Below are 562,541 nucleotides of genomic sequence, written 5' to 3'. Positions count from 1 at the left end.
AACAAGTCATCCCAACAATTGAAAGACGTGTTGATGATAGCCAGAGCTGGAAATGGCCTCATCAGTTTTACTGTGTGTTCACAAAGGATTTATCAAGAGCGCCAGGGTCCCCAGACACTGGGTGGTCCCCAAACTTGAGGATGACAGGCACCGATCCACCATGGTTTCATGCTGGCCCATTCACCAGGGCCACGTCCTTCCTCACATACCTGAGACTGATGCTTTCTCAAATGATGCTGCAAGGACCCTGGCCCACATCCATCTCCCAACTAAGGCCCAGACATCCAGACTCATCACCACAGTCAAGCAGGAGCCCTGGAATCAGGTGAGGCTCTATGATGGAGAAGGAGTCAACTGAACCTGCATGGCCCCACAAGGAGCCAGAGGGAATGTGCCTAGAGCAAGGAGATACAACCTTATGTCTGCTGCAAACAACCCTTCCTGACAGCACAGCTGGGACCCACATGCAAAATCCCTTTCTACCCCTCTGACATGGCACCAAAGGGGCCACAGAGCCCTGGCAGCCTGGTCTAAGTGCCCAGGCCTTGGGTCCAGCTATTGTGGGGAGCTCAGGGCAAGGTCCCTACCCCCATCTCCGTGTGCCCAGAGCTAGTGTACCAGGCACAGAGTGGCATTCAATATAGACTTGCTGAACTGAGCAGAGCCGGCCTCCTGGGAACTGCTGCCAGCATTCCCTATCTCCTGTTGTGGTCCCTGTGTAGTGGCACTGAGGACAATGGAAAGGAAGCAGGATATCTATGTCTCATTTGGAAATGGCATGGGAGCACCTGAAATTTTAGAGAGAAGACCAAGGGGTGAACTAAGAGCAGATAGCTTCAAGGGAACAAGCCCGGCCTTCTAGTCAGGCACCTTCTGTTTAAAGCCCTGGTCTGGGGGTATTTCCTGGATGTCAGTGCTTAAGCTTCCCGCGTAGCTTTGATGTTCTTGCTGATGAACTGGAAATTGTTAAATCTGTGTCAGAGGCTCTTCTGAGAGCTAAATGAGATGAGGTACCCACATCAGGCAAGATAAGCTGCAGGAGGCATAGCCAGCCACTCACTCATTCACGCTCTCACGTCCTCTGCAGTCCACTGGGGATCCTGTGGCAGGCGCCCTCCTCCCAGGCCCCAGGCAGGCAGAGTGGCTGTCACCCTAGGAATGTGGCTGCAGAGGCAGATGGGAAAAGAGCGCCCCGGAGCAGGGAGCATGGTCTCCAACTCACACTCTCCTCCTGACCACAGCAAACTCTCAGCTGTGCCCTGGGTCAGCAGGGTGGGGAAGTGTAGTTCTGGAAAAGAGAGAGAAGCCAATCTTTGGGAGTAGCCCTAAGGAAACCAAGAGCCTGGCTCTAGTACAGCCTGGGACACTCCAGATACTCAAAACAGCACCAGCTCCCTTTCCCTGTGTTTAAGGTGTGGCTTTCAAATAGTGAGATTGTTACCCTGGTGAGCTGGTAGGGTCTGTTTTTTCTTAAAGCCAGTCCCTCTCCTGCCCCCAGCCACAGGAGAGCACCAGAGCAAGGGGAACCACCCACAGGAGAAAAGTGGAGCCCCTAGTGGGAATATTTCTCAAAGGCTCTGGAAGAGGCAGGAGGCCAGGACCCAGATTGGCCGCAAGGACAGGAATGGTGTTCCCCATGGGAGTGGTCTGATGGCAACAGCAAGGTGACTGAAGTGGAATTCGGTAACATGCATGCGGAGGCTGGATGGAAAGCTGTGATACTGGAATGGACCCACACCCCTTCCAATTCACCCGTTAATGTAAAACAAATCCAATTAAAAGTGCAAAAAGAATTTGAACTACTAAGATTGAGTCTGGCTGAACATAAGAGAAATCTAACTATAGTAACTTAACAAAAAAGCATTTATTTTTTCTTTTAGTGGAAAGTTTGAAGTTAGACAATAAAGGACTGGTACGAACACCATATGATGCCAAAGGGAACCCTATGTTCCCATATATTTTTGTTGTCTTTCTGTATCCTGTTACATCAGCTGTTCCACATGCACAAGGTAGCTGCTGCTGCTCCAGACATCTCAGCCACATTCCAGGCAGGACAGAAGGGGAAAAGGTGCACACCGGATAAATATGTCCCTTTTTTATCAGAAAACAAAGTTTTTTCTGGTAGCCTAGTGGGAAAAATTTCACTTTATCTCATTGGTAAGAACTGAGTCAACATGTCCATCTATGCCATGAGGGAGTCTAGAAAAAGAGAATGGAAATTAGGCAATTAGCAACGAGGAGTTTCAGAACTCAATAAAATAGTTCTAAATCTCACCCGTGAACAAAGCAGGAGAAAAAAAATAAGAAACAGTACAATATTGAGGGGGAAAAGGTACTGCCTTATCTAAACAATTGACTTAGCAAATAAATTAGATTAGATCTCACCCTTTTAGCATGTATTAAACAAATTACAGAGGCACTAAATAATTAAATGTAAAAACAGAGCCACAGAATGACTTAACAGATACATAGGCAATTCTGCGAGGCTGAGATATATTTTTAAACCTGATACCAAAGACAAAATCATAAAGAATGACAGATTCAACTGCATTGAGAGTAAATACATTTGAGTAGCCAAATGCAAAATTATAAAGTTAAAAGACAAACATCATTTAGGGAAATATTTGCTGTGTTCACATAATTGTTAATATTGCCCAATGTACAGACTTTCTGCAAATCAATAAGAAAAAGACAAGAAGCAAATGCTTAGCTTATAAAAGAAGAAATTTCTATGTGGCATAGAAAACAATGAGACGGCTTCCACTCCCTAATAGTCAAGGGAATCCTGGTTAAAGAAACAATGGATTGCTACTCTTTACCTCCAATTCATGCATATTTTTTAGTCAATGATTTGGAAGTTGTAGGATTATAGTTGGTTTTTATATTCTCTTATTGTCTGACTCCTGCAATGTGAAGTACGACTTGTTTAATATACAAGTTATTTTAAACAGTGTGAAACGTGCCTCATAACTACACAATTCCACCTCGAGAATGTGGACTCAGCCCTCCCGAGCCAGAACGTGACTTCCTGTCCCCCCAGAGGTATTTATGGTACATCCGCAATGTGCACGGTGCTGTGAGAGACGTTTAAGTGTGAGACGCGATGCTCATCAGGGCGTTCAGGGACACCGGGGCCCAGTCCACATGCTCGGGCCCCTGCAGATTCTTCCCTCAGCTTGGCCTTGCCACACCGAGCCAGGTGTGTTTGCATCTCAGAGCATGTGTTGCTCATGGACCCCAATGCCTTGGTGACTCATTGCCCTTTGTTCATGTAAGATATGCAGCTCAGACCTCTGCTCCTCCACACAGCCTTCCTGGCATTCCCGTGCTGTAGGCGTAGGTGGGGACCCCACCTCTGTGTTCCCACAGTTCTTGGTTAGCGGTGGCAGGTGCACATCCTCACTTCTGTACTTCCAGTGTCTAACACAGAGTAGGTGCTCAGCTTGCAGAAGGGACGGAGGGAGGGAGGGAGGAGGGAGGTGGGGAGGAAGAGTAAATGCTCTGCTCCTGCCAAAACCAAGCACAGACTATGGGCTATGGGCACTCACAGGAGGGAGCGACCCCTCTTGTGAAAAGGCCAGGGCATCCAAGAGGACAGAGGCCTGAGCTGGATTTATGAAAAAGACGGAGGGGAGGAGGTGGTGGAGGGAGCCCCGATGCAGGAAGTACATGGAGCACGGAGGAGAGACCCAAGCACAGGAGCCTGGAGCAAGTCTGTGGACCAAGGACCATCCCTGCACCCCCATCCTGTGCCCCCACGCTCTGTCTCCTGGGCCTGAAGAGCAGCTGCTGATGTGACACCAACTCAGCCGGCAACGAGGCCATTCCAAAGGTTCTACAGGACAGCCAAGCCTCATCCATCTCGTGCCCTGAGACTTGGCCATGTTTTCTTCCAGAGCCTATTAGCAGAGTGTCCTCTTGCTTGTCTGCAAAGAATGAAGCTCTTTTTTTGCTCCATAGGAGCTGACTCTGCAGGGGAGAGGCGGTCACAGGCACAGAGGCACAGTCTCCATTAATCTAAACAGGAGAAATGTCGGCATGGAGGCCACAGGAAGGCTATGAGTGTTTACATCAACAGACATGCATTTAGAGTGCCCACAGACCCCGCTCAGCTACTGGTGCACACAGAAAACATTCACTGAGCCCTCCTGGCACAGGCCCCCGACACAGGGCTAGAAACCGGAGGTACGGGACAGGGAACTCGCAGGAGCTGGGAGCTGATCCTGCAAGCCAGGTGAGCCCAGGGAGAGTCTTAACTAGGCATTGAAAAGGTCACATGTCCATTTTCTAGAAGCCACGTGGAGAGTGGATGGGAACAGAAGTGCCTCTAGAAGCCAGTGGTGCCGGCATCACCGACTGTGGTGGGAATGGATGGGAGGTGTTTCAGGAAGAAGGTAAGTGGTTACACAGGTGGCCTGTGGAGAGAGGCTGGTCTGAGTTAATGGCACTGATGCCTGGAGGATGCCAGTGCCCCAAATGGACCTGCAAATGCCAGGTCTGAGGGGACGGAATGTCGTCAGGATGGGCTCTTCAGGTGGGTATAGTGATGCCAAGACCCCTTGGTAGACACTGCACGTTTGCAAACGCCCTGCTGTTCCCAGGAAGCCAGTCCCTGGGGCTTCCCCTGTGAAGCAGTCAGGTCTCACGTGCTCAGCCTGAGCTGGAGAGACATTCTTTTAAGCAAGAGCATGACTACGATGGCACTTCTTGTGAGGAGAAGGAAATGATGTTTAGAAGGCATGTTCCAGGAGCCCAGTTCTGAAAGGGACTTCTGGGGGACTCTGCTGGGGGACCAAGAACACATACAGTGGAGAGCAGACAATGTCACCTGTGCACGCTGCACTATGTCCAGCCATCCTGAGGCCCCACCCCCTGTGCCACAGTACCATGCCCACTCACCTCTATTTTCTCATTTTACTATGACTCATCCCTCCAGGAGCTAGAACCATGGCACGCTCTTTCTGCGCACTCACCAGCACTGAGCATGTTTGTCGCCCCAGGAGTGAGGACAACTCAGACAACATGGACTTAAAGCAGAAACTCCCCCTGGAGAGCCTGGCTGGGGGTGTGCTCTGCACCCCTTGCAACCAGGCCTCCTGCCTCACTGAGAAGCCTCCTGCCCCAACAGTCACCAGGGAAGCTGGCGGTTGGCACAGCCTCACTCCAGCTCATTGATCACAGGTGTCCTGTCAGGAGCACAAACAAAATGAAGTTTTCTGGATGTCTAATAGTCTAGAAGCATGAAGGAGATGTCATTCAGCTGCCACTGTCAGCTAGTGCATGTGAGCCACAGACCTCCGTCTTTCCAGCACACAGGCACTAGAGCACAGGGACAGCGATGGCCCTGGCGTGGACGTGCAGGACGGGGACCAAGCCTCGCTCCCATCTTCTTTATTTCAAAGGGTCTCAGCTCAGGGCACAGAAGCCCTTGCAAAATGTGCTGAAGGGCTGAGAGTGTCCTTGCCCAGAGTCCATGCTGCCGTGGGCACACTTTTTTGGCCTTGTCCCCTGGGTCTTTTTATGAGGTGCACACAGGGACCAGAGCTAAAGCCCACTGCACAACCCTCTCCCCAGGCCTCACCATCGCTCCCCGCTTTCACCTCCCACAGTTGCTCTGCCTGTCACTTCTTTATTGGCTCTCAGATTGGGCCAGCCCCTTCCCTGTGTCTCTTCCATGGTGGAAAATTTGGCAGCCTTTCCATCTCTTCCATCCCCTTTTCTAACAACTATAAATGGCTCTGCCTGAGGGAGCCCCATCAAATGACAGATACCTTTTTTTGCTCCTGCTTCTTTCTGTCTGGAGTGGAAACTTGAGCCCGCACAGTGTCTCCCTCCCCTGACAGAACACAGACCAGCCTTGCAGGACCAGCGAGGCTGCCCCACATTGCACAGGCCACCAGGCCAGAGCTGGGGGACAACACAGGGCGTGGACAGCCTGACGCATCCACATTTCCTTTCACAGTAGACCCTCTAGGGCTGCAGCTGACTGCAAATATAGCCTCCCTTCCAGCCCCCTCACTGACCACTGCATTTCAACCATCCCACGCAACCAGAACACCCGGAGGGGTCTCTCCCACCTCCAGGGTCCCACCACATTCTGCTCATGGGGCCAACTGTTAGCAAGGGGCAAGGTGAGATGTGGATAGCCCTCAGAGAACCATCCAGCAGGAAGGCAGAGGCCCAGGTTGGCCAGGTGCCCACAGCCCAGCCTCCCTCCATCCCAAAGTGAGCTTTGCTTGTTGCAGGGATGGGTGTGTTCCACCTTGGCTGCACTCCAGAAGGGGGTCCTTGCTCTCTATGGCCTCATGCATTTATAGGTAGGGTGGCCAAGTAACTCATATAACTTATTATCCAAACTGGAGCACTAATAATAACTACGAGGTGCTATTAATAACTCTGCTGGGGCAATAGATATGCATTGAGACAGATAAGCCGGGACATGTGTTTTATTCATCAAGGAGTTGGGAGGGGCAGGGATTGCCTAACTGGTTTGAAAGGCTGTGCACTTTGCAATAGGAATTACAGACCCAATAAGTAAGAAATGCACTGTTCCTAGGTGTTGATGGCCTCAAGGGCTAGTGTATCAGCACAGGTGCCTGCAGAGGCCCTGGGAGCCAGCCATGGGATAACTACCAGTTCATCTGGAAGACCACTAGCTCATCTCTCACCAATGCCATTTCTATTCATCACAAAAGCTCTGCAAATTAAGAATTGTGGCCAGCTCTTAAAGATGCAATGCCTGGGTATAGGAGCAGTTCATTAGCTCCCCGAGGCCATTCAACTGGCGAGCCCAACATCCTCCCCAGTCCCTGTGGCCTCCTATTGATGTCATTAAAATCTGATGATGCAGCTTTTCTTTCTGTTTCAAAACCATACCAAGCTCAACGTCCCATCCGAGCTCATCCATCTTCTCCTTAAGTCAGCAGTTTTCTCCCAAAGCCTGTTCTCTGCCAGGGCACTCCTGCTACATCTCTCCCCATCCGCGCAGAAGGGAGCTGCTGGGTTGGATTGGATGACATTTGATGGGGCCAGGCTGTGGTGTGAAGACTTGCTGCATGGTCATAATCAAAAGTTGGCTAGATCCAAAGAAAATCTTGGACAAGGATGGCCAGAGTCCGGAGTCACTGACGCTGTGGCTCAGGGACGCTTGGCCCTATGGTCAGCCTGGACAGATGGGGTCAAGTTCCAGGGCCCAGGGGGAGAGGCCACTGCCCATGATCCAGGCCTCAGGAACTCAGGGGTCAGATGAGCAGCGGGTGCACACAGGGCACACAGAGAATCCGCCAAGAGAGACGAGGAGGATGAGCAGCGGGTGCACACAGGGCACACAGAGAATCCGCCAAGAGAGACGAGGAGGCCCCAGGACCCAGGACAGCAATGCAGGGCCAGAGCAGGTTCAGGGAGAGAGGGGCCCACGAAGTCCACTTCTTTCCCTATGCGAATGACATGAGCCATTCACCCTCGTTGAATGATTTAGAACATCAGAAAATCTAAAAGTAAAAGAAAATTGCTCGCAATCCCAGGCCAAGTCAATATTAATGTTGATCTTTAATAAGTTGTCTTCAATCTATTTCATAAGTTTTCAAGACTGAGTTGTTACATATAATAATGCTACTTAATTTTTCACATACTTATCCCATTCTGCTTTTTCCTGAAAACATTACATAATGTAAGTGCTTTTCCATCTTATAAAACAACCAGTGGTCATCATCCAATGTAAGTTCCAAGATGTTCCATCAAATGAATGTGCCCTAATTTCCTTTGTGGTTCACCTATTAATGCACATCGAGTTTGTCCTCCATTTTCACTATTATCAATAAGAACTGAAAACACACAGATAGTCTTAAAACTTTGTCCTCATTTTAGATTAACTTCTCAGGATGGTGACGACGAGACAGAAGCTCAGTAAGACTTTAAGACCTGCGGTACATACGGCCAGACTGCTTTCCATAATCTCTAGATGACTGATTTACCTGTATTTCAGCAGTGCATATTCTGTTCTTGAGCCTTTAAATCACTGATTTGAAACATCCAACAACATTTCCTGAGCACTTTCTATACACCAGACCCTCAGCCACAGACAGCCATGTCCTACCCAAAAGCAGCAGTGTTGGTCCCTGCCCAGCCTTCCACTGAGCCCCAAGGGGGCAAATCGGCACAGGCCACCTTGCACATGACAGGGATAGAGACCTCCAACAGTCACACACAGTTCCAGCACATGGCTGAGAGGCTGTGGTCAGCCCCATGCCAGTGCAGGCGGAATGATGCAGCCAGCAGCCTCGTCGGCCTCACTCTAAGTAAGCTGAACTGACCCACACACAGAGAGGAGTGTGATCAAAGGGACTGTGTTAAATGGAACCATATGAAATTGCCAATAATCTACCATTTTCATCTTCAAAAATGGAAATTTCATACAGTTACAACTAATGCCATTTATGAAAAATATTCATCACACAGAATTTGAGAGAACAACAAGGACTCTGGAGTTTGAATTTCTAAGTTTGAATCTTGGCTACATGGTTCATTTACTGGGCAACGATGGTCAAGTTACTTATCTTCTCTGAGTCCATAAAAAAAGTTAACTATGTCCTTGTAGGTAAGCCAGAGCCAGCTCTATGGGCCTGCAGCCTGTGCTGCCACAGGGGTTAGTGCTCAGAAGGGCCCAATGTGGTTTAATGCTCTACTATTCCTGTTTTGAAATCCATAGTAATTACTGAAGAGCTCTGTTTGTCACATTGCACTGGGCCCTGCAAATTTTACAGCCAAGCCTGCATTCAGCCCTTAAGACAAGTACCTAAAACGGTGTTTGCAGGGTGGTAGATACTGAGTGTCCCTTCCTGGTCCCTTACCTTGGTATATTTAAGATATAATTTGTACCCATCCTTAAAAAATCCATTTCTGCAACAGACATAAGAGAAAGGAAAAGGTGTGTTTGTTGGACAGCTTACATGTTTCTTGCCTAATGGTGCAGGTGGCAAATATCCAACTCAGATACTCCTCAGTCACCTATTGCTCGTGGGCACCATGCTGTAGGGGCCAAGAACATTCCCTTTACCCTTGGAAGGTTCACTGAAAACCAACTGACAAAGGTAGATTAACAGGAGAAATGGCATGCACACATTTTATTCATGTGCTTGGGAGTCATACAAACATCTCAAAGAAAGACAAGATGGTTAATGCTTTTTTACCATCTTGAGGTTACAGAATGTTAAAAGAAAAACATTAGGCAAATTAAATTTAACAGACTTTAGTTGAGCAAAGACTATTTGCAAATTGGGCAGCCCCTCACCTCCAAATTAGAATAGGTTCAGAGAGACTCCAGCCCTGCCATGTGGTCAGAGATTCATGGATAAAAAAAGGAAAAGGACGTACAGAAAACAGAAGTGAGGTACAGAAACAGCCAGATTGGTCCCAGCTCAGCTTTGCCTTATTTAAATGCAGTTTGAATAGTTGGCCACCTGTGATTTGCTGAAATTCAGTGATTAGTACAAGACTAGGTTATGTCTGTTCACACATCCAGTTAGGGTACAGTTCACACTTACAGAGAAACCTTTAGGCCAAACTTAAAATAGTAAGGAGGCAGCTGTAGGCTAAAACAGGAAGAAAATGGGGGCTTCAAGCATGGCCACAGATGGGTTATGGTGCTAAATCACGTTACTGGAGGGGGAGCGGGGTCTAGCTGACAAAGGTGGTCTCGTGTAGGTGAAAGCTCACAGATAGCAGCCCTCAGACAGCATAGATGGTGAATGTTTCTTTTGGACCTTTGTGGATGTCAGATTCTTGGTTAATCTCTCCTTGATAGGATAATGGAGGCCTCTGAGAATAGCCTGGCTGCATCGATGCAGATTCTCTACAGATGCAAATCTCCCCTCAATAGCCAGCTTTTCAATTCTTCTTGCATTCGCAGCCCTTCTGAATAGCCGTCTTGAAATATATCAAAGAAGCATATTTTGAGGTGAAATATTTTGGTTTCCTCAGCACTCAGCCTGGACACAGGCCCTGCTGGCAAAAAGGTCACAGCCCTGCAAGATGGCCTGGTGTGGACAAACAGCTGTGGCCTGAGAGTAACTTGTGTTCAGAGAGCTGTGGGAACCCCTGAGCAGGAGCCCCTGAATCCAGCTGGGAACTGAGCATCAGGGCAAGCCACCAGGGCTGGGCGTTAGAGGATGCTGGGGGTGCCAAGTTCTCGGGCAGTGGGAAAGGGGTGCAGGGGGATGATGATGGAGGCAGACAGCAGAGCGCAAGCACAGGCCTCACCGCTGCACCTCCTGCCCTCCTGCAGGCTGTGAACGCCTGAGCTGACTCAAGCCTGCACCTGGCACAGCCTCCCTGGGGCACCCTCTTCATGCCACGTTCCCCTCGTCTCACTCCTGCCGTGGCTGCAAGCACCTCCGGATGGATAAATCCCAGATCTGGATCCCCCACTGAGGAGTCTTCTCCAAGTTGTCCTCTGTATCTTCTAAGGCTTGCAGAACATTTCCACCGGAATGCTACAGCTGTGGGGCTCCAGCCATGCCCACACTGCACACACTCAGTACCAAGCCCAACACTCTGGCCTGGCCTGCCCAAGTACCACGCTCTTCCTGCTGGCCCTGCCACAGCTCTGGCCTGGCCCACAGCCCCCCAGGCTATACTCACTCTTCACCCCGACCAAATTGGAGAGTTGAGCAGAGTCTCTTCTCCGAGCCTGGGCACACCACCAGGGCTCTCCTGACCGGGCACCCCTGACACTGTGTGCTTATCTCCCCTGTGCAGGTGCCCATTGGGTCCTGGGGGTGCCACCGCATTTTCAGGGCTCAGCACGAGGCTGCACATGCCAGCCACTGAAATGGCACAGAGTGTATGTATTTCCTGATGTTCCTGCTAACCCTGAGTTTCCCTCTGATTCCTGGTCTTGAAGCTTGGCGCGTCATCCACCCAGCTGTCCATGCTGGAGCTCTAGACATGAGCCTACATTTTTCCCTTTGCTTCCTCCCTACATCCAGCAGCCACTGCCCCATGGTCTCTTCTTCAACACCTGCCCCTCCGCCCACTCTCATTGTCCCACAGCCCTTTGGGCCTGGGCTGTATCTTGCTTTTGTAAGCCACCATGGTGGCACACTCTCAGGGCGCCCTTGCACTCACCATGCCTGCCTTCCACCTCTCCTTCACACTGGCTCCAGGACAGGGTAATCCTTAAGTTTGTGTTGGCCACATCACTCCCTGCTCATATCTCCAGTCACTCACCATAGTCTGAACTCCTCAACATGGTGGCCTATGTCTTTGCAGCTTCCAGGAGCCTTGTCAAACCCTGTGCCCAGTCACCCTGTGAGACCTGCATTCCTCAAAGAGTCCAAGCATGCACTGGCTCCCTATCTCCATGCCTCTCGCTGCCTCTTCCCACCTGCCCAGCTCCACCTCAGTGTCTCCACCTTGGCCTTAATGTCTTAACACAAAGCTCCCCTGTAGCAGGTCTTCGGCCGCAGACCCAGCACCTGCCCCGCACTGCCCCAGGGGCCCCTGCTCTATGCCTAGCCACAGTGGCTTTGATGACCACATCCTCATCAAGACTCCTTTAGGCTGCTTGCTGCCTACTCTGAGTCCTCATCTGACACAGTGTCCGGCTCCTGCTCAGCCAATGAAAGAACAAACAAACAGGAGGCCTTAAGATGCTGCTGGCTTTCTTTCCATTACATGGCTACGTATTCTTTCTCTTGCTTTGATCATTGTACCTGGTTGATTTCTCCTAAAAGCCTCTCTAGGGGAAGAATAACTATTAGATGGCTTGTTCAGGATGGTTGCCTTCTCCAGGGACCCCACACATTCTTAACTCTGGAGCCCTGGACTTCCCATTAAGACTAGGATTAATGTAGTAAGTTGTATTACTTATACAGGACACAATGGTTTCAAGATTTCGTTTTACACTTTATCACATCTAATCCTTCCATAAACAATTTCCAGAATCGAATACAGGTGTGTGGTTTTTTTCTCTTGCTTCTCCTCTATTCCCCCTCCCCCTTCTCTTCTTCCTACTTGTTCTCCTTCTTTGTGAACCCAGCCCTGCTCATTCTGACCTTACTATAGTGCCTTGAACAGTAAATATGAAACTCCAGAGGTCCAACCAAGGCTGCAAAGTGTCCACATTAAACCAATACTCATATTCCACTAATGGATATGGGTGTTCAGCTCCTCGCAGGAACATATGTCAAACAGTAGAGCAAACCTCCTTAAACCCTGAGTCAGGCAGCCAATCAGCTGAAGCTTGGATCAAAAATGAGATGAAAGCCAGATCTTTCTTGAGCAGGAATGCATGCATAACTCCAGAGGCCTGGAAGGTTTTCCTATATTCTAGAACCTATAGTCTAAGATAATCTTCCAGGCCTCTGGAGTTAAGCATGCATTCCTGCTCAAGAATGCAATATACCTTGATATTTAGCAATATTTTTATAAAAGTGATATAAGGAACTTCTGGAATGGTGGTGAAAGGCCTCCAAAATCTACTCCTTCGTAAAATCAATGAGAATCTGACAAAATAAACTTTTTCAGGACTCTTAAAATTAACCAAAAGCTTACAACAATGCAAGAAGTATCGATCCAAGAAAACTGGTTGCATCTCAGTAAGAATAGTTAGCCTTGTGGTTTTAACTTGCTCTATTCCCTGCCTTCTCTCCCCAGCTCCCCAGTAGCCTTGAAAATCAGCAGTCTTGCAATATCAGTAGTTGTAAAAACCATCATCACAGCAGCAACTAAAGGGGTCAGCCAGAGTTTGAAGGGCTTCAGAAAGTCCCATCTGGAGGGCCTATCATTATCTGACCTGACTCCGGAGCTCACTCTGTGCAAAGAGCCCTGACCCCAGGGCATCTGTCAAAAATAATCAGTGGTAGTTGTTTAACATTGTCACTGAAGTAGTGATGACAGTTGGGGCAAACAAGTATCTGGCCAAAAACTTAAAAGGAAGACCTGGGGAAAAGATGTCCATGATGACTTTGACCCATATTCCTAAGGGTCTAGAAGGACATGTACATATACAGGGAAGTGTGCATACTTGGAAGTGATCTGAAAAGACCCTAACTTCTCACCTCTGGCAGAACATAGGCCCCGCACTAGCAGGAAGTGAAGGCCAAGACAGAGTTGCAAATTATCACAATGAAGTTATGCCTCAACACCCACACAAAGCCCCAAATACATTAAAAAAAAAAAAAAAAAAAAAAAACTAAAGAATGAAGGGAAGAATACACAAAAATAGACAGCTCAGAAATATAATTGGAAACTTCAATACCCCACCTTTAACAGTGGATAGAACAACTAGGCAAAAATCAGCACGGAATAGAAGACTTTAACAACACTGTCAGCCAACCAGATCTAATGGACATTTAGAAAACATTACACCCAATAACACCAAATATACATTCTCTTTAGGTGCACATGGAGCATTCTCCAGAATAGGCCACATGTTAAACCATAGAACAAATATCCGTAACTACAAAATAATTGAATTTGTAAAAAGTGTGTCCTCCTGTCATAATGGAATTGAGTTACAAATCAATAATAAAAGGAAATTTTTGAAATTCTTAAGTATGAGCAAACTAAAGAAAAATATTCCCAATAATCACTGGATCAAAGAAAAAAATCAAAAAGGCAACTAGAAAATAATTTGAGATGAATAATAATAGAAACACAATACACCAAAATTTATGGAATGCAACTACAGCAGTGCTCAGAAGGAAATTTATAGCTACATTTTTAATATATAAACTTATTTATTTAAAAAAAGAAAGATAACAGATCAACAATCCATGTTTTCACTTTAAGAAACTAGACAAAGGGCCAGGCGTGGTGGCTCATGCCTGTAATCCCAGCACTTTGGGAGGCCGAGGCAGGCGGATCACTAGGTCAGGAGATCGAGACCATCCTGGTTAACACCATGAAACCCTGTCTCTACTAAAAATACAAAAGAAAAAAAAAAATTAGCCGGGCGTGGTGGTGGGTGCCTGTAGTTCCAGCTACTCAGGAGGCTGAGGCAGGAGAATGGCGTGAACCCGGGAGGTGGAGCTTAAAATGAGCCAAGATCACGCCACTGCACTCCAGCCTGGGAGACAGAGCGAGACTCCATCTCAAAAAAAGAAAAAAAAGAAAGAAAGAAAGAAAGAAAGAAAGAAAGAAAGAAAGAAAGAAAGAAAGAAAGAAGAAAGAAAGAAAGAAAGAAAGAAAGAAAGAGAAAGAAAGAAAGAAAGAAAGAAAGAAAGAAAGAAAGAAAGAAAGAAAGAAAGAAAGAAAGAAACTAGACAAGAGCAAACCACATACATGCCAGGCAAATAGAAGGAAGCACATGAAAATCAGAATGTAGATAAATGAAACAAACAACAGAAATTCAATCAAACCAAAAGTTGGTTCTCAACATTACAGACAAACCATTAGCTGGAGTGATCAAGAAAAAAAGGGAGAAGATTCAAATCACTAGAATTAAGACTTTATAGAAATAAAAAAAAAAAGAGTATAAGGGAACACTATAAACAACCATAAAGCAACACATTATATAACCTGGATGAAATGGACAACCTTCAAGAAACACACAAAAAGGAACAGGTAGTCTACTATAGCAAGTAAGGAGATCAAATTAGTAATTTTAAAACTTAGAGGACAGGTTCAAGATGGCCGACTAAAAGCAGTGGCAGTCAGAGGCTCCCATAGAGAAAAACCATAATAAGCGTGTGAATCCTTCACTGGCAACCAAAGTATCCAGGTTCTCTCATCAAAATTGACTGGGAGGCAGTGAGTGAGCGGGCTACCCAGCAAGGGAAACTGTGCTTTTTCCACGGAACTGTGCAACCCATGGATGGGAAGTTCCCACCCTCAAACCCATGCCACCTGGGCCAAGCGTCCCAACTCTGGAATCCACAGATTCTTACAGTCTCTCAGCTGGAATCTGCTTAAGCCCACCGAACTCCCGAAGGGAGGGGTGACCAGCACCAGCTGCAGCTGCCTGCTGTCTAAAGGTTTGAGCTTCTTGGGGGAGGGGCAGCAGCCAGCACTGGGACTCATAACTGCCTAACACACTAAGCTCCCTGGGTGGGGGAAGGGTGGTGCCCGTTTCTATAGCTCCAGGCTGAACTTTTCTCCTGCTGGAGCCAGGGAGGCTGAACGGCTTGGTCCCAAGACTTGTCCCCACAGCCCAACACACCAGCTGTGGCAGTCGGCAGCCAGAGTGCCTCTTCAGGCCTAACCCTGATCCATCCTTCCTCAGTGGGTGGGGCTTCCCTGCAGGATCTCCAATAACTCCAGCCAGAGGCTCAGGGACAGAATTCAGATCTCCCTGGGCCTGAGCCCCTAGGGGGAGGGGTGGCCACAGTCTCTGCAGACCAGCAGACTTAGCCTCTCCTCCTGGTAGTTTTGAGGAATCCAGGCAATCCAGAGTAGTGGGTTTCCCCCCAGCAAAACACACCCTCTCTACCAAGGGACAAAGTGCTTCGTTAAACAGGTCCTGCTCCCCATGCCACCCAACTGGATGAGACCCTCTGACAGGGGTTGCCAGACACCCTATGCAGGAGCAATCCTACTGGCATCAAGTTGGTGCCCCTCAAGGTCAGAGGTCTCAAAAGAAGGAGCAGGCACCCATCTTTGCTGCTCTCCAGCCTCCTTGAGTGACATCTCCAGGAACGGGAGTGAATCCCCAGCAAACTGCAGCAGCCCTATAGAAGAGGACCTGACTACTGAAAAACAAATAAGGAGAAAGTGACAACAATAGCATCATCATCAACAACAACAAAAGTGCCCCCACAAAAACTCCATCCAAGAGTCAGCAGCCTCAAGACTGAAACTAGACAAACTCACGAAGATGAGAAAGGATCAATGAAAAAATGCTGAAAACACAAAAAGCCAATGTGCCTCTTCTCCTCCATATGATCACAACATCTCTCCATCAAGGGCATAGAACTGGGCAGAGGATCAGATGGACGAACTGACAGAAGTACACTTCAGAAGATGGGTAATAAAAAAACTGTGATGAGCTAAAGGAGCATGTTCTAACCCAATGCAAGGAAGCTAAGAACCTTGATAAAAGGTTAAAGGAATTGCTAACTAGAATAACCAGTTTAGAGAGGAACATAAATGACCTGATGGAGATGAAAATCACAGCATGAGAACTTAGTGAAGCATACACACGTATCAACAGCTGAATTGACCAAGTGGAAGAAAGGATACCAGAATTTGAAGACCACTTTACTGAAATAAGACATGCAGACAAGAATAAAGAAAAAAGAATGAAAAGGAATGAACAAGGCCTCCAAGAAATATGGGACTTCATAAAAAGACTGAACTGAAGATTGATTGTAGTACCAAAAGCAGAAGGAGATGGGGAGAATGGAAACAAGCTGGAAAACACATTTCAGGATATTATCCAAGAAAACTTCCCCAACCTAGCAAGACAGGCTGACATGCAAATTCAGGAAATACAGAGAACACCATTAAGGTACTCCACGAGATCAACCCCAAGACACATAATCATTAGATTCTCCAAGGTCAAAATGAAGGAAAAACTGTTAAGGGCAGCCAAAAAGAAAGGCCACATCACCTACAAAGGGAAGCCCATCAGACTAACAGCAGACCTCTCATCAGAAACTCTACAAGCCAGAAGAGATTGGGGGCCAATATTCAACGTTCCTAAAGAAAAGAATTTCCAACCAGAATTTCATATTCAGCCAAACTAAGCTTTATGGAAAGGAAAACCAGTATCAGCCACTGCCAAAACACACCAAAATATAAAGACCAATGATATTACAAAGAAACTCCATTGACCAGTGTGCAAAATAACCAAATAGCATCAGGATGAAAGGATTAAATTCACACATAACAATACTAATCCTAAATGTAAATGGGCTAAATGTCCCAATTAAAAGACAAAGACTGGCAAATTGGATAAGGAGTCAAGATCCATCAGTGTGCTGTATTCAGGAGACCCATCTTACGTGCAAAGACACACACAGGCTTAAAATAAAAAGATGGGGGAAAATTTACCAAACAAATGGAAAGCAAAAAAACGCAGGGGTTGCTATCCTAGTCTCTGACAAAACAGACTTTAAACCAACAAAGATCAAAAAAGACAAAGAAAGGCATTTATAGTGGTAAAGGGATCAATGGAGCAAGAAGAGCTAACTATCCTAAATATATATGCACCCAATAAAGGAGCACCCAGATTCATAAAACAAGATCTTAGAGACCTACAAAGACACTTAGACTCCCACACAATAATAGTGGGAGACTTTAACACCTCACTGTCAGTATTAGACAGATCAATGAGACAGAAAATTAGTGAGAATATTCAGGACTTGAACTCAGCTCTGGATCAAGGGACCTGGTGGACATCTACAGAACTCTCTACCCTACACCAACAGAATATACACTCTTCTCAGTGCTACATGGCACTTATTCTAAAATCTACCACATAATTGGAAGTAAAACACTCCTCAGCAAATGCAAAAAAAAACTGAAATCATAACAAATAGTCTCACAGACCACAGTACAATCAAATTAAAACTCAAGATTAAGAAACTCACTCAAAACCACACCATTTAATGGAAATGGAACAATCTGCTCTTGAATGACTCCTGGAGTAAATAAAGAAATTAAGGCAGAAATCAAGAAGTTCTTTGTAACCAATGAGAATAAAGAGACAATGTACCAGAATCTCTGGGACACAGCTAAAGCAGTATTAAGAGGGAAATTTATAGCACTAAAATCACCACATCAGAAAGCTAGAAATATCTCACACTGACACCCTAAAATCACAATTAAAAGAGCTAGAGAGGAAAGAGCAAACTAATCCAAAAGTTAGCAGAAGACAACAAATAACTAAGATCAAACCAGAACTGAAGGAGATAGAGACACAAAAAACCCTCCAAAAAATAAACGAATTGAGGAGCTAGTTTTTTTAAAAAAAATTAACAAAATAGATAGACTGCTAACCAGATTAATAAAGAAGAAGAGAGAGAAGAATCAAATAGACACAGTAAAAAATGATAAAGGGGATAGCACCACTGACCCCACAGAAATACAAATGAATGACCATCAGAGAATACTATAAACACCTCTATGCAAATAAACTAGAAAACCTAGAAGAAATGGATAATTTCCTGGACACATACACTCTATCAAGACTAAGCCACAAAGAAGGTGAATCTGTCAATAGACCAATAACAAGCTCTGAAATTGAGGCAGTAATTAATAGCCTATCAAACAAAAAAAGCCCAGACCAGATGGATTCACAACTGAATTCCACCAGAAATATAAAGAGGATCTGGTACCATTCCTTCAGAAATTATTCCAAACAATTGAAAAGGAGGGACTCCTCCCTAACTCATTTTATGAAGCCAGCATCATCCTGATACCAAAACTGGGAAGAGACACAACAAAAAAAGGAAAACTTCAGGCCAATATCCCCTGATGAACATTGATGTGAAAATCCTCAATAAAATACTGGCAAACTGAATCCAGCAGCACATCAAAAAACTTATCCACCACGATCAAGTTGGCTTCAGCTCTGGAATGCAAGGCTGGTTCAACATACATAATCAATAAATGTAGTCCATAAATGTAATCAATAAATGTAATCATCACATAAACAGAACCAAAGGTAAAAACCACATGATTAGCTCGATAGATGCAGAAAAGGCCTTCAATAAAATTCAACATCTAAAAACTCTCAATAAACTAGGTATTGATGCAACATATCTCAAAATAATAAGAGCTATTTATGGAAAACCCACAGCCAATATCATACTGAATGGGCAAAAGCTGGAAGCATTCCCTTTGAAAACCAGTACAAGACAAGGATGCCTTCTCTCACCACTCCTATTCAACATAGTATTGGAAGTTCTGGCCAGGGCAATCAGGCAAGAGAAAGAAATAAAGGGTACTCAAATGGGAAGAGAGGTAGTCAAGTTGTTTCTGTTTGCAGATGACATGATTTCATATTTAGAAAACCCCATCATCTCAGCCCAAAAATGTCTTGAATTGATAAGCAACTTCAGCTAAGTCTCAGGATACAAATTCAACGTGCAAAAATCACAAGTATTCCTTTACACCAACAATAGGCAAACAGAGAGCCAAATCATGAATGAACTCCCATTCACTATCACTGCAAAGAGAATAAAATACCTAGGAATACAGCTAACAAGGGATGTGAAGGACCTCTTCAAGGAGAACTGCAAACCACTGCTCAAGGAAATAAGAGAGGACACAAACAAATGGAAAAATATTCCATCCTCACAGATAGGAAGAATCAATATCATGAAAATGGCCATATTGCCCAAAATAATTTATAGATTCAATGCTACTCCCATCAAACTACCACTGACATTCTTCACAGAATTAGAAAAACTATTTTAAATTTCATATGGAATCAAAGAAGACCCCATACAGCCAAGACAATCCTAAGCAAAAATAACAAAGCTGGAAGCATCATGCTACCTGACTTCAAACTATACTACAAGGCAACAGTAACCAAAGCAGCATGGTACTGGTACCAAAACAGAAATATAGAACAATGGAGCAGAACAGAGACCTCAGAAATAACACCACACATCTACAACCATCTGATCTTCAGCAAACCTGACAGAAAACAAACAATGGTGAAAGGATCTCCTATTCGGTAAATGGTGCTAGAAAAACTGGCTAGCTATATGCATAAAACAGAAACTGGACCCCTTTCTTACACCTTATACAAAAATTAACTCAAGATGGATTAAGGACTTAAATGTAAAACCCAAAACCATAAAAACCCTAGAAGAAAATCTAGGCAATACCATTCAGGACATAGGCACAGCAAAAATTTCATGATGAAAACACCAAAAGCAATTGCAACAAAAGCAAAAATTGACAAATGGGATCTATTAAACTAAAGAGCTTCTGCACAACAAAAGAAACTATCATCAGGGTGAACAACCTAGAGAATGGGAGAAAATTTTTGCAATCTATCCATCTGACAATGTTCTAATATGCAGAGTCTACAAGGAACTTGTATTCTTAAATACAAGAATAAAAAAAAAGACTTCATTAAAAAGTGAGCAAAGGACATGAGCAAACACTTCTCAAAAGAAGACATACATGTGGCCAACAAACATATGAAAAAAGCTCAACATCACTGATCCTTAGAGGAATGCAAATCAAAACCACAGAGAGACACCCTCTTGCACCAGTCAGAATGGCTATTATCAAAAGGTCAAAAAAATAACAGATGCTGACAAGGTTGCAGAAAAAAAAGAATGCCTTTACACTGTTAATGGGAGTGTAAATTAGTTCAACCATTGTGGAAGACAGTGTGGTAATTCCTCAAAGACCTGGAGAGAGCAATACCAATTGACCCAGCAATTCCATTACTGGGTATATACCCAAAGGACTATAAATCATTCTGTTATGAAGATACATGCACACAGATGTTGATTGTAGCCCTACTCAGAAGGGAAAAGATACGGAATCAACCTAAATGCCCATCAATGATAGATTGGATGAAGAAAATGTGGCGCATATACACCATGGAATACTATACAGCCATACAAAGGAATGAGATCATGTCCTTTGCAGGGATATGGATGGAGTGGAAGACATTATCCTCAGAAAAGTCATGCAGGAACAGAAAAGCAAACACCACATGTTCTCACTTATAAGTGGGAGCTGAATGATGAGAGTACATGGACACATTGAGAGGAACAACACACACTGGGGCCTGTCAGATGGCGGGAAAGGGTCAGGGGAGGGAGTGCATCAGGAAAAATAGCTAGATGATAGGATGATCTGTGCAGCAAACCGCCATGGCAGAAATTTACCTGTGTAACAAACCTGCACATCCTGCACATGTACCCCTGAACTTAAAATAAAGGTTGAAGAAAGCAAAAAAATGCCACGATGGTAAAAAAAAAAGAAAGAAAGAAAAACCTACAGCTAATATTACACTTAATGGTAAAACACTGGATACTTTACCCCTAAGATTAGAAACAAGACAAAGATGTCTTTTATTAATTCTATTCAGCATTGTACTGTAGCTTCTAGCCAAGACAAGAGAAAAAAAAAAGTCATACAGATTGGAAAGAAAGTAAAAGGTCTTCTATTTGCAGATGATGTGATCTTTTATATGGGAAGCCTAAGGTAACCACGTGCACACAAAAAAAAATGTATTAAAACTAATAAATGAGTTTAGCCATAGGGCAAGCTACAAAATAAACTTAAAATAATCAGTCGTATTTCTATACACTAGTATTGAACAATATGAAAATAAAATAATCACATTAATAATAATATCAAAAAGAATAAAATACTTAAGAACACAGTTCAATATAAGATGTGTACATCAAAACTACAAAATATTATAATAGAAATTAAAGAAAATCTAAATAAATGGAAAGACTCCCATGTTCATGAATTGGAAGATAATATTATTAAGATAGCAATTTTCTCCAAATTGATTTTCAGATTCAATACAATCTCTGTCAAATTCCCAATTCACTATTTGCAAAAATAAACAAGCTGGTCCTAAAATTTATATGAAAATGCAAGGGACCCATAATAACCAAAACCATTTTGAGCTAGAACAAAGTTGGATGACTCATATTTTTCAACAGAACTACACTACTCAGGACAATGTACTGGCATAAAGATGAACAGGCAGAGTAATGGAATATAATTACAAGTCCAGAAATAAACCCACAACTTTAAAGTCAATTGATTTTTGCCAAGAGTACCAAGATCATTCAGTGGGAAAGAATAGTCTCCTCAGCAAATAGTGTTCGGACAACTGGATATCGTCACACCATATATAAAAATTACCTTAAAATGGATCATAGGCCTAAATGTAAGAGCAGAAACTAACAAACTCTCTAGGAGAAAGCACAGGAGTAAATATTGCTTACCTTGTGTTAAGCATTGGTTCCTAGATAAAACACCAATAGCACAAGCAATAAATAAATAAATAAATAAATAAATTGCATTTTATCAAAATTAAATGTTTTTGAGCTTCAAAGGCCATCATTAAAAAGACAAAAGACAGCCTATAGAATGGGAGAAAATATCTGCAAACCATATATCTGATAAGTAACTTGTATGCAGGCTATATAAAGAATTATTACAACTCTACATTAAAAAGACAAATAATCCCATTAAAAATGGGAACTATATTCCAGTAGATAGTTCTCTAAAGAAGATATGCAAATGAGGCCTGACGCAGTGGCTCATGCCTGTAATCCCAGCACTTTGGGAGGCTGAGGCTGGCAGATTGCCTGAACTCAGGAGTTCGAGACCAGCCTGACCAATATGGTAAAACCCCGTCTCTACTAAAAACACAAAAAATTGGCCATGCATGGTGTCTCATGCCTGTAATCCCAGCACTCTGGGAGAGTGAGGCAGGCAGATCACCTGAGAGGTCGGGAGTTCAAGACCACCCTGACCAACAATGGAGAAACCCCGTCTCTACTAAAACTTCAAAATTAGCCAGGTGTGGCTATAGGCGCATGCCTGTAATCCCAGCACTCTGGGAGAGTGAGGCAGGCAGATCACCTGAGAGGTTGGGAGTTCAAGACCACCCTGACCAACAATGGAGAAATCCCGTCTCTACTAAAAATACAAAATTCGCCAGGCGTAGCTATAGGTACATGCCTATAATCCCAGCTGCTCAGGAGGCTGATGCAGGAGAATCACTTGAACCCAGGAGATGGAGGTTGTGGTGAGCCGAAATCACACCATTGCACCGCAGCCTGGGCAACAGGAGCGAAACTCTGTCTCAAAAAAAAAAAATTAGCCAGGCGTCGTGGTATGTGCCTGTAGTCCCAGCTACTGGGGAGGGTGAGGCATGACAATCACTTGAACCCAGGAGGTGGAGGTTGCAGTGAGCCAAGATCCTGACCACTGTACTCCAGCCTGGGTAACAGAGCAAGACTCTGTCTCAAAAAAAGAAAAAAAAAAAGATATGCAAATTGTCAACAATCACATGAAAAGAGGTCCTGCATCATTACTCATCGTGGAAATACAAATCAAAAGCACAGTGAGATACCACTTTGCACTCACTAGGATGGCTAAAGTCAAAAAGACGAACAAGTGCTGGTGTGGATGTGGATAAATCTGAACCCTCATTCACTGCTGGTGAAAATGCAACATGGTGACACCACTTTTAAAAACAGTTTGTCAATTCTTCAGTTAAACAGAGAGTTGTGATATGACCCAGCAATTCTACTCCTAGGTATATGTCCAAGAGAAATGAAAACATACGTCCACACAAAAAACTTACACACAAATATTCATAGCAGCGTTATTCATCCTAGCCAAAAAGTGGAAGCAACCCAAATGCCCATCAACAAGTGAATGGATTTTACAAAATGTGGTATCTCCATGCAATGGAATATTATCTAGCAATGAGAAGGGAGGTACCGATACATGACATGGGTGAACCATGAAAGCACTATGCTAAATGCAAGAAGCCAGGCACAAAGAGCCGCATATTGCCTGGGTCCATGTTATTGCCTCATATGTTTATTGAGTGACTTCCGTGTGCCAGGTGCTGTTCTTGGTCCTGGGGATTAATCGCTGAACACAGTAGACTTGATGGCTATCCTCCTGAGGCGTTCGTTCTAATGCAAGACAGATTTGAGATGGATGCTTGTGCACATAATTAATTCAGTAGAATTAATTGCAATTGTGATATGCACTAACAGAGAAGAGCAAGGGACTATGTCTTTGCCTGGGAGGTGGGGGAAAGCTTTGCTGAGAAGGTGACTCAATTGCATGTCCTCCTCTTTTTTTCACTTCACAGCATATTATAAGCATTTTCCCAAAATTAAAAATTCCTTATGCACATCATTTTTATGTCTGCATCATCCACTACTTGTGGTTGTGTCTCGCCATCCCTGAACAATGGGCAGGCTGTTTGTTTCCATTCTTTTTCTATTCTTCATACTGCTTCAAGAAACTCCTTTATGTAATATCCATATTCCTCATTACAGCTTAAGGATAAATTCCTACCAAAGTAATTACTCAATCAAAAGGCAGCTGTTTTTTGTTTTTGTTTTTGTTTTAAGATGGAGTCTCACTCTGTTGCCCAGGCTGGAGTGCAGTGGCGCGATCTCGGCTCGCTGCAACTTCTGTCTCCCAGGTTGGAGCAATTCTCCCTGCCTCAGCCTCCTGAGTAGCTGGGATTACAGGCGCGTGCCACCATGCCCGGCTAATTTTTGTATTTTTTTAGTAGGGACGGGGTTTCATGATGTTGGCCAGGGTGGTCTTGAACTCCTGTCCTCAGGTGATCTGCTAGCCTCAGCCTTCCAAGTGCTGGGACTATAAGCATGAGCCACCGCACCTGGCCAAAAGATAGTTTTTTAAAGCTCTTCGTATGTATCACCAAGTGTTTTTCAGAAAGATTGGTCTGCACCTGCCCCATCCACACCACACCCACACACCATAAACTGGAAGTTTCTCCTCGTTTCTCTCTCCATCCAGTGCTAGCAGCTGCCCAGCCCTCCTGACAGCGTCATTCCATCTCTGTGAAGGGACTGGAAAAAGGGCCTCCTGCTAAGTGTCACACATGGGCCCCAGCTGTACACTAGAGAGTGGGAGAGAACACATCTGACAGCCTGGACACCTCCCAGCTGTCAGTTCAGCATAATTGGAGCTCAATGCCAGATCTCAATGTATCCAACCATCTTCTGCATGACTCTTTTGCCCCTTTTTTCATCTCTATTTTTGGTGTTGCTGTGGTTCATTTACTAGTCCTATAATAAATCATGCAGTGATTGCCACAAGTTTTAATATATAAGATTTGCTCAAATTCAAGTAATTTGATTTCAGAGATGACTCACTTTGTTTTCGAGCCTCAAAGAATGACATCAGGCAGGCTGGACTTTGGATCTCAGGTCTTCAGCTCCATAGTTTTAGAACCTCGGGCAGGTGCACCTCCTCACGTCTATGAGTTTCTGAAAATGTAGATAGCCCCTATTTAACCACGGGAGTGAGGCTTGTCTCAGAAAACACGTCCACCGCCACTGCCTGGCAGGTGGTCCCGTGGGACATGCTAGTTCTCCTGTCCCTGCTCTTCTCTCCCCACAGCCCACAGGATGGGGCATCCATGCGTCCTCCGTAGGCAAGGAGCCCCTGCAACTTTTATGCAGAGTTACAGTTGCTGTCACACCATCAGCCAACACTCTTCCAGGGAGCTCCTACCGGGGCACAGAGCTGTTGGATTATCCATGGTCATGCATAATCGACACAAGGCACAGCCCCGGAGATGGTTAAAATCTTCTGGCACTAGCAGGGTATATATGAAACCTAAACAGCCAGTTCCGAAAAAAAGTTTTCAGAGGGGTCCTCGACACTGGGAAAGCTGCCGGGTGAGGACAGACAAGAGGCCAATGTGAAGTCTCTTTTTCCATTTTCCTGCTTGATTTTTCTGCTTGAGACTTAACCATGATAAATCCTGGAATACTCCTTATTTATCTTTGTTGTTTTCCGTCTCTCCCCACTAGAGGGCGTGCTCCATGAGGGCAGGGGTCTTCGCTTTTCTCTCTGCTGCATCCTGAGCGCGGCTGGGACTTTTTGACTCTCGGTTAATATTGACCGAATGAATAAATGACTAAGTCAGCAGTGGAAGCAGGAAAAAAGGCATGCATGTGTATTTTTGGAGAGAAAAAGGGAGGTTTGCTGGAAGCAGAGGAGCTCTGTCTCCTTTTTTTTTTTTTTTTTGAGACGGAGTCTCTCTCTGTCGCCCAGGCTGGAGTGCAGTGGAGCAATCTCGGCTCACTGCAAGCTCCGCCTCCCGGGTTCCCGCCATTCTCCTGCCTCAGCCTCCTCAGTAGCTGGGATTACAGGCGCCCGCCACCACGCCCGGCTAATTTTTTTTGTATTTTTTAGTAGACACGGGGTTTCACCGTGTTAGCCAGGATGGTCTCGATCTCTTGACCTCGTGATCCGCCCGCCTCGGCCTCCGGAGCTCTGTCTCTTTGGGGTGCACAGCTCACTGCCCCCCAGAGTCTCCAGGGCCGAGGGTCAGGGATGTGGGTTGAATTGCAGGACCTCAGCTTTAATATGCTTTCCCGTTAATATGCTTTCCCGTCACAGGGAAACGGACTCCACCCAGACTGACTGTGGGATTGATTTCTAGGTCTTTTTATCTTTGGGGGTCAGGTGAAGAGATGGAAAAAGTTAATATATGTTGCATTTCAGAAACAAACTTAGGAAAAAGTTCTCTGGCATTTTCTAGCCATATGATGTGTATACATAGCCTAACATCTTTTTTTCTTCCATTTCTGTATCTGTACTATGAGATCAACTTATAGGAAATAATGTCTGTAAAACAATAACACAGTTCTTGACTCCTAGTAGACAATCAGTAATTGATGTCAGCTATCCTGGTGGTGGTGATGGTGCTATTATTTGCTTCCTGTTCCAGGTGGCTTCTGGTTCCCTTGGGACTTGCCCTGTGTGCAGGTACAGTTCAGACCAGAGGAGAAGCGGAACACACCGCAGCATCCTGTGGGGTCCTGCATAGTGGAGTAAATGAGCCTGGGCATTTGGGAGAGGGCTAGGGGAGTGTTGGTGTAAAGGACAGCAAGCAAGTGGTGACAGCCACCGGCTATTAATACTTTTAGTGAGTTTCTGCTTCACTGCCGGTCATTTTTTCTCACACTTAACAGCTTGCACTGATGACAGGAAGCACATGCTTGTAAGCAGACCATCTCCTGCAGCACTCACTGCACACAGGGCCTGTCTCCACCGGGACTGAGAGCCCAGACTCTCCTGCCCACATCCTGCAGCTGGCCTGGGAGGAGGCGCCTGCAAGCTTCCTCCTTTGGTTATCTCTCTCTTGCTGCGCCTCTGCTGCTTTTCCATGTGATCAAAGCAACCTTGACATCTTTCCCCCGTGCAGAATTTAATTTCCTAACTGAGATTTTATATATAGCACAAAATAAAGTTCTTATGTCTCTGATCTTGCAAGATAACCCCCAGCCCCACCTCACCTGCACAGGAGCAGGGCTCCAATTGATATGATAATGCAGGAGAATGCAGCCCTGGAAGGATGTCAGGCACTTCTAAATATACACGCGTGCGGCCCAGTTCTGACTAGTGAGGGCTTTGATGTTAAATGAAATGGGATAATGATACGAGGAGAGTGACGCTGGATCACAAATCTTCTCTCCAACAGATGAGGACAAAAGTCAGCAAAAACCTTCCCAACTGCCTCCAAGCAAGGGAAAAGGGACTGCATCCTAGAGCTGCAGACAAGGAGGCCAAGTTAAAAAAATCAGAGTATTCTAGCTCAGCATGGCGCTTACTCTTCTCCACCAACCAGAGGTCAAGCTGGCAAAGGAGGTTAAAAAAAAAAAAGTTCTAAGCATTCTCTCAATGCCCCCAAATGTGGTGACTACAAGGTAAATGGGCCACCCTGGAAAATAGAAAGATCAACCTGAGAGACAGGAAGGAAGCCCAGCTGGCTTCCTCTGGCTCTGGGAGAGACAGGAAGAAATCTGGGCTCCAGCAGGTTGAGGGCCTCCCACTGGATATCCCGAGGATGTTCTCCTTCCCACTCCTTCCAAGACGGAAGGAGAACACCGATGCATAAAACACAATAGGCAGGCCTGGAACTGAGCCCCGGAGGAAGGCAATCATGTCAAACGGGGCAGGGAGGCTGTCAAGGAAAATTCACCCAATGATATTTGAGCAAGGGAAGTTAAGGGTGAGAGAGAGATACAGCAACTGCGCAGGGATGAGACACGCATATTCCAGGGAAAATACGCAAAGGAGGGGGGCGCATGGCACACAAAGGCCTGGAGAAGAGTGTGACTCTGTGAGTCCCTCACTCCAGAGGAAGGCTGGATAGAAACGTGAATGAGACTAAAATTGAGAGAACAGCTTTAAAAGAGAACCTTTAGAAACATCGAGTGCTAAAGCAACATTCCTAACAGAACTAGTAGATTAACAAAAACAACAGGGGACAAAATGTCCAGTGAGTTCCTGACACAGAGGCAGACAGGCTTGAGATGGAGATGGCGGCGGTGAATGCCTGAGAAAGGACCCAGAGAGGACAGCAGTCAGAGAAAGGACAACAGAAATGCAGAACAGACCCGGGGAGCCGTGACCTGACACACACATGTCCCTAACATGGAAACCCCACAGAAGGCGACAGGATGTCTTTGCAAATACACGATTATTTTCATTAACAAAGACACAGGAACTGAAAGCAATCCAAAAGGAGCACGCTGTTCAGAAAATGTTAATACAGAACCACGGCCATGGGAAGTTTCCTGGTTAACGTAATGAACAGGAAGGATAAGCAAAGAGTGCTTCAAGCATTCAGCTAGTCAAGCCAGGCCAAGAAATGACTGGGCAGGGGTGGATCACCTGGGCTCAGTGCTTTCGTCTCCCACCGCTCTGGAGCAGTGACGGAGGGCAATAGCAATGACATTGAGGGAAAATTCAGAGGGCCAGAAAGTCTTACTCAAGAACCCAGCCAGCTGGGTTCAGAAATAACAGTCACACATAAGGCCAGGTGCGGTGGCTCACCCTGTAATCCCAGCACTTTGGGAGGCCGAGGTGGATGGATCACGAGGTCAGGAGTTTGAGACCAGCCTGGCCAACATGGTGAAACCCCGTCTTTATTAAAAATACAAAAATTAGCCAGGCGTGGCACCGCACGCCTGTAGTCCCAGCTACCCGGGAGGCTGAGGCAAAAGAATCGCTTGAACCCGGGAGGCAGAGGTTGCAGTGAGCCGAGATCATGCCATTGCACTCCAGCCTGGGTGACAGATTGAGACTCCATCCCAAAAAAAAAAAAAAAAAAAAAAAAAATACCCAGATAAACATACCAAAAAGTAGGCTGCAACCATGAGACATTTAGAAAAAAAAAATGCCAACCCACTAATATGAACAGGGAAAGGGTAGGCCCGGGGCAACATTTAAACTAGGGGACAAATGGTTAAAACCCTACATTTTATGTTATGCATGTCTCACCACAATAAAGAAAAACATTTTTAAAATGCAGGAAAAAAAAAGGACAGTGGAGTGTGGATTTAAAAGTTCTAAGAAAAAGAAAAAAAAACTGTTTACTCAGCCAAGTTTCCCCTTGATTATATAGGTGGCAGACTGTCACGGCTGGCGGGAACTCGGGAATACGTCTACGGGACCTTTAGAGGGGAGAGGGGAGAGGGAGAATGACTTGGGGATGAAATGCAGCCAAGCAAACAAAAAAAGTAAAATAAAAACCCTGCCAGGAGAGTAAAAGCTGTTATAAAAAAAGACTCATGAGTATCAAATCCACTTAAATATAGAAAAAAGATAAAACCAGTGGGAATAATTGTTACAAAATAGAATGCAAATGCTCCTAACCTTGGAAAAGTCAGTATTATATATATCACCAAGAAAAATCAAGAGAAGTAGTAAGAGAAAGTTTAAGAATGCTGATTTCCTCATCTTTTATAATCGAGTATAATTAAGACCTTCTGAAATTGAGACGTGAGTTAAAAACATGAAGGCTCCAACTTCTTCGTGTTTTTCATATCTTGTTAGCCTTGCAGGGGCTCTTTTACAAAATAATATCTTTTGTGGCAAAGCAACATTTATTTGAAGATCAGCAATTCTTTTCATTTAAATACCACTTCATTTTCTTCTCTTAAATTGAAGTAAAATGTAATAAAATACTTTTATATTGAAAATAGGAGGTATCACAAATCCCCTTTTTATTGAAGGGAATTTCTTTGTTCAGCCCTGCTTGCACCCTTTTGTAGTCTATATGGCTGAGGTGAGGGCCCCTGGGGCAGGGGTGGTTATTGGAGAGCAGCTGAATCCAGGTTAGTTCAAAACATGTATATTTTTTCCCTCTCTCTCTTTCTGCATTATTTCCATTTCTTGTCATGAACAGGCTTCATTTTTACCAAATCAATGCAATTTGAGAAAAAAGAATAAAGAAATAAAGACTTAAAAGCCAGATGATGTATTTTAACATTGCGATTTGGGTTCTGGGGGGTGAGGGAACCTTCCCCTCTTGGGTCCACTCTCACGGTTGTGATTCCCTTCTCACAAGCGACAAAGCCTGCTCTTGAGAGCTGCTGATGAACTCCTCTAGGCCCACCCTGGGATGCCTCCCAGAGGACGGAACTCAGAGTCCTGAGGCCGCGATGGCATGACCAGAGGTCAGTAGCCAAAAAAAAGCTGGAGCTCAAGTTCAACTCTTGACCTCCAAGCAAATGCCCTTGAAAGCTGATGAATCAGTGATTTCCAGAATCATACTGCCTAACAATTACCAAGCCCTCAGCAGGCATTTCTTCCTGGGGTGTGTGGAGTAGTCAGGCGGGGCATGGGCCCCGGCCCAGGGCTGGCTCTAGGTGGACTTAGTGGCCTGGCTGGAGTAATCACTGCCCCTAGGCAGCCAGGCACCCTCCCAGGCATGTGCACAGGCAGAGGTGGCAGCAGCAGGACAAGGAAACTAACCAGCTCAGGCTTTCTCAGGCCTCTACTGTGTCCACTGACCAAAGAAGCCAAGAGGGTTCAATTCAGAGCCACGTGGGAGAACCGACTCTGCCTACTCAGTTTGGGGAGCTGCAAAAGTCACGTGGTGAAAACCACACAACCAGGAGGGCTGGGGAGCTGGTTGATTCTGTGTACTTGTGTCATTGAAATCACAAAGTCAGTCAGTTTTAGCTCATAAACCTTCCTTCCAGGAAGCCCCCTTACTATTTTTTTTTTTCTTTTTTGAGATGGAGTCTCACTCTTGTCGCCCAGGCTGGAGTGCAATGGGGATCTCAGCTCACTGCAACCTCTGCCTCCTGAGTTCAAGCGTTTCTCCTGCCTCAGCCTCCCAAGTAGCTGGGATTACAGGCGCCCACCACCACACCTGGCTGATTTTGTATTTTTAGTAGAGACGGGGTTTCACCATGTTGGTCAGGCTGGTCTCCAGAACTCCTGACCTCAGGTGATCAGCCTGCCTCAGGCTGCCAAAGTGCTGAGATTACAGGTGTGAGCTGCTGCGCCCAGCCCAGCTCCCTTAATATTGAGAGGGGACCCCAACAACTCCCTAACCCATTTACTCAAGGAGGGAGAAAGTTTAGCAAGAAGTTACCAATTTCTCTAGTTCAGGAAGATAAATTTGAGATTCATTTCCGCAAGCAGTGACCCCCAGCTCAGGTAAAGGATCAAAAGATTCCAGGAAGATTTTGGCTTCAAATAAAAGAAGCCAGGACAACCGTCATGCAGATGAGGCTCTCTCAAAGGCTGGTTGTGAAGCCAGCATGCATCAGACGGCTTGGAGGGGAGCGGGTGCAGGGCTCCAGCTGGGACTACCATTCCAAGGGACAGCACTGTGCCTTCTGTCCCCACTAGCTTGAAGGCCGCTTTGAACCCATGTGTCAGCAAACCAATGGGAGGCTGGGTGCGGGAGTGAATTCTAATCAACTGGGAGAATTAAGGCAGTAGAGGTAATTCCTTTGGGCTGCAGTAGTCAAGGGTAGCCTCTCTCAAGAGTTCTGACAGCAAACACGCATAAGCTGGAGAGAATTCCAGACACGGGGCATGTTCAGCAACTTCTCCAGCACACACACATACACAGAGAGACACACAGAGAGAGAGAGAGCTTTAGACTGAGTTTCATTCTCAGTTTTTCTAATTATTTGCCACAGAATCTTGGATGTTCACCTAACTCCTGTGACCCTCGGTTTCCTCATCTGTAAAATGGGCATCATGCAGTAGCCACTTCACAGTTACTGCACAGCTCAAAGATGCTGTTCCTAAGCTGTCTGGTATAGGGGTAGCCCTCATTGATGACAGCCCCTGTGAATATTAAGTAGATGTCAGGGGTGCAAGGAAGAACACAGCAAAACTGGGAAGGGCAATGTGTGCTGATACACCCTTATTTGGGATCCACTGTTTGCTCGGAAACTGTATTTCATTTTGTCAGCGTCTACCTGTGCTGGTTCTCAGGGAAGCTACGGAGATCTCTCCCCGCATTCTTCAACCTCCACTGCATTCTGATGCATTTAAAGGACAATTAGGCTGTGACAACTCACTGATGAATAACCGTGCTCTCTGCTAATCTTGTCACATTGGGTACTGGCTGGAGACATAATTACTACAACACGGTTGAACAGATTACACATATTAATGACTTTCCCTACTAAAAGATACAGAGCTGGGAGACCTGCAGCATCTGAATTCCCCACCCTCTGGGGTCTTTCCCAGTGAAAATGAGGGTCCAACATCAGTGAGTTACCATTGTGCTGCCAGAGCTCTGCCTCATTCTGATAGGGGATTTCCCTCCGTGCCCCATCCTCTCCATTCCTAGAGCTGAACTCCCGGCTGCTGGGTTGAGGGCTTTCCAAGATGATGGGTTAGAGACCAAGGCCAATGGACTGAGGATGGTGGCTTAATAATGTGAGCATTTGGAACTCTAACCGCAAGAAGAACTTCTGCAATGACAACGGCTCTGGGACTGAAGCTCTGGAAAGTTCACTTAGGCAAGCTCGCAGCAGCCTGAGCAGATGCATTCTCCCCGAAGGGCTTCAGACAACTCGCGCATCAGCAGCGGCTCCCCCTGCCCGCATCTGGACTCACCACTGTCAGCCGGGAGGATGCCACTCCCAGGCACTTTTCTGTGCATACACACACACACACACACACACACACACCCCTACTTGTATAAACATGCATCATTGTAAATGTCATCTTTACAAGTTAAACATCAGAACCATACTACATATACTTTTCTTTGCTTTACGCACCACCATTTTGGAAATACTCTTTTCTTGTCAGCCGCATGGTCTACCTCATTCTGCGTAATGGCTGCACCGCACTCCAGAGTAGATGTACGTTGATACTGCTTCAAATTTTCTCTTTATAAAAAAGTCTAGAATGAGCCTCCTTAACATCTCATGTAGACATCCTAATGTGCATATAACAAGATTTTTTTTAATTTAAGTCTAAAGCCCTAGAAGTAAAATTTCTTCAAGAGTATGTGCATTTTACAGTTGAACAGATTGGCAACTTGTATTCAAGAAGCTTGATGTTCACCAAGCTGCCCTCTCTCACACCGCAGATGAGAAGGCCTGTTTCTCCACATGCTTGCCAGCAGTGGGTATTATCAGTCTTTTTCATTTTTGCAAACCAGAGAGACAAAACAAAATACAGTATTATGGCTAAAATTTACATTCCCTTTGAAGTTGAGCATCTTTTCACACACAGATTCTGAATCTGTGAATTCTCCACTGGCATCCTTTGCCCATTTTTCTTTTAAATTATTTTCATTTTCTTTACTGACTTTTAGAAGCTCTTTATATAGAAAGATGGATAGTAAGTAGCCCCTAACTTCCTGAATATTGTTTTCCAAAAGTTGGTTATTTGTCATTTAATTTATTAGTGGTATTTTTCTCTTCTAGAAGTTATTTTTAGTTTTTGGTCAAATTATCTATAAATGTTTTATAAAAAGTGTCTGGATTATATACGCTCCCCCCAAAATAGTTTTATATATTGTCTTAAATTTTCTCCTAATGCTTATGTTTTTAAAAATGTGGCTGTTTAATGCAGCTGATTTATTTATTGCAGAGCAAGAGTTAGATATCTCATTTCATTTTTCCAAATGTGTAGTCAATTTTTCCAACACTGCTTATGAGAATGCTATATTTCCCCATGGATTTGAGAAACACAGATACAGGTATAAATTACCACAAATCCTTAAGTTTACTGTAAAATTTACTATTCTGTTGAGTTAATCTGTTGGTTGAGCCCTGTGCATGTACCATAAGTTTTCAATAAGTCATTGGCTTAATGGTATACCTTTTACTATTTGTTGATCTTTTATGTCAAATGTTTGCTTGGTTATTCTTGCGCATTTTCTCTTCCATTTGGATTTCCATTAAAAATCCAATAGAGATTTTGTTGAGATGTTCTGTAAGTTCATAGGAAGAGAGTTTACATCTTTAAATACTGAATTTTCCATTCAGACACATGATATTTATTTATTTAGGTCTCTTTTAATGATATTCATTTGTGTTTTATAATTTTTAATTTTCTTGTTACACATCTTGCATATTTCTTATAAAGTTTGTACTTCAATTTTTTATGTTTTGGGTTGCTGAATGCATGTCATATTTGTCGTTCCCATTTTCTAATTGGGCAATCCTGATTTACAGGAAAGTATTCGATTCTTGTGTGTTCATTTATATTTGTCTGATTACCACATTTTTAGGTTTGTTTCCTTGGATCTTCTCAGTACATACATGTTGCAAATGTGGTTTTCCCTTTCCAACACTGTAATTTGTCTTTTTAAGTCTTGATCTGTTCTTTAGCTACATCTGGTGTAATGTTGATAGTGGGAATTCTTGCCCACCTCCTGTCCTTAATAATACTGTCATAGCACTGAAGGTAGCTGTAGCCTCCCCCAGTTTCCCCACTTTTTCTCTGTCCTGACTGAGAAACACAGAGTGCCTTGACCGCTCTGTGACCCTGGCAGCTGCATGTTTTCCCCGCAGGCTTCACCCAAGCCGGGACCTTGAACATTCCCAGACACTGATAAAACTGTTGAGGTCCGTGCTCAAAAACACTGAGGCTAACCCTGTTGCTATTATACATGTAGAAACTAGCCCTGGCCCTGAGCCAAATGCCTTAAGCCCTCTTATAGACTCCACAACCTCACCCTTGCTATGGACATACCCAGGATGAACTTCTCTTTTCTTTCTATCCATCCCAGGGACGCTGAAGCTGTCTGTAAGTTCCCCTAATAAATGCATATTTCAGCCAAATATGTAGGTGATCATATATCTTGTTTCTCAATTAATAGTTAATATGGTGACTTATCTAAAAATTATCATCAATATAAAACCATCTATTCAGGATTAGAATGCTAATACCTGACTTGATTACTTACTTTGTGCCAGGGACTTTAATAAATACCACACATTACATATCATGGTATTTATTTCCTGGTTGTGACATACACTCTGGATGCACTGCCAGATCTAACTTGTCAATATGTTATTGGAGACTTTTGCCTCTATGTTCTAAAGTGGTGGGTTTTTTTCCTGTCCTCATTGGAGGAGTTTTTCCAGCTTCATGGAATAAATTGAGCAGCTTCTCCATCATTTTCTATGCTGTATGCTCTGGGACTTTTTATTAATATACAGTTTGTCTTTTTATAGATTTGGTTTTTTAAAATACCCTATAAAACTGTCTAGACATGTTGGCTTTTTTAAGGATACATTTTTTTACTGCTTTGAAAATTTCATAGATGGGTTTTCTATTGTTGCTAAATTCAATTTTGGTCATTTCATATTCCTGGAAAACTGTTTATCTATTATATTATTTTCAAGTAAATCTATAAAGATTTACATGTTTGAAAGTTTTTAAATCTCCCCTGTATCTATAGTCTGCCACTTATCTCATTTATAAAGAAGATTATTAGTCCTTAGAATTTCTTTTTGTTTTCATCAGAACCAAGAAGTTGAACTATTATTGTCAAAATATCAGCTTTTGGAAGCATTCCCTTCAAAACCTGCACAAGACAAGGATGCCCTCTCTCACCACTCCTATTCAGCATAGTATTGGAAGTTCTGGCCAGAGCAATCAGGCAACAGAAAGAAATAAACGGCATTCAAAAAGGAAGAGAGGAAGTCAAACTATCCCTGTTTGCAGATGACATGATCCTATATCTAGAAAACTCTATCCTCTCAGCCTAAAGGCTTCTTAAGCTGATAAGCAACTTTAGCAAAGTCTCAGGATACAAAATCAATGCGCAAAATTCACTAGCACTCCTACACATCAACAACAGGGAAGCTGAGAGCCAAATCGTGAAAAAATTCCAATTCACAATTGCCACACAAAGAATAAAATACCTACGAATACAGCTAACAAGGGAAGTGAAAGATCTCTACAAGGAGAACTGCAAAACACTGCTCAAAGAAATCAGAGACAACACAAACAAATGGAAAAGTATTCCATGCTCGTGGATAAGAAGAACCAATATTGTGAAAATGGCTACACTGCCCAAAGCAATTTATAGATTCAATGCTATTCCCAAGAAACTACCATTGACATTCTTCACAGAACTAGAAAAAATTATTTTAAAATTCACATGAACAGAAAAAAGAGCCTGAATAGCCAAGATAATCCTAAGCAAAAAGAACAAAGCTGGAGGCATCACACTTCCTAACTTCAAAATATGCTACAGGGCTAGAGTAAACAAAACAGCATGGTACTGGCACAAGAACAGATACGTGAACCAATGGAACAGAATAGAAAACCTATAAATAAGACCGCACACCTACAACTATCTGATCTTCGACAAACCTGACAAAAACAAGCAATGGGGAAAGGATGCCCTATTCAATAAATGATGCTGGGATGACTGGCTAGCCATATGCAGAAGATTGAAACTTGACCCCTTCCTTACACCATATACAAACATTAACTCAAGATGGATTAAATACTTAAAAATCCTGGAAGACAACCTACGCAATATCATTCAGGACATCAGCACAGGCCAAGATTTCATGACAAAGGTGCCAAAAGCAATTGCAACAAAAACAAAAGTTGACAAATAGGATCTAATTAAACTAAAGAGCTTCTGCACAGCAAAATAAACTATTGACAGAGTAAACAGAAAACCTACAGAATGGGAGAAAATTTTTGCAAACTATACATCTGACAAAGGTCTAATATCCAGCATCTATAAGGAACTTAAACAAATTTACAAGAAAAAAACAACCCCATTAAAAAGCAAGCAAAGGATATGAACAGACAAGCGGCCAACAAGCATATGAAAAAAAGCTCAACATCACTGATAATTAGAGAAATGCAAATCAAAACCACAATGAGATACCATCTCATGCCAGTCAGAATGGCTTATTATTAAAATGTCAAAAACGTATTATTAAAAAGTCAAAAAGTAGCAGATGCTGACAAGGTTGTGGAGAAAAAGGAATGCTTATATGCTGTCAATGGTAGTGGAAATTAGTTCAACCATTGTGGAAGGTAGTATGCTGATTCCTCAAAGACCTAAAGACAGAAATACCATTGAAACCTGCAATCCCATTACTGGGTATATACCCAAAGGAATATAAATCATTCTGTCATAAAGACACATGCATGCGTATGTTCATTGCAGCACTATTCACAAGAGCAAAGACACGAAATCAACCCAAATGTCCATCAATGATAGACTAGATAAAGAAAATGTGGTACATATACACCATGGAATACTATGCAGCCATAAAACCGAATGAGAACATGTCCTTTGCAGGGACATAGATGGACCTGGAGGCCATTATCCTTAGCAAACTAATGCAGGAACAGAAAACCAGATATCATGCGTTCTTACTTATAAGTGGGAGCTAAATGATGAGAACACATGAACACAAAGAGGGGAACAACATACACTGGGGCCTATTGGAGGGTAGAGGTTGGGAGGAGAGAGAGGATCAGGAAAAATAACTAATGGGCACTAGGCTTAATACCTGGGTGACGAAATAATCTATACAAGCAACCCCCATGACACACACTTACCTTTATAACAAACTTGCACATCCTGCACATGTACCCCCAAACTTAAAAGTTAAACAACAAAAAATAACATACCAGCTTTTTGGTTTTTAATTAACATTAGAATTTTTATTTGTTTCCATGTTATTAATTTCTGTTTTATATTACTTTATTTTTTCTACTATAATTGGTTTCATTTCTTATTCACTTTTCAAGTTTTTCTGTTGAGTGTACACTGTATTTTCAGTATTTCTTATTTTCTAATAAATATAGTTAAGGCAACATCTTTTCCTCTAAGTTCTTCTTTAGTTACATCCCAGGAATTGTGATATGGGATGAACTCTAAATTTGATTTGTAATTTTAATTTTCATGTCTTCCTTAACACAAGAGTAGATATAGTTTTAGACATTTTCTGCAGTTAATGTTTAATTTTATTGAATTATGGTAAAGGAAAATAACCTATTGGATTTTGATTTTTGGAAAATATTGAGATTTTCTTAGTGTTCAGTCTTACGACATGTTCGATTTTGTGACTGGCCTGTGGGTTTAGGATATACTATATATTATCTATTGAAAAAATATATATGTATATACATCCCGTTTACACAAATACACAAACACAAGTGTGATAAAACTTACTGTATTATTTTAAATCCTCAACAGTCTTTGATGTTTTTGTCCATTTCTGAGTGAAATATATTAATGTCATGCCTTGTAATTACAGCTTTACAGTTTGTATTTCTACCTCATTCTGCTGAATGTACCTCGAGGCTATGCTTTTAATGCATAAATTGCTGACACCTATTTCTTCTTGTAAAATTACCCCTTTTACCTGGGATGCCCTGGGGTAGCGGGTGATGGGGCTAGGTCTCAGTGGCTTCTGTAAGCTGCTGTCTGTTCACCTCATGGCAGCTGACCTGGCTCCCTGTCCTATCCCTGGCTGCCACCCAGCACAGAGGGAGTAGGGAGATCTTCACGCTTAGGAATTTGAATTATTTTTCCTCTGATATTGTTATGTCACCTTTATTTTTGTTAATATTTCTCTGCTACAGTTTTTCTAATTTATTATTTCCAACTTTTGCCATGTTACTTTGTGTAAGGTATGCTGTTTGCAAACTTCAATCTGATAGTATGTATCCATTAATAGGGAAGTTACCTTATTCACATTAAAAATGATCATCTGTATGCTTGGGCTTATTCTTGTCTTTTTTTTTTTTTTTTTTTTTTTTTGAGACAGTCTCACTTATTCTGCCGCCCAGGCTGGAATGCAATGGCGCGATCCCTGCTCACTGCAAACTCCACCTCCCAGATTCAAGCAACTTTCCTGCCTCAGCCTCCCAAGTAGCTGGGATTACAGGCGCCCACCACTACACCCGGCTAATTTTTGTATTTTTAGTAGAGATGGGGTTTCACCATTTTAGTCAGGCTGCTCTCGAACTCCTGACCTCAGGCGATCCACCCACCTCAGCCTCCCAAAGTGCTGGGATTACAGGCATGAGCCACTGTGCCCAGCCCTTGTCATCTTATTTTATGTTTTCTATTTAACAAGTTTTTCTTGTTTTTCCATTTCTTATTCCTGTCTTTAATCCATTTTCTCTCTTTCTTTTTTTCTTTCTTTCTCTTTCTTTCTTTCTTTCATTTTATTTATTTATTTTTTTTGAGAGTCTTGCTCTGTCTGGAATGCAGAATGCAGTGGCATGATCTCCGCTCACTGCAACCTCTGCCTCCAGGGTTCAAGCCGTTCTCCTGCCTCAGCCTCTCAAGCAGCTGGAATTACAAGTGCTCGCTACCACGTCTGACTAATTTTTGTATTTTTAGTAGAGATGGGGTTTCCCCATGTTGGCCAGTCTAGTCACTCCTGGTTACTCCTGACCTCAGGTAATCTGCCCACCTCTGCCTCCCAAATTGCTGGGATTACAGGCATGAGCCACCGCGCCCAGCCATTAAACCCATTTTCTTTGTCAAATTTTTCCTTTTCTTGGGATTCAGAATTTATTCACCCAATTTCTATTTTCTAGCAGTCACACAAATTTTTAACACTGTACATTTTGTTCTATTAATATCTAGAGAAAATCAACTCCTTTTCATTCTATATGAGAAGTTATTTTGCAATCAACTATTTTTTATACTGAACTCTAAGTTCTAATATCTTCTTTGCTTACCATTCTTTCTTTATTGCCATGTCTTCTCAGGATACATTTCACATTTTACTAGAGAATTTAATCTGGTAAACTTTCCGCATAGTTGCATGTCAAACTGTTTTTGTTTTGTCCTTCCAGCTGAATGAGAGTTTGGCCAAGGATAGTGTTATAAGTGTCCTCAGCTCAAACTCTAGAGATACTGTTCCAACATCTTCTTGAATCCAGTACTGCCAAGGACAAGTTGGATACCTCAATTCATTTCTTATTCCTTTAGAGATTAAGTTTTCTCATGTTTTTTAAAGGTTTTCTTTTCATGCTTGAATTTCCGCACTGATGTCTCCAAGTGTGGGGTTTTTTCTTCCTGCTTACCTTTTTTACACACCCTTTCACACTCAGAGCACAGGTCACAAAACATTTGCTCTTTTTTTGAGCCATGTTTTACAACTGGAAAATTTATATCCATCCTCCTTAGCTCTTAAATTTTTTTAAATTATATTTCATCCTTCTGTCCTTTTGTGCTTTGGTCTCCAAAACTTCTTATGCCGAGTCTCCAGGTCATTCCAATGCTCTTCGGCTGTGTCCATTCAACTGTTCATCCTATCTATTAAATTTTCACTTCCAAAACCATCAGTTTATCATTTATTTTCATATGTATCTGTTCTTGTTTCATGGAAGCAGTATTTTCTCTGATCTCTCCAGTGTTATTAATCATACTTCTCTTGAGGTCTTATTTGTTTGTGGTCTAGTAAGTTTTCCCCTCTTGTCTTTGGAGAGTATCATGGAGGGTGTTGAAGGGTGAGGATGAAGGCAGCAATGGGGTATGCTTCCAAGTAGGATGTGCCAGTGTCCCCAGCCTTCCAGGAAAGCTCCTGCCTCTTAAGATAGAGCCCCCACACTCACGGGCCTGCTGGGGGCCAAATGACTGACTTGTCACCACTTGGCAAGAATTGCTGGGAAAAGAGATTATTCCCCATCCCCCTAAGTGCTTCTTTCACACTTTCCTCGCCTGCTCACCACAATGGCACTCCCAGGCTCTCTCCTCTTTCTTGTATCTGTTGTTTGAATTCCTAGCTAAAGGGCTCCTAGACATTCTCCACATTTGCTCCAGATCTCAGAAGTATACACTAGGGCCTTCTTATGCATAGTTTTCTTCCGTAATCTGGCTCTAACTATCTTCTCTCCCATAGGCATTCATCAAAACATCTGTATCACTGATGACATCCTTTGGTTTCCCATCAATGTCATGTAGTTAGTCTCTTTGCAAAATACATTTTATAATTTCCAGTGATTGGATGTAGGAGGGGAGCTTGGTGCCTATGGTTATTCACCTTGATCTAAATCCTTGGCTTGGAGAAGAAGAAAATAAGCAATGAGGAAGTTGTGCATTTTGTTCAAGATCTCTCCCGCTGGCAATGACAGATGGGATGGTACCTGCACGTCTATGATGTCAGAGCCTATGTCCTTTCCATCACATGCCGTGTGGCTCTGTAACCAGAGAGAATTCTTGGGTACATAAAAATGTAGAGTCTCAGTGATATGGTTTAGATGTGTGTCCCCTCTAAATCTCATGTTGAAATGGAATCCTCAGTGTTGGAGATGGGCCCTAGGGGGAGGTGTTTGGGTCACAAGGAGAGATCCCTCATGAATGGCGTGGTGCTGTCCTCACAATAGCAAGTGAGTTCTCCTGAGATCTGGTTCTTTAAAAGTGTGTGGCATCTCTCCATCTCTTTGTCCTGTTTCCACTCTCCCACGTGAGACACCTGCTTCCCCTTCACCCTCCACCATGATTGTAAGCTTACTGAGGCCCTCACCAGAAGCAGATGCCAGTACCACGCTTCTTGCATCTGCAGATCCATGAGCCAATTAAACCTCTTTTCTTTGTAATTTACCCAGCCAGGTATTTCTTTATAGCAATGCAAGGATGGCCTAACACACTCAACAAGTGTAGTTATTATTCTTGGGAAGTACATTTGGTGATGAATAGTGAGTAGCTATAGAGCTGGCTTTTGAGAAACTTCTCTTGCAAGAATGGAACAGGCACAAGTAGGAGGTGGTGGAGACTATAAACTGGAGGGGTGGAGAGAGGCAATCTGGGAGACCAGGTCTGGGGGTGTCCTGGGTGGGCAATGAGAGGAGGTATATACATGCCCATCTTCAGCAAGCTAATGTGGGACAAGCCAACATTAACCATCACTAAGCTCTTGCAAGTTTGTTTTCTAAAGTGCTGGTCCCTCAGCCTGAGATCTCAGGGATTAGTCTGGCTTACCTGAAGAAAAGCTGCTGCACAGATTCCTTCCTGTGCACTTTTCTTTCCTTTGTCTGGCAAGACCTCACCCCACTCTGGCAGCCCTGCTCCCCCTCTTTTTGAGACTGTATTCCTACTGAGTAGCATGGCCACCCTCTTCAGAGTCTGCCGGTCAGCTGAAAATTAGCCACAAACATTTCCCAGGCTACAGGGAGCAAGTGATGGCGGCAAAGCAGGCTGCTGGCTAAAACGTACTGGGAACTCATACGTAGCAGGAGCAAGTAGAGGGAATAGGGCTGCCACCAAGTCCTCCTGCACTGGTGCAATGGTCGTCTCTCCTTCAGGCAATTCTCCCCTACCTGACGTGCAATGGTGTGTGCCCCAGACTTTTTCCAGAGGCAGGGCATCAACATGCAGTAGACATGCCTGCATGTACACATACATACTTGCAGGCCTGTGCACACACACATACCAGAAAAATTAATCCAAGCATTAAAGTAAATGTTTAGAAATCACAATAAGCTGGGGAGCAGATTCCAGGAAATGCTCCGAGGTCGGTGGAGAGATGCAGGCCTGCTCTGTGGGGGACAAGCTGGGGCTGGGGAGGTGGTGTGTGACTCCCAGCCTTGCTGCACCAAAGTTCTAGGTGCTAAGTTCTACATTCTGGGCTCTTGGCCATAAACTGCACAATGCCCCACTTAAAGTAGAAGAGTCCAGGCAGAAATCAAGGATGCAGGAAGGAAACTAAAATCTACTAAGGAACTAGTATCTGTTGAGCATCTATTTGTGAGGCCCAGAGCCAGGCATTTTTATCTTCATATCCACTACCTCATTTAAAGACTTCCTTCATTTAGCAGATGAGGAAACTGAGGCTCAGTGCTCTGAAGATGACCTTGTCTACACTGGCTCTGAAAGAGGCAGCAGTGGGTCTGGATGCTCTACAGGGTTGTGTGGGAACCCACGGATGCAATATGAACCTAGGGTCACACCCCAAACGGTCACATTCTTCAGGCCAAAGAGGGACAGCAGTGGGACGGGAGGGCTTTGGAAGCTTCCAGTTGCAAATCAAGCTCTGACTTAATGAAAAACTGATTAGAGAAATCTTGCCTTTCAATAACCAAATAAAAGTTTATGAAAGTAGCACAATTGATTTTCCTCTGAATGAATCATAATTGACATTTAATTACAAAGGCAGTGCTCAAGATGGGAGCTGCGCCAGTTAAGCTCTCTGATTCTCCTCTGCTGCATTTCAGGGCTTTGCAGCCCTAAGGGACGAGTTTTGGAAAACTGTGCGCCATCATGGCAGATTCAAACAGCATCTAGCATCTGTTTCGGTCAACAACTAAAGGCCTACTGTATGTGGAAGCCTGGGTTCCCAGAAGCCTAAGAGAGGCACAGGACACATTTGACTCCCTACTTCCAGGAGCCTACCTTATTTCTGCAGAGAAAGTGCAGGGACAAATACAACTGTGACTAGGGTCCTGCGTGCCTGGCACAGACAAATGAGGAGTCAGAAAGGGAGGTGTGGGCATGGACCGGGGTTTCCAGGGACGGCCCGGGAGGATTCAGGGCTTCAGGTTAGCACAGTATTGAAATAGAAGCCCAGGTATCCCCTGCTCCCGGCGGAAACCCTCTGGCCACTCCACGCTACCCTCAGGCTGAGCCTCCCAGCGGTGTCCAAGGCTCTCCTGGGCTGGGTGCTCTGTCCACCGCGGACTCTCCTCCCTTCACCAGGAGACACCGCATCCCAGCAATGCCACGCTAATGTCGGTGTCCTGTCCACACGGCGACAGCAACGTTGCTCCCCAGATCCGTCCTGACGCTGTCGGCTTTGTGTGTCCTCCCTGTGCTCCCTGTCCCTGCCTGGCCAGCCCCGGCCTCAACAGGCGCTCATCCGCACCGTCCCCGCCTGACGCCTCGTCTGAGCCCGGTGGAGTCCTCAGGAACACCCCTGGTGGCCGCGACATGCGGCTCTCAGCACCCTGGCCTGGGTCTCGGCGCGGTTCCAGGAGTGGCCCGGAAGGTCTGCAGGCCCCAGGAGCCGGACGCGGATGGCGCCGCATCGCAGCAGACCCGGCCTGAAGGCGCCCGGGGACCCCCGCCCGGAGGCGGCCGCGCGGACACCTCGGGGGACCACGGCTCTGCACTTCGCAGTCGGCTCCCCGGGCGGGCGGCGCCTCTCGCCCTCAGTCTCTCTGTCTATAACATGGGCCTGCACAACTGTCCGCCCACACCCAGAAAAATGGCAGCTCTCACTCGGTCTGCTCACGTCCCCCATGATGAAGGCTACTGGCCAGCCAGAGGGGGTGGAGCCGCGGCCCCAAACGCGGCCGCACCAGAAGCCGATTCGGCCAGGGGCTGGGGACTCCAGAATCCCGCGTTTCCCCTCTTCCCCGGCTCCACGGCCTTGACGGTCGGCCTGGCGCCATCTTGTGGCTCCAGGGAGAACTGCAGGCGGCTCTCCAGAGCTCGCTGGTTCTCCTGGGTGGGAGGATGAGGGTGGAGCACGTCTGCAGCTACCCTGAGAGAACTCTTGTTCTAGAATTTGGAACCGATTAAATTAGGCTTCAAAGGACACAAACACGAAAGACCCCGGGATAGGCTTTGCCACACCAGGCCATGTTTCTAAGGCAACCCTGGGCTGCTGGTTTCAGAGGAGGCTGAGCCAGCAGCCAAGGCTCAATTCCCCGGGAACCAAGGCGCTGGGCAGGAGGGGCTGCCAGCATCCGGGCTCCATTCGCCCTTGAAATCCAAAAGAGACAAGCAACTACCCTTACAGACTTCCTCCCATATGTCCAAACTAGCCTCTGTATGGATAAATTGCATCCTTCCTTTGGTAGCATTTTGTTCTTCTAGGTCTGCAGAGCCTGCAGAATGAGACTGCCAATCCAGACATGCGGTCTGAGCCTGCAAACCATCCCCAGGGACAGAGAAAAGGCAGGAGGGAGGGCGAGCCAGAGATGGCCAGGGGACAGGCACAGCCTAGGGCTGGGTTTCTGGCCCAGGGCCTCTCTTGCACTGTGGACACCCACATGCGACCATGTAGTGGCATCTCCACCTGTGCGCCCTGAAGACCACACGCCCCACTTAACTTACGGGTGGTCCCGGTCAGGGCCCCTGACTCACTGCACCACACCATCTTGAACACTTAGCCCGAGCCAACGTGGCCTCCCCAGGAGCCGACACGGCCAGTTATACAGAATTCCTTCTTGTGTCTCTTTAATGACAGAATTCCAAGCTGCTTCGGAATCACAATATGGCCGGGTAAAGATTCCCGTTTGCCTAGGGCTTGGCGGAGTGAGGTGGCCGTGAAATAGCCTAGCCAATGATTTTTACGCCAATGCCCCTGAGGAGGGCGCTGCTTCTAGAATAAAAGGAAGAGTCCCCCCAGAAGGAGCCCCTCCTTCTCCTTCCGTTCTGTGTCCTCCTAAACCTAAGACCTCGGAAGGCGGGGGCCATCCTGCACCCTGGGGCAGCTGGCGTGAAGCAAAAGGCTTCTGGGGACCACGGTGTGTGAGGATAGGGAGGGCCGGGTCCCCAGGGCCTTGCTGCCCCTCCGCGCCCACACCTAGGCTCCGACCTGAAAGTCTCACTGCACAGAACCCACTCATGCTGTCTGTGGAAGCCCCGCGCTTGGATATCATGTTCTGGGGTCCGAGGACACCCTCGAGTGCGTCACCCTCATCCTCACTCTCCTTGCGCAATCCCAGTCTGTCAGTTCCAGCCCCTGTTCCCATCCTGGCTTCTCTGTGTCAACCTTCAGGACCATAATTCAGCAGCCACCTCACCGTGTGGGTCTTTACCCGTGCCCCTCCCTGCCATGAAGTCCCAAAATGCAGATCTGATCCCGGGGTTTCTCCTCTTCAGGGCTCCCCGCCCTCAGCCCCACTGGCCTGGTGGCCTGGTCCGTTCACCTGAGGGCTGGGCTGAGTGTCTCCCCCAGGGCAATCTTTCTCCCAGGAGCACGTGCTACTTGGCAGGGCAGCTGCGTCTGCACCCGGCCTGCGTGGTTCCCAAAGCCTGCGCAGTTCCCCGGGGTTCCCTTCAGGCCGCACACTCCTGCAGCCGGGAGGTCGGTTTGGGCGCCCTTCTCAGCCTCATCTTCCTCATCCAAAAAGTGCTAACTGTGGTACCAAACCCTCAGGGAAGTCAGCGTGGCTTAACCAGAGGACACGCGTTTCCTGTCGCGCTCTGTGTGTGGAGGATGTCAAAGGGGACTCGCGAGGGCAAAGGGGACGCATGAATCAGCACAGGAAGCACTTCATTATGAAAGATGCCTTCAGCTTTAGATCATGAGGCATTTTTCCTCCAGAGGAAAGGGAGTGATATGCTGTGGAGGAAGAGATAGCAAATCGGTGATTAACGATGCAGACAGATTCAGTCCCAGGCTTGCTGCTCACAGGTCCGGGGAGGATCCACAGGCCGCATCCTCCTGGCCGCACTTACCACCAGGGAAGCGGGTGACACACTGCCCGCCTGCCAGACAGTTCAGAGACACGGTCAGGACCCATTGCTACGATGGCTTGCAGAACTGAGACACTCAGAAGAAACCAGTCACCGGGACAGACCACAGCTGGCGGTGCCCCGCACCCCGCCGCTCCCGGCACTGTCACAGGAGGGCGCCAGGGCAGAGCCCTGCACCTGGGTGCACTACGCCTTTCGCGCACCAAGAAACTGCCCACAAGGTGTGGGCCCGCAGGTGCGGCCACGACTGCTGCAAACAAAACAAGGCTTCCAGACACACTCCCAACATTCAAAACTCAAGAACCCTTTGTGCTGTCTGCCCCATCACTTAGGAGGGGGAGTTGGCAGGGGAGAGGGGGAGGCAAGAATGAACCGTGTTTGATTGTGCATCCGCTATGTGTAATAGAGACTTTAAATTCCATGTAATGTTAAATTATAATTTTTCCAACTCAATGAGTTGATTCCATCAGAAACTAGTTCTGATGTGTGTGGCTTTTAAATCTAAGACCACTGCAGCGAAGTGAAAAAGACACCGGCAGTGTCGTCTGGTTTTGACTCTGAGATCTAGCCAGCTCAGAGTTGCAGTGCTGCTTCCAGAACCTTCTTCCCATCACAGCCAAGAGCCCAAGAGTCCTGCATCAGACTAACAGGCAAGGTGGAAATAAAGCAAGCCCGGAAAGGCAGCTACTATGTTAAGCTATGGAAGGGGAGACCAGTGCTGGTGATGTAAAGATCCCTGTGGCTGGAGCCGCCTGCAAGATAGTGTTTCTAAGGCGGATCCACGAGGACCTGCTCTGATAAATTAATCAGACCTATTCTCAATTAGCTCAGCATTTGTATAACAACAATTAATTTCTGTAAAGCCCTCAGACTAATGCTGCTTTGTTAATTAGGTTAGTTGCCCCTTCTGCAGTTTTCAGCCGGCTTAATTGTGCCTAGCAAATGCTTTTTGTCACACACCAGCCCACCGTATCATCCAGGCATGCTTCTGGGTCTGTGGCATCTGCAACAGACATCCACTGAGGATGGCAGGGCCAGGTTCTACCATCAGGGCAGATCCGGTACAGGAACCACACCACTGCAGTGGGCAGCGAGCCCCTGGGCACCAGCATCAAGGCAGCACACCAGGTTCTCTAAAATCCTTAGCAAAGCACCCCTTTGGGAGACACTCCCCTGCTGGCTCTGTCTTTGCATTCGTTTGTTCATCATTTTAATTCTCACAAGAACTCTGGGAGGTAGGGGCAAATGTATCTCACTGTATGTGACCAGCAGCCCTCCTGTCAAGCAAGGTAATACAGCAAAGGAAGGGTGAAATCGGGATTCTGACCCAAGTCCATCTGTCAGTAACAGCCGTGTTCTTTACTCAGCACAAAACTGTGAATGATTAGTCATTATTGCATGTGTTACTCCCAGGGGATTTTGCATTTTGCAATAAGAAAAGGCTTACACAGAGAAATGGACATCTAATGGCCCAGTTCCAGACACTGAGACACTTAAATGAGATATTTCCTAATAGGGTGGTGGGCGGAGGATGTGTTTTCAGCAAGCCCCCATTGGCCAACAGTGTGTGAAAGGGGCCCAACAGAAGCTGTTCACAGGCAGAGCCACCCCTAGTGCAGCATATCCCACAGAGAGCCCTGGAGGAAAATAAGGGTCTGTGGCATAATGAGCTTGAGGATACCAGTTATGATCTCCCTCTTGCAGACTTACAGTGCCTGTTAAAGGCCCTGAAACATCCTGCTGTAAGAAACCTGCTCACGGGAAGGCAGTTAGCAGTGGTTACTCTGGCAAGGGTAGCTGTGCTGGAAACTCACAAGGAGGGGAAGGGGCAGAAGGTGAGCCTGCTCAACATTTTCCAACCAAATCTATGCCAAATTACCTTGACTACAAACCTTTTTGTTAGCACAACATCAAGAACAAGCCTAAAGAACTAGTGTTCTAGGGAACTCACCTTGGGAAATGCTACCTTAAGTTCACCAAAACTTAAGAGTTTGTTCATATGTCTGTGAAGAAGAAAAAGAAGGTGAAGGGTCACCAGCCACTATTCCTGGGACATTCATCAGAAAATGACAATATCCAGAAATGAAAATGTCTGGGAGTGGAGAAGATGTGGATAGGGTTTGCTTAGGAGCCCCGAGGTCTGATCTCTGAATGGAACAAGGTCCGCCTGTCTTCCATGGAGGCTCATTTGTGCTCACCACAGGGACAGATTGGGAGAGAGAGAAGGTGTGTGTGATTCAGGTGCAGCTGGGTCTGGTGGATGCCGACGTCAAGTGTGTAGTGGAAGCCTCGGGTAGGCTGATGGAGTCTTAGCATCGCCCTGGGCCTTTTCTGTGTTGAAACTGGAAGCCCTAGAAACATGGCAGATTCCATCTGTCTCAAATGGTTTTTGGGTGGCTGATCCCAAAGGCCCAGTCTTGAGGACTATTCACCATCCCTCTCACCTCCTTTCCAAGCCTAGCCCTTTCTTCTTCAGGTGCTTGTGTCAGAAGAGGGAGGTACCAGGCACCCGCATAGCCTCCTCCATCTGTGGGGTGTGGAGGGTGCTGGGGGGCTGCGTGGCCCTGCGACAGTGAATTGAGAGCTGGCGCCAGCCCCTCTGTGCCCTTCTAGGGGACTTCTAGGGCCCTCTCCCACACAGGATCCACATCAGAGTTGTTACCTCTGTCTTTCTGTGTCTCCAGTGGCCAAACACACATCCATCCCTACATCCACACTCCCAAACCAAGCCTCCTCCCTTCAAAGACCGTAATCACATCAGAATCTGTCAAGACCAATAAGGAAAAGACAAGAAGAAGATCTAAAACCACAGCCCACAATGTGGGGCGTATCCATTAAGAATGCCATCCCAGCACTTTGGGAGGCCTAGGCAGGCAGATCACGAGGTCAGGAGATCGAGACCATCCTGGCTAACATGGTGAAACCCCATCATTACTAAAAATACAAAAAATTAGCCAGGCCTGGTGGCTGGTGCCTATAGTCCCAGCTACTCGGGAGGCTGAGGCAGGGAATGGCATGAACCTGGGAGGCGGAGCTTGCAGTGAGCGGAGATCGCACCACTGCACTCCAGCCTGGGTGACAGAGCAAGACTCTGTCTCAAAAAAAAAAAAAAAGAGTGCCATCCCATTTAGAATGGTGTCTAGTTGGGAATGTGTTTGGATCTGCCCTTGACAACTAAGCTACGAGGCCTGTGTGAGGCCCACAGAGGGCTCTGCTGAAAAGGGGACCACCTGTCAGCCTCACCTTCTTCACTAAATGCATCCTAATATCTTGCCAAGCACACGGTGTTGGGGGATCCCCAGTATCTTCCAGGTCCTCCAGGGACCTGATCCTCTGATTTGTTTGCCGACCCTCAGCACATCCACACTGCAGCATCTCCTCTGATAGACAGCCACAGGTCCTCTGTGGTGAGAATCCTGACCACAACCTAACAGATATCCACCAGGGGCCCCTGCCATCTCATGGGCTCCTGAGGGTACCTCTTTCTCTGGAAGGAGAATAAGTTGCAGGAGACCCCTTGTGTCTGAGTGTCTTCACCTGCAGCTTGTCTCTGCATTTGTCCTTTCTTGTGTGGGAGGAAAAGGGTGCACTGGAGGATTGGACCTTGCTATAGACTGAGAGTTTATGTCACCCTCAACTTCATATGTTGAAGTGCTAATCCCCATATGAGGCTATTTAGAGGTGGGGCTTTTGTAGGGATTAAGTCATGAATGTGGGGCCCTTGTGAATGAGATTTGTTCCCTTACAAAAGAAATCCCCGAGAGACCCCTCGTTCTTTCTGCCATGTGAGGACACAGCGAGAAGGCACCATCTATGAACTGGGAAGTCAGCCCTCAACAGACACGGAATCTGCTAGTGCCTTGATCTTGGAGTTCCCAGCCTCTGGAACTGTGAGCAATAAATGTGTGTTGTTTATAAATCATGCAGTCTGTGGTGTTGTTATTGTAGCAGTTTGAATGGACTAAGACAGTCCTCAAGACTTACGGGCAGGCAGTTACCATCAGTGGCCTCTGCAGGCTTCCTTCCAGTTGCCATGGAGCCTACAGCAGACATTGAGTGAGGTGGAGCCAGTGCTTTCATTTAGGCAATAGCAGATGCCCAGGAGCTCCCACATTCTGTCACTGAAATGCTGGGACGTTCCATTTCAGTGGGACAAACATCACCCCATCAAACCCTGTCCATTGTTTATACAGATAATTCAAAAATGTATTACACTGCTACCTCTTGACCCCTTCTTGCATATCTGCTCTGGCTTCTGGAAATTCAGCCACATCTGCCTCCTTACTGTCCTTGGCACAGCCAGCCAGCTCCCTGTTGGGGCTTGACAAGGGCTTCTCACTCTGCCTGGAAATGTACATTCCCATGATTCACTCCCTTCTTGCCTCTCATCTCTGAACATAGAGAGACCCCTCTATAAAATCCCACCCCACTCTCTGCTACTTCTTGACCCTTACTGTGCTTGCTTCTTTATTGCAGTGAACATCACTTGGCATGTTATGTTTCTTCATATTTACTGTTGTTCCTCTCCCTCTCCTACACACATGCTAGAATCTCAGCACCATGGAGCAGGTATTCTGTTTTGTTGTTTCCTCCAATGCTGAATCCCCAGTGCCTAGCACATCATTTGGCATAAAGAAAACCCTCAAGAAATATTTGTTAAACAATTAATATCCCTGCCTTCCCAAACACAATAGAGGAATACAACTTAGCATGTCTTCTGGCCCCAGTGTTAACATTCAAGGAGGCACTGTGTAGCGGTTAAAAGCATGACCTCGGAATTATACTCCATGGCTTCAAGTCTCACTGCAGGCCCAACTAGCCATATGACTCGGCACACTATTTGACATTTTCAAGGCTCTATTTTCTCATATGTAAAACGGGGCTGTGACCACAGTGCCTGATACAAATTATCAATAACTATTATTTACTCAAAAATATGTGTTGCATCTTATATTTTTAATCAATATTTGATATTTTTCCTTGCACGTCTGTAAAGTAGGACCTTATATAGTTATATATTTCATTAGTTATGTAAAGTTCATGATTGTTTTGGCTCCTTGGAGGATTGGTCCTTTTATCATTGTACCTCTTTATATATTGCACCATAATAGTGTTTCTAAGCTTGCATTTTATTTTTTCTGTTATAAATATTGCTTATTGCTATATCAGCTTTCTTTTAGTTGTATCCTGGTTTAAAGCACAAATACCTTTACTGACAAATTTTTCCATCATTAATTTTAACTTAAAATTTTAACATACATGCCTAATTTATATTTTTCTTACAAATGCTACAGTAATTCTAATTTGCTTTCTCTCTCCTGAAAACGGAATCAGTATGCTTTCACTATCTTTTAAATGTACCCCCTTTCATTCCCCAATTAGTCTTGTTTAGTATTTATGTGTTGTACTTAAAGCCATGAAAAAAAATCATTATTTCCCATCAATCTTATTTGGATTTACATACATACTTCTTTGATCACTGAATACTGCTCCTTGCATTCTCATACTTCTTTCCACATTCAATGATCTTCTTGCTGAAGCACATCCTTAAATACTTCTTTCAGAAAAGATCTATGTGTGGCAAATTATCAGTCTTTGTATGTATGGAAATCTTTCCCTAGATGACAGTTTACTTGGATATAGCATTATTGTTAACAATTATTTCCCTTTGCGTCTTAAACATTTTATTCTGTTGTCTTCTGGAGACTTTTGTGTCTGATAGAGTAGGTGCCACTCTGAAACTTTTCCATTGTGTTTAATGTCTTTCTTTTATCATAGCTTTAAAAATTTTGACTTTTTATTTTATGTTCTAAAGTTGCATGATGATGCTTCTAGATAAGTTTATTTTTAATTTTTCTATTTAATATTTGATGTACTCCTTTAATATCAAGACTTGTGTCTAACTTCTTCAAATACTGTCACATTCTCAATCTCACTAATTATTGCTTCAAGAATTTCTATTAGATATGTATTTGAGATTCTGATTTTAGCCTCTGCACCTCTCAAATTATCTTTCTCTTATTTGTTCCATAAAGAATTTTGATAGATTAACTCTTTCTTCCTATTCACTAATTTTATCTTCAGTTGTCAGTTGTATTTGGACTATTGTATTATTTATCTATTAAAGACATTGTTTTCCTTTAATTTCAATGACTATTTAGTTTCTTGAATTATTTGGTCCTTTTGCATAGTGGCTTTCTCTAGTACCTGTAGATTCTCTCCTTTTTTTTTTTTTTTTGTCTCATTTATCATTTAAATACACTTACTCTATGGCTGCTAGTTCCACAGGAGTAAATATTCCCATTTCTTCCATCTGCTGATTCTCTTTCATAGTGTTAGGTTTCCCCATTTACTCTGAGATTTTGTCTGTGAGCTCATCTTCAACAAGACTTACCTTCTGTAACAATCCAGGATGTGCCGTGAGCTGTGGGTATGTCCTTGTAGGGGACTTAACATTGCATCTGCCAGAGCCCTAAAATGTGTGAAAGTTGTCAGAATCAAAGTGGAGTCACTCTTTCAAACCATAGCAAAATAGAGCCAGGGAAGGCCATGAAGGGAGGACTCTCACTCATAATTTATCTGATGATAGGATCCACCTCAAAAATTGTTTCCAAACCACAGCTTACTACATGAGTCACACAAGAAAAGCTAGCAGCACAAGAACAGCTAGCCACTTCTAGAGGCACGCTGGCCTGTTTTGCAACTCTCACAAGGTCAGTCCAAAAATACAAAGGCCTAACCGTAACTCCAAGATGCTGAGTCCCACCTAGCAGCTACTGATACTTGACAATGAACTTTCAAAACAACTTGCATCACCTCTTCTCTCCCCAGTAAAACCTTAATTTTCCTTTGTTCTCCAGACATGCCAGAGACCATCCCAGTCTATGCATATGTCTGAGATCTCAATCCTATTTCTTTGTTCATTCCCAAATAAATCCCTTTTGCTTGGAGTTCTGTCTCCATATATTCTTATTTCAAATTGGACAAGTGCCATGAGGCCAAATTCTACAATAATTATCATTTTTTGTTTGTTTATTTTGACACTATGGCATAGGCAGTGTGACTTGGAGCCCCACATCTTTTTGTGACAGAGGCTGGGGTTTCAGTTTTACATGGGAAACTCCCCCTGCCACAGTCTGCAGGGGCAAGCTCCTTCCTGTGCCCCAGCCCTGGCCTACACAGTCCTTCTCCACCCAAGCTTTCACATGGAGCCCTCGATGTCCATCTTTACACAGAACAAAATCCCTGCCATAAGGAGTGGATCCAGCCCCTGAGGGCTCTGCAGCTTCAACGCTGGCTCTCTGTCATGGCTTTGCATTCCTTCTTTGTTGATTGCTTCTAGTTATTTCTCTTTCTTACATTGAAACTGGGCTTTTTTCTTAATTGCTTCATTGCATCTATCATGGATAAATGAGCTCAGACTTCTAGTCAAGGTAGTAAGCTGACATGTCCACTAAAACGTCTAACAGACATCTCAGTTTCTCCCCCAGCCACAACCTGGTTCTGTCAGTCTTTCTTGTTATAGCAAATAACACCAATGACCAGCCAGTTGCTTGGAGCAACAGGCAATGATAAGTATTCAGCTCTATTTGGTTTAATACCTTGACCAGAAGTCTGAGCTCCACACATGTCAGTGGTCACAGACTGGTCATTCAGAAAAAGAAACAAGCTGAATCTGGCACCCCTTAACCTCAAGAAACTCCTGTCGGTTCCTACTACGTTATCACAGCCATTTATTTAATTTCACTAGAAACCACCCAACTCTCGGATCTCTAATTTCTAAAATATATTTTACCTTCTTAAAGATTTGTGCAATATGAATCCTCTTGACATTTTCTGGACTCTCCATCACTCCAAGCTTTATCATAGGTTAGCAATGGGCTTCATGATCCTTTTGATGTTTATATGCTGGGCCACGATCTGCCCTGTGCTCAGCCCTGCTAATGCTTTCTTTTGCCTTCTCCCTTAGGCTGGGTCTCCTGCCTCCTAACCATGTTGCATCCACCCTTTCCATTTTGTAGGTTTAGTTTTTTTAGAAAAATCATGGCAGTAAAACAGAAAGTGAGACATTGTACTTTCTCTCTGTCACCTTTTAACATTACACCATATGCCATCAACAGTTGGACTCTGTCAACAAAACTTACAAAATCCTTCAAAAAATATTTTTAACAGTTGTTTTTTCATTTATGAGCTCCTTCTGATCTTTTGCCTTCCTTAGCATCTTATTCCAGACTTGTGCCGTGCTGTGGCATTTATCTTGGATTATATCAGTTCCCTTTCAGCCCACATGAATCAGTCTCAGAATAGCCTCCTCCCACCCAGGCTCCTTCTGAGTCTCTCTTGGCTCCTCTTCACCACCCAGACCTTGAGCTGAGAGTGCCCAGGGCTCAAACCTCAGTACCCAGGGCTCAAACCTCAGACCTGTTTTCTTCTCTCTCTCTCTACAGTGTTTGCATTCAATCTTACAGCCTGTAATATCGCAAAGACTTGGGTAACTTCTGGCTCCACAGCCTATTTATCTGCTCAGATTCCCACTCTTTAACACCGGCCTCACTAATCCACCTGCAGACTTGACCTCTTTATTTGGATTTCTAACAAACACCTCAATCCCCCTGCCTCCAGCACCTGGCCTCTCTGCTTTCCCCAATTTAATAAATGATGTCAACATTCAACTAGTAACTGAAGGCAAAGATTCTAGAGTCAATCTTGTAGCCACGTTTTCTTATTCCACATTCAACTCAACAGCTAATCCTGTCACCTCCACCTTCAAAATATATCTATATCAAAATAGATGTAATCTATCCAATATTCTTTCCAGCTTTTCTTTTCAACTTTGCAAATGTGATCACATTCTCACCAGCCTCCCTGCTTCCACTTTTGCCCTGCAACCTGTTCTCTACCCAAAAATGCTTCCTCTCATGGTCTACGCGAGCTTGGACAGGCCCTCCCAGCCCTCTCTGCCCACCTCCCCATCTCGTCTCACAGAACTCTTCCAGTCCTAGGGCCTGCTTTCTGTTCCTCAGACATATCATTGTCCCAGTCTCAGGACATTTGCACATGCCACACTCTCCACTGGAGTATTCTGTCCAGTACGGCTACAGTAAATCTTCCTCATTTCATCTATATCTCAGCTCAAAAATCACCTTGGAGACAGCTAAAATCACAAGTCCTGTCTATCCCCATAGCCTGCTTTTTCTTCATAGCCCTTGTCACCGCCTCATAAATCATTTGCTTACTGGTTTCTGTCCCCAACTATCAAATGAGCTGCTTGGGGCAGGGACCTTGCCATTTCCAGGGGCTCGCTATATTTCCAGAGCTTGGAGAAGAGCCTGTGTGTAGGAGGCCTTCCTTAAACATGTGCTGACCTGACTTTTTCTATTCGGCAGATGACTTCAATATCCTACCTGCATAGGAGGGGGAAACTCTGGCTGTCATGCGGGGCCTGAGCCTCTGAGAGCTGAATGCATACAGGCATGGGAGGTGATGGGAAATAAAGGTAAAAACACAACTGAGAAGCCAGACGGTGGGTGTGGTGTTTGTGGTGTGGATACCCGAGGCAATGCTGTTCACCCGGGACCTGGTTAGGAAAGGCCTGCACTTACAAATCCCTGAGGCCATTAGGCGTGGCTGCCACAAGGAGAAGCTCCCTGGTCAGCGGTCTCCATTTGAAGGCAGGCTGGGTTTGATCCCTGGATAGGACTTCTTCCAAAGGTCAGTTGGAAACTGACTAGAAAACCAGTCTCATTAACATGCTCAGAGAATCCTGAGTGGGAGTTTTCCTCACAAAACATGTATATTCAAACTGAAACCTCACCAGCAATCAATCCTATGGCAGCAAATTCACACTGCTCCCATAGCTTAGGCCATTTCCACCACGGGAATTACCCTGACAGGTCTCCGAAGCACAGCCCAGCCTCTGCTCCATGCCGGGCCTGCCCAGGGACAGCCTGCATGCATTCTTGCCATGGCAACAAAGAAGCCCTGGCCTTGGAAAATCACTGCCAACGGTACTCAAGACTGGTGCCGAACATGCAGATGATGGATGGAAAACTGAAAAGTCAGCCAGCCATCTAGCGCCTCCAAATACTCAGGAATTCCACATGGTATTATAGAGAAACACAGGATCTACAGCAAATACAGGAGACCCCTTTATAGCACCTGTGTCTGCACGTCATCCAGACTTGATTTTAATACCCTCCAGGAAGGTGGCTTCAAGATTGACTTCCAATGAAGCAAGTATGCAAGTATGCCAGAAGGCTGACTAGACTGCATGTATGTGTGTGCGTATGCACCACACCTTTCCAGCATTGTTGAGAAAATAAGAGTTTGAGAGTAGGACAGGTGGGACTGCCATCAACACTGTGTGTCCTGGAAGTCTACTGCAGTGTAGAAATCCAGTCTCTCAATCTCCCCTTCTGTGTGGGCCTTCACCCTCTCGTCTGGATGACCACAGTGGTTTCTTACTCAATTTTTCTGTCTCTATCCTCTCATCACTAATCCATCCATCCGCCAAGGAGTCTTTTTGGGGATTTTTTAATTTAATTTTTCTTTATCAAAATTATGTATGCATAAGGATGAGTGCAAGTATAAGAAGAATACTTGAACAGAGCATAAGTTTGTCCAAGAGTACAAGTACAACAGCCCTTTCCACTGCCCCATTTTCCTCCTCTGGTGAGAAACTGAGGCAAAACTCCAACAGGTAGGCCCTATAATCATGTGGCTTTGGCTATAACATGGCTAATCATTGGCTTTCAGACCTCCAAATTCCCAGCTAGCTGACACACAGGATCACACGGGATTTTTCACTAACCTCTCAATAATGTGACCTTCCCATTTTACATGACTGACTCTTACATTATCATCAGGTTCTACTTTATTTTACAATTCCTTTGGTACTTAACTCTATATAGCTAATTACCATGCTCACTTAGCTAATTATTGATTTTTCAATATGGCCATTATTAATTGACTGCTCAGACTGGAAGATGATGTTTGTTGCTCCCAATCCCCACCCAATACATGAGGATTTTCCACTCTTGACTTGGTCCAATTTGGTTTCCTTATAGTTTTCATTAGATCAGTATTTGATATTAATATCATTATGACTAGCTAAATGTTCTGTGCTACTAAGCCATGTAGTATACTATGATTACCTTTCATTTCCTGTAAAATACTTTGCTGTCCCTGAAGTTAATAATTACTTTGTCATTTCATTTATGTAGTTTTCTTTGCATTCTTGTCCTGTTTTATAAACCTCTCAATGTATTCAAGTGTATCATCATGAAGCATCTCTACTAAAGCTTTCTGTCTATTCAGTAGTTTCATTGTTATTTTATTTTTGTTTTAACTTTTTATTGTGAAAAATTTTAAATGTACATAAAAGTAGAGAGAATATTATAACAAACCCAGCAAACTTAGATTTTTGATGGAATATTTTAAAGAGCTTCCCAGACATCATATTGTTTCATCTGTAAATGCTTCAATATGTATCTCTAACTTTTAGGTACATGTAAGAAGCGTAACCACCATGCTAATATCAAACCTAGTAAAATTTATAATTTCTCAATATCACCTGATAACTACTATAAATTTGAATGTTATGAGCATTCCCATATGTCTTTTGTTAGTGGTTGTTTGAATTAGGAGCCAAATGAAGCCCAAGCATTGACTTTCCTTGTCTTTTAAGTCTCTTATTCTGTAACAATCCCTTAAGTATTTTTCTCAAAAGCCTTGATTCACTGGAGAACCCAAGTCGGTCAGCTTGAAAAGTATCTTGTGCTCTACATGTGGCTGATTGCTTCCTTCAGCTCTCATCTAGCTTGTTTCTTTCTTCTTCCTATGCCTTGTGCACTGGTAGTTGGATTCAGAGCAGTGAGTCTCAGCCCAGGATGCACATCAGAATCACTTGGAGAGCTTCTTAAAATCCCAGTGCCTAGGCCACACTCCAGGCCAATTAAATCAAAACCCCAGATGAGGCCCAAACATCAGTCTTGTAAAGTGCCCCAGGGGATTCCAAGGGGCACTTACATCGAAAACCATTCCTCTCTGAGCAGCCCTTCTCAGCATGTGGTCCAGGACCAGCAGCACCTGCAGCCCCAGTGAAGATCAGCTGCATCAGAAACCTCAGGGGTGGGGCCCAGCAATCTGTTTTAACAAGCCCTCCAGGAATTCTGATGCATACTAACATCTGAGAGCCACTGCTGTAGAGGTTTGGTTTGATTCAATTCCATTTATTAAGCATAAAGACTTCATAGGTTGTGCTGCATATTTTCTGTTGAGATGGTCTCAATCCTGGCTATATGTTGGAGTCACCTGCAGAGCTCCTGTTCACCAGGATTCAGACCCCATGCCAGGCCAATTGAATCCAAATACCTGAGAGTGGGGCTTCAAGGCCTATGTTTTTAAAAACTCACCAGGAACATCAGGAACACTGTCTTGATGTGTCATTCATGAAGCGCGCAGTGCTAGGGTGCCCACCTTCAGTGGTGCTAAGGTTTCCTGGTGAGCTCAGGTGGCCAGCCTGATCCCTCCTTATAATCTCCATCATCTTTTTGCCAACTGATGATCATTGCCTAGGTTCTTCTATTAGATGTGATAAAATAGCAACTTTAAAACAGCCATAATTCCTTTTCCATGAGGTCTTTCTATAAAGAACTGCTCCTCTTTAATTGTTTTTGTTATCCTAAAATACAGTTCATACAAGAAAGGTGGTATAAATGCCCATTTCTTTCTCATTGTCTGCTCTCAGAGTAATGAGTTGATGCCCTAATAAACTCTCAAAGACACAAGTGAGTTTTTTCCTGTGTATGATTATGAACTCATAGATTGTATCTATTGGATGTGATTTAATATATTGCAGATATTATATATTCAGTATTCTCATTGCTCTAGATTTGGTTAGGGAAAGCCCTTCCAGCTGCCTCCTGTGTCCCTTTGACATGACCCCACTAGCCTGGAATCACTACCCTGCTTTCTAACACAATAAGAAGTCGTGGGCTCATCTTGTAAATTTCCTCCTCCAGACATGGAATCAGACATTTCTCCTATAACTCTGGTTTCTTTCAGTGGAATATAGTGTACAGAGGCCACAATCTGAGCACTAAGTATGTTCATTGCTACTGATTTGTCATTGTTTCTAGACCTTTTCAGTGGACAGATAAGAAAACATTTTTAGAAAAAGAAATCATGAGTCCAAATTGGTATTTCCAATTTTAATTTAATACTACAGAATTTTATTCAATTACTTTGATTTTATATTTCTCTTATACTAAAATCTTGAATCTTAATTACATTGGCATATTTATCTATTTGCTGTTTTATACAGTATACTTATAATAGTGTTATGAATTTAATTGTGTCTTCCCCACCCCACCCCAAATCCATATGCCAAAACCCTAACCTTCAGTGTGACAGCATTTGGAGACAGGGCCTTTAAGGAAGTAATTAAGGTTAAATAAGGTCATCGTGTGGCCCTTCCTTAATAAGACTGGTGATCTTAGGAGAAAAGAGAGAGACTCCAGGAGTGGACATGCACAGATGCAAGGCCAGGTGAGAACACGATGAAAAGGCAGCCATCTGCAAGCCAAGGAGAGAGGCTTCCAGAGAAACTAACTCTACCAGCACCTTGATCTTGGACTTCCAGCCTCCAGAACTATGAGAAAAAAATTCCTATCATTTTAACCCAGTCTGTGGTAGTCTGTTATGGCAGCCTAAGCAGTCTAATACAATAGCTTTCAAATAATAATACACTACGAACAATTGATACTGAATTGCTCCTTAAAATGTCTGTGTTCTTTTTATTTTTAGAACGTAGAGTCAACACACTGTATTTTAAAGTCAGTTGGAGGAAGTCTTTTCTCTGTGTGCTTATGTTATCTGTTTGAGAATCTGGGTAGGTCTAGTAGGTTTCCAGTGTCTGCTGGGACTTGCTCCAACCTGGACTGGTTGTTCTCTATGCCTGTTGCAAAGTTGTAGTGTCAGGTTCTCCCTTAACCATTATTCTGGGGATCCCTGCTTCCTGGATTACTGTGATCTTTTTTGGTGTAGTTCTTTACACAACCTCCAGGAGCTTCCTGAGAGAAGGCACATGGATATAATATTTTGATGTATTTATTCGAGTGTGAACTTTACTGATGGTTTAGCTGGGTACAGAATTCTAGGTTGGAAAGTGATTTTCTCTGGCTCTTGAAATTATTGTTCTATTGTCTTCTGGCTTCTATGTCTGATGCTTTCTATATATTGATTCTTTGCATGAAATCTGTGAGGCTGTTTTTTTCCCCCTTTTCAGAAGCTTCTCTTGGTTTTATAAATTTCCTAGTATTATACATTTTTAGAAGCTTCTTCTGGTTTTGTAAATTTCCAGAGGTGCCTTGTACTTTTCCTTGGCCTCTTGGAGATCCTACTATGTAAACCAAGTTACTTTTTGGCTTTTACTTCTGCAATGAAAAATTCAGCTTTCTCAGCTGAGCAGCATCACTTGCCACTCACCATCTGCTTTCCAGTCCCCCAAATTTTGTTATTTTTGTCCCTGTGGGTTTATGCCTTTTTAGAATGTTTCTTATGGAAGTATGATATGTAGACAGAAAATTACATACATTACAAGGGTAGATCTCAATGTTGAAAACAGAACATAATCGTGTAAACAGGACCCAGATCACAAAACAGAGCATTACCAGGACCCCAGAAGGACCAGGGACCCCGGCCATTCCTATCTCCTCCCCACAATGGTGCCCGCTATCCTGACCTCTAACAGCACAGATGCAGTTTTTCTCCTTTCTTTGAGTTCTATATAAACAGAATTACACAGTTTGGCCTTTCTTGTACCTGCTTCTTTCACTCAACATTTTGCATGTGGCATTCACTCTTTTTTTTTTTTTTTTTTTTTTTGAGACAGAGTCTTGCTCTGTCACCCAGGCTAGAGTGCAGTGGCGCGATCTCGGCTCACTGCAAGCTCCACCTCCTGGGTTCACGCCATTCTCCTTCCTCAGCCTCCCGAGTAGCTGGGACTACAGGCGCACGCCACCATGACTGGCTAATTTTTTTGTATTTTTAGTAGAGATGGAGTTTCACCATGTTCGCCAGGATGGTCTTGATCTCCTGACCTCGTGATCCGCCTGCCTCGGCCTCCCAAAGTGCTGGCATTACAGGCGGGAGCCACCATGCCCGGCCGGCATTCACTCTTAATGTTGTGTGCAGTGGTAGATCATGCTCACTGCTGTGTAATCTTCTCACTGTATGAGTATACCAAAACTTATTTATCTATTTTTGGTGAACACTGGGAGTTTCCAATTTGGAGACTATTGTGAATCGCGTTGGTATAACTGTTCCTGTGCCTGCTCTTTGGTGAACATGTGTGTGCATCTCTGTGGGGTACCTGCTCAAGAGTGCAACTGTCCGGTCACAGGATATGTGTATATTAAGCTCCAGCAGATTCCACCACATTGTTTTCTAAATTGTGTCAATTTATTGTAGGAGTACAAGCTTGTGTGAGAATTCTGGCTGCTCTCTTTGATTAACCACATCTTTTCCATTGTAAACTTTCTGAGGAATGTTGGTCTGTGCTTTTTTTTTTTTTTTTTTTTGAGATGAAGACTTGCTCTGTCACCCAGGCAGGATCACTGCAATCTCTGCCTCCTGGGTTCAAGTGATTCTCCTCTCTCAGTCTCCCGAGTGGCTAGGATGACAGGCACCTGCCACCAAGTCTAGCTAATTCTTTTTGTATTTTTAGTAGAGACGGAGTTTCGCCATGTTGGCCAGGCTGGTCTCGAACTACTGACCTGAGGTGATCTTCCCACCTCGGCCTCCCAAAGTGCTAGGATTATAGGCGTGAGCCACAGTGCACAGCCTAGTTTGTTATTTTTAAAACTCTGTCACTGTTCGTGTAGAGGAGATAGAAAAGGAAGGAGAGTTTTGTTGGGGTGTTGATGCTGCCATATTTAATGGAAAGCCAACAAAGGTTTTGTTTTCCTAAAGCGCTAATTTGATCAAGTCTTTTAGCTTCACTCAAAATCCTCCACTGGTTATCAGGATAAATTTCAAAGTTTCTCCTTAGTCCCTGTCATGAGCTGTCTCTGCAGAGCTCCCCACATCTTGTAATTTGCCAAACCTGCGGTGCTCTCTTAGCCATCCACGCAATTGCACTGACTGCTGCTGCTTCTGAAATTGCTCTCCCCAGCCTTCTCTACCTCACTAAGTCCTCCACCACCATCCAGGGTCACTCCTGAAGAACCTTCCTGGCAGAGTGCCCGGCGGGGGGCTCCTCTGTAATCCACCTCCTGCCTTGGCTTTCTTCTGTCATGGAACTTGCCATGGCATGATTACTTGTCTCTCTTCCTCAATGCCTGGAAGCTCATTGGGAGGAAGAACTGTGTCTTATTTCACTTTGTAACAATAATAACCATCATAGTGCCAGGGACAGGGCACTGAACCAGAGGTTATTGAATTCATTCACTCGTTCAAGTATTCGTTATTTAACAAATATTTAATAAGAGTCTGTCATGTGCCTGAGTCTGTTCCAAGCACAGGGATGGCTATGATGAGGCAATGAGAGAAAATTTCTATTCCCACGGGCTTGTATTCCAGTGAGTGAGGGGGGGCATGCAGATAAACACAGAAAGAGATCATTAACAACCAAATAAACACAGAAAGAGATCATTAACAACCAGAATGATGAAGAGTGTGCAGACAGCCTCCATATCCAGTCCTTCACCCTCCTCCAGCAGCAATCTCCTTTCTGCCAGCCCAGCCACAGGGACCTCCTCTGTCCCTCAGCTCTGTCTCAGAGCCCTGCTCTGGTCCTTCCTTGGCATGAAAGCTTCCCCCACCCCCAGACCTGTGTGTGGCTGTCTCTTTTTCCTCACTCAGATCTCAGCTTAGATGTCGCCTCCTCTGAAGGACCTCCTTGACCACACAGCCAGTCACACTTAAGCACAGTGTGCCCTTTCCATTCTTACACACAACTTAAAACTCTCAGATATCTTTCCTGTGAATGTGTTTGTCTGTTTTTTTTTGTTTGTTTGTTTGTTTTTAGAGATGGAGTCTCACTCTGTGGCCCAGCCTGGAGTGCAGTTGTGCGATCTTGGCTTATTGCAACCTCCGCCTCCCAGGTTCAAGCAATTCTCCTGCCTCAGCCTCCCGAGAAGCTGGGACTACAGGCACACACCACCAAGCCCGGCTAAATTTTTTTGTATTTTAGCAGAGACGGGGGTTTCACCATGTTCCCCAGGCTGGTCTCAAACTCCTGAGCTCGGGCAATCCACCCGCCTTGGCTTCCCAAAGTGCTAGGATTACAGGCATGAGCAACCGTGCCCAGCCTGTGTTTGTCTGTTTTCTGTTTCCCTTAAGTAAGGCTCATGCAGGCTGGAGGGTTGGCTTTGTTTTTTCTGTTTTGTTAATAAGTCGACCCCTTTTTCCTAGACAGCAGTGCCTGACAAATAGTAGCTGCCCTGTGTATTTACTAAACGAGTGAGTGAATGAGTGAATTACAGAAAAATTAGAATTGAAGAAATTCAAAAAGGAAAATGGAGCATTTGCTTACCACACCACACAGCAATTGCATTTCTAGCGATTTTAATCAAGAGGAATGAAAATATATGTCCATGAAAGTAGTTTTATGTGAATCTTCATAGGAAGCTTATTTAAAATAGGCAAAAATTAGAAGAGATCCAAATAGCTATCCATAGGAAAATGATCAACAAGCTGTGGTATAGCCAAACAATGAAACACTACACAGCAATCAAAAAGGAGAAACAGCTGAATGAAGCAGGCAGGTCGTTCATTAGTCTGATGACTAGAAGGGGCGGGAGGGCAAGGGCACTGCTAGGATGCTGGAAATGCTCTGTCTCGATTGTGTTCCTGGCTGTGTGATGTGTACACTTGCCGAAATTACTGAGTATATCTTTAATTTGGGTACATTTTAGGGCCACAATGAATTTCATTCAAAACTAATTTTAAAAGGACGTTTGAGAATTAGAGCACTTCTCATCTCCATCCTCCCACCCCTCATCCAAAACTTTAGCTTTGATCTGTTCACAGCAGGCAGCCTCGCGGGTATCTCCTTGCTGTGCACCTGGAGTCATGGTTTCCTTGTGGGTTTTGCAGTCAGCTGGCGGCTTAACCGTCCCCCAGGGGCCAAGTTGCCAACGGATTAAAGTCCAATATCTCAGCAGCACAGCATGGCCTCCACAGCCAGGCCTGCCCACCTCCCTATGCCAACAGCTGGTCCTTCCCAGCTCTGCCCTGCAAGCAGCAGTGTGGCCCAGGTGGATCTTCCAAGTCCCCCCTAGCGTAAGTGTGTTGGCAAACCAGCAACCCCTGCATTGCCAGGACACTGGGTAGATGCAGAGTCTCAGCCCTGCACAGACACTCTGATGCAGAATCTGCACCGTAGTGTGATCTCCGGGTGCTTTGGATGCACAGCAAGTTTGAGAAGCACTGAGCTAACCTTTCTGAGCTTCAGATATATCTTCTGCAAATGGTAACCATGTCTTCTGCCTTCCTGGCTCCTGTGAGGGTTGAGTGAGGTAATGCTACACACAGCCCACTGTAGGATTCAATGAACATCTACCTCCTCCCTCTTGTCCCAGTGCCTGGTCATTCCTCCTTAGCCTCAGACCTGCCATCATTCCTGGCTAGAAAAGAGGCTTGGTGGCAAACCAGAATGTCTGCCCTGGAGAGCTGGGCATCAAACCTCACAGGGCAGAAAAGCTCATTGGAAGCCCCAGAGCACACAGCCAGCAGGGCTATCTGTCAGCCTCTCGTTGCACACTCCTCAGCCTGCCATATGCTAATAATAGAAAACACATTTCCATATTAATCACAATGTAGCATTTCCAATTGGGTCATTGTCCCCAATGTGTCACCTCTCTCTGAGGATGAAAATTAGATCTTTGTCCCCGAAACTCATCATTATTCATCTGCCTGCTAACATAAGACAGACATACCTTGGATGGGACGTGGCAAGGCATCAGAGAAAGGAGAATATTCACACCTCCTTCCTCTCCCTGTCTTCCCCAATTTCTCTTCCCATTCTCCTCTCTCCCTGTTTATCCTCCTCCTCCTGCTCCAGCTCCTCCTCTCCTCCACCTGCCACGGCATTTCTCTGGGGAAAAGGCTTTCCCTCCGGGTCATCTCCATTAACTCACAGGATGGAGTGGGGATTAGATCCCAGCTGACGGTGAGTGCTCTGGACTGCGTACCCTGTTGTGCCGGGGCAACCCCTTCTCTCTCAGGAACCCAGGCTCCTCTTCGGTCCTGCCCTGACAGCCCAGGGGAAGCCTCACATGCTGACAGAGAACAACCACAGCCATGACAAGGACCACAATGTCTGCCACTGCCTATCCTCCTATTCCCGCTGCTCCTCAGAGCACAATGCACCACTTCCTTTGTGCCAGGTAATTCCCTAGGTCCTTCATACATGGTCCTCAAAGCCACCCCAGGGCAAGGCAAAAACTCTCCACTTTACAGGTGAGAGCCCACCCTTGGCCCAAATTCACGAGTTGGTGAGAGGCCCAATCAGCTTCCAGCCCGAAGCGCTGAGCTGGGAGCCAGGTGACACCAGGTGTACTGGTCGGCTTCACCCTCTGCAACCTGAGGGCACTGATCCTGGAGAGCTGGGGCCTGAGGCAGGAGTGGGGATGGGCATGCAGGACTCCAACATCTGCCTCCCTTCCCAAGTAACCTGGGGTCTGCCAGGCACATCACAGTGCTGACCAGCATAGCCCCGGTTCTCTGAGCCCCCAAAGAACCCTCTCCTGGGCAAGCCCCACTGAGAGAGTGCTGCCCCCTTGTGTGTGAGAGGGCATGAAGGTTAATGCAAGGTGGTGGCAGTTCGCCCCAGGAAACTGGGGCCAGATGGAGAACATGAGAGCAAGTCACTGCTTAGATATCTAGCATCCAGAGACAGCATTGCCGGCACTCGGAGCAGTAATTGGCATTAAGAGAGGCTTGGAACTGCAAACTAGTGATTTTCAATTGGTATTTTTAAAAAGTAATTGACATTAAGTGCTGTTAGGAGCAGCAAACTAGTGATTTGCAAATGACATTCAATAAGAAATCATTTATGCCTACTGATATTAAATAGGCACAAGCTTGTGGCGCACCAGGCGAGGCAGGGAGGAGAAGGAGCCAAGGCCCAGCTGGGTCACATGAGGCTGTGGAGAAGAGATCTCACACTCCGGGTTCATTCCTTCCTTTGCAGCCCCACAGACCACACAGGAGGAAGAAGCCCTCTGAGCTTAGGCTGTGTTCCCCACACCATAGCCCCTGGGCTTCCTCTCCTCCCACCCTCCCTGCCAGCCTCCTCCCAGCTACAGCTGTTGTCTAACTCTGTCCCTCATCAGTTCCTCCTGCCCCGCTCAGGGCCCTCAGGTCTCAGTGGAGTCACCCACCCAGGAGACTTACAGCTCCTGGGCCTCCCATGTGGTTCACCATGTCACTCCATCTGGCTCTCTGGACAGACTCTTCAAGGCCAGGGAACAAGGGAATGAACCAGGATGCATCCTATGGGAAATCTGGACAAGTGAATCAAAGAATGAATGTGAATGGTCTGCAAATGATCTTTGGCTAGAGAGTCTGGGAATGGAGGACACCAGGGGCCAGAGGTGGTAACTTCACCCCCACGTCCTAAGCTGGGATGTGGCTGGTGCACAAGTATCCTGGGACTCCTAACACCCTGCACAGGATGTCCAGCATCCCCCACTGCCAGCACTGCCACAGATATCTCCAGTGACTCTGTGTGTGTGTGTGTGTGTGTGTGTGTGTGTGTGTGTGTGTGTGTGTATGTGTGTATACCAGGAAGAGAGGAGAGTATAAGAGCAAGACAGAGACAGACTGGGAGAGAGAGATTCCTCCAGGTAAGAGCTGGAGCTGGGAACGCAAACCTGTGGCTATGACAGGGCCGGTGAAGAGAGTACCACATACCGTCCTAAAGAGGGTCAACCCTGTGAATAGAGTCCCCAGCCCTCAACAAAAATTCTCTTGTTCTTTGAAGGGCAGGAAAACAGAGAGGCACCACAATTCAGGGGACCCTTAACTCTGAGCAAGTCAGCACTGCTAACCACATGGTGGAGGCTGGAGGGTTTTCCTGATGGCGCAGCATACCCCAGGAGCAGGGCACTCCAGGAAAAACCATTGAATTTTCTGCCCTCCTGGCAGGAAAAGGACTGAGTAGACTTGAATTTGAGTTTAGACAAATAAAGAATTGTGACATCTATAGAGCAGAGATAGAACAGACAATAGAAAAACAAGAGAGGAAAATCAATAAAACCAAAAGTTGGCTTCTAGAAAATATCAACAAAATCGACAAGCTTTTAGCTGACTTGACTAAGAAAGAAGAAAAGAAGAATCAAATTCATGCTGGGAAAACTGGAAACCCACATGCAAAAGAATGAAGCTGGATCCTTACCTAACACCATCTACAAAAATTAATTCAAAATGAATCGAAGACCTAAATGTAAGACCTAAAATTATAAAACTCTTAGGAGAAAACATAGGGCAGAATCTTCATGAAATTGGACTTGGCAAGGAGTTCTTGAATATGTCTCCAAAGGTACTGGCAACAAAAGAAAAAAATAGACAAATTGGACTTTATGAACATTAAAAAGTTTTGTGCATCAAAAGATGCTGTCAACAGAGTAAAGAGGTGACCCACAGAATAAGAGGAAACATTTGCAAGTTGTAGATCTGGTAGTGATTAATATTGAGAATATACACATTTTTAAACTTTTAAAACTCAACAAACACAACAAAAAAACAAAATTATTCAAAAATGGGCTCTCCTCATGCTGGTCTTGAAATTAATTTCAGAAAAAATAAATTAAATTAAAATTATTCAAAAATTGGCAAGACTTACATAGACATTTGTCCCAAAAAGATATACAAATAAGCACACAAAAATATGTTGAACCTCATTAGTCATTAGAGAAATGCAAATCAAACCACAATCAACGAGATTCCATTTTGTATCCATCAGGATGCCTATTATTTACAAAACCAAACAAAACCAAACAAAACCCATAAAATAACAAGTGTTAGTGATGTGGAGAAATTGGAACTCTTGGGAGTTGGAATGTAAAATGGTGCAGCCACTGTGAAAAACAGTTTGGTTGTTCCTCAAAAAGTCAAAATTAGAATTACCACATGATCTAGCAATTCTACATTCATATATCTACTTAAAACAATTGAAAGCAGGGCCTGGAACACATTTGTACAACAATGTTCATAAGAGCATCATTCACAATAGCCAAAAAATAGAAGCTACCCAAATGTCCTTTGATACATGAATGGATAACTAAAAGGTAGTGTATCCATAGAATGAAATATTATTCAGCTTTAAAGAGGAAGGCTGAGTGTGGTGGCTCACACCTGTAATCTCAGCACTTTAGGAGGCCGAAGCAGACAGATCTCCTGAGGTCAGGAGTTCGAGACCAGCCTGACCAACAGTGTTCTGGTCTCTACTAAACCCCATCTCTACTAAAAATACAAAAATTAGTAGGGCATGGTGGCAGGCGCCTGTAATCCCGGCTACTCAGGTGGCTGAAGCAGGAGAATTACTTGAACTCAGAAGGTGGAGGTTGCAGTGAGCCGAGATAGCACCATTGTACCCCAGCTTGGGTGACAAGAGTAAGACTCTCTCAAAAAAAAATGGAAGAAAATTCTGAAACATGCTACAACATGAATGAATCTCAAGCACATTATGCTAAGTGGAATAAGCCAGTCACAAAAATAAAATACTGTATGATTGCACTTACATGAGGTATTTAGAGTAGTTAAAGAACAGAATCAGAAAGTAGAAGGGTGGTTGCCAGGATCTGGGGAATGGGGAGTTATTGTTTAATGCATTCAGTTTTGCAAAATGAAAAGTGTTCTAAAGATGGATGATGGTGATGGTTGCACAATAATATGAATGTATTTCATGCTACTGAACTGTATACTTAAAAACAGTTGGCCTGGTGTGGTGGCTCATGCCTGTAATCCCAGCACTTTGGGAGGCTGAGGCGGGTGGATCATGAGGTCAGGAGATCGAGACCATCCTGGCCAACATGGTGAAAGCCTGTCTGCTAAAAATACAAAAATTAGCTGGGTGTGGTGGCGTGTGCCTGTAATCCTAGCTACTCAGGAGGCTGAGGCAGGAGAATCACTTGAACCAGGGAGTCAGAGGTTGCAGTCAGCCGACATCGCGCCACTGTACTCCAGCCTGGTGACAGAGTGAGACTCTGTCTAAAAAAAAAAAAAAAATAGTTAAGATAGTAAACTTTATGTTATGTATATTTACCACAATAAGACAATGGGAAGGGGGAAGAATTATGACATCTCTTCTGTATCAAAGAGCTTGGGGAGTAAGATTCTTAGCTTCTATAAATGCGTAATAATTTATTTGTCCACTCTACTATTGCTATCTTTAGGTTGTTTTATTTTTCTCTATTAAAAATAATTATAATATTATTCATAAACTTTTGTATTTTAATATCCTTAGTATAAGTTCCTAGATATATAACTACTGGGTCAAAAAACATGGAGACTTCTGATATATATTGTAAAGCTACATCCAAAACACACATACATACACACACGCACACACACACACACACATATATATAATCTTTTTTTAAAAATTGAAGCCACTGGTAATTGTTCTGAGCACATACAGAAAATGAAAAGATATTTATTCAATAAAATTGACTAAATCTTGGTAAGAACAGCAAGAGTCTGTGGCAGTTGAGCCACAGCCTGCCCCCTTCCTCTTTCTCAACCAGCCCAGCATGACAGAAGCTCCACCCTGGGTAAGCATTGTGAAGAACACAGGGTTCCTTTTCCCCTAGCTATTACTTCAGTTATATCGTTAGGCTTTGTGTCTCCACCCAAATCTCATCTTGAATTGTTGAGGGAGATACCTGGTGGGAGATGATTGGCAATTTCCCCCATGATGTTCTCACAATTGTTAGTGAGTTCTCATGAGATCTGATGGTTTTATAAGGGGCTCTTTCCCCTTGGTTTCCTTCATTGGCTCTCTCGCCTGCTGCCGTAGACGTGCCTGCTACACCTTCTGCCATAATTGTAAGTTTCCTGAGGCCTCCCCAGCCATGTGGAACTGTGAGTCAATTAAACCTCTTTTCTTTATAAATTACCCCGTCTCGGGCAGTTCTGCATAGTAGTATGAGAAGCGACTAATACATTCAGGATGACAGTATCTCTCTGAAAGGGGCAGGCCAGCAGCACTTCTCTCCGCACCAGCTCTGTGTTGCAGAACCCAAATCCCAGGCAAATGTAGATCAGGGGTTCACTTCCCCTACCCAGCCCCAACTTGTAGAGGCTCTATCTCAATGAAGTAGGACAACAATAGTAGGGCCCCAATTGTCCTAATGCCAATTCACTTGTATGGTAGAGGTTCCATGCCCTACAGGAGATGCAAACCAAGAAAACCAGAAGCTGCTGCTGCTACCCAACACACTGAATGTAAATGAGAGGTGACATTCTAAGAGAAGTGAGCCGCTATTTCCCCCAGCTCTGAAATAGTGGCATAGAGGTTTTACCCAGGGGAGAAACAGGCCATAAGAACAGGGAGCTCTAAAGATTCCCTTCAAAGGAATTGACTTTATTTACAGTATGAGAAAGCTTAAGACTAAGTGAACGCTCTAAAACAGTGGAGATTTTGATGATAAGCAACTAAGAGAAGTAAGTTAGCTCCATGAAAGCAACAAGCTAACCCATAGATCAGCTAGTTTACCCGAAAGAACCAGAAAAGAGACAGCTAAGAATAGCCCTCCTAGGGTCAGAATAAAATTTCCAGACTGACTCAGAAACTCTCCCTACAGAGGGACCCACAGTTAATTTTAAATTAATGTGAAGCAACTTATGGGAAGGCTATTGTTGAAAACAATAAGGCCGTCAGCAATTAGTAGAGTTTAATAGGTGGGTGTAATATCAACAGAGACAGGCAACTGAAAAGAGAGATAAGAGAAAGAGAGCCTTGTTAAATTCACCATCATCAAGTACAGTAAAAGACATAAAAATTTCATTACAGGGACTCAACACTATAGTTTAATAGAAAGAATAAAAAAATTAGTGAACTTAAAGATAAATCAATTAAAATTATGTAATCCCAAAAACATGAAAAAAATGGTGAAAAATAAATAGAACCTTGAAGAAATGTGGGTGAACATTAAGCACACAAAACATACATACACATTATGGAGGAAACAGAGGAAGAAGAAAGATAGAAATAAACAGAAAAAAATATTTTAAGTAATAACAATTGAAATTGAAAATTTCCTAAACTTGAAGGAAAACATTAATCTACTCATCAAAGAAGTTCAAAGAACTCCAAGTAGAATAAATGCAAAAAAAAAAAAAAGATAGGCCAGGCGCAGTGGCTCACACCTGTAATCCCAGCACTTTGGGAGGCTGAGGCAGGCGGATCACGAGGTCAGGAGATCAAGACCATCCTAGCTAACATGGTGAAACTCTGTCTTTACTAAAAATACAAAAAAAAAATTAGCTGGGCATGGTGGCGGGTGCCTGTAGTCCCAGCTACTTGGGAGGCTGAGGCAGGAGAATGGCATGAACCCAGGAAGCGGAGCTTGCAGTGAGCCAAGATCGTGCCACTGCACTCCAGCCTGGGCAACAGAGCAAGACTCTGTCTCAAAAACAAAAACAAACAAACAAAAAGATACACCCAGTGATATGATTTGAATATTTGTCCTCTTCAAATCTCATGTTAAAATGTAATCCCCAGTGTTGGCGGTGGGGCCTGGTGGGAGGTGTTTGGGTTATAGGAGCAGATTCCTCATGAATGGTTTTGTGCTATCCTTGCAATAGTGAGTGAGTTCTTGTGAGACCTGGTTGTTTAAAAGTGTGTGGCACCTTCCCCCTTGTTCTCTTGCTCCTGCTCTTGCCATGTGATGTACCAGCTCCCTCTTTTCCTTCCACCATGATTGGAAGCTTCTAGAGGACCTCACCAGAAGCTGAGACACCATGCTTACTGTACAGCCTGTAGCAACATGAGCCAGTTAAACTTCTTTTCTTTATAACTTACCCAGCCTCATGTATTTCTTTAGAGCAACACAAAAACAGCCTAATACAGAAAATTGGTACCAGGAGTGGGGTATTCCTAAAAAAGATACCTGAAAATGTGGAAGCAACTTTGGAACTAGCAGAGGTTGGAAGAGTTTAGAGGGGTTGAAAGAAGATAGGAAGATGATGGAAAGATTGGAACTTCTTAGAGATTGGTTAAATGGTTGTGATTAAAATATTGATAGTGATATGAGCAGTAAAGTCCAGGCAGACAAGGTCTCCAGTGAAAATAAGGAACTTATTGGGAACTGAAGCAAAGGTCACTCTTGTTATACTTTAGCAAAGAATTTGGATGCATTGTGTTTATGCCCTAGAGATTTACAGAAGGTTAAGCTTAATTTCCCAAGAAATTTCTACAAAGCAAAGTGATCAAATGTGGCCTGGCTGCTTCTAACAACCTATGCTCAGATTCAGGAATAAAGAAACAACCTAAAGCTGGAACTTATATTTAAAAGGGAACCAGAGTGTAAAAGTTTGGAAAATATGCAGCCTATCCATGTGGTAGGAAAGAAAAGCCCATTTTCAGGGGAAGAATCCAGGAAGACTATGGAGCAACCAGAGATATTAGCACAACTAAAAAAGAACCAAGTGCTAACATTCAAGATAATGAGAGAAATGTCCCAAAGACATTTTGGAGATCTTCTAGGCAGTCTCTCACATCACAGGTCCAGAGGTCTAGGAGGAAATAATAGATGTGTGGACAAGGCCCATGGCCCCACTGCCCTACTCAACCTTGAGACACTGCTCACTGCATACAGGCTGCTCCAGCTCCATCCTTGGCTCAAAGAACTCTAGGTACAGCTTGGGCCACCACTTCAGAGGGTATAAGCCATAAGCCTTGGCAGCTTCCATGTGGTCTTAAGCCTACAGGCACACAGAATGCATGAGTGAAGAAGTCTTGACAGCTTCCTCTTAGATTTCAGAAAATGCATGATAAAGGCAGGGTCTCCAGGCAGAAGACTCATGCAGGGGCAGAACCACCACAGAGAACCTCTACTAGGGAAGTACAGAGGTACAATGTGAGATTGGGGCCTCCACATAGAGTGCTCACCAGGTCACTGCCTAGTGGAGCTGGGGGAAGGGGGTCATCACCCTCCAGATCCAAAAATGGTAGAGCTACCAGCAGTTTGCAACTTCAGTGTAGAAAAGTCACAGACTTTCAACTCCATCTTGTGATGGGCTGCACCCAGGGAAACCACAGAAGCAGTGCTGCCCAAGGCCTTGGGAGCCTACTCCTTGCATCAGGATGCAGGACATGGAGTCAAAGGAGATTATTTTGGAGCTTCAAGACTTAATGACTTTCCTACTGGGTTTCATACTCACGTGGGTCCTATAGCCCCTTTCTTTTGGCCAATTTCTCCCTTTTGGAACTGAGATGTTTACCCAAAGCCTATACTCCCATTGTATATTGGAAGTAAATAAATTATTTTGGTGTTACAGGCTCTTAGAGAGAAGGAGATGAGTCTCAGATGAGACTTAGGACTTTGGACTTGATGCTTAAATCAGTTAAAACTTTGGGGACTGTTGGGAAGAGATGACTATAGTTTGCAATGTTAGAAGGACATGAGACTTGGGGGGCCAGGGGAAAATTGATATGGTTTGGATATTTGTCCCCTCCAAATCTCTTGTTAAAATGTAACCCCCAGTATTGGAGGTGGGGTCTGGTGGGAGGTAGATAATGGGGGTGGATCACTCATGAATAGCTTGGTGCTATCCTCATGATACTGAGTTATTGTGAGACCTGGTTGTTTAAAAGTGTGTGACACTTCCCTGCTCATTCTCTTACCTCTGCTCTCAGTATGTGGTGACAAAGTGGTGGGCGGGGGCTGCTCCCCCTTTGTCTTCTGCCACGATTATAAGCTTCCTGAGGCCCTTACCAGAAGCTGAGCAGATGTTGGCGCCATGCTTCCTGTACAGCCTGCAGAACTGGGAGCCAATTAAACCTCTAGTCTTTATAAATTGCCCAGCCTCAGGTATTTCTTTACAGCAATGCAAAAATACACCCAGGCACACCGTAGTCAAAATGTTGAAAGACAAAGTAGCAACAGAAAAATTACTCATCAGTTAACAAGGAAACCACAATAAGATTAATAACTGATTTATCATCAGAAACAACAGAGGCCAAAAGAAAGTCAAATAACATCTGATATAATGAAGGAAAACAAGAAAAACTGTCAAGCAAGAATCATATGTCTGATAAAACTCTTCCTCAAAATTGAAGTTGAAATAAAGACATTCCCAGATAAAATTAGAGAGAATTAGTTGCTTGCAGACTCTCTTGACAAAAAATACTAAAGGAAGGTTTTCAGATTGAAAGCAAGTGACCCCAGATGGTAATTCAAATGCACACCCACAAAAAAAAGCACTGTTAAATTTTGTAATTATAAAATGCAGTAGAAATGCATAGTTCTTCTCCTAAATAATTCAAAATACTATTGTATAAATATTGTGTATAATTGGATTGTTGAGCCTATAACATGTAGAACTGTAATTATGTTTGAAAACAACAGCACAAAGGAAGTGAGCAGGGCTGTACTGAAGTAAAGAAATGACACTATATGTCACTCAAATCCACAGAAACAAATGAAAAGAACAAAAAATGGTAGCTAAGTGGGTTAATACAAAAAAACTCTGCAAGTTAATGCTCTCTCTCCTACTTTCCTCAGCTTTTTTCAAAAGATAAGATTATTTAAAATTATAAACAGGTTTTTTGGGTTCCTAACATGTATTAATGTAATATATAATAATAATATAACAAAAGGGAAGAAGAGAGGCTAGATTTATATAGGAGTAACATTTTTATATCATAATTGAGTATGTTAGTATAAATCCGAAGTGGATTCTGATAAGTTAAAATGTGTATGGTTAGCCCTAAAACCAACTACATCATTAAAAAGTCATTAAAGAAATGAAAATACTATACTCAAATATTTTCACTTAATACCAAAGACAGTAGTAAAGGAGAAATAGGGAAACCAAAACACGAGACATATAGAAAAAAAGATAGATATAAATCTATGTTAATAATAATATTAAATGAGAATAAATTAAACAGTTCAATCAAAAGGCAAAGATTTTCAAACTGGGTATATATATCTGGAGTTAGCCAAACTACAAAATATAACAGAGCAGTTCTCCACAAGATTGCCCTCACTTTTGACACCTACTACAAATTTTCAAGTTTCCTAAAACCACCCTCAGTTTCAATAATTCACAATAACAAATCAGAAAACTCACTGAAAACTATTATATTCCAATCATGGTTTATTACATGGAAAAGATACAGATTAAAATCAGCCAAAAGAAGAGACACATAGGGCTGGGTCTGGGAGCGTTCCAAATCCAGACTTTCTGGTATCCTCTCCTTGTGGTGTCATAACACGTTATTTTGTTGACACCATTGTACAAAGTATTGCCAACCAGGGAATCTTACCTGAGCTTTAGTGTTCAGAGTTTTTATAGGGACTTCATTATATAGGTATAATTGATTGATTGTTTGCCCACAAGGTTAAATTCAGTCTCCAGGTCAACTGATAGCCCAAATGACCCAAACGCTCCCTCACTCTAAATAACATGGTTGGTCTTTCTAGCATGGTCAGCCCCTAACCTAAGCCAAATGATTGGTCTTTCTGTTTTGGACAGCCACAACCCTAACACTGATGGGTGTGGCCAGCCCTAGTCTAAGATTTGGAGTAATTAGCTCCCGGCCAGGCGCGGTGGCTCACGCCTGTAATCCCAGCACTTTGGGAGGCCGAGGCGGGCGGATCACGAGGTCAGGAGATCGAGACCATCCCGGCTAAAACGGTGAAACCCCGTCTCTACTAAAAATACAAAAAATTAGCCGGGCGTAGTGGCGGGCGCCTGTAGTCCCAGCTACTTGGGAGGCTGAGGCAGGAGAATGGCGTGAACCCGGGAGGCGGAGCTTGCAGTGAGCCGAGATCCCGCCACTGCACTCCAGCCTGGGCGACAGAGCGAGACTCCGTCTCAAAAAAAAAAAATTAGCTCCCAAGACAGTTCTTTCAAGTTTTATGTAGAGTATCTCCCAGAAGCTTAGGGCAAAGGCTAGACATTTTATCAGACAATGCCAAATTCTTTACCACACTAAATACACACACATACACACACATACATAATAATTACAAACATATGTATACCTACCAACAAAACCCCAAAATACACAAAGCAAAAACTCACAGAATTACATACAATATTGACAAGTTACAATAGCAGTTGGAGAATCCAGTACCAAACTTTTGATAATAAATAGAACAACTAGGCAGATTAAGAAACAGAATAAATGAACAACACTATGAACCAATTAACAGATATCTATATAATACTCCACCCAACAATAAATAAACAAACATTACTTTCAGAATGAAACATTCTTCAGGACAGACCAAGTGCTAGGTTAGAATACAAGCCTCAATCAATTTATAAGAATTGAAATCATATAAATTATTCTCACCCACTACAATGAAATGAAATTTCAAATCAAAAACAGAAAGAAATTTGGGAAATTTACAAATATGTAGAAATTAAACAGCATACTCCTAAATTACCAGTGTGTCAAAAAAGCAATCATAAAGGAAGTTAGAAAATGCTTTGATATAAAGGAAAATGAAGACATAATTTACCAAAAATGTTCAAGATGAAGCTAACGCAGTGCTCAGATGGAAAGTTGCAAGTGTAAATGTCCCAATTAAAAACAAAGATCTTCGAATCAACAACCAAACCTTACCCTTTAAGATATCTGAAAATGAAAGGCAGTCTAAACCTAAACCTAGAAGGAGGAAAGAAACCTAAAGATTATAATAGAAAATATTGAAATAGAGAATAAAAAACAACAGGGAAAATCAGCAAAATCAAAAGTTTATTCTTTGAAAAAATCAACAAAATTGATGAATATTTAGCTAGACTGATCAAAAGAAAAAAGAGAAGGTTCAAATTGCAAAAGTCAATTAAAGTGGCAGCATTACTATTGACCTTACAGAAATAAAAAGGACTGTAAGGGAATATTGTGAACAACGGTATGCCAACAAATCATATAACTTAGATGAAATGAACAAGTCCCTAGAATACACAAACTACTGAAGCTAAAAAGAAAAAATAGAAGTTCTGAATAGATATACAATAAAGATATCAAATTAGTTACTGAAAAAATTTCCACAAAGGAAAACCTGAGCCTACAAGGCTTTATTGGGGAATTCTACCAAACATTTAAAGAAAGATTAATACCAACTATTTACAAAGTATTTCCCAAAAAATAAAAAGAAAGGAATGTTTTCCAACTCACTGTATGAGATAGTATTGCCATAGTACCCCAACTATATAAAGTCATCACAAGGAAAGAAAATAACAGACCAATTTCTTTTTTGAATTTAGATACAAGAATCCTTAACCAAAACTGGGAACCTAAATCCAGACATATTTTAAAAATATACACCACTACTAAGTGGAATTTATCCTAGGAAGGTAAGGTTGTTTTAACATGTGAAAATTAGTTAATGTAATACACAGTATCAATAGACTAAAGGACAAAAAACTCATGATCATCTGATCATCTGCATAGATGAAGAAAAAAAGAATTTGGCAAAAATCCCATATCCTTTCATGATAAAACCACTTACCACCTAGGAATAGAAGAAAACTTCCTCAATCTGATAATGGGTATTAGTTTTAAAACTCCAAAGCTAACATCACGCTTAATGGTAAAAGACTAAATATTTTTCCTGCAAGACAGAAACAAGACAAAGATGTCTGCTGTCACCACTTCTATTCAAGATTGTACTGAAGTCCTAGCAAGGCAATTAGCCAAAAAAAAAGAAACAAGAAAAAAAGAAAAGTCATCCATATTATAAAGGCAGAAGTGAAACTATTTATGGTTTTGGATGACATATCCTTGAATACAGACAATCCTAAGGAACCCTCTCTCCAGATCTACAGAACCATAAAACCATAAAACTATTTTGGCAAATGTTGCAGGGTACAAGATCAGTATACAAAAATCATTTGTAATCCTATGTACTAGCAATGAACAATTCAAAAATGAAATTAAGATTGCATTCCCTTTATAATAGCATCAAAGTGACAAAAATACTAAGGAATAAATTTAATGAGTGAACACAAAACTATGAAACATTGTTGAAAGAGATTAAAGAAGACCTAAATAAATTGAAAGATTTCCCACATTCATGAATCAGAAGACCTAATACTGTTAAGATGTCAATACTTCCCAAATTGATCTAAATTCAACGCAACAAGTTAGGTTTTTTGCAGAATTGACAATCTGATCCCAAAATTCATAAAGAAATTCCAGAAAGCCAGAATTTTCAGAACAATCTTTGGAGAAAAAAGAAAGTTGTAGACTCCCATTTTATTATTTCAAAACTTACTATAAAGCTAATGAAGACAGTATGATATTGGCATAAGGATAGAAATACAGATAAATGGAATAGAATTCAAAGTCCAGAAATAAGCCTTTACATTTACAATCAAGTAATTTTTTACAATGTTGCCAAGAAAACTTAATAAGAAAAAGAATAAACTTTTCAAATAATGGTGCTGGGTCAGCTGGATATCGACATGCAAAAGAATGAATTTAGTGTTATTTTTCACAGCATACAGTAAAACTAAGTCAACTGGATCACAGACTTAAAACTAAGAGCTAAAATTATAAAAACATCTGGGAAAAATATAGTAGTAAACCTTCACAAGCTTTGGTTAGGAAAAGCCTTCTTAGATATGACACCAGAAGCACAAGTAAAGAAAGAAAAAATAGATAAATTGAACTTCATCAAAATTTAAAACTTTGATGCTTCAAAGGACACCATGAATGAAGTGAAAGGACAACTACATAATAGGAAAACATTTTTGCAAATCATGTATCTGATGAGGAGCTTGTATCTAGAATAGATAAAGGACCCTTATTACTCAATAGTATAACACAAATAACCCAATCAAAAATCTAGGAAAAAGATCTGAATAGACATTTCTTCAAAGAAGATATGCAAATGGTGAGTAAGCACATAAAAACATGCTCAGCATTATTAGCCATCAGGGAAATAAAATCAAAATTACACTTCACTCCCACTAGAAAGGCTTTAATTTAAAAAAAAAAAAACAGAGTAACAATTATCAACAGGGATATCAGGAAACTGGAATTTTCACGCATGCTGATGAGAATGTAAAATGGTGAAGCCACTTTGAAAAACAGCTTGGAAGCTTCCAAAAGCGTTAAATATAGAATTACAATATTACCCAGAAATTCCACTCTTGCATATATTTCATTTCCTTTGGATATATGCTGAGAAGTGGGATAGCTGGATTTTATGGTAGTTCAATTTTTAATTTTTTCAGGAACCTGTATAATGTTTTCTATAATGGCAATACCAAATTTACACTTGCACCAACAACGTACAAAGATTCTCTTTCCTCCACACTCACATCAACAGTTGCTACCTCTTATTTTTTGATAATAGCCATCCTAACAGATGTGGGGAAATATCTAATTATGGTTTTGATTTGCATTTCCCTGATGATAGTAATATTGAACACTTTTACATATACCTTTTGGCCATTTGTACGTCTTTGAAAAATGTCTCTTCAAGTCCTTTGCCTGTTTGGAGAGGTTTTTTGTTTGCTACTGATTTGTATGAGTTCCTTAAATATTTTGGATATTAACCCCTCATCAGATATATGATTTACAAATATTTTCCCCCATTCCGTAGGTTGCCTTTACATTTTTTTAATGTTTCCTTTGCTGTGCAGAAGCTGTTTAGTTGATGTAGCACCACTTATTTATTTTTGTTTTTGTTGCCTGTGCTTTGGAGTCATTTTTAAAAATCATAGCCAAGATCAACGTCAAACAGCCCTTTCCTTATGTTTTCTTCTAGCAATTTTATTGTTTCAGGTTTTACTTTTGAGTCTTTAATCCATTCTGAGTTAACTTATCTGTATTGTGTAGGATAAGGGTTTGATTTTATTCTTTTGCATGTGGATATCCAGTTTTCTCAGCACCACTGAAGACAGTGTACTTTCCCCATTGTGTACTTTTGATGCTCTTGTCAAAGATTAGATGACTGTATATGTGTGGCTTTATTTCTGGGCTCTCTATTATATTTCATATGTCTACATATCTGTTTTTATGCCAATATCATACTGTACTGTTTTCATTACTACAGCTTTGTAATGTTGTTCGAAATTGGAAAAAGTGATGCTTTCAACTTTGTTCTTCTTACTCAAGATTGCTTTGGCTTATTTGGGGTCTTCTATAGGCTCCATACAAATTTTAGGATTTTTTTTCTATTTCTGTAAGAAATGACATTGAAATTTTGATAGGGATTGCACTGAATCTGTAGATAACTTTGGAAAGTATGAACACTTTAAGAACACTGTTTCTTCCAATGCATGAACGCAGGATATCTTTCCATTTATTTATGTCTTCTTCAACTTCTTCATCAATGTCTTATAATTTTAATATATAGATTTGTTCACTTCCTTGGTTAAATTTATTTCAAAGTATTTTATTATTTTGATGCAATTGTAAATGGGATTGTTTTCTTAATTTATTTTTCAGATAATTTGCTAATTAGTATATGAAAATGCAACTGATTTTTGTATGTTGATTTTGCATCTCACACCTTCACTGAATGCATTTATTATTTTAGACACTTATTTGGTAGATTCTAATGGTGTTCTGTATATAAGATCACATTTTCCACAAACAGAAAAATTTTACTTCTTCCTTTCCAGTTTGGAGGCATTCTGTTTCATTTTCTTTCCTGATTGCTCTGGCTAAGACTTCCAGTACTGTGTTGAATGGAAGTGGTGAGAGTGGGCATCCTTGTCTTGTTCCTGATCTTAGAGAAATAGTTTTCACCTTTTTATGGTTAAGTGTGATGTTAGCTGTAAGCTTGTTATATATGGCCTTTATTACATTGAGGAGTATTCCTTCTATAGCTAATTTGTTGAGAGTTTTCATTATAAAAGAATGTTAAATTTTCTCAAATGATTTTTCTGCATCTATTGAAATGATCATACCATATGCACAAATTTTTATTCCTCATTCTGTTAATGTGGCATATGGTGTTTATTGATTTGCATAAGTTAAATCACCCTAACAACCTAGAGATAAATCCTGCTTGATCATTGTGTATGATCTTTTTAATGTGCTGTTTAATTTGGGTTACTAATACTTTGTTAAGAATTTTTGTATCTAGGATCACCAGGGATATTGTCTTGCAATTTCTTTTCTTGTAGCATCCTTTTCTGGCTTTGGTATGAAGATAATGCTGACCTCATAAAATGAGTTTGTAAGTGTTCTCTGCTCTTCAATTTTGTGCAAGACTTTGAAAATGATTGGCATGAATTCTTCTTTAAATGTGTGTAGAATTCACACATGAAGCTATCTCATCCTGGGATTTTCTTTGCTGGGAGGTTTTTCTATTTGTTTGGATTTTTATATTTTCATGATTCAGTCTTGGTAGATTGTATGTTTCTGGGAACTTTTTCTAGGCTATCTAATTTGTTGGCACATAATTGTTCATAGTATTCTCATGAGCCTACAATTTCTGTGGTATCAGTTGTAATGTCTCTTCTTTCATTTACAATTTTATTTATTTGAATCTATTCTTTCTTTTTATTTATTAGTCTAGCTACACACTTGTAAATTTTATTTATCCTTTCAAATTATCAACTTTTAGTTTTATTGATCTTTTTCATTGCCTTTTTGGTCTATTTTTAATTTATTTCTGCTCTAATCTTTATTATTTCTTTCTTTCTGCTTTGTCTCAAGGTATTTTTCAATTTACCTTTTGATTTCTTCTTTGACCCTTTAGTTGTTCAGGAGTATATTGTTTAATTTCCATGTATTTATAAATTTTCCAGTTTTCCTCCGGTTATATCAGTATGCAAATTATATCTCAAAAAAGCTGGAAGTTTTTTTTAATGAGACATACATACAAAGGCTATCTGTTCAATTTTTGGCCCATTCACATATAGGACAATTTTTTTACTCTTAAGCAAAATTGCTCTGTTTACAGTATATCAATGAACTAATCTGTCTTAATATGTTTGAAATTTTTCAGATACAATGTGTATAAAGATAACAGTTAAGCTCTGAAAGTGAAAACTTTATGTATTACAGATAATCTAAAGCAAAACAGTGAAGTAGTTTCATATATTTGTAACAGAGTTAAATTGTTTTGTCTGCCAGGTGCTCAAGCTTATAATACCAGCACTTTGGGAGACTGAGGCGGGCAGATTGCCTGAGCTCAGGATTTCGAGACCAGCCTGGCCAACATGGTGAAACCCCATCTCTACTAAAAAAATACAAAAAAATTAGGCGGGCGTGGTGGCATGTGTCTGTAGTCCCAGCTACTTGGGAGGCTGAGGTGGAGAATCGCTTGAACCGGGAGGTGGAGGTTGCAGTGAGCCGAGATCACACCACTGCATTCCAGGCTGGTGAGAGAGCAAGACTCCATCTCAAAAAAAAAAAAAAAAAAAAAAAAGAATTTATGTCCTTTGCAGCAACATGGATGCAGCTAGAGGCCACTATTCTAAGCAAATTAACACATGAACAGAAAACCAAATACCTCATATTCTGACTTACACATGGGAGCTAAACATAGGGTACTTATGGACATAAAGATAGCAACAATAGCCACTGGGAACTACTAGAGTGGAGAGGGAAGGAAGAGAGTAAGGGTTGAAAAACTACCTATTGGATACTGAGAGGTGAAGCCAGCTGGACTTCCTGGGTCGAGTGGGGACCTGGAGAACTTTTCTGTCTAGCTAAAGGATTGTAAATGCACCAATCAGCACTCTGTAAAAACGCACCAATCAGCGCTCTGTGTCTAGCTAAAGGATTGTAAACACACCAATCACCACTCTGTAATACTCGCAGCAAAGGTCCACGAAGGTCTGTGGCTTCACTCCTGAAGTCAGCAAGACCACAAACCCATCGGAAGAAAGAAACTCCAGACACATCTGAACATCAGAAGGAACAAACTCTGGACACACCATCTTTAAGAGCTGTAACACTCACCATGAGGGCCCGTGGCTTCACTCTTGAAGTCAGCAAGACGAAGAACCCACCAGAAGGAGTAAATTCCGGACACAATACTATGCTCAGTACCTGGGTGATAGGATCAATCATTTCAAACTTCAGCATCATGCTGTATACCCATGTAACAAGCCTGCATAAGTACCTCCTGAATCTAAAATAAAAGTTGAAATTATTAAAAAAAGAATAGAATAAAATAAACATCAATGACAATAACCACTTGTCTCACATCTCACCAGTACCATCTATTTTTTTCATTATTGTTTTTTAAACCTATGTCAGCTTAATAGGTGAAAAATACTTTTGAAAAAAACATTCATGCATTTGAGCTAGAACATTTTTTCCAAGTGCCTATTAATAAGTTATTTAAATATCTATTTCCTATAGTCATAGATTCGTTTAAAGTTTCTTTGTAGTAGTGCTCTTATATATTTAATTTTACATCTTGATTTTAAAAACAATAGTTTAACATAACACCACTTTGTATGTGAACTCAAATAAGCTTAATTTTCACTGCTATGTAACTGCCTTTTTGTGGTTATATAACAGATTACTGAATTATTTCTCTGATACTAAGCATTTTATTGTCTTTTCTTACACACACACATACACATATGCCAGCAATGACAATAATGCTCTTGTCATGAAACTATGTCTACGTTTAAGTTATTTATCTAGAAAGATGACTAGAAATGAAAATGCTGATGCTAAAATATGAATTTTTCTCTATGCTTAACGCAACTTACCTTCCAAAAGGCTTGTATTATATTAATTCCCCCATTTCCTCCAAATCCTCCATTTCCCCCAAATCTTGAGTGCTTTGAATATTACCCTTTTAAAATGAAAATACACGTGTATTCTTAATGACAAGTAAATCAACTGGTCTAAAGAAACCTACAAGAGAGACCTGCACCACTGCGTTACACTGTGTGTAACCAACCAGCAGATTGTTTGCGGCTTTACACCCTGTCTCTGCTCAGGGCAGAGTCCACGCTTGTGCTGCTCACACTGACCACACACTACGCTGCACGGCTTCTGAGGAGATGGTCAGTCCTAGGATGTGATGTGCCTTCTATCAGTGGCTGGTTCTGGACACCTGCTTCCAGTGCCATGCTCTAAACAAGGAATGCATTTTCCCAGTGGCATGGGTAGCTTTAGGCAGTGTGCCAAGCATATCCTGGTACTGGCTCCCCCCAGAATACAGCACATACAAACTGAAGGTAAGGGACAAAAGGGCCCTTCTTCCAGATCATTCTAAAACCTGTTCTTGGAGTTTCCTGCCACAGCCTCCACAGTGATCTCCACATGTCCAGCAACAAGAAGAGAAGGAAAAAATCAACCACATGCTTCACCACAGAGCACCCCTGAATGGACCCTGGAGCTGGGGCAGAAAAGTGTTCATCAGAAGAAAACAGCCTTTCATCAGAGACAGTGCCCTGAGAGACACGTGTTCACCCCGTTTTCTGCAACTTAGAGTAACATTTGCTACAAATGTGCTGAAGAGCATCTTCAGAGGAAAGAGCAGTGTGGCTGAGCACCATGCACAGCCTAATTGGAAGAGTATTTCTGGAAGAGTACACCATATGCTTTACATTTGCATCCCGTCTATAAATATCCCAGGAACAACTTGAGTCCATAAATACTGTATTCAGAATGCTTTGCTGGAAACATCTTTCACTGCTCAGTCGTCTGTTTACCAATGTGACTGTTCCTTGCCCCACTCGTCATGCAGAATCATCCCCAAGGTCGGAGTCATGTTGGGAAGCGAGTGGGTGCCACAGAGCCAAGGGTGGCCGGGCAGCCTCTCCTCTGTGCCATTTGCTTTGGTCTTCTTCCCCATCCAGCTCTCAGGCCACCTCCAGGTGGAAAGTGACAGAGGATACCTCCTTAGCAAAAGCCTGGATAAGAACACATGGAATCTTTAATGAAACCCTAAAGAGACTGCAATAAGGGAAGAGCCCTGTGCATTTGCAGAGCTAACCTTTATCCAGGGTATCCATGTGCCATGGACAGTGCAGGAGCTGTCTTCACTGTGAATCTGTTCTGCTGGAATTATGTTTATTCTGCCAATGAGAAACCAGGACTTGACAAGATTAAGAATCTCACCTTATGAACAAGCCAGGATTCTAACCTGGAGTTTATATCAAGCCACACTCATAACAGGTGGCGAGACTGGCAAAACCCGAAGTATGTCTATCCATCTGCCAAAGGATTAGGAATCACCACTATTTGCGGTTCGAAAAAGTGACTTTATAAGCACACTCTTATTCTCTACTTAGAGTTCCTAGGAAAGGGATTTGGGAGAGATGTCAGTGGCTCTATTTTTCAGGCAAGAAATGTGAGGCTCAGAGAGACTTACAGATACACAGTTGGTAGAGAGTAGATTTAGGAGTTGAATTTTGATTTGCCAACTTCTATTTCAATGTCCTTTCCACATGCTTAGGACACAGATGTTATTTGGGAGGAGTAAATAATCAAGCCCTGACCAGCCCGTAGCATCTGAGAACACATCCAGGAGTCAGGTCGGCTTTCAGGCCCCATGCTCTGTGCATGGGGCGCTGGGTTTGGGCCGCTTTGGAGGTCAGCAGGTGTGAAAGCCAAAAGCCTGTGGCATGGAGTTCTACCAAGAGCAGGCAGCCCCACAGAGGGAACGTGCTAGGAACCTTCTAGATGCCTGGGGAGAGGTCCAAGTGGAAGAAAAAAAGGGGACATAAAGAACGATTTGTCGAGTTAACCCTGTAGTATTTTCCACTCTCCACAACTGAAGCTCTGGGATGGCAGGGGCAGTCTGCCTCCTTCACTCCAGCATGCCACCTGTGGTACAGTCACTTCTGAACGCATGAATGAGGCAAACCCTGTGAGACCCACATGCTGCCCGACAGCCACTGGGTGCTGCATGTCACAGCACCGCAGAGTGTCAGGGCTAAAGTGTTTGCCATGGCCACAGGCAGGGGCCAGAGACCAGACGGCAACGCTGCGGGGCAGCATCACCCCAGGGGAGGCCTGAGGCCAGCACACACCGGGTCAGGAGGAGCCTCGACTACCCTTGCAAAAGTAAACAGCGGCTGGGCACGGTGGCTCATGCCTGTAATCCCAGCACTTTGGGAGGCTGAGGCAGGTGGATCACCTAAGGTCAGGAGTTTGAGACCAGCCTGGCCAACATGGCGAAACTCTCTCTCTACTAAAAGTACAAAATTAGCCGGGCATGGTGGCAGCTGCCTGTAATCCCACCTACTCTGGAGGCTGAGGCAGGAGAATCGCTTGAACCCTGGAGGTGGATGTTGCAGTGAGCCGAGATCGTGCCACTGCACTCCAGCCTGGGCGACAGAGCAAAACTCCATCTCAAAAAAAAAGAAAGAAAAAAAGAAGTAAACAGCATGACCCACTGAGCCTGTCCACACTGCCAGTCCATACACAAAGGCCAGCTTTATCTAACGGGGTTTCCAGGGCACAGGCCTCTGCTCACACAGCCTGACATTCTAGGGGGAAGCGGCAATGAACAAGAAACCCACAAGGACATTTCACATGGACTCGGTGCCATGAAGAAAAACAGAGTTAGGTGCTGGAAAACTCCTGGCAGGCAGGTGTGTGAGCCGGGCGGCAGGATGCCTCTTTCAGAAGGGGACACTGGCAGGGAGAGGCACTCCGGGGGTCAGCCTGCCAGGTCAGAAACACAAGGAAGTTTCAGGTGGCCACAGTAGAGCAAGTGAGGTGGAGAAAGAAGCCAGAGCTGTCTGGCCGCATCGTGGTGAGCCTCGGGAGCCAAAGGCCAGGCCTGGCACCTTCCTCCGACTCTGAGGGGACCTGAGGGGTGAGGGTAGATGGCCTGCAGCCTGCTTTTCTAGGGCCATGCTGGGTCTGCTGGGAAATAGGCTCCAGTGAGCATCTGCAGCCCCTTCACTCACTAGGAATTTTTGGACCTGCTGAGGCTTTTCCCACCTGCTCCTGTCTTTCCGGGCTGCTCTTTAACAACCTTGCCAGGGAGTTACTCTGACAGAGAACGTCATTCTTCTCATGCCCCAACCTAACCACTCCTGGAAAAGAGTCCAGAATCTCCTAGATTTCCTTAAAAAGGCAAAACTGGGAAGCCAACCAGCAAAAACATCACAGGCCACTAACTTACAGCCATGGAAACGGAAGGAATATGGACTGGCATGGAGGGGATGCAGGATCACCAAAGGAAAGACCCACATCAGCTGGGCAGACTCTTCCCAGGGGCCTGCACCAGCAGACTGCACCAGCGCCAGTCGGCACCAGGGAGCACCTATACCTGTCAGAGAGGACGGCCACTGGAATTCAGCGCAGTGATGGATGTGAAATGAGGCTGAGAAGCCAGCAGTGTCCTTAGGAGATTTTTGGAGCCAGGAATGTTGGAGCGGGTTGATAATTTGAGCCCCTTGGGAATGCCAGTCTGCCATGGGCCTGACATCCCCGCACAGTCTTGCTGGTGTGCTGGACTGTGTGGACGATCAGTCTCTAGAGGCCGATCAGTCTCCAGAGGCTGAGCAGTCTCCGTGGCATCTAAGTAGGTCAGGGCGAGCACACCATGACCACTGGCTACCATGTGACCACTGCCTGCTGTGAAGTTTGCTACTTAATCAAAAAGTGACAGCCCAGGCCAGGTGCAGTGGCTCACGCCTATAATCCCAGCACCTTGGGAAGCCAAGGTAAGTGGATCACCTGAGGTCAGGAGTTCAAGACCAGCCTGACCAATACGGTGAAACCCCATCTCTACTAAAAATACAAAAATTCTGAGACAAGAGAATTGCTTGAACCTGGGAGGCAGAGGTTGCAGTGAGCTGAGATCATGCCACTGCACTCCAGCCTGGGCGACAGAGCAAGACTCCATCTCAAAAAAAGCCAAAACAAAAGTGATGGCCCTTGGCCTGGATTCCTCGGCTGCAGCACAAACCCACTGCCTGCATGACATACATGTGGGCCCATTGCACCGCCTCCGTGGGACCTGGGGACAAGGAAACCAAAAAACCATGCAGATGCTCCGGCTGCTACTTTTACTATGAGAAATATAATCTTTCATCTCCAGTCCAGGAGGCTGTTTTTTTCTGACAGCATTCATGACACTAACTTGTCAGCATATTTGAGTCGAGTGAAATCTCAGACTCAGACCTCACCAGTCTTGACATTGACCTCTCAATTATATCCTAACTCCATCTTTTTAAAGAGGCCAGAAGACATTCCTAACACCCAAGGCAAATGGGAGGAGTATTGGAATCTGTTAGAAGCACATTAGTGGCTGTTCTCTGGAGGACAGGGTGCAGGTGTGGGGAGCTATAGGGAGAATGAGGTCCCCGATTTAAATGGAGGTACCAAGAGGCAAATGGCAAAAGCCAAGCCCTGGCACTGCTCTGTCGGAAGCAGGGAAGGCACAAAGACCACAATGAGCAACCGGATTTGTGGGGGCATCACGAGGCTCTGCTTCTGGTTAATTAATCGTGGAACGTAAGGACCAGTGCAGATCCATTAGCCCAATAAGGTTGTACCTGCATAACACAAACAAAAGCAATGAAAACACTGCCCACTAGGTTAAAAGAAGCCTCTGCTGAGCCCCAGATTGGAGGGAGATCCACAGCTTCCCACTGGAATTGCAGACCTGAGTGAGGCTCCTCTCAGCTCATACGACAGTGCACTGCTTAGCTACGTGCAATAGCTAAGCAAGTCTGAGTCTGCTCTTTCCTGACACACAAGAATTGAGTGTGCCGCTCACCCACACCCAGACCTGAGTCTGAATCCCAAACTTATCCTAGATCCACATCTCCCCTTCACTGTCACTCAAAGCCTGAGTCTTCTGCTCACTCACGCCCAGACCTAAATCAGCCCTTTAACTACATGCCAGACATCAGCCTGCTGCTCATCTATCCCCCAGAGCTAAGCCACTTTCTAAATGGACGTTTACAAAACAATGTGGTGAGCAGCAGGAGCCAGAAGTCCGTGTGAGTGGCTGCCAATCTCTTCTGCTAGCCCTCTTTTCAGAGTTACCAAGTTGAGACATATGCATTTAGTCATTTAAAAATACGACTACCTTCGGTGTGCTGGACACTGTTCTAGTCACAAGAAACATAGAGGTGAATGAGTCAATCCCCTGCCCTTACTAGACTAATAATTCTAGTGGGAAATTTAAAAATTAAATTTATTTGCAATGGTCTGCATCCCTGTTTCTCAGAATTTTGGCAAGAACTTCATACTGAGGCCAATGGCTGCCGAGTATTTCTACATTGCACAGCTTTAGACGGTCACATCCCACCTTCAACCCACGTGAGACAAGCCCAGAGGCTCCTTACAAGCAATAATTTCTTTAGCGATTACAGAGTTTTGTGGGCTTCTCAGTACCTCAAGCCTGGCCAAATAAGAGGTCCCCAGAGAATCGCTGTGAAGAGTTTGGATTGTCTGCTATCAGGGCCGCTGCATCCCAGCTGGGTGAGGGCTGTTTTGAGACTTCTGGACCCCATGCCGTCTTAGGAGAAGAGCCCCTAACAGTCCTTGAGAGGGTAGGACAACCGTCCCCTGGATGTGGAGGAGGGCAAGACAGGAACCACGTGGGGGAACGAGGGAGGAGCTGGCACTGCTGGAGTCTGGTGGGGCAAGAATACGGGTGTTTTCCTGGCAGGGTGGTTCGTGATAAGGTTTGTGGAGCCCTGAATGGTCTGGGCTCCATCATGTTAATTCCCTGCTTCTCAAGAGGGCTGCGTCCCCAGGTGAGAAGACCCTGAGGTGGGGCTTCTGTTCTAGGGCCCGGGGTGGTGCAGGAGACCCTCCCAGGAGTTTCCATCCCTGAGTGCCATAGAGGAGCTAGGACGCTTTAGTGACCAAGAGCTTTGACAAGAGAGAATTGCCCAGAGAGCCAGCACAGCAAGAAGCCCCTGTCTCCTTCTGATCCCTCTCCCGTGCCCCAGCCATGAAGGAGCAAGAAGGGGGTGGGGCGAGGAGGAGCCAGAGCAAGGGAGAGGCCATAGGCGCATGCGCTGCCCGAGGCCATAGGCGCATGCGCTGCCCGACCGGCACAGGGACAGGTGGGGACGGGGTGGGGTAGGTGGGGAACGGGGTGGAGTGGGTGCGGTGGGGTTCCATTCACTCTGTGATGTCCAGGGCTCTTCCTTGGTCATAACCTGGCACGTGGGGTCCCTTGAGCAAATCAGAGCTGCTGAAAATGTGCTGCAATGTGAGATGACTGATGGGATACAGTGTCAAGTGGTGGTTAGTGCTGTGACTCTACCCAAAGCCCATGAAGGCACGGAGAGTGGCCGCACTGAGGGGGTGGAAGGCCAGGCAGACGCTCACTGGCAGCGGTGAGCCACCGGAAGTAGGAGGGGAGTTCTCCACGCATCCGCCCCTCTCTCCCCTCTCTGCCCCCCAGCTCCGGGTGCAGATAAGTAGTCTTCATCTCGTCACCAGCCTGGACCACATCTGGAGCCTAGCTGGCCTCCCAGGCTCGTACCTTGCACTCCCCACACTGCCGTGCCCCTTCCAAAACACACATCTGAGCACACCACTCCTCCACTCCCCCTCTTCAGAAGCCTCGGTTTCACTTTAGAAGAAAGCCTCTAAGTCACTGGCGAGGCTAACGGGCCCAGGTGCCCAGGGCTGGGCTGACCCCTCTGACCTCCTCACTTCTCTCCCAGTGAAGTAGACATAAGTTTTATTGAGGACTTACATACGGGAGCAATCCAGTGGTGGTGGGCTGGGCAGGAGAACCACTAGCAGTTGTAAGAAGCACGCAGTTTATACAGCATTTCCACTTAGCACCCTCCGCCTAGCAACCACCATTTACAAAGAGCCTCTATTTCTTGCATGTCCTGTGTTTCAAGGAAAGGGACAGAGGTTCAGATATCCTTCATGGGAAAGGAGTGAATCCCTGGGTTGGCCACTCTGGATTCCCTGGCTAGGAACTCTGAATACACATTCTTCTTAGACCATAGAATCATTCTCTGAGTATGTTTCAATTATTGCTGTCAGGTGCATCTGCCATACACTGGGTCTCTTTTGCAATTCCAGAGCCGATTTACACATTAATTTTGAGGATGAGAGGGCCTGGATATCTCCAGTCATGTGATAAATGCATAAGAAATTAAAGCCTGAGGGTTAGGTGTTCAAAGCCAGCTCACAGCCTGGCGTATTGAGGTGAGCAGAGCTGGTCTGCAGGCTCAGAGTTCCAGTCCCCTGACTTCCCACTGCAGCCTCCAACATGGGCCCACCAAGCCCTTCTGCAAGACCCCAAGAGGTTCATTTCAAAACAAAAGGACTAGAGACTTTTGGTTTCAGTTCCAGCATGTGAAGAGCTTTGCAGTCATCACTCTTGTCCTTATAGCAACAGAAAGCTGGAAAACTGAAAATCAGCAACTTTCCTAGGACCCATCATGAAACTGAGGTTGCAAAACAAATAGATACCTCAAAATCCAAAGAGTCAGGTGCCCCCAGAGACAGAACTGAGACCTGCTTATCTGGAACAGAAGCTGCTAGGTCATTAACTGGGAGGAACACTTCAATGGTAGTTTTGACAAATTGCTGGAGGCTGAGTGTGGACTAGCATAAGAGGGAGAAACTACTGGGGCCACTGAGTTAAGAGTCCCTAAAATGTGTGGACTTTATATCTAGGGACGCCACAATGTCCTCATGGTGAAGATTCTAGAAGGATTCCCCTCCTGGCTCTGGCAGGGAGATGGGAAGAGCAATCATTGTGACATCCGCCCAGGGCCTCCCCCATAATAAAGGTCTATTCTTCAGGAGAAAGGACTTTGCCAGGACCTTATCTATGTTGGGGAAGGGAATTCCTCCCCCTCAATCCTCCCCAGGCTTCCTGGATCACCGGAGAGGGAGAAAACATTGGTCCATAAGAGCCACAGCTTCTGGGATGTAGATTGGAAATATCGCAGCCAGTGAAAGGTATAGGGTGCAGAGGAGAAAAAGCCAAACTGTACACCAACTCCTTCAAAGACCAACCCACCCAAGGAGAATGTCATGACCTGAATAACCCTATATCTAGTAAGTAATTTGAGTCAATTATTAATAACCTCATAAAAAAGTACTAGGCCCACATGTCCTTACTGGTAAATTCTACCAACATTTATGCAAAAAAAAAAAATATTGATTGTCATTCATCACAATCTCTTCCAGATAATAGAAGCAGACAGAGTACTTCCCAAGTGATCTATGAGGCCAGCATTACCCTAACAACGAAATGAGATGTGACATTACAAAAAAAGATAACTGCAGGGCTGGGCATGGTGGCTCATGCCTGTAATCCCAGCACTTGGGGAGGCCGAGGTAGGTGGATCACCAGAGATCAAGAGTTTGAGACCAGCCTGACCAACAAGGTGAAACCCCATCTCTACTAAAAATACAAAAATTAGCCGGGTGTGGTGGTGCATGCCTGTAATCCCAGCTAATCGGGAGGCTGAGGCAGGAGAATCGCTTGAACCTGGGAGATGGAGATTGCAGTGAGCTGAGATCGTGCCTTTGCACTCCAGCCTGGGCAACAAGAGTGAAACTCCACCTCAAAAAAAAAAAAAAAAAAAAAAAAAGATAACTGCAAACCAATATATCTGATTTTTTGAGCATAAGCACAAATATATCTGAGAAAATATTAGCAGAACAAATCCAACACCATATAAAAGGAATTATACACCACAACTAAATGAGATTTCTTCCAGGTATCCATGGTTGGCTCAACATTGTTCTGCCAGTCAGGGTTTTGCTGTTTTTGTTGCTAAGGCTGAGCTGGCCCTTGAGGTCCTTGTGCAGTGCCCCCAGTCAGCTGTGCACCTGCTAGAGGGTCCCTTCAGTCATGGAGCTTTCACTGGCTCCCTTGCTGAGCAGGCTACACCGTCCCACCCCACGGAGCACGGCAGCCACCTGCTGCACCCAGCAACATGGTGGCCCAGGCAGCATGGCTCCCGACACTCTTTTCATGAAGAAGAAGCATCAAGAAACTTTCCAGGCTGAGATCCAATTCCCTGCTGAGGGTATAAAGGGAGATCCCTTGGCACCCTTGCTATAGAATCACAATCATGCTATCAGCTCCCACTCATGGAGCCCCTGGAGAGCCATGCCCTGACAGCATCCACCATCCCTGTGACATCAGGACCCACAGCTTCCCTGTACAGATGAGCAGCATGAGTGTGGAGGGTTGAGCTCACACGGCTGGAAAGTAGGGGAGATCAGCTCTAACTCACTTTTCCCTGCCCTGGCCCACTTCATACCACTCACACACTTCACATCTGCTAGCCCTGACTGGCATCTTCCCCAGTGGTCTCTGGTGCCCAACACTGGATGCTTATCCCAACACAGTGCCCTAAACCTCACAGACACTAGACGGGGGTGGGTCAGACTTAATTTATCAATGACAAAGCCTGGCAGTGAAGATGTTACTTTTCTACAACATACCGTCAAGGAGGCCATGGAGGGACTGACCAATTCTCTTGATGAATGACACCCTCAGAGACCCCCCCAAGCCTCCCCTGGCTGGGATCAGCCTCCCTGTCCTGGGCAGGGCTCTAACCCAGCAGCTTAGCTCTGCGCTCCCATGGCAGTGGCAGCAGCCCTGTGGCCAGAGCTCTCCGGGCACAAGGTCATGTTATAACCACTCAGTCCCACCCCAGTCTCCTGGAAGGGGAGGATTGTTGCTGGCTAGCTTTGCCTGTGAGGCCCACAGAGAAAGCCCGGTAGAAACAAATGGATGGGAGACTGGGTGTGGTAGCTCATGGCCATAATCCCAGCATTTTGGGAGGCCAAGGTGGGTGGATCACTGAAGGTCAGAAGTTCAAGACCAGCCTGGCCAACATGGTGAAACCCTGTATCTACTAAAAATACAAAAAAAAAAAAAAAAAGGGAAAGAAAGAAAGAAATGAATGGGTTGGGACATGCAGGCGGGGGACAGAAACGTCTCTGCTTGCCCAGAGCAGCTGCACTCAGCTTCAAGGAAGCTTCCCCACGTCTATGGGAAGTGGTTACAGCTTTCTAGTTACCATTCAACACTGCTTCTAACCACTTGTTTTTCTTCCTTCTTCCCCTCTCCGTTTCCCATAGACATTTTATTTTTGTACAGTCACCAAACTTTTCTAATTATAGCCAATGGGAAAGAAACCACATCCTACAGCTAGAGACACATTTTGTTCATGATTAATTAGAACTAATTGATTGGATACCTTGCCTAATGTGCGGTTTTATGGTCAGGTTGAAATGTAAACCCAATCCACCCAGCAGCACTCTCCGGGAGCAGAGAGGGTGTGGCTCAGAGGGGCTCCATCAATGAGGGTGTCATAGCACCCAGGCTGCGGTGATAAGCCTATGGGTACCCACCTGCCTGTCCCCCATCATGGGCAGGGGAAGGAGCCCCAGGATGGGGATGGCACAACTTAACTCAGTTCTGCCTGTCATTTAGCTGACTTTCTGTCCCAGGCACCCTGCAAGGTCTGGGGTTATAGTGGTGCACACGCCCTCCATGGGTCCAGTCTGATCCAGGGACAGCAAAGCGAGTAAGCAAGTATAAAACTATGTTTGGGGGCTGCAGGTGGTGGGAACATCAGCAGAACCTTGGGCCATCAGGGGCTGGCCCATCTCAGCACTGCCCACACGTGCACGGTCACTCTTCTCTGCGGCTGCTACTTCTGGGGTAGCTCTCTTCTTACAGAGTACTTTGCTAGACACGCCTTTAACGTTCTTCTTAACTCAGTCTTTCAGGACCAAAACTGACCCTGCTGTGAGGGAGGTTTGGCCTTTGGAGATGAAGTCAGAGAAAGCCCAGCTGGGCCTGTCCACGGCACAGAGTCAGGTCCATCGAGGTTGGCTTTCAAACCCTGCTGGGGCTATTTTGCTTTGGTTTTCACCAAACAAAACTTTGTTATATTTCACATTATATCCAGCTCAAATTTTTTTTTCAATCTCTTCACTTTAGAAGTTAGGACACTCAGGCAAATAGAGGGTAAGATCCTTGCTGCAGGCCCCAGAACTAGCCAGTTCATGTTTGACGGCAGTCATGATTCCCTTCTGTCTTGGGTGGGGCTGCCTCTTCCCAAGGACCCCTGGCTGAGAGAGGAAGGCCCTCCTGGAGAGGTCAGCCCTTCCTCCTGCTTCACATCCTCAGTCAAGTCAACAGGCCAGCAGAAGACGCCTTTCTCTCTCTTCACATCTCAGGCCAATCTTGTTCTCAGATTCATTAGAGGTGACTGTAGGCCCAAAATTAATGCACATTTACATCAGTTTCGATTAATAGGAAGTGCAATTCAAGCTGGCTCAAGTAATAAAATATCTCTTGTCTCTCACACTGGAAAGGTCTATGGGGAAGCATGGGTTCAGCATCATTAAATCAGATTTCTGTCTTCCCCACTACAGCCCTCCCAGTGCTGGCTGTTTCCTCAGACTAGCTTCCTTCCCAGTTGCAAGAGGGCCACCAGCACACAGGGCCATAGGGAAGCCCCTCCCTTAGCCACAAAACTCAACTCCTGATCTTGATGCTGCCTGGTCACCCCCTGTGGACAAGGGAGTGCCATGTGGGAACTGGCTCAGGCCTAGGGGAGAGGGACACAGGTGGCCTGAACCAGTCTCTACCCTTCAGCCCAATGGAGACAGGCAAGATACAGGGGCAACCACCATGTCTGCCATGCCACCACCTTCCCTGATCGTGCAAGATTATTAAAGGAAATTTTTCTGATTACATAAAAAATATAAAGTGGAAAATAAAGGTCAATCAACCTCACGTCAAGAGTTTTCTGCTGCAAACACTGAAGTGTGTTTTCTCCCTGTCTTTTGACAGTTTAATTTGATCCATATAATTCACTGTTCCTTTCTTCAACAGCCCAATTTTATTAGGAGTTGTACCCCTCCCTGGTGGGGGTCCCCCAGGCCTGGCCTGAGCCAACATACAGCAGCCTCTGGACTGGGGCTTGGTCCAGGTGGTGAAGTGACTCAGCCTGTCCCATCAGAGGGGGCCCTGGGCCCATTTCTTAGGATGCTGGGGCAGAGGTTCTCACTCTTCGTGAACCCTAGGACTGCTCTCATCCATAAGAAATCTTGCCTAACATCAGAATCAACACATAGAAAGGGGCCCTGAGAAGTGTAAACCTAACAACAGAGCCTGGTAACTTTGTTGGAGCCCCACCTACCCCAGGAGGCACAGGGAGGTGAGTCTTTTTGCCTAAACAAATTGGGTCAGGCTTTTCACCAAATGCATGAATTTTTCTTTTTTTTCATTGAGATGGAGTTTCGCTCTGTCACCCAGGCTGGAGTGCAGTGGCACGATCTTAGCTCACTGCAACCTCTGCCTCCTGGGTTCACGTGATGCTCCTGCCTCAGCCTCCTGAGTAGCTGGGATCACAGGCACACACCACCACGCTCGGCTAATTTTTGTATTTGTAGTAGAGACGGTGTTTCACCATGTTGCCCAGGCTGGTCTCAAACTCCTGACCTCAAGTGATCTGCCCACCTCGGCCTCCCAAAGTGCTGGGATTACAGGCGTGAGCCACTGAGCCTTTCCCAAATGCAAGAATTCTAACTGATACAACCTTTTCCACACATAGGCTGCTGGGTCCTTTATTTTATTTTATTTTTTTTTTTGAGACAGAGTCTCGCTCTGTCGCCCAGGCTGGAGTGTAGTGGTGGGATCTCGGCTCACTGCAAGCTCCGCCTTCTGGGTTCACGCCATTCTCCTGCCTCAGCCTCCCACGTAGCTGGGACTGCAGGTGCCCACCACTGTATTTTTAGTAGAGATGGGGTTTCACCGTGGTCTTGATCTCCTGACCTCGTGATCCACCCGCCTCTGCCTCCCAAAGTGCTGGGATTACAGGTGTGAGCCACAGAGCCCGGCCTTGCTGGGTCCTGTATTTTTAATGTAAATCTGTGTCTTCATCCCTAATCCTTTCCTTAGGCTATATCCCCAGGCAGAGAGCTGCTGAGTCAAGGGCTTAATTTTCAAAGCTTTGGATACAGACTCTCAAGCTGCCCTCCAGAAATGTTGGATCTCACTGCAGCAGGGCCATTTCCTCACCACATAATCAATGATAACTACGACGTTTTAAAAGGCTTTTTAATGCATTAGGTGAACTAATTCTGCATTCAATACATGTAATGAGTATACTTTACAATGCAAGATTAGATGGGTTTTCTCACTGTGCACAAGCTCATTCGGCCACTTTGCTCTGTAGGGCACCAGAAAGAGCCTGTGTCCCGAAGCCATACACACCTGGCTCCTGCCTCCGCCCAGCCACAAATTTACACATTCACGTGGAGTGGAAATGTGTCATTTGGGGATGGAGGCTGCCCTGCAGCATCCGAACGCCTACTTTTGCAGCGGGTTGAGAGGCTGAATATGTCTCTAGTGCAGGATTAAAGATCCAGATGTAGCAAGAAGAGCCGCAGACAAAACCTCTCAGACACCAAGTTAAAGAAAGAAGGGGTTTATTCGGCCGGGAGCATCGGCAAGACTCCTGTCTCAAGAGCCGAGCTCTCCCAGTGAGCAATTCCTGTCCCTTTTAAGGGCTCGCAACTCTACGGGGGTCCACGTGAGAGGGTCTTGATCAATTGAGCAAGCAGGGGGTACGTGACTGGGGGATGCATATACTGGTAATTAGAACGGAACAGAACAGGACAGTTCAGGGATCTTCACAGTGCTTTTTTATGCAAATAACCGATTAGGTCAGCTGTTGATCTTTACCAGGCCCAGGGTGTGGTGCCGGGCTGTCTGCTTGGGGATTTCATTTATGCCTTTTAGTTTTTACTTCTTTTTTCTTTGGAGACACAAATTGGGCGTAAGACAATATGAGGGGTGGTCTCCTCCCTTACAGGGACCTGCTTGCTCTGGGTCTACACAGCCACCATGGCCTATCAGAAACAGAGCACTGACTTGGAGTTGGGAGCCAGTGACCACAGGGCAAGCAGAGGGCCCAGCTCCCAGGACAGGGTCTTTGTGTGGTGCTGCTGGGCCCTGGTGTGTCCTGCCGCCTCCCTCATCCCTGCTCATCTACCAAACCTTGTTCTCCAGCACTCCTGGTGATTTTTCAAGCCTGTCCTATCTTTGAAATAAATCCCTTTCCTGTCTGAAACAGCCAGCCTGTTTCTCTTGCATGCAATCAAGAGCCCTGACTAATAGGGTTCCATCATAATCTCTCTGCGTGTGAGGAGGGCGCGCCACCCCCTCTCTGCACAGCAAGACCCTGGGGCCAGACCCCTCCCTCCAGGTTCCATCTCAGTGTCACTTCCTCATGGAAGTCCTCCCCGACTTCAGCCAGTTTCAAACCTGTCTTTCTTCCCCTAGTAATAGTGTTCAAGATTTGAATTGAACCGCTTGTTTTGTGTCTTTGTTTTGTGTCAGGTCCACACTGGCGTGACACATCTGTGAAGGTGGAATTCAGAGTCATTGGTTCCCTCCTGCATCCCAGGATCGAGTGTGGTGTTTCACAATAACTGTTTGTGGCATGAATGAATGATAATATGGTGCTGCAGATTCCTTTCTTAAAAAGAGTGCAATTACATACTAAACCACATGCAGAAAGACAGAAATGGGAACATTTAACCTTTCATGACTGTGACCTTTTTAAGAGAAACTTTAGACATATCTCTTTACATGATTGCAGTAAATGTATATCTCAGAACCCATCATGCCTTTTTAACAAGTTAAATCTACTTTTTATCCATTCATTACTTCTTCCCTCTTGGGTGACTCTGCAAGCCTCTTTTTTATGTAAATTATGTTCTCCAAAGGGCAAAGCACAGCATTCTTAAATGAATTTATTATCCAGAGACTTCACACATTGAGACCAACCTTGCCCTTGGTTACCTCTGACCAGTGAGGTTTCAGGGGTCCCTTCACACTGCAATCAATGCCAGGGCCTATAGGAGGTGCTGCGTGAGTCCTAGGACAGGGCATGTGTGGCCAGCAGCACCCTGGAAGCTACACTGCTGGAGCTCCCATGTCTCCCTGCTGCCCTCAGCATCCCTGCACCTCCACCTGGAGCTCGCGTATTTTACCTGTGTATGCAGACTCAAGCTACACTGATCTTTGAAATGTGGGCCGTCTCGAGTTTCCCCTTCCTTCCCATTCTCCTTGTTTGTTTTCTCAGCTCATGCCTGAGCTCCCAGAGCCTTTCCTCCACCTGTAGGTGGGAGTCCTTACTGCTGTGCTTACATCATTGTTTGAAATGCTTGTTCTCCGGTGCCATAAATTAATAGCACTTGAACATAAAAAAAAAGGCCATTTTTACTTTCTGCAGAAAGGTACACTCGCCAGCAGTTTTGCCCCGAGAGTACGCCGAACAAAGGAGACAGGGTCATTTATAACCTGACGTGTCCACCCTACTGCTGTGTCCGGTTTCCATTGGCTGGAAGGGGACCTCACTTTCTGTATTTGTCCCAATTGGTAGTAACTTAGAACTTTTTTAAAGAGGCAAAGGTAGAGGAGAACAAAGGAAGGAGAAAGTAACTTGTGGAATGCTAAGAAAGGTAAAAACACCTTCAAATAAGGAAGAGGAACAGGCTATGACCTAATGCTTTCTTGGACCAGTAGAAGCATGCCAGGGCAAACACTTAGGCTAAATTATGGGAGCTAAGAACATAAAGAACATAAAGGGCTAGCAGATATTTAAGAATGTTAGCACAAGTCTTTGAATAAATTTGCATTTAAGAGAAGTTACTATTTATCCCTAATTAGACGGAGAAGAAAGTCTTTGAAGAGGAAGCTCTGTTTTACTTTTTACAATCATCCTTTGTCAATTTTCACAATGCTTCCAATTAAAAGAAAACCCCAGCTGGGCGTGGTGGCTCACGCCTGTAATCCTTGCACTTTGGGAGGCCAAGGCAGGTGGATCACAAGGTCAGAAGTTCGAGACCAGCCTGGCCAACATGGTGAAACCCTGTCTCTACTAAAAATACAAAAATTAGCCAGGTGCAGTGGCAGGTGCCTGTAATCCCAGCTACTCCAGAAGCTGAGGCAGGAAAATCGTTTGAACCCAGGACGTGGAGTTTGCAGTGAGCCGAGATGGCGCCACTGCATTCCAGCCTGGGTGACAGAGCAAGACTCCGTCAGAAAGAAAGAAGGAAAGAAAGAAAGAAACAGAGAAAGAAAAAGAAAGAAAGAGAAAGAAAGAAAGATAGAGAAAGAAAAAAACAGAGAAAGAAAAAAAGAAAGAAAGAAAGAAAGAAAGAAAGTAAGAAAGGAAGGAGGGAGGGAGGGAGGGAGGGAAGAAGGAAGGAAGGGGAAGGGAAGGGAAGGAAGGAAAGAAGGAAAGAGAGAGAGAAAGAAAGGAAGAAAGAGAGGGGGGAGGGAGGGAGGGAGAGAGGAAGAAAGGAGGGAAAAAGGAGGGAAAAAGGAAGGAAAGGAAAGAAAGAGAAAACCCCCGGACTTTGTGAGCTTTCTCTTCCTCTGGCTTTCTCCTGGCTTGGTTAGCACTGTACTGGGGAGAGATCCCAGTTGTTTTACTCAGAGCCTTTGTTTTCTTTTTCCATTGTTAAATTTTTTATGTTTAAAATAATTTCAGATTCACAGGAAGTTTCAGGGGACAAAGAGGTCCCCTGTACCCTTCATTCAGTTTCCTATAAAAGTAACATTTTTCGTAGGATAGTGCAATGTCAAAACCAGGAAACTGACATTACTATAAAGTGTGTGTATAGCTCTGTGCCTTTTATCACACATATGTGCTCAGGCATCAACCACCACACTCGAGACACAGAACCGCTCCGTCCCCACAAAGCTCTCCCTTATGAAACAGTCGCGCCCACACCCGCCCCAATATCCCTCAACCCTGGCAGTGAGAATTTCATTTCAATCTCTATAACTTGGCCAGGCGTGGTGGCTCATGCCTGTAATCCCACCACTTTGGGAGGCCAAGGCGGGCAGATCACCTGAGGTCAGGAGCTTGAGACCAGCCTGGCCAACATGGCAAAACCCCGTCTCTACGAAAAACACAAAAATTAGCCAGGCGTGGTGGTGCATGCCTGTAATCCCAGCTACTCCGGAGGCTGAGGCAGGAGAACCGCTCGAACCCAGGAGGCGGAGATTGAAATGAGCCGAGATCATGCCACTGCACTCCAGCCTGGGCAACAAGAGCGTAACTCCATCTCAAAAAAAGAAAAAAAAAAACTCTATAACTTTATCATTTTGAGAATGTTTAATACATGGAGTCACACAGTGTGTAACCTTTTGAGACTGGCTCGATTCACTGAGCCCAATATCCTTAAGATCCATCAGAGTTGTGGAGTGTCTCAGCAGTCAGTTCCTTAGCATTGCCGAATCATTGCATGGAGTGGATGTACCACAGTTTGTTTAACTCTTCACCTATTAAGGAACCTGTTGGTTATTTCCAGTTTTTGGCCATCACAAGTAAAGCTGGTTTGAACACTGTGTACAGATTTTTGTGTGAGCATAATTTTTTAATTTATCTGGAATAAATGTCCAAAATTATTGCTGGGTAAATTCTATGTAGTTTTTTTAAGAAACCGCCAAACTATTTTCCAGAATGGCTGTGCCATTTTCCATTCCAACCAGCAATTGTAAGAGACCCAGTTTCTTCACTTCCTCATCACCATTTGGTATTGTCATTATGTTTTTAATTTAGCTGTTCCAATAGCAAAATGTAAATAAGAAATTAAACAGATGAAAAATAAGATCATCATCATGATCTTAAATTGCATTTCCTAGTAGCTAATAATGCTGAACATCTTTTCATGTGCTTATTGGCCATCTATGCATCCTCTTTGGTAAAATGTCTTTTCGTATTTTTTGCCTATATTGTAGTTGGATTGTGCTTTTTTAATGTTGGGTTTGAAAATTCTTCAGGTATTCTAGAGACGAATCCTTTGTCAGGTATGTGATGTGTAAATATCTTTTCTCAGACTGTAGCCTGTCTTTTCATCCTCCTTAACAAGACTTGACACAGAGCAAACGTTTTTAATTTTTATGCAGTCCAATGATCAATATTTTTATTTCAAGAAAACACTTTAGGTGTTAACTCTAACAACTCTTCACCAAGTCCAAGGTCCCAGAGATTTTCTCTTCTGTTATCTTCTTCTACAGGTTTTATAGTTTTACATTTTACTTTTAATTCTATGGTCCTTTTTGAGCTAATTTTGATTCTAGGTTGTTTTTTCCCCCATAGATGCCCAATTTCTCCAGCACCTATCCTTGCTCCATTGAATAGTGTAATAGAAACAACATGAGTGGATTTCAAAAGCATTATGCAAACTGAAAAAGAGTAGACATGGCTGGGTGCGGTGGCTCAGCCTGTAATCCCAGCACTTTGGGATGCCAAAGAGGGCAGATCATGAGGTCAGGAGATTGCGACCATCCTGGCTAACACGGTGAAACCCTGTCTCTACTAAAAATACAAAAAATTAGCCGGGCATGGTGGCGGGCACCTGTAGACCCAGCTACTCGGGAAGCTGAGGCAGGAGAATCGCTTGAACCCGGGAAGCGGAGGTTGCAGTGAGCCAAGATCATGCCACTGCACTCCAGCTTGGTGACAGAGCGAGACTCCATCTCAAACAACAACAACAACAAAAAGTAGATGTAAAGATTGTAACACTGTGTGGTTTCATGCTATGAAATTCCACAAACAGCAGAATTATGGCAATAGAAAGCAGACCATTGGTTACCAGAGCCAGGAGTAGCAGAGGGGAATGACTGCAAAGGGGCATGAGGAAATTTTAAGGAGTGATTAAATGTTCAATATTTTTATTTTGGTGATGGTTATACAACTATATACATAATATAAAACTCATCAAATTAAACACTTAAAATGGCATATTTTTGTTGTACATAAATTATACCTAAATAAAGCTGACACCACCTCCCCCAAAAAAATCAATTGGCTCTACTTGTGTGGAGAAATGTTGGGGTTCTCTGTTTTGTTTCATTGATGTGTTTATCCCTCCACCAAAGCCACATTCTCTTGATTACCATAGCATACTAAGTCCTAAAATCAGGTAGACGGAATCCTCCCATTTTATTCTTCTTTTTGCCAAGTGGTTACTTGTTCTAGATCTTTTACTTTCTATATAAATTTTAGAATAATCTTTTCTATATTTACAAAAAACTCCCTGGAATTTCAATATGTGTAGTGTTAAACCTATATATCACTTTGGATGGAATTGACACCTTAACAATGTTGAATTTTTCAATCCATGGAAATGATATATCTCTCTGTTTATTTATATCTTCTTTTATTTGTTTCTTCAGTTTTATAGTTTTCAGCATACAAAACTCATGCATGTTTGGTTATACCCAAGTATTTCATTTTTCTTGAGCAGTTGTAAATAGTATTATATTTTTATTTTAATTTCTACATATACATTTTGAGCAGGTAGAAATATGTTCTGTGTGTGTGTGTGTGTGTGTGTGTGTGTGTGTGGTGTGTGTGTGTGTGTGTGAGATACATTGTCTTACTCTGTCACCCAGGTTGGAGTGCAATGGCATGGTCTCAGCCCATTGCAACCTCCGCCTCCTGGGTTCAAGCGATTCTCCCACTTCAGCCTCCTTAGTAGCTGGGACTACAGGCATGTGCCACCACACCCCGCTGATTTTTGTATTTTTAGTAGAGACGGGGTTTCAGTATGTTGGCCAGGCTGGTCTTGAACTCCTGACCATGTGATCCGCCTGCCTCGGCCTACCGAAGTGCTGGGATTACGGGCTTGAACCACTGTGCCTGGCCAGAAATATATTCATTTTTGTATGTTGGATTCATATCCTGGAACCTTGCCACATGCACTAATTAGGTCTAGGGGACTTTCTACATAGACTGTCATGTCATCTGCATATAGAAATAATTTAATTTCTTCCTTTCTGATCTGCATGCCTTCTATTTCATTTCTTGCCATATTGCACAGGCAAAAAATTTCAGTATTTTGTTGAAGAAGAGGGATGAGAGTGAACATCCTTGCCTTGATCCCAATCTTAGGAGGAAAGCATCCAGTCTTTCACTATTAACCATAACATTAGCTGTAGGTTACTTGTAGATGGTCTTTATCAAATTTAGGAAATCTCTATTCCTAGTTTTGTGGTTTTTTGTTTTGTTTTGTTTTGTTTTGGAAACAGAGTCTCACTCTGTCACACAGGCTGGAATGCAGTGGCATGATCTCAGCTCACTGCAACATCTGCCTCCTGGGTTCAAGCGATTCTCCTGCTTCAGCCTCCCAAGTAGCTGAGATTACTGGTGCATGCCACCACGCCCGGCTAATTTCTGTATTTTTAGTAGAGACGGGTTTCACCATCTTGGCCAGGCTGGTCTCGAACTCCTGACCTCAGGTGATCTGCCCGCCTTGGCCTCCCAAAGTGTTAGGATTACAGACGTGAGTCACCACACCCAGCCTCTATTCCTAGTTTTATGAGAGTTTTTATGATTAATGGGGCTTGAATTTTGTCAACTGTCTTTTGTGCATCAATTGATATGACCCTGTGATTTTTCTGTCATCTGCTAATATGATGGATTACATTCTAACTACTGAACTGGCTTTGCATCCCTAGAATAGAGCAGATTTAGTTACGATCTATAATTCTTTGTATATATTGCCAAATCGTATTTGTTAATATCTTATTAAAATGTTTGCATTTACATGCAGGGGATAGTTGGCTTTAGTTTTCTTTTTTTACTGTCTTTGTCTAGTTTTAGCATCAGAATAAACCAGCCTCAAAAAGTGCTTTGGGAAATGTTTCCTCTTCTTTTAATTTCTGAAAAAGATTATATAGAATTTGTATTAATTATTCTTGAAATGTTTGGTAGAATTCTTCAGTGAAATCATCCAGACCTGAAGGTTTTCAGAGGAGATTTTTTTTTTTTTTAACGTATTTCTTTGGCCGGATGTGGTGGCTCATACCTATAATCCCAACACTTTGAGAGGCCGAGGCAGACAGATCACCTGAGGTCAGGATGTCAAGACCAGCCTGAACAACATGGTGAAACCCCATCTCTACTAAAAATACAAAAATTAGTTGGGCGTGGTGGTGCACACCTGCAGTCCCAGCTATTGGAGAGGCTAGAGCAGGAGAATAGCTTGAACCCAGGAGGCAGAGGTTGCATTGAGCTGAGATCACACCACTGCACTCCAGCCTGGGCAACACAGTGAGGGTCTCTCTCAAAAAAATAATAAATAATAAATGAATTAATTAATAATACATAAAATAAAATAAAATTTACTTATTGAATAGTTATAGAGGTAGGCAAATTATTCACTTTATATGGGATGAGCTGCCAGAGTTTGTGCTTTGAGGATTTAGTTGACGTCTTCTAAGTTGACATACTTAGGTCTGTAGAGTTGCTTGGAGTATTTCCTTATGATTTTGATACATCCATGATTATTAGAGATACCCCATTTCATTTATGATATGGATAATTTGTGTATTCTCTTTTTTTTCTTTGTTAATCTTGCTAGATGTTTGTCAATTTTATGGAATTTCCAAAGAACTAGCTTTTTGTCCCTTTGATTTTCCCTACTTTTTTTGTTTTCAATTTTATTTTTTGCCCTTATCTTTATTATTCTCTTTTTTATGCTTGATTTGGGTTTAGTTTGCTCTTGTTTTTCTATTTTCTTAAGATGGAAATGTAGAATATTAATATATTTTATCTTTTCTAATGTAAATATTTAATGCCATATGTTTCCCTTAGCACTGTTTTAGCTTTGTCCCATGAATTTGTATATGTTGTATTTTTTTCATTTAATTCCATGTTTTTATTTTCCTTTGATCCATGCTTTGCTTAGAAGTGTGATGTTTATTTAGTTTCCAAATGTTTAGAGATTTTTTCCATTATCTTTTTATTATCTATTTCTAGGTTGACTCCCATGTGGTCAGATAATATACTCTGTAAGGTTACAATATTTTGAAACTTATTAAGGTTTGTTTTATGTCCTAGGATATGGTCTATCTTGTAAATGTTCCATGAAAACTTGAAGAGGCTGTGTATTCTGCTACTATTGAATGAAATGTTCTATAAATATCAGTTAGATCCTGTTCATTGCTAAAATCTTCTTACTGATTTTCTATCTGAATATTCTATCATTGAGATATAGTTGCTGAAGTTTTCAATTATAATTGAGAATTTGCCTATTTCTCTCTCAGTTCTAGCATTATTTCTTCACATATTTTAGCTTTGTTGTTTAATGCACACACATTTAGAATTGCTATGTCTTCTTGATGGATTTACCCCTTATCATTACACAATGTTCTTTTCTGTCTCTGGTAATTCTCTTGGCTCTTAGGTTGACTTTGATGTTAATATAGCTATTCATGCTTTCTTTTAATTAATGTTTGCATGTTACATCTTTTTCTGTTCTTTTATTTTCAACCTACCTATAATATTATACTTGAAGTGAGTTTCTTGTAGACAGCATATACTGGATGATTTTAAAATCTACCTGCTGATTTCTGTCTCTTAACCAATATATTTGAACCACTTATATTTAATGTAGTTGTTTTATGTCAGGGCTTAAGTATGACATTTTTAATTTTTGTTCTCTGTTTCTTTCTTTTTTACTTCATTTTTCTGTTTCCTTTATCCTTCTTTCCTGTGGGGATCCTTGTTTTTTTTTTTTTTTTTTAGAATTCCATCTAGTGTTTTGAATATGTATACTTGAATAGATGTTTTAGTGGTTGCTTGAGGTATTAATTATACATGCATAACTGTCACCATCTACTAGTGTTGATATGTTACCAGTTTGAGGGAAGTGTAAAAATTTTACCTCTATTTAAATCCCTTTAACTTCCCCCATTCGCAATATAATTGTCTTAAATATTTTCTCTACACACTTTGAGAGTTCCATCAGATAGTGTTATAATTTTGTTTCAACCATCAAACATCATTTAGAAACTGAAAAATGAAATCTATTGTATTTACCTATATTTTTACTCTTTCTATTGTCCTTTCTTCTTTCCTGATGTTCTAGATTCCTTCTTGTATCATTTTGTTTCTGTTTCAATAGCTCCCTTTAGTCATCCTATTAGGGTAGATTTGCCGGTGACAGATTTTCTTAGTTTTCCTTCATCTGACAACGTCTTGATTTTCCCTCACTTCTGAAGTCATTTTCACTAGATACAGAATTTTTTGTTGAAAGTCCTTAAAAGATGTTGTGCTGATTCCTTCTAGCCTCTATGGTTTCTGATGAGAAATCCACTGTCATTCTAATTGTTTTCCTCCCATAAATAAGGTGTCATTTCTCCCTTGCTGCTTTAAAGATTCTTTTCTCTGTCTCTAGTTTCCAGGAGTTTGATTAGAATATGTCTTGGAATACATTTTTGGGGATTGTCCTCTTTGAGAGATTGGCTTAACATCTTGAATCTCTAGGTTTATGTCTTCTGCCAAATTTGGGAACTTTTCAGCCATTATTTCTTGGAATGCTTTTTCGGGCCTGCTGTTTTTCTTCTTTCCTCTGGAACTCTGAATGATGCAAATGTGATACCAGCTGTTAAAATCCAACATGTCCCTGATTGTCTATTCATTTTCCTTTTCAGTCTATTTTTCTGTGTTTCAGGCTGGGCAATTTCTAATGTTCTATCTCTTTAAGTTCACTGATTCTTTCTTCCATATATTACATTCTGCTGTTCAGCCCATCTACTAAGCTTTTCAAAAATTTTCATGTATTATATTCTTTAGTTCTAAAATTTCCATTTGGGTCTTTAAGTCTACCGTTTTCTTCCCCGAGACTTTCTATTTCTTTCATTTGTTTCAATCACATTTGTAATCACTTGTCAAAGCATTTTACAATGGCTGCTTTAAAAAACGTTGTCAACCAGGCGCGGTGGCTCATGCCTGTAATCCCAGCACTTTGGGAGGCCGAGATGGGAAGTTCATGAGGTCAGGAGATTGAGACCATCCTGGCTAACACAGTGAAACCACGTCTCTACTAAAAATACAAACAATTAGCCGGGAGTGGTGGCGGGTGCCTGTAGTCCCAGCTACTGGGGAGGCTGAGGCAGGAGAATGGTGTGAACGCGGTAAGAGGTGACAGCGTGCTGGCAGTCCCCACAGCCCTCGCTCGCTCTCAGTGCCTCCTCTGCCTGGGCTCCCACTTTGGCAGCACTTGAGGAGCCCTTCAGCCACCACTGCACTGTGGGAGCCCCTTTCTGGGCTGGCCAAGGCCGGAGCGAGCTCCCTCAGCTTGCAGGGAGGTGTGGAGGGAGAGGCGCGAGCAGGAACCGGGGCTGCCCGCGGCGCTTGCGGGCCAGCTAGAGCTCCGGGTGGGCGTGGGCTTGGCAGGCCCGGCACTCAGAGCAGCCGGCCAACCCTGCCGGCCCTGGGCAATGAGGGGCTTAGCACCCTGGCCAGCAGCTGTGGAGGGTGTACTGGGTTCCCCAGCAGTGCCAGCCCACCGGGGCTGCGCTCGATTTCTCGCCGGGCCTTAGCTGCCTCCCCGAGGGGCAGGGCTCGGGACCTGCAGCCTGCCATGCCTGAGCCCACCCGCCCACCCCCGTGGGCTCCTGTGCAGCCCGAGCTTCCCTGACGAGCACTGCCCCCTGCTCCACGGTGCCCAGTCCCATCAACCACCCATGGGCTGAGAAGTGCGGGCACACAGCGCGGTACTGGCAGGCAGCTCCACCTGCAGCCCCGGTGCAGGATCCACTGGGTGAAGCCAACTGGGCTCCTGAGTCTGGTGGGGACCTAGAGAACCTTTATGTCTAGCCCAGGGATTGTAAATACACCAATCAGCACTCTGTATCTAGCTCACGGTTTGTAAACACACCAATCAGCACCCTGTGTCTACCTCAGGGTTTGTGAATGCACCAATGGACACTCTGTATCTAGCTACTCTGGTGGGGCCTTGGAGAACCTTTATGTCTAGTTCAGGGATTGTAAATACACCAATCGGCACTCTGTATCTAGCTCAAGGTTTGTAAACACACCAATCAGCACCCTGTGTCTAGCTCAGGGTTTGTGAGTGCACCAATCAACACTCTGTATCTAGCTACTCTGGTGAGGCCTTGGAGAACCTTTGTGTCCACACCCTCTATCTAGCTAATCTGGTGGGGACATGGAGAACTTTTGTGTCTTGCTCAGGGATTGTAAACACCAATCAGCAGCCTGTCAAAACAGACCACTCAGCTCTACCAATCAACAGGATGTGGGTGGGGCCAGGTAAAAGAATAAAAGTAGGCTGCTAGAGACAGCAGTGGCAACCCGCTTGGGTCCCCTTCCACACTGTGGAAGCTTTGTTCTTTCGCTCTTTGCAATAAATCTTGCTACTGCTTACTCTTTGGGTCCACACTGCTTTTATGAGCTGTAACACTCACGGCCAAGGTCTGCAGCTTCCCTCCTGAGCCAGCGAGACCACGAGCCCACCCGAAGGAAGAAACTCAGAACACATCCGAACATCAGAAGGAACAAACTCCAGACGCGCCACCTTAAGAGCTGTAACGCTCACCGCGAGGGTCCACGGCTTCATTCTTGAAGTCAGTGAGACCAAGAACCCACCAATTCCGGACACACCGGGAGGCGGAGCTTGCAGTGAGCCGAGATAGTGCCACTGCACTCCAGCCTGGGCGACTGGGCGAGACTCCATCTCAAAAAAACAAACAAAAAAATAAAACCTTGTCTAATAATTCCAACATCTTTGTCATTTCAGCATTGGCCATCTGTTGACTGTCTTTTCTCACTCAAATTGAGATGTTTCTGATTCTTAGCGTGAAGAGGGTTTTCTGTTGTATCCTGGACATTTGGTTATTTTCTTTTTTTTTGAAACAGAGTCTTGCTCTGTCGCCAGGCTGGAGTGCAGTGGCGCCATCTCAGCTCTCTGCAACCTCTGCCTCCCGGGTTCAAGAGATTCCCCTGCCTCAGCCTCCCAAGTAGCTGGGATTACAGGCACGTGCCACCACACCCGGCTAATTTTTTGTATTTTAGTAGAGACGGGGTTTCACCATGTTGACCAAGATGGTCTTGATCTCTTGACTTCGTGATCCGTCTGCCTCAGCCTCCCAAAGTGCTGGGATTAGAGGCGTGAGCCACCACGCCCGGCCTGGTATTTTCTATGAGACTCTACATTCTGTTTTAACAGGCCCTCCCTGTCACTGTGCCTATGGTGGAATGGGAATGCTACCTCACTACCACCCAGTGCAGGTTGAAGTACAGATCCCCACTGCCTCCGCTGACACCCCAGGGATGGGGGCAGGAGAAGGGGCATCTTGTAACTATTGCTGAGCTCATGGTCTTTGCTGGGAGGTAGAAAGTACACTTTTTTTCTGTAGTATTTTACTAGAGTAAAGGTTTGTTGTCTGAAAGTTTTTTTTTTTTTCATGCTAGTATGTTCCTTTCTGGTCTTTTAGCTGGAAAGAGAAGGCTTTTCTCAGAGCTGTTTTTTCATTGCGCCCATTGGCATTCCTGGCTTGCTGGCTTCTCCAGTACCCAGTCCAAAACATATGAAAACAAAAGAAAACCCAGAGAACTCCCTACCATGTTGTTCTTCAAGATCCCTTGCCAGTTTGCCTTCTTCTCTCAAGCTCTCAGAGTCTGCTTATGTTTACTTTATAATGTTGCATATTTTTAGCTGTTCTTAGCAAGGGAAATAAGGAGAAAAATGCCTCACTGTCCCAGAACCAGAAATGTCACAGCCTTTATTTTGAAAGGTGCCTTCTGTGGATGACATACCCTAAGCCCAGGTGAGCTGCTCCTCTGCCTGACCTGCCTGTTTCAGCTCCCCACTCATCCAGCCTGGCCCCCGGCTGCCTCCCTGCAGCCACTCCCATGGTCTGCGAGTCCCTTCAGAACAAGATCAATATTGTTTTCATTTTCAATTCTACAGGGCCCAGGGATGAATTAACAGAACTAGGTCACAGCATTTTTGTTCACCATCTTTCTTTATAAAAACTCTGCCCTCCATCTCTTTACTGATTAGAGGGTGTCCGAGGCAGGAAATGGTCCTTGGCTCCAGCCTTTTTTTTAGTGGCTGATTCTGAAGAATCTCAATACTCAGAGACTCAGAGAACTCATTTTTGATGGGAACTCCTTAGCTCACCCTGATGGGTTCTTCTTCTCTATCTTTGCTTTTTTTTTTTTTTTTTTTTTTTTTGAGATGGAGTCTAGCTCTGTCACCCAGGCTGGAGTGCAGTGGCGTGATCTTGGCTCACTGCAAGCTCCGCCTCCCAGGTTCACACCATTCTCCTGCCTCAGCCTCCCGAGTAGCTGGGACTACAGGTGCCCGCCACCACGCCCGGCTAAGTTTTTGTACTTTTAGTAGAGACGGGGTTTCACTGTGTTAGCCAGGATGGTCTTGATCTCCTGACCTGGTGATCTGCCTGCCTCAGCCTCCCAGAGTGCTGGGATTACAGGTGTAAGCCACCACGCCCAGCCATATCTTTGCTTTTTAACCAGCATCCCCAGGTGACTGGAGAGACCCAGATCTCAGAGGTCTCCTGAGTGTAAAGGACAAGATGTGTGCTAGTGAGCATCCCAGAGCCCCGTGCAGTGCCACAACATGGCGCAGGTGCCCAGGAAACAGCTGCTGAATGAATTAACAAGCCACATCTTGCCTCCACTGAGTCCAAAAACCTCACACTGCCACAGCATGTTCTGCACACCAAACACAGAGAGAAGAGAAGGTGAGTAATTTGGCCAAAACTATGTGGATTGGAACCTGATAATCCCATCAGTGCTGCTTCCTAATCCCATGTATCAACAGAATTCCCCTCACCCCTTCAGAGGTGATTATTGTAAGGAAGAGATACACACACTCTGAGTGGACAGAAGTAACCAAGAAAATAAGAAACCACTTTGTTAACTTAAAGAGGCTATATAAGGCACATTTACAATGTTGTAATTATTGTCATTATTATTTTAATTATAACTATGAGTACTGCTAGAAGTAATATACTCATGCCTATGTGAAGTTTGTCCCAACAACACTGTGAAATCTCCCAAACTTCTATTCTGGCCCTAACCGATTACATCCATCAACACTTTCCCTTGTTTTCTTCCCTGCATCTCTCTCTCTGAATTCATTATTAAACCCTGAAGTTTTCTTCCTAAAATTTTGCATGATGCTTAATATCTACTCCAAGTCCTAACCATTCTAAATGGAGACTCTCTAAAATGTGCAACTTTATTACTGCAAAACTTTCCATAGCATACAACTTTTTATGACACAGCTTTAAAGGTCACTCATATAAATTCATGCTCTAAACTACATTTAGATTTAAATATTAGGATTAAGAAAAAAATACGGCCGGCTGTGGTGGGTCACGCCTGTAGTCCCAGGACTTTGGGAGGCTGAGGTGGGCGGATAATGAGGCCAAGAGCTCAAGACCAGCCTGGCCAACATGGTGAAACCCCATCTCTACTAAAAATACAAAAATTAGCCTGGCGTGGTGGTGGGCGCCTGTAATCTCAGCTGCTCGGGAGGCTGAGGCAGGAGAATTGCTTGATCCCAGAAGGCGGAGGTTGCAATGAGCCGAGATTGTGCCATTGCACTCCAGCCTGGGTAGCAGAGCAAGACTCTGTCTAAAAAAAGAAAAAAGAAAAAGAAAAGAAAACACACACACACACACACACACACACACACACACACACACATAATATCTATGTGTATTCCTCGAGATACACAAGCAATTTTGAATGCTTAACTTAGAGAAACTATGGATGGACGGATGGATGAATTCATTCATTAATGAACTAACTAAAAGGTTTTATTAAATAACATTCCTTAGGACATAAGGCAGGTCTCTCCCCGAGCTTGCCCACTGTATTCAGTCCAAGCAATCACACCCACATCCTCCCCCACGGCCTCAGTCATTTTCAGAGTGACTCCTAGCCTCCTTTGTCTGCTCCTCCAGCACAGACCACTTTGGCCCTGTCTCGAACCTCCATTTGCCTCCTTGGCTACTCCATCTGGGCATCCTACACCACATGAGCCCTGATCTGTGTGCATGCTGCCAGGAACCCCTCAGCAAGCCTCATCACAAACCCGGAGTCTCCTGTCTTCTCTGCCTCCTGAAAGTACATCTCCAAATCAGCATCTCTCCACTGCCCACCAGCCTCACCCCAGCCGTCTCTCCTGGGATCCCTTTCCTGACCCTGGAATCCATTCCCCACACTGCAGCACAGTGACCCAGCAAGACTAACACCCGTCCTTGCTCATGCCCTGCTTGGAACAGGTCAGCAGTTCCACGGGCTCTCGGAGAAAGTCCAGTCTTGACAAGGCAATGCGGAACCCACTGCAGGCAACACTGAGTGTCCCGGCAACAGAGCCATCTGCCCAGGTTCAAATACTGCATGGCCCTGGGCAAGTTCCATGGCCTCACTGTAAACTGTGGCTACCAACAGAGCCCATCTGGTGGGGATCTTGTGAGGACTAAATGAAATAACAGAGGTACAGATAAGTACAGGAAGCCCAGCATCTGGCACACAGTAAGTGCACACTTTGGCTATTAATAGGGGGCAGCCTCTGGCCCTGCCTCTGATGCACGGTCTACCCACAGCTTCCCAGATGAGATGTGGAGGCAAGGTTTTGAAGAGTGAAGAGGACTTTTCTGGATGGGCCAAGGGTAGGAAGACGCTCCAGGACGTAGGGAAGATCCAGAACAAAGCACAGAGGCATGAAGCCGCACCAGGTGGACATTCACTGACCTCCACCAGGAAGAAGCTCACCAAGGCTCACACTCGCCTCAGACAGGGATCTGGGAGACTGTGTATGCTCGGAAAAGGGTTTCCATGAAAACAATGGTGAGGAGGATGATGACAGCAGAAATGAAGGGGAGGGAAAAGTTGAAGAAGATGAAAGTGCAGGAGAAACCATGGAAAAAGAAGCTGAGTTAGAAGGGAGTAACAATCTCCCATGCTGGTCATGTTCCAGCCTCAGGACTTTCACACACGGTGTTCCTTCGGCATGTGCGAGAGTGCTCCCCAACTCCCCAGCCACGTGGATTCCTCCTGCACTTCCCCAGGCCTCTACTCAGTGCCTCCGGATCAGAGGGCCTTTCTTGCCCAACCAATTCAAAACAGCACCCTCCTCATTGCTGCATAGCCCTCTCTGCCTCACTTTTTTTTTTTTTTTAATTGAGACAGAGTTTTGCTCTTGTTGCCCAGGCTGGAGTGCAATGGCGCAATCTCGGCTCACCGCAACCTCCGCCTCCCAGGTTCAAGCGATTCTCCTGCCTCAGCCTCCCGAGTGTCTGCCTCACTTTTTATGACCTCCATCCCCACCTGACATATTTCACATTTATTTGTGTGTGCCAATCTGACTCCACCAGGATCTTGCTCCCCCAGCAGAATTCTCCGTGGGGTCAGAAACCGCATCTGTTCTATTCCCAGTGCAATCCCCAGGGTCTTCATCAGCATCTGCCACACAGAAAGCTCTTCATAATTCGCACAATAAATAGATGGAAGAGGATGGAGGAGGAGAAAAAGAGGAGTAAGAAGTGCAGGAGAAGAAGGGGGAAGAGAATGAGGAGGAGGAGAAAGAAGAGGAGGAGGAAGAACGACCATCGCCATTGTCATCCAGCAGCCCAGGCTTGAAGCTGCAGCAGCCATCCAAACCAGACGTGGATGCTGCAAAGAGCCGCACTCTGGGTGACAAAAGGACAGGGCTTTAGGAGGTGGCTCTCAAGGCTGGCTGAAGGCTGGACCCTCCTAGAGTGCCTGTAAAAACTACCAAGGAGATAATACACATTTGAGATGATGGATTTGCTAATTATCCTGATTTGCATAATATATACATGATTCAAAATATCACACTGTATCTCATAAGTTGGTACAATTATTAATATTATGTGTCAATAAAAATAAAAATAAGGCCAGGCGCGGTGGCTCACGCCTGTAGTCCCAGCACTTTGGGAGGCTGAGGCGGGCGGATCACAAGGTCAAGAGATCGAGACCATCCTGGCCAACATAGTGAAACCCCGCCTATACTAAAAATACAAAAATTAGCCAGGTGTGGTGGCATGTGCCTGTGGTCTCAGCTACTCAGGAGGCTGAGGCAGGAGAATCACTTGAACCCAGGAGGTGGAGGTTGCAGTGAGCCAAGATCACACCACTGCACTCCAGCCTGGCGACACAGTAAGACTCCATTTCAAAAATTAATTAATTAATTAAAAATACCAATGTCAGACCCCACCCGACCAGCTGCACCTGAAGCTCTGGGGTGAGGCCTGCACATCTGCCCGTGTCTGTGCCAGGTTCCCAGGGATCCTGATTGTCAGCAAGAGATCCAGACCCTGACCCAGGAAGGGCAGGGACAGGCTAGGGGAGAAAGGGCAAGGCTCAGGCTCACAGAGGCCTGCTGGTCTCCCTCCTGTCCAGTGCCGCCTCTGGGCACCCTCCCCCTCTCCAACAGGCTTGCAGCCTCCACTGCCCACACTGTGTCCTTAAGGAGGTAAGTGAGTTGTTGGGGGCCACTTCCCAACTGTCAGCATCCCCAGGACCACCCTCTGTAAATGTCCTATAGGAGAAAGGAAGAGGGTCCTCCCAGGTGGCCTGCCCAAGGCACCTCTTCTGGCATCCCAAGTAGAGGCAGCCTTCGCCCAGTGGGCCAGCGCCCTCCCAGTGGTTCCGCCTGGAGGGAAGTAGGAATGAGGGTGGTTCACTGTTTCTTGTCAGTTCTGTTAAAGTAGAGACATCCTCCTGAGGGAAAAAGCAATAAGAAGGAAGGGCCTGAGAGACCCAGGACATGGCTGGAAAAAAAGAGAACAGTGTGGACCAGAGCAGGCCAAGAGGGCTTCCTGACAGAGGTGGCACTTTAGCTGTGATGAAGAGGCATGGCAGAGCAGTTGAGGATGGGTTGGGGGACAGAGAGGGCAGTCCAGGGCACCGCCTTGCCTGTACTGCATTCTTCAGTTGAAGCCTGGCTGTGTTCCCTGCAAGTTCTCCTGTTACTTCCCTCCTGTGGGTGAATGAGAACAGAGGAGAGGGCCTAGGGGGACAGCAGCCCAGCTTCCTCACTGCCCTCCTGTGTGCACTCCTCTGTCTGGGGAGGGGAAGGTGTTTCTCCCTCCTCCCACTGCTACCCCAGATGCCAGGTCCTGGGCCGGCCCCAGCCAAGAAGAACTGGAACCCTGCAGACTTGCTACCTTGCAGGAAGCTTCCCCCAGCCCTGCCCTTCTAAACAGCAGGTGGCTTCAGCCTAGAGGAGCGGCAGCCATCTCGTGATTGTGAGACAGCATGCCTGAAATCAGAGGCCACATGCAGAGGGCAAAGGGAGGGGACAAGAGGGGAGGAGAGATGAGGGGAGGGGAGGAGAGAAGAGGGGAGGGGAGGGGGATGGGGAAGGGAGAGGAGGGGAGGGGAGGAGAGAGGAGGGGAGGGGAGGAGAGAAGAGGGGAGGGGAGGGGATGGGAAGGGAGAGGAGGGGAGGGGAGGGGACGGGAGGGGAGGGGAGAGGAGAGGGGTGGCCCTCCCCTGATCAGGTGCTCCTTGTTGGAGATGAACGGCCCACCTGCCCACAGCAGTGATCCACTTTTTGCCCAGCATAATCTGGTTGAGTTGGTTTGATGTTTAAAATAAAATTAAATTTAAAAGTTGGTTTTTTAAATAAAAAAGCTTTAACTTGAACCCCTCAAATACATGACTGGCCCCAAAACTCCTGGGCAGCAAAGCGAGGGAGAATAGAAGATGCCATGGGTTTTCCTGCTGGTTGGAATCCTCATGATAGGTGAGGATTTCCTGCTTTCTCAACAGGCCCGGATCGGAGACTGTCATTCTGAGGACTGGCACTAAAACCCCTCTCTCAAAGGCCACCTGGAACTCTAACTGTGGGGCCCACACCTACTCTCAGCTCACATCTTCCGGGGCAGGCACTTCTTTTCTAAAACAAAAACATTTCTTTTTAAAGATATCAGCGTGCCCGACCAAAAATACTAACACAGCCTCTCGGGATGGTGCTGTATCAGTTAGCCAGTAAGAGGCAGGCAGAAGTCCTGGGGGCAGGCAGTCTTCCTCAATTAAACAGCAACAGTGCAACAAGAGCAAAACCTTCCTAGGAGAAGCCCTTTACCCCTTCTGCCTGCCTGCTCTTCCTTCCTGGAACTAAGAGGCACAAGCTGGAGGAGCAGCAGCCATCTCGTGACCATGAGAAAGCATGCCTGAGATCAGAGGCCACGTGCAGAGGGCACCAACAGCAAAAGCGAGGGGAGCACCTGTCTCCCCTGGCATAGTTGAGCATCCCACCCAGCCCAGGATTGCCTGCCATCAGACTTCTTGATGTCTGAGACAGGTGAGGCTGTCGCCAGGCCAGCCACTCTTGGGGGCTTTCCTGAGACATGGAGACTGACACAGGAGTTGCCAGCATGCTCCTCTGGCCTCGCTGCCTCGCCAGAGAGCCTCAGGGCTCCTTTCCTCCATGATGCTCTTTCCTCCCAGCATCCTGACTGCCTCCTCATTCTCCCCCGGTCTCTCCTCTCCCTGATTTGCCCTTTACATCATTGAGTTTTCAAAAGTGTCATGAGCATTCCTCTTTTAAAACCTTCAAATATGCTACCTGGACTTCTCTTCCCCTTTTTTGCCTCGGGTACTTTTGGAGAAGCCATCAAGAGGCTGCCTATTAGGTCAGACCGCCCCCCTGCATACCGCCTGGAATGCACATCTCTCTCTCCTCTGTGGCCTCACTGTGCTCAGAACTGCTGCTTAATGGAGCTTCCTGAGGGCCTGGAGGCTCCTTGGCCTGGGGACAACGTCTCTGTGTTCCCTGATACATCCCAGTGTCAAGTACAATCTCCAGCACATAGTAGGTGCCCAAGAAATCACCACTGAGTAAATCAACAACTATATCATTACACGCACTCTGAAGAAAGACACATCACACAATGAGAGCTCGTTACACAAGCAGATCCACACCTGGTGAGTCTGAACAGGATCCAGTCTGAATGACAGGTGAACGCTGACAAAGTAGGGTGGGAGCAAGAAAGGCTTCCAGGCCAGGAGGATGGAGAAGCATATCCCAAGGCCCTGTGAAGAGGGAAGAGCAGTGCATGAGTAGAGGGTGGTTTGGATGAGGCGAGCAGGGCCAGGCCACGCAAGCCTTGGGGACCTGGCCAGCTGGCTCTTTGTTCTGGAGACTGTGGAGAGAAACCTACAGTTTCCGGTTCCGAAGCCCTTTTGTCTTCAGTGTAGGAGATACTGGAGGAGGGGACATGCATGGTGAACCTCCCAGTGTCCATCACAGGAGTCCAAGAGAGAGTGGGTGGACACTCACCTCTGCAGTCTGCTCTGTCCTGAGGGTTTTATAGGTGGTAGGTCATTCAACTCCCAATAAACTTGAGATAAGGAAACTGAGGCACGGGTGGCTAGGGACCTGTCCAGGCCATAGGGCTGGTACATGCTGGGACCTGGAAGGAACCACACCTCGGTGTAGCCAGGGCCGGCTGGCAGTGTGGGAGAGAGAAGCAGCAGACCGCAGAAGCTCTCAGAGGGAAATGGGTTAGACAGGCTGAGGGAGAAGGTGGGGGATTGCAAAGGAAATCTGAAGCAAGTAAGAAACAATGCTAAGACTTGCTAAAACCGGTGATGCATCCACTCACGTTTTCTATGCTGGAAACAGTGTGAGTGTGCACACATGCACACCACTGCACCACGTTTGTGCTGCCTTGGGATTCGGTGACCTGGAGATCATCAGGGTCTTGGTGACAGCTGTTTCCATGTCTTAAGGGGACCAGACACCAGAGGAGAGCAGGCTGAGGAATGCCTGAGATTTGAGAACATGGAGACAAAATATCTAGACTGTGGTTTGGAGAAATTTAACTATAAAATAGGAGAGAGAGGGTCAGTAGCCAGTGATCTGTCCATAGTGGAGGCAAGGTTTCCTTCTCATTGCAGGGATCAGACATTACAGACATCATCGAAGTCTCCTGCCTGCCTCGCCTCCATCCCACTCCCCTTCCTCTCTCCCCAAAGGTAACTGCTCTCAGGAACTCACTGTCACTGTCACACATGTTTTATATTTTTACTACATATTGATTTGTCTGGAAACATTTTAAGGTCTCATTTTATTGTTTTTTAATATTTCTGTAAATGATGTGATACCGTTCATATTGTCCCAGAACGTGCTCATTTTCTTCACATTACAGTTTAAAGCTCTGTCAAGGCTGATAAATGGGAATCCCCAGAGCACTCCACGGCACTGGTATCCTCTCAGTCCAGTCCTGATCCACTGCTGATGGGCAGGGTTCTGCTCATGCAGTCATGGTGCAGACCACACTCCTGGGCTGGCCACCCCATGCCTGTGCACTGGCTTTCTCCGGGGCAGAGGCTGCAGGTGGGCTGGTTGGGCCGTGAGCACCTTTGCCTTTATGGAGACTCACCAGACATCATGCCAGTGTACACTCCTGCAGCAGTGCAGGCAAGTTCCTCTGCCCTTGCCCCTTCCACACTGGGTGTTGCTAGATTTCCAGTGGGGAGATGTGGGACTGTACAATCGCCCACAGAAAGGTTTCTGTTGAGAGAGAAATTAAATACAGAGCATCTAGAAGTGCATGCTGGGGTAGGGGATGGGGAGATGGCAGCCAGAGAAGGATTCCCCAGCAGACATATGCCCCCCTATATGTAGAACTCTTTACAGGTCAATGCGAGGAGCCAGTTGGGACCTTCCTCTTTGCACTTGGTGAGATGATGGATCCCAGACTTGCCCGTAGTGCATGGCGGCCTCGCTGCCTGCTCCCCAGCTGATCCCTCCTGCTCCCACTGCACAGTGCCCACACGCCCAGCAAGGCACTTACACAGAGAATAATTGCCAGGTGTTTATTGAACTGTTTTCCCCCACAAGACTCAGCTGCTCGAAGCAGGGGCTATGTTACTGTCTCCTCAACCTCCAGAACTTTGCAAGGGCCTGGCACACAGTTGGAGCTCAATGAATACTTTTTGAATTGCTTTAAAGCTAGTATTGCAGTGCCCACTGGCATGTGTCTCCTATATACGGTGCTCTGATTTCAGACACGTGCACAATTTAAGAGAAAGGAGCCAAGTGGGAGCCAGGAAGAAGCAACTTCAATCAGGAGTGTGGACGGCAGACAAAGAGTCCCACCCAGGAGGCTTTCTTCTTCTACCCTCTCTTCCCCTCCCTCTCTGGCCCCCAGCTACCTCAAAACCCCGACTTCCTTCGCTAGTTGTAAAATAAATTAATATGCTTTAGCCTTTCCTATAAAAAACTGATCTTCATCCTCTCACTGTCTCTAGAAAATTCTTATATTAATTTATACTACTTCCAGTTTTGTTCTCTCTTACTCAGAAATGAGGAAAAGTCCTGAGACCAGAAAATGGAAAAAAGAGAATTCCAAGCCAGCAAAGCACTAAACAAGTTCAAATATCTAAACCGCATGGGTGGGTATTGGGGGAGTGACATTCACAGCACACATTTAAGAAGTCAAAGCTGAAATCTGGGGCTAATGTCATAACGCTGATGGGTGAAATGAAGAAAAAGAATTCCCCAATTTCTATTTACTTTTATCATTCAAGGAAAATGGTTTGCAGGTGTTAAAGGGTGGAAAGAAAGCCTAAAACCAGTCTGGAGAGCTTGGAGAGCTGTGATATGCTCTGAGCCTCCAGGCTGAAATGGACGCCTCATGAAGTCGGCCTTGGGGGGTTCAGGTGAGCTCCGCCAGGTGCCATCTTTGACCCTTTACCTCGTCCTATTGGCTTCTGAATCATCGACAAGTTGTACAAAGTCATGGAGAGCCTGCTTTCAAGAAATATGTGGGAATGAAGTTGGACATGAGCTGGGACTAGACTTTGTGTTCCTTAAGGACTAAGGGAAGAGGGTGGCAGCTGTGGATAAGGAAGGGGAAGTTCTAATACTCGAAGGTAGAGGTCTGGGGGATGAGTGAACTCAAAGGACTAAAAGTCAGCTGGAGATCCATGAAGGCAACTCAGAAAAATCTTCGTGGCAGCTCCTCTTTGACAGTCCCTCCACCATTTTGGAAGTGAAAGAAAACCAGGGAAACACCAGGATAAGCTAATATTTATAGGAAAACCTCAGGCGAATAAAATGGCAAGGATGTAAACCAAAAGTGCTGGTTGTGTCCATGAGCCTGGGAGGCCAGCAAGAAGCTGGGGACAGGGCAGCCTCCGTCAGACAGGGAGGCCTCGAGGTAGGCAAGTGAGCAACCCAAAGAACCTGAGCTGCCCCCTCCAGGCTCCTCCAAATCTGACCTTTGCTACAGTATAGATGAGTCAGCAGAGCTCATCAGCTCCACGGATGTAAAGACGGTGTAGGAGGAAGCATATGGTGGAGGGAAGAATCAGCACCCCGAAATGACTGTGTCATGCTGAAGAAATAGGCCAAATCCAGCTAGGATCGCACTCAGTAAAAACGAGCATCATCTGTGGTCCTTGGGGCTAAAACCCAACTGCATTAGGAAGGTACAGTTTAGCAGCAACGTGTCTGACACTTAGGAGTTTTAGTCAAGGAATCAACAGAAATATTGACACCCAAAAAGTTAGCACGAACTTGGGCTGGCTTCTGGAAGGTTAGCATCTGGCACAGTGGAGTTGCGGTCTTGGCAGACACAATGCCGATTGCCCTTACCTGGAGCACTGGACTCAGTTCATGATGGAGTCGCACCTGGAGAGCGGCTTGAGCAGAGGAGACCTAGTGGGCTGTGACTGTGGGCCAGGACATCCTGCCACATGAAGAAAAGTCAACAAATGGATTTCACCTACAGACAAGAAGACCCCCTCTTACTCAGAGGGTAGGTAAGAGCTATCCTCACATAAAGGAAGGAAGCCGTGGCAATGAGCATTCAGATGAGCAAGTCCTGTTATAAGAACTAATATTGGGACCACACAGCGGGAGCCAGAGAAGACAGCCTTCAGCGCAAAGACAGAAATCCCTAGTACCCGCTCAGAGCTGTGCGAAAGGAAAGGGCTTTCTCAGTAGAAAGTACACTCTCCAACTAAGGACAAACTACAGGAGATGCTGCAGAGGTCATCAGATGCAGACTTTCAACTCTAGTGACAGACTTCAGTTTTCTTAAAAATTATCTCTGACTCTATGAGGATGATGTCCATTCTCTGATCATGATAAACAAGTGAGGTCACATTGTTTGTAATGACTGGTTGACACAAATCATTTAAAAGAAATCTCATTGGTAAAACATCCTTAATCCACTTCCTTAGGTGACAGAAAGCAGAGGAGAATTAAAATGTGCTCTTTCATGGCAGGCACTATGGCTGGCTATCTGTATTTTTTAATCCTTAATTTAATCTTAAATAACAACCTTTTGAGATAAGTATTTCTATTTACCTTTAATAGATCAGAAAACTGGCTCATAGAGGCTACATAGTTTGGATGAGATTGGCCAGGCCATAAGTTACCAAAGACTTACAATGGGCTTTATGGAAATTCAATTTTCTGATTCAGATATTAAAAAACCGGAAGGAGCATTGCTCTCATCTTACAACCAAAAAATTTGGATAATTTGCGAAAATCACAACTTTTCTTGAATAAATCAGAGAGCTGAGATTGCAGGATAAACAAGTAACCCAAAATCTAAGGAAAATAGGCACCTCCAAGGAAAGGAGCAGCCACAGACAATGGACACTGTAAAAGAAGAATTTATTTACAAATTTTAATGAATTTCTAAAGATTGAGTGTGCATTAATGTGAGAACCCTACCCTAAAAACAAGATAACAGAGAAGAATTTGAAACTCATATTGCACTGAGCATGAACACAACAATAACAAAACCTAACCACAGCTTAACTTATGACTAGATATACTCAAATGATTACACTAAAGTCTTAGCCAAAAACAAAAAAGAGGAATATCCATTTCCAAGCATTAACACTAGTTATGTAAGTCTCTGTTGTCCTGTTGAAGATATTTGGCTCTCATACAAAAATGTAAGACACACAAAGAAACACAGGGGAAAAAACAGTATCAACAAGACCAGATTTTGATATGACACAAATGTTGAAGCTATTACATGAAATATTTAAAATAAATATAATTAACATGTTAAAATCTCAAGTGGAATAGTTAGATAGTATGCATGATCTGATGGAGATCTTCAAGAGAGATATGAAAATTACAGGAAATAATCAAATGAGGACATGAAAAATGAAAAGCATGATAACAAAGTTGAAAGAGGCTTTATTGGATTCAATAATAGAATCAATGCAGCTGAGGAAAGAATCAGTAACTTGAAGATAAGTCACTATGAATTATACAAACTAAAACATACACACAAAAAAGTAGTGGTAATAAAAACAGAGTATCCATAAGCTGTAGGATAATATCTAACAGTCTAACATATGTATATTTGGAAGGAGAAGAAGAGAGAAAAAACAGGCAGCAAAAATATTTGAAAAGATAATGGGCAAAGTTCATAACAGCCCCCAAGCCACAGACCCAAATTCTTCAAAAACACCAAACAGAATAAATGCATAAACCATCTCCCCAAATCCATGCATATCATCTTTAAAATGTTGAAAATCAATTATAAAAAGAAAATGTTAAAGGCAGCCACAGAGGGAGAAAGCATATTACATACAAAGGAACAAAGATGGGAATTGCATAAGACTTTTAATCAAAAAATGTACAAGTCAGAAGACAATAAAGTGGCAGATTTTGGCTGGGCACGGTGGCTCACGCCTGTAATCCCAGCCCTTTGGGAGCCCCAAAGCAGGCAGATCGCCTGAGGTCAGGGGTTCGGGACCAGCCTAGCCAACATGGCAAAACCCTGTCTCTACTAAAAGTACAAAAATTAGCTGAGCATGGTAGCACATGTCTTTAATCTCAGCTACTTGGGTGATGAGGCAGGAGAATCGCTTGAACCCGGGAGGTAGAGGTTGCAGTGAGTCAAGATCGTGCCACTGCACTCCAGCCTGGGCAACAGAGTGAGACTCTATCTCAAAAAAATAAAAAAATAAAAAATAAAGTGGCAGATTTTAAAAACTGAAGGAAAAACAATGACAACTCAGAATTCTAAATCCAATAAAGTATCTTTCAAAACTGAAGGAGAAATAAAAACACTTTTGTTAAACAAAACAAAGAAAGTTCATGACTAGCACATTTGCCCAAAAATAACTGAAAAAGGAATTTCTTCAATTAGAGGAAATATGATACAGATACCCAGGTCTATACAATATAAAGAAAAGCACTGGAAATGACATAAAGAAAATGTTATAAAATTTATATTTGTTCCATTGTTCTAAAAGTTAACTTATGTCTAAACCAGGGATCAAATAAAAATTTTCTGTAAAGGAGATTTTAGGCTTTTGGAACCACATATGGTCTCTGTCACATTTTTTGTTTTGTTATTGTTGTTGTCATGGTTGTTTGCTATGTTTTGTTTTGCATTATTTTAAAACCCTTTAAAATGTAAAATTCAGAAAAGATACGGAGGTGCATTTCTTAGGTTTTCTTTTTGTGTGGTATATCGTAGACTTGTGACAGGAATAGCTGGCTACCAGATACACAAAAAAGCGTAAATTTTTATGTATTTATTTATTTTTATTTATGTATTCATTTTTGAGACGGAGTAATAAAAGGCCCAATCAGTGGCTGCTTCTCTAGCCAAAGGACCAGAGAGGAGGCTACCCAGCAACACAGAAAACTCACAGATAATAAGTGCCCAACCCCAGCCAAATACTACAGAAAAAACTATGGCCCCACTGACACTAGCAAGGTCCAGTGGAGAGCTTAGGCTTCAGCCCAGGCCATAAAAAGACACCCAATCCCCTATCAGAGTGGTATCAGGGAAGGCCAAGTCTGAAGCTGCAACTCTCATCACCTGAGCAGTAAGGAGGTCCCACTGCTGTGCCCGTTGAGATCACATAGAAGCCTGGAGTTCCATCTTTTACTGACAGGAACGAGGTGCTCTTCACCTCCTCTGGGGTACTGTCAGGCATGGTCAAGTGGAGAGTGCTACCACTGCCTAGGAGAAAAGAGGCCAACCCGCGTGGTTAAGGTGGAGGCCACCTGGGAGGCGGCAACAAGGTACTTCTGCTCTTTCTAGCCATTAACAGGGTGCTATTAACAGAGACCTAGTGAAGAGCAGAAGTGCCATGCCCACTTATCAGTAATGAGGAGCCCCTGCCTCTCTAGGGTGTCTAATGAAGCTAGTGGCAAAACTGGACTTGTCTTCTCTTTGCGTTATAATAAGGTGGCACCACTCTTTCATTTCCTGCTGGAGTCATGTCTTAAGAAGCCAACAAAAGCAAAAGGTTTGACCAAGGTCTAGTCTCACAACATAATACCAAAATTTTCCAGGTTTCAACTGAAAATTACTTGTCATTTAAAAAAACAGTAAAATCACAACTTGAATGAAAAGAGAAAGCAGCAGACACCAACACTGAGATGACACAAATGTTTAAATTATCTGAAAAAGATATTAAGAGTGATAAAAATCCTTCAATAAATGATTGTAAATATGCTTGAAACAAATGAAAAAACAGAAAGTGTCAGCAGAGAGATAAAAGATGTAAAAGATGAAGTAAAAAGAAATTATAGAACTGAAAACTACAATGCCCAACTTAAAAAACTCAGTGGATTGGCTACATAGCATAATTTAAAGGACAGAGAAAAGAATCAGTGAACTTGAAGGTAGAACAATAGAAGAACAACAGAGAGAAAACAGACAGGAAAAAATATATATAAACTGAATCTCAGAGACATATTGTATTAGTTCATTCTTGCATTGCTATAAAAAATATCTGAGACTGGGTCATTTACAAAGAAAAGAGGTTTGGCTGGGTGCGCTGGCTCATGCCTGTAATCCCAGCAGTTTGGGAGGCCAAGGCAGGTGGATCGCCTGAGGTCAGGAGTTCGAGAGCAGCTGGGCCAACATGGTGAAACCCCATCTCTACTAAAAATACAAAACTTAGCTGGGCTTCATGGCGGACACCTGTAATCCCAGATACTCAGGAGGCTGAGGCAGGAGAATTGCTTGAACCTGGGAGGCAGAGGTTGCAGTGAGCCGAGATCTCACCAATGCACTCCAGCCTGGGCAACAAGAGCAAAACTCCGTTTCAAAAAAAAAAAACAAAAAAAACAAAAAAAACAGAAAAACACTTAATTGACTCATGGTTCTGCAGGCTGTACAGGAGGCATAGTAGCTTCTGCTTCTGGTGGCAAGGCCTCAGGAAATTTACAACCGTAGTGAAAGGGGAAGGGGAAGCAGGCACGCCTTAAATGGCCAAAATGGCCCAAGCAGGAAGAAGGGAGGGGGTGGGGAGGTGCCACACACTTTTAAACAACCAGATCTCATGAGAGCTCTATCAGGAGAACAGCTCTAGGAGGACGGTGCTAAACCATTAGAAATTGCCCCCATAATCCAATCACCTCCCACCAAAACCCACCTCCAGCATTGGGGATTACATTTCAACGTGAGTTTTGGGTGGGGACACAGACTGAAACCATATTACATATGATCTAATATTCATGTCCTTGGAGCCCTGAAAGAAGAAAGAGAGTGAGACTGAGAAGTATTTAAAGAAATAATGGCTAAATTTTTCCCATATTGGGCAAAAGACAAGATTCAAGAAGCTTAGAGAGGGTCAGGTGTGGTTGCTCAAGCCTGTAATCCCAGCACTTTGGGAGGCCAAGGCAGGTGGATCACCTGAGGTCATGAGTTCGAGACCAGCCTGACCAACATGAAGAAACCCTATCTCTACTAAAAATACAAAAATTAGCCAGGCATGGTGGCATGCACCTGTAATTGCAACTACTCAGGAGGCTGAGACAGGAGAATTGCTTGAACCCATGAGGTGGAAGTTGCAATGAGCTAAGATCATGCCATTGCACCCCAGCCTGGGCAAAAAGAGCGAAACTCCATTTCAAAAAAACAAAACAAAAAAAAAAGAAGCTTAGAGAAACCCAAAGAGTATAAACCCAAATAATCTACTGTAAAACATATAGTAAAATTTCTGAAAACTGAAGACCAAAAAAAAAAAAAAAAACTCTTGAAAGCAGCAAGAGAGTAATTATACCTTACCTAAAAAGGAAAAATAATTCAAACGACAGTAGATTTTCTCAACAGACACTACAAAGGAAGTAGCTAAAAGGAAAAAAAAAAAAAAAGCAAAAATAAAAAACAGAATTCTACGTCCAGAGAAAATATCCTTCAAGAATGAAGGGGAATTCAAGACACTCTCAGATGAAGCAAAGAGATTTTTGTCATCAATTATCCCACCTTAAGGGAATGGCTAAGGGAAGTCCTCTAAACAGAATGGAAGCAAGACTTTTAGAATATTAGGTAAGAAGAAAGAACAAAGGAAAGAATCAAAACATGGATGAAGAATACATTTTCCTTCTCCTTTTGCACACTTTACATTATGTTTGATAGTTGAAGCAAAAATGTTAACACTGTCTTATATGACTCTAAATGTGTGTTGACTAAATAGGTAAAACAGTTATACTATAAACTTTGGAAGGTAAAAGGAACTAAAAGGAGAAGTTATCTACACTTTACTCAAGCTAGCAAAATTTGGGCAATAGTAGGCAGTGATAAGTTAGGTATATATAATATAATACATAGAGAAACCACCAAAATATCTATCTAGAAGCATACACTCAAAATCACTATAGGTTAATCAAACTGGAGTTCTAAAAAAAGGTTCAAGCAACCCATAAGGAAAAAAGAACATGAAAATAGAGAAATGAAAAACAGAGAGAACAAACAAAAAACAAAAATTAAAATGGCAGATTTAAACCCTAATATGTCAATAATTACACTAAATGTATATATTCTAAATTCAATGATTAAAAGACAGAGACTGACAGAGGGAATAAAAGAATGAATAAGTCAACTATATATGGTCTACAAGTAATTCACTTCAATTATAGTGACATAGAGAGGCTGATATTAAAAGGCTAGAAAAAGATACACCATGCAAATATTAATCAAAAGAAAACATGAGTGACTGTATTAATCAGATTAAGTAAACTTTAGAGCAAGGAAAACTACTAAAGACAGAGAAAGACATTACATAATGATACAAGGGTAAATCCACCAAGAAAACTTAGTAATCCTAAATGTGTCTACATCAAACAACAGAGCTGCAAGATATGTAAGACAAAAATGAATAGAACTAAAAAACAAACAAACAACAAATTCTTAATAATAATTGGAGACTTCAAAACCCATCTCTCAACAACAGATAAAACAACTAGACAGAAAATCAGCAAGGAATAGAATTTAACACAGTCCTACCTCAAAAGCATCTAATCAAAACTTACAGAAATTTCCACTCAACAACAACAGGATACACGTTCTTTTCAAGCATCCATGGAGCACTCACCAAGATAGACCATACCTTGAGGCATAAAACAAATCTCAACAAATGTTCAAGATTGAAATCCCACACTGTTCTCTGGCTACAATGAAATCAAAATAACAATAATAAAAATAGTAAAGATAATAGCAGAATCAATGAAATTGAAAACAAACCCAATACAGAAACAAAAAGCTGTTTATATGAAAAGTTCAATAAAATTGGCAAACCCCTAGTAAGGAAAAAGAGAAGATACAAATTACCCATCAGGAATAAAGCATGAGATATCACTAAAGACCTGGCAAACAACAAAAGATAAGAGAATATTACATACAACTCAATACAATACAATACAATATAATACACATCAATTTGACAACTTAGCTGAAATAGGCCAATTTCTCAGAAAGTACAAACTAACATAACTCATGCAACTTGAAATGGAGAACTTGGGAGATGCTCAACTATTAAAGAAATTGAATTCATAAATTTAAAATACCCCTAAAAATCTCCTGGCCCAGTTAATTTCACCAGTGAATGCCACCCAACATTTAAAGGACACGCATTCTACACAGTATTTTCTTAAAAAAAAAAAAAAACAGGACAAAACACTACCCAATTAATTTATGAAGTTAGTATTACCTTGATACTAAAACCAAAGAAAGGTAATATAAAAAAAGAAAACTACAGGCCGATATCCTTCATAAGTAGAGGCACAAAAATGTTTAACAAAGCATTAGCAACTAAAATTCAGAAATATAAAAAAATATAGCATGATATAAGTAAGGCATATTCCAGGATAAAAGATTGGTTTAATATCAATACTAAAATCAATCAAAATAATCCCTATCAGAAAATTAAAGAGGAGAACTTCTTCAACTTGATAAAGAGCATATAAAAACAAAAACAAAACAAAACAAAAACCTCCAACTACCATTGTTCTTAATGGTGAAAGACTGGTTGCTTTCCCCCTAAGACTGGGAACAAAGTAAATATAGCCACTCTCATCACTGTTATTCAATAAGGATTAGACACTGCAATAAGACACGACAAAAAGCATATACATTTTTAAAAAGAGCTAAAACTGTCACTATATGCAGATGACATTATGATCTATGTAGAAAACCCCAAGGAATCTAAAAAATAATATCCTAGAACTAATAAGTGAATTTAGCCAAATCTTAGGTTGTAAGCTCAATATACAAAACTGAACTACAGTCCTGCATTGCTTAGCAACGGTGATACGTTCTGAGAAATGCATCATTAGGGGATTTTGTCATTGTGCAAACACACAGTGTACTTACACAAACCTAGATGGTATAGCCTAGTACACACCCTGGCCATAAGGTACAGCCTATTACTCCTAGGCTACACACCTGTATAGCATGTTATTGTACTGAATACTGCAGACAATTGTAACACAATAGTAAGTATTTGTGTACCTAAACATATCTAAGCATAGAAAAGGTACAGTAAATATACCACATAAAAGATATTTTAAATGGTACACCTGTAGAGAGCACTGACCATGAATGGAGCTTGCAGGACTGGAAGTTGCTCTGGGTGAGTCAGTGAGTGGTGAGTGAATGTGAAGCCCCAAGATATTACTCTACACTAGTCTAGGCTTTATACACACTGTACACTTAGGCTACACTACATTTATTTAAAAATATTTTCCTTTCCTTAATAATAAGTTAACCTTAGCTCACTATAACGTTTTTACTATATAAACTTTTTTTAACTCTTTGACTCTTTTGTAATAATACTTAGCTTAAAATACAAACACATTATACAGCTGTACAAAAATATTTTATTTCTTTACATTCTTAATCTTATCTATATCTTTTCTATTTTTACGTATTTATTTATTTATTTTGCTTTTTAAACTTTTTGTTAAAGACTAAGTCACAAACACAAGCATTAGCCTAGACCTACACATGGTCAGGATCATCAATATCACTGTCTTCCACCTCCATATCCTGTCCAACTGGGAATCTTCAGGGGTAACGGCATGCACCGAGCTGTCATCTCCTAGGATAACAATGTCTTCTTCTGGATACCTCCTGAAGGACCTGCCTGAGGCTGTTTTACAGTTAACTATTTTCTAATAAATAGAAAAAATAAACTCCAAAGTAAGGATAAAACGCGTAGTATAGTAAATACATAAGCCAGTAACATAGTCCTTTATTATCATTACCAGGTATTATGTATTATACGTAATTCTATGTGCTATACTTTTACAAGACTGGCAGTACAGTAGATTTGTTTACATCAGTGTCACCACAAACACATGAATAATGCACTGACATGATGATGGCTACAGCGTCACTGGACACCAGGAATTTTTCAGCTTCATTATAATCTTACAGGACCACCATTGTATATGCGGTCCACCATTGACCAAAACATCACTGTGCAACTCATGACTGTATATTTCTATATTCTAGCAATGAACACTTGGATAACAAAATTTAAAAATATAATAGTATTTTAAATCATCCAAAAATGAAATATTTAGGTGCAAATCTAACAAAACAAGTACATGTGTTGTATGCGGAAAAATACAAAATGTTGATAAAAGAAATGAAAGAAGATCAAAATAAATGGAGAAACATACCATTTTCATATGCTGGACGTGTCAGTATAGTAAAGCTGTCAATTCTCCTAAAACTGATATAAAGTTAAAATACAATTTCTATCAAAACCCCAGCAATATACCTGCATATTTTTATAGACAAATGTTTGTGAAAATGCAAAGGAGCATGAAGCATTAAACATTTTTGAAAAAGAAGAATGAAGTGAAAGGAATCAATCTATCTGATTTCAAAACTTATTATATAACCCCAGTAATCAAGACTATGTGGTATTGGTGGAGGAACAGACAAAGAACAGTAGAGAACCCAAAAATAGACCCATGCAAATACATCCAACTGATTTTTCACAAAGGTGCAAAAGCAATTCAATCAAGGAAAGCTTTTCAATGAACAATTAGATGTGCATAAGCAGAAAAAAAACAAAAACTCCAAAACCTTGGCCTAAACCTCAAACCCTAAACAAAACTTAACTCAGGGTCTTTTGCATGTAAAATATAAAACTATCAAACTGGCCGGGCGCAGTGGCTCACGTCTGTAATCCCAGCGCTTTGGGAGGCTGAGGCAGGTGCATCATTTGAGGTCAGGAGTTCAACACCAGCCTGGTCAACATGGTGAAACCCCATCTCTATTAAAAATACAAAAATTAGCCAGGCGTGGTGGTACACGCCTGTAATCCCAGCTACTCGGGAGGCTGAGGAAGGAGAATCACTAGAGGTTGCAGTGAGCCAAGATTGTGCCACTGCACTCTAGCCTGGGTGACAGAGCAAGTCTCCATCTCAAAAAAAAAAAAAAAAAAATTAAACTATAAAAAAAAGGAAAGTATTTGGGATCTAGGACTAGACAAAGAGAACTTTATATAGTATAACCTACAAAAAAATGAAAAATTGGACTTTATTAAAGTTAAAAATGTTTGCTTTGAGAAAAAGCCTATTAAGAGGATGAAAATACAAGTTATGTACTTGTAGAAAATATTTGCAACCCACACGTCTAACAAGGACTAGTACCAGACATATATAAAGAATTCTCAAAACTCAGCAGTAAAAAAATCAAACTTACCATTTAGAATATGGGCAAGGATCTGAACAAACATTTCACTGAAAAGGATATAGAGATGGCAAAAAAGTACATGACAGTGTGTTCAGCATCACTAACCACAAGGAAAATGTACACTTAAACCACAGTGAGATATCACTATATGAAAATAAAAAATAGTGATAACAGCAAATGCTAGTGAGTGTGTGGAGAGACTAGCACACATACATTGATGGTAGGAGAGTAAAATGGAACAAGAACTCTAGAAATTTGAGTTAACAATCATTTGACAATTTGACAACTAAACATATAGCCACCATACAAACCAGTCACTGCTTACTTACGCTCGTGTCCCAGAAAAATCAAAACTTGTGTTCACACAAAAACCCATCCACAAATGTTTTATCAGCTTTATTCATAATTAAAAAAAAAAAACTGGAAACAACCCAGATATTCTTCAGTGGGTAAAGGGTTAAACAAATTGGTACTCCTTAGGCTGGGCATGCTGGCTCATACCTGTAATCCCAGCACTGTGGGAGGCCAAGGCGGGAGGATCACGAGGTCAGGAAACCAAGACAATCCTGGCCAACACAGTGAAACCCCATCTCTACTAAAAATACAAAAAAGTAGCCGGGCGTGGTGGCACATGCCTGTAGTCCCAGCTACTCGGGAGGCTGAAGCAGGAGAATCGCTTGAACCCGGGAAACGGAGTTGCAGTGAGCCAAGATCGTGCCACTGCACTCCAGCCCAGGCGACAGAGCAAAACTTCATCTCAAAAAAAAAAAAAAAAAAAAAAAAATCAGTACTTTCATACCATGAAATACCACTCAGCAATAAAAAGGAGCAAACCATGGGTACATGAAACAACTCAAGTCAATCTTCACAGATTTATGCTGAGCAAAAAAACCCAATCCCAAAACATTACATCCCGCATCATTCCACTTATGTAACATCACTGAAATAGCAAGATTAGAGAAATAGAGAATGGAGGAGTGGTGGTCAGGCTTAAGAACAGGGTTGGGGGTCTCAAAAGGGAAGGATTTCTGCCTCGATCTGGCACCCTCCTTTCTCTGAACCACCCCCTTCTGCATCATGATGGGCATGGGACGGACAAGAGCTCCTCTCAACAGAACCAGACCTGTCTCTGGCCAAAGGGAATTTCCAAAGATGTGTCTCCAGAAGCAGAATAAGAGAGGTTTGATTTGAGCACATAAGTATTTCAGCGAATCACTCTCTTTGAAAATGATGAGAGAGACAGGATTTTTGAAATTTCCAGGTCTGTCCTGGGATGTAGATTGGGTTCAATAGGCCATGTCCACCAGGAAATTTCTAAAGTCAGGTTATTAAAAGGCTGGCAGGGTGGGAACTCACAGTACTGCTGGACTGCAGCCCCAGACACTGAGATGAATGCCGAGTCTTTTTTGACAGGAATCGCAGCCTCTCGTGCAGATTCATTTATCGAAAGGAGGTAATGGGAATGGGAAAGAAACTCTGCTCTAATTTCATAACATGTAGCTCTCAACATCTTTAAACTCCAGGACCGCCTTTGCAGTTGAGCTTCTCTGGAAATATGCTACTCCCTGAAAGGACATATGCACAGCCATGCTGAGGCAGGGTGGATGTGCTCACCCAGGATGCAAGTTTGGAACATGGGCCCTAGAACTGCAGGTTGGGGGCTGTAAGGGCCTCAGGGTCAATGAGTGTCACTCAGCCAAGGCATGCATTCTGTGGATCTCTTTGGACACTTACACTCTCCCAATTCTGTCCCCTCTGGGGTGGTGCTGGGCAGCTCCTGTTCCAGGGGATGCCCTCCTCATCCCCACCTGCTGTAGGGCTCAGACGTTGCTAGGCCCTGAAGGAGATAGTAAGGAGGAAGCAGACATGAGCTGTGATCTCACAGAGCTGACATCTGAGGTGACAGAGAAAACCCTACATAACGTTGTATGTCCTGGAGTAGGACCAGGTGCTGGAATGGACTCCAGACTGCAGGTGCTCTGGGACACTAACCTCATGGGAACTTGCAGTGCTGGCTGCACAGGAGTGGGTGGCAGGTCAGCATCACCCCAGCCACTGATGCTTTGAGGTAGGACTGAATCCTGGCACCACTGCTTAATAGCTGGTGATGCTGAGCTAGACATCACCTCTCTGCCTTGGTTTTCTCAGCTGTAAAATGGGGATCGTTATACCCGCCTTTCTGGACTGAGTTAAGATTCAACATGACATTAAGCACATCAGCACAGTACAATGTGTGGAAAAGCAGAAAAGAGTGAGGGAGAAGACCCATCGCACTCACCCACACCAGCTCCCTCCCAAGTCCTGAAATTCCCACAGTAGCCTCATTCCTCAGGGGCCTTCTAGAGCCAGGGCCGTTTTAACTCCCAGAATTGGTATCCCTTGGGAAGAGAATGAAATGAGCCAGACATTCCTAAATTTGATGAATTAGCCCACAACTCCCCAGAAGCACTGTTGAAAGTAGGGGCCCTCAGAATGAGATGTGTGGGCTCGCTGGAGACCAGGGGAGACCGGGGAGCTGCATCCGGGCTGTGCACCGCAGGCCCTGACAGGTGGGCTCAGGAGGCCGCGGGGCTTGGCGATCTTGCTCTGGGCAGTGGAGGGTGCATTCGTCTGCTCACCCCAACTCTCCAGCGGACATTTACTGAGAATGGGAGGCAGGACCATGGAAATTCCATTCCCACGCGGCCCATGGGTTTGAGGGGAAAATCTTACCTGGATTTTTGTTGTTATGCTGCCATTCCCTAGTTGTGTGATTGCTTTTTCTCAGTCTCTGCTAGGCTCAGTTTCTTCATCTTTAAAATGGGAATAACAGCTCTCATCTCCTCTCAGGTGGTGAAGGATTAAATGGTACTGCTCCTGAGAGGCTCTGTTTCCTGTTGGATGAATGAGTAGAGGGAACAAGGACACCCTTTGCCCCTGCTGGCCCCCAACCACCCGTGCCCTCCTTGTCATCCTCTCCATGGAACTTCAGACTGTCCCACCGGCCCCTGTACCCCTAGTCCAATCCTTCAAGTCCCTCTTCTACACGGCCACCCGATCTGACCGCAGCTCTCCTCCTCAGCTCACAACCCTTCAGTGGCTCCCTGGTACCATGAGGCTAGGGCCCAAGTGCCTTACACTGACCCTCTCTGGGAGCTGGAATCTGCCACACTCCTGTGAACCTCAAATACCTGAGACAGGTCTCAGTCAATTTAGAAAATTTATTTTGCCAAGGTTAAGGACACACGCCTGTAACATGGCCTCAGGAGGTCCTGCCGACAGGTGCCCAACGTGGGCAGGGCTCAGCTTGGTTTTATACATTTTAGGGAGACATGAGACATCGATCAACATATGTAAGAGGAACTTTGGTTCCATTGGAAAGGCAGAGAGGGCTTCCAGGTTGTAGGTAGATAAAAGACAAGCAGCATTCTTTTGAGTTTCTGATTAGCCTTTCCAAAGGAGGCAATCAGATATGCGTCTATCTCAGTGAGCAGTGGGATGACTTTGAATAGAATGGGAATCAGGTTTTCCCTAAGCAGTTCCCAGCTTGATTTTTCTCTTTAGCTAGTGATTTGGGGGTTCCAAGATTTATTCTCCTGCCACACTCCCCAGCCTCATCCCATATCCTCCTTGACTGGAACCTCCTATTGCCCCAACCCCATGCCTTAGGCATGCCCTGCTCCCCCTGCAGACAGGCATGCACATGCAGACTTAGCTCAGCTCAGGGCACCTCTGACCCCATCTCAGCTACATGTGGTCCTTCCCACTTTGAGCCCTTGCAGCAGCCAGGGAAACACCATCCTAGCACTTATAGCTTCTTATCATGAGTGTGTCCTGCTGTGTCTGCTCCAACTCCAGGTGGTGATCAAGGCTCAAGTGTTATTTATGTATCTCCATAACCTCGGCCAGAGCAAGGCTGGAAGAGGTGGGGAAGCCAGGGGAGGGGCGAGAAGAGAAAGGGGAGGGAGGGAGAGAAGAATGGAGGGGGAGGGGAGAGAGGAAGAAACAGGGAGGAGGAAGGGAGGAGGGGAGGGTAGGAGAGAGAGGGGCAGGAAGGGAGGAGGGGAGGGTAGGAGAGAGAGAGGCAGGAAGGAAGGAAGGGAGGGTGAACTGAGGGATGGAAATGAGGTAGAGAGGGAGAAAGGGGAAGGCAGAGAGGGAGAAAGGGTGGAGGAGGGAGAGAAGGGGAAGAGGCAGAAAAGGAGGGAGAAAGAAAGTTAGCCAGTTAACTAATTAGTTAGGTAGCTGGTCACTAAAATGAGGCCAATCAAATAGAACGATTCGACCCACAGGAGTAGACTCAAACTTGACATTGTGAGCTTAGTCGTGAGATAACCAATCAGACCCTGAGAAGCAAGTTCATCCTTGGGCCATGGTGCCAAGAACTATGATGGCTTCCATCCATCTTGAGCCGCTTTTGTTATCCAAATTATAGCATGCAAGACAGAAGCAGCATAATGAGGTCCTGTGCATTCTCTGGGGGGATGGGGGAAGAGGGGTGGGAGAGGAACAAAGGCCTCCAACCTCCCAGGACGGAGGCTCCCTCGTTTACTTGGGCAGCCCCAGCTTCCTTTGAAAGCAAGAAAGGAGCACGGTCCACTGCCATGGCAACCACCCTCAGCCATCCTGGGACTGGGACGTGACAACTTACTGTGAGCCGTCCAGAGGCCAGGTTTCCCCAGTTTCCAGCCACACAGGAATAGAAGCCCTTTAAAAGGAATGACAGATGACACTTTTTAGGATCTGGCTCAACCACCAGTGACGGCTGGGGAAAACCTCTGTCCTCACCTACCATCTGCTCCATTACAGGGTGTAATTTCCCTGTCCTGGATGCCAATTTGAAAGCAGCCTGTAACTATAAAGCAAAAAAGATGCTAACCAGGGCTTATGAGTAAGTAGAAAAAAGGAGACATCACCTTCTTGCTCACATTGAGGTTTGAACTTGTGGCTGTCAGCAGGAGGCAGCAGATGCAGGCACCTCTGCGTCCTTCCCCCGGAGCCCAGGTTCACTCACAGTCACTGTGACCCACTGGGGGGTCAGTCCTGGTGTAGACAGTGGGCACTGATCTTAGATAAAGTTCCTTGGTACCACCACTGGGATAAGAATTTTTTATGCTATTCTCATTCAGCCATTGCCATGACCCTACAAGGAAGGTATCCTAAGTGAGTTGTGTGCATTCATAAAGCTCAGGTGGCAGAAGTGGCAGTGGGTTCTGCCAAAATCCATTCTTCCCATCCTCTCTAATAATAGGACTGCAGTTTGGCAATGGCTGGAGAGCTACACCGCATGCCTCAGCTCCCGCTGCACTCAGGTGGGCCCTAATGGGAGCAGAAGAGGTGGGGTCACTTGTTGACCAAAGCGTTTACAACTGGGGCTTGGCTGTTCCTTCATCTGGGTCCTCTTCCTACAAACTTGAGCATGGAAGGAGCTAGGACCCAGCCTTCATCACACAGGTGAGAACAGTGCTGAAGGAGGTGGGGAAGAAACAGTGTGGAAGGAACTCGGATCTCTGAATCAGCATGTGGAGCTGAGCCACCTGCTGACCCTAATCTCGGACCTTAGTGAGAGACAAACCTGGCCTCATGTGAGCCTCTGCCCATGGTTTGTACTGGTCACTTCACTCAGTGTCCTGTCAGATCAACAGAGACTAGGTATTTCAAACAGTAGGAATTTAATATGGAGAACCAGTTACAAACGTGTTGGAAGGTTGGAAAATTAGAAAGGGGAAGCTGAGGTTCTGCAGAGACTATGAACTGTGGGAAGCTGTCGTCACCCCTAGAGCTGGAGAAGCAAAAGAGAAAATGGCATATCCCAGAGCCCAGGATCACTGTGCCTCTGAGGCTATGGAGCACATGCTGCTGCTGCTGTGACTGTTGGAACCATCATCACAAATTAGCAATCAACAAGGGGGCTTCCCTCCCACGGACACCGTCTGTGCCAGAGTTCATGAGTGAGATGCTGCTGGAATCGGTCATCTTAGGGAGGAACCCAAGAGGCTCTTACAGCTGCAAGAGGCAGCAGAAGAGGCAGGAAGAAAATAAAATGGTTTCTCTCTTTCTCCACCTTCCAGTCTCCTGCCGGGGTTTCCCATTGGCAAGATTAAACTGGAAGGCAAGTTAGTTTGCAGGCTTCCTGCTCCCTGTGACCCAGATGGATCTGGGACCAGAGACCAGGAAGCAGCACACTGGGCTAGTGAAAGGTCTGCTACTGGGGTTGGCAGATGTCTCCACTTCTGACTGACTAACAGTGGCTTTCCAGGATGCTGCACTAAGAGGCTAGAGGAGGGGAGGACAATCAAGGGTCCACGTCTCCAGTCCACCAGGGCAGAGACAAGGCCAGAACCGGGAGGGCAGCACGGGGATTGGTGAAAGGGATGTTCTCAGGCAAAGTCAGGCCTGGGCTCTATAGGAAAGGGGCCTGAAGGAGCAGTGTGCTCCTTAGATCACAGGAGCAGTGATCTAAGCCAGCATGCACTCAACAGCTCCTCAATGTCAGGCACCACGCTGCACCCTGCAAATACACTTCCCTCACATGAACTTCATGACGGTCCCATTCAAGAGACATTTTCACTCCATTTTACATTGAGAACATTGACATCTGAGTTATGTAAACTCACTCAAGAGTTAAGTGGCAGAGGTGAACTTGTCACCCAAATCTGACTCTAAGCTTATTGACTTTGTCTCAGAACATCCCTCTCACCAATCCCCCTGCTGCCTTCCCAGTTCTGGCCTCGTCTCTGCCCTGGTAGACTGAAGACAAGGACCTTTGATTGTCCTCCCCTCCTCTCGCCATATGACTCCCTAGGCTAGGCCTTCACTCAGTCTGGATGATTCTTCTGAAACCAGATCTGGCTACATCATTCCCAATGGAACACAGATGCAAATGCCACCATCTGACATTGTCCCCAGCCTCTTCAGGGCTCACCCCAGAGATTCCCTTTCAGCAGATACTGGGGGAACCTGTCAATCTGCCTTGGGAAAGTCCCTGGGGACTCCAACTCTCTGCCCACTCTAGGGAGCCCAAGCCTTGGGTCCAGGCGGCATCGGAAGGCCCCTGGTCCAGCCTCTGCCTGCCCACACAGCCTCGCCACTCAACCCTTCAGCCTAGAATGTCAGCATCTTAGCCTACTTAGGCTGCTGTAAGAGAATGTCACAGACTGACTGGCTCAGACCACAGACACTTGTTTTTCATTTCTCACAGCTCGAGAGGCTGCAAGCTCGCGACCAAGGCATCAGCGGTGTTGGTTCCTGCAGAAGCCTCTCCCCGGCTTGTAGATAGCTACCTTCCAGCTGAGTCCTCACATCGCCCTTCCCTGGTGCCTCTGTCTCTCCTTATAAGGACACAAGTCAGACTGGAGTAGGACCCCATGCCAGGACCTCGTTGGCTTTAATCATCCCCTTAAAGCCCCTGTCGTCTTCAAATACCAGTACCACATTGGAGGTTAGGGCCTTAAGAAAGAAATTTGGGGTGGAAACAATTCCATTCCTAACAGGTGGGTAGAGGCCACGAGCATGAGTCTGGACCTGAGATAAGCCTGTTTTTGAAGTCACAGCTTTGCCATTCCCTTGCCGTGTGTCCTTGGCAAACCTCCATCTGTTTCTGAGTCTCATCTGAGAAGTGGGAACAAGGTGTCTTCAAACACAGGAAGGTAAAAGATTTAAAGGCGGCAGTGTATGGAAAGCCCCAGGCACTCAGTGGGCCTTGTGTAAAGGCAGATTGTCACGAGCCACGTCTCCACCCTCACAAATGCCCTAATTACCCACCAGTCTCTCTCCTCTTCCCCTCTCTGTCCAGCACTTGGCATTTCCCCAAAGTGGCACAAGACCTTCAGCAATTCTATGCATGAGGTAGGCAGGCCCTCCTGGCCCTGTATGCAGATGAAAGAGAGCGATTGCCTGGCCCAGGGCCACCTACAGATGTGGATGCTCAAGCAGGGAGAGGCCTCACGTCTCCTGACTCCATGCCCCATGCTGTTTCATTCACTAGGGGGTTTTCAAGTCCCACAGTGACTCAATGTAAGTCTTTAAAAACCAAAGTGTTCCTTGATAGAACCCGTTAAATACAAAAAGAGGGAGAAAGAGAAAAGAGACATTCTCTCTTTCCAGAAAGTCTTGGACAGCAGGTTTTGGTGTGAAAAGTCAGCAGATCAGAGCCATCTACACTGCTGGACACATGGCAAGGAGTGGAGCAGCATTGAATCTCCATCACCAGGAGGCATCTGGATCCTGGGTCATGGGGAACTCTGTGTGATGACATTGCTGCATTTGTTCACCAGGAAAGTAAAAGAAACATCCTTGATGCTGGAAACATCTGGGACCAGCTCTCAGAGCACAGAAATCTGGCCAACCTGTCCATCATTTGGCAGAGCACTGGTCAGAAGCCCAGGCCTCTGGGCTGGTCCTGACTCTGACATGGAGCCTATGATCTCAGGGAAGTTCTGCTCCATGCACAGCCTGACTTCCTGGTCAGCAGAAGCAGCCTGTAGTACATGGTCAGCTGTGCACGTGACCTGTCCACTCGACTAGGCATGAGAGATACCTTGCCTGCTCATGGCAGGGGAGGACTGGGCCATGGCATCAGGAATCCCTGCACTGGGGTCTCTGGGTCACAGAGAAACTGGCAGGCTCAGAGCCCAAACTCACCACTCACAGCCTTGCATCCTATCAAAGATTTGCAAGGAAATGTGGATGGACATGCAAGGACGGCTCTGAGGGGCCATGGGATGTGTTGACTTTTCACACCAATACCTACTGTCCAAGACTTTCTGGAAAGAGAGAATATCTCTTTTCTGTCTCTCCCTCTTTCTGTATTACGGGTTCTATCAAGGAAGCCTTTCATTTTTAAAGACTTAAACTGAGTCACTCTTGGACTTGAAAACCCCCTAGTGGATAGAACAGCACGGGGCGTGGAGTCAGGAGACACAAGGCCTCTGCCTGCCTGAATATCCAAGGCACAAGCCTGGAGGAAAGGGCGGAGAGCAGAGGATAAGCCACAGCCAAATCTGTTGCCCCCACACTGGCTATCCGTACTTGGCTGTTGGGTGCAATCCTGACGGTTCTCCCACAGGATCTGTTGGAGAGGGCATCCCAGCACACCCCTCGGCAGCCCTTGCTGGGTAAGACCAGCACTGATGAGCACTCCAGACGCCTCGTGCAGTACTCCACACGAGTACTCCACACATGCCACCGGAGGAAGAGCTATCAGCAGCCCCCACTAATTTTCTAGGAGGAAAATGAGGCCCTAGAGTCCCAGTGACATGCCCCAGGTCCCTTGCTAGGACAAGCAGAGCAGATGTTCAGGCCACTGTTCATGTCAATATGAAATAACATATAGAGAGGTGAATCTCCAAGCAGACAGTTTATTTGGGAATAATGTACAAGAATTGCCACTCGGGACTCAAATTTGGGTGGCCCCTAGGTGTGTTCGAAGAACAAAGTGAAAGCCTGGGGTTTCCTTGCAGAAGAGAGGAAGGTTCTGTAAAGCTGTTCTGAAAGTTCTTTCCTCAGTGGGGGTGGTGTCCTGCAGGAGCCAGCGAGTCCTGAGGGAGAATGGCAGCAGTTCCCAGTAAAACTTGAAAGCTTAGGGTCATGGCAGGCCCATGCGGGTTTTGGACTGGCCTTGCGGGACAGTTCCGGGAGTAGGCGTTTGTGACCTGGGTGTTTTTCCCTAAGGCCCCCAACTCTGTTTTAGTTAGATGTGATAAAAATGTCTCCATTTTGTATAATCAATTTTCACATCCCAAAGGCAGTGCAGGGGCTGAAATGTGGGACTAAAGGACAAAGAAACATCCTGCCCTGAGGCCCTATTGTCCTAGTTCCCAGTACTGGAGCCACATTCCAGGGTCCCTGCTGTGAGCTGCCAGGCTGGCTCATGAATTATTCATCATCCCATGCTTCACAACCAATCTGTGGATTGTGTTTGTTATTTACTGAATTGTGTGTAGAGCTTAGCGATAGGGTGCTTTGAATTGGCCCAAACCCACCAGGGCAAGGCTGCTTTGCTCAGCCCACACCAGGGCCCTGGCTTCACTTCCCGTAACACGGTCATTCATCTGTGTTTGCTCAAAACCTGGAAATGCCCATCTCAGCTGTGGGTTTTAAAGGCATGAAAACCAAAATTCTATTCTAACTTTGTGGGAAATGAAGCTGCATTTGTTTTCTATGACAAATGTAACAAATCACCATGAATTCAGTGGCTTTAACCGGCCCACATATATTATCTCACAGTGCAGGAGGTGAGAAGTCCAAAACAGCCCTCACTGGGCTAAAAGGAAGGCATCAGCAAGATCGCATTTCTTTCTGGAGGCTCTGGGGGAGAATCTGTTTCCTGCCCTTCTGGCTTCCAGAGGCCACCCACGTTTCTCAGACCAGGGGCCCTTCCTCTTTCAAGACGGCAATGGCTGGCGGAGCCGCTCTCGCATTGCAGCACCCAGCTCTCACCTCTTGCCTCTCTCTCCACTTGCAAGGATGCTTGTGATTACACGGGGCCCCCCGAGATAATCTAGGGTAAGCTCCTTGCCTTGAGGTCAGCTGATGAGCAGGCTTCATTCCATCTGCAACCTTCACTTTCCCTTGCCAGGCAACCTAGCACATTCTCAGAGACTAGGATGTGGATATCTTTGGGGCCATTATTTAGCCTGGCATAGAAATGGAAAAGAAAGCCTGGTCTGGGAAGACTTCCACGGGCTGTTTCCATCATCCTGCAAAACCCAAAACCCCCTCCCCAGTATTCCCAGTGAATGCTCATCCAGCCACAGCTTGAACACATGTGGGTGGCATCCTCACTACCAGAGGCCACCTCTCCAGCCCTTTGGGTGCTCCTGAGCCACTAGATCCAAGCTCTGCGCTTCGGAAGGATACCAGGTACATCTGCAAAGTGCACCTGATCCCTTATCCCAACGTCAGCACTTGGTGTGTTTGAAGAGACGCTATGCCCCCTACGTCCTCTCTGCAGCTGTGGAGGCCAGCAAGTCCACCCCAACAACCTTCCACCATTCCAGGCATCACTCACCAGCACAACTCCCACTGGCAATGTCTCTTCTTAACCATGGCAACCAGACTATTACAGATGTTACTGAGCTCCTATATGTGCCTAAACGGAGCCCAAGTGTCAAGTAATATCTATGTGAGCCTATGAGGTTTCATGGTCATCCCTTCTGCAGATAGGGAGACTGGGACTCATACAAAGTCACTCACCCACGATCACACAGCCAAGTGACTCAGGAGAGGCTGCATCTAGATCACAGCCTGTGTCTGTCCTCCTGCCTTGGTGCTCCCATCTCTAGTCTAGCCCATGCTTTCTGCTGAGAAGAACACTGAACCAGAGGCAGAGATATAGGGTTTTTTTTGTTTTGTTGTGTTTGTTTGTTTGTTTTTTTGAGATGGAGTCTCACTGTGTCACCCAGGCTGGAGTGCAGTGGCACGATCTCAGCTCACTGCAACCTCCGCCTCCTGGTTCAAGTGATTCTTCTGCCTCAGCCTCTTGAGTAGCTGGGACTACAGGTGCACGCCACCACACCTGGGTAATTTTTGTATTTTTAGTAGAGACGGGGTTTCACCATGTTGGCCAGGCTGGTCTCAATCTCCTGACCTTGTGATCCACCCCTCTCGGCCTCCCAAAGTGCTGGGATTACAGGCATGAGCCACCGCACCTGGCCGGCATGTAGGTTTTATTCCCAGTTAACCCATTTGTAATTGTGTGACTTGAACTTCACATTTCCCTGTTGTGAATGGGACTGCCAGCAACTCCTCAAGGCTATGCGAGGATCAGACAGACCAGCCACGAGAGAGCCTGGGAGCCTGGGAAGAGGACAGGGCCTCCTGGCTTCTGTCGTGTCACATCCTGTGCTCCGTTTACACACATTCCCTGGCAGCACCCTCTTGCTCCTGGCCTCTCCCAAGCTGGCTGTCCCTGAAAACTCTCAAGCTGTCAGAGTGTGCACCTGGAGGCCCAGAGGAACACTCAATTGCAGTGGGGAGGTGTCAGGGTCTGGAGATCCTGTCCAACCAAGTGTCAACACTCCTGGCCCTTTAATGTCCTATTTCCATACAGCAGAGCTGACGTGTGCCCAGCACTGTAGAGGCACTGGCACCCCTGGAGGCCAATCTTTCCTCCAAGAAGGGAGACAGGCATGTGGACAACCTGTTTCAACAGAGTGCTGATGCAGGGGGTCCCGACATGAGGAGAGGCCCAGTGCCACCCAGAGGAGAGTGGTGGAGTAGAGGCTGAGAGGATCGAGGGAGTTGGCCTCACCAAGGAGAGCAGCAGCAGGCCTGCATCCCAGCCAGGAGGAATGGCCTGGACATGAGCTCCGTTCAGGGTGTCTCTGAGACCCAGAGAACAGGCAAAGGAAAAGGTGGAATGTGAGTCTCAGGAAAGAGATCCGCCTTGGATGAGGAGGCTCTTCTGGGCTAGTATTTATTCCCCCAAGTGTGGATTTGCATGCAAATCTCAGGAAATACAGAACACCACAAAACCTTTGTCTCTGTAATAAACCCACTTTAAATCTGTCTCAAAACAGGATTTTCTTTTGTCCCAAACCAAGTAAAATAACTTGACTCAGATCTTAGTCCACATTCCAATCTCCTCCTTCTCTGTAGAAGCTTTAGAAAGCTCTCCACGTGGCCGGGCACGGGGTGGCTCACGCCTGTAATCCCAGCACTTTGGGAAGCCAAGGTGGGTGAATCATGAGGTCAGGAGATCGAGACTATCCTGGCCAACATGGTGAAACCCCGTCTCTACTAAAAATACAAAAATTTGCTGGGCGTGGTGGCATGTGCCTGTAGTCCCAGCTACTTGGGAGGCTGAGGCAGGAGAATCACTTGAACCTGGCAGGAGGAGGTTGCTCGCACCACTGCACTCCAACCTGGTGACAGAGCGAGACTTCATCAAGAAAGAAAGAAAGAAAGGGAGGGAGGGAGGGAGGGAAAAAGGAAGGAAGGAAGAAAGGAAGGAAGGAAGGAAGAAAGGAAGGAAGAAAGGAAGGAAGGAAGGAAGGAAGGAAGGAAGGAAGGAAGGAAGGAAGGGAGGGAGGGAGGAAGGAAGGAAGGAAAGAAGGACTCCACTTTCAGGCCTGAGCCCGGGATTGGCCACTGCTGCCCTTGCTGTTGTTTTGCTTCTCCCCTGGCACTTTCTGCTCTGAATCACTAGGACCCAAAGTGAGAGGCGGGGCTGTGGCCAATCCAGGGTAGGGAGGGGCTAGGCAGGGAGGGGGAATGCCACGGGGCTGGCATGTCCTTCTCAACTCACCATGGCAGGCAGGGCCTCATCAAAGCCTTTCAAGTGAGAATATTGAAAGACTTTTTAAAGTGCTAACACATACTAACACCAGAAGAGTGTTCTAATCACCACTCCCGCCCCCACTCCAAGAAACAAGAACTGGATTCCTGTCCACCACTGCAAAGAACCCCAGAGAGACTGTCTTTGGAGGCCGAGGAGGTGAAGAGGCAACCGCCGTGGAGGGACGATTCACCCAGATGTCTACAAACTACCAACACACAATTGGAAATCAAAATATATATTTTCTAAAATACGGTTTTCATAGCATTAAAAGAAACCAAACACTTAGGAATAGATCTCACAAAATATATGCCTAATTTGTATACTAAAAGTTCTCAAGCATTGATGACAGAAATGTTAAAAGGTCTAAATGTGTGGAGAAGTATTGAACGCATGGGTTAGAAGGCTCGACATTGTTAAGATGGCAGTTCTTCCCACACTGATCTATAAATTCAAGGCAAACCCATTAAGAATTTCTATAGACTTTTGAGAAGTAAATTAACAGGTGGGTTCTAAAACTTAAATTGAAAAGCAAAAAATGTCAGAATAGCCAAAACAATTTGGAAGAAAAAAAGAAGAAATTTGGAGGAATCTCACACCAGACGTAAATACTAAATAAAAAGCTACAGTATTCATAATAGTGTGGTATTAGAATAAGGACAGGCATAGAGATTGATAGAATATAATTGAATTGAGAGTTCAGGGATAAAGTCACACATATATGATCAATTAATTTTCAACAGCATGCCAAGCAATTCAACAGGGAAAGTTCACTCTTTCCAACAAAGAGTCAGAAACATCAGGACATCCTTATTTTAAAATGCACCACAACCCTTCCCTTGTACCTTATCCCGAAAACAAAAAACCAAAAAAACTAACTGAAATACAGTATAAGCCTAAATGTAAAACCAAAGCCTAAACCTCTTAAGAGATAGGAGAAAAACATGTGTGCTTGGATTCGGCAAACATGTTTCAATAGGACAAAAAAAGGCACAAAACTACAAATGAAAAAAATTGATAAACTGGACTTCGTCAAAATCAAAACTTCTGTTTTTTGTAAAACACTGTTTTAAGAAATGGAAAGTCAAGCCACAGACTTGGAAAAACACATTTTCTTTTTTTGAGACAGGATCTCACTCTGTCACCCACACTGGAGTGCAGTGGCACGATCTCGGCTCACTGCAACCTTCGCCTCCAGAGTTCAAGCCATTCTCCTGCCTCAGCCTCCCAAGTAGCTGGGATTACCGGCGCCTGCCACCATGCCCAGCTATTTTTTGTATTTTTAGTAGAAACGGGCTTTCACCATCTTGGCCAGGCTGGTCTCGAACTCCTGACCTCAGGTGATCCACCCATCTCGGCCTCCCAAAAGTTCTGGGATTACAGGGGTGAGCCACTGTGCCCAGCTGGAAAAAAAAAACATTTTAAAAACATGTATCTGATAAAGGACCTTCCTGAAATATTGAAAGAACATTTATAACTTTATAATAAGAAGACAAACAATTCAATATGGAATATAGACAAAAGATTTTGGACACTTCACCAAAAACTATATGTGAGTGGCAAGTGCATACAAATGCACAGTACTATTAGTCATTAAGGAAAGAAAATTAAAATTATAATGAAGTATTGCTAAAATTACACACCCCCAGAATTGCTAAAATTACAGTGACCACACCAAATACTGGCAAGAATGTGGAGCAACTGAAACTCTCATCCATTGCTGGTGGGAGTGCAAAATGGTACAGCCACTTTAGAAAAGAGTTTAGCAGCTACTTATAAAGTATAACACACACTTATCATGCATCCCAGCAATGCCTCTCCTGTGGATTTACTCAAAAGAAAGAAAAACATATGTTCGCATGCATATCAGCTTACTCATAATAGCCAAAAAGTGAGAACAACTAAATGTCCATCAGACAATAAAACCAAAAATATGTGTGGTATAGGCAAACAATGGAATTCTACTGAGCAGTATAAAGGAATGAACTAGGAACACATGCAGTGACGTGGATGAATCTCATAGACGTTATTGTAAATGAAATGAATCAAACACAAAATAATATATAAGTTTACACTTATATTGCACTCTGAAAAAGGCCAAATTCAGGGAAAAAAATCAGATCACTGATTGCCAGGGGTAGGCTGGAAACAGAGCACTGACTGCAAAAGGATGAGGAGGAAACTTTTGGGTGATGTAAGTGTTCTAGATCTTGTGTGAGGTCGTGTTTACCGGGCTGCTGATATTTGTCAAAACTCAGTGAAGTGAGCACTCTGCAGGGATACATTTTACTGTTTGCAAATTGTACATCAATAACTGACTTCTAAAAATAAGCAAGTTGAAGCAGGAGACACTTGGTATGTTACCATTTGTATAAAAGAATAATAAAAATAGCTACAAATTTAATGAGCCGAACATCCAACCAAAGAGGTTAGAAAAATAGCAAAAATATACTCTAAGAGGAAGAAAGGAAATAAGAGCAACAAGTGCAGAAATTAATGTAATAGAAATTAAATATAAAACAGAACACACAATTTTTTAAAAGCCAAAAGTTGTTTCTTAGAAAGAACAAATAAAATAGCCAAATTTCTTGCAAGCATAATCAAGCATTTAAAAAGAGGAGGATTGATAATGGGGCAGAACTACAGATACAGCAGAAATTTTCAAAACAGTAAAGCAAATGAACAATGTACAAATTCCCAGAAAAATAAAACTAATTAAATAGACACCAAAAGAGAGACCCTGCATCACTAAAAAAATGAAAACAGCAGTTTAAGATCTTTTCCTAGAGAAAACCAGCAGTCCCAGATGGCCTGAAAGAGTCCCTAACACAAAACTGCCAGTTTCATCCAAATTGATCTAAGGATTCAACATCATTTCAATCCCAACAATGATGTCTGTGGGACTCCACAGGGTTATTCTTAAGTGGAAATGCAGATGCCCATAGGGAGCCAGAACAACGCCGGGGGTGGGGGGCGCCGCGAGCTGACCTTCCAGAGACCAGATGTCCAAGTCTGAATAATTAAGATAAATGCTATTAGTGCAGGGGGAGGCGACTCACCAATGGACAGGAACTAGAGGGCCAAGAGCCCCCAAGCAGGTAACGAAGTTATTTCAGCGCCCAGAGCCTTCGGGTGCAGCAGGGAGGCCATCACCTCTGGATTGGAGGTGATTGCAATCCCAGCAGGTTTGGGGGAGTGGAGGGGCAGGATTCCTGATAGAACAGGCTCAAGAAGGAATGAGAGAGGGAAGCTGGAGACAGCAACAAGGTCCAGAGCTGCTCCGAAGTGTTGCTGCAAAGGGGAGCAAAGACATGGGTGAGAGAGCAGGCCTGGGAAGGGCACCCAAGAGGGTGGCTTCATCTGTTTGCTTGCGTGCTGGTTGGTTTGCTTTAAAGGAGAGCAGGAGAACGTGATGGTGCAGAAAGAGGGGAGAAATGCTGGAGAAGGTCCTAGCGCTGGTGGGAGATGATGGGGACAGACATGGAAAGGAGCAGAGAAGGCACAGCCCTCCGGGCGCAGGTGCGGGAGGAGCAGGAGTGCAGGCAGATGGCATTGTAGGAAGGTGGAAGGTGCGACACAGGCTGCTCTGGGTGCTCCTCTGATAGGGAGAGTGGTTTGAGGAGCAGAGAGATAGCGAGGAAGTAGCCTGGAACGTGGGCACCCATGCAGGGAAACAGGCACACAGGCTGGGCTATCCTGGGGGCTGCCAGTGCAGCTGTAGGCTTTCTTGGCCCTATTCTTGCAGGGGTGCAGAGCCCAGCCTGTTGAGAGGTGCATATCCTGGGTGGGAGTTTGCCAAGAGACAGGATCAGAGAGCTGGGGGTGCACAAGGAGTGGAGGTGACTGTGAAGCAGCGAAGGGACGGGCTGGCCTGGCTGTGGCTCTGGAGCTGGTAGCAAGTTCAGGAGTATTTCATGATTATGATGCGGAGTCTACACAAACACGGTGAATACCCTTTGGTGGGTGTGAGACCTTACAGAATGCTAAATTTCTAAGAAATGAGTTTGGGTTTTAGTGAAGTGGGGGAGCAGGGGCGCCACATCCATGGGAAGTCCATGTGTGGAGAGGCAGAACCGTGAGAGGCAGCAGGGGCCACCAAGCTCGGTCCCCACAGCCTCACAAGCCTTGCTTACCACTCTGGTTTTGTTCCTGGGAACAATGAGACCACAGATCATTTTACACACGAGAATGAGGTGCTCAGGCTTGTGGTGAGATGCACAGAGAGGCCTGCCCCACTCTCCTTCCTGAGGAGCCCACCTGCAGTGATGCTGCTGGGTGGGGCCAGGCCCGGTGGACAGCATCTGGGTGTTCAGGAGCAGAGCTTTCCTTCTGCCTCCCCAGGAGTAGACCAATCACCAGCCAGCTCCCAAGACAGGTGAAACGTGAGGCAGACGGGCATGGCCAGTGGATAATGAGGGCATTGGATGGCCCAGAAGTGTCTCCCAATAGAGGTGCAAGGCACCGTCCCCTGCACACAGTGAGCATGCAGTATGTGTGTGGGGCTGCCTCTGCTGGGGGTAGAGAGGAAGGCATGGAGGGAGAGGTCTGTGCCCTCCGTAGGGGCAGGTCTAGGTTTCCTTACTCCCTATATTTCTGACACTTACCACGGGCCTTGGAACATAGCAGATACTGGATGATGAGAAGGCCTTCTCCCCTCCTTCATGCCTGCCCTGTGCCAGCTGTGCGTGATGATTAATGCATTCCACTAAAGTTTATCTGAGCAGCAGTCCTTATGATGACCCTGTAAGATAGATCCCCCATTTTCCAGGTGATAAAAATGCTTCAAGAGGCTCAATGACTTGCCTAAGTGTCTCAAGTGCTGAACAGAGGAACTGAAGGTCTCATTTGAGTCCAAAGCTCTTTCCATTATATTACACCATGTTAGGGTTCTCCAGAGAAAAGAACCAATAGGATAGATGACAGATGATGGATAGTAAATGGATAGATAGATGGATAGATAGGAACTTACGAGGAATTGGCTTGCACAATTATGGAGGCAGGCCAAGTCCAAAATGTGCAAAGCTGATGTCTCAGTTTGAATCTGAAGATTGGAAGCTGCTGTGAAACAGAAAGAGCCTTTATCAGTCATGCACGATAGCTCACGCCCGTAATCCCAGCACTCTAGGAGACTGAGGCGGGCGTATCACCTGAGGTCAGGAGTTCAAGACCAGCCTGTCCAACATGGTAAAAGCCCATCTCTACTAAAATACAAAAATTAGCCAGGTGTGATGGCGGATACCTGTAATTCCAACTACTTGGGAGGCTGAGACTGGAGAATGGCATGAACCCAGGAGACGGTGGTTGCAGTGAGCTGAGATTGCGCCACTGCACTCCAGCCAGGGCAGCTGAAATAAAATAAAATAAAATAAAATAAAATAAAATAAAATAAAAGGTTATCAGGCAGGAAAAAAGCTAACATCCATGTTTGAAAGGCAGCAGGCAAGATAATTCCCTCTTTCTCTGGAGACAGTCAGCCTTCTGTTCTGTTCAGGCCTTCACCTGATTGGGGAGGCCATTACATTGTGGAGAACAGTCTGCTTCACCCAGTCTACCTATTTAAACGCTCATCTCATCCAAAACAGCTTCATGGAAGCACGCAGAATAACGTTTCACCAAATATCTGAGCACCCCATGGCCCAGTCAAGTTAACACACAAAACAAACCATCACACATAGCCTCTCATAAGCATTTTTAAATTAACACCAGAAGCATTGCTCATGTGGAAAACTTTCTATAATTTGCAAGAGCTGCATTATTTCTCAAATAATAGTCACATTTTTGGAAGTCTTACACTTATTTCCATTAAAATTTTACCTATTCAAGTTCCTAACCGTTTGAAATCAAAGGCTAGCTCAACTAACCCTGGGCACTGACCTCTCATTGCTCCATCCAGGAAGACAGTTTCTCCTCAGGAGAGAAATAAGAAGATACTGTTTCTAAGCAGCATCAGCCCTTTGGCAGCATCAACGAAGAACTTGCTAATTACATACTCTTTATGGTGTCTTTTTCAGATCTAGGTGGTAGGACTGTGGTTAATTGCTAGCTTTACCTGCCCTGCCAGTGGCCCCCTGGAGACAGGGACAGGCCCTGCTCATCTCCATGGGCTCCTGCCTGCTTGGTGTTCAGAGATGGCACTTGTGCTGAACATGCCGGAAAACACTCATCCCAGCTCCCCAGTAAATGAGCTCAGCTCTTCTTCTAGGTCATCCTGTAAGCTGTTCTGGGGTCCCTATGGTCACCTACAAATGCTACAAAAAACCCAGCATGAATCACGAATCCTGGAAGAAAGGGAGCTGTTTCTGTTCATGGCGGTTGTAAAGACCCCGTAGGGAGGTGGAACACATCAGGAGGCTGAGCAAGGTCTGAATCAGTTCAGATCGTGGCCACTGAGTTGTGAAGAAGGAAGGCAAAGGGGGTGGAAGGAGCCCCAGAAGGTGCTGGCAGCGTGTGGGAGGGAGGAGGGCAGAGCTGGTGGCAAGCAGAAGGCCTGTTATTAGGATAATTAGTATTATTTATTAAACATCTAGGAAGTGCCAGCCACGTGCTAGCTATTGTCACAATCCAAATCAAAGAATTAGACCCAATGCCTCTGGAAAATCTTCCTATCAAACTGGGCAGGATGAAAAAAAAGCAGGCAAAGAAACTGTGCTAAGGAAGTGTTTTAGATGAAGAAAAGAGACGCCTCTAGAAAGAATCCAGCCAAGGCTGGGTGCGGTGGCTCACGCCTGTAATCCCAGCACTTTGTGAGGCTGAGGTAGGCAGATCACCTGAGGTCAGGAGTTCAAGACCAGCCTGGCCAACATGGTGAAACCCCTTCTCTACTAAAAATACAAAAATTAGCCAGGTGTGGTGGCAGGTGCCTGTAATCCCAGCTACTCAGTAGGCTGCGGCAGGAAAATTGCTTGAATCCGGGAGGTGGAGGCTGCAGTGAACTGAGATTGCGCCATTGCACTCTAGCTTGGGCAACAAGAGGAAAACTCCGAAGAAAGGGAGGGAGGAAGGGAGGGAGGAAGGGAGGGAGGAAGGGAGGGAGGGAGGGAAAAGATCCAGCCTCATAGCACCAGGCAGCCCCGCTCCTCTTCCCAAGCACCCAGCGATGGTGACAGCAGGTTGGGCCACGTGGGGGCTGCTTTCTCCTCGGCTTTGGCCAAGGCTGCCACCTGCCATGGTCATGCAAACCAGTCCTGCTTTGTGATTCTGGCCATCAGACAACTCGCACCTGACACTTCTGCTCCAGGGCTGGCAGTGTCCAGCAAGCAGCAAGGCTTCCCAGGATATCCAGGGTTCAGCACGCCATTCCTACTTGCCAGACACCCGGGGTTTGGAAACAAAGATGAGGAGACCAACCTGCCCCCAAGAACCTCACAGCCTGTGGAGGAGCTTTCAGTCTGCCCTTGGGAGAGGTTATGGTTGATCCGTAAGCAAACTGACACAGGAGTCAAGGGGACGCGTGTCCTCACTGAGTGGGAGTGCAAGGGACGAGCTATGATTCTAGCCATTGTCTCAACGGCCATGTCCTCTTCAAACATTTAAGGACTGACAATGCTCAGTGAGGTCTAATGGGCAGCTCTGCCTAATCCTCCCACACCCAAAAGAGCAGGCTGTTTGATTTCTAACTCGTTAACACAAATAATGCTTGAAGATCTGTGGCTCTGATGTGACGTTAGCTCGTTTTCCAAGTTTAGCTGTAAATCACAGGCTGAGTTAAGGTGTATGAGGTCTCAAGCAAATTCACATGGCCTCTATTAAATTGTATGAGGTTAAGAAATATATTGGATTCTGGGGACATATATGCTGCTAACCAAAATTACACACCAGCCATTTGTCATATTCGCGTGGGTGTCACTAAATCAAGACTCTAAAGGTGAAGGCACGGGTTGGAATTATACCATCACTGTCTCTGCTACAGCACAATCAGTCTGGGGTAAGGAGGGGGCTCTTGATGAGTGTGGACTGCGAGAGGATGGTCTCCCTTCTCACTCATCTATGCAGGTGTCTGTGGCACTCAGGTACCTGTCGCACGGGAGCTGACAGCAAACAGTTCCCTTTATGGTAAATCACGGTGTCAAATGGACCAGGCAGATGTTGGGATACCCCATTAGAGTTACAAACGTATTCCCTGGAAAAGCAGAAGGTGAGCTGGTTCCCAGAGGAAAGGGGAGCTGCTCAGTAGGCCGAAGAGCAGAAGGGAGGCATGCCCCGCCCAGACTTGACTTCCCACTCTCAGAGCTACGTTTGCTTTCTCGGCTTTGCAGCCCGCTTCCCAACACACACAGATCTCCCCACACCCACACAGCCGTCACACCCACCATATGTTCAGAATGTCAGAGCTGGGAGGCAGCCCCGCCCAACCCCCTGATTTTTCAGATCCATCCGCTGGGGCATTACGATAGGGGTGTGGTCATCAGCCTCTCTCGCATGGAAAATGTCACACGATGTGTGATGTATCCCCTCCCTGCATCCCTGTTTATCCACGAAGTCAGCCAGAGGGGCTGGTTGGGTCAGCTTCAGAAGAAGAGACCAGTGATTCTTGGGAAGAAATGATTTTTACCCGGGGAGTACAGGAACTGCCCATGACCCCCTCCTCCTCCTCCTCTCCCTCCCTCCCGTGGGGAGCTCGGAGAGATGCGTCAGGACCAGGCCCCTTGAGTCAGGCCTGTGACACAGCCCACAGAGAGGGCTCAGGAGCCAAGTTACAAGGCTCTCTATGGGTGCCCGCTGTGTGCACAGCTAGGAAACAAACACGTGCACACAGGCTCTCTCCCAGGAGTGTCTCTCAGAACCTGGAGGGAAAATGCAGCCACCGATGTGGCACTGGGATCTTCTATTGCCTGAAATTTTCTTTAACGCACTTGAGAAGAGACAGCACAATTTAGGTGTGTGCCAGAAGCCCCCCTCACTCAAACTCTTGGAGTGGACGGCGCACTGGAAATACCCTAACCAGGAGCCTGTGCCTCAGGGACAGCCGCTGCAAGCTCTCCACACACTACTAAGCCTGCTCCAGAGGGCCCCTGGTTAGCAGAGTGGATGTCCGAAGGAGGTTTTCACTGGAGAGATGAAAGAGTGGAAGATATGGGATTGGCTGCCACACATGCCCAGGTGCCACCACCTCTTCACATGAAGGACATGAAGGGCCAGTGTGCAAGGGGGAGATGTGGGGGTTCCCACTAGGCAAAGGGAACGGACAAGCAGTAGGAGGCCAGCTTCCTGGAACAGTGACAGGGGCAGGGAGGCTCTCAAAGATGTAAGCAGCAGCAGGGCTTTGCTGCTAGAGTGAAGACCAGACCTAACAGGGCAGCTGTCTGTCAGGGGAGGAAGGCAGCATCCTGATCCACCATCCCCACCATCGACACCTCTGCCAGAAGGAGGCCTTAACGTAGTCCCCAGCTGATTCACGTGGTGCTCTGGGAGGCCCCTCTGCTCAGGGAGACCAGCCTGCAGGGGCTTAGCTCGGAGGGTCACTGCTGACCTCTTGGGGAGGGGAAACAGAGCAGAGTGCTGCAGGAAAGAACAGGATTGGAGAGTGAGACTGGCCAGGGGCGTGTGCTTCCTCTGGTGCTTCTAGCTGCTTTGGGAGAGGCACAGAGCAGGTGGAGAGTTGGATTTCATCAGGGCTGTGGATTTTCCGAGCAGTAGAAGGGAATCATTGATGCAATGTGTGACAGTAGGGAGGGCACTGTGAGCAGAGGGTTGGATGGTGCATCTCCCAATGGTGGCCGTGACACTGTCCCCCACCCCCACTTGCTCCTCAACAGTGTCTCCTAGACACCCCTCCATGGAGAGCTGGGGACGATGGCCCTTCTCTTGTATTTTGGAAGGAGTGGGGCTGAGACTCATCTGCAATTGACAGAATGTAGCAGACATGACTTCGGAGCCTCGCTCATTTAGGGGATGGGCTCTGCCTGTTCAGCTGGACACTGGCCGTGGAGACCCCAAGTGCAGCCATGTGAAATACCAGTCATGGGAAGTCTGGGTCTTTTCCAGCTTCTCCTGGTGGCCTCCAGATGGTTCCGGTCCCAGCCCCAGAAGGTGGCATGGCCCTCACCCTTGGCAGGGGCCCAGGGCACTGCTGGTGTCCTCCTGGCATGGATGCTGGGTCCCTTGCTGGCGCCTCCCAACATGGACGCCTTTGAGAACCAAATTGCTGGGGCAGAAGACAGTCATGTGAACAGATCGTGATAAGTGCTTTGCTATCGTCGTCCTAAAATGCTCCCTTTAGAGGCATCTTCACATTTGCCTGGGTGCTTAGGTGTCAGATATCTTGGAAGGACAGGTCTGCAAGGGTGGCTGGTGCCTGACTTGGGTCCAGGTCAGACCCAGGCTGGTGGCCTGCTGCAGAGGCAGTGAAGCACCACTTTTGTCTACCTGCTCCCTCCCTGCCCTTCCTTCTACACAAGTAAGTTCCAGAGCAGCCCCAAACAAACACACACGCCGGGCACACGACGACCTGGCTTTGCCCATTCTGGGCTCCATAACCTGGACTCAAGTCATCAGGCCCAAGTGCCAGCCAATGATAGTTCCAGGGCAGGGCTGTTTGTGATGACAAGACCAAGATCCCCCAAGCGACAGAGCCCCACCTGAAGTTCATTCCTTGTTCTCCTGTACAAAGAAATCAGAGGACGCACCTTGGACCCATGCTGGGCTCCAGCTCTTTGTCACCAAAGAGCAGAGGGACAAAAAGCAGGTCTTGTCTGAAATGCGTTGATCTTCTCTGCCTTGTCTCAGCCAGCCCCAGGATATCCACCTCTGCCATCAGGATCCTGGCTACCAAGGGAATGAAGAGGTGACTTTTGAAAGTCACCAGTACCTTCTTCCTTCAGCAGAGAGACTGGAATGAACCTCCAGAGACCGGGAGCTGCCCCTCTGTACAGGGCAAAACCCCTAGGCAGCTCTTTCGGTTATGCGGGGATGCAGCTGAGACTGTGAACGTCCACCCACTGCCCCGGGAGGCTTAATGCAGAGACTGTTCCGACTGCATGTGGATGTGTGGATGGTATATGTGCATGCGTGTGGTGTGGGTGTGCTGTATGTGTGCGTGTGGTGTGGGTGTGCTGTATGTGTGCGTGTGGTGTGGGTGTGCTGTATGTGTGTGTGTGTGTGTGTGTGTGTGTGGGCGTGTGCACCCCCCCCCACCTCAGGCCACAGTGGGGATACAAATTGACTAAGCCACTGCTGGCTGCACTGAGGAGATTGGAAACAGGGAAAAGGGACAGGGAGGGGCTGGATGTGCCCGGGATGGGGTGGGAAGGAGGGGAGCTGGTGCCTTGGGAGAGCCCGCATAGACACAGAGCAAGGACTTGTCTAACCTTCAGTCAGAGGTAAAGAGCAAAAAAGCCAAAGAGAAAAAGAAACAAAGCAGAGATTTCCCATCTGAGCATGCAGGCGCAGAACCCACAGTGATGAATGATGCAATCAGACCACAGAGGCTGCTCAGGTTTCTGTGCAAATGAAGAGAAAAATTTGAAAATGTGGCTGAAACCCAAACCCCAAATGTCACTGTAATCTGAGGAGTGTCTGCTCAGAGCAGAAGGAAAATCAGCCTCTAGGAAGCAGCTCAGGCCTCCTCTCCTGCCCAGGCTTGGGTGAAGTGAGGGGCTTGCAGAATGAGGATCCCCTACCCAAGGGCCTGGGCGGCTGCAGGGCCTCAACAGTTCCTGCCATGATGGAGATGAGCAGAAGCCACGTTAGGACCAGCAGGACCGACGAAATCACAGGCAGGCTGACTCCCATCATGGGTCTCCAGACGATGCAAAGTCCCCCTCAGACCCATCACCATGGCCCCTGCTAAGGGAGAGACCCATACACTACTCACACCCAAATGTGCCTTGTAAACGTTTTGATGACTGCATTTCTCTATAATTGGCTTCTTCCATACTACTAATGGCTTTATTGGATGCATCGAAAGCCATTATTCTGAGAAGGGTACAAAGGCTTCACTGAACTCCTAAAGGGGTTCCAGGTACACATGTGGCCGGGAAGCCTGGTGGGCAGTGGCGCTGCCTTATCTCATCCCTGTGATTGTGTCTCAGCCAGATGGGATCAAGGAGGCTGCCCACAGCCAAGGGGTGGGATGCAGAGGCTCGTTCTGGCTCTCCAGCCCCAGGGACAGGGGCCCCCCAACTTCCAGGTGCCTCCCCCGACCCCTGGCCCACTCTGCTCCCCCAAAGACACACTGAGCTCGGTGACAGATCAGCACAGAGCTGGGCAGGGCATAAGGGAACGGTGGCTTCAGCGAGCTGAGGACCTGGCTCACAACCCCTAGGCTGCAGTCAGGGCAGGACCTGTTCTCATTCACTCTTTACTTCCATGGCCTACGCTGCAGCTGGCACAGAGCAAGTAAGTGCCTGAGCCTGATGGACGCGTGTAGAAAGAATGCATGAGTGAGAGAGAGAGGGAGACAGAGAGAGAGAGAATGAGAGAGGGAGGGAGAGGGAGAGAGAGAGAGAGGGCACCCATCCTCCATGGTTTCTCACGCCTGCTCTGTGGGAGAGGCCAGTGAGTCTGCACAAGTTGACGCCCGGCCCTATCCTTGGAGGTCCCCTGGTCTAATGACTGGCAAACCAATGGAGAGGGTGGATGCTAAAACCTCTGGCTACGTCTCATTTCAGGAATTCTATAGCCTTCCAACCAAAGCTTTTTAGAATGGGTGGGGTTTGAGAGTGGGGGAAGGGAGGAGAAGAAGCCTGCCCACACCAGGGCTTGCACCACCCTGTTTATGCTCAGCCCAGTAGACTACTGGCCCAGAGTCTGTGTCCCCAGTGGCTAGCAGGAGTCTGGTGTCCACCAGGACCTTGGATGGTATCGTTGTTGAATGAATGGGTTCATGCATGGGCACTGTGGCTGATCATATTTTTGTTAATGGCACCACAATCTCTCCCATCCCAGGTCCCTTCTCCCAGTGTGACTTGGCCCTCCTCCGACAGGAAGGCAGGGTGTGTTCCTTAACCTTGAATCCGGGAAGGTCTGTGACTGCAGGGAAGTGGCATTGTGTGACTTCCAGGCCAGGTCACGAGGACAACGCCACTTCTGCCTGGCTCTCTTGAAATCAGCACTATGCTGTGAGGAACCCAGGCCAACCACATGGAGAAGTCACACACAGAGGTCACCAGCGGAGGTTAAGGAGCTCCCGGCTGACAGCTTGCATCAACCACCAGGCCCACAAGCAACCAGCCTTCTGATGGCTTCGGCCCTAGACTTCACCTCTTCCCAGTGAGACCCAGACACCACAGAGCAGAGACAGGCCCTCCCCACAGTGTCCTGTGTGAGGTCCTGGCCCACACAATCCAGGGCACAACTGATGGAGGCAATAAACAAGAAATTATTCAGTGATGCATGTTAGGGATGGCGAGGAAGACTTCACTCATGACCACTGCGATAGGTACAGGCACCATGGCAATGGGAGCTTGCAGCTGGGGAAAGAGGCTGGGCTCAACTCCAAACACAGCGTGGACAAGAGGGAGTTTATAACCGAGGCGTAGGGTAGGGGCCAGTCAATGGAAAATAACAAAGAGGACCTATGAGGGGTAAGGGGACTTCAGGCTAAACCAACCCCACAGGATTTCTGGTGAAGACAGGCCAGGATGGTCAGACCTCCCCTGGGGGACGGTGAAGGATAAGGAACCCTATCAGATATGGAGGGTGATGAGTTATTGAGGGTAAAGTCTTCTTGCTAACCTGACCTAGCAAGGTTCTTGCTGAAACTGGAATTTACCAAGGACATGCACAGATGGGCCTAGAAGGAAGTTCAGGAGCTCGACCAGACTCACATTTGACCAAGCAGAGAATCTTTCTCAGTCCCCTCTGTCATTTGAGGGGAAAAGAAGACATTCTTCTTTCCTTTGCATAACGTAAGTCCATTTTCTTGTTGGGCCACCTTTTGTTTATTAAGTACAAATGAATCATCTGCTGGGACTTGGTAGTAATGAGTGGAGTTTAGTTTCTACGAAAATAAAAGAAAAACAAAGAGTAATTTTTGGAACAAGCATAAACTCACTTTCTGAGTCCAGAAGGCAGTCAGCCGGTCAAGAAGATTTCTAGATGCTAGGCCTGAAGACCCTTCAGCTGGAGCAGGCAGCGGCAAGTGACAGCTCTTCCTGGTTTGCAGCTTGGAGGTCACAAAGGTTTTCCATGCATGAGCTGTTGAGGTGGCTTCTCTGAAGCTTCTATCAAGTAGTCTGGCTTCAGCTTGCTGGGCTTCAGGAAAACCATGGCAATTCCAAGCCAGAAGGATGAGGAAAATTGGAAATGGTCATCTGGAGAGTAATAGGCAGATATTGGAGGAAACTAGAAGAATGCAGGATCCAGTCCAGACTACAGGTAGATCATACAAACTCAAAGACCATGGACAGGGCCAGGGCCTAATACTGGGTAAGGAATTGCTGTTAGGGGTCATGAGCTTCTCAGTGAGGGGGCAGTGCAGATAATGGACCCAGGTTCAGAGGCAAGGACTGCAGCTAAGAAAGAACAGGGAGGGATGACCAGAGGTGTCCAGGGGCCAGAACTCTGGGGACTCCTGCTTGCAGCCACATGGCCAGGTGCCCAGGGATGGTAGAGGAGTGGACCAAAGGGGCCATTCTGAGGAAGAGAGGATGAGAGGCAGGGAGAGGAGATGGATCCACCTCCATGATCAAAATTCCTCTCATCAGGTCCCAAATCCAAGATTGGGATGTGTAGGGCAGGCCAGCCATGTCCCAGTCCATGTAAGCTGCCAGAACAGAAAGCCACAGATGGGGAGGCCAGTGAACTACAGAGATTCCTTTCTCACGGTTGTAGAGGCTGGAAGTTCGAGACCCAGGTACTGGCGGATTCCAGTCTGTGAGGGCCACTTCCTGGTTCACAGACAGTCATCTTGCCATTTCCTCACATGGCAGAAGGGGTGAAGGGGTCTCTCTGGGACCTCTTTTGTAAGGGCACTGATCTCATTCCAAAGGCACCACCCTCATGACACAATCACTTCCCAAAGGCCCTGCCTCCTAATGCCCTCACAGTGGGATTAGGTTTCTTTTTTATTTATTTATTTTTGAGATGCAGTCTTGCTCTGTTGCCCAGGCTGGAGTGCAGTGGCACAATTTCGACTCACTGCAAACTCCCCCTCCCAGGTTCATTCCTGCCTCAGACCCCCAAGTAGCTGGGATTACAGGCGCCCACCACCACACCCAGCTGATTTTTGTATTTTTAGTAGAGATGTGGTTTCACCATGTTGGCCAGGCTGGTCTCGAACTTCTGACCTCAAGTGATCCACCTGCCTTGGCCTCCTAAAGTGCTGGGATTACAGGCGTGAACCACTGGGCCCAGCTGGGATTAGGTTTCATCACATTAATTTTGGGCAGACACAAACATTCAGGGCCATGTCTGTGCCCTCCAGGACAGGGGAAGGAAGGGGACCTGAGCCCAGAGCCCCCGAGGCCGGTGCCCTGCAGCTCAGAGGTGGGGGAGAAGTCTGTCAGGCCCAGGTGGACATGGCATTGTGGCCCCTGCCCCACAAGGAGGGGCTGCTCAGTATCTAAACAAGTGCACTGAGGGGGAGGGGGCAAGTCTCGGCTCCCCCAGGCAAGCAGCTCTCTCCCTGGGAAAGCACTCAGCCCTGCAGCAGGTCCCACCCCCACTTCCAGGACCCAGAGAGAACAGCAGGGTGTGTGGAGATGGGAATAGCCCTGGGACAGTCAGGGGCAGCAACCCCCACTCAAATCCTGGCTGTGTCATCCTGCCCGCCCCAGGCCTCAGTTCCCCCACTGGAGGGGTGGTCCTGCCTCCTTGCTGAGGGTAGAGAAGGTGTTTCTATGGTGGCGCCACGCAGGCCTGCCAGGCTCAGTGGTCTTTCTCCATTCCCTTACGGAGAACCAGAAGTCAGGGAAGGAGGAAAGCACCGCGCCCAGGACGGGATCTGCCAGGACCTCTGGTCAGCGCAGCCGCCTCCAGGCAGACCACCACGGCTGGAAGGGGTTTCCTCAGCAGAGCTGAGGGGCCCTGAGAACAGAGTGGCACAGGCCATCCCTCCGTCCGAGGACAGCACCAGCCCATGTTCCTAGGAGCAGCTATAGTTTCCACTCCCTCCGACCTTGACCCCTCCTGGCCGGGACATGCTCCCACGCTCCCTGCCACAGCCTTCCCACACAGCCCAGAGCCCACAGAGCCTGCGAGGCTGATGGTGACAAGATGGGGTGTGTCCAGAGCAGGGAGGCGAGGGGTCTGAAATTTAGTCTTATTTGGAGGGGTTGAAACAAAGGCCAAGTGTGGTGGCTCATGCCTGTAATCCCAGCACTTTGGGAGGCTGAGGCAGGCGGATCACCTGAGGTCAGGAGTTCCAGACTAGCCTGGTCAACATGGTGAAACCCCGTCTCTACTAAAAATACAAAAATTAGCCGGGTGTGGTGGCAGGTGCCTGTAATCCTAGCTACTCGGGAGGCTGAGGCAGGAGAATTGCTTGGACCCAGGAGGCAAAGGTTGCAGGGAGCTGAGATCATGCCACTGCACTCCAGGCTGGGTGACAGAGACTCCATCTCAAAAAAAAAAAAAAAAAAAGAAAAGAAAGAGAGAGAGAATGCTGAATGATGAATATTTCCCCTAAGAGAAAAACAAAATTGGTGTGTGCATATGTATATTATCTGTATGTGTGTGTGCTTGTGTACACACATGTGCACTTGTGTGTGTGCACATATGTGTGTGCATATATGTGTGTTCTTGTGTGTATGTGTGTGTGTTGTGTTATATGTATGTGTATCATGTGGGCATTTGTGTGTGTGCATGTGTCCGTGTGTGTGCACATGCATGTGGCCACACATTGGCCCTGCTGACTGCCCTGTGCACCCGGGGTACTGTCAGGTAAGGTGGGTCCTGCAGCTCCCTCCACAAAGTTAGAATCTGGGGGAGAAGTTGAAGGGAGAAGTCTGGCCACACCCAGCAGATTCACTGCCCTCAAGAGCCAGGCCTAGGAATGGGCTCCAGGGAGGACCATGGTACAGGACAATGAGGCCTTGGGCAGCAGATATCAGGCTGGGATCCAGCAAAGACAGAGGTCCCAGCACAGGTAGACAGCAAAATTAAGGATGCTGGGACACAGCCTCCCAGGGAGCAGTGGACCCAAGAAGTTGGGGGGCTCAGCCAGGCTGCTGGGGTTTAAGTGTACAGCTGTCTTCCTGTGGGTCTGGAACATTCTGAGGGTTGGGGGCTGTGGTATTGGGGGTTGCACTTGGTGGGGCACTAAGTCCATTTTGTGTTGCTATAAAGGAATACTTGAGCCAGAGTAATTTATAAAGAACAAATATTTATTTGGCTCACGATTCTGATGGTTGGCAAGTTTGGGATTGAGCATCTGCATTTGGGGAGGGCCTCGGGCTGCTTCCACTCCTGGCAGAAGGTGAAGGGGAACAGGTGTGTGCAGTTATCACATGGTGAGACAGGAAGCAAGAGAGATGGGAGGTGCCAGATTCTTTTCAACAACCAGCTCTCAGTGGAAGGCAATAGAGCAAGAACTCACTTGCCCCCAACCCTGAGAGAGGACATTCATCTATTGATGAGGGATCCACCTCCATGAACCAAACACCTCCCATCAGGTCCCAACTCCAATATTGGGATCAAATGTCAACACGAGGTTTGGAGGGGACAAACATACAAACCAAAGCAGGCACACAGACAGGAGCTTCAGCTCCACACAGACTGCACATGACCCCATGCCCATTAACTGTGGAGGGAGAACCTGGCCACAGGCCCTAGCATCAGGGTAGGTCTGTCAGGAGCAGGCAGCGCTCAGACCTGCAGGAATGTGCTCGCAGATCCCGCCCTTCGTGGGCACTGGGTGTCATTGACTTCTGGGGAAAGCTGTTTCCACGGGCAGCATTACCAGTGCAAATGAAGGCTCTGGAGTCCTGGTTGGAACCCCAACTCCACTTCCTACCATCTGCAGCACAGCAACTGTCTGAGCTCTCTGGTTGTTCAAATAAGCCTGTGGACCTCCCTCAAGTGATCCTCCGGGAATTGAATTGGGCCACTCAAGCAAGGGCCCCAGCACAGTCCCTGGACACTCCCAGAATGTTACTCCCCCCAGCTGGAGGGCTCCCACCCTGGCAACGAGGGCTCTCCAAGAAGCCATGAGCACACTCCCACCACCCAATCCCCACAATATACAAGTTGGCAAAACAAGGCAAGGAGGCTCCAATAGAAAGGGACATTCACCAGCTCCTGCCCCCATCTGAAACTGTCCCCGCCTTTCCTCTCTGAATTTGGGCCGTCACTTCTCACATGCCTGACATTTGACAGGCTTGTCTCCCCACCCCAGTCTCAGAGCACCACCCAGCCCAGCGTCTTTCAGGGAGTCAGTCCAGTGTGGCCACACTGGGAGCAGCATGTAGACGGTGCATGCTGGGCAAGGCAGGGAGGGGTGGCCAGGGCTTGGCCACTCCCCTGTGCTCACAGAGTGACACTCAGTCCCCCAGCCTTCCCTTAATGCTAGGGTGAGTGCTCTCCCTGAGCAGGAAGCACAGAACAGCTCAGGTGTGGGACGTGGCAGGGCTCAGCACACACCCTGTGCAGAGGGAATGCAAATGGTTTCCATCCATTTCCCCAGTATCTGCAACTCCTTTTTTTTTTTTTTTTTTTTTTTTTGAGACGGAGTCTTGCTCTGTCGCCCAGGCTCGAGTGCAGTGGCGTGATCTCAGCTCACTGCAAGCTTCGCCTCCCAGGTTCACGCCATTATCCTGCCTCAGCCTCCCGAGTAGGTGGGACTACAGGCGCCCACCACCACGCCCAGCTAATTTTTTTTTTGTATTTTTAGTAGAGACGGAGTTTCACCATGTTAGCCAGGATGGTCTTGATCTCCTGACCTCGTGATCCACCTTCCTCGGCCTCCCAAAGTGCTGGGATTACAGGCGTGAGCCACCACATCCGGCCTTGTATCTGCAGCTCTTAGCAGGGAGGCTGCTATTGGTGATCTTGTCTGGCTGATAATGAACCCTAGCCAAAATCTACCTCAGAGCCATCGGTGTAGGCTCTGCCTTCACTCAGCACTGAGGCCCTCTGCACTGTCCCCCTTGCCGCCTTTGTGATTAGTGGGATGAAGCAAGCCAGCCCCTCGCATGGTGCACTCCCTCCATGCATGTGTCCCACATGGCTGCAGCTCACAAGGCCAGAATCTTCTTGAGGTCCAGCACCTGCCTGTTGTCTCTTTGCCCACATACAGTATCCGCAAAGTGATTGTATTAGTCCATTCTCACACTGCTATAAAGAACTACCTGAGATTGGGTAATTTGCGAAGAAAAGAGGTTTAATTGATTCACAATTCTGCAGGCTGTACAGGAAATACAGCTGGGGAGCCTCAGGAAACTTATAATCATAATGGAAAGCAAACGGGAAGCCAGATTGTCTTACCACGGTGGAACAGGAGAGCGAAGGGAGAAGTGCCACTCACTTTCAAACAACCAGATCTCGTGAGAACTCACTCACCATCATGAGAACAGTAAGGGGGAAATTTGCCCCCATGATCCAATCACCTCTCACCGGGTCCCTCCCCCAACACTGGGGATTACCATTTGACATGAGATATGGGTGGGGACACAGATCCAAACCATATCAGCATTATCCCATTTCTTCTGCAGTTATCCCTTTGCTTTGTAGGTGTTCACTTTGACTTGTTTTCATATCCCATTTGCGTGATACCTGGAAAGCCCCAGACCCCTGCAATCAGGAATGAGTCAAAGCCACAGTTCCCGGGTGCAGCAGAGCAAAGGGGGCCACACACACCAATTAGGACAAGGAAGGAAAGAAAAGGCCGGGGTAGAAAAGGCCTGGTGCAGGAAGGGCCGGATATTGGGAATGGCACGAGGCCAAGGGGCAGCAGGGCAGCAGCACCAGGTCATCTCCCACATGGCATCTTTTGCTGCACATGAGCTCATCGCAAAGAAGCATCTCCGCTCACACGTGGTTCACCCTGGCCAAGTCTGACCCAGAAATTAGTGAGAGGAGCCACTGCTTCCAGGAACTGCTAAGAGGCAGCAGGCAGCAGGATGGCAATTCCAGAGTCCCTCGATGAGGCAGGACAACCCTGGGCAATAATTATGCCAGCACCCACTGAGCTTTGAGGCTCCACAGGAACAGGGGCACTGGGCCCTCCTCACAGAGTTGGTTTTAAGGCTTTTAAAGAACATATTTTCTTTTATTATCATTATTATTATTATTATTATTATACTTTAAGTTCTAGGGTATATGTGCACAACGTGCAGGTTTGATATGTAGGTATACATGTGCCATGTTGGTTTGCTGCACCCATCAACTCGTCATTTACATTAGGTGTTTCTCCTAATGCTATCCCTCCACCCAGCCCCCCATGCCCTGACACACCCCAGTGTGTGATGTTCCCCGCCCTTTGTCCAAGTGTTCTCATTGTTCAACTCCCACTTATGAGTGAGAACATGTGGTGTTTGGTTTTCTATTCTTGTGTTAGTTTGCTGAGGATGATGGTTTCCAGCTTCATCCACGTCCCTGCAAAGGACATGAACTCATCCTTTTTTATGGCTGCATAGTATTCCATGGTGTGTATGTGCCACATTTTCTTAATCCAGTCTATCACTGATGGCGTTTGGGTTGGTTCCAAGTCTTTGCTGTTGTGAATAGTGCCGCAATAAACATACGTGTGTGTGTGTCTTTATAGTAGCATGATTTTTAATCCTTTGGATATATACTCGCTAATGGGATTGCTGGGTCAAATGGTATTTCTAGTTCTAGATCCTTGAGGAATTACTACACTGTCTTCCACAATGGTTGAACTAATTTGCACTCCCACCAACAGTGTAAAAGCATTCCTGTTTCTCCACATCCTCTCCAGCACCTGTTGTTTCCTGACTTTTTAATGATTGCCATTCTAACTGGTGTGAGATGGTATCTCATAGTGGTTTTGATTTGCATTTCTCTGATGACCAGTGTTGATGAACATTGTTTCATGTGTCTGTTGGCTGCATAAATGTCTTCTTTTGAGAAGTGTCTGTTCATATCCTTTGCCCACTTTTTGATGGGGTTGCTTGTTTTTTTTTTTAAAGAACATATTTCCTTAAAAGAAAAACAGAGCAGGAATTAGCTGGTCCCAGGAGTGTGGCAGAGCACTTCCCACCAGCCAGGAAACCACCACCATCTCTGTCGCGACACCAGATACCTTCTTCAGTGCCGCCTCTGCTCATGCCAGGGAAGGCACAGGCCCACATGCACTGGGAAACATAGCACTTTAATCCATGACCAGTGTTCCCATGGCAGCCCGGGTCCCATAGGTTTGGCTTTCTTTGCTATATGCATTTATTTATCATTGCTGCCTGTATTGGGGGGCCCCATGAACTCTTTCAGTCCATGACTTTCTAGAAGGACTCACAGAACTCAGAAAAGCTGGTAACACCCACAGCTATGGTGTATTACAGTGAAAGGATAGAGATGTAGATCAGCAAAGGAAAAGGGTGCTTAGGGCAGGGTCCAGGAGAGGCCAGCCAGGTCCAGTCTGCGGGTGTCGCCCCCCATGGAATTACGTGGGCAGTGCTGGATTCCCCAGCTGCAATGTGTGACTGCATGTGTGAAGTGTGCCCATCCAGGGCTTCAGTGGGGTCAGTCACATAGGCACTGGGAGCCCCTATGACTGACCTCAGCTACTGTCCCCAAGCCCCAGAGGCCAAACAATTTTCAGCATGGCTCAGGATCCCAGGCAAACAAAAACAGGCATTCGTCATCATTGTGGGCTGAATTGTACCCATCTCCCAAATCCCTATGCTGAAGCCCTAACCCCCAGTGTCTCAGAACGGGACTCTGTGTGGAGACAGGGCCTTAAAAGAGGTGATGAAGGTAAAATGGGCCATGTGGGCAGGCCCTAATCCAGTATGCTGTGTCCTTATAAAACGAAGAGGTGAGGACACAGACACGGAGGGAAGGCCACGTGAGGACACAACAAGAGGGCAGCCATCTCCAGGCCGAGGAGGGAGCCCTCAGGAGAAACTACCCTACCCACACCTCTATCTTAGGCCTCCAGCCTCCAGAACTGTAAGAAAGTGAGTTTCTGCTGCTGAAGCCCCAGCCTGCAGCACTCCGCTGTGGCAGCCCTGGAAAGCCCTGGAAGGCTAAGATCACCACAAATCACACTGTTAGCAGGGATTCTGTGTGGCCCGCAGCCTCACATCTGCAAAGATATACAAAGACCCTCTTCTCAAGCAGACATTCCCAGGCTCAGAAGTTACCCCTCAGGAGCCAGGAAAGGGCCAGCCCTGCAGACTTCCGGAAAGGCCAGGGTTTGGGCAACTCACCCCTGCAGAATTAACCCTTTGCTGTACACTGCTGCAACGAATCACCACCACTTCGGTGGCTTAAAACCACACAAAGGTCAACTGGTCTGGTCCCACTGGACCTAAATCAAGCTGTTGCCAGGGTTGGTTCTGTACCCCTCCAGGGCAGAATCCATTTCTTTGTGGACGTACAGAATGTTTTCCCAGAAGCCCCCAGCCAATTTCCCCTCAGGCCTCATCAATCAGAAATGAGTGACACGCCCACCACTACAGGGGTTCCTGACAGAGAGAAATAGGATTATTGATTGAGGTGAACCAATCATGAAGCCCCCTTCTGCCTGGGGACCCAGCTTCCCTGAGGACATTGCTGATCCTGATACCTGAACAGGATGGGGGTTCTTGCAGCAAGGAAGAGTGGCATGGGGGAGGCAGCCAGCTCTTCTGCCCATCTGGAAGTAAGGGTGCGGCAGCATCTCATGGAGTAAGCATTACCTGTGCCCCTGCCCTGGGTGCATCAACCTAGGAGCTGGGTGCCAGTGAGCAAGAGATGGTCCCTGCCTCACAGAGGCCTGGGGCATGTGGGCAGATATGTGAGCAGAGGTGCCAGAGAGTGTCAGAGACGCATTAGAAGTCCCTGCACAGAGCAGTGAGGAAGCAGCAGCCTCGTTAGGTTCCACTGCAGTCCAAGGGAGTGGTGGTAGTGGCTTAGATCAGATGGTGGAAGTGAAGGCGGAGGGAGGGAGTTCTGGACTCAATTCCAACAAAGAGGCTACTAGGATTTGCTGATGGGTTGGATGCAGATATAAAGTATGAGGGAGAAAAAGACAGAGACAGAGGTGGAGACACAGAGAGAGATACAGAGACAGATGCACACACAGAGAAAGAGAGACGTCCATCCAGAGCAGCTCCCAGAACCCTCCTGGGCCGCTGTAAGGCGGCCTGTGCTCTGCGGGGATAGGGAAGGGTCGGATGAGGGCAGGTGATGTCAGAGATGCCCGGAGACATCCAAGTTAGATGCCAGCTCTGGGGCTCAGGGGACAGCTCCAGGCTAGAGACAGACTCTGGTGGTTTCAGTGTGTCCTTGCCTCTCAAAACCATGGGCTTGGAAGGAGACCCTAGAGATGGGGGAGAGAAGAGGAGCCGGACACAGCCCTGAGCCCCCAATACTCCCAGGCCAGGAGGACACAGAGGCCAGGAGAGGAGACAGCCCGGGGGGTCATGAAGGCCAGCAGAGCACTGAGAGGAGAGTGGCCAGAGAGTGACCACCCTGCCACGAGGGGGCCTTGGCAAGAGAGGCTCCATGGGGACGTGGAGCTGCCTGAGGGAGTGGCTGGGTAGAGGCTGGAAGACCAGACAGTGGCAGGAGAGCTGCTTCTCTGAGTTTTGCAGTAAAAGGAGCAGCAACAGGCAAAGTCTTGTAAAGGGAGGGTTAAAGAGGCATTTTGCTTGTTTGTTTTGTTTTTCTTTCAATGCTAGAAGCAACTCCCGCCTTGATGTAGAAAGCCCGCATCACTGCAGCAGAAGCTGGGAGGCACAGGGAGTTGTGCTCAGCCACCCCACAGGGGACCTGCAGAGGTTTAACCTGGGAGGAGGAGCTCAGGTTTGTGCTCTAAAAGGTCATTCTCTTTATCCCCACTCCCACCCCACCCTGGTGCACAGGAGAGTCCAGACCCAGGCATGGCCTCAAGGCCAAAGCCGGACAGTTTTCCCAAGCACTGTAACAGCCTAGGAAGTAACAGGCTAAGAAGGCCCAGGAGCAGGCTGGCTCCCACAGAAGACAGCCCTCAGAATTCTGAAATAGCCAGCAGCACCTACAGGGATTTCTGACCTGCCTATCCCCAAAACCTGAGCCCCCAGATAGTCTGCGTATCTCAGCCCCAAATCTGGGCAGGTTCCCAGGGTCACCACCATGAAGAGAGGCCAGAAGAGATTTTTTTTTTTTTTTACTGAGTTTCGCTCTTGTTGCCCAGGCTGGAGTGCAATGGTGCGGTCTCCGCTCACCGCAACCTCTGCCTCTCCCAGGTTCAAGCAATTCTCCTGCCTCAGCCTCCCAAGTAGCTGGGATTATAGGCATGCACCACCATGCACAGCTAATTTTGCATTTTTAGTAAAGACGGGGTTTCTCCATGTTGGTCAGGCTGGTCTCCAACTCCCAGCCTCAGGTGATCTGCCCGCCTCACCTTCCCAAAGTGCTGGGATTACAGGCGTGAACCACCGTACCAGGCCTCACTCTTAAAAGAGAGAGAGAAATGTCCAGTTGGTATTCTAGGGAGACTTAAGAAAAGAAGGAAGGCCTCCAAAACAGGCTGTCATAAAAAACAAAATATCAGAGAATAAGAAAATCCTCTTGCAAACTTAATGCCCAATGCCAAAACAACCAGCTTAATAGAGAGATAGGAAGATTAAAAACAAGAAAATATCTCAGAATATAGACGGGACCATTAGTGAAATAATGATAAACCCTACAGGGGAACCATCTAGAAACTCCAACAACTGACCAATAAAAGTTTCAAAAGCAAAGATCGAACAAAACGGAAGCAGGAACATTTATCCAAAAAGCAACACAGGAAAAGTTGCTGGAGTTGAAGGAAAAAATAATTCTTTTGGACAAAGAACCCATCCCTCATAAAGATACAAGCAGCACGGCCAGACATCGGCCACCCGGATCCTGGGAGGTGACACAGGACACCGCGAGGTTCTGGGCAGGAGTGTTTCTGTGGCTCTACATTGCCTCACCAGGGCAGCTGGAAGAAAATGTGAGGGCACAACGAACCCTTTTTTAGAAACGCAGGATGAAAACAGTAACCCTAAGCCTCCCTTCCTTAGAAAGCAGTTGTTAATAGATTCCAGCAAAGTGAGGGGGAAAATCAGGAAACAAGACATGGGATGAGGTAACGGTGGCTCCAATCCCAGAGACAGGTAATGGTGGTTCTAGGAGGGCAGCTATGGTCCAAGGACAGGCCCCAGAAAGGGACAGAGGACAGAGGCAGAGTTTTTAGAGGATGTAGAGAACTTTCAGATAATGCGGGGGCTTTTAGAGAGTCCCTAGAAAAGCTACAGAGATCTTGAAAAATCTTGGGGGATGTAACAAAGACAGAACACAAAAAGTAAGCAGGGATAATGTAACAATAACAATTAAACAGCACCAGAAGCAGCCGGGAGTGGTGGCTGACGCCTGTAATCCCAGCACTTTGGGAGGCTGAGGTGGGCGGGTCACCTGAGGTCAGGCATTAGAGACCAGCCTGGCCAACATAGTGAAACCCCATCTCTACTAAATTAGCCGGGCATGGTGGCAGGCGCCTGTAATCCCAGCTACTTGGGAGGCTGAGGCAGGAGAATCGCTTGAACCCAGGAGGCAGAGGTTGCAGTGAGCTGAGATTGTGCCACTGCACTCCAGCCTGGGCAATAGAGTGAGACTCCATCTCAAAAAAAAAAAAAATAGCACCAGAGGCTATGAAAAAAAAATTAGAAGAAAGGCACGGTCCAAAGGTGCAAGAAGGTCAAGAAGAGTGTGGTGTGATCTGAGCAATTATCAGAGTGAAAGGGGGCTCTGCCTGCCTAGCACCCGAGCTCTCCTGCCACTGACCTGCAGAGGGCCCAGTGGGGGCCACAGAGAAGGGAGAACCATCCCAGCATAGAACTGGAAGTGTCCAGGGGAGGCAAAGGCCACGCATTTGTTCTCAACTTACGAATGGACCTGTGCACCAACATCACAGGAGCTTTAGCCCTGGGTGCAGACAGATCTAGGCCTGGGTGCAGACAGATCTAGGCCTGGGTGCAGACAGATCTAGGCCTGGGTGCAGACAGGTCAAGCCGAGGAGGTGCAGGGGAGAGCCAGTGTCCTCAGCGCCCCTGAGTCCAGCCTGAGCAACCTGCTTACCGCAAAAGAGTGACCAGGAAGGCTCCGGGACTTGGTCTGAGACTGCAAGGGGCCAGATGGAGGAACTGAGAACAGCAACAAGGAGAGCAGGTCTTAGAGCTCTGAGCTCCTAAATCCTCAACAGGTGAGGCTTCAAGCTCCCAGGTGGCTCTGTCAACCTAGACATGAGAACTGAAAACAGGGCGGCTTGGCATGGTCTCCCAGCAGCAGGCATACCCTCCTGTCTCCCCACTCACTCTTGGCAACTGGGGCAGGCAGGACTTGCATTGCCACTACTACCCCCATGCCCTGGAACAGCCGCCTCGCAGCGCTCTGCCACCTCCTGCCTCCACGGAAGCTCTGTGGTCCACACTCATTCCTCCATCAGCAAAGCTGGGGGCTCTGCCCTTCCAATACCATATACCCAGATCCAACCCCTTCTTCAGCACTGTCCTGCTGCCAGCTGGTCCACACCCGCCCTCATCTTCCGCCTCCGAACGCATTTCCATGCTTCCACCCTCCACACAGAGCATCTCCCGCACCACAATGGCCAGAGTGATCATTCTATAAGGCAGGCCAGACCAGCACCCTGCTGGATCTACACACGGGAGTTGCCATCTCTCTCAGAGTAAGGCCCAAGTCCCCAGGCTGCCTATAAGGCCTGTACTTCTCCTGCTCCCTCCCCGGGACTTCATTCTGGCTTCCTCACCGCTCCTCAGACAAGCCTCAGGGCCTTTGCACTGGCTGATCTCCCGCGAGACAGCCATTTGCCCAAATATAACACTCAGGGCTCATTCCTTGCCTCCTCCATCAGTCGGGAATGTATTGTCAATTCATAAGCAGGCACCAGCTCCAACTGCCCCTTATCATCCTTATTCGTGGAAATAAGATTAACTGGGATTAGCAGGTCTGTTTCCAGTGCAGAATATAGGAGCTGTCAAGAACCAGCAGTTTTCCACACCTGAGGGTGTGCACACTCACCAGGAAAGCCTGGCCACACTCGCCCGAGGGCCCCGCCCCACCGTTCCTTGGGAGGGCCTGTGAGACAGGACGTGCCCCCTGCTGGGCTGGGAAAGGCCTCCCCAGCACGCATTCCCATGCACCCGAGTGCACCCGGGACTCCCGAGACCCAGAGCACTGCTTGTTTTTAGGCAGGGCTCTGAGTGGAAAGGGCTGAGCTGTGCCAAGCTCCTGGACTTGGTGCCCTCGGGGCCAGGGATGACTGCTCTGCACCACCGGGGCGTGCCAGAGTGACCTGAGACTCCATGCCTGGCTGAGAAAAGTCCTCTCCCCAGTGCCGCTGTAAGTGCCCGGGCTTTGCCAGGCCTCCACACAGACTGGCAGGCAAAGGTATTCTCAGCTGAGAAATCGCTGCGGCAACCATGGGAGGAGAAGGAACAGAACACGCAGGCGCAGGCTTCGGGCTGTCTCTCACCTCCCCCGCCCCCACAGCGCATCCCCGCCCCCCAGTCTGTCTGGCTTTGGGGTGTCCTCATTTCCCCCAGTCCCTCTCCCTCCCGCTCATTTTCCACCCTCTGCTCCTCCTGCTTAATTTCTTAAAATAGAAGAATTTTGAGAAACAAATTACAGACTAATGGCAGTGTCAATTCCCATGAGCTCAGGAAAATGTAGAATTTAATTTTAAGTCTGAGAGAGCTTATTTACAGACTGCCTTTTTCCCTTTGGGTCCCAACATCATAAGCAAGCTCAGTATGCCTGAGGAGGGAGTGGTGCAGTAGACGTGCTGATGAGGCCGGGTTTCAAAAGCCCATTCCCTCGCCCTGGGTGGGTGGCCACAGCCCTCACTTCCTGCACACTTCGGTCAATTTCAGAAGGAGCCTCAGCCACGTGCACCGTGCCCAGCAAACTGCGAGCTCGAGAGAGGCAAAGAGGGAGATTGCCCAACAACCTGAACCAGGAATTCCAGCCCAGAACCTCTTATCCAAATTGGCTGATATTGGACCTCACGTTTTAGGAGCTTTTCCAGAAGTCTGTGGCATTCATTCCTTCATTCATTCATTCAGGCATGCATTTGATGTTTACCAAGACTTGCACTGTTTTAGGCCCTGGAGGTATAAAGTTTCTGCCATCAGCAGCATATATTCTCCTGGGATGAGACAGAAGCAAAGCAAATACCCAAATAAATACTTGTCAGTTGCAATGAACTGTCAAGAAGAAAAACAAAGCAGTTAGTAGGCGTTCAAGACTGGGGTGGGAAGGCTTGTTCAGAGAGGCTGGCCAGGGAGGACCTGGACCATGTAAACTTGAGCTGATCCTGGAAAGGAGTATACAGTGTGTCTGGGGAAGGCTGTCCGGGCAGAGGGAGCAATGAGTGCAAAGGCCCCGGGCTCAGCATGTTCAGAAAACAAGGGGCCAATGTGGTCAAAGCAGGTGCAAGCCTGGGCCTGGGGTTCCAAGAGAAGTGGGAGCTGCTGGAGGGTTGGGGCAGAAGAGGGGCAGGTCTGACTTGGCATTTGCTGTCGCGGAGGAAGAGGGTGGGTGCAGCCCCAGCCATCCCACCTGAACTCCTGCCCCAGGTCTGGCAGCCCCTGCCACTCCTGGACTCCCATGCTGTCCCCGCTCGGGAAGAGAGATCTGGCTGTGCCTGCCTGGGAGAAGCAGGATTTTCACAGCAACTTTGGTAGGAGTCTGCAGAATGACCTCAAAGATATCCACATCCTAATCTGAGACTAGGACCACAGAACCTAAGAATGTCACCTTCCATGGCGAAAGGGACTCTGCAGGTGTGATACAGTCAAGGATCTTGGATGGCGGAATTACTGGGCTTATGGAAATAACCCAATATAATCATAAGGGTCCTCATCAGAGGGGCACAGAGGAGCCAGAGGAGATGCAGGACAGAAGCAGAGGTTGAAGGGATCTACATTGAAGATGGAGGGAGCTGTCAAGAACCAGCAGCTTTCCACACCTGAGGGCGTGCACACTCACCAGGAAAGCCTGGCCACACCTGAGGGCATGCACACTCACCAGGAAAGCCTGGCCACACCTGAGGGCATGCACACTCACCAGGAAAGCCTGGCCACACCTGAGGGCGTGCACACTCACCAGGAAAGCCTGGCCACACCTGAGAGCGTGCACACTCACCAGGAAAGCCATTCCACACCTGAGGGCATGCACACTCACCAGGAAAGCCTGGCCACACCTGAGGGCGTGCACACTCACCAGGAAAGCCATTCCACACCTGAAGGCATGCACACTCACCAGGAAAGCCTGGCTACACTCGCCAGAGGGCCCAGCCCCCATTCCTTGGAAGGGCCTATGGGGCCTGACGTGTGTCCCGCAGGGCTGAGAAAGGCCTCCCCAGCACACATTCTCTTCATCCAAGTGTACCCGGGACTCCCGAGACCCAGAGCCTAGGAATGAGGGTGGCCTCTGGAACCGAGAAAGCCAAGGAACGCTCCCCTCAAGCCCTGGAGGAAACCAGCCCTGCCGACTCCTTTGCGTCCGCTGAGCCTTGTTTCAGCCCTCTGGCCCCAGGACGGTGGGAGAGTAAATCTGTGCTGTTTCGTTTCAGGTTGGCAACAATTTGTCACAACAGTGATAGAAAATTAATACAGCCCTCTTAGATGGATTCCCTAGAAGCAGAGCCCGGGGCTAAGATCTGCAGGCCCAAGGTGTATTGACAGTGAGCTTTTCAGGAAGTACCATGAGACAGAGCAGAAGCAGCACAGGTAGGGAAGAGCCCAGCAAGGTGTGAGCTCAGGTGAAGCCAGTCACCACCCGCCAGGCCTTGGGAGACTCTGGGCTGGAGCACAGACTGCTCTGAACGGTTGGTCTCTCCTGGGTGGGAAGCTGTTCTCTGGGATCAGCAGACAGCAGGTGGGTGTGTGCTGCTCCAGAGGCAGGGGCGTAACCTCCCAGGCATGGCAGTGCTTGCTCCAGCATTCCTGGAGAAGGGGCAGCGGTGCACACATCCTCAACAGCAGCCAGGGGACACTGACCCCGATGGACACCTGCACCTGGCACAACCGTACAATCGCCACCATCCACCAAGTAAGTATGCACTATGATCCAGGCCCAAGTCTAGCAAAGAAGGTACAGTACTAACTTCCCTGGCCCTAATCATAGTTCTGGGAGGCAAGAACTGTTAATACCCCCATTCAGGTGAAGAAACTGAGGCATAGAGAGGTTAGATAAGCTGCCCAAGCGCTCATAGCTGGTGCTGGAGTGGGGTCCACACTGGCAGGAACTCCTGGTCCCTACGCTGGCCACCTCCTGCGGGTGGGCAGAGGATGGCACGGCCTATGCTCAGGACGTGCTAGGTTGGGCACCTTCTTTCAGCATGTGGTAATTCCTTTTCTCCTCAGCTGGGGAAATAACACCACAGACATCCCTCAGTATCCACAAGGATAGGACCTGGGACCCCCGAGGATACCAAAATCCAGGGATTTCCAAGTCTCTGATACAAAATGGCATAGTATTTCCATATAATCTACACCTATCCTTCCAAGTACTTTAAATCATGTCTAGATTACTTGTAATACCAGATGCAATGGAACTGCTATGTAAATGGTTGTTCTATTGAATTTTTATTTGTATTATTTTATTGTTGTATAGTTATTTTCATTGCTCTTTCCTAATATTTTTTGTCCGCGTTTGGTTGAATCCATAGATGCGGAACCCAGGCATAAGGAGGTCCAAACTGTACTTGTCTTAAAAGACTGATTCTTGGCAGGGCGCGGTGGCTCTCGCCTGTAATCCCAGCACTTTGGGAGGCCTAGGTGGGCGGATCACAAAGTCAGGAGATCGAGACCATCCTGGCCAACATGGTGAGACCCCGTCTCTACTAAAAAATAAAAAAAAAAATAGCTGGTTGTGGTGGCACGCACCTGAAATCCCAGCTACTCGGGAGCTGAGGCAGGAGAATTGCTTGAACCTGGGAGGCGGAGATTGCAGTGATCTGAGATCACGCCACTGCACTCCAGCCTGGTGACAGAGTGAGACTCTGTCTAAAAAAAAAAGAGAGAGACTGATTGTTTACAAAGAAAGGAAGGAGATTCATCAGGATGTAACAGAGGTTATCTCTGAATGATTTCTACTTTCCCTTTATACTTTTTCAGAGTTTCCAAATGTCCTTCAAACAGAGATTTGGAATGCAGACCAAAACAACGCATGTATTTGGTGTCTCTGAATGGACAGGGCAGAAGAGGCCTCCCTTTGGAGAATCCACCAGCACCCTCCCTGGGACCTCCGTCCCTCACCCCAGCTGGGCCCCAGGTGCCTTCCTTGGGCTCTGGCCTGGGACCTGGGCCAGCCTCCCTGGGTGCCTGGGCTGTGAGGGGTGACTCTCAGGTGCTGCCTGCCATGTCTCTTGTGAGGACCAGAGCAGGAAGGAGCCTGTGCAGGAACAAAAAGAAGGGTGAGGGAAGAGGCCATCATGGTCCTGCTGGGCTGGATCTGAGATGCAGCCATAATCCTGCCTTGAGTGTCCCCCAAACCCTCAAAACCAAGTTCCTTTTGATTTATTTTAGTCTACCTACTTTCCTGTCACATCTGATCCAAGCTATTTCTCATCCAGGGAGAGAGAAGAGGGGTACCTGCTGCCCACCGTGTGTGCAGAGCCCTGGGCTGGGCGGTGGACAAGCGGGAATGTGGCTGTCCAGACATCGGGTGTCTGAACCACCCTGAGAGAGGGGGCTGTGGCCTGGCCCAGGCAAGGACACTGAGGCTCAGCGAGGTTAACATAATAGCCACGTACATCCTAGCGGGCAGTCCTTTCCTGTTCCCTCACCCTCCCCGGCTCCGGGGACTACCCCTGGTCCCCCAGAATCACTGGGGTCAGGAGCCCTCCTGAAAGGCTGTCTCTGAAATCCTCACACCAAGTTTCACCCACAGGTTGAGCTAGACCAGCCACAAGGGCCTGAACATGGGCGGACGGCTGCATGCCAAAGGCAGGCGCTGTAGCCCGGCCCTGGGGTGTGCAGGCCAGCTGCTCTGTGCACCACGTGTCACAAGCAGGAAGACACAGAGGAAATGGGAAGGTCAGGGCTGATGTCACAATGGGAGACCATGCAGTCACCCAGGACCGTGTGCTCAGAAGGGCCCACAGGTGGTTCCAGGCTGTGCTGTCACCATCTTGAAGTTGGAAAGTTCTTGAACAAAGGTCCCCGCTTTTTCATTTTGCCCTGGGTCCCTCAGACTGTACAGCCAGTCTGCGTGAGATGCTCAGGCCTCAGGGCTGTCTGCGTCAGCCCGGTGAGGATCACTGGGAGACAACACAAGCAGATGATGGGTGGTGGTTGTTTTCTTTCTTCCAAAATTGGACACAGTGATTCCAGTTAATAAAAGCTGCCCAACCTCCCATTCCTAAAGCTTGCTGACAGGTTGGCTTCCAACCCTGCTGTGTGGCTGCATCCTCAGCCCAGACAGGCTCCGCAGCAAGGTCCCAGGCAGACCAAACCAGCCCTGGGCCTCCTCCGCTGTGGCAGGCCAGGCACTTGGCTCTTCTGGGCTTTGGCTCCTCACTGTGGGGCCTGGGAAGCTCAGCAACGTGCTAGCCATGACGGCCACAGGGCAGGCATTGGGTACAGTCTACATCTGTGTCTCGGTCTGTGAATGGCAACCTAGCAGTTCCACCTGCATGACGACACATGTAAAACAGTCCCGGGACCTCCTTTCCGCCAACGTCCCTCTCCCTGTTCCGGAAACCGACTGAGGTGAGCGCACCTGGGGAGGCAGTACCTGTGGAGGCTGGGCTTCGAACCCTGACCCCACCCACCCACCTGCCGCCTTGTCTTCTGAGGCCAGAGGCAGGTCCTGGAGTTAGGCGGACACTCACCCACTTCTCCCGGTTCCCAGGCACACTCAGCCCACCCAGGAGGGCAGGGGCCTGTGGTGGCAGTGGACCTGTGGTGTGTACAGAGCCAGGTGTGTGGACAGTGGGGTGTGTGTGCTCACTCTCATACTCACACACTCACACCAATAGAACTTTGGAACCTGCAGCCAGGACTGCCAACGCCCACATGCGGAGCTCACAGCCAGGGGCCATTCCGCCCCCACAGCAATCCCCATGTTCCCAGCAGCCCAGAAGCCCCTGACACAGGCATGCCACCCTCTCCACAGCTCACCTTTTAATCCACGTCTTGATTTTTTAATTTCTTGCATTTTAAATCTTCACTTTCCTCACATTTGATGCCTAAGGTGGAGGGAGAATTACCCTATCCCAACACCAGCTCCAGGATGGGCACAAGACAAGGCCCTCGGCTCCCTGGGCCTCAGCCTCGCTGCTGTGAGAGGATAGTGGTGTTGGAACATCAGAACCCACTGAGTTCAGTGAGACATGTCAGGAGTGAGTCTGGCAGGGCAGGGTGGGCAGAGCCCTGTGGCACCAGGGCGTGGGGCCAATCAGCTCCATCTTACTCCCCCCGCCATGCTCCAAGTCCTCCGTACTGCCCGGCTTTCTGCCCACTGATCTCTCTTGGTCACAGTGGCCCCAGCCAGCCTGGGGCCAAGGGGAGGAACATGGAGGGACTCCTGTCCCCTCCACACTCCCTTGCCCCCTAGCCCATCACACAGTGCTGGCAAGGAGGGGTCTTCAGAAAATACCTATAGAATGAATGAATGAACGCCAGGGATGAGTGTGTCTCCCAGTCACATCCCAGAGGGAGTGCTGGCACTGCCACCCTCTCAGACGGGCCCTGCAGACAGATAAGAACGTGCCTGGCACACTCAGGCCTCAGGTTTTCTCTTTGAGTCTGGAAGCCCAGAGTCCAGGGCCCCTGGGAGCCAGACACTGAGCCTGGAACACACCCTTCTGTGGACCCTCCAAGTGCCAGGATCATTTTATTCCAAGTGTCCCTCCGAACAGTGACACTCAGCCCATCCACATGGATGGTCCCTAGGGTCACACCTGCTGTCTCGGAGCTTTGCAGGGCCTTTGCAGCTGACCATGCTTGCCAAGGTGGACAGCCTCAGACGGGCAGAGAGCTGCTGCCTCAGCCCCCTACTCACCCGGTGGCAGCGAGAGTCCCCTCCTTGGTCTGCAGTACTGCCTCTGGTTTCCCCCAGGGGGACCGACGGTGGTGGAGCTTCCCCTCCTCAAAAGCTCCCACAGGAAAGTAGGCCGAGCGGAGGGTCTGGAGGCCATGGCAAAGAGCTCCCACAGCAGCGAGGGTGTGCACACACTGGACGGGCTCGCTGCCTCGGGGATGCTTCCTGGCCTGGTTTGCAGGGTACTCTGGCCCTCCTTAGCTGCATCTACAGCACCACCCCTTATCCTTGTGTGTGTGTGTGTGTGTGTGCGCGCGCACACACGCGCACTTGCACATCCTCAGGGGCACTTGTGCATGTGTATCCTCAAAGGCATGTGCTCGTGTGTGCATTCTCAAGAGCATGTGGGTGCATCCTCATGGCATGTGCACGTGTGCATTCTCATGAGCGTGTATGTGCATCCTCACAGGCATGTGCATGTGTGCATTCTCATGAGCGTCTGTGCATCCTCACAGACATGTGCCCATGTGCATCTTCATACACCCCATACACACTAAAGTTGCGTGTGGACAACTTTGCAGGTGTGTGTGTGTGCGTCCTCATGAGCATGCATGCACATGTATGGAACATGCACCCATGCTGGGCAATTAATTGATTCTAGGTACCACCATGTGAACAATATGTCTCTCTGTGTGGTCCAGAGCATCCAGGCCTCTTGCAGCTGTGCAGCTGTGGCTCGGCAGAGGCAGAAAGGGGGAGGGAAGGGACTGAGCGAGTACTGCACGCTCACTGGAGCATCTGCAGGGCTTCCACTAGCAGGTCTCCCTTCACCTCACACAAGCCCTAGAGCCAGACACTGGTCTCCACACTAAAGATAAGAGACTGAGACACAGAAACTCTGTAGTTGTCAAAGTTACAGACAAGGCGGGGCTTTCATCCACATTTATAAGACCACAAAACAACCCTGTCTGCATGACAGCTCACACCCTCCCATGCCTCCCTGAGGGCTCCTTCTTCCCCCAAACACTTCTTAATCCTATATTGCTGCCATTTCTCCTCTTTCTTTTTTTAATAAAAATGTTAAGAAGGGAACATATTTATAATGTTTTATAAATGGAAGAATCCATTCATAAAATATTAACAAATGGTTAAACTTTGGGAAGTGAGACTCTGTCTTGGGTTTTTGATAATAAATGTGGGCCCCTTTAATGAGGTGGATAAGACTACTTAACCCAATAAGAAAAAAGTCTCCCTTTTCTGCCTGTTTTCCCCTTGCCAAAAGCACAATAGAAGACTTCCAAATACCAGAGGTGACTCTATAGCATACGAAATAAATTATGCAGTGGGGTGGAATAATTGCAAGGGCCCTCCCTCCTTCCTTCTGCCCTTAAAATGCATTCTGTCAAGGGTGCTTTATTAAAGTAATCAAAATGTACTCAAATCCATTAGCCAGGTGCTCTCAAAATGTCAAAGACCAATTCTCTGATTAAAGCCATTTCTGCTGATCAATGTAGAGCCTGGGCATGGCTGCTGAACACCCAACTGGGCACCTAAGCGGAAGCCGCCAGGCCCTCGGCCTCTGCTGGCACTGCTGTAGTTGCTGACCAAGCTCAAGCTCTTGTCCCATGGAGGTGAGATAGCAGCCACCAGGCCATGGCTCACTGGGTAGCAGGCAGGAGTCTCCACCTGCCCCAGCAGATGAAGCATCTCCTGGACCTCGCTGCAGAGCCATGAGGACATGATTCTTGGTGTTGGGTTCAAGCGCCTCACAGCCCGGTGTCTACCTGCACATTGCCCAGCACGTACGAGGGTCTGAAAAATGTCTTTGGACTTTGTTCATGCTTCACAAACCTGAACATGACTTGCACCACCCCTTGACAAGACCAGAACACAGCTGCTGTTCAACAACAAAAGCATAGGCAGCAAGAATTTCCACGTAATAAGACCTGCTTCCAGCCAGCAATTTACAAGCATCCCTGGGTGCACATGCACTTAATGTTCACAATGACCCTCAATCCCGGAGATGCCTGCACTGACAGGCAGAAGCACTCTGCCATTTACTGGCTCTTGGTCAACTTGGGCCTAATTTGTTATGCGTCAGTTTCCTCAACTGTGAAATGGGCATGATAATAGTCTATAATGACACAGTTGTTTTGAGGAATAGATTGATTCATATGTCAGGCACATAGTAAGTTTTCAACATGATGAAAATGATAATAATGATGATAGTGACAACAATGATCAGGGTGATGATGAGGTGATGAGCATTATGATAATGATGATGATGTAATGAGGTAATGATAGGTGATGGGAACGATGATGGTGATGATAATAATTACGGAGATGGCGATAACGATAGTGATGGTGATAGTGATGGTGATGATGATGTGATGATGTGAACATGGTGACAATAATGATTATGGAGATGATGATAATGACACTGATGGTGATGGTGGTGATAGTGATGGTGATGATGATGTGATGATGGTGATAACAATTATGGAGATGGTGATAATGACAGTGATGGTGATGGTGGTTATAGTGATGATGATGGTGATGTGATAATGGTGATGATAATAGTGATGGTGATGGTGACAATAATAGTGATGGTGATGATGATGGTGATGACCATGCTTATGGAGATGGTGATAATGACAGTGATGGTGATGGTGATGATAGTGATGGTGGTGATGATAATGATTATGGAGATGATAATGACAGTGATGGTGATTGTGATGATAGTGATGGTCGTGATGATAACGATTATGGAGATGGTGATAATGACAGTGATGGTGATGGTGATGATAGTGATGGTGGTGATGATAATGATTATGGAGATGATAATGACAGTGATGGTGATTGTGATGATAGTGATGGTGGTGATGATAATGATTATGGAGATGGTGATAATGACAGTGATGGTGATGGTGATGATAGTGATGGTGGTGATGATAATGATTATGGAGATGGTGATAATGACAGTGATGGTGATGGTGATGATAGTGATGGTGGTGATAACAATTATGGAGATGGTGATAATGACAGTGATGGTGATGGTGGTGATAGTGATGGTCGTGATGATAATGATAATGGAGATGATGATAATGACAGTGATGGTGATGGTGATGATAGCAATGGTGGTGATGATAATGATTATGGAGATGGTAATAATGACAGTGATGGTGATGGTGATGTGATGATGGTGATGATGATGGGATGATGGTAATGATAGTGATTATAAAGGTGGTGATAATGATAGTGGTGGTAGTGTTGATGGTGATGATGGTGTACCTTGTAAAATCCAGAGATATCAAGAAATTTCCTCAAGTTCTCAGAGCTGGTAAATGGATGAGGTCTGGCTTAATTCAAAGTCAGTGCTCTTTCTAAACACCCTGCTGCCTTTTCCTGGTTTTCATTTCAATTCTAAACTCGCTTCTCATTCTTATTATTCCTTCAGCACCTTGACACAAGTCCTCCCCTGTCCATCACAATTTTATTCACTCTTCCTTTTTCGAGCATCCTTTCATCTGACCTTCCTCACACAACCCCAGAATAATGAGCTGCTGCAGGGGCAGAGCACTGGAGTGTGAATAGCAGAACCTCCTCACATCCTGAACATCTGGGCTGCCACACTCTGAGGAGTTAATGAAATATGCAGAGGCCGCATGCTACAAATTGGGATTCAGAGTTCCCACCCTCCCTTTCCTTTCAACTTCCTTTTTGAAAATTTAGTTCTCCAACATCAATTTCTGTTTGCAATAAATATTTAAGCACTTTGCCTTCCAGGCTTATAGCTCAAGGATGCTCTAAGCCGGCAGGCCCCAGAGCCTCTGGCCACCCCACGTGGCTATCCTGGGCTCCACCGAGGGAAGACTCCTTCAGGATGGCTCAGCTAGGTGGCTTCTAATGTCCTCTATTCCCACAGCTGCTGCAAAGGACTACTCCCTTTGGCCTGTCCTCCATGTATAATCAAGGACAACACCCCAGCCCTGAGTGCCTCCCAAGTAGCTCTCCACCCCCCTGGTTACTCCCTCCCCATTGCTGGGCCACTGTTCACTTTGCTAAGCTGGCTGCCCCATCTCCTTCTCAGTTTCCATGCCTCCAGCCAACCTCCCTGCAATCCACACTCCTTCAGTTGTCAAATCCAAATCTGACCATATCACTCCCCAGCTTGAAGTTCCTCTCTGCCCCCCATCTGCAAGAGAAAGTTTAAGCTCTTTAACACACTACCCAGGCCCCTGTGCGACGTGTCTCATCTCCCAACTCCACGCCGCCCTACCTTGTTGCCCAACATTGCTGACACACACACAGGTTGCACTTCTGGGCCTCACCCTGCCTCCTCTCCTGGGCCTGCACCACTGCTGCCGGCGCTCTGGGCTGGCCAGGGTCAGTGTCTCCAGGAGGCCTCCTTGACCTGCTTCCACTGGAGCTCCCTGAGGCTGGGCTGAGACCTGCCACTGCATCTTCCAGCACAGCCTCCCCTGCATAGCACGACCCCGGCTCCATCTCCCTCAATGACTAGGCTCACCTAGGGCCCAGTGGGAGGTCAATAAGTGGTTGTCAAAGGAACTGGAGCAGGAGCACCATAGCAGCAGGTTGCAAGGCTGGAGAAGGCGCCCTGGGAGCCGAGCCCTGACAAGCCTGGTCTGGAGCCCAGTTCCACGCCCTCCCTGCCTCCTGATTCCTTGGGGCTGCTCAGGGCTCCCTGGCCTGGGCCCACCCTACCCCAGACCTGCCCCTTTAGCTCTTCTCCACCCTTTCTAGAATAAATGCGTCTGGGATGCTTTGAATCCTCAGAAGCCTGCTCCTGGGCAGGCTATAGGAGCAGAGTCCATGGGTCGGGGCTGACCATAGAAGGACATTTAACCACTGGCACAGGAAGGGCCTGTCTGCCTGCATCACCCAGTGGCTGCCCCGTCCAGCGGCATTCCAGTCAGGACCCTCTGACTCTGGACCAGGGAGCTAAAAGGTCCCTCTTGTCACAGCTGCATGATCCCAGTGCAGCCTGCACAAAACCCAGGCCATCAAGCTCAGAGAACAGGGCTGCATTTGTCCCAAGAACAGAGCAGGGGGTCTCTTCCAACATGGGTGAAAAGGCGACAGCCCCTCTTAGAGAAGGCCGTCCCAGTCACACTCACTTTGTCGGGGTGTAAGGTGTCCCACCACCCAGTGGTGCCGCACCGTAAGGAGGGTCCCTAGTGGTCCTGCCCATAGGTGACCAAGGAGGTGGAGCCTGCCGGGCCCTTCCCGGGCAAGTACCCATGCTGCAAACCCTCCAGATTCTTCCTGCCAGGCTGTGTCAGCAGAGGCTCAGGCCTCAGAGCTCTCCACCTTCATTTCCTCCTCTCCGAGACAGGGCAGCCTGCAAGTGCTGCTGAGTGATGGGAAGGAAGTCACTGCAGGAAAGGTCAGATGCCTACATGCCCTGAGTGGTCTCCTGAAAAGCAGCTGCAGCTCTGCCTCACCATCAGTAGGGAAAAGAAGGCAGCCCAGCTCCCAGGAGGGCAGTGCGGGCTTGTATCCCAGCCCCTCAGCATGCCAAGGGCTGAGGGAGGAGTCCCCTGACACCAGCTGTTCCCTGGTCCTCTGAAGGTCGAAAGTGGGAAAGACCAAGCGGCCTCACGGGGCACAAGACGGAGATGCCAGCCCTTTGCACTCTTACTTTCCCAACAGCTGTGCTGGGAAGGTCATATGAGGTCAGAGAAGTGCCTGCAGGAAGCTGATTTTGCACATCCCACCCTGCCTCCGCCGAATTCAGGAATGGAGACATCGGGGATACTTGTGAACCAGAGCACTAAGCGGTCCAGGGCTCAGGGAAGTGCACACGCAGGATCCAAAAGAGAAACCCCACAGGGCAGTGACACTTGGGGTCAGAGGTGTGCTGGTCCCGCTGTCCCATCCAATTTGGAGATCTGTCCATCTGCATTACTATTACTGAGGAAGGTGTGTCATCATCCCATTTAATAGATGAGAACATTGAGGCCAAGGAACCTGAGCCCATGCTTGAATCTAAAAGGTGCATGGTGGGTGGTAAGGAGCTAGGGCTGCCATTACTGGCTGTGTGCGGGGCTGGGCCGTGGAGCTCCCACGGTCTGGACTGCATGGCTGCCATCATAGGTGACCTCACAGGTGCCGCCGAGTGCACACCACCACCCATGGGGTCTCTGCCTGGAGCTCTGGCTGTGTCGCTGCATCAACATGCTCAGCAGAGCTCCCTGCTGGGGACACTGTAGGCACTGAGGATATAGCTGTTGACAAAGCAAACAAAATGCTGTTCACATGTTCACCTTGCAGTGGGGTGGACTCAAAATGCAAATGAACCGGGAAATACAAGCCAGGCCAGCTACGAACAAGTGCAATGGGGAAAACAAGCAGGAAAAGGCTAAAAAAGGAGGGCTGGGGGCCGTGGGGAGTTTGAGCACAGGTGGGACTGATGTGACTCAGGTGTAACAGGTATAATCTGACAGGTGGGAGGCCCCAAAGTCATCCAGGCGAGAAGCGGACGGTTGGCCCAGGGGTGAGTGGGGAAGGCCAGAGGGAGCAGAGGCCCAGTCCTGGCTGTGTATGCTGATGGGGAGTGAGGGAAGAGGAAGGCCAAAAGGCTCTGGGTTTGGATCTCAGCCCCTGGAAGAACGAAATGGCTTCACTGAGAGGAGATTCCTGGGACCCACCACCAACACCCAAGATCCTGTTTTCTTCCTTCTGGAAATGTGGAGTTGCTGTCAGGTCCTACGGTCTTCTGTGGGGGTCCCATGGGGCATGCCAAAAGCCCCTGTCAGAACCCAGGGCCAGGTCTGGTTGTCAGCCCGGAGTCCCTGTGGGACTTGGCCATGACAGATCTTCTCCAGTGTGTGGTTTTTGGAGCTCCTCCTGGGCCTTGGAGTCACTGACAGCAGGTTTGTGTGCTGGGAGGACACAACGGGAGAGCTGCTTCATCTTTCTGAGCTGCCGCAGTGGGATAAGCTCTGGAGAACCTTCACCGCCGGCCATTCCAGCACCAGGGGTTCTTGTTTCTGCCAGCCCCAGGTCCCACACCTTGTCTTACCTGAGATGATGCCTGAGGAGGACAGGTACCAGCCACAGCTGACTGAGTGCATGAAGACCAAAGGCCTTCCTGGAAGGGGCCACTGAGGGGCAGGGTCCACCCAGGGACAGGGTCCACCCAGGGACCGGCTCATTGGGCTTCAGGTCACAGTAAGATGGAGAGGGCGCTGAGTTCACATCACATTCAATCTCAGCAAATGCTTATCTCTACTGAAAATTCCACAAGAGCATTCGTGTTCTGCACTTTCCCATAATCAGCTTAGTGTTTTGCAGCCACGGCTGAGGTGGTGAAATGCTCTGGTGATTAGCTGCATGACTGGGGTAAAAGGTTAATGGCCTGTGTCTCACATTCCAATAAAGCCACCCGCAGTTAGGGAAAGTATAAGCCGTAGCCCACAGCTGCTCGGGTGCCCAGGACACCTTAAAGGCAGGAGCATCGCCAGCCCTGGGTGACCACTGGGCTTTCTCCTCAAAGTTTCCATTTACCTCCCACGCAGCTGTTCCTGGGGCCAGCTTGCTGGAGTAGAAATGGAAAGAAGGCAGCCACCGTCACAGCTAGTTGTGCGGTCCTCCAGCCATGCGCTGACTGGCAGGACATGGGCCAGGCCTGACGACAGGAGCCTGGCTCTGCAGCTGGGATTGCTCCTGTTGCTGGGGGCTTCTTCCCCAGAATCTGCCTTTCCTCCTGAGCCTGCACAGGGCTCAGAAATCCCAGCCTGTCCCTGTGGGTAGGAGAGGCACAAACACAGGCTACGGAGCCAGTCAGGCCAGGTTCATTTTCAGGGCTTGAATCTGAGTGGATTTTCCTTGAAAGCTATTGTCCACTTCTCCAGTTTCCAGGCCCGCCCCAATCCCTCTCCTCTGGGACCTGGCATGTTCAATTCTTGAGTCTTTCTGGATTTTGTATCAATTCATAGATTATTAGCTTTCAGCTTTCTCAGGTTTGCAAAGTCGTTTACTATTTATCTTCCACTTTCAGGTTTTCAACATTTTCTGAACTTTTTTTAACTTATATTGTAGGTTCAGGGGTACATGCGTGGGTTGGTTATATGGGTAAATAGTGTGTCGTGGGGGGTTGCTGTGCAGGTTATTTCATCACCCAAGTAATAAGCATAGTACTCAATAGGTGGTTTTTCAATTCTCACCCTCCTCCCATTCTCCACCCAAGAAGCAGGCCCCATTGTCCACTGGCCTCTTCTTTGTGTCTGTATCTACTCAATGTCAATGTTTAGCTCCGACTTATAAATGTGAACATGCAGTGTTTGGTGTTCTGGTCCTCCATTAGTTCACTCAGAACAATGGCCTCTAAATTCATTGTTTCCACAAAGGACAAGATCTTGCTCTTTCTTACGGCTGTGTAGTATTCCGTGGTGTATATGTACTACATTTTCTTTATCCAGTCTGCAGTTGATGGGCATTTAGGTTGATTTCATGTCTTTGCTATTGTGAATAGTGCTGCAATGAACGTATACATCCGTGTGTCTTTATGGTAGAATGATTTACATTCCTTTGGGTATATTCTCTTGTCTAATATGTGTCCTTCCTGCTCTCTTTGTGCTTCTGAGTTTATACCTTTTTAACTCCTGTACTGTTACTTAAATGACATTTTGACAGGAGACAGGACGTGCCAATGTTCAATTCTCCGTGTTTGAAAAGAATCCTCTTCCTGCCTTTTGTTAAAGGTTTCCCCAAAGATTTTTCAGTCCTGTTGATCCATTCAACCATTCACTGCACAGGTATTATGTGTGCACTGTGGGCCAGGTCTTGAGACAGGTACAAGGGAAAATTGGGGGTAGAGCAGATGCAATGAGACCCAGCCCAGGGGGTAGAGCAGACAGGGACAGGTGGCTTAAAGGAAGGCAGAGGGACAGAGAGCTGCAGAGGGCGCCATGCAGCACGGGGCCCGCCCCTAGCTCTGACAACTACCCAAGCCAGGCAGAAAGGGTCTGCACAACCCACTCTTCCAGGTGGGGAAACAAAGGGTGGCAGTGGCCGAGCCAGGTCCTGGCCCTGCTCTCTGGCTTCTTGGCCCCTCTCTTGTTATCTCTGAGTACCCCTCATTCCCTTGCTCCCCCTGGCCCCCCACCCCCACATCTCCTCCTTTCACCCCACTTTTCTTTCTTCTCCCAGAGTTCACAGCAGCAGATGCCTGTTCCTGCTGAGAATCAGGGGCTTGGGCCAGACCGTCTTGTCAGCCAGGGCCCTACTCTGTGGGACTGCATCCCAGAGACTCCTAGGGGGCCACCAACCCTGCATGTCCCGCTCACCTGCCCGGGGGAGGTCCCAGAGGCAGGGTGCTGTGAGCACAGTGCCCACTGTTATGGAAGTGAGCCCCTAGCCCACCCACCAGCAATATGGGTTCTGCGTTTCTAACGGGGAATTGCACTGGCTTCAGGCCACACTTGGCTTTCACTCCAGCCTCCTCCACTGCACTCTGCCCTGCCTCACCCTTCTAAATCCATGGCTTGCACTTCTCCCTCCTCACTCCCACTTTCTCTAAAACCAGCAGAATGCTACTCCTTCTTCCTTTGGAAGGGAAAAAAGTATCTGTAGGCGAGAAAGCCAGTTCCTCCAGACAGCGCAGGCAAAGTGCCTAGGCTGCCTGTCAAATCTGATTTCAAAAGATAATTCTATTTTGAGCAAAAGAATAATGAAGAGATATCCCCAGCTGTCCTGGAAAGAACTCTCTTCTCTCCTCCCATCAGCCTGCATGGCCTGGCCCACCAGCATCTCTGCAGCCACATCCAGCGTCCGCTGTGGCCACAGGTCTCTGTACCTCTCCCTGTGGTGCCTCCACTCTTCAAGCACTCACGGGGCAGCCCCTGCCTAGAATGGCTTCTGTCCTCCTTTTCCCATCTGAAGCCTATCTGATTTGCAGGGACTCTTGAGCCACCTCCCCTTGGTGCCCTCCCAGAGCCCCTACCCCTCCCACTCATCTCTCCAGTGCAAATGAGGATGGCAGGCCACAGCCCACAGGCTCCAGCATGCCTGGCACATGCAGTGCAGAAGCTTGCCTGCTCAGAGATGGCACATCAGAGATGCTCAGCCCCTACAGAATGAGTGAGCCAGAGAATGGACCACCTCGTGCCAGGCCCCAGCAACAGGGGAGGAAGGCAGGATTTCCTGTTGGTAGATAATTGAGGATGGAGGTGACAAAGTTAGTGGTGGGTGAAACTGGCATCCAGCCTTTGTTGCAACGAGGTTGCAGCTTTCCAGGAAACCCTGAGGAGCAGGGAGGACTCAGCATCACTGCCCCGTGGCAGGGGCGCGATGCAGGACCACCACCAGCCAGCCACAGAGCCCAAGCCCCAGCTTGTGCCTCTGAGCCTGCACCTGCCAGAGAAAGGGATTCCTTCCATCTGATGCATGCAGAGGAGCCCAGGCAGGAGGACCTTTCCTGAAGGCTGAGGAGTCTGTGAGTGACACCCTCCAGGACATTCTCCTGTGAGGAAGCCCAGCACTGACCCCCTGTCCTCCCAACTCTCCGTCTGTGCCCAGCAGCACTGATGAGACAGCCCCAGAAACTCTTCCCTTCCTGTCATTGCCACTGTCTGCTCACCCTTTTCCCAGAACACCATCTTGAACATCCCTGTGCAGGGATTACATGCCAGAAAAGGCTCCCATGCATAAGGGACAGACCATGCGGTAACCAAGGAGGCCCGAGCCAGGGAGAGGTAGGATCCAAGTCAGTGAGGGCCCGGGGCCCCACTACATTCCCAGACTTCTCTGCTGCATTTTTCCCCACTACACTCACCACCTTCTGTTACCAACACAACGAGGACATTGAGTTTTCCTACCGTCCTGTCTTCCTCTAATGGCGCTCATCTCCCTGAGGGCTGGGAGTTTTGTCTGTTTTGGTCACTGCCGCATCCCCAGGGCCTAGAACACTGAGGCTACTGAGATAAACAGTCCCTCTGTAAGGATGAATGGGTGGAAGTGTGGATGCCTGCCTGGCCTGGTGGGAGCCAGGCTGGCCAAGGCAAGGACTCTGCTCATTGCATCGCACCCCAACTTTTTACTAGGTCTTAGTCAGTTCACGAAACACCAGAGCCTGGGAGGCTTAAACAGCAGAGGTTGATTTCGCACAGTTCTGGAGGCTGGAAGCCCACCGTCAAGATGCTGGTAGATCCTGTTCCTAGAGAGGGTCCTCTTTTCAGCTTTTAGACTGCTGACTTCTTGTTGTGGCCCCACATGGTAGTGAGAGGGAGCAAAAGGGAGAGGGAGAGAAAGAGATGATCTCACTCACGCCTCGTCTCATGAGGACGCTAATCTCATTCATGAGGACTCCACCCTCATGACCTAATTACCTCCCAAAGACCCCACCTGCAAAGACCCTTGCATTGGGGATTAAGGCTTACACATTTTGGGGGGACACATATGCAGTCCATAACACCAGGCTTTCCAAAGGGTATGCTTGAGTCACAGTCCAGATGGGCCCCAAACGATTCTGAGAATTCCTCATCAGTTGTGCGTAGCATCTCCGCAAGGGCAGAACTCGTCACAGTGTAAGAGCAAGTACTGAGTCAAGGACTAGGAAAGACAAGCCTGAAATCCAGCCTCACCCCACCAGCCCAGAACCCCAGTCAAGCCACTTTCCCTCCCCAGGCTGTGCCCACTCACCCCTCCCTCCAGCAGGGGGCTAGGGCTGCTCCATCCCCTGATTCCCTCAAGATCTTGAGTAGCTGTGACTCTGTAATGCGCTGAGGAGGCAGATCCACCACTGGGGGAAGTGTGTTCCCTGAAGCAAAACAACTCCACATGGTGAAATGCTGCCCCAAATACTGACTACAAGATGTTGTTCATCTATCTACCCAATGCGCATCCACCAAGGGATTTCAGTGTATTTCAGGGGGAAAAAACAGATTTCCCATTGTTTGTGGCTTACTTATTTCAGTGAAAAGAAATTACATAAAATAAGAGAAAGGAGTAGCTTCCAGTAAGGATGGGGAATGTTTCGAGAAAGGGTCCTCTATGCAAATTCACCCTCAAATGCAGAAGGAGCGCGAAAACCAAAGTACGGACAAACGAATCCAGTTTGCCGGTAGAGGATGATTTATTGGGGAACTTATGGACAGAAGCGTGGTCTTGGGCAGCCGCAAAACAGTTAGATCCCCGTGCTGTCACCCACCCCAGGCCAAGGATTTCTGTACCATAGGAAAAGGGCTTACGGGCTCTATTAGGTTGACCTTCCAGGAAAAGACAAGAATGCTATGTACATCATAGCCAGTAATTTCCATAATAACATCAAGGTTGCTTTGGCCTAAGGGCAGCGTTTACAGTAAGTACACATGCGCTATTACAAGGAATGATAGGCAAACTGGAAATCTTAGAGGCATTCTCAGAATTAGAGTTAATCAGAAGTCAACATGGCAGCTTAGCTCCTGAGACAGAGTCACTTTAGTCTCCACCTAGGCAGAAGGGAGAGGAGGGCTGTCAACACCTGCTAAATGTTCCTACACTTCACATATCTCACTTAATGGTTACAAAGTAGGGACTGAGAGGAAAGAGAAGCTTGATTTACAGGGCTGGATTCAAGAAAGCCACTTCTGTCTTATTCAAAATTCAATGTACTTTTCATTCGCTTCTTCAACAGATATAAATATGATGCATTGTGTGTGTGTGTGTGCCAGAAGTGAGTAGTTAAATGTACTTACGGTTTGTAAGTATAACATTTACCAAAGTGATACTTTTTATTGGTGTGTGGTGAAACCACTAGTTGAAATTTGTAATGACTCATTGACAAATTAATTGCACTAAAGGTAAAAGAAAATTTGAAATCTCAATGGAAGAATGATGCTCTGACTTCCAAGGAACAAATTAAGAGTTTAAAGGGCTTTTGAAGATGAAAGTATATTTCTGCTGAGACAAACTGAAGAGAATGAGAGTTTGAATTTCTCAGGAAGGTCCCATAAGTTGTGTGTATGCTTAAAACCAGGCTTTAAAATGGGCAGAACAGGGACCTCTGTTAATGCCAAGATTAGATAATAAGGACTGTTTTACCCTTTCTCCCAAAACAAAACAACAATTAAAACTGTGCTGGGTGCAGTGGCTCACGCCTGTAATCCCCGCACTTTGGGAGGCTGAGGTGGGTGGATCACAAGGTCAGGAGTTTGAGATTAGTCTGGCCAACATGGTGAAACGCCATCTCTACTAAAAATACAAAAATTAGCCAGGCATGGTGGCAGGCACCTGTAATCCCAGCCATTCGGGAGGCTGAGGCAGGAGAATCTCTCCAACCTGGGAGGCGGGGGTTGCAGTGAGCCGAGATCGCGCCATTGCACTCCAGCCTGGGCGACAAGAGTGAAACTCCATCGCAAATAAATAAATAAATAAATAAATAAATAAATAAAGCTGACCAAATAAATGAAACAAAGACTTGGAAGACACCATAGTTAAGGCAACTAGTATAGTCTGGACATTTGTCCCCTCCAAATCTCACGTTAAAGTGTGATGCCCAGTGTTGGAGGTGGGGCTGAGTGGGAGACGTGTGGGTTGTGGAAGCTGATCCCTCATAAACGGCTTGGTGCTGCCCCAGCAGCAATGAGCAAGTTCTCATTCTATTAGTTTCCAAGAGAGCTGGTTGCTAAAAAGAGCCTGGCACCTCCTTCCCCACCTCTTTCTCTTCCTTCTTTTCTCTCCATGTGACACCTGCTCCACCATGAGTGGAAACAGCTTGAGGTCCTCACCAGAAGCAGATGCTGGCTTCATGCTTCTTATACAGCCTGCAGAACTGTGAGACAAGTAAACCTCTTTTCATTATAAATACCAGCCTCAGGTATCCCTTTAAAGCAACAGAAAGAGACTAAGACAGTAACAAAGGATCATGATCCCTGAAAGATGGGGGAAATGACGTGAGCCCTCAAATTGCCCCCGTTTGTTGTCCTGAGGGTTTCCAGGCCAAAACCCAGGGACAGTAAATTCAGGAGGAGCCTGGCAGACTCCCTGTTGCAGAGATGGAGCTGAGAGCCCAAGACATCTAAGGCCTCCAGAGTCCACAGAACAGAGTGCTGAGAGGGAGAGAGCTGCTTAGGAAGAAAACTCCTCAAAGAGGACCTGCTGCAAGTCTTCAGCTGAGAACTGATCAGTGCACGCTTCAGAGGAAAATACTAGAGGCCAGGGAAAGTACCACTCTGAAGAATCAGAGGTAACAGTTCCCATCAACAAGGTAACAAGGCTGGGAATAGTGCCTGGGCCCACCAACCATACTGAAAACCACAAGACTCGTGGGGCCTTAGCAATGGGAAACACTAGGCTTAAAATAAGCAACGTGCCAGGCGCGGCGGCTCATGCCTGTAATCCCGGCACTTTGGGAAGCCCAGGCGGGCAGATCATGAGGTCAGGAGATCGAGACCACCCTGGCTAACACGGTGAAACCCCGTCTCTACTAAAAAAAAAAAATACAAAAAATTAGCAGGGCACGGTGGCGGGCACCCGTAGTCCCATCTACTCAGGAGGCTGAGGCAGGAGAATGGCGTGAACCCGGGAGGCGGAGCTTGCAGTGAGCCGAGATAGCGCCACTGCAGTCCGGCCTGGGTGAAAGAGGGAGGCTCCGTCAAAAAAAAAAAAAAAAAAAAAAAAAAGAGCAATGCTCCTAACAAATCTCAAAGGCAAGGCCCAAAAGGATCAAACTGTTTCCAAGTACTTAATTGTGTCCCCAAACAAAGCTCAAGACTATGTGTAGGAGTACAAAAATATCCAGCACCTAACAATGTAAAACTCACAATATCTAGCATCAATTAAAAATCAGCAGGTGCACAAGGAAACAAGAAAATAGAAGTGACAATGAATACTTCAACCAGTCACTCAAAACTGACCCAAAGCTGATGCAGATGTTAGAATTAACAGGTAAGGACATATAAACCAGAGCCAGAACTAGGATGAGGCATGAGAAGCACAAGGGCAGAAAATTTTAGGCGGCACAGACTCTCAGGCTTGTGCAAATACAGACCATAAGTCAAAAGTGTACAGTCATGCACAGCATGAGGATGTTCTGGTCAATGAGAGACCATATATATGATGGGGGTCTCACAAGATTATAATGGAGCTGGGAAATTCCTATCACCTAGTGACATCTTAACAATCCCAAAGCCTAGCCTGCGTAGGTCTAGGCCAATGTGTGTGTGTGTGTCTTCGTTTTTAACAAAACAGTTTCAAAAGTAAAAAAAAAAAGAAAAGAAAGAAAGAAAAAGAAAATAGCTTATAGAATAAGGATATAAAGAAAAATATTTTTATACAGCTGTATGATGTGTTTGTGTTTTAAGTAAACACATTATACATTACAAAAGAGTTAAATTAACTTTAAAATTTTTACATTAAAATTTAAAAGTTTATAAAGGAAATAAGTTACAGTAAGCTAAAGTTAGTTTATTATTGAAAAAAGAAAAAACATTTTTATAAATGTAGTGTAGCCTAAGTGTAGAGTGTTTATAAAGCCTACGGTAGTGTACAGTAATGTCCCAGGCCTTCATGTTCACTCAGCACTCACTCACTGACTCATTTAGCACTCACTCACTGACTCACCCAGCACAACTTCTAGTTCTGCAAGCTCCATCCATGGTCAGTGCCCTATACAGATGTATCATTTTTTATCTTTACAGTATTTTAACTGTACCTTATCTATGTTTAAACCTGTTTAGATAAATACTCACCGTTGTATTACAATTGCCTACGGTATTCAGTATAGCAACCTGCTGTACAGGTTTGTGGCCTGTGAGCAATAGGCTATACCATATAGCATAGGGGCAGGTGTGTGGTAGACTATCTCACCTATGTTTGTGTAAGTACACTCTATGATGTTCACACAATGATAAAATCGCCTAATGATGCATTTCTCAGAACATATCTCTGTTGCTAAGTGATGTATGACTGTATACTATAAAACTTAAAGCAACGACAAAAATAACAAAACAAAGCCAAAATAGTAGATAACAAAGTTACTTTTTAGAATATTTAATATATCCCAAAGAAAGCAGAGAAAGAGGTAAAAGAGACCAAGAATGGGTGGCACCAACATAAAACAAATAGCAAGATAATAGATTTAAACTTAACAATGTCAATAATTACATTATATATAAATGGCCTAAATACCTCCAATTAAATGGCAGATATTGTCAGACTGAATAAAAAATCAATACCTCACAATATGCTGCCTATAAGAAATATGCTTTAAGTAAAGACACAAATAAGTTAAAAGGACAGGAAAAAGATATGCCATGCTAAAGACACTAAGAAAAAGAAATCTGGAGTGACGATATTAGTATCAGATAAAGTAGGTCTCAGGGCAAAAATATCTATATTACTATGGGCTAGAAAGTTTATCTTATAATAATACAGTGGTAATCTCATCACAAAAACATAAAAGTCATACCCATTTTTGCCTTCATAGCAGAGTTCCAAAGTTACATGAATAAAAAACTGATAGAACTGCAAGGAGCAATAGATAAACCTACAGTTATAGTTAGACATTACAATACTCATTTCTCAATAACTGATCAATTAAGCAGAAAGAAAATTAGTAAAAATATTGATGATTTGAACCACACTGTCAACCAAGCTGACCCAAAAGCTACTAACAGGATGCTCCATGCAAGAAAAGCAGAATACACAACATTTCGCTCAAGCACACTCCAAACATTTCGTATACATACTCTTCTCAACCACACTCCGAACATTACCTGTACACATTCTTCTCACGCACACTCCCAACATTTCCCGGATACGTTCCTCTCAAGCACACTCTGAACACTCATTGCACACGTTCTTCTCAAACACGCTCAGATCATTTCCTGTACACGTTCTTCCCAAGCACACTCTGAACATTTCCTGTACACATTCTTCTGAAGCATACTCAGAACATTTACTTAGATAAACCATGTTCTGGACCAGAAAACACATACACATCTGTATCAGTTTAAGAAGTTTCAAGGAATACAGTCTGTTCTCTGACCACAAATAAATTATATTAGAAATCAAAAGCAGAAAGACATTTGAAATGGTTTCAAATATCTGAAAACTAAGCAACACACTTCTAAATAACATAAAACAAAGAATAAGTCAAAAGTTAAATTAGAAATTATTTTGAACTGATGAAAATAAAAACATTATATCAAAATTTATGCAATGCCACTTAAGAAGTACTGACAGAAAATCTGCAGCACTTTATAAACACCCATACCAGAAAGTAAGAAAAGTCTTAAATCAATGATATCACCTTGAGAAATTAGAACACAAAAGAAAATTAAACCCAAAGTAAGTAGAAAAAAGGAAATAATAGAAATACAGAAAACTGAAAAAAATATATATATATATAAATCAACAAAACCAAAATTCAGTTCCTTGGAAAGATTAATAATATTATCAAACACATAAGGGAAGAGAGAAAGTCACAAATTACCAAAATCATGAATGGGAGAAGGGACATTACTCACAAAAGGATAATAAAGGAATATTATTGTACTGTGTTAAATAAAATTCCAAAAAAATTGTGTGTATCTGGAACCTGTGAGTATGACATTCCTTGTAAATAGGATATTTGCAGACGTAATCAAGTTAATATGAGGTTATGCTGGATTGGAATGAATCCTAAATCCAATGATTGGTGTCCTTATAAGACAGGAAGATTTGGACACGGAGAGACACACAGGGAAAATGTCACATGAAGGTGGAAGCAGAGACTAAAGTACCTAAGAGCCACAGAAGGCTAAGGATTTCCATAAACCACCAGAAACCAGGAGAGAGGTGTGGAACAAGTTCCACCCAGAGCCTCTGGAAGGAACCAACCCTGCCCATACCTTCATTTTGGACTTCTAACCTCCACAAACGTGAGATTTCTGTTGTTTTAAGCCACTCAGTTTATGGTAATTTGCTACAGAAACCCTAGGAAAGTGATATAATTATAAACAAATTTATGCCAATACATTTGAAAATTTAAATAAGATGGGTAAATTTATTGAAAGTAACAAACTAGCAAAACTCACACAAAAAGAAATAGATAACCTATCTATCTCTGTATCTATTAAGAAAACAAAATTATAGTAAAATGTTTTCCACAGAGAAAACTCCTGGCCCAGAAAAATTAACTAATTCCACCAAACATTTAAGGAAGAAATAATACAAGTTCTACCAAAAAGTTATTCCAGAAAACAAAAGAGGAAGGAATACTTCTTAACTGATTATAAAAGCCATCATTACCTGATTCCAAAGCCAGGAAAAGGCATTACAAAAAATATAAAACTACAGATCAATATCCCTTGTGAACATAGACATAAAAATTCTTAACAAAATGATAGTAAATCAAATCCAGCAATGTATAAAAAGATCAGTACATCATGGCCAAATTTATCTGAGGAATGCAAGATTCATTTAGCATTCCCAAATCAACAAATGTAATCTCCATATTAACAAACTAAAACAGAAAAACTATATTTTCATCTCAATCGATAGAGAAAAAACATTTGAGACAATCCAGCACCCATTCTTCACAAAAGCACTTAACAAAGTGTAAAAAGAAGGGGGCTTCTTCAACCTGATAAAGGATGTCAAAAAAAAAAACAAAAACCTACAGAAACATCATACTGAATAGTGACAGACTGAAGATATTCCCAGATATTCCCCTAAGACCAGGAGCGAGATGTCTGCTCACCACTTCTATTCTATTCAACATTGCACTGAAAGATCTCATCAGCACAATACAATAAGGCAAAAAAAAAGAAAAGAAAAGAAAGAAAGAAAGAAAGAAAGAAAGAAAGAAAGAAAGAAAGAAAGAAAGAAAGAGCGAGCATTCAGGTTGGAAAGGAAGAATTAAAATTCTCTATTCGCAGGTGCCATGATCATCTATGTAGAAAATTCAGTGGAAATTGTCTTAAAATGCCTCAAACTGATAGGTGAGGGTAGCAAGCTTGCAGGTTACAGAGTCCTATACAAAAAAAAAAAAAAAAAAAAAAAAAAAACCTATTGTATTTCTGTATACTAGCAATAAAAATCATACGTTAAAATCCTTTAAATACCATGAAAGTAGCATCAGAAAATATGAAATTATGGAATAAACCTGATGAAAGATTTGGAAACTACAAAACACTGTTGAGAGAAATTAAAGGAGGCTTATATCATGTTCTTGGGTGAGAAGACTCAATAGGATTAGGATGTCAGTTCTCCCCAAATTCATCTACAGATTCAACATAATCCCACTCAAGCAGATTTTTTTGTACATCATAACAAAATGATCATAAAATGTATATGTAAATGCAAAAGACTTAGAATATCTACAACAACTTCGAAAAAAAAGGACAAAGAGAACTAACACTCCTGATTTTAAGACTGGCTACAAAGCTCCAGTAATTATATGACAGAGTGGCACTGTCATAAAGACAGTCAAATAAGTCACGGGAACAGAAGGGAGGTGGTGCCCCTCTGCAGTAACCTTGCACAGCTCATCTGCAAGGCTGCAGGCCAGCCCTGAAGCCCTACCTGGGCTCACAAGGGAATGTGCACCTGTGAGCTCTGCCTGCTCCAGGCAGCCTCTGCACAGCTGCAGCTCAAACACCTCTGCATCCTCCTCCTGGATGGGCCTCTTCCACCCAGGTCATCCCCAGAGGCCAGGGACACCAATTGAACTCCCTCCTTTCCTTATTCTTTCCTTATTTTGTCACCTACCCAAGGTCCTGGAGACTTGACTTTCAGTGTCATTGGCCAGCAGTCTGTCCTAAAGTCCTCTGTATTCAGAGGCCAAGAGACTGGCCTAGGCCCGGTAAGGCTCCGGGGAGCTGGCCCAGCCTGGCCTGCCAGTCAGTGTTCCTGTGACAGGCACAAGGTGAGCACCCAGCCCATTCCCATGGAACCCACTTGCTGTAGTGACACACAGGAAGAGGAAGCAAGGGACTGCTATTGAAGGCCCTGTCCACAGCTCTGTGGCTAGAGGCAGGTCACCGGCCTCACAGAGCCTATGGTGGGAGTGAGACAAATGGGTTGACAGGTGCCCACATGGTTGCCAGGCACATTTCAGAGAGCAGGTGTATGCTGCTCAGGCAGCCAAAGGGCCTCACCTGGCCAAGGTGGGCCACAAGGCAGCCCAGAGGAGGTGGCTTCAAACCAAGTCCTGGAGGACAAGCAGGAGCCAGCTCTAACTCTATGTAAGTCCTCTGTGCGAGTGTTGCTCTCTGGGGTCAATTACAAGGATGAGGATGAAGCAGAGGGGACGGGAGTGTGTGGTGGAGCCAGGTAGTCTGGTTCCAAAGTAAACAGCATTCCCAATCCCATGCCAAGGGAGATGTGGCCGTAAAAGTGGAGACCTGCCCAAAGAAAGCAGCACAGTGGCCTGTAATGCTGTCCAGAGGCCACTGTCATATACCCCATGTCTGCTTGCTGCCCCAGCCTGGCAGCCATGCCCCACTACAGCACTATGCCTGGAGCAGTTGGAATTGGCACCAAGGCTTGCATTATGGCTTGTGTTAGGGGTATGTGGTCTAAGGCAGTGCTCCCCTGGTCCTGTCAGGCCAATGGGGCTTACAGCTGACCTGGTATTCACACCTATAATCCCAGCACTTTGGGAGGCCAAGGTGGGTGGATCACCTGAGGTCAGGAGTTCAAGACCAGCCTGGTCAATATGGCAAAACCATGTCTCTACCAAAAATACAAAAATCAGGCAAGCGTGGTGACGGGCACTTGTAATCCCTGCTGAGGCAGGGGCTGAGGCTGAGGCAGGAGAATCGCTTGAACTCAGGAGGCGGAGGTTGCAGTGAGCTGAGATCGTGCCACTGTACTCTAGCCTGGGTGACAGAGTGAGATCCTGTCTCAAAAAAAAAAAAAAAAAAAGAAGTTGCCTTTGCCAGGTCATGTGATCTACCTTACTTTATTCACAGTATGGGTGTGAAGATGGGCTGTCTCCAATGGCGTTATTCGGCAGGCACTCTGAAGTGCTTCCCCAAACCCTGTTGTCCACTTTCCTGGACTTGAGTAATGGTGCTACTAGTGGCTTTATTTGATCTTCATTAAATTTGGGAATTGTTCTTACCAACTCAGTCAGAGATAAAATATTGTTTTTCATATTTCCAAAGTTTCTTATGATAATGGTCCAGGGCTGGAGTCTGGGATTTCCTCTCTCATCCTCTCCCGATATCGGGTTGAAATTTTGAGAGAGTGAGTTATGTGTTTGTCTGCCTTAGGCATCAGACATTCTTCACTAACAGCATAAAAGATGAGTGAGAAGGCTGCTCTTCCCTAAGACCATGTTATTTGTGGTAATCACTTCTGATATCTTATTATTTGAGTATGGTAGGTTCTTTTGTGTCATATTTTACAGACAGCTTTTGTGATCAATATTTTATATCAATTGGTAGAATTATTGTTTCTCACTTTGCACAAGTGTCTAGCATAGATTATGCTTCCAATATAGATTAAAGAGCAAGCTTGGAAGTTTTTCTTGCCAAATTATTGCTGGCAGTGAGGCAGCCGGGACACCCGGATGGAGGTGGAATCCACTCACCCTCTCCCTATACGGCAGCACAAACAGAGGCTTGGAAGCAGGATGCGCATCTGGTGCCGGCTCTTCCTTGAGGCCCTGTGGCTGAAACAGAGAAACTCCTGCCCTGGTCTTGGCCCCATGGACCAGGCACCTGGGAACCAGCATCCACCAGACTATTCTTTCCTGGACCCCATTGCTGAGTCCTAGGGAAAGGAACTGAGTGGAAATAAATTGGCAGGACATGGAATGTGATTGAAGGGGGGCAATCCTCATTCAATCAAGAGGGAGGCAATTATAATTCCAGATTTGCAGGTTGGGCAGCTGGGCGATGGGGGCCCTGGACTCATACCGATTAAGGAAGAAGACAATGGCATCATTTTTGGACGCATTGGGTCTGGCTTGCTCATGGCACATCCCAGTGATGCCAACTAGCACATAAGCTGTCAACCTCAAATAATGAGGTTCAGAAAATATGATTAACTATAGTTTATTTGAACACAAAGCTTGAGGATGGCCACCCGGGAGACCCCAACTTCGAACGAATGAGGTCAGCATCCCAAAGTGAAGTTAAGGTTTCACTCACCTAGACAGAGACAGGGAAGTCTTAGCAGGAACAACATTTTCCATAAAGACAAGCATATAGGGTGCGGGGATTGACTGGTTACAGATTGCTGCATGCCAAGGAAGAATGTTTTATTACTCCATGAGGAGGGGCAGTGATCTGAGGGCGTTTTATCTCTGGCACCACTTGGTCTTTATTATTTACAGGGGAAAAAAGGCACAAGGTGCAACCACGTGACTCAGGCTGCATAGCCACATTCCTCTCAAGGCTCAGAACAATTTAAAGTCCAACAGCTTTAACTTTGAATTATTAAATTTCACAGAGCCAATGAGAAGAGGTCAGATGTAACAATACAGATTTGAGAGTCATTAGTGCTCATCTGACTCACTCCCCCAGCAAATGTTTATTGAGGGCCATATGGGCATAGGACAAGAATAGGAACTTCTTGAATAAGAAACCATATTCGGCTGGGGTCCAGGTGTTGGGGGCGGCTCAGAAGGCAGAGGTTGGGCGGCCAGCAGGCTGGAAGAACTGTGGAGCTCTAGAGAGTGTGGTGGGGGTGGTGAAGGGACAGCCATGGGCAGCGAGGGATGGATTCCTAGGGCTAAGGAGTCCAGCAGTACCACAGCCAACTTTGGGAGAATTGCGGGTCTACAGCTTGGGAGCTGCTGGCAGTGTTAGGAGGTGATCAGGCAAAGGCTTAGTGGATCAGGAGGAGGGAAGACCACCCGTGGGTGGGGAGCCTCAGAGGAAGGGAACCTGCAGGTGGCATAGGGGCCATGCCCATCCCCACGCAGCCCTGTCCTCTGCTCTGTCTGTGCACTGTTGACAACCAGGAGAAACAGCTCAGGGACAGAGTCCAGCAGGAACAGGGCAGGTGGGAGGACAGCCACTAGGGCGGGGCCAGGGCTCTGCCCAGGGTCTTCCAGCCACCTGGATCTTTGGGTGAGAGTGGAACATGAGGTGATGGAGAGGGGATGGAGGGACTCACTTTACACCTCACTGCCTCCAGCAACTGGAAGCCACACAGCAATTTAAGGAGGGTTGTTCTGCCCTGGAGTCTCCCTAGAGTGGAGAGGAGGGAGGGAGGAAGGAAGCAAACTCACTTTGCCCTTCCCCGCCTCCAGCATGCACAGACAAGAGGTTGATTCTCTAGCTGACTGACTGTCTTGCTTTTTATATGGATGTTGCCACGTCCAGTTAGCACAATCTTCATCCGTTATCCAAGATTCCTAAGTGAGATTTTTTTTTTTTTTTTTTTTTTTTTTTTTTTGATACGGAGTCTCGCTCTGTCGCCCAGGCCGGACTGCGGACTGCAGTGGCGCAATCTCGGCTCACTGCAAGCTCCGCTTCCCGGGTTCACGCTATTCTCCTGCCTCAGCCTCCCGAGTAGCTGGGACTACAGGCGCCCGCCACCGCGCCCGGCTAATTTTTTTGTATTTTTAGTAGAGACGGGGTTTCACCTTGTTAGCCAGGATGGTCTCGATCTCCTGACCTCATGATCCACCCGCCTCGGCCTCCCAAAGTGCTGGGATTACAGGCGTGAGCCACCGCGCCCGGCCGAGATTTATTCCTTTGTTTTTAATAAGTGGTCAAAAAGCCTTCAGGTTATTAGATAATATGAAACTGTTTTCTGGGTGTCTCACTCAGCCTGGCCTGCTACAACAAAATGCCATGCGTGGGGTGGCTCATAAACAATAGACATTTATTTCTCACAGCTGAAGAGGCTGGGTGCCAGCATGGCTGGGTTCTGGGAAGAGCCCTCTTCAGAGCTGCAGACTTTCAGCTTCTCACTGTGTCCTCACATGGTACAGAGACAGAAGCAGCAAGGTCTCTGGGGTCTCTTGTAAAGCCCTTTACCTCAAGACTCACTCAACTTCCAAAGGCCCCACCTCTTAACACCATCACACTGGGGGTTGGGTTTCAACATAGCAATTTGGGGAGGACATAAATATTCAGACCATAATGCTGGGTCCAGAGTAAGGGAAAATATTTATTAGTATCTCAGGGCAAGACAACATACCTTATTAAGCTAGGAGGTCTTTTTCCCACTTATCCTTAATTGCAAAAACAAATTGACTCCCCATACATGTGCTGCCTATGGGAAGAGACAGGGCCCCGGGGAAGATGCTACAAAGCCTTGATACTCAGACCAGCAGTGTCAGGTGAGCCGTGCCTGGAGGTAGAGGATCTCAAAATGCAGGACTTTGGGCCCCACCCAGACCTTCTGATCCCAATCTCTATTTCGATGAGACCCTCCAGGAGATGACAGTGCACTTTGTAGTTTAAACGCTTTGGACTAGACTCTGTGTACATCCCTGAACAAAATGCCTGTAGCTCCAAGGCTTTCAGGTGAAAACTAGTCCGGAAGCGCAAACCTAATTCTCAACAGTTCTCGGTCAGTCATAACCCTAATTACAGTCAACAATGTTGATGGCTGTTGATACGCCTGCATTTAGTAATCCTCCCAACCCTAGGAGCTGACTATATTATTATGGTCCCCTGGTCCAGGTGGGAATTCTGAGGCTCCTAGAAGTTAGGGAACTTGCTAAGTTCACCCAGTTTGTAAGAGGCAAAGCTGGTCAGCCTGAATCCCCCGGATGCCACGGATTCCCTGGAATGTAAAGGTGTTCGTGGGGTCCATGGTATTGGACAGCTCAGTGATGCTCCTGAGCAATGCTGGACCGTGCAGTTAGTGGTTTCCTGCATCCATATAATGGAATGATATTCCATATGCAGCAACGATGTTTTTAAAACCACCAGTGATACAGGGGAATCCTCATTTTGAAATAGTTCTTGAAAAAGTATAATTTAAAAACATATACAATACATACACATATACAGAAAGAGGCAGAGAAAGAGAGAGAGAGACCAGTCCAGTAACTCAAAATATCCATACTAACTGAAGATGTGACTCCCGTATGACTCAATGATTCCACCCCTCTGGGGAGAGGTTCAAGGTTACACTAGAGACATATGCATGAAGAGTCCTCATGTGCACCATTATGACAGCAAAATATTGGAATAAACTCAAATGTCCAGTACTCACGGAATGGATGAGTAAAACATGGAATATTTTCAGTCAATTAAAGACTATCCAGCGTGTTAATAAAAACTAGATCTGGCCAGGTGCGGTGGCTCACGCCTGTAATCCCAGCACTTTGGGAGGCTGAGGCGGGCAGATCACCTGAGATCAGGAGTTCAAGGCCAGCCTGGCCAACATGGTGAAACCCCATCTCTACTAAAATTACCAAAAATTAGCTGGGCGTAGTGGCAGACCCCTGTAATCCCAGCTACTCAGGAGGCTGAGACAGGAGAATCGCTTGAACCCGGGAGGCAGAGGTTGCAGTGAGCCAAGATCTTGCCACTACACTCCAGCCTGGGCAACAAGAGTGAAACTCTGTCTCAAAAAAAAAAAAATAGATATTTATGAATCAACATTAATATTTCTCAAAAAAAGAATGTTTAATCAAAGGTGTGCTGAATAAAACTTTTAGTATAATATCATTTATATGCATTCTTAGAAACATAAAAAACAGTATTCCAAATCACTCATGGTTACACACATATAGACTGAATAGGCTGAAATAGACTGAGAAGATACACATTGAATGACTGGTTGTTGCAACGGGCCTGGGGCAGGGGTGGCGGGCGTCAAGGGGGCCTCAACTCTATACTATGTTTTAATTCCTTAGAAAGCAAAAAAGACTTGCAAGAGATGTAATCTATATTAACAGTTGTTAGTTCTATGTGGTGAATATACAAGTGCTTGTTATATTTGCACTTTTCTGCAATTTTAAGATTTCTATATTTGAATTTATATATCCCATTGAAAAGTTTGGAAGAAAGTACATAAAATATTAATGATGCTGTCCTCTGGGTGATTTTGATTTCTTCTCTTTTTTTGATTTTGAGATGGAGTTTTGCTCTTTTTGCCAAGGCTGGAGTGCAATGGCACAATATCGGCTCACTGCAAACTTCTCCTCCCGGGTTCAAGTGATTCTCCTGCCTCAGACTTCCGAGTAGCTGGGATTACAGGTGCACACCATCGTGTCTGGCTAATTTTGTATTTTTAGTAGGGGCAGGGTTTCACCATGTTGGCCAGACTGGTCTCGAACTCCTGATCTCAGGTGATCTGCCTGCCTCGTCCTCCCAAAGTGCAGGAATTACAGGTGTGAGCCACAGCACTGGCCTCTTCTTTAAATTTTTCTGTATTTTCTAAATTTTCTGTTAGAATCTATAACTTTTATAATCAGTAGATAAATAGATCCACCTCCCAATTTTCCAAGAACAAATGCACTTCACGTCTCTGGGCTTTTGATACAAAGCAGAGCTTATTGTTGAAGCCAAGTATAGTGGAAAATCAACAAATGAGCAATGTTGGTATTTGACAGCAAATTTTCTTAAAGAAAACAACTAGAAATTCAGGAGGTGCAAACTGTTGAGATGAAAGGATTTTAGTGCAGCTTCTCTGTCTCTACTCGGTTCTATCTTATGCCTATTCTGTGGCAAAACAAAGGCAGGGACTACTTCCTAGACATCTGGGTGCTTCTTGCACGCAGTTCATTTTACCTTTGAATGTTAGAACTGGGCCACACATTAGAGATTATCTAGTGACACCCATCATTTTACCATCAGGGAAACTGAGGCCGAGAATGATGAACAGGCTTGCCGGAGGTCAGACTGCGGACAAGAAGTTCAGTCTGACTCTTGCCACACTGCTGCTCTGAGTGCTGCTCAGCATGCTGTGGACAATGGGGGTGAAATCACACTCATGCCCAAATATGAGAAATAAGATAAATGTCAACCAGGCAATGAATTCACATTATCTTAAAAAGAAGTAAACGTAAATTGCATTGTAGAGCAAAGCTAACATAGCTCTCTTCATTAGGCCCAGATTCCTATTTCTGTCCTCAAAGTCTAGTTGCCTGCTTGAGTAGGAGTCTCCTCCTTTATTGAATTCACTTGGTCCCGGATGATGCATTTGGATTTCAGCAGGCACAGGTAAACTACACAGCTGCCCTTCCACCAAGCATTCACTCACTCCATGCAGTACTTCCAGAAAGTGACCTGCATGAAAGCAGAGGGTCTTTCTAAGCGACAGTCAGGGAAAGAGGACCCTTCACCACTTCTGCTCATTCCACGCAGGATTCCCGGGCAGCTGCTCTTCACATTTCCACAGGTGCCTCGGAGAGTTTTAAAGAAATAAAATAATACAGCGACAGTTGAGGTTTGCCCTGTACCCCTCCCTTGTCCCACTCCTTTCCCAGCAAGCAAAGTCCTCTCCTGAAGTTAGCATGCATTCCTCCCGTCCTGAGAAGAATATTTTAATCTGGCCGTGCATCTAAAGAGTGCAGCGTGATGCTTTATTATTACTATTTACACCAAGTCACATTGAATTTATAACACGGAAACATGCTTTCTTCACTCACCATTGTTGCTCTAAGCGGTCTTGGAGTGGAGTCATGTAAATTTAGTTCGTCTATTTTCATTGCTGTTAGAATGTGTGCATAGGAATACACCATAATTTATTTATCCAATTCCCCCCGGTGGGCATGGCGATCTTTCACTACTGTAAACAGTGCTCCTGAAACCTGTTCCTATCTTCCCCTCTCATGGAGGTGCTGCCCTGGGGAGGGTGCCTGGTGCTAAACTCTCCAGTATTACTTATTCAGCCTCATCAGGGCTTACCTTCCTGTCCCCCAAGGCTGGCTGAGCTCCTCTCCTCCCAGCAGCACAGCCTATGCTACCCCAGCCCACGTCCCTCTTGTCACTGCTGCACCCTGTCCAGGGGTGTCCCGTGGCCATATGAATGGGCACTCCCCAGCCCCAGCTGGGGTGGGCGAGCATATTTTTCCATGCCTATTAGCCACTAGGGATTTTTCTTCTGTGAAATGTGTGATCATGTCCTGTGACCATTTTTCTGGAGGATCATTTGTCTTTCTTCTTCCTTGATACTGTCCTTAGGTGACAGGCTCATACCTGAGCCTAGGACCGAGGGTTTTTTAATCTTTTTTAAATCTTTCTTTAACAGGCCCCACTGTGAGATCCACACAGCTCATCACACCAAAGCAATGTCCTGAGTGGGCTGGATGGGAACGCTGTCCCCTCAGGACAGAGGCAGAGGGCAGTGCGATCAAGCGCTTGTGTCTTGCATTTGGAGCTCTGTGGCTGGCTCTGCTGTCCCTAGCTCTTCAGATAAAGGAGGGATGGTGAGCAGCCCAGGCCATCTGAGGAGCCCTGAGGCGCTGGGATAGACGGGATGAGCAGAAGACTTGACCTAGCCTTGCTAACTGCAGCCATTGTGAATAGCTTGTGTCACATCTGATCCGTATTAAGTGAATACAACCTGGCTCAGCTTATTATGAAGTAGAGATATCCTCAACATAAATTTCAGAAAGTAATGATGAAAAAAAGAAAGAGTTGAAGTGAGTTGGAGTCATCATAGTGAGGCTGGGTGCAGTTCTGTGTAGCTCCTTACAGACCCACAGTGGGAAACAGACCCGCAGAGAGGGCAGAGGGGACCCTCCAAAACACCTGGAGTGGAGGGGGGTGGACATTTAAGACAGGATGCCTGCAGAGGAGCCATGGGAGAGGAGGGCTCTGATTTGAACTAAAGTCTTCCAGTGGAAGAGAACCCTAGTGGAAGCAACTTCCCAATGAAATAGCAGGGCAGAGGCATTCTTAGATCCAGAGTGTCCGCTGACCACAGCCCAGCACCCCCACCTTCCTCTGCACAAGCCCCATATCCAGCTACAGGAAACCATGATATGCCTAGCCCTCAAAGTGAAACTCTGAGGGGAAGAAAAAATAACATCCAATAAAATGCAAAGCGAGGCCAGGAGGCATTTCCCACACCATGTTGAAACCAATGGGACGTCTTTTTTTTTTTTTTTGTGAGGAGTCTCACTCTGTTGCCCAAGCTGGAATTCAGTGGCATGATCTCAGTTCCCCGCAACCTCCACCTCCCGGGTTCAAGTGATTTTCCTGCCTCAGCCTCCCAAGTAGTTGGAATTACAGGCATCTGCCACAACGCCCAGCTAATTTTTATATTTTTTAGTAGAGATGAGGTTTCACCCTGTTAGTCAGGCTGGTCTCGAATACCTGACCTCAGGTGATCCACGCGTCTCAGCCTCCCAAAGTGCTGGGATTACAGGTGTGAGCCACTGCGCCCAGCCAACCAATGGGAAGACCTGACGGAGCTACATACATTAAAATGAAAAGAGATGGCATAGCAGCTATGGAGGGGTCCTCAAAAAGTTCATGGTCAATGTCTATTATCAAAAAAACTATGCAGGGATTTCAAATTCTTTTGTGCCAAAATAAACTTGTACTAACTTGTTATAACATGTCTGAACAGAATCTAGTTTGGGGAAACAGGAAAGATAAGACAACAATTTGAAGAGTCCCTATCAGAGCAATATGAATTCTGCTAAAATAGAAGCAAGAACAAAGAGCAAATTTCCGGTGAAACTTGGGTGGAAGAACAGTGACATCATGGATACTTTATGAAAAGCTTATGAGGACAATGCTCCAAAGGAATCAGCAGTTCACAAATCAATAACTCTTTCTAAGAAGGGATGAGTTCATGTTGAAGATGAAGCCCACAGCACCAAACCATCTACATCGACTTGCCAGGAAAAAATTAATCTTGTTTGTGCCCTAATTGAAGAGGGCTGGTGATTAACAGCACAAATAGCCAACACCATAGACCTCTCAATCAGTTCACAATGTAATTGAAAACTGAAGGTTGAGCAAACTTTCCATTTAATGGATGCCAAAACTGTTGCACCAAGATCAGCTGCAGACAAGAGCAGGGTTGCCGATGGAAATCTTAAACAAGTGGGATCGAGATCCTGAAGCGTTTCTTCTAAGAATTGCAATAGATGAAATATGGCTCTGCCAGTATGGTCCTGAAGACAAAAGACAATCAAACCAGTGGCTACCAAGAGGTGGAAAGGGTCCAGTCAAAGCTAAGGTGGACTTGTCAAGAGCAAAGAACTTGGAAACAGTTCTTTAGGATGCTCGAGGCATTTTGCTTGTTGACTTGCAGAAAGCCAAATAACAATAACATCTTATTATGAGAGTGTTTTGATAAAGTTAGCCAAAGCTTTAGCAGAAAAACACCTGGGAAAGCTTCATCAGAGAGTCCTCCTCCACAACAATGCTCTTGTTCATTCTTCTCATCCAACAAGGACAATTCTGTGAGTATTTCAATGGGAAATCACTAGGCAGCCACCTTACAGTACTGATTTGACGTCGTCTGTCTTCTTTTTGCTTCCTAACCTTAAAATTTATTTAAAGGCACCTATTTTTCTTCACTTAACAATGTAAAAAAGTCTGTACTGATATGGTTAAATTCCTAGGATCCTCAGTTCTTTACAGATTAACTAAATGGCTGGTATCACCACTTACAAAAGTGCCTTGAACTTGATGAAACTTACGTTGAGAAATAAATTTTATATATTTTACTTTTATCTTTTAGTTCTATTTTTCTCCCAACTTTTTGAAGTCACCTCATATAAGATCACAAAAATAAATAGATAAAATGTTAAAACATTCTAGGAAAGAAAAAAAAGATGAATAATCAAATCTTGCATGGAGAGGGGAGGAATAAAAAATGGTAGAAAATTCCAAGAGTGCTTCATGTTAAAGAAAATCTTACACAGAACAGAAAGGCAATGAAAGAACTCAAAAATAGAGATTCTGCTAATGTATTTGGAGGAAGTGTACTGATGTCTGCAACTTTGAAATGCAAGGGATTGAGGAATGGAAAGAAAGATTTAGAAAGAAAGAGAGATAGTAAAGCAAATGTAATAAAATCTTGGTTGTAGAATTTAGGTGTTAAGAAGATGGGAGTTCACTGTAAAATTCTGTCATCTTTCCTGTATGTGAAAAGTTTTTATAGTAAGATGCTGAGGCAAGAAGATAATATCTGTTCTTTAAAATTGTCGTAAGGATTACAGGAGATAAATGTGGAAGGGCTCTGCTACACTATGGTGGATTTACAGATTTTAAAGATGATTAAAATGGTAGAATGGCATAACAAGGGGAGATTAAGGAGCTAAGGAAACAAAGAGCTTTTACAGAACTAATAAGTAAATTAGAAACAGAAAAGAAAAGACATGACTGATTACCAAGTTTCTGGCATAGAGGAAATACTGAATATAATCAAAATTAATGCAGAATGAAAAGATAACATGATTAAAGTAATTAAACAGATATCAATGGACATGAAAAGCAAACAAAAAGTATCCAACTTATGGATAAATGGTATCCCTAAATGAGGGAACCTACCAAATGGAAATTAAAATATCCAATGAAAATGAGAAAAAAATTCCTGAAGAAAAAGGAAGAATGTATAACTAAAGTTTGAATGGACACAACATATTTCAGAAGATAATGATACAGGAAAATCAACATCAAATCATTTGCTAGGATAAAGAAGAAATTCTTTAGGTATCCAGCCCCCCCACTCTGCCCCCACAAAAAAAAAAAGTTCCTTACCTAGAAAGAAACCAGGCTGCCTTTAGATTTCTCCTAATACCACCAGATTCCAGAAAACCTCAGAAATAGGTATTTGAAATTCATAGGAGTAAGCTATGACCATAAACTTCCTAGTAAGCCACGTTTAGCAATGGGCAATCTTAAACATGCAAACATTCAAAATATTGGCTACTGTAAAAAAAAGACAGTAAGTGTTGGCAAGGGTTTGGAGAAAAGGACACCCTTATACATTGTTGGTGAGAATGAAAATTGGTACAGCCGTTGTGGAAAACCGTATGGAGATTCCTCAAAAAATTAAAAATAGAACTACCATATCATCTGGCAATCCCACTTCCGGGTATTTACTCAAAGGAAAGGAAATCAGTATCTCAAAGAGATATCTGTACTTCCATGTTCACTGAAGCATTATTTACAATATCAAGATACGGAATCAACTAAATATTGGTCAATGGATGAATGGTCAAAGAAAATGTAACACACACACACACACGCACACACGTGTAACTACATGAAGTGATGAATATACTAATTAGCTTGATTGTGGTGTATATTCCTTTTTTCTTTTTCTTTTTTTTTTTTTTTTTTTTTGAGATAGAGTCTTGCTGTCATCCAGGCTGGAGTGCAGTGGCGCCATCTCGGCTCACTGCAAGCTCCGCCTCCCGGGTTCACACCATTTTCCTGCCTCAGTCTTCCGAGTAGCCGGGACTACAGGCGCCCGCCACCACGCCCAGCTAATTTTTTGTATTTTTAGTAGAGACGGGGTTTCACCGTGTTAGCCAGGATGGTCTCGATCTCCTGACCTTGTGATCCGCCCGCCTCGGCCTCCCAAAGTGCTGGGATTACAGGCTTGAGCCACCGCGCCCGTCCTGTGGTATATATTTCGTAATGTATACATACATCAAATCATCAAGTTGTATGCCTTAAATGCACCCAATTTTTAATTATCAAGTATACCTCAATAATGTTAGAGGAAAGAACCCTCAGTATAACGTAATATTAAAAAGATGATAGAAGTAAGACCAGACTTTCTTGATATATCAACAAGTATAACTGAATAAACTCACATTTTAAAGATTACATTTTAAAAATTTGTTTGTGGAAAACAAAGAGATATATCTGCAGCAAAGTCACTGAGAACCTGAATGTGAATGGCTGGGCAAAGCCAGACAGAGTGAAGCCAGGGCTGTGATGGGGTCATCAGTCAAGGTGATCCGAGGGAAGGCACTGGGGAGAGGAGAAAAGCACTGCGGAATGATAAAGAGTATAATATACAATGAAGTTCTAACTCAGGAAAATGTATATGCCAAATAATGGGGCACCAAATTATAAAAGGAAAAACTACAGTAAATACAAAGAAAATAGAAATTCAACAGTAGCAAACAGATTTGACTAGCCTCCCTCTGCCTATGACCAATCAATCATATAAATCACAACAATGACAAGAGATTAAGGATGGGGGTCCATGTAACAAAATGAATAATTATATCTCACACTATGCCCAGCAAACAGAATGCCACCTGCTTTTCAAAATCTATGGGACATTTACAAATGCTGGGCTTCGACCTTGATGGCCGACCTGCTTACAGAGTGGTGGGCAGGATGAAAGGAACCAGGGAGTGAGCCCGAGGCACCCAGAGAGGAGCAGCAGCTAGAAGCTCTCCCCACCTTAGGAATGAAGAAGCAAGAAGCCTGGCGAGGGCAGGAACTTCCAGCAAAGTGACAGGCAGGGTGAGCTGGAAGGAGCCCCTCCTCCTGCCCTCTGCTGCCTTCCCCCATCCTGCCTGGAACCCACCTGGAAGCCGGCTGGCAGCAAGGTTGCTCAGGTGACACAGCCACAAACATCAGCCTTTTAGGGCCCAGAATAGGGCAAAAAAGGTGAAAAACAGATTGGAGAGGGGCAAATGGAGAATTCAAAGCACATCATTCCAATCAAATCAGAAAAAAAATTGTAAAACATAACAGAAGCATATTTTGCTCAAATCTATGCAATGCACATAAAACCTGGAAGAAATGAATTACTTTTCAGGAAAATATGAGTTATCAAATTTGAATATAAGAAAAAATATGTAGAATGTAAAAAAAAATAGTAGATAAGTTACCATAGGAAAATATCTCAATTCCATTATTTTTGCTGAATTCCCTTGTTTTTCCAGTAAGTTTTCACTAAATTCTACTTCCTTCAGGTACACAATTAAGCCACCTGAAAATAATGATAATTTTGCTCCCTCCATCCCAGTTTTTATATCTTATTCTTTTTATATTTTCTAGCTGTACTAGTTAGTCCTTCTCACACAAGCTCAAATAATAGTGATGAAAATAGTAGTAGAAATACTATTATATATGATAGAAATACTATTATATAGAAATAGTAATGGAAATAGCCTTATATCTGCTTTAATGGCATATTCTTGCATTTCCCTATTCAATAGAAAGCTGGTGTCTTGTTTGAGTTTGTTTCTCCTGATACATTAAGGAAGTACTTAGCTATTCCTGTTTTAGGTATGACTAAACACTTTTATCAAATACCATTTTGGCTTCAATGGAGATCATCATGGGTTTTTTACCCCTCTAATGACCCCTTAATATGGGAAATTATTTCCCAGGTTTTGGGGTTTTTTTGAGACAGGGTCTCACTCTGTCACCCACGCTGGAGTGCAGTGGCATGATCTCAGCTCACTGAAGCCTTGACCTCTGCGGCTCAAGCAATCCTCCCACCTCAGACTCCTGAGTAGCTGGGACTACAGGTATGCGCCACCACACCCAGCTAATTTTTGTATTTTTTGTAGAGACAGAATTTTGCCATGTTGCCCAGGCCAGTCTTGAACTCCTGGGCTCAAATGATCCACTCACCTACGCCTCCCAAAGTGCTGGGTTTACAGGAGTGAGTCACTACGCCTGGCCCCCAGTCTTTTTTTAATACTAATTATTTCCTAATAGTAAAACACCTTTGCATTTTTGAAATGAGCCTCTCCTGATTGCATTGCGTTGTTTCTCAATTTTATTTATAGATTTGATTAGCTAACATTGTATTTCAACTTTTTGCATTAATTGATATGTTTTTATTTCTGTGCTCTTTTTGTCTGGTTTTGGTGTGAATTTTATGCTGACTCCATCAAATAATTTTGAGGTTTTCCTTTTCTCTCTAAATTCTTGGAGAGCTTAAATGTGCATTCAAATTCTATCCTTTGATGATATAGAATTCAATCTGGGTCTGGTGGTTTGATATACAAATTGGGAAGAAGAAAGCAAAATTATTATTATTCATATACCTGGAAGAATCAGAAGAATCAATTGAAAAACTATTTGAAAACTAAGAGAATTCAGTAAAGTGCCTGAACATGGAATTGATATTCAAAAATAATATCCATGTAGCTAACTATTATTTTTAAAATGCAATGGAAAGAAAACAAAAGCCTTTCCCCAAATAACCTCTTCCCACCTCCACCTTACTCACCACTCAAATCAACCAGGACAAGCAAAGGCACACGCAGGTACACGCTCTTATCCATACATGAGAGATTATTGTGGGCTTCTCTATTAATGTACTATAACATCTAACACTATAGCATAGAACACTATGAACACTATGCACAATTATCCAAAGATCTATTTATTTTAAAATCTATTTAAAAATTATATATATATATACTTTTTTTTTTTTTGGAGATGGAGTCTCACTCTGTCACCCAGGCTGGAATGCAATGGCGAGATCTCAGCTCATTGCAACCTCCGCCCCCCAGGTTTGAGCAATTCTCTGGCCTCAGTCTCCCAAGTAGCTGGGATTATAGGTGCCTACCACCGCAATGGCTAATTTTTGTATTTTTAGTAGAGATGGGGTTTCATCACGTTGGCCAGGCTGGTCTTGAACTCCTGACCTCAGGTGATCTGTTCACCTCAGCCTCCCAAATAAAAGTTATATTTGTAAAATTTATTAGTGATGCAAATGCATTAAATCTAAGTAGCTCAGCAGTGTTCCCATACCATCATGTGGATTCAAAGACACCCTTAGGAGTACAATGCCCATTCCAGTACTTCCTATTGCATCTGCTTTCATTATTAGTAGTATCATTAATCTGCAGTTTATGGCCAGAAATATTTTAAGGTACTTGTCGATTTTATGAGGAAAGTTTAAACATAGTTCAAATCATCTGTAAATTCATTTAACTGGGCATACAGACTCTGCCAAACAGATCCAGACCACGGAACCCCACACTGCCTTGAGAACTTTGCCCTGCAGACAGGCCAGGTAAGGGTGCATATGTCAATTTTTCTAGAAATTACCAGTAAATATCTTCCAGCCCGTGTGCACACTCTGGGTTCATGGGCCCAGCACACTGCAGCAGCTGAAATGAGTTGCATGAGGCAGGGTTTGGTGAGGAAAATGGAAACCACTTGAGATCCTCCATTGTGAACGGAAATGGCTTTAACGAGGGGAATGCAAAGCTTTCACCTGTTGGAAGGCTGGGATGCAAGGGTCAAGGAGGCCACCAAAAATTATCTCAGCTGCTCACAGCACCAAAGCAGGGGACCCTGAAAAGCTGCCATCAATTGCCACTGGGTTCCCTTTCTCTTTCACCTTCCAAATCTCATATGAGTGCCCCTCCTTGGCTGACTCTACCCAGACCTTGAGGAAGGGGATTGCAGGAAATGCAGTTGTAGGCTCCTCGCCGGCAACTATGCAGAAAAGAAGGTGGGGCAGTGAAGCCGAGTCACCAACAGGCAATCCAGCACAATTGACACCTTTGCCACCTCAGATCCCTACACCCGTACCAAACTTCCAAACAGCCAGAGCAGCAGTGTGCTGCGTCTTGCACAATGCAGCCATCCCTCACACCATCAGTGTAAATTCAATCATTCCTCTAAAAGGGAAGATGCAAAGGCCAGTCAACCAGGTATCCGCCTCTGGAGAAGATTCCTCCCATTTCCAGCTGAGTCACGACCCCTGTTGGAGATCCCATAACTAGTGCTTCATATTAGCAAGGAGTGGACAGAGAGATAAGAGAGAACTGGGTAAATATATACAAATACACAATAAAGCAAGGACAAATTCACACGGAGCTTTTACAGCCCTGGTGGGCCTTGACAACCTTCCTTTCCCACAATCCAGGCCACGTGTCCTTCACCGCAGCCCACACCTTGGCTGATCATGGTTAATTACCTGGCAAGGTGACCCAAACCTTCATTCCTGAAGGATCTAAGCCATGACCTATATTGGATTGTTGTATCCTTCCATTCGTTTTTACCATGTACTAGCACAAAGAGGTACCCCATGTTCCAGACACGTTCTTCTCCGGGCCCAAGCACCCAGCCAGTGTGGAAGTCCTCTGCTTTGCTCACTGGGCAATGATGTTGTGGATCCAAAGCAGCTGAGTGCCATTCACAAATTAACTTCCATGAAGCAATTGTCACATTTCTTCCTTAGGAACCAAGACTTTCATGAAAACAAGCAGGGACCATGACTGTGGAACCAGTAGCATACATTGCAAGAAGGGCCTTAGCGATCACAGAAAGGAGCCCTCCATGCAGCCACCTCTTGGTTCTCAGACCCAGGTGTCCTGGCCCTGGGAGAAACTGCATCCAGTCATGGTTATGTTCAAGGCATATATGGATCCTGAAGGTAGGACCCCAGCTCTGCAGCATGCAGACCCTTAGCTAGTGCTGTTCCCAAGACTCAACGGGCCTTCTCAAGTTCTCTCGGGCCAGCAGCTCTGGGTGAAGGGCATGGTGAGACCCATGTGTGTCATGACAATGAGCCGGCTTCTGTTTCTTTTCAGTTCACTGCTAAGTGAGAAAGCACTTCAAACACCCATGCATGGTGGCACTAAGAAACAGCAAACAGTGAAGGCAAATTGTATTCACAAAGATGTCCAGCCGGGCATGGTGGCTCAGGCCTATAATCCCAGCACTTTGGGAGGCCAAGGCAGGCAGATCACCTGAGGTCAGGAGTTGGAGACCAGCCTGGCCAACATGGCAAAACCCCATCTCTACTAAAAATACAAAAATTAGCCGGGTGTGGTGACACGCTCCTGTAGTCCCAGCTACTCAGAAGGCTGAGGCAGAAGAATCACTTGAACCTGGAAGGCAGAGGTTGCAGTGAGCCGAGATTGTGCCACTGCACTCCAGCCCTCCAGCTCAGGTGACAGAGCGAGACTCCATCTCAAAAAAAAAAAAAAAAGAAAAATGTCTATTGCAGGGCAGATAGTAACTGTGCTTTCTGCGCTTTCCATGACATAAAGAGGTGGGTGGCTGAGTGGTCTTCCAGGGGCCCAGTGTCTGTCTGCTGGAGCAGGCTGGGCCCCTGCCACAGGACAGTGGGATCAGCCTCAAGAGAGAATTCCTGTTGTCCACCCCTCTGACTCAGCTTCCACAGCTCTTGCTCCAGAAAGTCTTCTGGCCTGGCCTGAGGTCCCACTCCGAGTGAGACTCCACACCCCCGCTTGGTACTCCAAAGCTCCCTGGGCTGGCTAGCTCATTCATTCCTTTGTTGTTAGTTAATTTAGTCAAGGGAGATCCAGCTCCAGCCTTGGAGGAGCTCCAGCTCCAGCCTTGGAGGAGCTCCCAGCCCGGGCCCATCCCACGCTGTAGCATTCTCACTGCCAAACTGTGAGCTCCTTGCTGCAAGGGGCTGAAGCTAATTTCCTCCATCACCCTGTGCAGGGAACAGTGCCCAGCACAAGCTGCCAACTGGAGGAAGAGCCCCTCCCCGGGCCCCTGGTGTAGGCAACAGCCTGCCACAGAGGGGCCAAGGCAGTGTCACCAGTATCTATAGAGGAGTTCCCTGTGTTCTGCACCCCCTCCTCACCACTCAAGATCCCAGCAAACAGCAGAGGCAAAATCCTTCTCTACATTCCTGCCCTGGGCCTAGAATGTTCTAGAATGTTCTTCCCTCCACTTCCTGTCTTCTTCCCCCATGCAGAGCCAAGGGTCTTCCTGGCCTACTGGGTCTCTGACTGCAAACAAGCAGACATTTCAAGACAATGCCCTGGGCTGGTGGCCTGGTGGTGGCATGAAGCGTAGGGACTCACGGGGGAAGACCTGGCTTCTTTACAGCCCCCTTAGTCATGTTGGATTTGAAAATGTCTGCTCCACCCTCAGAGAAGCTTGGTCTCCAAGCTAATATTAGGTCACTCCCACCCCAGGCCCACCGTCCCACAGACCCCACCAGAGGCAACTCTTAACGCACAGACGTTTGGCTCTGTCCAGAGGTTCCCGCACAGTCATGTTCATTGCAAGCATATACATAAGAAACTACTGTCCTGCCAGTTTTTCAAGGAGAGAGCATGTTGTACATAATTTGAGCCCTTTGCCTTCCTTATCAGCCTATCTTGGAGATTGTTCATATCACCATATTTGGAGCTGACTCATATTTTTTCCCATGGCTATGCAACATTCCATTGTATAGGAATACTATGATTTAATTTAATTAACAATTCCTCTCTTGATGGATAACTAGGCTTTTTTGGTCTTGGACTACCATACAAATTCTGCAGGGAACATCCTGATGAATGAGTTTTTTTTTTCCCAATGGCATACCTGTAGAGTAAGCTCCCAGGAAATGAAGCATTGATTGAAATGCTCTGTGCATTTTACATTTTAGATCAGCCAAATTGCTTTACCCAGAATTTGCGCCAAATTTCCTCCAAACGATAGAATATAAGTACTTTTCTCCCACACACTAAAAATGCTACATATCATCAAAGTTTTGCCTTTCCTAACCGGATAGATGAAAACTCTGATACACTTGCTTTAGTTTGCATTTTGTAGATTAGTGAATGAGATAGAATAACTTTTCACACATTTATTGGCTATTTGTGTTGCCTTTTCTGTGACCTGACTATACATCTTTGTCTCTTTTCCTATTAGGATTTTTATCTGTTTCCTATTGTTAAATAAATTATCCCTTTATTCATCATAGTACTGCAGTTATTCCTTCAAATTTTGATCTTTTATTATTTTGTTTTATGTTTAAAATATTTGCTTGAGCGGGGTTTCAAAACTTTATTTTGTAGTGGAGATGGTCAAACCTTTAAAGCTTCTGGATTTTGTGTTTTGCTTTAAAAGTCCTTCCTCAATGTAAAGTTAAATTTTTAGGCATTTTGCGTTTCTTTTCATTTTTTTAGAGTTTATTTTTTTGCACTAAATGTTTGATGCATATGTAATTTGCCTTGGTTTTGAGGTGAGCTAGGGATCCAGGTTTACTTATTTATTTTTTTATTTTATTTTTCTGCATGGCCACTGAGTTGAATAAGTCTCCCCTTCCATGGGTTTGATATGCCACCTGCTTCAAGCCCTATATTTTTATACATACTTGGATTCTTTTCCAGACATTTATTTATGTTCTATTCTTTTTTTCTGTTTATCCTTGTGCCAGACACACTCTTCTAACTACTGTAACTTTTCTATTTGTATAGTAGGGTTATTTCTCCCTTTTTATATTCCTTTTAAGACATTTTCTGGCTGTTTTTACATGTTCCCTCCATCCCAAAGTGAACTTTAGAATTAGCTCAGAACTTTAGAATGACGTTCATTAGAACCTTGGGATTGCATTGGAGTCACAGATTCATAGAGAGAGACCTGATGTATTCATTGTAAGAGTCTTGCGGCCGGGCACAGTGGCTGACGCCTGTAATCCCAGCACTTTGGGAGGCCGAGGCGGGTGAATCACCTGAGGTCGGGAGTTCAAGACCAGCCTGAACAACATGGAGAAACCCTGTCTCTACTAAAAATATAAAATTAGCCGGGCGTGGTGCCACATGCCTGTAATCTCAGCTACTCAGGAGGCTGAGGCAGGAGAATCACTTGAACCCAGGAGGCAGAGGTTATGGTGAGCCGAGATGGCACCATTGCACTCCAGCCTGGACAACAAGAGTGAAACTCCGTCTCAAAAAAAAAAAAAATAGTCTTGCTATCCAGTATGATATGCTTTTTATTATTCAGGTCTTTGACCTTCAGAAGATGTTAAAGTTTTCTTACTTTAAACTCATATGTAGATAACTTTTGTGGCTTTTGTGAAGTGATTCATGTATGAGCAGCATGCTATGGGTTGAAGCCTCCGGACACACAGAGCGGTGCTTGCCCCAACAGAGCCTCTATTCTGTTGTGGAGGAGAGAACATAGATAAATATGTAATATAGTAACAGGCAGTGATAACCACTATGGGGAAAGACACAATGGAGGAAGGAGATAGATAGTCTCAGGACTGTTTCAGAGAGTGGGCCTCTCTGAGGGAGATCTTGCAGGGTCTAGGCTGTTCCAGGCGAAAGGACAATGCATGCAAAGGCTCTGGGTCCTACCAGTGTGGCTGGAGTGCAGTGAGAGAGGACAATCTTGTAGAAAACAGGGTCGGAGGGTAGTGAGGGCTAGGCCCTGCAGGGCCCTTTTGGCTATCCTCTGGCTTTTGAATGTCTTTCTAAGAGAAATGGGAGGATTTGGAGTGATTTTCACAAGAGAATGTCATCATCTGATGTCCATTTTTTAAATATTCCTTTGGCTGCTCCATGGGGAATGGACTGCAAGGAGGCCAACCTAGGCCTCCTTGCACGTTGCCCTACACAGGAGACCAAAGCCCAGCGAAGATGAAGCCCAGCTCCCCCCATGCCCTGCAGCTAAATACACACAGCCAAAGACAGGCAAACCCCAGTGACTGGCCACCCGCTCAGTTCATGACAACGGGCTTCCCCCGAGCCCCTGAAGCTCCGTGGCGCATGCCTTCATCCACACAGACAGATGGTTGAGGTTGAGTCTCACCTGCCCATCTCTCCCAGGACTCTCCCCATCCTCACTCTCAGCAGTGATGGTCCTGCTTCACCAAGGACACAGAGGAGGTAGAAGAGAGTTTCCACAGGCTGCGTGCATCCACCAGCCGCACCCACAGCCTGCCTGCCCACCTGTGACCACTCCTGCAGGTCTGGTGGGCACCTCCAGCCCAGCATGCCCAAGCCTCGCTGCTGGTCCTTCCACCTCTTGTCCAAAACCCACGCCTCCCACGGCCTTGCCATTCCCCTCAGTGACCAGCGCTAGGCTTCCAATTGCTCAGCTCAATATCTTAGAGTCAGCTTTGACTCCTCTGAGATCCCATGACCTGGAAACTCTGCCAGCTCTCCCTTCAAAATACATCCAGGATCTGGCCACTTCCCATCACCCTCACAGCTCACACTCCCATCACCCTCAGCATAGTCCTCCCAACTGTCTCCCCACTCCGTTCCTACAATCTCAGCAAGGCTCCTGCCTGTCTCAGGGGGAAAGCCCAAGTCCTCACAAAGGCTCACGGGGCCCAGGCATCTCTGACCCTGTCCCTCCACGGTGACCTCCATTCGCCACTTCAGTGTCCCACTCTGCCCTAGGGCCCTTGCACTCGCTGCCTCCTCTGCCTGGAACATTCTCTCCATAGACACTTGTATGCCAATGCCCCCAGCTCTTTCAAGGCTGCACTGAAATGTCTCCTGCTTATTGAGGCTTACCTCGGTCACCCTATATAAAATGATGGTCAGCACTCCAATCTGCTTAGGCTGTTTTGCTCTGTCTTCGTCACCTTCCACCACACTGCATAAATTACAAATGCATCATGATGATTGTTTAATTTCTCCCCATCCTCCAAGAATGTACACTCCTCGAGGCAGGAATCCCAAGCACCTAGAACAGTGCCTGCCCTTAGAAGGGGCTCCGTAACTATTTGGTGAATGAGGAAACAAGTGAATCATCATTACAATTTACAAACAGTCAACACCAGGAAAGAAACAGGGTTATCAGGTGTGGCTTCTGCTCTCAAGAAGCTCACAGTCCACATAGGAAGAGGGCCTTGGCAATGAGGACGCTGCACGCCTTTGCAGAGTGACTCCATTGAGCCTCAGGAGACACCATCAGCCAGAGCCCGACTCACCGCTGCCAATGGCAATGGGTCCCTGATGGGACAGAGGTGGACCATGAAGAGTGGGCCGGAGCAGAGAGGAGGCCACCTGTCACCTGCCCACTGCCTCCACGTCCACAAAGCTTCCCGTAGCTCCTACAGCTGCCCAAGTTTTCCCTTGGAAAATGGCTCCTTAGATGAATCCAAGAAAAAAAAAAAAAGCCTTTGTATAGAAGAGAGGAATCATGGGCAATGGGTTCTCGAAGGTATAAAATAGGGACTTTATAAGCATCTCAAGCCCAGGTCAGGCCATCTTGGGCTTAAACGTGAGTAGATGACAATGTAGTCATTGATAAGAGAGGAGCTGAAGGATCCCATATGGACCAATGGAAGACTGCACCCCAAAATATCACCCAGAGCCTCCTCACCTCCCTCAGTAGTCATCCACTCACTCATCTCCTCTCAAGAAGCCCACTCACTAGTGGGCGGGGAGAAACCACTGAGCCACCAGTTACAGCACCCTGTGAGATGTGCTGCAATTTGGGGAGGTTAACAGGAGACAGAAAATGAGTTTAAATTTTCTGTGCCAGCTTATTTTGATTGGCAATGACTTCCTGGGGTAAAGCAGTGCAAAGGCTTCAGAGGGGGTCTCCAGGTCTAGCAGGAAAATCGTGCTGGGTTGATTGAAAAGTCTGTCCTGGACACAGGAAGGGGGTGGGGATATGGAAAACTTGGAACATTTAAAAAGAAAGATTTAAAAAAAAAAAAAACTCCTCAAAGTGACTGAGCAGAAACATATTAAAATCTAAAAGGCAATTCAATGGAAAATTATCTGACATTATGTTGGCAATGGATCTTTTAAAATGAGATCTATTACAAATAACAGGCTTAACAGGCAAATATGACCTGCCTAATCTGCCTGAAGAGGAGTTTTATTCCTCCTATTCCAACAGACCACGTGCTCTCTTAATAGAGCCTGAAGGTCCCCCAGGGGCCTCCTTCACGGAGAGATGGGCTGACTCCACGTTCTGTCTGCCTCAATTTAATTTGGAGGGTCATTTCATAACTGAAGACTTCTAGCATCCCTTTGAGGTCAAATATTAACTCACAAGGGCAGGAAGATGAGTTAGCACAAGTTTTCAGGGAAGCAATTTTGCAATTTGTATCAAGAGCCTTTGTAATAACCCACTGATACTGCTTCTGCAAAATCCCACAGAGGCATGGGTAAAGACGTAGACACTAAAATATTCATCAAGCATTCTCATCATAGCAAGAAATTGAAACAATCCAGATGTGGGAAATGGTGAAATAATAAATTTGCATATTGCTGGAATATTATGAAATGATGAAAAATGTTTACAAAAAGCTGTTTTAAGGGTGTGCAGAAGTGTTTTCAATATAACACTGAACTAAAATCAGAATGCAAATTTTTATTTAAAGTATGAGCTCAATTAAGAAAAGCAAGAAAGCAAGTTTGAAAATACTGGAAAGAAAACCTTGATAGTGTTAACAGTGAATGGAAGAATTGTGGGTGAGTTTTCTGCATTGTTTTATACTTTTGATTTTTCTAATGTATTACAATGAGTACACTATCAGATAAAACAATTAAAAACTTATTTTAAAAAATGAAGAAGCAGAAAGGGTGTTTCCACTTTTCAGAAGTAGAAAGGGAAACCACACTATAAAGGGAAACCAAGGCAGCCCCCAATTCTTTACCTGGACATCATCCTAGTTCCCTGGGTCCACAAAGCCAGGTGTAAAAGAAACGGGGGGCTCCAGCCTGAGGGGCAGCCACTGGGTGCGTGTCCCAGCTCTCACCGGCCCTGCAGCTTGGAATAATGAGCCATGGCCTGGGGAGGGAAGCAATGGTCCAGAGACACTCAGCTGGGCATAGCAGAGCACAGAAAACCACACAGCTCCTGCCCCTCCCAAGCCCCACGGCACCCCTGCTTACAGAGGCAATCCAGAGTGGGGGCAGGAGCTGGGTCTGGATCAGCAGGTCAGCTTTGAACGTTCTTTGCCACCCTCCTGCCCTGGCACCTTGGACCGGTTAATCAAACCTCTCTGTGCCTCAATACCATCATCTGCATTTTGGGGATGATAATAGTTCCTAACTCACGGGGTTGCAGAGACCTTGCACATAGTAAGTGCTCAGTTAACATTAGCTTTACTTTTAGTCTGCAAGGTCACTAGCCCAGGGAGTGGAGGTGACACCGTCAAACACCACTAATGTCACATTTCTCCACAGCCAGTGTGCTGGGGCATTTGTCCATCCTGGCTAGAGACCCCAAGTGTCAGTCTGCAGGCTGTGCTGGGCTGGTGGCCCCACAGTCACCTGGGAACCTTCTAAAAGCTGTAATGTCCCATCCCCTTGCCCAGAGGCCGCAGTTCAGGAGCTCTGAGAGGAACTGGGAATCTGCATTATAATAACACTCCCATGTGATTCTAACTCGCATCCTGCCCTGACTGAGTCCTGCTTTAGTCCATTTTGGCTGCTATAACAAAATGCCATAGACTGGGTGGCTTAGAAACAACAAAAATGTATTTCTCACAGCTCTGGAGGCTGGGGAGTCCAACATCAAGACACCAGCAGATGGTGTCTGGTGAGGGCCCACTGTCTGGTTCATAGAAAGCACCTCCTAGTCGTAATGGCAGAAGAAGCAAGGGGTCTCTCTGTGGCCTCTTTTATAAGGGCACTAATCCCATTCATGAAGCCTCCACTCTTAACGCCTTAATCACTTCCCAAAGGCCCCACCTCCTGATACCCTCACACTGGGTTAGCACTCAACATATGGATTTTTTAGGGACACAAACATCCAGGCCATAGCAACTCATCATTGTCAGCAGGTCCCAGGGTTCATTGTGTTCCATTGTTAAACACAGTGAAGGAAACACACCCACAACATTTAACTTCATCAAGAAGGAGCCAAACCTTCCTGTGTCTCTGCTGTTTGAGTGCATCCATCCGAAGATCACAGCAAAAACTACTAATGGTATCAACAAACAGGGGCAGTCCAGCCCAGGAACCCCCACTCTCATCACACATCACCTCCCCACTTCAGTCGACTTCCCATGATATTTTCACACTGCTCACAGAGCAGGTTCCTCCCGTGGGAGCCGCTGATTCCACTACACAGGACGAGTACCAGGCATGGCATCTTACTAAGCTGCCTGTGTTGTCACTTAGTCAAACCCTGCACTTGCCACTCCATCAAGGTTAGAAGGTTAACATTCCTATTGGAAGGCTTGAAAAGTCATTTGACCCAGGAGATTCCAAGACACTAAAACCGACCGTCCTCAGAAAATCAGGCAGCAGTTACTAAGCCTCATGCACTATACATGTACAGAGTGCCTGATTCCAAGTACAGGTCACAGCAGCTGCCCTCCTTGGGCTGGGCTGGAGGGGAGGTAGACCCCTGAACAAACACTTCTGCCATCTTGCACATCTTGGTGTGTGCAAGAGCCACTGTGAGAGCATCAGGTGTGCAGGGGTGAGAGGACTTCACTTCACCCGCAAGGCCAGGGAGGCCCCTGGAGGAACTGCTCCCTGGACTGAGCCTTGCACACTAAGTAGAAGTTACCTAGGAGCTGCAGGGATGGGAAAGAAAAGACAGACAGTCCAGGAATAGGGGCCACCTTGTGCAAAGGCATGGAGGCAAGAGGGGAAGAAAAAAACAGGTGTTTGAGGGGCCATGAATGCAACACCTTGGTCCTTCTTCATCTTCCACCTTTTGGGAGACTACCTCCCTTTTTCAGATGGTCACATCTGATTCCTGAAGACACAGTGATATAAGGACCTGTCCTCCTGCATAATGCTGGGACACACTGACAGTTCCCCCAGTTTCAGAGCTCTCTGCAGGACCCTCCACCCAACCCTGCAACTCCTTCCCAGGAGTTGATCCCAGCACCTCCTAAGCTAATCCGGATCTCGGAGTTGGCTTCCTGGGAATCCAACTTGCAGTGAGTTGCAAGTCACTCAGCAGCACCTGGCGAACATTTTTAAATGAAAGTGAGCAAAAGAGCATGCTCAGTCTTCAAACTTCTGGAATCAATGAAAGGATTGATGGGCACTGACTGATCTCGGGCTGGGACTTGAAGGTTCAGACCCTGTTTTCTGATGCCCCTTATTTCCCCTCCACCCCTCTCCTTCCCCCAAATGAAGACACTCAGTTGTTTGATTTCAAGTCACAGAGAATGTGTGAAGCCAGCCCCTTTTGAGGGAAGGTGGAAGCTCTGAGATCCGCCCCAGACAGCTAGGACCCAGAGAAGTGAGGTCACCTGTCCCAGGCCACACATACGGGAGGCCATATTTCCAACCAGTCTGTCTCAGTTCCAACTTGCTCTCTTTCTACTTTGCTGTCTCAACATTGGATGCATTTTGAAAATGATAAAGTTCCCATGGACGCCTGAATCACCTGTGAGTGTTGCCACAGAGTTGCATTCTATGGCAAGAGGCTTTGCAGGTGTGATGAGATGGAGGCTCTGGAGATGGGGCTGTTGCCCTGGATTGTCCAGGTGGGCCCTCAGGGTAGTCACTGTAAGGAGACAGGAGAGCCCAGTGAGGGGGAAGTGCTGTGCTGCTGAAAGCAGAGACTGGGACGATGTGGTCAGGAGCCAAGGAATGCTGGCAGCTTCTAGAAAATGCTGGAGGAGGCAGCTCTAACAGGAGGGGGTGTTGGTGCTCCACACCCCCTGAGCCTCCCCAGAGAGACAGTGCACCACCGCAGAGAGCAGGCCTGGCTTACGAAGAGCGTGGAGGGGACACCAGAACCAGACACCCCCAAGACCAGGCACATGTGGACAACACAAATGGGCCAAGCCAGAGTGAGGCTGCCCTTGTGCACAGGAGACAGGACCGTCCTGCTCTGCGTTGCCAGGGTACCAGTCAGAGAGACCCAGGGACTCCTGAGAGCAAGGAGCAAACTGTGTCAGGCCCAGCAGGGAGACAGGATCTGGGCAGGCAGAGCTGCAGCAGGCTGAGGCCACTCTGCAGACCACGCAGAGGGGAGGGACTTCAGGATCAATGGGGTGGGGTGGGAGCACCCCCACGCTTCCTGAGTAGCTGTCCCCGGAGGCTTCAGTCTGTGTGGATTTAAGCCTGAAAAGTGAAAAGATCAGTGCACAAGTTCAGGGTGAGTGGGGGCTGGCCAGGCAGAAGCCCAGGGAAAGGCCTGGGAAGGTTTGGGGTTATCTTGGTTTCTGGTTTGTACCCATTTGTTTTCAACACCAGCAGCATATACGCATTTATTCAAACATTGAGTGACTATTTCTTGTGCACCCGCCACAGGGTCTAAGGTACAGTACCTGGGGATCCTCACATGGGCAGAGCAAGCTCCCAGCCTTGGGGTGCAGTCAGCTTTGTCCTGAGAGGTGTACTCTCTCCACCTCACCACACTGCCCCACTCCAGTTCAAACCAGAGGGCAGGCTAGGGTAAGAAGAGTAGATTTTGTGAGATTTCAGCCCAAATACAAAAGGCCCTGCTACCAATAAGGAGTAAGCTGGGCCCTGACCCAGACCCTGGTATCTGGAGGCACAGGACATCCCATCACTCCTGAGGGAGGTGCTTTTATTATCCCAATGTTTGAGTCAGGAAAGCTGAGGTGACACAGGGAGTAGCTGCTCAAGCCTCAGGCCACCAAGCAGCCCTGACTCCTGGGGGTCTGTCCATCTAAACCATGTATAGACGGCATCTCGACAGCTCACCCACCCCAGGGGGGCTTGCGGGTTCCCCTCTGAGGCCTCCTGGAAGAGATCATATCACAAGCACTGGAGAAGGGTGCTGACTTGTGCCGCTGCCAACAAGGTCTGACCACTGAGGGCCCTGATGCTGGGCCACCCACTTTAACCCACAGCCATGGAATTGAAGCCTCTCCAGCCAAGTAGACCCAGGCTCAGATGGCAGGGACCAGAATCTGAGGAGGGCAGTGGGAGCCGGATAGCCAAACAAGCCGGGCTCCCAGAGAGGACCGAGGCATCCCCATCCCGAGAACACACACAGCCAGACACTTTCCACACCTGGGGAAACTGAGGCCTGGAGGAAGAATGGTCCAAAGCCAGCCAGCATGAGCTGGGCCTGAAACCTAGGTCATTGGCCTGGGAACAAGAGGAAAACCAGGGTGCTGACGGGGAACCACAGTGATGTTGGCAGGTGGCCCAGGGCAGTCTCCTTGGCCAGTCGTGGACTAACAGTCCCCAGACCACTGCTCTTGCAGCTGAGGAAAGAGAAGGAAGGGTTTCCTTGCTGAACCCTAGAAGAAACAACAATAACGTCCAGATGTTAAAGGCAAAATCACTTCCTCTGAAAAGAAATGGTGTTTTTAAGAGACAGGCGGCTGAGCACAATGCCAGCCCCAGCAGAGGGCCCAGCAGGGGCAGCCAGCGCCCTGTGGGAGACATGCTCCAGGAAAGGTGTGTCTCCCCTGATTTCTGTGCACCCCCCAGCAACCAAGGAGGGGCTCCTCGTGTCCACACTGGGCTCAGTTCAAGGTTGAACATTATCAGGCCCAGCGGCCACGCTGCCCAAGCCAGGCCAGCCACACATCCAGGGCTAGGAGAGAGCCTGCCACCATCCTCTCCCAGCCCCCAAGACTAAAGGCCATTGTTGATGTGCAGTTCCTGGGCAGCCCCCCACCAGTATAGAGGTGCTGATTCAGCAGGCCTGGGGTGGGTCTGGATTCCCATGCAGGTGTCTGGGAATCAGAGCTTCCCATCTCCACCCAGGGCATCTGCAGGCACGTGGCTCCCAGCTGAACAAACTCCAGGATAGGGAAGCTCCCAGCCTGCAGCCAGCATCTGCACGTGCACAGCTCCTGTGGGCATGCCTTCTTTTCATCCAGGAGAACTTGGTGGAAGGCGGGGAGCTGCCTGTCCCTCAGAGTGGGAGCCCACACAAAGGAGCCTGGGACTCCTGGTCCAGGCTGTACCCCAGCAATTAGAAGAAAGAGAAAATAACTAACAAATGCTCAGAAAACCTCCCTCCCCATACCCTGGGTACTAGTGATCCAGAATTTTCCCTGCCATCACTTTGAGGAGGAGGTAATAACAAGAGATAAGGTCCTACTGGAGGTCCTGGGGTGGGTCTGATGCCACCTCCACTTCTGTGGCCAGAGGCCCAGACAGTGTGCACTGGGCTTTATTCAAAAGTCCGGAGAGCACCCTATTAATGGATGCAGAGGCAAGAAAGGGCCTTGGGCACCAGAGAAATGTCTCTAACAAGAAAGAGGCTGAAATAGTTTGGGGACATTAATCAGGAAGTCCAGAGCCCTAAATGGCCCTTTCTCCCCTATCCCGGTCCAGCTGTGTTTAATTGACATGTGATATTCTGAACTTCCTTCCGGATTGCCAGTTGTTGAGAACCTGAACCTGGGCTGCTGGCCTGGCTACAGCCTGAGACTCCCCACCCTTGGGCTGGGTGGGGTCTGCAGGGACTGAACTCTCAGGGACTGAGCCCTCACTGGTCAGGCCTGTTCAACTTGGGAGGGAGGGTCCCTTCACCCAGCATTCACCCCTCAGCCTGGTCCTCCTGGTCCCTACTCTGTTCGAGGTCCTCTCGCCCCTGAGTAGCTGGGACCGCACTCTAACCAACTGGCTCTGCCCTCTTCCAGGCCCGATCTCCGCATCTGCTTTCAGAAGGCACCCACATCGGCCAGCAGGTATGAGCCCAGCCACAGCCTTCAGCTCATCCCAGCACCTCCCATCTATGGCAGCTCCTGTGCCAGCATAGATGCCTGGCCCTGCCACTGCACACCTCAGCTGTTTGGATGCTGGCATGGCAGGAGCAGAGCTAAGGAGAATAGCTTCTCTGATTGAGAATCGGACCCATGAGAACACTCAGGGAAATGCTGGCAGGCACAGCAGAGGGGCCCTCATCCCTCATGGAGGCAGCACCTCCAAAGGCCCAGGCAAGTAGCTGCCAAAGAGGCCCCAAAAGACCCCGGCATGCTGGAACCATGCACAGCCTAATTATTCTTCCAAGAGAGAGGCCCAGGCCTGCTTCTAGGGCACTTCGGGTCAGCTCCATGGTGCTCTGCTCACCAGCAAAGTGGGGCAACCCAGACCAAACAGTGCCCACTACAGCCCAGCCAGCATGCTCCCTAATCAGCACCCACAATAGCCCCCACACCCTGCAGGACCCAGAATGTTCTACAGCCCTCCCCCACCCCCACTGTCCTGTGACCTTGGAGCTCCCAGGCCCGGGTTCCGCAGGAGGGGGCTTTCATGAGCACAGACCTCCCTCCCTGTGAAGAATCGGGGCTGCCTCGTTGCCCTCTACCCATTGCGAGGAACACAAACCCACCCAGGGAAGAAACCAGGCAGCAAAAGCCCTTCCGTTCTTTGCACAGGTCGAAAGGGAGCTCAGCTCTTCCCCCACTGTCGGCAGTTACTGAAGAAATCTGTTCTCATGAATTTAAGTACTGTCCGGCTTTGTTGATCTTTGGCTCCACCTCAGACATCAAATGACCCTGCTATGCCAAAAGGAAGGCATTCGTGAGGAGCTCCAGAGACACTCGTGAGTTAGGGTGACATCACAGTTTCATTGAGCACCATTGGTGGCATTTTTGTGTGCACAGATGTGAACGTGCCCAGGCCCCACATCCACTAAGAGGAAGAACTGCAAATATAAACCATGTCCCTCTGACTCCAAAACCTCCAGGTTTTCAGCCAGAACCAAGTGGCAATGTGTAAGAAAGCCACACATGTTAGGTGTAGCCATGTCAGGAACTGAGACACTTTGCAGGGGCAAAATCCCAGGGTTCACTCTGGTAGAGAATTTCAAGTTTCTTAAACAGTAATCCAGACCCTTACACGAGACAGAGGGAAGGAGGAGGAAGGCAGAGGGAGGAGGAGGGGAAGATGAAGGGGAGTGGGAAGGGAGGGCAAGCCCGGATGTCCAGGTGACTGTCCCCTGCCCTCTTTCTTCCTCAGCCCCTCTTCAGCCTTTCCCAAAAGGAAGCTGTAGGGTGGAGGACCACCCAGAAACTGATTTCCACTCTAACTTCAGGAGGACATGCCTCTCCGAGCAGAGAGCCTCAGTGCTGAGCTTCTGTCTGCAGGGAGTTTCTCTGGGAATTTATGAGACGCTGTAGAAATGCTGACGGTGTGGTTTTGGCCACCCCAGCAGGCAGCCCAGTGCTCTCATTAGACTGGCTTCCTGCAGGCGACAGGGATGGGTAGGGAAGGCTGTGGGGCACAGGGAGGAGGTAGATGGCTGACACAGGATAGGTGCCCGTGCATGGGGGCTGCCCAGCAGCCCAGACTCCTGGCAGGCAGGAGGGACCATGGGCTTCTGCAAACCCACCGCTCGCTGCGGTCCCTGGGTTGCTAAGTGAGGTCACACCAGCCCCAGGGTGGGGTGGGTGCAAGGCCCAAGGACCGCAGGGCCTGGGACAGGCCACAGGGCAGCAGGGACTTCCACAGGGCAGCTGGGCTACTGAGCAGTGCTTGTCCTAAGAACCCCTCCGGTCTCTCTCCTGAAGCTCATTTGCTCCTTTGACCCCAAAACAGGACAAGAGATTTCACATGGAAGAAAAGGCCCTTTTCCCCTCAGGATTCCAGCTTCCCAGAATTCCTTTCTGATTCATCAGGTATTCACATTTTCTCAATCCTGCAACGTCCACATGTTTTCATGTTTTTTAAAAAATGCATAATAATCACTACCAGTTATTGAGGGCTCAGCATGTGGCTGGCCCATAGTGAGGCATGAGCCTGCAGGGTCACAGTGAGCCTTACTGCCTCCCCTCCTGAGAGCAACCCCTTGGAGGAAGTGTTAGAGACAAGGAACCCCAAGTCCACAGAGACTGAGCAACCTGCCCAAGTCACACAGTGAGGAAACTGGGCTGAGGCCGGGAAAGCGCTGAGTGCATGTGTGGTAACATAGCAGAGTGTTTTCACATCCATTCTCTCACATGATTCCAATGCCTGGAGAAGTAATCAGGGCAGGAATCACCCCGGTTAACAGATGTGAAAACTGAGACCAGAGAGGGCCCAGCCAGGAGCAGCGGGGCCTGGGGAGAGAAAGCCAGTTCGAGCCTAAACATCCCATGTTCTGGTCCCCAAGTTGTTCTACCCTGCCAGGTAAACTTTTCTTTGAAAACAATTTTAAAGGATTAAAAATTAATAGGGATAATGTGATGTTGTCACTGGATCAAGCCTGGGGCAGAGGAGAAACCACTGGGAAGGGGTAAGGACAGTGAGGGACTGAGCCTGGTCAGAGGACAGCAGGGAGCAGCCAAGTGGACGAGGAGGTCCCTTGGAGTGAGGAGAGGAGCTGGCCAGGCATGCTGCAGGCTGGGCAGCTGCCCACACAGGTGGCTGGACAGTGACCACCCTTCCAGACACATTGTGGACATCCTTTCAGGCTAGCCCACTCACGCCTCCACCTTGAGAGGATGGTAGCCCTGATCCTCACACAGGCAGAGGCAGGTGCCGTGCCCGGAATCTCTCCTGAGAACACAGAGCCTCTTCCTGTGACTTCCCCAAGCCCAGGAAGCTTTCTGGGGCCAGATCACTGTGTGTGTGCACGCGTGTGTCTGTGCTTCTGCCCCAGTGCTGTGGGGCCTGAGGGGTGGAGGCGGGAGGTCCATCCAGCACAGCCGCCCTGACGCAAGCCTGGCGCCATCCCACTCAACATCTCTCTGCCTTCTACTAGGAGAATGATCCAGCTGCTGGGTTCTGCCCACAGATTTTGATACTAAGTAATATTTCCAGCGAAAGTCTTGTAAATTGATTTGTAGGAAAGGCGGGTGATGGAGAAAAATGGGGAGCTGCAGACGTTGAATTCAATACCAAATAATCTAATATGCCCAATTTCATTTTATTCTCCTACCTTTGATGTTTGCAAGCAAATCATTGGCACTTTGGTTTGCACATATATCTCAATGCAAAATGGTGGAGTGGCAATAAATAAATGCATTATCCAGATAAATGGCTGCTGGTCAGGGTGAAACAGCAGAGAATGGTCGGTGCTTTCCAGTGATTTACAAGCAGGAAATTCACTTATTCTCCCCTGACCCTTGGCTGTTTCTGGCTCTCACAATTCTAGAAAAGGGAGAGTGGGCAGAGAAAAGCATAGATAACAGGAGGAGGAAGACTCAAGGGCCCCCAGGCCTGGGGAATAATCAGGCGATAATGATGTTTTGGCCTCCAGGGCCATAGTGCTTCCCAGAGCCTCAGACTGATCTCTGCTTCCACCTTTGAAATATTCAACCAATCCTACACATCAAAGCATCTTGCCCCGTGGCCCTCCTTGACCTTTCCCCTTCTGCTTCCCAGGCCATGTCATCCCTCCTGGAGGCTATTGAAACACACTGCCAGCCATTGAGTCTCTCATGGCTCTCCTCCAATCCAGCCTGCCCAGAGCTGCTAATGACAGGGTCCTAACACTCAAATCTTGCCATGGCACTTCCTGCTTAACTCCTCAGTGGCTGTCCTTTTCCACAATCCGCTTCACTCCAGAAACCTCCCACTAAAATGCACTCTCTGACTCTTTCTTTTGTTTTTCCCACTCAAATGCATGAATAGGCTATGAGCTCTTTAAAAGCAGGGGTTGTGTCTAATTCATGTGCCAGCTCTCCAGCACCTAGTACAGTGCCTGGGATGCTGGACAGGAGGATGGTGGAACAGGCGAGTGAGTGGGTGAATGGATGGATGGGTGGGTGAGTGGATGGATGAGTGGGTGGGTGGGTAAATGGATGGGTGGATGAATAAATGGATAATGTGTGAATTATGGATGAATGTATGGATGCATGGATGGATGGATGGATAGATAATGGGTGGATGAATGGGTGTATAGATAGGTGGGTGGATGGATGGATAGATGTGTGGATGGATGGATGGATGGATGGGTGGGTGGGTGGCTGGGTGGATAATGGGTGAATGGATGAATGGGTGGATAATAAATGAATGAACGGGTGCATAGAAAGGTGAATGGATGGATGGATAGATGGAGAATGGATGGATGGATAGATGGGTGGATGGGTGGATAATAGGTGAATGGATGAATAGGTACACAGATAGGTGGACGGATGGACGGGTGGCTGGATGGATGGAGAATGGATGGATGGATGGATGGATGGGCGGATAGGTGGATAATAGGTGAATGGATGAATGGGTGGATAATGGGTTGATGGGTGGATGGAAGGATGGATGCATGGATGGATAATGGGTACATGAATGGGTGAATAGATAGGTGGGTGGATGGATGGATAGAGGGGTGGATGGATGGATGGATGGGTGAGTGGGTGGATAATGGGTGAATGAATGAATGGGTGGATAATGGATGAATGAATGGGTGCATAGATAGGTGGATGGATGGATGGATGGAGAATGGACAGATGGATGTATGGGTGGATAATAGGTGAATGGATGAATGGGTGCACAGATAGGTGGATGGATGGACGGGTGGCTGGATGGATGGAGAATGGACAGATGGGTGGATGGGTGGATAATAGGTGAATGGATGAATGGGTGAATAATGGATAGATGGGTGGATGGAAGGATGGATGCATGGATGGATAATGGGTAGATTAATGGGTAGGTAAATGGATGGCTGGGTGAATGGATGGGTGGGTGGATTGGCAGATAGATAGTTGATGGATGGGTGGTGGGTGGATGAGTGGGTGGATTGATGGGGTAGATGGGTAAATGGCAGTGGGGACATGGAAGAGTGGGCTGGTAGGAAAGTGAGTGAGGAATGACTGTGAAAGAAAAAAGATTCATTCTGGGCTTTTTGGATTAACTTCTCTGAGGCCTTGAGAAGTCTGTCTGTAGTCTAAGTACCATAAACCTCTGGGAAAGCTTACATTTCACATCATACCCCCTGTGTCTGAGCTCCATGGCAAACCCAGCTCATCCTCCCTATGGGCACAACAGGCCTACATTGTGCCTTCAAGGCGTCACCTTCCTGGTCTGGTCACCATTCTGGTAGCTGCTCATTCAACAAAGCATCTCTCTCCCCCAGCTTTTTTTTCCATCCGTCTGCCATGATGTAGGTCATTGATTAAAACGAACTGTCACAGTCACAGACAGAGCCCTGCAGCCATGGTATAGAAAATGTGTCTGAATCCAATGTGGCTCCTCGCCCAAGCTGTGGGTGCAGAAGCCTGGCCTACTTTGGGTCGATCTAATTGCAGTCGCCCCGCCATGTGGTGCCCTGTTCCTGTTTTTTCCACAGCAACATAATTAGAAATGTTGTCCAGTGTTTTCCAGAACTCACAGTGTACTTTATTTAAGAGCACTGGGTCTTAAGGCTCAGCGTATCTGCCCAGTGAAACTGAATGTCATGAAGCCATGGCTTGTTTTTAATGAGTCCATGCAGGCCCCCAGGAATCACTGTGTTGTTTACAAACTTGTTTCCCTCTCTGAGTGTTTCTTTTCCCAAAGAATAAATGCTCACCACAGGGATGTGCAAAGGGAAGTTGGGCAGTGTTTCATATCATACAGATAACTCAACAATTGTCTAAAACCCCAATCCCAGACACCCACCCTGGAGCCGTCATGCTTCTGCCTCCAGGTTGTCCCCAAGTGCATCTAGGAGGCCTGCGTGGAGCTGGGCATGCATCCCTCCCCAGCTTCTAGCTCTGTAGACTCTCCTGCCTAGGCCTGCACCACCTCATTTTAAAAGATGAGTAACAGTAGCAACCTCAGGTTGTTGTGAGAAGAGGGAAGTCAGGAGGACAAGCACATGCCAGGTACCAGGCGCCACACAGACACCAGCTGGTGAATGAGGACAGTGGCCCACAAGCACAGGGCGCCATCCCTCTGATCTTCTCCAGTCCCCCTCCCCTGAACTCTCCCAACCATTCCTACTCTTTGGAGCATCCTCTCACCCCTCCCTCCCCTGGGCTGGATGGACCCTTCCACACAGGCCAAACTCAGTCTCATGGCTCCCAGCACAGGATCCGGGTCCACGCACTTTCATGGGTCCCATAGGCCCAGCGGGTGTCCACACCTGCTTGGCTTACAGAGCAGGAGCAGCTGAGTTGAGTTCTGCCACTCCACAGACACAGGACACTGCCCTACTTGCTCCCCCAGGAACTACATGGCCTCTGAAGGACAAGGAGACAACGGGCTCCTGGCTTCAGATGGCTAATTGAGCATGCACCCCTGATTTTACCTCCTCCCAACGCCCCACTCCAAAATAAACAACACAGTAAGGAAATTTTTTTAAAGCCATAAATCCACAAAAACAAAGACAACAGGAGAGATGCGATAGCAAAGGAAAAGGTGGGAAGTAAAATGAAAGAAGGAATTCCTGAGTCAGCAGTGAAGGAGCCAAAGAATCAGCGCGATTCACCCTGCAGACCCCTCAGATCGCCCAGAACCCGCAGCACCAGCAACTGCTGTAACCAAGGCCAGGGGGTGAAGATAAGATCTAGAGGCTGCTGGAGAAGTAGTGAGACCCCCGAGAGCCCCCCCCTTCCATTCTGCACCTAGCAAGGGAAGCGCCCCTGCCCTTACCACCACCCTCCCCTCCCCCCACCTCCTGGAGATGACTGGAGGCTCCCCTCTGAAGATGGGTAAGCAGAGAGTGTGAGGCAGATAGGCACAGAGAGCACCAAGAGCCCTTCCCTGCACGTGGCCATGCGCCGTCTGCATGCACGCTTCCCCTTCCTGGCTCTCAGAACAGGGCAGCCAGACCTTTTACCCCTCAGGTAAGAGAAGAGAAGGGAACTCAAGACCTAAAGGTGAAGACACCGGGGTCCCCGTAAAAGCCTCTCCCCTCCCGATCGCTCCACATGCCCCACCTACCCACTCCCAGCTCCCAGCCAATGGTTTCCCTCCTGCTCTTGGGTCAAGAGGAATCAGATATCCGAGCAAAGCGTCCATCATGACAGAGAGAGAACTAGCAACCTGGGGGGAACCCACACAGAAAGAGAGATGCAAACAAAACCGCTAGCCATAGCCTCTAAGAGACACAGAAAGTATTGCAGCCAGGAAATAAGAAAGGGCGCTCTAAAAAAGAATGTCCGGAAAACAAAAGAGAGCTCCTGGAAATTAAAAACTGTATAACACAAAGTTTAAATTGATAAAGGCAATGGCATAATAAAAAGTTGAGGATATTTCACAGAAAGGAGAGAAAAAAGCAAAGAGCTAGACAGCAGGATAGAAAACAGTGTTTTGAATAGAGGACCCGTCTGTGAAGCGAGGCCGTGTAGCCAGCATCCTCACTGACCCATCCAGATGCCCGCCCTCTTTTTCTGCGACTTTTCCTCCCGTCTCCCAGCGTTGGGGTGCTCTGCTCTCAGCCCTGCAGCTGCACCTTCCTGCAGGACTCCTCTTCAGCCACCAGAGCCACTTGGCCTGTATCCACTGGGACTAGAAGTGCTGGGAGACTAGATCCCCCTGGATGGCCTTAGGCAGTAACAGCCAGCTGCAGGAATGTAAAAACCAGCTCCCTTACCTTAGGGCAGGAAGACGCCGAACTGCAGCTTCAGCTTTCACACTCCAGTTCCCTGCTGGACCAACCGAAGGCCCTTCCATGGGACTTTGCCTGAAATCTCACCTCTTCCCTCCCCTGCTTCCCGACTCCCTCACCCATTGCCCTCAAAGTCACTGCACACAAACCTCATCTAAGGGTATCCTTCTGGGAACCTGACCCAAGACAGTGTACATATTCAAATAATAACTGGAAAAAATTTCTGAAAAAAAAAAACAGAGAAAACAGAATAAAGGAAATCAAATAAACAAGAAAAAACCCTGCACTGAAGATTCCCAGACTGAGGGGTCTGCTGAGTACCCAGAGAAATGGATGAAGACAGAGCCAGCCTAAGTCACCTCACTGAGACAGGTTAGAACACGGAGATAAAATCAGATTCCACAAGTTTTCAGCAAGAAGAAAAACAGATCCCATACATTGGAGTAAGACTTAGCAATGCCTTTGGACTTCTCGGAAGCCCACAGAAGCTAGAAAACCAGGGAGCAATACCTTCTTAGAGAATAATTACTTCCCACCAGAGTTCCATGCCCAGGCACCTATTTATCATCTGTGAGAGCAGAATGAAGATAGCTTCAGATAAGTAAAGCCTAAAACATTTATCTCATGCTTCCTTTCTCAGAAGATACTGGAGAAAATGCGCCAACCAAGAAACAGGCAGGCCCAGGATTCAGGACACAGGAGACCCTTCACGGGAGAAATATAAAGGGAACCTCCAGGACCAAGGACAAGGAAGACCCCACAGGACAACCCTGTAAGCCAAAGGGCAACCGGTCCACAATGGACTAGGGTGGCTCAAAGGACAGACTCAATGAGGGCTGCCATCCATCACCTGCTTCTGATATTCTACCCCCATCAACCTTAGTGGAACTACAGAGGAGATATCCAACCAAGGGAATACATCAAGGAAGAGGGACCCAGGGTCTGGCATACAGGGGCTCCATCCCAGAAGGAGTCCAGGGATGGGAGTAAAGGGACTTGCCATAAGAGAGTCACACAGCAGGCCTGGAGAATAATCAGCCCAGAAAGAAGGAGGCTGGAGACCTCCAGGATATAACTTAGGACTATTAGACCACCCAATGTAATTGACCCTGTGGAAACTGTCATAGAAAGGTAATGGAAAAGTATAAAAAGAATAAGTACAGAGAAAACTAAGCAAATGAAAAATAAAGATAAGCCAGTTACTAATTTCAGTGAAATATACGTATATAACTATAGTATATTATATGGCTCTGCTTTGAATAATATTTGCATCAGCATATTATATAATCTGTAAATAAGAAAATTCATTGAGAAAACATGGCAATAACTATAGTAGTCCCAGCTTATCCACCAGGTATACGTTCCAAGACCCCCCAGTGGATGCCTGAAACTGCAGATGATACTGAACCCTACACATTCTGTTCTTTTGTATACATATATACCTATGATAAACTTTAATTTATAAATTAGGCACAATAAGAGATTGACAATGTCAACCTAGGCCAGGCACAGTGGCTCATGGGCTGGGCGCAGTGGCTCACGCCTGTAATCCTAGCATTTTGGGAGGCTGAGGCAGATGGATCACTTGAGGTCAGGAGTTCGAGACCAGCCTGCCAACATGGTGAAACCCCATCTCTACTAAAATTACCAAAAATTAGCCAGACATGGTGGCACACACCTGTAATCCCAGCTACTCAGTAGGCTGAGGCAGGAGAATCGCTTAAACCCGGGAAGTGGAGGTTGCAGTGAGCAGAGATCATGCCACTGCACTCCAGCCTGGGTGACAGAGCAAGACTCAGTGTCGAAAAAAGACAAAAAAAAAAAATACCAATGCCAATCTAAAGGAAGAAACTGAGGTAAAGTTAATATAAGTAGAGACTTTTTTTGTAATAGGTTTGGGGACTGCAACTCAGGAGACACAGATTCGAGTTGCCCTGAATATATGCTCCAACTGGCAGCAGTTCCAAGTGGGATTTTAAAGAGAAAAAGAAAGGGCAGTTCCTAAGCTGAACAAAGGCTATTGCTACACATTGTTTTTTGTATCACAAATTCCAGGAACATGAAGACAGTGATAGGAGGTCACATTGTGCAAGTTATGGTAATATTACAGATAATTTATCAGCTAGTCTGGAAACTACAGGGAAGAAAAAAAATCAAAATGCATTTTAAAAATTAGCCCTGGGGATGGGTGCAGGGTGCAGGACTAAAATCTCATGCTCATGTCTCCCTGGGCCTGATACGTTTTGCAGACCTCACATTCTTCAGACTGCTCTGAGTCATTTTTCTTCCTCATTTTCCCCTTTTGACTGAGATCTTTCTCTTATAAAAGCATTGATGAAGTCTGGGTGTGGTGGCTCATGCCTGTAATCCCAGCACTTTGAGAGGCCAAGGCGGGCAGATCACAAGGTCAAGAATTCAAGACCATCCTAGCCAACATGGTGAAACCCCATCTCTACTAAAAAATCAAAATGCATTTTAAAAATTAGCCCTGGTGATGGGTGCAAAATTACAAATATTACAATTACAAATAATACAAAAATTAGCTGGGTGTGGTGGCACACACCTGTAGTCCCAGCTACTCGGGAGGCTGAAGCAAGAGAATCGCTTAAACCCAGGAGGCAGAGATTGCAGTGAGCCGAGATAGCACCACTGCACTCCAGCCTGGTGACAGAGCAAGACTCCATCTCAAACAAAAAGCATTGATGACCAACATTTTAAATGTAAGTTTGTCCCATGTCACTGAGGAGGCTCATTCCCAAGTAATTTCATCCCATGTCAGAGGGAAACGGGAGAGGTACTATGGCTTAAGAACTTAGTGAGTTCTCAAGGCCAAGTTGACTGGCAACACAACGGGACAGAGCAGTGAGATCTCAGTCAGGCTATTGCATACAAAGGAACAGTGGTGTGTTGGATCATTTCTAAGCATCCAGCCATAATGATTTTAGTTTTTGTTGTTGCCTTTAGACATCTAGAAATACAAGGCATGATCAATTTAAGGATCAAAAATACGCAACTAAGAACAAATATTAACAAAATCATTTGAAATCCAGACCTGCAAGTGTTCCTTTTCCTGAAGGTACTCAGTCAAATGCTGTAAGGGGTCTGTTTTTCCAATGTATTGCAGCCATCTTGCCCTTTGAGTGATTTTTTCTAACCAAGTTTCCACTTCTCATCCTGCTCTGAAGCACAAGGCACCTGGCTGTGGGCCAGCTTCAGTTGGAGATCTCAGTGATGGAAGATGTCCACTTAGGCAGCGCTGCCCTTTTAAAATGAGGAATGTGAACCTGTGAGTCAATGCCATTAAGCTGCACAAGGATTGATTAACAATATCTGATACGGTCCCTTCCAATATGGTTAGAAGGAGTTCTTTATTTCATGGCGTTTCCAATAAATAAAATTGGAATAAAATTGGAAGCCATGATCTTTGATGACTTCGTCTCTGGGGAGCTCGCTGTTAAAATAATCCTTAATTAATTTAGAAGTTTTAGTGAGAAGCTTTATAAGGCCTTGGCAATCATGAAGAATATCACCTTTAAGGAGAGCTAGTTCCACTCCTTCATCTAGGTGGGTGGGTCTTCCTGCTCTTATCCCAAAGACAGAAAGCTGATGCTTTCCAAATGGGGTAGCACGTAAGTTAAGTGACACCAACAGAAGAGCCTTAGGCCAGGTAACGTTAAAAGTCCCTGTAAGCCTTGCCAACTAATTTTTTTTTTTTGACAGAGTCTCTGTCTGTCTCCCAGGCTGGAGTGCAGTGGCGCGATCTCAGCTCACTGCAAACTCCACCTCCCAGGTTCCAGTGATTCTCCTGCCTCAGCCTCCTGAATAGCTAGGATTACAGGCGTGCATAACCAGGCCCGGCTAAGTTTGTATTTTTAGTAGAGACGGGGTTTCACCATGTTGGCCAGGCTGATCTTGAACTCCTGACCTTAGGTGGTCTGCTCATCTTGGCCTCCCATGCCAACTGATTTTTATCATCTCGTTTGTGCATCCCACCAGTCTGGAAGACTGAGGGTGTCATGCACAACAGAAATGCTGAAAAATAGGCCATAAATGACAAGTAGGATGAAGGATTTGTCACTGAAATGGGTTCCCAGGTTGCTGTGAAGCTCAAAAGAACCTCCCCCAGAAAAAATAGAACTTAACGTGGCCCTGGTTAAAGATGCAATTGGCAAAGAAATTTGGTCTTTTTGTTTTCAGTTTACTCGAAAGGTGAACAAAAATCTTTTACTATCTCTTATTAATACTATAAAAGAATCTTACTCAAAAGAAAAAACAAATTCAACCTTTGTATTAGTGTATTACTAATATTAAACCTAATTTTAATAAACCTCATAAACAGATTTATCTAATCAGCTTTGACCACAAAATAAGATTTCCATAAATCTTCCATTTAAAGCAACCTTTAAATAACTAGGCAAAAATACCTTTTATTTAACAAAGTAACACATTCTCTGTCTATCTTATCATTTTCTGTCTTTCTTATAATTTTCCTTGCCAAAACCATATCCTACTTTTCTGTTTTTTGTTTGTTTGTTTTTTTGAGACAGAGTCTTGCCCTGTCGCCAGGCTGGAGTGCAGTGGCGCGATCTCAGCTCACTGCAACCTCTGCCTCCTGGATTCAAGCCATTCTCCTGTTTCAGCCTCCCAAGTAGCTGGGATTACAGGCACCCACCACCACACCCAGCTAATTTTTGTGCTTTTAGTAGAGACAGGGTTTCACCATGTTGGCCAGGATGGTTTCGGTCTCCTGACCTTGTGATCCGCCCCCCTCGGCCTCCTGAAGTGCTGGGATTACAGGTGTGAGCCACCGCGCCCGGCCTCCTACTTTTCATATACATTCTGCTTATAGAATTGTTTTTCTTACATCTAATAGTTTTAATTATATATATAAACTACAATCTTAACTCTTGGCAACCGTAATTTCTGGTGAAAAACCAAGAAAGTAAGTAATTTTAATTGTTATGTATCAGGTACAGAGCCCAGGACAGAGGACAGAGCTGTGAAGACAATGCCTGCAGGACCTGATCCCTCCCAGCATGACTGGGAGGCAGAAGCCAGCAAGATGTGTTGGGCTTGGCTCTGCCCCACAGCTGGTGGCCTAGACACTGTGAACATCCATGAGACTTCAGTTCTCACCACGGCCACCTCCTAGACCGCAGAATCTAAAGGCTCAACACCAAAGATGTAAGCTCACAGTAAGATGTGCACAAGACTCCAAGGAAGCCCAGCCACCTGCCCTCACAGCTTTAGCTTACAGAAAAATCACACAAGCATCAAAAGTATCACAGAAGCAACAGTTTTATGACCTTAAAACATCTAGCAGAGACAGTATGTATTTGTTCGCCAGTAGACTTGGTCAAAAAAAATGTCTAAAATTCTGAAGACATTTCTATTTTGTTTTACCAACAATTTTTAAGCTAGCTTTATTTACCAAAGATTGCTAAAGTCATGTAAACTTGAAAGCATTTGGGCACGCAATTTGTGAGTACTCATGCACTTATAAGTCAATTTGGTACCACACAGACAACATACGCACAGACATGTACACATGTAAACATAAAAACAGAGATAGGCACAAAAATTTTACAGCTTGGACTTTAAAATTTTAGCCATGAGACAAGTAAAACTCACTAGTTTAAAAGGACACTTGGATTAAACTGTGCCTCTGTAAATGGAACAAATTAAAGTTTATCTGTCCCACATGGCTGAAGCCCTTACTGGTTTTGGAGAAAACAGGGTAGCAAATTAACATCTTGAAACACAGAGAAAGAATTTACATTTTCAAGAAGGGTTTTGGTTTTGTCAGAGAAAGATTAAGAAGAAATCCCACAGTAACACAAAACCATAGGAATTCACCACAGGATTGACAAGGAGCCCAATTTTATTTAGATAGGTAGCTTCTAATTTGGTCTTTGTTTTCCAACTGGGCCACTGAGCTCAGGGCAGAGCTCATTAATGAACAGAGCCCACAAAGCATTTGTAGCTTCCAGGGCCTAATACTTACAGATGTGAAAAGCAGGCCCAGCTGAAAGGCAGAGCATCTAGATCTTCAGAAATCAAGGATCCCACTTTTACATTGAATCCCATTTTCCGCAAATGAGGAAAACGTGATGGGACCAGGCCCTGCAACACTTTCTTAGAGCGCCTCACTACAAGACATTCGCCAGAGACTGCTGGGCAATCCAACAGCAACCAGCCCCCTCTGCCATCAGCCCAGCCCCCATGGGAATCCTATCCCTCGGTGGTGGGTGTTCCCACCACGTGCAAGTATCCAAACCACACTTTTCTTATCTAAACACACAAAGAAACGAGTCATCCCTGAAATAAATACACTCATTGCAACTGCTGCGGCCACCTCCAAAGCTGCAGCTCTCACATCTGACTCACCAGCCGTCACACACACAAAGGTCACCTTCCCTCTCACAGTACAATGGAACCCCTGGTGCCTACAAAGCCAAAGAGATCGGGTAACTCAATGCAAAAGAGAGCAGAGTTTCAGCCCTGAGAGGGGCATACCCGCTACTCTTGGGACTCCACAAGGAAAGTAAAAGGCCTCACAAAGGGGCTGTGGTGCCTTTTCCTGTGTTCCTCAAGAGGGCCCAGGGCTGTTGGAAGTCTCCTCTAGATTTCTTCACGTGGTATCTAACATGGCAAAAGGAAGGAGGAGCAGAAATGGAAGGAAAAACAAGTCCTAGAGGAGCGGAGCCAATTTGGGGAGATTTTAAGGTTTCTAAAAGACCAATGTTGGGAGGCGAAGACGGGCAAATCACCTAAGGTCAGGGGTTCAAGACCAGCCTGGCCAACATGGTGAAACCCTGTCTCTACTAAAAATACAAAAATTAACTGGGCATGGTGGTGGGCACCTGTAATCCCAGCTACTTGGGAGGCTGAGGCAGGAGAATCGCTGGAACCCGGGAGGTGGAGGTTGCAGTGAGCCAAGATCGTGCCACTGCCCTCCAGCCTGGGCGACAAGGGCGAGACTCTGTCTCAAAATAAATAAATAAAATAAAAAGCCAATGAAGTTTTACATTTTCGTCAGCAAAAATCATGCCAACAAGAAAGGAAGCAAACAGAGGGACCAGACATATTTGAAAAGCGGATTCTGTCAACTAAAAAACAATTCCCAGAAACAGTATCCAAAAGAGAAAAGGAAGACAGGAAAAAATTATAGTTTGAAAATCAGCTTTTAATTAAGCCTACTCTGACCATACAGCTCATTAAAAAATCCTTTCAAATCTCTTATTACCAGATTTCACTCAGGGCAATCAGAAAGTAGGCTTTCTATTCATTTGTCTGGTTCTAAAACCTGCATTTTCCCATTGTGTGTGCAAATATATTAATTTAGAAATTTCAAAAGACCCCCAATTTGGCCATTGCTACTTGGGATGATCTTGAGTTGTGTAAGTCCAAGGTGGAGCTCCACGGGTGTTATACACAAATACAGCGGGTATTTCCGAGGGCCGGGGGATGATCCTTAAGGGAAAGCTCAGCTTTGACAATCAGTTTCCCACCATTTTAGAAATTCCCTTTCAAAAGTGACCAAGGCTGGAACGATGTAGTAGGCTGAAGTGTGCTGCTCTGTGAGTGCCATTCCTCAAAGAGTCATCAGTGAGTCATGACTCATTCTTTTGTTTTTTGTTTTTGAGACAGAGTCTTGCTCTCTCTCCAGGCTGGAGTGCAGTGGTGCGATCTCAGCTCACTGCAACTTCTGCCTCCCGCGTTCAAGCAATTCTCCTGCCTCAGCCTCCTGAGCAGCTAGGACTATAGGCACATGCTACCATGCCCAACTAATTTTTTTGTATTTTTAGTAGAGATGGGGTCTCACCGTGTTAGCCAGGATGGATTCACTCTTTTACATGTCTCGGAATCTCTCATCACTTTTCGGCAGCAGAGCACTCAAGGTGCCAGGTGACCAGCCCTTATGTGCACCTTCTGGCTAAGCCAAAAATCCCTGCAGATATTTTTCTTGAAGGGAGGTCCTATAAGGCTGCTACGTATCATGGACGAACATTTCAACACCTCCATAAAGTCTCTAGTCACCTAGAGTCCCCAGTCGGTATGGAGGGAGGGAGTGTCTCTTAACTTTTGGGTGGGAGAACTCACTTACATGTTCTTTTCAGTTTAAAACCAGCAGGAATGGATTAAATTGAAATACAAGTCCAAATTACAAATAATAGGAAGCAGCTGCAATTTTTAAAGGGTGCTATGTAATTTTAGGCCAAAAAATAAAATGAAACAACTTACACTAGACTACCAATGCTGTAACCCAAATATTTTGCCATGAAGTAGAGGCAGAAAAGCCAGAAGTTCTCTGTAGAGCTCTTTAACCAAATCTCCTGTCCAGAGACAGAGATGAAAGCCCTCACTTTTAAAAGAAAGAGAGGATTTGAAAACAAAATCTAGACCTCAACTTAAAGGAAGTGAGGTCTGAATTCAAGAGGACTCACTCTTTGTACCCAGGGAAACCTCTGGAGTCGAAGGAACTCAATAGGTTCATCCTGGCACTGAGTGCCACATCCAAGAGAGCCCAGTGGCAAGGGAGCATCACTCTGAAATGTCAACCCAAAGGAAGAAACTGAGACAAAATTAATATGGGTAGAGGGTTCATTTGGGACAAGTTTGAGGACTGCAACCCAGGGGACATAGACTCAAGTTTCCCTGAATATATGCTCTGAGAGCAGCAGTTACAAGTGGGGTTTTAAAGGAAAAAAGACGGGGCAGGCAGTTCTTTAGTTGACCTAACCTATTGATTGGCTATGTGCTACTTTTTGTATCACAAATTCCAGGAACATGAAGATAATGGGCGAGGGCTACATTGTGCAACTGGTAACATTTTCGGTAATTTACCAGCCAGTCTGGAAACTGCAGGGAAGAAAACAAAGAAACTGTAATGACTTTAAACAATTAACCTTGGGCTTGGGTGCAGGGGTTGTGACTGAAATCTCATGCTCATGCCTCCTTGGGCCTGATCAGTTTTGCAGACCTTACATTCTTTTTTTTTTTTTCTTTTTGAGACTGAGTCTTGCTGTGTCACCCAGGCTGGAGTGTAGTGGCGTGATCTCGGCTCACTGCAACCTCCGCCTCCCGGGTTCAAGCGATTCTCCTTCCTCAGCCTCCTGAGTAGCTGGGATTACAGGCGTGTGCTATTGCACCCAGCTAATTTTTGTATTTTTAGTAGAGATGGGGTTTCACCATGTTGGCCAGGCTGGTCTTGAACTCCTGACCTCAGGTGATCCACCCACCTCAGCCTCCCTAAGTGCTGGGATTACAGGCGTGAGCCACCGCGCCCGGCAGACCTTACATTCTTTAGACTGCTCTGAGTCACTTTTCTTCATCAACAACAATAACTGGTGATAAAATAGAAAAGTCATAACAATCGACTGTGATGAAAGTTATGTGAATGTGCTCTCCTTCTCTCTCCCTCCAAATAGCTTCCTGCAGTATGCTAACCCTTCTTGTGATCATGTGAGATGATAAAACGCCTACATGATGAGATGAAGTGAGGTGAATGACATAGGCATTGTCACATAAATGGAAAATCCCAGAGGTAAACAATGTGTGAGTTTTAAGTTGCACAGCATTCTGAGTAGCGCCCAGGATGTGAATCCTCCCTATGCCCAGCACGTCCATGCTGCAGACACTGCCCACCCATTAAGTCACTTAGTAGCCATCTTGCTTATCAGATGGGCTGTTGTGGTATTTCAGTGCTTGCCTTCAAGTAATCCTTATTTTACTTAATAATAACCTAAAGCACCAGAGTAGCAGCAGAATATGTTCAGACCACGGTTGACCACTAGTAAATGAAACCTCAGACACAAAGCCATTGATAAGGGAAGGACTCCTATGCTAGGGAAACAGGGAGGGTGTGGATGAAAAAGAGTGCAGGTGTAAGAGAGATCAAATCCTCAACGTCCACCAGAGTAAGTCTACAGATAAAGCCTAAACTGATCAAATATGTGTGTGTATAACAGTATAAGAACATTATTGAGGAAGAGAGAGATGTGTAAATATTAGCAAAATAAAAGAAGCTGAAAGGTTATAAACGTAATTGCCTCTGGATTTAGGAAGTCTGGTGACAAGTTTAACATATCCTTTGTAGAAGCCAAGTAGAAACTGCCTCTTCACTCTCTGAAGGTTCACTGAAAAGCCACTGACAAATGGCATATTAATAGGAGAAAAGGCATACAAATATATTAACATGCATGGGAGTCACACAAAATACAAGAACTCAAAGAAACAGCCACATGGTTGATGCTGATGCTTTTATACCATCTTGAGGTTACAGAAAGAATGGGGGCTCCAACCATGGCCAAGAACAGGTAATGGAAGGGGGAGAAGAGGAGGCCTGGCTACCAGAGGTGGTCTTGTTGTGTAGATGAGAACTCACAGGCTGCAGCCCTCAGATAGAACAGATGCTAAATGTTTATTTAACACCTCTAAGGGGTGGCCTTTAAGGGTGTCAGACTCCTGGTTAACCATTCCTAGACAGGACAAAGGAAGACCTCAAATAAAGTCGGCTGCATCAGTGCAGGTTTTCTGCACAGATGCAAATCTCCCCCCAAAAGACAGCTTTGCAGGGCTACTTCTGTCTGCAGGCCCTCTGAATGGCCATCTCAAAATACACCAAAGAAATGTATCTTGGGGTGAAATATCTTGGTATCCTTCACTATACCCCTGTGAAACACCACCATCACAATCAAGATGATGAACACATCCATTGTCCCCAAAATCTTCCACATGCCCCTGGCTCTCACCCCCTCCCAGTCCCAAGGCAACCACTGAGATTTCTATCACTATAAATTCCTTTGCGTTTTCTACAACTGTATATAAATTAAAACATACAGCAATTATTCTTTTTATTCTGGTTTCTGTGGCACAGCAAAATTTTTTTAGTTATCTTTTTTTTGTAGTGAAAACATTTAACATCTACTCTCATAGCAAATTTCAAGTATGAAATGCAGCATTATCAACTTTAGTTACCATGCTATACATGAGACATCCAGAACTTATACATCCTGAATATCTGAAACTTTATACTCTTTGACTAGCATCTTCTGGTTCCCTCCATCCCCCAGTCCCTGAAAACAACCATTCTCCTCTCTGCCTCTATGAGTTTGACTTTCTTAGATTCCGCATTTAAGCGAATCATGCAGTGTTTGTCTTTCTGTGCCTGACTTATTTCACTTAATGTCCTCCTGGTTCATCCATGTTATTGCAAATGACAGAATTTCTTCTTTCTAAGGATAAATATTATTCCATTCTGTGTGTGTGTGTGTGTGTGTGTGTGTGTATGGGGGGGTGTGTAGGTACATAAATAAATAAAAAAATATATATATATCTCTTATATATGTAACATGTGCTTAGGCTGATTTCATATCTTGGCTATTGTGAAAATACCGCAGTGAACACAGGACTGAAGATATCTCTTTGAGAAACTAACTTTATTTTATTTGGCTATATACCCAGAAGTAGAATTGCTAGATCATATATTAGTTTCATTTTTAATTTTTTGAGGTACCTCCATATTATATCTCTTAGTGGCTGTGCCAATTTACATTCCCATCAACAGTGAACAAGGGTTCCCTTTTCTCCACATCCTCACCAATACTTGTTATCTTTGGAGGTTTTGTAGTTGTTGTAGTTAGCCATTCTAACCAGTGTGAGGTGATATTTCATTGAGGTTTTGATTTGCATTTCCCTGATGATTAGTGACATTGAGCCCCTTTTCAAGTACCTGTTGGCCATTTGTATGTATCCTTTGGAAAAAAATGTCAATTTAAGTCATTTGCCCATTTTCTTTGTTTGTTTGGTTTTGGTTTTGGTTTTGAAACAGTCTCACTCTGTTGCCCAGGCTGGAGTGCAGTGACGTGATCTCAGCTCACTGTAACCTCCGCCTTCCAGGTTCAAGCGGTTCTCAAGCCTCAGCCTCCCAAATAGCTGGAGGCTAATTTTTGTATTTTTAGTAGAAATGGGGTTTCCCCATGTTGACCAGGCTGGTCTCGAACTCCTGACCTGAAGTGATCTGCCAACCTCGACCTCCCAAAGTGCTGGGATTAGAGGTGTGAGCCACCACTCCCAGCACTTTGCCCATTTTTAATCAGACTGTCTTCTCATTATTGAGTGTTTGAGTTTGTACATATTTTTCATATTAACCCCTTATCGGATGTATGGTTTGTAAATATATCCTCCCATACTGTAGGTTGTCTCTTTACCCTGTTGATTTTTTTTCCTTTGCTGTACAGAAGCTTTTTAGTTTCTATAAAAAAAAAATAGACAATCCCATTTGTCTATTTTTGCTTCAGTTGCCTGTGCTTTGGGAGGTTGTATTCAAAATAACACTACCCAAACCAATGTCAAGAAGATTTTTTGTTTGCTTCTAGCAGTTTTATGGATTCAGGTCTTAAGTTTAAGTTTTCAATCCATTTTGAGTTGATTTTTGTACATAGGCTGAGACAAAGTTTCACTTTCATTGCTGTGTATGTGAATATCCAGTTTCCCCAACACCGTTTACTGAAGACACAATCCTTACACCACAGTGCATTCTTGGCATCGTTGTTGAAGATCAGTCTGTTATAAATGTATGGATTTACTCCTGCGCTCTCTATTCTGTTCTACTGGTCTCTATATCTGTTTTTACAGCACTACCACACTCCTTTGATTACTATTGCTCTGTAGTATACTTCTAAACCAGGAAGCATCATGCCTCCAGCTTCATTCTTCTTGCTCAAGATTGTCTTGGCGATTTTGGGTCTTTGATGGTTTCCTATGAATTTTAGATTTGGTTTTTCTATTTTTGTGAAAAATGCCACAGCACCCTCCAAAGTCAGCCCCACGGCCAACCTAAACCCCATCCACCCGGCCTCAGGAGGGCTTCCCAGGTATCCTTAGCCTTCCCATGCTCTCTTCTGTTCATGTAAGGACCATGCATGTTGGATAAGGCAGAGCACAGGAGTTATGACAGTGGGCCCTGGGTTCAAATCCTAGCTCTACCACTCCGGATTTGGAGCCTAAGGTAGGTTACTTAATCTCTCCGTGCCTCAATTTCCTCACTTGTAAAGTGGGGAGAAGACTCCTGGTAAGGCTGGATAAAGTTATCGTATGGACACTTGGAATGGTGGCCAACGGGTAGGACCCACTCCTGCAGGTGGGTTACTGTCAGCATTACCTCACACTCTTTTTCAAAGGGGCCCAGGAGAAATCAGAGTCCCTGGGGACCAGGGACCAGGCCTATAACAAATGTGCACACAACAGCTGCTCAATAAAAACAGTGGGTGGTGAGACAGGAAGAGAAGGGAACTAGTGAGTGCCCCATGCCCACCCTGTGCCAGGGTCAGGCACTGGACTTTGAGCTTTCCCCTGTGGATCCTGCATCCTCATCACCATCCAGGGTGGGTGTGACAACCATGGGACAGAAATGCAGCAGAAGCAGACAGGCTCAAGTCACACAGGCCCCGCAGGGTATGGACCCAAATCTGCCCACTCCCCACACTGGGCTGCCCCTCAGACCCCTGGCGGCCTGGGCACAGAGTCCTTGGAACCCGGGACAGCCTTCTGCAATGGGAGAGTCCTTGGGGACAAGGAAGCTTGACCCCTTCTCACCTCAGCACAGAACGCTTGCCTCCCTGTCCAGAACAGCCTAAGCTCAAAATGCTGCAAATGTTCCATTTGATTTTGTTTTTAATTCCTGCTAATTCCAATGGCAAACATTTGATAATTATCCTCAATAAAAGTTTAAATGTTCCAGTTAACCAATCATTGTGTAATTTATTTCACCAGGAAATAGAAGAACAAAGGGAAATTTGCCATGAGGAATTGCATAAATATACTTTCTTTTTCTTTTCTTTTTTTTTTTTTTATGACAGAGTTTTGCTCTTGTTGCCCAGGCTGGAGTGCAATGGCATGATCTTGGCTCACCACAACCTCTGCCTCCTGGGTTCAAGCGATTCTCCTGCCTCAGTCTCCCAAGTAGCTGGGATTATAGGCATGCACCACCACACCCGGCTAATTTTGTATTTAGTAGAGATGGGGTTTCTCCATGTTGGTCAGGCTGATCTTGAACTCCCGACCTCAGGTGATCCACCCGCCTCAGCCTCCCAAAGTACTGGGATTACAGGCATGAGCCGCCGCACCCGGCCACATAAATATACTTTCTAAATATATAGTTTTATTATCTCCAAATGTGCAGGACAAAGATCCAATTTAACCCCCCACCCCACACCCTGCCCCCTTTATTCTGGCAAAGCAATGATCTGCATTTTCCATACAATGATCAGCCCACAGCCTGGCACCCACTTCTAGCCATGGCAGCTCTGTGGTTGACCCATTTCTCATGAGAGGAGCCAGGGGGTTGAGTGCTCAGGACCACAAATGTGATGGGATGTTTTTTGCCTCCAAAGTGACTCATAAGAGCCCTGGACCCCAGAGGACGCAGGACAAGGCAGCGTCGTGGCGACCCCTGGTTGCCTGCAGTGCAGGCCCCCACTTCACTCCTTCATCTGCTCACTCACACTGGCTCACCCGTGCCTGTCAGCCAGCCCGGTCTGCTGACATATGCAATACTCCCATTTTGCAGATGATGAGGCCGAGTCTTAGAGGATATTCTGTGATTGATCTCTTTGGCATCCTCCTCACCGTTCTCATCCTCACCACTCCCTGAGGATCAGCATGTGCTGGGCACTAAGTGGGGGTCTAGGAAGGCTCTTTGGGCAGCATCACTGCCACTACTGTATATAGATGGGCGGGCTGCAGGTATGAAAGTGATGTATCCGGGCTCACCCTAGAAATGATCCAATGAGAATCCTGAACCCTAGCTGCCTTACCCCAAGCTCACTCTTCCCCTCCCACTGTCCTGCCAGGACCCAGGGCTGCAGGGCTCCTCAGCACCTCACTTGCAGAAGGCCTGTCCCCCGGACACGGAGAACAATGCTCTCCCCAGCCTTCTGGCCATATGTGACCCCAGTCTCCATGCAGCTGGGACGGCTTTCAGGCATAAAGCTGTAGAGGAGGCGCAATCAAGGACAAGCCCAGGCCTGGTGGTCAGGGAACGGGAGTTCCAAAGCTGCATCTGTTGCAGCCCAGCTGGGACCCTGGGAAGTTGCTTCCCTTCTCTGGGCGGGGGCTTCCCCATCCACAAAATGAATGATCTCTGCGGCCCCTTCTAGACCTTTCACTGTCTCAGAGCGTGCTCCTTCAGAAGCAGGCCCCAGGCGAGGATTCAAGTGGAGGTAGTTTATTTGAGAGGTGCAAGGATCCCAGCAGGAGGGAGGTAGAGGAAGACAGGAAAGAGAAGGCAGGAAAGATGGAGGACAGCGTGATCCCTGGAGTGCTGGAGCAGGCAGGCACCTGCCAGCAAGAGCTGACGGTGGAGGCATCTCCTCCCAGCTCCACCTTCAGTGACGTCACAAGAGTGGCTGAAATTGGCCTTGGTGGGAGTTTTTAGACCACAGCAGTCAGTGAACACTACAAGTCAGGTTCCTCCCCGCAGAGAGCCAGCTGATAACCATTTACCAGCTCAGGCAGCCTTCATTCCATAGGAAAACTCTGGGGAACATGCAGAACACACACCTCAGAGTCATCCCTGCCCAGAGAGGGAGCTGGCAGATTTGCACACAAACTCCTGAGTGTCCTTGGTTGAGGACAGCTTTGAGGAATGTTAATTTCCGGTATTCTTGTGGGTCCTACACAGAGGACAGAGCAGCCAGTGTGGCTCCAGGGCAAGTCCTCAGGTACTGGTGAACAAAAGCCCAACTGAGCACATGGGGTGGCCAAGGTCTGAGGGCTGCAGTGCAATCTGGGCACTCTGCTGCCCTCTTGGAATTCTTCATGGCCAGCCGGGTGGGGCGAGAGGATGAGGGGTCGGTGGGATTGTCCTGGGCACGGCCTAGAGCAGTGGGGTCGCTTTGCTAATCACCTGCTCTCCCAGGCAGAGCAGCACACGAACAAATTAGCAGAGAAGGCCAGCAAAGTGTTTTTTTTGGTTTTGTGTGTGTGTGCGTGTGTGTGTGTGTGTGTGTGTGTGTGTTTTGTTTTGAGACAGAGTCTCGCTCTTTTGCCCAGGCTGGAGTGCAGTGGCGAGATCTTGGCTCACTGCAAGCTCTGCCTCCCGGGTTCACGCCATTCTCCTGCCTCAGCCTCCCAAGTAGCTGGGACTACAGGCGCCCGTCACCACGCCTGGCTAATTTTTTGTATTTTTAGTACAGACAGGGTTTCACCGCGTTAGCCAGGATGGTCTCCATCTCCTGACCTCGTGATCTGCCTGCCTCGGCCTCCCAAAATGCTGGGATTACAGGAGTGAGCCACCGCGCCCGGCTGCAAAATTTTTAAAATCAGTTAAACCCTTAATCTTAGACAGCTTTCATCTCTATTTGGCCCATGAAAATGATGAAGAATTTAAGGGTTTTGCCGCTTTTCTTGATTTATATCGCATGCATTGTAGAGACAGTTGTTTTTTCATCTCCCACAAATTACATCATGTGTGAGCGTGACCCCTACTCTGCACCCAGGGTCTGAGCCTAACTTCAGGAAAGGGAGAATGGAGTCTGGGCAGAGGAGGAGCCACCAGTGAGGATGCATGGGGCTTGGGGCGGGTGTGAGGGGTGTCAAAACAGGTGGAGTGACTGAGCTATGCCTGTGTTGAGGCATAAGTGGAGAGCAGGCCTGGGAAGAGACACGGGAGATCAGGAGATGAGGCATCCAGCGAGGACATCGGGCAGGCCCAGGAATCATCTCCTCCCAGGATAAGCCTCTGAGCTCAGAGGCAGGGCCTAGCTCAGGGTGACAGGGGCTCTCCTGGTTCAGAGGTTTAGAGCAGACAGGAAAGCTCCTGGCATAGAGTGATTTCCAGAGATCGAATGAGCACAAACTCAGGGAGCTGCTCTCTGCCAAAGGAATGCTGCCCCACTGCCTCCTGTGCACATGTGCGTGGGTTTCCTGGCTGGGAAGCGGTGCAGCCTAGGGGCTTGGTGTGGGTCATGCTCCCAGGGAAGGATTTTCGCAGCAGAAGAGAGAAAGTGGTGGCATGAGTCAAAGCTCTGCTTCAAAGTCACTAATCCAAGCGCCACGCGTCCAAACAAGTCACGGAGTCAGGCTGGAGGCTGCACGTCGGAGCAGTGAGGTCCTGCCCTTGGAAGCCAAGTTTGGGGCTGTGAAACCACTCGTGAAGTAAAGCACAGAGGGTCAAGCACTCTCAGCATCCTGCGTTCTTCCATAAGCACACTTACAAAGGTAAGGGAAGACAGACTCTCGAGACATGAAGAGGAGCGGCCCCTCTGGTGAAGACACAGAGGACCTGAATGACAGGGGCAGCGTCCAGGCAAGGGAAGTGGTGCAAGGGCCCTGAGGCCAGTCAGGTGGCTGAAGGAAGCCAAGGAGCACTGCCTGGAGCAGGAGAACCAGAGGGAGGGTGGCAGGGGCAGGTCAGAGAAGCAGCAGCGCCGGAGAGAAGTCACGGGAAGACAGTGAGCCAGGAGGGCTGAGCCACGAGGGCAGCTCCAGGAGCTGAGGCCATCCAGGAGCAGGCAGGAGGCAGACAGCCCATGCAGCAGCCTCCTGTAGAGTCCCAGAGATGCCTGAGCCCAGGGCACAGATGCCACCCCAGGAGAAGAGGGGTCTGACCAGCAAGAGACAGGGTTCCCACATGAGCCATGGAACAGAAGGTACCACCTTACCTGCTCTTTCCCCAACAGAGAGCAGATGGGATCCCGGGGCTAGGGCGGAGGAGGGCGGGGTTGGGAGCCACAGAGCTGGTGTCACTGAAGACCTCCTGTCCCTCAGCCCTCCGCCCCAGCTCAGCTGCAAAAGTAGGCATGACTCAACCACCAGACAAGCTCAGGGCACCCCCAGAGCTGTGAGAACATTTCCTGTAGAGACCCCAGGAGGCAACAGAGAAGGCCTGAGTCAGCCTCCTCAGTGCCTTGTGCCTAGAGAAGCAACAGCATGGCCAGGTGCACACGTGTGGCCTCAGGGTCCCATGCAGAGAGGACACAGAGTATGTGTCAAGTGCCAGGCGCCACAGACCAAGGCAGGACCTGGATGTCCCATCAGATGCCAGTGGGAGACAGCAATCACCCAGCCTGGGCCAGACACACTTAGCAAGAGAGGCCCCCTGGCTCTCTCCTGCCAGCTCTGAAGCCCTGCCTCGGTTTCCCAGAGACACGGTTCTCCACAGCCTGGACTGAGCCAGGGGAGAAAAGTTTGGTGGTTGGGGTGGGAGGCAGTAAACTTAAACTGAAAATACTTGGGATAGAAGAGATTGACATCATTACATTTCAATTTTTTTTTTTGAGATAGGGTATCACTCTGTCACCCACACTGGAGTGCAGTGGCATGATCATGGCTCCCTGAGGCCTTGAACTCCTGGGCTCAAATAATCCTCCTGCCTCAGCCTCCTGTGTAGCTGGGACTACAAAGGGCTAGACACCATGCCTCGCTTATGTTTTGATTTTTTGTAAAGACAGGGTCTTGCTATGTTGCCTGGACTGATCTCAAACTTCTGGGCTCAAGTGATCCTCCTGCCTCAGCCTCCCTAAGTGCTGGGATTACAGATGTAAGCCACTATGCCCAGCCACATTTCAAACTTCAGAGCACTGAGGACAAACAGAAAATCCTATAAGCTTTCAGGAGAGACATAAAAATAAGTTGACCTGGGTTAGATGTAATAATCCAGGAATCACAATGCCAGAGAGTCTTGTTAGTAATTCTAAAATCTGTTTTAAAAAAACCTATATCTATACATATGGCAATATCTTCAAAATTCTATAGAAAAATCATTTTGATCAGAGAATTCTATACCGCTGTATAAGTTTGCCAGGGCTGCTGTAACAAAGTATTGCAGACTGGCTTAAACAGAGATTTATTTTCTCACAATTCTGGAGGATGGACATCTAAGATTGAGGTGTTGGCAGGTTTGCTTTCTCCTGAAGCCTCTCTCCTTGGCTTGTAGAGGGCCACCTTCTCCCTGTGTCCCCATGAGATCATCCCTCTATATGGCCTGTGTCCTGATCTTCTCTTCATATAAGGACACCAGTTAGACAAGATTAGGTCCCACCATAATAGCCTCATCTTACCTTAATTACCTCTTCAAAGTCCCCATCTCTAAATACAGTCACATTCGGAAGCACTGGGGTTAGGACTTCAACATGCAAGCTTGGGAGGCAGGGGGACACAATTCAGCTTATACCACCAGCCAAACAAGTCTGACGTTTTCAGACATGCAGGCCCTCGGATTGCCCTCCCGTTCACCCTTCCTTCCAGCCCTTCAGGAAATGAGCTTTTCCAAATCAAGGGCATGACATAATCAAGGCTGGCATCATCCTGCCAGGGCTGCAGGAAACAGAGGTCCAATGGGACGGAAAGCTGAGGACAGTCTCCAGTCCAGCAATGAAAGTAGACTCCATGATGGCTGAGCAGCAGGGCCAGAACGGCCAGGACAGCTGGGAGGTCACGGGCTCCCAGGGAGACTTTGCAGGAAAATGAAATGGATGGAACAGCTAATGTACTGGAACACCATGAGAGGAAATGTACACCAACAGGAAGGGGCACCGGCAATAGGAGAGGAGTTTGGGGATCAGTTAAGGACAAGGACAAAAAAGATAAATGTAAAATACAGATGATTATTCACTCTGGACAAAACAAAAACGTTATGCAAGAAAAAGAAAATGAAGTAAGTGAAAAATAGAAAGCAATCATCAACTGCAGGTAAAACAAAAAAGTTATGCAGGAATGGGCTTGGCTGTGAAAGGCCCTAACATAGTCACAAAGTCACAGTATAAACACTGGGTGTTAATCTTGTCAAGGATGATGGGACCACCCTCAACTCCAAAATAAAAAGCAGAGCTCAACTTACTGCCATCTCAAGCAAGGGAAAGCACTGCTGCTCAGGCAGCCTCCCAGAGGAAGCAGAGCTGGGAATGCAGGAATTAGTGGACCACCAGGCCGGGGATGATGCCATGACCCATCCCTTGAAGGTTATTGGGTGAAAGAGACTGTGGTTGATTGGCTGGCACTCCTGGGTTTAGTCAAGTAGTTCATTCCCTGATTGACTGAGTTTCAGTGAGGGGCTGACACTGATTGGTTGGCTACAAAACATGTTTCCTAAGGCTTTTGAAAGAGTTTTAAACCGGTTCTGCTGCTGCTTGTTGCCATGGCTATTGAATAATGGGTCTTTTCCTAGGAGTGTGGGAACGATAGTATTCTCAAGCGGCCCAGAATTAGGATGTAACTGTGTTGTTGACAAAGGGGGATTGGAAGTGTGGGGAATCTGTGTGTGGTATTGCCTACTTTCCCACCTTCCAGGGAGGGGAGTAAAAGGGAAACACCAGAAACTGGAAAGTCAAAGTTAGCCATGCAAGCATTTTACTTAGAGCTATGAACACACCATCAAAAGAACAGCTGAGGCTGGAGTCCTCCAGGGACCCAGAAACTGCAAGGTGGGACAAGGGACAGCCGCCTTGCCTAGCGAGTCCTGTGGGGCTTTTCCACACCTTCAATCTCATAGACATGTAACTTTGATAAAATATTTGTTTAGCTGAGTATGATTTTTTTTGAAGTTTTCACCTGTAAGTTATTAAAATGTTTTTGTAAAAAAAATAAGAGTCCCACCCCTCACACACTGCGGCAGGGAGGTAGATGTCTGCACTGGGTGCTCAGTCTCCGCGCTGGTGAACTCACAGAGGGCGCTCCCTCGCTCACCTCCCTCACTCACTGTAGCATCTGAGGAGGTGGAGAAGTTTCAGGTGCCAGCCCAGACACACCTCCCTGGGCTCACACTACGTACACCCTGTGCGGCTCCTCCAGCTGGAAGCTGGAGGGCAAACTTCTCCCCCAGCTCAATGAGGAGTCCCTAAATCAAGTTGAACAAAAACCAGGCACAAAACTAAAGTACAGAGATGAAAAGGTGATTGAAGAGGGCATCAATAAAAAACTGCTGCAAATCCATATTAAAAAAAAAAAACTCAAGAAAAATGAACAAAACACACAAACAGGCATTTCACAGAAGAAATACACATGAGAAAAGATGTCGTTCCTCATTAGTGATCAGAGAAAGGCAAATCAAGGCCCCAGTGAAATTCCATTTTACACTCATTTGGCAGAAACTGAAGGGTCTAAAGAGAGGTTGTGCTAGAGAGAGAGGATGCAGGTGTGGACCACAGCCGCTCTGCTGGTGGGAGGGCACACGGGTACAGCTACGTTGGAAAATAATTGGCGTATCAATGTGGACCAGTCACATACCCTAAGGCCCAGCAGCACCACCCCTAGATATATATCTGAGAGAAACTCTGGCACATGTGTACCAGCATGCGTGGACAACAATGTTCATGGCAGCATTCACAGAACAAAACTGTGGAGACACCCCAGGTACCACACAGAAGAGAATGCGGCTCATTCACAAGGCGGAATTCCACACTTCAGTCAGCACAACTGCACCAAAGGGACAGACGATGGTATGGGTGATCTGGGAAGCATCTTATTAGGGAAAAAGCTGCATTCCACGAGAACACACATAGCATTAAACCCCATTTAGGAGGAGCATCAAGCTGAGCTTTACACACAATGATAGACCTAGGATTCAAAGAAGTGTACTAAATAGTTCCTTAATCCAGGCATCATTCAATGACAACTTTTTCCCCCAGGAATCTAGAATAACTTCCTGTGCAAATGCTCCAAGCCCTTGGCAGAGGACCTCCTCTCCCTGGAGGCTGCACTGCTGCTTTCTGGTCTATTAGAAGCCATTAAATCCTGAGACACACACCCTCCCCTTCTCCCTCTGCAGCACTCCAGGGTCAGGGGGCACCAAGGGCCTGACCGTGGGCCTAATTGACACCACCCCTGGAGTCCTTACCCTGATCTCATCAGGAAGATCAAAAGTGGGAGCAGAGGGGGATGGACCCATAGCCAGGGCAGAAGGGATGTTCATGACTGTAGCTATCGTGTTGGCCAGATGTTGTGGACAATTGTGCAGAGCTGCAGGGGCCAGACCATGCTAGGGTGACGGAACTTCAGAGCTAAACCTGGGACAGGCGGGCTGAGATGCTTGTCACCCACATGGCCCTCCAAGGGCCCAACCCCGGAGGGCTTCACTGCATCACCATGGCCTGGATCTGATGTCTCTCCAGGCTCCTCAGGGACAGGCCATTGTCATCTTCAAGTATCAGCCAAGGGGACCTCAGAACTATTAGAGTTCTCCTTTGAGACCCCCCATTCTTATGAGCACCCCATCACCAGCAAGAGAGAATCTCTTCACTTCTAATGGAATTTGATTCCCAAAGGGAATTGTGGCCTTCTCTGTCCCATCAGTCAGGCTCTGAAGTTAATAAAAGGAGTCCCTAGACCTGCAGCCCTAGACACATTGAACACACATGGCAGCCTTCATGAAAGGCGCTTTGACCACAAGCTCTGTTGGACATAGACAGGCTGCCTGTGAAATGAAGGTCCTTTGCCCCCAGAGGAAGGTGGTTGCTTCCTGGGGAGGGGAGAGCCAGGAGAGAGGAGGGTCCTCTCTCCCTTCATGAGGCTGACTAGGGCTGGGCTGTATTCAGGTCCTTAAGGGGAAATGACCCTGTGGTCAGCGAGCAGCCCTGTCACTTGGGGACCTCAGAGCCCCAGCACTGTCACTGGCCTTGAGGCGTCAGGCACAACAGCTGTCAGGAAGGAGGAGGTGGCTGTGCCAGGTGCCTGTGGTCTTTCCAGTCATCCGGTCTCCGGCAGCCAGGTCCCCAGGCCTGGAGACGCCCACTTGCCTCCTGTTTGTCATCGCTGCTATTGCCGCTGTTTTTGTAGACAGTGCTATCCCCAGATTGACTCAGCACAGACCACAGGACGGGAGTTTCCCGTACACCATCCTTGACCCTCCCCTGTACCTGCCAGGCCAGTGTGCCCCTCCTCAGGTGACAGCTGAGGCTCAGAAGGAAATAACTTGCCTGTCTTCACCTGCAGAAGGACCCCACTCGTCTGACTCCAAAGCCTTTCCCAGGAACCCTGAAATGACACTTTGAAAGTACCTGCCTTTTCAAAGGGCCTATCCAGACCACTGGCAGTTCAGCATGGCCTGGGCTTAAAGGCCAGGCCCCTCCCGGGAGGAGTGTGGTCTCCATAAGGAGGACTCACAGGAAAAGGCCAGGGATGGGGAAGAAACTGAGGCTGCTGATGTAATCCTGTTGGGTGCCTGGCTGGGGCCGGAGTGTTGAAGTGTGCCTGGTGACTCAGCAAAGGCAGCTCTGCCCTGCCCTGTGTGCCCCAAGATGAAGTGGGCAGTGACTTAGGCCTGCCCCTCTCCCACCCAAAGCCCTTCTTCTGTCGAGATTTCAGGTATACCTGGCTGATCCCAGCTAGGTGTCAACTGGGCTGGTTCCTTCCAGCCTCTGCTTGGCGTGAAGATTCCATCTTCTCCTGTGTCCCGATGTCTGCACAGGTGGGGTAACTTCTAGAAACTTTCACTAACCCCACATCCTTGCCACAGCCCCTCAAGTTTCTCCACTTTTGTTTTCCAAAATCCCATTTCATTTCCTATGGGAAGAGCCAGGCCTTGGGGAGCTAGTTCTGCAATCTAGCTGTCTTTGTAAATCTGCTCCAAGGCCCTGGGAATGGAGGCTAATGTGCCCCAGGCTGACACTCTACCCTCAAGAGTGGGGCAGGGCTGGCATCCTCAGTCATCCCGGGAGAGTCACTGCCCCCCACCATGCCCTGCTCTGCTCTGTGCTCAGCCCTGGTCCAGGTGCTGAGATCTGGTGGCACACACAGGATGCTCACAAAGCATGTTAGAACAAGACTCAATGCAGTAAGGAGGAAGGGGACAGCCAGGGCCATGGGACATGCTGGGTAGAGGATGTGAACTCCAAGGCCTCACTGAGGGGTGGCTTGGAGACAAAGAAGTCTGTGAGGGAGCTGGCCATGTGGACACCAAGGAACTGGCATTCCCGCTGAGGAAACAGCAAGGACAGAGGCCCAGCCATGGGAGGACCTGGGTGTTTGAGGAGCATGACAGGCCTGGGGCCCAGGAGCAGGCTAGCGGCCAGAGTGGAGCAGGTGGGGCCTGTGGCTCCTGCCAGGGCTCTGTGGACCCCTGGAGGGGTCTGCACAGAAGCGGGATGTGGTTGGAGCAGAGAAGCATGGTGCTGCTGTGGTGAGGAAGGACTGGTGGGAGGCAAGGGGGGCTGGGGAACCTCCTAGGTGATGCACTGGCCAGCTCGGGACCCCGCAGCAAATGCCACCAGCTGACAGAGACTCCTGTCATTCTGTTCTGGAGCCTAAGAGCCAGAGAGCAAGGTGTCAGCTGGGCTGCTTCCTTCCAGGCCTCTCTGCTTGGTGTGGAGATGCCATCTTGTCCCGTATCCTCACATGGCCTTCCCTCTGGGTATCTGTGTCCTCATCTCTTCTTCTCAGAAGGACACCAGTCACCTTGGATAGGGGCCCCGCCCATGTGGTCTTGTTTACTTTAATCCCCTCTTTAAAGCCCCTATCTCCAATGCGCCCGCCGTGTCCATGGAGAGAGGCTGAGGCGGCCGACCTCCGGCCCGAGGCACCGGGGCATCGGGACGGCGAAGATGTCGGCTTCCTTAGTCCGGGCAACTGTCCAGGCTGTGAGCAAGAGGAAGCTGCAGCCCACCCGGGCAGCCCTCACCCTGACACCTTCAGCAGTAAACAAGATAAAACAACTTCTTAAAGATAAGCCTGAGCATGTAGGTGTAAAAGTTGGTGTCCGAACCAGGGGCTGTAATGGCCTTTCTTATACTCTAGAATATACAAAGACAAAAGGAGATTCTGAAGAAGAAGTTATTCAAGATGGAGTCAGAGTGCTCATCGAAAAGAAAGCACAGCTAACACTTTGAGGAACAGAAATGTGCTATGTTGAAGACAAATTATCCAGTGAGTTTGTGTTCAGTAACCCAAACATCAAAGGGACTTGTGGCTGTGGAGAAAGCTTTAATATTTGAAATCTCAGGACTCTTCTGGCCGTAGGTTCCAGGAAAGCTGGTGGAAGCTTTGGGGTTCAATGCAGAAATCATGTGACTGTCACGTGCTGGAAAATAAAGTGATACATCTTGAAAATGAAGCCAGTGTATTGGATTCTAGAAGAAATGATATTTATATTCTCTATAGGGGACAGAAAATGAGAAGCCATCACTCTCTTTGGATCATTTAGGTCTCTTGCATCCTTTATTTTAGAACCAGTTTCATTAAAGTTGCCTTCCTGGGCACTTGTTTATCCATTTCCTCAACTGTGTGCACTCCTTAGATCGCTATTGAATGGCTTGAACATCCCTCAGCATTTCTCCCAACCAGATCGGCGACGCCTAAAATCCAAGACAGGACATCCTGACTGCTGGTAGTAATGTGGCGGTGCATTGTTTTTCCACCCAAACTTAACACAGCCTTTTTATACATTTTTATGAAAAATTTCATTTTCAGCTGCCTCACTGCATACCCTTTAATAATACCAGGCAAAGATTTTCTTCAACTATAGTACAGATTAGTTCTGAGTGATGGTATCAAAAGGTGAGAAAGACGTCATCCACCTTTTTTTTAATCCATTTCTTTTGCCACCCTATATGTCTGTTCAGAGATGGGATCTCAAGCTGACTTTGATTCTTTTAGTTGAGGAGTCTCTTAAAGCCATCTAGCCCACCTCCCTCAATTCCCTATGTGAGGAAGCAAAACCCCAGGGAAGCCAAAGGGCTCCTCTCTACCCTGACTCCACAGGCCGGGGGAGAGTAGGGACTCTACCCCCCTCTCCCCTTCCTTGTAGGTGACACATGTTCTGCCCTCTGAGGCAGTCAGTGAAGGCAAATGGTCTGACTTCTTTATGTGGTCAACATTTTGATAGAATTTCTTTATAATTTGATAGAGATTATATTATTTTTATTTTATTTTGAGTGGGAAGAATTTTAAAACCTTTATATGTGAATTACCATCTTGTTTCTTTCACCTTTGAAACAATGGTTTGTAGCAGAGACGACATTGTAGCAACCCAGATATGCTTTTGGAATGTGGTCCTCACTGTACAGGAGAATGTGGGGATCTTTTGTTAAAATTCCCAGTGTGCATACACTTTCTGGTTCCTTGGTCCAGTTGCTAAAGTTCTTAGTATTTTAGCCTAACATATTTATCACCAACTTTTCCTTAAAAGTGTTCCTTTTGTCACTTAGTTACTGATTTTCCTGGGTTTGACATAATAAGTATTCTATGAGATGATATATATGCTTTTTCTGAAAGCTAATTCTCATGAATTCAAGTAGCTGAGTTCCTTTATGTTTCGTTTATTCACTAAAGTAGCTGGCACAAAACACACCAAAACCTAGAGTGGTAGTTTTATGTAAATGCTCATGAGTTTGTATCAATAATATAATTGTTGATCCACTTATAATTCGTGCAGTACTGTATGTATGTAGAGATTGAGTTGTCAATTAAAAAAAATGTGGCCTCTTTGTGATCACACACAAAAAAAAGCCCCTATCTCCAAATACAGTCACATTCTGAGGTCCTGGGGTGCAGACTTCACCATATGAATGTTTGGAGGGGAATCACAATTCATCCCACTACAGTGACAATGACAGGAATCCCGGGGAGGCATCGTGGGGGCTGGGGCCATCGCGGCAGCAGGGAAGATGGTGAGAAGGGGTCAGATCCCACAGGCAGGCACCGAGGGAGGGTGCAGAGACGGCCTGCCTAGGTGAAGGCGGTAAGGGGTACACATCCCACAGTGAATTTAACACCACCAATGACACTGATGAAAAGTTGATGGCTTCATAACATCACCATGTGCAGACAATAATATATTCATTGATAAAATACTACTCCTGCAAAAACTGTTCTGTTTATCTTATTTCTACCACTGCTGCAGTCACTGTTGAGTTCTAATAACACGTGTGTGAACCTCAAGCTTGTACCTCTGTCACTTTTCCTCTCGTCAGCATTGTGTTCTACATACACATTAATTCAGAGGGCTCCCAGCTGCTCGGGTGGTCCCACATGGGCACCAGCTCTCATCGAAGTTCACGGGTTTCAGAATCACACCAGCCACCATGGGCCAAATCAGGTGTCCAACCCCTTCAAGTAAACGGGACATTTACAATAAACATTAACAGCACAATTATGAAGACAAGGGAAGGCCGGACACGGTGGTTCATGACTATAATCTCAACGCTTTGGGAGGCTGAGGTGGGAATTCAGCCTGGGCAATACAGTAAGACATCATCTCTGCAAAAATAAAAATAAAAATTATCCAGGTATGGTAGCGGAGGCTGAGGTAGAAGAATCACTTGAGCCTAGGAATTTGAGGCTGCAGTGAGCTATGACTGCACCACTGCACTCCAGCCTGGACAACAGAGGAAGACCCTGTCTCAAAAAAAAAAAAAAAACCGAAAACAAAATAAAGACGAGGAAACAGAACATCAGTTACTTCAACTCTGTCAGTCTATGGGACCACTTGGGATGTTTATTTGTGTTTAAAATATGTAAAGTGATAAAACTGTGAACTTCAAGGTATAACATTTTTTGTTTGACAAATATACATATTAGTTCATACATGAAATATTACTGATTTTAAATACTATCTTTAAAAATGAAAATGCCGGGCGCGGTGGCTCACGCCTGTAATCCCAGCACTTTGGGAGGCGGAGGCAGGCGGATCACGAGGTCAAAAGATTGAGACTATCCTGGCCAACATGGTGAAACCCCGTCTCTACTAAAAATACAAAAATTAGCCAGGTGTGGTGGCAGGCACCTGTAGTCCCAGCTACCTGGGAGGCAGAGGCAGGAGAATTGCTTGAACCCGGGAGGCGGAGGTTGCAGTGAGCCAAGATCGCGCCACTGCACTCCAGCCTGGGCAACAAGAGTGAAACTCCATCTCAAAGAAAAAAAAAAAAAGTATTCACTTTTATCATGCCATGATTATACATACAAAGTTCAATTTAAGACACTTTACACTCTGCATTTTTTTTTCTGGACATGATTATAAGTTTTATCTCTTGACTATGACTGATAATAATTCTGCCATACAGAAGAGGGATGTCTTGGTCAGTTTAGGCTGCTGTAACAAAGTACCATAGACTGGATGGCTTAAACAGCAAACACTCCCTCCTTGTGCTCTGGAAGCCAGAAGTCCGAGATGAAGGTGGCAGCGTGGTCGGGGTCCTCACCTGACCTTTCCTTGCTTCATGCAGAAAGAAGAGAGAGAAATCTGGTATCTCTTCTTGTTTTAAAAGGCAGGAATCCCACAGCGGGGCTCCTCCCTCGTGACCTAATCTCACCCAGAGGCCCCACTCCTAATGCCAACAACTTGGGGCTTAGGGTTATTCAACACATGAATTTCGGGAGGATACAAGCCTTCAGTCCATGGCACAGGGGTTGTTAGAAAAAGTTATAACCGGCCGGGAGCGTCGGCTCACACCTGTAATCCCAACACTTTGGGAGGCGGAAGCGGGCAAATCACGAGGTCAGGAGTTCGAGACCAGCCTGGCCAACACGGTGAAACCCTGTCTCTACTAAAAATACAAAAATTAGCTGGGTGTTGTGGTGGGTGCCTGTAATCCCAGCTACTCGGGATGCTGAGGCAGGCGACTCACTTGAATGAGGGAGACGAGGCTGCAGTGAGCCAAGATCTCACCACTGCACTCCAGCCTGGCAACAGAGCAAGACTCCATCTCACAAAAAAGAAAAAGAAAAAGTTATAACCTCTGGGTGTCAAATGTGCTTAGAAGGCCCCTGGGACTCAGGGTATGTTTGAAAGGTGGAACCAGCAGGTGAAAACTGACTACAAGTGTGAGGACGGGGTATGTTGGGGTGCCTGGGCTGGCACCGGCTGTGGGAGGAGCAGACGTGGCTGGGCATGGGCAGGGAGCAGGAGTCAGGTGTTCAGGAATGTTCCATTTGTGATACCTGCTGGACATCCCTGCTGAGCTCTCAAGTGGACAGTCAGGTAACCAGGCCGAGGGCCCAGGGAGAGGTCGAGGCTGAAGGGCAGAACCTGGGAAGCATCGATAATTACGTGGACTGGAATACAAGGAGACTGACTGCCTGGCGGCACCTCAAACAAATAACAAAATCACAGGCACAGCTCTTCAACGCGGCCACAGGCATCGGAGAAGCAGCTCCCCCGGGACTGGGCAGCAGTGGGTCCCTAGCTGGTCTGAGGGCCCAGCAAGGTGAGACTGACGTGAGCCAGCCAAGCAGGGGTGGAGGTGGGAGACACAGGGGGTGTCTTGAGAGCACAGTAAGCAGTGCCGTGTCTGATGTGGGATTTTACCATCAGGCCTCAGGAGAAGATTGAAGAGTTCTAAGTAGGAAAGTGACGTGATCCGATTTGAGTTTTGAAAAGATCACATAAACCCTGCTTTGTGGAGAGGGGATTAGAGAAGCAAAGTAATCTATTCAGGTGAGAAATGACACATGGGGACCAGGGCAATGTCAGCAGAGATGGAAAAAGCTGGTAGAGCCGAGAAACCAGAGGCAGGTGACCCACACAGGAGATGAGTATGGAAGGAGGGGACTGGGCTGAGAAGAAATCCTGGGTGTGGGGTGCCCTGTGCTGAGACAGGGAAGGCAAGGGAAGGGAAGGGCACCATTTAGTTTAGACATAACTCACCCCAAGAGGAAGTGGGGCCCAGTCCCACTCTGCAGGGCTCCTTGCTAGAGGAAATGAAACTCGGTCATTCATTCAACAACGGGGAACTTAGAACTCACTGGCAGTGGGCACTTGGCCAGGTCCTGGGTCCGATCCATAATAGTGAGCAAAACAAAGTCCCTGCACTTAAGGGAGCTTACATCTCATGGGGGACCCAGGCAATAAGTAGGGAGACGTGGACAGATTGGGGGTACATGTGAAAGCAGAACCAGTGGGACTTGCTGATGAGCTGGATGCAGAGAGTGAGGGAATAAGAGGAAGCAGGACAATTTCTAAGATTCATCATTGAGAAACTGGGTGGACAGAGGTGGCTCACACAGACTTGAGAAAGACTGGGAGAGAACAGATTTCAAGGGAAAAATTAGTGATTAAGTTTGGGGCACGTCAAGTTTGAGAGATTTCTTGGACATCCAAGTCATGGGATCAGGTAGTACCTGAGCTCCTTGGAGGGCCTGGCACACACAGGCCACAGTGCTGGAGGTCACGTGATGGATGGGCTGGCCGGGGAGATAAGACGAGGGCCCACAGAGTTCGGGAACCTTGGGAAGATGGAACAAGTCTCACCGAGTCTGAGAAGGAAGGGGTAAGCCACACAGAATGGGGTCACAAAGGCCTTAGGAAGGCTACGTGTGTCGTCACCCAGGGTGATGCTGCTGAGGGAGTGGGGAGTGTGGATTTGACAATGTGAGGGTTCAAGGCCAGGGTCATCGGTAGAATGGCTTGGGAGGAAGGCCATGGAGCAGGATGCAAGACAAAGAAGTGGTGAGGAATTAGAGACCACGCCAAAAGCAGCTCTCGTAATGTGACTTACACAAGGGATGATCATAAAACCAATAGAGAGGCATTTTCATTTTCACAATTCAACTTTCAGTCCATGCCAGATGTTGCTGCTTAGAAAGAGGATACCCAAGAGAGGAGCCCAGTGCAGGGCAGGGATGTTGAGTGTGGCCTCAGGACCCATCTTTCTTCAGGGCTGGGGCTTCTTTTGGGGTCGCCCTTGGCTAAACACCAGCGTGATTGGAAACTTGGAAACCCAGGGCATCTTCACACCCAGTGAGGGCCTGCCAGCCCTGAGTGTGGCTCCACTGCCCCTCCCTGAGCTGGGCTCTGCTCACAGCTCACTGGCTCTCACCCAGCTATTTGTGCATCCATTTGTTTAAAAATTCTTGCTGAATCCAAGGATTCAGGCCTGAATTAGACCTCATTCTTGCCCAGGAGGACAGATAAGGAGGCAAAGAAGAACATGATAAGCTTTGGGGTGGCGGGGGCATGAGGCTGCAGCGACAGGGGAGAGCCTGTGCCAGTCCTGTCTGGAGCAGATGGGCTGGGAGCTCCTCAGGGGGAGGCGACTCAAGTGCCAGCCCTTAACAGCCAAAGGCAGTCATCCCAGTAAAGAGGGCAGTGGATCCCAGGGCTTAGCAGGTGGCAGAGGAGAAATGCCTTGGTTGGGGGCCAAGCTGGCCCTGGGTCTGGATTACGCATTTTTCACTTTTCCATGTGTTTCTCTCAGTAGTCCTGGGAGGTTAAGAGAACCTGAATTATTCACTGTGATTAGCAAATGATTAAACCGAGGCCCAGGGCCGGCCTCACCACCATCTCAGGCAGAGGCACAGGATTGGGAGCCATGCTTACAAGTGCTTACCAGCACTGGGCTCTTTACACACACGGCCTTCTTTGCTCTTCTGGCTTCTTGCAGGAGGTATCTCTGTGGGACAAGGGAGGGAGGTGAGGCCCAGGAGACCACACTGCAGTGATAGGGAGGTCAGGCAGGGTCTGGGAAAGTGTCCCTGCCGCGTACCACCCCCAGCTCAGAAGGGGGCCTGAGGCCTGGGCTTTCTGAGCCCTATTGACCGGGGGAACAGGAGCGAACCCTGGCTCTCTGGAGACGCCTGGAGCCTTGGTGCTGACAAGGCAGGGACTAACCCGGAGCCGCAGCCAGTCAGCAGAACAGCAGCTGTCCATGGCCTGTGGTAAGGGCCCATCTACCTGCCCCTGGAAGTCAACATCATTGAGTCTCTCTCCTTCCTGCTCTGCCAATCCTAGATTATCTAGGACTTGACGTCCCTCAATGGCTCAGTCTCTCCAAGCCCAAGGAGTGACCCAGAAGGGCCCCCTAGGCTGCATCACCACCTTGATAGAGTTGGATAGTTGTCCCTGCCCACATCTCAAGTTGAATTGCAATCCCCACGGTGGAGGTGGGGCCTGGTGGGAGGTGATTGGATCATGGGGATGGATTCTCACGAGTGGTTTAGCACCGTTCCCTTAGTGCTGCCCTCAAGATAATGAGTGAGTTCTCCCACGATCTGGTTGTGTAAAGTGTGAGGCACCTCACACACACCCTCTCACTTGCTCCCACTCTGCTTTGTAACATGGCTGCCCTCCTTTTGCCTCGCACCATGACTGGAAGCTTCCTGAGGCCTCCCCAGAAGCTGACGCTGCCATGCTTCCTGTATGGCCTAGAGCACCATGAGCCAATCTGACTTCTTTTCTTGATAAATTACCCAGTCTCTGGTATTTCTTTATAGCAATGCAAGAACAGCCTAATACACACCTCCTCTGGGTCCAGGAGGTAACACTGTGCCTGGGAGGTGAGCCCCACTTCCCACAGGCCCCAGAGGTCTTGGCGGCAGCAGGGAAGGCAGGTCCTATCTGGAGACCAGGTGAGAACACGCTCCAGGCTCCCCTGAGTCTTTCATGGGCAATAAATGGCCTGAAGAGCCTGGGCCTTCCCTGCTGTGATCCTTTCCACCCCTGCCCGCAGCTCAGGAACTCCAGCTTCACCTGGAGCAGCCTGCAGATCCCGAAAGAGCAAAGAGGAAACACAAAATGTCCCAATGACAGCCACAACACCATTCTCTATAAGGCAACCAACCCACCTGCCACCCTGCCAGCTCCAGCTCCAAATATGCCCCATGCCTGGCAGTGTCTGGAGGAGGAGGCAGCATCAGAGAAGGCTGTTTCCCAGACAGGAGAAACTGCAGCACATTGGCATGTGGTGGGAATGAGCCGATAGCAAGGGGGAAAATGATGATGCAGGAAAGGAGGAAATTGGGGATCCCTGCCCTAAAATTCCTGGCATGCATGCTGAGGTTCAGTCTCCCTCCTGGCACACAGATGAACCAGGCCCAACATACACCATTGCCAAGAGTCCTCTCAGCCAGAGAATTCTTGAAGAGCCCCAGATGCAAGTAAGTGTTCCTTGAGCTGAAGAAACCAGAACTAGAAGATGCAGTAACCTTGGGACCCAGGGCTGTGAGTCATCAAAGCATAAGGCTTACTCGAGTTTGGGAGAGGATATATTTCCTTTCTTTGAAAATATTTCTTGTTGTGTTCTTAATTTTTTAAAAAGTCAGCTCATGGCAGCCACTCAATAAAAATGTAAAACAGACTGAGTACAGTGGCTCATGCCTGTACTTCCAGCACTTTGGGATGCTGAGATGGAAGCATTGCTTGGAGCCAGGAGATCAAGACCAGCCTGGGCAACATAACAAGAACCCATCTTTACAAAAAATGTTTAAAAATTTTCCAGGCATGATGGTGTATGCATGTAGTCCCAGCTACTCGGGAGGCTGAGGCGAGAGGATTGCTTGAGCTTAAAAAATCTATAGAGAGAGACAGAGACAGAGAGATTGAAATCAAGCCCAGATGCCAGATGGCTTTAGGGTGAGTTCTAAAAAGCAGTCAAGGAATAAATAATTTCATTATACAAACTATTCCAATGCGTAGATAGAACGTTAGCTCACTAGAAGTCTAGAGTAACTGTGAGAGCAAAACTAAACAAGGATAATACTATACAAACAGGGAAAATTATGGGCCAATTATACTCATGAACATAGATACCTATATCATAAATAAATTATTAGCAAACCAAGTCCAGTGATGAATAAATACAAAAATATATCATGATCAAGTTGCTCCCAGGAAAGCAAGATTGATTTACTATTAGAAAATATATTGATGCAATTCACCACTGCAATTGTTAAAATTAAAGAAAGGGAATGAAATAATAATTTCCAGCTGGGCACAATGGCTCACACCTGTAATCCCAGTACTTTGGGAGGTCAAGGCGGTTGGATCACTTGAGGTCAGGAGTCTGAGACCAGCCTGGCCAACATGGTGAAACCCCATCTCTACTAAAAATAAAAATATTAGCTGGGTGTGGTGGCAGGTGCCTGTAATCCCAGCTACTGCTTAATAATAATTATTATTATTATTTCCCTATAAATAGACTTTTGAAATTTAATGAAAAGACCTCTTCACGTACTAGGAATAAGAGCAAACTTCTTTAACTCGATAAAGTCTGTGTCTCGAAATCCAGTGAAAAAATCATACTTAGCACTAGCATAACTTATTTGAAGTCAAAGACAAAAGTATCCTCTATAACTACTTCATTTACTATTGTGCTCGAGGTCTTAGCCAGTGCAATGGGAAAAGAAAGTAAAAGGATTAGAAAGAGAAAAACGTATTTTATTATTTGCAGATAATGTGATTTATGCACAAAAAAAAAATCTAAAAGAAAAGAGTCTAGCAAGTTCACTGGATATAAGATGATGATGATGGTGTGTGTGTGTGTGTGCACTCATGCCAGCAACATTACATTTTAAAATGAAAATTTTTGAAAGTACGACTTCCAATAACAATATAAATTATAAGTACTTAGGAATAAAGTTAAGAAATTTGTACAAGACTTGTACACGTTGTTGCCCTGTGCAGCCATGAACTTTGTACACTGCACAACTCCAGGGGGCATCACTAGACTGAGATACACAATTTGCACAAGTGCAGCCATGCCTTTATAGAAAAAGTTCTAAGAAATCATTGAAAAAATTTAAAATAAATGTAAATACATAGGTAGTTTTACCATCCTCTTGAGATTTAGCATCATAAAGATATTGGTTCTTCCAAAATTATGCTATAAATTAAATGCAATTCAAATAAAAATTCAACAGCCTATTTCATGGCACTTGACAAAGTGATGATTTTGAAAAATATCTGAGAAACAAAGGGCCAAGAATACCAGCAAAATTTTTAATAAAAAGAAGTGGATAGGAATATTTATCCCATTAAATATCAGAAGTTATAATAAAGCTATAATCATTAAAGCAGTGTGGTATTGACCCAGGAACCATCAAATAGGAAGGGGGAACAGAATAAAAAGCCCAGAAACATATCCACACATATGTGGAAACAATGTGTGAGCTGGCATTAAAAATAGTGAGGACTGGGCAGCACGGTGGCTCCAGGCTGCAATCCTGAGGTGAAGCAGGAGGATCTCTTGAGGCAGGAGTTCGAGACCTGCCTGAGCAACGTAGCAAGCCCTAATTTATATCTATATAACAATAAAAAATAATTAACAAAATAAAAATAAAATAGTGGAGACAGATGTTTCCATAAAGGAAAATATAAAAGCAGATCTTCATTTTGTACCACATACAAAAATCAGTTCGCACTAAAATAAAAATCTAAACATGAAAAGTAAAACCTTTAGGAAAAAATATGGGTAAGCATCTTTTATGGTCTGGCTACGAAGAAGGATTTCTTGAGGAACACAAAAAGGACAAGTCATAAAGGAAAAGGTTAATGAACTTGACTACAGTAAAATTTGTAAGTTCTTTTTTTGTTTTTTGTTTGTGTTTTGTTTTGTTTTGTTTTGAGACAGGGTCTCACTCTGTTGCCCAGGCTGGAGTGCAGTGACATGATCTCGGCTCACTGCAATCTCCCAGGTTCAAGGGATTCTCCTGCCTCAGCCTCCCAAGTAGCTAGGACTACAGGTGCGTGCCACCAGGCCCAGCTAATTTTTGTATTTTTATTAGAGATGGGGTTTCACATGTTGGCCAGGCTGATCTCCCAACTCCTAACCTCAAGTGATCTGCCTGCCTTGGCCTCCCAAAGTGCTGGGATTACAGGCATGAGCCACCATGCAGAGCCAAAATTTGTAAATTCTATGAATGAAAGATATCAAAAACAAAATAAAAACACAAGCTCATACTGAGAGAAGATATTTGCTGCTTAATAACACACAGTTAGTAGACAACATATATAAAGAATTCCCACAAATCAAAAAGAAAAAGACAAACAACCCAATTTTTTCAATGGGTAAACACTGTGAATGAGCAATTCATAAAAAGAGGAAAACCAAAAGAAGGAGAGCCATAGGAAAAGATGTCCAAGACTCCCCAGTAAAGGCAGGTGTCCCTGGGAGGCCCTGGTGTACCTCAGCCTCACACTAACTTCTCCAGGTATAGGTCACCCCAAGAGCCCTGATGGGAAGCCCAGAGATGAGTGAGCCAGCCCTCCCTTTAGGACCTCACATTCTGAAGGGAGAGAAAGAGGCATGATCACCCATATCCCTGCACAGAACATGCCAAATGGATATTTGCACGAAGGTTTGTGCACCACCGGGGGGAACTGCCAGCTCCACCAAGGCATTTAAGGAAAAGGCCCCTGGAATTGGGGAAATTCTAGCTTTCAAATCCTAAAGCAAATATGACATTTGTGACATAAATTGCTTTCTACTATCTAGTTTTCAAAACCACTGGAAGAGAGAAAATCACCATGGAGTAGCAGAGAGAGGCTTGGACAGAGAGATCAGAGAAATCCTAATTCCCCTACCAGCTGCTCCTAATATGCTCAGGTAATCCTGGTCTATCACCTACTCAAAAGTCCAGCGTAGATATCAAATGGGCATCTCAAACTCAACCACCCAGGACTTCAGCTCCTCAATCTTCCCCCACCCACTTGGCCTGAACCTTGCCTGACTCCACTCCATCCTTCCCATCACTCAGGTCAAAACCTTTAAGGTCATGGTTGACTCATCTGCTCTAATGGATCAGAAAATCTTGAGAGCTCACTATGCAAAATATATCCAGAATCTGGCCACATCCCTCCACTGCTAAGGCCCTGGCATGAGCTACCACCACCTCTCACCTGGATTATTGTAGTAGCCACCCAAGGATTCTACCTGCCCCACCCTTGCCTCCATACACAGCAGTCATGTGACCTTTTTAAAATAAAGTCCTGATTATAATGCTCCTCTGCTCCAACCCTCCCTGGCTCCCATTTTGGAGGAAAAGCCTAAGTCTTCATGGTGACTTCAAAGCCCCCCACAGCATGGCTTCCCTTGCCCCCGCTACAGCTCTTCCTGCAAGCGCTCTGTTCCAACCACGCTGGGCTCCTGGCTCTTCCTGGAGCACTCAGGCATGGCCCATCTTGGGGCTTTTGCAGGGTTGTTCCCTCTGCCTGGAACATTCTTCCCCCAGATAACCCCATGGCTAACTCCCTCGCCTCCTGCAAACCTTTGCTTAACATCACCTTGGCTTGGAGGCTTGCTCTGACTACTTATACAAAATTGCAAGCTGCCTCCAGCCCTTGCCCAACCCAGAATCCCTAATCTCACCTACTCTGCTGGGATTTCTCAAACATGAACTCCTCCTAACATACTATAGAATGCCCATAGTTGATAATGTGTCTCCTCCCTACTAGACCGAAGCTCTACAAGGGCAGGGATTTGTGTTATTCTGCCCAGTGCCTAGGGCAGTAGCTGGCAGGTGGAATACTTACTGAATTGAAAAGCTCTTAACATTGCTGAGTCCCAGCTTGCCCATCTTCCAAAGCTGAAATCTTTAACCTAGCTCAAAGGTGCTTATTGCTGGAAAGATCAAAGGAAAATGCTTTTAAAATATCTAACACTGTGCAAGAAATGGGTAGGGAGAGCTGCAGTTCTTCCTTTCAAACCACCCTTTAATAAAAGGCAAAGATTGCTGACTAAGCCTTCAGGGGTGGGGATAACACAAGTAGGGCCCTGGACAGCTGTAGGTCAAGCTGGAGGCCCCAGGTCACTTGTGTGGATGGCATCACCTACAGGCATTGGCTACATTTTGTTGAACTCTTGCTCTCATAGAGGTAGAAAGTCCCCTTGCTGGTTAAAGATGTGGAGTGGTGTCCTGGCTATTGGTGCTTCCTCTGCTGATTGCAGGGCCTAAGGACACAGCATCCTTGCCAGTGTCATAGGGGCTGAGAAAGGGTGTTGGCAGGTGTTTGCCGTCACTCTACAGTAGAATCGAATCCCTGTCACAACTGTCTTGGAAATATGATGCAATTGCACTCTCCATGCACAGGTTGCAGCAGGGCCAAGCTCAGAGATGCAGGGTGTAATCTCTCCCATGTTAGTCTGCAACTAATTGATTGTCTTCCCAGCCAGGAGCCAAAGCCATGGCTCACTGTAATTGTGTGAATCGGAAATCCTATCTAGAATCCACTTCCCTTTCCTATTTGTCAAGATCACATTCAGGATAGGCTGTAGTTTCCAGTTGGAATATTGGGCCCCTGCACAGATGGGCTGAAATGTAATCCAGCACTGCCAAGGGCATCCCAAGGGTCAATTAATTTTGCCTTTTCTCAGAGAGGAATTTCCAAGAATCATAAAGTGGGATTGTGCTGGCCCTGGGAGAGGTGCTGAGCCCCTGCCTGGGCTGAGGCGTAAGGTTTTCACCACCATTTCAAACTGAGCTGGATTATTGAGAGACCAAGGAAGCAGCTGCCACCCACATACACAGAAGGAAACTACTACCTTGAAAGAAGTTCCTTAAACCACTGAGCTCCCAGAAAATCTGAGCCTGGCAGTGGTATTGCTGTTGGTCTGAATGGAGGTAATCCCTGCTACAAGCTATGAGCAAGCACCGTGCTCAGAGCACACCATGAGGTCCTTTGCTGAACCTGACAACCATCCTGCCTCCCACCTGTCACCACCTGTCACAGACGAGCACAGATCCCCAGAGAGGTGAAGTGACAGGCTCGGTCACCCAGCTGTTCAGCATCCAAGCTGAGACACAACCGTATTCTGTCTACACAGCCCACCGCCAGAGTGGGGATGCTCCAAATTGCCCACGCCTCCTACCTCCTGAAGGCTCTGGTCCCAGGGGGGTGACTGGAGGGGGAAGGTCTCAGGAGGGGGTGCACACAGGCAAACAGCCTCCTGCACAGTTTGCAGGGCCAGGCCCAGCCAGGATGCCAAGAGGCATAGCAGGCATGAGGAGAGAAGATTCTGGGCTTCCCATTTCTGGCAGTAGAGCAAAGATGCTTTGTAGGCTGTGGCGAAGGCTCAGAGGCCCCCTGACAAGACAGGCTCAGAGGTGGGAGGAGGGGATAAGGGGTCCCCAAGGAAAGCCAAATGCTAAAGAAATCTGAGCCCATAGCCCTTGAGGGTTAGAGAACCTGCAACGTCAGGCTAGAAGAAGGTGGGAGATCATTCAGAGCCACATGGCAAATCTCCAAATACCAAGAACAGCCATCTTCCAACAGAATCAACAGCCTGTCCATTCACACTGGCCAGGAGAGCCAGTCCCGCTGCATTTTCTCCTGTGCCCACTGAGCACCTGCCATCCAGCCCTGCACTGCCCTGGACACCCTAAGATGACCACCATCAGCCAACCTTGGGGCTCCTAGTCTGGGGTGAGGAGCAAGGCACACCGCTAATGATTCCTGTGACAAAGAAGGAGGCAGAAACAGGTGTGGCCTGTCCTAGGGGAGCTTGAGAGGAGGCATCCTGGGGGCAGTGGAAGCAAGGTTGGCTGGGAGAGGAGCAGCACTGCTGAGCCAGCCTGAAGGCCCCGGCTGGGAGCCGCTGACACCTGTCCTCACCCTCCCCGCCCCCCCCACACACACTGAGAGCGTCAGGCTTGCTGAGCACAAGCTGCCCATAGAACTTCCCCTTCCAACCAGGTGGCACCCAAGACACTTTCTGTGGGGAAACGGTGGCCTTGACCACCCCCGCCACCAGGCTAGGGCACCTGGGCAGAGCTCTAATGAGGATTCCCCATGAAGGAGCGGTGGTGCAGACAACTGAGGGACTGCCTGAGGTCACAGAACAGGCACGGCTCCACCAGGCCCCAGGACTCTGGACATGGAGTCACGCTTTGTCTCCCAACCACCCTCGGAGGCAGGCATGCATCCCTTCTCACTGCTGGGAGAGCCTCCGGACTCAGGACACAATGTCACACTCCATCTCCCAACCACCCTCAGAGGCAGGCACGCATTCCCTCTGACTGCTGGGAGGGCCCCAGGCCTGCGGATTCCCACATTTGGGTTGTCTCCAAGGCTGCCCAACTGCTCCCACGGCCCTTGCACATAGCCCCCAGAGGTCAGACAAGGGTCCCCGTGCCTATCCCCTTGGCAGACACTGGCACTGGCCTGGCCTACACTGTTTTTTGGGCCTGGGCTGGCAGTGGCCTGGCCAACATCACCTTAGCTGCTGATTAAGGCCACGCTGTACCCAGCCCCAAAGCCAAAAATAAACGTGCCTTTTTGCACGAACTAGTTAAGAAGTCCCCTCTGAGTGTGCCAGAATTTCCTTATCTTTCCACAACAGACATTTTTACAGGAAAACTTGAAATGTTTTTCATCCATCAGAATGGCAGGGTGTTGCACAGGGAGCACCATTGCCATGGGCCTGGTATCCGCCCCGCTTTCTGGGAGTTTAGTCTTAAACCTAATCTCCAGTACGCCAAGGAGCTGGCGGCTCCAGCTGTGTTTGTGAGCAAGGTCACCTCGGGTCACAGCTTTGCAGGCTGTTGGGGACCACAGGTGTCGTGTGGTGAGCGTGGGTTCCAGGGTGAGACCCCCTCCTGGGTTCAAATTCTGGTTCTGCTACTTGTGAATGTGGGCAAGTCACTTCACCTCGCTGTGCTTCAGGTGCCACTCTTGTAAAGCGGGAAATACCGAAGTGAAATCATGCATGTAAATCACGCAAAGGTAGATAAATCATGTGTGTGGATAAGTTTGGAAAACCCATGTGCTTAATCAGAGAGTGGGCTCTGGAGTTCTGAAGACAGTCACTCAGCGAAGTGGCCAATGTGAGGTCCCTGCTGGGTGTTCAGCCCCAAGGCCGACCCCGAGCAGACTGGACAGGTGAGAGTGGGAGCTCAGTGTCTGTCCTCCACATGCAAGGGAGGCCCCCGTGCAGCACACTCGCTGTGCTCAACTGGAGCCTCCACGCCCAGATGCCCAACATCGTTGCAGCACTTCCAACTTCAGAGCTCACGTTCTTGCACTAAACCAATGAAGTCTATTTGGGGTGGTGCTGGGACCCCTGGGGACACACTTGCCCCATCACTGCACCCCTCAGGCCGCGATGACACTGGAGGTGTCTCTTTCACCCAGGGGTCTTGCAGGGAATTCTCCTTGTACTCCACAGGCCCAACTGCAGAGCAGTGGTGTTGAACAGAGCAAGGAAAGGGAAAGATATCTCAGTAACTCTGCTAGAAGTCCCCATTCTAGCCACAGGGGCTCAAATGCTGGAGGCTGTCGTTGAGGGAATGCCTGCTCTGTGCCTAGAGCCACGTGCTCAGCCCTGGTGTGAGAAATAAACTCACCCATCCAAACCCAAAGAATAGACTCAGAGACCCGGAGAGCAGTGAAAGTGAGACTTTTAATGACTGTCTTGCAAGGTGGGGTGTCTGATGAGCAGACACCCCCAGCACAGTTTCAACAAGCAATTTATCCCCTAATGCTCAGGTCTCTCCGCCAGTTCCTCATAGGCTGAGTACTATGGGGTCACAATCTTCCCGGACATCGCCTATCGGTTGTTGGGTAGAGGCTCTAGGTGTTTTCTTTAGGGTCGTCCTGCTGCATTTTGTTGCAGCCCACAATACATTGCAATCCTAGTTAGCTCTGGGGCTCTTCAAGTATTTGACTTATGACTTCAGTAGCTGGGCCAGCTGATAAGAACAGACAAAACAAGCTATTTTGCAGGCTAGCAAACTTTCATCTTAGACTAAACTTCTTTGGTTCGAGTGAAGGCAACTAAGGGGGGCCGACAAGCAGGCATTGGCTATCCAAGCAGGGGCCTAGTATATCCTATTTCTTCTGTAGTTTGCTGACCTAAGCCGATTTAAGGCACTTTGTCTTGGAAATGGACCACTATATACATTATTTCCTTCACTGGCAATGGAGGTTATGAGCAGGCAGTATTAACACCACATAAGCAGGGAGAAATGAAGTCCCAGAGGCCGTCACTTGTCCAGATTGGCACAGGGCACAGCCAGAAATAAAAGCCGGCCTGTGAGACTCAGAGGCCCACACTTCTTCCACCAGGCAGTACCCAGCATGTGCTTAGAGCAACAGCCAGTCGGGGGAGAAGAGTGAGCCTGTGTAGCACAGACTGCAGCAGTCACTGGGGAGTGGGAGACTGATGGGTCTCAGGGGCCACCAGGACACCTGAGGGTGCAGGTGAACAGGGACCAGAAGCACACATGGGCGAGTTCAGGAAGGCTCACAGTGGGGCCATGACAGTGTTGTGTTGGTAAATGTTTAGCAGCCTGCAGAGTGAAGGGGGCAGCCCTGATGCAGAGCATTAGCCAATAGCCATGGTATAAATACCCCATCATGATCCACTTCAAGCTTCCAAGAGTTGAAGAACCAGCTTGCAACGTTTCAAAAAATGTGGCAATTGGCTCCAACCAGGAGCTGCGTCCTCTCTGACTCTTGTGAGGCTCCCAGAGATGCTACCAAAGGTGCAGAGCTGGTACACTGGGGCACGGGGCCAGCTGGGCAGATAGAGTCACTGGGGAATGCAGAGGGAAGGGGAGCCCTCACAGCTGGGCTTTGCTGGCTCTCCTCTCTCCTGTGCTGCTGAGAAGGAAGGAGAGGCTGCCGAGGGGCAGGGTCAGCTGCCTCATGGCCCAGGAGCAACCTGCACAAGGTGGCGTGTGCCAGCTGTGCGCTTTGCCTCTCCTTCCCCTGGAGAAGCTTCCACCCCTGAACCAGGGGAGGAAGATAAGGGCAGCCCCAGGAGGCCTTCTTCACACAGCCGGGGCCTCCTTGGGCCCCTTTCTCCTTTTCGTTTCTTGGTCTCTAGTCGGGCTGCTGAAGAGGTGGGGTCACAGGGAGGGCTGCTGACTCCAGGAGCAGCCGCTGAGCCTCCTCACCCACTCCAGGGGCTGCAGTCAGCCTCTCTTGGCTTACTCAGAAACCGTTCAGACATACGAAAAGGCATGAAAACTAGTTCCACAACACCTGTGCATGCAGCACCCAGATCAAAGCATGAAACACCACAGGTGGGGATGGGCACAGTGGCTCATGACTGTAATCCCAGCACTTTGGGAGGCCAAGGCGGGAGGATCATTTGAGGTCAGGAGTTCAAGACCAGCCTGACCAACATGGTGGAATCCCGTCTCTACTAAAAATACAAAAAAACAATTAGCTGGATATGGTGGTGCACACCTGTAACCTCAGCTACTCGGGAGTCTGAGGCAAGAGAATCACTCGAACTCGGGAAGCGGAGATTGCAATGAGCCAAGACTGTGCCACTGCACTCCAGCCTGGACAACAGAGCAAGACTCCATCTCAGAAAAAAAGAAAAAAAAAAAAACCACCACATGCAGGATCAGATGAACCCTCCCCATTCCCACCCCCACCCCATTAAGGTAGCCACTCTCCCAAGCTGGAATTCACCGTCCCACTTCGAGCCTGTGCGGTTGCATCCCTAAGCAATGCTAAGCACTGCTTTGCATATTTTAAATTTTTTCTGAATGGCCAGGGACCCTCTGCAACATTCTGCAACTGCAGCTTTTTTTCATCAGGCTTTTGTAAGGAGACGGCCAGCTGGGCTTGGCTTGAACCCTGCATCAAATCACACAATCCCCATGGCCTCAGTTTCCTCATCTATAGACTGCAGATAGCAGCCCTCCCTGGCGAGGCAGTGGGGAGAGGGCTAGCCCAGACACTGGCCTTCCCTCCCACCCTCTTCCCACCCTCTTCCCTGTGTGGACTGAGGTCTCACTCCACCCCGGTCTTCTGGGCTCCTCTTCCAGGCCGGAGGCAGAGCTGGCTCAGAAGAACTGCCCCAACCTCCGCTCCCCACCCACCCACAGACAGAGCACAGCTGCAAGGCCTCCCAGCCCTTCTTCAGTGGAGAAGGAAGTCAGGGACCCTACTCTCACCACGGTTTCTGTCTTAGACGAACAGAGTTCTTCCTGCCACAGAGGGCCGCTGCCTGTTCTCTTAGCACCCAGGACAGCTTCACTAGCAAGACCCCCTAATGGTCTCTCAGCTGCCCAACACCAGCACCAGCTCAAACCTTTGAGGAATCGCATGGCCTTCGGAACCACAGCCTTCGGGACCCGCCCGCAGTGCCCGCCACCCCAGCCATAACACAGACCCCTGCCTGAGGGGTGTGTGCCCGACCTTTCCCCACAACCACACACACCTCCCAACCTTGGTGCAGAGTCCATCTCATCAGGCCTCCTCTGGCCTCCCAGCTGTTCCTGCTCTCCTCTTCTCCTGCTCTTCACGGTCTACTTCCCTCATGCACGGCTCCCGAGAGAGGACTTGGGGAGCAAAACTAAGGAATCAGGTGACAAGAAGGGTCAGTGGATGATCTCAGCTGGGCAAGCTGACTGACTCCCGTGAGCACCTGGCAGGCTCCTCGGTGGCCCCTGCTGGGATGTCCCTGCCTGTGGCACAGGCCATGCCCTCATAGGATGGCCACTTTCAACTCCTAATCTCACCTGGGCTCAGGAGCCCACCCATCTCCTGAGGTCCTAGGGTCCTTCCAGGACACCCCTGCCTGGTCTTGACACACCGCCTTCACCCAAGCACACTGTGGGTGGGAGGGGAGCTCGTTCCCAAGCAGACCCCGCCCCCTTCATAACAGCCCCCTCCATTAGGTGCCTCAGCGGTCACTAGTGCTGGTCCCTGGATATTTCTGAATCCCTGCCTTCCAGACACACAGTAACATTCCACTTCCATGCCTACCCCCTGCCCCTCTTCAAGGGCATGGCCAAGTGATTTGCATTGGATGGTGACATGGGGACATAGGAGCCATGTGCCATGTCGCTTTTAGAGAAAGCTTTAAGGGCCAATGCACTATCTCCTGCATCGTGGGAGCACAGAGAAGCCTATGGCAGGTCCCTAAGTGACTATGTGAGCAGAAGCCTCCATCTGCCCATGAGGGACAAGGAGCATGAATGGAAAAGACATGCCATAGCATCAAGCCACTGAGTGTCAGGGGTGCTTGTTACTGCAGCGTAACCCAGTTATCCCGGCTGATAACTATCCTACACCAAGCACAATCACACCCCATCTCTTTGTCCTCCAAAACCCAGTGCCTCCACCCAAGAGCCTCTCTTGAAGCCTGCTCTCACTTGCTCAGGGGAGGGCAAGGCACCCTCGCCTCCCCTTTCTGGGAGTGGGGTGGGCACAGCACACAATGACCCCCACAGAAGAGCCTTCTGCACTGAGGGCCTCAACCTCCCACACAGCCCAGAAGCAGGATGTGGACTGATGCATTCCTCAGGGCGTCCTCGTGTGTGGCCTAGCTTCTTGCTTTAGGACACTTGCAGAGCTGGGAAAGAATGACTCCAGGACTCCACGGGGACAGCAGCTGCACCTTCATTCTTTTTTCCCACTGCCCCCATGAACCAAGCCTCAGGCTGCTCCTCCCCAGGCCCTGCTCCCTGGATGAAATCTCAAGCGGGTCCTACAGGTCCCCTGGACTTCTTCATAAAATAAAACATTTTCCTGTCACTTTTAGTCCAAAGCAGCATTACTACCATAATCTTTTGTCAACGTCAGAGCCCTACACTTGATTGAGAGGAACCTCTTGTTTCTCCAGCAGGCCAGGCCAGGAGTCACCCCTCAGGAGGGTGGCCACCTCCAGTGATGCTCAGTTGGATGGGGAATTGAGGGCAGGTGATCAAGTTCTCATCGGGACTGTGGAGGGCGAATAGGGGTCCCTCCGCAGCCTGCATGCCCTCACTCCTCCCCCTGCACCCCATGCTTGGGACCCTGGCTGACAGCCTCTTTGGTGTCACTTTGCTCCCCTCTTCTCCTTTCCCCTTTGAATTTGCATCTGTCACCAAAACCCCCACAGCACCTTACGGGGAGCAGCCTCTATAGTGTTGACGTGAATTGGCAGCACAGCCTGAGACTGGCTTCTGCTTGCTTCCCTCGCAGCAGGGTACGTGGGACCTCACCAAGCAGGAGTCACCGGATGCACTGGACAGGACTGCAGCCTCCCAGCATTGCAAGGCAAGACTGGACCAATGTGGGTGCTGGCCCCTGACCTCAGGTAAACAATGAACTTTACTCAACCCCCACTTGGCTATGAGAATTTACCAATGTCTGCTCAGATGAAGGATTCCTCACCAATTAGCAGAAAAAATGTGGGAGGAGGTGGCAGAAATGAATTTTAATAAAATGTGAACATGCCAGATCCCATGTGTGGAGGATGCTTGTTGGTGCCTCCCCAGCATCTAGATACTCCCTTCCTTTCCCTTCTGGACAGCTCTGCTTGCCACCTGGCCATCCATAGAGTCTCAGAGAAGTGGCTCCTCTTCAGGCCCCAGGCATGGAGCCCATGTCCCAGCCTGAGCCAGTCCACACCCTCGCACCCTGTGACAGACCCAGTAACTGGGGTGGAAGTGGCTGTGGCCTCTGCTTCTCAAGACGGTGACTACTGACCGTGAGCACCAAAACCAAGGCTCCTTCTGGCTGGGCATGAGAGAAGATGTGTACCCACGAAACTGCAGTCTGCCATCTTGGTACCCGATAAGAAGCAGGCCTAGGATGAATCTGACATTGTGGGAGGCAGCATGGAGCATGGGCCTTGTGATAGCACCAGACCTTGGGAGCAAGCCTCACCAGAAGCCCACCCCAGTCTGGGCTTTTCACTTGAGTCAGTCAAAGAAGCCTCTCTGTTGATTCAACTAGTGCAATTGATTTTGCTGTTGCTTGTGATCAAAAGCAGCCTAACAGATACACTATTATGCATTTGAAAAGGGTGGCATTTAGGATCTGGATGGATTTGCTTCAAAAAACAAAAAAGGTGGCAGGCCATGGTGTGGTATAGACCCACTGGCATAAGGTGGGGTAGAAGATGGGGAGGGGGAAGGATTTAAGCAAACTCTTATAAGCTAATTGATTTTTATTTAAGAACTGCAAAAGTCAACATTTGCAGGGGCAACTCTCTTGACCCTAGAAAAACATTGTGGCATATGCAAATTTGATTTGAACAACTGGGTAAATATTCATTCAATTCAGGATGCTGCCCCCCTTCTCCTCAAGGAGGATCAAGCGCTTGTTTGCTCAGCCACTGATCCCCCCAACTCCACTGCATCCTCTCAACACCCCTCCAAGCCCAGACAGTGGAGGGGGCATGGCATCAGCCCTTCTCAAGGACCCCCCTATCCAGGCTCTATCCACATCCATCTGGCCATCTTCCCCCACCGAAACATGACCCCTCAGGATGGGGAAGTGGCTGTTACAGCACCATGCAAGCTTCTCAATTTGTCTCTATGTTACAAATCTTATCTGCTGAGTCCTTCTCTTTCAAAAAGGCTGGCTCTCTCCATTAAAAACCTAGGCTTTCAAGACTATATCTCTGCTAGGTATTTTAGGAGCATATTTTGGAATCAAAGTCAAACTGTAATACTTGATATATTAGCTAGGGTTCACCAGAGAAAAAGAACCAATAGGATATATATATGAGGACATATATGTATAAGAGAGAGAGATTATAAGGAATGTGATTATGGAGCTCTGCCAGTGGCAAGCTGAAGATGCAGAAGAGCCAGTCTTGCAGTTCCAGTTCAAATGCCATCAGGCTCAAGACCCAGAAAGAACTGACACCTCAATCTGAGTCCAAAGGCAGGAAAGCAGCAATGTGCCAGCTCAAGGCAGTCAGAGAGGAGGAGCTCCCCTTTACTCAGCCTCTCTCTTCCATTCAGGTCTTCTACTGATTAGATGAGGCCCACCCCCATTTGGAAGGGAAATCTGCTTTACTCAGTGCACTGATGCCAACGCTAATCTCATCGGGAATCACCCTGGCAAGCCCACCCAGAATGATGTCTGATCAGATGTCCAGGCATCCTATGGCCCTGCCAAGCTGACACATAACGTTAACCATCACACTTGGTCCCAGGCCACCTCTGCCTCTATGCACTGGAGGCAGGGCACCTGGAAAGCAGCCACACTTCTGGGGGAATGGTGCAAAAGCTTGCATCATATCCTAAACATTATCCTGTGACACTGATTTTCACCTTCGGGTTCTTACTACAGAGTGAACATTCCTAATACAAAAATTCAGAATCCAAAATCTGAAAGTTTTTAAGCAGCAGCATGATGCCACAAGTGGTAAATTCTACATATAAGTACTTAACACAAACTTTGTTTTATGCACAAAATTATTTAAAATATCATATAAAATTACCTTCCGTCTATGTGTATAAAGTGTACATAAAACATAAATAGGCCGGGCGTGGTGGCTCATGCCTGTAATCCCAGCACTTTGGGAGGCCAAGGCAGGTGGATCACCTGAGGTTGGGAGTTCAAGACCAGCCTGACCAACGTGGAGAAACCCTGTCTCTATTAAAAATACAAAATGAGCTGGGCATGGTGGTGCATGCTTGTAATCCCAGCTACTCAGGAGGCTGAGGCAAGAGAATTGCTTGAACCTGGGAGGTGGAGGTTTCAGTGAGCCGAGATCGTGCCATTGCACTCCAGCCTGGGCAACAAGAGCGAAACTCCGTCTCAAAAAAATAAATAAATAAATTTTGTGCTTAGACTGGGTTCCATCCTCAAGATATCTCATTATGCACATGCAAATATTCCAAAATCTGAAAAAAATCTGAAATCTGAAACACTTCTAGTCCCAAGCATTTTGAACAATGGGTACTCACCCTGTAGAAGTCCTCCCTAAGCCATCAGCCCCTCCCTCTCCCTCGTGGCTTATCCTCATCCTCCAGGCCCCTTCCATCTGAACCCTCTTCCCCAGAAGAGGTGGCAGGCAGGGCTGCTGGGGGAGCTGCTGCCCAAAACTCTGCGTGAACGGAAGCCCAGAAGCCTGCATCCAGATGGAGACTGATGGTGGGAGGAGTGGGCGACACAGACACAAAAAGCTGGAGGGCGAGCAGGAATGGGAGGCCAGGGAGCAGAGCCCATGGAGCAGAGTGGGCACCCACCAGGCCTGGCTCACCCCAGAGCACAGTCATTCAAAGCAACCTTTGCCTCCTTCACCATCTGGTCAGCACCAATGGGCCCAGGGATGGGGACACCATTTCTCACCCGCTATCGGCAGGTGACCCAAACCTGGCCCCTCTGGCGCTGTCAGAGAAAACAAACAGTGCCTATTTATAGGGCTGGGCCGGGGTAATGGTTATCTTGGCCTGCTGATAGTCCTTTTTCCCCATGAAACACATAACGCACCATAAGCACTGCTCAGAGGACGATAAAAATAGCTTTGGATCAAAGAGGTAGTTTCCTTATTTTGTCTCCAAGGACAGATCAGAGAGCTGGACTGCATGTGGGCAAATCAGTTTTGGCTCTTGGCAAGAGTTTCAATGCTTCCCCTCCACATGCACAGAAAAGTCTGCCAATGTCGATATCTGAAGCTGAGATAATAGGCTGTGGGCTGTGCTTTGTCTTTTGTTGACGCACTCCCAGCCTTCAAGGTCTCTGCTATCGTTTTGTAGACAGACAGGCTAAGCCCAGACATCAACAAGCAAAAGCAGCGAAGTCCACTTGTGCCTGCTGAACGGATGCGGGTGTGGAATAATGGTAATGACCTCCATTACAGACATCTGCTGCCTGCACCTCTGCAGACCCATAGCATCATCCCCATTTTACATGTGAGGAAACTGCAGCTCGAAGAGGCCACCAGCCCTCAACCCTAAATCCAGCTGCCCCGGAAGCCTGAGGTCTTTCAGGACTCCGCAGATTTGGAATCAAACAGCCGGGGCTTGACTCCTATCTCACCGCTTAAAAGCCCAGGCTCTTAATCTCTCTGAGCCTGTTTCTCCATCTGTAAAATGGGAGTCATAACAACTTCCAAGCTATTTGTGACTCAAAGGAGATCGTGTAACAGAGCTACATCGTGTGCAGATTGGCTTGTAGACACTAGTTATTATGGCGGTGTTTTTCTAACTGAGCCATTGATGCTTTCAAGGCACTGCTGCTCCCTCGCATGCCTCTAGAGGCAGGTGATATTACACCCACTTCACAGACGAGGAACTGCGGTGTCAGAAGATTAAGGGCCTTGCTCACGCAGCCAGGACGAAGTGAAGCCGTCGTGGGAACCCTGGTGGCAGGCTCCAGGGTGGGCGCAGCGAAGCCTAGTACCCATGGCCACGGTTGTCATGTATTTTTCTATGCTGAAGACTGTCAGGGGCGATGGCGCATTGCAAGAGAATCTTCAAACCTGGCCAAAAGTCTGTTCTCTAGTACAATTCTCAGTCTAGGGGGAAAAGATCTGATAACGTCACGCCAAGGTGTTGCTGCTGATGGTGTTTCAGTCTGTAACGCTACTGGGTGTTTGCCTCCAAACCAAAGTGTGGTGGGGCCATGTTTCATTGGAGAGCTTAATCCCACCTGCTCAGCGCTAGTCCTACCATCCCGCGCCACAGCCCTCCAGCCAGCACCCGAGGCGAGCGGGCCTGGGAAGAAGGCGGACCCCAGCCTCCCAGGCTGCTGGGTCCGGGAGCTCCGCGGCGAGGATCGCTCACCTGGGCGCTCCCCGGGACAGTGAACGGCAACAGAGCCCAGGGAAACCTGAGCGCAGGTCCGCGTGCGTCCGGGCCTCGGGGGTGGTTTCACCCGCGGGCGGGGAGGGGGCGGGGCCTTCTGTCAGCCACGCCCCCAGAGTGGAGCCCCCGCCCCGCCCAACCCCCCACCGCGGGAAGCCCCTGGGCACTGGGACCCGCTCCTTCCTCTGCAGGGCGGCCCGGCCGCGGCCTGCTGGTGGCTGTGAAGGTTACATGGAGTGCGAGTGCGTATACACAGGTAGCGATGGCAGGGCAGACGGTCGCAGCTGCCTGTAGTCCCTCCACGTCCCTGCAAAGCCCCGTCCTCTGGACCCCCATCACCCCCGCTCCCACACGTTTGCAGGCTTTATTGCCCTGCCGCGTGCGGGCCAGACCCTCCGGGAGCTGCCAGCGCAAATTCCTTCGGCAGAGGACCCGCTCTGGGCAGGAGCAGGGTGGACGGTGTGGGCGCGCCCACGCCCCGGCGGGCAGTGCCAGGCATCGGTGCGCCCGCGGAGGGGGCGGCCTAGATAAGCAGACTCACCTCTCAGGATTTAATCCGAGAGACCTAGAAGAAAGTCCCCTGCTAGCTGGGGGCGAAGCAGGTCTTTCCCCAGGGAGTACTGAGGCCGGCTCTCTTGAGCCATTCTCTTGACAGAGTGTGGAGGCAGAGGTGAGTGAGGAGGAGGAGAGAGGAGGAGAAGGGAGCAGGCCGAGCAGCAAAGAGGAGCAGAAACCCCATACAGAGAGGGGAGAGAGAATGAGAATGAATATGGATTAGTCAAGGGCTGACATAACGAAACGCCACAGGCTGGGTGGCTTCAACAACAGAGATTTATTTCTCCTACTCCTGGGGCTGGAGGCCTGATCTCAGGTGCCAGCAGGGTCCAGTTCTGGGAGGCCCTCTCCCTGGCCTGCAGGTAGCCACCTTCTTACATGGTAGAGAATGAGAGCAAGCTCCCTGGTCTCTTCTTGTAGGGGCACTAATTCTATTCTGAAGGCCCCACCCTCATGACCTCATCTAAACCCAGTTACCTCCCAAAGGCCACACCTCCTAATGCAGTTATATTGGGGGCTGGGGCTTCAGCCTAAGCATCTGGGGGGAACAGGCATTCGGTCCAAACAAGTGGGCTCAGTACTGCACTGTTCCTCACCCAGGCCCAGCCTAGGGGCCCTGCTATTCTTTTGCTCCAGGCCCCAGGTTCTCAAAACCGCAGATTCCACAGGCTGAAAGCCCTCCTGAGGCATCTTGAGTGGGCCTCTTCTGGCACCTGAAACAGCCTTAGGAAAAGCAGCATCCTTCTTGCTTCCCTAGCTAGAAGATAAATTCGCCCTCCCACTGACAGCCCCATTTTCTGAGGGCCGAGTGCTCTGGGTCCCTGCAGGATGGTGGGATTACCGAGAGCAAAGAGAGCCAGCCTCACCTTGGGGAACACGCAGACCCAGAGCACCCACTGTCCACAGACAGGCAGAGGGTCCCAGCTAGACTGCCCCAGCCGCAGGGCTCCTGGCAGTAGAATGCTGCTAGCAGGGCCAGTCAGGCTTCCCAGAGCTTAACCTGAGGTTTAGCATCAAAATGCCTGCACTTACAAATGTAAATAACGCTCCAAATACCTTAGACCAACATCAGTGCTGGGTTTGGCTTGCAAATAATTCATGTTTGGTCTAAATGGGTTTATTCTGCCTCGTTTGAGTGATTAGTTGCCTTAGAAAGCATCAAGGAATAGAGGCTCTACTAAGCCAGCAAGAAGGGGATAATGCAGGAATTGAAATGCAGAGAGGACTTCTCAGGGCCAGGCTGTTAGCAATTGCTATTAGATTAAGGGATCATTTGGCGGAATTTAAAATGGAAGTAGGCACAACTCAGGAGAAAGAATGAGAGAGAATATTTCTCCCGCATCTCGCTGGAGGGTGGAGGAGACAGGCTGGTGCTCTCCAGTGTCTGGGCTGCAGCACAGAGTTCTGCTTTTCAGAGGGGAGGGCTGACCAAGGAGTGTCTGCTGTCCAATGCTTCTCAAATGCCACCAAGTCCCCTTGCCGCCCACACTGGCTCCCACAGCTTAGTTCTATTACGCAGTGGAAATGCAGGCCCATGCTGAGGAGGTAAACCAAAAGCAAAGTGTTAGGAAGAAGAGGTCACCAACTGCGGGCAGCTGGGGACAGGGTAGTGCTGCCAGCCCCACGGGCACCATTTGCATGGCCACTGCTGACAACACTGCACATGGGACAGTCCCTTGGAGGCTTCTGACCACAGGCCAGAGAGCGACTAATAAGTGGAGAGTGGGGACTGCCTACACCCAGGCCAAAATACCCCTTGCTAGAGTCCGGCTTCCAGACCACCAACTTCACTGCAGAACTTGATTCTCCTATCAAGCAGGGTCTCTTGGCCCAGCCAACAAGAACAATGATGAAGACATATTGACTGCTGCCTGCACAAACCCCTGGGCTAAGGGCATTACATGATCCGTCCTATTGAATCCTTACAACAGTCTGGAAGCTGGGGCTGGCATTATCCCATTCTCCAGATGAGAAATCCTAAGTGGAGGGAGAGTACGACCTGCCCAGAGTCGCACCCTGAAGACCTGCAGGTGGAGGATGTAGAGAAAGGAGGAATTGCGATTCCCTGATCTGGGGGTTGGACTGTGGGTGGAAGGTAGTGCCTTTCCCCTGAGGCTGGTGAGTGCCAGTGTCTGTTGGACAAGTCAGTGAACATGTCCTAGAGACAACTGGATGTAAGTCTGCAGCCCAGTGGAGAGGTTAAGGCAGAATTAGAAATGTTGGTGAAGGTGTCAGTGGTGTTGATGGTGTGCGGGATAGCCGTGATGGATCCACAGCTGCTCTCTATTCCCAAATGATGCTTTTCTATTCCAGCCAGGGCCAGGTGTGCAGGAAAGGGAGGTAGGGAAGTTTCCCTTCAAGCCCCTTCCCAGGGCCCTGCCCCTCTGTTCCAATGTGTCTGGGATTGTCAGGCAGTAGGCCGTGCCTAAGACTATGTGACAAGGACTGGATGCTTACTGAGGTCATATCCTGTGAGCCTCTCCTCCCATGAATAAATGCTTCACCCCAAGAACTCCCGCCTGCCTCTGCAGAACCCTCCTCTCTTGTTCCAGAGCTGCTCCCCCTTCCCTTCCTCCTTCTCCTTTGCCTGTGTCAAGCACGTCCGTGTGAAGAGACCACCAACAGGATTTGTGTGAGCAATAAAGCTGTTTATTCACTTGGGTGCAAGTGGGCTGAGTCCGAAAAGAGAGTCAGCAAAGGGAAATGGGGAAGGGAGTTGGGTAGGTAATGGAAAATTACAGTAAAATGTGGTTATTGTTAGCAGAGGAGGGGGTTACAACGTACATGGTGGAGAGATCATAAGATTCATTGTCCAGAAGAAGAATGTCACAAAGTCGATTGGCCAGCTAAGGTAGGGCAGCGACAAGTCACAATAGTAAAATGTTGTAATGTTGGTTAATCAGTTAAGCCAGGAACTGGCTGTTTTCCTTCTTTGTGGTTTTTTGACTGCTCCCCATTTCTTGGCTCCTGCAGGCCACCTGGATGTGTATGTATGTGCAGGTCACAGAGGTTATAATGGCTGAGCTTTGGCTCAGAGCCTGACAGCCTGGTCTCCTTTAGTTTGAGGAGAGGAAAATCAGGTCCTACAAGCTTGCACATCTTTGGAGGCCCGCCTTTCTGTCTCCATTTCTGTCTCTTTCCTCTGTCAGTATGAAACAGTGGAGGGAAACAACTTGTGGGGTCCTGCCAGGAGAAAGGGAGGAAGGGCCGGGTAAGGTCCCCTGGGGAGGAATAGAGACAAGGAAGGGAAAGGGCGGGGTCAGAACCAGCGCTCCCACATCCAGATGAGAGGAGAAGGGGGCCGAGAGGGGCAGCCTGGGGCCGAGGGTGGGGCTGGGACTGATAAGAACCTCAGGGTGAGGGCATGCCCAAAAACTGAGAACAGGGCAGAGCAGGGCTTTCAAAACTGCTGAGAAGTAAAGAGGGGCACAGATAAGTGGGATTTACAACTTGGAGGTCATGAGTGACTATGATAAGCTATGATGGGAGGAGGGGCAGTTCCAGTGGGATAAGGAATGAAAGGATGTCCAGAAGAGGCAACCTGTTGGGGAAGTCATGGAAAATGAGGCTGCAAAGAAGTGGAACTGCCTCCCAGGGGTGTGCCTGGGTCATTATCCTGGGACAAGGAACCAGCTAAGGTGGAATGTAGGTTTGCTGATGTTCAGCCATTCCACAGTTGGCTGAGTCCATCCTGATTATCCATCTCTCATCAAAGAATATTTGCAAATCACAAATTTTAATCAGGTCTGACTTTCTAGTTTGTTTTGTGTGTGTGTGGAAATACTTTTATTGTTTTTTCTGATTGCAAAAATAACATATGCTAGGTTTTTTTAGAAAATGAGTAAAATAGAGCATGTATTTCTCCACTTCCATTTTTTCTCAGGCTAACCACTGCTTCTAGATCTTTACAGACATTTTTCTTTACATCTTTACTTTTTTAACAAACATAGACAGAGATAAACATTGTTCTGTATGCTGCTTTGATATCTAACAATCATTGACGTCTTTCCATATCAGTGCAGACTGATCAATTTCATTGTTTTAATAGGGTCAAAGGAGTCTACTGTTTTCATGGGTATTATTTATCTTATCTTCTCCCAGCCATCTACATTTAGAGTACTTCCATTCGGTTGTTGTTGTTGTTGTTTCTCTGGGAATTGATGAAATAAACATCCTTATACATACTTAATGCATCTGTGCAGGTACAACACATTCTTAGAACCTGCATTATTGAGTCAATGGTAAGCACATTTGAAATGTTCATAAAAATTTCCATATTTTCCCTCAAAAACAAGTACAGCAACACCACTGGCATTGTATATGGGTTCCCTTTGAATCTTTACTGAACTGATAGATGAAAAATTCTTTCCTGTGGGGGATGTTGCAGTGGGGGAGGCTGTGGTGTGTGGGCTCAAGGTATGTATGGAATTTCTCAGTACCTTCGGCTCGATTTTGCTATAAGAACCTAAAACTGCTCCAAAAAATAAAGTCTGTTAAAAATGATTTGTCAGTGTTATTTAAATTTTTCATTCCTTCAATTAATTTTAAGGTAGGACAACTTTTGATACATTTCTTAGCCAGGTGTGCTAACTCTCCTGTAAATTTCCTTTCATGTCTTTTGCTTATTTTCCTATTAGATTTCTTATCTTATTGGGTTATCTGAACTTTTCATGTATTATGAAGAGTAAGAAGTTGTTCTTAAACAGAAGAAAAAGCACTGACTCTTAAAGCCCCCAGGCTGCTGGGAGAGGAATGAGTTGAAGGAGGAGGTGGGCAGTGGGAGCCAGTGAAGAAGCTGTTCCCTGTCGGCCCCTATCCCATGCCCCACATGGCGTGGACACAGGTCAGCACTGGCTCTCTTCCTTCTTCCAGCACCCACCCCTGCAGTTTTGACTCTGACCTCCCCTGTCTTCACCTTACATTATCTGCTTTTAATACTCATTCGTTTGATCTCCTGTTTCTGCTCTGAGGTTTTTAAAATGGATTTTGGGGTCATCTGTGTTGGATGACAGGAGGCAGGTAAGGAGTCCCTTGGAAAAGGTGGACAATTAGATTTAATTAAATTAAATCCAGTGCTACCAGTGCTAGACAGAACAGTGTGGGAAAGGGGAGAGGAGGAGAGAAGAGACCCATGGGGTTGGGGAGGGAAGAGTAATCAGGGAAGTCTTCCTGGAGGAGGTACTACTAAATAGAAATTTCAATGCTGAATAAATTCATGTGGCAGAGCTTCTAGTGGTTCCCCAGTATCTGTCTTCCCTTTCTCTCCACTGTCAGCTGGATTTCCAGCCATCTAGACTACAGAAATCATTTCCCAGACTCTATTGCAGCAGATTTGGCCATGTGACTAATCATGGCCAGTGGGGTGTTAAGCAGAAGTAATGATGCCCCATTTCCGCGTTGTCTTTAAAGGGCAGGGCTGTGCCTCGCCTTGTCCTTTTCTCCCTTCTCTCTGGCTGAATGCAGGCATTGTGAGGAGCCATACTGGAACCCCCAGGTCCTTGATGACAGACAGAAGCTGAGAGGAGCCACTCCACCAGCTGTTTTGTTTATGCTCACATTTATGGAGGGCTTGCTCTGCACTAGACACCTTGCTAAGCACCTCCCAGCTATCATCTCATTTAATCTTCTCAACAACCTGGAGGTGGGTACCATTCCTATCTCTGTATTGAGAATGAGGAAACTGAGTCACAGAGAGGTTAAGTAACTCATCCAAAGCCACACAGCTTGTGAGAGATGAATCTGGAATGTGCACCAGTAACCCTGGAATCAGGACCACTCCAGACCCTGAGCTCTTAGCCAATATATTTTGAAGCCTCTCTGTGCCTTCCTGCATCCCTCGCAGATGGACAAAGTTCCCGTCCTCCTGGGGCTGACAGACCAACAAGTGAGCAAGTAAAATAGGTAGTAAGTTACACAATGAGATGTACTACAGAGATTAAAGCAGGAAACAGGAATGGGCTGAACAGAATGATCAGAAGAGGACATCTGAGCAGAGGCTGAGGCAGCCGTGAGAGTGTCTGGGGACATGCTGGCCTGCTTTCCAACCCCAGCCCAGACACACATCGGCCCCTATTCTTGAGTTCTTGACAGCGTCTGAGCCTCAGCTTCCTCATCTGTATAGCCTGCCATGGTAGGTTGGGAAGGCGATTGGAGAGAACATAAGTAGGCCCCGTGGCAGAGTAGGCATGGTGGTGTTGGTGCAGTGCTCTGGGAGGGTCAGGGCACCGTCTCCATGGTGCCCACCAAGCTCCAGGCTCCGTGCTCAGTGCTCCGTGGATCCACGCAGACAGCTCCCCAGAGTCAGGCACAGCACCCCCACGCGGCAGACGTGAGAATCACTCCCACTTTACAGAGGGGGAGACTAAGGCTATGTCACCGGCATGACCCCCCCCCCACCCCGCCCCCGGCCACGCGGCTGACGTGCAAGCAGTGCCCCCGTATCCTTCAGCACAGGAGAAGCACTTTCCTCATTCAGCAGCAGCGGTGAGCCAAGCCTCTTTATGTGCCAGGCGCTGACCGAGGGACTGTAATTAGTGGGCACCGGACAGATTAGAACAAGGACCTGGCCGCACTGAGCTGAGCGCGGCACCCGTCGCACCGGCAATGATGGCCTGACGTCCTGAAGAGTGACAGGACAGAGACAAAGCTCTCCGGTGTAGAAGTCAGGGTCATCCTCCACTCTATGGCAGGCACGTTTGAACCTGAATGAAGTGAGGAGCAGTCCCCCATGCTATGGGGGAGGTCGGGCAGGCGGAGGAAAAAGCAAGCGCCAGCGCCGAGGCCTGCGCTATGGGATTTAGGTCTCCACTGCTGCTGGTCGGATGCCTGGGCTGCGCCGCACCACGGTCAGCGTCTCCTCTTTCCCTCTCACCTCCCAAAGCACATACATCAACACCCACTCCTCCACCTCACAGTCTGTTTCTGGGACTCTTGACTTAAGGCAGGAGACAGTCCTGAAATATCTCCATGGGAACAGAAGAGTCAACCCGCTTGGGGTAGGCTTCCAGCATTCACAGAGCCTCAGGGAGGACAGGCTGCCTCCTTGCCCTCTCACTTTCCCAGGAGGTGGTTCATATAAGTATCCATTCACTGGCCTCAGAGGGAGGCTCAGAGAGGGCAACTAACTTGCCCAAGGTCACTGAAGCTCAGCGGTGCACTGGAGCCACTCAGTCCTGGCTCGATGTTGTTAAACACAGCCATTGCCAAAAATTAAATTATATAAACCTACAATGAAGCACGTTATATGACAACAAGAGGCAATAAATACACAGAATTCACCTCCTCCAAATTGCTTTACTCCTGCCCCTGTGCTGTTGAGGTTACTGGCACCTGGTGTACCTAGGTGGTGGGGATGGTATTCAGTGGTGGCCGCTGCAGGTCTCCTCCCAACAAGCATCAGTGACATCACGGTGGTACCCTTAAATGGACCATGGTGGGGGTATTTCCACTACAGAAATCAGCAAATGCTACAAATTCAGCTTATAACATTACTGATTTCAGTGATAAAGGAATGTTAAAAATGAAGATTACATTGGCTGGGCGCGGTGGCTGATGCCTGTAATCCCAACACTTTGGGATGCCAAGGTGGGTGGATCACAAGGTCAGGAGTTTAAGACCAGCCTGGCCAACATGGTGAAACCCCGTCTCTACTAAAAGACTCCATCTCAAAAAAAAAAAAAATGCAGATTACATTACATTAAAAGTGTGTGTGTCTGGAAGTGTTACACTTTGAAGAGTGCAAAAAAAGAAAGTCTTCTAGTATGCAAAAATTATTATCCTATTGAGCCAAGCAGCCACTCACGTCATGGACAAACAAGTGGAGGTCTAATGTCCACCTGGGCCTAGATCTCTGCCTCTTGAGGAAGTCCATAAATTCCCCAGAGCACATTCAATCCAGCAGTGCCCTTGCTAGGACCTCAGCTTCTGTGGTTCTAGGCTGCCTTGGGGGCCACTCTTGTTCTTTTTGGCATTTGGTGACATTTCATTTAATGTCAGCTTATGTGCTATTCCACACAATTGCCAACATCTTCATGTGTCTCCCCAACTAAGGTTATTTACTGATGTTGACATTTGTTACCTTTTCTTTTTTTGTTTCTCTCTCCATTTTCTCTTTTCCTATCTTTAAAAATTTTACTGGCCGGGTGCAGTGGCTCATGCCTGTAATCCCAACATTTTGGGAGGCTGAGGCGGGCAGATCATCTGACGTCAGGAGTTCAAGACCAGCCTGACCAACATGGTGAAACCCCATCTCTACTAAAAATACAAAAAATTAGCTGGGCATGGTGGCACATTCCTGTAATCCCAGCTACTCAGGAAGCTGAGCCAGGAGAATCTCTTGAGCTCAGGAGGTGGAGGTTGCAGTGAGCCGAAATCGCGCCATTGCACTCCAGCCTGGGCAACAGATCACACCATTGCACTCCAGCCTGGGTGACAGAGCGAAACTCCATCAAAAAAAAAAGTTACTGATATTTGTTTGTTTTTAACAGCATTATTAAGAGATAATTCATATATTTTACAATTCACTTATTTGAATGTTCAGTTCAATGTTTTTTGACATATCCACAGACACATGCACCCATCACCACAATCAACTTTAGAGTATTTTCATCACCTTGTAAGGAAGTGCTGTACCGTTTAGTTCTCACCGCTTAATGCCCCTATCCTACCCTCCCAGCCCTGAGCAACCGCTAACCTACTTTCTGTCTCTATAGGTTTCCCTATTCTGGACTTCTATATTACATAATTGATATGAATGACTGGCTTCTTAGCATAATGTTTTCAAGGCTCACCCATGTATCCATATATAATTTCTTATTATGGCCAAATAATATTCCTTTGTATGACTATACCATATTTTGTTTACCTGTTCACCAGTTGATGGACATTTGGGTTACTCCTACTCTTCATGTCTTATGAATAATGCTGCTATGAACATGTACAAGTTTTTGTGTGGACAAATGTTTTCCTTCCTGTTGGGTGTATGCCTAGGAGTGGAATTGCTGGATCGCATCCTACCATCCTAGTGAGAGTGAGGTGGCTTGTCACTGTGGTTTTGATTTGCATTTTTTGATGACAATTTTTCTGATAATGATGAAATTGAGTATTTTTTCATGTACTTATTAGCCATTTATACATCTTACTTGGAGACATGACTGTTTATACCCTTTGCCTATTTTAAAATTAGAACGTCATTGTCTTATTGAATTGTAAGAGCTCTTTCTACATATATGAATGTCCAACTTATCTATTTTTTCTTTGGTTGTTTATGCTTTTAATATCATATCTGAGAATCCTTTGCCAAGTCCAAGATAATGAAGATTTACCCATGTTTTTTCCTGACAGTTTTATGGTTATAACAGCTTTAATTTATGTTACATTAATGTTTGTATATGGTATGAGGTAAGGATCCAACATTATTCTTTTACATGTGGCAGCACCATTTGCTGAAAAGAATATTTTTCCCCCATTGAATGGTATTGAAATCCTTGTTGAAGATCAGTTGACCATAGATGTATGGATTTGTTTCTGGCCTCTCAATTATATTTTATTGATCTACATGTCTATCCTTGTGCCATTGCCTCCTCTGTCTTCATTATCATTGTTTGTAGTAAGTTTTGAAATTGGGAAATGTGAATCCTTGTATTTTGTTCTTCTCTTTCAAAATTGTGTTAGGTATTTGTAACTCCTTGTAATTCCATATGGATTTTAGAATTAAGTTGTCAATTTCAACAAAGAAAATAACTGGTATTCAGATAGGGATTATATTAAATACGTAGATCAATTGGGGAAGTATTGCCCTCTTAACATGATTAAATCTGTGATTTATAAACACAGTACGATTTTCTGTTTATTTCGATCTTTAATTTTGTTCAACAATGTTTTTAGTTTTCAGAGTATAAGTTTTGCACTTCTTTTGTTAAACTTATTTGTACATATCTTATGTACAAATTTTGATGCTATTTAAATGTAATTTATTTGATGCTACTTAAATGTAATTTATTTGATGCTATTTAAATGTAATTGATTTCTTAATTTCATTTTTGGATTGTTTACTGCAAGTGTATAAAAATACAATTAATTTTTATATGGGTCTTGTGTTCTGCAACCTCAATGAACTCATTTATTAGCTTTAATAGTTTCTTAGTGGATATCCTAATTTTTAAAAGATTTTTCTATACAAGATATGTCATCTGTGAATTAAGATAATGTAATTTCTTCTTTTCTAATTGCCTGGGATGGAACCTCCACACAATGTTAAATGGGAGTGGTAAGAACTGGCATCCTTTTCTTATTCCCGATCTTAGGGAGAAAGCGTCCAGTCTTCTACCATTAAGTATGATGTTAGCTGTGGATTTTTCATAGATGCTCTTTATCAAATTGAAGAAGCTCCCTTCTACTCCTAGTTTGTTGAGTGTTTTTATCATAAAAATATGTTGGATTTTGGGCCAGGCACAGTGGCTCATGCCTGTAATCCCAGCACTTTGGGAGGCCAAGGCAGGCAGATCAACTGATGTCAGGAGTTCCAGACCACCCTGACCAACATGGAGAAACCCCGTCTCTACTAAAAATACAAAATTAGCCGGGTATGGTGGCACATGCCTGTAATCCCAGCTACTCAGGAGGCTGAGGCAGGAGAATCACTTGAACCCGGGAGGCAGAGGTTGCAGTGAGCCGAGATCACGCCATTGCACTCTAGCCTGGGCAACAAGGGTGAAACTCCGTCTCAAAAAAAAAAAAAAAAGTGTTGAATTTTGTCAAATACTTTTTTCTGTTTCTATTGAGATGATTGTGTGGTTTTTATTTTTTATTCTATTGAGATGGTGCATTACAATAATTGATTTTTACATGTTGAACCAACATTGCATTCTGGGATAAATTCCACTTGGTCACAGTGCATAATTTAAAAATATGTTATTGGATTCAGTTTGCTAGCATTTTGTTGACAATATTTGTATCCATATTTATGAAAGATATTATACCGATCTGTAGTTTTCTTGTGATAACTTTGACTGGTTTTGGTACCAGGGTAATGTTGGCCTCAAAGTGAATTTGTAGATGTTACTTTCTCTTCTATTTTTTGAATGAGTTTGTGAGAGATTGGTATGAATTCTCCTTTCAGTGTTTGGTAGAATTCAGCTGTGACACGATCTGGACCTTGGCTTTTCTTCGTAGGTAGTTTTTTTGATTACTAATTCAATCTCTTCATTTGTTACAGGTCTATTCAGTTTGTCTATTTCTTCTTGAGTCAGTTTTAGTAGTTTGTGTCTCTCTAGAAATTTGTACATTTCATCTTCATTATCTAAGTTTTAGGCATACAGTTGTTTATAGTATTTATTTATTTATTTATTTATTTATTTATTTTCTGAGACAGAGTCCCACTCTTTCCCAGGCCATAGTACAGTGGCGCGATCTCGGCTCACTGCAAACTTTGCCTCCTGGATTCAAGCGCTTCTCCTGCCTCAGCCTCCCGAGTAGCTGGTATTACAGGCGTGCACCACCATGCCTGGCTAATTTTTGTATTTTTGGTAGACATAGGGCTTCACCGTGTTGGCCAGGCTGGTCTCAAACTCCTGACCTCAAGTGATCCTCCCGCCCTGGCCTCCCAAAGTGCTGGGATTACAGGTGTGAGCCATCATGCCTGGCCCTGTTTATAGTATTTCTTTATGGTCCTTTTAATTTCTGTAATATTGATACTAATATATCCTCTTTCATTTCCAATTCAGGTTATTGTCCTCTTTCATTCCTCAATAAGTCTAGCTAAATGTCAATTTTGTTGATCTTTCCAAAGAACCAGGTTTTTATTCCATTGAATTTTTCAGATGGTTTTTCTATTCTCTATTTTATTAATTTATACTCTAGTCTTTTTATTTCCTTCTTTCTGCTTGCCTTAGGTTTAGATTGCTCTTTTTTTCTCAAGTGTCTTAAGGTGGAAGTTTAGGTTATTGATTTGAAATCTTTGTTTTTTCTTAATATTGGCATTTACAGCTACAAATTTTCATTCTTAGCACTGCTTTTGCTGTATCCCATGAATTTTGGTATGTTGTGTCTTTGTTTTTACTCATGTGAGAGTATTTTCTGATTCACTTTTGATTTCTTCTTTGATCCATTAGCTATTTTGGAGTATGTTGTTTAATTTCCACATATTTGTGAGTTTTACAAGTTTTTTTTTCCCTGATATTGATTTCTAATTCATATTATAATTGGATATTGTACTTTGTATTATTTCCACTCTTTTAAATTTGTTGTGGCTTGTTTTATGGCTTCTGGTCTATCCTGGAGAATGTTCTATGTGTACTCGAAAACAATATATATTCTGTAGTTGTACAGAATGTTCTGTAGATATGTGTTAAGTCTATTTAGCTTACAGTGTTATTCAAGTCTTCTATTTTCCTGTTAATCTTATGTTTAGTTCAATACATTATTAAAAGTGGGTTATTTAAGTCTCCAACAATTACTGTTGAATTGTACATTTCTCTCTTCATTTCTGTCAGCTTTTGTTTCATCTATCTGGGTGCTCAGTTATTAGTTGCATACATGTTTATAATTGTTGTATCGTCCTGATGAATTGACCCTATTATCATCATAAAATGTCTCTTTGTACTAATATTTTTGGTTTTAAAGTCTATTTTGTCTGATATCAGTATGACCACCCAGCTTTATTGTGATTGCTCTTGGCATAATGTGTCTTTTTCCATTCTTTTACTTTCAGTTTATTTGTATCTTTGACTCTAAACTGTGTATTTTGTATTATAGATAGCATATGGCTGAATCATGTTTTATCCAGTCTGACAATCTCTGCCTTTTGACTGGATTGCTTAATTTATTCATTTAATGTATTATTGATATAGCTGCCTTGACATTCGCCATTTTACTTTTTATTTTCTATGTCCCCTGTCTCTCTTTTCGTTTTGCTATTCTCTTCTACCCTTTCTATTGTATTATTTTCTAATGCAGTATTATAATTTGTTTGATAATTTTTTCACTATATTTTGGGGTTGTGTTTTTAGTCATTGCTCTAGGGCTTACCATGTATATCTTAACTTATCAAAATCAGTTTCATATTTATACTAGCTTAATTTCAGTGACATATAGTAATGTTATCCCTATATAGTTCTATTTTATTCCCCCCTCTTTTTATGGTATCACTGTTATGCATATTACATCTATTAATGTTACAAACCTAACAATACATTGCTATAATTGTTAATTTGCTATCTGTAGTCTTTTCCTTCGCCCAGAGCAGCTTTTTTTCCCACTCACCTCCTTTGTGCCATTATTGGCAAATAGATTACATTTCTATACTTTACACACCCTGCAATATACTATAAACATATTATTTTATACAATTGCTTTTTAAATCAGTTAAGAGAGAAAAAGAAAATAGGCATTTATATTATCTTTTATAATTACACAATTGCCATTTTCTCTTTTTCATGCCCCTCTGTCTCTTTTTTAATCCTTGCCTTTCCTTCACTCTGATTCCCCTTCCTTGGCTGCTTATCAGACATCTGCAGACCTTCTTGTGACACTCGGGACAGGAATATTCAGATGCTTCTCCCCAGCAGCTATGGGACCTGCCACTGGAGCAGGAGAAACAGGGAGGCCACAGTGAACTCTGCCCTTGGAGCCCACACAGAGGTGTTCGCAGAAAAAGCACATCATGGTTGAACCCCTACTGTGTGCCGGGCACCAGACAAGACATGCTATAAGGAGGATCATTATCTTTACAACAGCCTGGCCAGGAAGGTGTCATCATTCCCATTTTGCAGATGAGAACGAGTAAATGATGACTTGCTTAAGGTCAACAGCTGAGTCAAGATTTTAACAGCAGTTTGTTTTATTCCAGTTCCAGAGTTGGATAAGCATCACATGACACTGGAAGGGATGCATATTTTATCCACATTTGGGCACATTCCTTGAGTGCAGACAGAGAATGTCTCCAGGTTCTCCTCCAGGAGGTACCCTGATAAATCCACCTGATTTTACTCTGTTCTCCAATAGAATCTAAAAATCAGGATGGGAAATGTGGTCTTGCGGGGGTTGAGGATTTTGTTTTGTTTTGTTTGTTTTAATTACATCTCCCTTTACCTTCCTGTAAAATAATGAAACACCTGGATAAAGGGGAAAATATTGAATCCCATTCATATTCCATCAAGCTGGGCAGCATCACCTCAGAACACAGATGCTTCTGTTACTTTTCAATAATTTTTAACCTTGTTTTCTCATTATACAAATAATACCAGCTGGGCGCAATGGCTCACATTTATAACCCCAGCACTTTGGGAGGCTGAGGCAGTCGGATCACTTGAGGTCAGGAGTTTGAGGCAGTCTGGCCAACATGGCAAAACCCCACCTCTACTAAAAATACAAAAATTAGCCGGGCATGGTGGTGGGCCCCTGTAATCCCAGCTTCAAAAAGCTGAGGCAGGAGAATCATTTGAACCTGGGAGGCGGAGGTTGCAGTGAGCCAAGATTGCGCCACTGCTCTCCAGCCTGGGCGACACAGCAAGACTCCGTCTCTAAATAAATAAATAAATAAATAAAGCAAGCACTAAAATGGAAGTAATATATAATCCTTGAAAGAAATTTTAAAATGCAGAAAAGTAGAAAGAAGAAAATATAAATCACACAAAATTCCTCTATTTAAAAACAACCACTATTAATATTTTGTAGCATTTTCTTGTGTGCTTTTTCCTCAAGCCTTCTGTGTGATATATTCTGTGTAAGGTCCTGCTTTTTTCATTTGACATTCCATGAGCATTTATCTGTGTCATTAACATTTCTTCATAAGCATGATTTTAACAACTGCCTGATCTTTCATCATATGACTTGATGCGCCCATCATCATACTCTTGAGCGCCCCAATTGCAACAACCTCATTGCACAGAAGGACACATGAGCATGATGGTGGGGCCCTCTCCTAGGCACTGGGGCAGTGAGAGGCCAGTGACAGGGAGGAGAGAGAGAGAAACAGGGAGCAGAGGAAGACATGGTCTCTGCCCTGGAAGAAACTGATGGCCAATTTGATGGACTGAAAGGAGTGGACTTTGAATTCTGGAAAGGATGGAGCTAGCAAAGTTGCTAGATCTAGAATTCAAAACTAAAGAGAAATAACAAGCCCAGAAGAAAAGATAGAATGCCTCAGTCCATCATCAACTCTAACGTAGCAACACTCAGACGCAAGTGCTCAGATGCAAATGGTGGTTTAGATTGATTAGACAGCTGTATGCAAGACAGATGGGAAGAGAATGAGCATGCAAGCAGAGACCAGCTAAGTGGAGGCAACTGCCCACTCCATGTCTGTTCCCTCCTTCAGGTAGCAGGACCTCTGTTTTTCTTGGGGAACCTCCTCCTCACTAGATCCAACCTTGATGGAATGGCCAACCAAGCAGCCCACCCTCCCTCAGCCAGGAGAGGAGCCTCAAATGCTCTCTCGCTGTGGGGCCAATTCTTAGCATAGGACGACACAGTCCTGGGACTCCTGCTTTGACTCCTGTCCTGGCTTAATTCAAATCATTCTTCAGTTCTGACGGCTGCCCTAGAATCTTCCAAAAGCTTCCCTCTCCTTAAGTTGTCCAGCCAGTTTCTGTTACTTTTCCTAAAGAATCCTGCCCACAGAGGAGTGAAAGCTGCAGAGTCCCTGGCACCATCATAATACAGGCCGGACAGACACCCGGTCATCTAATCATCACCACCACCAGAGGAGAATACTGGGCGGCTGCAATTCACCCCTGGCTGGCTGGTGCCGGTGCTCCTCAAACTCTGTGGTGTCGGACCCCAGAGCTTGGTGCTTGTCCTGACCACAGGGCTCAGACCCTTTCCAAGCTTAGCAGCTGACTGACCGATATACGGAAGCCTCAGAGGCACTGAGCCCCCAGGATGGCCCCTCAGTGAGCCCTAACCTCACCAGGGGAGGACAGAGTCCAATCCCAGGAGACCCTGAGATCCCAGCACCTCCCGAAGGGACCCTCCTTCAGTTTACACCAGGGGTCTAAAGAGTCGTTTCATGACAGGCGTGGACACAACACACAGAGTTGCAGCTCACTTTCTTAGCCTGAAAAATCTCCCCTATTAAAATAGATATTAGAATTAACCAGAATTCAGAAGACTGCCTGGCCTGTGGCAGAATGCTGTATGATTTTATTTCAAAAATGGTGATGATAATCACGATGATGATGACATTTTACCACAGTGGTGCCCAAACTTTACCAAAAAAAATGTATTATGGATGTATTCATGTTCAAACTTGTTTAACAGTATGTCATGTATTTTTTAAAAACTCTTACATGGAACACAATATTTAAAGGAGTTTGCAGAGACAAAGTGGCCCTTGTTGGATGGAGGAGGGGACAGAGCACACCCACCAGCCTCCTGTTTGTCCCTGTAGCATTTCTGTGGAAACTTAGGTCATGATTTGAAAAGTCGTTTCAGAAACACTTTGCAAACCAGCCTCTTAACTAGAGCAGGTCATTTTCATAGGAGAATCTGGACTCTGGGACAGCGCACAGGACAGCCTGTTGTAGCCTTTCGCAGGGCTCCATTGAATGGTCAATTGGTCATTTCCCTGATTCCAGCCTCCCTGAGAGGAGAGGGATTGTGGCAGGGATGGTCCTCATGACCCCTCTGACCTTCACCAGCCTGTGCTAAGTCTCTAACACCACTTAGTACTGAGACAACCCTGAAAGCCAAATACCATTAGTATCCCCATCTGACAGATTTTTTAAAAAAGAGTAAACGCATGGGGAGGTTAAATCACTTTCCTGATATCAGTTGCCACTAAGTGAGGTTCCAAGTTGAACCCTGAACAGAGTCCACACCCGTGGCCACTGGGGACCACACTGGGGACACACTGGGGACAACCAGAAAGAGCCGCAGCAGAAATGCCAAGGTGGGGAGGAAGAGCTTACATACTGAGGCCGGGCGACACCAACAGCTCCCAGCTCCCTCCCCATCCCCTGGTCCCCTGGCCAGGCCCTGGTAGGCAGGGAAACCATAAGAAAACTCCCTGCCTTCCACCCACCCAGAAGGGACCCTGGGAAGCTGAGCTGGGACCTTGGCTGGGGAAGGCAGAGAGGCAGGCAGAGTGGGGTGGCGCATGGGAGAGGCAGCAGCCTGGGCTTTAAGGGGCAGAAGTGGGGACAGCCCGAGATCCCATCTGTGCTGTGGTCCAGTCACCAGGCCAGAGCACACAGGAGTCCTAGCAGAGTAGCTGGGCTGGGCTGGGCACCCTGGGAGAGAAGCCCCAGCCACGTGCCTGGGTAGGGTGTGCAGCACGTGTCTGTGGGAGTTGGTCAAGTCTCCACGGCACAATGAGGGCCACTGCTGTGGAGTGGCCTGAAGGCCCAGGAGGCCTCAGGAGGATGCGCAGATGCCAATCCCAGCACCCCCTCACCCCTCCTCCTGCTCCCTGCCAAGCAGCCGAATCTGCCCTCCCAAGTCGCTGGGTGGAGCATTGCTTTTTCACTTCACCCCGGGTATGTCTTAAACGGTGGTGGTACCAACTGTGTACCAGGAGGCCTGCCTGGGGCAGGGCGGGCAGCTGTGGGGCAGCCAATGCCCATGTCACCAGCGGGGATGGTCAAACGGCAAAAGCACTGCAACAGTCTGAGGCTTGGTGCTCACCAGGATGCTGGGTTGCTGCCTGGGGGGAGCCCAGCAGAAAAGTGCTTCCAGGCCACGGCAGCTGGAGGGGAAGCCATTAAGGGGCGGGGGCCCAGCAGAAAGAGTGGCTCCAAGATGCCAGCATGGTCCCTGGCTCAGCCCCCACCTCCAGCCTGGGCCCCACAGTCAGCCTGCTCCATGGCCGGCCCCCACTCCTCATGGGGTTGAGCCCAGGTTGAGTCCCGAATGCTGTCAGCTCACAGAGCTCTCATGTCCAGGGCGCACTCCTGTCCTCAAGGATCCCCTCTGCTGGGAGAAGATGGGGTGCTGGGGCACACAGAGTAAGGGCCCAGCAGAACAGTATGGAGGCTAAAGTAACACCATCTTGGGTTAGTGCACTATGTTGACTTCTGGTTAACTCTGCTTCTGGGAATGCCCCTGAGATTTCCAGTTTATCTATTGTTCCTTGTGTGAGAGCAGGCACTTACCCTAAATCCTGCCCTTAGATCAGATTCCTGCCCATTCCTTCTAAAGCACGTACACCCTTTCCTGTGGTATAGAAGCCCTGGTCCTGGGGTAACAGTGCAGAGATCTTCCTGTCTTGCGGCCACCCAAGACCACGCTTCTGTCTGTACATTCCCCAGTAAAACCAACCTCTAACAACAAGTTGGCCTTGTCTGCCTCCTTCTGTGGTTTCTCCGCTCCTCCTGCCTTTGGGGGTCTCTTTGCATACACAGTTCATTCGGGAAACACACTGCAGAGACACACACATACAAGCTCAGAGCACTCAGAAGAGGTCTCCCCTGCAGCCCTGGCACTCAGCTCTGCCACACGGAGCTGGGAGGGACCAGGGAAGGGACAAACAGGACCCCTCAGCTTCCCAGGGCATGTGGGGGGTGGGGTTGGCACAGACCCAAGGGGAGAGAATCTGAGAGGAACCTGGGGCCAGAGTATTTGGAGTGTTCTTTGGTCTGGGTTCATGTCCAACCCCTCGCTTAGAACTCCCACAGGAACATGTTGTCATCCTTCAGAGTTGCCCACTGGACTCAGAATGAAGCCTGTACCACAAGGCAAGGCCACTGGTCCCCTCACAACCCCACTGCTGCTTTTGTTTTAATTGAATGACCACTGCGCTGACAGTGTGCACCTACTGCTCAGGCCAAGACAAGCACCTACAAAGGGGGGGTGCCCCAGCGCCCCATCCTGTCCTGGCAGAGGGTATCCTTGAGGACAGGAGTGCACCCTGGACATGAGAGCTCTGTGAGCTGACAGCATTTGGGACTCAACCTGGGCTCAAACCCCTGAGGAGCAGGGGCAGGCCACAGAGCAGGCTGAGGGGGCTGGAGGACGGGGCTGAGCCAGGGACCATGTGGGCATCTTGGAGGCCACTTTTTCTGCTGGGCCCTCACTCCTTAATGGCGCCCCCTCCAGCTGGCATGGCCTGGAGAGCTTGGTGAGGGAGGATGTGATAGTCCCTCCCGGAAGACATCCAGATGGTGTGGTAATCACTCATCCAAAGGCCCGCTCTGCACCAAGCAGAGTGCCCAGGTACTGGCTGCCCTGAGCACAGCCAGCCTCTTTGCATGGAACCAAGCCAACTTTTCGTCAGGCTATTTCAGGGTGGTGCAGATGCAGAGGTGATACTCCTGGCTGGACCCCCAAGCCCTGTCTCCCTGAGTACAAACACACAAGAACCCATGTGCGCTCCTGACTGAGCATGGGCGGTGTGACGGGAAGGAATGTTCTCCACGCCCCATGGGCCCCGTCTTTGGTGTAGCCCTTTGCCAAGATGACAGCGACGGGAGCAGTGAGACCGAGCATTCCACACAGACAAATTTAAAGCAATCCGCAAAATCTGGTTTGGATTCGCTCTAACACAAATGTCAGTGGAAGTCAGCAGCTCTGCTTTCAGGAAACCCAATCATCTGTCACAGGGAGTTTGCGTGGTTAAGAAAGACGCCTCTTTCCCCTGTCTTGCACCACATCATTAATCTCCTGGAACGGCTGGGGACCCGAGAGCACCATCAGCGGAAAATGTGAGCATGTGACGGAGTGTGCACTGCTCACTCACAGACCCCTCACAGATAGACATCAGCCTCAGAAGGAGGACTGGGAGGCCCAGGGGCCGCCACAGGAAGGAGGGAGGGCCACGCGCTGCAGAAAGCGATCTGATAGCTCACTGTCGGTTCAACTGAAACTCATCACCAGCGGCAGAGAGGGCAGATCTTCCTGTGAACCACAGGGTGGGGTGCTCACAGCTCCCACCCCCACCCCCACCCCCACCCTGGGTCCTGCGGGGATGGAAGGAGGGAAGCGGGAAGGAGGGGAGGAGGAAGGGAGAGGTAGCCCAGCCTACAGCCAGGGGCCCTCAGACTCTTGCAAACATCGCTGCACTGTGAGGCCAACAGCTCAGAGCTGTAGGGAAGTTCAGAGATAATTTGTGGCAAAAACGTGTTCAATTTTGTCAGAAAGAAACAGAACAGAGGGAAATGACCTTGCAGGCTTCTCACGCACACATTAGCCACAGCCTTGGCAGTGGGATTCAGGACTCTCAGCAACACCTTCTGGCATGGACAGAGTCAAAATGCCAATTCTCCACCCAGAGGCCAGCACAGATATTCATTAAGCATTGCTGGTGTGTAAGAGTCCATGCCTCCGGGTGCAGTGGCTCACACCTGTAATCCCAGCACTTTGGGAGGCCAAGGCAGGCAGATCACGAGGTCAGGAGTTCGAGACCAGCAGGGCCAACATGGTGAAACCCCATCTCTACTAAAAATACAAAAATTAGCTGGGCGTGTTAGTCCGTAGTCCCAGCTACTCAGAAGGCTGAGGCAGAAGAATTGCTTGAACCCAGGAGGCGGAGATTGCAGTGAGCCAAGATCACGCCACTGCACTCCAACCTGGGCAACACAGCGAGACTCTCAAAAACAACAACAAAAGAGTCCATGGTAGGTGCCCTGCCAGATCACAGGTGACAAATCATCGCATAAATAGTGATTTCATCTAAATTGTGGTAAAAAGCATGTAGAGCTGAGAGACCATAAAATCAGGGCACCTAATTTAGCCTGGGGCTGGGCAGCAGGGAGAACTTCCCTAAGGAGGTGACACTTCAGCAGAGCCTTGAAGTGTTTGTCAAACAAAAAAAATGGGCAAAGAGTGTTCCAAGGAAGAGGGTCCCTCCCCTGCCCCTCCCTTACTTCTCTAAGCAAGCTGTTTGCTCCACCAAGCTTACCACTTTCTGACCTTCACACACAATATGGTCATGACTTTCACATGTCCAAGAGCCTTCATTCATCCAGTCCCACCTTCATCTGCTCCTCTCACCCAGCAATTTAGCTCCTGCCCCCAGCCCAGGATCCCAGCCTCCTCCCACCCACCGCAGTGAGTGAATCCCAGCCTCCTCCCACCCGCCACAGTGAGCGGATCCCAGCCTCCTCCCGCCCGCCACAGTGAGCGGATCCCAGCCTCCTCCCGCCCACCACAGTGAGCAGATCCCAGCCTCCTCCTGCCACAGTGAGCGGATCCCAGCCTCCTCCCGCCACAGTGAGCGGATCCCAGCCTCCTCCCGCCACAGTGAGCGGGGATCCCAGCCTCCTCCCACACGCCACAGTGAGTGAATCCCAGCCTCTTCCCACACACCACAGTGAGCGGATCCCAGCCTCCTCCCACCCGCCACAGTGAGCGGATCCCAGCCTCCTCCTGCCACAGTGAGTGGATCCCAGCCTCCTCCCACACACCACAGTGAGTGGATCCCAGCCTCCTCCCACACGCCACAGTGAGCGGATCCCAGCCTCCTCCCACACGCCACAGTGAGCGGATCCCAGCCTCCTCCCGCCACAGTGAGCGGATCCCAGCCTCCTCCCGCCCGCCACAGTGAGCGGATCCCAGCCTCCTCCCGCCCGCCACAGTGAGCGGATCCCAGCCTCCTCCCACCCGCCACAGTGAGCGGATCCCAGCCTCCTCCCGCCACAGTGAGCGGATCCCAGCCTCCTCCCGCCACAGTGAGCGGATCCCAGCCTCCTCCCACACACCACAGTGAGTGAATCCCAGCCTCCTCCCACACACCACAGTGAGCGGATCCCAGCCTCCTCCCACCCGCCACAGTGAGCGGATCCCAGCCTCCTCCTGCCACAGTGAGTGGATCCCAGCCTCCTCCCACACGCCACAGTGAGTGGATCCCAGCCTCCTCCCACACGCCACAGTGAGCGGATCCCAGCCTCCTCCCGCCACAGTGAGCGGATCCCAGCCTCCTCCCGCCACAGTGAGCGGATCCCAGCCTCCTCCCGCCACAGTGAGCGGATCCCAGCCTCCTCCCGCCCACCACAGTGAGCGGATCCCAGCCTCCTCCCGCCCGCCACAGTGAGTGGATCCCAGCCTCCTCCCGCCCGCCACAGTGAGCGGATCCCAGCCTCCTCCAGCCAACAGTGAGTGGATCCCAGCCTCCTCCCGCCCGCCACAGTGAGTGGATCCCAGTCTCCTCCCACCTACCACAGTAAGTAGATGCCAGCCTCCCCTTATCCATCACAGCAAGTGATCCCAGCCTCCTCCAGCCCACTGCAATGAGCAGGGCTCAGCTTCCTCCAGCCCACCACAGTGAGTGGGGCCGAAGTGTGTGGTGGGCTCTTGCAGCTCCAGTACTGCAGACCCCATTGCCACAACATCGGCTGTAGGACTGGATGCACCATGGACTTTTAGCAACAAAAGAATGAATGAATGAATGATGAACCCTATAACATGTGGCAAAATGCAACATAAGGGAAACTCTGGGATTCCCATTCTTCTCTGGCCAACAGCCCACACCAGCCTGGCCAGTGGGTGCACTTGGGGGTCCTGAACATGAGCCCAGACTCTCCTCCCAGGTGAGAACAGTGCCATTTTACAGTCTTCAAAGAGCTTCTCCATTTGGTAGTCTTAAAAAACGGATTTACTGAAACTCCCTCCTGCTGTTTGTTATTTAAAGATTTGGGAAGCCCTTTACTTCTATTCGTCCCTTTCATCAGAGTCTCATGAGAAAGAGAACAACTTCAAGGCCTTGCTTTCTACCCTGTGGCGCTGGAGAAGGGTGGTCAAGGAGGGAAGGGATTTAACTAGAATGGCTTCTAGGGCCATCCCACTCTAACATTCCAGGGGTCCTCAGCCACCAGTCTTAGGGACAGTATTATCTTGAGCAGAGGCAGTGACTTGCAAAGATCCCTTGGCTGATCAGCAGCAAGGTTGGGATTCTATTGTGGCTCTGGCCCAAGGACCCCATCCCACTTCCCAGTAACTGTCCAGGAAAGATGCTAAGGCTCAGCCCCTGCCAACGTGCGTCTCTCCAGCCCAGGTCACAAAGAGGCCTTAGCCTGAGGACTCAAATAACAAGTGCTCCAAGCACAGTATCCATGCAGCCAACCTCACGTGCTCAGCTTCCAGGCCTTTGCATCTCAGCCTAATGGAGCAAGCTGTGAGCACCATGAAATTTTAGCTCTCCTGAGCCCCTTGAATCCAGGGCCCCCAGAAGTAAGGACAGCAGGATGATCAATTGATAAATGTCCTGGACACCAAGACACCTTACCAGGGCCTCTGATGTGACCTGTGACCTGCTGACTGACCCAGTGGAAAGGAAGGAGGCAAGCTCATGTCAGCTGACCAATCACCATGCATCAATCACACAAACTTAGTTTTTATGCATGAGGAGGTGCTGATGAGTTGGAATTTTAAGAATCAAGACAGCTTCCAGGATGTAGGAGTAAAGACAAGTCACCTTGCAGTTCACTTTTGTTTCCTGGGGACTTCACAGGAGTGGTCCCTGACTAGTTATAATCTCAGCAAAGTATCTTTGTCCCCCAGGAAAGGCTATCAGAAGACCTTTTGTTTTCTGCATTGTATAATCCCTCAAAAAGAATCTCAAGGGCTTTCTTGGAGGAAAAGGAACAACATCACAACCCTGCAGTCCATGGGTGGGCACAATGCAGTTTGTGTGGGGACCTGGAACTAGGCCTTCACCAGAGCAGCGAACCAGCATTCACAGAGCTGTGCAGGGCTTGTGTTCAACAGTGACACCTTGTGGCTACAACAGAAACCACAGTGCCTCTGGATTCTCCAGGTTTCTCTCTGGTGTCTGGAAGCAGTACCAGCTCCAGGTTCTTAGGTAGTTTGGGGAGTTTCTGCCCTTCCTACAAATTGAGCTGGTGAAAACTCTAGAAGTTCAGTGCCATGTAAACATCTCTCTCTATCTTCACCAAGCTGGTAAGGAGCCATTCCAATTCTGCATGCACTGTCTTGTTTAATGCTACTACCTGAGTGGCACATACCCATTGTCTGCATTTTGCAGATGAGGGTGTTCAGAGGTTAACGACTTTCCCAAACTCATACACCACAAGTGGCAATGCTGCAATTCAAGCCACAATCCTGCACCCCACAAGGCCTCACTCTGCTTACAGCAGAAGTCAGAAACTAAAAAACATCTCAGGGTCACACTGCCTCCAGGTATTGTCTCCCCTTGGGTCCAGCCCAGTTAAAGCTTCCCTGAAAACCCATCTCTATCTGCAACTTCTCCAGTCAGCATAATGCCTTTGGTATTTGATTCACATGTGAACTGAGCCCCTTGGATCAAAGACTACATGTGCCACATGGCATATTTTTTTCGGGGGGGTGTGTGAGTGTGTATGTTCGTGTTCATTTTGCTTAGCTAGTGCAAGAAACATGCCTAAGCAATCAGCATAACTTTTGAAAATCAATTTGTATTCTGCCAGCCTGAGTGTCATTAACAACCTCTGCTAATACAGCAGTAATGAACATCTGGAAACACAGCAGCTGCAGGGGGAATGGGGTACAAAAAACACTAAGATGACAGCTTGTTTTTCATAAGCTAGATTGGCTCTATGCAAATGGGAAAGGAAACAGAGACAAAATGGAAACCAGAGACAGAGCAGGGGAAAAGGAAGAGAATGAGCTGCTATGCCCCAGGAACATGGTCAATGGGAAGTCACCCACTCCTCAGGCACTACTGGCCTGTCCTCTCCCAGCCAGGCCTCCCTCAGGCAGAGTGCAGATGTGCTCTCAGGCATCGCTTGGCCATCAGCCTATGACTGTCCACAGGGTTAGCACCAGGTACAGGTGAGCTCCAGTAGGCCCTCCTGGCCAGGCAGGCTGTGAAGGTGTCCCAGGGTAGGAGATGTTCAGGCCTGGCCTGAGGCCTGAATGACTTGTGTCAGCTGAGCAACAGAAGAGGACACTCCAGGCCAAAAATGCTGCTAGTGTTGTAATCAGCCAATGGGTTCTTCCTGCCTGCTACACAAACAAAATCAACACACTAAGACCATGATATTGCAGTAAAGAAAGAATTTAGTTGATGTGAGGCCAGCCACGCCATTGAGGAGACAAAGTTATTACTCAAATCAATCTCCCTGAAGGTTAGAGGTTTTCCAAAGATAGTTTAGTGGGCAGGGGACTAAGGTAGGAGGCATGCTGATTGGTTGGGTCGGAGATGAAATCATAGGGAATGGAAGCTGTCCTCTTGTGCTGAGTCGGCTGCTGGGTGGGGCCACAGGACTGGCTTGCAGGTCCAGTCACAGTCATCAGAAATGTGAAAACCTAAAAAGACATCTCAAACGGCCAAACTTAGTGACAGCAGCAGCGGCTCATCTGGAGAGGCCACTGCCATCATGCTGGTTCCAGCAGGGAGGCACAGCTGGGACTGCACACTCCACAGAGCCAGTAGGAGCCAGGGATAAGTGGGAGCCCTGCCCCTTACAAGTTGGTGGGGCGGGAGCTCCCCGGGTGCAGCTACAGCTGCCCAAGTTGTGGCTGCGAAACCAGGCCTCCCTGTGCTCTTGGAGGGACCGGGAGCAGACAGGAGCCCTGCCTTTGCCACAGCTGCAGAGCCAGGCATCTTTGCACTCTCAGGGTCCCGAGAAGGCCCCCTCCTGCCCCTGAAGGCTGAGTTGTCTGCTCCCACTGCCTGGCCTCTCCTGACTCCTGGCTCCCACTCCAATCTTCAAGTGGGGTTGGGGCCAAGCCCAGGCACTGATATAGCCCAGCTGGGTGTGCGCACACTCAGGGCAGTGCTGACACACCAACCCCCTGCTGGCTTGGCCCTCTCTGGACTTTGGGTGCCAAGAAGCATGGGAGGGAAGTTAAGGGTTGGCTGAAGGCAGCTCGGCGATGGCCTACAGGCACCCCTGGCATGAATAGCCTGGGCACTATGAATGGCAGCAGGAGGCAGAGAGGCTCCTGGGTGGATGGGGAAGGGTTCCCAGTGAGGCCCCACCTTCAGGCCAGGGAGGGCCTGAAGACTGGGGGCTGGGCTGCCAGTCCCATGGACCAGAGTGGGAACTTGTGGTGTCTTTCCTGGGCCCGCCCATGGCTACCAACAGCTGACCACAGACCAACTGGCGTGGACTTTCTCCCTTTTGAAGCCCATAAAAGCCCCAGGCTCAGCCAGAGCTGAGCAGACATTGAGACAACCATCTGCAGAGAGGAGCTACTCACTCTAGGAGTCTGCTTGCCTCCTTCTTCCTGGACACAGGACAAGAACTTGGGACCTGCTGAATGGTAGGTCTAAAAGAGTTGTAACATAAACAGGGCTAAAACATGCCTCTTGCTCACCACATTGCAGGTGAGAAGGTGAGAAGAGCTGCAGCCCTTTGGGGAGCCCAGACTAGGAGTTCCTGGAAGTAGGGCTGTGACTCCCTCTTTGGAGCCCTGTAGTTCCTGGATTCTCCAAGCTTCCAGGTGCTACTGTGTTCCCCAGTGGCAGCCGTGGAAGCTGCTTGTGGTGTGCCTGGTCCAGCCACAACCTCACAGAGAGCCAGTGCCCATGCCTGCACCCGGAGCTGCCTACCCTGCTGCAGCAGCCAGTGTGCCTGACTGGGCATGGTGGCTGGACTCCAGGCTCACTCACTTACACACCCCTTATTGCTCCATGCCTGGCTTGCCCTTGGCAGGCATGGGATCCAGGCTGGCAGCATGAGCCAAGCACAGCCTGCTAGGCCAAGTGGGTGGAATGAGCCCAGCAGGCCTGAGCAAAACTTGGGCAAAGGCATCTCCAGCTACAGAGGTTTCCAGCCAGAAAAGTGACATCCCGAAGAGCCCATAACATTTGGTTCTACAATAGTGATGTTATCTGCAAGAATAATTGGGGAAGTTGCAAGTCTTATGACCTCCAGAATAATGAACTGGTAATTATTGAAAATTCAAGCCCCTCTCATCCTCCTAACTTGATGGATTTTCATTAGTTTTACAAGAACAGTTTGGGAGAAGGGTTATTATCATTTAAACTATAAATCAAAAAAAATAAAAATAAAAAAATAAACTATAAATCAAATTCTCACAAAGTTAGCTTGGCCCACACCCACCAAGGAATGAGCAAAGACATAGAAGCAAGATGGAGTCCACCATGTCAGATTTTTCTTACTATCATACATTTGCAAAGGTGGTTTCAGCATGAGGGTGAGGAGCATCCTGAGAAGGCCAGGGCCTCAGAGCAGGAGAAAGGTCAGTCCAGAGGGCCTGAAGGCCCTGCCAGGGATGTGCACTTCATCCTGCAAGTGTAGGGGTGACATGAATCTTCTTAGAGCTACATTACGGATGGGACCAATGTGCCATTCCCCAGGGGACAGATGTGTGAGGTCCTGCTGGTATCCAGGTCATAACCTTCCCCACCCTGCAGGGCAGGGCTCCTAGAAGCCCCCTGGCACTGCACACCCCAGAGATTCATCAGGCAGCAGGACAGATGAGGTCCTGCCCTCTCAGAACCCACAGACAGGGAACAGAAGCAGCAGACTAGCTTGGGGACCATCCTGAGGGGGCAGGTGCTCTTTCTCCTGGAGTGTCCCAGAGTGGTTTCTCAAAGAAGACAGGCAGCACCCAAGCAGCTTCATGGGAAAGTGGGCATCAGGCAGAGGAACCCACAGGGGCAAAGCTGGGTGTGCAGAGTCTCAGTTCTGATGCCAGGGAAAGTGAGAGGGAGGCTGGCGGGTGAAGAAAGCCAGGGGGAGGGTGCCACTCCCATACTGCCCCACAGGGCAAACACTGAGGACAACCTGGCCCAGCCCAGGAAAACAAAGCTCCACCTGCACCCAGGCCTCTGCAGGCAGCTCCTTCCCAGCGCCCAGCACTCACACATCAGGAGGCTGGGACAATTTGGAGGAGTGGGGGCAGGAAGGGGGGCAGCAGGAGGACCCCTTCGGCATTCTGTTCTCTTTTGGTGAGGCCTTTCCTTGCTTAGACCCTAAGCATCCTCCTTTAGTGCTTCACAGATTGAATGTAAAATTCATCAGAGGCTCTCGGTAGATGCCCAGCCCCACACTAAGCCCTATAAGAGGAAAATGCACTCCCCAACCAGTTCATAACATAGTTTTCATCTCACCAGAAGGATAGGTCTCAACTCTGAAAAATTGGAAAATGCAGGAAAATACAAGGAAAATTTGAAAGTGTCTATAATCCTACTTTATTGTTGGTATTTAGGTATTTTCCTACATATACAGATATGCAAAATTATATTCAAATGGTGTTTCTGTGTTTATTTTAATCTATAGAAGCTGGATTTTCTGCCCTTCTAAGTAGCATTGTTTTTTGTTTTGTTTTGTTTATTGCAAGGTAGAGCAGTGAGGAATGGAGGCATAGCTGGCACTTTTGTGACCTTTTAGAACCCTTGGTTTGCAGGCTGATGATAGGTCAGCCTGCACAAAGACCCCTGCCTTGGGGAGGGTGTGGAACCAGACCCCCACCTCTGCTTCCTGAGAAGTGAAGTGAGGGTCACCTGTTAGGACCTATGTACTACATTATCCTAAGGAAAGGCCCTACTGGTGACCTGGAGTCAATGCCAGTGGCAGGGACCAGAGAAGCACTGCTTTGGGTCCAAACGCACCTCATCCTAGAGGGTCTCTGGGAAGTAATGCTGAGCATAGGAGATGACCCCAAAAGAGCTACCCTGTGCAGAGAAGCACCAGCAAAGGGATCTCCCCAGTAGGAGACCAGTGTCTCCATCCAACAACCAGCAGTCGGTATGGGGTGAGGATCCTCAAAACAATGATAAAAGGGATGAGACACTAGGTCTCTCTCACTCCACGTCTAATCTTGGTTTGTTTTGATTACTGTAACTTTGTAATAAGTTTTGCAATCAGAAAGTGTGACTCCTCTCACTTTGTTTTTGTTTTACTTTTTCAACATTTTTTTGGCTACCTGGGGTCCCTTGCAATTCCATATTCAAGGCTTGTTTTTTTCATTTGTGCGAAATAAGTCATTGGAATTTTGATAGAGACTGCACTGAATCAACAAATTGCTCCATGAACATGCGCTGTCTATTTAATTCAGTGTTCTAAAATTTCTTTCAGCAATGTTTTATAGTTTTCACTGTACAAGTCTTTCACATCATTGATTAAATTTAATCCCAGGTATTGTATATTTTGGATAAAATTGTAAATGAAATTGTTTTCTTAATTTCCTTTCGTATTGTTCACTGCTGGTTTATAAAATCACAACTTACTTTCATGTATTGACCTCGTATCCTACAACTTGCCTAAATGTGTTTATTGCCTCTAGTAGTTATTTGTGATTTATTTGTGATTTTCAACCTATAAAATCATGTCATCATCAAATGGAAATCGTTTCACTTCATTCTTTCCAATCTGAGTGCCTTTTCTTTCTTCATCTTGCTAACTGCTCTGTCTAGGACCTCCAGTACAAGGTTGAGTAGAAACAGTGAAAGGGGACAGCCTTGTCCTGCTCCTGATATGGGCTTTCAATCTTTGAGTATAATATTAGCTGTGGTTTTTTTCATAAATGTCTTTTATCATGTTAAGGAAGTTTTCTTCTCTTCCTAGTTTGCTTAGTGTTTTTATCATGAGAAAGTATTTAATTTTGATACTTTTTTCCTGTATCTATTGAGATGCATGTGGGGTTTTTTTCCTTCATTCTATTAATACAATATATCACACTGATTAATTTTCTTATGTTGAGCTATGCTTGCATTCTTGGAATAAACCCCACTTGATCGTGCTGGATAATACTTTTAATGTGCTGTTGGATTTGGTTGCTACTGTCTTGTTTTGTTTTGAAGATTTTCGTATCTATATTCATAAATTATATTGGTCTATAATTTCCTTGTGGTATCTTTCTCCAACTTTGGTATCAGGGCCTCGTAGAATGTGTTAGGAAGTTGTTATGAACTAAATTGTGCCCCTCAAAAATTCATATGTTGAAGCCCTACCCCCCAATCTCTCTCTCTCACTCTCTCTCTCTCACACACACACGCCCTGCATGCATACACAGAGGAAAGGCCATACGAAGGCAACCATCTGCAAGCCAGGAAAGGAGTCCTTCCCAGAAAACAATACTGCTGGCACTTTGATTTTAGACTTCCAGCCTTCAGAATCATGAGAAATAAATGTCTGTCATTGAGGCCACCCCAGTCTGTGGGATCATGTTATAAAAGCCCAAGAAGACTAGTACAAAAGTGGTCTCTCCTTTTCTGTTTTTTGGAAGATTTCGAGTAGCATTGATGTTAATTTTTCTTTAAAAGTTTGGTAGAATTTACCAGTAAGACCATTTGGTGCTGGGCTTTTTTTTAACTTTTATTTTAGGTTCAGGGGTACATGTGAAGGTTTGTTACGTAGGTAAACTCATGTCACGGGGGTTTGTTGTACAGATTATCTCATCACCTAGGTGTTAAGCAAATAGTTATCTTTTCTGTTCCTCTCCCTTCCCCCACCCTCCACCCTCAAGTAGACCCCAGTCTCTATTGTTTCCTTCTTTGTTTTCATAAGTTCTCATCATTTAGCTTCCACTTATAAGTGAGAACATGTGGTATTTGGCTTTCTGCTCAAGATAGGCCTTTATTTCTTTCTTTATTTTAGACAGGGTCTGGCTCTGTTGCTCAGGCTGGAGTGCAGTAGTGTGATCTCAGTTCACTGCAACCTGTGCCTCCTGGGCTCAAGCAATCCTCCTACCTTAGTCTCCTGAGTAGCTGGGACTACAGGTGCATGCCACCATGCCTGGCTAATGTTTGTATTTTTTGTAGAGATGGGGTTGTGCCATGTTGCCCAGGCTGGTCTCAAACTCCTGGGCTCAAGCAATCCACCTGCCTTGGCCTCCCAAAGTGCTGGGATTACAAGTTTGAGCCACTGTGCTAGGCCTGGACTTATTTTTGAAAGTTTTTTGATTACTGATTCAATCTCTTTACTCATTTTAGGTCTGAGATTTTCTATTTCATCTTGAGTCAGTTTTGGCAATTTGTGTATTTCTAGGTAGGAATGTGTTCATTTCATCTACTTTGTCAAATTAAGTGGTGTAAAATTTTCATGATATTATCTTATAATCCATTTAATTTTGATAAGGTTGGTAGAAATTTTTCTACTTTAATTTCTGATTTTAATTGTTTATGTCTTCTCTCTTATTTTCTTAGACTAGATAAAGGTTTGTCAATTTTGTTGATCACTTCAAAGAACTTGTTTTTGGGTTTGTTGATTTCTCTATTGTTCTTCTAGTCTATTTTGTTTATCTCTGCTCTAAGTTTTATTATTTCCTTCCTTCTGCTGGATTTGGATCTAGTTCTTTTATTTCTGTAGGTCCTTAAGATGTAAAGTTAGGTTAATGAGTTAAGTTTTTCTTCTTTTTTAATCTATGCATTTATGGCTATAAAATTCCCTCAGAGCACTGCTTTCACTGCATCCTATAAGTTTTGGTGTGTTGTGTTTTAGTTTTCATTCATCTCAAAGTATTTTTTTCTTAGCAATTTCTTTTTTGACACCATTTTGTTGTGTAAGAATGTGTTATTTAATTTCCACCTGTTTATGTATTTTCCAGGTTTTCTGTTGACTTCTAGCTTTATTTCTCTGGGGTTGGAGAAAATACTTTGTATGGTATCGGTCTTTTTAAATTTACTGGGAATTGTTTTATGGCCTAAATATGGTCCCTCCTAGAGAAAATTTCAAGTGCACTTCAGAAGAATATGTATTCTGCTGTTGTTGGGTACAGTATTCTTTTTTGTTTGTTTGTTTTTTGTTTTTTGAGATGGAGTCTTATCTGTTGCCAGGGCTGGAGTGCAGTGGTGCGATCTCGGCTCACTGCAACCTCTGCCTCCTGGGTTCAAGCAATTCTCCTGCCTCAGCCTCCTGAGTAGCTGTGATTACAGGCACCCACCACCACGCACAGCTAATTTTTTTGTATTTTTAGTACAGACGGAGTTTCACTATGTTGGTCAAGCTGGTCTCAAACTCCTGACCTTGTGATCCGCCCACCTCGGCCTCCCAAAGTGCTGGGATTACAGGTGTGAGCCATCATCCTTTTAACCTTCAACCTATTTGCGTCTTGGGGTCTAAAGTGTATCTATTGTAAGTAGCATATAGTTAGATCGTGTTTACTTTTAAATTTTATTTTGCAAATCACTGTCTTTTAATTGATAAGTTTAATCCATTTACATTTAAAGTGATTACTGATAATGAAGGAGTTACCTCTGTCATTTTTCTATTTTTTCCACGTATCTTACATTATTTTTTCTCAATTCCTCCAATACTGACTCATTTTGTATTGAATTGATTTCTAGTTTGCAACCTTGTTTTTCTCTTTATTTCCTTTTCTGTATTTTTTTAGTTATATAGATGAGAGGTTTCTATGTTGCTCAATCAGGCCTCGAATGCCTAGTCTCACCACCTTATGCACCAGGACAACAGGCCTGAGCCACCGCAGCTCCCTCTGTATTTTTTTAAATATATTATCTTAGTGGTTACTATAGGAGTTGCAGTTAACATCCTACATTCATAAAAATCTAGTTTGAATTGCTGCCAACTTATAATAGCTTCAATAGCATTCCTTAGCTTTATTCCTACACCGATCCATCTTTGTATTGTGTTGTCGTAAGTTGTATCTTTATAAAATACATACTTGTGTGTTCATTAACATAGATGCATAATTATTGTTTTGTTTGTCTTTTACATCATATAGGAAACAAAGAGAGATTTTACAAACCAAAAAATACGATAATACTAGTTTCTATATTTACCTACGCAGTTACTTTTGCTGGAGAGCCTTGTTTCTTTTTTTTTTTTTTTTTTTTTTTTTTGAAAATACACTACCCCATTTTGGAGGACAAAGTTTATTGCTCACCCTGGCACCAGCAGGCCACACAAGGAATGCCGGCTATCTTTCCTCCAGCTACCTGCCTCAAGACTGGGGATGGAGGATGGTAGCTGTTACATAAAATACCAAATTTTACCAGCCCTTTTCTTCATCAAGCACTTCCCTGAAGGCTGCAACTATTTGACTAAATTCCAGAGCTCCAAAATCACTAATTCTGACAGTTCTTGCCAGCTCACTAGTTGTTTGCTGGAAGGATGAATTCCTGGAGCTTTCTACCTTGTGCCATTTTCCATGACATGTAACTGGCTGTTATTCTACCATTTTGTGGATAACTGTTCATTTTTTCCATAGTTATTATTGTATCCAGGTTTTCTCTCTCTTTGGGAGTAAGTTTTGATCATTTATATTCATCTGGAAGATCACCTATTGAATTGTATTTGGCAATTTCCTAACCCTTTTTTAGTCTCCTCCACATCTGAGATACTGCCCCCCACCCTTCCAAATCCCTGTGCTTTAGGCTTTTTCCTCCCCACCATGAGGATGCAATGCTTTGGGTCATAAGGTTGGACATACAATGAAAGTTTTGTTTCTGTTTTTTTTGTTTGTTTGTTTGTTTGTTATTTAACAGAGTTTCACTCTTGTTGCCCAGGCTGGAGTGCTATGACGCAATCCTGGCTCGCTGCGACATCTGCCTCCCAGGTTCAAGTGATTCTTCTTCTCAGCCTCCCGAGTAGCTGGGATTACAGGCATGTGCCACCACACCCAGCTAATTTTTGTATTTTTAGTACAGATGGGATTTTACCATGTTGGTTAGACTAGTCTTGAACTCCTGACCTCAAGTGATCCACCTGCCTCAGCCTCCTGAAGTGCTGGGATTACAGGCGTGAACCCACCGTGACCAGCCTGTTTCTAATTATAGTTATATTTCCAACGTTTTTACAGCCTCCTTTTTATTAATTAGAGTGAATCCAAGTTTAGCTCTGAATCAATCATACTCCACTCACTTGCATTCTGGGAGAGTTTCCTGAGTGTTTGAGGAATTGAGCTCCCTGGAGGGAGTGTGGACTTACACATTAACCCGAGTCCTCCCATAGAGAACTGTTTTTCCTGTAGTGCCATCCATCATATGTATACAGGGCAAACACATTGCGGCCAGCAGCACCAGCTAGTGATTTATTTATTTTGTTGAGGGTTTCCAAAGAACCAACTCTGGTATTTATTTGTGATTTGGGGTTTTTAATTCATTAACTTCTATCTATCAATCCCTTTGTCTTGCTTTCCTTGTATTTACTTTATTCTTCTCTTATTAACTTGAATTGAAAACTTGCCTTATCTATTTTTCTTCTGTTCTTCATAACATTGAAAAGCATTTAAGGTCATGAATTTGCTTCATTATAACTTTGACAGTTCTCCTAGCTCTTGATATATAGGGTTTTCACGTTCCTGTTTTCTCACTATTTTGCAATTGCAGTTTTAAATTCCTCTTTGATTCAAAAGTTACTTAGAAAACAGTTGCAATGTTTTTATGTTTATGTTTAATTTTCACATGGATGGAGATTTTTGGTTTCTCTTTTGTTGTTAATCTCCATTTTTGCTGTACTAGGTCAAAGCACTGACCTGTACAATTTCTATTAGGGGAAATTTACTAGAATTTTTTTTCTTACTTTGTTGCCTAATGAATGCAATATTTCTGTAAGTGTCCCATGGGCACTGGAGAAGAACTGGGCTTCTCAGCCTTAAGGGCACAGTTTGATATGTAAACTATTAAGTCATCTTACTGATTACATTACTCAGAATCCCCACGTTCTTATTGACTTCTCAGGCCCTTAGGGAGTTATGTTATGGTTTTCCACTCTTACTGCGTATCTTTCAGGTTTTCCTTATGTTCATGGGTGCAGTTGGAGGGGGATGATATCAACCTAGGGCCCAATATTGCTCTGGAATCCTGTTGTTTAGGGCAGATAAGCACAACTGACAAATGTCCCTGAGCAAAGGAGAAACAGCACATCCAGTGACAGTGGCATGTGAGGGGATTTCCCAGATTCCAGGGCTTTGGACAAGCCCCTATAGAAACTACCTGGGGAGTTGCACAGAAATATGACACCAAGTGAAGGAATGTGAAATTATACCCAGCCCCTACTTAAAATCATACCCACCTTCCCCCAAGTCTGCCCCTTTATAGCTTTAGCTCCTCTGTCCCCTTCTTAGAAGGGCACTAATCCCAGGATATACATACAAGAATGACCATAGTGGAAATACCCATATTAGCCAAATATTGGACACAATGCATACGGCCATCAAAAGTAGAATGGGTAGAGTATATTCACACATCAGAGCCCCATAGAGCAAAATACAGAAGCAGCAGCACATACAACACGAATAGGCAGGCATGTGGCAGACCCACAGCACCCTGAGCCCCGGCCTCCACTGGGACTGTCTTAGTGGGCTGCGATGCCATAACAAAATTCCACAGACCAGGTGGCTTAAACAACAGACACATTTCTCACCATACTGCAGGCTGGAAGTCCGAGATCAGGCTGCCAGCCTGATTGGGCTCTGGTGAGGAGGGCCCTTTTCCTGGCTTGCAGATGGCTGCCTTCTCATTGAATCCTCACATGGCAGAGAGAGAAAGAGACAGACAGAGAGAAAACTCTCTGGAGGCTCTTCTTAGACGGGCACTAATCCCAGCATGAAGGCCTCACCCTCATGGATTTCCTTTAACCTTAAGTACCTACCAAAGGACCCACTGCCAAATAGCATCACATTGGGAATCAGGGTTTCAACTCATGAATTTGGGGGGACACAATTCAGCCCCTAGCAGTAACTCCAGGGACATCCCCTGCACTGGGCCTGGACAAGCACCCATTGTGTCTAGACCCTCAGCTAAAGGACCTGCTGCCCCCTAGCTCCTGGTCAGCACAGGCTCAGTCATCACTTGGGTTGGTCTGCGCGTGGTGATGAGAACTCTGCATGCTCATCCAGCCTGGCCAGCATGCGGGAAAGGTTTCTGGTGGGCATTCCTCAGAGCAGAAGCAGGCAGCAGCAGGCAGGAGGCAGAAGAAGGGACAGCACAAGCAAGCCAGGGGGTGTGCATGATGGGGGGATTGGGCAGGGCCATAGTGTGAAGCACAGGTCAGGAGGGGCAGGAGATGGGACTAGAACTGTAGTCTGAGACCTGGAGGCTGTGAGCACCAACCGGCAGCCTCCATCTCCATCCATGCTCAGCAAGAGGGAGGCACCCTGGAGGGTTTATGTGGGGTGGCCTGGTGGGGCCTGTGTAGGCAGTATCCCCAGCCCTAAGATGAGGCTGACAAGTTCTGGGCCCACAGGGCTCAGGCTGGGGTATGGGACAGCAGCAGTTGGAGTTCATGGTGGAAGCAGAGAGGAAGAATGGATTTGAGAAGGACTGAGAGCTTTTTTTTTTTAGATGGAGTCTTGCTCTGTCACCAGGCTGGAGTGCTGTGGCATGATCTCATCTCACTGCAACCTCCGCCTCCCGGGTTCAAAGGATTCCCCTGCCTCAGCTTCCCGAGTAGCTGGGACTACAGGTGCGTGCCACCATGCCCAGCTAATTTTTTGTATTTTTAGTAGAGACTGGGTTTCATCGTGTTGGCCAGGATGGTCTTGATCTCCTGACCTCGTGATTCACCCACCTCGGCCTCCCAAAGTGCTGGGATTATAGGTGTGAGCCACCACAACCTGCCAGGACTGAGAGATTTATTGTTGGTTGGGCAGAGTGGGAAGGAGTGAGAGGCAACTGGTGGGGAGTCACGCATCAAGCTAGTGAGCAAGAAGTGGGATGCCAGTTGGGAGGGACAGAACACAGGAGAAGGGGAGGCAGGGGGATGAGGGTCAGTGTGTTCTGGGACTTGTTGAGTTTGATGAGCCAGTGGGAATTTGTCATGTGAGACCCCTATTAACCTCGACAGGGCTGGCACCAGGGTCATGAGGCCAAATAAGAGACCCACAGCCAGCAAAGGAGACATGGGGTTTCTTGAGGGGAACTTCCATACAGGGCAGTCCAGCGGCAGCGGGCTGGACAGGAGAACTGCCACTGTTTGTAAAACGCATGCAGTTTATATAGCATTTTCACTTAGCACCCTTCCCCAACAACCCCCGCCTAGTAACCTTCATTTCACCCAAAGCAAAGGGTCTGGATCCCCTGTAAGGTCTGTGTTCCACAGGACGGGACAGGGTCTTAGATGTTTCTCATAGATAAGGAATGAATCTCTGGGTTGGCCAATCCCGAACTCATTAGCTCTGAACTCCCAACACACATTCAGGTGCATCTGCCATACACGGTCATTCTCAGGGTATGCTCAAGTTATTGCTATCGGGCACATCTGCCCTACAGAATTCCAGCAGAAATACCCAGTGGGAGTGGTGGATCTGGAAACAGGAATGTGGGCAGAGCTGAAGCTGCTCTCCTGGGGGAGGGCTGCTATTGCTGTGTGGGTGTGCCTGAGAAGAGTAGTAGGGGAGGACACAGCCCACCAGCAGGTCAAGGTGGGCAGGGAGTTAAGGTCCAGTGGGAAGGAGTGCAGGGATCAGGAAGTGGCCAGCCAGAAGACATGAGATGGGAGAAGCTACATGTGAGGATTCTGATGCAGGGCATGCATGGAGCCCCACAGGATGACATCAGATCTGTCCACGGCTCCACAGCATTTCCTGACTGCCTCCATCTACCCTGCAGACCCACCTGCCCTGGGGTTTCCTTTGGATCTGGCTGACCAGATGCCCTTGTGGGAGCCTGGAGGCTGGAGGAGAGTGGATGGTGAGACCCAGGCCTCCAGCTCTCACCCTGCCAGGCCACAGTGGTCAGGGCTATCAGGTTCTAAGCCCAAACTGAGGTCCAAGGGGAGTTGGTGGGCAGGTGGCGGGTAGCTGGAAAACACACTCGAGGAATCATAGGCAGTTTCGACATGGCTTTATTCTCTCTCTGGGCGTGAGCCATACGTACAGCGCCAGCAGTACATTTTACAGACAATAGCAGCTCCGGGCCAACCACGAGCTCGTGTGAGTGGTCACTTAATGCATCTCACATGGCATGGTTATATAATGTGTGGAGTTGTACACCTTCACTCCAAACCCACTGAGTCATGCTGTGCCAGAGGGCCACCTCGACCTACTCCTGACTGAAGTGCAGCCATTTCCCTTACAAGAGCTGTGCCCTCTAACTGAAGCCCTGACTTCTCTGAGCTGCTCTTCCTACAACCAGAGCTTCCCCTGGGTTCTGGTTCAGCCCCTGGCTGGTTCCACAGCATGCCTGCAGGTCCCTCCACGCTGCCCTGCTGTCCTCAACAGTCCCCTCATCAACCCCTCCCCAGCACCCAGGTTGAGTGTGCCCTCTGTTTCCTGCTGGAACTCTTTCCAGTACATCACTTTCATGCCAAGCTATCTCAGAGAAGGCTCTTTCATTTGCAAGGGAGAAAAGTATGCCTAAGCCACTGTGTCAGGGGCTCTAAGATCACTCTCAGGCTTGACGATTCTCTAGAAGGGCTCACAGGACTCAGAAAAAGGTGTCATAATCACATTTATGGTTTATCTCAGTGAAAGGATATGGATTCAACCAGCAGAAGGAAAGGGCACATGAGTGATATCCAAGAGACTGCAGGTGTGAGCTTCCAGGTGTCCCCTCTCAGTGGAGTGTGACATGTTTTCTTGGTTCAGGGATATACTATTATACTCCCAGCAATGATGTGTGACAACCTTTGTGAAGTGTTCCCAACAGGGAAGCTCACCCAAGCCTTTGTGTCCAGAGGTTTTATTGGAGGACAGTCACATAAGCACACAGCTTCTGCATGACTGACCTCAACTACTCAGACTCCAGCCTGCCCCTAAGCAAAAGCAGGGGTTCACCATACAGCACATTGTCAGGATAAACTTACCTAGTCAAACTGGCACAGCTGACCCAAAGCCTCAGGCATGCAAAAACACTTAGAAGCAGAATATTCTAAGATGTCACAGGTAATCTTCCAGGAGTAGGCAAGGACCAGTCCTGAAAACAGACCTTTATTTGGGAAGTGCAGGATTTCAGCAACTCAAGCCTCCTGAGTTACCTCTTTCCTGCCTAGTATCAAAGCAGACTATTATAAGGACTGCCCAGGGACTAGACAGGGCTAATGGCTGGGGAAGCAGAACACAGCAGAGAAGGCATCAGCCACCAGGTTTCCCTCCCCTCTCTTGCAGGGGCCACCTGGTCTCTCTTTCCTACTTCTTCCTGCTCTCTACTTTCTTGTCTTCCCTCCTCTTCTCCTCCCCTCTTCTCTCCTCCGCACCCTACCCTTTCCTTCTCTCTCTGTCTCTGTCTCTCTCCCTCTTCCTCTCTCTTTCCTTCCCTTCCTCCCGCTAAATACCAGCATCCTCCTCTTCTTACAGGCACAGGAGCCAAAGGGGGCTGCCCCAGCCCACCTGCCCTACATGTTCTCTTGGTTCAGGTACAACTGCAGTTGTCTGAGGCTAAAAGAAAAACAAACTGGTTTTTTCTATACACACAACAATTCCGAGAGCAAGTGTGTGGAGGTTTTTTTCCACACCAACCAATTTTCCAATTCTCTGTGGACACCAACTGGGTGTCCTACAATTTAACTCAATTCTGGCACTAACTGCCCAGAGTTAGCACAGATCCCACAGGCTCAGGGCCATAAGACTTCCCCAGACTTCAGATGCCAGTTGCAAGCCCCAGGTTGTCACCTGTGCTTCTGACCAACCAGAAATAAATCAAAGGTTTCTTAAACCCCCTCCTTATGTTCAATAATTTACTGGAACAGCTCACAGAACTCAGGAAAATGGTTTATTGTTTATTATACTGTTTACCTACCGATTTATTACAAAGGATAGAACTCAGGAACAGCCAATAGAAGCAATGCACAGGACAAGCTATGGGGGCCTCTCATGAACCCAGAAGCTGTCCAAATCCCATCACGTGGGGGTTTCACAGAGGCTCAATGACGTAGTTGCGACTGATTAAATCACTAGCCACGAGACTGAACTTGATCCCCAGCCCCTCTTCCCTGCCAGCAGGTGGGGGATAGGCTGAAATTTCCAACCCTCTAATCACACAGCTGGTCCAGCCCCATCCTCCAAGAGTCATCTCACTGGCATAAATTCAGGTGTGGTTGGAAGGGTCTTGCTGTGAGTAACAGAAGATGCTCCTCTCACCCTCATCACTCAGAGAATGCCAAGGGTATTAGGAGCTCTGTGCCAGGAGCCAGGGACTAAGACCACATATGTATTTCTTATGATGTCACAACATCGCAGATGCCCAATTCCAAATGACCGGGAGGAACCTGAGGGGACCACTGGGGTCAGATGCCCACACCTGGTCCAGCCAGCCACGTCAGAGAAGGGAGTGTAGAGAAAGGTCGTGTGGAATGGGGACGCTCCCCAAAGCACGTCTACTCAACAGGCACAGTGCTTGGCACCAGCAATGAACAGAGAGACCCAGGAGCTCACAGAACTGTACGGGAGGAGCGGAGAGGCCGAGCCGCCCATGCCAGCTAGAGAAGTCATCAGCTAGCACCCTGGCGCTGCAGGAGACTGGAAACCAGCTAAGATGAGCTCAGGCAAAAATGATATGGCCTCACTGCCCTGAGGGGCACTTTGGTCCGATGCTGTTCCCAAGGCTCCTTGGTGGACATAACTGGTCCTGGGGTAAGGGGCAGGTAATCTTGAGCAGGAGCACAGGTGGTGCCGTAAAGAAAGGGACCCAGATGCCAAGCTGCGGGCTTTTTATCCCGCATTATTAGGACCCTTTTAACAGAGAAGTAAGGATCACAGAATGAAAAGGACAACAAAGACCTCCACGAGGGCCATCAGCTTTAAAGAAGAAGTAGGCTGGTGGGTAATGGAGGCTGGTATGTAATGGAGGCTGGTGGGTAATGGAGACTGGCAGGTAATAAAGGCTAGTATGTAATAGAGGCTGGTGGATAATAGAAGCTGGTGGGTAATGGAGACTGGTGGGTAATGGAAGCTGGTAGGTCATGGAGGCTGGCGGGTAATGGAGGCTGGGGGGTAATGGAGGCTGGTAGGTCATGGAGGCTGCTGGGTAATAGAGGCTGATGGGTAATGGAGGCTGATGGGTAACAGAGGTTGGTGAGTAATGGAGGTTGGTGAGTAATGGAGGCTGATGGGTAATGGAGGCTGGTAGGTCATGGAGGCTGCTGGGTAATAGAGGCTGGTGGGTAATGGAGGCTGATGGGTAATGGAGGCTGGTGGGTAACAGAGGTTGGTGAGTAATGGAGGTTGCTGAGTAATGGAGGCTGATGGGTAATGGAGTCTGGTAGGTCATGGAGGCTGGTAGGTTATGGAGGCTGGTGGGTAATGGAGGCTGGTGGGTAACAAAGGCTGGTATGTAATGGACGCTGATGGACTGAGGATCTGTGGGAGGCTGAGTGGGGTGAGGCTGAAGCCACCAAGCAGCTGCTTTGGACTGAGTGCAGCAACAGTGCAGAAGTGACTGCGCTTGGACCGGCCACTGGGCAGGTGAGAGACAGTGTGCGAGAAGTGAGGGGAACAGGCTGGACAAGCCACCATCAGGCTACATAGGACCCATGCTCAGCGGTGACACTATGTGGTGGGGTCAGGCAGCCACAGAGGAAATGGGACTAAGTTCTTAAGTGGAGTAAGACCCAGGACAGCCAAAGGGCGGGGAGGCCTCACCCGGAGGGAGAGGGGCTGGAAATCCTCCTAAATAAGGTGGGGGAGGTTCAAGCCCTTAGCTGGAAAAATAAAAAATAAGAACACATATCTGCATGCAGCTGGGGAAGGGGGCAAGGGGCTCACCCACCTAAACACCAGGCACAGAACGCACCTGCCTCCTTGCCCCTCCTGCCCTCCACTTCTAAAACCCAGACTCAAGACTCATCCTGGTTACTCTCACAACAAGGTGACGCTGGGACTGGATCAAAGGCTATTTCTTCCAAGGAAATGTATTGCTGAACACACCGAAACCAAAGCACAGAACATCTCAGGGTAACATTCTGGACTTAGGAAACAGGAGCCCTGTTAAGGCCGGAGGGCCCTTCCTGCTGCCACTACCAGAAGTTGGGCTGGCCCCAACCCAGACACAGGGTCACAAATGTAAATATGTCCAGAGCACTTTCCAACATCATGGTGCCACCGGCTCCCAGAAGGCTTCTAGGGCACTGACCCAGCCCCTCCAGCAGGGACACTGGGGCCCCCAGAAACCGGTGTGGCCCTCGCACACATCTCCAGCACAGTCCTTCTTACCCATCCCCCAGGCGAGGCACTTAACCCCCCTGAGCTGCTGTTTATCCATCAGTAAAATGGATAGAATAATATCAATCTCACCAGGGTGTTATTTAGATTTATTTATTAATGCTGGCAATATACTCAGAGCCCTCAAGATTAAAGCAATAGATCATCAGGAAATATTATGGCATCCTGTTGCCATAGCGATGGTTCCATTCTTCCGGCTCCTCCTCGAGCCCTGCTGCAGCATCAGGCTCAGAGGGTCTGGGGAGCAGAGCTGCACCAACCAGGGCATTAACACTAACAACAGTGATAATTAAATTACACAGAGAGGAAGCCCATGAAATATGTATGGGAGAGAAATGGATTTGATTCATTTAGGCAAATGGGCATGTTTTCCCATTAGAAATGGCTCCCTGGAGCCTGTGGCTAGCTCTCTGCAGCACTCATTTCTTTAGATAAAGCAGGGGATTAGGGGGTTCTGGAAGACGCCTAAGTCAGGGGCGGAAGTGGGGCAGAGATCCAAATTCTGTGCAACCTTCCTGAAAACACAGCCGCTGCCCCAGGCCCAGGGGGGCAGGGTTCTTATTGCAGAAGGACCCTGAGTCTGGCCCTCACCCAGCACTCATGAGCAGCTTCCGCAACTCCCTAGCTGTCTCTTCTGTAAAACGGGGTGACACTGGGAGTGACCTGGGATTGTTGTGATAACTCAAGGAAAGAGGTAGTGGCTCCTCCAGTGGTGACCCCTGAAGGAGTGGGGCCCTCTGTGCTGAGGAGATGCCTGGTCTCAGAGCCGAGGCGGGAACGCTGTCTGCCTGCCATTGGCCATCCAACGCACCATCCAGCGAGAGCATACAGCAGCCTTATGACGCAGAGGCATCAAAGAGACCCATGAAGCAGAGGCATCAAAGCTAGGTGCATCTCCCAGTCTTCTTCATCCATTCCTTTTCCTCACCCTCCCAGGCTAGCCCAGCCCAGGCCACACTTCTGGGTGGCCATGTCCACCCTGAGTGGCCCTGCCTCTGTAGAGGCCTTAGTGACAGGGACCCAGCCTCGTCTGCCTGCTCTCTTCCTGTTTAGGATGGGGTGAGCCTCAGCCACCACTTTCTGATCCCAGAGACAGATGTCACTGTCCTGTTGGGAGCTGCTGCAGCTTTGGCCAGGAGCCGGAAGTAAGCCTGATGCCAGAGGCCTGGGCCTCTGAAGGGAAGGGCTGGGAGCCAGACACACGCGGGGCTTCGGAGTTGCGGTATATCCCCACCAGCACTGGGAAGACAGCGCCACAGCCCCACTAAGCCTGCCCTCTATAGACGGCCTTCCCTGAGATGGCTCAGTTCAGACCGGGAGGGTCAGGCTAGGAGCACGGGGCCCAGGCCCACTCCCGGAGGCTTCTCTCTCCAGCAAGGCCACCACCCACTGCTCCTCCACTCACGCAACTGGGAAGGGCTGGCTGTGCCTTGGGCCCACCGCCCTCCTTTCTTGGTTACAGTCTACTTGCAGAGGCTCCACCATCCAAAAAGATCTCGGGAAAGGCCCCTCCAGCACATGTGGTTCATGCCGTGGAGTGAATTCGAATCCCCATGGTAACTGCGAGAACAAGCAGTGCTCAGTGTGCACTCTACCCCAAGACAGCCCCTGAGGCCGTACTGTTACCACGCCCGCTTTACAGGTGAAGAAACTGAGGCTCAGTGAGCCAGTCACCACCCACAGTCAGAGGGCATCAGCCAGACAGGACTCAGATCCAGCTCGGGCCCCTCTCCCAGGAAGATTCGTGTTCATCACTGACAGAGGACTCCGTCCTTTGGTAAATCCCAGGCCCATGCTTGTGTGTGCCGGGGTGGGCACCCTGACTTAGTCCCTTGCTGCATCCCTCAACTGTTCAGCCCAGGCAACGTCCCTGACCCCTCAGGGGTTTTACAGGTCCTCTGCCATCTGCGTGTACCTGTAATGACCAGGGGGAAACAGCTCTTGAGGACAGAGACAACATGCCAGCACACAGCTCCTAAGGAGCCTGGGTCTCATTGACCTACACAGCAGCCAGGCCCATGAATACCCACCCACGTGGCCAGGGAAGGTTGGGGGTGCCTCCCTAAGGGGCCAACTGGGCTACTGCCAAGCAGCTGTCTGAGGTTGCCAAGGGGCACCCTGACCCGGGAAGTCACTGTCTGGGTCTGGTTCTCACATCATCCTGGGTGGCTTCCAACTCTTCTCATGGCTGGGGCCCCCTCCAGACCAGGAGCTTCTCACAGGCAGGGACAGAGCCTGATTCACCTGGGGCCTGAGCCTCCCACCTGCACTCCCTGCAGGGGTGGAACCAGCTCTCTGATTCCAAGGCCCAGCCTCTCTCTTCCCACCTCATGAAGGCTCAAAAGGACTGACAGCCCCCTTCCACTAAGGCCCTCGGCCCAGACCCCTCTCCTGTTGCTCAGGGTTAGTGAGCAGAAATGGCCATGGCTTTGCTCTCAGACATTCTAGCCACTCAGCAGCACCCCTCACCCTTGCCACTGGCCAGGCACTGTTCTGGGCATGGAAGAGACTGGGGGAACAAAGCAAATCGAAACCCCAGCCCTGGCGATGCTCACATTCTGGCGAGGGAAAGAAAAGACACCCATCTCCGTGGGACATCACTGAGCACTGTGGCGAGAGGATACGGCAGGGCAGGGGGCAGTGCTGGGGTGACAGGGAGGAGGCAGCACGTGCCAAGGCCCTGTGGCGCAGCCTGCCTGAAGTGTCCAGGTAAACGAAGAGCACCTGGGCTGAGCTCCTGGGGCCCTGGTGGGGGCCTAATACCTGCCAGGTCCTTCATAGCCACCATATCCCTGGAGCCCCACAGCCATCTGACAAGAGTTAGCCCTGTTTTGCTGTTCAGGAAACTGAGGCCCAGAGATCTTCGATGGCTTTCTAAAGGTCACCCACAGTGTATGATTTGATCCTAGTCTGCGTGGCTCCAAAGCCTGTGTGTGTCCACCTGCCCCCACCGAAACGCTGTGGGTCCCGCCCCCCACCTGCCCCCACCATAATGCTGTGGGTCCCGCCCACCACCTGCCCCCACTGTAACGCTGTGGGTCCCGCCCCCCACCTGCCCCCACCATAATGCTGTGGGTCCCGCCCCCCACCTGCCCCCACTGTAACGCTGTGGGTCCCACCACCCACCTGCCCCCACCATAGCTCTGTGGGTCCCACTTCCCCACCTGCCCCCACCATAATGCTGTGGGTCCCGCCCCCCACCTGCCCCCACTGTAACGCAGTGGGTCCTGCCCCCCCACCTACCCCAACCATAATGCTGTGGGTCCCGCCCCCCAACACCTGCCCCCACCATAATACTGTGGGTCCTGCTCCCCACCTGTTCCCGCCATACCACTGTGAGTCCCGCCCCCCTTCCTGCCCCCATTGTAACGCTGTGGGGTCCTGCCCCACACCTGCCCCCACCATAATACTGTGGGTCCTGCTTCCCACCTGCTCCTGCCATAAAGCTATGGGGCTGGCTCCCCAGCACCTTGCCCAGGCCCAGGTGTCGATGTTCCTCCCAAGGAATGATTGGGTGGATGAATGAACACTGAGATGTACCTGGGTGTGGTGGCCTCCTGAGCCCTGCTGACAGGGGAGATGGTCTGCCTGGACAGGGGACTGGCCAGGGCTGTCTTCAGAGCAGGCGGCACCACCCACGGGGGCCATGGCTGGGAATGTGTCCACTGCTGCTGGGCAGCCCCAGCCAAGCCCAAGGGAGGCAGAACAGTGGCCTCCGGTCAGTGTCCCTTTGCCCAGCTCCAGACCCAGGGCAGGCATTGTGGGTGATCAGCAGGGGCCATACCCCACCCAAAGTTGCCTCCCCACACCTGGACTGACGGCCCCTGGAGGGTGGTAGCAGAGAAAGACACTGGGACCCCCGGGTGCTCCTGTCCCTCTCTCCAGCCTCCCCATCTCCTGCCTTCACCCTGAGAGTCCCAGCCACACTGGGCTCCCACTGATTTCCTGCAGGGAGCCACCTGGCCAGGGGCCGGGCATGGTGTCTCTCCACCTAGAAGGTTCTACATGGCCACTCCTGAGACTCATCTCAGACACTGGCTTCCCCAGGCGGCCTCCCCGACCCCAGGGCTCTGTCAGACCCCTCTGGGCTTCCCCTTTCAACATCCGGCCCACGATGGGGTGGCTGCTTGTCGGGGCTGCAAGGCTCACTGCAGATCTTGCCCCGGGAACAATCCCAGACAGCTCATCCTGCCGCCCTCTGTCTCCAGAAAGCATCTGGGGATGGAACCGAGCCGCCTCTGCTCGTCTCCGGCAACATGTTGGTTTTTTCTGAGAGTGCTGCAAATCCATTTCCCTGACAGTGATGGGAATGGGTATTGTCAGTGGTGGGAGAGCACATTATGAATGATTCCACTTGAGTCCATTTTTAAAAGGAGGAAATCAATATGTGCTTCCCGGCAGCGTCCGCTCCCCTCCCTTGACCTCTCTGCTCAGCCACCAGCTGCTCCCTGCCACCACCCTCTCTCCTCCTTCCTTCCCAGAAGGGGACAGCCCTTTCTGGGAACTGCCACCAAAGCCTCAGGGAAATTGAGCTTCTCTTCCGGGGAAACTGCTGGGTGCTGGCTGAGGCACCCATGCCGGCCCGAGGGTGGAAGCAGCAGATCTCCAAGAGGTTCTGTGCTGGAGGAACTCCCAGGACTCTACATGCATGAGCCTTGCCTGCCTTGCGTTGGCCCTAACCAGCATTCACACACGTTGTCTGCAAAACTCATGGGAACACCAAGATGGCAGGCCTAGGATCTGCCCTAGGATCCAACTGAGGGGCAAGGAAACAACCTCAGAGGTGAGGCAACACCCACAGACACACAGCTAAAAGGTGGCAAAATCTGGATGCTGAGCCAGGGCTGCAGCTGACAGCTCCAGGAACCAGTCCTAGGGCCACACCACCCACATTCAAATCCAGTTCCATCACCTACCAGCTGTGTGACCCTGGACAAGTCAATGTTTGCAAACCTCCATGCACTCACCTTTAGAACAAGACAAGGCTGGCCAGGCGTGGTAGCTCACCACTGTAATCCCTGAACACTTTGGGAGGCTGAGGAGGGTGGATCACTTGAGGTCAGGAGTTCGAGACCAGCCTGGCCAACATGGTGAAACCCCATCTCTACTAAAAATACAAAAATTAGCCGGGTGTGCTGGCACATGCCAGTAATCCCAGCTACTCGGGAGGCTGAGGCAGGAGAATCACCTGAACCTCGGAGGTGGAGGTTGCAGTGAGCCGAGATCACACCACTGCACTCCAGCCCAAGCTCAGAATGGGACTCCATCTCAAAAAAAAAAAAAAAAAAGAACGAGACAAGGCTAATATAACCTACATGCAGCAATGTGAGCCCGCCCAGAAAGGACCTAGCCAGCACCAGCCCCTGTTTCTTCCCCTGGCTGGTCTCCCAGGGAACTCAGTGTGCTCTTCAGAGAAGGCTGCAAACTTTGTTCAAAGGCTTCCAGGGGCCGACTCAGCTACGCCCCTGCCAGGAAGCCTGCAGCCTCAATGATAGCAGCAGGATGGTCTTCTTGGCCTCAGGCTAAGGTTGAAAATGAGTGTTTAATAAAAATTCTCTATATTAACTCTCCCTCACCCCAAAGTTGGGCCATTGTTTTTCTGTTCTGCTTTAGAAGCATTTCCACAAATCCAGTCTCTGGAAGCAATGTGACTCAACAAAGAAGATACCAACAAGACAAGCAATCGCCTCCCAGCTGTGGCACCAACCAACTGGCTCTGTGACCTAAGACTCCATCCTTCCCGCTCTGGGCCTCAATTTCCCCTTCTGTAAAGGGTTGCACCACATGAATCACCAGGGCTCCTCTAGCCAGGAGCAGCTCCTTCGTTCTGAACAAGAGGCATTTTCCACAGGGCCTGTGTCAGTCGGTATCAGCTTTCCTGCCCTGAGACAGTCAACAACCTCACTATAGTGACTTAATCAGAGATACAGTCTGTGCCATACCATCCTGAACATGCCTGATCTCGTGTGATCTCAGAAGCTAAACAGGGTTGTGCCTGATTAGTATTTGGATGGGAGACCACCCGGGAATACTGGGTGCTGTAGGCTTTTGTAAAAAATAAAAATAGAAAAGAAATCAGAGATGCAGCATTGATCACACTGAATCCCACGAGAAGGGTAGGGCTCCCCTACATGTTCCCTCATGCCAAGGCTAGAGTTTGGGGTCTCCCCTCTGGAATTTGGCTGATTAGTAGAAGAGGCAGAAAGAATTTTGAGAGGCCTCACATTAGAAATTAAGTGCCCAGCCTGGAGGCCACTCTCGACTCATCACTTCGTTACCATCGAAGCCAGAACCAGTTACTCTGCCCCAGCCAACCACAGGGAAACCAGGATGGGTCCCCTTCCACATCCCCAAAAGTGGAGACCTGGGAATATCATCAGCAAACAGCCCAGTGACCACCACCCACGCCTGGCCATATCAGCCACCCTCAAACTTCCCACAGCGGGGGCTTGGTGGGGGGCTGCCTGGTGGTGAGAGAGGAGGGGAGCAGGTGGGTGCCACCTGGCCCTTGCACCACCTCCCTCTGAGCCCTGGCAGAGAAGAGGGGGAGGCCCAGGCCAGATGGGCTCTCTTTGAGAGCTCTGCAGGCCTGAGGGACTGGGAGCAGATGGTGCCACTGCCAGGCAGAGGGGCCAGACTGCTGCACAAACCCAGCGCTCATCTGAGGACACAGAGTGATTCCTGCATCCGAGTGTCCTCACGAGAGCACCATGCACAGGGCAGCTTCTTGGGAAGACAGAGCAGGAAAGGGATTGTGCTAGGGAGCTTTGGGCCTCCTGGAAATGCAGTCATGTGGTGAGGGAAGGGCCAGAGGAGGGGAGGCAAGGAAGAGAATTGGGGAGTCACTGACGGTCATGCAGCTTCATGCTCACACCAGGGCCTGCCTGCCAGGAAAACTCCCCAGTGCCCCAGGAACAGCCCAGCGAGGTCCTAACTGCAGAAGCAGGGGGCTGCACAGACACAGGAGGGTAGACTCTGGGGAGTTAGGCTGGTCACCCTAGGGCCACACTGACTGCATCATTCAGCAATGCCAGCCTCAGCCAAAAGCAAATGTCTGCCCAAGGCTCCCAGACAGTGTTCAGTTATTCCTCACTCATCTCATGAACTAGGGTCAGGCACCAGCAGCATCGAAACCTGCCCCAAGATGGCCACTGGATGAGGCGTTGGAAGCCCACCCTGCACCCGCTACTTTCTGCCATCCTGTGTTCCCCTGAACTCTCCAGCACCAGACCTCAGATGAAGCCCCATGCAGAGCTGCTGCACGCCAGGCCGGCGGGACCTCACGCCCCCCCCGGCAGCATCCGCAGGAGCGTCAGAGGCATGTGAACCAGAGCAACTCCATCTTGAATAGGGGCTGGGTAAAATAAGGCTGAGATCTACTGGGCTGCATTCCCAGATGGTTAGGCATTCTAAGTCACAGGATGAGATAGGAGGTCAGCACAAAATACAGGTCATAAAGACCTTGCTGATAAAACAGGCTGCAGTACAGAAGCCGGCCAAAACCCTCCAAAAGCAAGATGGTGAAGAGAGTGACCTCTGGTCATCCTCACTGCCACACTCCCATCAGCGCAATGACAGTTTACAAATGCCATGGCAACGCCAGGAAGTTACCCTGAATGGTTTCAAAAGGGGAGGCATGAATAATCCACCCCGTGTTTAGCATATCATCAAGAAATATCCACAAAAATGGGCAACCAGCAGCCCTCAGGGCTGCCCTGCCTATGAAGTAGCCATTCTTTATTCCTTTACTTACTTAATAAACTTGCTTTCACTTCACCCCAAATTCCTTCTTGTGCAAGATTCAAGAACCCTCTCTTGGGGTCTGGATCGGGACCCCTTTCCGGTAACAGGAGGGTGCCAGCTAAGTCAGCAGGTTACTACTCCGACTACACATGAGAGGCCGCAGGGGCCACAAGAATCTTGACTTGCTCTTGCTGGCAAATCACCCAGTAGGCACTAGACCCAGCCAGGCCACCTCAGCAGAGAAGGGAAGGCCCCGGGCCGGCAGCTACTGCACTTTTTCCTGCACTGCTTCTATCAGGGAACCAGAGCAGGGGTGTGGGGAGCGCCGGCCCGACTCCACTCCGGAAATGGAGAAAGTCCTCTGAAAAAAGATCCTCCTCCTGACTTGGGTTTGCCCCCAAGGAGGCTCTAACTCCTGAGCCTCTTCCTCTGCACCCCCAGGGCCCACCTACTCCACTAAGATAACTTCTGCTTTTTACAAAGCAAAATTCCAAGAATAGGGCATGCTTTTGTAGCCTGCTTTTTTGTGTTAATTCATAGGTTTAGTAAACCTTTCCCTGGCTGCCTCACCTTCATTCTAATCAGCTGCCCACATTACACAGTGATTCCCAAGGGCAAAAAGAAAAGAAAAAAGTAAATAATGCAAAAACTCACTGTAAGGAAAGGAAAAATGTAAATAACTCATAAACTCACTGTTCCCACATTGGTCTAGTACTTCCTCCAGCCTTTTTTCTCTGCCTAACTTCTATTTGTTTACAAAGCAAAATTTGCAAGAAGTGGGGGGCGGGGCACGGGCCATTTTGTAGCCTGCTCTTTGTACTTAAGCTTCTAGGACGAGCATTTTATCACGTGGATTCATATGTTTAGTAAACCTTTGAATGGCTGAGGGGCATTCATTCCAATCACTCCATAATTTAGACAGCCACTCCCCTAAAGAGGACCTTAAGTAGTTGCCAATTTGGGGCCACATAACTAAAGCCTCAGGGCCTCTCTGGGAAGGAACCATGGTTTGCAGATTCAAGGGCACCCCAGGGCAGATTCTCACCCGGGGCCTTCCCCTCAAAGCCCCTGCTCACCTTGGCCTGCGCCTTTTCTGGAGGAGACCCAGGAATCCCCCCTCCAGTTCCTTCTTGCTCCCTGGAGCAAACTGCCCTCAGGAGGTGCTTTCCCCCACCCCCAGCCTCAGCCTCAGCTCCCACTCTGCGCCCCTGGGCAGTTGGGGGGCTCTTGCTCTCTGTGTGAGAAGGTCACCTTGTCCATGAAATGGACTGCTAATGAGTTGGTTACTGGGTAGGGGAGAACCGAGATAAGGACTGGGGAGCAGGAAGGGGAACGCCCAAGAGAGGGCTCAAGGCAAAATCTAGCAGCTCCCTGCCCAGGCCTCAGCCAGGCTGCGTTCACACACCCCTCGTCAGTGCCCACCAGCAGCACCCAGCTACAGAAGGCCCCTCCAGACTGTGAACCCCAAGCACAGAGGAGCAGGGAATGTCAGGGAAATTCAAGAGACAGAAAAACAGCAAAGACCACAGACAGCAGGAAGAGCACTAGGAAGATAATGAGAGGGGCTGAGGGCCTGGCTGGAGGGGCCCCCGGTGCCACCCTGTGATGGCTGAACTGACCAAGGGGTCAGTGGCGTCCCCTGGACGGCTCCCTGGGACTCACCAGGCTTCCGACTGGGATGGAGTTGCCACCACTGCAGGCCTGGGTGGCCCTGCCTATGGGGAGAGGCGCAGGTGGCCTTTCCTGAACCACACCCCAGGGCTCAGGGCAGCGAGACAGGAGCTGCTTGGAGAGAGGTCAACGCGTGGCCCAGCACGTGGTCCAGCCCTGGGAGGTGGTGCTCCTCGGTGGCCTCTGCCCGTCTCCGCACCTCTGAAGGCTGCTCCCACTCCTGCCGCCTCTGCCTTTGGCACCACAGCCTCTGTTCCCAGCTCTCCAGGCTCCACTTCCTGGAACCTGCCTGGCCCAGCCAGGGGCAGCCCCAACAGCAGCAGCCTAGGCAGTGGACACACTCAGAAGGGGACAGATGAGCGACGCAGTCATGACGGGTGTACCAGGCTGAGGCCATGGGCCCCGAGGACCAGCACCAAGGGCTGGGAACTCGCACAGCTGCCCGCCAAGGGGCTGCCCAGCCGGACGGGCTGTGCTCAAGGGTAGGCAGGCAGGGCAGGGACAGGCAGGACACAGGGCCCAGCAGGCCCCATGACCGTGCACTAGCTCCACACAGCTGAACAAGCTCCTGAGGCTGTGGCCATGTGGGCATCTCTGGAGCTGGCCAGAGCCCAAGGGGAGGGGAAAGGCAAAGGAAGCAGGTGCCGGATGAGAACTGGTGGGACCCACGTGCCAGCATCTGATGGGCTCCCCTGGGGCCCATGAGTACCGGGCAAGGAAGGCTGGGGTGGAGGGGGGGGCACATCCAAGGGATCCTGAGGAGCAGTAAAGTCCCAGTGGTCACCAGGCTGCTGGGAGGGCTGCCGGCCACTGTGGGGTCTGCTTCAGCTGCAGAGCTGCCAGCCAAGGCCGCCTCCCCAGGCAGCCCACACCCAAGGGCCTTCTTCACCCACCAGGGGAAGCCTCTGTGGGCCACTTTGCCCACTGCTCCCTGGCCATCAGCCAAGGCTAAAATAGTTCTGCTTGGCATCCCAACTTACCCCTCCCCGCCCCTGCTCAATGCCAAGATAATTCCCTAAAGTCGTCCTGCCCAGTACACCCTCTCAGAATCTGCTTCCTGGAGCCGCTGTGTGACCATCACCATCAAGTCCCAGGAATGCAGCAGGGCTGCTGCCCAGCCTCCCCTCTCCCCTTCTGACCTCAGCTGCCCTCTTCCTCCACCAGGACTTCCGCAGCTCCCCAAGGATTCTGTGCCCATGGCCATCTGGGTGGGGCCCGCTCCTTGCTCACTGGGGCCGTCCTCCTATGCCCTGCCTCCCTGAAGCCTCTGCTTGCTGCGCTGCACTGTCTTGAGGCCGACCAGGAGTCTCCTCTGCACAGTGCCTCTGAGTTTGCTCCCTTGATCCAGGGCAGGACCACTGTGGCTTGGAACAAGGCTTGCAGGGAGCCACTGACAGTTGCTAGGGGCTTCGATTTTGAATTCATGGGGCTACTCCAGCTTGGGGATTTCTCACTGGTGAGACTCAGAAGTGGGGCAACCAAGGACCCAGCTGGAGTGTCATTCCTGGTTGTCCCCATGGTGGGACCCCCACCTCATAGGAATGAAGCCACAAAGCACAAAAATGCCACAAAAGAAGGGAAGGGTCACTGGACAGAGTGGAGGTGGCCCCAAACCACCTTCCTGGGGGAGGTGCAGGGTCCAGCCTGGGACAAGCGTGCACAGCCTACCTTGCTGTGACATGGGGAAAGCCGTGGTGGGGGGCAGCAGGTGACCACGCAGGAGCACCCAGGCATTCGGCCAGGCAAGCTCATGGCTGCCCCCACACATGCAGCTGTGATCAGCATGAACGTGCCAAGTGTCCTGGTCACCTCGGGCTGCCAGAACAAAGTGCCACACACCAGGTGGCTTCAACACCCCAGCTTTGCTGTCTCACAGCTGTAGAGGCCAGGAGTCCAAAATCAAGGTGCCCTCTGAGGGCTGTGAGGGAAGGCTCTGTCCCCGGCCTCTCCCTGTGTCTTGCAGATGTCCTGTGTCTTCGCGTCACCTCCCTGTGTGTGTCCTCATCTCCTCTTGTAAAGACTCCAGTGGTTGGATTAGGCCTCATTTTACCTTGACCACCTGTGTAAGGACCCTAGGTCCAAATAAGGTCACTTTCTGAGTTCCTGGGGTGAGGACTTTAGTAAAGGAGTTTCGGGGGACAAGCACAAGTCAGCCCACACCACCAAGTGCTGGCTGACACGTGTGCCTCACCACATCAAGGAAGGCGTGGCCGAGAAGCTGGAAAGCCTGCTGGGGGCTCCTGCTCAACCTCAGGGTTACTGGCCGCCAGCTCCACACAGCTACCCGGGAGGCAGCAGCGGAGGAGAGAGAGGCCTGGAACCCACAGGCCCTGCAGCCCTCCTGTCAGTCATCAGCTCACTCCCTGCCTGCTTTAGGCTCTAAAATAATACATTGATTTTTGAGCCAAGGCTAACTTTAGTTACCAGTGATGCTGCTAACAGGGGAAAAATAAGTCATCGTCATTAGAATTGAATCTGAATGAATGAGCTAGCCTGTGTCTCACTGGGATTCGGGCTGCTGCTTTTTTTTTATTGTCACAGTTTGCTGACATGGTTCTTTCTAATTTGAAGCAGCCTGAAAGAAACCCTTTACCAAACATGACACATTACCATTTGGGAAATATTAAAGGAATTGATCATTCTGCTTATCTGCTGCTATTTTACAAACCATCCCAAGATGTAGTGGCTTAAAACACACCATACGATCAGATCTCACTGTCCAGGGGCTCAGAGTTGGAGCAGGACTCATCTGGGCGATTCTTCTGCTTGGTGTGACGTGACGTTGGGCGATGGAGGTCGTTCTGTGGCGCTCAGCCTGCAGCACAGCTGGCCTGGAGGTCCAGAACGTGCCTACTCTCATACCCGGCACATGGGTGGGGATGGCGGGCCCCCATCCCTCTTCTGTTGATCTTGGGCCTCTCCACAGGGCAGTCGAGCTTCTGACACAGTGGCTCAGGGCCCCAGGAACCAGTGGTCCAGACAGAAGTGCTGGGAGCCCAGGCCCGAGCCTGACCCCAGAGACGGGGAAGGGCTCAGGCCCCTTCGTTGTGGGCAGAGCGTTTTGGAGAGGAACAGAGGGAATCACAGTGGACAGGCAGCTGTCCTGCCCCCTGAGGTTTGGAGCCAAGGTGCTCAGCTTGCAAAGCACCCCAGACTCTGAGGAGATTTGGCACAATGCTCACTCACACACACAGGCACACATGCATGCACTCCATCATACATACACCCACTCATGCTCACACCTCACACTCCAACTTGCCCCGTGCACGGGCTCTCTCTCATATGCAGGTGTCCACACTCACACCTACACCTCATGTCCACATTCACACCTACACCTCATGCCCACACTCATACACACACGATCACATTCACACACTCACACACCCACTTGTGCAACACGAAGTGGCAGACCCCTGTAGGACAGTCACGGAACCGTGTGGAGAGCAGCCGTGTCCTCGGGAGTGGTTAGCGGACGGCCTCTGCGGACCAGGCTGCGCTCCACACTGGGGGGTGGCACGGGGTGGCGGGGGACGGAGATGGGCACCAGGAGGTGGGTGCCAGGAGATGGGTACCAGGAGACGAGCACCAGGAGGCAGTGCCAGTCCAGGTGCCCACAGCCCCTGCTCTTCAGGATTTTGCTTCACAATGTACGGACATGAAGCCACCAGCACCAGATGCACACACTGACACCCGCAGGACATCCATCCAGCAAAGGGTCTTGTTTAACCCTATAGTGGGTTTTTTGTTTGTTAATTACTTATCAACATTTGAAACTCAGTAAATACCATATAAAATGAGGGGGGTTTCTGACTTCTCTTGAAAAACTTGAAGACCAGAAGGCCGGGCGCAGTGGCTCACACCTGTAATCCTAGCACTTTAGGAGGCCAAGGCGGGCAGATCACCTGAGGTCAGGAGTTTGAGACCAGCCTGACCAACATGGAGAAACCCCATCTCTACTAAAAAAAAATTAGCCAGGTATGGTGGCACCTGCCTGTAATCCCAGCTCCTCGGGAGGTTCAGGCTGAGAATCACTTGAACCCGGGAGGCAGAGGTTGCGGTGAGCCAAGATCGCGCCATTGCACTCCAGCCTGGGCAACAAAGCGAAACTCTATCTCAGAAAAAAAAAGAAAAAAGAAAGAAAAACTAAAAGACCTAGGAACTCATGTGATGCCGGCCTGCCCAGCCACCCACAGCAGCCAGCCCCAGCCCCTGGCTGCCTTTCCAGCCCACCAGTGCCTGCAGCAGATGACCTCCATGTCATACAACATCAGCTCTTGGAAGTCATCTGCCTCAACCCTCATTTCCTGCCACACGGACCACTGAGCTCAGAGCTCCTCAGGCGGGGCCGGGGACGCCTGCCCAGCACCACTCCCGTCCTCCACTCTCCCCTCCTCCAGGCCTCGCCTGGCTTCAGGCCCCTGGTAGATGCCCTATAAAGCCCCAGGGACTTGACCGAGGGGACAAAAACCCAGGTTCTCCAGACTCCAAGAACTGGCTCAGCTGGTGGACGCAGGTCTGCCTGGGGCCAGGCTGATGCCAGGCTCTCCATTTCCTATGGGTCCTGGGGGGCTGCGTCTTGCTCTGCCGATAGGGCCCCAACTCCTGGCGCTCTTGCCTCCCACCCTCACCCCTCCACACCCCTCCCTGGTGCAACACACCACTCACACAGCTCTCACCTATGGCCAGTGTTCAGTTCAACCAGGAGGACCCAGGCCCCACCTTCCACATGAATAAAGGAACTTCCAGACTCCTGGTCAGAGCCAACGGGATGGAGCGATGATGCCTACCCTCGGCGTTGTAGTGAGGACAAAAGGCAACAACATGCCACGATCTGACACCTGGTAGGTGCTTAGGAGATGAGAGCTACTGGTATCACCATCATCAAAGAAAACCTCACATCCTCTCCTCACTAAATCTGGCCGACAATGTACGGTGGAAGATATTCGTTAGTTCCACCATATGTCCTAATTGGAACCATAGCCTGAACCAGCACCACTTGCCAGAAGCCAAAAAAAAAATTGTTTTTCCTTGACTCGCTGCAGACTGGCACAGTTACCAGGCACATGTCTTCCCTGTGACTCCAGGATTTCTCCCCAGTTGCTCACACTGGTCTTCATCTCAGCAATCAGCCCACATCCCAGGACTCATGGGGATGCCCTTGAAACCCAGCAGCAATGAGGCACTAGCAGTGATACTGCAGATGCTGCACCCCCAATACTTCACTGAACAAGTATTTGGGGTGCAGCTGCCATGTATGTGAGTGCTGGGCAGGTGAGGAGCCAGCCCCGGGCAGCTCCGTGCAAAGGGGAGGGCCGGCGCCCAAGTGCATGCAGACAGCTCCACCTCAGAGGACCAGCGTGACAGACCGCAGGGGCTCCTGCAGTGGGGAGCTGCCAGGATGGCCCAGAAATGGCACCATCTGCCAGTCATGCGTGAAGGACGCCATGCTGGGGGCAGTGCCCTGCCTCCACCACCTCGGAACTGGGAGCCAGTTGCTCCATATGTCAGTAAAAAGAGGGCCATGTATGCCTGAATGCTGAAGAAGCAGACCAGCAATAATCGAGTCATTTATATACAGCACAATGCTTTGCATGAGTGCCGCTGACACTGAGCAGAGTGCCCAGGACATTGCTTCAGACCTTCCCTGCCTTGCTCGCCTCTTGCTCCACTCTGTGTGTGGTCTCTAACCAACTTCACACAGATGAGAATGAAGTGCCTGGCCCCTGCCCTCACCCCCGCCTCTCCCTGCCACTGAGCCTCTCTGTTAACATCCCTGGGGACCCCCAGGCATCTGCACACGTGTGCAGCCCAGAGAAGCAGTGGGTTAACACCCTACAGGACAGACCTTTACCTAGGGGCACACGGGACCAGTGGGCAAATGCCTCCTCTCTTCTCTCCTTCTCCCTGCCCCGAGGCCTGGATGGAGTTTCTCAGGGGCTGCAGCTTAGTGGGTCACCCTCCTGTGGGCTCTTGCTCCAACCTGGCTCACTCCCTGCCCCGCACTCCTGCTCCCTGGACTTGCACCCACTGAGGACACCATCCTTGGCACAGAGACACCACGCAGCATCACCCATCCAGGACATCCTCACTGGGAAGGTCTTCAAGGTCACCTTGCTCAACCCCAGACCTCTCTTTTCATTTTATGGATGAAGAAATATGGCTGTAGGGGTGAAAAAATATATTTTCTTCACCCACTGATAGGTTCGTGGCTAAGGCCCCTGCAATAAAAGACACATCAGCAAGAGAAAAGCACACATGTGTTTTTAATGTAAGTTTTACCTGACACAGGAGCCTTCATAAGGAAAGGCAGACTCAAGCAGGGAAGCCTGTGTACTTTTTGCTAGGTCTGATGAAGTGGGTGGTCATGGAGAAGTGTAATCTATGGCAATAACCTCAGGGAGGTCAGCAAGGCCGGTCTGTTTAGTTTCTTCTCTGTCAACCTGTGTCTTCAGAGATAGGGACGTTCCTTTCCTCTAGGTATAAAGAGGATACGTCTCCAGTGAGGGGCTTGTGACCTACCTCAGGGGAAGGTCAGAACATCCTAGATTTTATGACCTGCTTTAGGGGAGAAAGGTGTCGAGGGGGTCAGAGAGACCTTCCTGCTTCTGCTGCTTCCTCAAATGCCAAGATTTCACACTTCAGGGTAGCATATCCTGAACCCCATCAAGACCCAGAGTTGAAAAGGGAATTCGTTGTCCTAGCAGAGCTAGGAGCAAAGTCACACCTGGGTCTCCTAAGTCAACTCTCCTTGCCTTTCACCCCACTGTCTCATTTCCTGCCACCTCATACGTTTATCTGTGGCAGGGCCAAGGAAGAGAGTACTGGAACAAAGGCGATGGTGTTCAATGGAGATAGTTCAGGACCCACTTCCCCTGATCCTCTCACCAAGTTCACTTGGGGCCTGGGAAATTGTGCAAGAGACAAGCTACCAAAGGAGGTCACTGAAAAAGGTACAAGAAATTAAACTGGTCTGGGACTCCGGGACTGAAGAACGGCACTGTGGCAGGGGGTCTTGCATCCGCCACCCAACAAGAGACAGCCACCTAGGCTCAGCGTTTCCCAATCCCAACGAGCAACAGAAGGCAGCCCAGGTGGACTATACCTCCCCCAGACTCAGTGGGAGTCCCCCATACACACACACCCGCACGTGTGTGCATCTCTGGCAAGCCCAACACCAACAGCAAGAGTGATGGATTAGAAGACGCATCAGAATAAGTGGCAAAGGAGATGCTCTGCTTCCTCATGAGCCTGAGACTTCCCTTTTTCCCTGAGAGATGCCAGGGCAGGTGACAGGCAGAGCCAGCATGAGAGGCTACCATAGGCAACTTAGTCCACAGAGGCTCTTCCTCCTTCCCTAACCAGCAACAACTGGGCAGGCCTGTGAGGGGCCCAGCTGCAGCAGGTGGCCCAGTCTAGGGGCCTTTTTGTCCAAGACTCTCCACCCCAACCCAGAGACACCTGGACATCCAGAGGGCACCAGTAGAGTGGTGGTGTCACTCCTCCCTCCCCAAAGAAACACTGGGTAACCCAACCTAGAGAAACTTCTTCTACCCCACAGGCAGCATCAGCAGAGACCAGTGGGAGCCTCAGCAGTGCCAGATAAACCAGGCAGACCAAAGTCACAGCACAAAGGCTTTGAAGTGACATTCGAACCACAACTGATAGAAGTAGACTGCATGCCAAACCTAAACAGCGTGACTGAATGCTAAAATAAAAGATTTATATAAGACCCAGAGTCTCCTAATGTGTCACAGAAAAAATGTCCAAGATACAATAAAAAATCATCTATCATACCAAGAAGCAAAAAAAAAAAAAAAAATCACAACTTGAGTGAGAAGAGACAATTAACACCAACACTAAGATGAATCAGATGTTGGAATTATCTGACAAGGATTTTAAAACAGAGATTATAAAATTGCTTCAGGCCAGGCTGCTGTGGCTCACGCCTGTATTTCCCGCACTTTGGGAGGCTGAGGCAGGTGGATCACTTGAGGTCCAGAGTTCAAGACCAGCCTGGGCAACCTGACAATACCCCACGTCTACAAAAAATACAAAAATTAGCTGGGTGTGGTGGCATGCACCTTGGAGGCCCAGCTACTCGGGAGGCTGAAGTGGAAGGATCACTTGGGCCCAGGAGGCAGAGGTTGCAGTGAGCCAGGATCACACCACTGCACTCCAGCCTGGACTACAGAGTAAGCCTGTCTCAAAATAAAAATAAAAATGCTTCTGTCTGCTGGGCGCGGGGGCTCACGCCTGTAATCCCAGGACTTTGGGAGGCCAAGACGGGCAGATCATGAGGTCAGGAGTTCAAGACCAGCCTGGCCAACACAGTGAAGCCCCATCTCTACTAAAAATACAAAAAATAGCCAGGCATGGTGGCACGCACCTATAGTCCCAGCTACTCAGGAGGCTGAGGCAGGAGAATTGCTTGAACCTGGGAGGCAGAGGTTGCAGTGAGCCAAGATCACGCCACTGCACTCCAGCTTGGGGAACAAAGCAAGACTCCGTATCAAAAAAATAAAATGCTTCTGCCTATAATCCCAGCACTTTGGGAGGCTGAGGCTTGCAGATCACCTGAGTCAGGAGTTCAACACCAGCCTGGCCAACATGGTGAAACCCCATCTCTACTAAAAATACAAAAATTAGGCGGGCGCGGTGGTGCATGCCTGTAGTCCCAGCTATTTGGGAAGCTGAGGCAGGAGAATCGCTTGAACCCAGGAGGCAGAGGTTGCAGTGAGCTGAGATTGTGCCACCATACTCCAGCTTGGGGGACAGAGCGAGACTCCATCTCAAAAAAAAAAAAAAAGAACCAAATGGAAATTAGAAATATGTAATAAGAAATACATGTAATAATGTTTAATGTAATAACAAATACAAATCTTGCTGGATAGGTTCAATAGTAGTATGGAGATTATAGAAGATGGAATCAGATAAATGAAACAAAAAAATAGAATTTGCTCAATCTAAACATCAGAGAGAAAAGATAAACAGAATTTCAGAAACCTGTAGGACTATAATGAAAGATTCAACATTTATATCGGTGAAGTACCAGAGGGAGAGGAGAAAGAGTGAGGCTACAAATTACGCAATGGAGACAAATCTCCAGAGCCAAGAAGCTGAACAAAAACCAAACGGGATAAACCCAAAGAATTTCACACCAAGACACACCTTAATCTTTTGAAAACTAAAAACAACTAAAAATTTTGAAAGCAGTGAGGGAAGATACCTATAAGGGAATACCAACTCAAACGACAATAGATTTTTTTATCTGAAATAAGGGAGAGTACAAAGAAGTAGCACAATGTTGTTTCAAGTGTTGAAAGAAAATAAATGTCAACCATGAATTCTATGTTCAATTAAACTATACTTCAGGAATGAAGGAGAAATTAAAACATTCTTAGCAGAAGGATAACCAAAAGAACTTATTGTAATAGACCTATCATTACAGATTGGGTAAAGGAAGTTCTTCAAACAGATAAGTGATAAAAGAAGGAATTTTGGAGCACAAGGAATAAAGAAGGAAACATAGAAAGGGCAAAAATATGGATAGTTATAAAAGACTGTCCTTTTTCTCATGGATTGTATAAATCATATTTAATGATTGAAACAAAAATTATAACACCATTTTACACCCAAGACAATTCTATTTAGTGTGGGGAAGATAAAAGGACCTAAATGTAAGTGAGGTTTCTACACTTGATTCAAAGTGGTAAGATGTTGACACCGATAGACTATTGTTATAAGTCACACATGTATATTATAATATCAAAGCAAGCACTAAAAAACTATACAGATATAGTCCCAAAAAAGCACTATATGTAAGTCAAATTGAATCCTAAAATGTGCTCAAATAACCTGTCCAAAGGCAAGACAAGGGAAAAAGAGGAGCTAAAACTGGAGAATACAAATAGAAAACAGTGCATTAAATGTTAAACTTAAGTATTAATATCACAATATTACCTTAAATGTAAATGGTCTAAATACTCCAACCAAAAGATAGAGATTGAGGCAGTAGTTTTTACGAAAAATAACCAATTATATGCTGCTTATGAAAAACTCTCCTCAAATTCAATGACGTACACAGGTTGAGAGTAAAAGCTTGGAAAAAGACATACCATGCAAACATTAATTTTTTAAAGGGAGTGGCTGTAATAATAACAGACAAAGTATACCTCAGAGAAAAGGAATTTCTAGAGGCAAAAAAAAAAAAAGATATTGCATAATGAGAAAAGGATCAAACCATCAGGAAGATACAATGATCCTAAACAAATATATACGACACAACAGAGCCTTAAAATACATAAAGCAAAAACTGATAGAGCTAAAAGATAAAATAGATAAAGCCACAATTATAGCTGGAGACATAACATCCCCCTTTCAGCAACTGATAGAACTACTAGACAGAAAATCAGCAAAGATATAGTATTGTGAACAATGTAATCAACTAACAAGATCTAATTGACATGTGTAGAATACTGCATCCAAATGTAGCAGAATACACATTTTCTAAGCAGCCAAATGAAACATTCACCAAGTTAGGCCATATCCTGATCCATAAAACAAATCTTAACAAGTTTAAGAGAATTAAAATAATACAGAGTGTGCTCTTTGACCATAATGAAATCAATAACAAAAACATAAGAAAATCTTTGTACACATGGAAATTAAACGACACACTTCTAAACAATATGAGTCAAAGAGGAAGTCTCAAAGGCAATTTTTAAAATGTATTTGTGTGACGTGGCTAAAGCAATGCTGAGAGGAAATTTTATAGCACAATTTGTATTTGTATTTATTCTTTATAACATTAGCACAATTTGTATTTGTATTTATTATTTATAACATGTTAGAAATAACCTAATCGATAAACTCAAATTAATAACCTAAGTTTCTTCCCTCAAGAAACTAGCAAAATAAGAGCAAAATAAACTCAAAGTGAGCACAAGGAAGGAAATAAAGAATAGAAGTCAATGAAATGAAACATAGAAAAACACTAGAAAAATGAATGAAACAAAAAATCAATTCTTAAAAAAATGAAATTAATAAACCTCTAGCAAGACCAACAAAAAGGAGTGAAGACACAAATCATCAATATCACCACAGATCCTACAGTCATGAAAAAGATAATAACGGAGTACTATGAACAACTTGACACTCAGAGATCTGACAACGTAGAAGAAATGGACCAATCGAAAACAATAAAGTACCAAAACTCACTCAGACAAAATAGACAATCTCAATAGCTCTATAATCATCAAAGAAATTGAATTCATCTTTTAAAGTGTCTCAAAAAAGAAATATCCAGAACCAGATTATTTCACTAGGGAATGTGGTCAAACATTTAAAGAATTAACATCAATTGTACGAATCTCTTCCAGAAAACAGAAAAGGAGGGAATACTTCCCAACTCATTTCATGAGACCAGAATTATCCTGATACCAAAATCAAACAGAAAACTGTAATTCAATATCTCTCATGGATGTAGATGCAAAATTTCTCAACAAAACTAAAAACAAATCCAACAATGTATAAAAAGAATTGTACACCATGACCAAATGGAATTTACTTCATGGATGCAAAACTGATTCAACATTTGAAATTTCATCTATGTAACTTACCATATCAACAAACTAAAGAAGAACAATTACATAATAATATCAATAGGTGCAGAAAAAGCATTTGACAAAATCCTAATACCCATTCATAATTTTTTATAATCTCTTAGAAAATTAGGAATTGAGGGGAATTACCTCAACTTGTTAAAGAATATCTACCCCAAAAACTATAGCTAACATTATACTTAACGGTGAAAACCCAGATGTTTTCTCCCTAAAATCAGGAGTAAAGCAAAGATATTCATTCTCACCACTGTTATTCAATATGGTACTAACTAGAAGTTCTAGCCACTACAATAAGGCAAGAAAAAGAAATAAAAAGCAAAAAGTTCAGAAAGAAAGAAATAAAACCACCTATATTTGAAGATGACATAATTGTCTACTTGGAAAATCTCATGGAATCTACACCACACACAGAACCTCCTAGAATTAACAAGTGAGTTCAGCAAAATCACAGGATACAAGATGAACACACAAAAATCAATCACATTTCTATACGCTAACAGTGAAGTCCAGAAAGCAAAATTTAAAACAATACCATTTACAGTTACTCCAAAGAAAATGGAATACTTAGACATGCAATTAATGAAACATTTACAGAATCTACAGGATGAAATACTGATGAAAGGAATCAAAGAAGACTTAAATGAAGAGACATTCCATGTTCATGGATTGGAAGACTTAAAATAGTAAAGATGCCAATTATTTCTCAAATTGTTTGATAGATTTAATGTAATTGATATCAAAATCCCAGCAAGGTTTAATGCAGACAAATTTATTCTAAAATGTATGTGGAAAGACACAGGAACTAGAATAGTAAACAATCTTGAAATAAGAAAAACTAAAGTGAGAGTAACTTGATATTAAAGCTACGGTAAACAAGACACTGTGGCATTGTGCAGGGATAGACGCATAGATCAACAGAACAGAATAGAGAACCCAGAAATAGACCCACACAAATATGCACAAGTGATGTTTGACAAAAGTGTGAAATCTATTCAATGGAAGGATAGTCTTTTCCAAAAGCAAAAACCAACAAACAAACAAAACAACAACAAATGGATCATGGACTTAAACGTAAAACAACTCAATAAAACTTTCAGGAGAAACATGATAGAAAATCTTCAGAATCTAGGGCTAGGCAATGAATTCTTAGACTTGACACCCAAAGCATCATCCATAAAAGAAAAACTGATAAATTAGACCTCACCACAATTTAAAACTTTGTTCTGTGAAAGCACACATAAAGAAGATGAAAAGACAGGCTGCAGACGGCAAGAAAATATCCGCAAACCACATATCTGAGAAAGGGCAAGTATCTAGAACATAGAGAGACTATCAAAACTCAATACTTAAAAAAAAATTCAGTCAGAGAATGAGCAAATAACATAAGACATTTCATTAAACAGAGTATACAAATGACTGATAAGTACATGAAAAGACAGCTGATGTCATTAGCCACTAAGGAAATGCAAATTAAAACCACAAGATTATCACTATATACCTATCAGAGTGGCTAAAGTAAAAAATAGCGACAATAGCAAAAGCTTGGGAGGATGTGGAGAACCGGGTCACTCATGCTCTTGGGAATGTCAAATGGTAAATAAAGCCACTCCAGAAAACAATTAGGCAGTTTCTTTAAAAAGTTAAACATGTAACTACTGTATGACCCTGGGCACTATCCTAGAGAAATGAAAACTTCCATTCACACAAAAACATATACGCAATGTTCATAGCAGCTTTATTTGTAAGACCCAAAATCTGGATTCAGCCCAGATGTCCTTCAACAGGTGAGTGTTAACCAAATGACCATGCATGCATGCTATGGAACACTTCTCAAACAAACTCCATGCACACAGCATGGTTGAATCTCCTAGGGGATCCTACTGAACAAGAAAAGCCAATCCCAGATGGTTGCATAGTTCCATTTACACAACAGTTTTGAAACAGCAGTACTTTAGAAATGGAGAACAGATTCGTGGCTGCTAGGGATTAGGTCCAGGGGTAAAAGGAGCTAGTGATGAGTTATAAAATACCAACAAGTGGGAGCTTGGCGGTGTTGAAACTGTCCAGCAACCTGATTGTGGTGGAAGATCCATGAACCTATACAAAAAAACTCATGGGAAGGAATGGGAATATATTTTAATTTTTTAGCATTAAAAGTTGCTGTTTTACTTTCTGGAAGTTTCTTAGCTTGAAAGCCATGACAGACAAGTGTGCATGCGTGCAGACACACACACACACGAACATGCACACACATGCACACAGAGTTATATAGATGAGCCAAAGACTACCACTGGGTGTTGAACCCTACATTATTTAGTTTCTGCAGGCTGAGACCTGGTAGCTCTAAAGCTCACTGGTGCCAAACTCAAATTTTACACATGCTTTTATTTCAAAAATAGGCCCTACAAATGGCAAATGTTTAGCCATTTAGACATTGCCTGTTTTGCATCTCCCGCAAAACCTCACCCCCGCTGTTCCCTATTGATAAGGTCCCAGCTGCTGCTGCCCCCCAGAGACTCTGCAGGACGTCACTTAAACACAGACAGCCTCTCCGACCCCTCTCTCTTAGGAGGTCCCTTACCCTCCTTCCCTTCTGGGTAGGGATTTCTCCTATTGCCTCTGGACAGACATCTGTCAGGAAGGACTTCCCCTACCTGCAATCCTGTCCCAGCGCTGCCCAATAAAGCTTGATGTGTGTTACCACCTCTTACAGTCATATATTTCCCTTCAGCTGGCCAGAATCCCTCCTACCCTTCACACACACACACACACACACACACACACAAGTAAAACTGGGAGATTGGAATTAACATCAGTGGATTGTAGCAATGTCCAGATGCAGTTTGTGATATCATACTAGAGCTTTGCAAAATGTTACCCCTGGAGGAAACCAGGTAAAGGCCACAAGGGGTCATTATTATTTCTTAAAACTTCATATGGTTTTACAGTTATCTCAAAAAAAATCAATTTAAAAAATGTCTGGCTACTTGTAAGCTCTACACACCCCACTCCCACCATGACAAGTGAAAGCATGAGCGGGCCCTTCCTTAGCTGGTGAGACTGTCACATCCTGCACAGAACATCCCTGCCAGACTGCTGGCGATGGACCACGTGCACACACATGCATGAGCACACACACACGCATGTGCACACACATGTGCACACAGCTGCACACACACACACACACACACACACACACACACACACACACACCCCTTGCCAGGCCCTGCATGGAAGCCCCCCATCCTCTCCTCCTGCTGGGGGCACAGGAAGCTCAGCGCCCCATAGATCTGTATTTGACTTCAGACCCTGTTCCCAGCTCTGGCTTCTCAAGCAAGCGGTGGCCACTCAGCCCGACAGCCTTATCTGTAAAATGGGGAAACAGTCCCCCGCTGTGAGGTTCTTCTTGTCAGGATGAGAGGTAGCATCTATAAAGTGGGTATCCTCATCCCCATTGCACAAATGAGAAACTTGGGGCCAATAAATATTATTGTTGTTACCAATAAAACGCCATGCCACATTCATGTAAGCGATAACCCCAAAAGGAGAGTGGTCAGGGGATGGAGTGTGGGGAGGATGGGAGGAGGGTGTCAGCGTCCCTGGGCTGGCAGTTCTGTTCCCTGGGGAGTGCTCCTTCTGCTCCAGTGGGTCTAGGAGAAGCCAAGTGGGTGCCAGGCGGGATCATCGCCTCCTTTGTGGATGCTTGTGTGCATCAGGGCACACTTACACCCATACACATGCACACCCTCAGCCCAGACTGAGCTCAAATCCAGAATCTGTTAAACAAATACTGCTCTCATCAGTCAAAGGTCCACATCCTGCAGTGGGCAGAACTCCCAGAGCTGTCAGGAAAAGCAGGGTGAGAACTGGACAGGGTGCGGGTGGACCTCCCAGGGAGGCTGGGAAGGGCTGAGGGCTGGGTGGGATGAGTGAGGCTCACAGTGCTCCTGCCTCTGCCAGGCCTGGGGCTCCAACTGTCACCCCACCCCATGCTGTGCCATGCTGAAGTGCCTCTGCCAGGCCCTCAGGGGGAGACCTCCAACCCACCAAAACAAATAGCTAGGCTTTGTATTCCGAGAGCCTGGTCACCAGATGGGAATGCGGACGGGTGATGCCACAAACAAGCTCCAGGAGGGAAGCTTCCGAGATTCCCCAAGCTTTGAACACAGCAACCTGAACAAGGGAGCTGGAGAGGTAACGGAGGCGTCTCCAGAAAAGCCAAAGCAGAGAAAACCACCTTTCTATGCATAGCTGAGTCGGTTCATGTCCGAGGACCCCTCCTCCTGAGCACTCTTGACAGCCAGCTCGGAGCATGGCCCAGGAGGACTGGCTGGTGGAGACCCCAAGGTAGGAGAATCCACCCTGGAGGAACCTGAATGCCAGAACCAGAAAACCAAGTAGCCCCTGGCAATCTTATCCTAAAGCCCTGGTCTAGGGTTTGTGTCAAAATTCACAGACCCTCTTTCTTGGGTCAGCAAGATCCACTCCCGCCCCCATTCCCCTCCTGTTGCCCCCATCTCGGGGAGCTGGCCAGCACTCTGACCTTTAGAGCAAATTCTGTCAGGACTGGTATAAGACTAGAACACGGCTCAGAAGAAACAAATCCTGCATGATTCCACCTCAATGAGGGGCCTACCAGGGTCAAATTCATAGAATCACAGAGTGGCAGCCAGGGGCTGTGGGAGGGGCGTAGGGAGGAACTAATCCTGCTCCAGGCCAGCAAGAGGAGTGCGTTCTGGAGACCTCAGAGCACGGTTGCACCCAAAATCCTGTTAAGAGGAGAAGTCTCATGATACATGCTCTTACCTCAAAAAAATTAAAAATAAATAAGTAAATAAAAAGAAAACAGAAGTGTTGGGCCTGTGCCGCCGCCCAGGGAGCAGCCCGCACCCCTCACAAAGACAGGAGGCCTGCCAGAAACAGGCTGGAGAGGCACCCTCATCTATATGCTAATTAGCCCGTGCAAGAATTACAGGGTTAATTAAGCAGCGCCGCCCTCCCTTCATTTTATCTGCCCTGGACACTGAGGCAAGAGGAGGAAATCACAACCTCTGATCAAATTAGCTGTCCCCCGGTGCTCTGGGCCACTCCTCTCTGCCAGGCTTGGCGAGCCAGCTCCTGGAGTTAATCATGTTTATTTCACAAGGCACCAGGGATTTAAAACGTGATTAGGAATCAAACCCAGAAGCAACCAGCCTGACCCTTCCACTATCAACTTCCTCTGTACAAAGGGGGTGTTTTATCGCTGATAGGTGGCAAATACACACCAGGCCCCATCCTCTCTGCCTCAAGGGGGATTATCGGTCAGTGGGTAAATGACTGTCAAGTCAGGAGGGGGATGGAGGAAGGAGGCAGGGCTCTCTCTTGCTCTCCCTGCCCTTCACCCGGCATCCCAATGCTTAATACTGTTAAAGGGCCAAAGGCTTTTTTTATGGTTCTGCCCACTGTGTGGTCTCAGGTAAGCAACTTACATTCAGTGAGCCTCAGGTTTCTTACTCATTAGGTAGGAATATGCCATCCATCCAGCAGGGTAAGATGGATGTGAGCTACGGGTAGCATGGATGCCCTGGGCATCAGCATCAGGAATGTTCATTTTCTGCCTTCCTTTCCTTTCACCCCAGCATCCCGGTCTTGAGCCCCTGTTGCTCCACCCCCCATAGTCCAGTCAAAGCTCTATCCCACCCCACCCCCAAAAGCCTCCCTGATAACTCAGCACAGACATGGTGGCCCCCTGAAACTCCATGGAGAACATGCATCTGAGCACTGGGTCACATACCCTTGCTCCTCTAAAGAATTCTCCCGGCACAGAGGAGGCATCAGTGATTCTGTGCTGAATACATGAACTGAAAAGGCTGAAAAGTCACTGATTCCAGGCTCAGTAAATAGATGACAAGAGAACGATTGGCCTCCCACCCAATGTCCTTGACAGACATAGCTAATCAATCACCACATGCTTCCCTGCCAGGGCCCAGGCTAACCTCATAGGCTCAATAGAGCACCCCAAACAGCCACTACCAAGCAATCACAGTTGGCCAGTTTGTCCATCCCAATTTAGCCATTTACATGCTGAGCCCCAGGGAGAGGGAGAGAGCTCTCCCAGCTAGTTCATGACAGCTCTCCAGACACTCCCTCCATATCCCAGGCTGAGTTCACCTGTGTTGGTCTCATGTCCCTGGACACAGCACATTCTCAAAGGGCCCAGACCAAGTCCCTGCCCCACATGGAATCTAGCTCAAGGCATGTGGTGACCAGAACTCATGTAGCCATTCAGATTTTCAACTCCCAAGAGTGCACATCCTGCATAATCCTGAGACTAAGAATATGATGGACTTTGCTCCTGAGATTAAGTTCTATCATGTGACACACTGACTCTAAGATTGGGAGATGGTTCTGGTGGGCCTGACCTGATTGCATGAGCCATTTATTTATTTATTTATTGAGATGGAGTCTCCCTCTGCTGCCCAGGCTGGAGTGCAGTGGCGCAGTCTCACTGCAACCGCCGCCTCCCGAGTTCAAGCGATTCTTCTGCCTCAGCCTCCCAAGTAGCTGGAACTACAGGCTCGCACCACCTCACCCAGCTAATTTTTGTATTTTTAGTAGAGATGGGGTTTCACCATATTGGCCAAATTGGTCTCAAACTCCTGACCTTGTGATTCACCCTCCTCGGCCTCCCAAGGTGCTGGGATTACAGGCATGAGCCACCACGCCCAGCCCCTGCATGAGCCCTTTAAAGTAGAGAGTGTCCTTCCTCTGCTAGCGACAGAAGAGCAAGTCAGAGCTTGGAAGCATGAGAAGGACTCTCTGTGCCTTTGCTGGCCTGAAGACAGACAGGCCACCTGGCAAACGGTGCAGCAGCCTTCAGAAGCTGAGAGCAGCCCCAGCTGACAGCAGCAAGGGAACAGCACCTTAGTCCTGCAACCACAAAGAACCGAGTCCTGGCAACAAAGAATGAGCTAGGAAGAGTTTTCCCACCCCGCCCCCAGCCTCCAGAAGAGGACTCAGTCCAATCAAAACCTTCATTCTCCCATCGTGATTCCCTGAGCAGGATGCTCAGCCACAGCAAGCTGGACTTTTGACTTACAGAAGGAGGAGCAAAAAAATAGGTGTTTCTTTAAGCTGCTGTGTCCTGGCGATTTGTTACACAGCACAGAAAACTAATCCAGGGCAATGTGCAACGAAGGCTCAAGGAACTCATCTGAAGTGAATGAAATTGGGTCACACTTGATCTGCTGGGGCCAGAGGAGGATCTGCCTTGAACTCAATTCTTTCTCCTTAGACACTAGGAGAAGTGCCAGCGGCTCCACCACCATGTTCTCATCATGCCTTAAGCAAATCTGACTCAACGAAAGAAAATTCTCACTATGCTCCAAGAGCATATTAATAGAAGCAGGAAGGAGAGAAATCCTAGGCAGACAGGGGCAGGTCCCCAGTGAAACCCGACATTCAAGCCAAAAACAGTCTGAAACCCACAGACCAGAGTGAGAACTTCTATTCCTGTTTGCCTGCTCTCTCCCAGTTGGTTCCTTCTGAATAATGCCTTTTAACCAATCGAATGTTGCCTTTTCCAATACTACCTGTGGCCCACCGGCCCCTATGTGGTACCTATAAATACCCTAGACTCAGTCAGTAGAGGGAAGACAGCCTGACTTTGGGGAGGAGACCTCCTGACTTTGGGAGAAGATGACCTGCCCTTCCCATCCCCTCTCTAGCTCCCCTCTCCACTGAGAGCTGTTTTCATCACTCAATAAAATTCTCCACCCTCACCATCCTTCAATCATCAAACGTGACCTCATTCTTCTTGGATGCTGGACAAGAGCTCAGGACCTACCGAGTGCGGGTACCCGGAGAGGCTGTCACACTGGCCCTATGCCCTCACCAGTGGAGGACAGCTGCCCCATGAGATGGGGCAAGGGGCTGACTGAGCTGCTAACGCACCACCATCCATCGGGCTGTGGATGGCAGAACTAAAAGAGCTAATTAGCATGCTAATACCCTCTCTGGGGCTTCAGGGTCATGGCTACCCTTGTCTGGGCGCTGCTGCATTCCCCTCGAAGCCACACACCTGGTCTGGCTGCGGGCCCTGCACAGAGCTTGCTCCTGTGTCAGTGGAGTGGCCGGCTGGATCCTGCACTCACTTGCTCAAGTGCTCCCTCCTGCAAGGGGCTGAGAACAGCGAGCCGAGTAGACCAGGCACCCCTGCCGCGAGTCTGGCGAAGGGGCCAAGAAAAGTCCTGCATTGATATGAACTAGAACCATCCCTGACCAGCTCATCAAAAGCTGCTGTAGATTTTCCTGAGGAGGCAGGAGGTGGCCCCTTTGGCATCTCTGGCCCACTGCAGGGTAAGAAGAAAAGGGAGGAGGCTTTGAGGGACATCAGACTACTTTCTTTTTCACAAAGCTTCAGAATTCCTGTTGCTGAAGCCATCCTTTTAAGCCTTGCACCCCTAACAGTGTCTAGCCCCAGCAGGCTTATCTCAAGCCAGTGTGTTACCTGCCTTGGCACTACCGCCCAAGACCTGCTGTCCTCCACAGAACATAAGCCCCCCATGGGCAGGAGTTACCATCTTGCCCAGTGCCCCATGCCCTTCGCCAGCATACTGCCAGGTGCGTAGGAGGCATCCACAAACACCTCATGGGTTGTAAATGCCTCGGGAGCCAGCAAACCGCACACAACAGCACACAGAAAACACGTGTGAGGTAAACTTCTGAGCGGCCACAGCTGGGGTGAGCGGGAGCACTACAATTCTTACAACTGGTCGTGCATGACCCCAGACTCACACATACACAGGGAAGATCAATCACATGCATTGTCAGCTCTCTCTCACAACACACCACTAAAATGATATCAATAGATTTAAATATATATATATAAGCTCATAAGGACTGAGAGAATGGGAGAGAAGACAGCAGCAAATCCAAGAATGCAATACATTTTGGAATCTAGAAAATGGATGGAGGAGAGTAACTGAGCTGGAGAGCCCAGGCAGCTGCCCTCAGTGAGGCACAGAGGCAATGCCAAGAGGAAGTGATCCCTGGCCCCAAGCCACCCTCTGGGCCCAGGAGAGGGGAGCCCAGAGCACACCTGAGGGGCAGCAGGAAGCGTGGGCCACAAAATGTATTATTCCAGCCAAGACAATCTGGGGAGGGGTGCTATTAATAATTATACCAGGACAACAGATGCAGCCTGGGCTGGCCTGGGGGCGGAAATCCTGGTACTGGCAAAAGTTCGTGTCTTCGTCTGTTTTGTGCTGCTAAAACAGACTACCACAGCCTGGGTAATTTATAAAGAACAGAAATGTATTTCTCACAATTCTGGAGACTGGGAAGTCCGACATCAAGGCGCCAGCATCTAGTTAAAACCTTTGTGCTATGTCATCCCATGACAGAAGACAAGAGGGCAAGAGAGACAGAGACAGAGAGAGAGCAAGAGAGGACCAAACTCTTATTTAAAAAAACACTCTCTCAGTAAGGAACGCACTCCCTTGATAGGGACATTAATCCATTCCTGAGAGCTCTGCGTCTTTTGGGTCTATTAATCACCTCTTAGAGATCTCACCTCTCAGCATTATAGTATTGGGGATTAAGTTTCCAGCACATGAACTGTGGGGAATACTAACATTCAGTGATAATGGCACTAGACACTCAAGGACCCTCACTCCTCACTGAGACCGCAAGTATAGTGGAGGGAAGGCCTGATGTGCAGAGAGACGTGGAGGATGATGACGTCTGCACTCAAAATGGGGAAACCACAACCTCCTGGACCACTCCTGGCTCCTACCCCAAGAAAGTACATACAAGGGCTGTTGTGCAGACGAGACTCCAAGGCTTCATGTTTGGGGTCCCCGAGGATAAGTTCCCATCATCACCTGTTCACTATACGGCAAGGTTCCACTCATACCCAAAAGCTCCCTACTCATTTTTAGTGCTTTGTCCTTAAATACAAATTGGCAGCCAACAGTCACCAAACATTTGAGGAAATCCTCCAACAGGGAAAAAAAGAAACTAAAGCAATCGGGGGGAAAGGGAGGAAAAAATAAAGTCAGAAAGATATTGCAGACACAGAACAAGAATAGAGTTCTGTGAAAAAGTAACAGATGCACAAAGAACTCTTGGGAATTAAAATTATAATGGCTGAAGTAAGTAGAACAAAAAGACAAAAAGTAGAACAAAAAATACACAAAGTAGAACAAAAAAAGATGGAAAATAGAAAAGTAAGAAGCTTAAAGGGCCGATTCAAAAGATCTGCTATCTAAGAGATAATCCAGACATAGAGAATGACAAAGATGAGGAGATTATCAATAAATGCTATTAAACCTTTCCCAACTCATGAGTTTGCAATCATTGCATGGCCAGTGCAACAAAAACAACAAAAAAAAGACAAGAAAAACCAACGTACATCACTGTAACATTTCCAAATGTCAGGGTAACAGAGTAGATCCTCAGAGCTTTGGTGGGGTGAAGTGGGGGCAGTGGAAAGAAAGTCGCTTATAAAGGAATTAGAGTGGAGTTAGATTTTTCTGCAGTTAACCCAGAAGCTAGAACATAGTGGAGCAGCACCTTCAAAATTCCCAAGGAAAAAAAAAATGTTGTTGTTGAATGTGGAATTCCATACCCAGCTGTAGGGTATTTGTATTGCTTGCCCAACCTCCAATTTACCCTCCTATTTAAAAAGGCTGGGCACCGCCCCGTCCGGGAGGTGAGGGGCTCCTGGGCCCGGCCGCCCCTACTGGGAAGTGAGGAGCCCCTCTGCCCGGCCAGTCGCCCCGTCCAGGAGGGAGGTGGGGGGGTCAGCCCCCCGCCCGGCCAGCCGCCCAGTCCGGGAGGTGAGGGGCGCCTCTGCCCGGCCGCCCCTACTGGGAAGTGAGGAGCCCCTCTGCCCGGCCAGCCGCCCCGTCCGGGAGGGAGGTGGGGGGTCAGCCCCCCGCCCGGCCGGCCGCCCCGTCCGGGAGGTGAGGGGCGCCTCTGCCCGGCCGCCCCTACTGGGAAGTGAGGACCCCTCTGCCCGGCCAGCCGCCCCGTCCGGGAGGGAGGTGGGGGGGTCAGCCCCCTGCCCGGCCAGCCGCCCAGTCCGGGAGGGAGGTGGGGGGATCAGCTCCCCACCTGGCCAGCCGCCCCGTCCGGGAGGTGAGGGGCGCCTCTGCCCAGCCGCCCCTACTGGGAAGTGAGGACCCCTCTGCCCGGCCAGCCGCCCCGTCCGGGAGGGAGGTGGGGGGGTCAGCCCCCTGCCCGGCCAGCCGCCCAGTCCGGGAGGGAGGTGGGGGGATCAGCCCCCCGCCTGGCCAGCCGCCCCGTCCGGGAGGGAGGTGGGGGGATCAGCCCCCCGCCTGGCCAGCCAACCCGTCCGGGAGGTGAGGGGCGCCTCTGCCCGGCCGCCCCTACTGGGAAGTGAGGAGCCCCTCTGCCCGGCCAGCCGCCCCGTCCGGGAGGGAGGTGGGGGGGTCAGCCCCCCGCCCGGCCAGCCGCCCCATCCGGGAGGGAGGTGGGGGGGTCAGCCCTCCGCCCGGCCAGCCGCCCCGTCCGGGAGGGAGGTGGGGGGGGTCAGCCCCCCGCACGGCCAGCCGTCCCGTCCGGGAGGGAGGTGGGGGGATCAGCCCCCTGCCTGGCCAGCCGCCCAGTCCGGGAGGTGAGGGGCGCCTCTGCCCGGCCGCCCCTACTGGGAAGTGAGGAGCCCCTCTGCCCGGCCAGCCGCCCCGTCCGGGAGGGAGGCGGGGGGGGCGTCGGCCAGCCGCCCTGTCCGGGAGGGAGGTGGGGGGGTCAGCCCCCCGCCCGGCCGGCCGCCCCGTCCGGGAGGTGAGGGGCGCCTCTGCCCGGCCGCCCCTACTGGGAAGTGAGGACCCCTCTGCCTGGCCAGCCGCCCCGTCCGGGAGGGTGGGGGGGGGGGGTCAGCCCCCCGCCCGGCCAGCCGCCCCATCCAGGAGGTGAGGGGCGCTTCTGCCCGGCCGCCCCTACTGGGAAGTGAGGAGCCCCTCTGCCCGGCCACGACCCCGTCTGGGAGGTGTGCCCAGCGGCTCATTGGGGATGGGCCATGATGACAATGGCGGTTTTGTGGAATAGAAAGGCGGGAAGAGTGGGGAAAAAATTGAGAAATCGGATGGTTGCCGGGTCTGTGTGGATAGAAGTAGACATGGGAGACTTTTCATTTTGTTCTGTACTAAGAAAAATTCTTCTGCCTTGGGATCCTGTTGATCTGTGACCTTATCCCCAACCCTGTGCTCTCTGAAACATGTGCTGTGTCCACTCAGGGTTAAATGGATTAAGGGCGGTGCAAGATGTGCTTTGTTAAACAGATGCTTGAAGGCAGCATGCTCGTTAAAGAGTCATCACCACTCCCTAATCTTAAGTACCCAGGGACACAAACACTGCGGAAGGCCGCAGGGTCCTCTGCCTAGGAAAACCAGAGACCTTTGTTCACTTGTTTATCTACTGACCTTCCCTCCACTATTGTCCTATGACCCTGCCAAATCCCCCTCTGCGAGAAACACCCAAGAATGATCAATAAAAAAAATAAATAAATAAATAAATAAAAATAAAAAATAAAAAGGCTGGGCAGGCCAGGCCCGGTGCCTCACGCCTGTAATCCCAGCACTTTGGGAGGCCAAGGTGGGCGGATCACTTGAGATCAAGAGTTCGAGACCAGTCTGGCCAACATGGCAAAACCCCGCCTCTACTAAATACACAAAAATTAGCGGGCGTGGTGGTGCATGCCTGTAATCCCAGCAACTCAGGAGGCTGAGGTGGGAGAATCGCTCGAACCCAGGAGGCGGAGATTGCAGTGAGTCAGGATCACACCACTGCACTCTAGCCTGGGCAACAGAGCAAGACTCTGTCTCAAAAAGAAAAAAAAAAAAAAAAGGTTGGGCTGGGCAGGTAAGACTACATTTCCAGTTCACAGCTAGGGTCTTGGATGTACATTGGGTTCTGCAGGAGGTGAAAGCAGGTCTTTTTGCTTTTGTTTTGTTTATAGGAGGAGACAGTTTCCACGCAGCTTCTGGACGTCAGTCCTCATTCAGAAGGGGTTGCCTTTTTTTAACGAGTCCCAGGTTCCTTCAGCTGCTTCCTGGCACAACACCAAGCAGTGGCAGTGGTGGAGGTGGCTTCTTTCTCTATGACTCTGAGCCTAGTGGAAGCTTAGAGGGTCCAGCCCCCAGGTTCCAGGGGTGCAGAGGCTGCTGGTGTAAGAGTGGCTCCAGACCCTGGCTGATGGGGCTGCAGAGGCTGCCTGAGGGGAGCTGCTCCCTAGGGGGCAGTTCTATATTGTTCTGAAAAATCATTCCTAGAGGCCCCACCTAGAAATTGCTCCTATATAGTCCTTCTAGCAATTGCAATTTGTGTATCCTGCACTGAGCATTGGACTCTGCTGATATAGCTGCCAAACTGCCAACCAAGGCAAAGAACAGAGCAGCCCCCGGCAGTATTTGGTCCAGGGCCCCCAGCCGGCCTTTTCCAGCCCTGCACCACCAGCTGCTGCCACATGCCTGCTTCCAGAGTCTCAGCCTGCAGGGGACTCCAGGCCAGTACCCTCGGGCCCAGACAGTGCCTGGAGTTAAGGTTTCTCCTTATGTCTGTCCTTGCTTACAGGGGACCTAGAGCTAATGCCTGCCCCGGGCAGCAGTGTGAAATCTCAGTGCCCTTGCAGGACAAACCCTGTCGTGTCCTTTCCCCTCCAGGGCCCCCCCATCAAGCTGAGACCAGCACTGCACCTGAAAGCACACCCGCTGAGCTTCCTCCCTTCCCTTCCCTGCAGTCCCCACTCTCTGGCAGTATTTTCTCAATGAATCACTTTCACACAGACTCATGTTTCACAGTCTGGAAGAAACATTTTCAGATATGCAAGGACTCTAAAATTTTATCCCCCAAGAACCTGTTCTTAGGAAGCTACTAGAGGATATGCTTCAGCAGAATGGCGGCATGAAACAGGAAAGGAAGACACGACACCCGGAATCCATCCCAAGCAAGCCCTGGGATTGGCTGGGATGAGGAGAGGATGTCTAGGGAGCAGCCTAGAGCCAAAAAACCCCCATGGGAGGGTCCAGGAGAAAAGGGGGTTGGTAGAAGGGCAATTTGACTATTTGGAAAGTAACATTGATTCATATATAACTGCTCTGGTGAAGACTGAGAAAAACAGAGGTGGGTACAAAGAAATCTAAATAAAGGGGAAATATGCACATATTCAGTCCAGGAAACATTATCGTCTACTTCACTTAGCAGTAAACACAATTCACTGCCATAGTAATGTACATACTGGCTATTGATTTAACCAAAAATTGTGATAAGAGTGTACTGAAGATGGGGGAAGGGCCAGGGCAGGGAAGTCTGTGGAGGGCTACTTCACTAGCTTCCAATGCAGTCAATAGACAATGTTTAGAATTGATTAACCAAGAAATAGCAGTGTCAGCATATTATTTAGAAATACTGAAGTAAATACTAGCTGTAAGCATTGTCAACAGAAATCCATTTGAAATGAATGTGTCTTTTTCAACCTCATTACTTCCAACAGGATGGAGCATGGCTTCTGATGTAACACACACACTCCAACATGACACAATGAGGCTGGAAGAATGAGAATGCAGCTGTGGAGGAAGCAGGCAGTGGGGAAAGTTGGGGAGAGATGGGCCCCCAGTACACACACAAGCTCTTTACCTCAAGCCCAGCCCCACAGCCAGGGAGGCTCAACAGCCACATGAAGTGAATGCTCCTGATACAATTTAAGAACCCCTCCATCCCCACACTCCCAGCTGCCATCAGCCATTGCTGCCCCAAACTCCACATTATGCGTTCATTTATCTGAGTTGGGCATTACTGTCTTCACTTTATGTATGTATGTATTTATATGTGTATATATGTATATATTTATAAGAGACAAGGTCTCAATACGTTGCCCAGGCTGGAGTACAATGGCTCAATCACAGCTCACTGTGGTCTCGACCTCCTGGGCTCAAGTGATCCTCCTGCCTCAGCCTCCAAAGAAGGTGGGACTACAGGTATGTGCCACGAAGCCCAACTAATTTTTTTTATTTTTTTTTATTTTTATTTTGTAGAGATGGAGGCCTCAGCATGCTGCCCAGACTGGTCAAATTCCTGGGCTTAAGTGACCCTCCTGCCTTGGCCTCCCACAGTTCTGGGATTAGTCTCTTGACTTTAAAAGTGGAGGTTCCCCTGCTGGGGTCACACACCAAATATAGTGTGGAGGAAGCACAGGTTGGGCTCCAACTCCCATTGCATGGCCTTGGCAAGCTGCTGAGAAAGTCTTTGAACCTCATCTTCCTCAAGTGGTAGATCACAAAAATGACCACCATTTTTTGCAGAAAAAAAAAAAAAAAAACACTTGTTCTGGGCTGGCCCAGTGGTTTGCTTTGACCAACAGAACATAGAAGAAGTGATATTGAACCAATATTAAGTCTAGACCAAGAGAAACCTTCAGCTTCCATTCTTGCTGCTCTTAGAGGCCTGACATTGCCACGTGAACAAGCCAAGCTAGCCTGCTGGAGGAAGAGAGACACATGGCCCAACATGGCCCAGCCCCTCAGTGCCCCAACCAAGAGCCAGCACACTCCCAGACTTGTGAATGAGGCCATTCAGGATAAATGGGCTTCCAGCTGACCTACCAACTGACTACAGATCCATGAGCAGGCCCAGCTGAGATTAGCCTAGCCCAGTCCGGACCAAAAGAACCACCCAGCAGAATCATAGGCTAAACAGACGGTGGTGGTTTTTTTATGCCACTGAGTTTTGGGAAGCTTTGCTATGTAGTAAGGGAAAAGTAATACAACTATGGGAAATAATACTGATGCTTAGGTCACAGGGTTGTTAAGATGTAATGATAGATAGGAAGGGACCCAGCTGCTGGAAAATGTCCTTATCTCCCATCCCCATCTCCAACACTTGCAAGCAGAGTTTTTAGCAACTGCTTTTCTACTGAGGGCCATGGAGAGGAGGTCAGGAAGTGGGGGCAGGGCTCCCAAAGAAGAGCTCAAACGGTGCCTCCACCGACCCCCTAACACAGCCCTGGAGTCTGAGCCACAGGCCGGCTGGTGAAGCAAAGAGCAACTCAGCTTTGCAAGCAGCTCTGAAAAGGCAAAGATTTAACCACTGTAATTGGCTTATTGATTTTGCAATCACATTTTAAGATGCACAATCTGCCACTATCTGCATTGGCTATTACAGCAGCCTTCCAGGGAAGTTTTATCTCCACCACCTGCGGACCAGACCTTGAACCAGGAGGTAGAGAAACGACTCTCCCTAATCATCCTGGAAGTCTGGTAAACACAGCTCATGGCAGGCACAGATGGCAGTGGGGAATGAGAGAATGGAATGGAAGCCTCAGGCTTTCTGCACTGATCCCACAAGGCACCCTTTACCTCACCACTGCACTAAGCTCGTCTGCTTCACTCTGACTGCCGCAGAAGCCTCTATTCTTGCTGGAAAGACCTGGGGTTCCAAGGAAGAGCACTGAGTCTGGAGTCAGAAGCTGCAGGCTGTGCCAATGGTTCTACGTCTGACGAAGACATACACCCCGGAGAGCCCTGAACTGCCCTCAGTCATCTATTGTTGTGGGGCAGCTCTTCCAGAAAAGTAGGTCTGGATGCTCTTGTCCACACAGACCCCCACAAGAGCAAACAGGAGGTGCCCTGAGTCTGCTAAGAGCATCCTAAGCACCTGAGCTAGGCCCAAGGGGGCACGTGATCTCCTCTGCACAGGAGGCCACAGTCTAGAATTTGTAAGTCTGGGTTTGCAAAGATGATAGGGCTCACTGAGTCCATCCAAGCCTCCATTTTATGGCTGAGCAAACAGAAACAGCCATTCAGAGAAAGTCAATGACCTGCCCAAGGGACCTCAGTTCCTGAGCAGCAGGGACAGCACCAAAGCAAAAGTTCCATTGCCCACGTGGGGCACTTCCTCACTGCAGGGCTGCCTCTGGTGCACAGATCTCGAGATTACAAGACAGTGAGGGTCTCCGTGCCCGAGAGGGCTTTGTCCACTCTGGGTCCCATAATCTTGAGTGCAGGTGACCAAGTGTCCATCTAAAGGGCTTTGTAACTCAGGACTAACACAGTTAAGCAAGGGGTTCATTGGAATTGCATGGACACACTATAGATGAGACCGATGAATAGTGACCTACATTAATGGTGATACCGTGAAGGTAGGCAGGTGGTTCCAGAACCAGTGCCTGGACCCGTGTGGCCAGTCTGCATTCCTCTCATCTCAGATTCTTTGATTCTCTCTGGAAACCTCACAGTTCTTGGCCTGTGCTCAGTATGTGTGACTTCAGTGGGCCCTTGTAGCAACTTGTGGTTAATTCTCCAGTTCCCTCAGTGCTTTTGCTCAATGTTCACTTCAATAAGCCAGTCTTTATCAGTTGGTTTGTCTAAGGGTTTCCTTCCTTTCCTATCCTCTACAAAATGCCACGGCATGTGATGGTCACCGGCCACCAGGAGCCGCAGCTTCCCTGAGGTCTGGGGTTAACACTGGGACAGCAACAGAGACCCACCTGCCCTGCAGAATCTCAGGGCCCAGCCTTGGTTCCCTGTGGCCCACAGCATCATGGCAGAAGACACGGTCCTTCCATTTAGCTCAGAAGAGTGCACACCTGTTCACAATGCCGTCCCCTCCCGTCCCACCACTTTCTTGAACACTGCAATGATAGAAGGGGAGCCCAGTGTCCGGAAGGAGCAAACTGCCCAGGAGGGAAATTCTGGACCTGAGTAAGCAAGAGCCTTGGAGAAGACAGGCAGCCCTGGAGGGTGTCAGGCCCAGGGGCATCCCATCCAGCCTGATGCAGAAAGGCACCCAATTTGGCCAGAGCCCCTGGGACCTGGTACAGCCTGTGATCACCACCTCCCACCAGTCTCCCTGTTCCCTATTCCACCTCCCCTGACCACCCAGTGCTGTCCCCAGAGTGGCCTTTCTAAAATGCAAGTTTGTGGGCCAGGCATGGTGGCTCACCCTGTAATCCCAGCACTTTGGAAGGCCGAGGCGTGTGGATCACAAGGTCAGGAGTTCAAGACCAGCCTGACCAACATGGTGAAACCCCATCTCAACTAAAAATACAAAAAGAAAAAAAAATTAGCCGGGCGTCGTGGCGGGCACCTGTAATCCCAGCTACTCGGGAGGCTAAGGCAGGAGAATAGCTTCAACCCAGAAGGTGGAGGTTGCAGTGAGCCGAGATCACGCCACTGCACTCTAGCCTGGGTGACGGAGCAAGACTCCATCTTGGAATAAATAAGTAAATTAAATAAAATAAAATGCAAGTTTGCCCCCTGCTTAGAATCCTGCGGAATAAACCTGGGCCTGGCACTCAAAGCCCATCTTATCCAGTCCCAGCAAACACCCCAATTTCATCTCCCACCACTCCTCTCACCCCAGGGACCCTTCACTCCAAATATGGGCACCTTGCCAGGACACACCACCAAACAGCCTCTGCTCTGCCACCCTGATAAATTCCACCCCTACCTGGTGACAGCGCAGGTGGCCCTCCATGCACGGCAGCTTCCCAGGGCCCTCAGCACTTGGTCTGTCCACACATTTGCTCATCCCACTGTGTGCCATCTATCTGTCCCCACGATCCGGGGGCCTGGGGCAGGGTCGGATCTCACTTCTGGAACCTGAGTGCCACGCTGCGCCTGGCTCACAGTGAGCCCTTGATAAATGTCTGATGAGCGGCTGGCTGCATTAATGAGCAAATATGGAATAAAACCTACGTGCACAAGTTTGCTGCGGGTAAAACAAATCCCAATTAACACAATAAGTGGCATGTTGTTTTCTCTATTTCAGGATACATCAAATAATTAGTGCTTAGTACACAGAGAGCTCCGAGTGTGAAGCTGGATGTAATCAAATGTCAAAACACAGAAACCTAAGGAGAAAAATCACTGATGCACTCAATTAGGAAGCAAAACTACTCCAGGTAGGTTTTCTCCTGGACGCGGACAGCTTATTGCAGGATTCCAAGGCTACATTACAATGTTAAAAAGACTCATTACAAGGCAAGCTGGAAAATGTAACGGTCCTGAGTTCAGATTGGGGCTGCTGGCTGCCCAGAGTGGCTGAGTGGCTGGTGCCCCACAGCAGGCCTGCCCACTGCCCCACTAGCCACAAAGGGCTACATTTGCCGAGTGCCAACCATGTGACGGGCACTTTATATCACTAAACCCTCATGAGGCAGACATGCTCATGGTCTCCATTCTATCTGAGAAAAGGGGGCTAGAGCAGCTGCATAATTTGCTCGTGGACTCACGCTCAGGTCTGCTTGGATCTAAGCCACATGCATGTCCATCTTCTCAGGCAAGATGAGCTGGGCTCATCCTCCTCCACCATCACCAGGCGACATAGCCCCCTCCTGGGCATCTTCTCAGGCTCTCTTGCCTTTCCACCTCTCGCTCCCTCTCACTCCCACAGCCACCAGCTCACCCGATTCCACTGCTCTGTGCAATTCCATTGCTCGTAGCCAACCAGCCATGCTCCTGGGGTCCCTGGCTCCTCCTGCCACATGCAGACCCAGAAGTGAAATGCTGCCAAAAAGGGCAGGCAAGGGACTCCTCATGGGGGTGACCTCTTGCAAATGGGTGGTGGAGGGAGAGGAGAGGAGCCCACAGACACCTTCGTCCTCCCTTCTTCTCTCCTATGGACTCATCCAAGGCAGGAACTCTCCACACTGCAGGTCGAGAGGTGTCCCATGTGGCTGACAGTGTGCACCTGTGGCCTGACCGCTGTGTCCTCCCGGTTCCCATTCATCCTTCCCACCTGTCCTCCTAAACAAAGCACTGGTACTCAGTCCTTGTCCCGGCTCTGGTTTCTAGGGAACCCAGGCTAAGACACTGCTGTGGTCTTTACCATTTTTCTTCCCCTTTATCCCCAGCCCCACCCACCACCCTTTCCCTCAGAGGCATCTACTCCCACACGCCAGATAGACTTCCTGCAATGTGGAGGCTTCCTGGAATCTGTCCTTCCAGGCCATGTAGTTTAATCTACCTAAAGAGTATTGCACCATGCATTTCTTTCCCGTGCTGGACCTTGCCACCCAGCCCCAGCCTATGTGAGCTGCTCACAGAAGCCCAGGTGTCACCTCCCTGCTGCGTAGGGGTCCATGGCACTGCCACGGGTCACTCATCCACTCATCCAGAGAATGCTGGATGAACACCCTCACAGTTCTTTGGGGACTGTGTGGAGTGTCTCAGTACAGAGCAGGTGCAGGACCATGGAGGCCTGTGCCACACCCAGTCCAAATGTCTCTAAACACACCGGGCTGCTCTTACACCAAGAGCACCCCCTTGAGAGAGGCCTGCTCCCCACAGTTTGGCCAACACCACTGTCGTTTGACATGCCAAGGCCTCTAGTCCTGCTGGGTGTGAGGCAGCAGTGCCTCATCCTCCCTCTCAGGACTGGTGAGGTTAGCGGCTTTCTTCAGCTCATTGGCTGTTTGAGATGCCCTGTTGCTACCTGATATTTCACCTTTGAGCTCACACTGCCCTAGCCCTGTGGCCACCTGGGCTGCTCATGTGGGTCTCAGAGGAGCAATAAAGCCCAGGGCCGGCCGTGTGCCTGGTCATGGGTTTAGGGAGTTAGGGAGGGGCTATATCAGGGCAGAGCGCCTCTGACTTACCAACTGCACCTACCTCCTCCCCATGAGCCCCCAAGTGACCCTGTCCTACCGCAAGAGTGGATTCAGGTTTTGTGAGGCTAAAATCCCATGGCCCCACAATCCTGATGGGCTCTGAGTCCATCCAATCCATGTTCTATTTCTCCCCCATTACCCACTTTCCCTCTTGCTTGGGTCTCCGAAGGCCTAAAGACCAGGACACCACAATCACAAAGGGCCTGACATATCTGCTCCCTAGCCCTGCTGGTCCTTAGGAGACCTGAGTGCAAGAGCCCAGGAGGCTGGGTCAGCCCTGAGGCCAGCCAATTCCCTGGTGTCTGGCCATCCATACTGTCCAGGACCAGGACCCAGCCCAAGGAACTCACAGGAAATCAGGGACAGCTCGATGGTTTCTTGCAGCTGACTCACTCATGAGCGTATTTCCCAAAGCACATTCCACAAAAACTCACTTCTGTGATGTGTTAACATGAATTCATAAAATAAAAGCAGCTTGGCAGGCCTGTATTTGGAGGAAGTTTTTCATTGACCATGACGAGCATCAGGACCTCCCAGGACCTCTCCCTGTTCATGTGCCATCAGTCCCCTGTGTTTGCAGCACAGTGGGCAGCACCCCACAGCCCACCCTAACCACAGGGTCCCTGCCCGCCGCCCACCCTAACCACAGGGCCCCTGCCCGCCGCCCACGCAACTGCATCCTCCGGAATTATCATCTCAAGACAAAGACACACGCCCAGGGAAAGCCACGCAACAGGGTAGGACAGGGAAGCTTGCCCATCTGCCTCTGCTCCACCCAGAAAGGCTGGGCACTCTCTCAGCCACCACATGGATATCCCGTTCCCAGAGGCCTCAGGAACTGCTGTGCCCTGGAGTCGCCCTTCACATTCTACCCCAAATCCTCCCCAACTTCCTGGCCAGGCATCCTCTTTTGCAGCCTGCAGACAGACTGGCTTTGTTCCCAAGGTGTGTGTTCCCAAGACCTGAATGAAATGCCATGGGATGCTTAAACTAGACACAACATGCCTGCCACGCAGGACCCTGGCTAGATGTGGTATAACAGGGCCTGTGTCTCCCACGTGGGGCCCATGCAGGCCGCCCCCGCCCCCATCCAACTTCCTCACAGCTGGGAGCTCAGGATACTTCCAGACCTTTGTTTGTAGTTGCTGCTGTAAACGTGCTGCAATTTATTTGGGTTTTCTAGAATCCCTATGATTTTCGCTTGCTGCATCAAAACACACTTATAGCTATTATGACACTAGTAGTGGTAATAATCATGCAGGAAAAAATAACTTTATTCTCGCAAGCAAATTCTGTGGTCCCAACCTCCTTCCCCGCAATAAAACAAAACCCTGAAATTTCTAAGGGATTCAGCCACCAGAACATTGTCTTATACTGTCCCCACATCCAGTCTGTGGGATAGAAAAAGCAAAACAGGCCGGGCGCGGTGGCTCACGCCTGTCATCCCAGCACTTTGAGAGGCCAAGGCGGGTGGATCACGAGGTCAAGAGATCGAGACTAGCCTGGCCAACGTGATCAGCCTGGCCACTGCACCCCAGCCTGATGACAGAGCAAGACTCTGTCTCAAAAAAAAAAAAAAAAAAAAGAAAAAGAAAGAGAAAAAAGAAAAGGCAAAACAACACCTATCACATCCCATGAATCCCCCTCCCACACACTCCCTCCCCTGCAGGCCCAGTCCCCCCCGCCACGAAGCCCACAGCCTCAGAGGACAGGCTTTCCAGGACCCCGTCTCTACTGCACTGCCCACCCAGTCTCACTCATGAGCTGACTACACACATGCACATACACGCCCATGCATGCCTGCATACACATACATATAGGCACACGTGCACACAGTAGACGGGGAAGGAACTGCAAACTCCCCGACCATGGAGGCCGGGACCCTCCAGTCACCCCACCACCTCAGCCAGGGCCAGCTCAGTGCTGCCTGAGCCCCAGGACACACAGCTATCCCCCAGGGCCACACTCCTCATGCCCTTCTAGGCCCTGCTTTCAGGGTCCCCAGCCCAGCTCAGCGCAGAGGATATTCCAGAGTCGCTTTGCAGGTGGGATGGTGACAGGCTGATTCCAGGGATGCAGATCCACGGGCTCCTCAGCCTGCGAGCTTGGCCAGCTTAGGAAAGCCCTCTGCTTCCCAGTGCCTCCCAAAAAGTGCTCTCTCCCCATCAGGCCATGCGCCACAGTGAGAGCCACTGCCGTCCCCACACCCCGGAGGCCGAGCTCCTCCATTGAAGCCACTATGGCTCACCACACTGTAATGCATCTGTGACCATCCCCAGGCATCAGTGCCACCCTACGGGACAGGGAGGGGCAGGGTCTTGCACAGCAAACCAGGCAGTGCAGCAGAGCCAGCTACCTTGCTGTCCTGCCGCCAGCACCCATCCGTCCACCTGGCCAGGCCCCAGAGGCTAAAGTCAGGGTGCTCGGCCCAAGAACAGGCAGACTCCTTTATCGTGTGCCAGGGCGGGGGTAAAAAACCCTCACCATTTCCTGATGCATTATTTATCAGGAGCGCATTAACTGTGGGTGACATCACAGGCATTCGAAGGTAATTTGTGGAAAGTATTGTTAAAGCAATTGATTTGCAAATTCCTTGACAGGGAAACGGAGCACTGAGCAGGCAGAGATGTGACATGGAGCCCTTTTTTTAATGTATTTGGGGATAATTGATTGAAAGCTAAGCTGTGTAGCCAGTGAGAAAATGAGATTATTCTGTCTGTTATGCAAAGAAATCGTATATTGTGCAAAACAGCAGGCTGAGGAGCTGTCAGAGCAGCTGAGAGGCACTTGCTCCTGGGAAAGGCAGAGCATGATGTCTTCCTTTCCAAATCCAAACAAGTCCTCACCATTCCCCTAACCCCAGAAAGCTCTCACCACCAGCTCCTCCTGCATCGCCTCTCGCCCCTCCACCCAGCCCCACATCAGCCCTGGGCCTCAGCCTAGACCCCTCCCTTTCTCCACCCTATACTGGGATCGGTCAGTCAAGTCACTGGGTCCTGAAGATTCCAGCACCTTTGTCTGATCATCCATGCTCCTGTCCACAATCTGACTCCAGGGTGTGCCAAGGACACGAGGGCTTCTGGGGAGCCCATGAGAACACAGCACAGCCATGTGGATGGAGGTGTGCTGCAGGGATTGGGACTCCACCCTGCTTGGCTCTCAGCAGCCACTACCCTTCAACAGGATGGTTTCAGTCCCCCAGTAATCCACACTGTGCCTTCTTAGCCCACACAGCCAGCTGTACCTGCCCATCAGGACTCTCAGTGACTACTCAGAGCCTCTAGGACTACACAGAGCACCTTTGTGAGGCCACAGAGCCACGTGGCCTCCTCCCCTCTACTCCCTCCACACCTTCCTGCAGTCCAGCAGCATCAAACTGCCTCTGCATGTGCCAGCCTGGAGGCTGGAATGCCACCCACCCATGGTTTGTCCACCCAGAAGGCACATTTAGTCTCCAGGAGTAGTTCAAATGCCTCGTCCTCCAGGAAGCCTTCTCTGACTGCCCCAGGCAGCACCCCTTAGGTGCTCCTCCCTCCCTCTGAACACCAGTGTGTTCACTAGTGGGGCCCTCCCTTCCCTAGATTATGAGCTCACAGGTGGCTAAAAGGGTAAGTGCATGGCTGCAATGAATTAATGTATGCAAGAATGAATTAGGGAATGAATGAACCACTGCCCAAATCACATTGCTGGGTCCCTCATTTTCTCCCAACTCTAACAAAGCATGGGCACCCATGGGGGCTGTTGGTTTTGTTAGCTGTTCCCACTACTCTGAGCCAGAGGATCACCCGGTCCAGAGCTCCACTGGCGGGACGGTCCCACAGTCATGGGGAGGCCCGGTTCAAGAGAAATTTGGACCAACAGTCTGATCCCAGTCCACATATGAAAGCTGCATAATCTCAGCCACTTGGCTACCACCCTGAGCCTGTGGACAGGCCCAGTCAAACAAAAGTGCGCCTGGGGTTGGAACAATAGCTTAGCTCTGCCTCCCACACATCTGTAACCCTGGGCAGATCACTCGGCCTCACCGAGCCTCAGTCTTCACGTCTGCCAGATGGAGATCACATTAGTGCCAACCCGTAAGGCTGTTGTGAGGGTTACAGCCACGGTGCCTAGGTCTCACCAGGCCCTCACTAGAGGTAGAAATGCTTGCTGGACCACCTCATCCCAGTGCCTTTATTTATGTGATTACACTGAAAGTTCCCATCAACTTGATTTAGGATTTTCCTGCCCATTTTCTGTATTAGGAAATGGAGGCTCCTGGAGTTGCTCAAGAATACCTGCTAATAGTGGTGGGGATCTGGCCACACCTGGCCATGTCAGTACCCAGTACCATTCTCCCCTGGAAAGCAGGAGGCAGGAGCTGACCCTTCAGCAGGGAGGGAGGTTGCCGGACAGCAAGGCCTGCTGGCCTTCTCCCAGAGCCCCAGCACAGCCACCACGGGGGCCCCTGACCAGCCAGGGGTCGAGCCGTAACCCCATCACCTTCAAATACCTGGTTTTTCCAGCAGACTCCACAGCTCCGCACAGCAAGCTTGACCCTAGGGGAGGAAGGAAAGAGGCCTCACACCATAGGGCCACTAAATATCAGAGTTTGTCTAGGACTGAGGGGATTTCCAGACACAGGACCTACCTTGAAAAACCAGGAAAGCCCCAGACGGACCAGTACAAGCTGGTCACTTGTCACCATAGTCCCACCTTTAAAGAGCTAGAAAATGCATAATGGTCTATTCAAAATATTTTGGCAACAGAGACACACAAGGTCAGGCCAATTCATTTTATATAAGTTGACATTTTTTTAAGACGATGTCTGGGGAAGCAGAAAAGAAAGTTTCTGACCACCCCCTCACCCCGACTCCTGTTCCCAATGGGTCAGCTCACCCACTACAGGCAACAGCCAAATCTCATCTTCAGTTCATTTTAACACCAGCTCCTGCTCCCAGCCAGGCCTGGTGCCAGGCAGACAGCATTCAAAGGTGACCAAATCACAGCCCTTCCCATCCCAAGGAGCCTCCAGGACAGAGGGCAAAGATGAATTGCAACAACATACAGTAAAGGCAGGACTGAGAGACACAGCAGATGGAGGGAAGGTCAGGGAGGGCTTCCTGGAGGAGGAGACAGCTCCTTCACATGAGCTGTAAGGAGGAATTAGCAAAGTGGCAAGCAAGCTAGGGTGGGTGTTCTAGTCCTAGAACAGCATGGGCAAGGCCCAGAGGTGTGGCAGAGTATGGCCCAGTCTAGGGATCGCTAATGTGACTGAAGAACCTGGCAAAATGAGGGGGAGAGAAGGGACAAAGACAGAGGAGTAGATGGGCTACACCCAGGAGACCTTTTAAAGTTTGGACTTGATTTGGGTATTCATAGGGAGCTACTGAAGAACTTTAGGGGAGTCAAGTTTAAGGCTCCCAGGACATTGGGTTTGAGCTAAAAGTCCAACTGCATCAGATGACCAGTGAAAACACCAAGGCCCAGAGAGGGCAGGAAATCACCCAAGGTCACACAGCAGAAGGACTCGGTGGGGAAAAGGCAGACCTTGCCCCCACGCCTTCTGCCTTCAGCAGTATGGTCTAATGAAATGAACCATCTCACCTAACCCTCCCTCCTCACACCTATGCCAGCTCCAGCCCCTGATTTATGAACATGCCTGTTTAACAAACCTCATTTTAAGGTATCCTGCAAGTTTGGATAATCTTCATTTCTTCTCCCTGATAATCTTCTGAATTCCTCTGAGAAGGGTTGAATACGCAAATCACCCAGGTAGTTCAAACAAGGGATAATCTTTCATTTATTTACTTTAATCCTGAATTCTGTTCTCTTCATTTAGAATTTGAGATTTGAGATGAGATAAGAAAAAAGCATTAACTGCCTTGACCCCAAAGGAAGTCTCCCACAGATCTTTATCATTTCAGGACTCTAGGGAATCCAGTGACCTTGCACACAGCCTTCCCAACCCTAAGCCTCCAAAGCTCAGTCCCAGCGGCACCGCTCCCTTCTGCACCCCGTCAAATCCCTGGGCCAGTCCATCTCCACCCAGCCCAACTCCAGGCCCATGAGCAACAGACCTTGGGCTGAGCTTGCAGAAGTAAAAGGAAATAAAATGGCCCCTGTGACAAGGACCTCAGAGTGTCTCCCCATATTGTGGGCGCACATACGGGTGAAGAGTGAGGTAGGCGCAATAGCAAAGACAGGGGCAGATGGCACAGAAGAGAGAGAAGGATCATCTCAGCCTGGGCCATCAAAAGAGGGAAGCTCTGTGGGAGCTGAAGATGATGGACCCGGTGTGAAAGAGAAGCCCACAGCCCTGTAAGCAGAGAGAAGCCCTCTCGCGTCCCAGCCCCAGCGGCTGATGAGGGCCTCTGTGCTCTGGGAGAGTACAGGAACCACATCTGCCTCTGGGGCAGGGAACGGGAGGTGCCTTGCCTGATTTGGGCCAGCGTAATAGCCACCTGATTGAGTTCTCTCACCCACCTCAAAGGAATTCTCTCATGCAGTGGTTTCAAAACCAGGCTGCATTCTAGTTCAAAACCAGGCTGCATTCTAGTTCTGTGTGAGATGGGGCAGACACATTTCTCCGTATTCCTCCCACAAAGCACAACTGAAAACCCCGGGCATTATATATAAGCCAAATATAAGAAGACTCTGGAAGGTGGAAAGAAGAAAGTTGACCAGTTACAAACTTTAAGGAATAATGTGGCAGTGAGTTCCCAAGGTTTTGTTTTAGCCACATATATTCCGGATTGGGTGCTGGAGAAGCTGGTGACCTAGGATCATCAACAGGTACAGTTGAACAAAGCCCTAAGAAAAGCCAGCTCTCAGCTGGGAGCAGTGGCTCACGCCTGTAATCCCAGCACTTTGAGAGGTTGAGGTGGGTGGATCACCTGAGGTCAGGAGCTTGAGACCAGCCTGACCAACATGGTGAAACCCCGTCTCTACTAAAAATACAAAAATTAGCTGGGTGTGGTGGCACGCACCTTGGAGGCCCAGCTACTCGGGAGGCTGAAGTGGAAGGATCACTTGGGCCCAGGAGGCAGAGGTTGCAGTGAGCCAAGATGACACCACTGCACTCCAGCCTGAGCAACAGAGCAAGACTTCGTCTAAAAAAAAAAAAAAAGAAAAAGAAAGAGAGCCAGCTCTCTCTAACTAAAGGACTAGGAAAGGGGCAGCCTAGCAAGGCAGGAAACTTCTAGACAATAATTGCCCTACCCTAGCCAAAGAGGAACAACTATGACCCTACCCCCACCCGCAAAGGCCCAAGGGGGACTGGGGACTTCATCTCCACCTGTAGTAAGCCCCTCATCCCCACTCATGGTGTCACTGGAGTCCGTGTAGGAATCCTGGATTTCTACCCCCACCCTGGCAATAATGAGGCACCCCTCCCTTCCATGCTGGAGTGGTGTCAGAGGAGGCCTAGTACCACCCCCAGCAGTGAGGAGGCCACCCCTACTTTGGGAAGCAGTAAAGAGGCACCCATTTCCCTCCCTTTCAGCAGTGACAAGCCATCCTTCCCTACTCAGGTGTCCACAAAGGCCAGACAGAGAACCTGGGTCCAGCCCTGCCTCACAGCAACAAGGCTGCATCCTCCTTCTCTGCAAGTGCAGGTCAAAGGAGACAGCTAAGACAGATTTAAATAAGATCCAGAATCTATAAAACCCAAAACGCCGGCCGGGGGCGGTGGCTCACAAGTGTAATCCCAGCACTTTGAGAGGCCAAGGCGAGCAGATCACCTGAGGTCGGGAGTTCGAGACCAGCCTGACCAACATGGAGAAACCCCATCTCTACTAAAAATACAAAATTAGCCGGGCATGGTGGCGCATGCTTGTAATCCCAGCTATTCGGGAGGCTGAGGCAGGACAATCACTTGAACCTGGGAGGTGGAGGTTGTGGTGAGCCGAGATCGCGCCATTGCACTCCAGCCTGAGCAACAAGAGCAAAACTCCATCTAAAAAAAAAATGCCTAAGGTTCAAGTGAAAATCATTCATTTTACCAAGAACCAAGAAAATTTCAACTTGAATGAGGACAAGTAATCAAAAGATTCCTACACTGACATGACACAGATGTTGGAATGATCTGACAAAGATTTTAAAGCAGCCACAGTGAAAAAGCTACGATGCTACAATGATGATATAAAAATGCAATTATGAACACATTTGAGATGAAAAAAATAGAAAATCTCAACAAAAAAATAGACTGTCTAAAAAAAAAACCAAAAGGAAATTTTAGAACTGAAAAACATAATAATAAAAATAAAAATCTCTATGGGTAAGGAAAAGTAGAATGTAGAGGACAGAGAAAGATTCAGTGAACTTGAAGACAGAATAGAAATTGTCAAATCTTAACAATGGGGAGAAAATAGACTGAAAAATGATCACCCCAGGACCTGGGGGACTCTGACAAAACATGTAACATTTATGTCACCTGAGTCCATGAGGGAGAGAACAAAGGGGGTGACTTAAAAAAGTATTAAGGAAATAATAGCTGAAGTCTTCATAAATTTGGCAAAAGACAAAAACCTACACATTCAATAAGCTAAGCAAACCCCAAATAGGATAAACCCAAAGAAGCTATGCCATGTATATCATAATCAAACTTGTGAAAACTAAAGACAAATTAAAAATCTTGAAAGCATTGAGAGAGATGACATCTTACTTTAAGAAATAACCAACTCTAATGAAAGCAGATTTCTCCTCAGAACACATGGGTGAGATGGAGTAGCTACAGAGGTAGCCCAGCATGTTTCCAGTACTGAAAGAAAAGAACTGCTGCCCAGAATCCTATACCCAGCAAAAACAGGCTTTCAGGACAGTCAAGAGAATTTGTGTCAGCTGACCTACCCTAAAGGACAGACTAAGGAAAGTTCTTACAACAGAAAAAAAAGGATTAAGGAAGGAAATCTTGGAAATCAGGAAGAAAGAACAACAGAAATAGTAAAAAAACAAAAAAAAAAAAAAAAAAAAATGCGGGGCACAGTAGCTCACGCCTCTAATCCTAGCACTTTGGGAAGCCAAGGCGGGTGGATCACTTGAGGTCAGGAGTTTGAGACCAGCCTGACCAACATGGTGAAACTCCGTCTCTACTGAAAATACAAAAAAAAATTAGCTAGGCATGGTGGCGCACACCTGCAATCCCAGCTACCCAGCAGCTGAGGCAGGAGAATCACTGGAACTCAGGAGGTGGAGGCTGCAGTGAGCAGCCTCCTGCAGCCCAGTCTGGGCAACAGAGCGAGACTCAGTCTCAAAAAAATTAACCAAAAAAGTAAAAAATATAAATACAGAAACTCCTCTTGAGTTTCCTAAATTACATCTGATGACTTAAGCAAAAATTGTATCACCGTCTGATGTGGTTATCAGTGCATGTAGAGGAAACGTTCACGACAATGTCATTCTCAATGGGGGAGGATAAAGGGGCATAAAGGGAGGAAGTTTTCTACATTTCGTCCTAACTGAGGCAGTACACTTGGAAACTTATAGCACTAAGTGCTTACATTAGAAAAGAGGAAAAGAGTCAGATCAATAAACCAAGCTCTAACCTTAAGTAAATAGAAAAAAAAAGAGCAAAATAAACCCCAGCAAGCAAAAGGAAGGAAATACTAAAGGCAGAGAAGAAATCAATAAAATTGAAAACAGAAAACAATAGAGAAAATCAATGAAACAGAAGTCAGTTCTTTGAAAAAAATCAATAAAATTGACAAACTTCTACCAAGACTGACAACAAAAAAAAAAAAGAGAGAGAGAAAAGCTGGAAATCACCAAAATCAGGAATGTAACAGGGGCTACCACTGCAGGGGCTAGAACCTGCAGACGTCAACAGGACAGTAAAGGAATACCATGAACTATTCCACTCCTAAATACACAGCTTAGATGGAACGAACCACTTCCCCAAACACTAGACATTCACTCCGTAGGAAATAGATATAAAAACTCAGTCACACAACTCACTCAATATGAAATGGATAATTTGAATAACTCTGTAACACTTAAAGAAATTGAATTTTTAATTTTAAAACTCCCAAAAAAAGAAATCTCCAAGCCCAGATGGCTTCACTGGAGAATTCTACCAAACACTTCAAGAAGAATTAATGCCAATTCTACACACTCTTTTTCAGAAAACAGAAAAGCAGGGAACATTTCCCAACTCATTCTATCAAACTAGTATTACTCAGATACCAAAATAAGACTAAAAGAGTACAAAGAAAAAAACATATAGTCCAATATTCCTTATGAACATAAACGCAAAAATCCTGAACATAATATTAGCTAATAAAATTCAGCAATACATAAAAATAATTATACATCATGAGCAAGTGGGGCTACTTCCAGGTATGCAAGGCTGGTGCAATATTTGAAAATCAATCAATGTAATGCACCATACTGACAGACTAATGAAGAAAAATCACATGATTTTGTATCGATTGATGCAGAAAAAAGCACTTCTCAAAATTCAATATACATTCAAGATTAAAACTCTCAGGAAAAAAAAAACTGAATAGAGAACTTTCTCAACTTGACATCTACAAAAAAAACAAACAAACAAACAAACAAAACACCCTGTAGCTAATTAACGGTGAAAGACAATACTTTTCCCCTAAGATTGGAGCAAGGCAATGATGATCACTCACCACTGCTAGTCAATGTTATATTGGAAGTTCCAGCCAATGCAGCAAGGCAAGAAAAAAAGAAAAGGAAAGGGAAGGGAAGGGGAAGGAAATCAGAAGGGAAGAAATAAAACTATTTGCAGATGGCATAATGGTCGATGTAGAGAAGCTTAAAGAATCTACAAAACAACTCCTAGAACTAGTAAGTGATTCTAGCAAGTTTGCTGGATACAGGATCAACATAAAAAATCAACTGTAGGGCTGGGCACGGTGACTCATGCCTGTAATCCCAGCCCTTTGGGAGGCTGAGGCAGGTGGATCATGAGATCAGGTGTTCGAGACCAGCCTGGCCAACATAGTGAAACCCCATCTGTACTAAAAATACAAAAAAATAGCCGGGCATGGTGGCAGGCACCTGTAATCCCAGCTACTCGGGAGGCTGAGGCAGGAGAATTGCTTGAACCCAGGAGGCAGAGGTTGCAGTGAGCCAAGATTGTGCCACTGCACTCCAGCCTGGGCAACAGAGCGAGACTCCATCTCAAAAAAAAAAGAATCAACTGTATTTTTATATACTAGCAACAAATACGTGGAAATCAAAACTAAAAATACAATATTATCTACAACTCTGCAGAAAGTAATGATGATGATGAAATACATGTAAATCTAATAAAACATATACTTAGCTTCTAGCCAAAAACTACAACATGCTGATGAAAGAAATCAAACTCCAAATAAATGAAGAGACATACAGTGTTCATGGATTGAAAGATTCGATTTAGTAAAGATACAAATTCTCCCTAAAAGGACCTATAAGTTTAACGCAACTATCAAAATTCCGGCAAGAAATGTTGAAGACATAGACAAAATTATTCCAAAATGTATATGGAAAGGCAAAGAAACTAGGATAACTAAAACAATTTTGAAAAGAATAAAATGGGAAGAATCACTCTACCCAATTTTAAGACTTATATAGCTACAGGAATCAAGACCATGTGGTATGGGCAGAGGGACAGACCCATAAATAGTGGAACAGAATCAAGAGATCAGAAATAGACCCACACACGTATGGCCAACAGATTCTGGACAAAGGTGCAAAAGCAACAGAGGAAAGATGGTCTTTTCAAGGAATGGTGCTGGAGTAATTACATACCCACAGGCAAAAAAAAAAAAAAAAAAAAGAGACCTTGACCTAAACCTCGCAGCTTGTACAAAAATGAACTCAAAATGAATTTAAGTGCAAAACATAAAACTTCAAAACTTTCAGGCTGGGCGTGGTGGCTCATGCCTATAATCCCAGCATTTTGGGAGGCCGAGGTGGGTGGATCGCTTGAGGTCAGGAGTTAGAGATCAGCATGGCCAACATGGTGAAACCCTGTCTCTACCAAAAATACAAAAATTAGCCAGGTGTGGTGGCGGGCACCTGTAATCCCAGCTACTCAGGAGACTGAGGCAGGAGAATCGCTTGAACCCAGGAGGCACTGGTTGCAGTGAGCCGAGATAGCGCCACTGTACTCCAGCCAGGGTGACAGAGCAAGACTCAGTCTCAAAAAAAAAAAAAGGCAAAAAACAAAACTATAAAACTTCTAGAAGAAAACATAGAAGATCATCTTCAGCACCTCAGGCTTGGTGAACATTCCTTGGACGTGACACTAAAGGTAAGATCTATAAAAGATAAATATCAATTAATTGTACTACATTGAAATTTAAAACTTTCACTCTGTGAGCAACCCTGCTAAGAGGATGAAAGACAAGTAGGCTGGGAGAAAATATTTGCAAACCACATAGCTGATAAATGACTTGTTTCTCTAATATGTAAAGAATGTTCTTCATATATAATTTACAAAACGTATGAAAGTTTTTAAAATTTATACATTTATAAATAATTTATCAAACTTCATATATATATATACATATATATATATATACTTCTAAAACTCAACAGAAAAATAACAAATAATCCGATTGGAACGTGGGCAAAAAGCACCAAGAGACGTTTCACAGAGGATACCCAGATGCCTAATAAGCACATGAAAAGATGTTCAGCATCGCTAAGCACTGGGGAAGCGCAGATCGGAGCCACAGGGACGCTTCAGCACTGCCTCCCAGGTCCCCTCCCTCCCACAGAGGCCTGTCTGGATCTGCAGCTGCTCACTCCCTGACAGCTACCAGAGGAAGAGAATGAAAAGCCCTTTGTGATTATCGTCATGCTAAGTCCCCTCTCCCTGGGCAGGAACAGACCAAGAGGGGACAGGGAAGCTGTCTGAAGCCCCTGCTCAGGTCGTCAAGGCCTTTAAACACTTTTACTGGGAATGCGGGGTTGAGAGTGTCCACAGCTCCCCAGTCCTGGATGGCAAACAAGGGTGACTTCATGGACACAGGGCCTCCCAAGTTCTCCTCTCTTTTTTGCCACGACTGTTTGTTAAGCAAATTAACAACCTGGCCCCAGTGAAACCCCAGTGAGTTTCAATGTTTAACATGCAGACATAAGACTGCTTGGAAGGGAATGCTGTCAAACAACCTACCCAAGAGAGAAATGGGCCAGAACTTAGCTAGATGAGCAAACCTCTAGAAAGTTAGCAGGCTGTCCCACAGGAAATGGGAGCAGGGGAGGGTATGGGAGGGGACAGCCCCAGAGCCTGCCCTATCGGCAATTTCAATCCTACCTACTGGAGGTGGCAGGGGCACATGGACGGAGACACCTGAGCCCAGATCCTGGCAGACCTTTAATTGCTATGTGACCCAGTGATCCTTCTTCCTTCCTGTAAAACGGCTCATTGCTCACCATGCTTGAGCATTCAGCCCAACCCAGGAAACTAGCTAGAGCCAGTTATTCACAGGCAGTAATAACTTCCTGGAATAATAATTCCGCATTCTTTCATTCAACAGCATGCATGAGGAACGAGGCACCCTCTCTGTCTGGTATTTTAATCCCATGGTTTTAGAGATGAGAATACTGAGGCCAGAAAGCACAGCCCACTTGCTCAAGTCCCAGGGCTGGAGAAAGGCAGGGCTGGGAACCGGATCCTCTGCCGCCCAAGGCCTGTCCAGCAGCCTGGGCCCTGGGAGAAACACGTGGGGATGGATGGACGAGTCAGGAACCACCCCCTCGCAGGGTGCCCGCAGATGCCCCAGCACCTTTGGCTCGACAACTCCAACGTGCACAGGGACCCAGTTTTAGAATATTCAGAAGGCGAAAATGCACACTTTCCAACCAAAACCTTCAACAAGATCATCATTATCAGTTTATATAAAACTTTTATAAAATTCTGCTTTCAAAATTCTTTTTGTAACAAAGATGCTCTTCTACGGCGCTTAAAGTGGAAGCCAATGTCTGACATTTTTATTTACATCCCAGCCTCGCCGACAGTGTATGAACCAAAGCTGGACTCCCTAGAAGGAGGGGACTCTGGCGTGTGGGGCTCACAGGAGGGGTGAGGCTCAGAGGATGCACTGGTGCTCACCCTACAGCTGACGCCTCACTGCAGTCAGACCCCACAGCAGCTTCCTCTGGGGCCTGTCGCCCGGAGGTTGGGCCACTTTAGCCACACCTGACTCCTGGCAAACAGAGGAGAGGATTGTTTGTTTGCTTGACTTTTTTTTTTTTTTTTTTGAGATGGAGTTTTGCTCTTGTCACCCAGGCTAGAGTGCAGTGGTGCGATCTTGGCTCACTGCAGCCTCCGCCTCCTGGGTTCAAGCAATTCTCTTGCCTTAGCCTCCTGAGCAGCTGGGATTACAGGTGCCTGCCACCACACCTGGCTAATTTTTTTTTTTTTGTATTTTTGTATTTTGTATTTTTAGTACAAAGGAGGCTGGTCTCAAACTCCTGACCTCAGGTGATCCGCCCGCCTCAGCCTCCCAAAGTGCTGGGATTACAGGCATGAGCCACTGCACCCGGCCTGTTTCCTTGACTTAATGAAAACATACCCAATACCCCTTAGGTACACCTGTGACTGAAGTAAAGCAGCTTAGAAACCTCCTTCCCGACAGAAAAGGGTGGAAACCCTCAAGTTGACACCAGGCTCTGGAGAAAAACCTGCCACGGAGCCAGTGTTATCTCACTCCTTTGTTGAAGGCATTGTTCAAATAAACTTCTCAAATTAAGTCAGGTTATTTTACAGTCTTTTACATTTTTTAATACTGTAAGCTGGTCCCAAAAAGACTCTTTCTTGTGCATGATCTTACTTGACTCCAGCAACAAGCCTGCAGGTACAATGAAACCTCTCTGATGGAAGAGAGCCCTGGGGCTCAGAGAGGCAAAAGGATAGGTCCGAGATCTTGCAGCTAAGCAGCAGCCTTAGCGCCCAGTCCCTGCCCTCATGCCTGGTGCTGGCCCGTGTTGCCAGACCTGCTTGCACACAATTCCTTAGCAGCCCAATCTCAGCACCAGCTGATTTCTTGCCAAGTCAGCAAATGGCTAACCACCATTCCAGTTCCATCATCACAGGTAATGAAGCTCTGACTGCCACGGACAGAACAAAAATTAAAACCAAACTAAACGTTGGGTTTCAGGCTCCCAAATACTTCTGGATTGCAAAGGGCAAAAAAAAAAGAATCATTTACTTGGTCTCATCTTCCCTTCCAATGAGCCTCAACAGCACGCTGGCAGCTTCCCTTTTTACTGAAGTGGATTTCTTATTAATCAGCACATCTCCATGGCTCTGAGCTGTCCTCATACCATTGTCCCAACTTACAATGGTTTGATTTATGGTTTTTCAACTTTGCAAGGGTGTGAAAGCGATACACGTTCAGTAGAAAGTGGTAGGACAGTCTCTTGCCATGCTAGGCAGAAGCAGTGAGCCGCAGCTCCCAGTCAGCCCCACTATCCTGAGGGTAAACGGTGTCCATGTTGCCAGGCAATTTTGCTAATGCAAGTGTTCCGAGCATGTTTAAGGTAGGCTCAGCTAAGCTATGATGCTGGGTAGGTTAGTGTATTAAATGTGTTTTCAACTTATGATGGGCTTACCAGGACATATGCCCAATGTAAGCTGAGGAGCGTCTACACCAAGCATGAGACGATGTCACCACAGGCACAGTGGACTCCCACCAGCAAACCTGGAAAGGGGCAAGGCCAAATTTTTTGAGGTCCCTGCCAAATCTAAGAACAAAAAAAGGCAACCAGTGGAAGTCTAGAAGTACAGAGAGGTAGGTGGTCTAACCAAAATCGCTTCTCTCTTACTGCTCCCGTCCAGGGGCGAAAAGAGAATGAACTTGGGATTACTTCCGAGGCAAATGAGAAAAAAGCTGGGATCCCATGCTCCCAAGAGCTGGGGCTCATCCACACATTGGAAGAATACTTGACACACATTTACAGAAAGGAATTGGATTAAGTTAGAAATATGGGAACAAAGTTATGCCCAGGGAAGCCTCGAAGAGGACAGCAGTGAGAGAAGGTGCAGGTGAGGACAGGCCCGTGCTGAGTGGGAGTGTGTCTTAAGTGTATTGGTCCATTTTCATGCTGCTGCTAAAGACACGCCCGAGACTGGGTAATTTATAAGGAAAAGCAGGTTTAATGGACTCAAGGTTCCACATGGCTGGGGAGGCCTCACAATCATGGCAGAAGGTGAAAGGCACCTCTCACATGGTGATAGACAAAAGAAGAAAACCAACCAAAAGAGAAAACTCTTTTTTTTTTTTTCTGAGATGGGGTCTCGCTCTGTTGCCCGGGCTGGACTGTAATGGTGTGATCTCGGCTCACTGTAGCCTCTGCCTCCCAGGTTCAGGCAATTCTCCCACCTTAACCTCCTAGTAGCTGAGATTACAGGGGTGCACCACCACGCCCAGCTAATTTTTATATTTTAGTAGAGATGGGGTTTCACCATGTTGACCAGGCTGGTCTCGAACTCCTGACCTCAGGTGATCCACCTGCTTCAGCCTCCCAAAGTGCTGGGATTACAGGTGTGAGCCACTGCGCCTGGGCTGGGGAAACCTCTTACAAAACTATTAGATCTCGTGAGACTCATGAGACTCATTCACTACCATAAGAAGAGTAAGGGGGAAACCGCCCCCCGGCCATGATCCAATCATCTCCCACCAGGTCCCTCCCACAACATATGAGAATTATGGCAGCTACAATTCAAGATGAGGTTTGGGTGGGGACACAGCCAAACCATATCATTAGGTCAGCCCTGAAAAGGGCTACAGGGGAGCCTGGGGGAAAGTCCATCCACAAGCACAGGACACCCACTAGGACACCTATCTCTTCCTCCTGGCTTCTAGGTACAGATAAAATATTTTTCTCTGAGAATTTGAAACATAAACCTGAGATTCATGTATTTGGAATTTTAAAAGTCACATTACTCTCATGCTCCACAAACCACCAATCTAAGAAATTAACATTAAAAACTAAGTTATAGGCCAGTGAAATCCCTGGAGTACCTGACAAAGACCAAAACTAAACCTAGAGGGACATGATCTCAACTAAGTCTGTAAGAGATTCTCAGTGACACAGCCACTGTGACGATGAGCTCGCAATGAAAAATTACAAACGCACAGCAAAAAATCACAAACATGAGTGAGAGTCAGCAAATACCATAAACAGGAAAGTGTTACCCAAGAGATACAGACTGTAGAATAATCTGAGAGTGACTATGAAATAAATATGTTTAAAAGACATAAAACAATTTACATCCCACCCCAAAAAAGCTATTTTTAAAAAGGATGGATCTGTTTGAAAAAATATGCAAATAGAATTTCTACAAGTAAGAAGCAAAGGCACTGAAACTGGAAACTCAATAAGATGGCTTAAACAATAGATTAAAAACAGTTGAAGGGAGAATTTGTAGAGTTAGATTTGAAGAAATTAAACCAGAAGAAGCAAAAAGAAATAAAGAGAAACTATGACAGAGAGTCTAGAGAGGTTAAGAGACATGTGAATCGAATAAGAAAATTTAATAAGTTGGTAAGAACTCCAGAAAGAGAAAATAAGGAGAATGGAAAAAACTCAATATTTGAAGAAATGATAGCTGAGAATACTCCAGAATGATAATAATCTACATATTCATGAGTCACAGACTCCCAAGCAGGATAAGCAAAAATGAACTCATTATAGACACGTCAAATAGTACTGAAGAAGCAAATACAAAGCTATGATCTTAAAAGCGACCAGGGCACAACCAAGCAGTGTGGCCAAAGTACCAAGAGAAAACATCTGTCACTTTACAATGAATTGTGAGAGTTTACCACTCATAGACCCTCACCAAAGAACACTGAAGAAGGAACTTTAAGAAGAAAACTGAACCCAGGAGAAGTTAATAGGCACCAGAAACAACAGGAAACAAAGAAATCAGGAAAAAATCCCAAAATCTATTCAAGCATTGATTGAATAAATAATACATTGATTATGTAAATCGGTATAATAATACTGAATCGGGAGTATACAAAAACTGAAACTAAAATACTGGCTGTCAATAACACGTAACACGGGCGGGGTGATCAGGGCTCCGTGCTGCTCAGAAGGATTTTAAATTTGGGCAGCTGGCCTCCGGCCCACACTCTCAGCCCCGTGCTGGGATGTGCACTTCCCTCACACGTTCCCTTCCCTGCTGTGAGTTCCAGTTTAAGTTTAAGGTACTAAAAGGCAACATGTCTACCTGGAAAAGGTTTATGAAGAGCTAGCTGCTCAGATCAACAAGCCAGCACCAGTGCATTCTAACTACAGACTATTCCAACTATCTCATGGTACTAGAGTGTATTGCACATGTCACCATGTATACCGGGCCTATTCGACATTATCTCATTTAATTTTACAGTAAACCTGCAAATTGGGTTGCATGATGACTCAGATAAGACCGATAACTTGCCCAAGGTCACGCAGCCAGCAGAGACGGGCCCCGGCTGGTTCCAGGAGGCCATGCTGCCTCCCTCATGGTATCAGTTCTCTCCCCACAGACCTAGCCTTGTAAAACATCCACGCTTGTCAAAAGGGGTTCTTGCCTTTGCCTATTGCTGATTGGGCGTGGAGACTGCACGGGGAGCCTCTGCGGATCTCCTTTCCAAGATAAACTGCATTCAGCACATATTAGGGACCTCGAGGGGTGGCAGGCACAGAGAAGACCAGGTTAGATAAATAGGGGCTGACACATGGACCTTCAAACCCTGAAGGGAGGAGTCTGGGGAGGCCTCAAAGGGAGGGAGCAACCGTACTAAGCTCCCACCCTGAGCAAAGATGGTTGAACCTCATGCACTGCTAGGCACAGAGAGAAAACGTCAGGAATGTCATCAATTCCCAATTCACTGGGAGTGACAGTCGGCCTGGGAAGCTCCTCCCTCACCCATTGTTGGAGTCCAATTTTTAAAGCTTGGGGCCCTTTAAGATGGCGTATCTCCATGGAAAGTGACTGCTCTGTGAGTTCCTTGAGGACTCCAGCATGGCTGACCCCTCTCCACGCCTCCAGGGTGGTGTCTGGCATGGGCCTGGACTGGAAGTGCAGCAAAGGCTGGCTGAATGCACAAGTGACTCAGGGTGGGCTCCCACACAGTCGAGAAGGGGGCTTCAGCAGCCCCTGGGCGAGCACCTGTGAGAGCGCCAGAGAATGCCCGAGGGCCCAGCCAGGGCCCACTCAGAGCCCAGCAGACTTGATTCAGTGGGCAGAGCACCCTCAGGGGTCCTCCGCCACACGGAAAAGGGCAAACTGCCCCCAACAAGTGATTTCCCCATGGACCCTTCTTACTTTTTATTTAATTTCATAGTCTAGGAAAGAAAATACTATGCATTTGTTTCTTATTAATTTACACTCAAATCATTAAAAACATGTTTTTGCAAGAATTTTTAACATCCACAAGGCTCTTTTTTTAACCTCTTATAAGTCATTTTAGTACTCTTTTTCTCAAGGAAGAGGAAAATGTATTTTTGCCAAGAATAAGCTCCTTGCTTCAATTTTGATTCAGCGTTTAGTCCCAGGCTCATAAACTCCAGCAGGGCTTGGGCCAACTGAGAAATGAAATTCTCCCCCAGCCGTGAGTCTCCAAATAATAACCCAAGATTGTAACCAGCATGATTTTCCCACACACGCAAAGCCAAACAAAACTGGGAAATGAAGATGGGATATGCTCCACTAGTTTGGCTTCTGCTCATATCCAGTGGGCCCCCAACAGAGTCCCCTAGGGAGTCCACAAGCATTCCGAGCCCCAGACGAGAGGTTTTCAGCCAGGGTACCTCAGCACCCTGGCTCCACGAGACTGCGCAGCCATAGACGATGCACATGGTCAGGCCGAGCTGGGCCTGGGGACCCCCCGGGCCACTGCATGCTGTGGATGGCAGGCAGCACAGCCAAGCCGGCACTAAAGGAAGGCTGTGCATGTGTGGGGATGCGAGAGAATTCTGCTCTTTGCATATGCACGGGAGCACAGGCAGAGCAGGAGACCAGTCACCCAGATGGGGCCAGCCCCAAAGGACAAGCAGAGGGTGATGGAGAAGTTTGGGTGATTTTGTAGATACGATTAGCATCATAATGCTGCAGTGATGACTGAGCTGACGCCATCCCTGCTGTGTGCACGCTTAGTGCTGTGGACTGAATATTAGCATCCCCCCACCCCTGCCAAATTTACATGTTGAAGCCCCTAATCCCCAATGTGATGGTATTTGGAGATGAGGCCTTTGAAGGAAATGAGGGTTAGATGGGGTCATACGGGTATGGCCCTCATGATGGGAATAGTGTCCTTATGAGAAGAGATGCCATATGAGCACACAGCGAGAAAGCAGTTGTCTGCAAGCCAGGAAGAGAGTCCTCACCAAACCCACCCCTGCTGGCACACTGATTTCAAACTTCCCAGCCTCCAGAAGTGTGAGAAAATAAATGTCTGTTGTTGAAGCCATTCTGACTATGGTATTTTGTGATGGCAGCCCAAGCCGACTAAGACACCTAGTCAGAGTTTTAATCCCTGCAAGGACACCTCAGAGTCCTAGAGTTTGCAAACATGCCGTCAAGACTGGAGAAGGAGAACTACTACTAGCTGGGCTGGCAGGACGCGGCAGCGTGGACAGGTGGGAGTGAGTCCCGTCCACAGCACATTTGGATCTGTTTATCTTCCTGTCTCTGTTCTGGTTCATCCCACTCCACCCCGTGAGGACGCCCTCCTCCTAGGCTCCCCAGCACTCAAGGCTCCTGTCCTTCAGTCACCTAAGTCTCTTTTCAGCATGGTAGAGGGCTTCCCCGGACTGCACCTGGCAGGTTGGCTGAGAACTTCCTCTGAAGCCCGACAGTGCAGAAGCCTGGACCCACCCCTGAAGGCTGATTTTATAGCTCTGGAATCTGAATTTAGGGCAAGGGCCACAGATGTTTCTGGTAAGAAACTGCTGATGCAGCAGAAGCTCTAAAGCCTTTACAAGCACACAAACCTGACTTTGAGGCCCAGCCCTGCCACTTTTGAGCTGTGTGACCACAGGTAGTTTACTCAGCCTTGCTAAGCCTCAGTTTTCTTACACTCACATTACACTGGAAAAAACGGAATCCTGGATTCATTTTTCTTATTGCTGGAATTAACCCTCTATTAATTCTTTCAGAGAGGCATGTGTGATTGATTTCCTGGGTCTTTCTATGTCCTAAATTGCCCTTACAGTGCTATCATACAAAATCGATTTTGAGTATGAAGTTCAATACTCAGAGACGTTATTGTATCCCTGCACTTTGAAGGCCTTGCCCCATTCCCTATAGCAATTTTCTTAATGAGAGACTGATGTCATCTGATTCTCATGTTTTTGTGGTAAAGTTCCTTTTTTTCTGTTTTTAGTTTGGGTTTTGTTTTTTCTGGGAGTCCTTTATCACTCATGTTCTGAAATTTCAATATAGGTGACCAGCTATGTCACTTTTTTGGTTGCTCATCTGTTTTTGTCTTGCTTGACATTTTCTCCTCCTTTTCAACCTGAGGATTTGGGCTTTTTTGTTTGTTATGTAATATTCTTATATATTTTTATTTAAATAGTGTCTACCCTCCTTTGTTCTGTTCTTTCCCTCTGGCACATCCACGTAGAGGAATGCTTGAGTTTCAGAAGGTATCTCCATGTCTCAACTTTGTTTTTTCATTTTCCATCTCATTATCCCTTTAGGAAAAACTCACTCCCAGAGAAATAAAGTAATAAAGAAATTAGACCTTTAAAAGTAGGAATAATTATTATTCCCTGAGAGACAAAGAAAATGTTGCATCCATGAAATAAGAATAAGAGGTTATGAAAAAGAATGAATTAATAGAGCTTGGCAATGAGAAATTCAGCACATCGCTGGATGATAGGATAGGTGGCGCTGAAGAGTGCCCTGTCATTAGAAGGTTGCGCTGAGAAACTGTGCTGGAGCCTGGCTACTCAGAGTGTGGGCCACAGACCCACACTCTGCATCAGCACCACCCACACGCTTGTGAGCAATGCAGTCTCAGGATCACAACCAGCATTGAAGACCCAGGCAACATGCATATATTGCAATTTAAGAAGCACTGGACTAATTTTTGTGTTTCTGTAGAGATGGGGTTTCACCATGTTGGCCAGGCTGGTATCGAACTTCTGACCTCAGGTGATCTGCCCGCCTCAGCCTCCCAAAGTGCTGGGATTACAGGCGTGAGCCACCACGCCCTGCCTCGGTGATTCTTAATTCCAGCAATCTTGGTAGTGGAGGTCCAATCACTCGGTCTGCTTCAGTGTGAGAGGCCTGCCTGGGGGCAGATGTGGGAGCTTTGCAGTGAACAGGGAGGAGCAGGAAGTACCATCGGTGGGGACACTTCTACAGCTCCTTTTCTAAATTTGGGCAGCCCTCTTTCTTATGGGTTCATTGTGTCCCCCTAAAATGCATATGTTGAAGTACTAACCCCCAGGTCTGCAGAATGTGACTTTGTTTAGAAATAGAGTTGTTACAGATAGAATTAGTTAAGTTAAAATGAGGTCATGCTGGCTGGGCACGGTGGCTCACACCTGTAATCCCAGCACTTTGGGAGGCCGAGGTGGGTGGATCATGAGGTCAAGAGATCAAGACCATCCTGGCCAACATGGTGAAACCCCGTCTGTACTAAAAATACAAAAATTAGCCGGGCGTGGTGGCACACGCCTGTAGTCCCAGCTACTCAGGAGGCTGAGGCAGGAGAATCGCTTGAACCCAGGAGGCAGAGGTTGCAGTGAGCCAAGATCGCACCACTGCACTCCAGCCTGGCGACAGAGCAAGACTCCTGTCTCAAAAAAATGAGGTCGTGCTGGGGTATGTAGGGGCCCTGATCCAATCTCACTAGTATCCTTAGACAACAGACAGGAAAATTCCGAACCAGATGCACACACAGAGGGAACACCCTGTGAAGATGAAGGCAGACTGGAGTGAGGCAAGCCAAGGAATGCCGAAGATGGCCAGCAAACCACCAGAAGCCAGCAGAGGAGCACGGTAGATTCTTGCTCACAGCCTCAGAAGGAACCAGCCTCACCTACACCTTCATCGCAGACTCCCAGCCTCCAGAACCCTAAGGAAATGCATTTCTGCGCTTTCAGCCACCCAGCCTGTGGCGCTTTGTTACAGCAGCCCAACCTAAGACACCGTTCCACCTAGCCCCCATCATGCCCTTGGGCACCGTCCTGTCCCTAAGGCGAGATCCCTGTTCCCAGCAGGAGTCAGATGCCCCTATCACTGCTGCCTGGGCGAAGTAGGGGGAAAAGCACCTTATCAGCTCCCACTTGCCACCGCTGGGGCGCCCAGATGGATCCTCGGAGGCAGCTGCTAAGCCTCCCTCTTGGGTGGATCCACGCCCTGCCTGCGGGCCTCTGCCTCTCCAGTACTCTTCCTCAGCCCCTGCAGCGTGCCGCTGTACGTCCAACCCTGCCTGCTCTCTTCTTGGCAGGGATTCCTTGCAATGTCTGGTGCCCTGAGGGTTCTCATGTTTGTTTTTGATCACGTTTGTGTATTTACTTAGTTTCCTTTTAAAATAATTTCTAGAGGGAGGAGCTTAAGTTCAGTCCACCATTTTGAAACAGAAGTTGAAAATTATTTCCATGGCAGACACTTAGTCCAAGAGCAGACAAAATGAGGTAAGACATCTCCAAGCACTTGGGGAAATGCAAAGGTATTACCCCTAGTTGATCCAAATTTTCTAATACATCACATCCTATTAAATGCAAAGTATTTCTCTTATCCAGCAACATGCAGGATGGAGGAAACGAGTCTCCAATCTGAAATGGAAAACACTATGTTTGGGGCTTGCTCTGGGGTCGTGGGGTGGAAGACTGTCCAGGCCATCCCTGGGCTCTGCTATGTACCTGGGGTGGGATGCCATCTCTCACATCCTGGCCCCAGAAAGATGACCACCACCACGAGCTGGGGGCTCCTGGAGCCTGGATTCTTAGCAACACAAATGGAGCTCAGTGGAAGCTACTGCCCAGTCAGGGACAGCAGAAGACAGAGCTTTATCTCCTGCCCCTTAACAGCCTGAGCGCCGTGCCCCGACCTGTGTGTGCACACACACGCATGCACACACACAGGCATTACCAACCCATTTCCCCAAGGCAAATAGTAACTTTGGAAATGTAGGGCATGCGGTAGGTCAGAAATGGATTGAGACAGATTCATTTAGATTAGATTAGACCAGATTCGATTAGAGACAGAGGGGAGGGAAGTTTGTTGTCCCATCTGCCCTCCATTGGCGGCCCGCCGTGGTTTCCAGAGGGTCTCAGGCACTGGTGGGCACTGGGCTTCCCAGCCTGTCGGAGGTCCACGTCCCTAACCCTCAGGACCCCAGCAGGCACTGGGGTCAAGTGTCAGGGGAGCCTGAGCATGACTCCTTCCTGGGTGTGGCCACCTGGCAAGCAGCCTCTGAAGCTCGGGTGGGCCAGAGGGCTATGATCACTCATGCGTCCACAGTACCTCCCGCCCAGGACCCCAGCAGAGGACATGAGCAGACCAGCTCTAGCCACGCAGTGCTGGGTCCATGGTGCAGCCTGGGTGTTTTAATAAGGACACAGCCACACCACAGAGGGATGAGGTCAGGATGTCCCCCTCTTACTCTGCAGCCATGATGTTAGAGCAGAGTCCGGGAGGGATGGTAAGAGAGAAGATGTATTGCTTGCCAAACCATTTCCCTTTCCTCTGGACGCCCAGGCAGATCACCTCGGCCTCCCTGCAGGCAGCGGGCCCAACAGAGTACTGTCCATACATGGGGCAGCCCTGAACCCTTCCCATACTGATCCTATCAGTCCTCACTGCTGCAGGGAAACTGCTGGGTGGAGACCATGGAAGAGCCCCTAGGGAAGGCCGGGTGCTGCCTTGAAGGAGACCTTCATGCCGATGAAAACGCCAGTTGGGAAGCAGAGAGTGGCTGGCGGGGTCCAGAGGCCTGAGCGAGGGAAATAGAGAGATGTTGGTGGAAGGGTATGAGCTTCCAGTTCAAAGATGAGCAAGAGGCTGGGCGCAGTGGCTCACGCCTGTAATCCCAGCACTTTGGGAAGCCAAAGCCAGCAGATCACCTGAGGTCAGGAGTTGGAGACCAGCCTGGCCAACATGGCGAAACCCTGTCTCTATTGAAAATACAAAAATTAGCCGGGCGTGGTGGTGTGCGCCTGTAATCTCAGCTACTCAGGATGCTGAGACAGGAGAATCGCTTGAACCCAGGAGCCAGAGTTTGCAATGAGCCGAGATCGCGCCACTGCACTACAGCCTGGGTGACAGAGCAAGACTGTGTCTCAAAAAAAAAAAAAAAAAAAGGTGAGTAAGGCCTGAGGATTGAATGTTCAGCATGATGACCACAGCTAATAAGCTAATAATGCTAATAATACTGCACTACATACTTGAATCTGCAAGACCTCAAGCTTTCTTTTTCTTTTCCTTTTTTTTTTTTTTTTGAGATGGAGTCTCACTCTGTCACCCAGTCTGGACTGCTGTAGCACAATCTCAGCTCACTGCAACCTCCACCTCCTGGGTTCAAGCAATTCTCCTGCCTCAGCCTCCTGAAGAGCTGGGATTATAGACGGTTTAACCCCATCTCTACTAAGACTACAAAATTAGCCGTGTGCAGTGGCATGTGCCTGTAGTCCCAGCTACTCAGGAGGTTGAGGCAGGAGAATTACTTGAACCCAGAAGGCAGAGGTTGCAGTGAGTTGAGATTGTGCCACTGCACTCCAGCCTGGGTGACAGACTGAGACTCCATCTCAAAAGAAAAAAGAAAGAAATTTAATATAATTTAAAGAAAATATATTAAAACACTGTTGACCCTTGAACAACACGGGAGTTAGGGATGCCAACCCCTCTAACAGTAAAAAATTTGTGTATAACTTTTGACTCCCCCGAAACTTAACTACAAATGCCCTATTGTTGACCAGGAGACTTACTGATAACACACACAGTCGATTCACACACATTTTCTATGTTCTGTGTATTACATACTCTATCCCTACAATAAAGTAAGCTAGAGAAAATCATAAAGAGAAAATATATTTATTATTCTTAAGTGGATGTGGATCATCATAAAGGTCTGCATCCTCACATCTTCACATTGAGTAGACTGAGGAGGAGAGGGGTTGGTCTTTGCTGTCTCAGGGGTGCAGACATGGAAAAAATCCTCATATAAATGAACTCATGTTGTTCAAGGGTCAACTGTATATTTTAAACAAAATCTTTTCGGCAATAAGAAAATGTACAATTTGAGGCCAGGCACAGTGGCTCACGCTTATAATCCCAACACTTTGGGAGGCTGAGGTGGGAGGATCACTTGAACCTAGGAGTTCAAGATCAGCCTGGGCAACACAGTGAGACCCCCATTGCTACAAAACATTTAAAAATTAGCTAAGCGTGGTGGCGCACACCTGTATTCCCAACTATTTGGGAGGTGGAAGTGGGAGGATCACTTGAGTCTGGCAGGTGGAGGCTGCAATGAGTTGTGATCACGCCACTGCACTCCAGCCTGGGTGACAGAGCAAAACCCTGTACCCTGTCTTAAAATAAAAAAGAAATGTACTGGCCAGCCATGGTGGCTCACGCTTGTAATCCCAGCACTTTGGGAGACCAAGGTGGGTGGATCACGAGGTCAGGAGTTCGAGACCAGCCTGACCAACATGGAGAAACCCTGTCTCTACTAAAAATACAAAATTAGCTGGGCGTGGTGGCTGGCACCTATAATCCCAGCTACTCAGGAGGCTGAGGCAGGAGAATCGCTTGAACCTGGGAGGTGGAGTTTGCAGTGAGCCGCGATCACGCCATTGCACTTCAGGGTGGGTGACAGAGCGAGACTCTGTCTCAAAAAAAAAAAGTACCATTTGAACGGAGTGTATAATAAATTGTTTAGCAGAGCAAGTAACACGTTTGTAAGCTACAATCAAGGATCTGGTGAAAGAGCACTTCCCCATGCCTGCCCCTCCAGGTTCTGTCTAGCAGTGCCCTATCCATGTACTCCCAGCCGAGAGTTGAGGCTCAGCTCTGGGCCTGACCCCAATCCCTCAGGATTCCCCCAGAAGCCCTCTCCTCGCCTCCACCAGCCCACAGAGGACCCCACCAAAACCTGTGCACAGGTGGCCCAGCCCTCACCCAGCACATGGTGTTGACCGAGCTTTTCTCACCTGTTTGCTCAGCTCAAACCACAGGGGCTCAGTGAGCTCACTCACCAGGCTTTTTGCTGCAGAAAAAAAAGCAACCTGAGATCCTAGTCCTAAAGAGCAGCAAGGGCTGAATGAGATGAGCGCTTCCTGTGCACCAGGCACTGTTGTAAGCACTTTACCTGCGTTAACTCATGCAGTCCCAAGAATCCCGTGTCCTTGATGAGGAAACTAAGGCACACAAAGGTCACCTGATGTGCTCAAGGGTACATCACAGTTAGTGAGAGGCGGAGTCCTGTCTGAATCCTGGTGCAGCCCAGGGTCTCACTCTGAAGGAAACTGGCCAGCCCCGGTCAGCATCAAGGAACTGTTTAAATCTCAGCTCCACCTGTAAGTAGCTATGCAGCCTATGGAAAGTTCCTTAGCCTCTCTGGACTCTCTGGTCCAGAGTGCAATGAAGCAGGGAAGATAATAGACACCTGGCAGGATTGTTATAGGAACTAAATCAAACAGCATCACGTGCAAACGCAGTTCAGTTCAGCATGGCATCACAGCAGCTTATTTAACCAGCACAGCAGGCATTTAGTGTAATTGCTTATGGTTTCCAAGTGGCAGCTGTTATCTGTGTCTAAGAGGTCTCCCCAGAGGGGCTCATGTGCTCAGAGCCTTTGGAGACCATCAGACACGGCCATCGCCCTCCCTAGGACCGGGCAGCAACAGCATGAGAGTCCTGGGTCCCTGGTTCCAAGGAGAGGGAAAGGGGGTGGGGGACCCTGAGATGTCACCGCAGGGAGGAAGGAGCCAGGTGGGGTGTCTCCAGCTGTCAGGCAGCTTCCAAACTTGTCCTCTTTCTTAATTCTCCTAACACCCCGTGAGTCTCATTCCACATCACAGATGAGGAACTGAGTTGCCTATGGTCACAAAGCTGAGGTAAAGACCTCTGCCCTGTCAGGGGCTCACAAGGCCAGCTGTGCCTGCGACGGGTCCACGCCCACTTCCGCTGGCCATCGCCCTCCCTGCTCACTCTGCATTCCTGCTCACAGGCTCCCAGGGCGCTGCAGTCCTGACCCCTGTGCTGACACTGCCCAGCCCTCCTCAGGCCTGGTCTCCAGACACTAGGGAGGATATGCAGGTCACATGTGCAGGGACACTCTGACAGGACCTCCCTGGACTCAGGGATCCACACAGGCCTGCACGAGTGTCTTCTGCCCCTAAGCTCAGCCATGGGGATGTCCAGCAGCCTGGGCGCCCGGCCTGGGCCAAGCTCATCCTCTCCTCCCCAGCTCACTTTCCGGTTCTGTGTCTGGGACTCCCTCTCTGCGGGGGTGAGCACCATCCCCATGGGAATCACCAATTTGCACTCATCCAGGACACACTCCCAGAACACAGTCAGGCCATGTGTCAGAGTCTAGGGCTCCACCATCCCCTCAGGGCCCTGACCTGTCTGAACTGGGGCTGGGCCTAAAACTGGGTGCTTGGACCCTCACACATATTTGGGACACCCACAGGATGAACTGGAGGGTGAGGGAGAGGAGCAGGGACCCACTGGTTCCCACACTCTGTGCCCAGAAAGGAGACTCATTGCACTGGGACCCAGGGCGGCAGGGTCGGTCAGAGTGAGAGACCAAGCTGGACTCTCAGGGTGACATTCACACACCCCAAGGAGGGGGCGGCTCCCCTTTGCACACGTGCCCTGATGTATGCAGTGGGTCGGGGTCCCTGGCACCAGCCAGACTCCACAGCTCTCAGAACGCTGTTGGGGTAGAAAGGACCCCCAGACTGTTCCAGAGAGAAGGCAGAAGCCTGGGCCGGGCTCCAGAGAGCTGATGGTGGCCTGGCGGGTTCCTCACTGACAGGCAGGGATCCCTGGTGTCTGCAATATCATCTTACCATGCATGACATCTTCACCCCCGGCTACCAAGGCTGTGGGGCTCACAGATCCCCTCCCTCAGGAGCCGCTGCAGCACGGAGTCATGGCCAGGCTCTCCACCATGGCAGACTAGGCTCAGTGGGCCAGACTCCCCAGGCAGGGACTCTCGGATGGCAGCCCTCACGACCTGCAGCTCCACCAGTGTCAGGAGCAAGGGTGTGAGATGAAGGGAGAACAGGAGCTGCCACATCCGGGGAGGTCGGGAGGCACTCCCAGGGGGCGGGAGCCTGGGGACGCTGAGGTGGCACTCAGCCGCCAAGGTGGAGTGTGCAACTCATAGCCATGCGAGGTTCACAGCGACAGCACTCATGCCTCACCCCAGCAGGCTCGCCTCCAGGAACCTCATCTAAGAGGCGATTACATGCTCGGGTCTTGAAGCGGCCGGAGCCCCCAGCAGCAGGAGGCGGGTCGGTGCACAACAGTGGATCCCTAAGGCGCAATATCACAGGGCTTTAAAGTGTGTGTGGATGAGTTTTTAATGACACTGACCAGTGCTCTCTGCAGTGCCCCCTTCTCCTCGCCACATCCCTTTTCCCCTGCGAGCTGCATGGGGCTCCTAGCTGTTTGGGAGCAAGACCTGAGCAAGACAGAGGAAACCAGAGGGTCTGGATTGAGGCCCCAGTGAGTCACACTCACCAGGGGTCCCTGGACACCTCTCTATGATGTCTGCCTTCCTGGAGAAACTGAGCCCCGAGCTGTTGCTCCTGCAAGTTCAGGGAGGCGTTGCCAGCGTGAGGAGGAAGGCTTTCCAGGGCTCCGGCCACCCCTCAGTGTAGCCACTGAAGGCAAACACTTACCCACAATGTGCTATGCGGGCTCCGGCCCAGCCTGGGATGTCCACAGGCCCTGACGACGAGGCTTTGAACTAAGGCAGAGAGAGCAAGGCCTCAACCACCAAGCCCTTCAAAGGCTGGTGGGAAGTGCTCTCTGTTAATTCCAACCACATGGCAAATTAAGTTCTATTTAGCCCCTTTCCAAAATATTTTCCTCTCTTGATGTAAGGAAAGCTGGAGCTGTGCCATCGTTCAGACAGGCTGGGTCCAGCCCAGGGAAGGGAGAGCCAGCGCCCGCACCCATGGAAGCGCAGCCTCTCCCCCACGGAGCTGGCTGCTGGCTGCAGACAGGCCCGTGCAGACAGCTGGAGGAGTGAATGGACAGGAGGGAGGCGAGAGGGGGGAAGGATGATAACGTGGGTAAACGAGAGGGCGGGGAGAGTGCAAGCTTGCTTTGTTTACAGCTTCAAATCCGACAGGATTGTTTCTTTGAACACTTCAATTAAGACCACAATGTTCTTTGGCCCTGGTAGCTTTGTTCTGCCTTTCCTCCTCCCCCATCTTCCTGGAATGTGTGGGCTGGAGAGAGGAACATAAAGGGAAACAAAAGGAAAGAGTTGTCCTGTCCACTGAAGCCCGAGGTTGGGCAAGGCCCCTACATAATGCACAGAGGACACCCACAACCAGCCTTCAGCATCTGGGGTGACCTGCTCCAAACACCTCTCCGCTCGGGTGCCCAGCCCCACCCCTCCCCTGGAGCAAGGGACAGTCCCAGTCCACATCTCACTTGCTCCTCAGCAGCAGTGGACAAGCTGGACCCTTCCTCCTCCTGGAAGTGAGCCACTCTTCAGCATCTAGAGAGCAGCTCCTCTCCTGCGAGCCCGTGCCAGCCAGCTGCTTGGGAAGGTGAGAAGCATGCCTCGCCGGCAGCCCCTCGCCCAAGATTGCAGCCCCTTCCAGAGCTGGTCTGCAGGCCCATGGCTGCCTGGTGAGCGGTCCAAAGGCCTAGCCCCTTGCATTCATGAGGCACAGCTCTGGGGGGCTGTCCCCACTCTCAGTGCCATAGGACCAGCCAAAGCCTCAGTTCAACTGCCCAGAGCCTCCCTCTGCCCAGCCCCACAGCCAGCTTCCCTGCAGAGATACCTTCTGAAATCACCCCACCCAACTCTCCAGCTCTGCATCTGTTTCCAGGAAACCCATCCTAGGACAGTCAGCTCTGGCAGCGGACCTGGGAGGCCGACTCCAAAGGCAGATGTTGGAGCCGGCTCTCTGACCAGCCCGGGGGCAATGGAGACCCGCCACTCCTGGGAGATGGAGACTGGAGAGCTCTGGGTGCTGCCAAGGCATAAAAGGTGAATCATGCCCATGGTGAGCAGGGCCGGGAGACCTGCAGAGGAGGACGCAGGGGCCAGGGCAGCATCGCTGGCCCTGAGAGAAGTAGTCACATAGGACCAGGGAACTGGACAGCACTTGGCTGAGGTCACCAATTCACTGAAAATGAAAACAGGCTTAGGGTGATCAATGACCCATTCAAGGCACAAGGTGAAATCTCAGGGGCCTCCTTGACAGCACTGAGGGAAGCCCTAATCTGAGCCAAGGACAGAGAGCAGAGAGTGAGCTCAGGACCCGACTGCACAAGCACCACGCTTCAGAAAAAATGGAATTCTAGCCCAGGCATACTCCCCACAACACATTCAGGGCTCCAATGTGCAAAGAATGGGACTCGAGGCCAGGGATGTGGAGACTTAGAGGTGCAACTCCTAGATCCTGGAATCCGCCAAGAGGAGAGGGCAGGGCAGCCCCCTCCCCTATGAAGAGACAGTGCCCCACCTGACTGAAGAGCCTGCAGCGGCTCAAATGAGGCAGGTTCCAGGCGGTGCCAGAGGAGACAAGTGCCCCCTCCCTCCTACAACCAGTATCACAGCTGGCACACCCCAGTGGGAAGGTGCTGGTCTGTGAGAGGAAGAACAAGATCACCTCCCTGTGTTCCCAGAGGGCTGCAAGGCTAGGGGAGATGCCGTAGCAGGGGAATACATGCCCATTTGGGGGTGCCGCATCATGGTTCAGAGCCACGGGTAAGGAAGGAAGTGCTGGCATGGAGGGCTTTAGCCTCCTGAAAGGACCCGGGTTACAGAGCTCATGCTTATGGCTCCTGGCTCCTGCAAGCTTGCAAGAAGCGAGGGCCTGTGAGAAGTGGAAATGCCAGCATTACCACAGCAGACAGCAGAGGCACAGCAGAGGCTCTCAGAAGTGGGCCTGCTTGAGCAGATGGGCTGCATAGGAAGGAAACCCACCATATTCCATGTTCCCAGGAAGGGCAGGGGGATGTCCCGCACCCCCATAAGAAGGCCCCAGTGGTGAGTGGCGCACTCTTGGAGGCCCTCGCAGGTTGGGCTGATGGCAGGAGACGCTGCTGCAGACCTCGGCTGTGAGCAGCAGGGGCAAGGACAGGAGCCCAACCTGGCGGAGGCCAGGTGGCAGTGCCACAGCCAGAAGCAGGCATAAGTGCATGATGAGGAACAAGAGCTGAGTGGCCAGCGAGTGCCGAGAGCCAGGCAATCGCTTAAGGTCTGCCATCAGAATAAATCAAGGTTGGAGGACACAATGGTTTGAACATGTCCCCTCCAAAGTGCAGATATTGCCAGTAAGCTTGAACCTGTCAAGAGGTGGAGCCTTTAAGAGGTGACCAGGCTGGGGGGCTCCTCCCCCTCGAGTGGGGTTAACTGTGCTTATGAAAGGGCTTGACTCTCCCACCTTCTGCTGCAGGGGACACAGCGTGCCTCGCCTCCGGATGACTCAGCACCAGGCGCCATCCTGGAAGTGGCGAGCAGCCCTCACCAGGCTCCCAACCTGCCAGCCCCTTGATCCTGGACTTCCAGCCTCCAGAGCTGCCAGAGGAGACCTGTCTGTTCCTCATCAGTTACCCATCCTTGGGTGTTTTGTTGTAGCGACACTAAGCGACTGAGACAGACAGCCAGGACACTGAGGGCAAAGGCGCTCTAGAAAGCCAGTGGGTCCCTCGCCTGGTGTCAGGTGCTAAGGCACCGGCCAGAGGAGAGGGCGGTCCCTGGGAGGAAGGCCCTGCAACCTCATGGCAAGGATGGCCAGTCACGTTCCTGGGTCCTTCCCCAAAGGGGCAGCAGTGTGCCGGAGAAACAGGAAGGCCCAGGCCCCTCCAGGACTGTTGAGGGTGATCCTGAGCACCTGAAGTGCCCCAGGCCCAGAGTAGCAGGGCTCTTCATCTTCCTGGAGGGTGAGTCAGGCCTCCCCGCCCTGGCCCACTTGCCCATGGGTCCTCATCCATGTGGGATGAAGTCTGAAGACATCACTGGGCCCTCCCAGCACCCCAGCCCAGGGCAGGACTGCGTGAGTGATAAATAAAGACGCCCTGGACCACCCTTGATGAAGGCCAGCTCCCTCCCACCTTCTGGACTGCCACCTCCCCACTCTGCACCTTCACCCCCTCTCAAGAACCACAGCCTCTAGGGCCCACCTCTCTGCTTCTGAGGAAAGCATTAGGGTGGGGACGTAGATGGTCCCACCACTTGCATTGTAAAAGACACACAGAGGGCAATGCTGTAGTCTAAGAAAAGATTTTCTAATGGTGGAGTTTCTGGCAAAAAGGCATGGCCATCATGAGGCAGTTAGTGCTGTTGGGCAAAGAATTGCTTCCATATTTGTCTCAAAGCATTAAAATGGGCACCAAATCAATATTTCTTTAATAAAAAACACAAAAATCTTGGCCTATGCTCTCCCAACACACCCTGAGCATGTCTCTAGCATCACTAGAATGCTAGAGGCATTTGACTGCATCTTGCCTGTTACCTGTTAACTTCTTGCTTCCCTCCCTCAATTGTGAGCTCACTGAGGGCAGGGATAGGACTGAAGTATCCTCTGAATCTTTAACCTCAGGCGCTTAGGGACAGGGGGATGGGACGGAGATGTGGCAGGCAGAGTCCAGCCTCCCCAGAGCCACCTCCCAGCCCTGCGCATGTGCTTGGCAAGTCCCTGATGGGAGCCCAGGCAAGGCTGGGGCTTGTGCGTGTCTCCCCTGCCAGGCTGTGAGCACCCGGGCAGGCTTGTCCAGGCCAGCCCAGCTGCTGCCTGACACCAGCCCAGGTCCTGGCCCCCAGAGAGTGCCTGGTGAAGTCTGTCTGGCTGAGGTCCGACACAAGGGGGTAAGGAATTATTTCCTTCCCTGAGGCTTCATTTTGAAAATAAATTTAGTAACTTCTAAACAAATCGTACTGACTCTCCCAGTTGTATTTGTTTAGTTAAATTAATTCTATTTTAATATTTCCATTAGCCATTTAATTTATTCTAAAACCTGGCACTGCAAAGTAATAAAACCTCTCAAATATTGACAGACAGAAAGTAAATGTCGCCCAGCTACAACCATCTGTTTTTCCTCCAAATTCCTCAAGATGGAGAGTGCGCCGCCGTGCTTGATTTACGGCCTTCCTGGGCCCATGCACGGCTCGCTGGCAGCCTCCTGAGCCAGCGCTGCTGGGGGCGACACTCTGGACTCAACAGGGTGAGAGGGGAGGGAGGGGAGGGTATGGGGTGCAGTGAGAAAGTCTACAGGGCAAACAGAAATGGAGTCCCAGCTTTAAAATGGATAAGCTGGATGAAATGCAAAAGCTCGCTGCTTTCCTGCCACCCTCCCCAGCGCCAGCTGCCCTGCGATGTCCCTGGCATGCCAGCCCAGAAGCCACATACACCACCTCCCCTGCACCACCTGTGCCTCCACCCCCTCTCCCCCACCCACCTACCCTGCTCCTTGGATGACAGACAGGCGCCCTCCTTCCTGGCAGTCCAGCCAGGGGCGGGGGCACCCCCTTAGAAGAGGGTCTCCAGGACCGATGGCTCGGAGCCCCTCTACTGTGCATGGTTCCTGAGGGTATGCACTATCACGGGGGGTGACGGAGCCTGGCTCCACGGTCAGCTCCTCTTCAGCCAGGTGTGGTATGATCTGAGGGAAAGTCTCCAGGCTGGACAAGAGACACAGCCAGGTGTGAACCTTGGTCCCACCTCTCCTGACCTGTGGGAGCTTCCACTTCCCCTCTGAGCAGAGCAGCAAGTGGACGGGATTCCCCACAGGGGTGCCGAGTGGGTACATCTGCCCCATGCCCAGCCCTGTGCCTAGCTGGGCCTAGCCCATAACCAGTACCCATCATCTCCTGGAAGAAAAGCTTTCACCTGGGCCTCTGCTGTCAGGTTAGACTTCCCCCAAAAGCAGAGAGCCAGAGAGGGAGGCCACACAGCCCCACCCCAGCACTCCCCACCCATCAGCGCATTTCAGTGTGACATGTGTTTACACGGCACGCATGCTTACAATTCCTCTCCAACCACCACTCAAAGCCTAGGCAGCCACAAATATTCCACAGTGCTTGTCGGGGCCCAGCAGCCCCAGCCTGCCCTGCCTGCACCTCCCTCACTGCCCTTGGTGCTCCTGCTGCCTCTGCCCGCAGCCCTGCCGCAGCGCTGCCCACTGCTAGGGGAGGCCAGGCACCACCCAAGCACTCTGTGGGCCCTGCTGGAGTCTGTGCAGTGGATGGAGGGCCAGACAATGCGTGTGTCCAAGTGTGTGTCAGCCCCACAGCTTGCTCCAGCGACACCGAGACGCCTCAAGGAGCTCAGGGCCCTGTGGGAGACACACCAGCGAATGAGGAAATGTACCAGCATGCCCGGGGGCAGCAGTGGGGTCTGCAAGAACCCAGCAGGGCACAAAAGGTGGGCACCCGGCCTGCCAGGAGGACCAGGAGAGGGTTCCGAGAGAAGTGTAGCACCAGGATGAGCTCTTCAGATTACGAAGTCCTCCAGGAAGAGAGGGTGGTGTGAGTGAAGGGTCAGGGGACAGAGCAGTCTCCCCAGTTCAGTGCACCCCACAGCTTGCTTGGCTGCAGCAGAAGGTGTGAGAAGACAGGGAGAATGGAAAGGCCAAGACCTGCAGCTGGGAAGGGAGCACAGGCTTCACCCTGAGGGCAGTGGGGATCCACAGCAGGCTTTAGCCTCCAGGAGGAACGTGCTCCAACTTGAATCTGAGACACATCCCTGGGACAGCCGTGGAGGACTGGAGGAACCCAGCCTAGGAGGAAATCCTGAAGACAGTGGGAAAGAGCAAGCTCGGGAAGGCCCTGGAAAACTCTTTCCAAATTCCTGCCCGTGGCTTGGGCAGGGTCTCAAGGAGGTGCGTTGAACAGCCGGTAGGTACCGTGCAGATTGGCAGGGGCTGTGTGTGTGTGGGGTGGGGGTGGGGTGGGGTGGGGGGGGTGACGCCTTTGGCACAGGAGCAGCCCCAGGAGGGCCTTGGTGGAAGTTGCTGAAGGGAACTGGACTCAGGTAAGGCCTCTGGCATCGCATCCAATAAAGGAACATTGAGCAACTGCTATGCAGACCACCGCTCTGCACATGCTCACTCAGGGCTCCCCCCGGAACTGGGAAATGGGACAGGAATCTAAGAATTACACACAGTGCAAAGGACAATTCTGGGGGTGCAGCCAAAGGGGACAGCGGCAGGGGGTGAGTGATTCCAGGCCCTTCCTTTCACTAGAACCCTAGAGCCTTCCTGGGCCCCCAGTCCCCACAGCCTTACCCGATACCCACAGAGACCTGAGGAGCAAGTGGCTCCTCCCGCCCTGGCTTCCCCTAACCCCACACCAGCGGACAAAAACTGCCGGATGTCAGACAGGAACAGGACCCCCAACACGGCCGCGGTGCCACCGCAGGGTCCCACCGCAGCCCTCATTTACCTTCTTCAAGCTTCAAGGTAGCCATAGGTGTGAAACCACAGAACAGACTGCACAGATGAGGGGAAGGAAGCAAGAGAAATGACGTTCCCATGCAAGAACGCAGGGCGCAGGGCGGCAGGCAGCTGCAGCCCAGGTGAGCGGGGCGACACACACACTCTACCCACCATGGCTCACTCCCAGCCACATGGACCTTAGTCCTGAAGCCCCAGCCTGCTGCATCCAGGCCCCTGCAGCACGTGCAGCACACAGACACGCGCGTCCCCTCGGCACGCTGTGCCCCATCTCCCCATGAAGACTCCATGGCCCTCTCCCATTTCTTAACTACATATTTGAGTCTTCACTTATCCCAACAGGTTCTGCTGACATTCTGGGAATTAATGAAGCTGGGTGCAGCCTGCCAACCTCACAGCTCCAGAGGAGGAAAAAGGGAGTTGTGTGTTCACAGCCAAAAGAGGAGCTCATAAATTCTCATAAAATTACTAGATGTGTGTAATTTATGGCCAAGGCCGGACACTCCAAGCCCCCAAAGAGCAGAGCAATGGCTGCAAGGAGGCATCATGGGAGAATGGCCACCATGTGCTCTGCCATGCTCTGAAGGACAGCAGGGAGGTGGCAAGTGATGGGAAAGGGGCCCAGGAAGCAGCATCCAGAAAGACCAGGCAAAGGCAGTGCTTATTCCATTCTTGTGCCAAGCTATCCTTGAGCATCAGACAGAGTGAGCACCTGAGCAGACGGCCGGCTGGGAACGCCGCGGGGGCCCTCCTCAGCCGCCAAGTGAGAAACACCCAAGGTTGGCCCCCAGCACACTGGAGCCCCTGGAGACAGCATGGCCCTCCCTGCTGCTGGCAGAAATCAAAGGTGCCTTGAGACAGTGACATCACCAAGGCTGGGCCGGATGACCCTGCTGCAGGGTAGCTACTAATACTCAGGTGACAAACACCACATTAGCCACCCAGCACCTGCATCTTCACGCACCTTGTGTGCCCGCTACTCACAAGCATACACAGACCAAGATGCTCCCCCCACCCAGCCAAAAAACAGAAAAGCTCTGCAGGTGTCTTAGGACCTATTACTCAACGATGCCCTGAACCTTTGGTGTACCCATTTTCAGTTGACACAGGTCTGAGCAGCTGTGACCTTCCCAAGGCCACACAGGTAGTCAGTGCCAGAAGTCAGTTTCAGATTCAGATCTCACATCCCCTCATTGTCCCCCAGCTGTGTCTCCTTACACCCATGACAATCAGAGGCAGCCGTGTCTATGTCATTGTCATGCCTTTAACTAACACACAAGACCCTGTATATAGTTTCTTGCTACATATATTTTTAAAGATAATGAAGAACTATATGTGTCCACTGTATATGAGAAGACAAAGCGCCAGTGGAGAGCAGATGACTCCCCTCCTCCCATGGGCGTACAGCCACAGGTGCCCAGAGGCCTGGGAGGAAGCCTGCCCAGGCATGAGGGGACGTTTCCAGATCCCCGGCCCCGCCAGGCTGTGAATTTATCTGCAGGCCCTGGCCCGCCAGGCTTTTGGGGGAGCTTTTCAGGACCAGCACTCTAGGCCAGTCCTGGAGCCATCCCTGGAGGGGCCACGGCCATCGTGGGAAGGACACCAGGCCAGGGAAATGGGGACTCTGATGTGGGCCCCAAAGAGCTGCCCTCTGCTGAGAGGCTGTTATTTCCTGACAAGTGCACCTCCCAGAACAACTTCACTGTTAGGATGAAAAGCCGTCTTGGAGCAGGGAGAAAGGGATGCCCCACGGAGGTGACTCCAAGTTTCCCTGGTCGAGTGGAGCAGGCAGCCCAACCCTATCCATCTGCCCTCCTGCCAGGCCATCCCAAGAACTCTGAGGACAGTTGAGGTCACAGACAGTTTAGGAACAGAAGAGGCAGGGTGGAGGGACCAGAGAAGGAGGACGGTGAGCTTGGCCGGGGCAGCCGCACAGCGATGTGACCGTGTGGCCTGTGGTGAGCTGGGGTGGTGGGCGGCCCCGGGCCGCTGTGTGCAGCTGAGCAGGCAGAGAGCTTGTCCACCACCCTGCCCCGCCACCTGCGCATCGGGCCTTGAGACCAGCAAGCCCACCACTGCCATGCAAGTCACAGGAGGTGCAGTCACCGGGCTGGGGGCCACCTGGGAGGCCAACCAGGCCACAGGCCGGTGCAGAAAAAGAAGATTCAATCCTGAGGGGGTAAGAGGTGAGGGCTTGAGGTCACCAGACTCAGGTTCAAGCCTGACCTGAGTCTTGACCACAGAACCTCGGGCAAGCAGCTCCAGCTCCCTGAGATTCGTTTTCCTCATCCATCCGCGGGAACTGAGGATTCCTGTCCAGCAGTACAATGGAATGAAATGAGATCACGTGTTTGCCAATGAGACATGTAGATAATATTGCAACTGCTGGGGCCTGACGGCTGCATGGGCGGGGCACTGTGCCATCTCGGATGGGCCTCGAGCCTCCTGTATAAAGGCAGCGTGATGGTCATTCCCGTTTTACAGATGAGATGACTGAAGCTCACAGAGGGAAGGAAGTAGCCCAAGCCCACGGGGCTAGGAAGTGGCCATCAGGCCCAGAATGTGGGTCTACCTGGCTCCAAGGAGCCAGCCCTTCCTCAGACCCCAGCCCCTCCTGGAGGAGGAGCCTATAGATTCCAGTCTCTCCCTGCAGAGATCAGAAATGGAGGCATTTTCAATGTGCAAATTTTCCTTCCCTGAGATTCTGGGAGACTCTTCCAAAACTGCAACAGCACAGACAGGAGGCTGGAAGAGACGTGTCCTGCTCTGGGGTGGGGGCGTCCATCCCCCTGTTTACGGGGAGTCCCTCTGCACCCCTTGGCCTCCTCCACAGGGACGGTCTGAATGGTGGCAGGAAGGTAAATGTTTCGTCATTCAGAGACGCCTCCCGCCAGACAGATTAGCTAGGCTCTGGCCTCTGGCCACCCCTGACCTTACATGTCACCTTGGAGGGTGACCCAAGCTCTCCACTCTCCTCCTTCTCAGGGTCAGGAATGGTATTGTTTTTGCAAAGAACAGCTTCAGAAGCTCCCTCAGTCTGGGCAGGAATTAAATCACAAGTGTCCCAGGGCAGGGACAGCCACAGGCTCAATGTCCCCATCAATCTTCCCACGGGGCATTGCAGGCTCCGGCTGAGAAGGATTTACGGGGTGGGAGGGGTGTGGGACAATGCCTGCCCCTCCCAGGCCCTGCCGGCAGGCTTTTCCCACGGTTGGCTCCGACCAGGCCCTAATGGATGGGTCAGAAAGGTCAGCTCATGGGGAGTTCGCTCCTGTGTGCCAGAGGTTGCCCCCACAGTCAGTTCGGGCTGGGGGCTTACCACTGGCGTCACTTGCTCTTTATTCTCTTCTGTATTTTCCAAAGTCTCTGCAAAGAGCATGTATTACTTTTAAAATCAAAGGAGGAGAGGAAACAATAACATTGTTTTGTTTTGTCTTGTTTTGTTTATAAGCGTGTTTTTCTCCAGTGCTAAGAAATGGGCAGGCATCTCCCACCAGCCTGCAGGGAGTGCGGACACACGGCGGGGAGCCTGGACTTGTCTGATTTCCCAGGGAACCTACATAAAAAGCCCTTCTCGTTGGGAACAATGCTCTTGCTAAGTGCAGGCACGAACCTCCCCTAGAGAAACCCGAGCTGTGTCCGGATCCCAGCCCGGGAACCGCCCCCAAGGCTGGCGGCCACATTCAGCTGCAGTCCTGCACCCCACCCAATCCCCATCCATCTCTCTCCTCCCCACCAAGTCAGACAAGCTGGGGCCTGGCCCAGGGCTCTGACCTGAGCAGCCGGGCCAGCATCAGCACCATTTTGGTCAGAAAGTTCTGGGTGCTTGGACAAGGCCCTGGTGACCTGGGAGGAGGCAAGCGTGGGCCCCTACACATACCTCTCTACCTGCCCTCCTGCCTCCACAGAACCTTAGCGAGTCGCTTCACCTCTCCGCGCCTTGTTTCCCGTCTCTCATGGACATCATCCCATTTAGTGGAGCACACAGGAAAACCACTCAGGCAGGCCCTGGCTTGAAGGAAGCACCCATGTGTTAGCAGTTATGGCCATCCGTGCCACTAGTCTACCTGCAGCAAACAGGTCTAAGCCCCATCTGCACTGCTGTGCTTGAAGCAGCTGTGACAATGGACAATTGCTCCCTCGTGGCCACCTTAAAGGCAACCTGCGATTCAGTTGTAGCAAGGCAAGAATTATCCTCGCTGCATGAAACAAGGAAACTGACCAGCCCTGCCGCGCGGCAGTTCAGCGTCTCCAAAGGGCCTGCCCCTGCCAGGCAGGCTGCTGGGGCCTGAAGGATCCAATGAGTGGCTCCTGCCTGGCCGTGAGCAACCTCATGCTGTAAAACCTCAGTCGTTTTCCCCGAAGCAGCGTGTTGAGAAGGGTCCCCAGGCTGCCTGTCAGTGCAGCCTAAAAGTGCTCTGGGGTGGATGAGCGACGCCTGCCACAGGCACAGGCGGGCCCTAGTGTTATGAGTGCTAAGGCCATGCTTTTGCCAACCCTGCCACAGTGCATCAGATGCAAGGCTGGCTTCGGGTAGAGACACAAGTAGAACCCAGATCTCTTGACATCAGTGTGGTGGTCACAAGCATGGCACCACCAAAGCACCAGGAAGTTACTTGCCAAGTTTTCCTTTTGTATTTTGATGAAGACCTCACCATGTTTACACTGCTGCTGATAATTGGAAGCGGGACATGTGTTCCCCGTGTGCATAGCGCACCGGCCCTCCCGATGATCCTGACCTATCCCCAGATGTGACTGGTCCCTTCTCCCCAGGCACCCGTGGGAAGCCACACCCCTGCCCCATGCCCCTCCTGCCCCGGCCTTCCTCTGTAGGATGGTCACCCTAGACAGCCTTCATTCTCTCAGAATCTGGAGAGAGGGAGAGAAGACGCTTCTGAAGTTTCCCCTTCAGACACTTCTCATTTCCCCTCTGCACCCTCACAGTGCCCCCGTGGGCTTCCCAAACCCAGGGCCATCTCCCAGGGCCCACAGCCAGTCTTTCGGAACAACCAGCGCCCTGAGGACACCCACCCCTTCCTACCTCGAAGGCATGGAGCCCCTAGCCTCCCAGATGGGTGGGCAGATTGGCGGCGCCACCAAGGGCTCAGCCTTGTGCGTGCTGGCAATGGATCGACCACGGGCACGGAACCTGACGAAGACCAGCACTGCAACCAGCACAAGCTTCTTTGCCCAGCGCAGTCACTGAGTGCCCAGGCTGCCACTGTGTGCCGGCAGGCAGAGGCTGTTCCTCTCACAGGCTCTTGTCCTGCCTGTAAAGTGGGACTGCGAAGGTGGGCCAGCCTCCGGGCAGCCCCTGTGCAGGGCAGGCATCTTTGAGGCTGAGTGCTGTTATTCTTATTGTATTCATGCACCCGGCACCCAAGAAACGAGGCAGCTGGGGCTGCAGTAGGCTGAGGACACAACAACAATCTCAGAACCAGGAACCCGGAGTGGACCCCCACTTCCTGCACCCAGCAGGCAGCACACCCAGAAGATGCAGGGGGCAGAAGAGATGGGAGCCCAGGCCCTTCCCCACTGCCTTTGCTCAGCCTTTTCCTGGCGAGAGTCACTCAGGGACCTGGCAAAGGAAACAGGCATCTCAGGGCCTCATGGACACCGAGGGGGGCTGCAGCGAGGAGGGAAGACACAGCTGTCTCATTTGCAGGGCAGGACCCTAGCAGTGTCTGGTTGCCTAGCTGAAGGGTGCTGGGCCCAGGACCAGCCCTCACTGGCCCAAGCTCCCAGGCAGGTGTTCAGGGAGGTAGGGGGATGAGCACACACTCCTCTGGCTTCCCCAGTGCCTTTCCCCACATTGTCCCCCACCAAAGACAACACAGCTGGCGAGCTGATTCAGGCGGTGGGCTTCTCGGCCAGGCTCCTGGCCCTGGGGGCTGTGAGATGCAGCCTTCAGTCCCCAGCAGCCTGCTGCTAGGAGTGTGATCACCAGCCTTCTGGCCCTTTCCTGAGCTGGGAGAGGCTGTGCTCCACGGGACACAGGCCCTGAGGCTGCTATGAGGAAGAGAGTGCCAGGCCTCCCACTGCAGGGACACTCAATACTCCCTTGCAGTCCCCATTCATCCTGCCACTTCAGGCACCCAGGCATGTGCCCTGCCCCACCCTCGGATCTGTCTTTCCTGCCTATGAACCTAATGTGAACTAGAGCACAGAGTGTGAATGCCAGCTGTTACTTCTAAGAGCTCAGCTCATCACTCCTTGGAGGACAGGTGCCCGTTTCAAGGTATTTTCCCATCCATGTCTGCCTCTTCAACAACCCTGGGAGGCCATTTAAGGCCCATGTCTCTCTGTCACACCACAGGGTCCATCCCTCAAGGGGAACCCCCACAACCCAGCATGTCACCTGAGCCAACTCTGTCCCCTGCACTGCCTCGCTCAGGGGTGGTGCCCAGCAGATGTTGGGTGGATTGCATGAATAAACACAAATTGGTGGAGAGCCAGGATCTCAGTGAAAACACCTCCTTGCTGATACGGAATCCTTTTCACCAAAATGCAGTTTTACCCCCTTTTTTCCTTTCTTCTTCATGCAGAGAAATTTTCACCCCTGTCACTATGACCCATGGTGGGCAAAAGCAAGAGGAGGTCAGGTGACGAAATGGCCTTCATCTTCTCTGGGTGGGAAAGACACACGTGTGTGCCATGGGTTCAAGCCTCTTTCTTTCTTTCTTTCTTTTCTTTTTTTTTTTTTTTAGATGGAGTTTCGCTCTTGTTGCCCAGGCTGGAGTGCAATGGCGCGATCTCGGCTCACCACGACCTCCACCTCCCGGTGTCAAGCGATTCTCCTGCCTCAGCCTCCCGAGTAGCTGGGATTACAGACGTGCACGACCACACCCGGCTAATTTTGTATTTTTGGTAGAGATGGGGTTTCTCCATGTTGGTCAGGCTGGTTTCAAACTCCCGACTTCAGGTGATCCACCTACCTCGGCCTCTCAAAGTGCTGGGATTACAGATGTGAGCCACCACACCCAGCCTCAAGCCACTTTCTGCAGTAAAACCACTTGTGTTATCAACTGTGTTGTAACAAACTACCCAGAAATTAGCAGCTGAAAAAAATTCAAGTTCATTACCCCCCGGTTTCCACAAGTCAGGAACCTGAACTTGGCTCTGCTGGGAGCCCCTCACCAGGTCGGTCAGGAGGATGCAGTCAAGTTGTCAGCGGACTGCAGCCTCATCCGGAGGACCAGCTAAGGATCAGCCTCCAAGTGCTCCCCTGTGGCTTTGAGAGGCCTGATCCCTTGCTGTGTGGACTTCTCTGCAAGGTTCCTTTACAGCGTGGCAGCCAGCTTTCCCCCAGGATGAGTGACCTGACAGAGTGAGAGAAAGCACCCAGGACAGAAGCCACAACCTTCTCATAGTTGAATCTTGGAAGTGATGCCCCATTCCTCTGCCAGATTTTGTCCATCAGAAGTGAGTCAATGAGTCCAGCCCACAGTCAAGGGGAGGGGATCACACAAGGTATGAATAGAGCAGGGCAGCCTTGAGCCGGCCAGATCGTTCCCAAAACTGTCAGCCATAGCCTATCCCATTCCACGGGCTCTTCTAGAATCCCTGCCACTCAGCCATCAAGAGGTGGAGCCAGTGTCCCCACTCCTCGCACCTGAGGGAGCCACTGTGACTTTTCCACTCAATATCCCATGTGGAAGTGATGTGCTGCGCCCTCTAAGGCTTCCTGGTTTTCTGGAGATGCCCGCTCTTGGAACCGGCCTCCCTGCCTTAAAGAAGCCTATGAAGAGACCTGCGCTCACATGAGCTCCCAGGTGATGCCTGCAGCAGCCTGCCAAGCGAGTGTGTCCTTTTGGAAGAGACCCTCTGGCCCCGTCAGGGGGCTCGCAGTGACACCATGAGGGGCAGTCTCTGCCTAGCCAAGCCCAAATTGAAGATTCATGAGAAAAACAAATTCTTGTCATTTTAAACTTGTTACCCCATAATAATGTGGTTCCCACATGCTGTTCTCCCACTGTGAACCCCAGTCCACCAACCCACAGGCCAGGGGGGCAGGAAGGAGTGGCCATGTGGCATCCTACAGATGTGGCCCACAGGTGCTGCTGTGTCTCCAGCAAAGGCAAGGGAGCCCACTGGTGCAGGGGTAAGGTGTCTTCAAGGGTCTGGGGCCCTGGGAGTGTGGGCACTGGGCAGGGCAGTCACCAGGCTATAGCCTGGAGCCCAGCCCAGGGCCATGGGTGGGGGCAGTGTGGGGGTCTCATAACAGCTGCCCTGAGAGCATGTGCCCAGCTGGAGAGGGCAGGGCCTGGCACAGAATGCACACTTGATTTTGGCTGCAGACAACCCTCCCGGGCTCACCTGCAGGTGGAGAGGCGCCAGAGCCCCCACGCCGAGGGAGCTGCTCGGGGCCAACCCCATGGAGAGCGGCCATGTTCAAGTGGGGCCTGAGCCACATGGGACTCCAGCTCCCTGGCCGGGCCTGGAAGGAGCAAGAGGAGAAGGGCTCCTAGAGTGGTATTCCAGTTGGCGCCAGCCTGGCCCAGACACAGAGGATGGAGAGCATGGAGGCATAGAGGTACTGCAGGTCCCAGTCCTCTTCCTCCAAGCCTTCACTGCCCATTTCCCCATGGATGGGCGGAAAAACCAAGGTCAAGTTTCAGGAAGCCCCTCTCACAAAAGAACCTCTCACGCACTGCCCCCACGCAGCTGTCCATTGTTTCCATGAGAAAAACAAATTCTTGTCATTTTAAACTTGTTATCTGATAATGAGGCAGCTCCCCTCCAGCAGTGAATGCCAGTCCACCAACCCCCAGGCAAGGACGGGCAGGAAGGAGTGGAGATGCTGCTGTGTCTGCAGTGATGGCAAGACAGCCCGCTGGTGCAGGGGTGAGACGTCATCCCAGCCTCTCTCACTACCCATCTGCACAATGCGCACGCTCTGCAGAGACTTCGTGGAGGGAAACAGCCAATCTTACAAGGAAAATTGCAGCACGTGGTAAAGTCCAGGAAAGCTGCTACTCCCCTCACGCTCCAAGCCCTTGCAAAGGGGGCTCAGCAGGATAGGTGGGTGGCCAGCCGAAGAGGAGGAAATCCCTCACAGTGAGAAGGCAGGCACAGGCCCAGTGGTAGGGGCATCAGGCCACCAACCTGGGTTCAAGGCTCCTGGGGGTCCAAAGAAATTGAGCAACCCTTTCTAAGATCATATCCCAAGAACCAGATGTCCAGTGACATATTCATAGTTCACCACTGTGTCACTAGTATCTTACACACACACCTTATCTTTGTTAATGCGTAGGTATCATCATACCCGAAATTTAAGTTAAAATAGAGCTTTAAAAAAATGTTACTTTTAGTGTTTCAGTATGATATCCCAAATAAATCTCCTTTAAAAGGATGTTCTGGGCTGGGCGCAGTGGTTCACACCTGTAATTTCAGCACTTTGGGAGGCCGAGGCGGGCAGATCACTTGAGGTCAGGAGTCCAAAACCAGCCTGGCCAACATGGTGAAACCTTGTCTCTACTAAAAATACAAAAATTAGCTGGGCGTGGTTCTACACGCCTGTAATCCCAGCTATTCAGGAGGCTGAGGCAGGAGAATCACTTGAACCCAGGAGGTGGAGGCTGCAGTGAGCTGAGATCGTGCCACTGCACTCTAGCCCGGGTGACCCGAGTGAGACTCCATCTAAAAAAAAAACAAAGACTTTTCCATGACACTTTGGTCTCCAAATTAAGTAGCATCATTTTTGGTGCCCTTTCCTTGGTACCACACGCCCTGGGGCCTAAGTCTCCCACCCCCTTCCTGAGTCCCCTGTGGAGCAAGTTTCATCTGACAACATTCTGGAAAGCCCCACCCCAGTCGCTTGGGGTGGAGACTGACTGGAGCCCAAGCCACCAACTCCGCACCGCTCCTGCCTTCCCCGGAGCTGAGTCTGGAAAGGATGCAGACATGCTTGGAATCTCAAAAATGTGCCCCTTCTCAGGCCTCTGCCTGCACCGCAGCTCACTCAGCCTCCTGGGAGTCAGAGAGTGGAGCTGGGGCTCCAGGGTGGTCTGGGAAGGAAAACCCACCCCCCACCCTCCCAAGACAGGGTGGAACTCCTGCCCCACCCCCAACCTAGCACATAGATTTCCTCTGCGCACCCCCAGAGCTGCCTGCAGGCCTCAGTGGGGCAGCTCCAAGGAGGAACACTGGCTCTAATCATCGCTGGTAATGCAGCCCTGGGGGACACCATCCCAACGCCATGATCTTCAGGAAGGCCCAGCCCTCAGGGGCCACAGCAGACAGAATATGGCAGACAGAGGACCGTAGACAGGGAACAGGAGACAGGGAAAGCAGACAGGGGATGGCAGGCAAGAGACAGCAGACGAGGACTGCACGCAGGGAACAGGGGATAGCAGGCAGGGGACAGGGGGCAGTGGACAGGGGACAGCAGACAGAACAGTAGACAGGGGACCGCAGACAGGAGACAGTAGTCAGAGGACGGTAGATGGGACAGCAGACAGGGGACAGTAGATGGAGACGGCAGATGGGGACAGTAGATGGGATGGTAGACAGGACGACAGACAGGGGACAGCAGGCAGGACAAAAGCATCTTTCCAGCAGCTCCTGCCTGGACTGAGCCCTCCCACACTCTGCACAGGGCCTAGAGGAGCTGGGAGGTTAAACACGTGCGGTGAGCCTGCCTAAGAATCTCATCTCAGTGGCTCAAGTGCAAAACAATTTTATTTTTCCTCCAATCACTGCCTTCAGCCATATGTGTTAAATCTCTCTTTAGACACATCCAAGTATAAAAATCCAGTCCAGAAGAAAAGGTGTCCGTGCACTGGAGTCTAGTTAAATGTGCATTTCCCCTCCACGCTCCTGTCTCAGGGCAGAGCAGAGGCTTAGGGCTGCAGTGCCAGGGACTGCACTAGGGGTGGCCTCTTCCCCTGAGGATACACCCGACAAGGTTCCAAGCCTGCCAGATCCCAGCCCTCCTGGGTGCATCCACAGCACAGCACCAGGTCAGCCACGCTCGGTGGTGCACTCTGCACTCACAGGAAGCTCCAGCCTCCTGGACACACCAGATGGACAGAGGTGTCTGGCTCTGCCCTGGCCCCGCTTTAATCCTCTCCCTGCTCAAGGAAGCTGGGGACAGAGCAGCACATCAGTCTGGGCCACCACGCGATGGAAGGCCCGTGCCCCCTACCTGCATGACCCTCCAGTTTCCACCGAGGACCCTCCTCACCTCCCAGGGTACCCTCAATTCTCTTTTCAGCTTGTCTCTCAGGATGAAGGCAACCACTGCTGTCCCCACCACCCTTGCTGAAGTGCTTCCATAAAGCACATGCACCCAGGGAGCTATCTGGTCAGCTCTGCCTGCTCTAAGGTAGTACCACAGCCTGGGAGGCTTAGCAGCAGATGCGTGTTTCTCACAGTTCCGGAGGCTGAAGTCCAAGATCAAGGTGCTGGCAGATGTGGTGCCTGGTGAAGGCCTGCTTCCTGGTTTGCTGGTGGCCACCTTCTCACTGTATCCTCACATGGTGGAGAGAGATCGTCTCCCGTGTCTCTTCTTAGAAGAGCGCTAATCCCATCATCAGGTCAGGACCCAGCCTCATGACCTCCCCTAAGCCTAATCACCTCCCAAAGGCTCCACTTCCTCCTAAGATCTTCACATTGGGAGTTAGGGCTTCAATGTATGAATTTGGGGGGCACAAGCATTCAGTCCATAACAGTACAGATACCCATGATACTGTGAAAATTACGATGGGCATTGTATGAATGACACGGTGTCACACTTGTATCACCTCCTGCAAAACCAGCTGGGCTCTGCCCAGCGGCCTCCAGCCATTGGGGCAGGAGACTGGGAAGGACAGAGCAGACCTGCAATGGCGGAGCAGCCTCTGTAGGGCCGAGCTCTGCCTGGGGCTTTCTGCAGTCTCTCTCCTGTAGACCTCAATAACCCCATCATCTCCATTTCACAATGAAGAAACTGACCCTGAGAGAAGGTGTGTGATTTGCCCAAGGTCACTCAGCCAGCACAGAATGAAGCAGACAGCCTGACCCACATCTGAGTCTACACCAGCGATGTTCCAAAGGCGGCCTGGGGGACCCCCCAGCGTCTCAGGATCTTTCCAGGGATCAGAAAGACCGGACTTACTTTCACAGTAACACGGAGCCCTGATTTGCCTTTCTCATGCATTTTCTCACAGAGGTATCCAGGGGGCTTTCAGAGGCTCTTGATGCATAACGCAGCCTCACCCTGATGGCTGACAAAACGTGTGCTTCTGTCTTCCCGTGTTTTGCAAATTTATCAGTTTTAAACTCTAATGTAGTGAACACAGTTGTAACCACGGAGTGCTGGAAGATGTTAAACCACCAGCTCTCCAAGCCATAGGGCCCCACTATGCAGTATTTGCCACTTTCCGTGGTGTAAATATTTTCACCATGATCGATGTTAAGCCACCAAAATAACATCACTGGGTGCAGAGGTGGAAAGAAAGTGCACAGTCAGTTCTTGCCAGCTGGTGAGACAGCTGAGGCACATCACTGAAAAGACGCACACAAAACAGGAGCTCTTTAGGGTCCTCCCTATTTTTAAGGGTGTAAAGGGGTGCTGGCATCAAAAAGTTTGAGAACACTACTACATCACCCCTGACTGAACAAGGTGCAAAGAACTGCAGGAGGTGCCATCAGGACTTGGGAGGCAGGGGATCTGGTCTCCACCTTCTGGAAGCACCAGCCTAACTGGGGAGCCCCTGATGGGACTCAAGCAAGTGAAGGGAGAAGATGTCTGGCCAGGGTTGGAGAGAGGACGAGCCTGTGGCCTGGAGAGGCCCCGGGGGCACGGGCCATCAGCTGGGCGCTGGTGCCATGGGGAAGCCTGGGCTCTGTTGTCAGGATGCCCTGCTTTCTGGTGAAATCGGCTGTGATCTCCCCATTGGCATCAGTGCCCTGGACACTCAGGGTCCCACGGCCGCCAGGCATGCTGAGCAGGGACACAGGTGGAGCAGCAAGAAGCCTGGTGGTTTGCAGACTGACAGGGCAAGGGCCCCTCCAGAAGGGAGTGGACTGAGTCAAACAGGTTAGACTTGACGTGGTCCACTGACCCCAAAACCGACGGCCAATCCACTTCGTGTTGCTGTAAAGGAATACCTGAAGCTGGACAATTTATACAGAAAGGGGGTTTAATTGGCTCTGGGAGCATCTGCTCCGCTTCTGGGGAGGCCTCAAGGAGCTTTCACACATGACAGAAGGGGAAAGGGGAGCAGGCATGTCCCATGGTGAGAGGGGAGCAAGAGAGAGGAGAGGGAGGTCCAGACGCTTTTTAACAATCAGATCTCATGGTAACTCATTACCACAAGGAGGGCACTAAGCCAGTCATGAGGGCCCCACCCCACTGACCCAAACACCTCCCACCAGGCAACGTGAGGCTTGGAGAGAACACACATCAAGCCATATCCCTGCCCTTTAGCAGCAGTCTAGCTGAGGCCCGAGGTGCAGCGGCTGCCCGACCCAGCTGCGGCCACCAAGCTTTTTCCAAGCATCTACTCCAGTCAGCTGTGGTCCAGGGGCTGGGAGCCCCACGAAGAAGGCTAGCAGAAGCCAGGCTATGAGAGGGCAGCCAGGATGCCCTCATGCCCAGGAGAAGGAAAGGCAAGCCCTGGGTGCAGGAAGAGGCAATGGCAGAGGTGTGAAACAGCCTCAGGGCTGAGAGGCAGGACCTCTGAGACTGCCCAGAGCACAATGAGGCGAGAAAGGCGCGAGAAAACCACGGCTGGCACGCCCTGCCAAGTGTCAATTCACCCAGCCAGAGACTCAATGCTGCTGGAGTGGTCCGTCCCAGAGGGCCCCACAGCCTGGTCCTCATTGGTCTCCCGTGCTCTGGTTGGTGGCGGTGGGGTTTGGGGTCCACTCTGAAAGCCTATCCCGCCCTTACTTCTGGTTACTCTTGGTAGACTTGACCTAGCCTGCTCCATATTCCTCCCCATTCCCCAGGGCTTCTGAGCAGTCTCTCCTTGGAGGAAGCAGGCTGGGAGGAGGTAAGTGTGAGGCTGCTGGCATTACCTTCCCCCGCATAGGCAGGAGCTGTCAGAAGGAAGCTAAATGCCAATAAACCTTTTGCCCAAGAGGATGATGATGGTTTGGCTTCAGTGACTAGTTATTAAAAGTTATTATTTTTTTTTGAGACACAGTTTCTCTCTTGTTGTCCAGGCTGGAGTGCAATGGCGCGATCTCCGCTCACCACAACCTCCGCCTCCCGGGTTCAAGCAATTCTCCTGCCTCAGCCTCCCGAGTAGCTGGGATTACAGGCATGCGCCACCACGCCCGGCTAATTTTGTATTTTTAGTAGAGATGGGGTTTCGCCATGTTGGCCAGTCTGGTCTCAAACTCCAGACCTCAGGTGATCCACCCGCCTTGGCTTCCCAAAGTGCTGGGATTACAGGCATGAGCCACCGCTCCCGGTCAAAAAGTTACATTTTCATTTGCAGAAGCATAGACAGCAATGGGGAAAGGAGAAAGGGATCATTAAACTAGGGGCATGTACAGCTTCCAGGGCTCAGTGTGAACAGACGGACAGCAAAGGATTGGCAGAGCATTGCCTTCACCTCTGTCTACTGAGACTTGAAACGTATTGAGTGCCCTTTACAAAATCATCCCATTTCATTCTCCCAGCCCGGCAAGGTAGGCAGAACCTTCACCCAAAATACATCGTAATTGAGAAAACAGAGGCTTAGAAAGGGTAAGTGACATGCCCAAGGGTGCCCAGCTGGTTGATGGTGGGGCCAGGATTCACAGGCTACCTGACCACCACCCTCTCAGCCACCAAAACCTAAGGTCAAGTGTGAGAGCCCAGGAGTCTGAGGCAGGACACGAATATACCTCTGAAAAAGCTGGAAGATGGAAAAGACAAGCGGAGTTCCCAAATCCTCATTTGACATGCATGTTGTACTCATTGGGTAAAGTAAGTCATGGTCATCACACAACTTGAACTTTGGGGACAGTGGGAAGGACGACCAGACTCCTGCCAGAATGGAGTTGGGGTGAGGGGTCCACTGAGGCAATAGCTCTCAGCTCACTAGGTTGGAAGCCAGGAAAGAGAATAAGAAGGCTTCCAACAAGGCTTCCATGCCCAGGCAGCCCGGGCTCTCTGTCTCAGTGCTGGAGAGTGGCAGAAGTAAGTGGACACAGGGGCCCACACCTTGGTTTGTCCCAGTTCCAGGAGGTGAGACATGTGACAGCAAATTCCATTCACTGGGCCTCGGCGGCTGGTTCAGACGTGAGCATAAGACCTAAGTTGGTCCCATCAGACTGAATCTCAGGACACCATGCCAGGAATTCTAAGACACAGGTGCTTCCTCTAGCTCTAGCTCATGTCATCGTGCAGGAGTGAGGCCTGGAACAGTGGTAGCTGTGTTGCTGCCATGACGGAAGTCGGCCTGAGATGAGACTGGCTGCAGAGTCAAGCACAGGCAGAATCATGGAGCAATGAAGCCAGGGTTCTTGAATTTCATTTACAGCAGACAATGTGGTCGGAACCGCTGGTTGCCTACAAAAATATCCATGCTTTCCTCTATCGTCCTTAGCAACAGAAATTTGATTTTGCACAGCAATATGAATGTAGTAATGTGCCCATAAGAAAAACTACAATAGCAAAAGTCCTTTAAAATATATATATAACATCTATATAATAAATATAATAAGTTTAACAAAAGTATAAAACTTGTACATTAAAAACTACAAAACATTATTGAAAAAGAATAAAGAAGACTAAAGTAAATGAAAAGACAGCTGGTGTTCATGGATCAGAAGACTTACTATTGCTGAAATGTCAGCACTTCCCAAATTGATCAACAGACTCAATGCAATTCCTATCAAAATTCTAAAGGTCTTTTTCACAGAAATGGGCAAGCTGATTCTAAAATTCATATGAGAATCCAAGGAACTCAGAGTAGTCAAAACAATCTTGAAAAGGAAGGAAATATTTGGAGGATTTGCATTTCCCAATCTCAAAACTTACTACAAAGCTACAGTAATCAAAACTGTGTTGTACAGGCACAAGGACAGACAAATAGATTAATGGAATAGAATTGAGAGTCAGAAATAAACTCATACATTTGTGGTCATCTGAGTTTCAACCAGGTGCCAAGACAGTTAAACAAAGGCAGTAGGACAACGAGATAGTGACATGCAAAAGAATTGATTTGAACCCCTACCTCATGCCACATACAAAAATTAATTCAAAATGAATCAAAGTCTAAAAGTAAGAGCTGAAACTATAAAACTCTTAGAAGAAAACACAGGTGAAAATCTTCATGACCTTGAGTTTGGCCATGGTTTCCTAGATATGATGTCTACAATACAAGTAACCAAAGAAAAAAATAGATAAATTGGACTTCATCAAAATTTAAAACTTTGTTTATCAAGGGACACTATCAAGAAAGTGAAAAAAACAACCCACAGAATGGGAAAAAATATTCTTAACTCATATAATTGATAAGGGCCTATAACCAGAATATAAAAAGGCAAGTAATCTAATTTTAAAACAGGCAAAGTATTTGAATAAACATTTCTCCAAAGAAGGTATGCAAATGACCTATGAACACAGTGGATGGTACTCAATGTCACCATTTATTAGGAAAGTGCAAATCAACACCCCAGTGGAACATCACTTCACACACACGCTAAGATGGCTCTAATCAAACAGATAAAAATTCACAAGTGTTGGTGAGGATGTGGAGAAACTGGAACCTTCACGCACTGCTGGTGGGAATGTAAAATGATGCAGCCACTTTGGAAAACAGTCTAGAAGTTTCTCAAAAAAACTAACCATAGAGTTAACAAATTTAGCCAAGCAATTCCATTCTGTGGTATATACCCAAGAAAAATGAAAGTTTGCCTGCACAATAGCAGCATTATTCATAATAGCCAAGAAGTGGAAACAACCCAAATGGTCATCAGCTGATGAATGGATAAAGGAAATGAGGTATATTTATGCAATAGAATCCTATTCAGCAATATAAAGAAATGAAATACTGATACATGCGACAACACAAATAAATCTTGAGACCCTGTAGTGCTGAGTGAAAGAAGCCAAGCACAGAGTTGTCAATTTTACATAAAGCATGAAGTATAGGCACATCAAAAGAAACAGCAAGTACCTTGTGTTAGGCCATTCTTGCATAGCTATAAAGAAATATCTGAGGCTGCACTGGGCGCGGTGGCTCACGCCTGTAATCCCAGCACTTTGGGAGGCCGAGGTGAGTGGATCACTTGAGGTCGGGAGTTCAAGACTACCCTGGCCAACATGGTGAGCTCCCGTCTCTACTTAAAATACAGAAATTACCCAGGCATGGTGGCACACACATGTAATCCTAGCTACTTGGGAAGCTGAGGCAGGACAATTGCTTGAACCCAGGAGAGCCAAGACCACACCACTGCACTCCAGCCTGGGCAACAGAGTGAAATTCCATCTCAAAAAAAAAAAAAGGAGAGTGTATAGCTCAGTGGTAGAGCATTGGACTGCAGATCAAGAAATACCTGAGGCTGGATAATTTATAAAGAAAAGAGGTTTAATTGACTCACGGTTCTGCAGGCTGTACCAGCATAGCTCCAGCATGTGCTTCTAGCGAGGGCCTCAAGAAGCTTACAATCATGGTGGAAGGTGAAGGGGGAGCAGGTCCATCACATGGTGAGAACAGGAGCGAGACAGAGGGTGGGTGCCACACAATTTTAAACAGCAAGATCTCACCAACTCACTCATCACCATGGGGATGGCACTAAGCCATTCATGAGGGATCTGCCCCCATGAGCCAAACACCTCCCACCGGGCCTCCCCCCAACACTGGGGATTACATTTCAACATGAGATTTGGAGGGGACAAACATCCAAACCATATCATAGGTTCATGGTTGCCAGAAGCTGGGGGCAGAAAGGAATGGGAGTAGGGTTCCTATCTGGGGGGGATGAAATGTTCTGGAATTAATGATGATTGTTGCACAACTCTATGAATAAGCTAAAAAAAAAAACACCACGGAATTGTACACTTTTAAGTGGTGATTTTTATGGTATGTGAATATCTCTACTTATAAAAATGATCCTTACTGTTCAAACCAATTTGAGGTAGATGTGCTGTTTCTTGCAAACCAAAGCTCCTGATACTTGGTGGGACACCCTCCCCTGCTGGCTGACTTCTTCTCCTCCCAGGCAGGCTTTCTCTTAGAGCATGGGTGGAGATGAGGCCCAGCTATGACTAATCAAACAGATAAAAATTCACGAGTGTTGGTGCAGATGTGGAGAAACTGGAACCTTCATACACTGCTGGTGGGAACGTAAAATGGTGCAGCCACTTTGGAAAACAGTCTAGCAGTCCCTCAAAAAACTAACCATAAAGTGACAATTTGGCCAAGCAATTCCACTCTGTGGTATATACCCAGGAAATATGGGACAGACTGGGGACAGCTGTGTGCAGAACCAGAGTACCCCCAGCTTCTGAGAGAGAACACAGCCCCAAGCTCTTGCCCAAATTTTCGGGGTCTTGCTGTGGGTGGGGGCTGCTGCCTCTCTGGCCCTGAAGGATCAGGAATGACAGAGGGATCACATCAGAGCAGTTCAGGAACCACCATCACCTGCTCCATGGGTCACTGGGCAGCCGGGAGCCAGGCTGCCTGGGATCAGGTGACCTTGTGGTAAAATCAGTGGTGTCCGCTGGGCCAGAACAGCTGAGGCTGCTTCCATGAGCAGAAGGATGTGGGAAGTGACTGGAGCCATGACCCCATACAGTCACCTCGGTCACTCCACAGCAGTATCCTGAAGAGACCCAATTACACCGTTTGAAATTAAAGACATGATGAGAACTGTATGTTGAGATGTTTCTTGGGCCTTGGGGCAATTGGTAACTCCAGCTTTGGAAATATCCAGCCTAAATCCCCACCACCCACATCGCGTGGTGGCCAGCTTTCGGATCCCCTCATCCACAGTGGGGGAGCACACAATCCAGGCACTCATGGCCCCATTGGCAGACACATCGCAGGCAGCCCCAGTCCAGGGCAGGATGTTGTTACATGTTCAGGTAAGAATCAGGCTGAGACTCCCTGGCCTTCTTTCAAGGGTGTCAGCTCTACCATCACACCATTCCTTCTCTCAAGTGGGCAGATTGGTGTCTTAATTTGTTTTCTGTTGTCTATAACAGAATATCTGAAACTAGGTAACTTATAAAGAAAAGAAATATATTTCCTACAGTTATGGAGGCTGGAAACTCCAAGGCCAAGGGAGCACATGGTGAGAGCCTTCTTGCTGGTGGGGACTCTACAGCATTCTGAGGCAACACAGGGCATTGCATGGTGAGGGGACGGAGGTGCTAACTCAGGCCTCCCTTCCTCTTCTTGTAAAGCCACCAGTCCCACTCTCATGATAACTATTAATCCATTAGCCCATTAATCCACGAATGGGTTAATCCATTCCTGAGGGCAGAACCCTCCTGACCCAATCACCTCTTAAAGACTCCACCTCTCAATACTGCCACATTGGGGATCAAAGTTTCAACATGAGTTTTTTTTTGTTTTTTGTTTGTTTGTTTGTTTTGAGACAGAGTCTCACTCTGTCGTCCAGGTTGGAGTACAGTGACACAATCTCGGCTCACTGTAGATTCCACCTCCCAGGTTCAAGCGATTCTCCTGCCTCAGCCTCCCAAGTAGCTGGGATTACAGGCACCTGCCATCATGCCAAGCAAATTTTTGTATTTTTGTAGAGACAGGGTTTCACCATGTTGGCCAGGCTGGTCTCAAACTCCTGGCCTCAAGTGATCTGCCTGCCTCAGCCTCCCAAGGTGCTGGGATTACAGGCATGAGCCACCACACCCAGCCTCAACATGAGTTTTAGAGGGGACAAACACTCAAACAATAGCAATTGACCTTGAATCAGCCGAGCTGAGGAACAGGACGTCAGGCTATCACCAGAGAACGTTACCTCAAACTCTCTGTTCTCCAGTTTTAATTAAAGCAATATTTTTCATGGAGAATTACCCAAGAAATACACATTCCATGGACTCCTGAAGGTCAAGCCCCCTAGAGAACCACAGGCCAACTGCATGGTTTGGCCCTGATAAAACAGCACTCACTGAACTCACACCAGGATGATCTGCTGAGCCCACTCTGAGGGCTGTTAAGACAGACTCATGGGACTGTGGTTTTTGGTGTTATGCTGTTGGGTTGTGTGGTTTTGTAATTCATTTTAAAAGTGTACATTTGCACAAAAAGGTACAAAACAAAAATGTGCAGACCATGTAGTGAACAGCCATGTAACCACTAGCCAGGTAAAGAATAAGACATGGAGTCTTATTTGGTGAGGTGGGAGGCCAACTCCCTGAGGCCCCTCCACCTCACCAAGGGTAACTTCATTTAAATAGAATTATATAACATGGACTTTTCTGTGTCAGACTGCTTTCACTCAAATTAGGCTTCTGAGACCTATTCCTGGTATTGTGTATAGTCATAATTCCTTAATTTTCATAGCTTACAGTATTCCATTGTATGAATGAACTGTGAATGAAATTTTGGTCCATTTTTTGCTTGGGGCTATTATAAATAATGCTGTTAGGAATGTTCTATATATGTATCCTGATACGCACATTTACACATACACCTTTCCGTTGGGTATATTCCCATAAGTGTAATTGCTGGGTCATCAGGGATGGGTCATTGGAAATGCATACCTTCAATTATTTAGAAAGTAATAGAAATAATACCAAATTGTTTTCCAAAATGGTTGTTTCAATTTACATTTCCAGCAGCAGTCCGTGAGAGTTCCAGTAGCTCCACATTCTCATCAACACTTGTTACTATCAATCTTCTTAATATTAGCCATTCTGGTGAGTAAAGGTAGTGTGTTAGTTATCTAGTGTTGCATAACAAATTATCCTCAAAATGTAGTAGCCTAAAACAATATACACTTATTATTTCAAGGTTTGTGTGGGTCAGAAAGCCAGGAGTGGCTTGTCTGGGTGGTTCTGGTCTCTCACAAGGTTCCATCAAGATGTTATCCAGGGCTGCTGTCATCTGAAGGCTCAACTGGGGCTATAGGATTTGCTTCCAAGAGGGCTCACTCACATGATCTGATGGCAAGAGGCCTCAGTTTCTCGCTGTATGCACCTCTTAGCAGGTCTGCTTGACTGTCCTCATGAGAGTCATGCCTCATGGCATCAGCAAGTGCTGTGAGAGAGAGGGGTGTGGGGAAGAGAGAGAAAGAGAGAGAGAGGCCACATTGTCTCACGACTTAGTGTTGCAAGTGATACACCATTACTTTTGCCATATCCTATTTATTAAGGTGAATCACTCAAGTCCAGCCACACTCAAGGGGAGGGGAATTAAGTTCCACCTCTTGAAATGAAGAGTACTAAAGAATTTGTGGACATATTTTAACACTACCACAGGAAACTCACTATGGTTTTAATTTGTATTTCTCTGACTAAATGAGGTTGAACACTTTTTCATGTGTTTACTGGCCATTAACTCTTTCACACAGTACCTGTTCAAGTCTCTTTCATAATTTTCTGGTTTGTTTTTTTTTTTTTTTTAGTTTTTCTCATTGATTTGTAAGAGTTCTTTCTATATTCTAGATATGAGTCTCTTGTCAGTTATATGTGCTGCAAATACTTTCTCCCACTCCTAGATTGCTTTTTGTACATTCTTAATGGTCTCTTTGATAAACAAACTTTCTTAATTTTAGCATAGCCTAAATTATCAGTCTTTTTCTTTATGGACTGTGCTTTTTATATCTTGCTTAAGAAGCAAAGTCATAAAGCTATTTTCCTATTTGGGTGGCTTTCTGATGTGTGACCTTGCCTAGGCTGAGCTATATTTCCCTGGAATGCCCTTTCTAGTGTGCATTCAGTTAGGGAGGGTACAGGGATGGGATGGGCAACCAGGGGTATTCTCTACTGAGAGCAGGAGGACAACAGGGAAGCAGTGGCCTTTCAAGCATGCACACACTTTCTCCAGTTACTCACTTGAGCCCTGGCCTTCATGCTGCTGCAAAGAGATTTTGCAATGTGATTAAAGTCCCAAGTCAGTTGACATTAAGATAATCAAAAGGGAGATTATTGCTCACAGTCAGTTACAGATCGAACTCCTTGTTCCACTCATCCTCCACTTCTCACTACTGCACTTGATTAATCTAAAAAAAAGTGGGGAGAGATTATCCTGGATGGGCCTGACTCAGTTAATTGAAAGGCTTTGTTAAAAGGGTTTAGGCATTCCCTGAGCCACACTCCAAACAGCCCCTGACAGCCTGCCCATCAAACTTCAGATGTCCTTAGCCTGCGCCCACAATTGTATGAGCCAATTCCATGTAAACACACACACAGAGGATCACTGACTGGCCCTGCTTCTCTGGTTGAGCCCTCACTGATACTCCTATATTATCTTCTAAAGCTACATTGTTTTGCCTTTCTCATTTAAATCTAAATCTACCTGGAGTTGCTTTTTTTGTGGATGGTGTGAGGTAGGGGTCAAGAATTTTGTTTTGCTTTCTTCTATTTAGATACTCAATAATCCCAGCACCATTTATTAAAAAGCCTTTCCTTTCCTACTGCTTGGCCAGCTTTGTCATAAATCAAAAGTGCACATATTCACAGGTCTGAGTGTTTTCAGCTGATCTGCTTTGGCCACCAAGAAATTAGTTTTCAAATTTGCTTTCCATTTTCAACAATTGTGTTGGACTTTATGACGTGATTTCTGAACACCAATTTACCACTGGCCTTGACTGATGGCCCAGCCCACATTTTCCCTCTACTGTGGCATACAAAGTGGCTGTTTATGAAATCTTGGTGTCCTCCCTTTCCTCTGCTTTGGAAAACAGGGAGAGCCCTAGAATTGAGCTACAGGAGGGCTGCTAGGGGAGACAGGAGGTAGTGAAGTGGTCCCCAGAAGTCCTGGTGACTTTGATTTTGTTTTATTTTGTTTTGTTTTTGTTTTTGAGATGGAGTTTTGCTCTTGTTGCTTAGGCTGGAGTGCAATGGTGTCGTCTCAGCTCACTGCAGCCTCCACCTCCCAGGTTCAAGTGATTCTCCTGCCTCAGCCTTTCGAGTAGCTGGGATTACAAGTGCCCACCACCAAACTCAGCTAATTTTTGTATTTTAATTAGAGACAGGGTTTCACCATGTTGGCCAGGCTGGTCTCGAACTCCTGACCTCAGGTGATCCACCCACTTCGGCCTCCCAAAGTGCTGGAATTACAGGTGTGAGCCACCACGCCCAGCCCCTGGCAACTTTGTTGAAGAGGGATGGGTAGAGGGATTGATCATCAGAACATGGTGGGTTGGGAAGCCTATCACCATGTGGATTGCGCAGGCCACGTGATGTTCACCTGAACTCAGCATACCACATAGACACCGGCATGGAGGAGGAGAGCAGAGATAGTCCCAATCCCATAGGGGCAGAGGGGTCAAGAGGAAGAGCTTTACACAGCAGCATGGATGGAACTGGAGATTGGTGTGTTGAGTGAAATAAGCCAGGCACAGAAAGACAAACTTCACATGTTCTCACTCATTTGTGGGAGTTAAAAATTAAAACAATGAACTCATGGAGCTAGAGAGTAGAAGGATGGTTACCAGAGGCTGGGAAGGGTCGTGGAGGAGGAGTGAGAATGGTTAAAGGGTACAAAAATATGGTTAGAAAGAATGAATAATATCTAGTATTTGATGGCATAATAGAGTGACTACAGTCAACAATAATTTGTCGTACATTTCAAAATAACTAAAAGAGTGTAATTGGATTGTTTGCAACACAAAGAAATAATAAATACTTGAGGTGATGGATACCCCATTTACCCTGATATAATTATTATGCAATGCATGCCTGCATCAAAATATCTCATGTAACCCATAAATACTTACTCTGTACCCACAAAAACTTTAAAAATAAAAGGGAAACAATGTGATGTGTTAAAACTATAAACATCCTATAACTCCCCCTCAGCATAACTGCAACAGTCACTCCTGCAAGAGTGATCTAAGCTGCTGTCAGTTCCCATTTTGCCTGTGTCCAGCTGGACCTCACCCACACAAACGTGGGGTCTTTGGCCCAGCGTCATCTGAGCTGCTGTACAGCAGCAAGCCCTGTTCTTTCCATGAAACGTTACAACCAACAGCAGCCCTCAGGACCTGGGCACAGAGCTGGGCACGCAGTGGGTGCTGCCCAAAGGAGTTTTGAACAACTGGATGCATTACAGGTTAGATAAATTATGACTTCTCCACACTGTGAACTATGCGTCTCAAATTCCTAAGGAAACTCCTTATATCCTGGTCTAGAGTGGGCCCCACTGTCACACCATCGAGTGAAAAAGGCAACATGAAACAAGCATGTGACATGTGTCATCTTTTCTACAAAATTGGAGGGAAAGAGAAATGTATGCACATATTTGCTTGAATGTGCAGAAAATAGCTCTAAAAGGACCTGCAAAAGCTGTGTGATATTGGCCCTAGCAGGGAGGAAGGCCTGCTGGAGGTTCAGGGCAGGAGAAACCCTTCCCTGGGAGCTTCTGGCAGCTTTCAGCTTTGGAGCCATGTGAACAGCCTGCCTGCTCACAAAACCAAAACAATTGTTTTAAGAAAAAAAGAAAAGAAAGAACAAGGCGTAGACGGCCTGAGGGAGCACATCTACCCAGCTGGGCCAGGACCGGGAGAACCCAGGAGCATGAAGAGGGGGCTGTGCCCATCCTGGGCAGGAGGCCAGCCCTGCCTCCCAGTCCCTGCCTTCCTAAAGCTGCCCTGGCAGGAGCCCTCACAGGAGGCCTGCGGAAGCCAGGCCCACTGGGCCGTGCAGCTTCCCTGGAATTTCTCCTCCCCCTTGGTGGCTGGCAGAGGAGGCTCTTTTTCTTGGCAAGCCACCGTCTGTGAAAAATGTGGTGGCCGTGAGGCTGCATCTGCAGACAATGGTTTGGACATGGAGCAAATTAGGAAAAACCTCTTTACCTCTGCACTGCAAATCCTCTCTCCCTGTGGCAGCCAAGCCAAGCAACGAGGAGCAGAGAAAGAAGACTGCAGGGAAGAGCACGTCCAGCTTCCTGGCAAACATCTGTGGCTGAGGTGGTAGCTGGGAGTGCAGAGGTGTGCTCAGAAAACACAGCCTTGTGACGCAGGATCAGACAGACGTAGGGGAACTGTGGGTGTGCACGTGAATGGGTGCGTACAGGAGGGTCGGGGTGAGCGGGCGTGTGTGTGCACATGTGTGTGCACATTTGGGTACATGTGCATATGTGGAACAGACCCCCTGGTGCTTGTGGGAGATGCCTGGCTGTGCAGCAGGCCTGCCTCTGGGGCTCCACGCCTCAAGGGGTGTTGGGAACAGGCATGTGATTCTTCTGTGGATTCCAACCCCTGCTTGGCCAACCCTGCTTTGTCATTTGTTAGCTGGGTCTCTAGAAAATTCTGTTAGTCCTTTAACTTTAGTCGCTTTATGTGTAACACAAGGTTATGGCGAGGAGTCACTGAAAATACGAAGCAGAGAGGCAGCAGCTCGGTGACGGCGACGCCAGGGAGTGGGCCGCAGTGGCTGGAGTCTGTGCCTTCTTTTCTGGCTTCCTCTCTGGCCTAGCTGATGGTCCTAAAAGTGCATGATTTTCCCCCATGGGCTGACCATAGGCAGGGCTTGTGGCCCACCGTCCCACACAGCGCCTGGCTTGGGGCAGGTGGAGAGGCCCAGGGTGAGAGGTGACAGCCCAGCTGAGGCACCGTGGTGGCCGCCTGTGTGTGCCCAGTTCACAGGAGCCTCACCCTCCAGGAGGCCTCACTGAGCCGCAGCAACCACGAGGCTTGCCCTCCTCACTCACCACGTCTGCCCTCACCCACCAGGCCCGCTCCTGCCTGGAGGACGAACCACATGGCTGTCCTCCCCACCCCACCTAGTTTCCAGAGGGGAAAAACAAGAGAGTACAGTACAGGAGTTCTCCCTCTGCCTAGCCCCGCGCGGCGGCTTCCTCTCAGGCTTGGGATAAAGCCAAACCACTCGCCATCGCCCAGAAGGCCCTCTTCCCGGATCCGAGCCCTGGCACCCGCCCCCCGCCCGCCGCTGCTTCCCTCTGCTCAGGGGGCTCCACATGGGCAGCCCACACTTATCTGCGCCCCAGGATCTTTGCTCCAGCCGCTCCCCGGCCCGGGGTGAGGCGGGGGTGTTTCCAAGGCTGCTCTCTGCTGCTGGTCCTCATCATTCTAGGCTTGCTTGACAGACAGCTCAGCTCTTCAGAGAGACCTCCCTGACCCACCCCAGGGGCAAGCCTACTTCTACCCTCTGTCTGCCCGCTCTGCCCATGGGGCGATGCGCTCTCCAGGAACGGAGGGACAGGGCTGAGCCGTGAGGACCTCGCACTCCCGGTTGCCGTGGGACACGTGCGCAGGAGAGAAGGCCTGCGGGCTTCATCTAGAAGAAACCCTGGCGGGGCTCAGCGCACAGACCCCACACCGCACCGCTGCCCCGCAGACGCAGGCCTTGGCGCAGCCCTGCAGAGTCAACCCGTTCATTCCTTCTCTCATTAGAACAAATGGATGGATGCCAAGCAGGCGGCGCGGTCCTCCTGGCACCTCAGGGGCCGGCTTCTCACGGAGGAGCCCGCCTTCCGAGCGCCGCGAGCAGGCTGATTCCCACCTGGCCCAGGGTCTGCAGGCCGCGGAGAAGAAGGGACGGGGCGGGAACGGGTCCTCACCTTTCCAGCCCTTTCCTGTCTCCACCACAACGGACGACTTCCTTCCAGCCCACCTGCCCCTGCCCCTGGGGCCTCCCAGGCTGTTCCTGGGCCTGGGCGCCTTCCTCCCCCTAGGCCACCCCAACAACCGGTTCAGCCTCCTCCTTAGGAGCCCCCGCACGCCCGGGCAAGTGCAGATGCCCAAGCCCCATCTCACCCCGCCGGCCCAGCCTCACAACCCCAACCCCCATTTTAAAACCTTCACTGCCACGTGGCACCAACACGTGGTTTGGGCAACGTGGGCACCTGTCTCGAAGGCCCCCAAGCCTTCACTGTCCCCGCCAGAGGGGACCACCAAGCCAGCGTGCAGACCCCCTCCTCTCAGCGCCCCCAGCCCTAGCTCCCATCCCCCTGTGGAGGAAGGCAAGGGGTCTGGGGCAGGGTCCGTCTTATATGCTCGCCCCCGGGAGACGATGATCCCCGCGCGCGTCCCTGGGTAAAGAGAGGCCACCTCGCTGCCTGCAGGACCCCCAGAGCGGCCTCAGGGCCGGGGTTGGGGACTCTCTCCGCCCCACAGGTTCCCTTCCAGGAAGAGAAGAGTAAGGCAGAGCCACCGGCCACACCACCCACCCCTCCCCACTGGCCCTCCGCCTTTCCCTTCCCTCCTGCACTCCGGTGACAGAGCGTCCTGGGCCGGTGGCACCTTCCTGTGCACCCTTCGCGGGGACTCGCCGCTCAGCCGCGGAATCTGGAAGTCGGAGCTGCTGCTGGATAGTGATCCTGAAAGCCAGCGCTGCCCACCGCAGCGTGAACAACGAGCGCCTCCCGGTCAGGTAGAAGAGCCCCTCACCTTCACTGCGTGAGGGATGGCCCCCAGCCTGGATTTTGTACTTGAGGTGAAAATACCAGCCAAATGTGACTCCTGTTTTAAAAACAGTAGTCCATTGATTAAGATACACCTTCTAAAAGTTCAGCGTACTTACATTTATCATGAACACTTTTTAATTCGCATGTTCTTCTTCTTTTTTTTTTTTTTTTTTTTTTTTTGAGATGGAATCTCACTCTGTTACCAGGCTGGAGTGCATGGAGTGCAGTGGTGCAATCTGGGCTCACTGCAACCTCCCCTTCCAGGGTTCAAGTGATTCTCCTGTCTCAGCCTCCCAAGTAGCTGGGACTATAGGCGCATGCCATCCCACCCAATTTTTATATTTTTAGCAGAGATGGGGTTTCACCATGTTTGCCAGGATGGTCTCCATCTCTTGACCTCATGATCCGCTCGCCTCAGCCTCCCAAAGTGCTGGGATTACTGGCCTGAGCTACCATGCCAGGCCTTTAATTTGCATTTTCTAAAGTGCTTTTAGCTTTTAAAAACGTTCACACCTACATCAGTTCATACAACTGCCTGAGAGAAGCGTAGCCACCATTAAGAACTCCATTATAAGGCTGGGCACGGTGGCTCACACCTGTAATCCCAGGACTTTGGGAGCCTGAGGTGGCTGGATCACTTGAGGTCAGGAGTTCGAGACCATCCTGGCCAACATGGCGAAACCCCGTCTTTACTAAAAATACAAAACTTAGCCAGGCAGCGTGGCGCACGCCTGTAATCCGAGCTACTGGGGAGGCTGAGACAGGAGAATCACTTGAACCCAGGAGGTGGAGGTTGCAGTGAGCCAAGATTGCACCAGTGCACTCCAGCCTGGGCAATAAAGGAGACTGGGTCTTAAAAAAAAAAAAAAAAAAACGAAAAACAAAAATAAAAATATCTCCATTACATAAATGACAAAACTGAGGGTTACATTGTCAAATAACTTGGGTTAGTGCACAAAGAAAAGAAACATACTGGTGAGTGACCACTCCCGTCAGTAATCTGCTCTAATTTTATCCTCATAAGAACCCTTAGAAGTGGAGGTGGGTACCTTGGCCCATTTTACAGATAAGGAAAGTGAAGCTCTGAGTGTTGGGTGTTTGCCCAGGTCACACAGCTAGAGAATGGAGCTGAACCATGGTTTGGCTTATCACATCGCTAAGCCCTTTCATCCCCTCTGGGCTGTGAAACATCACTGCTCCTTCACTTGGGGAAGTGTTGCCCCTGTGATAAGACCAATAAGAACCTTTTTCTTGGAATGAATAAAATACAGTGAAAGGAATGAAGGAACAAGATGTTAGGGGCCCGTCTCATGATGACTCCTACATTAGAACAGTGTAGAATTCTACAGCTATTCTAAGGCCTTGGAACCCAGGCACTGGTGCCACACTCCACCCTCTTTTCTGGCTAGATCTCTGGAGAGTCCACTAACCAACCATTCTAATCTAAAATAGGATAAGATTTTATGAGGGTCAATTTAGATATCTATGGTAGTCATTTGTGCTGTTTTCCAAATAGTCTGGGTCTCCTTTGCCGACATGTGGTAGGAGGCCATGCCTTGGGCCTCTTGGAGTAGGCTTGGTCATGTGACTCACTTTTGCCAGTTAGCAGAAGTGACTTATGCCACTTCCTGGAGAAAATCGTAAGAGCCAGTTCACAATAGTCTTGTAGTCTCTTTTGTCTTGTGTTCACAAAGTCAGAGACAAAGAGATAGAGCCTGGGTTTTCCCTTAGTCAGGAGGATCAGCCCCCAGCTGATCTACAATGAGCATGTGGTATAAGGGAGAAATATGTTGCTTCTAGTTGCAGAGATTTGAGGATGCTTGTTACAGCAGCAAATTCTAGCCTATCCTAACTGATACAATAACATATTTGAGAACAGTATACTTTCTATACATATACTATAATATGTATTTGCATCACTCTTCTCATCTATAAAATAGGGTAATATATCATGAGGATTAACTGAATAAATACATATAAATGATTACATATGTGCCTGACACATAGTATACCTTGTATGTGTTAACTGTTATCATTAATGCTGTTCTTCTTCTATGTAACTATTATTATGAATGTTGTTCTTGCTGTTGTTCTTTTTTAAAATGTTTCCTGCATAAGCCCCAATGCCCCAATAAAAGCGGAGGGCAAAGGTGAGGCCAGGTCTTCTGAGGAGCAGTCAGCTCTGGAGGTGACTTGGTTGCAACACTCTCTCTTTGATGGCAATTGCCCTATCTGCCTTCTTTAAAACAAATTCTATTATAAAAGTCATGCATGTTGTCCATGAAAAATCAGAAAACATATAAAAATATAAAGAAAATAACAAAAATGTTCTGTAATCCCACGTCAGAGTTAACCTCTTTTAATATTTTTGTATGTATTCTTCTCATCCATTTTTCTTGCACCATTTTATTTTTCCAAGTAGAACTTGTACTGCACATAGCTGTCAGGCAACCTGCGTTTGCCTTTCTTATTATTTTTTCTTTTAACTAAAAATATGTCAAGAACATTTTCCTACTTTATTAAATGTTTTCCTACAAAATAATTTTAATGCAGCTTAGTAAGGCACATATGAATGTGTAGCAATTAAATTACTAATTCCTGGTTCAAAATCAAACCACAAAATTACTGAGAATTTACTACATGCCATGCACTGAGCTAGTGCTAGTGATAAACTGATGACAAAATCAGGCCTGGCCCAGCCCTCAGGCGCTAACCCTTCACTGTCTCCCAGGGGATATTCAGGTTCTTGCCCTCGGGGGAGGGGTGCAGGGCTGTTATCATTAGTGACTAGTGATGCAAAGAACATCCTTAAAGCTACCTCTTTGTGCCGAATCTGCCTGACTTGTGATTCTGATAGGTGCTAGACAAGATATAATAAATGCCTTCTTAAGTGCAAAACTGAGTTCAAAAAGAAATGAGGGTATCAGGGGCCAAAAACAGAAAGAAACATGGAAACCAGTAGACTAAATAGGTGTAAGCATTTCAGATATCCGGAGGTGGAAAGAAGATGGGAGTCCATTTATGTACCCTGGGGCTTGGGTTTATAGCCGTACAAATATAGGAGAAGAAGTCTCATAAGCCAGATCAGGATGGAGAGCTGTGTCTGAGATCCCTGCAGAAGGTGACATCCACAAGAAGCTCCATATTTGGTAAAAGAGCAGATTGCACCCTAACAAAGAGAGAGAAGAAGGAAGCTTGTCCGTTTTAGCTTGAGTGCTGAAAAAAAGGAAAAATGATTCCTGAGAATTTGTAAACTCTGCAAACAATGTCCACATCGTTTAGAGTTCAGGGTTTGGGGTTCAAACGTATTGTACCTCATGGCCTAGGTACCGCAAAACAAATAAATTAACATGAGAAATATCCCTGGGTTGGTAACACCCCCTGGACACCGGCAGAAGTAACAGTCATCCTCTCAATCCAGGCCACAAGGAAGTCCTACAGATAAAGCCCCAGTGCAGATGAGCTCCCTCGTCAAAATTAGAAAGCTGTTGAGGAAGTGAACCATAAGGAGAGGAGTCAAAAGAAACAACAAATAGAGAATTAGGCCTTCAAATACTTCACATAATGAGATTATCTGATAAGTACTATGAAGTGTCTAAAACTATGGAATACGTAAGTAAAGAAATGCAAAACATTGAAGAACAGATTGTTGTGTAAAAAGAGAGGAGCAGGAGGAGCTCAGCAAACATCCATGGCTATGTGCGATGATATCAGGCATTGCTCACACCCCAAGAGGATGCCTCTATCAGTATCATGTTTGACTGCAAATAACAGAAAACCTACTGACCAACAGTGCCTGAAACAAGCAGAGATTATTTTTTTCAAAAACCTACCAGTTTAGAGGTGGGCTTCTGTTGGCATTGGCTCAACCATTCATCTGTGGCATCTAGGGCCCAGGCTGCCATCACTGCACTTGGCCTCCTTTAGTAAATCATTTTTTATGATTGTCCTTGCTACCTCAAGATTTCAATGACTGCTACCTCTTCAGATATCATGTAACTGCAAAAGTGGGAAGGGAAGAGGTGAAGGACGAAGAGCCAACTACATATGTCCCTGCTTATAGCAAACTACCACCACTACCGCCATCACCACCACCACCACCATCATCACCATCACCACCACTACCAATACCACCATCACCAGCACTATCATCATTATTTCCACCACCACCACCACTACCACCACTACCACTACCACTATCCCCACCACCAGCACCAGCACCACCATCATTTCCACCACCATGGCCACTATCATCACCATCACCACCACCACCACCACCACCACCACCACCACCACCACCACCACCACCACCACCACCACCACCACCACCACCACCACCACCACCACCACCACCACCACCACCACCACCACCACCACCACCACCACCACCACCACCACCACCACCACCACCACCACCACCACCACCACCACCACCACCACCACCACCACCACCACCACCACCACCACCACCACCACCACCACCACCACCACCACCACCACCACCACCACCACCACCACCACCACCACCACCACCACCACCACCACCACCACCACCACCACCACCACCACCACCACCACCACCACCACCACCACCACCACCACCACCACCACCACCACCACCACCACCACCACCACCACCACCACCACCACCACCACCACCACCACCACCACCACCACCACCACCACCACCACCACCACCACCACCACCACCACCACCACCACCACCACCACCACCACCACCACCACCACCACCACCACCACCACCACCACCACCACCACCACCACCACCACCACCACCACCACCACCACCACCACCACCACCACCACCACCACCACCACCACCACCACCACCACCACCACCACCACCACCACCACCACCACCACCACCACCAACACCACCACCACCACCACCATCACCATCATTTCCACCACCACCACCACTACCACCACTACCACTACCACTATCCCCACCACCAGCACCAGCACCATCATCATTTCCACCACCATGACCACTATCATCACCATCATCACCATCACCGCCACTTCCACCACCACCACCACCACCACCATCATCACCATCACCACCACCACCATCATCACCATCACCACCACAACATCATCACCATCACCACTGCTCTGTGACTCCTTGGCTCCCCTCATACTAAGGTCTTCAACCGTCTGCAGCCCAAATCCTCGCACAAAGCCACCACAGACCAGATAGTCCCAGAAAAACACCTTGCAACAACACTCCAGTCACCAGCCGTACATGGGACTGGTGGAAACAGGAAACTGGAAACAGGAAACAGAAGTGCCACTTTAGTGAGCTGCTGTGAGGACAATATCAGCAAATGCGCCTAGGACAGTCCAGCGCAGCCGCCCAGGCTGGGGTAGTCAATGCACATTCCCCTCTCCTCTCCCTTCCCTCCCGTGTCTCCATATGAAGTACTTAGAGGCTTTCCCAGTGTTCCTCCAAGCAGGGTGCTCCCAGGAGTTCTTGCCTAGCAGAGTGGTGTTGCCACCAAACGCCTCCAGCCAATGAAAAGGAAGCAGCCAAGTGTGTGACCACAACATCCATCACCCTAGAAACATTGCCCCCACTTCCCAACAGCCAGTGGTCAGGAGAGGGACAGCACCCTGGGCAGGCACCTCTGTGGATTTCATGAGCTGAACCACACAAAACCTTGGCAGCAGGACCTGGCCCAGAGCAAGAGCTCAAGCATTGTTGGCTGCTGCTAGGAGAGTTTTTATTTTTTTTTATTGTTATTATTTTTTTAAGATGGAGTTTCACTCTTATTGCCCAGGCTGGAGTGCAGTAGCATGATCTCAGCTCACTGCAAACTCCGCCCCCACACCGGGTTCAAGCGATTCTCCTGCCTCAGCCTCCTGAGTAGCTGGAATTACAGGTGCCCACCACCACGCCCATCTAATTTTTTTGTATTTTCAGTATAGACGGTGTTTCACCATGTTGGCCAGGCTGGTCTCAAACTCCTGACCTCAGGAGATCCAACCACCTCAGCCTCCCAGAGCGCTGGGATTACAGGTGTGAGCAACCACCCCCGGCCACTAGGAGAGTTTTTAAAAAGAAAGGTCCAAGGGACCATGTGGCTGTGTAGAGGAGTTTGTGGGAGGACAGGCTGCAGAGGTCACATGTGTCTGGTGGCCCCAATGAGACTGATTGTTGACTTCATTCCTCTACCCCATCAGTGCCTCGTGAGCATCTAGGACGCAATGGCCCTGCTCTGCAGTGCACGGGGAGGTCAGGGGCACAGAGAGGCTCTTCCCTGAGGTGCTGACGTTCCCACGCAGTGTGACGTTCAGCCTCAACGTGTCCGGCGAGCCTGTCACAGCCTTTTCCAAAGCTTTTCTTGCATATTTTCAGATAATCACATGCTTTTCCTCCTGCTATTCCTGGAATAAATCCTGGTTTGTCATGGTGTAGTGTTATCCAATTTAATTTTCTACTATTTTGTGTTTTTACATTTATTTTCAAAAATGAACTTGGTCTACAGTTTTGTGTCTGACTTTATCAAGTTTTGACATCAAGGAAATTTGAAGGGAATTATTTATTAAAAGTTTGACAGACTTTGACTATAAAATTGCTTGGACAAGTGAGAAAAGGTAATAGAAAAAAGTATTATATTTATAACAGCAATAAAAATAAATATCTAGATATAAATTTCCCTCCATAATACTGTTCTTTTTCATTTGTATGTATAAATTGATGTACAATTTACATACAACAAAATACGCAGATCTTTACTGCTCAGTTCAATGAATTGTGACAGTTGCAAACAGCCAAATCAAGATCTAGAATATGTCTATCACCCCGAAATTTCCCTCATGCTCTTTTGCTGTTGATACCCCACAGAATCAACCACTGTTCTGATTTCTATCACCAGAGATTAGTTTTGCTTGTCCTAAAAATGTATATAAATGGAAACATTCTGTTTGAACTCTTTTGTGTCTGGTTTCTTTCACACAGCAAAATAATTTTGTGCTTCAGCCATATAGCTGTATGTATCAATAAGTGATTCTGTTTTATTGCTAAGTAGGCCATTGTTTGACTGTATCAAAAATTGTGTAATTCATTCACCTATGGATGGATCTAAGATGTTTTTAGCATATGATTATTTGAATAAAGCTGCAATGCACATTCATGTACAGATATTTTTAAGGACTCCTGGGTAAATACCTAGAAGTCAAATTGCTGGGTCACGGGTAGGTGTATGTTTTAGCTTTATAAGGAACTGTCAGAGAGTCCTCCAAAGTTACCGTCCCATTTTACATGCCCACCAACAAAGTATGAGTTCCAGTTCCTCCACACTCTCACCGATATATGATATTGTCAGTTATTTTAATTTTAGTCATTCTAATATTTGTATAACGGGAATTCATCATGATTTTCACTTTGCTTTTCAACAATGTTGAATATCTTTTCATGTGCTTATTGGCCATTTACATATCTTGCATTGTAAAGTGTCTATGAGTCTTATTACCATTTTAACTGGGCTGTCTGCCTTTTTATTATTTTTAGTAATTCTTTACATATTATGAATATGGATTCTTTATCACTGTGAATATTTCCTCATCTGTGGCTTGCTTGTTCATTTTCTTAATTGTATCTTTTGATGAGTAGAAATGTTCATCCTGATGATGTCCAATTCTTATTTTTTTTATTTATAGTTAAAGTTTTTTGTGCTAATTTGGTTGGTGTCTTTGCATTCCCCAAATTTGCAAATACCCTGCTATATTTTTTTCTAAAAGATTCAGGGTTCTAAGTTTACATTTTAGGTCAATGATTCATCTTAAATTATTTTCCGTGGGGGTTAAGTTTATTTTTTATATAAATATCCGGTTTGTTTTAGCACCATTTGTTTAAAAGGTTTTCTTTTCTGCTTTGAATTAATTTGATTCCTTGTTCAAAAATCAATTAACCATATTGTGGAGATTTATTGCCTAACTCTCTACTCTGTTCCATGGATCCATTTGTCTATCCTTATGTCAGTACGATACCATCTTGATTACTGTAGCCTTATAGGAAGTCTGAAAAGCAGTTAGTGTAAGTTGTCCACTTTTAAAAATTTAGAATCAGCTTTCTTCAAAAAGACACTGACATTTTTTCTTGAGATTGTGTTGAATCTACAAAGCAATTTGGAGAAAATCAACTTCTTCTCAATATCCAAGAACTCTAATCTATGAACATGGTATATTTCTCCATTAACGCAGGTGTTATTTCATTTCTCTCAATGATGTTTGTGCAGTGGTCAACATGGAGGTCTTGTGCATCTTTCTTCAGACACATTCCTAGGTATTTGGTGGGTTTTAATGCTATTTTTAAAAGTATTTTTAATCTCACTTTTGTAGGTTTTTGGATACCTTCTTTATCAGATCAAAGAAGTTCCTGTTTATTTCTAGTTAGTTGAAAGTGTTTAATCATATATGTGTTTGAATTTTATCAGATGCTTTTTCTGTATTTATTGAGATGATGGTATGGTTTTTCTCCTTTAGTTCTTTAGTCTCCTTTAGCCACCACCTCATAGTGATGAATTACATCGATTTCTATTGGAGTAGTAAATAAACTTTTCACACCTGGGGTAAATCGCACTTGGTCATTATATACTATTCTTTCTATGTATTGCTGGATTCAATTGGCTAATATTTTATTAAGAATTTTTGCAAATATGTTATTAAGGGATATTGGTCTATAATTTTCTTGTTAGGTTTTCATACCAGGATTATGCTGACTTCATAAAACAAATTGAGAAGTATTCCCTCCTCCTCTGTTTCCTCCAGAGTTTTGTAGGATTATTTTGTGGTATTATTTCTTCCTTAGATATTCGATAGAATTTTCTGGAGAAGCCATTTGAGCCTGAAGATTTTTTGTAAGAAGATTTTTTATTATAAGTTTAATGTCTTTGATAAGACATAGGGCTATTTAGACTTTCTATTCTTGTGTAAGTTTTGGTAATCTGCAATTTTCAAGAAATTTGTTGATTTCATCAAAGTTGTTGAACTTACTGTCATGAAGTCATCCTTAATATTCCCTCATTATCACTTTAATGTCTATATAATCTGCAGTGGTGGCCTCTCTTTAATTCCTGATAGTGATAATTTTTTTTATATTTTCTTTATTAGTCTTTCTAGGGCATTTTGTTAATATTTTCAAAGAAGCAGCTATTGGTTTAATAGGTTTTTCTCTACTGTTTTCTAGTTCATTACTTTTCACTCTCTTTTCTACCTTGGGTTTAATGTACTCTTGTTTTTCTAGCTTCTTAATGTAGAAGTTTAAATCAGTGAATTTGAACCTTTTTTTCCTAATATGTGTTTAAAGCTATAAAGTTTCCTCTAAACACTGCTGTAGCTGCATCTCAGAATTTTTTTTTTTTTTTTTTCCGAGATAGTGTGTCATTCTGTTGCCCAGGCTGGAGTGGAGAGGAGCAATTTTGGCTCACTGCAAGCTCGACATCCCAGGCTCAGGTGACCCTACCACCTCCACCTCCCAAGTGGCTGGGACTATAGGCACATGCCACCATGCCTGACTAATTTTTGGTCTTTTGTAGAGACAGGGTCTTGCCATGTTGCCTAGGCTGATGTTGAACTCCTGGGCTCAAGCGATCTGCCCACCTTTGCCTCCCAAAGTGCTGGGGGCAACCATTCCCAGCCACAAATTTTAATATAGTATCTTTTCATTATTACTCAGGTGAAAATATTTGCTAAGTTATTTTATGATTTCCTATTGACCCATAGGTTATTTAGAAGTGTATTATTTAATTTCCAAATATTTATGAATTTTCTCGATAACCTTTTGTCATTGATTTCTATTTTAGTCATATTGTGGTCAGAGAATAGATTCTATATAAAAATCAAAACACTTAAATTTATTGAAACTTATTTTGTGGCATCTTTACATTTTTTAGGGGTCGATCAAGTATTTTTTGTGTGTTTTAGTGTCATCTATTGAACTTTTAGATATAACTCTTCACATTACTTTTTAGTACAGTAAGCGCTCACTTAATGTCTTCAATAGGTTTTTGGAAACTGTGACTTTAAGTGAAACGACGTAAAGCAGGTTCTCCAATAATGTCATTTTGTTCAACATCATTTCCTTTTTTTTTTGAGATGGAGTTTCATTCTTGTCACCCAGGCTCGAGTACAATGGCACAATCTCAGCTCACTGTAACCTCTGCTTCCCATGTTCAAGCTATTCTCCTGCCTCAACCTCTCAAGTAGCTGGGACTACAGGCACCTGCCACCATGCCCAGCTAATTTTTGTATTTTTTAGTAGAGACAGGGTTTCACCATGTTGGCCAGGCTGGTCTCAAACTCCTGACCTCAAGTTATCTGCCCGCCTCAGCCTCCCAAAGTGCTGGGATTACAGGCGTGAGCCACCGCGCCCGGCCCAATATCATTTCATTTCTCAATGAATTTTCCATGTGCACTTAAAAAGAACAAGTATTCTACTATTGTTGGATATAGTGTTCAAAATGTCAAAGTCATTTTGATGATGTCATTCAAATATTCTGTAACCTTACTGGTTTTGTCTGCTCATTCTATCAGTTACTCAGAGAGTGGTGTTGAAGTGACTAAGTATGATAATGGATTTGTCATTTTCCCCTTTAATTCTGTCAGCTTTTGCTTCATGTATTTGGGGCTCTGTTATTAGGTGAATACACATTTAGGATTATTACGGTTTCATGAATTTTCCTTTTATATTTATGAAATGTCCCTTTTGGCATTTATATCTTTATTTTGAAGGCTACCTCTTCTGATATTGATATAGCCACCCCAGCTTTCTTGTGGTTAGGGTTTTCACGGTATATCTTGTTCCACCCTTTTACTTTCAACCTGTCTTTATATTTAAGTTGTTTCTTATTATATAAACAATGTACAGTTGGATCTTTCTTCTTTATCCAGCCTGGCAGTCTCTGCATTTTAATTGGAGAGTTTTTCTATTTACACCCAATGTAGTAACTGTTATGCTTTGGCTTGAGTCTACCATCTTGGTATGTTTTCTATTTGTCACCTTTGTTTTGTTTTGTTTTGTGCTCTGCTCCACTTTTCCTGAGTTTTTTAGGGGTCAATCAAGTATTTTTTTGTGTGTTTTAATGTCATCTATTGAACTTTTAGATATAACTCTTCACACTTTTTTAGTAAAGTAAGCTCTCACTTAATATCATCAATAGGTTCTTGGAAACTGACTTCAAGTGAAACAATGTACAGCAGGTTCTCAAATAATGTCGTCGTGTTCAACATTATTTCATCATAATGATGAAAAAATGGTTTTATTATATGTCATTTTACTCAGTCACATTTTCCAAAAACCTACTGATAACATTAAGTGAGGTTTACTTTAGTTACTCTAGGCAGGGGTGTCCAATCTTCTTTCTTCTCTGGGCCACATTGGAAGAAGAAGAATTGCCTTGGGCTACACATAAAATACACTAATACTAACATTTTAGCTGATGAGCAAAAAAAAAAAAAAAATCGCAAAAAAAATCTCATAATGTGCCGGGCACATGCCTGTAATCCCAGCACTTTGGGAAGCTGACGGGGGCAGATCACTTGAGGCCAGGAGTTTAAGACCAGCCTGGCCGACATGGTGAAACCCCGTCTCTACTAAAAATACAAAGCTGGGCGTGGCGCTGTTTGCCTGTAATCCCAGCTACTCGGGAGGCTGAGGCAGGCGAATCACTTGAGCCTGGGAGGCAGAGATTGCAGTGAGCCAAGATAGCACCACTGCACTCCAGCCTGGGTGACACAGTGCGACTCTGTCTCAAAAAAAAAAAAAACTCTTAAGGTTTTAAGAAAGTTTACAAATTTGTGTTGGGCTGCCTTCAAAGTCATCCTGGGATACATGTGGCCACGGGTGGACAAGCTTGCTCTAGAGATTAAAAGGCACATTTTTATAAAACATTTGACTGATTTTGGCTGCTAATTCTATCTGTCACTCAGAGAGTGGTGTTAAAATGCCTAGCTATGATCAAGGATTTGTCTATTTTCCCCTAAAATATTAGAGCAATATATTTCATTTACTCCCTCCTGTCTTGTGCTTTTGTTTTCATATATTTTACTTTTATTTATTCTATAAATCCCACAATTCCTTGTTATTGTTTTGCTTTGGTCAACATTTATAAGTAGACATAGGTCTAGAGGTATACATACATCTTTCTAATACTCTTCGTACCTTCCTGCAGATCTGGGATTTCATCTGGCATCATTACTCTTCAGCTTGAAGACCTTCTTTTAGCATTTCTTGAAGTGTAGATCTACTTGTGATTAATTCTCTCAGTCTTTGTTTGAAAATTTGTATTTGCCTTTATTTAAAGATACTTTTTTTCTGGATATATGTTTCTTGCTGGAAAGGGTTTTTAATTTTGTCTTTTTATTTTTTCATTTAAAATTTAATATTGTTCCATTGTCATCTGCCCTCCATCGGTTCTAATAAAAATAATCAATGAAAATTGACTCTTATCATCGTTCCTCTGTGTATGTGTTTTTTCTCTCTAGCTGATTTTAAGATTTTATCTTGGCCGGGCACAGTGGCTCTCGCCTGTAATCCCAGCACTTTGGGAGGCCAAGGTGGGCAGATCAGGAGGTCAGAAGATCGAGACCATCCTGCTCAACATGGTGAAACCCAGTCTCTACTAAAAATACAAAAAATTAGCTGGGTGTGGTGGCGCATCCCTGTAATTCCAGCTACTCAAGAGGCTGAAGCACAAGAATCGCTTGAACCCAGGAGGTGGAGGTTGCAGTGAGCCGAGATTGCGCCACTGCACTCCAGCCTGGTGACAGAGTGAGACTACATCTCAAAAAAGAAAAAAAAAAGATTTTATCTTTATCCATGGCTTTTAGCCATTTGAATATGATGTATCTAAGTGTGGTTTTATTTGTGTTTATTCCATTTGAAATTCACTGAGTCTTAGATCTGCGGGTTTCCTTCATTAATCTTGTTCAATTCTCTGCTATTATTTCTGCTAAATATATCTTCTGCTCCATCCTCTCACTTCCCCTTTTAGTGCTCCACTTACACATATATTGGACCATTTGCTATCACCCCAGAGATCCCCTCTGTTTTGTTATATCCTTTTCTCTTTGTGTTTCAGTTTGAATAATTTCTCTTAACCTGTCTTCAAATTCACTGATTGGTTGTTCCCTCTGTTGTTCCCAGTCTGCTGATGAGCTCAGCAGATTTTGCATTTCTAATAAAGTATTTTGCATTTCTAAAATTTGCATTTGGTTCTTTGTTGTAATTTCATATCGCTGTTGAAATAACCCCATATACTTACACATGTTGTCCATCTTTTTGGATGGATTATTTAACATATGTTTTATAGCTATATTAACATCTCTGTCTGATAATTCCAACATCTAGGCCATCTCTGCATCTGATTCTATTGATTATTTCTCCTCTTGACCATGAGCACATTTTGGTTTTTTGTGTGTGTCCCTTGTCATTTTTTTATATCTGGCTTTGTCTGTAAAATAATAGTTGACACTAAAGTTAATGATGTTCATACCCATACAGGACGTTCCCTTTCTTTTATCAAACCACTACTGTGGAGGGTTGACCTAGGTTTTGACTTCAGTGCAGCTTCAGTTGGCAGGTGGGTTCAGACTCATTATGTGATTGGGTGTCTTAAGATACTAATATGAGTACTAATGTGAGAACTCAAGATATACAAGATACACACGTAGTCTGCCAGGCCACAAGTGACCACTAAATGTTCAATAAAATGTTGGCTGTTTCCTCTTTCCCCATAGCATATTCTCCCTTCCCTCCTCAATCTACCAGGGACAAAAGCAGTCATATGCCTAGTCTGCTCTCTGGAATTTAGTACATTTACATTTCTTTATAATCTCAGCTCTCTGATGAGTTTTTTAAACTATGACTTATGTAGCTTATCTACTTGTTCTCACTGTTAGGATGAATTCATAAATGTTATTAAGAAAATAGACTCATAATTTTAAAAAGTTATCTCTATCTCATATGTTATAGCAAAATAAATTCGACAGATTTTAATTTTAAGTGTTAAAAAAGGATACATGAAAGATATTAAAAGAATTTAAAGATGGGCTTCTTATAGTCTTCAGGTATGGAGAGATTGTCTAAACGTGACCCCAAGATGAGAAAACAAAGCAAATTGATGGATTTGACTAAACAGAAACCTAGAACTTATATATGGCAAAAATATATAAAAGAATTAAAACGTAAATGAAAATTTGTGAGAAATTATTTCTAAAATCTATGAGAGATGAGGGGTTAATACCATTAACATTTAAAGAACTATTAAAAATAAAAAGAGGCCAGACACAGTGGCTCACACCTGTAATCCTAGCACGTTGGGAGGCCAATGCTGGAGGATCATGAGGTCAAGAGATTGAGACCATCCTGGCCAACACGGTGAAATCCCATCTCTACTAAAAATACAAAAATTAACTGGGCATGGTGGCTCATGCCTGTAGTCCCAGCTACTCGAGGCAGGAGAATCCCTTGAACCTGGGAAGTTGAGGTGGAAGTGAGCCGAGATTGTGCCACTGCACTCCAGCCTGGCGACAGAGCGAGACTCCATCTCAATAAATAAATAAATAAAATAAAAAATAAAAAGACAAACACCTCAATAGAAAATGAACTAAGGAAATGAATAATTTGCAAAAGGAGAAAAATAAATGGCCAAAAATAATGAAAATAATTCATTTTAATTAGCAATTAAATTGATGTGAATTGAAACCACAGTAAGATACCATTTTTCACTTATTGATCTAGTGAAATTTGAGAATAATAATAATCCTTTATTCCATAAATATTTGTTTGGGGCTGGGGGTGTTGGCTCACACCTGTATTTCCAGCACTTTCGGAGGCCAAGGCAGGTAGATCGCCTGAGGTCAGGAATCTGCGACCAGCCTGGCCAAAATAGTGAAACCCCATCTCTACTGAAAATACAAAAAATTAGCTGGGCGTGGTAGCAGGTGCCTATAATCCCAGCTACTCAGGAGGCTGAGGCAGGAGAATCGCTTGAACCTGGGAGGCAGAGGTTGCAGTGAGCTGAGATCGTGCCTTTGCACTCCAGCCTGGGCAACAAGAGTGAAACTCCATCTCAAAAAAAGAAAAAAAAATTATATATATATATATATATATATATATATATATATATATATATATATGGGGTATAGCTCAGTGGTAGAGCATTTGACTGCAATAAATATTTGTTGGGCACGTTCTACATGGGAGATCCATATGTATCCCTGGGCACTGGACTCCAGAAATGCCCTTGACAGTGTCTGCCCTTAAGACCTTCTCTTCTAGTGTGGAGAGACACAAGGTGATAGGTGTTAGGAAGAAAGATAAGGAATAATAAGGGAGTGGGGAAGCAATGGAGAAAAAGGTGTTATTCTTTCACATAGGATGAACAGGGAGGCAATTCTGATAAAATGGTATCTGAGCAGACACCTGAAGAAAGTGACGGTGTAGCCATTTGGATGTCCTGGGAAACATATTTCAGGCAGAGGGATTAGCACGTGCAAAGGCTGCTGAGGTGAGAACATGCCTGACACATTGAGGAAACAGTAGGAAAGTCATCGTGGCTGAAACTGAGAGAGTTGGCGGCACGTACAATGGAGTCAGAGCTATGTTATTCCTGGAAACGAGGACTATCATAGACTGCTGGTGGAAATATTCACTGGCAACCCCTTTTGAAGGACAACTCAACACTATTTACAAGAAGCTTTAAACCACACACATTCTTTGACTCCAAATTTCAAATTTCCTGAATGTATTCTGATGCAATAACCAGTGCACAAAGATGTACATACAAGAATGTCCATTATAGCAGGAATTTACAATTGGAAACAACCTAAATGTTCAACATCTGTGACTATTTAAATTGTGGTATAAGTCATGAAACAGAATTCTATATAGCCATTAAGATCAATGGGCTGGGCACGGTGGCTCACGCCTGTAATCCCAGCACTTTGGGAGGCCGAGGCGGGCAGATCACGAGGTCAAGAGCTGGAGACCATCCTGGCCAACATGGTGAAACCCCGTCTCTACTAAAAATACAAAACTTAGCCAGACGTGGTGGCATGTGCTTGTAATCCCAGCTACTTGGAAGGCTGAGGCAGAAGAACTGCTTGAACCCAGAAGGTGGAGGTTGCAGTGAGCCGAGATTCCAGCCTGGGTGACAGAGCAAGACTCCATCACAGAAAAAAGAAAGAAAGAAAGAAAGAAAGATTGAGCTGCATGGGCATAATCTCCTAATCTTATGGTCATTAGTGAACATGAGTTAGTTGATAATTTTTTTTTTTTTTTAGTTATAAAAAAGAGTTAGAAGTAGAATCCACCACTTCTTGCTGTTTCTCTTTTTGTAGACCCCATGGTGGGGCAGAGGGAGAAACAGCTTATTATAAGCCTCATGTTCTAGAATCCCTTTATTCTGGCACAAACATTAGTAACTGCAAATGCCATGATTAGGATTCTGAGAAAATTAATTCTACAACAGAAAACTCTTTTAAACATTTTTAAATTTGGCTGGGCACGGTGGCTCATGTCTGTAATCCCAGCACTTTGGGAGGATGAGGCGGGTGGATCACAAGGTTGGGAGTTCAAGACCAGCCTGGCCAAGATGGCGAAACCCCATCTCTACTAAAAATACAAAAAATTAGCAGGGCATGGTGGCGGGTGCCTTATAATCCCAGCTACTTGGGAGGCTGAGGCAGAGAATTGCTTGAACCCAGGAGGCAGAGGTTGCAGCGAGCCAAGATGGCACCACTGCACTCTAGCCAGGGCGACAGAGCAAGACTGCATTTCAAAATAAATAAATAAATAAATTTTTTGCTCTTTTCAAATTCAGAAAGATTTTAAGAAATGACAATAGTCTATGCTGTAAGGGGGTGAGGCGGCACTGCCATTTACTGCTTATGGGAGGCCAAACTTGAACCATCCTGGAAAGGAGCTTGGCACTAAGAATTAAGGCTCTTCAAATGATTCCTCCCCCCAGCCCCCATTTGGTCCAGCAAATGCTCCTTTAATAAAGTATCCAAAAAAGCCTGAAATGCAGACAACAATTTGTGCATAAGAGTGTTCCTTACAGCATTCTTTTAAATGAGAAAAAAATGAACAATCAGAAACAAAAAAGTGAAATACCAAAGAAGTGTAAAGGCCCAACACTAAGGAAACAGTGAAGTAAATTATGGTATGTCCAAAATTGGAAATATTGAGTAGTCAAATATTATGTTTATGAAGTTATTCTTAGCAATTTACGAAAATGCTTGGGATAAAATATTAAGCGAAATAAAGCAAGATTCAACACCATGCATGTGGTGTGCTCTCAACTGCTACATGAACATGCAAAAGAAAAAAGACCAGAAAGAAATAAAAACATCATTAGGAGTTCATTCTAAATAATTAAAGTATAGATGAATGGCATTTTTTCCTTACAACAGTTTTCTACTTCCCTACAGTTTAAATGTTTTCCAGAGTTGATAATTACAAAAAAAAAAAATCCACCTGTTAAAAATTTCAGAAACTGAATACGCTTCAGCTTGCTATTCCACTCTGCCCCAGCCCAGGCCCAGGTGCTACAGTGGGAAATGGGTGCATCTGAAGGGGGCGGGTGACGTGGCTGCAGGGCAGGAATAAAACGGCCACTCTCCTCCCCTGAGCCTAGCTCCTGGAAGGAGGCTTGCCCACTAGCTCCTACAGATTCCAGCCCAGCATAGAGCCAGGCCCAAGCCACCACCCCTGTTCCAGGGACAGGTGGGCAGGTGGAATGGGTGTTCTCAGCCCTAGCTCCATGTCACAATCACTCACAAGCATTTCAAACTTGGTGCCCAGGCCCCCTACAAGAGGCCCCCTACAGACTCTGGCTGGCCCTGGAGCCAGCATTTCAAAGTTATCCATCTGATTCTCTTTGCCCAGGGCCTAGCCCTGCTGGGGAAGTAAAATCCTGGTAAAAGGGGCACAAAAACCAGAGGGCTAGAGATGGCGGAGGATGGTCGGAGGGTGCTTGGACTGGGCCTGTGCCACTTGCCTGAACCTGGGAGCAGGACTGCCCCTCTCATTGGCAGTCCCAGCCAGGGCAGCAAGCCAGACCAGGCCCCACAGGCCAAGGCTGGGAGGCGCAGGCCAGCACTGGGCTGCAGTCACAGGGAGTCTCGGGCGAACAGAGCAGGTGCCTGGACAGGACTGCTCTTCCATCATTCATACCCACCTTTGATGAGTACTGATCAGACGGCAGGTGGGCAGGGCCCACACGGTGCACCCTGTAGGCCTCACAGGGCCAGGAGACTGGCACCGTGATGCCCACTCCCTCCAGACGCAGATGTACTTTTCTTTCTTTCTTTTTTTTTTTTTTGAGACAGAGTTTCACTCTTGTTGCCCAGGCTGGAGTGCAATGGCGCAATCTCGGCTCACCACAACCTCCACCTCCCGGGTTCAAGCGATTCTCCTGCCTCAGCCTCCCAAGTAGCTGAGATTACAGGCATGTGCCACCATGCCCAGCTGATTTTGCATTTTTAGTAGAGACGGGGTTTCTCTATGTTGGTCAGGCTGGTCTCAAACTCCCAACCTCAGGTAATCCGCCCGCCTCGGCCTCCCAAAGTGCTGGGATTACAGGCGGGAGCCACTGCACCTGGTCAGATGTGCTTTTCTTCACGTTAAACTTTTTATTATAACTGTGGGTTTGCACGCAGTTGAGTTCCTTCACCAGTCTCCCCCAGTGGCAAGTGGCTAACATCCTGTGGAAATACAGCACAGTATTTCAAGCAGGCTATAACACGGGGACAGCAGCAACCTTGTTCAGATTTCCCCAGTTCTGCCTGCTCTCATTGGTGTGTGTGTGTTCAGTTCTGTACAACTTGATCACATTGTTTGAAATATGTGAATACACCCATCTCATTTGCATCTCCTGGTCCTGCCACCTCCCTCTTCTGCAGGAGGCATCTTTTTGCCTCAGGCGGCCTGGACTCTCAAGAATGAAAACTCGGCTTTAGAATTCCAAAACCAGGCTTTCTGAGTTTGCACCTGGCCCACGGGCTTGAAAGGCAGACTTTGTTGAGATGAGGATTTTGTAAATCTTTTATCTCTTAATATTTCAAGATAGGAGTAGATGTCCTGGAATACAGAGGTGTCTGTGAGGGGCTCTGTCTGCCCTTAGGAGCCTCTGGGTATAGGCTGCTCTGCAGGGCAGGCCCAGCAGGATAGACACGGTGGAGCAGAGGGGCTGAGTTTGTCCTTCCTGGGTTTCTCTGTGGCAGAAATAGAGCCCAGAGGCTTCTTATGCCTCAAATGGGGATGCAGAGCTTGACTGAGGTATGGGCAGGGGCAGGCTGGCCCCCCCATGGCCCACCGGGGCTGGGCTTTTCCCATGACAGCCAGGTCTGGGGGTTGTGGTAAGGCCCAGAGTCCTGCCAGCTGCAGGCCTGGTGCCTGTGCCCATGGCACGCCAAGCAGGCTCCATCAGCCTCCCTAGCTGGACAGTGGCCAGCTCACACCGGGGCCAGCCGCTGCCTATGAACCTCGCCCTTTGCTCTTGCTTTGGGGCCCTCTGGGACTCCCAAAGAATTCAGATCTCGGAAGACCACACATTCTCTTGGGGTGTGTGAGTAGGGACCAAGCAGCCTTGAGACAGGGCCCGAGGGTGACCTGAAGCTAGAAAGCAGAGGGCAGCACTAGCAGGGAAAGCCTGTGTTGTCCTGGGTTGGCTTTTGGTGCTCCGCTGGAGAGGGCAGGCTGCAGCAGGGACAGGCACGTGCTGCCAGCCGTGGAAGCCGGAGACTCCGGGTAAGGGCAGGAATTGGCTCACTGTGCTACCCTCTCTACTTCTGTGTGAATTTAAACTCTTCGTAAACAAAAGTCAAGAAATCAAATAGAGCCTAACAATTATTGGATCAGACTGGGATTACAGGATGGAAGTAATACAGGTTTTCTCTGCCACACAGTGGGATGGGCTCTCAAGAAGATGGGAGCAGATAAAAAGAAAAAGCTATGATTGAGTTCTGGTCTGGACAAGGAGGTATAGACCCATTTCTCCAGCTCCCCTCTTCTAAGCTCAGCTACAAACCCTGGAAATGGCACCAGAGATAGAGTCAAAGGAGGGCGTGGAAAGATGGAAGAGGAAGGTAAGCGCGTCAAGACCCTAGGACAGGAGGAACAGCCCAGCAGCAGGGCACCTTACAACCCCACCCGGCAGGAGGACGTGGTCCAGGCCGGGCTGGGGGCTGGGGGCTAGGCTCTGCCCAGGAGCCCAGGACTTGGGTTTCTCCAAGGGCTGGGAGTCGGGAAATGGGAAGGTGGAGAGGACCCTCAACCAAGGCTCTCACCAGGGAGGGGACACTGTCCCCTTGGCCAAGTCACTATCCTCTGCTCAGCCTCAGCTCCCTGACCTGAGAAATGAGGGAATTATGCCCATAGGGCAGCCGAGAGCACTGAATACAATCATGCACAGAGGAGGCCAGCGCACAGGAGGGCCTGGCACACAGGAGAAGCCGAGTAGCTGGTTTTGAATATGCGGATGCTGATAGGGTGCTTCCCACAAATCGACAGTAGGAATACCTAGCCCTTGGCGTAGACAGGGCTGTGGAATAAGCGTTTGCTTGCTTATTGCTTACCATGACCCTATGAAGTAGGTCCCATTATTATCCTCACTTTACAGATGAGGAAACCAAGGCTCAGAGAGGTTAAGTAACTTGGTGAAGGCCACACAGCTGGTTAGACAGAGCTGGGGTGTGAACATAGCACCTTTACTCCTAATGATAATGTTTAACTTTGTTTTCCTACAACTGAGGCTGAGACCTTCCTCCTTGGCCCCCAGCCCAGGTGGTCCCTCCAGGGACCAGCCTGAGGGTAGGAGGAGTGTCCCAACCCCAGTCACCCAAAAGCCAAAGTCAAGGGCAAAACACGTACCAGGAGGCCCTCACCCGGCCCAAGGCTGGTCAAGACTGCATGGCAGTCACGACGGTATAGACGTGGGTGGCATTGGTGTGGACTCCCTTCTCCAGCCCCCTTACCTGAGGGGTGCCTCTCCCAGCCTCGCGGCCTCAGCTGAGCACCCACTGGCTCTGTGACCTTGGCAAGTGGCCTCATGTCCCTGGGGCTCAGCCTCCCCATCTGTAAGGAGAGGCCCACAGAGCTGCTGTTGGATTATAAGAGATGTGACTGACAAGGGCTCAGCACGCAGACCTTGCCCATAGGGTGATTATTGTTGTCAAAGACACAGCCTGAGGCCCTGGGTGGAGCACAGCCTCCAGCCCAGCAGGTGTGAGCCATACCCCATCCCGTCTGCTGACAGAAATGTGCCTCCCTCTTTTCTGCTGGCCTGAACAGCACCACAGCACTTGTCACCAGCCCAGGCCTTCAGCCAGGTGGACGACCTGGTGTACCACACACCCATGGTGTGACCCTGTCCCTGGATGCTCTGAGAATAGAGGAGATGCTGTTGCTGCCCCATAGGCCCTGGGCCCAGAGAAGGACGCAGACTCCTCCCACCAGGAGCCAAGGTTACCCTCCCCCAACCCTGAGTGTCTAATTCCCACGAACTCTCCTTCTTAAAGGAGGGCAGGGAGAGAAACGAACAGCAAGAACCATAGCTATTTGGTGCAAAAAGAAACGTGGTCACTGAGAGATTCCAGGAAGTGTCAAGGCCAGCCAGGTTTACCGCTGCCGTGCTGAGCCCTGGCCTAGGGACAGGTGAGCCCCCTCCCCACAGTGCCACAGGGGCGGGCAGGGCCTGCTCCATAAAGCCATCATTGTGTCCCACCTCTGTGCCCCCACCCAGGGCCCGGGTCCCACCAAGGCCCTGGGGCCCTGCCCAAGAAGAAGCTTCCATCAGAACAGTCAACTGACTTGTCAAGCCAACTGTAATCTAGCAAGAGGGCGACTCTTTAATAGCAGTGGCGATGAATGGAGGTAAAAAGAGCAGGACCTGGTGACGAGGAGCATGGGGGCCGGCCATCATCCTCCAGGAAGGGCACTGGCACCAAGTGAATTCCACAGACAGAGGGGTGGCCAGTCCAGCCAGCAGAGAGTGGAGCAGAGTGGGAGCTGGTCCCGAGCCCCAACGATCAGGCAAGGCTGCCTGGAGGGCACTGACCATGCCCTTCTAGGCATCAGGGCCCAGGACTGAGGCCACCTTCTTCCACCTGTGCCCCGGCCCCTGGTGGCTTAGGCAGCTGGGGTGGGAGCAGCAAGCACCCCATGGTTGAGTGACTTTTCTCGGACTAGAACATTTCACCCTCAAAAGAGCCGCCATCCACCCCACCCCACCCCCAGGGAACATCCCCAACAGTGGAGCTTGTCAAGCTGCTCAGTGCCCTCTCTGGTGGCTCCCCCGACCCGGCCGAGTCGGAACCCCTCTGGGCAGTGAATGACAGCCATCTGGGAGGAGACCCACTGGCCACCGGAAGCTGCGAGCAGTCACCCCCCACCCCATCCAGGCTGTGATCCCGCCTCCACCCTAGTCGTCTAAAGACATGTCCCTTGGGAAGTTTCAAGCAGAAGAACCAGGACGATGCCCTTGGGGCAACGTTACCAGGTCCCTGTCCTGCCTCCCAAGCTGGCAGAACCCGCCAGGCCTGCCCACAGTCCCGCTGCCCGGGGAGGAGGGTGGGCTCCACTGGACAGACTCCGAATCCCGGCCAGGCAGCAGTCCAAGCCCCCCACTTGCCAACAACCCCACGTCACACGCGAGGGCAGGGGGCCAGCCAGGGGGAGGTCACCGAGCCAGCAGGGCGGGGGGGGCGGGCAAGGGCCGGGGAAGCCCAGGACCACGCTGCCCCTACGAATTGCTCAGGTTCTCCTCTTCTGTTTATCCTACCCTCTTCCCCTAAGGACTGAAGCGGGCCTGGAGGGCCTAGAGAAAGGGCACAAAGAACAGCGAGGCCCTGGGCGGGCGTGGAGGGAGGGGAATGGCCCTTCCGAAGCCCCGGGCCTCTTCCAGCGCGGTCCTCGAACCGAACCGCAGGACCCCTGCTGTCCCCGGGCAGCGGCCGGAGCGCGTCCCTCGGGTCCTGGGAAGACCTGCCGCGTCTGCGGGCTGCCTGGGAGCCCAGGCGCCCCGCGGTGCTGGGGGAGGAGCCCGGCACGGGGCCGCTGGGCGGCAAAGGGGCCGCGGGCTCCCTGGAGGAGGCGGCTGCGGACGGGGCCTGGCGACCTCGGAGAAGGTGGCGTCCACGGCGCGCAGCCCGGCGCCCCAAGCCTGCCGCCGGGTCGGGGTCGGGGCCGGGGCCGGGCCCCGCGGGTCCGCGCGAGCCGGAGTCCCCTCTAAAAGTTTGTCCCCAAACGAAACCCCTCTCTCTGCCCCGCGTGGGCAGCGGGGCCAGCCCCACGGGAGGCTCTGAGGACAGACACGACTGCCCTCCTCCACCCCTTGGCAAACAACAATGGGCGGCCGCCGGACGAACGACGAGGGAAGCGAGTGTGGAAAATCCCCCAATTTTTTGCAAAGTCAACCGCGGGCGCTCGGGGGCCGGGCCGCGTGCTGCCCCCGCGCGGCCGTCCGCGGGACTGTGCGCCGGGAGGGGGCGCCGCTGTTGATCTCGTGGTTCTCAGACTCTGAGACCGCACGGTGGGCCGGGAATGAGGCTTCATTCCTGAAGCCGAATGTTAATGCCTCTTCTGGGATCATCACAGCCTGCCACTAAGCCGTGTTCTTTTACTTTTCTTTGCCATTAAGTCAGAGATCACGCATTAAAGAATTGGTGAAGTGGATCTTCAGGGGACAAAGCCACTGAGCAGAAGAGCTGCCAGTGCTTTTCCTTGGACCCCACAAGCAGTCAGGGCCAGAAGCTGCCCCTAGCAAACACTTAGCTCATATGCACTCTCGGGGCTGGGGCAAACCTTGGCCACGCAGGAGATCACCCAGGGAAGAAAGGAAACAGCGCGCAGAGCGCGCCTCCTGAGACCCTGGCTGTGTCCGCTGACCTCCTGGAACCCCACGCCAGCCCCAGACTGTGCGTTTCTATCCATTTTCCAAGACATGACACTGAGGACTCATCGCGGGGAGTAGCGGGAAGTGGTGGGGAGTAGCGTGATGCAAGCTGCCCCGCCAACGAGGGCTCGAGCTGCCTTCCACTCGGCTCAAGTGTCCACTGATTGATGGGTGGCTCATCTGACTTGACTTTCAGAGCCCAGAAACTCACCTACAGCCTTAGGGTCTCAGGTGCCTGTGCAGGGCTTCAATCAAAGTGGAAGACTGAGCAAAGTCCTGTAGCCAGCCAGGCAGATTTCCCTCCTCTTAAAAGAATTCTAGAAAGAAAGGGCTTCCTGGCTAATGTGAGTGCTTCCCATCAGCCAGTGTGGCAGGTATGAAGTTGGATTAAATAGCTTGTTCTGGGAGATGTTGCTCCATGGGTCAGGCTGCTCTGGCTCCCATTCAAGGGTGGGACCTTATCACAGGCACTTCGTCCCTGCCTGGGCCTCAGTTTCCCCCTTGGGACAGTGAGATCATCACAGGGTGGAGCCATGGCCCAAGTACCGATGGCTTCGTTGGCCTTCGGAGCTGCTCCAGCTTTCCCTTGAACACTCTGGGCCCACGTTCCCCCTTGGTGGCAGTGACGGTCACCAGGCTCTCAGGAGTGGCCCCTGTAGACGCTCTCATCCCTGGCCTAGGGAGCTGGGGCAAGTGCAGAGGTGGGGAAGGGGAGGGTTCTGGGGCTCACAGCAGGAATCAGGATCCCAGCTCTGCTGACTCTCATGGGGTGAGAGTGGTTGACCTTGGAACCAGGGTCTTAACCCCTTTGAACCTCAGTTTTCTCTTCTGTAAATGGATATCACAGCCTACCCCCGCAGATTTGCTGATGGAATTGGAAATGACACCTCTACAATGCCTGGCACCCAGCAGGTCTCCAAAAGAGCAGCCTTAATTATGATGTAGCACGAGGATCCTTATCTGGGTAAGGACATCTGGGGGGTGGACCCGGGGCAGCTGTGCTCCCCTAGGCCACACAGGAAGGCTCCCCAGGGCTCAGGCACAGACTGCGTCAAGGGGCTGCAGGCAGGTCCAAGCACACTGCAGGGCGGCCCCACCTGTGTCCCATGGGGACTGCACCCCCACTCCTATAGGAATGAGTCACTTCTGGAGAAGCTTGTCCAAGCTGCCCCCAGGACCCTCGGGCCAGGGACAGTTTTAAAGCAGCCTACAAGATGAGCAGGGGCTTTGGGGCCCTAGGTCCCACTGAGGACCCCACACCATGGACTCCAGGGTGCGCTGGGCTGTGTTGAGGGTTCTGCACCCGCCTGTCCACAGCGGATATTCTTGCGGTCCCTTTGGAAAATGCATGCCGCCCGCTCAGCTGGGTTTGGGGTGTTGGTTTTTCCAGCTCTCTGGGTTTGCTTCCAGGAGGGCTTTCTGGTGTGATGTTGTCTACGTTTAACAGCTTTACTGAGGCATAATTGACACCCCATGATCGCTTCCGGTCCCTAACAGAACGGAAGGCAGGGCACCACCCCGCCTCCCCCCCCACCCCGTCCCCGGCAGGGCTTGACGTGGACACTGGGAGCCCACGCCTGGCAGCCAGACTCGCTCCCAGAGCCCTCGCTGGCCTGAACCAACACACTAGGGCCCACCGCGGCCGGCCCTGCAGCTGTGAGATCCTGGCAGGTCCCAGCCCCACTCCTGCGCTTCCGACGGGCTGCAGCCTCCGAGTACTGCCAGAGCCCAAGCAGTGTGAGTGGGCACCTGGCGGGACCCCCCGCCCCACGAATGCCGCGCGTGCTTGCCAGGCTGGGCGGCGGCGAGTGAGGAGCCCGCACCACCCGGCCCACACACGAGCCAACGTGGAGCGAGCCCTCCGCAGCCAGGTTGGGCCCGGGCCGCTGGACTCTCCAACCAACCCACGAAAGACAGAATATTTGGTGGGCACTCACGATTCTTAAGAATTGGCTCAATGTTTTATAACTCTTTCATTGGAGTATAATAAACATGGATGGGGGAAAATGCACCTCGTCTGATATTCTTTTCAAACAAGGAGGAAGCCATAAAGCCGCTCCGCAGGCCTCTGCAGACAGCCCAACATCTCTTCAATGCGGGGCTGCGGGGCACTGTCCCAAAGCCAGCCGCAGGGGTGAGGGGGTCGAGCAGGAAAGGAAAGCCTCGCTTTCCCTCTCGGTCCTGGTGGTGGGCGGCCCCCGCCGCCCTGGTCCCTGGAAGTGCAGCCCAGTAGGCTAGCGTCTAACTTCAGCGCCCCAGCGTGCAAGGTCAAGGCCTTTCCTCCCGCGCGGGCTGCGGGGACGTGGGCGGCTGGGACTTGGGGAGGAGGGGGTACGGACCCAGGCTCCAGAAGCGCCAGCCGCCGCGCCCCCTCACCGCGGCCCCCGCCAGGAGAGCCTCCCACGCCTCGGCTCCGCACTGCCGGTTGGTCCCCCACTCCCCTGAGGGCGGAATCACTTCCCAGTCGCTGGCTGCCCGCCTGCTAGCGGCCTCGCCACCGCAGCAGACCCAGGTCCCGCGCCCAGCACCCGCGGCGAACCCCGGCACTCCGGAGGCGGGGCCGAGGATCGGCGCGGGCGGCGACGGCAAGAGACGCCACGGGGGCGGGCCAGGGGCGGACCGGGGCGGGGCGGCGGCGGCGGACTGCGGAGACGCGGCGGCGCGCGGGGCGGCGCAGAGCGTTCTCGGCGCGGAGTGGAGCGGAGCGGGCTGGTGCTGGGGGCGCGGAGAGCGCTGTGCTGGCCGGGGCCGGGAGCGGGGCCGAGCGGGAGCGGAGTCGGGCGTCGGGCCCGGGGAGCCGGGGCCGGGCGGGGAGCAGCCATGGCACCGCGGAGGGTCGGGGCCCGCGCCGCTGCGGGCGGCCTGGGCGCCGAGTAGCCGGGCCGGGCCGGAGCGCGGGCGGCGGCGGAGGCAGCTGCGCCCGCGCCTCCTGCCCTCCCAGGCCCCGCGCCCCGCGCCCGGGCCCCGGCGATGGTGACACATGCGGCGGCGGCGCGCCGGCGGCAGGACCATGGTTGAGCGCGCCAGCAAGTTCGTGCTGGTGGTGGCGGGCTCGGTGTGCTTCATGCTCATCTTGTACCAGTACGCGGGCCCAGGACTGAGCCTGGGCGCGCCCGGCGGCCGCGCGCCGCCCGACGACCTGGACCTGTTCCCCACACCCGACCCCCACTACGAGAAGAAGTACTACTTCCCGGTCCGCGAGCTGGAGCGCTCGCTGCGCTTCGACATGAAGGGCGACGACGTGATCGTCTTCCTGCACATCCAGAAGACGGGCGGCACCACCTTCGGCCGCCACCTCGTGCAGAACGTACGCCTCGAGGTGCCGTGCGACTGCCGGCCCGGCCAGAAGAAGTGCACCTGCTACCGGCCCAACCGCCGCGAGACTTGGCTCTTCTCCCGCTTCTCCACCGGCTGGAGCTGCGGGCTGCACGCCGACTGGACCGAGCTCACCAACTGCGTGCCCGGCGTGCTGGACCGCCGCGACTCCGCCGCGCTGCGCACGCCCAGGTGAGCGCCCGGGCGGCGGGATCCTCGCGCAGCTGCGCCCCCGAGGCCGGGCCGTATGCCCGCCGTGCTGTACTGGGTCGGCCCTGCCTTCCCTACCCCCTTCTGCCCTCTTGGGGGCCCCCACTCGCCGGCACCCCTCCCGACCTGCCGAGCGCCCGAGGCTCCCAGCTCCTCTGGGTGAGCCGGCTGTCACCGCGCTTTCTGACCTCGCTCTCACTCTCTTCCTTGCCTTGTGCTGCCCTACTGCCGGCTTGACTGCGCAGCGCCCGGGTTTTCTCCAGGGTCCCCGCCCGCTGCCCTCGGGCCACCTTACCTGCTGTGCGCCGTGAGGTCTGGCCCGCCGGACTTGGGGACGCGGGCTTCTGGGTGTGTGCGTGGCCTACCTGGAGTGTTGGCTTCCCCGTGCCGCTTCGGTGCTGTGGTCCCAAAAGTGGAAGTGAGAGTAGTGAGGTGCCGCCCCTGTGCCTGGAGTGCCTGCCTTCAGAGGGTGGGGGAGCTGCCAGGGAAGGGGGCTGGCTCTGCCCGCCTGCCTGCCGGTGTGTGCAGGTAGAACAAAGGCCCTGTTGACCTGGGGCTGGGGGCGGGGAGGAGGCAGTACCGCCTGTCCTCCCAGTGGGGCCTGCCAGCCGAATTCTTCCAGGCACAGGCTTGCCTGGAGAGAGGAACAAAAGCCACCCGATGGGGGACCACCTTCCCCAGGAAGCTACCAGCCAGGTTGGGGGTAGTTGAGCTGGTCCAGGGAACCTGTGCTGCCACACCCCTTCTCTGGGGTCCCCCAGCCCCATGTCAGAGCTGAGCTGCGTGAGGACACAGAGCATGGGAGGGGTGCCGGGGCAGCTCTTCTGGGAAGCCGTTTGTAGGGGAACCTGGGGTGCTGCTGGGTTTCCAGCAGTTAAAGTTGGGGTTATTTTCCTCCTGTTCCTGTTGGTGCCCATTCGTCCTGCAGGGATGCCCTGCGGGGCCTTTCTCCCCAAAGTCTGGGCTGGGAAGGGCCAGGAGCAGGGCTTCTTGTCTGCCTTTTGTTTCTCTTCCAAATTTGCCTTAGGACTGAATTTGCAGACAGGCTGGTGGTAGGAGGCTGGGCGGTTGTAGGCGTGTTGGCTGGCACTCTTGGGTCCAGAGGCTGTAGGCTCTCAGGTGTGCCTGGGGAGCCTGGAAGGTCCAGCCAGCCTGGAGCTGAGCAGAGTCCGAGACACTGCTCCCCTGCACAGACCTCAATCCTTGCTCTGTGGTCTTTCTCAGGCTGTCAGGAAATTGGGGTCCTAGAGTTGGAGGGGCATCTTCCCACTTTTCTTTCTCCCCCCTCCCCCAACTGTACACACACACACCCACACACACACACACACTGCAGCTCCCAGCCTGGGAGGTGATGTTCTGAGCCTCTTACAGCCACATTCTACACTTGGCGGTCACAGAGCTGCCTGTCTAGGGCCCCTGAAGGATTGCTTCCGGCCCAGCACTTAGTCTGCTCTGCACAGATGCACGTTCCTGCTGCAGGGCCCCCCTAACCCTGGTCCAGCTTCTCTGTGCTAGGCTCAGCTGTGCCTGGGACCACAGCCATGCCCCCACCCACCCTTCCACCAGTCAGAGCAGTAGGCTCCCAGAGTTGGTCACTGACCAATACCAACAGACGCCTCCCTACCTGTGGGGGGTGCAAGGATGGGGGTCACCCCCTTTGCCAGAGGGACTTAGCTCGGCAGCCTAAGAGGATTGCGTGGAAGCTTCGGGCCGCCAAGAAGCCGGAGCTTTTGAAACAAGCCTGCTCAGCAGAGGCCACCTCAGCCCTAGATTGCAACCAGGATGCTCTTCCTGCAGCCCCGCACGCCTGTGGGTCCCCAGGGTGAAGAGCCTTGGCCTCCTTTCTCTGGAGTTTGTCCATGAGAGTGGGAGGACCAGGTGGGGCCGATGGGGCCCCAGGTGCTACACCAGGAAGGCCCGGCTCCCCCTGCCCAGGGAGCATGTGTGGAGCAAGAATGGAAAACGCAGATGCCTCTGGCGGAGGTGGGCTGCCAGCCTGGAAATTGCTAGCTCAGCAGCATGCGCCAGGGTTGGGAGGGGCTTCCAGGGCCGTCAGGAGGCCCCCTCTGCCACCCACTCTGGAAGTGGGTTGTGCTACCGGGCAGGTGACAGCACCCCACCCTCCGAGTCCCTCTTCTCCGCCTCCACTCCCTTCAGTTCTGTTGCAGGCACTAGGTAGATTGCTTTTTTAATGAGCTTCATCAGGAGGCCAAGGTAATCTTGCCTTTGTGCTCGCAGGGCCAAGCTGCACTGAGGTCCACCTGCTGAGCGCTGCCCCGCCACCTGAGTCTTCTGGCCCAGGCTGGAGCTGGGCTAAGCTGCTCTGCTGTGGCGGTTGGGATGCACTTCCCCCATCTGCCCAGGGACCCAGCAACTCTCTATCAGGGGCAGTGCCCATCCCTGCTGGGGTGCCTCATGTTAAGTGGGCTTGGTGTCAGGAGACTCAGGTGTCACCCTGGCCCTCCTGCGATGTCTTCACTCTGGCTCTGCACTGCCATCTCCGTGTTCTCTGGGGACTGAGACCCTCTTTTCCTTCTATCTCTGCCTGCCTCCCTGCCCAAGGCTGGCTCCTGGAACCTCTCCACCAAGCCCCTCCCATTCCCTGCTGCGGTTTGGGAGGGTCTCAGTGGGCCTGTGGTGCGCGTAAGAGAGGTGGGGCTCTTCCCGGCTGCCAGCCTCCCCATTGCACAGTATCAGCCTGGGCTGCTCTGAGCTGGGCATCCATGGAGATGGACAGGTTTTTGATGTCTTCCTGGAATATGGTTTGGAACTTCTAGTGGCTGTTAGTGCTTGGCTGCCTTGGTAGAAAGGAACAAGAGTGAGCAGAGCATTGGCGGGTCCCTGTTTAGTCCTGTGTTCACCATGGGGGCTGCCTCATCTGCCGACATCAGCCAGGGTGCTTGTAAGACTCCACTGGAAGGACGTTTGCTGGCTGGCCTTAAAGAGGTGTGGCCATCCCCAGGCAGCAGCCAAATGGCCAGCCATTCCAGGGACCACTCGGTTAGAATGTCTCAGCACCCCACACTCCGCTGTCACTCAGAGGGTCCAGATGGTGCTCCAGAGCCAGAACCTCCCTCCTTCCTCTTCCCGTCTGCCTGAAGGCAACGCAAGAACAGGCATGGTCAAGGTCTTGCCCGGGCCACCCTGGAAATGTCCCTGAAATCATGTGGGCTTCATTTGGGGCCACGGAGGGCATCTGGAGCCCAAGTGTGGCATCTGGGCCACCTTGGCCGGGAACCCGGGACCAGCTCACATCCTCTCTGCACCAGGGCCTCTCTGGAGCCCTTAGTGGGCTCGCAGCCTCTGTGACGTTGCCCTGCAGAGACCAGTGCTTCCTTGCTGGAGGGATGGCGCAGGAGCCCGCAGCCTCGCCTTTGACCTGCCCTCCGTGATCCTGAAGCCTTCTCAGACTCCAGAAATCCGCCTGGTGCTGGACCTGTGTGCCGTCCACCTGGTGTGCCTGCTCTCCTCTCCCACTTTTCTGCCTGCTCCTCCCCTCCCTTCAGTCTGCTCAGATGCCCCTTCCTCCAGGAAATCTTCCCTGGCTTTCTGTTCCTAGGCTCCCCTGTTGCCTTAGGCGCCTCGACTGCTGTCCCATCTGACACCGTGCCACCTTGGCACTGCCCTCATGCTGGCACCATGGGAATTTTTTTTTCCTGGACTCTGCAGGATCTGGGCTCTGTCCCTGCCCTTTCCCTGTGACTCAGGTTCACGGAGTCAGTCTTGAGTGTCATGGTGTTCCCTGAGAACCTGGGGACTCCTTGGTGGGGCAGACCAGGTAGGGGTGGGCTTGGATGAGAGCCTTCGTTTCTGTGGCATGCGACAGTTTCCACCTTACCTTCATAATCGCTTTCTTCTTTGAGATCAAGGGAGAAACCCTCATCTGCTGTGATGGGGACAGATGTTACCCAGAGCATGTGACTGGGGCCAATGAACAGGACCTGGGGACCAGGCTGGGGGTGTCACTGTGCCTACATTGCCTAGAGAGGCCTTTGGTTAAGATGAGAAGGGAATCTGTGGTCAAGATGCTCCTAGATTTTCACTAAAAATAGATAAAAAATCCTTTTTTTTTTTTTTTAAGCAAACACATGATAAGGCAAACTTACGAATGGTTGGGTGACAGGATCGTTTTAGATGGTCCTCTAGCTTGGGGGATCATTTCTGCCATGCTGCTCTGGTGGTCTTCAAGCCACAGCTTCCTGTCCTAGGCACTTCACGCATAAAACTGGGGCCTGGGGACTCCTGCTCCTGGATCAGAGAGCCCAGTCCCAGAGAGTGCAGTGCCCACCTTGGTCCCTAGGGCCAGGGAATCCAGGTTTCTTTCTCAGCAGGAGTTCTGGCTGCCACACGGGGGAGTGGCCACCTTGGGTCTGGCATCCTCCAGGGCCCAGGAGGGAGGAGGAGAAGGGGCCTGGTCTTGTCGTCCTTCGGGGAGTTGGAGGCTTTTGCTCTCACACCCCGCTTTGTTGTGGTTATAATGATTGTTTGGTAGATGAGTGGGAGGAAAGTATGAGGCAGAGGGAGAAAAGGAAAATCATCCATTCCCCATGCATGGTTTTTCCACTGTAATTGAAGCCATCATATAAATTTCACCATAAATGTTGTCTGTTGTCATTAAAAACTTAATATTTGAGTGGCTGCAGCTGCTCCGCTCTGAGTGTGCCACCGCTGGTTGGCAGTGGGTGAGTGCGCAGGTTGCTCATTCTGTACTCTGTGGGGACTGCTGCAGGACTGCTCCTTGTGTGTAAATGTTCTGCATAGCTCTGATTTCCTCTGGAGATTCCTAGGAGTGGAATTTCTGAGTTGAATAGTCTGAATGTCTTTACTGCTCTTGGTACAAATGTTACCTTCCTCTTCAGAACACCCACTCCTGGTATGCTCCCACCTGTGGTCTGTGAGCACCCATGTCAGTGGCACACTCATTGGTACTGAATAGCATGTGAATTTTTTTTTTGAGATGGAGTCTCACTCTGTCCGGTGCAGTCTGGACAATGATGGCACGATCTCAGCTCACTGCAACCTCTGCCTACCAGTTTCAAGCGATTGTCCGACCTCAGCCTCCCACGTAGCTGGGATTACAGGTGCCCGTCACTACACTTGGCTAATTTTTTTTATATTTTTAGTAAAGACGGGGTTTCACCATGTTGGCCAGGCTAGTCTCGAACTCGGGACCTCAGGTGATCTGCCCGACTTCGCCTGCCAAAGTGCTGGGATGACAGGTGTGAGCCACCGCACCAGCCTATTGTGAATTTTTTTTTAAATTTATTCTCTTAAATCACCGAAAAGTGCTAATCTTATGGTTTTTATTGCAAAGCCTTGCCCAATGAGTACACCCTTGGGGTGGCCCATCTATGTAGGGCACTTGGGAGCAGCCATGCCCAGTCACCCACATGTCGCCACCTGCTCACAGGTGGCTGAGTTTCACCCCTGCTGAGAGAGGGGTGCAGCTCCCAGGGGCCTGGGGTGCACCCTCTCTGGGTGCCCATCACCATCCCATGTGGCATTTTGCGGGACTGAATTCCGCCTCTATGAGGAACAGGCGTGACAAGCCATGGGGGCATGTAGAGAGGCTGGCAGGGTGACTCTTGTCCCCTGCACACTTAGCAGGCACTTGGAATGGGTCATCTTGTTTGGACCCAACACTCCCCCAAGACAAGTATATGAAGAGCAGCCCCATTTTCCACACAAGGAAGTCAGGCCCCAGAGAAGGTGGAGAATGTGTCAGTCCCTCAGCCTGGAGGGCCAGGAGCTAGCATGTGGACATCTGTCTGTCTGTCCTGAAGGCTGTATGCCGCACCCAGCCCTCTGCTCCCAGCAACCCCTGCATGCGCATGGAAGGCTGTCTGCAGGTGGGGGCGATTGCCGCTGGCCCAGACCAGCCAGATGTAGAACACTAGGGCTTCTGAGACCTGGGCAGACATGGGCAGTTTCACATGTAGGCCTGTGTCGTTGCGTTTACTGGAAGACACCTGGCAGCCTTCACTCAGAGCAGAAGGACAGGCATCATGCCTGGGCTCTGGGCTCTGCAAAGGTAGTGCTGGCAAGGCTGCCTGAGAGTCGGCCCCTGGCAGCAGAGACTGCCCATGGCGGTGCTTGGCTCCTGGCGCAGTGTGGCCACCCCTTCTGCCACCTCCCCCATAAGATTGGGCTGTTTTCAGGTACTCCTCTGGTCCTGCACCACCGATGCCACCACCGGCCCAGGGAGGATCAGCCCTGCAGGAGGCAGTGCTGTGAGCCTGTGTGGGTGCAGGTGGGTCTAGGCCATCCCTCTGCTCCAGTGTCCTTGCTCTGCCCCAGTGAATGCTGGAGGGTGAGGAGATGGGAAACCCAGGAGTCTCCCCAACCCCTCAGCTTCCCTCTCTGGGTGCCATCACCATCCCATGTGGCATTTTGTGGGGCTGCATACCCCCTCTATGAAAGACTGTGGGGTGTTTCTAGGTCAGACCTCAAGCATCACGGAGGCAGCAGGACTGGGCTCAATCCCCACTTGGTGGTAGCGTGTGGTGGGTCTTTGGGTTTGAGGCGGGAAGAGCATGAGAAGCCGAGCTCTGGGGAGCAGTTACTGAGTGGTAGCATGTGGGGCCCAGTCAGATGGGAGCCCCACTGGAAGGGCTGCATGATTCAGGCGGGAGGCAGACTCGGGCCATCCCCTGCCAGCACTTTTCGGGCACTTCTCTGCAGCCACCTGGACACTCACTGGCACCTGCTCTCCTCTCCTTGAGGCCCACTCCACAGCAGTATTTATAGGTGAGGTGACATTTTGTTTGCAAGAAGGTTTTCATCTCTTAAGACTGTTCTTGCCTTCTCAGAAACTCAGTTGGCTCTGTGAAGATTTGCTGTCTGTTTTGGGTTTGGGTGGGGTATGTTATGCTGAAAAAAATAGTCCTAGACCTAGGGGATGAGGTTGCTCCAGCCAAATGACAGTGAGCTGGTGGTAGCCAGAGGTGTGGGCTGCAGTGCCCTGAGGGAGTGGAAAAGCCTCCCACACACAGGGTTTTGCAGGATGAGCGGGGTGTGGAGTGGAAGCAGCACTCAGAAAGCACAGTTGGGTTTCAGACACATCATGCGAGACCCCGCCACTCACAGCAAGGGGGGGCAGTGGAGATGGGACGGCATGAGTGGAGAGGGGCCCCTGCAAGCAGGCCAGTTGCTTTCTGACTGTGGGACTTGTGGCCTAATCTCTTTGTTCCTTTCCTGAAAGTGCCCCTTTCCTGATAGGGCATTGTCCCAAGTCCCCAGCTTGCAAGGGATGTTGTTTTGGAAAAACATGGCAGGTACACGCCCACACAGGAGTGTTCAAGTGCTGATCCCAGACCACCCAACCCAGGGTGGAGGCTGTTAGAGGACATTTAGGATCCACAGGTGGGCAGAGGGAGGATGTCCAGCCACCAGAGACCACACACATCCTACCCCAGCCGTGGTGAAGATGGGGCTGTTTTCCTTGACCATGGAGCAAAAACCATCCAGGACAGCTCTCCCCCTCCATGCCACCAGTTGCTCCTGAGCCAGCTCTGTGGGTGCTGGGAGCTGCGCTAAGGATTTGCACCTGTCCCCACCAGCTTGTGGCCTTCTGCTGCCGCGGTGCCTCTGCCCTGAACTCCCTCTAGGGCTCAGGACCTTTGGGGCCTCACACCTACCCCACTGTTGGTCCTTGATTCCTTGACTCACACAGCGTGTGGTCTGGGGCTGGGGCTGGGGCCCAGCTCACTGCGGGGGGATGCCTGTGGGGGTGACACGCCGCAAGTTCCACGGGGCCACCTCGGGAGGTCTTGGGTCCTCTCTGTGCAGACCAGGCGCTGAGGCTGCGGTGGAGGGCAGGGAATCCATAGGGATTCAGCTGCCTGCTCAGGCCCTGGGCTGTGTGTTGGGTGGGCTTCTGGAAAGCTCTGCTGGGAGTCCAAGGAAGAGAGGAGTGCCCTGGGCAGCCCCTCCTACCTTGTGGCTGGAGCCGGTGGGTCTCATGGGCCCAGATAGATACCTGTCTGAGCCTCAGTCTTCCCATCTCTAAAAGGGGGGTGGCAGTCTGCCATTTGGTTCTGTAGAGGAACCAGTGACTTATTAACTGTGACCGTGGTGACCGCATGATCCCTCAGCCACGGACTGTGTCCATGTCTTATGGGAGCCATGGCCACTCATAACCCCTTAGCATTCTGCAGCCTAGTGCAGGCCCAGTTCCTCATCTGGAGAGCGAGCCGTCAGCAGCTGTCCGCGTGCCATGGGGAGACTGACCGCGGGGCCAGGGCTTCAGTGAGAGGCAGCTCCCGACAGCCTGCACCTGGCCTGCCTTTGAAGGCCACACGTGACCAGCACAGCTGCCTAGGATTATTTACACAGAGAACGTTAAAAGGCCCAACAGGAGGGCCATCAGAGCAAATCACTAATTGTCTGGAAAGATACAAACTGGAGAGATTGAAACTCTGGAGTTAATTGTTTACGAAGCTTTGAAGGCCACAGAGGTCAGTGGCCGTGGGTGACCGCCCCCGGTGGTCATGGGCAGGGGCAGGGGCCTGTTATCTCCCTGTGACAGGGCCTCCTGCTGGGGCAGGCCTGGTCCTTGTCCAGGATCCCAGCTGTTCCCTAGGAGGGGCTCTCCACTGGTCAGCCCAGGCCGCTGCTCAGAAGCTGTATCAGGTGGACATCTCTGGGGCCAGCCCAGTTTGCATTCTAGCTCTGGCCCCATTCCTGCCTGGAGAAGTTGGGAACATTCAACCTCATTTTCTTTTCCCACCTCACGGAGTGGTAGGAGATGAGAGTTCACTCTGTAAGCTCCACACTATCCTTCACCCTCCACAGCAAACTAGGACAGAAGGTTCTATGGGTAACCCAGCAACAAGGAGGGCAGGTGAGGCTGGCCAAGACCCACCTCGGGGCTGGGAAACCCCGGGACCATACCAGGGGTGTCAGCAGAGCAAAAGAGAGGCCCCAGGCTTGCAGTCAGACCAGCTGGGCCAAATCCTGGCTTTGCATCTCACAGGCTTCTGCAGCTCAGGTTCCCCATCTGTAAAATGGGCATACTCATAGTGCCTGTGCAGGAGGTAGACAGTTGGAATTATACCCACAGTTCCACTGTGGCCTCTGTACTATAAGAGGCTAGAATCTGACCCATCTGTCCTGGAGACAGGGAAGAGACCTCCAGAGCCAGCTAGGAAGTCAGCTCTTGTTCTCACTCCATGAATTAGTTGGTTTGCAGGGAGCTTCCCTCAAAGCAGCTGAAGTCTGTGCAGGTTGGGTCCTGTTATCTGGGACATCACCAAGTGTCATCACTGGCCTTCCAAGGTGATGACCTGGAGCATGCTGTGTTTTGGCTGTGGGGGTCTCCTGCTCACCTTGGGCTATGGCCTTGGGACCACCCAGTGCCTTCCTGACTGTGCCCATTTGACAAAAGGCTGTCTCTACCAGGATCTCCAGAAAGCTCTGGCCCTCTCTGGCCAGCAGCCAGGATGTAGAGACTGTGCACATCTGTCCTGGTGCCCAGGTCGTGAGACCCTGTGGGTGGCAGCCTGACCCCACCCCCAGCCATCTGAGAACCTCGAGACCCAACCAAGAGGAACCCAGGGTCAAGAGGAGGAAGGGGTGGATGCCACGTGATGCTGGCCCTGCACAGAGGCTCGCCTGGCTGAGGGCCCAGGCCTTGTTCCTCGGATGCAGTGGTTCCTCCCTTCCCTAGACCCCACCAGCTGCTATCACCCCCTACATGGTATCTCCAGGGGTGTAACTGGGGAGCCTTGTGGAGTTTCACCTCTGTTCCCACTGCAGGCTTAGCTGGGTGCGGCTCGCAGGTGAAGACCCCATGCACTGTGCTCCACCCCACCCCTGCCTCCCTGCAGCCTCGCTCAGCACCACTGTCCTGCGTTTCACATGTTTCCTGCCCTTGTGTTTATGCTTTCGCTGTAGATGTGTGTATTCCTTAAATGATACACAGTGCTGTTTTGATGTTACTAACTTTCCAGAACCCTTATCAAACTCTGCTTGACCTTCTGCAACTTGCCGTCTTCACTCAGCCTTGTTTTGAGATTTATCCCTGTTGGTCCCTGACATGCGTGTTTAATTCATTGACTGCTGGACTTAACATCAAGGTAGTCCAGACGGATCTCTGCTTGGTTCTAATGCAGCTGCGGGGAGCAATTCACTTTGGCCATCACAGTCCAGGTGCGGCCACGGTGCTCGCTCATGGTCCCTATGTGTCCCTAGGAGTGTGTCAGAGGGAGGTTCTCCTCACCACCATGCTGTGCCCGTGGTTCCCGATTGTTTGGGCGGGCACTCTTGGCTCATTTCTGCCAGGCCAGGAGCCAGGAAATGGGACCTCTGTGCTCTTAGTGCATGTTTCCCCATGGCAGAGAGATAGCATCTTACCATGTGTTTATCGGTCAGTGAGGTCTCTTCCACCGACCTGTTCACGTCTTTGGCCTGTTTTCCCCTACAGGGTTGTTTGTGCTTCGCGTATTGGTTCGTAAGCGTTCTTTATGTGTCCTGGTGCCAGGTTCCATGGGTAGCATGCTCCCCGCTTCTCTCCTCCTGTTCATCATTTCTCCATGTGTGGACTTGGGCCTGTGGCATCCCGGTGCCTGCACCAGGTAGGGCCAGGCTGGCCCAGGTACATCCCATCTTCCAGCTGAGTCACATGCCAAGAAGAGGTATGCCTGCTGACCTCTGAACCCCATGGGACCCTGCTGGTGGTGAGAGCTCAGCTGGGGGCTTGTTAGTGTGAGCAGGTGGACAGATGGCAGCTGACCAGCATCCTCCCTGCAGCGTGCACCCCCCAGGGCCTTCCCTGGAGATCCTCAGCAGTGCCCACGGTGGCACCTGCACAGCCCTGAGCCCAGGAAGGCCAGACAAGCAGACAGTTCCTCACGTGCCAGGGCCCCTCACAGCGATTTTGCCGCATGTGTTGGAGTCCCTTTGAGATTGAGTTGGAAGGAAACCCAACTAAAACCGCCTAAAACCAGAGCCTGGAACCCACGGCTCTGAAGTCACAGGGACCCCCCCACCCCAACTCCCAGTGAAAATCTGGGTGGGCGTTTCCCAGAGGGAAGCCTGCCTGTGTCACCCCCCAAGCCCGGCCAAAGAGCTGAATGTCCACGCCCTGTGCCTCAGCCTCCCCCCATGACAGTGACGACACTGCTGTCTGTGCCTCCAGCCTGGTGCCTGGCCCTGCCCTCACTCCCCAGGCCCCTTGGGCACCGTCTGCTGCGGGCGCACCCAGGGCTGTCCCTGTGGGGCACTGCTGTATGGATAAAGCTTTTCGCACCCCCTCAGAAAGGAGCATGGGGGTGGTAGCCCCCTCATCATCCCAGCCTTGGAATGTGCCCCCACCCCATGTGACCCCAGCCCCATATTTGCAGTACCCCTGCTGCCATGCCCCCACTGGCTTGGGACAGAAGGGCCTACACATCACCATCCACCTGAGAATTAGAAAGCGCCTTCTGCTGCAGGGCTTGCAGGAACAAATGTTTACAGCCCCTAGGCGGCAGGGGGAGCATCTCCCCTCTGAGTTATGAGCTTTAGAGGCTCCTGTGTAAATATTTACCTCTCTAGAGCATTGGTGACCGTGGGAGATCGGGATCTGTAAGCACTGAGGTTTTCTGTTTGCGTCATCGTGGCCAGGGTGGGGTGGGGGTGTCGTCCTGGAGCAGGGAGCCAGGCTGTGGAGCGTGCAGCTGCGTTCTCCCTGGAATCCTGGTCCACATTCCCTGGCAGAGAAATCTTCGCAGCGGCGCGGCCACGTCCTCCAGCCCGACCACAGTTGATGGAGGGAAAGCCAGGGAAGGCACTGTCCTGTGGAGTGACACCAGCGTGCTAGCCCTGCTGAGGAGCGGAGGCACAAAGGAGGGCATTCCTGTCCCGAGGGTGCAGTCTGGGAGCAGGGAGGGGCTGTGACAGTCTCATTCAGGCCTCACTGTCAGGGGCGCTGTTTTGCAGATGAGTAAACTGAGACTCAAAGAGCCTAAATAACTCATCACCTAAGGTCACCGGTGGCAGAGCTGGGATTCACACACAGGCCTGTGCCTGCAGGATTTCCCCCAAACTCCTCCCAGTGACAAGTCGCAGGCAGGTCACTCCCCAGAGTGGGGGAGCCAGGCGTGTGGCTCATGTCCGCCACAGTGCCTGCCTCTGGGAGGGTAACGCAGCTGCTCTGCGAGCAGGTGGGCTCGCCAGGGAGTCCAGGATGGTGCAGGGAACCTGGGCAGGTCCTGAGGGACTGCTGGCCCACCCTCCTCAAGGTCCAGCTGAATGAGTGGCCTGCTGGAAGCAGCTGTCACCAGGTGTGATGCTTCAGCTCCCCTGAGAGGATCAAGGGCAGGCAGAGCAGATGGTCTCCCGGGGGAGTTGAGAGGGTTGTGATGTCACCCGTAAGGAGAGGCTCTGCCCAGGCACTAAGCCGGGGAGAAGGTAGGCCCCAGAGTGAGAGTGGGTTCCAGCTCTGCCTGGAGAACAAGGGCCTCAGCCAGCCGGGCTCCAACCCTTGCCACAGCCTCCTTCCTTCCCGCCCACTGCAGACCCCAGGGCTCCCGGTTGGAGGGGCTCGGCCCCTCCTCTTCTGCCTCTGTTCCCTCCTGGCAGGCAGGAAGGTGAGCAGGTCTGAGCAGTTGGTTTAGCTCACGCAAGTCCAGGCAGGGCCGCTTGTCGGCACACGTCCTGAACCCTGCAAAAGTTCAGGCCTCCCAAGTCATGCTTTAAAACTGTCCAAGCAGGCCCATCGGGAAGCCAGGCCCAGCAAGGAGGGGTTTGTTACTCTGCTTTCCTGGAAGCTGGGCTGGCAACGTTCCCAGCAGAGAACATCATTCTTACAAAGTAGAGGGGTGTCAGGTTTCAGCCAAGTGGGTAAAAGGCAGGTATTGGGATTGGTGTGGCTGTTCCAGGACAGGAGCAAACCCCCATCCTTCAGCAAGTGGGTCAAATGGGGACCCAGGCAGGCAATGGGTCAGGCCAGCAAAGGCTGGAGAATCCAGAATGGAGAGCTTAGGAGGCCCTCATAGCAGGGAGCTGCCTCCTGCATGACACTGACCCTGTGCATTCCACACAGATCACAGGCACTGCCCTGGGCCACCAGGAAGGCCCTGGGGACCATGTTCCATGGGTTGCCACAGAGCCAGGGGATGATGGCCTGCAAGTGTGTGTGGGTGCTCAGTCACCCGCCCTCCCCAGTGCAGCCCAGCCCAGCTGCAGGAGAGGAAGGTAGCCATTCCTGAGTGTCATGAGATGCTGAGTGCTCCAGGGTGGGTCCTCTCACTGACCCAGTGAGGGCTGCCACTGCTGTGCGACACTGCTGTGAGCACTCTGATGGGACACAGTGTCACTGTCCCTGTTCTCTGGTACATGGGTGCCTCCATATCTTCCCAGTGGCAGAGGGTTTTTGGCCAGCATCTGACTACAGCGGCTGTGTGCATTGCTGCAGTGCTGGGCTCTCCCGAGAGGGGACCCACGGGCAGAGGTCACCAGCCAACCCAGGGACCTTTCTGGAGTCCTGTGCAGCTGTCCATTAGCAAGGCAGCCTCCGAGGGATGCCAGGGCCTTACAGTCTGTGACAGGTACTTGTTTCGTCCTCCTGCCCCTTAGCCAAAGACAGCTTAGTGCCCAGGCAGTGGTCCTGGTCCTGAGGGGCTAGAGGCCCTCCTCTCACCAGGCCTGTACCATGCACCATCTCTGTCCCTGGGGAGCACCCACACAGGGAGACCCAGTTTCTAAAGGCTCGGACACACTTCAAGAGGACGAGCATGGCTGGCAGCATCCCCCAGCGTAGGGGTCGGGGAGGGGGAGCTATATTAGGGTTCTCCAGAGGGACAGAACTTATAGGATATATAGAGACAGGTGAAAGAGGATTTATTGGGGGAATAGGCTTATGCAATTAGGGAGACTAAGATGACCCGAGATCTGCCATCTGCAAGCTGGAGAACCAGGGAAGCCAGCGAGCAGGCTTAGTCCAAGGCCAAAGGCCTGAGAACCTGGGGGCTGTGGTGTTAGGTCCCAGAGCCCAAAGGCCCGAGAACCTGGAGTTCTGATGTCCAAGGGCAAGAAGATGAGTGTCCCAGCTCCAGAAGAGAGAGGAGATTCACCCTTCCTCCACCTTCCTGTTCTGTTGAGGCGTGCGGTAGATTGGAAGATCTCTGCTCACGCTGGAGAAGTCAGTCTTCTTTTCTCAATCCACCCATTCAAATGCCAATCACAGACATACCCAGAAACAAAGCTTTACCAGCAATCTTGGTGTCTTTTAACCCAGTGAAGTTGACACCTAAAAGTAGCCACCACAGTGGCCTTTGGGTGAGGACCTGGGCACCCACACTGGGCTGCAGTAGCGTTCTCCCAAGGGAGCCTCAGCCATTTATTTCTAGGCACCTCCCAGATGTCCCCTTTAGCAGGCAGCCTGGATGTCATGAAGCAGAAGGATGTTGGCCAACAGGTGGCAAGTGCCCACTTGACGGGGTTGGCCAGCCAGTGTCCCCCCACCATGTATGGAGGAGCATCTGGGCCCAGACAGGTGCGTGTGCAGGTGGGACTTTAAGCTCAGGGTTTTGCATGATTGGGTGCTAGATCTGGAAACTACGTTTTAGGTACTTCTCTTCGGTTTTGTTCTTACTGTAACAGTAATGCATGCTGATTCTAGAACTTGTTCTCAAGCACAGAGGCACTACATAGAGCTGTCCTCAGCCCTCAGGGTGGCCCCATGGGTGTTGTGCTGTTAGGGTCAGGGTCAGCCTGCTCCCAGCTCCTCTGCATGGCCCCGTGTCCCTGAGCACTTCACATGCCCTCCTGGCCCTGCCTTTACTGTCCTCTGTGATGCTGCAAAGCACCTCTTGGCTGCATGTTTGGTCTGCATCTTGGGGCATCCTTTCAGAGAACGTCGAGAGTGGAGGTGTCCTGGCTGTGTGCCTCGCCCTTGGGCATCAGGGGTGGGGCAGGCCCAGGCCCCAGAAAAGCCTGGCATTTCCTCCTGGGAATGGGCAGCAGGTCGGATGTGTGGGCCTGGCTCCTGGGGTTTAGACTGTGGGGGACCAGAGAAACATGTGGTCAGCACTTTGGAGGAACACACAGGGAGGGGTGAGGACAGGAGGGCGTTGCAGGCAGAAGATGCCGTGAGCAAGGACCTCAAGGGCAGGCCGTCGGGGGAGAAGAGGCTGGAGCAGCTGAGAGGCCAGGCCTTGCCCTGTACAGAGCAGGGAACTGGCCGGCTGTCTTCCCAAAAGAGGCCTTGGGAGGGTGGACTCAGATGGGGGCCGTTGCGGAAGAGGCCCCACCACAGAGCCGTTGGAATGGAAGACCTAGCCACAATGGGAGACCTAGCCTCAAGGGCTGGGCCTGAATCAGGAAATGCCTTGAAGCCCCGTGGTGGCAGGGGCTTGGTGGGGAGCATCCCAAGTGCAGCTTGAGGGAGTGAGGGGAGGGGAGCCAGCCACCAGGCACAGGAGTAGCAGGGGGTTTGGGAGGGAGCCACCATGTCAAGGAGCCACTCAGTCACCAGCACCTGCGTGCAGAGCTATTCCTGGGCCCCAAGAGAGGACTGGGTCCACCCTTGGGGAACCGTTAGCCCTACACCTAGAGGAGCTGCAGATGGTCACAGGGCTGGGGCTGGGAGGGAGTGGATCAGATGGGAGTGTCTTCAGCTGGATGCTTAGTGAGAGAGTCCCACACATGCACTCCCACATGTGAACACACCACGTACACATCAGTAAACATGCAGACACACATGCACGCCAGCCTTGGCTGCACAGCTCCAGCTCAGCCTGACCCATGTGTGCTGCCCATGGCATTCTTTGACCTCAAGGTCCCCAGTTTAGCAGGCGGCCAGTGAGTCATGGGGCCTGAGACCAGGTATCCTCCCCTAGTTACACCTCTCAGACTCCCTGAGGCAGCAGCGCCAGCTTGGAGCACAGCACCTGGCCAGAAGTCCCCATGCACAGCCTCCACTCTGGTCACACTGAGCAGTGACACCTACTGCCTCAGGGTGTCCTGAGGGATGGGACTGGCTTCAGGGCTCTGGCGGGAATGTCTTCTCATTGGGGCATGACTTTATCCAGGGAGAGGAGCTGGCGGCACCATGGAGAGCCCAGTCCTCTGCCTTCCCTCCCCTCAGGCCAAGCTGGAGCCTCTGAGCTGTTCCCACTAGGGAGACACCGGCCAGCATGGTGTCCCTGACTGTCTGGCAGCCGTGATGCCTGCGTGAGCCAGTGGGGCCCAGGAACACATGCTGCCCGATGTCCATGAGTGCCGGGGACCCCATGGAGGCTGGGCCCAGCGGGCAGGATCAGCTGCAGGCTTCAAACCAGCACACATGTACCCCTGAGGGTGAGAGGCTGGAGAACTCCCAGGGTTGACCAGGGGCTGACAAAGCACGCACGCTCTCCCACACACGCACGCTCACGCTCATATACACACATCCCCAGCAGTAGCTCATGCTTTGGCGCCAGTGGTGACTCAGAAACATTCTGGAACAAGAATTCCTTTTTTCCTTACAAGTGGTTGGCACTTGGGGATGTTTCTTCGTATTTGAAATTCCTTCCCACTGGTCCCTTTAAGAGCTGAGCAATTTTCCATTCTGAGCTGGGCTGCTCTTCCATCCTGAGCTCTCAGAAGTCTTTGAAATGGTCCCAGGATATTAGAGGAGATGCTTTTCCAAAGACGATCTGCTGTCATTGCAGACACAGGAAGGGTAGCCTGGAGCCACATGGCCCCTGGGAACCCCTGCCTGACACACAGGGCGCAGGAGCCATGCAGCCCCTGGGGATCTCTGCCCAACACAGAGGGGTACAGGAGCCATGCAGCCCTGCCTCACACAGAGGGGTGGCTAGAGCTACGCAGCCCCCGGGAACCCCTGCCCCTCACAGAGGAGTGGCTAGAGCCATGCAGCCCCCGGCGACCCCAGTCCCACACAGAGGGGCGGCTAGAGCTACGCAGCCCCCAGAAACCCCTGCCCCTCACAGAGGGAGGGAAGGCTGGTTTCTATAGACCATTCAGGAGGCTGTTGCTGCATGTACCCAAGCAGCCAAAAGCCCAGACTCCTCAAACTTTGTGACCCAGGGCTCCCATTCCTTTCTTTTGCCCTCCCCAGCTAATGACAATGACAGAGGCACTCATTTCTTAGGCATGTGCCATTGCACCCACCCCCACCACACACAGCACACGGTGGCGGCTCTCCCTTGAGAAAGATACTGGCGGAGGCTCAGACGGGGTGTGGGGCTAGCTGCTCTGGAGGGTGAGACACGCCCAGAGCAGCTGGGAGGAGGGTCTGCCCTAGGCATCTCATGGATTGACTGTGGGCACAGCTGGCATGGCAGGGGCCCTGGGTGTGGCCAGGTGATGCTGCCGGGCAGAAGTTGGGCCCAGTCCTGGGCATCCTCGTCCTCCACCTGCGTAACTCAAGGTGGTCCGCCCACCCTGCCCTTAGTTACAGCCTCCCCCGAAGAGATTAATTACAACAGGTGCTAGACAGACAGTCCTATGGGGGTCCCAGCTGTCCCTCCCTACTTGCTGGGAGAGGGACTGGAGCTGCTCAGCTTCAGGGCCCAAGAACCCAGAGATACCCCCGTGCACACAGCGCCCCAGGTAGACACCTCCGCGAACACACGGCCCCCTTGACGTGGCCCAGGTGCAGGGCTGGGGGCAGGCGTACTGTGGAAGCCACACCTGGTCACCAGCATGGCCCAAGGCGGCGCTGGTTTGGGAGAGGGTGGGTGGTCCCCCCCTCTTCTCCAGTGTCCCATCCCTGCCAGGGTCCAGGTAGGGATGGTAGCTGTGTCCTGGGGCTGCAGGCCCTCTCCGGAGGGCAGGCTCCGCTGTGTGGGCCTCCTGCACAGCCTCGTCCATGCCAGCTATGCCCTCAGCTTAATGCCGTGGGTTGGGGATGGGCCTGTAGTTCTGGTTGCAGGAGCTTGGAGTGTGCTTGGAACTTTGGAGAAGCCCCCCATTTTACAGAGGAAGCCGCTGGGGTCCTTGGTTTGGTGAATTCAGCAGTATAAGCAGAGTGTCACCCGGGTCCAGGCCTGACTCTCCCATGCTGCCCCAGCCTGGGCTTCACAAGACAATCTGAGTGCTGATGGGAAGCGGCTGGCAAGACCCCGGCCTGGAGGTGGGGTAGCCCTCTGCCCACCAGAGCCACCCTGCCTTGCTGGCGCTGGTGTTTGTGCTGCCACAAGCTGTGTTTCCTCCGTCTGCTCAGAGCCCAGGGGTCTGCTGCCCTCGCCAGCACCCCCAGCCTCCGCCTGGCAGATGGGCTGTGTTAGCAGGGCCGGGATGGGGGAGGGGTTATGAGCCTCTCAGCCACAGCTCCCTACCCTGTGTGCCTCTGTCTCTCCGCCAGCTGGGGTCTTTCCAGGCAGGCCTGGCCCACTGTGATTACCCTCTGTGCCCCAGCTTTCTGCCGGGGGCCTGGCACAGGTCACGCGTGGCCTTCAAAGACAGAGATCCACTGTGCTCCTCACCGGCTTGTGAGCTCTCTGCTTCAGTTTCCTCATCCACCACATGGGGCTGGGCCTCAATGTGCCTTCAGCTGCTGCTGTGGCTCTTCCTCATTGGGCCTGGAGTGTCCAGCGTAGGGGTCTGGAGGATAGGGCATGACCTGCCATCCACTCAGTTTCCCCACATGTCACACTGAGACTGGGGCCAGCAGAGCCTCAGCAGCATAATTTGCAATCTGTGTTGTGTTGACCTCTTATAGTTTGCTAAGAGTGGGCCGGCCAGGGCAGAGGGCTCGCTCCTGCTGATGGGCCTGTGTCCAAGGGTGCAGCTGTGGCCTCAGTTTGCTCCTTTGGAGGACGGGAGAGCAGAACACCACCTCCCATGCTGTTGGGGTGCGTCGGGGAGTTGTGGTGCAGAGCAAGGAGGGAGCTGTGTGCTCTCTGCTGCATGGCAGGAGGCAGGCACTTGCGAAGCCTGCTCTGTCCCTGCAAAGAACAGAAACTGGGTCCTTGGCTAGGTCACACCTCGGCCCTGGGCCACGTCCAGGTGTGTTTCTGCCCCATCTGAGGCCGATTCTGGTGCCCTTGGCCTCTGGTCCTCTCATTCCGAGAGCCGAGGAGTACCCCACACAGTCATGCAGGAGGGAGAGGGAGTGAGGGGTGGGTTAGGCCTGGGCCAGCCCCACTGGTGGGCCCAGGGTGGCCGCGCCCAGGGACGTGCTGCTTTCCCTCCTGAGAAGCTGTTGGGACTTGGCTCTTGAGGACACTCGTTGTGGGAAAGCCTTTTTTTGTTTTTTATTGTGGTGAAGTATGCATAACATAAAATTTACCATTCTAACCATTTTTGAGTGTACAGTTCAGTGGCATGAAGTACATTCACATTGTACAGTCATCACCATCATCCGTCTCCAGAACTTTTTCATCTTCCCAAACTGAGCTCTGACCCCATTAAACACGAACTCCTCATTCCCCTCCCTCCAGCCTCTCACGCCGTCCATCCTACTTCCTGACTATGAATTTGGCTACTCTAGATAGCGGATTTAAGTGGAATTATATGATACTGTCTTTTCACGACTGGCTTAGCATAATGTCTTTAAGGTTCATCCATATTTTATCCTGTGTCAGAATCGCCTTCCTTTTTAGGGCTGAGTAATACTCCATCGTCTATATGTACCATATTTTGCTCATCATCCCTTCATCTGTCAGTGGACTCTTGGCTGCTCCCTTCTTGCTATTGTGAATGATGCTGCTGGGAACATGGGTGTACAAATATCTGTTTAAGTCTCTGCTTTTAGATTGTTTGGGAATATATCTAAAAGAGGAATTGCTAGATCATATGGTAATTCTGTATCTCATTTTTTTTGAGAAACCACCATACTGCTTTCTACAGTAGCTGTACCATTTTACCTTCCCACCAGCACTGCAGAAGGGTTCCAGTTTCTCTACATCCTTGCTAACATTTCTTCCTGTTTTTTGATAATAGCCAGTCTGATGGATGTGAAGTGGAATCTCATTGTGGTATTGATTTGCATTTCCCTAATGGCTAACGATGTTCATCTTATATCTGCTTGTTGGCCATTGGTCTGTCTTCTTTGGGGAAATGTCTACTCAAATGTCGCACATTTTTTAATTGGGTTGTTAAGTTATAGGAGTTCTTTATATATTCTGGATATTAATCTCTTATCAGATATATGATTTACAAATATTTTCTTCCATTCTGTGGGTTGCGTTTCACTCTGTTGATACTATCCTTTGATGCACAAATATTTTCAATTTTTTGTTTTGTTTTGTTTTTGAAACAGAGTTTCACTCTTGTTGCCCAGGCTGTAGTGCAATGGTGTCATCTCGGCTCACCGCAACCTCTGCTTCCCAGGTTCAAGCGATTCTCGTGCCTCAGCCTCCTGAGTCGCTGGGATTACAGGCATGTGCCACCACGCCCAGCTAATTTCTGTATTTTTAGTAGAGACGGGGTTTCTCCATGTTGGTCAGGCTGGTCTCGAACTCCTGACCTCATGATCAGGTGGATCACCCACCTCGGCCTCCCAAAGTGCTAGAATTATAGGCATAAGCCACCATGCCCAGCCTAAATGTTTTTAATTTTGATGAAGCCCAATTAATCTAGCTTTTCTTTTGTTACCTGTGTTTGGATGTCATATTCAAGAGATCATTGCCAAATCTAGTATCATAAAGCTTTTTTCCTGTGTTCTAAGAGTTGACAGTTTTAGGTCTTACCATTGGTCATTAATCCATTTTGAGTTAATTTCTATGTATAATGTTAGATAAGGGTCCAATTTCCTTCTTTTACATGTGGAAATCCAGTTTCCCCAGCACCATTTGTTGAAAAGAGTGTGTTTTCCCCATTGAATGGTCTTGGCACCATTTGACCATATATGCAAGGGTTGATTTCTGGGCTCTTTATCGTATTCCATTGGTCTATATGCCTATCTTTATGACAGTACCACACTGATTTGACTACCATAGCTTTGTAGTTAAGTTTTGAAATCAGGAAATGGGAGTCCAACTTTGTTTTGTATTTGTTTTGGTTTGGGGTTTTTTTTGTTTGTTTTTGAGACAGGGTCTCGCTTTGTCATCCAGGCTAAGGTGCAGTGATGTGAACCTGGCTCACTGCAGCCTTAACCTCCCAGGCTCAAACAATCCTCCCTCATTGGCCTCCCAAAGTGCTGGGATTACAGACATGAGCCATTCTTTTTTGTCAAGTACTTTAGCTATTCAAAATCCCTTGAAATTTCATATGAATTTTAGGTTAAGTTACTCTATTTATGCAGCAAATACTGTTGGGGTTGTGATAGGGATTTCATTAAATCTGTAGATTACATGAGTAGTATTTACATCTTAATGATAGTAGGTCTTTCAGTTCATGGACATGGGATGATTTTCCATTTACTGGGGTTGTCTTTAATTTCTTTCATCAGTGTTTTGTAGTTTTTAGTTTACAAGTATTTCACTTCATTGGTTAAGTCTCCTCCTAAATATTTTACACTTTCTGATGCCAACAAAAACATAATTGTTTTGTTAATTTCCTTCTTGTATTGTTTGTTGCTAGTGAATAGAAATACAACTGATTTCTTTTAATTTTTACTTTAACAACATTGTTAAGTTAGTTTATTAGCTCTAACAGGTTTTTGTGTGTGGAAGTGGATTCTTTAGCATTATCTACATATAAGATTATGTCATCTGAGAAGAGAGATAACTTTCCTTTTTTCTTTCCAATCTGAATACCTTTTACTTATTTTTCTTACCTGATTGCTCAGGCTAGAACTTCCGGTACTCTGATGAATAGCTGTGGCAAAAGTAGACATCTTTGCCTTGTTCCCAAAGTAGAGGAAAGCTTTTGGTGTTTCACCATTGAATATGATGTTAACTGTGAGTTTTTCATATCTGGCTGTCTTAGCTCAGCCTCTATTACAAACACTATAGCCTGGGTGGCTCAAGCAGCAAGTGTTTATTTCTCACAGTTCTTGAGACCCAAGTCCCAGATGAAGGAGCCAGCAGATGTGGAACTGGTGAGGGCTTGTTGCCTGTCTTGTATCCCCTGCATCTCCCATGGCCAAGAGAGAAGAAATCATCTCTCATGTCTTCTCTTATGAAGCCACTGGTCCCATTCATTATGGCTCCACCCTCATGACCTAATTACCTCTCAGAGTCGCCACCTCCAAATGCCATCACGTTGGAGATTAGGACTTCAACATGAGTTTTGGTGGAACACACACATTCAGTCCATAGCAATGGCCTTTATTACACTGAGGTAGTTTCCTTCTGGTTCTAGTTTGTTGAAAGTTTTTATTATGCAGGTGCATTGAATTTTGTCAAATGATGTTTCTGCATCAGTTGAGATGATCATGTGTTTTTTTCCTTCATTCTGTTAATGTGGCATACTACATTGATTTTCATATTTTGAACCATCCTTTCATTCTAGGGATAAATCTCACTTGGTCATGATACATAATCATTTTTATATGCTGTTCAATTCAATTTGCAAGTATTTTGCTGAGGATATTTTCATCAGTATTTATAAAGGACATCAGTGTGTAATTTTCTTGTTATATCTTTGTCTGGCTTTGATATCAGGATAATACTGACCTCATAGAATGAGTTAGGAAGTATTCTTTTCACTTCAGATTTTTGGAAAAGTTTGGGAAAGATTTGTGTTAGTCCCAGGAGAGCCTCTCAGGTCCCAGCATGTGCTGGGAGCCTAGTCACAAGCCCTGGCAGTCAAGGGTGTGGACACCCAGGCAGCTGCCTAGCTGTGTGGCCCTGAGCAAGGGCCTTCACCTCACTGTGCCTGACTCCTCAACTATAAACGGAGAGGAGTGGTACCCCCTGCCCTGAAGTGGAGAGAAGAATGGTACCCATTGCCCTGGAGTGAGGAGAGAACCAAATGAGCCAGTATGGGTGTGCCCAGCACAGGGGAGGCAGCAAGGATGCTGCCTGTGCCATCAGCCGGCAACATCTCACGGTGTTCACAGTAGCCCTTCAGGACAGAGGGACCCAGGGCTCAGAGGGCACTGGATCTGCGCATGGTCACTCAGTTGCTGGTTCCTCACTGGGCACATCCAGACCCCTCTGCCTTCAGACTCCTGCATTTCTGCCTTGCCACACAGGAAAACCAAGAGGGGGAGGTGGTTTGGAGTAGGTCATGGGGCCCACTGAGCCTTGGGTATCCTGGCAACTGCTTCTTATTTTCCTTGTTCCTTGGAGCCTCTCTGGGGGTGCTAGGGCTGTGTCCATGGAGAATCAGCACAAATGTGCCTGAAGGAAGGAGTTTCAGGAAGCAGGAGGCTCCAGGGCCTGCCCACCCAGGCTGACACCCCTGTACCTTGTGGGCCACAGTCAGGAAATCCCAGAGCCTGGGTGTGGGAGGGTGGTCCGAAGACCTCTTTTGTCTCCCCCTCCACACACACACACACACACACACACACACACACACACACACACACGCCTCCCTTCTTTGCGGTGGAGCCTCTTTACTGCCCAGTAGCCCACCTTCTTCTCCCAGCTCTCCAGGCCCCAGAGCACTTGTCCTCAGAGGGGCCGCAGCTCCCAGGTGGGAGTGTGACAGCGTCTCCATCCTACCTGGGCCACCAACCTATTGAAACTGGTGTCATCTTAAGGACAGCCAGCGCCTCTTGACTCTGACAGGCTGCCCCAGGGTGAACAAGTTTCTAAAGGTGGCAAGTCCCACCTACCCAGTAGACAGGCTGAGAACAAAGGAAGACCCAAGCACTAGCAAGGAGAGCCCTCCCCTCCCTCGGGGACTGCGGCACTTCATGGGCAGGGCCCGGGGCCCTCCATCACAGCCCACCCCGCCCTGTGCCCCCTCTGATGCAGTAGAGTCAGTGAATTGTCACTAGCCTGGTGCAGGCCATCCAGAGCACAGTGCCAGGGCCGGGCACAGGGCGTGTATGACAGAAGAGCCATGTGGGGTCTCAGGAGGAGGCTGTCAAGTCCAGGCTCAGAAGCTGTGATGTGAAGGACAGTGCTTCATGGAGTTTGGGGCAGGTTTCCAGCAGAGGGTCTGGGCCAGCAGGGCAGGTGCAGAGAGGAGAGGGCAGGGCCCTGCCCTCAAGGAGGTACAGAGCCAAGCCTACTGGCTTCGGGACCCACATGGTGCCCCTGTGTCCCTGCAGCGTGGTCTCAGCATGGACCCCCAACCTGTGGTGAAACCATTGCCCTGGGATGTTCAGCAGGACTGGGTCAGCTTCTGCCTGGCTCAGCATGGCCATTCCACACTTAGAGGCTGACCACAGGACTAACTGGATCCTATGTGGCCACAGACCCTGCTCACATAGCACTGGCCTTCTGAGCTGGTGGTTAATCCAACCTTCCTCATCCCCCAGAGGACCCCCAAAACAGGTGCTTGGTATAAATGTAACTCGCCTTCCTTCACTGGTGACCTGAGGCCACCTGATGGTCTCTCTTTGCCCTCTGTCCCCGTGGGCCCCAAAGAATCTGGGAGCATGTTCCTCCTCTGACTCCGGGCCCTCCAGGCCATACCAGCCCCTGGTTTTGCTAAACATCCCCCAAAGCTGTGGCCCCGGGAAGCGCCCCTCGGACCATGGTCTGCTGCTGCTCTCCTTCCAACTTCGAAGGTCCCCTCCCGTCCTGGGGTATGAGGAACAGTGGTTTCTGGGAAATCTGGAGCCACCCCAGTGTTTGCAAGGAAAGTGCCCAGCAGGTGGTGGCAGCCGCCACAGTTACTCCTCAGACTAGCTTTACTCATGGCTTTAGGGAGTGACGGTCATGCTTCATTCCAGGCCTCAAAGCCTTAGCCATTCCCAGGCCTTGCTCTGCCCAGGCCCAGGCTGGCCCTTGGGCAGGCTTATGGGGAGCCAGGCCAGAAGAGGAGAAAAGCGCCATATTGTGTGACATGCCCCTGGCTCAGAGCGGGCTGTGCCTGGGAGCGGTGCCCTTCCGCAGGAGACAGGGTGTGCGGGTGGGACGCTGGAGTGCCTGGCTGGTTTGGGCCCCACTGCATGCAGAGCAAGGCCCAGCCTTTGGGGAGGGAGGCCTGGTGTGGCGGAGCAGAGCAGGGACCAGCTCCACCAGGCCCATGGGTGGAACCACACAGGCTGTGGGCAGCGGGGGGCTGCAGCCACGGCAAGGACCCCAGACCCAGGGTGGTCTCCAGGGCTCTTTTGCAGTAGGAGTGGCAACAGAGTTGGGGAGGCTGACAAGTGGGAGGCCTGCCTAGGCTCTCCCCGACCGCTGCCTTCCCCCACACCCCATGTCTCAGGTGCCCTCCTGTGAGTCGAGCCGTCTTTTCCAGCAGGAGCCCGTCAGCTGATAGCACCCCTGCCTGCCCTTCCTGCTGCCCTTGTTCCTCTGCCCGCCCCCATGGCCTTGTGAGTCACCGCCCCTCCCCTCCGCCCCATTCCCCCCGTGCCATTTGCCCTGGCCTGCTGCACACTGAATGCCCTGAATCTGGAGCCACTGCACAGGGCACTGCCCTCCCGGCTTCCCACAGCCCTTGCTGGGCTGTCCCTGCCCACTCACATGCCCACATGCCACAGCCTCCCCGTGAGCCTGGCCGCCCTCCCTGAGGCAGGGGTGGGCCCACCACCACCCTCCACATCCTCGCCGGGATGCCTGGCTGGTTCCTTCCAGCTTCTGGGAAGCAAGGTCCCAGAGCGCCGGGGTGAGGAGCACAGTCTTCTCCAGTACGTGTCTCGCCCCGGGTTGTTCTGTGTCCAGACTGGTGTGGGCGTCCCTGCCCTGAGAAGGTGTTGGGTGGGTAGCTGGGCGTGGAACACAGGGCCCACCTTACCTCCTCAGGAGCCCAGCCACAGTTAAAGCCGCTCCAAGCCAGGGTCCTGCCAGGCGTGGGCCCTATGGAAGGATACACATGGTGTGAGCAGGCCCAGACTGCCTGGCATGGACCCTCTGGGGATCCCTCTCCCCACACCTTCACCAGGTGGTCTCTGTGGCACTGAGAGGGCCTAGAGCTGGGCAGGGCCAGGAATCCCTGGCACTCTTGCTGGGCCCAGCCCCCCCGGCCTCAGTTCACCCTCCTCACTGTTGCCCTGTGCCGCCTCCCCTGCCGGCTCCATCCAGGCCCCTCTCCTGGCATCCAGGGGCCTTCTCCTGAGCCGGACCCTTCCCCACACAGCCACCCTAGGATGGAGGAGCTTGGCAGGGTCTCCCCTGGCGTTGAGAAGAGTGTGCATTCAGAGGAGCCTGTCAGCCCTGAGCAGGGAGGGTGTTGGACGGAAGGAATGGAGGGCAAGAAGCACCTATAGGGAAGCCTGTGTATGCCCTTGGGGAAGAGCCTGTGGACAGATGCCCGCCGGCGCCCCTGCACAGCTGTTAGCCACATCCTTGCTGGGTTGCCTCCGTGAGGTCTGTCCAGGGCCTCCCCGTGGAAAGAGGAGGGGCCAAGTGATGGAAAGCAGCAGGACTGGTATGAGGCAACAAGAGCCCCAGGCTGGAGAGGCCAGGCCAGGTGAGGCACACAGCCTGTGCCCTGGCTCCCTTGAGGTCCACCTTGCCCCAGGCATGGCGTCAGCCTGTGGAGGACCCAGGTCCTGCAGCCAGGGGCTCTCCCTCAGGCCCTGGTGAGCTCATTTAGAAGCCAGCTGCTCCCGCTGACGCACCTTCTGAGCTCACCCAGTGCCTGGGGCCCTCCCTGCCAGAGGTCTAGCCCCCAAGAGACACAGTGAGGATCCAGACTGAGGAGGCTAATGCTTCCTTCTGCTGCTCCAGTGCCATGGCCGCCCCAAACCTCCAGGACTCACACCTCACTGAGCGCAAACCCACAGCCTTAACTATGGGGTGCTCTGGACCCAGGGCAAGGGCAGTGGGCAAGAAAAGTAGCCCTCCCCCATGCCGGGACTCCGGCTGTCTGAGAGGGTGTGTGAAGCCCCCAGCCTAGTAATGCCTGCACGGGGTACTCACTAAAGACAAGAAGGACAGGCAAGGGGACTCTACTGGGACAGTTAGGTCCCTAGTTCCTCCTTGTTTTATTGTGTCAGCTGAGATCCCCAGTACATGCAGAATTGCCTTAGAGAGAGTGGACATCTTTGTCTTATTCATGATCTTAGAGGGAATGCATCTGACTCTTCCCCATGGGGACCATGCTTGCTCTAGGTTTTGGGGATACTTTATCAAATTAAGGAACTTTTTTTTTTAATTTGAGACAGTTTCACTCTTTTGCCCAGGCTGGAGTGCTATGACACGATCTCCGCTCACTGCAACCTCCACTTCCTGGGTTCAAGTGATTCTTACGCCTCAGCCTCTTTATAGGTGCGTGCCATCATGCATGCTAAATTTTTTTTTTTTTTTTTTTTTTTTTTTTGTATTTTTAGTAGAGACGGTGTTTCGCCATGTTGGCAAGGCTGGTCTTGAACTCCTGACCTCAAGTCATCCACCTGCCTCAGCCTCCCAAAGTGCTGGGATTACAAGTGTGAGCTACCACGCCTGGCCAAATTAAGGGACTTCTATTCCTAGTTTCCTGAGAGTTTTTATTATGAATAGTGTTTTTAGCAGATGCTTCTTACACATTTACTGAGCTCTGTAGTCTGTTGCTGTGATGAGTCACATGTATGGATTTTCTCCTGTTAAGCCATCCTTGCATACCTGGGGTTACTAAGTATGGTCGTAGTGTAATATCTTTTATATGCTCAATTGGGTTGGATTTGATAAGATTTTTGTTGAGGAATTTTTGTATCTATATTTGAACTCTGAGCTTAGCAGATGTGTCCACCAGGCTGCAATTTTCCTCTCTTGTGCATTTGTCCAACTTCGGTATTAGGATTATGTTGGCCTCATAGAATGAATTGGGAGTGTCCACTGCTTTACTCTTGTCTAGGAGGGTTTGCTTACAAAAATCTGGTTCTTTTAAAATTTGGTAGAAATAGCCCAGCACTTTCTTTGTAGGAATTTTACCCCTAACTTTTTATCTTGAAAAATGTCAAACTTACAAAGTCGTTGAAATGGTAGTAAAGTGAACCTCATACCTTTCACCGAGACCCACTGCTTGTTAACATTTTGCAATATTTGTGCTTGTGAGTGGGTGCTCTCACTTGCTGTTTACATATATGTATATCTGTAGATACATGTGTACTTACATGTATATTTATATATGTAGTTATATACATGCTTTTGCATTTTAGTAGAATCATTTGAATGTAAGCTGCAGGCATTTCCTCAATATTTTAGGAAGATTTTAAACTACTGCTTTGATTTTTGCTTTTTGAGATTATCGGGCTATTTGTGACTTATATTTGGACATTTTATACAAATAATTTGACTGACAGCTATCCTCTCTCTATCTCTTACATGTTCTCCTGGTGCCTCTGGCCTGTGGTTGGTGAAAGCAGGTAGGTCTGTTCCGGCAGCTTCCTCTCTTTCCCTGCCAGCTGGGGTGGGCCCATCCTCATGCCGAGCGTCATGCTGTGACCTCCAGGAGGCATATTGTCTTGTTTTGTGCAAGGAGGAAACAGATGACAGATGCATTCCTTGGGGAACTCGTCAGGGCCACACAGCTGCTGGATGGCAGATCCCTTAGCAAGCTGGAGACCTGTTTTCTGGTGCTGCCAATGGCGCGCCGGGTTCTCCTGGGAGCTTCGTGCTGCTCATCTCAGGGACCGTGCACGTGGGTGAGCAGCAGACATGCCTTGTGGCCTATGAAGTCAGACACCTCTGGTATCTGGGAGACTTTGGCTGCAGAAGGATCTCTGAGTCTCCATTTGCCCATCTGCAGGGGGATCTAATAGTGGCGACCGTACCGGGGTTGCAGGAATAAAATGAGCAAATGCCTGCTGGGCCCTAACCTTTTTTGGAGGCACCAACCACAGAAGTGCTTGATGGGGGGCCATAAAATGGCTGGTTCTGGAGAGTCAGCATTCCCGAGTCCCCAGGGTCACTGCTCAGGTGACAGCTTTCTCAGTGCATCACCCGGAGCTGTCGCCCTCCTTGTAAGTAGAGCCAGGGCCATGGGAGTATAGAGTTGGATACTGCAGTTAGCTTGGGCACAGAATGGCTTATCTCTGGGGTGGGCTGTTTAGGCTCTGAATTTCCCTGTCTGGGGAAGAATAGTCTACATTCAAGAGCATGCAAGGCCATCTCTCCGCGGCCGCCTCTGTGTTTATATGGACTCGGGGGTTGAGGGAGCAGGTGTCAGCCCCTCTTCGCTGCAGAGAGGCTCTGTGGGGTCGTGGGTGAGAACCAGGACTTTGCCTCGGACCCTGACATGAGTTGCTGTGGGGTCAGCAGGAGGTGGAGCCTGGAGGGGTCCCAGGGACACCCCCAGTGATCCTCAGATGAGCTCTCGCCCTCCTGACCCCGAGAAAGGCTGATTACTGGTGATGATCCTGTGGCTTTGGAGATGTCCTGAGAGGCTGCTGGGGAGGCCCTGAGCCTCCCAGGCCTCCCTGACTCTCCTACCTCCTGTGAGAAAGTCAGATTAGATTGTTTTGTTTGTTTGTTTGTTTTCTAATACATGCATGGTTATATAAAATCGGAAAAATACAGAAAAAGTAAAAGAAAAAATGGCCCAGGGCACTAGGCCCAGGGCACCTGGCGCGGGTTGCATTTCTGCTCCATCTCTCCAGTTGATGTGTTTTCCAGAGTTGGCATCAGGCTGTACCCACAAGCTTTGATGTGGCTCTTTTGCCCATTGTGCACACAGATATGAGCTTCTGTGTTAATGCAGAGTCCCCAGAAGGGCTGTGCTTTTCTACTGCCATGGAGTCACCGGGCGTAGGTATCAAGTCGTGCTGGCTGGCCTCAGGGCCCTGAGCACTTTCTCACCTGGCAGGGACAGTTTCATAGCAGGGTACAAATACTGCACACCCCGGCAGGACCTGACGCTGCCGCCAGCCTCCCTCTCGGGCCTCCACGTCTCTCTTGGTGGGCCCAAGCAGCCATGGTGGATGTGTAGTTACAGGCTGTAAGGAAGAGGAAGGGCCACGTGAGTCCTCGCAATAGCCTCAGCAAAAGGCCTAGAAGCAGAAGGAGTGAGCCCCAGAGCTCTTGGCCAGGACAAGAGGAGGCCATGGCTCTGGAGACAGGTCTCAGGCCGAGCCAGCCCGCCCCTAGTCAGCTGCCCTGCTGCTCGACTGCGTGCCCTGTGAAGAAGCAGGGCACTGTCACCTTCTCCTGACCCCAAGGTATGAGTGTGTGCGTTCAGGCATAAGTGACATCTCGCCTGCCGGTGTCAGAAGCCAGAAAGTGCCAGGCAGGCAGGTGTGAAATATGAATGGGCAGCCTTCATGACCGGCGAGCAGCCCCGCAGGGCCCTCATGGCCTTGCTGGAGCCCTGCCTTGGAGCAGCAGGCAGGAGAGTCTGAAGGGCAGTGGGACACAGGTGAGGAGGTGGTCCTCACCCCTTCTGCTCATGGAAGACCTCGGCAGAGCCCCATTCCAGGTGTCCAGTCAGCAGCATCTGGGCCCGGGCTGCTCACAGCCATGCTGGGCTTTTGGACAGGGTCAAGCTCCCAGAAAGCCATCCGCCTGTTCTCCCCTCATTGAAGAGGGCTGGTGCAGAGCACCCCTGGACCCGGCGTCTCTAGCTGGCCCTGCTGGGAGGACATTGTCAGCACCTCCTCTTGTGGCCCCTACCCTGGGGGTGACTTCTAGGACCTCCAGAAGTCACAGCCTTACCTGACACCTGCTAGGTGGAGGCAGTCCTAAGCCTCACATCCCGGCTCTCTGCCCAGTTCTCTGTGCACCCCCACTTCAGTGCTGTTGGAGAAGCAGCCCGTCAGGGGACCTGCTGGGGGTCTCGTTCACCCTCACTGAGTAGGGGGGGCAGCTGTCCCTGCCCACAGCTGGGCAGTGCATCTCAGGGGAAGGGGCCTCACCTGCACCTTCTCTGGGGGAGTGCCCTGGGCCCTGGATATATCCACTGAGGTGCTCTTGCAGGGGGACTGCCCTGGTCAGGAATGGGAGTGACCATTCCTGGGACCAGGAGGGGTTGGGCGCTTCCTTCCCATCAGTGCCTTTGTGGAGGTGTGGCGGGTGTGGCCTGCATGGCACCCCACAGTGTGTGTCCACCTGATGGCTAAGCCACCCCCTGCCCCAGAGGGTTCCTTGTCAGGGCGCAATGAGATCATGCAGGTCAGGGGGCTTTGAAGGAAAAGCTTTGGGCTTCCCCCAGTGTGGGGCCTCTGCTTCCTGGTCACTTGCTCCCCGACCACCCCAAGGGGAAGGTGGGAGTCTCAGGCTCCTAGGAGGCATTCAGAGGGGCCTCCTGCTTTGGGGGATGCTGTTCCCCAGGCAACCAGGTGGGGCCTTGGTTTCTCTATCTGGGTGGGCACAGCTTTGCAGGAGGCAAGGCGTATCGTGGCCAGCAGCCTGCTCTGTTTTCTGAAACCTTTGCTGACCTTGTTTGTAAAGCCAGCAAAGATTTTCACCCGCTTGCAGACGTTGTTAGGGAAGGGGCTGAGGAGGTATTTCCTAAACCTACGCTAATAAAGCCTCTTGTTTTTTATTTTTTAACAAGTCAGTATTTTGACACAAGGTCAGAAGTTTTCCTTTTTCCCACCATTTAATAGCAGTGTCCTGTCCTTGAAACCATGAACTCATTTCCTCTTCTGACCAACCCGTGCATTTGGATGGCCTGCAAAGCCTGGGCGTGCAGTGCAAGCTCCCAGGGGCCCTGCCCGGCCTCCTGCCTGTCCTCTGCTGCTCTGCAGGTTTGTCTGGAATTCATTCCCCAGCCCCCTTGCCAGGCCTGCTCCTCCTCGTCCTCCAAGCTCCTGACCTGCAGTCTGATGAGGCCCCCTGACCCACCCCTCCCTGGCGCTTGCTTGCCTGGGTCTTTAGTGTCTATGTTCCTGGCCCTGCAGGATGCTGTGAGAGCAGGACCCTGGCTCCAGCCCGCAGACCTCGGCCACGATAGATTCCCCCTGGGAGGGAGGAATAGGAATGGCAGATTGGATGGGACAGGGACTGTGACAAGGTGAGATCACACAGCTCACATCTGCTGCACCTGCTGGGGTCCCCCACGCCAGTCCTGGGCTGGATGAGCCCTCACCCCTGCAGGGTGCTGTAGGCTCTAAGTCTCCCTACATACGCCACACACCAGATCGCCAGTCTGGGAAGTGGCTTTCTGTCTACGAGTTTTATGGAGACAGTCCCTGGGGCTCAGAGGGGCCAGGGTGACTGTCCCCAGGCCACACAGGACAGCTGGCAGAGCAGGAATCCCACCTGTTCATCCATCTGACACTGGGACCTGTGTCCCCTCTGGCTGTCTCATCCAATTCCTCAGCCCCCTTGCCGGACAGAGCTATTTTGGGGCAGACGGCACCTGTCCCACTGCCGGCCTGAGGGTGGGGTGGAGGCCCTCAGCTCCCAGTACCACCCATCAGTGGAGAAAGGCCCTGGCCCATGGGGATGGTTGTCCGAGCCAGCTGGGAGCAGTAACTGGCAGGCAGGGACACCCACCATGGGAAGGGAGACAGTGTATGGACCCCCAGGCAGGAGTCAGCCTGGCAGGGTGGAGGCAGAGACAGGGGTGCCACAGACGGGCCTTTCCTCGAGCCTCACTGGCCCAGGTGCTGGCAGACAGCCCTGCCCATCCCCCAAGGCTTCCCCTGGTCCTAGAACCTTCCCTGCACAGTGCAGCTGAGTCCTCAGGGTAGCAGAGCTGGGCCGTAGCGGCAGGCATCCAGGTGAGCAGCTTGGCTGTGAGGTGGGACAAGGCCTTGGGAGACTGGGTACACAGGCGCCCAGTGCAGGGCAAGGCAGGGCCTCACGTTGTTGGGCCCCAGTGGGGTCTGTGGACCCTGCCACCACGGCAGGCTAGAGAGGGAGCCACCTGCCCTTCCCACGTAGGGAGTGGGGTGCGCCCAGAACCTGGGGGCTGCCTTATTCTCCCCTCCTCCATACCACATCCAAGGGCACAGGACAGAGGAGTCAGACCTCCACCAGACCCCTGGCTGGGAGGCTACAAAGAAGAAGGGTAGAACCCAGAGAGCGTGGAACACTCATTTCCCTTACTGGAAAACAGGCTAGATGGGGACTGCTGCCCCAGGGCTTGGCTGGTGGTCGGCGACCTAGAGCACGCAGTAGGCACTCCATCAGCGTGTGTTCTCTGGCATGCCGCCTGTTTCCTGGAGGCCAGAGGTCGGGTCGCAGCACAGGGTGCTCTGGTGAGGCCCGGGCACCAGGCCTGCCAGTGGGGCCACAGTGATGACATCCTGGAAGCCTCCAAGGAGGAGCACTGGCAGGTCCAGAAAAACTGAGCTCAGCATTTAGGCCCAAACCACCAGGTGGGGGGTGGGGGTCTGCAGCCGTGGGGTCCCTCTCCGTTTCTGGCTCTGGCCCTGGGAAAGTCACAACCTCTCAGGGGCTCAGTCAGCCCCGTTAAGAGGGACGATGGGGCTGGGCACAGTGGCTCACGCCTGTAATCCCAGCACTTTGGGAGGCTGAGGCAGGTGGATCACCTGAAGTCAGGAGTTCAAGACCAGCTTGGCCAACATGGCAAAACCCCATCTCTACTAAAAATACAAAAATTAGCTGGGTATCATGGAGCCTTAGCCTCGGAAGGCTGAAGCAGGAGAATTGCTTGAGCCCAGGAGGCAAAGGTTGCAGTGACCAAGATCACGCCACTGCATTCCAGCCTGGGCGACAAAGCAAGACTCCGTCTCAAAAAAAAAAAAAAAGAGGGACGATGTCACCTCCACAGTATGGTAGGCGTTGCTGTGTGCACAGCACCTGGGACAAAGGGATGAGTAGCTGGGGCACAGGCTGGTGTGTGCCCATGGGTGTAATGTGGGAGGGATGGCAGAGACTTGGGGCCTTGTGTGACTGGGGACAGGTGGCAACAGGTGGGAGGGAGGCAAGAGAAGGCCCCTAGGGTGGGGGGCCGCCTGTGGATGAGGGGACCAGGTGCCTGTGTTGGCAACCTGGGCACGGGCCATCGGAGGGTGGAGCCGAGATGCCTAAGCTGGGTGCCCCTGCCCTGTCTGAGCACCTAGTTGCAGAGTTGGCTGTGGGAGCCTGAGAGCAGGGTCCAGCCAGGAAGCCTACATCCTTGCAGGAAAGCCCCCGGGAACAGGGCCGGCAGGAGGGTGGCTGTGGGGCCCTGGAAGTGGGGTGAGGGTGGGGGGCTGCCCCGTGGGTCTGACTCAGCCCCCCTGCTCCAGCTCCGTCCAGGCCTGTGTCCCTCGGCAGGTGAAAGGGCCACCCAGCCTCCATTTCTTGACCTGGAATGTGGGATTTACAGTTGTGGGGTCCATTTTTGCCATTTTTGTATCCAAATCTCCACAGTCCCAGGAGTCAGTTGCATTTTAACCCAGGCTTGCAGTGGGAGAGATGTTTCGGCAGGAGTGGCGATAGCTCTAGAACTCAGGAAGCCCCCAAGAGCTCCCTGCATCTTCCTCAGGAGGGAGCTGAGGACTTCCTGCCAGCAGGCACCTCACCCACAGGGGTAGACCCACACTCCAGCAGCCTGGCCAAAGCCCACCCCTGCCATCCCTATAATGGGGGAGGGAGGAGCGAGGGGGAGGCCGAGGCTGCAGAAGACATGCTCACGAGGACCAGGACATGGGGCCCAACAACCTCCAGCTGTCACAGAGTTCCAGGTGTAAGTGGCACTGCTGGAGGCCACCACCTCACCTGAGAGACCTGGCCCGGGGTCACCTCCTCCATGGACACCTCCCTGGCTGCTCCAAGTGGAGCAGACCATCTCACAGCATAGCTGCACAGTAACTCCTAAACCACTATGTCCTCTGCCAGGGGGTCACTGGGATTGCTCCCCGTCATTTGGGGTCCCTGCCACCAAGGAAGAACTAGGCCAGTGGGAAGACAGAGATGTGAGCACTGCTGAGCTCTGGGGCTGGAAACCTACCAGGGCCCCTTCTGTCCAGACTGGGAGCTGTTGCAGTGACAGAGGCCTGCAGTGACCCCTGCTGTGAGCGGATTTCTGTGCAGTGCCCCAGAGCCCCTAAGCAGTCACCCTGGGCTCGGGGGACACTGCCCCAGCACTGTGTTGGGGAGCCAGAGAGTCCTGGCCTTTTTCAACTGCAGGAAAGTGGGCTCGCAGGGGTGGCCTGCCCAGGACACACAGCTGTGGGCCTGGAGCCAGGTGCTTGGATCTGATAGGACAGCTGTTTTTATTTGCTGGAGAGGTGACTTTGGAGGAGGAGCTGAGTGAGTCAAAGTGGAGATGACAGCCCCCTGGCAGTGAGGATGGAATCCGTGAGCCCCTCCCCAGGGTGTCTGGTCCCCTGAGGTCCAGAGGCCCCAGATGTGGGGCGGTCAGCACCGCCTGTGTTAGGAGCTGTGGCCTGCAGCACCTGGAGCCCAACATGCCGGGCTGGGCTGTGCGCCCTGGGCACGCTCAGGCTTCCAGGCTGGGCCCTCTGCTCCTCCGCAGTGCCCAGCTCCCCTCCAGGTAGGAGATCCTGGCAGGCACAAGCGTCTTCCCTGGATTCCAGGCCTCCACCGGTTGGTGGGAGCAGGAAGGGGCTGGGGCAGTTGCAGAGGCACAGAGGTGGGGCTCAAGCAGCCTTGTCCCCACCCTGCCACTTCCTGCCTTGCAGGGACACACAGGCCTGCCCCCGACATGCCCTCCTGCCTCGGGGTCTCTGCCCATCTGGCTTCCCAGCAGGGGCTGGCAGTGCCATTAGGACGCTGGCGGAGCTGCCCTCAGCTCCTCAGGCCGCAGCCCAGCTCTGCACCCGCAGCGTTTTCAACCATCTGCCGCGGGCCGGTGGGGGCTGGGTAGGGCTGTGAGGGACCAGACAGACCCTGTCCAGGAGGCCAGAGGAAGGCCCGCCCAGTGACCCACAGTGAGGTACCACCAGGTTGGGCCAGAGTCCAGGGCTTCGGCTCTGTCCCTCTGGTGCTGCTGGACAGCCGCAGTTTCTGTTTACAGTGGTTCAGCCCAGTACTGCCGCGTCTTCACTGCAGGGCTAAAGGTGGTTTTTTCTTTATGCAGACCACTCTGACTCTTCACTGATGCACTGTGCTCTAAGGAAACGGGCTGTGATTTTTGTTCCTAGTCAGAAAACACCACCCTGGCCATGGTTTGGGCAGTAGTCAGCAGGGCGTCCTGAGCAGCATTGCCAGGCCATTGTATCTGCCTAGCCTCTGGGGACTGGCAAGGTCAGCCTGCCCTTCCAGCCTGGAGGCTGTGGCTCAGCAGGTGAATAGTTCTCTTCAGTCAGTCACAGCCTGGGTCCAGGTGGACATGGGCTCCAATCCCAGTGCTGCCCTGACCAGCCATGTGGCCTGGGCTAGTTATTGAACCTCTCTGGGTCTCAGTTTCCTCATCTGCAGAATGAGAATAATTCATGCCTATGGGGTGACTGGGTAAAGCGCCAGGAGTTCAGTAAATTAATAATTCAGTTACTCCTGAGCCCAGGCTGCTGCCAGGCCCTCCTGGCCCCGCCCGGGAGCCCACCCTGTCATCTCATTCAGGTCCCTGGTGTATCTCCCTGAATAGATGGATTAGGTTCAGAGGCCAAAACAGGGCAGCAGTTTATTTTTTATTTCCCTCCCTTTGGAAGGGAGCCCAGCATAAGCAGACCAGGCTGGTGGAACGCCAAGGAAACACCAAGAACCCAGGCTCTTTCTCTTCGCTCTACAAAGTGGGGCTTCTGCCTCATGGTCCAAGGTGACTGCTGGTGCTCCGCGGTCACATCCGCTTTCCGGTCAGCAGCAGGAAAACAGGGCAAAGAAGGCTGTCTCTAAGGACATCCTGATGGCCGGACAGTCACACAGCCACACCTGGCTGCACATCATCTCCTGGGCGTCTTCCTCCTCAGGGACTTTCTGCACTGTTTTCTAAGCCTCTCTCTTGAGGGCCACATGAGCACAGAGCCCTGTACCACCTGGACTGCCTTTCCACCCATCCGTAAGAATTCAGCTCCCCTGGGTGAACCAAGGAGGCACCCCCACCCCCCATGCCACACTTTGCTAGAGGTAGGCAGAGCAGAAGCAGCGTCATGAGGCCAGCAGGCACCAGCTGGCCAGTCCTGTCCAGACCCAGGTGCCTCCGTCTGCCAGAGGGGGCAGGGCAGGGAGATGGGCCTCAGCCCTGCTGCTCCCTTCCTGCCAAGGGGCTGGGCTGAGGCTGGATCTCAGCTGACCCAGCTCCAAGCCCAGCCCATGCTTGAGGGGGTGAGTAGCCTTGGCCTCTCTGGTGTTGCTTCCTCATCTCTCCAGCTGGGACACGCCCAGGCTGTCAGGTCACTGGTGAGGGGCTCCCTGGGGTTGGGTCAGCCTCACCTGTCCATCCGGGTGTCCTGCCAAAGGTCCCATCAGCTGCAGGCTCTGCCTGCCCTGTGTGTGTCCTGAGGCAAGAGGGGGCTCTCTGGAAGGGGTGTGGGCAGCACAGCCTTCCCAGGAAGCACATGGGTGAGGACTGCCCCCTGTGCCCACACAGCACCTGACCACTGATGTCATGGGGCCCCTCTCCAGACCTGGGTATGTTTGGAAGCAGATTGAGTTAATGAAAAAAAAAAAATCTGACTACTCTTCTACAGACGTCACCAAGAAGGGACAGCCTTAGCCCAGCATTTTCTGTGTTGCATTTGTAGAGGGGCTCCCCAGCCTGCTGCCGCCAGCTCAGAACTTGATGATCTGGGTTTTTCTGCAGGCAGAGGGGAGGGGCTGCCTGCCCTTGGGCCAAGCCAGGCCTGGTGCTGCGGCACTGGGTCAGGTGCAGGCACACCAGAGCGGTGGGGAAGCCATTCCCTCTCAGGCAGTGGCTCACATGCCTGTGCCTCCTGGGAGCGGGTCGTCTCCTCTGGGCTGTCTCCCAATCCCCTGCCCTCCTGGACCTGCAGGTGCCCCCTCTCAGAAGGAATGACACCATGGACAGCCAGCCCGGCCTTGTGGCCCTGGAGAGCTGCGCCTGAGGGCTGCTTCCTGCCACAGGAAAGAGGAGGCAGCCACCCGCCCCAAGTGGGGCGCTCAGCGGCTTCCACCCCACAGTGGGACTTGGAGCCAAAATCAGACTTCCACTTTTTCTAACAAACTGGGCAGAAGCCGGACTGCTTGGTGCTGTCAGAGGCATGGGCACCGGGGGCCCCTGGTGGGGTTGGCAGCAGGCAATGCTGATGAGGGTGACGGTGGTGTGTTATGCCGTGAGCTCCCAGCTTTGGCGTCCTCCTGAAGGTTCTCATTTCCTTCCTGTGATGAGGATCCAGGCCTCAGTGAGGCCCGGTCGCTTTCCGGAGAGAGCCATCCTGGTACCCTGTGGTGTCCCATGGGTCTGGGGCAAGGCCAGCAGTCAGGGTAGGCTGGGGAAGCAGGTGCTGTCGCTGAGTGTGGCCGGGTGCTCACGCGGTCCTCAGAGGAATGTTCTCCCAGGTTGCCTCTCTGAATTTCTGGTGCCCTTGGAGTCCAGGTTTTGTTCTGTTGAGAGACAAAGTCTCGCTCTGTTGCCCAGGTTGGAGTGCAGTCGCACAATCACAGCTCACTGCAGCCTTGAACTCCTGATCCTGAGCTCAAGTGATCCTCCCACCTCAGCCTCCAGGTAGCTGGGACTACCTGGAGGTGTGCATCACCGTGCCTGACCTGGAGTAGGGTTTTTAAAACTAATCACTGAGATGCAACCTTCATGGTGTGGCCTCTGTCCTCATGGTGGGACCCCTGGTCCCTGGGAGATCAAAGCACACCATTGGAATAGAGCCCCTCTCAGAGCTTTCCTCACCACGCCATGTCCTTGTCCTTGGGGGCTAGAATGTGACAGGCATGCTTGTTGTTTCGCTGAAGCCGGCCCCCCAAGGACTCTTCCTCTGAGCCACGGAAAACCATTCATTTTCTTTCAGTAACTGAGTCAGAAGTAATGCAACAGTATTTCTTAAAAAAAAAAAAAAAAAAAAAAGGTTCTGTCATTCTGACTCTAAATGACAGCGTCCTCACCCACATTTAGGGAGCTTCCCCTCTGTTGGCACTGGTATAAAAATTGCCATTGTTTCAGGGTCTGAGTTTAGAAACTTGTGGGTTAGACCCTTGTTTCATGGAACCCACCCCCGCACCCCCATCAGCTTCGGGCATGGGAGGGGAGGGGCCTGAGGAACAGGGCTCACCCTGGACAAATGCAGTGCAAGCAGGACTGGTGCGGCCGGCCCCGTCTAATGGCCCCTTTGCAGCCTACACCCTGTCCCATGCAGCGGGGAGGCTTTTGTGATCTTCATTACATTATTTCTTATAAATCATTTCTTCTTGGGTCATATTTCCTATTAGGTTGTTTATGTAATGTTTAATTACAGACAATATAGAAATATATAAAGAAAATGTTATGGTCACATTTGGGCTTATGGGTTTTCACCGAACTCTCAACTCCTGTCAGTTCAAACATTTTTATAGTAAAATGTTGAAAAAAATTCATTATCTCACTGCCGAGACAGCCACTGAGTAGTCCATTTCTGTCCTGGGTGGTGTTTTTTCTGAACATGTATATATCTTACAAAACCATGACCACAGAGTGCTGTTGTCCTGCACATTGGAGGGGGATAGACCCTTGCTCGTGGAACCCCACAGTCAGCTCCAGGGGTTGGTGCAGGCCTTTCTCCACATCTTCAGGACTTGTCAGCTCCCCCTCCGTGAGCCGCAGGACCATCCACTGTGTGCCTGCCGTCGGCCTCCGCCTGCATGGCCATGACTCCCTGTGACAGCTCACACTCCAGTGCACACCCTCTGAGGCAGCCCTGCCATGTCTCAGCCCTTCCCTCCAGGGCCAGCACCTTCCCAGAGGTGGAGTTACTGCACCAGCCCCTCACCAGGCTCCAATCTCCTGTGCCCCTCCTTCGCCCGCCCCAGACTTCCCACATGCCCTGAACCAGGTTTGAAGTCTCATTTCTGGCTGGAGTCCTGAGCTTCCGGAAGGCAGAGTCAGCAATAAGAAGATGCAGGCATGAGTTTGGGTCAGATCAGCACTCGAAGGCAGAGGAGACAAAATGAAGCCGCCTGCAGCCATGGGCATGACCCACTGGAGGAGTGAGAGACAGGCACCATGGGCTGCAGTGCCCGGCCTGGTTGATGCTGGCCTCAGCTCGTGCCTGCCTGCCCCGCCCTCCTGCCTGGAAGGCACTCAGAGCTCATGGGCTGTACCTGCAGGATTTTCCCTGGGGTGCTGTATGTTTGAGTGGGGCTCCCAGGCCAGTTCTAAGTTTGTCCTGTAAGAATCCAGACTCTGGACTTTAGAAGTGGCCACGCCCTGACAGCAGTGCCTAGATCTTACCTGATTGTGGGGCACACTAAACCAGTGCCCAGAAAAATGTCAGAACAGCTTCAGGTCACAGAAGGCATTAAACCAAGCATAATTAAATGCCGAAGTGCATGATCCAGGCGATCATTCTGTGGGCTTTCACAAGAAGCTGCAGTTCGTGCAGACTAGAATTATTTCATAGCGCATTTCGAGTTCTTTGATGTTTCATGCTTCATCTTTGAAATCCATGTGAGTTTCACACTCAAGGCCATTACTCGTTCAACCTCGTTTTCCTATAGAGTGAACCGGACCCTCCTTGGTCTGGCCCTGCCTGTGTGCCTTAGCCTCACTGGCCATGTCCTCACCCTCCTCGGAGAAGCTGCCCTGTTACCCACAGAGGGTCTCAGGGGCTGACCCCTCCCGCTACTTGTGAGAGGGAGGGACGTAGGCCGGCTGCACAGACACAGGTGACCCCCACTACAGATAGGGCGCCTCGGGGATGGCCACACATCACAGCTGCTGCTCACTGACTGGATGGTGGTAGTGAGCAGCCAGTGGTGCAGACAGGGTCTCCCCGTCACCCTCAAGTGACCAGTGTGTGCCCCATTCAGGGGTGAACGCTGGGAGCCCTGAGTCTGTCCCAGTACATGGCACGTATAGGTGTCCACAGAGATCTGCTATGGATGTCAGGGTGCTGTGGGGGCCATGCAGCAGGACCGCAGCTTAGGGCTGTGCTCACAGAAGAGGCCAGAGGTTTGCCACCCTGAAAGAACCTCATTTGCCAGCAAAGTCACTGGGCAGGGTCCCCAGCCCCCCGCATCAGGTTGGCAGCAATGAGGGAGATCCCTTAGGAGAGAAGTGGCCCTGTTTGCATCCCCAAGGCACTCCTACTCCTGGACGGTGAACCAACCACCAGCCGGATGCTTGGGCCGGGCAGGACCTGTGGTTCCTTCCAGTGTGGCCACGGAGCATTCAGACTCATTAATTCATGGTTAGTTACTAAACCTCAGGGCAACCCCCACTGCCCTGGAAACCGGCCACCCTTGAGGTGGTCCTCCTTCACTGATACCCACAGGGGCCCTCCACCCCTTTTGTGGAGCCTGTCTTGCTCACCACAGCAGCGTAGCTCGTAGGAGGGGAGGAGAGGGGAGAGGAAGTGCTGAAGACGCCTGGAATCTGCTGGGCCTGGAGGTAGCAGGGGATTGCAAGCAGAGCAAAGGGTAGAGACTGGCGGGGAGCTCTGGGGACGGAGGCTCTGGCTTTACAAGACTGGTTCACCTGGAAGGCCAGCTGGGCCTCTCAGGCTGCCTTCTAGAGTCTCAATTTGTCTTTCTTCCTTTCTTTAAACTTTTATTCACACGAAGTGTTTGGGACATACAAAAGAACTTGCATAATGTACATAGGATAACAGTGAACACCTGTACCCCCAGCTGCTCACCGGAGGCACGAGGACATGATCAGCACCACGTAAGCCACTGTGAGCACCCAGCGCCATCCCAGCCCCACACCCCAGGGCTAGCCTCTGACTTGAATTTTCCTGTTTCAGCTCATCACTTTTTTAAAAAAACAGGCCGGGCTCAGTGGCTCACGCCTGTCATCCCAACACTTTGGGAGGCCGAGGCAGGCTAATCACCTGAGGTCAGGAGTTCGAGACCAGCCTGGCCAACATGGTGAAATCCCATCTCTACTAAAAATACGAAAAAATTAGCCGGACGTGGTGGTGCATGCCACCACGAGTAATCCCAGCTACTCGGGAGGCTGAGGCGGGAGAATTGATTGAACCCAGGAGGCGGAGGTTGCAGTGAGCCAAGATCACACCACTGCACTCCAGCCTGGGCAACAGAGCGAGACTGTCTCAATAATAATAATAATTTCAACATGTATATGTGTGTCCCTGAATAGTGTTTTCTGGGGATTTGTTTGTTTTTGAGAACTTGATAAAATACACGTTACCATCATAATCCAGTCCTGATGTGCAGTGCCTTCTTCGTCACCTTTCCCATGGTGTTGTGAGTAGCTACTGTTTGTTCATTTTTATTGCTGAGTGGAGTATGCCACCGTGGAGGTGAGCACGCCACCGTGGTGGGCATTTGGCACTGTTACCAGAAGGCTGCTGCAGCCTCCCCAACACCTCCTGGTGTGAACAGCAAGGTTCCTCTGCGACGTGCATCTGGGAGAGGACTGACCACATCTTGGGGAATGTGTACCTTCTGCTTTCCAGTGAAGACACTTGGAGATGACTGTTCTCACCGTCTCGTTCACATCCGTAAGCAGATCGCCCTGCATTCGTGCCTACTCTTGCTGCTGCCCGGCTTTGCCTTCCCACCGCTCTCCTGGTATTGCCTGTGGCTTCCTGTGCCTCTGCCTTGGTAACTGATGCAGTGGAGCCTCTTTCCATACACTTTGTTGGTCAGTTTCCTCGTTTTCTTTTACTTTTAATTTTTTTAAAGTAATTCATACACATACTTAAAAACAGGTAGTTCCAGTTGGCTTATGATGAAAGCCAGCAGATCCGCTTTCTCTTTCCAACCTCTCCAGACAACCATTTGTGGCTTTCTCAGTATACTTCCGGTGTTTACCTTCATATTTCTAAATAACATATAGTGCTATTTCTTAATTTATTGATTTAGATATTCTCTGTTTACTTTGTTTCGATAGATGAAGGTGAAGCGTTCTTACACCCTCACACAGTCTGTCCTCACCCCACCCATCACCCACATACAGTTAAAACTCACGTTTTTATTAAATCAGTAATCACTGTTTACATGATGATGCCTTCAAAACCATCATTTACCGCTGAGGCAAGTAGTGTACTTCATTTTCTTTTCTATGTAACTTTTTGTTTTTCCTGGAATTAATTATTGCTATGTCTTTTTACTTGCTTTATTTTCTATCTTCATGGATTAATTTTTTCCAAATGATTCCAGAATCTGCCACACACCTACCATTCATTTTTTCCCACCAAATGCTCAGTTGTGTCAGGCCATCTGTCCATTCCCCCTCCACCCCAACTCCTTTTTTTTTTTTTTTTTTTTTTTTTTGAGACGGAGTCTCGCTCTGTCACCCAGATGCGATCTCAGCTCACTGCAGCCTCTATCTCCTGCATTCAAGTGATTCTCCTGCCTCAACCTCCCAAGTAGCTGGGAACACAGACATGTGCCACCACTCCCGGCTAATTTTTGTATTTTTAGTAGAGATGGGGTTTTGCCACCATTGGCCAGGCTAGCCTCAAACTCCTGACCTCAAGTGATCCACCCACCTCGGCCTCCCAAAGTGTTGGGATTACAGGTGTGAGTCACCACGCCTGGCCTTTGCCCCTTTTTTCCTAGAGCTTCTGTCCCCCTGCTCCTGACAGGCCCAGTGGGATGTTTTGCTGACATCCTGGAACCGTCCCCTGGGTTGGAGCTCCTGGCTTCCAAGTTTGTTTGTTTGTTTGTTTGTTCTGTTTTTTCTTTTCCTTTTTTGCTAAATGAGATGCCTACTCCAGGATCTTCCTAAAATAAGATTCACAGAAGGTAAATTTCCTAAGTCTTTGTATGTCTGAACACATCTCTACTGTCCATACTTGATTGATAGTTTGGCTGGGTATGAGATTGGTCATTTTCCTTCTGCCTTTTGAAGACCGTGCTCCAATGGTTTCTAACATACGGCGTTGCAATGGAGAAGCATGCCATTTATGTATTGTTTTTTTTGTCCAGATGCTTCAAGGGTCAACTTTTTAGTCCTCTGTTCATTCCCCACATTCATTTGCTCGGCACTTGGTCAGCCATTTCAGTCTCCGTGAATGATGTACTCCAATTCTGGTTATTTCTGTCATCATCTCCTCTATTTTCTCTCTCCCCTCTTTCTGGAAGCCTTGCTGGCAGGCACTTGGAGCACCTGAATGGATAGACCCTGCTGGATAGTGATAGGCACAAAGCCCCTGCTTTGTGGGGTCCCAGGTGTCAGTGCAGGGAAGACTGCTCTGGGGCACAGACCCTTCAGCAGGGGGTGCGAGGCAGGGATTAGATGAGCCTGGGCTCCTGAGGGCAGGGGCTGGGGACCACCGTGAGTGTGCAGACCATTCCTCAAACCTCTGAGCCATGAGCCGCCCCCTTGGCACCTCCAGAGAGCACATGTCAGAGAGCTGCCTAGATCTGGGGTGGGCCATTTGGGGAGTCCTCTGCACCTCGCCACACCCCGCCCTCTTCCTGCTTCTGTTTGACACCTCCACCCCGCCTTTTGGCAGATGACAGACTGGAGAGTAAACAGCAGATGCGTCTGGCAACGCATGCAATGGAGGAAAGAGGACGGAGCACAGGAGGTGGGACAGGGCAAGGCGCAGCTGGGGCACCAGACCAGAGGATGGCCAGGACGTGCCTGTGGCCAGCAGTGCCTGCAGTGTTTGGCAGAGGGAAGGGGACAAGGCAGAGGGGAGGGGAGGGCTCTGCGTGTTGGGCATGGGACTGGACGCCTCTGGCTCCTAAAGAGTCCCACCGGCTATGGAGGGGCGTGCCAGGTAGTGGCTTCCATACCGTTCAGGCAGGTGTAGGTAGGAACTGGACGGTGGCCAAGGGCAGGTCACCCTGCCTGGATCAGCTGTCACATCTGCAGAAAGGGGCAGGAACACCCACATTTGGCTGCTGGCCTCACAGGCAGCTTCTAGAGTCTGGCTGGCCCTTTGTCTATACCACAGGCCGTGTCTAGGGGACAGAACAAGGGGACCCAGGGCATGGCAATGTTCTGAGCAGAGAAGGTGCACAGGGAGCCGTGGGGACAGCGTAAGCCATTGGGCCTTAGGGCAGGGGCCTCGGTCAGCTCCTAAGGCTCCCCCAGGTGCAGTGTCCGTTGCGCCATTTTATTACAAGACGCAGAGCCGCTGGGCCAGCACTGCTAATATCTTTGAACACACCCGCCTCCCTGGTGTGGTTCCCCAGCAGCTGTCCCTGCAGCGGGAGGCCTTGGTCCAGAAGGGTTATGTGGGACATGGGCGCAGGAAGGACAGGTGAGGCTGACAGGCTTGGTCATTCCAGGGACCATGAGGGCTTTCGCTGGCTCAGGTGCCCCTTTCCCCTGCCGTTGCCCCTGTTGGTGCCTGCTAGACCTCCTGTGCACAGAAGGCCTTGGCAGAGGAGAGAGCCAGGCCTGGGGCAGTAAAGGAGAAAGCTTCCCCTCCAGTCCTCTGAGGGCCCCGGACTTAGATGGCTTTCAAATGAGTGTCTGTCTTCAGCAGCTCACCCTCCCAGCTTTTTCAGAAACCAAAGAGTAAATTGCTCACGGCTTCTCTAAGTGGCTCACACACAAAAAACCCGAGTCATTTCAATGGCTGGACCCAGAAAATCGAGCCCTCTTCTCTCCTCCCTGTCTCTGGCCCCCAACTCTGCCTCAGTTGCCCTGGGGTCTCACTGTCCCCTCAAGACACTGCCCCTGCAGGCGCAGGCAGAGAGGCCTTTGTTCCCCTCAGCTGTGTCCCCTCAGCTGTGTAGAGAGGATGCTGCCGTCGGACACGTGGTAACTGAGCCTGCTGCCACCCCCACCCGTGATGGTCAGTAGGTCGCGTGCCATCTGGGGCTACTAGAGCCGGCCCACTGTGCATACTACATGTGCCTGCTGGGTGCTCTGGGCTCTTCTCGCACTCCTGCACTGGCAACCGCTTATCTTTTTGAGCTGGGTCTTAAAGGTGGAGAGGTCTGACCAAGGGGCGGTCACTCACACTGGCATTCCAGTGAAGGGCATGGCCCATGCAGAGACCAGGGGTGATATACCCGTGTCCTCCTACCTGCAGACCGTGACGGTGCTGGGGAGGGGAGGGGGCACCAGGCCACATCGGGAGGGCAGCAGGTAGACGCTCCAGCCCCTCCACGGCAGAGGCCCTGAGCTTTGCAGGGGTGAGGAGGCTGTCATTCAGAAACGTCGCTGCCAGGGAGAAGGGACTTAGAGAAGGGAGCCTTGTGGCTGTGGCCCATGGCTGCCCTCACCACCAGGCTCCTGCCTTCAGGTGGCCAGGGGCCATCTGAACGCCCAGGGGACCTGGGTATGGGGTTGGTGTAGACCATGTCTTGGCCCTTCCCAAGGTGCCGGCTTCACCTCCATCCCTCTGTGCTCTGGTGCTGACCTGGCATTTGCAGTTATGTGCCCTAGTGGCAGCCGCTCGAGCTTGGCTGCCAAGACCCACGGTGTGGTCAGACCACTGTGTGCGGCTGAGGAATGAGTTCCTCCCAGGAGGGGAAAGCCCTCGGGTCAATCGGGGCCCTCGTGCCCACCCGTCACTGCAGGCCAGGATCGTGGCAGGTGGCAACCCCAGCTTTGAGTGCTGCGTCTTCTGGGGCTGCAGCCGCCCACTGTGAGCAGGAGGGTGAGGGCAGGTAGAGTCTGTCCTGCCATGAAGCTGGAGGCTTTGACAGCAGGGGCGGACAGAACTGAGCAGAAACACTTCACAGCCTGGCCACGAGCTCCCCGCTTTGTGCTCCCTCCCTCGCATTTCCCCGTGTTCTGCACCCCCAGAGCTGAGGAGCCAGGGCCCTTGTCCAGGAACAGGCTGGATCGAGGCCTGGTGCCTGCATGCATTCCCAGGTGGGAGCCAGGCAGGTGACCCGGACCCTCCACCAGCCCAGAAGCAGCCCTTCCACCGAGGGGCCTCACACCACTTCTGCCTGCTCCCTCAGTCATTAGGCCCAGCGCTGGCTAGGTGGCTCCAGACATGACCAGCAGGCTCTAAGGCTCATCAGCGTCTTCTGGAGCCTGCACGATACACACACAGGCACAGGCTACACCATGGGAGACCCCATCTGCAGGGTGCCAAGCCCTTGCATGCTTGGGCCTCTGACGGGATCTGTCCCCGCTGCTAACCAGGCACAGGGCAGCTTGCTCTGCAGGTCTTCCAGTCAGCTAGCACAGACCCTGGCCAGTGTCATGACTCTGTGGCCCTGGGCAAGTCACACACCCTCTCTGGGCCATGGGCAGAGGAGCTCATGATGGAGGCATGCCTTGGGCTTCAGGGGATGGTCCCTGAATGGGTGTGGGGCTGGGGCTGAAGGACCCGCCTGTGGGCTGGGGCGCTGAAAATGGGAGAGGAACTGAGCCATTTGTGTTTCCCAGATGGGGCCTGCTGCACTGTGCACAGCGTGTCCTTGCCCTCAGAGTCACCCTTGGGGCCAGAGTCCTTGTGGCTGTAACTCACAGGGTCATTGGCTGGGGCTAGGAGGGCAAGCTTCTCTGTTGGTGGACACATCACACTGTGGTTTTTTGTGTTCAGAAGAAACCTGCCACACTGGCCTGTCTCCATCCATTTGGTCACGGCCCCACAGGAGTGGGGAGCGGAGGTCCATGCGGCCCTATGCCTCCCCTGGACACAGGGTCAGCTAGGAAGGATATGGATAGCCTCTTCTGAGCAGTCAGGGCCTCGTGAGCCTGAGGCAGGAGACAGAAGCCTGCCCCGGCCGCCTCGGGCCCTTACTCCCTGGCCCTTGGTCATTATTGTTTCTAAAACGTTTGTCTCACCTGCTACCTGAAGAAGGTCCCGCCCTCTGGCCCTTGAGGCCCCGAGTGCCCAGGAGCTGCTGCCATCAGCATGGATGGGTGGTACCAGGCAGGCTGTGGGTGCAGGGTGCTTGGGGAGGGCCAGGTGTGCCTTGGGACGTGTGAAGTGGGAGCCTGGAGCAGGGAAACTGAGGCCTGCTCTCGCCCCTGCTGCCCACAGCTTATCTGCCCCCTGGAGACCAGCCGTGCCTGACCCTGGGGTCGTCAGCTCAGTCCTGCTGGGTCCTTCCTCCACCCCATCTGCTGAGAGCTCCTCCAGGGCAGGGTCTGAGCCTGCCAGGCCACAGAAAACACTGGGCGGATGACAGCTGCCTGTCCCTTCCTCGGCAGTCTGCATGCAGTAGTGCTGGCCTTGCTGCCTGCCCCTGGAGCCATCACTGGCTACCCCGCCTGCTTCAGAGCTGCCACCCCTGGGGCTTTCTGACATGTCCTCATAGGCGGGGGTGGCCTGCAGTGGCACCGCACCACTTGCCAGGCACTGTGCCTCCCTCCCTGCAGGGAGGTGTGCGGTCAGATCAGGCAGTTGCCAGCGGACACCAAGAAGCGCTTTGTGCTCCCCGGGGTCCCTCCATGCCCCCCACCCCCACCCCTGCCCAGGGCAGTGTGAGGGGAGGAGGGGAGCAGTGTGGGTACACTTCCATGTTGCCATCTGGGGAATCCTGGCGGGGGGTCAGGGCCCTTCTGGAGCTGCTCCCCCGGGCAGTGAGGGGCCCTGTGGGCTCCTAGGCTGCCTGCCTGGCCCTGGTTCTACTTGGCCTGAAGCCCACCCACCCCAGCGTGGACAGGAGCCAGGAGGAGGAGCCCTCTAAGAATGACTGCAGCCTCTCCCGGGGCTGAGCCCACACACACACACCGGGCATATCCACAGCCGCCACCACGTTTTACCCACCTGTCCAGTGTCCTGACGCCTCCAGCCCAGCGTCATAGCGAGCCTGGCAAGGACATGCTTCATGCTGGGCTCCTGCCGCGCAGGGGAGGGTGGGAGGTGGAGTCTTCCTTGGGTCGTTTCTCCCTTGTGCACGCACCGTTACATACTGTGCAATGCGTTGGTGTCTTGGGGGACAACCCAGCAAGTAGAGTTGGTGTATACGTCATGGCTTCCTCTGGGGTCCTGGGCTGGCTGGTCCGCTGGGCACCCCCCCCCCAACCACCACCAGGCCTTGGCAGGACCCTGGGACTGGGACTGGAGGTGACCCTCGCTGGCCCCTGCCCACCTTCTGTTCCTGCTGAGTGGCTCTTTGGGTGGCACCATGCCCAGGCTGTAAACAGCTGGTGAAGACTGCTGGCCTCAGGCGGCTGTGGCTCTGCGACTTCTCTGGATGCGGTATTGGTGGCTCCACCCACCAGCAGGAAAAAGTCAGGTTGTCCCTCCAGAGGAGCCAGGCCAGGCGCTGCAGGGCACTGTGGTGGTCATCCTGGGTAGCCATGTGACCGTGGCATGCTCCTTGGCATCTCTGATACCGGGTTTTGAAACGACTGAGAGCTAAGTGCAGGAGTTGGTTGGCATTAGAGGCGAAGCCCAAACTCCTGTAGTGGGGACTTTGACTCAGAGCAGCCCTGGTAGCCCCCCTCATGCTGCGTCACAGCCCTCACCTCCTCTCCCCGTCTCCTTGCAGGAAGTTCTACTACATCACCCTGCTACGAGACCCCGTGTCCCGCTACCTGAGCGAGTGGCGGCATGTGCAGAGGGGTGCCACGTGGAAGACGTCGTTGCATATGTGTGATGGGCGCACGCCCACGCCTGAGGAGCTGCCGCCCTGCTACGAGGGCACGGACTGGTCGGGCTGCACGCTACAGGAGTTCATGGACTGCCCGTACAACCTGGCCAACAACCGCCAGGTGCGCATGCTGGCCGACCTGAGCCTGGTGGGCTGCTACAACCTGTCCTTCATCCCCGAGGGCAAGCGGGCCCAGCTGCTGCTCGAGAGCGCCAAGAAGAACCTGCGGGGCATGGCCTTCTTCGGCCTGACCGAGTTCCAGCGCAAGACGCAGTACCTGTTCGAGCGGACGTTCAACCTCAAGTTCATCCGGCCCTTCATGCAGTACAATAGCACGCGGGCGGGCGGCGTGGAGGTGGATGAAGACACCATCCGGCGCATCGAGGAGCTCAACGACCTGGACATGCAGCTGTACGACTACGCCAAGGACCTCTTCCAGCAGCGCTACCAGTACAAGCGGCAGCTGGAGCGCAGGGAGCAGCGCCTGAGGAGCCGCGAGGAGCGTCTGCTGCACCGGGCCAAGGAGGCACTGCCGCGGGAGGATGCCGACGAGCCGGGCCGCGTGCCCACCGAGGACTACATGAGCCACATCATTGAGAAGTGGTAGTGGCGGTGGTGGCCACGGGGAGGCCTCTTGGGGGGTGTGGGGGATAAAACAGGACAGACGACAGGTCCACCCAAGACTGTCAAGGGATGAGCATCCCAAACCTGCTCCACAGAGGTAGCTGCGTCCTGAAAAAAAACAGAGCAGGGATGTAGTGGGGCTGGGCAGGGATGGGGGCTTGAGAAATCAACAGGTGCAGCCCAGTGGGTCAGAGGAAAGCGTGCTCGAAGGATGCCATGGTCAGGGCAGGGCCTCCAGAGCAGGTGTTGTGCCTGGAGCTGCTCTCCTGGCCTCCTTGGATTTATCGCAAAAACTGAAGGTTTGCGCAAGAGACGAGGACAGCGGAAAGTGGACCTGCCAGGCCGGGAGTGTGTCCCTCACCAACTATGCACACAGCACTCGCTCTTAGCTCCTCTGTCCGGGCTACTAGGAGTGAGACCAGCTTCTGGCAACTGCCCCAGCTCCAGGCCATCCCATAGCCCCTCCTCTTCTGGCTGCCCCCAATGCCCCGAGGCCTGGGGAGCCCCCAGCTCACCCATCTGTAGCTCCCTCAAAGTCAGGGCCCACCCCATCTGAGGCAGAGAAGACTCGAGTCCAGCCCCCAGGAAGCCTGCTCCCCTCTCTGGCCCATGGTCCTGCTTCATGCTTTGGGTCAGGAGGCCAAAGCTGATGTTCAGGCCCCACCCACTCCCTACAGTCCTCAGACCAAGGAGGGGTTTGGGTAGTAGGCCCGAGCTGCATTGCCGGCCTTCCTCGGGCCAACTGGCAGCCCAGGAGTGGGGAGGCTTTGGCCAGGGATGCTGCCACTTGTGCGTGAGTCCGCGGCTGGCCCTTGGAGGTGACCATCCAGGCAGGCCTGGCTCAGACTGGAAGGGCTGGGGACCGAGGGCTCCCCTGCCTCTGTTCTCCTTTCTGACCCACTGGGATTTGCTAGCAGGCTGCCCCAGCCCCATCACCGAAACACATACTCAAGAGCTCAAATACCACTGCTCCCACCAGCGTACGGATTAAGTTCATCAGGCTTCCATCGGCTGGAGCATGGGACCATAGCCCCTGCCCAGGAGCCGTACCCTCGGACCACAGTGGCTCTGTATGGCCAGGAACTGGGACTCGAGCTTTCAGATTCTCAACTAGCCTTGGCAAAACAGCTGTAGGTGGCCTCCCTGACAACAGACACTCAGCCCTCCCCACCCTGGCTCTCCTTGCATTTCCCCATGCTCCCCACCCCCTGGCAAAAGGCTGGCCATGCTCTGTTCCCAGCAGCCGCGCAGGTTTCCCCACTGGCTGCAATGGCCCTACCAAAAGCCATGTTGCATATCCGTTGTAAGCACGTGCCCTGTGCCCTGTCCCCATTCCTTATGCCCTAGGAGGCCAAGCTGGTGTCTCTAGGAGGGCCCACACAGGCACCCTGGATCCCCCAGAGAGTAGATTGGTGTGCTCAGGCCGCAGGCTGACTCAGAGGTAGGGCAGTGGGCTCTGCAGGCCACCTGGCTGGGGTTGGTGGGGGTCCTCTCTCCTGCCCCAGCTTCCACTCAGCCACCACAGTTGCCACACCATGGGGTGGAGACGTGGGTCACCACGGGCTTGGGAGCAAGCGCCTTCTGCAGCACAGGAAGCCGAAGCTGGGGTCAGGTGAGGTCGCTACCCCTGGAGGTCTGGCATAAGGGCCCCACCCTCAGGTCTCCTACACTGGCCCCATTTTACTTTGGGGTCCAAGGACAGGATGGTCAACAGGGCAGGGTGGACAGCGTGCCAGCGCCGCGCAGGGCCACCTCCCTGGGTGGATGCATCACACTAAGGAAGTGAGTGCCAAGGGGATTTAGTGGTGTGGTTCTTTCAAAGGGAGGTCAGGGTCAATGGGAATCTGCTCGGACACTCAACATGGGGGTGGGTGCACTCCTTGGAGGAGGAGGAACACGTTCAGGGGATTGTGAGGTCTTGCACAAGCCACGTGGGGCACCTTGGCTTCCCGGCAGGAGGTGGACACCCAGCCAGAGGCCTGGCTCAAGGTGACCTCACCTTCACCATGGGCTTCCTGGGTGCGCGGGCCTGAGCGCAGGTTGTTTTGTACATATTGGAATATGTGTTAACTTATGCCCCGCATCCCAACTCACACGGAAGCACGGGTCTTGTCTCAGTCTCTTCGCTGCATTTGGAAAGCAGTCTCCTCTCGGGCCAGCGCCGGGCTGAGGTGTCCAGAGGCGGCGGCAGCTGGCAGTGCCCTCAGCCCCCAAGTGTCCAGCCTGGCACTTCCCATTCAGGCCACCTGCTTTGGGTCAACAGTTCCTTTGCCAGCAGCATCTCCTAAATTGTAAGGACTCTGTCCACCGGGGCCCTCCCAGGGCTGTGAGGACGGAAACAGGCAGGGAGTGGAGCTAACAGCTTAGTCACCAGGACCCCCAGACCTGCAAACGTCCCCTCCTGGAAGGGGAAGCCAGGAACAGCAGAACTGCCCACAAAACAAGGCTGTGAACTTTTCGGGAACTGGAACTGTTTAACTTGAACCCAGGATTGTTTAAAGCTTTATTTATTTATAGCTTCTTCTTAAAAAAAAGTGTTGAAGAAATTTTTTGGTTATTCATACAAAAAAATGAGTTGATGATGGAAAAGCAAGTCATAATCATCTAATTGTTTTTGTCTAGGTCGAGAATGAATGTTAGCTGATGAAATAAACCCTGACAAGGAGTGGCGGGTGTGCTGTGGTCTCTGCGGGCATAGCTGCCCCTCCCAGTGGGGTCTCACACCACGTCCCAAGGGCGGGGTGCTTTGCACAGGTGCAGGAGGCTCAGTGAGGAAAGTCCCATTAAGTAAGGCATTCTGAAAGAAAAAATGGGACTTTGTCATCACCATAAAGAGTAACCGTTTATTAATCATTAGTGATAGTATTTGGGAAGATGACACCAGTTGAGAGGGAGGCAGGTGCCACTGAGTTACATTCTCATTAACCTCTTCCCTCCCTGTCTTTGGAAATTTTGAAAGATTTCAAATGACAAAGAGAGTGGAGGAATAGTTCATGGACACCCACATGCTCTTGGCCTAAATTTTTCACCTTCTCTTATCCTGTGCCCACACTTTCTCATACACGCACACACGCGCGCTTTTCTGAAACATCTGAAAGTAGGTTGTGATCATCAGAATACTGCACTCCTAAATCCATCAGCTCGTGTCTCCTAAGGACGTTCTGCCACAAAACTCAACCCTGTTATCCCAGCCCCCCCCCCAGATTTTATAACAATACAGTATTTTCCAATATCCAGATCTTCTGGTTGTCCTAGAGATGTCTTCAGAGCATTTTGTAGCCCCAGGACCACACGGTGCCCCATGTGCCTCTCCTGTCTCCTTGAATGGAGGAGAGGGTCCCAGCTACCCCTTCTTTTTTCCGTCTTTCTTAGGATTGACATATTTGACTAGTAGAGACCAGTTGTCTTAAAAGGTCTGCTGATGTTGGCCGGGCGTGGTGGCTCACACCTGTAATCCCAGCACTTGGGGAGGCTGAGGCGGGCGGATCACGAGGTCAGGAGATCGAGACCATCCTGGCTAACGCGGTGAAACCCCGTCTCTACTAAAAATACAAAAAATTAGCCGGGCTTGGTGGCGGGCACCTGTAGCCTCAGCTACTCAGGAGGCTGAGGCAGGAGAATGGCATGAACCCGGGAGGCAGAGCTTGCAGTGAGCTGAGATTGCGCCACTGCACTCCAGCCTGGGCAACAGAGCAAGATTCCTAAAAAAAAAAAAAAGAAAAAAAAGAAAAAAAACTACAGATGTCAGTTTCCTAGTGGTCAGATTCGGTGAAATTGGGTAGGAAGGCCCTCGGGTGAGGCACCTTCCATCAGCCCAGGTGTCCTGTGGCTCTGTTCCCCAGATGAGGGAAGTCCAGCCTCCCCACTCAGCCCCTGGGGAAACCCAGCCATAGTGGTCACCTGCCAGCTCATACCTGCCACCATCCCAGTGACAAAGGTCACCAGGGTGTTTCTGGGAGGGTCACGGCTTCTACCTGCCACCATCCCAGTGACAAAGGTCATCAAGGTGTTTCTGGGAGGGTCACGGCACAAGTAGGGCAGGAGTCAGAACGTAGCTGCCTTCTTAAAACCCCAGTCTCAGACTCCACGTCAACACCTGCTCATGCCTAGGTAGAGTGCGGAAGGGAGGAGCAGAGGCCAGACGCCAAGAGGAACTCCCGAGTCCTTCCTGGACACTTCATGCGGAGGTTTATTTGGGGTGTGGACCAGCCCTCAGCCTGGCTTCTCCCTCGGGGGAGCCAAGATGGAAGCTTCCTCCACCTTCTGATAGTACCACTGGACTCTGTAGGGCCAGTGTCATGATCAAAGGTGAAATCAGACCTGAAAATACCTCACCCAGAATGGGGGTTTTCCTCTTCCTGCTTCTCTTTAGAGTTGAAGGCCACCTTTTTTTGTTTTTAAAGACAGAGTCTTGTTCTGTTACCTGGCCGAAGGCCACTTTATTAAAGTCCACCTGAGGCCAGGTGCGGTGGCTCACGCCTGTAATCCCAGCACTTTGGGAGGCCGAGGCAGGCAGATCACTTGAGGTCAGGAGTTCGAGACCAGCCTGGCCAACATGGTAAAACCCTGTCTCTAACCAAAAATATATAGTCGGGCGTGGTGGCATGCGCCTGTAATCCTAGCTACTGGAGAGGCTGAGGCAGGAGAATCGCTTGAACCCAGGTGGCAGAGGTTGCAGTGAGCGGAGATCATGCCATTGTACTCCAGCCTGGGCAACAGAGCAAGTCTCTGTCTCAATAAATAAATAAATGAATGAAGTCCACCTGAGCCAAAGACTCAGGAGGCTCAGGCCTGCCCCCTGCCCAGCTCTCATCCCCACTTCCTGCCCACTGCCACAGAGTCCCCACTGTGAGCGTCAGGCTCACCCGATCCTCCGAGGTCCCCTGCCCCCTTCTATCCTGCCAGGGAAACCCACATCTGCCCTTGCTCCCGGGCCTGTGGGTTTGGACAAAGGCAGCTCCTCTACCACCCAGCCTCGTGGCCAGCGCCATATGCCTCATCCCTCCTGCCCCGGCGTTCTGTCTTCACACCAGTTGCTCCAGCCATGGCCAGCCACGGCCCTGTCCCTGGATGGGCCTGTTAGGCCTGCTCCCCACTGCTCCCCTTGGGCTTCATGCCAAAGCCATCAGGCCAGTATCAGTCCTCACACCCTGTTCAGCTGGGGGCACCTTTGCACACAGCGCTGGGTTCTCTTCCTTGGGGAAGCTGGGCCCCAACTAACCCTACCTAGACGTGGTCTAGGTGCCTGGCTTGGGGCCCCTGGTCCCCTTCATTGTGGCACAGAGAGGAACCCATCCTCAGGCCACCCTCGCAAAGGTGGGAGCCCTAAGTCCTCTCCCGGGAGTGTACACCTGGACTCGGGGAGCTTCCAGCCTAGGAGGACTCGGAGGGCACACAGTGTATTCATGACATGAGGACACCTTCCTAGGAGGGCCTCACCTCAGGGCTCCAAGGACACCCCTGGCGGGGAGAGCCTGGGTCTGGGTCCCCTGACATGTAGCAGCAGCAGCAGAGAAACCTGCAGGAGTCGCTTTGTCAGATGAGGTCTTGGGTTCCAAGTGGACCACTGGCTGCTGTTTGCTCCTGTGCCTCCATTTCCTTCTCTGTGAAATGGGAAGGCTGGGCCAGGTGTGGTGGCTCACGCCTGTAATATCAGCACTTTGGGAGGCCGAGGCAGGCGGGTCATCTGAGGCCAGGAGTTCGAAACCAGCCTGGCCAACATGGCAAAACCCCACCTCTACTAAAAATATTAAAAATTAGCCAGGAGTGGTGGCGGGCACCTGTCATACCAGCTACTCGGGAGGCTGAGGCAGGAGATCACTTGAACCCAGGAGGCGGAGGTTGCAGTGAGCCAAGATCACGTCACTGCACTCCAGCCTGGCAACAGACTTCGTCTCAAAAAAATAAAAAAAAGAAATGGAAAGGCTGCTGTGAGGATCTGGCTGCATCGGGGGAGCCAGGCCTGGCCCCACACCTGCCCACAAAGGCGGACAAAACACTGACCACAAATGAGCCACCTGGGGGCTTGTTGAAAGCACGGAATCCTGGCCCCACCCACTGCCTTGCCGCTGCCCAGCAAAACCATGTGGGCCCAGCCTCTCCTGTGGGCACACCCACACACTGTCCCTCTCTCTCCCCTTTCTTTCCCCCAAAGGGCCATGACCGTTTTCCATGCAGCCCTGCCCGGCCCTGCCATCCTGCTCCCAGCCCCACGCTGAGAGGACACCTGTCTGCCTCCCTCCTGCCGGCCCTGCTCCCTGCTGCCTTTCACTGGCCTCCAGCTCTGTCTGCACCAACACTCCCAGCTCAGCCCCGGGCCTCGGGCTTCAGGGGGGACTTGGGCTCCTGGGGCAGACCCAGAGGAGGGTCTGAATTCATTCAGCACTGCCCAGACTTGCCCAAAACGTGGCCTCTTTAAAGAAACTACTTACATCCTGTTAAGCCACTCGTCCCCTAGCAGGGACAGGGCGCTCACACATGGTCCCCCTCACCCCACCTTGTAGAGGGATCATTGGTCTCGCCAGGACCGCCAGCTTCTGCCTTCAGCAGCTCCACTGCAGGGGTGTCCAGGGCGGCAGGAACTCAGAGTCTAGTCTCTTGGCTCGGGCGAGACACAGAGACCCCTTCTGGGGCCCAGTCTGTCCCCTCTAATGGATGCCCTGCCCTGAGCCCCCACCTCAGCCCCAGGTCCCCCTCGCACCCCAACCGTGTCTGAGCGCCCACTGCCGTGTCTACTGCACTGCACCCAGCCAGGCCTGCCAGACGCCCCTCGCAGGATTCCAGGTGGGCGCCACAGCCCATCTCCCAGCGCCCGGTCCCAGCAGAGGCCACAGCCATGGAGGGCTGAGGTGGGGTGTCTTCCCTTTCACCTGTGCCCCGAGACTTCCCCACCCCTTGCACCTTCTCACTGTCCCCTGCGACAGGGCGTCCTGACTGCCCTGTCCTCCCACCCTGCTCTGTGGCTCCTCGGAGCCCTGTGATTTCTATGCAAGAGGAAGCCTGGGGACTTTGGAAAACACTTTTCTTTCTCAAACAAAAAGCCAGGCATTCAAGACAAGCCTCTCCAAGACTCCAGGGAGTCAGCCTGGAGCCGTGTGGCTCAGGCTCAGGAATGCTTCTTTGTTCCCTGCGGTGCCCGCCCAGCCCCAGAAGCCGAGAAGGCCCGGGTCCCAACCCGGGGAGCACCAGGCAACGTTGCTCGTGAGGGCTGAGCGGGTGGGCCCACTGCTGCACAGCGTCCTCTCCGGGCAGCACCGCCTGATGATGCCTCAGGCACAGCAAGAGCTGGAAGGGGCCCTCGGCTCTGGGAGAAGGACTTCCAGGAGAGCTGGCTGAGCTAACAAAGGCCGCTTGTGTGACTCACGCCCTTGCTTAGGAAGCGGCCCTGCACAGCCTGGCTGCTGCTTCTGGGATCTGCCGAGAAGTGCCGCTCGGGAAGTGGCCTGAAGTCGGTCCCTTTCCAGCGGGCACTCCATGAGGGCAGGGGTTTTTCTACCTGGAAGATCTGAAACTCAGGCATCGTGGCAGAGCCTGCTAGCTGTGCCTTGGTAGTTGTTCTCCTCTCCTTCCTTAGTAGTAGAACCACTACATATCAGCGGTGACACAGCAAGCCAGAATCAAGACTACACTTCCCAGCCCCCTTTACAATGACATGTGCTGTCACTACACCCTGTGGCCAACAGTTTGCAAGAGGAAATGTTCCTTGCAGCTTTGGGAGACAATCCTGAAACAGAAGCAACTTCCTCCCTTTCTCCTACTGAATGGCTACAATGAGGATGTAATGGCTGGAGCTCAAGCAGCCATGTTGGACCATGAAGTAGATGCCATGTGGTGAGGGTGGTCGAGCAACAAGATAGGTCCTTGATGATTGTGGAACCACCCTAATAGCTTTGGGATGCCTACCTTAAGACTTTATCCATGTAAAATAGAAATAAGTGTGTTCTGGCCGGGTGCAGTGGCTCACATCTGTAATCCCAGCACTTTGGGAGGCCAAGGCAGGTGGATCACCTGAGGTCAGGAGTTAAGAACCTGACCAATATGGTAAAACCCCGTCTCTACTAAAACTACAAAAATTAGCTGGGCGTGGTAGTGGGCACCTGTAGTCCCAGCTACTCAGGAGGCTGAGGCAGGAGAATTGCTTGAACTCAGGAGGCAGAGGTTGCAGTAAGCCGAGATTGCACCACTGCACTCCAGGCTGGGTAACAGAGTGAAACTCCGTCTAAAAAAAAAAAAGAAAGAAAGAAAGAAATGTGTACCTTGTTAAGGCCACTGTTGCTTGGGGTTTCTGTCACTCTCAGCTGAACCTAATGCTAACAATGGTCCGGCCACTAAAGATCAAATTCCTGCAAAGAGCATAGCTGGAGGCTGCAGCCCATGTAACAACACCTTCTTTCCACCAACTACTCAAGACACTGCTGCTGTTCCTGGCTTCATTTATGTGGAAGTGTTAAAAGGCCCAGAGAGGGGAAAGGCGCTTTTTCCTTTTGTACCTTTTGATTTTTGAAACATGTGAATGAGGCCGAATGCAGTGGCTCACACCTATAATCCCTGCACTTTGGGAGGCTGAGGCGGGAGGATTGCTTGAAGTCAAGAGTTCCAGACCAATCTGGGCAACATAGCAAGACCTTGTCTCTACAAAAAAATAAAATAAGATTAGACAGCAGTGGTGCTGCATGCCTGTAATCCCAGCTGCTTGGGAGGCTGAGGCGGGAGTATCAATTGAGCTGAGGAGTTGGAGGTTGTCGTGAGCCGAGATCAAGCCACTTCATTCCAGCCTGGGCAACAGAATGAGACCCTGTCTCACAGAAAAGAAAGAAAGGGAAAAGAACGGGAGGGGAGGGGGAGGAGAAGGAAAAGAAAAGAGAGAGAAAGAGAGAAAGAAAGAAAAAAAGAAAGAAAGAAAGAAAGGAAAGGAAAGATGAAGACAATGAAACATGCATGAATTACCCATTCAAAACATAAATAGCTGGAAATAAAAACAAAAGCAAAATGGAAGGGAAGATAAACACAAATTCATGACAGGAATTTTCTCAAAATTGCAAAATGGGGACTTCTCAGGCTGGAGGAATAAGGGAACATCAACTTTATCTGTAACACTTTACATATTTTGATTAGAAAATAAGACAAGAAGAACAATCATCACCTCTGAGTGATAGGTACATTTATATATAAAAATTTATAAATTTATAAATCTATTAATATGTATAAATATTTGAATCTTATATAAATGTGTATATATCTTATATAACAATAGTATATATTAACAATATAAATACATATAATAAAGCATAAATACATACTAAGGATACATGTTGTTCTTTGGACTTTCCTGTGTGGTTATGTGTCTCAAAATAAAGTCATAATTTGAACAAGCCTGCCTGTGAGTTCAGTGCAGAAGCCTGGACTACCTCAGGCTACCAGCTCCCGAAACAGGAAGGGACCTGGCACCCACAGTCAGGTCCAAGCACTCCTAGGACATGGACAGAGGACCAGGCTGGTTGGCACCTCCTGGGTGGCCAGGTGCCATGAAGTCAGGGGAGCCGAGGGACACGGGCTTTAAGCTGTTCCACACCATGTTGCTGGATTAATCATGGAGCAATGGTGACACCAGTCCTGGTTCCCCTGGGGAACACATCTCTGTTCCCCCACACATCTGTTTTGTCCCTTTTCACAAGAGCCCCCAAGACCAGCTGCCACAGCCCCACTGCACACAGCGCTGCCTGGGTGAGGGGACGTCCACTGAGCCAGCAATGCTGAGGGGGACACCTTGGTGGAAAGGGCCCTGCCTCCCGGCCGACCCTGTGGCCTTCTTGTGGCACATGACACAAGCAGAACCAATCAGATCACTGCCCAGGATTTCTTATTTAAGATTTTTATTTTTTTCAGATGGAGTCTTGGTCTGCCCCCAGGCTGGAGTGCTGTGGCATGATCTTGGCTCTCTGCAGCCTCCACCACCTGGGTTCAAGCAATTCTCGTGCCTCAGCCTCCCAAGTAGCTGGGATTACAGGCGCACTACCAAGCCCAGGTAATTTTTTTTTTTTTTTTGGTATTTTTAGTAGAGATAAAGTTTGGCTATGTTGGCCAGGCTGGTCTTGAACCCCTGACCTCAGGTGATCCACCCACCTTGGCCTCCCAAAGTGCTGGGATTACAGGCGTAAGCCACCGCGCCTGGTCCGGGAGTTTAGATTCTTGTTTTGAATCTTTTCCTCTTCTCTAATGGAAACATTTCTTGCCGTACATTTGCCTCTCAACACTGCTTAAGCTGCCTTCTATAAATTTTAATGTTACATTTTTATTCTTAGTTCAGTGTTTAAATTTCACTTTAAGGCTTCCTCTTTAACTCATGGAATACTTAGAATGACATTGTTTAGTTCCCAAATGTTGGGAGATTTTTCTGTTATCTTTCCGTTATTGATTTCTAGTTTTATTCCATTGTGGTCAGAGAACATGCTCTGTATGATTTCAATTATTTTAAACTTGTTGAGATTTATCACCCCGTCTATGGTCTGTCTTGGTATATATTCCATGGACACTTGGAAAGAAGGTATATATACTGCTGTTGTTGTGTGGAGTGTTTTACAAATGCCAATTAAGTCTGTTCATTGTTGAATTCTTCTATATCCTTGCCAATTTCTGTCTAGCTGTTCTATCAATTTTTGAGAGAGGAATATTAAAGATTCTAACTATAATTGTGGATTTATCTATTTCTCTTTTCTCAGTTTTGTTTCACATATTTTGTAAGTGTCTTGTCTGGTGCATACACATTTAAAATTACAATGCCTTCCTGGTGGATTTTGACCAGTTTAGCATTATATACTGTCCCACACTATGTCTGGTAATTGTCTTTGCTCTGAAGTTTGCCTTCTGATATTAATATTGTCACTCCTGCTTTCTTTTGATTAATCTTCACATGATATATCATTTTTCATCCTTTTACTCTCAACTTGCCTATATTGTTTTGTTGTTGTTGGTTTTGGGGTTTTTTTGTTTGGTTGGTTGGTTTTCTTTGGTTGGTTTTTTGCTTTTTGAGACATGGTCTCGTTTTCTCGCCCAGGCTGGAGTGCAGTGGCACAATCATAGCTCACTGCAGCCTCTACCTCCAGGGCTCAAGTGATCCTCCCACCTCAGCCTCCCACCTCAGCCTCCCAAGTACGTGGGACCACAGGCACATGCTGCTACACTTGGCTAATTTTTGCATTTTTTGTAGAGATGGGGTTTCACCATATTGCCAAGGCTGGTCTCAAACCCCTGGCCTCAAGCAATCCTTCTGCCTCAGCCTCCCAAAGTGCTGTGATTACAGGTGTAAGCTACCACACCTGGCCAGCCTATATTGTTTTATTTGAAGTTAGTTGCTTGTAAGCAACATAGAATTGGGGCATGTTTTTTAATCCATTTTTTTTTGTCTTTTAATTCGTGTATTTACACCGCTTACACTTAATATAATTATTGACATGTTAGGTAGGGCTTAAGTCTAACACTTCATATTTTGTTTTCTGTTTGTCCTCTCTTTTTTCATTTTTCTATTTTCTTTTTCTTGCCTTGGTGTGGTTTGGCTGAACAATTCTTTAGAATTCTATTTTCATTTATCTGTAGTGTTTTTGAGTGTATCTCTAGATATAGCTTTTTTAGTGGGTGCTCTAGTATTACATCAGTATACAGAATTTATCACGGTCTACTAGTGTCATCATTTTACCAGTTTGCATAAAGTATAGAAACCTTACCTCCCTTTTTTATATCCCTTTTTTCTCCCCCATTTATAATTGTCTTAATAAATACTTCTTCTCCATACACTTAGAACCACATCAATGTTACAATTTTTGCTTCAACCATCAGATACAATTTGGAAAACTCAAGAAGAGAAAAGCCTATTGTAGTCACCCATATTTCCGCTTACCATGTTCTTTCTTCCTTCCTGGTGTTTCAGGGTTCCTTATTTTATTGTTTCCTTTCATGTTTAGAGACTTTCCTTTAGCCACTCTTTTAGGGTAGGTGTGCTCGTGACCACCTCTCTTGGTTTTCCTTCATCTGAGAATGTCTTGGTTTATTCCTGAAAGATTTGGGGAGCGGGGGTAGTAATGAGATTTTGGGTTGACAATTCCTTTCTTTCAGCACTTGAAAAAAAATTATGCCACTTTCTCCTGGCTTCCATGGTTTCTGATGAGAAATACACTGTCATTTCAGTTGTTTCTTCCTCTAGGGGTAATGTATTGTTTTCTCTGGCTACTTATTAAGATTTTTTTTATCTTTCATTTTCAGGAATTTAATTATGATGTATGTTGGAGTGGATTACTCTGAACTTATCCTGTTGGGCATTCATTCAGCTTCTTGAATACATAAGTTTATGTCTCTTGCCAAATTTGACAAGTTTTCAGCCATTATTTCATCGCATACTTTGCCAGCTCCACCCTCTTTCTTCTCTCCTTCCAGGATTTGGATGGCATTAATGTAAGATCTTGTTATAGGCCCACAAGGTTCTGCTCATTTTTTTAAATCTGCTTTTTATCTCTGTTTTCAGATTGGGTAATTCCTTTTGTTCTGGCTTCCAGTTCATCGGTTCATTAGTTCTTTCCTCTGTCCCCTCCATTTGCTATTGAGACCATCTGCTGAAATTTTTACTTCAGTCATTGTGTTTTCAGTTCTGAAATTTCCATTTGGTTCTAGTTTGTTTGTTTGTTTGTTTGTTTGTTTTTGTTTTTTGAGAAACAGAGTCTTGCTCTGTAGTGCAAGCTGGAGTGCAGTGGGATGATCTTGGCTCATGCAACCCCTGTCTCCCAGCTTCAAGCAATTCTCGTGCCTCCCAAGAAGCTGGGACTACCGGCATGTGCCACCACACCTGGCTAATTTTTGTATTTTTAGTAGAGACAGGGTCTTGCTGTATTTCCCAGGCTGGTCTCGAACTCCTGGCCTCAAGCAATCCACCTGCCCCGGCCTCCCAAAGCACTGGGAGTACAGACGTGAGCCACCGCACCCAGCCTGGTTCTTCTTTATAGCTTCTATTTCTTTGCTGAGACATTCTATTTTATCCTGTGTTTCAAGAGTGCTTGTAATTATTCATTGAAGCATTTTTATCATGGCTGTTTTAAGAATTATTGTCAAACTTCTCAAATAATTCTAACATCCCTGTCATCTTGGTATTGGCATCTACTGATTGTCTTTTTTCATTCAACTTGAGATTTTCCTGGTTCTTGATATGATGAGTGATTTTCTCTTGAAATATGGACATTTTTCCTATATAAGACTCTGGATCTTACTGAATCTTTCTGTTTCAGCTTCCAGTCACTGACATGGCTCTGGCGGGGAAACAGGGGAGGTGCTGTTGCTGTCCCGGCACTTCCAGGTGTAGATGCAGGTTCCTCGCTTGGTTCTCCTGACACCTGAGGTGAGGGGCTCAATGTTACTGAAACCTGGGAGGGGCTCATAACCAGCCACTGGGGATAGAAGTCCCAGCCCCTTACCTGGCCTTCTCTGACACCATCCCAGCAGACGTTGGGGTGCTTTGTTATAGTTTAGGATCTCACCTTGGCCTTTGCTGGTGGGGGTTGGGGGACCACAGATTTTTCTGTGGTGTTCAGCTGGGGTAGAATGATTATTGCCTGAGAGTTTTCTGTTCTGGTAAGCTACACCTTTCCTGGTCTTTGGACTAAGACAGCAGACTTTCTTGGGGCTTTTGTTTTTTCTGTGCCAATGAGCATTTCTGGGTTGCCAGCTGCTTCTCCTCCAAGTCTGGGACACATGAGGCCAAAAAGAAAACTCAGGGACTCACCACTATTTCATTTGATATGATTTGACTCTGTGTCCACATCAAATCTCACCTTGAATTGTAGTTCCCATAATCCCCATGTGTTGTGGAAGGGACCCAGTGGGAGGTAACTTAATTATGGGGGCAGTTACCATCATGCTGTTCTTGTGATAGTGAGTTCTCATGAGATCTGATGGTTTTATTAATATAAGGGGCTTTTCCTTGGCCAGGCATGGTGGCTCACGCCTGTCATCCCAGCACTTTGGGAGGCCGAGGTGGGTGGATCACCTGAGGTTGGGAGTTCGAGACCAGGCTGACCAACATGGAGAAACCCCGTCTCTACTAAAATACAAAATTAGTCGGGCATGGTGGCACATGCCTGTAATCCCAGCTACTAGGGAGGCTGAGGCAGCAGAATCACTTGAACATGGGAGGTGGAGGTTGTGGTGAGCTGAGATCACACCATTGCACTCCAGCCTAGGCAACAAGAGCGAAACTCAGTCTCAAAAAAAAAAAAAAAATATATATATATATATATATGGGGCTTTTCCACTTTTGCTCAGCACTTCTCTTTCCTACCATCATGCGAAGAAGGATGTGTTTGCTACCCCTTCTGCCATGATTGTAAGTTTCCTAAGGCCTCCCCAGCCCTGAAGAACTGAGTCAATTAAACGTCTTTCCTTTGTAAATGACCCCATCTTGGGTATGTCTTTATTCACAGCATGAGAATGGATTAATACATCATTCCTTGGGTCTCAAGGTCCCTAGCTGGCCCGTCTTCTCTCCACCTTTCAGAGTATATATATGATGGACAGAGGTTTTAGTTTTACTTAGCAGGCGGAGGGAAAAACTTGTCTATCCATATTCCCATATTACCAGAGGTGTAAGTTTCCTATCTAGAAGACTTTTATTTTAATTAACCCACCTTTAGGACATGGCTGGTTTTTTTGTTTGTTTGTTTTGTTTGTTTTGTTTTGTTTTGTTTTGTTTTTGAGATGGAGTCTTGCTCTTGTTGCCCAGGCTAGAGTGTGATCTCGGCTCACTGCAGCCTCTGCCTCGCATGTTCAAGCGATTCTCCTGCCTCAGTCTCCTGAGTAGCTGGGATTGCAGGCATGCGCTACCACACCCGGCTAATATTTTTTGTATTTTTAGTAGAGACGGGGTGTTGCCATGTTGTCCAGGCTGGTCTCAAACTCTTGGCCTCAGGTGATCCACCCTCCTCGGCCTCCCAAAGTGCTGGGATTACAGGCATGAGCCACCGCACCCGGCCTGGAACATGCCTATTCTTAACCCAGGACAGGCATCCACATTTCCTTCAGTCAATTCAGGGAGGCTCCATTCAGAAGGCCCTTTCTGACAGTCACTGAGAAAGTGGCTGTGAGGCCATAAACAATGGCTGCAGCATCCCACCATCTGGCCAGGCCCTCCTCACATGCTGACCATGTCCAATTTTCCCCAGCAAGGAGAACTGTGGCATCTGTATGAGATCAGGCAAGAGTCCAGACTGCCACCATCTTCCCTCTGCCACAATCTTTTTGCTTCTTTTCTCAGCTCATTTAGGGGACCTATTCCTTGGAAAGCCACCGTGAGCTTTTAAGCACTGGCTTCTCCTGCATGGGGGCCTGCCCTCTCTTCGGGGCTGGCACACTGCAGGGCCTCGTCATATGGGGTCAGGTTAGGTAGGAGCCAGTTCCAGGAGGTGGCACTGAGCAGGGGCACCACGGCTGATGCCCCAGGCCCACTACCTACATTCTCATGGGTCAGGAAGGAAAGGCCCCCGCGTGGATGTTCCCACTGCCTGAGCCCAGCCCTTATCTGCTGTCCTTCACACTCACCTCAATCACTCCAGCCCTGAACCTATGTGTGGAAATTCTACCTCCAGCTCCTCCACTTTCCAGCTTTGTGGGTAAAACACTTATTCTCCCTGATCATGTATTTTGTAAACCAGAAATAAAATTCTAAGGCCCCCCAACCATCTGAATGAACTTCCTCCTCAGCCAGGGCTCTTCAAATGTAACCTGAGAGACTGGTTCAGGCCATGAAGGGACGAGTGGGGCCGAACACACCTCATTACACCTCTCCAGCATTAACATCAATACAGACCTTAAGTCTGATAAGAAACATTTTACAGGCCGGGTGTGGTGGATCACGCCTGTAATCCCAGGACTTTGGGAGGCCAAGGCGGGAGGATCACCTGAGGTCAGGAGTTCAAGACCAGCCTGGCCAACATAGTGAAACCCCATCCCTACTGAAAATACAAAGATTAGCTGGGCATGGTTGTCCGCACTTTTAATCCCAGCTACTCAGGAGGCTGAGGCAGGAGAATCGCTTGAACTCAGGAGGCGGAGGTTGCAGCGAGCTGAGTTCATGCCACTGCACTCCAGCCTGGACGACAGAGTCAGACTCTGTCTCCAAAAAAAAAAAAAAAGTCTCATTTGCATAGTAAAACTTTGCTCTCCACCACCTCTTATGGCAACCCAGACATTCCTTTCTACTGATCCCAGGTCTTCAGACAAACTCAACCAATCATCATCCAGAAAATGTTTAAATTTACCTATAGCTGGCTGGGCACAGTGGCTCATGCCTGTAATCCCAGCAATTTGGGAGGCTGAGGTAGGTGGATCACTGGAGGCCAGGAATTCGAGACCAGCCTGTCCAACATGGTGAAACCCATCTCTACTAAAAATACAAAAATTAGCCAGACGTGGTGGCAGGCACCTGTAATCCCAGCTACGGTGGCTGAGGCAGGAGAATCGTTTGAACCTGGGAGGCAGAGGTTGCAGTGAGCCAAGATCAAGCCACAGCACTCCAGCCTGGGTGACAGAGTGAGACTCCGTCTCAAAAAAAAAAAAAAAAATTACCTATAGTCTGGAAGCCCCCTCATTTGGAGTTGTCCCACCTTTCTGGACCAAACCAGTGTAATTCTTAAATGTATTCGATTGATGTCTCATGCCTCCCTAAAATGTATAAAACCAAGCTGCGCTCCGACCACCTTGGGCACATGCTCTCAGGACCTCCTGAGGGCTGTGTCATGGGCCATGGTCACTCATATTTGGCTCTGCTTATATAAATATCTTCAAATATTTTACAGAGTTTGACTCTTTTTTTTTTTGAGATGGAGTTTTGCTCTTGTTGCCTGGGCTGGAGTGCAATGGTGCAATCTCGGCTCACTGCAACTTCTGCCTCCTGGGTTCAAGTGATTCTCCTGCCTCAGCCTCCCGAGTAGCTGGGATTACAGGTGCTTGCCACCATGCCCAGCTAATTTTTGTATTTTTAGTAGAGATGGGGTTTCACCATATTGGCCAGGCTGGTCTTGAACTCCTGACCTCAGGTGATCCACCTGCCTTGGCCTCCCAAAGTGCTGGGATTACAGCCATGAGCCGCTGCACCCTGCTGAGTTAGGCTCTTTTCATCAAAACTCTGTACTGTAAAATGAGGGCTGGGAGTAGATCACTCCTTGAGAACTGGTGGCTCCACGACAGACAAGGATAAGTCTCCAGGATCCCCGCAGGGATTAACCCCACTTGCCTGGTGGAGCCTGCGTGATAAGACGCCTGCTTTGTCCTCCCTCACTTCCCCATTTGCATACTGGAGGTTCCTGAGATGACCTCCTGAATAAGCCACCTGCAATTGAAGCCTTGCTGAGTCTGCTCCTGGGGGAACACAAACCAAGACACCCTGATTTCAGGGCAGTCACCAGAAGCCCTCTTGCCAAGTTGCTTCTCCCTTGACAGAAGCATTGCAGGACTGAGAAGGAAGCCAGCCTTCTTCACACCCTCAGCCTGGAGGCCTGGCTGCAAGGCAGCCAGAGGCCTGGTGCAGCCAAGTGACCTCTTCTAGTGACTCCAGGGGCCGGTATAGAAAAGAGCCTCCTGGGCTGTTCTCCACTCACAGCCACATTACAAAAGGCCCCTTCTTTATCCCAGCTTATTCAGGCCATGTCCCAAGAAGGAAATAAAGGGTGGAGGGTGAAGGGTGGGGCAAAATAAGCCTAATTATGCCTGCTGGGAAGAGCTATTCCCACCCTCAGGCCAGTCCAACCAGGGGAGGGGATGTTCCTCATGGAAGAACAGACCACAGGCCAAGGTTCTATGCTATGCATGGTATGTGCCATCCATGTATACGTGCTATATCTGTGACATGCTATACATGGTGTCTGCTGCATGTGGTGCACGCTATATACATGTTATACCTATCAAGCAGTATGTGTATTACTTGCTATACATATTATATGCTTGTGTGTTATACGTTAAACATGCATGTGTCTGTTATGCATTCTATATGTATGCTATGAGTTATGTAGTGTACATGTTGTTTACTATGCATGTTGCATGCCATACATGTACACATGCTATGTCTGTTACATGTCATGCAGCTTGTGTTATATATGCTGTATATATTGTGTACTAGTGTTGCACATGTATGTGTGTTACATGCTATGCATGTATGCATGCTATATATGTTATATGCAGCATATACTACATGCTATATATGTTTCATGCTATTCATGTTGGGCACCATGTGTATTACATGTGACTCCTCACAGACGCTAGCTGGCTAAGTCCAGTCTCCCTAGAAGAGGTGCCATTGGCTGCTACAGGCTGCACCATCTCCAACTCTGAGCTCCCTCTGGGCTCAACTCTGCCTGCCAAGATGCTGCTACAAGATCCTAGGCCAGGCCCAGAGCCTTTCAGGGGTCAGGACAGCTGGTGCTACTAGCTGGGCCTGGCCAGGGCCTGGCTAGCAGCAAGAGATCTTTGCTGTTTTTTTAATCTGTGTCATATATGAATGTACCGTAATTTGTTTACCCATTCTCCTGTTATTGGACATAGGGTTCTTTTGAGTTTTTACCTATTTATAAATAAAGTTGACATTAAATTCTCTCTGTAGACCTATCTTTTTATTCCTTTTGTGTAAATACCAAAGAATACGATTTCTGGGCCATATAAAAGTGAATTTTAACTTTACACCAAATTTGTAGTTTTCCAAAGTGTTGGAACTGATTTACCTGTGTAGACAGTGGATGAGAGTTTCCATTGCTCCACATCCTTGCCAACCTTTGTTGATGCCAATCTTTTCCATTTTAGTCATTCTAATTGCATAGTGGAATTTCATTCTAGTTTTTAATTTTTATTACTCAAATAAGTAATGATGTTGAACACTTTTTCATATGCTGTGGGCCATCTGGATATCTTTGGATATCATAGCAAAATTAAGAGGAAGGTACAGAGATTTCTCATATAACCCCTGCCACCACGCTGGCCATTATCCACATCCCCAAACAGTGTGGTACATTTGTTAGAGTTGATGACCCTACGGCGACATCATTATCCTCCAAAGTTCACGGTTTACCTGAGGGCTCACTCTTGGTGTTGGATATTCTATGGGTTGGACAAATGCATAATGACATGGATCCACCATTAGAGCATCACACAGAGTATTTTCACTGCCTTAAAAATCTCCTCTGCTCTGCCTACTCATCTTTCCCTCCCCACTAATGCCTAACAACCACTGCTCTTTTCACTGTCTCCATGGCTCTGCCTTCTCCAGGGTGTTGGAATCATACACTAGGCAGCCTTTTCAAATTAGCTTCTTTCACTTAGTAAGATGCATTTAAGGATCCTCGGCTGGGCGCGGTAGCTCATGCCTGTAATCCCAGCACTTTGGGAGGCCAAGGTGGGCGGATCACCTGAGGTCAGGAGTTCGAGACTAGCCTGCCCAACATGGTGAAACCCCCGTCTCTACTAATAGTACAAAAATTAGCTGGGCATGGTGGTGGGCGCCTGTAATCCCAGCTACTCAGGAGGCTGAGGCAGGAGAATCGCTTGAACCCGGGAGGCAGAGGTTGCAGTGAGCCGAGATCGCGCCACTACACTCCAGCTTGAATGACAGAGCCAGACTCCATCTCAAAAAAAAAAAAAAAAAAAAAAGGATTCTCTATGTGCTTTTGTGGCTTGATAGCTAAAATCTTTTTAGTGCTAAATAATATTCCATTATTATGCATGTACCACCATGTTATCCAATCACCTACTGAAAGACATCTTGGCTGCTTCCAAGTTTTAGTAATTATGGGTAAAGCTACTATAAACAGCATTTTGTCAAATGTTTTTTCTGTATAGATATGATCATAATTTTTTTCTTAGCCTGTTGATATATGCATTACATTAATTAATTTTCAAATGTCAAACCAGCCTTGTATACCTAGGATAAACCTCAGTGGGTTTAGTAAATAATTCTTTGTATACATTGTTGGATTTAATTTATTAATATTTTGTTGAGAGTTTTTGCCTCTTTGTTAATGAGGGATATTAGTTTTCTTTTCTGGTATTATCTTTGTCTGGTTTTGATATTCTGGTAATGCTGTCCTCATAAAGAGTTAGGAAGTATTCTCTCTGTTTCTATTCTCTGAAAGACATTGTAGACAATTTGTATAATTTCTTCCTTAAATGTGTGTTACGGGCTGAGTGAGGTGGCTCACACCTGTCATCCCAGTACTTTGGGTGGTTGAGGTGGGCAGATCAGTTGAGGCCAGGAGTTTGAGACCAACCTGGCCAACATGGCAGAACCCCATCTCTACTAAAAATACAAATATTAAGGCCAGGCGCGGTGGCTCACACCTGTAATCCTAGTACTTTGGGAGGCCGTGGCGGGTGGATTACCTGAGGTCAGGAGTTAGAGACTAGCCTGATCAACATGGAGAAACCCGGTCTGTACTAAAAATACAAAATTTGCCAGATGTGGTGGCACATGCCTGTAATCCCAGCTACTCAGATGGCTAAGGCAGGAGAATCACTTGAACCCGGGAGGTGGAGGTTGTGGTGAGCCGACATCGCACCATTGCACTCCAGCCTGGGCAACAAGAGCAAAACTCCATCTCAAAAACAAACAAACAAACAAATATTAGCCAGGTATGGTGGCACATGCCTGTAGTTTAGCTACTCAGGAGGCTGAGGCACGAGGATCATTTGAATCTGGGAGGTGGAGGTTGCAGTGAACCGAGATCATGCCACTACACTCCAGCCTGGGTGACAGAGCAAGACTCTATCTCAAAAAAAAAAAAAGTTTGGTAGAAGTTGCACTTATCTGGGCCTAGTGCTTTATTTTTTAGAAGATTATTAATTATTGATTCAATCACTTGAATAGCTATAGGCCTATTCAGAATGTCTATTTTTTTCTTGGTGAGTTTTGACAGATTGTGTCTTTCAATGAATTGGTTCATTTCATCTGTGTTATCAAATTTGTGGACAGAGTTCTTCATAGTATTCCTTTATTAATCTTATAATGTCCATAGTATCTTTCATTTCTGATGTTAGTAATTTACATTCTCTCTTTTTTTCTTAGCCTGGCAAGAGACTTATTGATATTATTAATCTCTTCAAAGAACTGCTTTTGCTTTTGTGGATTTCCTCTACTGATTTCCTGTGTTCAATTTCATTGCTTCCTGCTCGAATTATTTTATTTCTTTTCTTCTGATTACTTTGGAATTAATTTGCTCTTCTTTCTCTAGTTTTCTAATGTGGAAATTTAGATTATTGATTTTAGATTTTTCTTCTTTCCTGATGTATGCATCCAATGCTATAAATTCCCTTTATGTACTACTTTTGCTGCATCCCGCGATCTTGGATAAATTGTGCTATGGTTTGAATATACCCCTCAAAGGTCATGTGTTGGAAACAATCCCCAATGTGACAGTTTTGGGAGCTGGGGCCTAATAAGAGATGATTCAGTCCTGAAGGCTCTGCTCTCATTAATGGATTAATGTCGTGATCACGGGGATGGGCTAGCAGTTATCTCAAAAGTAGGTTTGTCATAAAAGTGAGTTTGGCCCCCTTCTTGCTCTCTTGCTCTCACCCTCTCTTGCCCTTCTACCTTCTGCCACAGGATGACATAGCACAAAGGCCTTTGCCAGACGCCATCACCATACTCTTGGACTTCTTAGCCTCCAGAATTGTGAGTCAAATAAATTTCCGTTCATTACAAATTACCCAGTCTGTGGTATTCTATAATAGCAACATAAAATGGGCTAAGACAAGTTGTATTTTCATTTTCATTTGGCTCAAAATATTTTAAAATTTATCTTGAGATTTCTCCTTTAATCCATGTGTTTGTTGGTTTTTTTCCTAAGGAAGCATGTTGTTTTTAATTTCCATGTATTTTGGCATTTTCCAGTTATCTTTCTGTTACAGATTTGTAGTTTGATTCCATTGTGATCTGAAAGCAAACACTGCATGATTACTATTCTTTTAAAGTTGTTAAGGAATGCTTTATGGCCTGAAATGTGGTCTATCTTGGTGAATGTTCTATGTGAGCTTGACAATATTTTGCTGTTGCTGAAGGAAGTAGTCTAGAGATGTTAATTATATCTAATGATTGATGGTGTTTTGAGTTCAACTACACCTTCACTGATTTGCTGCTTGCTGGATCTGGCCATTTCTGATAAAATGTGGTTAAAGTGTTCAACTGTGTTCATGGATTTATCAATTTTCCTTTCAGTTTTATTAGTTTCTGCCTCATGTTTTTGCTCTGTTGTCAGTTGTATACATGTTAAGGATTGGAGAACCTCAGTGGATAAAAGAGGGCATTACATAATGACCATGGGACAAATGACCCCCTTTGTCATTATGTATTGCCCTTCTTTATCCTTGATAAATTTCCTTGCTTTGAGTCTGCTCTGTCTCAAATTAATAGAGCTACTACTGATCTCTTTTGATCAGTGTTAGCATGGTGTATTTCTCTTCATCCATTTACTTTTTTTTTTTTTTGAGATGGAGTCTCGCTCTGTCACCCAGGCTGGAGTATGTGTGTATATATATGTGTATATATGTGTGTGTGTGTGTGTGTGTGTGTGTGTATATATGTGTGTGTGTGTGTGTGTGTATGTATATATATATAGATAGATAGATATAGATATATTTTTTTTTTTTTGAGACAGAGTTTCGCTGTTGTTGCCCAGGCTGGAGTGTAATAGCACGATCTCAGCTCACCGCAACCTCCACCTCCCAGGTTCAAGTAATTCTCCTGCCTCAGCCTCCCTAGCAGCTAGGATTACAGGCATGTGCCACCACGCCCGGCTAATTTTGTATGTTTAGTAGAGACGGGGTTTCTCCATGTTGGTCAGGCTGGTCTCCAGCTCCTGACCTCAGGTGATCCACCCACCTTGGCCTCCCAAAGTGCTGGGATTACAGGCATGAGCCTCCGCGCCCGGCCAACAATCTCTATATTTTAATTGGTGTATTTAAACCACTGATGTTCAAAGTGAATATTGATATAGTTAGATTAATATTTACCATATATTTTTTACTATTTTCTATTAGTTGCCCTCGTTCTTCATGCCTATTTTTGCCTTCCACTCTTTTTCTGCCTTTTGAGGTTTTAATTGAGATTGTATGCTGGGCGCAGTGACCCACGCTTGTAATCCCAGCACTTTGGGAGGCCGAGGTGGGAAGATCACATGAGGTCAGGAGTTCAAGACCAGCCTGGCCAACATGGTGAAACCCTACCTCTACAAAAATACAAAAATTAGCCAGGCATGATGGTGGGTGCCTGTAATCCCAGCTACTCAGGAGGTTGAGGCAGGAGAATCTCTTGAACTCAGGAGGCAGAGGCTGCAGTGAGCAGAGATTGCGCCATTGCACTCCAGCCTGGGCAACAGAGCGAGACTCCATCTCAAAAAAAAAGAAAAAAAAAAGAGATCATATATGATTCTGTTTTCTCTAGACTGTTAGCATATCAGTTATCTCCTTTTTAAACTTTTTTTAGTGGTTGCCCTACAGTTTGCAATATACATTTATAACTAATCCAAGTCTACCTTCAAATAACACTGTACCACCTCACAGTCAGCGTGAGTCCCTTGTAACAAAATAATACTAACTCTTCTCTCCTGAGCTTTGTGTCATTGCTGTCATTCATTTTACTTATGGATGTAAACTTACAGTATGTAGCTGTATTGCTCTGTTAGATCAATTAAGAATAAGAAAAATTAAAGGTTTTTGTTTTTTTTTTTTTTAGATGGAATCTCGCTGTGTCACCCAGGCTGGGTTTTGCCATGTTGGCCAGGCTGGTCTCAAACTCCTGACCTCAGGTGATCTGCCTGCCTTGGCCTCCCAAAGTGCTGGGATTACAGGCTTGAGCCACTGCGCCCAGCCCTCTTCCTTTCTTTATGTAGAGCTTGAGTTTCTGACCTATATTATTTTTCTTCTTAAGACTTCTTTTAACATTTCTGCAAGTCAGTTCTACCAGCAACATAATCCTTCGCTTTTTGTTTGTCTGAGAAAGTTTTCGTTTTTCCTTTACTTTTGAAGCACAATTTCACAGCATGAAGAATTCTAGGTTGGTGCTTTTTTTCTCCCAACATTTTAAATATTTCACTCCACTCTCTTCTTGCTTGCATTGTTTTTAAAGAGAAGTCAGATGTAATTATTATCTTTGTTCCTTGTAGGTATGGCACTTTTTTCCTCTGGCTTCTTTCAAGAATTTTCCTCTATATTTGATTTTCTGTATGTTCTAAATGATATGCCTAGGTGTGGGGGTTTCGGGGGCATTTATCCTGGCTAGTGTTCTCTGAGCTTCCTGGATCTGTGGTTTGATGTCTGACATTAACCTGGGGAAATCCTGTCATTATTGTTTCAGATATTTCTTCTTTCTTCTCTTTCTGGTATTCTCATTACACATATGTTACACTTTTCTATAGTTGGCCCCGTAGTCCTTGGATATTCTGTTCTGATTTGGTTTGGGGCGTGTTTTTTTCTTTTCTTTTCTTTTTTCTTTTTTTCAGTCTTTGTTCTCTTTGCTTCACAGTTTTGGAAGTTTCTATTGACATATCCTTAAGCTGAGAGATTCTTTCCTCAGCTGTGTCCGGTCTACTAATGAGCTTATCAAGGCATTCTTCATTCCTGTTACAGTGGTGTGGTTTTTTGTTGTTGTTGTTGTTTTTAATCTATAGCATTTCTTTTTGGTTCTTTCTTAGGATTTTCATCTCTCTACTTATATTACTCATCTGTTCTTGCACGCTGTCTGCTTTATCCATTAGAGCCCTTAGCATATTAATCATAGTTGTTTTAAATTCCTGGTCTGATAATTCTAACATTCCGGCCACGTCTCATTCGAATGCTCTGTCTCTTCAAATTGTGTTTTTTGCCTTGTCGTATGCCTTGTATATTTTTCTTCATGGTGTACACAGTGTGCTGAGTAAAAGGAACTGCTCAGCCTTCAGTGATGTGGTAATGTTGCGGGGAGAGGACGTGTCCTACTGTGATTAGGACTTTTTGTGAGTCTATCGCTCTGTACCATGAACTTCACAGGTTCTTGTCTTCCCCCTTAAGTGGGGCAGAATAGCTACCGTGGGCTGGAGTTGCTACTTCCCTTCCTCCAAGTCAGTTAAGCTCTAATAATACCCCAGCAGGTGAAGCTGTGTGTGTGTGTGGCAGGTGGGTGAGGGGATGAAGAAAAGTTGATTAATGCATGGAAACATACAATTACATAGAAGGAATAAGTTTCAATGTTCAATAGCAGAGTACAGTGACTAGTCAACAACGGTGTGTTGCGTATTTCAAAACAGCTAGAAGAGAGAACTTGAAATGTTCCCAACACAAAGAAGTGATCAATATTCCAGGTGATGGGCACCCCAAATACCCTGACTTGATCATTACACATTCTGTGCATGTAACAAAATATCACATATACCCCTTAAATATGTACAAATATAAGGTATCATTAAAAAAAATTAGGGCCGGGCGTGGTGCCTCATGCCTGTAATCTCAGCACTTTGGGAAGTCAAGGCAGGAGGATCACTTGAGCACAGGAGTTCGAGACAAGCCTGGGCAACATAGTGAAACCATATCTCTACAATAATTTGTTTTTTAATTAGTCCATGTGACCTGTAGTCACAGCTATGAGGGAGGCTGAGATGGGAGGACTGCTTGAGTCTGGGAGGCCAAGGCTACAATGAGCCATGATCATGCCACTGCACTTCAGCCTGGACAATAGAGCAAGACCTTGTCTCAAAAAAAAATTGAAAATAAAATAACCCGGCAGGCAGACTCTGGCTAAATAGTTCTCCTGATGGCAGGTCTGTTAAGAAGAACAGAGTGCTATGTCTTATTTCAAAATTTTTCCTTTTCCCCTCCTCCTGCTAGAAACACAAGCTTTTTCTCTGATATCCACTGTGGGAATCTGTTCAAGGTCCTGGAGGTAAATCTCACAGTATTCTTCCCCTCATCCCATGAATGGGTCCCCTGGAGTTCTGAACTCTCAGACTCATCCCCATTAGCCTCCAGCAATTGGCCACTGGCAGTTCAGGTTTCCTCCCGGCACTGGTTCCCGTGGTTGTTTCTGCCCATGGTCTCCGCTCCAGTCAGCTACACTCCCTGTGTCTGCCTGTCAGTCCCTCCAGTGCTGGGGATGATGGTCTACCCTGTGTCCTCACCTCTCTTAAGGATCCAAGAAGAGTTCTTTTATTCTTCAGTCTGTTCAACTGTGTACTTGTTGCTAGGATGGAGTGGTGGCTTCTAACCTCCTTACATGTGGAACTGGAAATAAAAAGTCCCCATTTCCTCTTCTGTTCTTTTTAAAAAATTGGATCATTTGGCTTTTTCTTATTCATTTGTAGGAATTCTTTAAACATTTTTATTAAGAATACTTTGTCAGATATATGTTTTCTGAATGTCTTCTCCTAGTCTTTGACTTGATTGTCTACTCTTTTCATGAACTCCTGATAAAGCGAAGTTTTCCGTTTTAATAGTCTATTAATTTTTTGTTTGTTTTATGGTTAGTGCTTTTTGTGTCTTTTTGGCTGAAGAAATGTAAACATAAATGTTATATAATACTTCTAGGAAGCCTCCTTTAAAAAAAAAAAGGCATGCCCTTCATCCTTCTTTCCCCTGTCCTGCTGCCTGGAACATACATATGATGGCTGGAGCACTAGCACCCATGTTAGACCTTGAGAAGGAGGTGATCTTGGGAATAGAAGTCACAAGATCAAAGAAGCCTAAGACATCATGAAGATGCTATACTAGCCCTGAAACTGTCTACTTCCAGACTTCATTTAGATGGGACAGAATAACGTCTTTCTTTCTTTTTTTTTTTTTTTTGAGACAAGGTCTCCCTCTGTCACCCAAGCTGGAGTGCAGTGGCTCGATCTCGGCTCAATGCAACCTCAGCTTTCCAGGTTCAAGCCATTCTCCTGCCTCTGCCTCCTGAGTAGCTGGAATTACAGGCATGCACCACCATGCCCGGCTAATTTTTGTATTTTTAGTAGAGACGGGGTTTCACCATATTGGTCAGGCTGGTCTAGAACTCCCGACCTCAGGTGATCTGCCTGCCTCAGTCTCCCAAAGTGCTGGGATTACAGGCGCGAGCCACCGTGCCCCGCCAGAATAAACTTCTATCTTGTGTAACCCTCTATTATTTAAGACTTTGTTCCTCACAGCTGAACTTAATCATAACTGATGTATAAAGAAAGATCAGTTAGCAAACTCACTAGTTACTCTTCTGTTTCCACTTCAGTTTCAAAACTTTCTCTAAATCAGTGGGTTTTAATCCTCCATGTCCATCACAGTTACCTAGTGAGCCTATAAAAAGTGGAAAAGCAGCCGGGCACAGTGGCTCACGCCTGTGAGCGAAACTCCATCTCAAAAAAAAAAAAAAATGGTTGGGGGAAAGCCCTGAGTCAGGTTGGCCCTGAGTGAGGAGGCCCAGGCTTCCTAGTTTTCAGTCTCCCCAAGGGACCCTACATGGATTACCAAGGTTGAGAATTGGTGCTTCGAGTCGATGTTCTGCTCTTGGCATGGAAGTGTGAGCACAGTGGTCTACGTGTCTGTGCTTTGGCCTCTGGTGGGAAAAGAACCAACATACAGAGATTTATGAAGTACAAATAGAATTGAACTCATGGGTCCTAACTCATGCCTTGAAATATAGGCGTGAGCCAGCCACACAAGCACATCAGCTTACTTAGAGTGCACAGGCAGTGTGAGGCCGTGGAGCCCTGGGATCGGCAGCCAGCAGCTCTAGGCTCCTGGTGGGATGACCCTGGGCCAATTATAACCTCTGTGAGCCTACTTCCTCCTTTGAAACAGGGGTCTCAGGGGGTCTATCAGTAACAGCTGCCTGCCTCACCCTGGATTGTTGTGAGGATCATATAAAGTAATGGATTTTTTTTTCTTTTTGAGACAGAATTTTGTCTTGTCACCCAGGCTGGAGTGCAATGGCACCATCTCGCCTCGTTGCAACCTCCACCTCCCAGGTTCAAGCAATTCTCCAGCCTCAGCCTCCCAAGCATCTGGGACTACAGGCTTGAGCCAACCCCACCCGGCTAATCTTTGTATTCTTAGTAGAGATGGGGTTTCACCATGTTGGCCAGGCTGGTCTTAAACTCCTGACCTCAAATGATCCACCCACCTTGGCCTACCAAAGTACTGGGATTACAGGTGTGAGCCACTGTGCCCAGCCTAAAATAATGGCTTTTAAAGTGCCTTGTGTATAACGCCCAAGTGTGTTTCTGACATCTCTGTACCACAGGCATGTCAGAGATTCTGTCCTCCACCACGCAGCGTTCTAAAGGACCCCATGCACAGCCTTACTCCTTCCGGGGCTTCATGTCGACTCACCAGCCCCAGCCACCTGGAGCAATGGTCCCTATCGATTTTCCCTTGGAGAATAAAGTGAACGTCGTTCATCTTCTCCCTGAAAAGTGCAAAAGGCATAGACTCACTTGTCCACAAAATATGCCACAGCCTGGGGTTCACTATAGTCAGGAAGCCCACTAGGGACGTAAAGTAAGGACACTGGTTCTATAGAATACCACTCCACTAGGACCAGAGAGAGAGCAGCCACTCCAGGCAGTGGGACAATCTGCTATCTAGAAGGTGGCAGAGCATAAACCCATGAGTGCCAAGTCCTCAGAACTGGGACTGCTAGTTAGGCATGGTAGCTCACGTTTGTAATCCTGACACTTTGGGAGGCCAAGGTGGGAGGATCACTTGAGGCCAGGAGTTCAAGGCCAGCCTGAGGAACATAAAGAGGCCTCATCTCTACAAAAAAATTTGAAAATTAGCCAGGTGTGGTGGCGCGCGCCTGTAGTCCCAGCTACTCAGGAGACTGAGGCTGGAGGATCGCTTGAGCCCAGGAGTTCAAGGCTGCTGTGAGCCCTGATTGCACCACAGCACTCCACCTGAGTGACAGAGTGAGACCCTGTCTCAGAATAAGAAATAAAAAAGGAACCAGGATTGCTCATGGACACCTTGGGAAGATGTCTCTGACCACCTGTTATGGACTGAATTCTGTTCCCCCAAAATTCCTGTGGTGAAGCTCTATTCCCCAGTATTTTAGAATGTAATGGTATTCAAAGACAGGGCCTTTAAAGAAGTAATTAAAATTAGCCAGATGTGGTGGTGGATGCCTGTAATCCCAGCTACTCGGGAGGCTGAGGCAGGGGAATCGCTTGAACCCGGGAGGCGGAGCTTGCAGTGAGCCGAGATCACACCACTGTACTCCAGCCTGGGCGAGAGAGCGAGACTCCATCTTTAAAAAAAAAAAAAAAAAAAGAGGTAATTAAGGTTAAATGAAGTCATAAGATGGGGCCCTAATTCAACAGGACTGATGTCCTTATAAGAAGAGAAAGAGACAGCAGGGAGGGGTGTGCACAGGGAATAGACCACGTGCGGACACAGCGGGAAGATGGCTGTCTACCAGCCAAGGAAGGAAGGCGCCGGAGAAACCAAACCTGCTCACACCTTGATCTTGGACTTCCAGTCTCCAGAGCTTTGGGGAAATAAACTCCTGTTGTTGAATTCACCCAGTCTATGGTCTTAGTTCTGGCAGCCTGAGCAGACTAACTTTAGTGCCCACGCAGCCTGAGGTTTGCTCTGAACTGCTAGGATCGGGGGTGGGAGGCTGGAATGCAGGAGAGTGTTGCATCCACAGGGCCCGGCCTCCCCCACCTGGCTCTATGTTCCATGTTCCTCTCAACCAGGTCGTCCCTCTGCCCCTTGCCTGGGAGAGTGAGGTCCCTTCTGAACCCCCACCTCCAAATCCAGTTCCTTCCCACCGCACGCTGCCCACAACATCTGCTCATCTTCCAGGCCTCTAGATCCAATTTGGAAACCACCATTTTTTCCCTGGCTTTAAAAGGTAGATTTACTCAGAAAATTTCATGCAGAAGAAAATTATAATCCCATTGTGGAAATATACAAAGACCAGCCAAATGAGAACAGCAAGGCTATTGATTCAGAGCTTGCTCTAGCAAGGGAGTCGGCCATTGTCACTTTTGTTTGGCAGAGACTCAAAGGCAGGCTGAGGAGGGGAAGCCTCATGGTGGAAAAAGGGAGGCTTCAGGGGTGCCCTGATGGATGCTGCCGGCATGGAGAAACTGGAGGCAGCTAACTAGAAGAGGGCATTTTATGGGATTTTGGTTAGGGGCAAATACTTGGTTTTCTTTGGCTGGTCCTAAGTTAAAAGGGGGGACAAAAGTTACAGAGGCTGAGGCTGAGGCAGGTGGATCACTTGAAGTCAGGAGTTCAAGACTAGCCTGGCCAACATGGCAAAACCCTGTCTCTACTAAAAATACAAAAATTAGCCGGGTGTGGTGGCACGCTGTAATCCCAGCACTTTGGGAGGCCGAGGTGGGTGGATCACTTGAGGTCAGGAGTTGAAGACCAGCCTGGCCAGCATGGCAAAACCCCATCTCTATTAAAAATACAAAATTCCCTGGGTATGGTGGCATGTGCCTGTAATCCCAGCTACTTGGGAGACTGAGACAGAAAAATTGCTTGAACCCAGGAGGTGGAGGTTACAGTGAGCCAAGATCATGCCACCGCACTATAGCTGGGGTGATGGAATGAGACTATATCTCAAAAAAAAAATTAAATTACAGAGGCAGGCAGTCATTAATCCTGGCCATTTGGGGCTGATTGTCACAGGTGTCATTGTGTAGCTTCCTGGACTGTTTGCTAGAGATGGTGGGCCAACTTTCTATCAGACTGACATATAGGCAGCAGGCTGGCTTCCTGGGCTGGCTCCTGCAGATAATGGGTCAGTTTCCTGGCCTGGTTGCTGCAGATTGCGGGTCTGAGTTCTATTTTTATACATGCTCTGGCCATTGTCTGTTTGTATATTCATTCAATCGCTCACCAGGAAGGTTCAAATCAAGGCCTCAGACTGTTATATAAATACCAAGAGCAAAATCCTAAAGTAACTATGTCACATCTTATTTTCACCAATAACTTTTTTTATTAGATAACTGGGGAAAGCTGACATTTGTTGAGCAATAGTTCTTGTTCAACCTCCTCATTATATCTGGGATTGGGTTAAAAAAATATATAGATGAATCAACTATGGCAAAAGTTAGGTGCTGAATCTAGGTTGTGGGTGTATGGATGTTCAACTATTTTCTCAACTTTTCTCCATGTCAGAAAATTGTCAGGATAAGAAGTTGGGAAAAAATGCTGGACCTGCATTTTTACTTAAACACAGCACTGACCAGCAGTGGCAGAACATGAATCACCAGCTTGAATCACAAAACCCACAGCTTCATTTTAATTTATGTATCTACATATTTCTTTGTACAGAGCAGTGCGTAAGAGTCGAGGATCGGCCAACTGTGGCTTGTCCAAGCTGGACAGCCCTGCCACTGTGCTCCATGGCCACAGATGGCCAGCCCTTGACAGAATGGCTGCCTGCTCCTTGGACCCCACACAGCTGGCAAACCAGCCCTCAGCACTAGGGCAGCCTGGCCCCAGGCCCTCTCCCCAGACACCGGCCTCCCTGTTAGGTAGAATTGCTCCACCTCACTCCATCTCCCTGGCTGCGGCTGCCCCGCCCCACTCGCGAGCAGCCACCTCACACTCACCCCCTGAGCTTCTTGGCCATCTGAGCTGAGTTCAGGATGACCACATGGGGCCAACTGTAACAGAGCATTTTGATTTGTGTTTCTTCCTGAGTAAATGAATTAATCAACCAACCCGAGTCTACCCTCAAAGTACATCCAGGAGCCCCTTCTCACCCCATCTTCACCACCCTTGTCCCCCAAGATCACAGCAAGATCACACCCACCCCGGTCTTCTGGCTTCCCTCTTGGCCCCTCTGTGTGACCCCCACACAGCAGCCAGAGTGCCCCTCTTAAAACTGAGCCAGGCCTAGGTGCAGTGGCTCACGCCTGTAATCCCAGCACTTTGGGAGGCTGAGGCGAGTGAATCACCTGAGGTCGGGAGTTCGAGACCAACCTGACCGACATGAAGAAACCCTGTATCTACTAAAAATACAAAATTAGCTGGGCGTGGTGGTGCACGGCTACTCAGGAGGCTAGGGCAGGAGAATCACTTGAACCCAGGAGGCGCAGATTGCACCGAGCCGAGATCGTGCCATTGTACTCCAGCCTAGGAAACAAGAGTGAAACTCTGTCTCAAAAAAAAAAAAAAAAAACTGAGCCAAGCCAGGTTATTTCTTTGCTCAAGCTCCCCAGCGCCTCTCCATGTCTCTCAAAGAAAAAGTCAAAGTCTTAACCATGGCTCCAAGGCTACGTCAGGGGTCAGCAAACTAAAGCCCACAGCCACACGCATTCAATTGCCCTATCTATGGCTACTATCTGTCTACCACGGTTCACCTGCGGCTGCCCAGCACTGCCACGAAGACATCAAGTAGCCCCATGAAGAAGCCAGCAGTTAACACCACACTGCCAGCTGTGTGAGGCTCCACCTTGGAACGGGGGTCCCCAGCACAGGTAAGCCTTTGGATGGCATCTGACTCCAAGTGGAAACTCCAGCTGAACTTTTCCCCAGCGCCTGACCCACAGACTCCATGGCCATCATACATTTATTTTGAAAGAAAAATAATGGTTTTTTTCTCATGCCACTATGTCTTGCCACAGAACTGTGTGTAATCTCCCTCTGTCATAAACATATCTGTATACACATTGAAGTGTGTATATGTGCGCATATATATGTGTGTATGTGTGTAACACCTTATAGAAATAGATAAGCAAGAACTTTGCTTTAATTTACTTTAATTAGTCTTCATTTCTTTCTTTTCTTGGCTGTATACTCCCCTTTCCTCTCCCATCTCTGTCTTACCACCCAGATACCCTGTCAATAACCTAATTTGTATTCCATCTATTCTCCGTATTTTCCTTTATCCTTACATATAATAATCAAGCACACGTGTGCATATTGATGCGTATATACCTCTACACATATGCATACATAGAGGTATTCAGTTAATTCATTGCACAGTGGCATCTTGTTTCACACATTTTTCTGTATCATGATTTTCTCAGTCAATGATGCCTTGTAGAAATCCCTGTGAAATCTACTGCTCACAGCCTCACTGGATCCTTTTTGTGGCTGCACAATATTCCATGCTGTAAGGGACTGCAATTTACTCACCCAGCCCTGGGTGACAAACAGTCACTTTGTTACCAATTTGGGGCCCCATGGTAAAGTCCCTGTACACAGCCTCACTCACTTGTGCTTTATTTCTACGTCTGGTTGCCCAGAGTGGGGCTGCTGGCCCGAAGACAGAGGCATGTTAAATTTCAACAGATGCTGCCCTGCTGCTTTCCACATGGCCTGATGTCTGGCCCTGGGAAGACCTGAGCTTTTTCGTGCTGTGGACACAGGGCCTTCCAGCTGTGCCAGGCTATCACCGGCCTCATGGAGTCCCCACACAATCAACACAGCTCAGTGTGAAGCCTTCAGCAAATCCATGTCCTGTTGTTTCTCCAATTTTTCTCAGGCCCAAGTACACTTCACAGGCTGGTCAACACCACGTGGGTATAGACAAAATGCACACCTGAATTCCTCTTTTTTTTTTTTTTTTTTTTTTTTTAGAGACGGAGTCTCACTCTATTTGCCCAGGCTGGAGGGCAATGGCGCGATCTCAGCTCACTGCCACTTATGCCTCCTGGGTTCCAGCAATTCTCCCACCACAGCCTACCAAGTAGCTGGGATTACAGGCACCTGCCATCATGCCTGGCTAATTTTTGTATTTTTGTAGAGACAGGGTTTCACCATGTTGGCCAGGCTGGTCTTGAACTCCTGACCTCAGGTGATCTGCCCGCATTGGCCTCCCAAAGTGCTGAGATTACAGGGGTGAGTTCACATCCCGCCTGAATTCTTCTTTTGAGTTTTGCTTTCAGAAAAGAAATGCTGCCCATCAGGGTTCAGCAGGGCAAAGGTAGCTTAGACATCCACCCCTTCCAGTTCCTGCCTGACATCAGGCCCCTCTGGTGTCCCGCCTGACCAAAGGGAACTGCCAAAATGCACCTGTGGCCACCCTCCTGAGGAAGATGTTAATGTTTAAATTTGGGAACCTCCAGTTCCCAACTTCAGTTCATGGAGCCCTCCGTGTCTTCGAAAATTTGCAGGGCCTCCTAGGCGCAGGCAACACCTGGCAGGTGCATTTATTAAGTAGTTAGGTCCAAGCCACCCAACAAGCACGTATATGCTAATTACTCAGCTGGCGTTTGAGAAAGTGATACACGTAAGTAGAAAAGAGAATAGTTTTTCTTTAATTCTTAAATACCTGCAATTCCTTTGTAACAGGATGTTGGACACTGCACAGCTTCTCAAACCCACCCACCTGGTGCCTGTGCCACGGTGATTTCCACGTGGTACTGAGCCCACCTTTGCACAGGGAGGAAGGAGGACGAGGAAGGACTGGCTGCAGCGTCGCCGGCCTGGTGACTTCAGGGGAGCCAGCGGTCCCCACCGCGGCCAGCAGAGGGCTCCGCGCTGCCCTCCAAACAGAACCCCTCGCGCAGCCGCGCCACCCCGCCCGACCGGAGGAAACCTGTCCTCTCTCCTCGCCACCCAGTCCCCGGGCCCTGTCACCCGAACCCCGAGGCCGGCAGGAATTTAGAAAGGGGGCTGGAGGCCGGTAGCCGAGGCGGGTTCTGTGCCGAAGAAGGAGCCTGGCTGTGGGGTCGCCCCCGGCGGAGACGCGGGCGCCGAGATCCGAGCCCCAGGGACCCCATGGCACTCCCGAGACCGTCCCCGGAAAGGTCGCGCGGCCGTCGCCGCCGGGAGAGCGAAGGGCAGGGCGGGCAGGGAACCTGGCCCTGTGTGCGAGTGGGGACATCGTCTATTGGTCTTCTTTTTCTGCACCTTTCCCATCTTCTAAACGGGGCGGCCCTCCCGAGAACGGCCTCCTAAGGCAGTGGGGCTTCCAGCGTCCCGCTGTGCTCCCCGGGAGGGTTGGAGGCTGCAGAGGCTGACGCGGGGCAGGGCGGCCCCTCAGGGAACCCAATGCTGGCGAGGAAGCGGGCGCTCGGGCCGCGCCGCCGGGCTCGGCCTTCCTCGTCCCCAAGCTCGCCTGGAAGGGAAGAGCAGGGAGGTAGAGCGCAAGGTGACTCCGCCACAGCCGCCGCCGCGCTCCCGCCTCGGCCCGCGGTGGTCGCGCGGGTGACCGGGCGCAGCCCCTTGGGCCTCCTCTCCCCTGCACAACCAAGCCGGCCCCCCAGCCTCACGCGGGAGGAGAGAGGCGCACTTGTGGGGTGCAAGACTCCCCAGGCAGCAACATGAGAGTGCGCCCCAGAAACTTCCACCAGCACCAGGGAGAGTCCGGACGGCCGCAGCTAGGAGTTCTTAAACGAGGCGAAGAGACCAGAAGCCAAAGGAAAAGACTGATTTTTAGCCGGGCGCGGTGGCCCACGCCTGTAATCCCAGCACTTTGGGAGGCGCTGTGGCAGGAGGATCACTTGTGCCCAGGAGGTCGAGGCTGCAGTGAGCTGTGAGAGCGCCCAGGCTGGTCTCCAACTCCTGGGCTCGAGCACTCCTCCTGCCCCGGTCTCCCAAAGTGCTGAGATTACAACCGTGAGCCACCACACCTAGCCCCAAGTTCTGTTGTTTAAAAAGACACCACAGGGCTGGGTGCGGTGGCACACACCTGTAATCCCAGCACTTTGGGAGGCGGAGGCCGGTGGATCATGAGGTCAGGAGTTCGAGACCAGCCTGGCCAATATGGTGAAAGCCGGTCTCTACTAAAAATACAAGAATTAGCCGGGCATGGTGGTGCGCGCCTGTAGTCCCAGCTACTCGGGAGGCTAAGGCAGAATAGCTTGAACCCGGGAGGCGGAGGTTGCAGTGAGCCGAGATCGCGCCACTGCACTCCAGGCTGGGTGACAAAGTGAGACTCCATCTCAAAAAAAAAGATACCACAGGGCCGGGCGCCGTGGCGAACATCTGTAATCCCAGCACTTTGGGAGGCCGAGGCGGACGGATCACGAGGTCAGGAGGTTCAAGACCAGCCTGGCCAATATGGTGAAATCTGGTCTCTGCTAAAAATACAAGAATTAGCCGGGTTTGGTGGCGCGAGCCTGTAGTCCCAGCTACTCGGGAGGCTGAGGCAGAAGAATAGTTTGAACCTGGGAGGCGGAGGTGGCAGTGAGCCGAGATTGTGCCACTGCACTCCAGCCTGGCAACAGAACAAGACTCTGTTTCAAAAAAAAAAGACACCACAGGCCGATTGTGGTGGCTCACGCCTGTAATCTCAGCATTTTGGGAGGCCGAGGCGGGCAGATTACGAGGTCAGGAGATCGAGATCATCCTGGCCAACAGGGTGAAACCCCGTCTCTACTAAAAATACAAAAATTAGCTGGGTACGGTGGCTGGCGCCTGTAAACCCAGCTATTCGGGAGGCTGAGGCAGGAGAATCACTTGAACCCGGGAGGTGGAGGTTGCAGTGAGCCAAGATCGCGCCACTGCACTCCAGCCTGGGTGACAGAGAGAGGCTCATCTCAAAAAAAAAAAAAAGACAACACAAAGAGAATAAAAAAAAAGCAACAAACTGGAAAAAAGATATTATTGGCAATACATATACCTGAAAAGGAGTCATATCGAGACTATATATTTTTTATGTATTTGTTTTTCGTTTATTAACTAAGAGGAAAAAGGCAAAACTCAAAGAATTAAAACCCAGAACAGATCTTCCTAGAGAGCAACCAGGAGGCCCATTAAATGTGTGAAAAGATGTCCAACTTCATTTATTATCAACGAAATGTAAACTAAAACAAGGACATGCCATTCCACACCCACTAAATCAGCAAAATTTAAAATCTCTTGTCAACATAAAGTGTTGGGGAAGACTTAGAGAAAAAGGAACTTGCATACACAACTGGCGGGAATGTAAACTGTGCACTGACTTTGAAACACAGATTGGCAGGACCCAGTAAATGTGGGCAACCAGTAAAGCTGCTTTCCTAGGGCCCTGCAAGCCCACTCCTCTGAGTGTATACACCCGGGAGACCCTGGCACATGTGGGCCAGGACCCACATAGAAGAATGTGTGCAGGAGCCTTGTCTGTAAAGCAGAAACCTGAAAACAATCCAAGTGGCTATTCACTGGAGGGAGCAGGTAAGAAACTGGTAAGTAGACAGCAAGGAAAAGGAATGAATGCACAGGCATGCGTGACCCTCAAAACTGCCTGCTGCAGAGGACTCCAGTTATATACGATTCAAAAAACAGGTAACAGTAAATAATATTTAGGTTAAACCAATGTTTCTCAACCTTTTTAAAAATCACCTCCCCTGGGCCAAGCGCGGTGGCTCACGCCTGTAATCCCAGCACTTTGGGAGGCCGAGGCGGGTAGATCGCCAAGTCACGAGATCGAGATCATTCTGGCTAACATGGTGAAACCCCGTCTCTACTAAAAATACAAAAAATTACGCTGGGCATGGTGGCTCACTCCTGTAGTCCCAGCACTTTGGGAGGCTGAGGCGGGCAGATTACCTGAGGTCAGGAGTTCGAGACCAGCCTGACCAACATAGAGAAACCCCATCTCTACAAAAAATAAAAAATTAGCCAGGCATGGTGGCGCCTGCCTGTAATCCCAGCTACTCAGGAGTCTGAGGCAGGAGAATTAATTGAACCCAGGAGGCAGAGGTACCACTGCACTCCAGCATGGGCAACAGAGCAAGACTCCGTCTTAAAAAAAAAACAAAATCGGCCAGGTACAGTGGCTCATGCCTGTAATCCCAGCATTTTGGGAGGCCAAGGCAGGGGTGTGGGGGGGATCACGAGGTCAGGAGTTTAAGACCAGCCTGACCAACAGGGTGAAACCCCGTCTCTACTAAAAATACAAAAATTAGCCGGCCACGGTGATGGCACCCACCTGTAATCCCAGCTACTCAGTTGGCTGAGGCAGGAGAATTGCTTGAACCTGGGAGACAGAGGTTGCAGTGAGCCGAGATTGTGCCATTGTACTCCAGCCTGGGCGACAGAGCGAGACTCCATCTCAAAAAAATTTTTAAAAAAGTCAAACAACAGCAGATTTCTTATCTGAAACCATGGAGGCAAGGAGGAAGTGGCAAAACCATTTTCCAGTGCTGAATGAAAAAAACTATCAATGTCAACTCCATGGCGAATAAAAATTTCCATTAGGAATGAGGAGAAATTAAGTCTGTCAGGCAGAGGAGCACAAGCAAATTTGTCACCAGCTGACCTACTCCTAAAGAACGCTTAAAAGCCATTCTCTGGGAATTGGACAGTGGCTCATGCCTGTAATCCCAGCATTTTGGGAGGCTGAGGTGGGCAGATCACGAGGTCAGGAGATCGAGACCATCCTGGCTAACATGGTGAAACCCTGTCTCTACTAAAAATACAAAAACTTAGCCACGCGTGGTGGCATGCACCTGTGATCCTAGCTACTCAGGAGGCCGAGGCAGGAGAATCGCTTGAACCTGGGAGGCAGAGGTTGCAGTGAGCCGAGACCGTGCCACTGCATTCCAGCCTGGGCGACAGAGCGAGGCTCCATTTCAAAACAACAACAACAAAAGTTATTTTCTGAACAAAAAGTAAGTGCAACAAAAGGAATCCTGGAATATCAAAAAGAAAAGAAAGGTGGGGCGCAGTGGCTTACACCTGTAATCCCAGCAATTTCGGAAGTCAAGGCGGGCAGATCGCTTGAGGTCAGGAATTTGAGACCAGACTGGGGAACTTGGCAAAACTCTACCTCTACAAAAAATACAAAAGTTAGCCAGATGTGGTGGCACATGCCTGTAGTCCCAGCTACTCGGGAGGCTGAAGTGGGAGAATTGCTTGAGCCCAACAGGCAGAGGTTACAGTGAACCGAGATTGCACCACTATACTCCAACCTAGGTGACCGAGTGAGACCCTGTCTCAAAAAAAAAAAAAGAAAAAGAAAAGAAAGAACAAAGAAATTGGTTTAAAAAATAGGGTTAAATATAATAACTGTCCTTATAGTTTTTAAAATCATGTTTGATTTTAAAAATGGTCTAATGTGATGCTCAATATATGTACAGGAAACATAGTCATGTGTCACTTAATGACAGGGATACATTCTCAGAAATGAGTCATTAGGCAATTCTGTCATTGTGCAAACATCATAGAGTATAATGGCATGTGATTATACTGAATATTATAGGCAATTATAACACAATGGTAAGCATTTGTTTATTTAAACATATCTAAACATAGAAGAGGTACTATAATCTTATGGGACAGCTGTTATATATGTGGTCAGTTGACCTAAATGTGTTTATGTGACACTAATACAATTATATTTTTAAAGTGAGGAGGAAAAAAGAACATAAATGGGAATAAGCTTTCTACATTTTACTTGCAATGGTAAAATATCAGTACCAGTCAACTGTGATAAGTTGCATATGTATATTGTCATACCTAGAGCAACCACATACACAAAAAGTATACATAGAAAGCTAATTTAAAAAAAAAACTATATGGCCCTTTCCTCTTGGAAGTCCCCTCTCTCTTTTTTTTTTTTTTTTTTTGGTTTGAGATGGAGTCTCACTCTATCGCCCAGGCTGGAGCGCAGTGGCACAATCTCAGCTCACTGCAAGCTCTGCCTCCTGGGTTCATGCCATTCTCCTGCCTCAACCTCCCAAGTAGCTGGGACTACAAGTGCCAGCCACCACGCCCAGCTAATTTTTTTTTTTTGTATTTCTAGTAGAGACGGGGTTTCACCGTGTTTGCCAGGATGGTCTCGATCTCCTGACCTCGTGATCCACCAACCTCAGCCTCCCAAAGTGCTGGGATTACAGGTTTGAGCCATTGCACCCGGCCCCCTCTCTCTTTTTCCTTTCTCTGTCTTTCTCTCTCTCTCTTGCCTATTGAACCTCCCCTCCCAAACTCCTAAAAAAAAAAAACTATAGAGAAATTGTAATGTAGACCACTCCCCTAAGTAGCCCAGAGGAGAGCAAGAAAAGGAAACAGGAAAAGACACAGAAAAAAAAAAAAACTACAAAAATATTGGAAATATTGAAATATTAGAAATACAGATGATCCTTAACTCTCTTATTCAAATATGCACATAATAATAACCTCTTTTGGACCAAGATTCCTAACCACTAAACTTTATTTATTTATTTATTTATATTATTTATTTATTTATTTATTTATTTATTTATTTATTTATTTTGAGACTGAGTCTGGCCCTGTTGCTTAGGCTGGAGTGCAGTGGCATGATCTCAGCTCATTGCAACCTCCATATCCTGGGTTCAAACAATTCTCATGCCTCAGCCTCCAAAGTAGATGGAATTTCAGCACTTTGGGAGGCCGAGGCAGGTGGATCACCTGAAGTCAAGAGTTCGAGACCACCCTGGCCAACATGGTGAAACCCCATCTGTACTAAAAATACAAAAATTAACTGGGCGTAGTGGTGCACGCCTGTAGTTCCAGCTACTCGGGAGGCTGAGGCAGGAGAATTGCTTGAACCTGAGAGGCAGAGGTTGCAGTGAGCCAAGATTGCGCCACTGCCCTCCAGCCTGGGTGACAGAGCGAGACTCTGTCTCAAAAAAAAAAAAAAAAAACCAACAAAAACTCACATTAGTAATTATTTTTAAGTGTAAATAGTTCAAATACACCAATTAAGACAAAGATTGCAAAGGGGATTTTTAAAACGCAACCCAACTATGTGCTACCTACTGACTTCAAACATAACAATATAGGTAGGCTGAAAAAGGAGGAAAAAAGATATATGCATTTTGGTCCATTTTCTGTTGCTTATAATGGGATATCTGAAACTGACTAATTTATAATAAATAAAACTTATTTCTTATAGCTCTGGAGGCTGGGAAGCCCAAGGTCAAGAGGACACATCTGGTGAGAGCATTCTGGCTGGTGGGGACTCTCTACGGAGCCCCAAGGCAATGCAGTGTATCACACGGTGAGGGACTGAGGTGCTAATGTGCTCGCCCAGGTTTCCCTTCCTCTTCCTGTAAAGCCACCAGTTTCCCTCCCATGATAAACCATTAATCCATTAACCCATTAATCCATTCATTAAGGCAGAGGCCTCATGATCCAGTCACCTCTTAAAGGTCCCACCACTCAATACTGCCACATTGGGAATTACATTTCAACATCAGTTTTGAAGGAGACATTCAAATCATAGCAGCATAAAAACATTATTTTTTAAAAAATCAGGAGTCACTATATTAATATCACATAAAGTAGACTTCAGAGAAAAAATTACTGGAAACAAAGAGCGATATTGTATAATGATAAAAGAATCAATCCACCAGGAAGAAAACAATCCCAAATACATATGCACCAAACAACAGAGCCCCAAAATACATGAAGCAAAAACTGAGCTGAAAGGAGTAGACAAATCCACAGTTACAGTTGGAAATACATAGAAATTAGATAGAAAATCAGTAAGGACATTGTATTAGGCCATTTTTGTATTACTATAAAGAAATAGCTGAGACTATGTAATTTATTTTTAAAAATGTCTAATTGGCTCACAGTTCTGTAGGCTGCACAGGAAACATGGTGCCAGCATCTGCTTGTGGTAAGGGCCTCAGGAGGCTTCCAATCATGGCAGAAGGCAAAGGAGGAGCCAGTGTATCACACAGCAAGAGCAGGAGCAAGAAAGAGAGGAGGGAGATGCCACACACATTTTTTTTTTTTTTTTTTTTGCTTGAGACAGGGTCTCACTCTGTTGCCCAGGCTGGAGTGCAGTGGCACTATCACAGCTCACTGCAGCCTCTACCTCCTGGGCTCAAGTAATTCTCCCACCTCAGCCTCCCGAGTGGCTGGGACTCCAAGCACACACCACCACGCCCAGCTAGTGTTTTTGATTTCTAGTAGAGATGAGGTCTGGGTATGTTGCCTAGGCCAGTCTCAAACTCCTGAGCTCAAGTGATCCTTCTGCCTTAGCCTCCCAAAGTGCTGGGATTACAGGCATGAGCCACTATGTCCAGCCAATGCCACAAACTTTTAAATAACTAGATTTCATGTGAACTAATTGAGAACTCACTCATCACCAAGGGGATGGTGCTAAGCCATTCATGAGGGATCTGCTCCCATGATCCAATTCGCCCATTCATGAGGGATCTGCTCCCATGATCCAATTCGCCCATTCATGAGGGATCTGCTCCCATGATCCAATTCGCCCATTCATGAGGGATCTGCTCCCATGATCCAATTCGCCCATTCATGAGGGATCTGCTCCCATGATCCAATTCGCCCATTCATGAGGGATCTGCTCCCATGATCCAATTCGCCCATTCATGAGGGATCTGCTCCCATGATCCAATTCGCCCATTCATGAGGGATCTGCTCCCATGATCCAATTTGCCCATTCATGAGGGATCTGCTCCCATGATCCAATTTGCCCATTCATGAGGGATCTGCTCCCATGATCCAATTTGCCCATTCATGAGGGATCTGCTCCCATGATCCAATTCGCCCATTCATGAGGGATCTGCTCCCATGATCCAATTCGCCTCCCACCAGATCCCACTTCCAACATTGGAAATTACATTTCAGCATGAGATTTGGAGAGGACAAACATCCAAACAGTATCAGACATGTAAAAACTGAGCAACACTATCAAACAGGATTTAACTGACGTTTATAAGACAGCCTAGCCAACAACAGCAGAATACAGTCTTTTTAAGTGCCTATATAATATTAATCAAGATAGAGCATATCTTGGGTCATAAAGCAAACTTAACAAACTTAAAATAATTAAAATCATGTAGAGTATATTCCCTGACCATAATGGACTTAAACTAGAAATCAATAACAGAAAGAAAACAGGAAAAATCGCCAAATGCTTGGTAATTAACCAACACACTTCTGAATAATTCGTAAGTAAAAAAGAAAGCCTCAAATAAAATAAAACATACATAGCCAGGCACAGTGGCTCATGCCTGTAATCCCAGCACTTTGGGAGGCCAAGGCAGGTGGATCACCGGAGGTCAGGAGTTCGAGACCAGCCTGGCCAACATGGTGAAACCCTGTCTCTACGAAAAATACAAAAATTAGCTGGGCATGGTGGCAGCCCCTGTAATCCCAGCTACTCAGGAGGCTGAGGCAGGAAAATCACTTCAACGTGGGAGGCGGAGGTTGCAGTGAGCCAAGATCGTGCCATTGCACTCCAGCCTGGGCGACAGAGGGAGACTCTGTCTCAGAAAACAAAACAAAAAAAATAGAACTAAATGCAAATGAAAATACAACATATCAAAATTGGTGGGATACTTCTAAAGCACTGCTGAGAAGAAATTTTTATTTTGTTTTTTTAGACGGAGTCTCACTCTGTCGCCCAGGCTGGAGTGCAGTGGCGTGATCTCGGCTCACTGCGACCTCCACCTGCTGGGTTCAAGTGATTCTCCTGCCTCAGCCTCCTGAGTAGCTGGGACTACAGGCGCCCATCACCACGCCCAGCTAATTTTTTGTATTTTTAGTAGAGATGGGGTTTCACCATGTTGCCCATTCTGGTTTCGATCTCCTGAGCTCAGGCAATCTGCCTGCCTCGGCCTCCCAAAGTGCTGGGATTACAGGCGTGAACCACTGCACCCGGCTGAGAAGAAAACTTATAGCATTCAATGCTTACATTAGAAAGCATGATAGGATTTATATCAATAATCTAAGCTCTGACCTCAAGAAACCAGGAGGAGAAGAGTAAAATAATCTCAAAGCAAGAAGAAAGAAGGAAATAAAAATAAGAGCAGAGGCTGGGCATGGTGGCTCATGCCTGTAATCCCAGCACTTTGGAAGGCCAAGGCAGAGCCAAGATCACACCCATTGCACTCCAGCCTCAGTGACAGAGAAAGACTCTGTCTCAAAAAAAAAAAAAAAAAAAAAAAAAAGCAGAATTCAATGAAATTGAAAAAGGGGCCAGGCACAATAGTTCATGCTCGTAATCCCAGCACTTTGGCAGGCCAAGGCAGGTGGATCACTTGAGCCCAAGAGTCCAAGACCAGCCTAGGCAACATGGCAAAACCCCATCTCTACAAAAAATACAAAAATTAGCTGGACATGATGGCATGTGCCTGTAGTCCCAACTACTCAGGAGGCTGAGGAGGGAGGATCACTTGAACCGAGGAGGTCAAGGCTGCAGTGAGCCAAGATCATTCCACAGCACTCAAGCCTGGGTGACAGAGCAAAATCTTGTCTCATTAAAAAAAAAAAAAAAAAGTCTCCATGCCCAGATAGTTTCACCAGAGCGTTCTCCAAAACATTTAAAGAATTAACACCAATTTTATACAATTTCTTCCAGAAAACAGAAGAGTTGGGAACACTTCCAATCTCATTTTATGAGACCCTGAAATCACAAACGGACAAAGACAGTACTAAAACATAAATAAATAAAAATAAAACTATAGGCCAATATCTTATAAACTTAGACACAAAATTACCCCACCAGCCAGAAGGCTCCCACCAAACGCAACCTCTCGAACTTGGACTTCTCAGTCTCTATAAATGTAAGATACAAGTTTCTTTTCTTCATAAATTACCCAGTTTCAGGGATTCTGTAGAAGGAAATCAAAATATTTTACCCCAGATATATTTGTTTGCCGTATTTTGAAATGGCTGCCTCAGGGCCAGCAGACTAAGTTGGCCTTGCAAAGCTGTCTTTTGGGGGCGACTCTTGCATCTGTAGAAAATCTCCCTAAGGCCGGGTGCTGTGGCTCACTCCTGTAATCCCAGCACTTTGGGAGGCCGAGGTGGGTGGATCACCTGAGGTCAGGAGTTCGAGACCAGCCTGACCAATATGATAAAACCCCATCTGTACTAAAAATACAAAAATTAGCCAGGCGCAGTGGCATGGACCTGTAATCCCAGCTACTCAGGAGGCTGAGATAGAAGAACCGCATAAACCCGGGAGGCAGAGGTTGCAGTGAGCCAAGTTTGCGCCATTGCACTCCAGCCTGGGCAACAAGAGCGAAACTCCATCTCAAAAAAAAAAAGAAAAGAAAAGAAAATCTTCCTAAATGCCAGGCCTTCCCTTTCTAGCCCTTTCCTGGATCAAAGAGAGATTAACTCACTCTGACGCCTTTAAAGGTCTGAACACAGCCATTTACCATCTATTCTCTCTGAGTTCTGCTACCTGTAAGGCTTCGTCGGCATAACAAGGCCACCTCTGCCAGCCAGGCCTCTTCCTTTCTCCCTCCCAGGACCTGTTTTTGCCAAGATCCAAGCTCCCAATCTTATTGTAACTGCAAGATGGTATGGAAGCTTCTATACCTTATTGGGAGATTGAGTCTTCGTTCTGAAGGCTCCCATAGGTACACGTTGATTAAATGTGTGTGCCTTTTCTCCTATTAATCTGCCTCATATCAGTGATTGTTCAGCAAACCTTCTGAGGGCAAAGGGGATGTTTCCCCTTGGCTCCCCTACGCATTAAAGCAACAGAAAATAGACTAGTCTGGGAGATAGAGATGGAAAATAGGCAAATGAAAAGATGTTCAACACCATCAGCCATTAGAAAAATGCAAACAGGCTGAGCACGGTGGCTCACGCCTGTAATCCCAGCACTTTGGGAGGCAGAGGCGGGCAGATCACCTGAGGTCAGGAGTTTGAGACCAGCCTGGCCAACATAATAAAACCCCCATCTCTACTAAAAATACAAAAATTAGCCAGGCGTGGTGGTGCACACCTGTAATCCCAGCTACCTGGAAGGCTGAGGTAGGAGAATCGCTTGAACCCAGGAGGCAGAGGTTGCAGTGAGCCGAGATCGCACCACTGCACTCCAGCCTCGGTGATAGAGTGAAATTCTTCTCAAAAAAACAAAGAAAGAAAGAAAAATGCAAATGGAGGCCAGAATAAAATGTCACTACACATTTATTAGAATAGTTCAAATAAAAAATAGGGATAATACCAAATGCTGGCACAGAAGCAAATAAACTGGAATGGAAAATGGTACAGCCAGTCTGCAAAATAATTCGATGGTTTCTTATTGTCAACAAAGAGTCAAACTCTGTAAAATGTTTGAAGAGATTTATTCTGAGCCAAATATGAGTGACCATGGCCCATGACACGACCCTCAGGAGGTCCTGAACATGGTGCCTAAGGGAGTCGGGATGTAGGTTGGTTTTATACATTTTAGGAAGACATGAAACTTCAATCAAATACATTTAGGAAATAACATTGGTTCGGTCCAGAAAGGCAGGACAACTTGAAGTGTGGGAGTGGAATTCCAGGTTATAGGTAAATTTAAAATTTTTCTAATTAGCAATTGGTTGAAAGAGTTATCAATAGAAAGGAATGTCTGGGTTAAGATCAGGAGTTGTGGAGACCAAGGTTTTATCACACAGATGAAGTCTCCAGGTAACAGGCTTCAGAGATAATAGATTGTAAATGTTTCTTATCAGACTTAAGGTCTGTGTTGATGTGAATGCCAGAGAGGTATAATGAAGCATGTCTGACTCCCACTTCCTATCATGACCAGTCTCTCAGATTAAATTTTAGAGTGCTCTGGCTGAGGAGGAAGTCCCTTTGATGGTTGGGGGCCTTAGAACTTTATTTTTGGTTTACATTATAAACTAAACATGTACCTATAAAACAACCAGCACTCACACTCTTGGACATTTATCCCAAAGAAATGAAAACTCATGCTCACACAAAAACCTGTGCACAGAGCCAGGTGTGCTGGCTCACACCTGTAATCTCAACACTTTGGGAGGCCGAGGCAGGCAGATCGCTTTGAGCTCAGGAGTTTGAGACCAGCCTGGTCAACATGGTGAAACCCCGTCTCTACTAAAAATACAAAAGAAAAAAAAAATAGCCAGGCATGGTGGCACACACCTGCAGTCCCAGCTACTTAGGAGGCTGAGGTGGGAGGATTGCTTGAGCCTGGGAGGCGGAGGTTGCAGTGAGCTGTGATCATGCCGTTGCACTCCAGCCTGGGCCACAGAGCCAGAACCTGTCTCAAACAAACAAAAAACCTGTGCACGAATGTTCTTCCAACCTTATTCATAACGTAAACCAAAAATAAAATTATAAGCCCCTCAACCAACTGAATGGACCCCTCCTATCGGCCAAGGGCTTTCTAAAATAAACCTGAAACACTAGTCCAGGCCATCACGGGAGTGCGGTGGTCACTCCCTTTTACTGATTCCAAGGCTTTAGATAAACTCTCAACCAATTGCCAATCAGAAAATCCTTCAATCGGCCTATGACCCAGAACCCCACCCCATCCCACCCACCTCTACTTCCAGTTGTCCCGTCTTTCCCAACCAACGTACATCTTACATGTATTAATTGATGTCTTAAGTCTCCCTAAAACGTATAAAACCAACCTGTAGACTGACCACGTTCTCAGGATCTCCTGCGGCTGTGTTGCAGACCATGGTCACTCACATTTGGCTCAGAATAAAAGTCTTCAAATACTTTATGGAGTTCGATTTTCTTTGTCAACAATAATATTCAGAAACCGAAAAAACAACCAAAAAGTCCTTCAATAGGTGAATGGTTTAAAAATCTCTGGATAAGGCTGGGCACAGTAGCTCATGCCTGTAATCCAGCACTTTGGGAGGCCGAGGCGAGAGGATCGCTTGAGCTCAGGTATTCTAGACAAGCCTGGGCAACATGGCAAAACCCCATCTCTACAAAAAATACCAAAAATTAGCCAGCTGTGGTGGTGTTACCGGCGGCCGGTATCTGAGTTACCAACGGCGAATCCTGACAGGTCTGCAGCACCCTCGATTCTTGCCTCCTCAGAAGAAAGAATTCAAATGAGGGGCATAAGGCAGAAAAAGAGACCGAGGCAAGTTTCAGAACAGGAGTGGAAGTTTATTGAAAAGGCTTTAGAACAGGAAAGAAAGGAAGGTATGCTTGGAAGAGACCCAGACAGGCAGCATGAAGAACAAGTGCAGTGCTGAACCTTGCAGCTGGGACTTTATAGGCTGGCCCACCTCCAGCATCCTGCGCCCCTTTCCCATGATTCTTCCCTCAGGGTGGGCTGCCCGCATGCACTGCCCTCCTCACCCGTGGGAGGCGAGCACCCACAGTGGGTTTAGTAGCAAGTTGTATCTGAGGCTTTCTTCCCTTTTCTGGCAGACGGCTCCTGGAAAACCCTACTTTGCCATCTTGTCTCTTAATGCGCATGCCCAGGCTCACTGGCCCAATCCCTGAGATTTTATTGGAAGCCCTTTTTGCTTCTCCCTAGCGCCTGCATTCAATTAACACTTTAAGGTTAACAGCTGTGGATCAGCAGGAGCTTGTCTCTTTTTGGTGCTGGCTGCCGAATTGTTTTTAGAGAGGTATTGTGAATATTGTCAAACCATCACCTGACATTTCTAGTGGGTGGGGGAAAAGAGTCCTCTCCTGCCCCACCCATGCCTGTCTAACTACTTGTAACAGTGGCATGCCCCTGTGGTCCCAGCTACTCAGGAGACTGAAGTGAGAGGATCGTTTGAGCCTGAAGGTAGAGGCTGCAGTGAGCCAACCTAAAGATCATACCACTGAATGTACTTAAGGCTCTCTTTGCCGGGAGCAGTGGCTTACGCCTGTAATCCCAGCACTTTGGGAGGCCGAGGCGGGCGGATCACGAGGTCAGGAGATCGAGACCATCCTGGTTAACACGACGAAACCCCGTATCTACTAAAAATACAAAAAAAAAATAGCCTGGCTTGATGGTGGGCGCCTGTAGTCCCAGCTACTCGGGAGGCTGAGGCAGGAGAATAGCGTGAACCCGGGAGGCGGAGCTTGCAGTGAGCCGAGATCGCACCACGGCACTGCAGCGTGGGTGACAGAGGGAGACTCCGTCTCAAAAAACAAAAAAAAGGGGCCCTCTTTATTTATAGTGTCAAGTTATTTTTGAATTTTGCTTAAAATCTATTTTTCATATGAAAATAAAAGATAACAATAAAAAAAAAAAGATCGTACCACTGCACTTCAGCCTGAGCAGCAGAGTGAGACCTATCTCAAAAGAAAAAAAAAATCTCTGGATATACACTCTGGATGCAGTATACATCCATACAGCGGAATACTACTCAGCAGTACAAAGTAGCAACTCTTGATCCATTCAACCACTTAGACTGATCTCAAGGCAACCATGTTTGCTAGAAGAAAGTCAGTAACAAAAGGTTACATACTGTAGTACGAGTCCGTATTCTGTATAACATCTTGAAAATGATCAAACTATAGAAATAAAGTACAGATTAATAGTTGCTGAGAGACAGGGGCGGGGTGCAGGAGGTGAGTGCAACTATAAAGGGTAGCCCAGGGAATGTCTTCATGGTGATGAACTACTTCCATATTGATTGTGGCGGTGGTCCCGTCATTCTATACACGAGATTAAATCACAAAGAACCACACACACAAATGAGTACATATCAAAACTCATGAAAGCTGAATGAGGTCTGTAGTCTAATTACCGGGATGGTACCATGTCAGTTTCCTGAGTTAGCTATTGTACTGCAGTTACATAAGCAGCAACACTTGAGGGAAGATGAGGAAGGGTAATGGCACTCTATGTACTGATTTTGCAACTTCATGTGAGTCTATAGTTATTTTATTTTTAAAAATTATTTTATTTCTTCCATGATGGAACCCATGAGGGAATATCTTCAAACCAGTAAAAATATTTCATAAATAATATCTGGCCTTTTTCTTTTCTTTTCTTTTCTTTTGAGATGGAGTCTTGCTCTGTCTTCCAGGCTGGAGTGCAATGGAGTGATCTTAGCTCACTGCAACC

General features: G+C 48.6%; 1 protein-coding gene, 5 long non-coding RNA genes and 2 pseudogenes across 7 annotated transcripts, besides 85 other annotated features; 6 read left to right on the top strand and 2 right to left on the bottom strand.

Annotated features, from left to right (window-relative positions):
• Positions 4,005–5,204: an enhancer, noted in NCBI's record as "BRD4-independent group 4 enhancer chr2:129533429-129534628 (GRCh37/hg19 assembly coordinates)". NCBI's record gives its function as "activates an origin of replication core promoter dependent on BRD2, P300/CBP, MED14 and CDK7 cofactors, and independent of BRD4, by STARR-seq in HCT116 cells {active_cell/tissue: HCT116}" and the evidence as "EXISTENCE:reporter gene assay evidence [ECO:0000049][PMID:35650434]".
• Positions 9,784–10,322: an enhancer, noted in NCBI's record as "H3K4me1 hESC enhancer chr2:129528311-129528849 (GRCh37/hg19 assembly coordinates)". NCBI's record gives its function as "activates a minimal SCP1, AML or CMV promoter by ChIP-STARR-seq in naive H9 embryonic stem cells {active_cell/tissue: H9 hESC(naive)}" and the evidence as "EXISTENCE:reporter gene assay evidence [ECO:0000049][PMID:30033119]".
• Positions 10,323–10,861: an enhancer, noted in NCBI's record as "H3K4me1 hESC enhancer chr2:129527772-129528310 (GRCh37/hg19 assembly coordinates)". NCBI's record gives its function as "activates a minimal SCP1, AML or CMV promoter by ChIP-STARR-seq in naive H9 embryonic stem cells {active_cell/tissue: H9 hESC(naive)}" and the evidence as "EXISTENCE:reporter gene assay evidence [ECO:0000049][PMID:30033119]".
• Positions 14,562–15,074: an enhancer, noted in NCBI's record as "H3K4me1 hESC enhancer chr2:129523559-129524071 (GRCh37/hg19 assembly coordinates)". NCBI's record gives its function as "activates a minimal SCP1, AML or CMV promoter by ChIP-STARR-seq in naive and primed H9 embryonic stem cells {active_cell/tissue: H9 hESC(naive and primed)}" and the evidence as "EXISTENCE:reporter gene assay evidence [ECO:0000049][PMID:30033119]".
• Positions 26,270–26,469: an enhancer, noted in NCBI's record as "active region_16517". NCBI's record gives its function as "activates an Ori minimal core promoter by ATAC-STARR-seq in GM12878 lymphoblastoid cells {active_cell/tissue: GM12878}" and the evidence as "EXISTENCE:reporter gene assay evidence [ECO:0000049][PMID:35858748]".
• On the top strand, positions 34,629–38,647 carry LOC124907888 (uncharacterized). The gene is made up of 2 exons (XR_007087233.1): positions 34,629–34,692; positions 35,416–38,647. It is a non-coding gene; the product is annotated as an uncharacterized LOC124907888 (long non-coding RNA).
• Positions 46,531–46,590: an enhancer, noted in NCBI's record as "active region_16516". NCBI's record gives its function as "activates an Ori minimal core promoter by ATAC-STARR-seq in GM12878 lymphoblastoid cells {active_cell/tissue: GM12878}" and the evidence as "EXISTENCE:reporter gene assay evidence [ECO:0000049][PMID:35858748]".
• Positions 47,550–47,659: an enhancer, noted in NCBI's record as "active region_16515". NCBI's record gives its function as "activates an Ori minimal core promoter by ATAC-STARR-seq in GM12878 lymphoblastoid cells {active_cell/tissue: GM12878}" and the evidence as "EXISTENCE:reporter gene assay evidence [ECO:0000049][PMID:35858748]".
• Positions 87,904–88,077: a silencer, noted in NCBI's record as "fragment chr2:129450556-129450729 (GRCh37/hg19 assembly coordinates)". NCBI's record gives its function as "represses an EF-1alpha promoter that drives an FKBP-Casp9 reporter gene in an ReSE screen in HepG2 liver carcinoma cells {active_cell/tissue: HepG2}" and the evidence as "EXISTENCE:reporter gene assay evidence [ECO:0000049][PMID:32094911]".
• Positions 89,754–90,546: an enhancer, noted in NCBI's record as "H3K4me1 hESC enhancer chr2:129448087-129448879 (GRCh37/hg19 assembly coordinates)". NCBI's record gives its function as "activates a minimal SCP1, AML or CMV promoter by ChIP-STARR-seq in primed H9 embryonic stem cells {active_cell/tissue: H9 hESC(primed)}" and the evidence as "EXISTENCE:reporter gene assay evidence [ECO:0000049][PMID:30033119]".
• Positions 98,349–98,873: an enhancer, noted in NCBI's record as "H3K4me1 hESC enhancer chr2:129439760-129440284 (GRCh37/hg19 assembly coordinates)". NCBI's record gives its function as "activates a minimal SCP1, AML or CMV promoter by ChIP-STARR-seq in primed H9 embryonic stem cells {active_cell/tissue: H9 hESC(primed)}" and the evidence as "EXISTENCE:reporter gene assay evidence [ECO:0000049][PMID:30033119]".
• Positions 116,189–116,923: an enhancer, noted in NCBI's record as "H3K4me1 hESC enhancer chr2:129421710-129422444 (GRCh37/hg19 assembly coordinates)". NCBI's record gives its function as "activates a minimal SCP1, AML or CMV promoter by ChIP-STARR-seq in primed H9 embryonic stem cells {active_cell/tissue: H9 hESC(primed)}" and the evidence as "EXISTENCE:reporter gene assay evidence [ECO:0000049][PMID:30033119]".
• Positions 135,039–135,956: an enhancer, noted in NCBI's record as "OCT4-NANOG-H3K27ac-H3K4me1 hESC enhancer chr2:129402677-129403594 (GRCh37/hg19 assembly coordinates)". NCBI's record gives its function as "activates a minimal SCP1, AML or CMV promoter by ChIP-STARR-seq in naive and primed H9 embryonic stem cells {active_cell/tissue: H9 hESC(naive and primed)}" and the evidence as "EXISTENCE:reporter gene assay evidence [ECO:0000049][PMID:30033119]".
• Positions 136,283–136,784: an enhancer, noted in NCBI's record as "NANOG hESC enhancer chr2:129401849-129402350 (GRCh37/hg19 assembly coordinates)". NCBI's record gives its function as "activates a minimal SCP1, AML or CMV promoter by ChIP-STARR-seq in naive H9 embryonic stem cells {active_cell/tissue: H9 hESC(naive)}" and the evidence as "EXISTENCE:reporter gene assay evidence [ECO:0000049][PMID:30033119]".
• Positions 136,825–378,456, bottom strand: LOC105373611 (uncharacterized). 2 transcript variants are annotated; one of them, XR_001739708.2, is made up of 4 exons: positions 150,696–150,801; positions 150,426–150,514; positions 150,061–150,197; positions 136,825–136,885 (listed from the first exon to the last, which is right to left on the bottom strand). It is a non-coding gene; the product is annotated as an uncharacterized LOC105373611 (long non-coding RNA). The 2 variants fall into 2 exon arrangements; XR_923318.2 differs by lacking the exons at positions 150,061–150,197; positions 150,426–150,514; positions 150,696–150,801 and adding exons at positions 159,450–159,708; positions 376,070–378,456.
• Positions 139,067–139,726: an enhancer, noted in NCBI's record as "H3K27ac-H3K4me1 hESC enhancer chr2:129398907-129399566 (GRCh37/hg19 assembly coordinates)". NCBI's record gives its function as "activates a minimal SCP1, AML or CMV promoter by ChIP-STARR-seq in primed H9 embryonic stem cells {active_cell/tissue: H9 hESC(primed)}" and the evidence as "EXISTENCE:reporter gene assay evidence [ECO:0000049][PMID:30033119]".
• Positions 141,850–142,399: an enhancer, noted in NCBI's record as "OCT4-NANOG-H3K27ac-H3K4me1 hESC enhancer chr2:129396234-129396783 (GRCh37/hg19 assembly coordinates)". NCBI's record gives its function as "activates a minimal SCP1, AML or CMV promoter by ChIP-STARR-seq in naive and primed H9 embryonic stem cells {active_cell/tissue: H9 hESC(naive and primed)}" and the evidence as "EXISTENCE:reporter gene assay evidence [ECO:0000049][PMID:30033119]".
• Positions 142,390–142,684: a silencer, noted in NCBI's record as "tiled region #8659; K562 Repressive non-DNase unmatched - State 22:ReprW". NCBI's record gives its function as "represses a minimal TATA promoter and a strong SV40 promoter by Sharpr-MPRA in K562 cells {active_cell/tissue: K562}" and the evidence as "EXISTENCE:reporter gene assay evidence [ECO:0000049][PMID:27701403]".
• Positions 142,390–142,948: a biological region, named in NCBI's record as "NANOG-H3K27ac-H3K4me1 hESC enhancer GRCh37_chr2:129395685-129396233".
• Positions 142,400–142,948: an enhancer, noted in NCBI's record as "NANOG-H3K27ac-H3K4me1 hESC enhancer chr2:129395685-129396233 (GRCh37/hg19 assembly coordinates)". NCBI's record gives its function as "activates a minimal SCP1, AML or CMV promoter by ChIP-STARR-seq in primed H9 embryonic stem cells {active_cell/tissue: H9 hESC(primed)}" and the evidence as "EXISTENCE:reporter gene assay evidence [ECO:0000049][PMID:30033119]".
• Positions 143,499–144,047: an enhancer, noted in NCBI's record as "H3K27ac-H3K4me1 hESC enhancer chr2:129394586-129395134 (GRCh37/hg19 assembly coordinates)". NCBI's record gives its function as "activates a minimal SCP1, AML or CMV promoter by ChIP-STARR-seq in primed H9 embryonic stem cells {active_cell/tissue: H9 hESC(primed)}" and the evidence as "EXISTENCE:reporter gene assay evidence [ECO:0000049][PMID:30033119]".
• Positions 144,048–144,597: an enhancer, noted in NCBI's record as "H3K27ac-H3K4me1 hESC enhancer chr2:129394036-129394585 (GRCh37/hg19 assembly coordinates)". NCBI's record gives its function as "activates a minimal SCP1, AML or CMV promoter by ChIP-STARR-seq in primed H9 embryonic stem cells {active_cell/tissue: H9 hESC(primed)}" and the evidence as "EXISTENCE:reporter gene assay evidence [ECO:0000049][PMID:30033119]".
• Positions 156,583–156,852: an enhancer, noted in NCBI's record as "active region_16514". NCBI's record gives its function as "activates an Ori minimal core promoter by ATAC-STARR-seq in GM12878 lymphoblastoid cells {active_cell/tissue: GM12878}" and the evidence as "EXISTENCE:reporter gene assay evidence [ECO:0000049][PMID:35858748]".
• LOC124907887 (uncharacterized) lies at positions 176,091–176,444 on the bottom strand. Its single transcript, XR_007087232.1, has 2 exons — positions 176,410–176,444; positions 176,091–176,297 (listed from the first exon to the last, which is right to left on the bottom strand). It is a non-coding gene; the product is annotated as an uncharacterized LOC124907887 (long non-coding RNA).
• Positions 179,278–179,778: an enhancer, noted in NCBI's record as "H3K4me1 hESC enhancer chr2:129358855-129359355 (GRCh37/hg19 assembly coordinates)". NCBI's record gives its function as "activates a minimal SCP1, AML or CMV promoter by ChIP-STARR-seq in primed H9 embryonic stem cells {active_cell/tissue: H9 hESC(primed)}" and the evidence as "EXISTENCE:reporter gene assay evidence [ECO:0000049][PMID:30033119]".
• Positions 179,779–180,279: an enhancer, noted in NCBI's record as "H3K4me1 hESC enhancer chr2:129358354-129358854 (GRCh37/hg19 assembly coordinates)". NCBI's record gives its function as "activates a minimal SCP1, AML or CMV promoter by ChIP-STARR-seq in primed H9 embryonic stem cells {active_cell/tissue: H9 hESC(primed)}" and the evidence as "EXISTENCE:reporter gene assay evidence [ECO:0000049][PMID:30033119]".
• Positions 187,982–188,482: an enhancer, noted in NCBI's record as "H3K4me1 hESC enhancer chr2:129350151-129350651 (GRCh37/hg19 assembly coordinates)". NCBI's record gives its function as "activates a minimal SCP1, AML or CMV promoter by ChIP-STARR-seq in naive H9 embryonic stem cells {active_cell/tissue: H9 hESC(naive)}" and the evidence as "EXISTENCE:reporter gene assay evidence [ECO:0000049][PMID:30033119]".
• Positions 188,483–188,983: an enhancer, noted in NCBI's record as "H3K4me1 hESC enhancer chr2:129349650-129350150 (GRCh37/hg19 assembly coordinates)". NCBI's record gives its function as "activates a minimal SCP1, AML or CMV promoter by ChIP-STARR-seq in naive H9 embryonic stem cells {active_cell/tissue: H9 hESC(naive)}" and the evidence as "EXISTENCE:reporter gene assay evidence [ECO:0000049][PMID:30033119]".
• Positions 199,371–199,872: an enhancer, noted in NCBI's record as "H3K4me1 hESC enhancer chr2:129338761-129339262 (GRCh37/hg19 assembly coordinates)". NCBI's record gives its function as "activates a minimal SCP1, AML or CMV promoter by ChIP-STARR-seq in primed H9 embryonic stem cells {active_cell/tissue: H9 hESC(primed)}" and the evidence as "EXISTENCE:reporter gene assay evidence [ECO:0000049][PMID:30033119]".
• Positions 227,609–228,264: an enhancer, noted in NCBI's record as "H3K4me1 hESC enhancer chr2:129310369-129311024 (GRCh37/hg19 assembly coordinates)". NCBI's record gives its function as "activates a minimal SCP1, AML or CMV promoter by ChIP-STARR-seq in primed H9 embryonic stem cells {active_cell/tissue: H9 hESC(primed)}" and the evidence as "EXISTENCE:reporter gene assay evidence [ECO:0000049][PMID:30033119]".
• Positions 242,962–243,758: an enhancer, noted in NCBI's record as "NANOG-H3K27ac hESC enhancer chr2:129294875-129295671 (GRCh37/hg19 assembly coordinates)". NCBI's record gives its function as "activates a minimal SCP1, AML or CMV promoter by ChIP-STARR-seq in naive H9 embryonic stem cells {active_cell/tissue: H9 hESC(naive)}" and the evidence as "EXISTENCE:reporter gene assay evidence [ECO:0000049][PMID:30033119]".
• Positions 243,759–244,555: an enhancer, noted in NCBI's record as "NANOG-H3K27ac hESC enhancer chr2:129294078-129294874 (GRCh37/hg19 assembly coordinates)". NCBI's record gives its function as "activates a minimal SCP1, AML or CMV promoter by ChIP-STARR-seq in naive H9 embryonic stem cells {active_cell/tissue: H9 hESC(naive)}" and the evidence as "EXISTENCE:reporter gene assay evidence [ECO:0000049][PMID:30033119]".
• ISCA1P6 (iron-sulfur cluster assembly 1 pseudogene 6) lies at positions 261,802–263,770 on the top strand (annotated as a pseudogene).
• Positions 276,829–276,888: an enhancer, noted in NCBI's record as "active region_16513". NCBI's record gives its function as "activates an Ori minimal core promoter by ATAC-STARR-seq in GM12878 lymphoblastoid cells {active_cell/tissue: GM12878}" and the evidence as "EXISTENCE:reporter gene assay evidence [ECO:0000049][PMID:35858748]".
• Positions 279,677–280,177: an enhancer, noted in NCBI's record as "H3K4me1 hESC enhancer chr2:129258456-129258956 (GRCh37/hg19 assembly coordinates)". NCBI's record gives its function as "activates a minimal SCP1, AML or CMV promoter by ChIP-STARR-seq in primed H9 embryonic stem cells {active_cell/tissue: H9 hESC(primed)}" and the evidence as "EXISTENCE:reporter gene assay evidence [ECO:0000049][PMID:30033119]".
• Positions 286,258–286,458: a silencer, noted in NCBI's record as "peak3859 fragment used in MPRA reporter construct". NCBI's record gives its function as "represses an SCP1 promoter by STARR-seq MPRAs in K562 erythroleukemia cells {active_cell/tissue: K562}" and the evidence as "EXISTENCE:reporter gene assay evidence [ECO:0000049][PMID:32103011]".
• Positions 288,390–288,684: an enhancer, noted in NCBI's record as "tiled region #8571; K562 Activating non-DNase unmatched - State 22:ReprW". NCBI's record gives its function as "activates a minimal TATA promoter and a strong SV40 promoter by Sharpr-MPRA in K562 cells {active_cell/tissue: K562}" and the evidence as "EXISTENCE:reporter gene assay evidence [ECO:0000049][PMID:27701403]".
• Positions 288,390–289,300: a biological region, named in NCBI's record as "Sharpr-MPRA regulatory region 8571".
• Positions 288,499–289,300: an enhancer, noted in NCBI's record as "NANOG-H3K27ac-H3K4me1 hESC enhancer chr2:129249333-129250134 (GRCh37/hg19 assembly coordinates)". NCBI's record gives its function as "activates a minimal SCP1, AML or CMV promoter by ChIP-STARR-seq in primed H9 embryonic stem cells {active_cell/tissue: H9 hESC(primed)}" and the evidence as "EXISTENCE:reporter gene assay evidence [ECO:0000049][PMID:30033119]".
• Positions 294,285–294,784: an enhancer, noted in NCBI's record as "H3K4me1 hESC enhancer chr2:129243849-129244348 (GRCh37/hg19 assembly coordinates)". NCBI's record gives its function as "activates a minimal SCP1, AML or CMV promoter by ChIP-STARR-seq in naive H9 embryonic stem cells {active_cell/tissue: H9 hESC(naive)}" and the evidence as "EXISTENCE:reporter gene assay evidence [ECO:0000049][PMID:30033119]".
• Positions 294,785–295,286: an enhancer, noted in NCBI's record as "H3K4me1 hESC enhancer chr2:129243347-129243848 (GRCh37/hg19 assembly coordinates)". NCBI's record gives its function as "activates a minimal SCP1, AML or CMV promoter by ChIP-STARR-seq in naive H9 embryonic stem cells {active_cell/tissue: H9 hESC(naive)}" and the evidence as "EXISTENCE:reporter gene assay evidence [ECO:0000049][PMID:30033119]".
• Positions 305,199–305,700: an enhancer, noted in NCBI's record as "H3K4me1 hESC enhancer chr2:129232933-129233434 (GRCh37/hg19 assembly coordinates)". NCBI's record gives its function as "activates a minimal SCP1, AML or CMV promoter by ChIP-STARR-seq in naive H9 embryonic stem cells {active_cell/tissue: H9 hESC(naive)}" and the evidence as "EXISTENCE:reporter gene assay evidence [ECO:0000049][PMID:30033119]".
• Positions 307,896–307,985: a silencer, noted in NCBI's record as "silent region_11952". NCBI's record gives its function as "represses an Ori minimal core promoter by ATAC-STARR-seq in GM12878 lymphoblastoid cells {active_cell/tissue: GM12878}" and the evidence as "EXISTENCE:reporter gene assay evidence [ECO:0000049][PMID:35858748]".
• Positions 331,661–332,652: an enhancer, noted in NCBI's record as "H3K4me1 hESC enhancer chr2:129205981-129206972 (GRCh37/hg19 assembly coordinates)". NCBI's record gives its function as "activates a minimal SCP1, AML or CMV promoter by ChIP-STARR-seq in naive H9 embryonic stem cells {active_cell/tissue: H9 hESC(naive)}" and the evidence as "EXISTENCE:reporter gene assay evidence [ECO:0000049][PMID:30033119]".
• Positions 334,290–334,584: an enhancer, noted in NCBI's record as "tiled region #12782; K562 Activating DNase matched - State 8:EnhW". NCBI's record gives its function as "activates a minimal TATA promoter and a strong SV40 promoter by Sharpr-MPRA in K562 cells {active_cell/tissue: K562}" and the evidence as "EXISTENCE:reporter gene assay evidence [ECO:0000049][PMID:27701403]".
• RNA5SP103 (RNA, 5S ribosomal pseudogene 103) lies at positions 335,861–335,978 on the top strand (annotated as a pseudogene).
• Positions 341,782–342,282: an enhancer, noted in NCBI's record as "H3K4me1 hESC enhancer chr2:129196351-129196851 (GRCh37/hg19 assembly coordinates)". NCBI's record gives its function as "activates a minimal SCP1, AML or CMV promoter by ChIP-STARR-seq in primed H9 embryonic stem cells {active_cell/tissue: H9 hESC(primed)}" and the evidence as "EXISTENCE:reporter gene assay evidence [ECO:0000049][PMID:30033119]".
• Positions 342,283–342,783: an enhancer, noted in NCBI's record as "H3K4me1 hESC enhancer chr2:129195850-129196350 (GRCh37/hg19 assembly coordinates)". NCBI's record gives its function as "activates a minimal SCP1, AML or CMV promoter by ChIP-STARR-seq in naive H9 embryonic stem cells {active_cell/tissue: H9 hESC(naive)}" and the evidence as "EXISTENCE:reporter gene assay evidence [ECO:0000049][PMID:30033119]".
• Positions 370,967–371,962: an enhancer, noted in NCBI's record as "H3K4me1 hESC enhancer chr2:129166671-129167666 (GRCh37/hg19 assembly coordinates)". NCBI's record gives its function as "activates a minimal SCP1, AML or CMV promoter by ChIP-STARR-seq in primed H9 embryonic stem cells {active_cell/tissue: H9 hESC(primed)}" and the evidence as "EXISTENCE:reporter gene assay evidence [ECO:0000049][PMID:30033119]".
• Positions 371,963–372,960: an enhancer, noted in NCBI's record as "H3K4me1 hESC enhancer chr2:129165673-129166670 (GRCh37/hg19 assembly coordinates)". NCBI's record gives its function as "activates a minimal SCP1, AML or CMV promoter by ChIP-STARR-seq in primed H9 embryonic stem cells {active_cell/tissue: H9 hESC(primed)}" and the evidence as "EXISTENCE:reporter gene assay evidence [ECO:0000049][PMID:30033119]".
• Positions 391,397–392,054: an enhancer, noted in NCBI's record as "H3K4me1 hESC enhancer chr2:129146579-129147236 (GRCh37/hg19 assembly coordinates)". NCBI's record gives its function as "activates a minimal SCP1, AML or CMV promoter by ChIP-STARR-seq in naive H9 embryonic stem cells {active_cell/tissue: H9 hESC(naive)}" and the evidence as "EXISTENCE:reporter gene assay evidence [ECO:0000049][PMID:30033119]".
• Positions 395,371–395,870: an enhancer, noted in NCBI's record as "H3K4me1 hESC enhancer chr2:129142763-129143262 (GRCh37/hg19 assembly coordinates)". NCBI's record gives its function as "activates a minimal SCP1, AML or CMV promoter by ChIP-STARR-seq in primed H9 embryonic stem cells {active_cell/tissue: H9 hESC(primed)}" and the evidence as "EXISTENCE:reporter gene assay evidence [ECO:0000049][PMID:30033119]".
• On the top strand, positions 402,149–404,273 carry LOC105373610 (uncharacterized). Its single transcript, XR_923317.3, has 3 exons — positions 402,149–402,258; positions 402,544–402,704; positions 404,119–404,273. It is a non-coding gene; the product is annotated as an uncharacterized LOC105373610 (long non-coding RNA).
• Positions 405,681–406,555: an enhancer, noted in NCBI's record as "H3K4me1 hESC enhancer chr2:129132078-129132952 (GRCh37/hg19 assembly coordinates)". NCBI's record gives its function as "activates a minimal SCP1, AML or CMV promoter by ChIP-STARR-seq in naive H9 embryonic stem cells {active_cell/tissue: H9 hESC(naive)}" and the evidence as "EXISTENCE:reporter gene assay evidence [ECO:0000049][PMID:30033119]".
• Positions 412,097–412,938: an enhancer, noted in NCBI's record as "H3K4me1 hESC enhancer chr2:129125695-129126536 (GRCh37/hg19 assembly coordinates)". NCBI's record gives its function as "activates a minimal SCP1, AML or CMV promoter by ChIP-STARR-seq in primed H9 embryonic stem cells {active_cell/tissue: H9 hESC(primed)}" and the evidence as "EXISTENCE:reporter gene assay evidence [ECO:0000049][PMID:30033119]".
• Positions 413,699–414,389: an enhancer, noted in NCBI's record as "H3K4me1 hESC enhancer chr2:129124244-129124934 (GRCh37/hg19 assembly coordinates)". NCBI's record gives its function as "activates a minimal SCP1, AML or CMV promoter by ChIP-STARR-seq in primed H9 embryonic stem cells {active_cell/tissue: H9 hESC(primed)}" and the evidence as "EXISTENCE:reporter gene assay evidence [ECO:0000049][PMID:30033119]".
• Positions 418,007–418,545: an enhancer, noted in NCBI's record as "NANOG-H3K27ac-H3K4me1 hESC enhancer chr2:129120088-129120626 (GRCh37/hg19 assembly coordinates)". NCBI's record gives its function as "activates a minimal SCP1, AML or CMV promoter by ChIP-STARR-seq in naive H9 embryonic stem cells {active_cell/tissue: H9 hESC(naive)}" and the evidence as "EXISTENCE:reporter gene assay evidence [ECO:0000049][PMID:30033119]".
• Positions 418,546–419,084: an enhancer, noted in NCBI's record as "NANOG-H3K27ac-H3K4me1 hESC enhancer chr2:129119549-129120087 (GRCh37/hg19 assembly coordinates)". NCBI's record gives its function as "activates a minimal SCP1, AML or CMV promoter by ChIP-STARR-seq in primed H9 embryonic stem cells {active_cell/tissue: H9 hESC(primed)}" and the evidence as "EXISTENCE:reporter gene assay evidence [ECO:0000049][PMID:30033119]".
• Positions 419,085–419,624: an enhancer, noted in NCBI's record as "H3K27ac-H3K4me1 hESC enhancer chr2:129119009-129119548 (GRCh37/hg19 assembly coordinates)". NCBI's record gives its function as "activates a minimal SCP1, AML or CMV promoter by ChIP-STARR-seq in primed H9 embryonic stem cells {active_cell/tissue: H9 hESC(primed)}" and the evidence as "EXISTENCE:reporter gene assay evidence [ECO:0000049][PMID:30033119]".
• Positions 435,269–435,769: an enhancer, noted in NCBI's record as "H3K4me1 hESC enhancer chr2:129102864-129103364 (GRCh37/hg19 assembly coordinates)". NCBI's record gives its function as "activates a minimal SCP1, AML or CMV promoter by ChIP-STARR-seq in primed H9 embryonic stem cells {active_cell/tissue: H9 hESC(primed)}" and the evidence as "EXISTENCE:reporter gene assay evidence [ECO:0000049][PMID:30033119]".
• Positions 457,224–458,156: an enhancer, noted in NCBI's record as "H3K4me1 hESC enhancer chr2:129080477-129081409 (GRCh37/hg19 assembly coordinates)". NCBI's record gives its function as "activates a minimal SCP1, AML or CMV promoter by ChIP-STARR-seq in naive H9 embryonic stem cells {active_cell/tissue: H9 hESC(naive)}" and the evidence as "EXISTENCE:reporter gene assay evidence [ECO:0000049][PMID:30033119]".
• Positions 458,623–458,832: a silencer, noted in NCBI's record as "silent region_11951". NCBI's record gives its function as "represses an Ori minimal core promoter by ATAC-STARR-seq in GM12878 lymphoblastoid cells {active_cell/tissue: GM12878}" and the evidence as "EXISTENCE:reporter gene assay evidence [ECO:0000049][PMID:35858748]".
• Positions 458,873–459,192: a silencer, noted in NCBI's record as "silent region_11950". NCBI's record gives its function as "represses an Ori minimal core promoter by ATAC-STARR-seq in GM12878 lymphoblastoid cells {active_cell/tissue: GM12878}" and the evidence as "EXISTENCE:reporter gene assay evidence [ECO:0000049][PMID:35858748]".
• Positions 461,849–462,258: a silencer, noted in NCBI's record as "silent region_11949". NCBI's record gives its function as "represses an Ori minimal core promoter by ATAC-STARR-seq in GM12878 lymphoblastoid cells {active_cell/tissue: GM12878}" and the evidence as "EXISTENCE:reporter gene assay evidence [ECO:0000049][PMID:35858748]".
• Positions 462,191–515,579, top strand: HS6ST1 (heparan sulfate 6-O-sulfotransferase 1). Its single transcript, NM_004807.3, has 2 exons — positions 462,191–463,022; positions 512,189–515,579. The coding sequence occupies exons 1-2, from the start codon at positions 462,496–462,498 to the stop codon at positions 512,895–512,897; spliced, it is 1,236 nt and encodes a 411-aa protein (NP_004798.3). The 5' UTR covers positions 462,191–462,495; the 3' UTR covers positions 512,898–515,579.
• Positions 462,953–463,182: a silencer, noted in NCBI's record as "silent region_11948". NCBI's record gives its function as "represses an Ori minimal core promoter by ATAC-STARR-seq in GM12878 lymphoblastoid cells {active_cell/tissue: GM12878}" and the evidence as "EXISTENCE:reporter gene assay evidence [ECO:0000049][PMID:35858748]".
• Positions 464,184–464,333: an enhancer, noted in NCBI's record as "active region_16512". NCBI's record gives its function as "activates an Ori minimal core promoter by ATAC-STARR-seq in GM12878 lymphoblastoid cells {active_cell/tissue: GM12878}" and the evidence as "EXISTENCE:reporter gene assay evidence [ECO:0000049][PMID:35858748]".
• Positions 469,001–469,982: an enhancer, noted in NCBI's record as "H3K27ac-H3K4me1 hESC enhancer chr2:129068651-129069632 (GRCh37/hg19 assembly coordinates)". NCBI's record gives its function as "activates a minimal SCP1, AML or CMV promoter by ChIP-STARR-seq in naive H9 embryonic stem cells {active_cell/tissue: H9 hESC(naive)}" and the evidence as "EXISTENCE:reporter gene assay evidence [ECO:0000049][PMID:30033119]".
• Positions 469,983–470,963: an enhancer, noted in NCBI's record as "H3K27ac-H3K4me1 hESC enhancer chr2:129067670-129068650 (GRCh37/hg19 assembly coordinates)". NCBI's record gives its function as "activates a minimal SCP1, AML or CMV promoter by ChIP-STARR-seq in naive H9 embryonic stem cells {active_cell/tissue: H9 hESC(naive)}" and the evidence as "EXISTENCE:reporter gene assay evidence [ECO:0000049][PMID:30033119]".
• Positions 471,430–471,724: a silencer, noted in NCBI's record as "tiled region #5144; K562 Repressive DNase matched - State 8:EnhW". NCBI's record gives its function as "represses a minimal TATA promoter and a strong SV40 promoter by Sharpr-MPRA in K562 cells {active_cell/tissue: K562}" and the evidence as "EXISTENCE:reporter gene assay evidence [ECO:0000049][PMID:27701403]".
• Positions 471,430–471,724: an enhancer, noted in NCBI's record as "tiled region #5144; HepG2 Activating DNase unmatched - State 1:Tss". NCBI's record gives its function as "activates a minimal TATA promoter and a strong SV40 promoter by Sharpr-MPRA in HepG2 cells {active_cell/tissue: HepG2}" and the evidence as "EXISTENCE:reporter gene assay evidence [ECO:0000049][PMID:27701403]".
• Positions 477,708–477,787: an enhancer, noted in NCBI's record as "active region_16511". NCBI's record gives its function as "activates an Ori minimal core promoter by ATAC-STARR-seq in GM12878 lymphoblastoid cells {active_cell/tissue: GM12878}" and the evidence as "EXISTENCE:reporter gene assay evidence [ECO:0000049][PMID:35858748]".
• Positions 479,322–479,920: an enhancer, noted in NCBI's record as "H3K4me1 hESC enhancer chr2:129058713-129059311 (GRCh37/hg19 assembly coordinates)". NCBI's record gives its function as "activates a minimal SCP1, AML or CMV promoter by ChIP-STARR-seq in naive H9 embryonic stem cells {active_cell/tissue: H9 hESC(naive)}" and the evidence as "EXISTENCE:reporter gene assay evidence [ECO:0000049][PMID:30033119]".
• Positions 479,921–480,518: an enhancer, noted in NCBI's record as "H3K4me1 hESC enhancer chr2:129058115-129058712 (GRCh37/hg19 assembly coordinates)". NCBI's record gives its function as "activates a minimal SCP1, AML or CMV promoter by ChIP-STARR-seq in naive and primed H9 embryonic stem cells {active_cell/tissue: H9 hESC(naive and primed)}" and the evidence as "EXISTENCE:reporter gene assay evidence [ECO:0000049][PMID:30033119]".
• Positions 480,519–481,117: an enhancer, noted in NCBI's record as "H3K27ac-H3K4me1 hESC enhancer chr2:129057516-129058114 (GRCh37/hg19 assembly coordinates)". NCBI's record gives its function as "activates a minimal SCP1, AML or CMV promoter by ChIP-STARR-seq in naive H9 embryonic stem cells {active_cell/tissue: H9 hESC(naive)}" and the evidence as "EXISTENCE:reporter gene assay evidence [ECO:0000049][PMID:30033119]".
• Positions 485,389–485,938: an enhancer, noted in NCBI's record as "H3K4me1 hESC enhancer chr2:129052695-129053244 (GRCh37/hg19 assembly coordinates)". NCBI's record gives its function as "activates a minimal SCP1, AML or CMV promoter by ChIP-STARR-seq in naive H9 embryonic stem cells {active_cell/tissue: H9 hESC(naive)}" and the evidence as "EXISTENCE:reporter gene assay evidence [ECO:0000049][PMID:30033119]".
• Positions 492,397–493,226: an enhancer, noted in NCBI's record as "H3K27ac-H3K4me1 hESC enhancer chr2:129045407-129046236 (GRCh37/hg19 assembly coordinates)". NCBI's record gives its function as "activates a minimal SCP1, AML or CMV promoter by ChIP-STARR-seq in primed H9 embryonic stem cells {active_cell/tissue: H9 hESC(primed)}" and the evidence as "EXISTENCE:reporter gene assay evidence [ECO:0000049][PMID:30033119]".
• Positions 495,721–496,550: an enhancer, noted in NCBI's record as "H3K27ac-H3K4me1 hESC enhancer chr2:129042083-129042912 (GRCh37/hg19 assembly coordinates)". NCBI's record gives its function as "activates a minimal SCP1, AML or CMV promoter by ChIP-STARR-seq in naive H9 embryonic stem cells {active_cell/tissue: H9 hESC(naive)}" and the evidence as "EXISTENCE:reporter gene assay evidence [ECO:0000049][PMID:30033119]".
• Positions 509,141–509,802: an enhancer, noted in NCBI's record as "H3K4me1 hESC enhancer chr2:129028831-129029492 (GRCh37/hg19 assembly coordinates)". NCBI's record gives its function as "activates a minimal SCP1, AML or CMV promoter by ChIP-STARR-seq in naive H9 embryonic stem cells {active_cell/tissue: H9 hESC(naive)}" and the evidence as "EXISTENCE:reporter gene assay evidence [ECO:0000049][PMID:30033119]".
• Positions 509,803–510,464: an enhancer, noted in NCBI's record as "H3K4me1 hESC enhancer chr2:129028169-129028830 (GRCh37/hg19 assembly coordinates)". NCBI's record gives its function as "activates a minimal SCP1, AML or CMV promoter by ChIP-STARR-seq in naive H9 embryonic stem cells {active_cell/tissue: H9 hESC(naive)}" and the evidence as "EXISTENCE:reporter gene assay evidence [ECO:0000049][PMID:30033119]".
• Positions 510,090–510,384: a silencer, noted in NCBI's record as "tiled region #3737; K562 Repressive non-DNase unmatched - State 19:H4K20". NCBI's record gives its function as "represses a minimal TATA promoter and a strong SV40 promoter by Sharpr-MPRA in K562 cells {active_cell/tissue: K562}" and the evidence as "EXISTENCE:reporter gene assay evidence [ECO:0000049][PMID:27701403]".
• Positions 510,090–510,384: an enhancer, noted in NCBI's record as "tiled region #3737; HepG2 Activating DNase matched - State 14:Gen5'". NCBI's record gives its function as "activates a minimal TATA promoter and a strong SV40 promoter by Sharpr-MPRA in HepG2 cells {active_cell/tissue: HepG2}" and the evidence as "EXISTENCE:reporter gene assay evidence [ECO:0000049][PMID:27701403]".
• Positions 517,985–518,486: an enhancer, noted in NCBI's record as "H3K4me1 hESC enhancer chr2:129020147-129020648 (GRCh37/hg19 assembly coordinates)". NCBI's record gives its function as "activates a minimal SCP1, AML or CMV promoter by ChIP-STARR-seq in naive H9 embryonic stem cells {active_cell/tissue: H9 hESC(naive)}" and the evidence as "EXISTENCE:reporter gene assay evidence [ECO:0000049][PMID:30033119]".
• Positions 518,501–519,070: an enhancer, noted in NCBI's record as "H3K4me1 hESC enhancer chr2:129019563-129020132 (GRCh37/hg19 assembly coordinates)". NCBI's record gives its function as "activates a minimal SCP1, AML or CMV promoter by ChIP-STARR-seq in primed H9 embryonic stem cells {active_cell/tissue: H9 hESC(primed)}" and the evidence as "EXISTENCE:reporter gene assay evidence [ECO:0000049][PMID:30033119]".
• Positions 519,642–520,212: an enhancer, noted in NCBI's record as "H3K27ac-H3K4me1 hESC enhancer chr2:129018421-129018991 (GRCh37/hg19 assembly coordinates)". NCBI's record gives its function as "activates a minimal SCP1, AML or CMV promoter by ChIP-STARR-seq in naive H9 embryonic stem cells {active_cell/tissue: H9 hESC(naive)}" and the evidence as "EXISTENCE:reporter gene assay evidence [ECO:0000049][PMID:30033119]".
• Positions 519,642–520,404: a biological region, named in NCBI's record as "Sharpr-MPRA regulatory region 14953".
• Positions 520,110–520,404: a silencer, noted in NCBI's record as "tiled region #14953; HepG2 Repressive DNase unmatched - State 1:Tss". NCBI's record gives its function as "represses a minimal TATA promoter and a strong SV40 promoter by Sharpr-MPRA in HepG2 cells {active_cell/tissue: HepG2}" and the evidence as "EXISTENCE:reporter gene assay evidence [ECO:0000049][PMID:27701403]".
• Positions 525,891–534,636, top strand: LOC124907886 (uncharacterized). Its single transcript, XR_007087231.1, has 2 exons — positions 525,891–526,292; positions 534,534–534,636. It is a non-coding gene; the product is annotated as an uncharacterized LOC124907886 (long non-coding RNA).
• Positions 538,633–539,136: an enhancer, noted in NCBI's record as "NANOG hESC enhancer chr2:128999497-129000000 (GRCh37/hg19 assembly coordinates)". NCBI's record gives its function as "activates a minimal SCP1, AML or CMV promoter by ChIP-STARR-seq in naive H9 embryonic stem cells {active_cell/tissue: H9 hESC(naive)}" and the evidence as "EXISTENCE:reporter gene assay evidence [ECO:0000049][PMID:30033119]".
• Positions 543,840–544,382: an enhancer, noted in NCBI's record as "H3K4me1 hESC enhancer chr2:128994251-128994793 (GRCh37/hg19 assembly coordinates)". NCBI's record gives its function as "activates a minimal SCP1, AML or CMV promoter by ChIP-STARR-seq in naive and primed H9 embryonic stem cells {active_cell/tissue: H9 hESC(naive and primed)}" and the evidence as "EXISTENCE:reporter gene assay evidence [ECO:0000049][PMID:30033119]".
• Positions 547,183–547,272: an enhancer, noted in NCBI's record as "active region_16510". NCBI's record gives its function as "activates an Ori minimal core promoter by ATAC-STARR-seq in GM12878 lymphoblastoid cells {active_cell/tissue: GM12878}" and the evidence as "EXISTENCE:reporter gene assay evidence [ECO:0000049][PMID:35858748]".
• Positions 547,313–547,502: a silencer, noted in NCBI's record as "silent region_11947". NCBI's record gives its function as "represses an Ori minimal core promoter by ATAC-STARR-seq in GM12878 lymphoblastoid cells {active_cell/tissue: GM12878}" and the evidence as "EXISTENCE:reporter gene assay evidence [ECO:0000049][PMID:35858748]".
• Positions 547,823–548,022: a silencer, noted in NCBI's record as "silent region_11946". NCBI's record gives its function as "represses an Ori minimal core promoter by ATAC-STARR-seq in GM12878 lymphoblastoid cells {active_cell/tissue: GM12878}" and the evidence as "EXISTENCE:reporter gene assay evidence [ECO:0000049][PMID:35858748]".

This window comes from Homo sapiens, chromosome 2 (assembly GCF_000001405.40).
Source record: "Homo sapiens chromosome 2, GRCh38.p14 Primary Assembly".
Classification (NCBI taxonomy): Eukaryota; Metazoa; Chordata; class Mammalia; order Primates; family Hominidae; genus Homo; species Homo sapiens.
This window is presented reverse-complemented; position numbering and strand designations above follow the sequence as displayed.

Bases quoted from the DNA above. Each gene is read 5' to 3' on its own strand.
- HS6ST1 (NM_004807.3), top strand. From the start codon at position 462,496: ATGCGGCGGCGGCGCGCCGGCGGCAGGACCATGGTTGAGCGCGCCAGC. The intron at 463,023-512,188 runs GTGAGCGCCCGG...GTCTCCTTGCAG, and splicing joins GCCGCGCTGCGCACGCCCAG to GAAGTTCTACTACATCACCC.